The sequence below is a fragment of the Cyanistes caeruleus genome, chromosome 7 (assembly GCF_971803275.1).
Source record: "Cyanistes caeruleus chromosome 7, bCyaCae1.hap1.1, whole genome shotgun sequence".
NCBI classification, from domain to species: domain Eukaryota; kingdom Metazoa; phylum Chordata; class Aves; order Passeriformes; family Paridae; genus Cyanistes; species Cyanistes caeruleus.
This window is the reverse complement of record NC_141707.1, coordinates 35,399,059-35,932,202: the sequence shown is the minus strand read 5'-3', so window position 1 is coordinate 35,932,202 and position 533,144 is coordinate 35,399,059. Positions and strand designations below refer to the sequence as shown.

At 41.2% G+C, this 533,144-nt stretch overlaps 3 protein-coding genes and 3 long non-coding RNA genes across 16 annotated transcripts; 2 read left to right on the top strand and 4 right to left on the bottom strand.

Annotated features, from left to right (window-relative positions):
• The first annotated feature begins 6,444 nt into the window (after positions 1-6,444).
• Positions 6,445-12,252, top strand: LOC147652305 (uncharacterized). The gene is made up of 2 exons (XR_015288927.1): positions 6,445-9,961; positions 10,920-12,252. It is a non-coding gene; the product is annotated as an uncharacterized LOC147652305 (long non-coding RNA).
• Positions 12,253-110,121: 97,869 nt separating this feature from the next.
• On the bottom strand, positions 110,122-125,781 carry LOC111932325 (histamine N-methyltransferase-like). 3 transcript variants are annotated; one of them, XM_023931388.2, is made up of 8 exons: positions 125,313-125,532; positions 123,673-123,812; positions 122,541-122,727; positions 121,588-121,640; positions 117,777-117,884; positions 114,262-114,392; positions 113,624-113,717; positions 110,122-111,375 (listed from the first exon to the last, which is right to left on the bottom strand). In XM_023931388.2, the coding sequence occupies exons 3-8, from the start codon at positions 122,675-122,677 to the stop codon at positions 111,023-111,025; spliced, it is 876 nt and encodes a 291-aa protein (XP_023787156.2). In that variant the 5' UTR covers positions 122,678-122,727; positions 123,673-123,812; positions 125,313-125,532; the 3' UTR covers positions 110,122-111,022. The 3 variants fall into 3 exon arrangements, with proteins under 3 accessions (XP_023787156.2, XP_023787157.2, XP_086752738.1); XM_023931389.2 differs by lacking the exons at positions 123,673-123,812; positions 125,313-125,532 and adding an exon at positions 125,583-125,781; XM_086896612.1 differs by lacking the exons at positions 123,673-123,812; positions 125,313-125,532 and adding an exon at positions 123,405-123,483.
• A 7,189-nt stretch (positions 125,782-132,970) lies between these two features.
• On the bottom strand, positions 132,971-137,744 carry LOC147652304 (uncharacterized). The gene is made up of 2 exons (XR_015288926.1): positions 137,491-137,744; positions 132,971-137,404 (listed from the first exon to the last, which is right to left on the bottom strand). It is a non-coding gene; the product is annotated as an uncharacterized LOC147652304 (long non-coding RNA).
• A 10,412-nt stretch (positions 137,745-148,156) lies between these two features.
• On the bottom strand, positions 148,157-160,604 carry LOC111932324 (carnosine N-methyltransferase 2-like). Of its 4 annotated transcripts, XM_086896609.1 has the most exons (9): positions 160,519-160,604; positions 158,979-159,143; positions 156,967-157,028; positions 155,467-155,605; positions 153,857-153,909; positions 150,775-150,882; positions 150,533-150,663; positions 150,134-150,227; positions 148,157-149,206 (listed from the first exon to the last, which is right to left on the bottom strand). In XM_086896609.1, the coding sequence occupies exons 2-9, from the start codon at positions 159,002-159,004 to the stop codon at positions 148,851-148,853; spliced, it is 969 nt and encodes a 322-aa protein (XP_086752735.1). In that variant the 5' UTR covers positions 159,005-159,143; positions 160,519-160,604; the 3' UTR covers positions 148,157-148,850. The 4 variants fall into 4 exon arrangements, with proteins under 4 accessions (XP_086752735.1, XP_023787153.1, XP_086752733.1 ...); XM_023931385.2 differs by lacking the exon at positions 158,979-159,143 and having other exon boundaries at positions 160,519-160,562; XM_086896608.1 differs by lacking the exon at positions 160,519-160,604 and having other exon boundaries at positions 148,865-149,202; positions 158,979-159,137.
• Positions 160,605-178,830: 18,226 nt separating this feature from the next.
• Positions 178,831-477,379, bottom strand: THSD7B (thrombospondin type 1 domain containing 7B). Of its 6 annotated transcripts, XM_086898693.1 has the most exons (30): positions 477,194-477,338; positions 469,640-469,777; positions 423,245-423,338; positions 421,079-421,252; positions 370,849-371,644; positions 362,401-362,652; positions 356,117-356,286; positions 344,638-344,793; positions 342,846-343,043; positions 314,754-314,945; positions 311,127-311,361; positions 309,330-309,445; positions 303,513-303,645; positions 302,399-302,502; positions 275,813-276,007; positions 271,424-271,687; positions 256,406-256,584; positions 213,178-213,311; positions 212,352-212,505; positions 203,165-203,306; positions 201,645-201,760; positions 201,039-201,156; positions 193,176-193,321; positions 188,055-188,214; positions 187,551-187,724; positions 187,364-187,459; positions 186,224-186,306; positions 185,091-185,283; positions 181,663-181,750; positions 178,831-179,970 (listed from the first exon to the last, which is right to left on the bottom strand). In XM_086898693.1, the coding sequence occupies exons 4-30, from the start codon at positions 421,215-421,217 to the stop codon at positions 179,889-179,891; spliced, it is 4,815 nt and encodes a 1,604-aa protein (XP_086754819.1). In that variant the 5' UTR covers positions 421,218-421,252; positions 423,245-423,338; positions 469,640-469,777; positions 477,194-477,338; the 3' UTR covers positions 178,831-179,888. The 6 variants fall into 6 exon arrangements, with proteins under 6 accessions (XP_086754819.1, XP_086754816.1, XP_086754817.1 ...); XM_086898690.1 differs by lacking the exon at positions 469,640-469,777 and having other exon boundaries at positions 477,194-477,379; XM_086898691.1 differs by lacking the exon at positions 469,640-469,777 and having other exon boundaries at positions 477,165-477,371.
• A 27-nt stretch (positions 477,380-477,406) lies between these two features.
• LOC147652303 (uncharacterized) lies at positions 477,407-516,988 on the top strand. The gene is made up of 7 exons (XR_015289547.1): positions 477,407-480,346; positions 482,929-483,067; positions 505,073-505,296; positions 508,667-508,710; positions 508,997-509,064; positions 513,094-513,280; positions 516,564-516,988. It is a non-coding gene; the product is annotated as an uncharacterized LOC147652303 (long non-coding RNA).
• Positions 516,989-533,144: the final 16,156 nt, after the last annotated feature.

Sequence of the window (533,144 nt, the reverse complement as noted above, 5' to 3'; positions counted from 1 at the left end):
GGGCATGACATAGATTCTGGAAGAAATAGGTTAGACATTTCAAGCAAAACCAGAAATTAGAGGAATGGTATCTCTTTTATAGAGTAAAGAGTTCTTGAAAATTCAGGTAATAAATACATAGGAGAATGAAGGATATAATTTATATCTTGGATCTTCAGAAAAGAAGAATCCTCCCTCTAAGTTAACTGTAATTGCTGTGATTCAATGCAAATATTAAATTAATTGCTTTAATACAGTGGGAAGATCACTGTTCAAGCAGTGGTTCATCTCCTCACTTTTAGGTTCAGTCTCCAGCTTTTTCTAGCTGTCACTTCTGTTTAGACTACATCAGGCTAAATTGAAACTAATCACAGACATGCAGTGTGGCAAATCTGCTTGACCAGAAATTTCTCTTCACTCTTCTGGCAGGATTAGATCCTAACACTGTGTTGATTCAGCCAGGCTTTTCCTCTGATCAACAGAGTGACTAATGGTCCTGACTGTGGTGTTTGTCTCAAGGGCAAAGCAGAGCAGGCAGGCAGGAGCTGGACCTGTCATGTTGGACAGTCAGCAGTGTTTGCATTGCTGTAGCACTCAGGGAAGCTGTGGCTGTGCAGAGATGGAGGGCAGCATTTCCAGAGGACCTGTGCTTTGCTCAAACTCATGGAGAGGAGTTGGATTCTTCAAGCTCCAGGGGAGCACCCCTTGGATGTGGAGAATGCTTATTTAGACTGTAAGGGACAGCTTGCCAGTGATTTGGAAGCCATGTTATGGGTGCCAAAGAGCTCTTGGGCCTTTTTGAATCCTTTTAAAACATGTATTCCTTCTCCTCTTAATTCTGTTGTCATCTTCTCCTTGTTCCCCTTGCTCCCATGACCTGAGATTGGTGAAGACATGGTGATAATAAACAGCAAACACTTTGTCAGAAAAACGTGCACGTGTCTTGTCCTCTTCACCAGATATTTAATTTCAATTTGTTACAGTATGGAAAACAGTGTGTACAGAAACCATATTGACTGACATAAGCTTCTCAAAGGAAAATCTGATATGGATTTCATGCACATATTGGTGGAAATGAGCATTTCATTTTCTCAGATAGCTAATGGCATGGAACTCTCAAGGACATTTAAAACAATGAAATAGTTTTGTAAAAAAAATTTTAAAAAGTGTGACTTAATTCACCAAAAACCTTTAAAACCAGTAAGTACTCATTATTGCTTGTTCTGGTTTTGGCTGGGATAGAGTTCATTTTTTTCATTGCTCATCCTCTGAATCTGTGAATAATGTTTTTACTTATTTTTTAAATGCCCATACTGTACTGCACAGTTATTTCAGTAACTTCATGTGCAGTTTTTTTATCGAGGGGCAATTTGCCCACAGCAGCTCTGGCACTTAAAAAGTGAGTAAGAGTAGTAATAAGGCAATAGTTTTGCTATTGCAATTAAAGGTGAAAATTATTTCTTTTAAATTTGCAAATACTATCAGTAGATACTGGACATAAACTTACAGCTATATAATCACTCCAAGAATCTACACTAACTTTCAAAGGTCAAAGCACTAGAATAAAGAAGGAAAACGAGATGTAATATACCAGTTTCTGTAATTGCTACTTTCATAAGAGTGCTATCAATGGCGATTGTAATACTATAGTAATGAGGAGAATTGTCAACATAGGCAAAGGATTCTGTACCTTCTATTGTAATATCAAATTCATCTTCATAGGTATCTTTGCATGCACACTTGCTAAATGCAAGAGTGAATCCAGCTGAAATGGTTTTCTCCTTTACCTTTTCCCTTATGTCTAAGCACCTAAGGAAAAAAGTGTTTTCATTTGTTTCTGTCTTATCACAAAAGTTACATGGTATTTTTCATGTCAGAAACTCACAGAGCAATTTGTAATCTATTAAGAAGAATCTTAAAACCACTGTAAATACAGGAATACAACACAAAAAAAGAGGAAAATTAGCAAAAAATGTGGGATAAAAACCTGTTAATAACACTTCTGCTATTAAGTGATGCCTTCTGTGCCTTTAGACTTGCACTGTTTCCTTTGCCAAATGGCTGCTCTTTTTGCATGTGCTGGCTTTTGCCTCTCTAGTTAAAAAAATACTACTCTGGTGTATTAATAGTGCAGGAAAATGGTTTAATCGCAGAAAGGGACAAGAAGTTTTCTTGTAATTGGATTAGAGTACTTTCCCCTGGTTGAAAGTTTATCTTGTGGCCATTTATAAACTTTCTATTTCCAGCTGAAACCTGAATCCTTGTTCTTTACATGGACAATGCTGCTTTCTGATAATATTCCCCTATAACTGAGAGGAGGGGTTAAGTGTTGAGCTTGTAATTATGGGGCAACATTAGGCCTCTCAATTTCTCAGGGAAACATTCACTTCTGTCAAATTCTTTGCTGCAAATACTGAGTATGGAGCTCTACAGATCCCCTGATATGACTTAGCTGGCTAACAGTGATCCACAGACCACACTTCAGGAACAATTACCCAAAACCATGGAACGAAATGAGGGGCAAACTGTAGTAGGGATTTCTATCACAACTGTGTTATGTTGTTCAGTACTGTAGTACCATGCTGTTTCTTGACCCCAGTTTGAGAGAATTTTCTTATCCATAAAATAGTAGTAGAAATGTCAAGTACAACCCCTGTACTTGGAAGAACTGTGTTACTCCATGCCATAAGTGTTACACTGAAAAAAAATGAAGGTGACAAGCCATTTCATATTTTTCTAGGCACCAGTGGATATTTGTTTCCACACTTTCCACTGCAGAAAAATGCTTCTTTCTTAGTATACGTGGGTTTGCATCTGACTATTACAGAACAGTTTTGAATTTATGTTCCTGGTGTGCTTATTTATTATATTACAAAGGTTCAGTCTGTGTCATGCAATTGCAGCCTCTTTGTCTCCTCAGTTTAGTGCAGCTAAGAAGGGGCAATTAGGCTGAGGAAATTAATGTGTGTTTCTCATGAAACTGCAGCAGCTTGAAGTGCCCTCTGTTCACAATCTCTTAACTAGTAAGTTTTAATTTAGGGAGGTTGTAATAGGTGCACAGCATGAGCTTATATCATACTGAAGTGTCCTTGTTTGTACAGGTAGGTGGCTGTTGTGTAAATATTCTCTCATTTTAAGACGGGATCAAAAGTATCAATCTGTGATCAGATCCTGTTAAATGGGCTTCATGCTATTTAAATGTAGCTAGTTACAGATTTTGATATTTGCAGTGCATTGTCTGTATTTTACCTGTGCCACAGCATGAAGTAAGAGAGTTTATTGCAGGACCTGAATATGATACGCATGAAACTTGTCTGGGCCTTAATTTCAGTAACAATTCTGTCATTACTTTTCCTATGCAAAGTTGTACTCTTTCACCCAAATGAGTTTTGACTTGAAACTGTTTCTCGGGAACAGATTTGCTTTAACCATCACTTTCATTCTCTACATGTGTGTGTTGGACTTTGGTTTTTTTTCAATGGCATCTGGCTACCTCTCTCACTAGGCATTTAACCTTTTTTTTTTTTTGAAAGTGGATGTGTGAGAAGGCCTTCTATGGGCTACCAGAGCTTGCATTCAAAACTCAATGAGTTCCCAGTTGTACTCAGCAAGATTAATTCAAGTCAATAGAGGATTTAGAAGTGAAAGGGGAGAAAAATCAGGTCAGCAAAAAATATGAATAGACTGATTGAATCAGTGGGAAATGCTGTGGTAAAAGACAGAGGATTCCAATTCCATTTATAATAAACTGGGAGGCTGAGATGCTTAATAGCAAGGAAGGGCAGTATTGCTTGAGAATTGGGTTGGATTGGCAGAGTACATCCAAATGTTCTCCTTCCAAAAGAATGACTGAATATGTAATATGAACTTGGTACAAGTGCTTGCTCTCTCTGCTCTTTTTGTGAACGTAACTCCTGATGAAAAGATCAGTGGTGTTTCCTCCCACCAAGGGAAAGAAGTAAGAATGCATTTGATACTGTGTGGCTTTGTGGTTTCTGGTTTAAAATGGTGGTGACAAAATCTGGGTGGACCTAGTTCATCATGTCCTATTCAGAAAGGTCAGGATGAAGTCCTGATCCAGTGATCCATTCCAGAGTTCTTGTCACTAGTTACATAAAACTATCAGTACATTCCAGATATGGTTTGCTGTCCTTTAAGTCCTAGCTTTTACTGTAGTAAAAACATTCCCCACTGTGCTGAAAACAGATGCAGGTAAGAAGGAATGTGTCTTGGTTACTCTAAGGAAAGTTAAATTTGAAACAAAAATCCTAGTTTCCCTTTAAACCTATTTATAGGAGAAGTATCCAGTGTTGCTAAAATGTGCTGTTGTGTGGGTTTTGGATCATGAGAGGGAAAGGTTCCCTGGGATTTTGTCATCTCCAAATGAGATAAATATTTTAGGCCTGTGATTGACTTTTATGGACATGCAAAAAATCACAAACCCAACAAAACCCCAAACTTCATTGGGGAATCCAGTCACTTGTTCTGTATAAATATTTAATGGTAGGAGATGAGAGAGAATTTCTCACTATGGCATTATGCATGCACCCAGCATGATGGCATTTTAATTCTCTTCTTAGATGGTACAGTGCTGTCACCCCACAGAAACTAGAAATGAAAAAGTCTGTGCCAGCCTGCACATTCCCCATGCTACATGGAAGAAAAGCTATCTGAAATAACTGAGGGCTCAGAGGTGGCAGAGAATGTCTGGATTAAAGTTTGATGACAAAGGCACATATACCCTGAAGATCTGACTGTTATCATTGCCATTTGACACTTCAGAGTGTTGCTCAGCAGAGTGTGAATTGATGACATGCTGTTTATTTCTCCTTATGCTAAATCCCTGTGTGGGCATGGCTTGTGTGTGTATATATATGCATATATGTGTATTTTTATATATTCATATATATATATATGTAAAAGTGGGCTCAGCCATCATCATTACCTGGAAGTGAATGTAAAGCCATCAGAGATTCAGAAATTTGTAGCTCGGGTTTGTGTAAAGCTCCTTTATTCAGAGAGACCCTCTCTAAGCAAGTTAAAGTCACTGATTATAAGTGCCCATGGAGACGTTTCATGAAGTTAAATAAACTGCAGTAAAGCGTGTCAAGTTTCCCATTTTTCCCTCTGTAGGTGAGCTCTAAATATCTTCACCATGTTTTCTAGCAGCCTTCCCAAATCCTTCATGAGTCCAATTTCCTGATGTCGGAACAGGACTGGGATCTGCAACCACATCAAAGTTAACTTGTGGGATTTTGCTTTGCTTTTCATAGTTATGGATGCTAAGCTTCAATAATGTGCTTAGTGCTAAAAGAGGCAGTGAAATGACACTTGGTGGCCCTAGGAGTGTGCAATCCAACGACAGACAGACAGTGCAGAGTGTGCTGGGAGACCTGGGGAACGTACTTCTGAGAGAAATGGTACTTTTTGCAATAATGGTTGGGTGCCTGACAACATTTACATTTACACTGGTGAGTATTCATGGCTTCAAGAATGATGAGAGTTTAGGGAAAGGATTTGGCTTCAGCAGATTTTATTCTGCCACATGCAGAGGGATCAGATCAGTCGACCATTGATGCTATAGTCATATACATTCCTTCCTTACTTTTTTTTTCCATGTGGTATTTGAGCCTGCTTTTTGATCTGTGCCCCTTACATTCTGCACTCTGACTAACAGGCTGCTCACAAATGCAGAGGAGTTTACGTCCTGCCAAATGTGTAATTACTGCAGTACTCCAGGCACCTCACTGCATACTAAGGAAGTTTCACTGGCCCTACATTGATGTCAGATATTGCTGTACCAAAAAATCATCTCCAAGAAAATAAGCTTCTTTAGTCTATGATTTTTAGTAAGTCCTTCAAAGTAAAATTGATATATTTGGGCTCATACTTCCTTTCCCTTAGTTATGTGGATATGTGTAGGATTAAAACTGCTTTCTGTATTAGTGATTTTCTCTCTTCTGGTTAAATAAGTATATTTATTGAAGGAACAATTCTAATAGGAGCAAAAAAGTGTCTGAAGACAAAAACTGAGGAACTTTCAAGCATGCTAACAATGCAAATTGCTAAGCTGTTTTGGGGCTGATTTTAGAACAGAATACACATGAGAAAATAATTTGTCATATGCTTAACTTTTATTTGGAATAGATTAATGAGCATGGTGTCTAAAATCTGGGTCATGAGTGAAAAAAATTGACACACAGCCCAAGTGAAGTCAATGAAATTCTCAAGTTAGGAACTGGAATAGGCCTTAGGAGAAAACAGGAGGATCTTTAGGGTAAAGCTGATGAATATGACACACTTCCCTTTGCTCCAATTCTTTTGCCCTGCTTGAGCTTTTGTTCCAGGTACAGATCCCAGGCTTGCTGTATTTTAGTCTTCTGATTCTAGAAGCAGTTGAAAGCTCATTGTTCCCCATTGCAGATGTGTGGGAAATCGGTTCTCAGCATACAGCAACTGTTAATTGCTAAAGCAAATGGATCTCACCATTAGAGTAGTGATGCAGTCTTCCACTAAGCCTGACAGGACTCATCCAGTCCAGGCTCTAACAAAGGAATGTGTTGTTGTGTAAGTGGCAAATTAGTAGATCTATAGCTTTACTCAGACGGCAGTAATTGTTGTAGTCATGATTTGTCACGATTAGTTTGTGACTATTAATTATCAGCTTCTCAATCTATTTCCTCTGAAATAGGCACTGATGATGACCAATTTCTGATGGACTGGTTTGGGTTACCACTTTTTCTTATGTTACTGTCACTGCCTCGGGCCTCACCTGCACTGGGTGGCTTCAACAGAAACATTCTTGTTCTTTCACAAGAGCTTCTATAACTCATCTGTTCCTGGTTCAGAGTCCTCACAGAGACTGGTTCTACCTGTAGATATTGTGCAGTGTTGTAAATGGGTGTTTTGTTGTCTCCTCTACAATGGGTGAGTGGGAGTTCATTTACAGTGTGCAGGTGGAATGCCTCTCTGGGATTGTGAAATCCTTAGCATCGGTGCACTTGGTCTTCCCCATCAAACTTTGTTTCACAAACTCAGTGATTGCTTTAAATTTGTATATTGGCTTCTCTTTGAAAGAAAAAAGTGTCTGTACAATTGGCTTTTTGTTTCATACTCTAAGCTAGACTTTCTTGTAATTTTTGACTTGCTTTTTAGCAGAAATGGCAATTCCTGGGAGGCTGTGGTTTCTACTTAGAAGCAGCAAACTGAATTTAATTAGAGGTGAGTGCGATCTGGTGATGTGACAGGCAGGCTTTGCCCAGCACCACCGGCAGGACAACTTCCCCAGCTCTGAAACAGAATGGGCAGCAGGTCAGGGCACCCTTTTTCCCCAGCATCCACATGCCTCAGCTTGTAGCATCTCACCTCATTATGCCTGCAAGTGTCTCAGCAGTTTGCAGGTGGGGACTTGTTGAAGCTTTCCCCGCTCTCAGGTAGCACCGGCTGCTCCGCAGATTTTCCGTGGGTTCCGCACCCCTGGACATCCAGCACCAGCAGCCCCTTTGTCGGCAGAGGCCAGAGAGAAAATACAGTGTGGGAACAGAGCTGGTGGCTCAGCTGTACAGGAATCAATCACCAAGGTCAGCCCCTGGCAGGAGCTGTGAGGGCTGATAAGGCAGCATCCTCAGCTGGAGCGAACGTGCCTCATTTCACTGCATCTCAGCTGCTCTCCGGAGCGAGGCACATCAGGCTTCCCGTGACTGGATTGCTGATTCACTGGGAGAGTTCTGTGGGCTATGTGCAAAGGGGAAGGCCGAGGCTGTCAGAAGAAAAGGAGGAATCTTCATTTTTGGAAAGTGGCAGGGAGGACAGATTTTGAGATGTGGTAATAGAAAATAGAAGGAAGAAGCACTGTTTGCTGTGACAAAATGTGGATCTTCACTGTTCTCCATTTGTGAGCCTTCATTTGAGAAGAAATTGATAGATGGGATTTGCAAAGTGGCTTATATATAGGTTGTGGTTTTACTAAATATATGCTATTGTTGACCAAGCTTTCTTATTTCATCTGAAAAAATAAACAAATTTCAATCTGTAACAAGCTAAATTCAACATGAGATTAGATCACTGCAGCTGCAACTTTGCCATGTATATCCACAGTGTCAAGAGCTAGTGCTTTAAAAAATGCATATTTTGTGGTTTTCTTTCATCTTGAAAATCAACAGGATAATAAAGATAACAAGCATTTTTCTAAAGTAGTTGTTAAAGTCTAAATGTCAGAGAGGCAGTTAGGCATTCCATAATTAGCTAGAGAAACACATATATCTTTATGCATTGACTCTTCAAAGTGTTTTATTACGGTTTGACAGTCGAATTGGGATACTGAGTAAAGGTGTTTACACCCTCAGCCTTCATGGCCACACCAAAGCAGGAGCCAGCAGGAGGTTCAAGAGCTTAGGGTGTTGCAAGTGAAGGCAAGTAGTTTGCAGCTGAGCTGTTTGTTGCTGAGAACACTTTTTGTTCATTAATTCAGAGACCATAAAATGGTATAGCAGATAAAGTATTTGATGTGTATAAAAGATTTAGCTGGATTCTGCAGTGTGGGTCAGTCTGAGACACATGCACAAAACAAAAGGCATGGCTGGATGTGGCAGTAATCATTTTTTCTTCAGGTGATCCTTACAAACTTGCCTGGACATTTGGTGGGAGAGAAAAGAGCTCTGTTGATGTGAAACCTCTAGAATTATATCTCTGAGCTTTCTAGATCACGTAGAGCTGTAGTGGATAATGGGTTGTTATCTTCTCTCCCTTGCCATTGATCTGCAGTCTCTGCCTGTCCCTATGGAAAACACCAGCCTCAGAATCTCAATTTGCTTTTTACTCCACCCTAGAGTGGAGCAAAGTGGACAGTGCAAGTTGTTATCTGGGCATGTTTTGTTTTAACCAGCTGGCATCAGAGGAGCTTCAAACAACCCATAAAGCTTCCAGTTGACCACCCCTCTCAGTTTAGGGAATCCCATTTAAATGATTCATAAGCTGCCACCATTCTGTATGGTTTCCAGCAACAAGTAGGTAGAACTGTTAGTGTGGCTGCTGTTCTATTACATATCCTGCTGGGCAGCTGGTCCCTGAAATTTTTGGAGGCCATGCAGATGGAAGCAGAGAAGTTGGAACAGCTTCTGTGCCCAGAGGAGTAGCCAACCTTTTGATGTCCAAAACCTCTCTGTCCCCACCATTAAATTTCTACAGTGGTTTCCAGAATCTCAGATTGAACACTCATGCTCTCTGCTTCATAACTGTCTCCACTGAAAATCCAATTGATGCTGGAAATTGTGTGTGTGCATGTGCAATGTACTATATACCTGAAAGAAATGGGTCTATAAGAGAGATAGTTGTAAGATTTGCCTTTTGAAAAGCCATTTTCAGGAGAAATGAAGGGTGCTGATTTTACAGCATTAAGAGATCGGGCTGAATGGAGGGAAAGCAGCGTGGCATGAACCTGTGAAAAGCTGGAAAGTTTACAAAGGACTTATCCCACAGCTCCTAGCGACAGCAGCTGTGCTGTGACATACAAACTGATGTACCAGTTGTCTGATCCATAGGTTTCACTTCTAGGACCATTATTTCTTGGCAGCCAACCTAACGTAATTACGTATGTTTTCCTGCAACAAGCAAACACTTTATGTGGCTGAGGAAGCAGCTGCACTACACTGAAGAGCTCATTTGCATAAATATGAAAGTATAGTCACAGAATTGCAAAATTACATATTGGGTAGGGTTACGTGTTAATGTCAAGGATTATAAATACCAATAGGGATTATAAATACCTATAATGCCCTTTTATTTAAAAGGAATTAATATTTAGCCATTTTGAACATTGAAAGACAGTTTGTCATCTGACTATTTAAATGCGTGACTAGTCTAAAAAAAATTTGTATGTGACTCTGAACTGGAGATCTTTGCATTTTTCCTTATTTTCTGTCATGAGCTACTCTTCAGAGATGGAGAGGCAGAGAGACACCTTCAAAAAGGATTGCCAAGCCAGGTAAAATTTGCCTCATTTTCTTTGAACTTAAATTAGGCTTGTTGTTTGTAAATTCATAGATAAGTTTCTAAAGGAACCTGGTAAAACTTCTTGTGTATGAACTACATTACACAGGAACTAAACTCACAGGCTGCAAGTGACATTAGTCAGGGGAACTCTCTGACTCATAACACAAAGTGTTTCCAGAAAAGACCTAGTGACAGCACAAGCATTTGTGCAGGTGTGTGTCTAAAAGAACAGATTTGGTGGAGTAAAACATAAAAGGTTTGTTTCAGTTCCTCACCTGCTTCACTCTGTGACCATACAAGTGCTAGCGCTGTGCAAGAAAGATGTACAAACCAGAAAAGGAAAGCTAAAAATGTGGATGATATAGACACAGCACCAGCCTATTCTGCCCTAAATGATACGTGGAATTACAGCATCACACTGGGAGAGCTGAGTTCCTGCTCTGTGCAGGGGCAGCTTGGCAGGGAGACCTTGTGGAGGGAGTGCAGCTTAAGTGATGTTTAGCCCAGTGCTTTAAAAGAGATTTATCACCCATTCTGTGTTACCATGAGACAGGGAGGCTGTGAACTACACACACTTCTGCAGTGAGGACAGAAACCCCTGGGAACAGAGTTCCATGGGCTGCTGGGGCCATCTCAGCCCTCTCTGCCCCCAGAGCCCCTGTGCTCACAGCACAGTCAGCACATTGCAGTGCTGACACAGTGAAAATGGGTCCAACCAACGCTCTCGGGGCTGGCCCCAGAGTGATGTGTTGTTTTGATTTCTTGGGTGGTTTTATGCAGATTTGATTGACGTGGTTGGTTTCAGCTGATGGATTCAGTTGTGCAATTTGTTCAGCTTTTAATGAAGTAAGAGCAGAAAAATGCTCCAAGTGTCATGACAGCATGATGAGATGAGCTCTAACTCATCTTCTCTTGATATTTCAAAATATGTTGCTACATTTTTCCTCCAGCTGTTTATTCTGCCCATCTGCTGGATGTTGCATTTCTTGCTGGCAATAGAAAATCCAGTCTCAGTGCCCAGAGGGTGACGAGTTTTTTCTGTGTTGGTTTTTGCTCACAGTTTTGACGTTAAGAGTTGGCACTGAAGCAGCTCATGAGCATGAGCATGGACTATTGAATGATACTGCATTTCTCCTGAACCTGCTGCATTTCTCAGAGCCTGCTGATCTCCAAGAGGAAGCCCTGATTGGTTTCATCCTTTGCCTTCCACCAGCCTTTGTGAACAGATCAAACATCAACCAGAAAGAAAATTAACATTGTTTTGGCCAAAGCAGTGTGGGTGCAAGGGCTTGAGGGCACAGTGAGAAGCAGAGGAAGAAGGAGGAAGAGGAGGGTACCAGCCCTCCTGTGGGCAAACTGTCCAATTAACTTGTTTGGATTACTGGTTCACAACATGACACCTCTGTCACCTCCAGCAAGAAGATGGTAACCCAGATCTGGTGGGTGGAGATGTCTGAAGCTCTCAGGGTCATCTTTAGCTTTTCTGGCAGCAGATTGTTGTAGCTACTGGATGATTGGTTTGCATCAGCCTGGAGAAGATAAGATATTAGCTATATAGCCAATACATCCTTGTTACCTGGGGAAGAAAGCATTGGACTGTTGCCAAAAATTCAGTAAAAATCAAAAAACTCCTTGACATCAATTTACCATTAAGAAGAAGGCATTCTTTATTTCTCCAGATGCACAAGAGGATATCTCCTCCAAAATGTAGAGATATTCATAGAATGCCTGTCCTCTCTGACCACAGAAATCACACATTTGGAAGAACATAAGAGAGGTGCAGGAGTGCATGGGTTGAGGGGAATATGAACTTTTTAAACTGGCTTTGCTATTAAGAAAGGGTAAGGTTGAACATCCACATCAGCTCACATTCATCACCTCTGGGCCATGCCCTCCCACCCATATATTCCTTACCTCTTTCATCACCAGTGATGCACAGGAAGCTGATTCATCTCAAGTTTCCTGTGGCAAAAAAAAAAAAAAAAGAAAAAGAGCTTAAGGTGTGAAGGAGATGCTCCCTTGTTAGCATGCAAGTATGTGATGAGCAAACCTCTAAGCACTGCTGATTCCTCTGAGACAACAGCAATTGGATGAGACAATCCATGGGGCTTTTGACTATCTCCTTGGATCCAAAATTATTTTCTCAACACATGGTTAGAATGGGAGGTTACTGGGATTATTTGGAAACCTGCAAAGCATCATCCATGTAGATTTTGTGCTGAAGCAGACATATTGGAACCAGTAGGTATTTATAATAAGCTAAAAAGACCTTTTGTTGGAAAATAGTAAAAAGATGTGGAATTAAAGAGAACAAGTGATAAATATGAGAAATGTGAGTTGGAGTCACATGTATGGAAGGTATATGAAATAGCACTAAGCACAATGCCAGTAACTTTGACTAATCAAATGTCTGTATAATGAGGAAAGGTGAGTGAAGTCATAGCAATATTCTTGTTGCTCAAAAAGAGGAGCAGAAATCTCTATCAATCTGTATCAAATCTGTCTCCTGGGTACTCTTACAGTTCTTACGAGCTGCAGGAAAGTGTCTCCAGCTTCAGAAGAGGATGTTTGTGCTTTTCAGGCGATCTTGCTGAGATGAATAAACAAATAGGGCCAGGAAATGGTCTTTTTTGAATTTAAACAGGCATATTACTCAGTATGGGAAGACTGTCTGAGAATTGATGGAGCCCTGTGGACTTGCAATAAAGACTGGATGATGAAAGAATGATAACACATGTGAGAACTGAAGCTGGAAAGGCATGTCAGTTAAAAGTGAGGCTGGAAATGCAACAGGGCTCTGTCTTGTTCTCCAAGTTGTTTGAAATTCTCAGGCATAAGCCTCTTAACACTTGCTGGAAGAAGACATGCTAAAGATTACCAGCCTGGAGGTATTAGGGTATGCAAGGCATTAGGAATGGTAATTACTGTGACCTCATACATAAATAATCATTTAATAACACAGCTGATTTCTGGAGACTTAACAGGATGCTGTCAGTGTAGAAAACACAAAAAGGAAATTTCTTGAAGGAGGAAATGCCTTCAGTCTAAGAACTATAAAGGAAAGGAGCTTTGAAAAACAAAAAAGCAAGCATTATCATGTTCCATAAAAAGGCAGTGGAGCTGAGCAAGAGATGCTGCACAAGAACCTGTCGGCAGGTTTTCAGACTTTGCAATGTGAAATACTAATGATAAGCCCCTAAACAGAGCAGGCCAGGGCTGGATGGTACTGGAAAATATCAGCTCCCACTAGACCAGTGTGTTTTTGATACCTTTTCAGATCAGCTGTTTTCCAGTTAGCTGAAATTTGAACATAAAGTCTAATTTTAGATATATTTGTGTTTGAAAAGTGGGACATTATCCATACAATTACTTAAAATGTCTGGTTTGTTTTCTTGTTTATTAGTCTGTTGCCCGAAATCTCATCAATTTTATGGTTAGCATCAACACTGGCAGTGTTTCCAGAGGCAAATAAACTGCACAACAACTTTATGGTGTAAGATGTGTAATAACCTGTAATTCATTGTGCAGTTTGACAATAATTATTCATAAATTTAGCATTTGTAACTTGATAGCCTATTTTAACAGTACTACAAAAAATGTTCCCGAATAAACATTTCTGTAACTAAGCAATCCGAATGAATTTACATCATGTATGGTAAGTACTTTTAATTTTTAATTTAAATATAACTCCAGTTGGAATACCTCTGAAATCATTAATAGAAAGTCAATGAAAAGTCATGAATGCTATTAATTGTGAGTAGGAGACTATTTTTATTCTCTGTTCCCCATGATCACAGAAGACTTGCTCTTAAAAAGACTTGGTTTTGAGAATGAGTCCTAGATCTGTGCTGCAGATTCCTACAGGCAGATATTTTTAAAGGGGAAGGTCATGTCCAGTTAAGACATCAATCAAATAGAAAATTTTACTACTTAATTGCAATATGTAGATTTTGATTTTTAATATAGAAATTTTCTCAGTTACACAGGAAGATTTAACCAATGAACTATTGATTATTACAGACATTTACATGCCTACACTCAAATTTTTCCCTTTTTCTTGCCCCACATCTAAGAAGTGTCCTTCTGAGGGCAGTACTTAGCTAGAAACAAATTATCCAAAGCTGTGGGTTAATTTTTGGAAAGAATTGTTTTTGTTATTTACACCAAAGAAGAGGTTTGTATGAACACATTCTCATGCTATCTTGGGAGAAGTTCCAATTAAATTAATTTTGTTAGATCCAGAATTATGAAATTTGGGCCAAATCTAGTGCTAATAATTTCAGAATTTGTTTCCATAAGCTCTTAACTGAGAAGCCACTGGGAGGGTTGGTGACTCTGATGTTTAAATCATTTTGTTTCAGGGCTCGAGCCGTTCATGTCTGTTTAACACTGTTCAAGAATTCCCCCGAGTTTCCTTGCAGGATAGTGAGGTTTTTGAGGAGCTTACATCATACTGTAGGAGTATTTTTTATTTTTTTTTTCTGAGGACACAATTTTCTGTTGAAGTGTAACTTCTTTATCGTTCCCATTGTTCACTGAATTTTCCAATTAATGTCCACAACAGCTGAAGCCTGTGAGAATTCCCTGTGAATTACAACGTCGTGCGGAACTGCACCAGAGATGAAGGTGCTGTGTCAGAAAATATGAAACACTTTCCCCAAGTATACATCTGCAATTGCATTCATTTTAAAACTTGAAAGAGAAGCTGATATTGAGGTTTTCTTACCGTGTTTTTCTAATCTGTGGTTTTCAATCTTCTCTCTTTTTGCCTGAGGATCGATAATATGTATTGTGCCCAGAGGGTACATTTGTTTGTGACAGAACATCTCACGAGCCATCATTTCCAAGCTGCTGGACTGCAAAGCCAAGCTGAGTAGATTCTTAGTTTTCTTTTTAAATGTCACTGACTTCATTTCAGGTTTGTAGAGGTTTTTTTCCTACTATCTCAACAGCGAGCTTTCTCTTTGTAAGTGTCTCTTCATTCTTTTACTATTTCAGTATAACTTACAGTTTTGCACATAAAAATTGAAGGGCTGTGCTCCTCTCACTCCTTCCTGATAGAGAATTCCTGTGCTGTGACTCAGGGTACTCGGAGGTAGGCTGTTAAATAAATGACTGAAGGGGCTGGATGACTTTGGATGTGATCAGTGGCTTGTGAGTGGCTCTGAAAACCTGATCATTGCTTCAGCTCCCACTGGCTTGAGGGAGGCTGGATCGGATCTGTGCAAAGCAGCAGGATGAAGTCTCTGCTCTCCTCCAGGATGTGACAGGACCACCATAGTAACCACCCAGTAGGAAGTGGGCAGCTGGATAATCCTGGCTGCCCTCAGAACCCAAGTGGCAGCTGCAAGACCTTGAGGTGAGGAAGACTCAGCTTTGCCTGATTGCATGGAGATGTTTCTCTCCAGGACAACCGAGACACCATGAAGGAGGACAGAGGAGTGCCTAAAGGGACCATCAGCAGAAAGTCCCTGGCGTTTCTGCAGCCCTGTTTAGATGAGTCACACCAAATATTTCCCAAAGCAAGGATTGTGTTCATGTCTCACCTTTCTCTGCAGTTTGCATACTATGGTAGTGCAGCTTAGTTCATAGTTACACCAAATTCTTTATCCCGTGTTTCACTGGAGCAGAAATAGATTAGAAGCAACCTACAAATCATGGAGAGCAGCAGAGGGAGTTCCAACCCCTTTTAGAAAATATCAGAAGGCCTCTTCCTCCTCTTCCTCCTCTTCCACCTCTTCTTCCTCTTCCTCCTCTTCCTCCTCTTCCTTCTCTTCCTCTTCTTCCTCCTCTTCCTGCACGTCCTCCACCTCCACCATGTATCAGGCACAATACCAGAACTCATGAAATGGTATTTTTTGGTGGTTACTACTAAATAAGTCATCACTAACATTTAGTCAGTTTTTAAAGTCATGAATGAGACTACTAATGTCAATAATAAATCATTCATTCATTTCAGGAGTACTAAATCAATTTTTCTGGAATTAAGCCTGCAGAGGGGCAAATGCTAAATCAGCTGTAAAATACATCACTACAAAGTGTAAACTGGAATTCTAACTAGGATCCTTTGTCTTAACTTGTATTAGTAATTGAGAACAGGGAAAAAATAATAGCACTCTTGACTCTAGTCCAAATTCTCCTCAATTTGAGATAGCTGTAGGATCTGACACAGCTGGAAGAGGAAGGGAAGAAGTTAAGTGATAAGGTGGGAAGCTCCAACAGCTGATCTGCTCCTGTCAGTTTCTGGTTTTTCTGTTTTAGAAGGTCCTGTCCCCTGCTCTCTGCATGGGGCTGTTCTAACCATGAAGGGCAGAATCCTTCACCAGTGGGTGAAGGGGGAAAGAAAGGCTCCTGAGACTGAGAAGTTCTTGCAATGCTAATACAAAGCTAAACTGATCCTTGTACTGAAAATAGTAAAAGAGTCAATACACAAACTCTGACTTTTATCCTTTCCATCCTGGATAATGGATCCTTTTCTGAGAAATATCTTTGAATCCTGCTTAATTTAAACTGCAAGCTGTATTAAACCTTTCTAAAATACCACACCAGACAGCTGGATTCTCTTGGTGGGTGAGGGAAAAGAAAGTTGCTTATCTGAAGACACATTCTAAGTACAAAATGTTCAAGTGAAGCAAGTGGAGCTCAGTAGATCCCACTTTAGACACAAGTCTTGTTATCAATTTCCTATACCACTTACCCTGAGAGAACTCTTGTTTTCTTTCATTGCACCCTGAAATCACAGTAACAGCTCAACATGCAGTGTAGAACCGAAATCTTAATTCCCAGGGACTTGAAAAACATCCTCTTTATAAACAGAGGGACTGCTGAAATAGTTGATATATTCCCTTTGGCACCTGAACTTGAATTCCTACAGCATTCATTGACACCAGGCTGCAACTCCAGTCAGGTCTTGGACTTCAGTGTAAGCAACATTTAATTTTAAAATTGAGTTTGTGTTTAAAAGGTGGAAAATCACAATTGAATTCTTGCGTTCAGGCTCTCCAGTAAAGTGCTTTCTGATATCTATACATCATATTTGCTCTATTTACCCATTTCTGAACTTGAAATCCCAAATAATTATATTTCTTCTAACTTCTGAAATTATTTGAGATGCTGTAACAGCGTTTTGCCTATTTTCTTAGTTTTAAATAGGAACAGCTAATAAGAAAACATCCAAAATCAGAAAAGCAAAAATTATTTTGTCATGTACCTGCATCATTTCAATTGAAGCTGATATTTGAACACTATCAGTTGTGATTGGGACCTTTTTTAATAGAAACAACAGAAAATAAGAGATATGGTAATTTTTACCTAGTTAATTTTTTTTACTATTTGGGAAAAATGTATTGAAGCAAACAGGATTATCTCTGTGCTTTAATAACTTCTGTGAGAGTGAGTTTAAACTATTTTAGGATATTTAGCGTTTAAAAGACTTTTTAGTTTTGTAGGAATGCTAAAATACAATCAGTTTCATGCTCTTGTTTGGCAAGTTTTTTGACCTCTCTGTGTTAACTACATGCAAAAACTCTTCTGTAACCTTGCATCTGAAACAGTTTTCTTTCAAGCATGTACTGCCATGTAACAACCTAAGAGTGAGGAGGGAGCAAGATAAGCAAGAAATTAATTTCTCAGAATGGTTGTAGAATAACCTAAATAATTAGCTAGGTAGAAAAATTACTATTGATTTGAGCAAATCTGGCTTTGGACAGATGTAGGCAGCTGCCTGAGGAAGAAAATCACAGCTTTGAGCTGCAGAAATGAATTTTGCTGTAGGCCTGACTCGGATTGGCTCAACAGTGGTAGAAGGACAGCTTCAGTACTGGGCTTGGCTGGCAGGGATTTGGAGCTGGGGCGCTACGAGGGGACTTCTGTGAGGGGACATGTCTGGGACTGCTGGCCCAGGCTGAGCCCATCATCAGCTACAGCAGTAATGCCTTGGGATAATGTAGTCAGGAAGAGGGAAAAATGTGCAACTGCAGCCAGAGTGAGAGGGGTGAGAACAACCTTTTCCCAAAACAAACTGCACATGCTGCCTCTTGACTCAGCTGTCAAATCACAAGTTCTGGTAAGAACCTCAGAGAAATGCCCATTCTTTATAATCGTTCAGTCTTAAGGAAACTGTTCTGTGACACTATACAGAAAACTCACCAAAGGTAAGATCTGAGAGTACAAACCCCTTGGTATCCACGAGTGAGAAGCCTGCTCACCATGAATCAGGGTAGAGATTTTAAGCCTGGGTCTGTTTCATTGCAGATCTGCTTTTATAGCTAAGCTCACACAGAGAGCTTGTTGCAGTAGATCATTCTCTCTGTTAACATCTTTAGTCCTGTTCTGTTGTATATAAGACTTTGCAATTCAAAACTGCTCTTTTTTATTATTGTAGGTGAGGAATGAAGTAAGTTCACACTGGAGGTGTTCTTTCTTCTTTCTGTTTTGACTCTCCAAGATGAGTCAGAGGACCCTAACTATACTTAAATCAGATCCACTTTGTGAATGCATTTGGACCATCCATTAGAGAGGAAGACTCCATAAAGGAGGCTGACAAACTAGCCAGGTATCTGATTAGGCACAGAATAATTTCAATGGCTAATCAAACGAATGAATCCTTACTTGATTACACTTCAGTTTTGTATCAGCTAATCATGAAACCAGAAAATACACTAATGGATGCTAGTTTCTGACAGCACCTGTTCACAGGTACAATTGCTGTAATTTGGGAAGAAGAAGGGAGGGGGCAGCACTAATTTCCTAATCAAGAGCTGAGACAAATATCAAGCTCTAATATTTTTAAGCAATGGTTTGTTTTTCTCTAGAAGAAAACTGGAGCTTTTCCAGGACTTGAAGAAAAGTCAGCTGGGATCAATCCCCCACATCTCCCAGAGCACATTTTTTAGTATATACATTGATTCTCAGTAGATCTTCTCTATAACATGGTGAAAAGAGACCTTTTTGGGACATTCTTTAAAAAAGGAGACAATACAATCTTTCCCTCACCCCTCAGGTCTCTTTTCATACTGACTGCTCAGCAGTTATTAACAGGGGCAAAGATGGTCCCTGCAGAAAAATAGAAAAAGTTTGTTGTATGTGTGTGTTTGCAGAGGTTCATGTTCTTTTGGTCCTCCTGGTGTCTCAGGAGATTTGGTCTCAGATACAAAAGCCACAAGTTATCATATGGGGGAGATACTTCTGAATTCTCTCCACCAAGGTCTCTGACTGAAAATATATTAAAAGATATAGGAACTATTGCTTGGAGGAAATCCCATTGTGCTCTGTGAATGTAGAGAAAGCAGCAGTCCCTGGCCCAGCAAGCCTACTGTGTAAAACTATGTTTTCTTTTCATATAAAAAGGTAACAAAAGGGAAATATTGGAGCAAGAAAGGGAGATAAAGAACATTGGGTTCTGCTTTTAATATAGCCTGGACCTGTCAGTCCTTTGTTGTATGCAGAGAAGAATTTTGGTACGGAGTTATGAACGAGATCTGACATCTACATTCACAATGAATCCACAAAGCAAAGCCATTCTTGAAGCTCTTATTGTCACACTTCCTCTGGTGAAGTATCTCATGAGAAACAGACTGAAAATAAGGCTGAGCCCTGAATCCTGAAAAGTGGGTCCTACCTTACAGAAGTCACCCTTCAGGTGCTGTGCAGTGTTAGTGTCACCAGTGTCAGGAGAGCTCTGGGACTTGGAGCTTGCATGCATTAGCCTGAAACTATTGCTAACAGAGCACAGTCCTTAAAACCTCTGCCAATCAATACTGTCCAGTTCTTTGAAGAACTCTTAATTTAATGCTGCTTACCTACACAGTAAATGTCTCTGAAGTCTAAGCAGAGAAAATAGAGAGACCAAGGGCAGCTGGATTAGCAGCATTAAGCCATGGTCAATCTACTGCTTGCATTTTAATAGCTTTTGCAAAAGTGGAACACTAGATCTGCTGCTGTGTGAATCGGTGTAGATCCACTGAAATTGCCAGAACTGTGCTGATTTATGCAGGCTGAGGACTGCTCACAAGACTTCCAGCAACAGCTGTTTCAAATGGTTGTGTTTGATCTCTCTTTGGAAATACAAGACCAACAGATAGATTGCATCCAATTTATCAGTGCTGGTTAATATATGTGATATGTCATAAATATCTCCTAGACATCACTCAGCTTTATTTCCTCATTGACTTAAAATCCTGGATCTTTAACTTTTCATACAAGATCCTAAGTTGCAAAAAGAAAGCTTGGAAAAGATAAACACTTCATTAAAGAGATGTGGTGTTACCATTTGTCATTTCATCGTTCAAATAATATCTGTATCTGAAATAATAACACTAATAATAGTAATTATAATAATAATCCTGAACAATGAACCAAAAATGCACTGTCTGAAGTGCCTGAAGTTATTCAAGGGTGAAAACTCAGTTGCTAGAATCACACCTGGTGTTTTTATTTAGGATTTTTCCTACATCTCAGTTTAAAAGAGGGGAATGAAGGGTCCATCCTACAGTGAACTGAGCACCTCTTCAGACCTTCTATCCCATTTCAGATCTCAGGATCTCTACACTGTATGAGCAGAACAATAACTGTGTTCACCACCACAAACAGGTTTTTTTTAATTTGTGACTTGAGTTAGAGGTTAAGAAAATATGGATACTATTTCCTATCAAAAAAGTAGTGATGTCCTGGAGGAATTCCATAGGTCTAGGAAGGAAAATATTTTTTTTTCATGCTGTCATAACTCATAGTCCTCTCTTCATATTCCTGGCCTACTTATTCTTCAACTGTGGTCTATTGCCTCTTTTCTCACCTGAGGGAACACAGTGTTTTGTTCCCTGCAGGTCACAGCCTTGTGCATCCTGAGCACCACACTTCCTCCCTGCTCTTCTCCCTGTCCTTTTCATCTCTGGATGTCTCTTGGCATGGTGCTCTGGCCATTGTGCTAACACCAATCTTCCAGATTCTTCCAGAACTCCCTCATCCTCCATCAATACCAGGCATGATCTTCGATGTCATTGCTGTCTTCCTGTTTCATTGAATCTCCTCCATTTATTTCAGGAGGAACTGGAAAAATAATTTTCAGCTTGTTTTCCTAGAGATTCCTGAAACAACAAGGAAAGAAAGCAGAAAAGCAACTGATAAATATTAATTGACACTGTTTACCTTCTCTCTCTTCATGTCCATTAACAGTGAAATGGGAAGCAACAGAAGGGAATGACTGCTAGCTGCAGATTCAAAAGGAATATGAAGTCCATGAGCACCCTCTGTTCCATACTTGCTCCATGCAGAGCAAATAGTCCACTGGCATGCTGACTGAATAATTAGGTTTACACAGTACCTAGCAAATGGTTGTCATGGACCAGAACCCCCTGTGCTTGCTGCTCTGTTAGCAGAAGGAAAAAAAATAAAAAATTAGAAGACGGTCACTACTATCAGAGCTTAAATCCAAACTGTACGACAGGAGACACCAGATGGAGATGGACAGATGGTGAAGTGCAAAGCAACTCCTAAACAGTTGATAAGCATGAAAGCAAACAGTATCAGCACACCAGCTGCCTAGCATTTGTCCATTAGAGATGTCAAGCCAAGGAATGGGATAAGAATGGTTCTGAAGGATAATGGGAAAGCTCTGTGGAGGCTTGGGGAACAAAAACCATCCCAAGTGGAGATGGCAGCAGGGAATAGTTTGATTGGAATCTCTGCTAGCATCCAGCAGAGGCAGGAGTTGTTCCAGTGAGGGGTAGGCTGTGAAGGGCATGAGAATGAGAGCAAGAATTTTACCAAGAAGTGAGACCTGTGAAGGGGCAAAAAAGAGAAGGGTACCAGGGTCACAGTGAGAAGCTTGAAGAATTTTTGTGTAGATGAAAATGAGGCAAAAGCTACACTTATAATAAAAAGAACAAAAAATTGCTGAAAGATGTAAATCTGCATGATTTTTAGCATCTTTTTAGAAAGAAAAGGCAGTTTCACAGTTCTTGTGTAGAAAGGATCAAGGCTTTGACACATCACAAGGCTCCCTTCTCAGTGTTTGAGTGACAGGCAAAATACATCACAGGAGGCAGGAAAAGGAGTAGCAGGGTCACATGTAGTGGAGTAAGGGGGCTAGCAGCAATATTTTAGTCATCTTTATTGTGACATAACAGTTAAATATTTGCAAGGAGATGCCAGGGAGAAAGGCCAAGATGCTATTTTGGGTGGTTAGAGACAAGTACAAGCTGGAGAGGTGGATATCTGTGCTGTATGGATGGCAGTCCATGTAAAGATGTCATTTGAGTCTTGCTCACAGCTCCAAGTGCCCAAGGATAAAGAAAAAGAGACCTTGGCTGGGTGTTGAGCAACCTTTTGGTAATTTTGGGGTCCCAATAAGCAGACTCTTTAAAGAATACCCTGAGTGAACAGGAAATAGTGAAGGATGTTGGTACTGGGCAAGATTTCATGAAACATGGTGACTTTCACTGTAATTGGCTAAAAAGCTGGGGAACCTCCTTGATGCTTAAATGACTCCACTGGGAGAACCTGGCCTTTCACAGATGATGTGGGTTGGTTTTTGTTGGTTTTTTAATCCTCCACGGCATTTTCCCTTTTTTATGAGTGACTGCATAGCAGTCAGTCCATTTAACTGCAGCTGCTCGCCCTTCTCCGCGGTGTTTTGAGAGCAGAATAGATTAGGGATTTAAACACAGGTGATAGCAGCATTGCCTGGAATGAGCAGAAATGTAATATTTATAACACAAGCATATTGGTCTTTGGGTGGATAAGTGGTTCATAAAATTCAGTGCAGCATGATGCGAAGTAATGTAGCCAATTACTAAAAGAATAAGCATGAAGATTGCAGTCTAAATAGGGACACAACAAGAAATTCATTGCAAGAGAAGAACCCAGAATGGACTGCAGATAATAGAGTAAACCATTAGCACTTGTTCCTGGTAACAATAACAGAAATGAAGAAGAGCAAGCAAGTTTTTGAAATACACTCTGGCAGTGTGGTGTATAAAGCTGCAGGAATTATTCTGGCTTGCTGCTGGTCTCGTTAGAAAACAGTGCTCAGCTTCAGCCACTTGGTTACAGGGAGATATTGAGAAGGTGCTGCAGGGGCAGCCTGAGATGATTTAGTAACTAAGGCATGATTTATGAAGAAACTTTTGACTTATTTCTCCTCTGTACCTAAAGGAAGGGAAAATTCTTACGCAAGTATGCAAGATCCTGAACTGATGGGAGTGTATCAATGATAAATACAGGGGCTATGCACAAACTTTAAATAAGAGACGTCTGACTAATGTTAGGGAAGAAAATACAAGCACATTTTCAAACAGAAGAAAAAGCTTTATGAAAATGATGAGAAAGAAAATTACTTTATCTCATGTCACATGAAAAATATTTGAGGAAATGACTATAAATGTGTAGAAGGGATTATTAAAATTCTTCCTCTTATTTTTTAAAATAATAAATCCTGAGCCAAGTACTAGTTTTCATATTTGCTATATACTGAAGAAACCCCCATTCAATAGAGACAAAGAGATCTCTGTCAGCTGAGCACTTAAGACAGCAATTTCAAAGGGACAGTTTTGTTCTCAGCTACCTAAAAAAAAAAAATTGTTGGCCTATCTCTCAAAAGAGACAAGAATATAAAAATCTACAACTTATCAGGTTCCAAATTTATTACAGCTGTACGTGTTCCAGTATAAGCACCTGGATTTCCTTGTGTAATTCCTCTTCTGAAAATTAATCAGGTAGGAGCTCTTTTGAGTTGTAATAGGGAAAATTGTCCAGAATACAGAACCTGAAAACCTGAATAAATTTAAATATACATGGCACTTCTGATCTGTCATTTCTTTAGTTTATTCCCTCAGATAGTACTTGCTGGTAGGCTTATGCAAACACCTTCAGCTGACCAGATGAATTAGATTTTATTTGTCTCCAGACCTGTACTTTGCTCAATTACCTTTTTTATTGGTTTACACTCGACCTGAACATCCTCTGACAGCATGAAAGGGCAGGAGATTGTATGTATGGACACCTTTCCAAACAGAGGATGGGTGCAGTTCCATCCATACCACTGCTATACCTCCCCTGGCCCAGCTCTGAGCTTTTTTTCTAATTAAGTAAATTCAATGGAAGACAGAGAAAGGCATTCTAAAAAGGTGCAGGAGAGTGTTGGAGGTGGTGTTTGCCACCTCAGAGTTTCCAATAGAACCAGTACAATCAGACTTCCTTAAATTCCTTCAGCAATGGGATGGCTGGCTCTCCTTCCTTCTGGCCAAAGGTACTTCCAGATAAACACAGCAACAAACCAGTGACTGACAGATCCTACCAGGGGTGAGGAGAGAAAAGCCAGTGGAATGAATAAATGTGAGGGGAAATGATACAAAACTATTTTGAATAAAACATGTAACAGAGACTGAATAGATTTTTAAAGGACAGTTTTTGGCAGGAGAACATATTCTAGTTTTTAATTTAATGAGCTGGTATCAAAGGCCTACGCACGGATGGTTTGCATGCATTGAAGTGAATTTAGGGTGAATTTAAGAAAATCAAAAGTATTACTCAGAAGTGAATTCACCAGAGAGGAGCTGACACTAACTCTGTGAAGTCTTCCTATGTCTTATATCCCATCCACTTCAGTGGGAGCCTCATGAAGAAAGGTCTGTAGGAATCATCCTGACAGAATTCCTTAAATGCCCTCAAACTTTCCCTCTCAAGTTGGTAGAAGTTTTGTTGGAGTCACTGACTGCATTATTTAGTCTGTGGGTTTAGATGCAGAAAAAGAAACAGATTTTAGTGCTTGTATTAGAATTATGGTGAAATGTGTGCTTGCTCATCAGCTCCTAGACATTGCAGCATGGGACTGTGTCATGGGAACTCTGTTTGCCAAAGATAGTTGTGGTGACAGTGAACTTTCTTGGGAATACTTGGAATGCCTGTGCACAAGTCTCCACAGCAGTCTCATAGGCTTGGAACCTATTGCCATTTATTTTATTGCTAATGTGGCAGACAGTTTTTCTGAGAACAAGGTTGTTTTCTAAAGATTAAGAATTATATTAAGATGCTTTATTTAAAAAAGCAATCTGGGAATGTCTATTTATGGAATAAAAATGTTAGGTAGCTGTTAGCAGCTTTATGTCTGAATTTTTGTCTGGTTCTCTGGATTTGGACTGTAATGTCTGCAGAAGAGCATGAGCAAATATGAGGAGATTCTCCAATCAAATCCACACAGGTTGGGCTTTTAACGAAGCTGTGCTTTACATTTAGCTCTCTAAATGTTTTTATAGCTTGGAATACCACCATAAATTTTGAATTTAATTTTTTAAAACCTGTAAGCTCTTTTTGCTACTGTTGGTAGCTGCAGACACCTACTTGCAAACGAAATACAACATTTCAGCATTCGGCTTCTCCTCAGCCCTGAATAACTGCCTCACAATCTTCTCCTCTTTGTTGACACTGCCAGAAGTGGAACCATTTACACTGATCTTTTGTTTTCTTGGAGTGGTTGCATTTCCCAGCCAAGAGCAGCCAAGCTAAGCTCCTGCTGTTGGGGGAAGCTCCCTTACATCCTTGGCAGGAACATTGTGTGGATGCAGCTCCAAAGAGCAAGGACCAGATCCCGTGTGAGTGTGTGATCCCAAAGGATTGCCAGTGAATCAGGTGCTGCCTGTGCTCCCTGAGGCTCACACAGGCTTGGCTGCTGCCTTTCACTTCTCCCTTGGGACTGGGATATTGCCATGGTGCTCTGTTCTCAGCTCTGTGACAGAGTCTTTGTCACACTGGGCTGGTGGCGTGAACTTTTCAGTGTGATTATTAATCAAAGGCTCCTAGTGACAACATCACACACTTTTTCTTAAGTACACTTACAGATTTATATATAAAACAATTAAAGTTAGCATTTTGGGGGATTCGCTACAAAACAGCTGTGATATGCTGTGTACTCATAAATATGGCATTTTTATATTCTCCAGGTCTTTTAACAGCTTTATGAAGGATATAGACAGCTTAATGAAATGTGAAATATACACTAAAACTACTTCTTCCCATGCAGTAAGATAATAAGATGTTACATTACTCACAGGTCCAATTTTAAATTTAAATATAACTTCATTTAATTTTACTTTGCAATCAGGTAAATTAATGAGAAAGAATCAAAACAATATGCTGTAATTACATTTGAAAATTATTCTTTCAGTCCTTCAAGAGTGTTCTTTCTGTTAAAGATATTGAAATTTAGTGTCTAAATATAAAATGCAGTAACATCTGGTTCTAATTGCTGGTTTAAATAATATAGACATTTAGACAGATATTTCATGCTTTTGAAAGGAGGCTTTTAGTAGGATGTTCTGAGTCAAAGGTTAGAAAAAATTTCTTTCCACTAAAAATAGCTGATATTTCATTTGTGTTCTAGATCTAAAGGATCTTTTACATAAAAGATTTATTTTTTTTTTTTGCTAAAATATAGTTGCTTTAACTTATTTTGTTTGGGAAAAACAACCAGTTTTTATGCCTTTGACATGTGCTCTTCATTGGTGTGTGTGAACATAGTGCTGAAAAAAGTTGGAACAGTTTACTTCTAGACCCAAAAATTGTTACATCATCGTCAAGATCTCTGATTTTCAGCACAGAATCTTGTCCTTCCAAAATTACATATTTGAAATATTATATTTGCTTGTACCTTGCCACTTATTTTCCCAAGAAAAGAAGTTAGACATATCAGCATCAATGCTGAAGTGATTTTGGTGTCAAGCCACATATTCATACTGACAGTAACATGCTTTAATTGGGCTTTAATACAGAAATTAATTTAAGCACATGCAGAACTCTAAAAATGTTTGAAATTTGAAAACTCACAAGACTGAATTAATCTCATCTATAGAACTACTTTTCCTGATTTTAGCATGGGAGGGCTTGGCTGAAAAAGTGGGGTTGGTGTTTTGCTGTGAAGGGATTGAATTCTGTGGCCATTCTGACCTTTCCAAGGTGTGTGTTAGTTTGCTTCCAGTCTGTTCAGCCACCTGGATAAAAGACCTACAAATTCAACCTCATAGAGCCCACATGATTCATTGTCCCAGGCAGCAACATTTATTAGTATTCTTGAAAGAATCTCCTCCCTCCCCATCCCACTGACCCCAGGCCACCTTCATGCAAGCCTGCACTTCATTTATTGTCAGAAATTCTGAGGAACAAATCTGAGCAAAACAAGTTATGACCTTCTCTCTCCCTGCTGCATAACTTTTCCACTTAGGCACAGGGACAAATTGGAAAACTAGAGGAATTATGGAATGCAGTAGTAGTGCCTCATGCACTGAATAGTCACAAACTGATCAAAGGCCAAAAATATTAGAGCCCTGGTAAGGAAATAAATGCAGTGATCCAGATGGAACATGCACTTTGGCTCACTGTGAAACTTCTCACTCTCTACTATGGAAAACTCTCTCAAGCCTCTCTGGCAGCAGCTCAGATCAAGAATAATAATTTTTCTTTTTGTAGCCAAAATGTACCATCTGACATCTACACATGGGGCATTCAAGGGAGAATCTTATACTGTCGAGCATGAAAATCCTGACATGAAATATTCACACCTTTCCTATCTGGACCACCCATCCTCCAGTTCTGTGTAGGGTTTGCCTGGAATACCATTGAGGAAATCTGGTTTTTCCCATGGAAGAGGAGGTTGCAGGTGGCTCTAGAGCTGTAAATGCAGTTGTTGTGGTTTTAGTGCAGATTACTGAGAAACCTCTGTCAGAATCTGTAATTGTGCTGAACATTAATACAGCAGTGGACACACAAGGAAAGAGCTTTTGAGGGGATCAGGACAATTTGCATGTCATGTGTACCACTGTTACCCCTAGATGGTTTCTATCAGAATTTCCCAAAGGCTGTTACTTGCCAGGCCAAACACCTTCAGAGAACTGCAGTTCTACTGAGGGTCCTTCACATCTTCAGGCTTCACAGTAGAATCTGGATTATTAGAGGAGATAGAAGAAAAGAACCCAAACCCACCCTTCTTTTGCTTCCACTTATTGTTTAACAGAACACTAGCTGGTGTATGATAGTTTTACATCTTCCTTTAGAATGTAAAAGAATTCTAGCCAGAAGCAAGACCAAGAGATACAAGAATAAATACTCTGTTCCAGTACCATGGCCCATTTCTCTGTTGTGATCATCTAAATTCAAAGAAATGAGATGGCCCCTTTTTAGGAGATATAAAATCATTAGGCCTTCTGCCTTGCAAAATTTCATAGAGAAGCTGATAAATTATATATTTACCTTCTTCTGTTTCTCCTAGTAAAATAAAATATTCTAGTAAAATAAAATCATAAATTGCAGGTAGCAATTAATAACTAACTAAATAAAATCAATTCTTGGATGCTCAGCCACCTCTTCCTATGCTTGTTTTTAATACACTTTATTTAAAATCTAACTGCTTAGACAGTAGTACTCCTGTGATTATTATTAGTTACCTAACAATAATTCACATCCTGCTTTATTTTAATGCTTGTTGTGCTACACTCTGCTAATACTGTATTATTGCAATTGTGGGCTTTTTCTACTTCTGCACAGGGAATATAGATTATTTTATTGCTTCACTGAGTACTGGAAAGGTCTGTCTTTTATGATTGCTGAAAATCTGTGTATAGAGCAGAAAATAGCACTGCATGTTTCAAACCAGTGATTTCAGTCGCTGAGGCTGTGGTAATGAATGTTGGTGTTTGAGTGCTCTGATAAAGATAACATCACTGCTGCAGGATGCACAAATCATCATGTATTCCCATGCTGTGGCATGAAGGAAGCAGCCAATGTTTTTCTGGGTTTTTTATTTCTATTTTATTTGCTTGAGAAAAGTACAGAGAATCCTGTACTTAAGGGCCATGTTGGTTTAGATCCCTAAAACCTTGACAGCAGCAAAATTGAGTGCTTAAACCCCATTAAAGCCACTGAAATCTAAGCTCATACCAAACTTGACTGCACTAATGTCTTGGATTGGTGACTTTGTGAATAAATTGGAGATGCTTAAATTTACACTCAATTGTCCATTTCCTTCTCGTTGCCTCGAACTTTTGGTACTATTGTTTTAGTTCTTCATGTGACCCACTCTAATTTTCTTGATATCCAAGCCTCTGTGAGGACCTAGACATCATTCAGGAAGTATTTCAGGACAGTTTTAAGTTCATTCTCTCATAAATCATTTGAGCTCCAGTGTAATTTTTATTAAATTCTTCCATTTCATTGAGCACAGTGCAAATTTAAGCACACAGTTAAGTTAAGCAGTGTTGGTTAATGCTTCCTTGAGCTGGGGATTTAAGAAGTGGATAAAGATCTCCTGAGAGAAGTTTCTGTCACCATTTCTGGGGGCCGGTGGCACACCCCTTCCTCTGCTCTGTTTGCCACCATTCATCCATCAGAGGAGCAGCTGGCTGCATTTCTCCATCTAGCTTAAGTCCAAGGCACCTGGCTTTGTTAAGCAGTTTAAATGTTGGCTAATTCACCGGCTTTGATGGAAAAGAAGGCAAGAAAGCTTTTTGAAGTGTTTAAATACCCCTATTTGCCATAAAGGATTTGCTTATCTTGCCCAAATTAGAAGCTGATGATTAGTTTCCTTCCATTTTGTTAAACCATATTTCTACAACAGAAAAAATTGTTATTGCTTGAACACCTCATGCATGTCCTGCAAGGAGGTGATGACCTTGGACAGGGCAGGGATGGTGCAGGCTGGGATCAGCACAGGCTGTACAGCTGTGCCTGGAAGGAGATGTAAGGTCATAACTTCAGAGTTTTCTGCCTTGCAAAGAGTAATAAATGCTTTGATACCGGCTGATCAATATGTCAGTGCTTTGGGGACTGAAAGCAAACCTGTATTTTGTATTTCCAAGAGGCTGACTGCTGGATGCTAGATTTCTGTCTGTCTGGTTTCTGGAGAACCATGCCTGAAGTGAAGCCTTAGCAAGCTTCCCTACACTCCAAAGCCATGTTTGAATCTAAGGATTTCAATGTAATTAAGATTTGAGCACCATGTGAGTTTCTTGCTGTGAGGAGCTTTATTAGCTACTTTGAGCAGGTCAAGATTCAAATACCACTTCTCATGTTATTTCATATATTTGACCTTCCACAACTCGTGTTCTAAAGAAATGTCTTTCAAATACATCTTTCAAGTGTACTGATGTTTGTAGCAAATGAATCTGAAGCTTCTGTTGCCCTGGAGGCTGACTGAAATGTGGGTCAAGTCTGACATCAAGTGGTCAGACACACTCCATTCCCAATGGGACTATTAACACAGTGCTGCTCCTGGTGTCTTGTAAGAACCTCTGGCTCCACTTTTTCTCTCCATGTTTTTTTCTTCTGTTAACAGGATTTCTCAGTGCTCTTCCTTCTCTGGTTTCCACAAGGTCATGGAGTGTCACTGCTGACAGACACATGAGGAATCATATTAGTCTTGCATTAGATATTGCAGCTGCTGAATCTGTCAGCAGAGTGATGGGATCGTGTAAATAAAGCCTTGTTGATTTGGCACTGTACATAAGACCTTTATTCACCCTGCCTTGTTTACCCAATATATTCTAACAGGATCTAGGTCTTTTTAGAAGCAGTCTCAGCTCTTGAGGCACCAACTCTCCCACCTGTGCAGATTTTTCGGTCTTATCAATAACTGCAAGAGCACTTATCACTCACACATTTCCTCCTGTTTAAACACATTGCAAACATCACTTCCATTCATTGCTCATGAATCTAAAGAAGTTTAATAAAATTGTGCATGCCGTGATATAGGAGAGGAAGTGGGGATAGAGACCAGAATTTAAATCTTTGAGTTGAGACCTTCAAATTTTCCCAGGTGCAGGTCTTGGATTCAGTCCTGTGGCACACTGAGATGTGACCTTCATGTTTTAATGGTATTTGTACTCACATTGACCCAGGAACACCAGGTTCAAGTTCAGCTCCTCCTGTCCCTTCCTCCAGGGTGAGAAGGTATCCTTCAGCAGCCAGAGGGACATTTTTCATCCCCATTTGCAAAGATCAGGAGACACAGTTTTGTCTTTTTAAAGAACAACAAAAGACAGGTCATAAGCTATACAATATAAACTTTTTATCTGCACAATTGATTCATTTGTAACTGGAACGTTGGAGTGCTTCTATACTCTCTGCATAAAACAAACATCACAAAGGTCAGCGGTTTTGTATACCTTGTAACTGAGTCAGCAATGCAAATAGGAACTTTCCATTTCTCCCATAAATGCCACAGCTTGATAAGATAAAACAGCATGTTTGTGCCTCTGGGCTTCTCAACTACCCATTTGCACCTGGACACCTTTGTTTAAATTAATCTCAGAGGTAAAGTCTTCACTTCAGTGTCTTTTTTTTTTCTGCTGCAAATTTTGGTTTTTAGTCTGGAGCAATAGTTTCACAGGGATCTTAAGCTGCCATAGACCAGTAGTGATGCTAGAAAATACAGCTCTTCCCCTGGTTCAGCATGGTTGTTTTTGCAGCTCCACAGTGTACTGGACTGGGGAATTGTTATAGGCAAAAGAAAACAAAACTAAACAAACTCAAAAAGCCCACAAACAAACCCCCTTGCCAAGATTTCTGCACATCTAATTCAGACATTCATTGTAATTTAATTCAGTGCTTAATGGTGGGTTTATTCAATGTGAGCAGAGCTCCCTGTTTGAACTGTTTTTCATGACTAAAAGTTTTTGTGTGAGGTAAATGATCACCTTTCATGTTCCCAGTATTATCTGTGCAGCCCAGGTCACTGGGGAGAAGAGCAATGTGGTATCATAAGTTTAAAAGGCCTAAAGTGCCCTTACCTGGGAATAGTTCAGAAGTGAAATGAAGTAAATGACTGAGCTCTGTGCTTATAAAGCAGGGCTGCAACTTTTTTTTTTCCCTCACTAGCCTCTATTTTTATGTATTTGGATATGTTTCAGTTACTATCAATCTAATTTTTGACTTCATTATCTTTCATCTCCTGTAGTTTCACTGACTAGATAAAATTATGTTGAATATGCTAAATTTTAAATGCCTGCTTGCACATTCATGGATTCATCCTAGTAAAAATTAATGTCTACAATAATTATTATAATTTAGAATAGTTTCTGCTTACACAGTGTGTGATTTGTACTAAAAAAAAAAAAAATCACACTATCACTGCAGTCCCAAACCACACTGAGTAGTCCCAGCATTAGTCTTAGGATCCGTGCAACAGATGGAAGCTTTTGCTCCAAAGAGCTGGAATTTTAGAGAAAATGGGGAGGATACAAGATTCAAGCAAATGACCACAGAAGACAAACTTCAAAATATCTCCTCAAACACATTTTCAGGTCAGTTTCCAAATCTGAAGCCACAAGGGACATGAACGTCACAGCTGCAAATTCAGTTCTGGGTAAAAATAAGTTTATTATGGCTTCTAATTCTAATAAAATATTTCTACTGAGTCATGGAATAGGCATTTAACCAGAGCTTTTCTATTGAGTAAAGCTTAGTCTCTGCAGCAAATGCTCTGAATGGCCCTGTGGAGCATCTGAAAAGGACATTTTTGCCAAGCACCTATTGATGCTAAACTGATGGGTGATGGAGGGTCACCACAGAAAATCAGCTCAGTGCCAAATAGCAGAACTATGGCAAGCTACATCTTACAGGCTTTGCAAGGAATTTTGGCCAGAGTTCACAACTGTAGAGTTTATTGCAGCTCAGACAAAATGTACGGCAATTTTTAGACAAATCTGGGCATTTTTATACTGAACAGACTATTCAGCATAAGTGTGTGCATCTTTTAGCAAAACAAATCATTCTCTTGTTTAAAAACAAAAACAAAATGCTACATATGTTGCAGAACTATACTTGCCATTCTTTATTTTAAAGTCATACACAAATGGCTTGTTCTGCTCTGATTAGCTTATTAGTTAATGTTGGATATGAAAGGCAGTTTTGGGGCATTGTCTGTCAACTTAGTGGAAATTAGGACAGTGAGTGCTTTCAATAGTCTTTGTTCATTAAACCATATCTCTGCAGATGTTCAGTGTTTTTTATTACTTTTGCTGTTCTGAAGCATTCTCATTTTTTTCAGCTAATGAGAAATGTTTGACTTTGTATATTATTCATGGAAACGAGGTTCAAAAGACTGAGGCTTTTTACTCAAAGACTGACACCTTTCCTCTGAATTTATTAACCCATAGGTGTTAATGCACATTTACAAGCCTTCTGAGAGTAAGGTGAGCAAGTTAAACAATCTGTAGAAATTTTTGCTCTTGGGAGAGCCCTGAGAGCATCTTCTTGCAAACCAAGAAATTATTAGCCCCATGGGGAATTCAGCTGTAGCCAGCTGTGCTTTTTGTGTGAAGAAGGGTTTAAATGTGGGTTCCCGCTGCGAGATTTTAGCTTGAATTATTACAGATGTTCACCAAAGTTATCGTGTCCTGTGTCTGCAGACAACTAATGAAAGGGCAGGTTATGTTTGTTGGCTTAAACCTCTGATAGTGTGGAGTCAGAGCTAACAGAATGGCAGCTGGGTGCTGTTCGTAAATGAAAAGAGTTCTCTTGGTGGGGGAATCAACAGCTAGCTCTGACTGACACTGTGCTCTCTTCACCAGCAGAAATGCTCTATTTATTTAGAAGTTAAAGCAAAGGCAGTTGTATGTATTTCAAATGTATTTTGAGGTAATGGGCCTGGCTGGGGATGACAAATGAGAGCTCTATTTGATTAGCCAAGGAAATATACTTTATCTGCTCCTTTTTCATGAGCTTCCTGTTGAACTGACCAACCAAGTGCTAGTGCTGCTCCTTAAGACTAATTTTTTTCTTCAAATAGTGCATATCATCTGTTGGCAGGATGGATGGAAAGGCAGTGAGGTAGTTGTTTGTACTTGTAAATAGATACTCATTATGGTTAGGATTCTTGATCTCCTTCTAACTCCAGGTTATGTTTTTTACTTAAGCAACTTTCAGTTTGGTTAGAAATTTGCATATGCATATGCACTCTTCTTTCTGGATAATGTAATCTGCAAATGTGTATGAAATTTAGAAGTCCATTTTCATCAGCCTGATCCATTTTGAACCAGTCTTATCTCGAAAGTACAGATAATAACCAACAAGAAAAGGAATAAAAATATAATACCTTTGAAATATGTCGCTGTTTATGAAAGGAAGGCTCATGTTTTTATCTTGCTGTGTACTATCCTGTATTGTCTGTACTTACATATAGCAATGTATTGGAGAGAAAATTAAGATAACACTGCAGTGTGCAAAAATATTAGTTGGTAGTAATACAACTGGCTGCTGGTACAATATGCTCTTTGTGGAAACATAAAATAGACATAGGTTGATAGTACAAAGAAAGGGGCAGTTGCAGTAGCTCAGTATATTAAAAATGATAGCATATCAGATATGGCAATTACACTAGCCATCAATCTTCAATAGTTTGTGAAGAATGCTGCTAAAATGCAGTGAAGCTTTATAAGATTTGTGATCACAGAGTGTAAAATATAACAGATGCTACAATATTTAGATGCCTGCTGGCATTTACTTTTACCCTACACAGCTCATTTCAGTTATATGAAAATTTTATGTGCTCTGTAACCTCACTGAAATAGGAACATATTTATAAAGCAACCACAATGGAACAGAGCATTTTCAATATATACACAACTTGATCTGTTTAATAAGATAAAAAAGGACAAAAATTGCCAGTTAAATTAAATTACTAATAGTTTGTTATTAAATTACTGTTAATGCAGCAGTTTTGATACATGTGATGCCTTCAGATCTGGACTCTCTGCCAGGGATGTGTCACTCAGAACTGGTTGGGGACTCCATGCAGCCATTGCTTAGCACGGGCTGGAGTCTTGTGGGGGTGATCACTGCAAGTCAAAGCTAATGAAATGAGACAGGAAAAGAAAGTTCTTGCAGCTTTCATCTGGAAAGCACAGTGGACAGCTTCCTCTGCAAAATGTGAATCTTACATAAGAGCTGCCAAGGTTGCTGCGATCTCTTGCAAGACTGAATTTTACTGGAGGACTGTGAAATCCGGGCCTAGATATACTTGCTAATTAATACTGCCTCTTGGAAGGATGCCCAGCAGCACCTCCTGGTATCAAGCTGTGGAAGTTGCCATGCTTCTGCTCCTGTGTTTCATTTCATCATATCTCTACGTTATTTACCTTTTCCTTGCCTCCCCTGAGGCAGCTGTGCTAGGAACATTTAATAGCTGAGTATTTCTGATGTAATTCTGCTAATCAGTGAGCTTGCTGTTCTAACAAATAAATGCATTAACTCAAGGAGTGCTCCCAAGGCTTGACCTTGTAGATGTCTGACACAGTACTTGAGCAGGAGGAAGAATTCACTCAACCCAGACTTCCAAAGGAACACCAAGACTCACAAAAGCATTTGAACTGGCAGTTTGTCCATATGGCATTTGGCTTGGTTCCTTTGCAGTTTAGGGTTTCATGAACTGGTTTCCCATGTGGTAACCTGGCAAGTCTACAAGTGTTGGGCCTCTAGGACACCAAGAGGCTTTGGCTGTTTGTCAGGGAGAGATTATAACACAGCCCAGGTTAAAAAAGGCACAGTAACTCTTGTGTAGCAGTAAATTCCTCCTTTTTATCAAGAGAATTTTGATATTGTCAAGAGGAGTGTGGCACTTTCTGAGGTTAGTGTCTGAAATGTTTTTTAATCCAAGAATTTGACCCTTCACCAGCACTGCTTATAACATTTAGACCATTTCTATTTTATCTTTTGCAGCAGCTTACTCTTTCTGTTTACAAATCAGATCCCTTGTCACACTTGGAACCAAAATATCCTTTCTTCCTCTAGTAGCCCATAAAATGTAATACAGCAGGGAGCTCATCATTCAGGTGAGTCACCTGTAAACAAGACACCCCTGGGCCACAGAGGATATTTCTCCTGTGAACTCGAGTTCCCTGAGCTTTAAAGAGCCACGACAGAGACTCTTCCTTCCTGCACAGGTGTGAGGTACTTCACTGCAGCTTGACAACACACCCGGTAACCAAGCTACACAATTGCTATTTGTTCAGGCTGTGTGTTGTGTGAATCAAAGCAGGATCCTGGAGTGCTCTCTCAAAAGCGGAAAAAAGCAATTTTGTGGTCAAATTTCTTATCTATCTTCCCAGTCTACCCATACAAACAGCACAAGCATTTAGCCATACCTGTATCGACTAGATCTAAGGTCTGGCTTTTCTTCTGCAAAGCAAACAGTTGTTTTCCAGCCTCAAAAACCATGTTAGGAAGTCAGCAAGCACTATAATTCCATTTTGGGCTTCTGCAAACAAACTGTGTCTAGATCAAAGTCAGAAAGTTGATCTGTTTCCCTTTGTACAGACTTAAGTTGATTCTGTACATGTCAGACAATATTGGGCAGCATATTCATTCTAGCAATTTTGAAATGCAATCTAAGTTTATTTGAAAGTACAGGTATTTAGCAGTTGTTTGTGGCTCAAATATATCAGACTTAGCACTGAAATTTGTGAAGTCTTTGATGTAAATGAACATGGAGTGTAGATAAGCAAACCAACTCAGAGAACTTTCATCTGCACTGTTTCTTGATGAATTAAAAGTATTCTCAACTTATATGAAATACATGCAAATGTGGGTGTTTTTAATAGCCAGAGAATCAAAGTCAATATCTGAACTCATTTCATCTCAGCTGGCTTATGAAAAATACAATTATGCACAGAGATATAACATAGGTCAGAGCTGTCAAATGCCACTCAGGCATCTCTGGTGGCTGCAGTGTGTGTGATGGCTGTGGTACACCTGGTCAGAGTGGGAACAGCTCTGCCTGTGGTTTCTAGAGGCCACTGTGGCTTCAGGCTTGTGGGATGTCATCTCTGCCCTTCCCATGGCTGCTGTCCCTGGTGCTCCATCCGAGTGGTGATTTGCCCAGGTGGCACTGGCAGAGGCAGCAGATGGCATGGCAGGTGCTGGGCACAGAAGTTGGAGAAGCATTTTGATTTTCTTCCCAGGTGTCCCAGTTCCTTCACCAGAGCTTTGTCCAGTAAGGATGGAGAAGAGATTGATCCTTGCCCTCTACACTGTCCCAACTCCAGGGGAATTCTCATCAAGTGGTGTCCCTGTCATCCTGACCCACCCGTACCCTGCCTGCTCAAAGTACCTCATGCAACTCATTCAACCCATCAGCTTCCTTACTGCAACCAGCTACAACTACTTGAATGTCTAGAAACTATTAGTACTTGCTGGGTGGATAACTGGCTATAACATATGAGCCTCATTATTACTCATTTTAGTAATAGGACCCCTCAGTCTGATGAGTGAGATATCCATCTCTCCAGACCTCAGGTTTCTTCCATGTCCCCAGTCCAGCCCCAAAGCCTTAGTATCTCACGGTTTAGCCATTTCCTCACCTCTGCAAAGCTCTGCCTTCGTAGCTGTGCCCCAGGGCAGAGCTGCCAGGGAGCTGATGCAGTACGTAGTGCTCTCCTGGATGTGCCAGGCTGGTCCCCTGAGCACCTTCCCATTGACATCCCTGGGTTTCATACGAGGCCTTTATTCAGATAATATGCTGGAGTAAATTTGTTTCTCAGAGGTCATGTCCCAGGAGGCACAGTTTGCCCTGCTTCACAATCCATGACAAATCCATTCTGAATCCTTTTATTATTAATAATAGACAGCAAATTCTGATCTCAGGGTTCCTGAGGTAGAGTCAGTGATATCTGTGTAATTTAAATCAAACCTGCTCTTGCAGGTCTAAGTGAGTTCTAAAGATTGTATCAATGCAATTTCCCTGTGCAGCTGGGCAAGCCAGAGCGTAATTAGAGATAAGAGATAAGAGCCTTACAAGTGCAGGAGGTGTAACTAACCTTTGCTAATGAAGGATATCATGCAAATAGTATTTGATATTTGTGTGTATCTGATGCTACAACTGAACAAGGAGGAGTTGTCTGGTGTTTAATGATGGCTTCTGTGATCGTGCAGGCATTTCTTATTGAAAATGTGATTGCGGTGAGTATTGCACACATTCAAGGGAAAAAAGACTCTGCCTGTTGAATAACAGCAAACCCGCCCTCTCTTTAAATTATCTCAACCTTTCCCACTCAGGAAAGTGGAATAATATCTCGAATAATAACCACTTCCTCCACAAACACACTGGTGGAACAGAGGATCTTGTTCTTTGTATAAATTTCTTATGAGGCAGTGCATACCCCCAGAATGCAAGTCGGTGGAAATTAGCAATTGTTTCCTAAAGACAATTTTATCCCAAAGTCCCTGAGAATCAGATTGATCCCCTGTGTCTGTCTTTGCCCCAAACCAGCTCTCTGCTGCAACAACTCCAGTAATCTGAAAGCTTCAAAACCTTCATACAATTCCTGTAGCTCTTTTAAAAGCTTTTCAAAGAGAGCACAAGGACTAATGCAAGTCTGCCTTAGAAGAATTTGCTGTTAGTAGGAAAACTAACTGTTGGTAAAGTTGGGCTGTGTTAGTGCCAAGGATTTTGATAAGATTATTAATGGCATCCCTGTGATTCCAAAGGTCTTTGTAAAATCATTGTTGCTCCCATCATACTGTAGATGTGGACGTGATATGCATGAGTTAATGTGTACTTGAAGGTATAAGATACCCTGAGCGTATTGCACATATAATTTGAACCATCAGCAGGCTCTGAAGCATTCCCCAAGTTCATATCTTCCAGTGATTATTGGTAGGTTGGTGGAATGCTAGACTAAGGTGGAGGTATAAATAACTAACAAGCTTCTAGACACCTTTTTTCAGTGTTTTATAAGAGTAATTCAGGTTGGAAAGAACCTCAGGAAATCTCCAAACTCCTGCTCAAAGTGGGATTGGCTCTGGGGTCAGATCAGTCTGCTCAGGGCTTGATACAACTTCTGACCAAGACCCCCAGGCCTGGTCCCCAGCCAATATTGTGTCTGGGGATTATTTGTTCTTGTCTTTGTTGAATTTTTCTAATGTTCCCTTTGATATATTCCTCTGGTTTATCTTATTCCTGAATAGTGGTACTTCTGTGTATGCTCTGAATTTTTCTTGTAGTTTGTATAAGCATCTTTTAATTTATCTATTTCCTTTGTACTTTGCTAATTCTCCAGATAAAATCAATTTATCGTTGTCAGAATTTTTTTAATTTCATCCCAAAGTTATGGGTTGTGGCCTGAAATGTGGGCATCAGATGAAGTTTGGAGAAGTGTTGGGTCTATATGAGCAGGACACTCAGTCCTGAGTCAGACCCTCAAAACTGGCATTTTGTGGCTGGATACAAATGTGTTCTTTGCACATTCCTTAGCTTTCCTGACTGCTGTCAAAAAGTAAGCTTCAATTTAAGCTCACAAAAAAAAAAAAAAGTGAATTAATGATAAAGTAGCTAATGAGAAATGCCAGAGTTTCTAATAAATTTTAACAGAGAGGTTTAATTTGATTTATTTTCTGATTTTTATTGGAAAACTCGTATAATCAAAGAAGACTGCTTAAATTCACTGTGCTTTTTATGTATCATTAGTGGAATTTTTAGCAGAGATCTACCTGCTGAATCATTAATTCTGTGAGTGGAGAAATAACCCTCAAACACCCCTCATAGCCTCCACCACAGCAGTGCTTTAGGAAGTGCAGTTTGTCACCACCAAGAAATGGAAAGTCAGAAGATCCCACTCTGGCCTTTTGTCATCCACAGGTGCACAAGTAAGAGCAGGCTGAAGAATCCAATCAGATATAATTGCACTGATTGGTGTTATTAACCATGTCCAGCAGCCCTAAAATATCTGGAGATTTTGTCTTCTGCATGTGCCAGCAGCCATGTTACACACCAACGATGCTGCAGCCTCAACACACCAAGCAGTCCAACATAGCCAGCAGTGGATCATTAAAAAAGCTTTCCTCAGCCCCTCTTTTGGACTGGGGGTACATCTGTGCACCATCTCTTGGCCTTTTGGGGCCAAAAAAAGCACAACCCAACCAACAAAAAACGAGGCCAGGTAAACTCTGAATTGGTTGTGAATGATTCAGTCTTGTATTATGATCTGTTGGGTTTTTTTCCTCAGCTCTAATAGACCTAAGTAGTTCTGGAAGCTGTACTCTCACATGCTAAGGAAAGTACTATTTCAGTAGCAGACTTGTTTGCCACTGTGAAAATTGTTAAGAAATCATATAACAACCACTGCTGATCCCTAAAGGGGATTGCTTCTCCCACTAGCTATTATCTAAATTGGATGTTTTCTGGAAAGACGAGCTGAATAAATAAAATAATGCCAGCAAGACTGGAGTACTAAGGATGCAAAGATTCAGTCTCCTCCATTTTAATGTTAGTGTAACTCCACTGAACTCAGTAAAGTTATTCTGGCTTTAAACCTAAGCCCTGGAGCCCAAAATGCTGCAGGGAAAGAAGCTGTCTGCTCCCATTTGAGCAAGGGGAGGGCCACAGCAGGACTTCATTTACATAAACTGCCTACCAGATGGAGAGAAACCCTGGGGAAAGGCAGGCACTCCCTGCCCCATCCCTTCTGAAATGTAGGACAGGGGAGAAAGCTCCGTTTGAGAAAAGCATCCACCTAATTTCCTCCTTTGGCACCTTGGCAGTCACTACATGGATTTTGGGATTGTTTGCTTAGTGGAAATAAACTGTTTAAGAGGGGGATGACATTTGAGACCAGAGGACATAACCCCAGTTATGTCTCAAAGAGTCTGTGCACTGCTGGGGCTGTACTGAGGGCCCTTCTGCATGAGAACTTCTTGATGGGAAGAGCAGGAGCTGAGCAAGCTCCAGCCCTCTGGCTGCTCCATGCACTGAAACCACATGAGATCCCAGCTTGGTCAGGGCAGGGACCTGGAATGGGACAGGTTCTCCAGGGCTGTCCCAGCCCCTGCACCAGGAGTCAGCAGGACAGGCAGGGAGGAGAAAGCTCCATGCTCAGTTTTGGGCTCCTCTCTCTAAGAGATGCTGTAGTGACTGCAGAGAAGGGCAATGGTTCTGGCAGAGGACTTGGAGCACAAGACTCGTGAGGAGCAGCTGAGGGAGCTGACAGGGCTCAGCCTGGAGAAAAGGAGGCACAGGAGGGATCTTCTCACTCTCTACAACTCCCTGACAGGAGGGATGTAGTGAGGTGGGTGTCAGTATCTTCTCCCAGGGAACCAATGACAGGAGGAGAGGAAATGGCCTGAAGTTGCACCAGACGAGGTTTAGATCAGTTATTATTTCATGGAGTGGGTTGTAAAGCATTGGAACAGGCTGCTCAGGGAAGTGGTGGGGTCACCATCCCTGGAAGTGTTAAAAAATGTATAAATTTGGCTCATGAGGACATGGTTTAATGGAGAGCAAGGTGGTAGAGCTGGATTTGACAGCTGGGCTGGGTGATCTTAAAAGTCTTTTTCAACATTAACACTTCCATGGACTCTGCTCTGAAGTTTTCAGAGCTGCAGTTCTGGTGCTTGAAGGCTGAAGGTTCTGGGTTTGGGATTTGGGATTTGGATAACACATGGATCTTGTCACTGCCTGACCACGTTTCCCTTGCTCTTGTTCCCACAACAACTTCAGCAGAGGTCAGCAGAGAATTTGATATCTCATAGAAATGTGGCTGCTTACTGAATTCTAATACGAAAGTGTTACAGGGTTTACTTCTATTTGGTTTTCTTCCCATCAACTCATCTGTCTAGGATCTCCATTTCTAGAAAGACACAGAATGAAGAATTTAGTCTAATACACCATTTAAATTCCATAAACAAGACAAAAATCTAGTAGCAGACCTGAGAATATATATTGCAGCAATAAAACTTCCCTGAAAGAATTGCAGCAGCAGCTAGAGAATGCTAATAAAGGTTTCTTTGCCTGTGAAGCAACGCTCACAGACCTAGGTTGGCTTGATTTTCATTTAATAAAAACACTACATTAATATAATCATGATTATATTGTGAGGAGGAAACACTTTGGAAACTTTTTGATTCTCTTCATTAATTACTTCTCTCTCCAGCCGTACCACTGCACCAAAGAGATAAAAGGAGAGTGACTGATATTGAGTTTAATTTTTAAAGAACAAAGTGCATTTTTAATTTGGTCTAATATGTAAACTCACAGGTAAAAGATGAGCTAAAAATATTTCTGAATTTAAAAAAAAGCAATTGCAATCTGCTGCCTTCTGATCAGACCTGTCCCAACCCATATGTAGACCACCTACAAGGTGCAATTAACTGACTTGATCATTGTACAGGGCAGTTTGAGATGCTCAGAGAAGTGGCTTGAGATGGACAGTGCTCTCTAGTCTGTGTATCTTGGCCAGGTTTTCAGCTGGCATTTAGCTTCCAAAGATAAGATCTAAAAATTGCTTTTTTAAAATGGGATATTTTGTGTCTGTGAGTTCAGAATGTGTAGGTTTGTATGGAGCACAGGAGTAATGTCAGCTCCTGCCTGGGGCTCCTGAGATCACAGCGGCGAGGATGTAGGGCTGAAGCCAGCTGCAAATGTAGGGATAGCCAGAATTTTAGTTTTACTTTCCAGCTACATGGTGAAACAAGCTTCACATGGGGAGGAGGCTGAGCTCTGCCCCAGCTCACAGCAGCATCATCTGCCTTCAGGCACAGGTATCTATCAGAATTTCTGAGTTCTTTGTGTCTTGGAAATGAAAAAGCACAAAGAGATTATTCAGGAAACAGAACTAAGTGTATGTCAGGAATTCATGGTGATGATGTAAAATAACTGCCTTGCATTCTAATGCTTCTACTTTATTCAAAAAGATAAGTTATGGAAAAAAAAAAGGTATTAAAAACACAACAAATATGAGCAACTTAATGTTTCCTTCAATGAGCCTTATATTGGTGCTACATGTCTTGCTCCAGTTGAAGGCAATAGAAGTAGCTTACCAAAATGATTTATCTTCTCTTTATTTTATATTTCAAGTTGTTGGTGTATGTAGTATTAATTGTGGCAAGTTAGCAGAGAGAAGCAAGCTAATCCATGTGAGAAGATTGCTTCCTTTTGGTGCCCTGTCTGCCTGCTTATTGGCAGTTTCATGCTTAAACCACTGATTCATTTTTTACCTCTCTCTTGCCAGCAATTATATTTCATTGGTGACTGTTGTGGTATAGAGTTGGAGGCAAGGGCTGCTGCTTTATTTTAGAAGCAATATTTCATACTGTATATCACTTCTCAATGTATAGAATCTAGAAAACTATTAATTTCTCATTTGATTTCCAGCATAATTTATTATGCTGGAGGAATATTGCTGACAGCTTCTGCTGAGAATGGTATGTGGTATGTCTTGTATCTAAAGTCTTGCCTGGCTTCTGTGCCCTCTCTCAAGTAAGGCAAACATGGATTGTATTTCTGAGCCAACTCTGTAGTTCTTGGTCATTTCATTTTGTAGCTTTGCCAAAGTAGCAATGTCTTACTGTTTTCCAGAAAAAAAAAGGAAAAAAGTAAGCACAGAACAGTGTAGCTGATATCAGTGCAAATCTATAGTTTTGGGGGCTTTTAAATCACTGAAACAGAACACTAAAATTAATGTCTGCAAAAATACTCTCATTTTGGGTTTTTGCCATCAAACTACCAATTGCTATAGGTGACAGTAGCTGGTATGTTGCATGGCATTGGCACCATGTAACACTTATCTGTGTTATAAAGTGGTGTTGCTCATGTTGTGGACTGTGTTAAGTTGGAAAGCCTCATAGCAGGAATTTATTCCTTTTCAGTTAAGGAGTAAAACTTACAGTTAAACTTGTGAATTAAGTGGTTAAAAAGATTACCAAGATGCAAGATTGCTCTGGGTTTGTTAGAGCAGCTGAAATATGCAGTGGTGTGAAACTTTGGCTGATCAGGAGATCTGCTAATCAAAAGCCCTTTGTGAACTGGGAATGCTACTGCAAAACATTTCTGACTAAAAAATATCTGTATATATGTTTGTACACACACTGTTTATGACATATTGATCAGTTTCTCTGTTTAGCTCCTCTCCACTGTTTAGAAACAGGTAATGTCTCTGAAGATTAAAAATCCTGTTACTGAATGCAATTTTTAGATCCCATCTCTGACAATTGAAAACCTGGCTGAGATACAAAGAGTAGATAGTGCTGCTCACTGGCACTAGAAGTCCATTTTATTTAGAACAGGTTTTCATTGCCCTCCTCTTCTTCCCTCCAGCAACTGGAAGCTTGTTTGGAAATCTGTAATTGTTTTGGCTTAAGACAGATTTTGTGCAAAGTGCCAGGCGTGGGACCCTGCTCAAAACTAAGCAAACTGCTGCATTATATGTGTCTTTGTGATAATAAGGTATTAATCCCCAAACTCCCTTGCTGCAAAGCTGAACATCTCAGAATCCAGCCTGCAAGGCGTGATGTGATGTGCAGCCTTGTGCACCCAGCACAGGAGGCAGCAGCTGGTGGCTGTTAAACACTGCTCATATCTTTGAATCCTGGCACTCCACACTCTCCTAAAAGGGAAGGTATCCATGGTTTTTGGTGGTTTTAGCTGACACATTTCAGTGTATTTTGTGATGTTTTCCAGCCCATGGAAGCACATCTCTTTGTGTAGAATGTGTCCTTATCTGCCCAAGTGATCCAGGCTTCCAGGATTTTGCTCTCTGTCCATTCTGTTCAGGGAAGCATTGCAGATAAGAGCAGGACTGAGGTCTGGGGAATTGCCATCACAGTCATTTTTTTTCAGAAGAAAATTCACTTGCCATAAAATTAGAAGCTCCCAGCTGAAAATGTGAGAGTTTTTTTCCCCTACCCATAGTCCCTTCACTTCCAAGAAGCAGGTTTCATGGCTTCTTGGCATTGTTGGAGCTTGTCAGGCAAATTTCTTACTGGGGACTGGGGACTGACCCAGAACTGACATATTTCCTGACCCTGGAGTATTTTGGGAAGCCTCACATTTCTGGTTCAGAGTGTCTGGCTCTGATGTGGTTTCAGAGAATTTAAGAGCTCTTGAAAACGTTTGGAAACATTGAAACAATGTGAGGGTTTGATGGTTTCAAGATGAAATTTCTGAATTTGAATTTCTTGTATAGTGGTGCCTCTCACCCCTCACTCCCTCAAGCAAAGTGAGATTGCTTCTTCTTCCTCCTGAGGCTAGGGAGTCTCTGGAGGCAGTGTCAGGGAAGATTAATTTCTCAGGTTTTGCCAAAGTTGCAGGACCAAATTTTCTCCAAATCACTTGGATTTTAATTAATATACTGCCTTTCTGCTCCTGTTACTTGTATAGAAACGAACATTATGTTCAAGCATCCATAGCACACAAATGCCCACAGCAGACCCTGTGAGCACCCTCCTAAATCTGTTAAGTAATATATAAACCCCAAGCTGGTGATGCCAAGGAGCCCTGAAAGCAGCATTCAGCTTCTCAGTAGCCACTGCTGTGAGCAGCTCTGGCCTGTTTGCTCCCAGCACACTGAGGTGCACAAAGGCAAGATCCCACCAGGTGAGATTCTTACAGCAGCCTGCTCTCCGTGTGTGCCCTGTGCTAGTACTGCTCCCTCTTCAGCCAGTACAGAAACATAAGGCGATTTAAAGTAGATTTTCTTCTGGGGAAGAGCTAAGTTTGTAATAAGCACAGCTTTGCTCTCTTTGGCATGTCAGCAGTTTGTTGTGGTGATTTTAATATTGCACCCTTCACTTCTCTGTTAAGCTGGTGTAACAGCCTTGATTATTGCAAGAAATGTCCTTTTGCCTTCTGGTGCAGTTAAGAACAAGACTCATCACTGGGTAGATTTGGCCTTTTCTGTCAGTGGCTGTGATTTGTACTTGTCATAGATTCCACTTTTTGTGACGGAAAGACACAGCCTGTAGCATTTAGAGAAATAAATTGGAACCTCTGTTTCCTGTATGTGAAAAACCAGAATAACCCATCTCTTGTTTTCCTCTGGGGGAGATGGGAGAATGGCCATAGGAGCTGCACACCTTAAGTCCCAGGGATCTCCCCTGTGCAGTGTGGAGGCACAGAGCCTGGCTGGGTTGAAGGAGCATTCCCTGCCTCTTTTGGCCCTTCCCAGATCTTGTCCTGGAATATCCAGACATTGTGGCAGCAAATACACTGAGAGTAATTCAGGAGATGGATGGTGAGGCAGTAAGCAAATTGCTGCAGTAACATGTACACTACTTTCAAAGCATCTTGAATGGTCTATTAGGTGTAAAATTGGATTAGAGAGAGCAATTAAAATGGTAAACCTGTAAGAAAGAGTTGTATATTGTTGCTTTAAAACTAGAATTGACCACTTGAACACTAGGTGTGGGCCACATCTCTTGCCTTTTATTGGGCCTAGAGGAATTTTAAAATATTTCATTAGCATTAAACCTGATAGATCCTTTCCATTAAGCAAGGTGAAACAAGTATAATGCAACATAGCTGGTGGCATTATAGTGGTGTGAATGCTAAAATATATAAGATGCTTCAGCTGGGGGCCCATTGTGCCCAGTTCATATTTTGAGAAGGTTTGGAATCTTCTCATTAAAGATAATGAGAGTTGCCAGGTGTCCAGCAGCTCATGAAATGAAGGACTGACTCCAAATTATTTCAGTGATATCTTGTAAATGGATTTCTGTTATCCTTCACACAGATTTCCAGCAAATAAACTAATACTGATTAACCAGACCCCTGATACTGTAAACCATGTATTTGAATAAACTCAGATATGTGGAATAACACATTAAAAGTGACTATATTTACTGTGAATATACTACAGTTCATATAGGGGAGAGTTACGGTCTTTTAAAATTTACTGTATGAGAACAGCTTTTATCTCAAAATTAATGGCTCTTGAATATAAATTCATCTGATCGCTAAATCAAATTAGCTGTTGTTTGAGGTGATTATATGGCTTGATTTTTTTTTCTTTCTACTGGACCATGCATTTCCCAGCAGCTTAGTTTGCTGATGTTTGATTTGTGGTGATACAGATCACATACAAGCTGGCTTGTTGTTTTTAATGAACTGGATGTGTTGTAAAATAGAATTGCTAGGTTTGTGTTAAATTGCAGCTTTGGGACTCATTATTGTGAGATGTTATCTGCTTTGAACTGGCTTATTTTATCACAAAGAAAGAAATTGAATTTGCTTAAGATGGCAAATGCAGCAATGGATGAGTTGCCTGGCGAGTGTTTTGGGGCACCCTGTTGAGCTGATATGTATTTTATCTGTTCTAATTCACATTCTGCCCAGAAGATGCATACACACTCACACATATGTTGGAGTCCATATAAAAAAAAATGCCTAAAACAAACAACAAGCACAATGTATTGCTGGATGGTTAAATGGTGCTTTTTAGCCATTGCTTTTTTACCATTTCAACTGTAAATTCATGGGATCTTTTCCTTCAGGCATTTTTGTTCCAGTTTTCTCTACTGTGCATGCAGAAGCTAATGACGCATTTCTGCCTGCACATATTTAGCTTTTGCATGCACATGTTTCAGCACTTGCACAGAAACACTTTGCAGGCATTGAAGTTTAAGTAAATGCAGCAGGATTAATTGTGTAAACCCCAGAAAACTGTGTTTCCTTTGACAACTGCAGGTTTGGAAGATGAAGCCTCTGTGTGTCATTCTTGGCATTTTCATTCCTTTGCAAAACATGTTGAGCTTTCAGCCTAATGTAAGGATGATATATAGGAAAATTAAATAATTTTCTTTACTGTGGTAATTTTATCTGTTCTCTGCAACAATGTATAAAAACCCTGATTTGCATTTAGAGAAGTGAAAAACGCTTCAGCTTAGTTTAAATCAATGAAAAAAAGAGATTCAGTTCAGAGGTGATTGTAAGGAAACACTGAAGGAATATAAACTGTTATAAACTGGGGTGGTGAAACTTTCATTTGGCTTCTGCTGAGCTGCCTGTTAGAGCAGTGCCAGCTTCACTGAGTGTGTTGGGTGTATAATATCTTAACATGTAATAAATAAATATGCTAACGTGTAATAAATATGTGATGCCTGTGCTGTGGGGGGGCTGCTGGAGTTCCCTTGCCGTGCCTGCACATCTACCCAGAGCACATGTCCCAGCTTCTGGGACCACTGCCATGGCAATTTCCATTTTTTGTGTAGAGGCGTTTGAACCATTGCAGTTATAGTCAGAGTTTTATGATAAATGAGAGGATTTTTTGATAGCTTTGGGGACTCAGATGTAAAATATCACATCACAGGTTGTTCTTTGCAATGCAGCAGAACTACCCTCCCTCCAAAAGAAAGCCAATAAACAACAATAAATATTTTTCTTTCATAGTGGGCTTAGTAACTCATTTTAAATGGTTCTTCTAAACTCTCTGCGATCCACCATCACGTGCTGTAGAGGTGAAAGAATTAGTAGCTATTTGCACTTTGCATTAATGTTTAGGGTGGAATGTAATGACAGAGCAGATATTGAACTCTGCAGTTAATTTGCTTTTGTTGAAATAACCTTTAAATTATTCTTCCCTTAAACTGATGGTTTTTGCATACTGATGACTGCTCTGTCCCATTCCTACCCTGTATGCTGCTTTACTCCCTTTCTCACTTCACCTTCACCCCTATTATTTAACAGATGGGATGGTATATACCATAGAATATGATTTTTCTCCGTTGCTTTCCTCTCCTGGCTTTAGAAAGTTCAATTTTTGCATGACCTTGGTTCTGGAGGCCTTGATTTACATTACATTAACAGCTTTATGGAGTTTCTTCATCATTCGCTCTATTGCTGGAAAACAAGACAGTTTTGCTGGTAGAATTTAGTGTTCATTTTTTCCCAAGTGTTCTTGGCATATGCTCATGTTTTGGTTTTTACATCACTGTTACTGGTAATTACCTTGTTTCCATTATTTTTCTTTAATAGAGGATAAAGGAGTGTGTGGTATTTTTCTTTAGGAGAGCCTGAGTGTATTGGAGATATCTCCTACGATGGGGAGAATACTGCAGGCATGATTAATGGCATCATCATTGTAACATAATTTAGTTAGGAGGACTTATACAACTGATAAAGTGTCATGTACTTCCACTAAACTGCAATCTAAGTGAACTGTATTTCAGGTTTTTATATCCTCATTTATGTCTTCTGTAAAGATATTACTGTAAGATTCATACAAGCATCTTTATAGGCTCGTGCTGTAAGCAGTGAAAGTTCAATCAGTTCTTCTTGCAGGAATCACAGTTTCTGTGAAAAATGAGTAATTATATTTCAAAAAAAAGGCATAAATTAGTTCACTAGATGCAATTATTGCAGACTGAAGTTGTGACTAGATGAGGTCTTTTGTAGAATAAAGAGAAATTTAGTTTAAAATAAAGAAATCTGTCCTTGAAAGATGAGAGAGAAATCAAGTATTTACAGTGGTGCCTACAAAAACTTGCATTGTAAGTACTCCATAGACCACATTTATAAATTAATCAGAAAAAACCACTATATAAGTTGGAGACTGATAAAAGACCTTTCCTTAGTAACTAAAAACATCTCTGTCTCTACCTACTTAACCCAGCTCCTTGGGCCAGTTGAGATACTGCATTTTAATTTCATCTCTATGTGTTCTTATATGAAATTATTGATTTTTTATTGAATAATTTCAAAACTTATTCACATAAAAAGGACATTTTTCTTGGTTTTCACTGACAACTGTTTTTTTCTATTGGAGCACTTTGTTTAACTGTATTTCCCATTTGAGCCTTACATGTTGGAGAGGGGTTGTGTGTTTAATTCCATCTTTATGGTTGAACCTCTGTCTCTTCCACCAGCAAAGGCAAGCAAGTTTTGCACTGGAGTCTCTTTTCAGGACTCAAGATGAACTCAAGATGAGTCCAGCACTATTTTTCCCCATCTCCATCAGCTGCTAACCCTTATTTTCTTATCACCCCACCAGTTTTTTCTAACTCTGATCACTTCCCCTTTTCTGAGCTGGTTGTGTGCATTATTTTCCCATTCCTTGTCTGTCCGTGGTCGGCTGTATTTGTAGACTCTGACATTTCAGATGGAGCTGTTTTGCCCAGTGTGTAGCATGGTTTGGCCTCTGTCTTTGTGACAGCTTTTGTGGGGAGCAAAAATAAACAGTAAATAGAGTCTCTGCTAAATTATTGATTTTCAATACAGATTCTCATCTTGGCACTCCAAGCAGGGTGCTTGTGCAGAAATATTTATTGCGCATATTAATTAGGGAAGGATGAACAAAAATGAAAAATAAAAGATCACTGTGTAGACCCAGATACTCATGCTGGATATGATCTAATCATTTTTGTATGGAAGCAGCTCTGTAAAAGCTATGGTTCATACTATTTCATCATCCTTCCAATGAAAATTTGAATGGGCTTAAAATTAAGATCCCCTTACATAATGGAAGTCGTAATGAAGGATATGGTTCATAAATTTCAATTGTTAAATTGTCTCAGTGGGAAAGGTGACTTGACATTCCCATATTTTAAGGATTTAAAATCCACATTCAACAATAATGGTAAAGGGTTTAATTATCAGCTTATATTAAGACTTGAATATGAGAGACATTTCAACTGTTCTCTGTGTGAGCCATAAGCTTTCAACCGGAAATTTTTCTTACCTTCCAAGACCCAGATTCTGCTGGTATTTTTATGGAGTGCCTGTTTGCAAATACTGCTCCTTATGGATAAACTCAGCCTAAAAAAATCATTTAAATGAAAAAAGATGGGAAAGCCGATTTAATATTTCTTTTAATGTTCTCATATACACAAAATATTTTCTGGAACCGCAAAGCATGTAAGGCCTTTTGAAGTATTTAAGGAGGCAACTTAATGGCCATTAGGCAAAGTAACTAGTAGTGCTCAGAGCAGGGCCCATTGTCCCTTTCCATGCCAACAGAAGGAGCTTTCTGTGGTGCCTCAGAGCTCGTTGAGTTAAAGATGGAAACATCCATAATGGAACAAATGTTGCACTTTCCCATTATTCAACGCAAGGCTGTTGAAGTTTGTATTTATCAGTGCTGCCTGGGTTTGAAAGTCCTACTGTGGTAAAAATCTCCTTGTATGGCTCTTCCACTTTTGGTGCATGGGGTCTGTGGTTTTCCCTAGGTTTGAAAAGCACTGATCACCTCAGTGTTGTTATTGTAATAAAAATAAATGGTAATGACAACAATAAAAGAAAAGGGATATTGTGTTTGTAACCACTGCTGAAACAGAGGTAGTGAATGATGGCCATGTTTAGCCAGACTGCTGATGCAGGAATACAGAAACTGGAAAGATATCAACCAGACTGATTTAAGACTTGGAGAGAGCACAGTGCTGTGAGATTGATAGCACAGAAAGGAATCTCTTGGTTGAGGTCCATGGCCTGCATCAGAGCTTTGGGGATTGATAGCACGCGGCACTATCAATCTCACAGCAGCAAATGGGATGACTATTCTCCATGAAGAATGGGCCATATTAAATACCCTGACATCCATTAGATTGAGAACTGCAAAATGAGTAAGGACGAGTACATGTTTGTAGAGATAATACAGTGCTGATTTTTGTGCAGTTTGTTTTGCTGCAGAAACACCCTGGCTTGGATATTTCAAGCTGGAAGTTGCAAGTCATGCTGAAAATAATAATAAGAATAAAAATACATGGGGGGGTAGAAAATATGTAAGGGAGAGTGGCTTCTTAAAATTTAAGGCCTGGTTTAATGAGGCTTTGAGAAACCTTGTCTAGAGAAAGGTTTCCCTGTCCATGGCAGGGTGTTGGAGCAAGATATCTGTGAGGTCCCTTCCAACACAAACCATTCTAGGCTTGTATGATTCTATGAAAATTAAAGTGGAAAAATTAAGCAACATAGCTCATTGCGTTTAATTTTTTAAATTTTTAATACTGTGTTTAATAATTTTGATTTGTGTTTTATTGGATTTTTTGTATATTACATCTTGTCCGTTTTTCATGCTGAATCTTCTCTTTGTAAACTGGTGGCAAAAAAAATTCCATTGTTGTATCTTGTGCTTTGATTCTTCTTGTGTTAGGAAACTCATGAAAATGAAAGCTTGAGGTAGGCATGTCTTGCTTCAGGTCTGTGGAATTATCTGCATGAATTGCTTTTATTATTTAATATTTTTATTTAATACAGTTATATAACCTCCTTCAAGAATCCCATCCTATATCATATTATTCTATCAGAAAAGTGTCATTTACTCACTCTAGCATTTCAAGGGATGTGGAAACTGCTTTTATCCCCATGTGGACACAGGTCCCTTAGCAAACATTACTGCTCAGAACACTGGCAGATGCATTGCTTAGTGAAAATAACCATCTCTTGTGTGAAATGATTCAGCAATCCAGAGACAAAGGCATTAAAGGACACAGCACAGGCAGTAAAAGCTGTTGTTGCCTTCCAACAGCAGAGAAATCCGTGAAGAGTAGAGGATCCCCCTGAAATGTGGGGGTTGTTTTCTCATCTAAATACTTAAAATTTTCTACTACATTCACATGTTCAGCATAAAATTAGGGAAGTGTAATATCAAACCTCTGTAAAGTAAAATGATTTTTAAAAGTTTTGTTCAGAAGTCTGTGGAGAAAAAGAAAAAACTTTAACCTAAATTTATCTTCTGTAGTGTCTGGAGGCAAATAGAAATATTAAAAGAGAGAAAAAAGTGTCCAATTGCACTTGCTGGAGGGAATTTCCAACTTTGAATAATATGGTACTAGATTTTAGTGTTCACATGTGACATTAGATTTGTCCCCCCTTTTTATATTCTATTTTTTTTTTTTACTTTCTTAGTAATTTCCACAAGTTTTACTTCAGAAGGCTGCAGAATTGCTTATCTTATAGATTCATTGGGCTTGACTTTGATGGCAGGAGTCTTGTCTTAAACACTTTGGGAAGATAAGAGGGATTTAAAATATGGTGCACCTGAATCAAGGAAAATTCTCATATTCAGTGATTCAGGGAAGCACTAAAATTAAAGTATGGTCTTTGCAGACTATCTCTTTTGTCTGAGAAACCAGGATTTCCAGCAGGAGTGATAAGCATTCTTAGATCATGCTAAATAAATTGGTTTGCTGTTTGGGCTTACTGTATAATGCAGACAGATTTCTGATTGGAAAAAGTATTTTTAAAAATAGTCCATTTTAAATGTTTTGTAACATCTGAATGACTTTTATAGGCTTGCTGATAGCTAGATGCAATTTTAAGCATGCCCATGTCCATGAAATAGTCATGTCTCCCTCAGGGAAATGTTTCTGGGGAGGCTAACTGCAGCTCTAACCATTTAATAAGAAAAATAAACTGTTGCTCTCCTGGTCCTTAAGGAAGACTTAGAGGTAATCACATTAGGATTCTTAGAAGACTTTTTGTAGTAGTCCAGAAGGGATTTTAAAGTCAAAAGTGAAAACTAAATATAGCTGGTGTAATTCTGGTTGTGTGTCACAAACTCAGACTTTAGAAGCAATGTTGTGGTGAGGTTTATGCTGAAACACAAATGTTGAATTAGTGTCAGACAGATTGAAATGATAGTTCTGTGCAGAAGGGAGGCTGAGCTGGCAGGGGCAGAATATCCCCTTAATCTATACCGAATTTCCAAGTAATAGCACCAACTAAAAGTAACTGAGTGTGCAAAGAAATAAATCCCACATGTGCAGCACAGCTCATTTGGGAAAACGTGGACATGATGGGACCTACCAATGACAAATGAAATTCAGCCCAGGTAAATGAATAAACAATGAAACCAAAAGCCATTCATAAACTGGAAAATGTGCTGATATCTAGACAAATAAAGCAATCTGGGTGTTTCTGCATGAAAATAATCCCTAAAGTATTCATCCCAATGTCTACTGACAATGAAAAACAAATCAAGCAGTGGAGTGAATTGAATTACCCGTCCTGTGCACTATAAACCATAAGGAAACCCAAGGACTTTTATTGTTCCATATGGTAGAGTTGGACATTGTCTAGAATACTGTTTATAACACTGCTCACATCAAAGCAGGAAAGGTAAAATTCCTGGAGAAGGTGCATCCAAAACAACCCAGAAAAAGACAACTGTTAACCTAATCATTAACAGAGAAAAATAGAATGGCATTCAAGTTCACAACAGCCAAAAGGAAAAGAACAGAAAAGAATTGAATTCATTCCACAATCTTCTGGAAGTGAAGGAAATTTGTGACTGAAAGTAGAGAAGAATGGAAAACTGGGTGGAGGTTTAGGCAAAATTCCACATCCACACAAAATGCACATTTAAATATATGTGTTGTTCCAGACAAAGGTGAGTTAGTGGAAGTAGAACTACCTGGAGCTTTCATGCATACCAAAATCCTGTCAAAGAGGAGGGTTTTTTTGGATGATCCAGGGAGCTGGATACTATGCAGCAAGGGATGGGAATAGTGTTGACTCCAACATCAGTGTTAGAGAGGTAATCAGATCTCAGTCACCAGCAGTGATACTGGAAGAGTTATGAATAAATGCAATTAGAACAGGATAACTTGTGAAATTAATGCTGATTTTGTCCATAAAATTCTGCTTCTGCCTCTTGGGTTTCTTCACAGCAGTACCCAACTTTACACCATATGTTGGCACCACCCTGGAAACTGGAGGTGTTTGAATTGTGGTGGGCATTGAGCTGGATCTGCTGCCTGCTGCAGCTCCCTGTGTTTATAAATTCCAGGGATCCTCTCTCCCAGGCACAGCCCTGGTCTGCATGGGGAGCAGAGCAGAGCACGTCCCAACCCACTCACCTTTCTACCTTTAAACTGGCAGGTGGCCTCTGCCTTAAAACATCTGCAGGCATCCACTGCTTGGGTTCCTCTCTGGTTCAGCTCTGGGCTGATGGAGTCTGCAGATTGCAGCTCGCCTCAGGACTGCTGAGCTTGCCTTTTTGAAGTTATAGGCTCAGATTTAGGAACTCACGGGCTAAAATAGCTCATCAAAATATGCAGATGGGAAAGGGATTACCCTCCCTTCCTGCTGCATGGAATGAAATTTGTAAGAGTCCCCAGTTTTCTTTTTATGGAAGCATTTGGCTTATATACATCTGTTAGAACTGGAGTGAATTTTAAACATGTTTCCACAGAGCATAATTAAACATATTAGAGCCTCAATGAACTGTATTGTCCTATGCCAAACTAAAGACTGCAAGGAATAAAAGGAATTTAAATGGATGTCAGAGTGAAATGAAGTTAACATTGAACACCTCCATTAAGATCAATAAAAAATTTGTTGTTGTTCAGTGTATTTAACAAGGTTCTGGAGATGTAAAATGAAGTGTCTCATTGGTTAAAATTAAAACACTGAAATGCTGCCAGGAGATCACAGGTAATATAGCTACCTGAGAATATATCACAATTCTAGCAGCAGCCTGATAATTAAACTTTTGTCTCAAGTGCAAAACCTCTTTCATGTAATAGGACACTGGAACTTGTGTAGGTGAAATGATGAATGGAAGCAGATATTTTAATTCTCTATTTTTAGACTCTTTGGTAAAGAAACCAACATTAAAGCTCAATTCTGTGTATTGCTGTTTATTCCCAAAAGTAATATCTGTTTGGTTTTGCGTCAATAAACACATTAATCAGAAGCAGAAAAATAGAAAACATTAGTCAATGATCCAATAAAATTCTATAATATGAACCTAGTAATGAATAAAAGTTGATAGATGAATGAAGATAGTGACAACTGATAGAAAATGTAGCCTTCCAGTACACTGCTTATCGCGTTTGAATGAGTTTCAGAATTTAAGTATGAAAAATTATTCTAACCTACACTATTTTTAAGGGTCCTCTGAACTCTTACCATATAAATTTATAGAACAGTACTTAAATATTTGATGGTTTTACACATTTTTTTTTCCTGACATGAGGGAAAACCCCTGAGCAAAACAACACACCATACATCTGGGAGAAGTATGGGAATATTTCCTCACCTTTATTAAAGGTTCCAGGGATCCTTTTGCAACACAACATAACTGAAATTATCATATTAAATGTTATTTTAATGTTAAAGTTTTATTAAAGATATTCCTGTCCTCTTTGACTTTTTCTCATGTACCTTGCTGACTTGATTTTGCTGTGTGTTCTCCTCACACATTTTAATTCCACATAAAATCAAGAGGTGTTAACAGGAGCATTTAATTCTAGGGGGTGATTTGCCAGACTCTTTTGCTTGCCTATACTGCATCAAATTTTCATTAAAATGGAACTGCAACCAAGAAACCAGAATGTTTCTGGTTTAAAACAATTAAAACTGGCACCTGATTTACTTTAATGTTTGAGGGAAGCCTCGATGTCAAGCTGTGTAACAGGCTTGGATATCTCTGTGCTGGAAGGGTGTTTCCTTGCATCTGGGGGTGGTTTTCATGTGTCCACCTGTCTGCTGTTATTCAGTGATATTTTGGTTTAATCCTCTGGAAAAACAAAGGCTGCTGCAGCCCCACAGTTTCAGTGGATGCCTGCTGACATTTGAAGATATTGTCCAACAAAAGCTGACAAAGAACTCGGTGAGTGTTCTCTGGGAAAAGAGGTGGGTAAGGAGAGAAGGGAGACCCACTCGCTCTGAGAAGAGATTTGGCTGTAAGACATTGAAATTATGTACTGGGTCATAAATCTGTCCCAGTTACAAGAAGACCTTTGGAGTAAATCCGAAATAGAAATGCACACACGACCAGGCTTCTTTATTTCTGATGACTGTGATGCATTTTGTGCACATGGAGACTTATTGTCTTTTCCTTTTACATCTAAAAGTGCAATCTCTTTATATTCAAGCAAACAGACATCATGGTGTGCTAAGGAAAATATAATCTGTCCTGTAAGACAGTCATAAACTAAAACCTGTTTTACATGTTCTGAGTTAAAAAAATAACAAAAATCTCTTTTAATCAAACCACCTCACTTAAAATTAAAGATGCTGATCCAGTTCCTCCATCTCCTGCAAAATCTGACACATGCATACACCCCTCTTGTTTTAAATTATGACAAGTGTTTTGTAAGCATGAATTTTTAGACTACTGGAGCATAAGATCTTCTGGTGGATTTTGTCACCAACACATGTTCTCTTAAAACTATTTTAATTCTGAAGAGCTGATGCAATGAATTTACACTTCCTAGAAAAATAAAATGAAAAATTTTCATTGTATTCAGTGTAACTCCATTGACTTCCATGGATTTTCTGTTGATTTATGTGAGTATGAATGAAATTAGAAAGGGCCCAGTAGAATAAGCTGTAGTTTACACAAAAAGGATTTATTGCAAGGACTCATCAAAAGAATTTTTCAGCATAATTTATAAACTGTTTACTGACTATAGCTGACCTTCAAAATTGCTATTAAATATTCACTCCAAGGACTACTCTGTATATTTAACTAAAGCCTCGGTTTAGAAAGGTTGCCAGTACATTTCTACCTCATGTCTATGTTTTTCTCCCAGTTTCAATGTAAAACAAATTTAATAGCTGGAAAAGGCACCTCTTTTCCATTTGGAATCGACAGCAAAAAGTCCAATATTTTTTGATGAATCTTCTTATTTTATGACTCTAAATGTCCACCAGTATCAGTGTGTTGGATTAAGAATATTTCATTCTTTCCCTTTCTATGATGTGTCCTCATGTCTCTACGAATTTGTCCTGCCTACATTTATTGAAGTACATAAGGCACTGTTAATTTGTGTACCACTTGTGTGGCTGTACCTTTTTGCATGTGCTGGAGTAGAATATCTTCTCTGCAGTGTTATTAGCAAAAAAGTTTCCTTTGACCATGTTCCAGCCAGAAAGTGACACTGCTGTGCTTTTGTAGGGTGGAAACACCCTTTGAAACAATGCTAGGAGGTGTTAAGCTAATCCTTTTCAATAATGTCTTTTTACAGCCTAATCGAGATAAACCCCAGGAGGGAAAGAGAGGTTTGCAAGATGGATCTGTGCCCCGTGTGGTTTTTCAAATGGATTAAAAGTCCATTTTATTAACAGAGTGCACTGTAGTATGAAATAAACCTGAAAGCATATGGGCTTGCCCTGCCGGAGAGCCGTAGGTTGGAGCTCTGGGTGATTTTCCCAGTCCCAGTTTTCTGCCAGGAAACTTCAGCAGCACTGGGCCAACATCTGAACCTGCCCTGCTGATCTGAGCCTGGTGGCAGTGTTTGGGACAGTGGTGCCTGAGCCCAGACTGGTTATCCAAGGCTGGGAAGGGCGAGGTTGGGAGAGCTTTGCTGGAGGTGGCACATGGGTTTGGGGGATCCTGAGTCTTTGCAGGTGACCATTTCCTCTCTGCTGGGAAAAAAGTGAGCTCAGTTCAACATCTGGTATTCTTCAGGTCCACCTCTGTGATCACTGTGGATAATCCTTGGGTGGAGTGCATCAGTTATCTGCAAATTAAGCTATATTAGGGAAAACTTTCATATGCTTTTTTCCCAATTAATAGAATCGCTTTCTCTCCTGAAGAAAAAAATCAGAATTTGATCTCAAGAGCTGCAAATGCATCTACAAGATAAGGATAAGTTCTGTTTGAACTACCAGGGTCCTGGGACATTTTCTGGCACTCAGTCTTTCCCTTGAGCCTCTGATCTTTCCTCTGCAGCTGCCAGGACCACGAGGGATAGGTTTTGCTTTCTATGAATTGAACTGCCGAAACATAGCTCCTACAAAAGCCAGCCAACACCATCTTCTCCTCAGTCCAGGGGAGTGCTGACGTGAGCACCCATTCCAGCTCTTCAAAACATTCTTGCCCATGCTGCAAACAGCCAAAGATTTCCTCACGTGCACCACATAAAATATCCCACGTAGTTGCCTGGATTTCTGTTGTATTTCTTAATATTTCCTCCAAGAGCTTAAAAAACATTTTAAATTAAGTCAGTTGCAGCTGCTCTGTCAGGAATTCACTAAGCACTGCAGCCACTGAAGCAATTAAAAAAATGGCACAGAAGGTAATTAAAAGCCTTACTGGTTCTTGCTATTAGACTGACATTTTAAATGCCTCTAGATGTTTTATTGTGCCAATAACCTATTTCCCTAGTCTCGAAGAGAAATACAACTGACATCAGTAATTTAGTAAAGTATTCTACAGGTATCATAATGTTCCAACTAGAAATCTATATTAAATCACTGTGGTTTTCCATTCTGCACAGTCCTCACCGCTCAGCTTAATGAAACAGTGGTTATTTGTTAATGAATATTACAGCTTAGTCCCTCATTCTCATTCCCTGTAGTGAGCTGTGTAATATTTGTATTGCTTGTGCACAAAGAGATGCTTTCCAGTTATCATGAGCATGTGGGCTGCAGGGAGTTGGGCAGAGATTGTCCTTTCCTGTGCAACAGCAGGGCACAAATCCTGGTTTGTTGTACAAGCCGCCTTTCCCTGCCCCAAGGAGCTTTACTGAGTAGTACTGAGCAGTTAGTGACTGGCTGCTGTCTGCAAGGACAGAGTGGGGCTTCTCAGTCCTTCTCTGTCCTCAAGTCCTGTGTTTGTAGTAAGATTAATAGAAGGTTCCTCCCAGAGACTTGTGTCAGTCCCCACGGCCAGCAAAGTCAGGCTGCTCTAGTATAATCCTTAATATAATTCCACCCTTGGTATAACCCCTTGTCTGTCCAGCAAGGGAAGCTGGTAGGATACTAAACATTTTTCTAGTTTTCAATTCAAGGTTCAAGAAGAGACTTTAAAAGGATGCAGGGAAAATATTTCATTACCAAATTTTCCCTGATAGCCTCAAAATGTGAACGCACAAATCCTTTCCGTTGTGCCGATGAGCTACTTTCTTCATCCCTGATAGGAAGAACACCTGACAGAGAGGAAGGTAACTGGAGGTTGCTTAATTTTTTTCCTTGATTTATTTTGTAGATCTCACACAAACATAAAATCAGACCAGAATTCAAGTGTAGTACACTTATCTGCAAAGCATGGAGAAGTTAGACTATAGCAAGCAGCACTGTGTTATAGGTGTTATTATGTGTCAGGATTTGACAGAAATTATTCTGATGTGCAAGCACGAGGAGCAGCATTAATGCTGAGCTTTCCGCTTTTATTCCGTTTTTTCTCTCCTGGGTCACCCTAATGCTGTGTAAACAGGGGTGCTTTGGAAGGGATTTCAGCAATAAACAAACCCACACATATCCCTGTGACTCGGGAGAAAGCCCACACAAGCTTGCCCACAGTGACCTCTGTGGAGTCTTCTGATTGAAACCCTGCTGATCCACGCTACACGTCCCTACAGTCTGCATCAACAGGAATGGAAAATGGCAAAACTCTCTTGGCACTAATCTCCAAAGCCACGTCTAATTCTCGTTTTTAATGAGGCATTGAATTATTCCGTGCAGTGAGATGCCTGTCAGTTTGCAGCACAGCTCCGTGCGTGCTGTTGTGCCACCAGAGATAAACAATCAGTAGGACTGATCAGGCAGGCAATCACTTAAACAAATCTGAGGAGGGGAAAAAAAAAATGCACATGCACTGCTCAGGATGAGACAGATATTTTGATAAAGTTGCATATTGAAAATAACTACAGTGCGAATACAGTGACTGGCAGTAACTAATTAATAGTGAGTTGGCTTTTGCATAGATGATGTATTTCCTAGAGCTGGAGTGGGAGGAAGGTCTAAGAACCAGAACATGAAGATCTGTGGTCAGTTCCTCATTTTGTCACATTTAGACCTAATGTCCATGTAGTAAGAAGTCATCTTACACACCACAAACTGCACCCCAGCTCAGTCTCCCTGTCCCTGCTGCCAAGCCATCCTGCCTGTATTTGCCATCACAACCATGAGCACCACAACAAAACAGAGAGCAGAGGTTTGCTCATGCCCCCAGGAAAAGGTTCAAGCATTGCTGATGTCTGGATTGTTGTGTAGAAATCTTTGCCATGATCTCATGCTAGTAGGCCAGTAGTGATTCAAGCACTTTGGTCACACAGATCTGCTCTGTTGTTCATTAAGTCAGCGGGTTTTTATTGAGTTTGAAGGGCACCAAATAAACAAATCAGACAGTTTATCATCTGTTTTCACTTCATCCTGGTTTAACTGTTGCTATTTAAGGCCACATGAGGGATATATTGATTTCTGCATCTACCTACATCCCAGCCAGGCCATCTCTCCCTTTGGGTTTATGTTCAAAGGAGTTCTCAACTGTTTTACAAAATATCTTTCTTTAAAATAAATCATTTGTCACAAAAAATTTTCATTAAATATCAGAATTTTATTTTAAAAAAACCAATCCTTGTCTTCTACTTGGGCTAGAGTGTGTTGAGTGCCTTTTAACAAGACAGTGCTCCTTTCTGGCAAAACCCTGCTAAGCTGGACTCCTGTGCTGTCATCTTTGTGTACAGAAAAGATCACTCTGAGAAATTGTGATTCTGTTTGAGCTCCATGCCGTGCCAGAGCAGCACATCTGAAGTCACTGCCCAGCTGCTTCTGATGGCTCTTGGTGCCAGAAGTGGTTCCCCTTCAGCCTCCTGGCTGAGCTGCTCGTGGGACTCCTCCAAATGAGTCATTTAGCACGGGCAGCCTCAGTAATGACAGGTTCTTGTTTTGCCAGAGGGGCAGCACGGGGGGATCCAGCAGGGAACACGTGTCCAAGCTCAGGGAATGTGGCTTTGCAGGCAGCTAAAACCTCTGGAGCTGCAAAGCTCTTGAAAAGGTTTCTCTGTCTAACATGAAAGCCTGGTGTAAAGCCTGATGCTCTAAAGCATAAGAACATTTTAATTAGGAAACATCTAGATGGTTAAGCTTAACTGAGCGGTATCCTAAGAGTGTTTGGGTGGGAAATGTTTAGGTGGAATTTGTTCACTGGCATGCAGTGTAATTTGTGATTAAGGTTAGCTGCAGCATCTAACCTTTCAGTAAATGCCAGCTGCATAATGGCTGTCAGTTTTCTCTCTCAGATATTACATTGCAGAAGGTTCTATCTGACCATAAGAATCTATTTAATAAGACTCTAATGGGAAATGACCAGTATCTGAGTATTACAGATTAAAAGTGACAATGCTAATTGACTGCAGAGGTATCTACATGAAGAGGGACCAGAAAAATCATTTAAGTCTAAATGAAATTGGACTGATTTGATATTTGAAAAAGCATTGCATTCCTCTTGTGTTTGGCAGTGCGGATTAATTGCTCCCCATGTCAGGTTCCTATGTAGCAATAGGCTGAGATTGGTGGGGAGTGAAGAAAGGGAACTTGGGGGATTTAGAAATACATGTGTTTACTAAAATTAGAAGTATGTGGGAAGGTCTGTATTGTATGTAATTTTTATGGTGAAGAATGAAATTATATTTTGTATCTGCAGTTCCTGACTGCTGGTGAAATAAATCCGGGGCACAACCACATTACTGTTTTTAGGATGTGAATTTAATTACCTTTTTTCTTAGCTTTTAAAAAAACATTTTGAAAATAGAAAGAACAGGGAAATAGAAAATCACAGTTTTATCTTATGAGGAGAAATTGATAGGAATCGTAACAATAGAAAAATTATCATGTGGCATACACTTATCTCAAAAATTACTTAAAATCATTAGGTATCAGGTAAATGTATGTGCCTATTTCTGGATAGTTTGCTGTGCACAAATCTTTACTTTCAATTAGAGGCTGCAGTACAAATTCATGTCTGTGTGATTTTTTACAGGTCTAACAATGGAACACATAGCATTGATTCCAAATAACGTTTTATGTTCATAGAAAAAGCAGCATTTTCATGTGTAAGTATGTAAAAGGTTTTTGGAAAATAGGCACCAGACACCCTTTAGAAGTCCAAAGATACTGAGAAAAAATCCCTTTTAGAGTGGCTCTGTGTGCTTCAGTAAATAAGCTAGCTTCAGCAAATAAGATAAGTCTCTTTATCTTTGTAAAGATGAAGAAAAGAATTAGGGGTTCAATACATTCTGTCACTGTCTCTCCCCAGAAATTAATCAAGTTAAATGTTTTGTGTAATAAAGCAGCATATTGTCCTCCTTGACAGATTTATTTTATTTTATTTTATTTTATTTTATTTTATTTTATTTTATTTTATTTTATTTTATTTTATTTTATTTTTTATTTTTATTTTATTTCATTTCACTTCATTTCATTTCATTTCATTTCATTTCATTTCATTTCATCTCATTTCATTTCATCTCATTTCATTTCATTTTTAATTTTATAATGAATGGTTTGGTTCTCTGCTTATTTTTAAAGCCTACAAGAACACAGGGAAAACTGCTCATGAATTCCATGCAGAATTCAGAGAGTTAATAGGGGAAACAGTTAAGTATGTGCTTAAATTCAGTGTGTGAGCAATTCTGTTGAAGTTGGAGGAACATGTGGCATGGTTCAAACTTAATGAATCCATAAGTCTTTGCAAAATCATCTGCTTAGCATCTCTGGTGGAAGATAAAGAAGGAGAGAAGCATGGTAATTTTACAGGAATATGCACTGAAATACGCTCTGCTTTCCACTGACCCTGCTGCATCCCCAGCTTCTACCTGGGAATGTGTGCAATGTGCTCCGTGGGACATTGTGCCAGTGCTAGGAAGGAAATAAAGATGGGAAACAAACAAACAAAAATAAATTCTTTGAAATAAGGTAATTGGGTTATTGTGCAAATTTCAGATTAAAGTCCTGGTAATTTATTTTTGAGGTATTTTTTTTTTAATGTTCTGCTAATGTAATGCACAGGATTGAGGCAAAAATGAAGGCTGTTCCTAAAGTTCAGATGTGTTTACTTTTATGCAAGAATTGATAAACCTTTCCTATAGCTGCTGCAATGTAAAATAATCATGCACAACTACTTACACAGCATGGAGCTGGGAAATATAGCAAAATAATCAGCATGAAAGTGAACCATAGAATGTGCTGAACATAAATATATGGCCTAATTCTCCCTTTGTGTTAGTTTTAGGCCAATATAGCTGTTGCAATATAAATAAAAGCACAGCAGTAATTTCAGTGATTTCAGTGCAGCTGGTCCTGGATAAGTGAAAATGTTTAGGCTTTCATTCTGTGATTCTTAGTTTGAAATGAAATGTACAGTGTTTTTCTTGGTTTTGATTTGTTGCAATTAAAAATGAATCAGGACAATGCTAAAGAAAAAAAAAAGTGTGTGCATACTTATATAAATACTGTAACTGTGGTTAAATTTGATCATAATGGCCTTTGAAGTCTTTTTGTTCCACAAACTCAGAGCTTCTTGAAGCTGGTCTGCATAATTCATCCGAATACAGATATCACATAGCTGCATATTTATATTTGTTATTCAACACCCATATCTGAAGCCTTGTCTCTGCATTCATCTCGCTGGTGACTTGGCTGAGCACAGTTTAAATATCAAACCTCAGTGTCAGGCTTCTTGTGAAGAATCTGTGAACTGCCACTTGCTCACTCTTGATTTGGGAAGGAGCACTTTGAAACCTGGCTGGGCTAACAAGTCATGGAATTGATTTGTACATGTCCAGCAAAGGTCAGAACCGACCGTGTTTTATTACCGAGTAATGCACTCGTGCACTGGTGGATAACTTGGTGAATAAAGTCATTTGGGTTTCCCTCTCTGAGTGCTCTGCTGCCATCACACAGCTTCTTTACCCTTTCCTTAAATCCTGGCTTGCCCAGGGATGAAACTATCAATTGTGTTCCATGTGACATCTTATGGTGAGCAGCAGCTTGCAGAGGTGCTGCAGAACAAAATCTGAGGCCCTCATCTCCATGCTCTGCTTAGCTTTAGCAGCCTGGCTCCAGTTTAGATCAAAACAAGGTGTGCAAGCTCACCTGCTCCCTGCTGGACAAGGTGCTGCACATCTGGAATCAGCTGGGCAAATCTGCCCCCCTTCCATGCCAGCCACATCCAGGAAATCCCCAAGCTAAATCCTGGAAGTTTCTCTCTCTCACTTGAAAGAGATAAGTAGTTCTTGCATGTCTTGTTAAGCTTTTGTGTTGGCACAAAATATAATTGTAGAAAAAAGAATAGACCAGCACGAGAGGGAGATCAATATGGAAGTGCAAGGCTTGGTTGCTCAAAGCTGTATTTATTAAGCATTGTAGAGACTTAAAAAATGGCAGAGAAAAATCTTGAAATATTTAGCTTTCAAGAGTTTTAGTAATTTTTTTAAGTGATCTCTTAAACTCAATTTAAATCAGAGATATTTCATATTTGTCACTCTTGGTAGTGAAGGGGCAAGGAGAGGATGAATGCAAAAGTGAGAGAGGCTGCTTTTTCTGGAGATCACCACTATGGAGAGGAAATGATGCCTACACATATTGCACAATTAGGTCCAGCAGACAGCATACAGACAAATACTTTTTAATACCAAAAACCACAATAAAAAATAGCTCTCGTGGGTTTTCTCCTGTTTCATTTTATCAGTTTTGATAGGAAATATGTACATATCCATTAAAAATATTGTCTACTTTTTATTTTTTGAACATCAATATTGTGCCAGAATCATTTTTAACCTAACTGTAGAATCCATCACCACTGATAGATATAAGAATGGCTTCAATTTTTTTTTCTTTCCAACAACTTACCACTTTGACATGTAAAGAAGAGTCATTTTATAAAATTCTAAACTTTTACAAAGGTAAGAAATGGCAAAATAATAACAACATTTGTCTTCTGTCAAGAAATATTGACATGGTATTACTACAGCAAAATTGGTTTGTGTTGTGAAGTGTGTCTCATAGATAAATCAGATCTGAGACTTTTTTAAGCTAACTAAATTGTACTTTGGTACTGATATATATAAGAATATCAAGACACATGATAGTGACTTTTTTTACCAAAGTGGGCTAAGAGCAGTTCAGTTTAAAAAAAAAATAAACACAAAACAAAACATTTCCTGCTCTTCATCTGCCTTTGCTTTTTTCACACTTGGCTCTAACAGGATCTGATATGTCAGGAAGTGGGCAGTGCATGTCTCAGACAGGAGCAAGCAGAGCTGAGGTAACTCATACACAGATTTATGGACAGATGCCTTTTCCCTATCAGATTAAATAGATATCATTCCAGCATTGGGCTGTAAAAACTTTTGTATTTCCAAAAGATTCAAATACCTGCGAGACTTTATAAAGCGTTTCTAGGCTCAGGATGTTGAGCAGGCTGAGCTGAAAACCTCTGCACTCTTTGTACAGCTTGGTGAAGATTTGGGGAGTGCTGCTCCTCGTGGCTGTGCTTTGCTGGGAGCTGTTGAGCTGGCATCTGGCAGAGCATCTTCTTGCTTCAGGGCATCCTCCACTCTGTCAGAGGAGATGCTGGACCACTCTGCCAAATGCGTGCCTTGAACTGGTTTCTTCATGCCTTGCTCTGCAGAACACCAGTGGCTTTCCCCCATGAACTTGAGAGGAACAGCAGCAAACAATTAGCAGTTCTTCAGTCCTAGGAAATATCCATCTGCTCTTGGCACAACTGTTTGTCAACATATAAATAGCTGCACTGCCAGCAAATGGAGCAATTTTCTGCATCTGGCTCATGCTTCCCTTCCTCCCTGTACAAGTGGCATTTGCAGTTCGGTAAAAGAATTAGTATTTTCACAAAACATCGGTTCTTATTGCATAATTATAAAAGGAATAATTTCAGAAAATATATGGAAACATGGAGATTCCTGGAAATCTTTGTCTTGTTTTTGGAGTACCCTTTTGTACTCTGAGAGGGGTGAAGAACATATCTGACGGGCTGTGTTTGATTTTGCATTGTGTAATTAGTTACCTGCTGGAGTTTCTCACGGCTTTTCCATTTGCTCCTATAAGGGCTAATCCTAACTAAGAAAGAAATGAGTCATTCTGTGGCCAGTGGAACTTATGAAGCTTTGTTTCCAGCAGCTCCCTCCCATGTGGTTTCTCTAGTTTCTAATAGCTTGGTTGAGTTCACGCTGCAGGTTCTCCCACAGTAAGATACCCAGATTAGTTCCCTTTCATTTGACTTCCAATTTTCACAGAGCAAGTAGAAATTTACTTTAGAATTAACATTATGTGGAAATATATTTCATTAAAAAATCAAAATTAAAATCAAAATGCTGGTGCTTTAGAGCAGCCACAAAACTGCATTTTACCTTTTCCCAATTAGCCAATGATCATAAGTGCTGTCAGCTGTGTAATGGACACAGTGGTGGTGTTTACATATCTGGAGTTGCCCTTGATCCCACCCCTGAGCTTTCTGAAACACTGAGGTATTTTTGAGTGTTTGGAAGAGACAAATAACTCATCATTTCCTCAAATATCAACAGATGCTGAGTGGGAAAACTGCTTTTTCTAGGATCTTTGCTGTTTAAGGTTGTATGTTTTCAGTGTGTGCTGTAGAGGGTGCTTGGAATTCCAAGTCAAGCTATGGAAGCCATCACACCTGTAACAGGGAAGGCAGGCATCCAGCCTAGAGCACTTTGGGGAAAGTTTGGGGTGGCCCACATTCTGCCAGTGAAGGCAGGGCTGGCTGAGGCATTTCCATCTGGCATCCTCCTTTCTTTCCAGAATTCTGTTCAATGGAGAGACCATGAAAGTGAAAGCTACTCTGTCTGTCGAGTGCTGGATCAATGATCCCCGAGGCTCATAATCTAATCAATATAAAACATAGTAAGTGACTGGCAGGTCTGCTTTAGTGAGCTCAGTGCTTCTTACATGTTTGGGCTCTTGAAGAGTTTAACCTGTGGGGTTTGATCCTCTGAAGCAGAATTGTGAGTCTGCTTTTGTTTAAATCCATCTTTCCTGGTTACCTGTTTTCCTTTGCTCAAAGTGTGTTTGGGAGAGCAGGCAGAGCTTTGTTTTGACTTGGTTTTTAACACACTTATCAAAAATGTCCCTGCAAGTGTTTAAGGCCCTGAACAACGTGGTCTAGTGGGAGGTTCCCTGCCCATGATGGGGAGGTTGGAATGAGTTGATTTTAAGGTCCCTTCCAAGCCAAAGCATCCTGGGATTCTGTGATACCTGTACTGCTGATTTATTGATGGGAAACTCTTGCAGAAATAAAAGTGATGATGTTCCAAGGGGTTCTCAGACTCCATTCCAGGCTGAACTGAAATTCTTTCTTGAGAAGTCGGGTGCTCTTGCATAAACATTGACATATCCCAGCTGGCTAAACTCTAGCCTTACACCAATTTCATTCACTTTCAAACCCGCTGGCTTCTGTGGTTTCTCTATTATAAGTTGGTATTGCTTAGACATTCCCATCCTAATAATTAAATGTTCCTGTAAAGCACTTTGGGAACTGAATGTTTCTTCCTCATGTGATGGCATCAGAGATGTCTAGGATTCTTAGGAAAATGCCAGTACTGGATGTGCTTCATCTTGCTATCCTGAGAGTCAAAATTGTACCAGATCCTAGTCCAAGGAGCACAGGATTGATATATTGCCACTGTCTTAGCAAAGGAAGCTGTACAAAAATAGAAATAAAACCAAACAAACAGAAGAGGAAGAAGCATTTAGTGCCTGATAATGACATTTTGCATTAGTCACTAAGAGCTTAGTGCCTTGAAATACTGTGCCCAGGCTTTGCTTCTAGAAGTTGAGGCACATATAAATAGTGCAGCAAATCATGCTGGTATGGTGGGTACTCAGAGCTGTTGTAAGATTTCTCAGGGCTTGTCATTAGTTTATTTTCAGGAGGTTATAAGTAACATGAATTAAATTAAACACTTTTGTAGCTCTTACCACTTTTTAATTTTCTGTATGATGGCTCCCTTTTAATTTCTCATTCAGACCAGTTTATTGTGCACATGCTGTAACCAAACTACAAACACAGAAACACACACACACACCACACAATTCTTCTGTACAGACCAGATTGAAGGCAGAATACTACAGACTACATCATTAGCAAACAATGCCAAACAAAAATTAAAATATTTTTAAAGCTTAATAGTGTGGGTTTGAGGGATTTTTAATTTACTATGTTTTATTTACTTCTGGTGGACTTTGCCTTAGGGATATTTAGGATTTCCAGAAAACATATGGCAATACTGAGTTCATTCTAAACCAAAAATCTCTTGTGCTCTGCTGAGAGAATAGACCTAGTTCAGAATGTGTACACTTCCAGAATAAATAAAAACCCCACGGAGTTTATTAATAGATCAGGTATAAATCTGGGCTTGGTGAACACTTCAGGAGTTGTGGGATGTTCAGAACCACACAGCTTCAAAGCAGCTACAGCCCTGGAGCTCTGTCCAGCCCCAGCACAGCCCCTGCCTGCTGGGGGCTGGTGTGACAATGTGGTGCCTCTCGTGCCAGGAGATTGCAGTTCCAGGGTCTGGACACAGTGGATCCTTCTCTACTAAAACCCTGCACGAGAATCTAAGCCCAGAGTAATTCAGCCATTGTTAACCTAAATATGCCATCTCATGTTTCATTCAGCCTTACTCCAGCACGGATGTCTCTCTCTGATTGCAGCTGAAATGAAGACAAATCAGGCTTATTATATTTAAGGGTTGTGAATATTTTTATTTTTGAGTTTTCAGTGGGCCTGATTCTAAAGTGGTAGCCATTTCCACCAGAGTAAATTGGGAGCAATCACCTTGCTCCTTGTCATCATTCACCGTGCAGTTAAACCAGACTCATTCACTGGAGCAAAAGGTGCCTGAGCTCTGAGCAATCAGCACAACACAGCGGAGTATTCAGCAGAACAGGGACTGAAACACAAGTCCATCACTCCCCTAAGTGCCCCAACAGGAGCCTGCAGAAAGCAGCTGCTGTCACTTCTTGCTTTCTCTCTCTTCTCCTGTTTATATAAAATCTGAACCAGGGTGAGAGTTTCACTTCACCCAGGAGACAAACTTGGTGTCAACTCACCATGAAATTGGAGAATTGTGGTTTAATTCTCACTGGAGAGATCAAGCATTGAACCAGATACCTGTGATACGAATGAGTTAAGTTGTTGGAAAGGCTTTCCTTCACAAAGCAGGCAGGCTGCAACTATTCAGCTTGCAAAATGTGTGATGGGAATATGACAAAAATCTGTAAAATCACCAATGGCAGTGAGAGGGTGAGCAGGGACTTTCCAGTCCCCTTCCAAAACAAAAGCAGATTTAAAACAAACAGAAGGAGATTTATTTTCTCCCCCACCAAACCTGTGATTTAAATTTGGAGCTCCTTGCCAGAAGAGTCTGTGGGTATTGAAGGTTTAAGAGAGCTTGGGGAAGACCTGACAGCTGCATGGAAGAGAAATCTGTTAAGGAGTAGGGAATATGGAGATATTCCATATTCCCATATTCCATATTCTCCTTTGTACAGAGAGTGCAGGAGCTGCAGTCCTGTTCAGGGGAGGGGATGGATGCTGCTACCCACGCAATGAGCTGCAGACAGAACTGCTCTGCTCTGTTCTGCTCTGCTCCTGGCAGTGCCAAGGCTGCTGCCAGGGGCAGAGCTGGGAGCTGGAACAGCCTCGGCTCTGCATGGATAAGGGACCCAGGATGCTGAGATGGAAAATCCTCCAGCTTACACACAGAGAGCTGCCGTGTGCCAGGTGAACATGAAATCTCATGTGCTTCTCTGCAGCTCACGAGCAAAACTTCCCATATTTATATATCTCACACCACCTGCAGAAGGGTTTACAGATCTGGGATACTTTCACCTACAGGCAACAAGTTTAGACCTAAATCCTTTATAGATCCATCCCTAGAAAACACTTCAAAGTCACCCACAACAGGCAGAATAAAAGACCATGGCTGAAACCTGTCTTACCCACTGGAACCATCCTATTCTGACAATTATTGGCTTAATGTTTTAATTTTTAGAAAGATTCATAAGCATTTAGAAATATTAGGTTTACCTTTAGAAATATTTGCTTTTTATTTATGAAGTTCCTAGCATAAATAAATCCTGGAAACCACAAGACTTTAAAGATGTTTTTGTCAGATCATGGTAAGAACAACCTTGATGTGGTTTGCCAAGTTTCAAATTATAATGTATGTCATCAGTAACCTAAGTTGTTATAATTTACTTCTGACATTAAGATCTTGCTTTTGGGCATATAGTTGCAAATGTATCCTATTCACTTCCTTACTTTCTAAATGCCCTTCATGTTTCAGTAAGACAATCCAATCAAAGCTAAAGACCAAATGCACTGTAAAACAAATCAAGCATACAAACAATTCTTAAGCCTTCCTCTTACACATTTGCTGGCTTGCCCAAGGCTCCTAAACTTCATAAGCTGTGTAATCATGAAGTACACAAAAGTTTTCAAAGGAAACATTTATACCATTTGTTTTGTATGTTGCTCAGGTTGGAATTTGTAACAAGAGAATCACAAAGATAAGAATTGATCATAAATCTAACCATCCTGGTCTTAGACTCGCCACTGCTGAACATTCTCACTCAAAATGGTTTGGTCTTTTCCAATTTTCCTAAGTTACAAATCAAAATGCTAAGTTTTATGATGACAACACTTTGGGGGTAACTAATTGTGCTAAGAGATGTTCAACCCCTGATGAAATAAAAGTCCCCCATGAGGAAAGATACTTTAATTTAATGATGGTCATAATGCCAATTTTCAAAGCTATAAAAGTCACCGATTCTCTCTCTTTAGCCTCAGGCTGAATTCCTTATTCTGCACGTGCTTTCCATCAAAAACCATTTCATGTTTTGCTCATAAGGGCAGCGGATGTGTGGTTTTGCCTTTCCTCTCCCTTTAGAACAAAGCATAAATGTTTTTTAGCAAGGACCCATAAAAAGCACTTGTAAATCTGTGGCAGGAGTTTGGTCTTTATTAAAATTCGATATTAACCTGTGCTCCAGAGGCACTGGGGCCTCAGCCCCTTTGCAGCACCATGGCACAGTCAGTCCCTGTTTTGGCAGTGGCTGCCTGGGGTTGCAGGGTATCCAAATTATCCCATTAATTTCACCTGGCAACTGAAACAATCCCTGGGGATATTAGCAATCCCACCCTTAATGACCTTAGCATGGCAAGGAGCAGCAGCTCAGATATTTTCAGGACAGGTCTGTGTTCAGGGATTCTGTGGACATCTGCTTGCAAAACCCTTTCAAATCTCTGCTAGAAATCACCCCCTTAGAAAAACAAAACTCCGAAAGGAAGGGTCATGTACTGACAAACAATTACCAGCGGGTGGGGAAGCACAGGAATCCAAACCAACTTCCCCGGGCTGGGGTTTTAAACTGATAAAGAAGAGGATTAGATTTTCCTGGTGAGATAACCATCTCCCTGCCCTCCTCAGCTGCAATAATTAAATGAGTTTCAGTAAGTGTGACATAAGATCAGATCCCAAGAGCTCCTGCCAAAGAGCACTTATAAGGCATGAATTAAATAAAGGTTGAAGTACTTTTAACCAATCAGCCAGTTTCTCACGGAGAGCCAGGAGCTTCTTCATTTAGGAACCTGACATTTTGTTCAAGTTCTGCTGAGCAGAACAGATCACACCAGTTAACGTGGTAATGAAGAAGTGATGGTGGTATTTGCACTTGACTTGAACGTCAGCATAAATTCTGTTCCTCGTCCAGATCAGTACGACTTCTCTGAAATAAAGCATATTTCAGCCTCATTAACCAATTTAAGATCTCAAATGAAATGAGATCAATTTAACTTAAATCCATCATAACCAGGCTGGCTTAAAGAATTAGTTTCTCTAGGTCCATAAGGATACTCCCAGCAACTGTTTCTGCAAGGTCGTCTATTCTGAGCTTTTTAGAGTGTCCAGTTACACACAAAATTTTAATTGCAAATATTCAGATATAGAAATTTCTGCTTTCTTTAGTGTTACTTTAGTGTTTCTTTAGTGTTACTGCCTCCATGAAAACTTGCTCTATTCCTAAGAGCATTAGAGTTCAGGTTATAAATGAATTTTATCACGTTATCATTTAACCACTAAGACAGAATTAGAATAAACAGTTTTAGAAATAATTACTGCACTTTCAAATAGCCTTTATCTCAAATTCCAAATTCGAGTTCTGTTCATACTGTACTGTTAAGACCATGCTTAAATATTTTAACTTTTCAACAAGGTGGCCACTCAAAATGGACATCTGAGAAATAAAATTTTGTAATTAAAGCCTTGAAAGGAGGCTACATTTGCTAAGTTTCTGTTTGTGAGAAATGTGACATGGTTTTCAAAGTTCAGCCTGTTGGGAATAGCCAAATGGGTGTAGTTTCTTCATAAATTAATTAATTTTCTCTCAGCACTAGTACAGTCAAATGTTAAATTCAAAATAACCCGTCTCTAAGGGGTCACCTTTATGTGGCACCCCTGTATTGATGTCATCAAAATTAATAGGAAAAATTGCCTTAAGCTTAATTGGTATTTTAATGCCAACATTTTTAAATTACTTGAACAATTTTTTAATTAAACTGGAGCATTGAAAGTGAAGCTGCTCTTTATTTTTTTCTGTTTTCTTAATTTTAAAATATTGCAAAGATAATTGCAATCCACATGGAAGAGCATTTTTTGTAAAATAAAAATAAAAAATCTTGTACTCGATGATAGGTGTTAATTATAAGAAGGAAACAACTGGGCAAAAATGTGATGGGGAGTCCAAAGGCCAGCCATGATTTCACCTGAATGATTGAACATACCAATTGTTTCCCAGGTGTTTAGATTGTAATCTCATGGTGGATTTGTATTGGTTTCACAGACTATATCTTTAATATCTACATGGACAGATACTGTTCTGGTTGTTAAAACATTTTAGGAATCTTGCATCTTCCATCACCGTTGTCACAAGTTAAAGGTCCAGGGACCTTAAGCTGATGGTTCAAACTCATCTTGCCAAAGCAACAGAGTGAAAAAATATGTCTGGCTTTTTATTGCTCATTTCAAAGAAAATAAAGTCAATGATGAGATTTTTCAATATCAATAAAGTCATTCTTTCCCTCAGCTTGCAATGTTTGTGGACCTGTATTTAGCAGATAATTTCTGACATCTTTCTAATCTATGGATCATTTATTGCATGGCTGTATTTTAGCATGTACCCTGTTCTCGTATCCTCATTCAGCACTCTGAAATTAGATAAAGCAGAGTTGTGCTCACTGAGCAGTTTCACAGTTAGGGATGAAAGTGTGTCTTTGAGCCTAAATTAATGTACCAATTCATTAAACACTTTCAAGCTGTATGCCCATATTTGTTAGGGACAAAATGCTCAGTGATCACAGTAAAATGCATTTTGGGCTCGAATATAACCAACCTAAGTCACCTCTGCTCCCAGCTCACTCAAACCTAACCCACACCAAGCTGTGGTCACTGGAAATTAGATGACTTTCCTCTGGTTGTTTTAATTTGATTTCATTTTCTTTCAGGTGTACCAGTGCCAGTTCAGAGTGACTCCACCTTGGCCTGTGGGTTTTCCAGCTTTATATCAGCAAAAGCAAGTCCAGAGTCAGGGCCTGGCTTCTCTCCAATGTGTTGAACCACTTTTGGCACGTGCAGCTCTTCACACAGAGAGCCAGTGGCTCTCAGCACAGTTCCAAGGCTGCAGGAGGTTTGTCCATTTTTAATTCTGACTACTTTTATACTTGGTATTTGCTTAAAGAAAAGGACACTGCCAGTGCCAATTAGATAACTGGATCATTCTCCTTCTTCTGTCAGAAATTTCTTCTTTTACTTCCAAGGGTCCAGCTTCTAAAGCAAAATAGCATCTAATTAAGTGGGTTTCTTGTGAGAATGAGCTCTGAAATTATAAATATTCTCTGAGTTTGTAAGCAAGTAAGATTCTTCAGGGAAATTTGTACTCCTCTGTTTTTAAAAACTCCTGTCTGGTGCTGCAGCACATGCCACACCAGTCTCTGCAGAGAAAATCCGCTGAGGCAGATTATCCCATTCTTCACACCCTAGAGCCAGGCTGCTGTCCCCTCCCTGGACAGGGGACACAAGCCAGAGCCACTTGCTCCTCTTGTATTTTCAGAAATGGGAGAAATTCTGCTGCCTTCATTACTGTGGTAGACACAGCAATGGTTGTTTTGCTGATCCTTGCTACTGTATGGTTCTTCCCCCCTGTTCTTTACCCAACAAAATAACCTGGGCAGCTGGAGCACACAGGAAGGGCCTTTCTTTTCTTCCCAATTAATTACACAGCAAGTCCATGGTCTCTGATGCTGTTGTTGTGAACACTGATAAAACCTGAAGAGCTTTAGAATATGCAACTTGCTGCAAACTCTTTTTCTGGCTGTTCAAGTGTGAATACTCTATCGAGTCAGCAATTACCTTAAACCTTTATTGTGAGTCAATGCAAAATAAAGGGAATATTTTTCCATAATTATTTTTTATAAGACCCTGCTGCAAGATCCCGCTCCACATGCAAATTCACCCATTCTTGCTGGGTTTTATAGCATTCCTGGAAGTGTGCTCCACATGATTTTACCATTATTTAAGATGCTGGTAAGGTTCCATGATAAGGTTGGGATTTAGGAGGGAAGGGCACATCCACCAGAGATGATCCTGCCCAAGCAGGGCCCCACGGTATCAGCAGAATTTACCCTTTTGCACTATAGTACCTTCTTTTGCATTTGTAATAATATGGCTCTTCAATATGCTGGGAAAAAAAGGCTCTGCACTTAAAAATGCCACAGGAGTGAAGATTAAGAAAGCAAGTGCAGATACCCAGCTGTTGAGAGCACAAGCAGTATGAAATTGGGGGTGGGGGACAAAATTAGCATTCTCCTCACGTGCTCACCGCCTGCTCTAATCACAATGCAGGCATTATCAGCCAGCATTGAATCTTTGTATTATTTCCAAGTTTCCCCTATTGTCAGTCATTGTGACAAAGTGCAGGACAATCTGACACAATGATGAATCACTCCAGACATTGAGTTTTCACATGGCTGTCAGATGATCTCAGTAGGCTGTGTCACCTGAAAATGCCACAAGACTAAACCCATGCTGTACTTCAGAACAAAAATGGAGTTTGGTATAAACTCCAGTGATTCAGGGCATAAACATGGGAGACTGAAGGGCTGGCTCAGCTTTCTCTTTTGCAGGAAACCTCAGCATTTTCTTCCAGAGCGAAAGAAACCCAAACCAGGGCTCAAGATATATTAACAGCTCTTGCATGCAAACCAAGAAGACACGTTTGTTTGAGGGTTTAAATTAAATTCCTGCGTGGATCTGCACTGTGGTTCTTTTAAAATACTTGTTCAATATGTAATGCCCATCAAAGCAGAGGGCATTTATCCTAATAGTTTCAGGTATATATAAAAATGAGTCCCTTGCAGTTTCTTTTTCCTGCATGACAAAGTTATCTAGCAGGCTTTTTATTTTCTCTGTGGGCCAGGTAAGATGCAGCCACACTGATAACTGATTGATATATAGTCAAATGCAAATATGCTTGTTTAAGTACATGCCTTGCCTTCATGTATATTTGCTTGTCGGTGCTATTGTGAGCCTAGCCCAGAAGAACATTGCTCTTTCCCACATTATTATTCACAAAGGCAGCTTTCTGAGTTATTTCTGCTCCTGTACAATATTCATGATAGCAATTTGATACCTTAGCAGTTTCAAGGTTATCAAGTGATTGAAAATCCTGCTGCTTACTTCAAGGTGTAACATATAAACTGTACTGCCATCCATTCTAGTAATATAATAGTTTTTCTTAATGCCTTTCATGAACTCCTGATTTAAAGTGTAAGCTGACTTCAGAAAGGGCTTATCAGCCCCAGACTTCGCCGGGGCTGCTGAATTTGGCCCTTGGAGTTTGTATTTCTGCGTGTAGCACTTAAGCAGGCAATATTTAACCTCTGGCAGAGATATTGATACATCAGCTCCCGAGTGAGGAGGCTGAAGCAGGGCCATAATGAGAAACAAAGAAGCGGTTATTTATCTGGCGTGTGGCAGGGCTGGCGCTCCGTGGGCAGGAATTGCAGATTGTAGATCTCGGGGATTAACTTTGCACCAAGGAGCCGCTTCGGAGCCGCGTGCTACGGCAGCATTTGTTAGGGATGAACAAATAAGTGCCACTGGACGCGTAATGAGGACGCTGAAGAAAAGCCCATCATTTCTCAACCTGTTTTGGAGGCTCCCAGCCACCCACTGAATTTTGGCTGCAGATGTAGTTTGGGTGGTTTCTGATTGGTGGATTGTGCTGCTTGATGGAGTTTACATGGTGGCATCTGCTTAAGTAACAGATGTCTGTGCCACTAAGGTGCTATGTTCTCACTTTTTATACAGAAAGAAATTGCTTCTCAAAGAGTTTTTATTGTCTTTATGCAAATTAAAATACAAAATTCCTCTCCTTAAAGGATCTTCATTATAACAAGAACCTTAAATAATCATAAATACATATGCAGCCCCATAAAATCTTTTGCTCTTTGGATATCAAGGAAGTTTCTTCTGCGCTGCCAATTGTGCATGAAATTAATTCTTATTTCAACTACCAGTATGAAGATGCTAGCTTTTATTCAGTGAAGCCCCAATGGATTTCTAAACAAATAGTGCAGAATAGTTGTTTGTGCCAAAATATTTCAAGGAGGAAATTTTGCATTCTGTGTCTTATGTGGTGCTGAAGAGTAAGATAGAGCTCTGTACTTATTCCCTAGGAGGCTGGTGATAGAAATATATAAGTTTTTTATCTTTCCTTTGTCGATTTCCTTTAGTAGGCAAACACGTGATGTCTTTACGGAGACTTTTTTTTTAACCAAGAATTGAAATCTGTGAGGGACTCATGCCTAGAAAAAATTCCACATATTCCAGCCTGCTGTGAGCTGAGCATTAAAGTCCTTACATTTCTGGTTCATCTCACATTATAACTTTGTGTCAGGTATGACTTCGTGCCTTGCACAGCACTAGATTTCCCACCTTTCCTGTTTATTTCCAGTGACAGAGAGGGATGAAGGACTTTTACCTTTTGCTTCACCTGTGTGTGTGGATCAAGCAAGATCACCTGCAGGCAGGATGAAAGGAGTGGCTGCCCAGGGAGGGAGGCCATGACCCCAACCCGTTGGCACAGGAGGGAAACCAGTCCCTGAGGGAGGCAAGTCTGGTATTTGGAGATTTTCTCCCATGGGCTGCACAGCTCAGGACAAAAGGAAGGCAAGGTGGGTGTGAGAACACCAGAGCATCCACCAGCCTCTTCCAGGTCCTTTATGAAAAAAAAGTCTGTGGAGTGCAGTCAACTTTGAAAAGCACCTGCCTATCACCTCATCACCCTCAGTCAAAACAAATTGCCCCACGAGGACTCCTGAGGTCAGCCTTGGCTGCCAACCCAGGGATGGTTTGGCTGCCCCCAGCCTTCCCTGCCACGCCAAGCTGGGCCCAGGGTGCTGCTGAGGAGAGCGTGTGGCCTTTTCCTCCCTCCTCTGGCTTCAGCAGTCACCAAACCTGTGGTGAAAAATCATTGCAGGGGGGAGCCTGCATTGTGCTTGGCCTCATTGTGTGCTTGTGCTTTTATAGGATGCTGTTTTGAGGGGAAATAAAGTGAAAAAGAAAGTGAAGGGAACTGAAAGATGATTCTTGTTTTTACTGACCTGTGGGATTTGGTGCCATGGGAGCCAGAAGAGTGACTGTTCAACGTTTCAATGGGCAAACCTAATTTAAATAGATATTTCTGATATGACCTTTTCCTAGTAATATTTTTTCACATGTCTAGCCAGTAGCCTGAGTAAGGAGGTGGTGGATGTGCAGGGGATTATTAACCCGGTGGCAACAACATTAGTAACAGAGAAGGGCGCTTTATTCTACTGCTAGCACTTGCATCTGTTTCACAAACATTACCAAGATAATCACATTCTTCCTGCATCTGCTTTGCTTTAGCTCACACAGATAATTCAAGGGTAATGCACCTTGTCTAAGCTAATTCTAAATACATGCCTCAAACAAAAAAAAGTGCTTGGTGGGTACTTTGACCCAATGCACTGCATCAAAGTAACCAAGTAAGCTGGAATGCTTTGAATAAAACCGGACAAAAATTGACATTTGTCCAGCCATGGCAATTGTTTGAGTTTTTAAAGTTTCTCTGTATGTGAATTTATATGAAATGACAGTACAACCTGTAAGTTATTCAGGCACTCCAGTGAGAGCTGTGCTGAAAAATAAAATATACCACGAACAATGTGCTCTCAGGTCTAAGATGAGTCATGGAACTGAGGTCTGACCTTTCCAGATAACTCACAGGCTAACAAAATTGCCAATATGGGATGACACCTTTGAAATTATGAACCTGATGTGGAGGAAGTCAGAGCCCTGTGGGTCCAGCTCACTGGGACTTTGCCTTGTGGATCCAGACATTAAATCCTGAAAACCGGAATCATGCTGGTGATTGTTGCAAGTGAGGTTAAATGAAATTAAGCAAAATTAGAAATTTAGCAAACAATGTGCTTAATAAAAACAGAATGTTAGAACCTCAGAATCACAGAAAGGTTTGGGTTGGAAGGGACCTAAAACTCATCTTGTTCTGCCCCCTGCCATGGGCAGGGACACCTTCCACTAGACCAGGTTGCTCCAAGCCCCATCCAGTCTGGCCTTGGACATTTCAGGCTGAACAGCCCCAACTCTCAGCCTGACTGAAAATCAACAAAAGGTCCCTTCCCTGGAGGAAGCCTCACCTCTGGCTGAAGGCATGCTTGTCACACACTGCAGATATTAAATCCTGGTTTGTACAGTTAAGAAATATCAGTGACCATTAGCGTCAGCAGCTCCTGTGAGGTTCTGTGATCAGGTAATAACCTGATGTGTCAGAAGCTTGAAATTACTCCATTACAGCCAGGAAAGAAGATAATTTATGAAGGCATCATTAGCATTTCCTTTTCCAACTTCTCAGATTTCTTGGAGGGACATATGCTGACTATCCTCCTTTGGCACTTGGAACTGAATGGAGTCTCCTCAACGCTGGCCACCACCTGTCAGCCCCTAAACTCTGTGCCATATGGTTCCAGAGGCTGATACTTCTTTGGACACCATTCATAACTTGCTTTCTTCTAATCATAGCCCATTTTTAAGTGTTACTACTCCAAATGATCAATATAATAAATCCATCTCAAAAATAGATTGTTAGCACTATTCCTGTTTGCAAATACTTTTGTAACGGTTATAACTGGTAAAGCTTAACTTGTGTTTGACTCATGTTAAAGTGCCCATCAACATAAAAAGACAAATAAAAATGAGGATTTTTTTTAACCAGCACCTGAGGTTGTACAGAGAGCAGAGACAGTTCTGAGTTCCTCTTAAAATCAAACAAACTCATGTGTAGAAAATTAATATTTGAAGAAATGAGATGGCAAAGAGGGATCAGAAACATGTCCTTATTTCTCACCTTTCAATGCTAAAATACAGAACTGGGCATTTGAAAGCAGAGGCAACAGAATAGTAGAGCAGAGAAAACAAGTGAGTTTATCTCCAATAGAGAAATTATTTAGTGATCTATAAGGGGATTTATGATCTTGTTGCACTAACAACAGCCACAAGTCTGTTACACAAATTTGACCTGAAAAGAGTCCCTGCTTGACTTTAGGGGTCTGCATGAAATGCAGGGTGTTTGTCCCAGGGTTGAGAACTTCTGCAACACTAAAATCACATTCTGGATTTGATCATTTGTCTCACAAATATTGTGGCAGTGAGTTTCATGGATTAATTTCTATTTTAACCCAGTATAGCACATTATAAGTGTGAGTTAATTTATGCCTATTTTCCACTGTTCTCACTTGTTCATATCACTGATTTTGCTTTCCTGCCTTTCTGCCTCTGTTGTCCTTGTTTTGCTGTGTATTTTTTAACTCAAGATTTTTATAACTACTCTAATTCCTCACAAAAATTCTACAGAATCCCATCAGTATTTAATAATTTAAATTAAAAGCAATATGTGATAGGAAAACTCAGCAAATCTTGGAGCGGCTTAGTGGCATTCAGAAATTTTAACTAAATGTAATCTTGCCTGCAACCCTTGGTGCCTCATGTGGGAATTCCTCCTGGCCCCAGGAGCAAGGGGGCAAACCAGGACAAAAAGCTGGATCCTTCTGCAGCTCATAGGAAAGAGTTTTTAAAATGGCTTGTGGAAACACTCACAAGAAACACTGCCCTGTCATTGGGAATAATAGGCAACAAATTGATACAGTCATTAGGGAACTGAAAATGAGAAGTATAGGAAACAGCAATTAAGTAATTTCAAGCCTAAATCATAACAGCGCAAGAGAAACTCCCCAGATGCCTTTGTAGCCTTTCAAATAATCACTGGATAAGTCTTGCCAGGAAAAAAAAAAAAAAAAAAAAAAAAAGGAAAAAAAGAAGAAGAAGAAGGAAAAAATCAGTGTACATGCTCAGGAAAACATCGAACAGCAAAATCAAATTATCAAGGGGGAACTCCCAATGAATGGAAGAGGAACAGACATGTGAGGACTCCACAGTCCCCCAGGACAGCAGCACAGGACATGGCTTTGCAGGGAGCAGCCATGCAGGAGCTGTGTGGCCACCACTCCTGTCCCCAAGATCTGCTCAGTCCCTCTACGGACCTCCTCGCTTCCAGCCTGGGATTTCTGTCCATGCTGGAGGCGATTCACCTTCACTGGGTGATTCAGGGGCCAGAAGGGATCTCCTGTGGGAAGCTCCACCAGGATCCTGCTGTCCCCCTGATCCCTGTAGCATCTCCCCAGGCTGATGCTGCATTGATCTGGTCCCCTCATGTCAAAACACAGAGGGGCAGCCAAAGCACCCTGCAATACCCACACCTGCCCAGTCCAGACTGGCTGATCTGGGCAGCCTGGCAGCCAAGGAGATGTCCTGAGATTCACCAGCACTAACTCCCCTTGTCTGACTCTCTGCTGGTGAGTTCACACTTTGGGCACCATAAGCACTACTCTCTGCTCCCAGGCCTCTAAATCTTTGTAATTACTCAGATTCATCCTTCTAAGCAGTCGTGCAAGGGAAATGGTTTGGTTGTCCTTGATGCATCCTCCAGGATTGTTTGGTATGGAAGTCCTGAGTCCCATTGCCTGATGATATGGAAAACACTTGGGTTTAAGAGGCTTGATGTGGCTGGTGGTTTTTCTGATGATGGCTGGAGCTGAAGCCCTAACCCTGCTCTGTGTGTGAGCTTTCCTGAGCCCAGCCACATTTTCTGCCAAGCAACATCATCCTGGTGTGTCTTGTGAATTTGAGATTCTCCCTGAAATCTTAAACATGATTCCAAACTTATTCCATGACTAATGAAGGCTCTGGCTGAGGCTTAGGGACAGCAAATTCCTCATATCTGTTGGTGGAATGTCCAGCGTGGTGACAAAATGATGCTTGTCCTTTTTGAAAAGTTACTTTGTATATTCCCAGGAAGCACCATGTTTTGGAGAAAGGCTGGATTTGCAGACACATGCTGACAATCTGGGCAGCATCCACGCAGGAGGTGTGTACTTTCTGAAGGAATGGGAGCCCTCACACGGGCATACTGTTTTCTATTCAATGTGAAATAAGATTTGCCAGAAATGTGTCTTTTCAGGACCAGTAAGACAATGACACAGTGGAGGGATTGAGCATCTGTTTATCTTTAACAGCAAAAGCAGAAAGTCATGCAAATTATCAACAAAAATAAAGAACCAAAAAAGAGAAAAGTAACTATATGAAGTCCCAAACCTTAGCTCCAGGTAGAGAAATTGTCTGTATACCTATTTCTTCCCATTTGCATGATTAATTGACATCTTGTTAATTGCTCATCAGGGACACTGCAAATCAGCACAGAACAAAACAAACACTTTGCACAAAGAGGGCCTCTAATTGTGAGTCATACTGGAATCAAAACTGAGTTTTAAGAATGCATTTCAGGAGTCAGCCTGTGTTACACGCCAGGTAAATTGGAGATTGGAAACTTTCTGATCTGCTGCTGGAGAGCGTTCGGGGCAGCCCGAGCTACGCTGGAAACGCTGTTCTGACTTTGAAACTGTAGGGATGATGTTGTGAGGACAGCTGTGATTAATGAATCAGTGGCTGTGGGAACTTCCCAAGACCCAGGAGAGTTTGCAGCACGGTCCCGTGGCTCCCTGCACCCCTTGCAGAGGGACTGGTGCCTTCCTGTGCACGGTGCTTGGCCAGGAGATGAACAAGCTCTTAATGCTCCTGCACATCGCAGCAGGCGTATTACAAGATTTTTCTCCCTGTTGCAGCCTGACAGTTCCAGTGGGAATTCTGGACGAAATGGCTTTTTATTTTTTTTCATGCACCAGAGAGTAATTTAATTTGTTTTCTCTCTTGCTTGTTTTGTGTTGCCACGGCAGAAAGGACGACGACTGATAAAGGGAGAAAGCGAGAGAGCTGCGGCAGTGGTTTTCCATTTTATTTATGGTGATGCTCTGTAGAGAAATGTAAAAATAGATCTTGATGCTGACAGTTTTGTCCCTTCTTGATGGAGCTCTGTCCTCCACCCTCTGTGAGGAGCTGTGCCCAAGCAGAGGGATCAGGCAAAGGCCTGCATCCTCTGTGTGGGTGACTCTCAATAATGCAAAAACAAAAGAGTGAACAGTTTATTTATCTTGGAGACGACATCATGGGCTAAATTTTGCACTCCTGAAAATGAAGTCAAATGGATGAGTCCTGTGAATGATGAGAGAAGGGTGGGAACTAGAGACATACTAAAATCCTCCTGAAGGAGAGTGTGAGAAATATCATTATAGCTGACAACAGAAATATCTGGCTTTTCTTACAATCTTTCCCAACTAGTACCCAATTTGCATGAGAGGTGAGCACTGAATCACACCATGTGAGACTTTTTGATCCATAAAAACCTTACTGAAGGAGACAATGAACATTTCAAAATCAATGGCCTGAACAACCAGCAAGGTGTGAGTGGTGGTGACTGCCCACTTAAAAAAAGGAAGAATGTACTGGAGTGGAACCTGTGCAAGTGTAGACTCAGTGATTCCATTAACTTCTCTTTTGAAAGACACTCTTGCAGAGATGCACTTCTTATTCACTGCCCTTCCTGGCCAGGTATCATATGTTATTAGAAGAAAACAAAATAATTTAAAGACCATGTAAATAAATATTGAATAAGAACAACCAAACTACAATGGAGACAGAGAAAAGTCACCAATTTCTTTTTAACTCAGGGGAATTGTTCCCAAACCACAGAGAGAAACAACATGTGAGTATCTTTTCAAAGGGCAACAGTAATTAACGGCACAGATACGTCACCTTTGCTTTTTAAATTATTTTTCAATTGTGTTTTGTTGCAGTGGCAACACCCATGTTCATTAATACTGAGGGTGCAGTGCAAGCATTGCCACACTGGGCTAAACTTCTGATGTCCTCGAGGGGCTGCAGAGCAGAGTGACTTTGATGGATCACAGTTGCACTTGAAACCGAGCAGGGAAAGATTAGCGTGTCTCAGGCACAGAGATTCCACTCTCCTGATTTTTTCCTGTTCTGATGAGATAATTTTTCTAATTAACCTTGATAACACTTCCAGACACAAAGGCCTATCCAGACATAGATGGAAATACATTTTCAAATGGACATTTCACTCCTACCCATGTTTCCTAGTAGTGAATAGAGAAATTTAACACCTTTGTTGCCAACTGATTTGTTAGGGTAACTAAAGCTGAGCCTCTTTAAACAGAAGCAGAAGTTTTCCCCAAGAGCCTTTGGCAGGAATCCAGGTTTCCATAGGCTTTGAGGTGTCTTGTGTACACTGATGGAATAAAGGGAGCAATATGAATTTAGGAGCAACCTCAGTGCCAGGTGTCGATTTCAGTTTATTCCTATTTTGATGCTTATCAAGAAAGTCAGTGAGGCTCTCCTTTTCTGAGCAGGGTCTGAACAACTCTAAAAATGTTTCAAAAGCCAAAGCATGCCAGAATAGGGTCCTTTGGAAATGTTCAGTGTCTGACCTTTATCCTTCACACCATCCCACTTAGGCAGAGGAAGGACCATCTCATAATCCCACTGAATTCACATGAAAATCATCCTGGAAGTGAGAGGAACCATTCCCCCTGCTCTCACCTACTTTGTTCAGTTTTAAAAGTGTCCAGCAAGAAATTTTTCAAAGCTTTCCTGACCCCTTGCTCTTGTCTGACTTTACACCAACACTGATTTTCTACCCTGCAGAGCTGGAAACGCACATCTCTGCTTCCCTGAAGGACCTGTGACATCTGTGAGAAAGAGCAAAACCTCCCTGGCCACTCTTCCACCACATCCTTTGAACCTTCTGCAGATGAGGTGAGGCAAGAGCTGCTCTGAAAGCCTTTCCCAGAGCACTTGCTGCAGGTCAGGTTTTTCTCTGAAAGATGCTAAAGCTTGCTGAGAATGCATTATTTAAAAAAATCAAACACGCTATCAGTCTCAAATGCAATGAAACTGAATTTATTCCTGACTATTCATCATAATTCCAAGTCTCTGAATATGTTGTTACCAACAGAACAGTGTTCAAACAGGCTGCAACATCATTTCCTAAACCTTCATGCAGGCAGAGTAATAGAGAATCTCTAACACAGGTAAGAACCTGCACTTTCCCCAGCAGCTGGCAATTTAGATTTATGCAGAAGTTTTTTGGAGGACATTTGGCACTAGCTAAACAGAGTTCAAGAGAGAACCCATGTATATTTGAGGTTTAGGACTGCAATTTTAAGAATATCACAACTTTTTTTTCTATCTTCAGAGGTTGTGCTGGTACTACATCACCACTCTGCCTTTCCCCTTCTCACAGAGAGGCTGCTCCTGTTTCTCCTGCAGCTGGGTTTATACAAAGCCAACACTTAGCTGTCTTATTCCCTGTGATTTTATAGGTCTCTTAACATCTGGTAAAAAAATGCAATTGCTGTTGGTGAGCATGACTTTACTGGCCAGAAGTGATCTTTCTGTTGAATTGGATTTCTCTAGCTGTAGTAAGTTTTTTGTGTTTTTCTTCTCAAATAACTCAATTACACTGTCCATTTCTGAACCAGTTTTACAAAGATTGTAAAATGAAAGTGTTTTATAACTAAAACATGCCAATACTCAGAAATTACTTATTTAAACCCCAGCTGTGCCATTGACCTGAACAGGCTGTTGAGGAGGTGTCACTCACCCAAGCCTCAAAGACAATCTTTCATAATGGTTCACAAAATATTTTGCAAAAGTTTCAGACTTGATCCTATGTATAGATATATATTTTGCAGACATACTCTGATGAGGGATTTTGTTTCACTTCACTTTTTTCTGAGGCACGCAGTCTTTTGGCCTTGTCAGCCTTTGCCATAGCTTTTAAAGGACACAGGCAGAGAAAGAACAGATGGAAATAAGGATAATTGCTTACTTTGAACACTGAGAGAAATGCACAATGCCTATAAGGTGTCATCCAAAGTTAATGGAAAGACTATCAATCTGTTGTACTGACACTGTGTTCACAGGCTCTGAGCAGCTTTCAGGAAGGGAGCCTGATGACTGCAGCAGGTGAGGAAACACATTTTTCCCTGTTTCACTGAGGCAGAGATTTCTGTGCTTCCCAAGGTCACACACACCAATGGAGCAGGGACTGAAGCTGGGTATTTCAAGTCTTTTGGTTACCTTATAGTGTCCAGGTCCCTCCTCACCTTCACCAGAGCCCCCTGTAGCATCGAGCAGTCCCAAAGCTCCTCCAGCATCCCCCAGCCCACACAGTGCTCTGCAGCACTCTGGGACTGGCTAAGAAGTTCCCTGTCTAGGGAAGGGGATTTTGCACAACAGCTTAGGATGTGGAGGGCTGGGATGTGATGAAGACCCTCTTGCTTTAGGCTCATCACAGCTAAATTTGACTCTGCCACTACCATGCAGGAGTGCAATTTTGTAGGGGATACAAGTACAAAAATAACATAGATGCTATTTTGAACAAAGTATGTACTGCATGCATTGCTGATGTCATTTCTAGGAACTACATAAAGATAACATGAAGGGCTTAGCTATGAGGACTGAAATAGTAGGGAAAATTCAGAAACCATAGTTAAAGAACTTGAAAAGAACATCTGAGAAGATGAACCTTTTGATAGGATTTAGGCTGCCTATGGGATTCTGAAGCTTTAATCAACAAAAGCAGCTTATTCTATCAGTGTCATGAGCAACAGCAGAAAAAGCATCATCAGTGAGGAACACTGTAGAAAACAATTTATTTGGTTTAAAAACTTGTTTAGAGCAATCTCCCCCCTTAGTCTGGTCACCATCTGGATGGATTTTGCCTTGGAAAGTCTGTTTTGAACTTGAAGCAAGCAAACATTTGTTCACATGGTAGGAAAGAAAAGATTGAAGCAATGTGCCAGAACTGGAAAAGCCACCCATGCATATCAGTACATTTACCTAGAGCAAAATAAGCTCTTTGTTTTTGGGACATTGTCTTTAGTCCCCTTTTAAAGGTCTGCTTGACCATCCTGCATGGTGGAAAGTCAGGGAAGGACACTGATTTTTCCTGTATGTGATGTCTATTTCCACAACGCACATTTGTGTTCAGATCCATTATCAGACTCTCATACATTACAGAGTGTGGGGGGTAATTTTTGTGTTCCCTAATGTTATTTTTAGTCACCTCAAAAGCAGTTTTTGGGGGTCAAGTTCCCTGGGGAGGGGGTGCCTCCCTGGCTGGCAGCACTGCCCTGGAGCAGGGTGTGGGGCACTCCAGGGGCTCTGGGGGGTTCTGCAGGAGCAGTGGCCAGCAGGGTGGCAGTGCCAGGCAGTGTCACCTCTGCCTGGCTGGGATACCAGAGCCAGACACCTTGGACAGCTGGACCCAAAGCCCTCAGCTGGTGCTGGGGCCCTATCCAAGCCCCATAAAGAGGAATAGATGGTAAATTCCAAAATGGGAAGGCAGAAAGGCTTATTTTCCTTTCCCTTTATGGTTAGCTGTCATGAATTTGGGTGGCACTGCTTTTTGGATGGGCCCCAGAGAATTCTGTGCCTGTGCTGCAGCACATTCACTCAAACACTCCTTAAATGAGCTGGCAGGTCAGGTGATGGTTGTTTCCCATTTCAAACTATTTAGCACCCCTGGCTGTTTCTTTGGTAACTGATACAATTTAACAAAAAAAACCCAAACCAGTGACTGCTAATGCATATCCAACCCTGAGAGCAGCTAAACTTCCATGTGCTTTGGCATTCCCAGCTGTCAGCATTTACTAAACCTCTGAACCTGCCTCACCCCAAGCACAAAGGAAAGAAGAACTTTGTATTTCACGCTTCTTCTTTTCATACCTTTGAGTGTGACTTTTTCCCATAAAGTCAGCTAATGTGATCCTTCATCTCAGACATGTATTAATTTACAAATCTAAAGCCATTGGGTTGTCACATTTGTATGAATCCACATATGGGGTGAAAAGTTTGAATATTTTGGAAGGAGCAGACGCATGTCCCACAAAGGACACTGATGAATTTTCTTATTAGTGAAAGGCTGCTTTGCTAGTGTACATTTTCACAATTTAATGTTCATTTTTGCAAGTGCAAACACTTTTCCATAAAGACAATTTTTATTTCTTTTCTTTAAAAATTACCTTGAAGCAAACTACACGTCAGCATTAAAATTAAAAGCAAAGGTATAAAATAAATGTGTTAAAATACTTAAAATTCCAGTAAAATCTTTCTGAAATTTTTAGAGCTAATTGAGGGCACCTTTGCAGACACGTACTGTCTTCCCACCAGCACTGCACAGTCTGAGAGCTGAATTATTAAGAAAGCTCTTTTGCTGGATTTCTGACAAATCACTTTAATGTGCCAAAATTGATTTGGCATGAAATCATCAATAGACCCTCCAGAATACTAATAGCATTAAAGGCAGGGGCCAGGACTGACAAACTTGCTTGGCTGGAGCTGGGTTCATAAATTAGCAGTGAGGTGTCCGAATTAAAGTCCTCTGCTCCCAGCTGTGCTGTGTGTCTGTCTCTCCAACTGAAGAAATTTCAGCAAGTGATATATGGGGGAACTACTGGGAATATTGGGAATGAGGAAAAGCTTATTTAGTGGCTTTGCTTCTCACCTCAAATCTTTGTCTACAAACCTCAGAGGCTGTAGGTAACCACCTCAGATAGCAGGAAAACTACTACAGTTTTGTCCTTTTTGGTTTTTTCCCCTTTGTTTTTGTTATAAATCCTCAGATCTTCCTTTTCATCCACTGAGAACACCAGCACAGCCCAGTGCTCAGGGCAGAGAGGACAGGTGAAGATCACTGACCTCTTCCCCAGCCCCACTCTGAACATTCCTCATGGCCTTGGATGAAACTTTCCCAGGCTTCCACTTTCTTGTCTGCAGGACAGCAGTGACAGTGCTTATTTTCTATGTGTGCTGAAACATCTCTTGTATTCACCTACTTGAGGCACAAATTTACTGTAGAATCTTTGCTGTGTAGATCAACCTTCCCTCAGCTAGTTGTGTTTCTGGAATTGAAGAGTGCAAAGGCAGAATTTGGACCAGGTCTTTAGGCAATAAGTACATATGTGCTATCTCTGTAACATTTAGGGACGGAAGCCTCAGGTGGCATAAATCTGCTTGCTTTAACTTTAATGAATTTGAAATCATTTCCTGTGGTGGAGGTATTGATTCAGTTCAGCTGAGGTCCAGGCCTCTGTCATTTCAGCTGCAGCGTTTCCTAAAACAATTGGGAAAATTACAGTACAGGAGGAGCTCTGAAGCCAAGAAACAACTCAAGGGATCTAAAACTGTCGTAGCTGATTAACAGAAATGAAAGCTGCTCAGAAACAAATCTGAGTATGAATTTGGAGCACAAGAATTAATTGAGAAGGGGATTCTCTTTGTACTTCTTTTAGTAGGTCAGGCAGTTTATCCACTAAGATGCCTTTGAAGCTGCCAGCAAGAAAGGCATCACTGGAAAGATGAAACGAGCCAGTGAGTGAAGTCATCTGTGTGTCCTAAACCCTGCTATTCTGAGTGAATTAGTTGCATGGTGAATGACAGAAGCCTGAGCCAAAGATGGCCCATTACCCTTTCCACAGAGAGGGTGAGGAAGGGACAGCTCCAGGAGGGGATGAGCGAGGGTGACGTGCAGCTTTAGTGCAAGAACGGGTGGGACACTGCAAGGCTGAGCTTCTGCCTCGCTCACACAGCTGTGCAAACACTTCTGCTGTGCTGCAGAGAGCTCCAAAGCACTGAACACAAGCTCACAGCAAGGTGCTTCCCTCCCAGTGCCACTCATTTAATGGTGAGCTGGGTCAGGTGAAAGTCTGTGGTCATATCACAGTGCCTTAGTGGATGGCTGTTCACAGAGACATGAATCCAGTGGGAGTTTTACATTGATTTTAATAGAATGTGGCTTAAAAAGCAGATAAAGGCACAGGAACTGATCAGTAGAATACAGGGGAAGGACTGCAAGTCATGCAGAAGTCAATGAGAGGAAAGGTTTTCCCCAATAACATACAGAAAGGTATTTGGAAAAAGAAATGTGCATTCAGAGCAAAGGAAATGGAGTGTTTGTTTTTTCTGGCCCCTGGCTGCTTGAAGATACTGACAGTAGAAAAATGCACTTTTTAAAGCTGTCTCTATTTTTAGTACAGAAGGGTAATGTAGGATTTTTATCCCAAAGAGTGCAGAAGTAAAAGAGATATTAAGATCCTGCTCTTGCTCATCAAAGAAGAGTTGTGGAAGATCATGCCATCCTCTGCCTCCAGCATCCAACCTTGTACCTAAGGAATCACTCACCCTCCACTGAGGATCAGTTAGGTTTAAGAAATGGAGGAGAAAATAATGCAGTCACAGGATGTAGCACATTCTAGGAAGTTAAAGTGTGAAAATACTACCTACTTTGCCCATGATTTTCCATACCTATAGCTGGAAAACCAATAAAAGGGGCTTTTTGTCACAATGCTGTATTACGTTGTATTTATTGTTTTTTCCAGCCTAAAGTGCTTTGTGCGTGAGATTAAAAAGCTGCAAGTCTCAGGCCATCTGGCCAACCAAATGGATCTCGTGTACAGGATCACTGCCAGATGTATGCCAGTTGTAAGTTTAATTTTTGAACATATAAAGTGCCTGGGGCTCTGTCTGTTATTCAGAGGAAGTCATGTTCCAGTTTTCCAAAACAATCCAGATACAGCTCAAGTCTAGGAGTATGATCCATTCTCCTTCACCTGGTTTAAGGACATATTCTTCATTTCTCATAAGGAGAAAATGATGGCAGGAAAATTTTGAAGATATCTTATGTGTTATATTTGATCACATCTGTCTGACCTTATGTGATTGTAGGAAACACAACAATAAGTTTTCTTAAGGACTTTCACTGAAATTGTCCAATTGAAAGATAAAATTCACTTTAGATAAAATACTTTAGACTAATTTGCAAAAATATTTATTTATGATCAACTTGAAGAATAAATGCTTTCAAGTATGTAATAGTTTATGATATCTTTCAAGTGATATTTAATTGATTTGATTTTAAATGAGGAACTAATGGAAGTTGAACTATATTTTTAGCTTTACAGACTCTAAGAAGGATAACATGCATTTAATTTTTTATTTTGCAAATGTTCTCATGAAAGAAAGTCTGTAGCGTGCCTGGGATAGATATTGTGAAAATCAGGAAAGGTGTGAGCACAGATAGCTCTGGGCTCTGAAAAAAGTTCTTGAAGATTTTGTTCAAAACACACCAGCTGAAATCCAGGGTAGAACAGGATTTGGGTGATGTGAGACAGTGATTTGTGGGTCTGGCTCTCCTCCTGCCCACATAAGTGTATTTCTTCACAGCTGAAATCCTGAGGTTGAATTACTTTCTCCTAAGCAGACCTGAAGGCCCGATGAATCAGAGATAAATGTTTGGAAAGGAAAGACTGACTTATTTGTCAGGGCACAGCTGCTTTTTGCTGTATGAAGGAGCTGCAACAGAGGAGCTGTGCAAACACCAGGGGCTCCTGCAAGGACTCTCAGCACCTTTGAGAGACACCAAAAGTGGGACAGCCCAGCCCACCACACTGCCTGGGTTTGGCAATTTCTATCACAGGCCACTCAAAATCTATGTAGGCAAAAATGGGTTCAAATATTTGGGAAAGCGAGTGGCAGCCACGCTGGACGCTGCCAGGAATCACTCTAAACCTAAAATTAAATCTGTCTTCCCAAGAAAGGGCTGCATTAGCTTTGAAATCAGCGGGTCTAATTGCAACCATGCTCCTGGAGATTGATGAGAAATTTTGGTGAGCAGTTTAGGAGGTGACCCTGTGGAAAGGGCTCCATGACTTTTGCATGCACCTTTCCAATGAAGGGCCATAATGGAAAAGCTGGCACTGTTATTTGCAGTCTATTTTATTCCTGAAAGCCATTTTCCCTGTGATGTTAGCCCCTTTTTTTCTCCCACAGACTCATTTAGGGGGTGGGAATCAGAGGAACCAAACAAATGGTAGATTTCATAAAGTAAGGAACAGCAAATTGAGCAAAAGGAGGATTATGAGGACTAAATCTTTTGTTCAAAGAGTGATTAAAAAGCATTAAGTTGGATGAAGTCAATCTAGAGCTTAACTGAATGAACCTTCTGCTCTGTTTTTCTTCTGTTTGGTTTTACATGTATTAAGAAATTAAAGGAGTGGGAGAGACCCCTTGAGGACTGCTGAGGCTGGGGCTTTTTAGAAAATGGTAGTTGAGCAAAATAAGTTGGGCACAACCTCTGTTTCCTGGTTTCCAGGCAATGAAAATTGTCCTGGCCAGCTGTGTCCAACCAAGAGCAGCAAGAATAAGTTCAGGCTCGTTTCCAGCAGAGGACTCAATTCACACCCAAATGTGTGTGCTGTGGGAATTCCTTCAGGCAATGAAATTCTGGGATTTTTGTCCTCCTCTCACCATGGCTTAAGTGAAAACTGTTCCCTGTCCAAGAGCAAATACAGCTGCAGTCCATTGCTGAAACAGGAAAGCTCTCAGGGTAATTGTTATTTGCTTTGCATTCAGAATACCTTTTTAATTTTTTTTGTGGATTTAAGATTAAATCTACACAAGATGAGGGTACCCAGTTTTCAGGGTGGTTTGCCCTAAAAAAAATGTGCATTTAGGGGAGCACAGCTCCTTTGCAGGACAGAGCCAAAGCATGAAGCAGGAGTTGTCAGTGGATGCTATACTATAGCCATGGATGTATATCAAGAGAGGCTAAACCAAACAAATAGTCAGATTTCTGCACTCTGCTTGTGTGTGGCCTTTGGAAAGCTCTGAGCCTTGTTTCCACACTGTGTTTGTACAGAAAGGTCAAGGGTGGGGGACAGAGTGTGATGTAAATATAAGCAAAGTTGGTATATATTTTTTTTTTCCACAGTGTTCTTTATTTACTGACTTAATTGTCCTCTGCTTAGTCTGGTTTTAAGTGAATTGCCAGTTTGATTTAAAGCTAATTGCTAATTTTAAAATCATCTGTCTCCAGCCATTTGCCATCATGGGCCTTTTGGTCTGTACATTTTTGTATCATCCCAGTTTGACCTGAGTACACTTCCTTGATCTGAAATATTTTTATTCACTGGTCTTTGATGTCCTAATGAACATGGCAATTTCCATCTTCACTTCTGGAAAATGCTGCTCTTGGACAGCAGCTGTGTCCCATTGCTGTGCAATGTGGAGTGACAGCTCATAACAGAGCAACACAAAACTCTCCCAGTGCCAGCAACTTTAAACTGAGTTGTACTGGGCAAAAAATTTGCCCTGAAGCCTTTTGCTCCCCTTGGATCTTACTTTCTCCCCTGATTCACACTTCTCTTTCTAATGACTGCCAGAAGAAGGACTGTCCCCCATGAGGCACTTGAATAGAGATTGGAGAAAAGCTATTTTCTTTCCAACAGATTTTTTTTGCTATTCCATCACCTTTCTTATTCTCTGACTATGTGAAAACACATCCTTCTTCCCCAGAGAGAGCTATCAAGTGCTCTAGGGGCTGTGGCACAAGTCTAGGGCAGGAGGTACTGAATCCTCAGTCTGGTACTTCCCAGAGGCTGAAATTAGTTCTTGCACAGTTCAGGGTTGTCTTATCTCCCCTCTGACCATTCTCTGAACTCTCCCCCCAAAATCAGTATTATTCCCATGGAAATTTGCTTAATCAGCCAGCTAACAAGAAGTTCCATGTGGTTCTAGCCAAGAAAGTTAAAAAACTGAAACGGGACTTGCAGAAGTCTGTTAACTCCAACCATAGGGTATACACATATTTATATAGGCTTTTTTCTTGTCTCTCAAGTACAGTGAATTATCATGGAATCATAATGTCCTCTCAGAATTGCTTTTCCAAGGGATGATGTTGTATAAATCATGAAAACTAGACATGGAAAATATTGAGTAGGTCTCCTGGTCCAGCCATCTGCCAGGAGAAGATTGTTCCCTGCAGAATTTTCCCCATTGCTCTGCTGTAGCGAAGTACCACAGAGATGCTTTATCTGCAAAACAGCTCCACGCCTATTTATAGTCCTGCAGAACTCATTATCTTTAGTTACAGAGAGATGATTTTACTCCCCTGTTACAGAATAGAGTCCTTCTGTCCATAGCATTGCATGTTTGCCCACATCCCCAAAACCACAAGTATAAAACTTCATACAGGCTCGCAACTCGATAATTAAATCAGAAATATATCTTATCCTCTGCCATCACGTAAACTTCCCTTGCATATCACATTGATAACCAACCAGCTACCACTGATTACTCCCCCATGAATAATAGGCAGCACAGCAAAATGTTCTGTGAGTTTGAAGCAGAGAAGGAGCATTTCATTACCAGATCCTCTCCCTCTTTGCCAGAAGCTACCAAACAATAAAATGGAAAGGAGAGCTATAGCTTGTGACATCTGTCAGTGCAAGTAGCCTTTGGTTCAACCTGGGCTGTTATAAATATTATATTTGAAGTATTAGCAAGAGCAGATTGGATTGCAGCAGGTCCAGAATGAGGCAGCCTGAAGGCTGGCAATAAAAACTGAAAGAAATGAAATGCTTTGGCATAGGTGTCTTTTGCTTTGCATCGTAAAAGGAATGAAGAGGAAAGAGGGAAAGGTTTCCACCTTTCAGCCTGATTCAGCTCATCTGGAACATTTATTTAGGAGAGCCATTTTTGGCACCCTGGCAAAGATGGGCAAACGGGGTGACACAGACAGCACCCTCACAATATCTGTTTAATTACCCTCAGCACCCTCCTGTGCCTTTCTGGATGTGTTGCTCTATGTTTAGCTATGTTTGCATCATCACTGGACACAGACTCAGTCCTCACTTTGTGCCAGAGCTGGGAGTGCAGGTCCAATGTGCACAGGCTTCATGGGTGAACCCAGTCACACTCTGAGGGGCAGAGCCTGGAGACTTTCAGGTACTGAAAGATGAAAAAATAACTCCTAACTCCTCTTGGTTTCACACAGTGTGAGCTCCTGAACTGACACTTAGTTTTTGCTCTCATAACAAAAAAGAGATAACAATGATTTTAGAAATCTGGTTCAAGTCATCTTGGTCCCCTACCTGTGTTATGGAGAGAAAATTATTTCTCTTGCCTAAAATTTTGAGAAGATAAGAATCTTTTGCAGTTTTGACAGAAACTTTTTAGCCCCAGCTAAAAAAGAAAATTCTTTATGTACATTGAAATCCTTCAAGGGACCAAAGAAAATCAGAGTGTAAGTATGTCTCATATTCCATTCTGTTACTGCAATTTTAGGTGTTGCTTGTAAACAAAAACATTTTAACAAAAAGTTTATTTTTTTTAGGTTTGTAGTGTTATTTTGAAAAAAGAAAACTAAAAATCCTTTAACATTTTTCCTCCAGCAATGAGACAACAGAGCAGGCAAAAATTCTTGAAGTCATGGACATTTCCACACCACTAAATAAACTCTCTGCCTTGGCATACATAGGGGATTAGGAAAGAGAGATGCCAGAAATTGGCCTAGACTATATTTCCCTAGAGGCATAGAGAGATATTGAGGGAAATCACTACCATTCCACTACATGTGATTAAGAAATTGGGATTTCTTTTTTCTCATTTTAAGAATGCAACAGACTGGGTAGGAGCCACCAGAGAAAGCTGATGGCAAGAAAAGTGGAGAGAAATCATTCCAGTCAATACTTCAGAAGTGTGGACTTGCATTGTTTGCTCCACAGCACTTTTATTATAGCAGAAATGCTCATCTAAAGGAAAATTGACTTGATCATCTTGGGCAGAAAGATGTTATAAACAAATATTGGCTGATGAGAACTCAAGGTGACTCAGCAACGTGCACTTCCAGCCCAGGAAGCCAACAGAGCAAGGAGATTCCACTCTGTCCTGCTCTCTTGAGACCCCACCTGGAGCTCTGCATCCAACTCTGGGGCTCCCAACACAAAAAGGACAAGGATCTGTTGGAACAAGTCTGGGGAAGAGCCAGAAAAATGCTCTGAGAGCTGGAGCTCCTCTACTCTGGAGACACACTGAGACACTTGGGGTTGTTTAGCCTGGAGAAACTGCTCCAGGGAGACTTCAGGGCCCTGCCCAGTACTTAACAGGTCTCCAAGAGAGCTGCAGAGGGATTTTGGACAAGTGCATGGAGTGACAGGACAAGGGGCAATGGCTTCAAACTGAAAGAGGGCAGGATTAGATTAGATATTATGAAGAAATTCTTCTCTCTGAGGCTGGTGAGACCCTGGCACAGGCTGCCCAGAGAAGCTGTGGATGCCCCATCCCTGGAAGTATCCAAGGCCAGGCTGGACAGAGATTTTTACAACCTGGCCTAGTGGAAGGTGTCCCTGCCCATGGCAGAGGCATTGGAACTGAATGATCTTTATGGTCCTTTTGAACTCAAATCATTCTACAAATCTATGAAGTGTATATTTAATCGCCCTCTTGTCACTCTTTGGAAGGACTTTCCTCCCATTTCAAGTTGAAGATTGGTCTAAACTGAAGAGCACTTGGCACAAAAAGGCACTTGAAGTTTTCTGCTTAAGGACATGCAGTTGCACAGGCTCTTTGAGCAGCTTTAAATAGGTGCTGTGAAGGGCCAGTCGAGAGGCTGCATTATCATCAGCTTTCACCTGAGGGCAAACCAAAATACGCTGGCTGACCTTAGATGGATCAGAAACACTGGCTATCAAGCAGATGGCAGTAAAATATCCCTGACTGCTCAGCTGCTGTTAACCACTTCTGGTGTTGTGCCTGCCTTACAAAGCACTCCAAGGCTAAGCTCTGTTTGTGGGACTGACTCCACAGGAGACAGGACAAACCAGTCCCACGCCCTTCGCTGCAGTTATCCATGCCCATCCAAAGATGATTATTTTTCATCATCACCCTGACTCTCCTGGGCAGTCATTTTGCTATTTTGAAACACCTGGTTGCTGCTCAAGTGACCCATGTTGGTGCCAGCAAATGACCCCCTTGTCAGGTGTCCTGCACCCCTGTAAGGGCAGGTCTCATTTTCTCAGGTGACACAAATGTGTGGTGTGACATGTCCCTGCCCTGCCTGCTGCTGAACCTTGATGGGCTCCTGCCCAAAAGGCAGGGCCATGAACAACCTGCACTTGAGCACCATCCTGCTGGGATGCTGTCCTGTGCCAAGGTAACAGGTCTGGCCACACAGCCTCTTGCTGTCCCTTTGCTACAGACAGCTGTTATCTGGGGACATATCTGTGTCCCCTGAGCAGCCTAGGATATGTACAGTCCTTTCCCTCCCCTGACTTCTCCTTTCACACTCAATACTGCAATTTGTGCCTTGGCTTCCTTCCTAATGACTGTATTATTAGCTCTATTTTCATCTGCTCTCAGCTCTTTATTTTGCATAGAATTATTTTGGCTGCTCTACATACCACAAATTGAGTAGCTGAACCAAGTCCACAAACCCTAACAGAGAAAGCACATGGAGCAGGGCTCTGTAGGGCCACCATCGTTGTCACCCTCACACGTGCCACCGCTCCTGGCCCAGGCCAGGGTCCCGACTGCCACCCTGCTGCGCCTCCGCGCGTGGCACAGCGAGGAGCAGGGTGGCCATATGGCCTGAGGCAGCTGGGCCATATGAGTCTCCATTTGTGACACCTAGTTTGTGCTTCCTAAGACACAGAAGGTGTTTAATATGTTATCTGTCACTTTATGGGTTATTCCAGCCTTAATTACCAGGCCAGAAATGGTGCACAAAAGCTGTCCTCTTGAATGTGCTCCCTGCAGGAACAGAGGCTTTTCCATTTGTGACCAGGACATCTGAGCAAAGCAGCATTCCAGGTGGCTGGTCCTGCTGTTTGTCAGCTCCCCATTGTCCCCTCAGCAGCCCATCAGTGCTGTGGGGTTTGGGTACAGCTAATGGAAATGTGAGTTGCAGAGGTGTGGGAGAAGTGTACAGGGCCCTTGATGGGTTTGTGGAAGGAAAAGGGTCTGTGGGACTGCAGTTTCCTCCTGGTCTTCTGTCAGCTCCAGGCCACAGAGTTCTCTTATTTAGGCATGAAAGGGACGGTGTCATCCTGAATCCACTCCTCACAGACTGCCTGTTGGAAAGGCTTTGTTTACATACACAGATTCCCAAAATATGTCCCTGGAGATCCCTGACTGTGATCAGCACCAGGTATGAACCCCACAGCCTGCAAGGGCACAGGAGCTCGCTGCTCCCCACTGCCCATCAGCAGCTACAATGGGAATTCCCATTCCCATTCCCATCTGTGCTGTGCAGATTGCCTCTGGATGAGGGAATAAACTGAGCAACAGGGAGGGAGCCCTCAACTTCTGCTATCCTGGGACCAAAGGCTTCTCAAAGGTTCTGTTTCCTTCTGGCTTGCTGGAAATTTTTGAGGGGAAAAAGGGAAGTGTATTAGGAGATTCCCTAAAAACAAACAAAACAGAAGCACCTCATTGCCTAGGGAAAAGCCAGGAGGAGCTGGATGGATAGAAGTAGAAATCATCTTTATTTACCTCTTCTATTCCCACTAAATTAAGCCAAAAGCTGGAAAAATTAAACAACTGCCTATTACAAGGTTTTGGAAGAGGAAGGAGCACGGGTTATGTGTGAGTGTGTGTGTGTTACAAGAAAGTATCACCCTAAAAGAGTTTTCTATATAATTTTACTCCCCTCCCAGACAATCCATGGTTTTAGCAGCAAACTGGGATTGCTGGTAGACAATAGCCCACTTTCCAGCAGAAAGGACTCTATGAAAGCTGCACACAGTTTTTAATGTTTAATGACACAAAATCAATTGGAAGTGGTTTCTGGCTTCCACAATCAATTTTAGGAGATCTCTCAGAGAATGGGAGAAAGTGGGAGAGTTTCCATTAGCCCTGGAAATCTCATCAGCAGTAAGAAAATGGTGATAAACAACCCTGCACTCCAATAAATGTATTAATAAACTTGTCTTCACTCATTTCTCATGTCTCTGTAAGAGGATACAGTTTTGTCACCAGGAAGGTTGCATTTTGGTCTCAATTCCATCCTTTGCACAAACACTCAAACATCCCCGTGGTTGTGAGTGCTCTGAGAGAGCCACAGCTCACATTTGCTGCCCCATCAGCTGTCCTGGGTGTAGGAATATCTGAGGAGCAGGAACCACAGAGGGTTAATTCCCCTGCCTCTTGGCTCTGCCCCACTGTGAGAGGCACCTTTGCCAAAACCAAGCATGAGAAGCTCTTCTGCCCTGCAGATAAGTGGGAAGGGGCTCCATGGGGAAACGTGGAGCTCCCTGTCCTGGATGAAGCCAAATTCACCCAAGCACTCAGGGGTGGCCACACTCAAGGGCTGTTCAGCCAGTGAGAAGGTTCCTGCTGATTTTGATGGGCTTTATGCCATTTGCCAAGCTTAATGCTGTATGGCATGAAGTGCCCTTTTCCTGCCCTTGTTTTGCTCAGACTGGGGAGTGTGATGTCTTCTGCCGGCTGGAATCTGGGGGGCTGGGGGCAAAAAGGGAAAAAAAAGTTACTTTTTTGTGTCTTTAAAAAACCCCAGAACTAAACAGAGTTAGGAACAACCCTGGCTTAATCTCAATGCAAAACAAGAGCTGTTTTCATGTGTTGCAGGTTCGCCCCAGGACTCCAGCTGAGTGAAGTCAAGGCAGGGCTTGTAATGCACAATTTAATCAGTGAATTTGTAGATCTCAAAAGGCGTGCTTAATTTAATATTGTTTCTAATGGCTATTGTCTTCATGCTTGCCTGTTTCCCCGGTGTTTTTCCCTTTTGTAATTACTTGAATGGGCATTTCCAGGTGCACTGCATATATTAGCAAGCATTTTCATTTTAGTAATGAGTGAGATGCTTTCAGTGTTTATTTCTTCATTGCCCTAATACTTACTTTATTAAAGATCCTGATTCTTCTAAAGGAGAAAAATAAGCATTTACCACTCCTTTCTACCTCATTTACCTCTTCTACCTTATGATGCCCTCAATAAAAGAGGATTTTAGTTCCTTATTGGCCAGGGTTAGACCAGATTTTCACTATCAGAGAAAAATAAAGCAGAAAGGGGATGCTTGGTCAGTCAGAGAATGGCTTGGGTTGGAAGGAACTTTGAAGATCATCTCATTCCAAGCCCTTCCACAGGCAGGGACATCTTCCACCAGACCAGGTTGCTCAGGGTCCCATCCAACTTGGTCTCAAACGCTTCATGCCTCTCCTTACCCCTTACTGAGATGAGAGCTGAGCACTTACTGAACTCAAAGCCATTCCCCTGAATGTCAGAGCTTCAGAGCTCTGTAAGGGGCTTCTGCAGTGCCCCTTTCCTGGCCTTAATATCATCCTTTAGGGTTAATGTGCTTTTCTGCACTCCTTGTGTGCAGCCTGGCGACTCCTGGGGTGCAGGAGACCGAGCCTTGCCTGGCCACCCCAGGCTGCTGATTAACGCTGCAGCAGGGCTCCAGCATCAGCTGACAGCCTTCACCCAACCCTGAGCAGCGTTTATTATACATGCACAACAGCCCTTTGCCACATGCTAGTCTAATTTTCAGATTAGCTGTTTATTAGCATTATTATAAACATGGCTCTTCATCTTCTATTAAATGGCACCGCAGCCACTGCACTCCCGCGTGAAGCCTGTAAGGAAGCACTTGGTTCACTAAATTACCCTGCAAATGTCAAACTTGCTCTGTGTTATTAGCTGTACCTCTTACATCCTCTTTATTAGGATTTTGTGTCTTGAGGGTGCCCTGTGGCGTAGAGATTTTTTTTAAAATACAAACCGGTGTCATTTTTGCTGTTTAAAAGAACATTTAATTAAACTGGATTCATTCTTGTGTGGGGCAAGTTAAATGAAAACTAAATAGAAGGCAAATGATTACATGTTATTAAGAAGAGTGACTGCTCCAGAGACCAAACTCTTTTAAAACAACATTAAACCAAACTTATTTCATATGCACAGGTTAGCTCTGGCCTGCTAGGGCATCATATTTTGAGAGAGCAGAATGGTTATGAGCACTAAACAGCTTTTAACAAAATGTGTGTTTCAGGGAAGAAACCTTGCTTAAGCTAGACTTAAATATGCTAATGACAGAAATCAAAGCTTTGCACTGATTCTGGGTACCCTTTGAAAAATTGCCATTTCTATAGTATGAGATGCAAATGAGAAGATCAGCTTTGTTTATTATTTCACTAGCTGTAAATTAACAAGGGGCCCCAATGCATGTAAAAATAAAATTGGAAGTATTTTTTGGGCTTGAGTCGTTGGTCACATCATGGCTTTTTAATATTCTTTAGGAAAACAAAAGGAATTATAATTAGAACTCCATTACCAAATTTCCTATTCCCTGCTCCTTTTATGTTAACCCTGCTGGTACAATCAGATATTTTTTTTAAGGCTCACACTCACCAAATTTCCTTTCCAGGCATTCTAAGCTTGTTTTTGAATGTCTGCTGTTCTCCAAGCCCGTTCCTAAGACTCTTGGAGCTCCCAGCTGCTGTGCTGATCTCACCCATCCCTTGGAGAAGGGACAAGTGCCCAGCAAGGACATCCTTGTTGGGTGTCCTGGCCCTCTCCCCCTGGGCATAGAGATGTTTGATGACCAGAGCAAACACCTATGTCCTAAAAATGTTAACTTAACTCCCCTGCTTGGCATGCCCCTGGCTCAGTGCTCCTGGCATGGCCCTGGGGCACCTCACTGGCAGCAGCTACAGCCTGAGCTCCTGGGCTCCTCCCAGGGCTTGGGCTGTGAGTGCTGCCTCACAGCATGTCCCTTATTAATAAACAGGGCAATTTTTGCCTGTGCATTAGGCCAGACATGTCCCCCTACCTCTATCTAGGTCAGCAAAAGCCTTGAGAAGCACTGGGGAGGGGAAAAAAAAATAAAGGAAGAGATCTTCCTATTTTTAGGTTGTTTTAATTGCTTTCCATGCTTTTCATAACAGCTGAGAGGAAACTCTTCCCTGTGAGTGCCACTTCCCCTCTCACACCTGTTCTGGGAAGAGCTGGAATTCTCAGCCTCTCCTGTACCACAGCCCAGTCACAGCTTTGCTGCTCCTGTGGTTCCCCCTCAAGCTCATAATTCTTCTCTTCTCTGTGTGTTTCTTTCTTTCTTTTCTTTGTCTGCAAAAGAAACTGACCCCCTCCATGCATTGTTAGTGGGAGCATCCTGCCACTTATCCATGAGAAACTGAATTACAAGAAGAAAATTGAAACAAATAAAGCAGTCTTGGAACACAAATGGGAGTGTGGCTGTCCAGAGGTTGAGCTTCCAGCTTCTGGGCTTTGAAAGAGGCTCTTTTATGGAAACCCTATTTTTGTTTATTGACAATCCCCCTTGGGACACAGCAGTGTGGCTGTGGCTCTGGGGTGAGCTGTAGCCAATATAATCGAGTGAAGGGATGGAATTAGCAGTGTTGGAAGGGTTGCTGTGGGCAGATGGGAGATGAAAAGGCTGTGCCTGTTGTGAGACAGACTTTTATATGTATTGGCCTGGGAGTCCAAAGCAATGTGTGATGAATGACCTTACACAGGGATTTGAACACTAATCCATGGCATCTGTGGCCCTTGCTTGCACCCAGGGCAGTTGTACCCTCTCCATAAATCATCCCAGAATGAGGGTTCCCTCAGTAATCCAGGTTAACCTTTCCTGCTGTGTGGGTTTGCTACCCAAGAGTTCAAACCAGCTGCTCAGCCCCTTGGCCTGAGGTTCACCTGCAAGGTAAGAAACTCCAGATTTCTTTGGCCATCATCCTCTGCCTTGCAGCAAACCCCAGTTTCTTCCTTAGGGCAGGTGCTGTCTTCAGGCACAGCCTCAGAACCTCTGCAAGGCAAGAGGAAGAGTAGCCTGTAGGACCTGTAGGACACAGAAATAGTAGCCTGTGACCTGTAGGACACAGAAATACTTCAAAGATTATGCTGAAAACCCTGTCTCTGGCAAAGTACAAGATTTTAGTTGTACTTTTTTCCAGTCCTGTTTTATTTCCCTCCCAGGCCATTACCTGGTGCAGCATTTCAGCAGCCCATGATTACCTGAGTATTTATCTCACACTTTGCCCTCTGCACATCCATCTGAGCAGCACTTCACCTCACACAATTCTGGAAAGATCCAAGTCCCAGTAATAGCTCCTGATAGAAATATTGTGTATCTGCTGGCTCTCAAGGTTTCTTAGACTTTTTCTTTTCCAGAAAGCTGTAATTTCAGGCACTCTTAGCACCCACTCTCACACAGCAAAATCCAGGAGTGCCTGTTTTTTCCACATGTAGAGCAAAAAGCCTTCTATTCAGAATTTTAAATTAAATTAAGAGCACTACATTCATGCACCACTGCCTGTGTCTTCCCTGGGAATAAAGTCAGAGTTCATGCTCCTGTGGGCGGTGCAAGCACTGCTTCCAGTGGCCAAATGCTGGTCGTGGGCTTAGGTGCCAGCCACTGCTAGGAAAGAGAGGTTTACTGTGTCAAATGGGTAACACTTCTATGTCATAATTTCTTTAATAGTATCTCCAGGGATGGTTGTTTCAGCATGGGTTACAACAAGCTCTAAATGGTTGGGTTATCATGATTATTTATTTAGTATTTTCCAGCTGTGGTCACAGGTATGGACCCAGCAGTGACTATCCCACGCACCTTATATGTACAGGGCAAGCACATGGGATAATTTGCCTCGGGAATTTTGCACCTGTTTCAGCTCAGGAATGTCCTGCACTGGACACTGGGTGATCCTCAAAACATTTCTACATTCTGGTCTTCTCTTGAGCCCAGGTAAGAGTTTAACATCTGTTCCTCCTCTAGGAGAAGCCCTGAGGTCACCCAGCTGCCGTGGGTCAACTCCTCTTTCAGGATTTGTAGATCTGAGGAACAGCATCCATGGGGCAACAGCTGCCAGCAAACTCATCCATGATCACTGCTCCAAATTTGGAGCAAATCCTTGCAGCCTTCTTCTCTAAACAATGCTCTGTTCTTCACGTTAAAATAAAAGTTGTTACTGATATAATGGATGCACCTAAAACACCCACCAAGATGAAGACTGAATTGTGCCATGAAAACAAGCAGTAATCCCCCAAAAAACTGTTGATATTTTAGTTCTCCTGGGAAGACTGGTTACAGTGAATGTTTAGAATCTATTTCTATTCAGGGAAAGTGGTTGGGCTTTCACTCCTTGCAGTTCTTGCTAGCACACATAAAGCACTAAACACAAAAGCTGTGTGTGACTGCAAATCCAGCCTCAGGTAGAAAACGTGTGCAGGTTTGCACCTAACAGCTGAGACCTAAGCGGAAATTTCTGCCTGAATCAGGAAAATGATGAGCAGGACATCGCCCCTCACTTAAAACACCCACCCCACAGTGGAAATGGGATCACAACAGGTTCCACAGAGAGGAACTATCCCAAACCCTTCCCAGAAAAGCATATTTCTGACTGCCTGCTGCTGCACTGTCTTTATGGATGTGCCCAAAACAATCGCTTTCAGAGCAGTGCGAGTGCCAGGCTTGCCTCGGTGCACTTTGAAGCAGTTTGTTCTGAGCCAGTCATGTTCACTATCCTAATCTGACATGAAGCCTGATGGAAAAATCTGTGATCGATTATAGCAGCGGGACAAAGAGATATGAGAGGAAAGCAATGCAGAAGAACAGATATCAATCACTGGCTCGCAACGAGCCCAAAGAAGGTGGCTGGTGATATTCCTGAATTTGAAGGCAGTGTAGCACATCTTTCTGCTGTTGTAGGTAAACACTCCCAGCTGCAGACTGTTTGTCTTACAGACAGACCGATTTGGTAAGAAAAGTGGATTTTGAAGTACAGATTTTGTTGGAAGGGGACAAAACAAACTATAGGTTTGTTACCTTGAAAACAGTGTAGCATGTAATGAGTGTTTGCAGCAGTTTCACAGCTGCTTAATACTCTTCTTTTTAAGCTTCTGAGTGTTGAGGGCTTTTGGTTTAGATTTACACTTTTTAATTGATTGAATGTGAAATATATGATGGAACAAATTTGTATTGAATAAGAAATAGCAGACACAATCAACAAACTTTAATGTTGAGTTAGCTTTTTTCTGGTTGCTGGACAAGATCATACTTCAAAGCAAATTAAAAATGTGAAGCCAAATCCTGATTGCAATGCAGGCAACAGAAATCTTCCTGTCAGCCTCAATAAAAGCAGGTGTAAGTTTTCAGTGTTAGTCCAGTCCATCCAATTCACATGTCTTTCTGTCTTTATCTAATCTAATACATGGTTGTGAGATAAATTACAGAAGGGTATGATAAATTGCATTGCTATTCATTTTTGGCAAGATCACCTATACACTGGCCACTAATTCATCTCCGCCAGGATCCACTGTAACACACAGGATCCTTGAAACAGCCTCCAAATACTGTCATTTCATTTTCTTTTAAGAAAACAAAGAGATTATATCTGCTGGCAAATAGCCTACTTACCCTCACCAAAATAAATGATACCTCACTGTGACCTCTGTAAAATCATGGTTATAAAAGTATCAAAATGTATTTATAACATAAAGAGTCACAAAGATATAAGGTCCCTCTATTCTGTTTGAGTGGAAAATTATGATGTGTTTTAGACTGAGGGATTTCAAAATGGGAAAGGATGACACGGCTTAGCTTTAGGGATTTCAAAGAGCATTTAATTTGTTTAATTCTGTTTTCATTGAGTTTTGGTGTTCTTTGCCCAGATAGTACAAACAAAACACACAACATTGGGTCAGAAATCTGCAATACATTGTAACAATTTTTTTCTGGTCCTTTTTTAGATCTGTTCACCACTCTTGAAAGCACCATCCTGACTCACACTGGTACCACACGTCTCTGTTGGGTACCATTCACATCCATCTGTGAGTTCAAAGAGCAATTTACTTCCCATTAAAGCAAAAAGGAGAGACATCTTCTCTCCCCTTACACCCATCAGATCCATCCCTGCCTTCCACAGAACTCTGCTGGGCAGCACCAGGACACTGCCACACAAAGCTGCTGCCAAGCCCATCCATGGTGACACCCTTGGTCCCACCACTGGTGTGAGCTGTTGGATGTGCCAGAGCTTCACCCTGAGCCAACCCCATGTGCCAGCCCAACGTCCCACCGCTCTCCTGCCAAGGAAGGGGGAAAGCTGATCACAATTTTGGCTGGAGACATGTCAGTGCCTGTGCCCCTGCTCAGTACCAGCCCAGGAAATTGCTTTCTGCTCCTCAGCATTTGACTGCCAACTTCCTTCTCCTCATGCTTCCATAAATCGCTGGGAAACTGTGCCGTGGATGATCCAACAGCTGCTGAATTTCACCCAGGAGACCACTTACCACTGAGGTGCAGCAAAGTTATTTTGCATATCAAGATTTTAAAGAAATTTGGGCCATTGTGAGATGAAGAACATTATTGATGTACCATATTTACTCCAGAATCCCTTATCCACACCTGGAAACAGTACTTAAAAACAGAGCTTGTACTGCAGGATGATGTGAAAACCTGGACTGGTGAGAGGTAAAATTTTCTTGATTATTTCAGGTAGATGAAGGCTTCATCCTGCACTATTTAGGAGCTGTTGAGGCATGATGGCTACGTCCAGCTAATTGGATGCATTGCTATGGGCACTTGAGAAATGTGATAGACAGATGCATTCAGCTAGAGAGATATCCCTTGGTGCAGAGAGCTGAAGTCAATTAGGGAGTTAAATTGTGAAAGATTTGACCTGATGTCATTTATATCTCAAGTCATAATTAACACTTAAAGTTCAACTCTATAGCAATCTTCTCCTAATAACACTTAAAACCTATATAGAGCTGAAAGAATTGCGCAGACATGATGAAGGATGACTTGAGTGCATGCCTGAATTTCTGCGTTGGTAATTAATCCTCAAAACACCTTTGTGAGGCCTATGGGGAGAATCATTTCTCTCCAGTTTCTCCTTTGAAGAGAAGCAGGGTTTACCCAAATGGCTCCCCAAAGTCTCTGGCACCTGGAGATAAGGACAGAAGCTCTTTCAGGTGTTAAACCAGAGAACACTCAGCTCAGCCCAGCTCCCCTCTTTTTGTCTTGCTGAATTTTTTAATTTTACCACAATCTTTAGAAATATCGTGGACAAATTACTTGTCAAATGGTCTGGGCTTTCCAATTAAAATTTGTGCAAATGCAGGACCTAAAAATCTGTCACAAACACAGCTTCTGCCTCAAAGGTTTTCATATGGATGAAATATGAATCTCACTGGGGGAAGAAACACTCTCTGAGAGTGAGACCTTGTAAGATGGGATTCAGCTGGCTGCAGATTTTTATGGTCAAGTTATAACTGCCCGTAAAGCAGGGGCAAAATGGAAGTGCTGACAAAACTTTTAAACTACAACAGTGGAAATGGCGCCGCAATAATTTATAATCTACAGGCAGCTTTGGATTTATTATCACAATGACAAATGCACTGTCATTGTTAATAGGATATTTCCCAGCAAGGACTTCTTGTTATGCAAGCCAGGTTCACTATGTCATGCAGCATGATAGCAATAAAGTCTACAAGAATTTGTAATGAACTTCAATTACTAATAGATTATGGTTAATGGGAAATATGTGCAGTAAAGATATGGGTTTTTATATGCGCCTTCTGGTACTCTACAAGGCAATGATTTATGCTACAATTTCTGTTAACATTCTCCAGTATGAAAAAAAAAAGAAAAAGCCTAAATTGGTGGAAAGCCACTCCATCCATAACAAATATTTAAGATAATTTTGCACATCATGTAAATGAAGATGTAAAATTAGATATTAATCCGTTTCATTTTAGCATTTGTATTTTTATTAAAAATTAAGACTTTGCCCTACTGTGTAATGACATTAAAAACCCTATCATGGGCTGCAAGCATGAATTACCCCAGTGCAGGAATGGTGACAGCAGCCGAGCTGTGAGTGCATTTGTTCAATTTGCTGTAGTAATTAACGGAGCAGTGAGAATATTTTTGTGTGTATGATTTAAAGTAGCAGCCCTGAAGCTGCTTGGGCAGATGTGTTTGAGGGATGTGTGTGTGAAGCCTGGGCTCTCTGGAGGGGGTCAGCCTTCTCCTGCCCTGCTGTGGTTCCCCCCCAGCCTTTGAGGCTCCAAAGCTGTGCCTCTCTCATGGACATTGGGCTATTCCCTTCCCTGCACAGCAAACCTCCCCCGGGAATTCCTTCGGGAAATAATCACCAGACACAGCACCAGAGCCACAAGCTCACACTGATTTATCAGAGGGACACAGGCCCAGGTGTTTGCCTGTTGTTTCAAAAGACTGCCTCCTCTTCCTCCTCCTCCCTCCCCTCTTCCAGCTTTTTTCTCCTGCATCTGAATTACAATCTGTACATTCCAGGTTTATGTGCTCATGAAATGAAAAGAAAAAGTCTCCCAAATTTAAAAACAAGCACTGCTCAGAGCCATCTTTGAGAAAAACACAGAGATGCAATATTAAGGATTGCATTTAAGGGTCACATTCCATATCAAAAACATATATTTAGCCAGAAAGGGGCACCCATACATGAAGAGCTTTCAGGATCATTTCTGGTACAATTTTAATAAATGTATCCTGAAGGCAAACATGATCCAATCAGTATTGTGCTGGTTTAATACCATTGCTCTCAGTGAACCTCCGTAGAAAGCCTGCAAATTAATATTTTAGGTGTGCAAGCCAGGAAAATATGGAATTGGGGTTTGATCTTTTTACAAGGTTTTTAGTGGGAGTATAAAGGGAATAGCTGCAGACTGACAGAATTTCTCTTAGATTAGAGATTAAGAGAAAATTCCTAAGGGTGGTGAGGTCCTGGCACAGACTGCTGTGCAAATCCCAGTCCATGGACAAACTGTACTTCCCAACCCTGCTGTGGAATAGCAGTGTCTCACTGTACAATTAAGGGTGATTCTGACATGGAAATGTGGTTCTCCACTCTATTAGGAAGTTGTTTGAGAGATTTACAAAATGTCTTTCAGTCTTTATGGTAAAATGAGCATAAAATTGTGCTTCCCCACATTCATCTCCTTCTAAATAATACTTAAAGTACTTGCTTCTTGAAAATGTGTGTGTTACAAATTTAAAATTAAAACTAATTTATCCCTTAAGGGTGCTCTGCTGATTCAGTTTTCCCCCAGCCCCTTAACACAAGCTGTTGCAAGATACAGAATGGAGTTTACTGTATTTCCTCCCCCCAGTTTTTAATTAAATTCTCCTTAGAAGTAAAACAGGGGAAGAAGCTCCCCGTGCATTCATACTGAATATTTGTGTGTGTGTGTGGTGGTCAAATCCTCCTCTGTTCTCTCCTGATCACCTCTGCTGCTTCTCATCTTTCCAGCTCTCTCCCACATTTTCAGAACAAGCCTCCTCCAAAGCTGCTAAAACTCCTTTTTCTCATTTTGTTGGGTTTGTTTTTAAATCTGATAAACAATATAACAGTAGGATATGCAACGGCATGTTATTGCTGGGTTTTGTTGCTGGATTAGGGTTTTTTTGGTTTGTTCTGGCATTTCTGTGGCTCCCTAAGGTATCTCACCCCTGACAGGGTTGATGTGGCAATATTCAGCAGTCACCTGCTTTGCAAGCTCCATTTAGAAAAGGTCACTGACAGCCCAAAAGAGCCACCAAAATAAATGTAACTTTAATTTGTTTCCCATTAGAAATGCATGCAGCAATCTGTTGTAATGAGAGATTTTCTTTCTTTCCTGCTCTGGCACTTGACCACCACAGCTCACAGATACTCTGAGGTCTTCTAACAAAGGAGCCTGTGCACAGAACAGGTTAAAGTGGTAATAGATTTTGCTCTGTCCAACAGAGGATTATCATGGAAACATTCTAAATTTCACCAGAATTAACATCTGAGCACCAGGAAAAGCTTGTGCTTCAAATACTTGCCCTAAAATAAATATAAACAGCCATTACACCCAGTATGATCTCTTGAAATCACTTCAAATCACTGATAATCTATATTGTATCAGAAATGTGTGTGCAAAAATAAAACATAATTCCTTGCAGCTAAAGTATTACCTAAAGTAAACCATTTCAACACTGAATCAAATTATTTCAATGGCAGAAATCACACCTGTCTCAGGGGATAAATCGAGTATTCAGGCTGTTAAATCCATTCAAGCGACTCTATTGAATCCCACTATGTATTGTGCCTTGTAGAGAGAAAACAGTTCTGAAAACTATAAAATCATTTAGCAAATCAAATGCATCAACCACAACAGCCTCACATGGAGAAGAGGCTGAGGAGGTGAAACCCCTTCTTGCTGAATATCCTGTACAGTAAACAAATTCACCTGACACAATGCCATTGAAAATGGAAAAAAAAAAAGAAAAATTGCTACTGGAACCAGTCATTTTGGTATCAGAGTTTATTTTTACATTTTCCTTATTACAAAACTCACAGGCCAGGGGAAGGCTGGGACTAGAATGATTTTTTTGGTTAATTAAAAATACAAAAAAAAAAAGCTCTGTGTGACTGCAGCAGCTGATTCTTAACAAAGACTTTGCATCAGGGCTCACCACTGAAGTCCACCTCTCCAGGACAGTTGTTGTAATCCCTGTGTATATAATTGTTACAATCCCTGTGCCTCAACCATCTTCCCTTGCTTCCCTCTTGTAGTGCCTCTATGGACCTGGCACACAACTGGCTCTGCAGACACATCACAAAGTAAAAATACAGAAAGGGGAAGCAGTGCCATTAAACAGAGGTGCTCCAGAGGCAGGAGCACTGAGCATGCAGGTGTGAGGTCACTTTTGCCCTAGCTGCAGGTATGAGATCTTGAAGCCACAAGCTCAAGAAATCCCATCAAAGATCCACCCAATGTTGGTCACTCTGAACCTGGGCTCCTGCCAGCTGCACCAAGAAATTGCAATTTGCTTTTTTAGTCTGCAGAGGGTTTTTCAATGAAGATGGTGGAACCACATGTAGTTCTGGATTATTCCTTAGGAAATGGTTAGGTTTCTGCAGTGCCTGAGTGGATGGGCTGAGTTATAGCTCACATATATCATACACAACATCTGTATGATAAAGCACCATTTACTGCCTGGTGAGTTACACATTCATAGGTTAGTGTAGAGGTAATTAAGTATTAAAGCTATCTTATAACAACAAATGTTAATCCTGATTTCTTAACAAGCTCCAAAAATTATTTTTAGTGCTGAACTAAATTAAGCTGTATATAAAAGATTTAAAAATGCATTTCAGCTGTTAAAAGTTTGTATCTCTTTGCCTTGGATCAAGGAGAAGAGGTTAACTCATGGCTCAATCACTATTGCACCCAGGTTGTTCCTGAAAATCACCTTCCCATCTTTGATTTCACTGCACCCAGGCTTTCTTAACTCTTCCATTACCTGATGCTTTAGTTCAGGAGGGGCAGTTTTAGCAAAATCAAGTGTTTCTGTCAGGAAATCCAGCAAGAGCTCCCCATCTTTGTCCCCTTCAATAAAGCAGCTCGTTATGTCCATGTGGGATGGGAGCTCGTAGAGCTGGTACTTCAGCCCAGCTGAATCCAGCATCCTTGGCAAATCAGCAGAGGAAACAAAAGTGCAAAGATCTAAAGGAAAAAAAGACCCATACTTCTTCCACAGCGTTTCCCAGCCGCTCTTCCCTGAGAGATAAACAACCAGAAAAACACTTAGAGTTAAGGAAAAACACTCTTTGAAACCAGCTTTGATTGTCTGGATTTTTTAGCAGTTGCCATCATTGCAAGTGGGATCTTTCCAGAGCTGGGAAATGTCCTGGGGCATGGTGGAGTTGGCTGCCTCCCTACTTCTGTTCCTCAGGTTTGGGGGCTTCAGGAGTGGGTGGGAAAATACCCTGGAGCCCCAGCACCCCTCCTTGAGCCTCCAACTGAGGCCAGAGCAACTCACACTTGTGCAGCTCTCTCAAGAGACATTTTATAAAGCAAACCAGATGGGTAAATTGAAAAGTCCCCACATACATCTTCACATCTTTATTTACCCCCAGCCTGGATCTCTGATTTGGTATTTCTACTGTGAATAATTTTTAGAAGGATTACTCAGAATGACTGGACAGGATGAAAATAACTTTGAGCAGCTCTTGAAAGTTACAACAATAATTCTCCCTAGGTACTAAACCAGTTACTCGTGGTTTTACAGTTGCTTTATCTGCAAACAGTTATTTATAGTCAAATAAACAATTTGGTGTTTAGAAGAGAGACTACAATATTTTCTTTCACCTGCTGGAAATTGAATGCAGAGCACTAATTGCAGGAAATGTGCTGGTGTCAGTGTTGTGTGACTCAGTGCCATCTCTGAGCCGAGCAATTATCCCCCACCTGAACGCAGCATTATTCTAATGGCTCTCGGAAGGCTCAGCATATGGCACTGCTTTTGTTTGCAAGGCAGTGTCAACAGATCCACAGCCCCTGCACCTCCTGCTCTCCCTGCAGCCCCCACAGACTGACCCCAGCCCTCTGCTACCAACCCTGCTCCCAGGCTGCCTTTTAACTAACACACCCTGATGTGTTTGCCTTGCAGATGACATTACCTTTTGTGAGATGAGCTTTGTTCTGATGATCTTACAGTAACTCCTTCAGTGCTCATTCTCATGGCACTTCCTTCCCCTCTCTATTCTCTTGCTTTCCTCAAGGTTTTCCCCTCCCTTTCCTCTCTGCTGTTCTGAGTCCTGCTCCTCACTCTCCTGCTTTTTTTGTTGCCCCCAGCAATTTCTGCTCCATCAGAAAACAGTCATCTGGCTCAGAGAGGACTTCAAATGCTCTTCATGAACTCAGAACTTTAATCATTTTAATTTTGAATAGGCACACATTCTTTCCTATATTCACATTTTATGAATATCCAAAAGGACAGGTTAAACTGGAAAAGAGTTTTAATTAACTATATGCAGGTAATCAGCATTAGTCTTATATTACAATCTATTCTAGTTCAGCCGAAGAATATGAATAGTTTTTAAAAATCATTTTAAATACAGATTTCTTGTAGTAAACTGCTTGAAAACACTTCAAACCAAAAGCATTTGGGGAAAAAAAAGTAGTTTAATGAATTCAGGTCAGAAGTGTCACTTCATAGTGGATCTTTTGTGAACAAAATAAAAGGAACTTTATCACATTTGCAGACGTGGCCGAATTCAGTGAGAAATTAAGCTTAAACCTCTGAACAAATAATGCTTAACATACCTTTCAGAGTTGTTAGATGTGGCTGTTTACACAGCTGAAATTTTCATAGCTTTTGAGGCAAATTAAAGGCTTTCTAGAGTCAAATTAGACTCCACCATTGCACTGTCTCTGGCATACCTTGCCCACAGTATTAAAAGGTTGTCGTTTACTCCAACATTTTCCTGCTGGATTGACCACTGAGCATCTCTATGAGATCTGAAACAGCCTAAGAACTCTGTTTTGTACCCAAAATGATGGTATTAAGGAAATGGGCAGTTTGAAAAGAAAATGAACCATATGTGCTCCAACACCTGCTGTATGGCACTTCCGAGCCCCGCCGTAGCTGTTTGCTTAATGCCACAAGACTCTGGGAGAGAAAATGCAGTGCCCAGCCTGGAAAGCCTTTTCCAGCAAACAGCAGAGGCTGAAGGGCTCCTGTGAGTGAGAGCTGTGGGATGGAGGCGCTCCTGCTGCGGGGCCTCTGCTGCCATCCATCACCGGACAGGCTGCAGGATGGGCAAGGGCAGAGAAAGATGTTTTGTGCTCATGATGTGGGGGTTTTGGCTCATTCATCCTTGGTCTTTACAAGCCACGCAGACACAGACAGTGTGAAGGTTTTGGGGGATGTCTGTTCACCTCCATGGCCTGTGCTACACACAGGAACCCCAAAGGGCCTGAGAGCCCTTTCCTGACCGAGCAGCGCTGGTGGAGCAGCTCTCACCTGACACCAGGATAATGAGGAGCTTCCCCTGCGATTCCAGGAGGCTGTGGAAATACCGGATAGTTGCTGGGATATCTTGCACATAATAGAGCATCTGGAAAAAAAGCAGAGATGCTTAGAGACACACAGTGCCACCTTGGTGACTATTATAACTGGAACCACTGTCAAAAGGAACCAAATGGGGACAATCCTGACAGAAAAGCAGGGACACTGAGGCACATTAGGAAGGTGTGAGCAGTGGGCTCACACTGCAGGCTCAGGGCTCTCATGCCCTGCCTGCACTGCCAGGGCCGAGCTCATGTTCATTCAACAACCTGAGATAAAGAGATTTGCCTTTCTTCAGTGGAAGCTCCAGTGAACTTGGACATACAAAGACAATTTCATGGAGAGGACAAGGAGCTTTTGAAGACACCAGCTAAAATGTATTCTTAGTTGACTGCCACCCACAGCCTGGTTAATAGGACTACTGTGCTCAAAGCTGCTTTTCATTTTTGCAGTTTATTTATGCTAAAGCACTTCAAATTACTGGGAAGTAAACTCACCTTTCTTCCCCTATGAGTGGATAATGAGGTCACATGCTTCATGCATACTTTTAACAGCTGAGTGTTTGACAACATTTACTTTGCAGAGACTCTTACCTGGATCATGTGAATGAAGTCCCATTTTTTAGTCTTCTTTTCTGCATTCATTCGACTTTCATATTCATAAGCTGTCTCATTGTGCCAGGTAAACTTTGTGTTCTCGAGGTTTGATGCCCGAGCCACACGCTCTGAAATAGAGGAGAAGGTAGGACAGAGTTATCTCAATTGCAAATATGGGGCTGATTTCCACTCAGAGCTTTAATACATCCAAAACCCATATTTAGACAGAGAGTTTTGGTACCAGCTTAACGCAACAGTGGAATATCTAAAACCTTGAGCCCATATGTGAAGAGAAGGCATTAGAGGGCTTTATAGGACAAAATCTTAAGAGAGTCTAATGCTTTTCCCTTTGCTCCTTCATTTGGGCTCCTCCAGTGTTTACCTGAGCTAAAAAAGAAAAAGGCAATTTCTTCCCCATGCCTGGCTCAAGCTGAATTAAAAGATGTTGATTGGGACCAATTGTTAGGAGCAGCACATTTCACATTTCACAGTGAATAGAAGGACTGATGGCCCCAGCAATTATGTGCCACACAAAACCCACATGGATAAGCAGGAGTCGTAGTGGGGGCTTTTCCCCAAAATAAAAAATAAATAAAAACAAGTGCTCAAGGATGGATCAAAGCAGGGGGTTATTTGAGAAGCACAATTAAAAGGTTGAGAAGGGCAGATAAAGTGAATGTCCTCTTCTGAATTTGTGTAACTGGGGTGGCAGGAGAGGGAAGGAGCTTTGTTCCAAAAGCAAGGATCGATCTCTTGACATTCAGCTGCTTCTGTGTTGAAACAATTTTTCAGAATCCTACAGCTCTGACCAACTGCTTCAGGCAAAAGGGATGACAGTGTTTTAAAGCAAAGAGCTTTAAGGAGTGACACATGGCATCTTCAGACCTCAGGACAATGCACTTCAGCAACTGAGGAAAACAGAAATTTGGAGAGGTGGATTCAAAGAATAAGTTACACTGAGGGCCTGGCTCATCGCTACATTCCCTTTGTTTTTATGGGAGCAAAACTGAGAGATAATTTCATAATGTAGGGGATGCTGGAACACTAATGTCCATCTGCTGGCATATGGAGCTCATCTGACTGCGATGCTGCCTGGCGCTCAGGATTGCTCCAGGACAAAGCAGGCCCTGATTCAGTTCCTGTGCTTCACTGGAGTTAGCATCCATTTAAAACTTACATGGCCCAAAGGCAGGCTGAGCCTTAGCTACAGAGCACATGTTCAGAACAACAGGGCTTGCTAAGACCAGTGCCTTTACACCACTAATGACAATGTTTCTCCTCCTGGGCTCTGATTTGGACACACCCCCATCAGGGAGATGAGAAACGCTCCATCAGTGCTTATCTCCTCTCTTCTGGGGCTGGAAAGGGGCCACCCCTTTCAGACACTGCCACTGTTACTCTGTTAGCCTCCATTTATCAGCCACCGGGCCCAGCACTGGCAGTTCAGATTTAATTTGCTCTTCTAAACTCAGAATCAGATGCTGTCCCCTCACCAATAATCTGGGGCAAGCTGATTCAGTTTAATTGTTGGTCTGTCTGCAAGGAGGAACAGGGAAGGAAACTGAATTGCTTTCCAGGCTGGGCCTTTGAAGTCCAAATTCTAGGAAGTGCAAATTCATTATGGGATTATGGTAAATTTCTGCTTTAATATTCATCTCAAGCCATTATGAAAAGTTTTCCTACCTTTTCCCCTGGGTTCACCCCAGATTCTGTTCCCAGTCAGAAGCTGGTTGTGTACCTGATGGGTGCCACCAGAACTGGGCTGCCTGAACTGGTGATGCAGCTCAGTCCTGGGGCCACCAACACTCCAACCATGGCCACCAAGGGATTCCACCAGGAATGAAGGAAAGCCACAGCATGTCCATGAGGCTTTGAGGAAAGCCTCCATCACATGCCAGAGCTTAAGACAAACCTGAGTTTGTCATCACTGCACATCCCAGTAGGGAGTTTCTCTCGTGAGCTCAGCTTCTCCTTCCCACCGAGAAAGCATTTGGTGAGGCAGAAAACATAACTACTGAATCCTCAGAGGCGCAGATAATGTTCCTAATTCTCTACAGAAAATCTTAGGCCTCAGAAACCTAATTAATGGTAGCTACTGGGGACATGATTAATTACCAAATAAGAAAGTTTAAAGAAAAAAATTGAGATGAATATTTAATTTCTAGTTTAGCGTAAAACTTGGAATAAGGACAACATTTTATATTTTCTTTAACTTTCTTCTGGAAAGAAACTCAATGCAGTAGGATAGGACTGCCAGTTAATTTGTGTTAGATGGTAGGACCACTGGGAAGATTCAGAGCAAATCCAGCCCAGTGTGGCCCAGACAGGACAGAAAACCTTTGTTCAAGTGCACAAACTGTCTTATAAACAGAGAAGATATTGTGTTGCCCACCCTTCACCATTTCAGCAGCAATGTAGAAGCTCCAGGGATTTTGCAGAAGGCATCTTTTAAAAGATCAGGTCTGTGTTAAATTGAGAAAGATACAAAAATATTAGGTTTTTCCTGGGAGCCTTTGGTGCTTCCAGTGATTCTGAGCTACCTCTGCAGGGAGAAAGGGGTTGTTGCTTTTTTTTTCCCTTGGACTTGCACAAGCCAGTTCACACTGTGAATGCTTCATTTTTAAGGACTTAAGCAAGAGCAGGATTGGAGATTTACAGTGTGGTTTTACAGCCTGGTATTTACTACGGTTTGGAGCGTTTCCAGCAAGAGACTCTGCTGATGAAGTTCATTTCTCGCTGGCACATGGGTTCAGCAGCTCTCCGGCCAGGTGTGCTCAGGGCTGGTGTCACCTCCCTCTGCACCAGGAGCACCTGCGGGGTGAATTCTGATAATCAAACTGTGACTTGCTATTTAATGCTCACTTTGTAGGGCAATTTGATCAAAGTACCCTCGTTAACACTCAGTCCTCCTCGGAAAATGCTTCCTTTTCCTTCAGGAACGCTGCTTAGACCTTTGGGCTGGGGGAAGGAGAGAAGCTCTGAGCCGCAGAGCACACGGCAAAAGCCTTTCCTATCTATCACTCCTGCTTTCCTTTCCGTGTTTTCTAATTCAAAGCCTGGGAACTAATTTAGCACCCCACTGTGAGGTTTAGTTACTTGTTGGAAACGATTTTTAAGATGTGGGAGAATTACCATGAGACACTAAAATTTTCCCTTTGATGCTGAGGAAGGATCCTGATTCAACACAAGTTGAAGTAGAAAAAGTTTCTGAAATGCAGAGATTTCACCCCATTCCATAGAACCACCCATCACTTCCCACCTTGTTCAGTTTCTAAAGTCAGTCTAGCCAAGCATTTGCCATGCAGAGTCCTTTGCAGAGAGACAAAGATTTTAATGAGTGAACATTGTTGAGAAGCAATGATGGCAAAAAAAGCATGACATTTTGAATATTTTTACTTTTAAGAGACAGTTCTGACAATAAAGAATTTGAACATAGGGTCATCCACCTTTCAACACTTTCTAATGCATGTAAAATAATTAATGTAAATTTAATTTATTTAATGTAAAAATACCTTTGTACTTGGAGATTTGGTCAGCACTTGGCTCTATCACATCATTGTTGATGGTGACCCCAGGATATCTGGCTCGGATTTTTGAGAGGATCTGCAAGTCCATCTCACCTAAAGAAGCAGGAGACACAAAGCAGAGAATGAAAACAAAGCTCAGGCAAGGGAAATCTCCACCACCATCACATCCCCAGCCTGGCAGATTGACTTCTACCCTTTCTGTACAGATGCACCACACAGGTCCAAGCAGCTGCTTTGTATTCTCAGTAAGCTGTAACTGAAGACTGAGCTCTAGGATTTGAGAAAAATGTAAATATCAGCCCTAACTCTCTTCATTTCTTTTCTCTGACTGGCACCAAGGCCAAGGGGAAACCAGTCATGCTTGACCTCTTTTTTCCTGGACATGGTATAACCTCGAGGGGAGATCCTACACAACTCTCATGGTGCCAGTTCTGATGGCTCCAAACTTGGCAGGATTTCTGAGGAGTCAGTAGGAACATTTTTAGCCAGGCACCTCACTGGTAACAAGGTCATGTGGGGGAGGGAATGGGAATATGTGTTTACACTGGAAGAAGAGACAATATTCATATCTGTTTGTTGTTATGTGTCCTGTGACTTTTCCCAAAAGCATGATGAATACAGCACATACCATTTGTGTTTAGCTAACCCTTGTTTACAGAATACCCCAGAGATGACTGTATTTCAAGTTTTTCTTGGGGAAGAGTTCTCTCTAAACACTGCTCAGGCCAGCTGTAATTATTTTATTGATGGATGTACCAGTAGATCCAAGATTTCAAAATTTAAAAATAGCTCCATCATTCTCAGCCATTTCACCCCATCTGCAATGCAGGAAACTCAGGGGAATGATATTTCTGACTGAGGCATGGGTCCAGGGACAATATCCTGCTGGCTTGCTCAACTTTCTCCAACCTCTGCTTATTGTACTTGGATAGATTTTAGGTGGAAAAAATAACATCAGAATCAATTAAGGTAAGAAAAAGTGAAACAGAAGGTAACTACAGTGAATGATAGATCCAAGGGTCATGTTACAAGTAAATGTTGAGCTTTGTCCTGGAAGATTTACTTGTGCTTGCACAAAACTTCATGTTATAAAATTCCCTACAAATAAACAAATTTTTGTATTGAAGAAAGACCACTCTGATGGCCAGACAGGCCCCTGCTGAGGGGCTGTGGGAGGAGAGAACCTGCACAGCCTCTGCCCACCCTCATCATTTTCAGAGCCCTGGATTCCCACCAGGGGGTGAGAGTTCATTCAGCATTAGCTCCATCGTGCAGAATATTTGAGGAACAAGAAAACACTGGGCACTAAATTACTAAATTAATGCCCAGAGGATGTAACATACAAAGTGAGGAAGAGCTGCATTTTTTTCAGCCTTTTGTGTCTTCCTTAAAGCAACCAGCAGCACCACATTTGCATGGCATCTCTGGAAGCACGTTCTTTGAGGGAAGGAAATTGAATTTCCGAGGTAGCAGAAATAGCTGCAGCTTTGCTATCACTGCAAGCCCTGTGGTCTGTAGTCCACCATGGTAAAATTTGGGAACACAGAGTTTGTAATGAACTACTCCAATAGTTTGATTTTTGGTTGCTTTACCAACTATCCATAAAATTATTTAGTTCTTTGAAAAGGCTGTGCAGGTCCTGATTAAAAAAAAAAATAAATAGAATTTTGTATTTCCATACACAGATAGGTTAATATATTCCCTTCTACTCTTGTGTGGCCAAATCACCCTTGTACTGTTTTTAACCAAAAAAAACACCTCTTTGATTCATAATTTAATCTACAGCCTTAACTGACTTCACTGAGCTCTTTTATATGCAAACAAGTGTCCCGAGGCATTTTACAGTCAGATCGGTGGCAGCTTGCATTATCAACAATTTGGCAATTAGGCTATCCGAATTATTTAAACTCTCCAACACAATTACCTTTTAAAGGCTACCACTATGTTCACCATTAAGTTTCTAATTAAACATTTTACGTAACTGGATAGTTTATAGCCCAGTTGCTACTTTATAGCAGCGCTGATGACTTTTATGGTTTTTAAAGGTACAGAATGAGGCGCGCTGGAGTGAGAACTCAATAAGGCAGCGGCTGCAGCAGAGGCAGCGGTGTTGGGGTGGGTGTAATGGGATAGGATGCTGCAGTTAATGGGTTCTTGTCTCCCGAGCTGGAAAAGCAGAGAGGAAATGCTTTCCTTCTGTGCCTCCTCCCACACCAGCCAGGATCAGCTGGAGGGATCTGGGAATCCCTCCCTCCTGACCTCATAAGGACCCGTGGTTAGAAAAAAACAGTGAGCAGATGGAGTGGGTGATTTGGGGATATTGTACATCACAAAGTGAGCTTTGCCTACCCATTATTGATTGGTGGCAAAATGGACTGTCTCTGGCCAGGGACTGAAGTACCACAATAAGTGCTCCTGTTAAAAACATCCTTCCCTTCCCTTCCCTTCCCTTCCCTTCCCTTCCCTTCCCTTCCCTTCCCTTCCCTTCCCTTCCCTTCCCTTCCCTTCCCTTCCCTTCCCTTCCCTTCCCTTCCCTTCCCTTCCCTTCCCTTCCCTTCCCCTCCCTTCCCCTCCCTTCCCCTCCCTTCCCCTCCCTTCCCTTCCCTTCCCCTCCCTTCCCCTCCCTTCCCTTCCCTTCCCTTCCCTTCCCTTCCCTTCCCTTCCCTTCCCTTCCCTTCCCTTCCCTTCCCTTCCCTTCCCTTCCCTTCCCTTCCCTTCCCTTCCCTTCCCTTCCCTTCCCTTCCCTTCCCTTCCCTTCCCTTCCCTTCCCTTCCCTTCCCTTCCCTTCCCTTCCCTTCCCTTCCCTTCCCTTCCCTTCCCTTCCCTTCCCTTCCCTTCCCTTCCCTTCCCTTCCCTTTATTTTTTTTTCAGAAGGATGGTTTCATTTGGAGAGCAATGTTCTGCTCTGTCACACTGTTTTATAACTAATGCCCACCATTTACATACAATTACTCTATGGAGGAGAGACTGACAAAACTGAGGTTAGTCTTGGTGATGGCATGACTACAGCATTTAAACTAGATTAACTACTCATATAAAATTTAAGTGTGGCAACTTAATGGGCAGAGAAGGAAACATAGGTTTTAATTATGGGGGCACTTAGGCAGAGATTTAATGAAAAGAAGCCACTTGATCTTACTGGTATTGTTTTTCCACTCAGTGAACTTAAGATAAAAGACTTATTATTTGTGGTTTCTTCTGGATTTCTTCTGGAGCTTGTCTGCAGCTCCAGTGTTTTGGGGGACAGCAGCACATTGGGACTGGTCAGCAAAAACCTACAGAAAAGCAGAACTGAGCCATGGCTCTCACAGAGCAATGATGGGAGTTATCACCTCAATAAAGAGTTGCAGGGGACAATAGTTGTAATTCAGGTAAAAATGCAATATTCTGAGCAATCTAAGACATTAGTTTGGGGTTTGGGAGAGGGCTTTTGGGGTTTTGGGGTTTTTTCTTTTGTTTGTTTGGGTTTTTTGTTTTGTTTGGGGGGGGTTGTTTGTTTGGGGTTTTTTCTATGTAGAAACCCTATGAAGCAGTTCAAACTTCTCTCTGCCTTTGAGGAGTGGTGATGTAGAAGGTGAGTTTTTTGTGGAGGACATAGAGGAATCAGAGTGGGGAGGCACAAGCTGTTTTCAGATGATGTGGTCACACACCAGCTAACACCACCTGTCCTCTGGAGCTGACGTATCAAGGAAAGACTTATTTCCCATTCTGCTCCTTTTGCAATTTTTAGTCCTCTATTCTTTAAAAAAAAAAAAAAAAAAAGCAAAAACATATCAATATTGAACTCCATACATACCTGATCCACCACCAACACTTAGAACATTGATTGTAGACTTCCCATTTCCAACACTGAAAAACATTATTTATACATTTTCAGAGAGCTGCCCAGTAGAGTGGGTTCCATGCAGGATGTGAGACACTGGAGATCCCATTAAGACTAAAATTTGCAGGGCAAAACCCAAATGTAATGTGTGTGCACACAGGCAAGCCTGTGGATGGGCAGGAGGGATAAGATTCAGAACCCTTCCCTTTGGATATTCACGATTTCCAATTATTTTTGCAGTTTGCAGAGGTGGCATTTTGCTTTTGTTATGAGGGAATACAAGCAGAAGCAAGTACATGATTTCTCCATGTTTGTGCTCTGAGGAACACAGAGCCCTCTGGGTCTGGACCAGCAGCTCAAAAATTATTGCAGAAGTTCTGCATTATGCAAAATGGGGAGGGAGAGGGGAGAGTGTAATGCTCCTAAAACCCCTGAGTGAGGCTTTTGCAGAGCTGTGAAACCCTGAGCACTGAGAAGAGGCTCCCCAGAGCCAGGATTTGATGCTGGCTGCCTGCTCCTGAGCCAGCCTGCAAAGTGAGGGGTCCAGCAAAGGACACACACTGGCAGGCAAAGCAGGACCATCATCCAGCCATCCTAGAGAAACCCTAAATATTACCTGAAAAAAGCTTACTTTTAAAAAGCTGCTTTCAATCAAGTTTGATATTAGAAGGCAGTATCTGTTCCTGCATTTCAGACTGACTCAGGGCCAGCTGTGTTTGTGTGCAGGGAAACAATGCAGCCTTATCTCCTCCTCGCGAGCCTCGGTCCCGGAGCGCCGCGTGTGCACATGGCATCTCCAGCCAAGCCCTATCAGAGGCCAACAGATGGGACAGGGAACAGCAATCTGCCTCTCACAGGCAGCCCCCGGGGCCAGCACCCCATGGCCCTGGCTGTCCTCAGGCCCAGGGTGGTCACCTGGGTGTTACCTGGCTATCACGGCCGGCAGCTGCCTCTCCATGAACTCTTGCATGCTCTGGTGCTCCGTGGACCTCTCCAGGAAGAGGCGGAATGACTGGAGGTATCTGTCGGGATCAGCGAGCAAACTCCTCATGGGTGATGCCATGCTGGGTGTCAGGAGGCGACAGGCTGCTCCCTGCTGCTCTTCTCTCAGGGCTAGAGAAGGAATGAAAAGTGCTGGAGGGGAAAACCCAGCCTGCAGCCGGACTTTGCACCACGTCCCCGGCCCTGCTGCTGCCTCGGAGTGCTACACAACCTGGCAATAGAAGCTGTAAATGGGTTCCAAACAGCAAAGGGTAATTTATCATCTTTAATCTGTGCAGAGCAAGTGCCAGCATTTTTTAACTCTGCTGACACAGGACTCTTACAACACAGTAAAAGGGTCTTTCTATGGTTCTTAAATACAAAATAAAAAAAATCCTCTCTTTTGTGAAGTCGTGGAGAGACTCCAAAGCCTGGGTCTGGATTAGAAGAAAGTGCAACACTCATCTCCAGAGACACTGGCAGATGTCTCTATCTGTTTTTTTAATCTTTTGATGTTCTTAAAGGGAATGCTGATGGTGGAGTGAAAACAATAAAAACCTTATAAATGCACTTTATTTTTCTAGTTTTTTCTGAAGATAATGGTACAATTCCCATGTGTGAAGTAGCTAATTCACCAAAGCCACGTGAGTTACTGGAATAGATGTGCTAAACCAGGCTTACAGGGAATCAGGAGTGGGGAAGGCAAAGCATGTTACCAGGGAAGTGTCAGTCTATACCTTAAAAAATACACAAAGATGTCTTTATCCTCTCTTAAACAGCAATTTTAAGTTCATCACATCTTGTCCTACCTGGCAAGGAGAAAGGGGAACCCCCTCCCTCCTCACAGGCCCCGTGTTTAAGGACATACTGCATCTCCTTGGTGTCTCTTACCATCCCCTCTGGCTTTCCTGCAGAGGTCACATCCCAGCCTCTTGTTATTCTTACAGCTCCCTTTGGACAGCCTCCAGCTGAAGTGCAGAACAAAACCCTCCCAGCTGCTGGTTTTCCTGGCTCCCTTCACAGCCAGGATGGGTTCCCTGGCCCCACTGAGACCCTGCACCCACTGCCTTCACTCACCAGCATGACCACTGGAATTCAAATCATGGGCTTTTTCCAGACTGCTTCTCTCATCCCTTTGAAATATAAATCTGGCCTCTGTTGCACTCAGGTCCCTCCCAACTGCACATCAAATAGCACAGTCTCATCCCTCCTTCAAACTGTAAACAGAAACAAAAGCAACAGGCTCAGGTCCATATTTGCCATCTCCTCCCTCTCTGGTAGTGAACTTCTGACAAATTTTCTAACTGTGCAACCAGTTTTCCACCCACCCAATACCTGTCTCATCAAGACCACATCTTCCTCACTTGTTTATGAGAATGTCATACACAGCGGTGCCATCTCCTCCTCCCCTGTACACCAGCAGAAAGATGGGCTTGGAACAATTTCTTCCTGATACAGCCACATTCCCATACCATCATCTTATTCTCTTTCTGCTGCATGGAGGACTATTTCCAGGGACTATTTCTAGGGACAGCCATCATGCTGAGCAGCTGCCCAGCTCCCTCTCCTGCCCCCTTTCCAGTAACAACATCAGCTGCTTGGCTTTGCCCATTTTCCTTCCCTGCCTGTGACAAAGGTAACCTCCAAGTCGTGACTTGGTTTGGTTTTGCAGCCCATGGGCCAAATCTCCTCACATCCCAAAGGTTCCTGCAGGAAGGGGCAAGGTGAAGCTTGGTGACAATTCACCTCCTCCAGTGTGTGTTGCTACCAGAGCCGTAGGCAATGGCTGAGAATTCATCAGTTGGCAATGCCTGATAATTGCTCTCCTTGGGGCAGTCCCAAAGACCAGTGGTGACCTCTGGAGCAGGTCCCAGGGTTGATTTCCCACCCATACTGCCTCCAAGGCAGACTGGCTTTGGTACATTCCCTGCTCCCCACCTTCTCAGACAGCAAGGATACTTTCAAGTGAAAAAATAGCAAAACTGAGCATTTTAAAGAGCACTGATGAAAAACAAGCTGGTACAACACTGGTAACAAGCAGATGGGAGAGCTTTAAAAACTTTGTCTGCCTCTGACAACACCTCCTTGACCCAGATTAGCAGCACTCAAACACCCAACAACATCTGAATTAACCTGGGGAATCCAAGTGGGAATTTTTTCAGAGACAGCAAGGAGGGAAACTCCTGGATCTACCTTGGATGAGAAATACTCACTGTTAACCCATCCTGAAAACACAGTGGTGTACTCTCTATTTACCCATTCCTTTGCTATGCCTGACTCCTTGCTTTTTATTTTAAGTGCATAAGGAGGCTTTGCTGTTTGCCACTAATATATTTTTACTACCTTCAATATTGAAAAAACATTTTGCAGTTTATAAGAGATTTAGATAATCGACTCTTTTTCCTGTGCCTCCCTCTACTTCCCCTGATTTAATTTGCCAACATCCCCTGCTCAGCAGTCTCTAATGAGCAGCTGAGATTCATTTTATGTTGGGTGACGTTCAAGGAATTTGTCTCATTTCTTTCATTACACTTTTTGCTGTTGGAATTTTCCCCATTTATTTCATTCTTTGTTTCTTGCTGTTTGAATTGCGGCCAGTTCACTTTAAAAATGAGTAAAGAGAAAGAAGGACAGGATTGTTTTCTGAATTAGGCCGACAGAAACTTGTAACACCGTTCCCTCAGGCATGTTCCCTTCGGTGATAATCGAAACTTTACCGGGGCTCGCTAAAAAGATTGCGGAGTTTGGAAAGCGGACGCTTTATGCTGCGGTTACTCGATCCCACCCTGCTTTGAGCCAGCAGAGTGAAACCCGCTTTAAACTCCCCGTGAAAGCCTTTGGAGGCTCCCCGAGCAGGCAGCAGCAGAAGGAGCGTGGCCAGAGCCGCGGCCCGTCCGCAGCAGCTCGGCGTCAGCCCCGCAGGCCTGCGGCTGCCCCGGCCGGAGCGGGATCGCTCCCGGGGGATTGCTCCAGCCAGCCGCACTCACCTGCCTCCGTGCCCCGCAGGGATGTGGGAGCGACTCTGCTGAGCTCCTGGGCTGTGCTCCCAGCCGGCCAGCTCCCAGCCCAGCCGCCTTTCTGTGCCTCCACCTCCGCAGCCGGCCCAGCCCGGCCGCGTCACCGAGAGGCCTCGGTGGCTGAGGAAGGAGCGGAGCTGGCAGCTCACATGGCAGCAGCTGCCGGCACAGGGACAGCTCCGAGCCTGACACATCCACGTCCACCCTCGGTCCCCACACCCGGCACGGCCACCCTGTCCTGGGAACACGCACACACGGAGCTCTGACCCTGGGTTAGTCACAGTAGGGGTGAAAAAATGAAGCCCTGCCAGTGGAATATAGAAATACATATTTAATATATAGAGTATAGAAGATATAAAATATATATTATCTAATATATATAAAGATATATTAATATAATATATATATTAATATAGAAAACGCAGCTCCTGACAAATTGGAAATAATTGTCTCTGTGTGTGGCATGTGGCGATGGGCAGCATTATTTGCTGTTTGCCTATAGAACCCTTCCATTATAGATAACTTGGCTTTTTCAGCTGGTTTTCTTGCCAGCAGATACTCTTCTTATCCCTCACTTTCCAGAGCTTAAGCAATGAGAAGCATTTCCCAAGTTGTGTGCACCCTCTGCAGCCCTGTTAGGAGCAGTTTTATCTCAAGGAACATAGGTATGGATAAAACCATTGACCCGTGTCTGCTATCACATTGTGATTTGGTGTTCAGGACACCACACATTTTCTCTCTGTGTGCCTTAAATTATTCTTTGTTTCTCCATTTTTAGCAAGAGGGATTTTTTTTAAGTTAAATGAAGAAGTTTTCCCTCTGGAGTTAGAGAAATGAACTGTTCAAGGAGAAATGAGCTGTTCACATGACAAAAGTCCTATAAAATAATACCAGTAATATTAATAACGATGCTTTCAAAGACACACTTACAGGGAGAATGGCTGCAGCTTGACATTTAGCCGAGAGTTTACTCAAATGAAGATTTCATATCAACAGTTAAAATTGTTCAGCCAGAACGACGACTGTGTGTGAAGGCAACACCCACTGCAATTTTTATTCTCTCTGTTCACAGCACCATTTCCTCACCAGTTTGAGGGAATGAGATACAAAGCCCTTTTGCCAAGGATCTCACCAGGAGCAGCAATGTCACAGTGTTTAGGACTTACCATATTATATGATTCAAAGAGTGATGCCAAATCCACACAGGCACAACGGGGAGACCAGCAACAATTTCGCCCTTTCAAATCAGCAATCATGAATTGCTTACCCATGGCAGGGAGCTTAGAACTAGGGGGTCTCTCAGGTCCCTTTGAACCCCAAACATTCTGAGGTTCTCTAACTCTTTGGCTTTATTTTCAAGAAGTGTTTTGAGGAAAATGAAACCATAAGTACCCTGTCAGGTACAAATCAAGCCAGCCTTCATTGGATTGCAGTGTCCCAACAAATGTCCCTTCTGCAGCCACAGCTCCCACCAGGGAACCCTGTCCTGCCTCTGTATTGGTGATAAGCACTGCTGTTCAAACATAGCTGAGCAGCAAGATCAGTGGTGGTTGGTTTTCTCTGCAGTTCTAGAAATCTGTATTAACTGCTATCACCAAAGCTGTGCAAGCTGGTCTGAGGAAAATAAACTCAGTGCATCTGGTCCACACTTTTTTCCCTCTGTAGAACATTAAATATGGGTTTTCCAAGTGCCAGTTGCTATTTAATATGAAAGCCTAAGTTTAAAGAGGCAAAAATAAAGATTATATGCATCTGGTGCTTTTAAGTGTGTTATGAAAATAAAAGATGCTGCTGTTAATTTGCTTCTTTAGTTTCCCCCGGGGACACATTTGGTGAGATCTTAGTGAAATCTCAGCCATTTCAGCGTGATGTGTGCTCAGTGCTGCCCTGCTGCAGGGACACTGGGGATTTGGGGATGCTGCAGCAGTGCCTAGCCCTGTGCCCAGGGCAGGGCCATGCCGAGCCAGAGGCTGTGAACCAGCAGGGACAAGGGCCAGGATGGAGCCCAGTCGCTCTGTAGAGTGACACCCTGCAGAGGAGATGGCTACACACTGGCAGATCTGTGGGTTTGTTCATTAAGGTGGTTATACACTATTTGACATCTTAGAACCATCACAGAATCAAAGAATAGTTATGTTAGAAGGGACCATAGAGATCATTTCATTCCAAACTCTGCCATGGGCAGGGACACTTTCCATTACACCAAGCTGCTCCAAGCCCCATCCAACCCAGCCTTGAGCCCTTCCAGGGATGGGGCAGCCACAAGTTCTTAATATTTATTAATGAAAAATCACCCTCCTGTCCCATTCTACCATGTGTCCTCTTACATACAGCACTGTGCTAGATAGCAAGAGGCTGAGTTATTGAAAGGAAATCCCACAAGCCCTGAGGGCATTAATATTTGGGAAATAATCACTTACCTATTAAACATTTCTCTGTCATGACAGCTCAAGGGACAATTCACAGCTCTGTAGGTACCTGGCCAACTGTAGAATAATACTAAAATACAAAGTTGTAAGACAAGTCCCCCTGGGAACCTGGCAAGGACACAAGTTGTTGTCACTGGTCCCTTAGGTGAGTCAAGAGCTGGGAACAGCCAACATCTGCAGATTATTTCCTTCTCTGGAGTATGTCTGTGTGGCTTTGGACTGAAAATTTATACTCTGGGAAGAAAGAGAAAGGAGTTAAAGGTCATGGTCTTGGTTCAAATGAATCACTGAAATATTTTCCTCCATGTATGCTTCACTGGGAGACAGCCCTCAGGTGGAGGAAAGGGGGAGAGCATCATGCCCTACTCCAGGCTCCCAGGATGCCACCAGCCATGCCCAGAAGCAGCACAGGATTTCCTCTAGGAAATCTGTGATGATCCACAAGCTCCAACAGCCTCATCAGACCCATGGCAGAAGTGGAAATAGCAGAAAAAACTATCCACTGATGATTTAGAAGAGCCGTGGTAACTGGTTGTTGCCTTCAGAGATGAAAAGTCCCATCTAAGTTAGTAAAAACCAGGGTGTGAGCAGGGTATTGGGGTCTGGTGCTGCCTACATGTGAAGACAGGAGATGAAAGCTGTGCAATGTTGATTTTATCTCAGAAGGGATGGGAGGGCTGGAATAGACCATCCCTCATGAATGGCTGCAGTGACCCTGCCCTGGGGGAAGATCCATCCCTTTGGAGCAGAGGCTGGAGTCACAGCTGAGAAAAGCTGAGCTCAGGAGATGGATCCGTGTGTAATCCTGCCTTAATAACACAGGACTACAGAGTATGTGGGTCAGATCCAGGAAACTGGAAAGAGGCAGAAGAAGCAGGAAAGGCTGCACAGGAACTTTCTAATTTCTACCCCATAACCAGATTTCAAAGCATTTGTAGATGGACCAAATATCTGAGCCCAAAGATCCAGGAGTTTATTTGGCTTACCTTTGGATCTGATGTAATCAGACACGGGCAGCCTGATAAAAGCAGAAGCGAGACGTTGCTTAATGTCTGAAGAATTATTTCTGCTGTCTCCTAATAAAGCACGCTGATGTAAGCTGGGGATGATAACAAGAGCTCTGCGCTGGGCTAGCAAAAATCTCATTTTTCAGGACAACTGAACTGTCAGTGCCAAAGAACAGACAGGTTATTGCTCATGCTCCTCCAAGGTTACTTTTATTAAAATGGAAATTTCCAAAGCTTTGCATGCACACATACGTGGCCAGGGGTGCAGACTTCCCTGTGAGGGGCAGGGGGGCCTTCCCACAGCCACCCCTCCGTGCTGCAGCTCCTTGGAGCAGCCCTTACAAATGGGGGTGCCCTGGGGGAAGCAGCACAGCTGTCTCTGCCCCAGCTGTGTCTCAACAGCCCCATCCTCACCGCAGCTTTGGGGTGGGCTTGGCACCTACAGCAGCCTGGGGTGGGTGCAGTGCTCTCCCCCACAGCTGCACCCCATGAATTTCCCATGTGGTCTGAGTGAGGATTTACTGTCCCTCCTCAAACCCAACACAGGCACCATCACCTTAAAACTGGGCCTTTCACATTTGGCACTGACACAGCTCTTCATATCAGAGGGGAAGAGAAGAGAAGAGAAGAGAAGAGAAGAGAAGAGAAGAGAAGAGAAGAGAAGAGAAGAGAAGAGAAGAGAAGAGAAGAGAAGAGAAGAGAAGAGAAGAGAAGAGAAGAGAAGAGAAGAGAAGAGAAGAGAAGAGAAGAGAAGAGAAGAGAAGAGAAGAGAAGAGAAGAGAAGAGAAGAGAAGAGAAGAGAAGAGAAGAGAAGAGAAGAGAAGAGAAGAGAAGAGAAGAGATTTAATTTGGAAGGACCCTACAATGATGATCTAATCCAATTGCCTGACCACTTCCAGGCTGGCTGTAAGTTAAAGCATCTTTTTGAGGACATCATCCAAATGCTTTTTAAACAGATGATAACAAAAGAAAAATAGGGGGGAAAGAGCAAAAAATTAATACCTAGCTGTATTTCATTTTCTGTTGTAATAATACACTGAGAAACTACAGCAGGCAAAACCTGAACTTGGCTGCTGAGAAATGATTTGTCCAACAAATGTGTCTTTTTATCTTCCCCAGTACATCTGAGGAACAGATTAAATTTTTACAAACATGTGCCTTAGTTAAAATAATTTTGCTTTTCCCGTTCCTGAAGTTAATTGAACCAAAAATTGTTTGTGAAATATCTCATTATGGAGCACTCCAAATTTCTGGCTTGCAATTAGTGATACAAATCAGTGCTCTATTCCCAGACTGAGAAAAACCCAAAATATTAGAGCATTTCAATTAGCAATTTGAAACTGAAATTCTTAATTGAATTGATCCCAGAAAGAAATTCAATTTGAAAAAAAAAAAGAACATTTGTAAGGGGATTTCATTACTGTGCCTGGTTTTGGAGATGGTCAAGGATGGCCACACCTTCACCAGCAGGGGCTCCACACCAGAAGGAGCTGGTAGAAGCAGACACTGCCAGAAATCATCCAGAGTGTGCAGCTCTTGTCCTGAGAAGCCACAAGCAGCCAAGACACAAAACCACAGCTTCTTGCTAGCCCTAAGTGCAGCTCATTTTTTCCTGGGGACTGCAATCTCTGCCAAAAAGTTTTTTTCTGTGCTGGAGAAGCATGAAGGACTCTGAAAAGACCAGGCTCAGGCTATTGATATTATGGGAAAGCACAGTTATGCCAGGGAAGAGGAGATGGCTTTTCTTGTGTGCCACTTTTGCTGCTGATTCAGGTTTTCTACACATCTTAGGAAGCAGTAGTAATTCATTATAAAAAAACCAAAACAATTCTTAGGGCATTTTACCCATATATGGGAACAATTATTTTCTCTTTTGAAGATGCAGTGATACAAGAACTGACAGAAATACCCAAAAACCTATAAATGAAAGAGCAACTTGGGCATTTTTTTTCAGAGACTGTCATGAGGGGCTGTCCTGGTACCAGGCAGACTCAGTGGAGCTTCAGACCCATGGATGATAAAAGCATGAAGAGAGAGAAAAGTCATGCAGCTCTTAATATGTGCTGGTGTTTTAATTAATTTTCCCTTTTAACAGCAATAGTTGTTTTTTTTCCAAAACAAATATACCTGGCTTAAAAGACCACTGACTTTCCTATATTTGTGCAATATCCACTTCCCATTGGCACCTTCCCCACGTTACTAATTTCCCCTTTCCTCCTCCTCTAGCTGTTCCCTCCAGAGCTGGTGCGACCAAGGAGATCTGAACGAGCCACACTTAAAAAGCAATCAGCCAAAATTAGAAGGGCTTTCTTCTAGGCTGTGTTTGGAAAGTCATCATCCCCCTGAGCACATGGCACTGATGTCTGCCTGTGCCCTGCTCTGACATGGCAATGCAGGGGGAGCGGCGCCTGCCGTCACAGCATAATTTGACGACTGAATATTTCACTCGGAACTCCTTGGCACGGCTCACATGCCTCCTAAATCTCTCTGCTTGAAGTGTAACATTTTCATGCCCTTCATATCTCTTCCTGTGGGAACTTATGTTAAGCTTTGGAAAGGGTTTAAGGCACGCTCACTCCCCTCCAATGGCAGGAGCTGCTTACAACTCTCAAAGTCTTTGCATGAAGTTGTCTGTATTAGGAACACTTCAGGTGTTTGTGAGCTACCACTCGTGTCCAAACTCACATGTAAATTACCCTGACCTGGTGAAGAGTATCCTTTAGGCAGAATGTATTCCCTTCAGGCCCATGGGATCCTGTGGCACTCCCCTGGTGTCTGTAGGGTGCAGAGCCCATGCACCACTTTGGCCATTGCATTGCCATGGGAGCCTTTATATCTAAACTATTCAACATTTCTTTCTGAAGAGATTCTGCTTCCTGGGACAGGAGACAGCATCCTGGAAATGGGGCTTTGCACCCAGCGCCTCCACACCCGCCACTTGCCTTTCCCTTTTTTCCTTTGCCCCTTTTTCTTCATTTTCCCATACAGCCCACTAGTTTTTGCCCCTTCTGCCTGCTTAGTGACAATGGTGGGATGTTCTCAGAGGTTACTGATGAGAATCTGTGTGGAAAGAGAGGAGCAGGGAGTGGGAAGAGGGCTCAGCAGCACTGGATGTTCTCAGGGGAACCGTGGGCCCAGGCCTCCCCTCAGGGCACAGATGGGAGGTGAAGCTCAGCTCATGATGTTTTTGTTTCTCTCAGGCCTGACAATGGGTCAGAGGTGGAGGAATAAGAAAAATAAAGATCAAGTGATCCTGCAAGCAGCATGGCTGGCTGGGGGGGCTGCTCTGCCATGACCTTGGCCTCTCCAGCCCTTCATTCTCAGCAAGCACATCCAGCAGAGTGAGTTTTAATGGCACTGTGCAACTCACAGCCACAAAACAAACTGCAGGCAGGACCACAGAAACAGACTGACAGTTTTGCAAACCACTATTAACAATGATTTCATATCTTTTTTTTTTTTTTTTTTAATGCTAGATGTTATGGTCTACTGTCACAGGCAGTTAGGCCCTGGAGCTCTGCCATTCCAGGTGGAAAGTGAGATGGTCTGCAACCCATTGGGGTCTGCTATGGAGAATCACAGAATGGTTTGAGTTAGAAGGGATCTTCAAGACCATCTTGTTCCAACCCCCTGCCATGGACAGGGACACCTTCCACTGTCCCAGGGTGCTCCAAGCCCCGTCCAACCTAGCCTTGGACACTTCCAGGGATCCAGAGGCAGACACAGCTTCTCTGGGCACCCTGTGCCAGGGCCTCCCCACCCTCATAGAAAATAATTTCTTCCTAACAGCTAATCTAAGCCTGCCCCCTTTTAGTTTAAAACCATTCCCCCTTGCTTTATCACCACCTGCCAATGCAAAAAGTTGCTCTCCAAAGCTGTGCTGAAGCTTGGCTATAAATTATAAGTTAAAGCCATGCTTTAATTTATACTACTTTGTACAAATTTTTTTACTACAGTTTGAACTAATATTTTAATTTTGGAGCTGAGCATACTACCTACTGCCAAGAAACATTGCAAATGTGGGAGTTCACAGTGAACTATCAATACAAAAGCACTGCTTCCTTGCTATTACTTATCAGTGTGAGGTGCATGGATCATGCAAAAGCCCTTGACATAGCGCTGTAACATTGCTGGAGTTAAAATGCACGAAAGCTTTTCATGGACAGTGCTGTCATTTGATTTTTTTTTAATTACAACTTAATTTGGAGCCAACAGGAGCCTTGACTGGAAGCTCCTGCCTGCAGAGCCCATTTGTGCTTCAGCAAGAGATGCTGAAAAGGCCATCTCAAAGCTTCCCCAGAAGTACTGTGGATTTCTCCCCCTCTGTGAAATGCCTTTCCTAAAGAAATGACAGTCATCTCCTCAAGCCTTAAACTGAAGGTGTATTTATTTGTTCTGAAGCCAGATGTGAAGAATTGTGTCTGAAGAGGAATTTTCCGGAAGGCCATGTGTGGGATGGAAGGGGCAGTGGGGGATGCCTGCAGGGAGCCTGGCTGTCAGCTCACACTGGAAGGAGCAGCTCAGTCCCTGATTGCATCCTCTGAGCTCCTTCTCCTGTCATAGCCCCAGCAATTGCCATTCCTGGCGTGGTGTCTTCACCTGCCCTCCTTATCTCTTTCCATGATCCCTGCTCTCCCTTTCCCTTTCTGCCCTGTAGGCCTGCAGCTGCTGCTGGAAATAATATTTTTTAATACCATTTCTATCTCTCCCCTCAATCCAGCTGGTGCCATTGTAGGCAGTTTCCAAGTGTCAGTGCTTCTTTCAAATTCACATCCTTCCGCAAGATACGGACACATCCAACCCAGCCTGCTCACTCTCTCCTTTGTGCAGACTTTGTATTGTAAGTTATTTAAACTCCCAGCTATTTTCCTGATTAAATAAACCTGGGACCAGTTACTCTAAAGGCATCAGGCTTTTATTAGAAAGCTACATTGCCACCTTGTTATTTTGAACCCTACTCACCTCTCATCTTCCCACAGACAAAAGCCTCTGAGTTTCTTTATGTATAAGTGCATTCATGCTTTCATTGAGCAGGAATTCTCTTTGCAATCTCTACCCTGGGATGAGCCTGCTCTGCAGATCATATTTGGAGTTTCACTTGGGTTTGATTTTGTCTCTGCTCTGACAACCCCTGGTGAAGTTAATGATGACAAAAGAAGCACTTCAGGATTTGCTCCTGATTTCAGTGATAGGAGTCAGCTCCTGGCCATGCTCTGGGTGCTTGTCTTCCTGCTGCAGTCACATCCAGATTCCAAGAGAACTGGGAAGAGTGGGGGAAGGCAGCAGAGAATATCTTTCAAATTAGGATACACAAGGATGGGTAGAGTACATGGAAAGGCAAGAGAACTGGAATTGCTTACAGTGTATCAGTCATGGCAAAAATAAATGAAGAAACACAGTCTTGCTACAGTTAATGAGTTTACAACTCAGAGCCCAGTGGAGAGACCTGGGCTGTGGATGTACCCCTGGCTCTGGAATGCTGCTGGTGATGCAGGGTTAAAGGTCCAGCCTCCAGCCTTCAGGCACAAAAATGCAAATGTGGTCCAATTTTGACTACCCAGAGGCAGACATCTGCCTTAAAGGGAGCTTAATATAAAGTGTTGGAGCCACCTTTTCTCCAGATAGAGGATTTACAGCATGGGAAGAAGCTAAAAATGTTTTGAAGAGAATTGCTGTTGTTGATATTGTTTACTATTAATTATTGTTACTATTACTTGTGGGAATTATCTTTTCCCTTGGTGTTATGTCTTGCAATTTTCACCAAGCATTTTCTCACTCCAGAACAAGGGAGTGGGATCTTTTGCAGTCATCCCAAACCAGGGGCAAATCTCTGTCTCAGGTCCTGCAGCTGAGGCCAGCAACACAAAGTGCAGCTGGGGAGATGCAGGCCTGCCACCCAAAACACTTCCTGAGCTGCTGGGGTGGCAGTGACATGACAACATCATGAAAAGCCTTGATAAAAAATCGCCTTTTTTTCCCATTAATCAGCTCTGTTAGAGTTGGATGTACCAGCTTTCCTGAGAGAAGTAACCTGCCAGACACCCAAATATTGGCTGTTTAATTTTCCTGAAGTTAATGGAGAGAGTGCCCGTAATTACACGTGGCCTCCTGTAAGTTTTCAGCTTTTGTGATGAAGTAGGAGGCAGCATTATGGCACTTACAGCTATTGATTAGTTAAGCTAATGGACTGAGACTGATTGAATCTATTGCCACGGCCAGGGGATTCTGTGTGGTGTTTCTTTTATGAACTCAATAGAAAACCCCTCTCAATCTGCAGGGGGAGAGGTGGGGGACCAGGGAGGGCCCAGACTGCTGCCACCACACAGTGAGTTCTTCATCTCCATGTGGCACCACCTCCAAATGTCTTCAGACTGAAACTGCTGTGTTAATCCTTGTCCCACTGGTGTACTTCTCACTTGGGATCTAATACAGAATATTCATGGGCCCTGCAATCATCTGCAAGAGATGGAAGTTTTAAGACAGTGCAGAAATATATGAGGTACAATAAATGCCTGAGGACACTGAGGGAACGGCATTAAGGGTTCATTAACAGAGTTCAGTCCTGGGCTCCCTAGGCAATTGTTCCCTTGAACAATCCCACAAAGTCTCTCACACCACACACATCTTTGAGGTGTTTTCATGTAGATTTTCAATTTTATATCCAGTGCTGAAGGCCAAGCTCACCAGGTTTACCACTGCACCTGAATTTCCTTTTCATTACCAGGATGCACCCAATCTGCCTTCCAACCGTTTATTTTTGGTAGGCATTCATCCCAAATTTATCTCCTAAAATTCTGTACCTCCTGGAGTGCAAAGGGGAAGATAGAAGCCACTTCCCTCAGCCCAGACTGAAGGCTGATCAGCACCTTTTCCAGCCATGGAGACATCAAAGCCACTTTGCTTTGCAGGGCTGCCAACACTGTCCCCACAGGCCACTCAGGCTTCTGGGGACAGCTTTGCTCCGTGCCATTCCCCTGCTCCACAGTGAGTGCCAGACAGCATGGAAACTACTCCTGTCAACAGCTTCCAGGTTTATTATTAGATTGGGATTTCAGCTGACAACAACACTGAGGCAACCAGTTTGACTTGCACAGCTGCTGGCTTGTTGGTGTGCAATATTTTCATTATGTGTCAAGGGTGGTGTAACTTCAGCACGGTGCAGAACATGCAGATTGGAAACTGTCTGGCTGAATCATTCAATAAGTAGGTAAAAACCCCAAACACTTCAAAATAAAGACTTCTCCTAGTCAGAAAGATGGATTTCCCAGCTCAAGAAAAAAATATTAGGGACACAGCACAGAAATTAGGCATTAGAGAGATCCCTGGAGGATTGGCTCACATTTCTGTTTCCTCTGCTGGATCCACCTTGTGTCAAAACAATGTTTATAAAGAATGAGCAATTATTTAATGGTCTGGCTAGAGTGTCCAATAGGTTGCTTAGAAGTGCTATAATTATCTATATGCAATAAGAGATGAGTCACATGTTTATAACATCCCTCAGCCATTTAACAAGACATGAACCAGTAAGACAAAATGCAAAGTCCTGATACAAATAGGGAACTTCAGATCCACAGCCAAGGCCCCCAGGCTCCACTGCCTATCCATTCTGGGGATGTGTGTGGTGCTGGGGTATCAGCCTCTCTCCTGCTGCAGCTCTGGGTGGACACAGGTGTCCCACAGGGCCCATGACAGCACCCTGAGTACATCTCTGCTGTCCCCAGGCACCCTGAACATGTGCAGGGCCACCCTGCAGCCTCCCTTGTCACTTCCCAGGGGACACAGCTGGTGGCTCGGTCACCTGCCCCTCCAGGAGCTGCTGGAGCTCAAAGACACAATCCAACACAATAGAAGAGCAAGGACTAATGAAAAGTGATTTTGTGATGCTTTGCTGTTCCCTGCAGGTGGGAACGTGGCCGTCCATCAGCAGGGCAATGCTGACCTCTGCTGCTGAAAAACAAAATTATGGAAAACCACCTGCGACAGCACCGACGTGGCCAGGAGGCTTTGATGGAGCGGCTACAGCCCCAGGCAGGGGTAACATTCGGGATTGCACCTCCAGGCTTGCAAAGCAGAGCTTGAGGAGATGCTCTAACATCCCAGCGGGTCAAGAGCTGGAGCCAATCCTTTCCTGCTGGCTTGGCAGAGATGGGGGCGGTGATCCCACACCTGGAGACAGCTGATGTGTCCAGCCCATCCAGCACAGGGGCTCTTACGAGTCTGGCTGCAGAAACTTCAGCAGTGCTTTGCTCTGCTGGGAGGCACGTGGAGAGAGGATGTCACACAGACAGAAGTGATGCTTCAGCTTCTCAGGCAGCAATCGGGATTTTCACAATTTTTCATAGGTAGTATTAGCTTGCTAAAACACAGTTATAAAAATACAGGTTATTCCTCTTAATTACACCTGGGGTTCAGCAACTAGGAGTGCTCAGAGAAGCACCAGACCTGGAGGCATTTTCTGGGGTCTTCCTCAAGGGCCAGTCACACAGCTTAATATTCCCATTAATGATCTTGGCAGAAAGGAGAAAAATGTGCTGATACCCCAAACCCAGAGGGTGCCTTCAGCAGAGAGGAGAACTGGGATATGGTCCTAAGAGGAATGGATGTCCTTGAAAGTTCAATTTTGGGATGGGAAGAGGTGAGGGACTGTTGTGCTCCAGCATGAGATGGGTCTGTGGTGCCACAGTGATTACACAGCCAGGTGAAAGGGGCAAGAGGAATGCTAAGATGGATCAGCTGGCTGAGGTACTTCCCATGGACATAGGGAAGAGTGAATTTCTGAATTAACTGAGAGCAATTTAGTCAACCTGGCTTACAGAGGAGCTCTCCCACAGATACTGACAGCAGCATGACCCTCTCCCAGGCACTGTGAACGTTCCCGAGGTTTCCCTACTCAAGTTGTTCCTTCTGGTCACCCCTGAGCTTGTTAGGATGGGCACAGTGAGCAGAATTAAATCCATAATGGTTTTGTACTTTGGTTTTACACATTTTGTGGAAAATGCAATGCCCAGCCTAGCAAGATCTTTTGTAAGGGCTCAGGGCAAAAAGTTAATGGAAGCAGCTCTCTCCTGCAAGGATTGCAGGGAAAATTTAGAGGAGCTCTGCAGCCTCCCAGGCACTCCCAGAGATCCATCCTGAGTCCCTCAGCTCCAGTTAGAGAATAAGGGAATAAGATGGGGTAGATGTTTCTGGATTCAGATCCACCAAATTTGGCAGGAAGAGAGAAGGGTCCAGGTGAGGGATAACTGAAGCAGTGGCATTACAAACCTGTTGTAACTCTGACAACTGATTATTTGCTGATTACAGCTGCCTAAACTACTACACATGAGGAACACTGAGGGCCTTCATCTAGAAAAGCTTTGTAATCACACCCCAAATTGAAAACATTCCATTTGTTCCTGACTGCTTCACAGAGCAAGGCATCTGCAGTTCCTGAGCAGCCAAGGTGTAAAGGCAAAGCTCATAAGCTCATGTGTTAACTCAAAACCCTTGGGGATGGTTTGCCATCAGTCAGGTCTGCTGGTATCTGCATAAGGAGTTTTATTTATTGCTGCTGCTAATCCACAGCTGGGCAAACACACAAGGTGAGTGACCCCTGTAGGGAAAAGGAAGAGTCAGGGGCTCAGCAAATGGTCACCAGCTCTCCAGCACACAGAGAAAGCCAGCAGCACTCCACCCTGAGTGAGCTCTGGCTGAGGGATGAGCCGTGTAACCCTCTGCTGCTCCTCGTCAGAGGCAGAATTATGTGTGTTTGTGGTCAAGGTGGTCTATCCTGGGACGTGTATTTCTTAGTCATTGTCACAAGGGCTAATTTATCTCTGGTAATTAGTTTCTGTGCCTTGGAGCAGTGAAGCACAAATAAGCATTTAACATTGATCTATTGCAGCACTTCCCTGGGTAAATAGATGGCTCTGGCGTTGGCTGGTGCTGATGCATTGGTGTCTTTTACGGTCATAGGAGTCACTCAAGCATCAGCTCAGCCACGAGCCAAAAAACATGTCTGAGCTTCTAAACCAACTCAGGGAATGTGTCTTCTCTGACCTGCTTGTGCTCTGGGAGACAGCAGCATATCCCCCTGCCTGCCCTGAGGTACAACCCAAAGTGCCCTAAAGAGGAGATCAAATCAAGGAGCACAGAAAACTGGGGCCAGCAGAAATGTCCTTTTCTGTTCTGGACCTCCTGATGGCTTGAGTTCAAGTCTCACAGCCACTGCAGCCCCTGCATGTCCAGCTCAGGACCACAGTCTGCACTAATTAACCTGATGCCAGTTTTCAGGCAATTACATGTGATTATAAGTGTTTTACATTTAGATGAGCACCCACTCTAATCCAAGCTCATCCCTGGGACCACCAGGGAAACAAATATAAATATTGGCTGGTTTAGCCCCAGGTCTAAATGTCTGGTAAAAAAATGAGCAAAGGAACTTTGTTTTTGTTAAAAGAAGCTATACCAAGACATTAATTGAAAAGAATGGAGGTAGTGGTTTTTAGTCTACATGGAATAGAAACAGAAATAATAACTAAAAAAGCATAATTATACACCAACTATACTTAGTGGACTGGTGGACTACAAAATACCCATTAATCTAGAAATAAATTATAGACAGTAAAATCTGTTAGAGCTAGTACAGTTTTTCACTTAATTAAATGTGTTATTATTATTTGATGGAGACGTGCTTTATTCTGTGATACCTCATTATTTCTCTGGAAAAGTTGCCTGTTCATCTTTATGACTGTGAAATTAAAAACAGGCCATAAAGTCTCATTTTGATTGAGACACTCTTCCAGAATATGAAAAGAAATATTAATTCAGTGCCCACCACCTGGATGCACTAGGCTGGATATTCTGGCTTTTCCACTACCATATTGAACAAAGTGCAAGTTAAAAACTATTCCTTCCTGCCACAAGCAGTAGGAGAAGTATGAGCAGCTTGCAGTGCTCAAAAATTATCCCAATTCTTTGTCTGAGGTATGAAACTGGGCTGCACAACTTCAAAGTGGTTAATTTTATCATGACCCCAGAACCATGTAGCAGCTGGAAAATAATTTCTCCCCGGCTATTAGCTCCATTGTCCTCATTAAAGATCTCTTTTTTCCTGGTTAAACTGGAGATGAGGAAGACTTGGAGTTGCTATTCATGGTGACTTTACTGAATCATTTCATAGCAGTGGACAAGTTGTAGTGGCCAATATTTAAAATCTGGGAATTTCAGTTTATCAGCTTAAATCCTAACCTCCAGGTATGTTTTCTTTTTTCAAGGCTACAAAAATACTCACTGGCATGATGAAAATCAGATCACTAATATGAGTTTTAAAACAGAGGTAGGAGCTAGGTAGACAATTTTGGGTGCCTTCATTTGGTGATGGTATCCCACTTTAGAACCAGTTCTAACTGCAGATAAACAGGAGCTCCCAGTTTTATAAAAGAACCAACACATCATAAATAGATGATTTTTTTAAATCTTCTTATCAATCCTTCTGACTTTTTTTCCTCCCTCTGGATTTGTTTTAGTCTGACAACTTCTGCTTTGGTTGAACTTGGACATTTCTTTTCCCCTTTCTGGCACTTTCTATCTCGAGATATCCAAAGCACAGGCAAAACAGCAATGAAACATCACAGCTGGACTTCCAAGCCTGTGGCATAAAGAAAGCCACAATTAAACAAAACCAATTGAGGGCCTGGTGTATTGATGAATAAAACATGCTTTGATTAAAGAATGTGCCCAAGTGCAAAGTATCATTATAACATAGTGGGAAAAGGATTCTTTCCTCAATCCAAATTTCTCAGAGACAGAGGAGTATTTTTAGACTACTATTACTGAAATCACCATCAAGGTGTTCACCAAGGTAGTTACCCACCTCAAAAATACAGGTTATCAAATAAAACTCCATTTCCAAGTGTTTCAAACGTGGAATTTTCTCAGCTGCAAATTCAAAGGGAAGCGGATGCCTAGGAGCCTTATTATAATTTGAGGAGTTATTAAAGAATGGGATCATCAGGAGAGAGCACAGTGGCAGATCAGGTTGAAAAGTACAAACCGCTTTTTTTTCCTCTTCCTGACAAGTCAAATATCAAAATAAATTCTCTTCAGGCACATTCACATCAGTTTTCATGAGTTTCCTCACGAGATTTTATTGGCACAGATGATCACAGGAAGCAAACTTCACACTGAAACTGTTCTGACCACCTCCAAAGGGTAAGTTCATTAGGGAGGATTAATTGGATGAAGGCATTATCTCCTTTGAGAGGTCTTTTTCATGTCACCACTTAATAATGTTCACTTCATTCAAGCCAACACAGGAGTGCAACTTTTCACTCTCACTCTGAATAGGCAAAACTCCACCCTTTTGTGTCAACTATTTTTATTTCCATTGTAATGAAACAACTGCCTGTGAGTAAATGATCAAAAGATGTTAAATGTTACAGCAGAGGCCAGAAAATGAGGTGCAGGAGGTTCAAAGGACACATTAAATCTGCTGATGTGACCTGCTTTTGCTCAGTGAACTTATCTGTGAGCATCTCAACTCAGATGTACAAGGCAACCTCTGTGCACCGCTTTGTGCCAGAGCCTTGCAGAACCTGGGACCAATTTCTGCCTTTAACCAAGAGCTTTAGTCACTTTTGGGGCATTGTGAGGCCCTCTGCACATTCATCAGTGAATGACAGCCTGCAGGAGAGATGCAGGAAATCACAGCTTTTATAAGCATCTAAAAGCATTGCCTCCTGTTGAAGTCATCTGACACCATCTCTGCTTAGGACTGAGAAGATTTAGAGCGTCTGCATTTGATGTTGAAGGGTAAAAAAGAGAAAAGAAAGAACTCCCCTGCCTGTCAGAGGGGTGTCCCTCCATCTCTGCATCCCAGCAGGGACATCTGAGCCCTGATGGGAGTGATGGGGACTTGCACAGGTGAGAGGTTTGTTGCAGGCTCAGTGCACTGAGGACATTTCAGCTGAACAAAATACATTTCTTTCCAAAGAGCAAAAACTCAAGCAAGAAAAAACCCCTTGGTCTGTTCTGCATTCAATCCTGATCCACACATGCTGCAGGAGCTTGAAATGCAATTAATAATGTCAGGCCCTTTTACACTTTTAGAGAAGTTATTTATTATTACTATTGTATTGGCATGACACTTACCACCTCAGTAATAAAACCTCTCACTTGCAGTAATGGATCCAGCCTCATGACCTGCCTGCAAGGAAAGGAAGGTTTTAAAGATGGAAAATTGGTTCCAAGGAAGATGAAGTGATCATGGCCAGCCTGGGAAAGCCAATGGCAGGGCCCTGTGCAAATACAGATACCCTAGGAACAGGGGAGGCCCTTAATTACAAACACAAACTTTCCTTTGCATTCTCAGACTGAAATGTCTCTCTGTTCAACAGCCAAATGAGAGATTCTGAACAGCAGATTATCTCTAGAATAATTTCTAGCCTGATTTTGGAATCAGAAGGTGACTGTTTTGCAGTGTGAGTATATATGAAAGTTGGCCAGATGAGCCTCACATTACAGGAAATTTCATAAAAAAAAGGAGGTACCTTTCACCAAGATAAAAAGTGACTGTGCAGAGGCATTGAAATGGATTTATTGGTGCTTTTTTTGCAATACACATGGAAAGAAATTGGGGAAATGAATGAGGAAAGGCAAGGAGAAGCGATGACAGCCTGGATGCAGCCTTCAGCACAGGAGGTCCCTGACCAGCAGGTTTCCAAAAGGCAGGGGAGGGTGGGGGAAGTATAAGAAAGATATAGAATAATTGACTATTTTCTATATTCCTTACTTTCCTTCCTTCCCTTGAAAGTACAGGATTCTGGTCAAGGAGGAGTTTTTGTCTAAGTCTGAGTGAAATTTTATATATTCCTACACTTTCTAGGGTCTGACACATAAATAAACAAGGCTCCAGTACCAGTAGAAAGGCTAATTATGTTCAGAAGCAATTTGTGGCCAAGAGATGGAACTGGAAGATTTATTTAAATTCCCACCAAAACAAGAATGAATTTGAGGACTATATTTGCTGGGGGTTATTTAGGGGGAGTGAAATACAGCTCTCCCATACAGCAAAGCAAGAGTTTCCTCTCCAATTAACCCCTTTCCCTGGCCTTGTCCTGTAGGTTATATTAATGCCCTCAGTTTAAAATTTCAAAGCATCAGAAATAATAAACATTAAGCAGTGGCCCAGGGATAATTTACGCAAAGTGCAGAGAAGGCAGGCTCTGGCAGAGCTTGCTGTTTTAAGACATTTGTAATGGGGTGAGAGGCTCCCAGTAAAACACCCAGAGGAGCTTTGTGTCACCCGAGGCTCTGAAGCAAGAAACCTGCATTAATATTTGGCAGGAATTGCAGGTGAGCCAGGAACGAGGCTGGCCATGACCCTGCATCTTCTGAGCACAGGAGGAAAGCTTTCTTTAATTTGGCTGCTTTGGGATGAGGCTGTGGTGGGGAAATGCTCTGCCAGAGAAGGGAGCAAGGATTGATAAGGCCTTGGAGACAAGCTGTAAGAATTAAGTGAGCTCAGGAAGAATGTCTAGATCAAAACTGGTATTTTTTGCGTTATTGTTTTTATGTATAAAAACAAGTCCTGGCCCAAGGGGGTAAGTCTGGGTGAATAATTTTTAGTCTGAAGGTTATTCATAGATGAGTTGTTTGATTCTCTGGTGTTAATTCTGCTTTATGTTGCATCATAGGAGTCACAAGGATTTCTTTATATCCCAGAGTGGATAACAGATACATAGAATTGGAGAATGACCTGTTGTTGATAGTAAACAATGGAGAAAGTCTATGAGTTAAATTTATTACACATGTAGAACTTTTTTTCTGAATTTCCTCAAATAACACCCCCTTTCCCCAAATAACAAGTGACATGATCTGCACAAGCATGACAAAACAAAGCCAAGATTTATCTACATGGAAACATCTGTAAATCAGGTTCTTGTGGATCTGTTCAGCACTGAAAGTGTATTATCCTTTCTTCCAGAAATAACAAAATCAAAACATTTCCCTTCTGGATGAGCATTTTTGATACTTTTTAAAGTAAACCCACTCTTAGTCAGGGAAGCACTGCAAAGTGGTTGCAAAAGCAAGGGGCTGGTTTTGTCAGAGGGAGGTGAATGGCAAAGTGTCCATGGAGTTAAATCCTAAAGAAAACAGCCACTGGAGCAATGAGCTGTAATCTTCCTTAATCCATAATATCAGCTGTTGACAGATTCATACAGAGTGATTAATAGGATGCTAAAAAATGTTAACAAAGCAATAGGGACTTAGAGACCGCTCTGAAAACTTCCTTATCACATTCCTAAATTCACCAGAGGAGCCATCATTCCAGTGTATGACAAAACATATGTTTTCTCTAGCAATTTGCTGGCAGGCCTAATCGAACGTGTCATCAGAAGTGGGGAGTGGAAATGAAACTCCTGTTCTGCTCTTCCCTGTTCCTTCTCAGGGATGAGAAGAAAAGCCCCACTGGGATCCTGCCATCTCACATGTTCCACAAACCCTCCTCAGGCACAAGATCTTTCCAGCTGGAGCTTCTACGACAAACATTTATCTTGGGGGGATTTGTTTCTTTCTTTCTTTATTTGTTGTTAACAAGGCATTAAAGAGAATGGGGGATGAACAGCACATCCTCTGCCAAAGAGGACTTTCACCATTTAGCAAGATTTAAGTTTCTATTTGATACTTCAGTAAGGGAGGGGAGTGACTACAAGGAGTGATGCTCAATAATAAAGATATTTTTTAGACTTGGATTAGATATTCATCCTCAGTCTGGAGGATATGACATTGGGAAAAAAAAAAAAAAAAAAGCAGTTTAAAAAGCAGGATGATAAACACCTTTCTAGAGCTATGTCCAGGAGGTTATTATTCTTATGAAGGTCTTTTTAAGCTCCAAAAAAGGTGAGCACCATCCTACATGTTTGATATAAGCCTCAACAGATTTCTGTTGGAAAATGCTGAAGGGGGAGGGAAAAAAGTTCAGCCTCTTTATTTTTCCTTCCCTACTGAGATTAAGTATAATCTTTTCAGTATATGTTCCAGTATTTTACTGAGCTTGTTTTTTAATGAGATTATTCAGAAATCAGCTACTGGATTTTGCAGTTCCTACGCTACCTTCACTCCCCTGATGATATTCATGAGTTGAGAAGCCTTAACACTTCAAAGACAAACCATTCAGCCCCCAAGACTGCATACAGGCCCAGTAAAACTAAAATTATCCATCCTTGATGTTGTAAAGGGTTCTCTGAAGCTCCTTTTTAGGGGCCTGTAACACAATCAGAGCTGTGCATTGAACGGGCACATTATGGACTGGAAATGAGGACAAAATCTGTGAAATTGTACAGTTTGGGTTTTGCAGGCATTGATTCTGCTGCAGAGAGCACAGGGCTGGTTATCCACAAAGCATTCTCTCTGGGCTGGAATGAACTCAAATCAAACTCAAACAAACACAAATTGTGATGGAGCATCACAATTCCCCCTGGGAGGGACTGGCTCCTCACTAACTGGGAATGGCCATGGAACACATTATGGAGTAGGGCTCCTCCTGGACTGAGCTCAGCAGGGTTAATCTGGCTCAAAGCTTAGGCTGAATCTGTCTCTCACCCCTTCTTCATCCCCTTCAAGGTGTTCCCGTCCCCAGAGCTGTCTCTCCAGCTGAGCTGCAGCCATCACGTGGGAGAAAAAACAACCCAAAAGCAGATTTTGCGCATCCCTTGTGCCATCGTGACTTTTTTTTACAAACCAGAGCCCAGAATTGGAGTCAGAGCCCATGAGTGCAACAGAAAAAAGTGTGGTCCCCAACTGCTGGGATGTGATGAGCCAGCAAAGGAAGCTGAAGTCATTTGTCTGCCTGCCTGCTGCAGCTCAGCATTCCCAGCCTTTTGGGAGGCGGATTTATTCCGCTGGCTGCTGCAGCCCTCTCGTGGCCACACTCCTGTTGCTGGGGAAGCACGGGCTGAAATTCTGCATGGGGGGGAGAGCATCTTTGAGAAAGCAAAACAAATAGTTATTAAACAGTATGTTCACCAAAGAATAAATATATAAACAAATGGGACACTTAGGATGCTATTTATTCCAGGTGTACAAGCAGAGTTCTTGATAAACTACTTGCTTTTGAAGAATCAAAGGAAAAGTTACATATAAAGCATTGATCAGCTGTGTTTTTAATGGGGTGCCCTGTTTCATCTCCCCAGCCTTTCACTAAACAGTCTGCTTTGAAGTGCTCCTTTTTTTTTTTTTTTTGTGCATTTTCACATTGATTTGCAATGGTGTGGGTAAATTTTTTGCTCACAGATGGGTCTTGCTGAGTATCTGCTTATTGGAAATACGTCTGTCTGCACAAGAAACTCCAAAGAGGGGTGGAAAACCTCTTGGGCTGGGGAAAATCTGGACAAATTTGTATTGTGCCAAATGTCTGCAAAGACTAACAGGTAGATTTTCCTTCAAAGCTTGAAAAGCAAACCTGGCTTGTGGTACCTTTTATTTTTCCTCTTAATCTACCAGGTAGAGACTGAGACATCACTGCTGATTGGGAATAAACCATGGGAATTCATAGTGGAAGGAGAACACTGCTGGGAGCAGCGCTGAGAGCCCAGCTGTTCACTCCCTGCCCAGTGCTGGGAGCCAGCACCAGCCAAGGAGATGCCTATGGAATGAACAATAGGATGGATCAAAGGGAAAAGCTTGTGCACGGGTATGGGGTACTCTGGAGGAGGCTGTCCAGTTCTGACTGATGTTTCTGCAACTGACAGCAATAGTACTTGCAGGCCAAGGTGCCTCAGTCCTGCCAGGGAGATGATATTATGCTACTGTTTTCCCATTATTTTTCTAATTTTTCCTGTTACAGTAGATTCAGGAGAAATGGCTGCATTTCAAAAAGATATGATAAAACCCAAGCCTAAAAAAAACCACCCAAAAAACCAAAGGACGGAGTGGAAACACAATGACCCCACACACTCCTTACCTTTTCAGAGTGATGCTGGCAGTAGCTGCATTCAGGTGGGTGGGACAGTTTTAGCAGGATCAGCAGGGCTCAGGGTGACAATGACATGGAATCATGGAATGTCTTGCAAGCCACTGTGACAACCTTTGTGCTCATGGTGTTGGAAGAAGCCATTTGATCTGGACCACACATCAACCTGAGCCCCTCCAGGTGCACAGAGGTGTGCCCTACACAGCTTAAGCACGGAAAAATCAGACATACCCATGGCTTCTGTGCCTGCAGGTATTTCCCACCTGAGCTGGTGGTTTCTCCCCTGGGAGCTGTTTGCAATGAGGCTGCTGACACTGCAGGCAGCTTTCCCCATGTGCTCAGTCCAAGGTCTGCACCGCACCACGGTGCCAAACGCAGACCCAAACCTCGCTGGCATCCTGTGTGGCACCTCCCTTTGGAACTGGCAGCACCTCCTTCTACCCTCTGAACAGCTCAGGCCCCTGGGGAAATAGTCTAAACTTACCTATATTAACATTTTAGCACACAGACCACATATTAGAGCTGTTGGTGCTGTTTGGCTGTGCTGCAGTGATGCTGCTCCAAGGGAGCCAAGCTGCCTCCCTGGGCTGCAACACGAGGACAAGCTGCAGCTCACTCCCAGCTCTTCCACATCCTCAGGCTCATCTTTCTCACTTACAGAAATCCCTTAATGGTTCCATAAAATGATACTTTGCATATGTTTTGTTTTTGACGCAATGACCTCTTTGCTCTTCATTTTCTATAATCCCACATGTGCGAAACCAGATGTGACTTTTTGGGTTTAAGATTGCTTTTATTTTATACGGAGACAAACAGTAGTAAGAAAATAACAAAATTAATGTCTGCCTGAAAGAGCACAGTGCAAGTATCATCCTGGGCTCCAAAATATTTTCCAAACCAAAAGGCTGATAAATTTTTAAGACATCTCTATATTGTGAGGAACTGAGAGACTTGGGGCAGTAAATGCCTGATAAAACCACGTGGAATAGCCTAGTGCAGAGCAACTTACAGCTCAGGCCTGGGTGCAGTGACATTACCTGGGTGCAAAGCAGCAGAGACATCTTGCTGGTTTTGTCCTGGCACACATGGAAGCCTGTACACAGCCAGCACAGGGGCTGCCACCTTCTTGTGAAGAAAAACATTCACTTTTCCTGGTAAATTTTAAAAGGTTTAATAAAAAAGACAATAGGAGACAAAGACAATAAAATGGCCGGGTGCTTGGCATTCTGCCAAGAGCACACCTGCTGTTTTGGACACTTCCTTTATATACCATTTCAATTGCATCAGCCTGCTGCATATTCATAAACAATTATGCATTTTTAAACTCTTCCAAGAACTGTTTTGCATGGCCACTCCCCTTTTTAGAGCACATGTCTATCTTCACTATTGCCTTCAGTTTGGGCCTTGGTCCATTCTCCCCACAGATGCTGGGTGTTGATAACTGGCCTGTCATCAGTGGGGTCCTCATCATATGTTCACTGGCTGTTATCTCAGACAGGCAGACAGTTCAAGTATAATTTGTATAACTAATCATAACTAATCATAGCCATTAGCTGTTCCACTACTATGCCTGAATTTAGTTAAAATAAAAACTACAGCAAAACCACTTTAACTATATATATATATATATATATATATATATATATAACATTAATTATTTTGTGAAAAGCCAATCTTATAGCATATAATTTTTCTATTTCATATTTATAACATCCTCCCAGCTGCAGAGGTGGTGCAGACCGCTCTGTAGGTGTGTAAAACACGCTGGCTGCACAGAAAAGTGGAAGTCCCGGTGAAAGCACAGACAGGACGCATTAAAAAAACCCCAATTCCGGGCAGGCTCCGGGCTCTAGGAGTCCACGACGATCATGCTGAGGTTGTTGCTGAAGATGACCCTGCCGTCCCTGGTGCTGCTGCACTCGGGCTGGCGCAGCGCCTCCCGCAGCCGCCGCCGCAGCGCCGGCGGGGCCGTGCCCTGGAAGTTTTTTGTGCCCGTCAGGAAATCCAGCATGCGGCCACCGACCGCGTCCCCCTCGCTGAAGCACTCGGTGATGTCCCAGCCCGACGGCAGCTCGTAGACGCGGTGCTGCACGCCCAGGCGCCGCAGCAGCTCGGTGATGCCGCCGCAGGTGATGTAGTGGCCGCTGTCGGTGGCGGGCAGGCAGTCCCGGTGCCGCTTCCACAGGCTGGCCCATCCGCTGCTGTCTGCCGTCAGACACCAGCTAATCAGCTAGGGAAATGGGAAAGCTTCCTGTCCCTGACAGGGCCGCCAGGAGAGCTTTCCCTTCACTCGAGAGTAATTATAAATGTCCGTGCCTCATAAAACCCCGGTGTCCCTCAGCGCTCCCTCCCTCAGTGTCCTGTTCAAAGGAAGCTCCCGGAGATGTCTCCAGCACTGCGTTTGCCCAGAAGGAAGGGAACACACACAATGTGCTGGGCCTGAACATCTGCACTACCTCCCAACTGTCCCTTGGCCAGAACCAAGATGTTTTCACCCATCAAACCTCGATTATAAGTGCTCATTGAGGAAGACATACCTCAAAGCAGCCCCAAACAGCAAGGGAAACAACCTACAGGCAACGTGAGAGGCAGTTTTAATGGGGAACATGGGAATTTGTGCTTTTTCCACCACACCCTGAGCTGGGGGTTCATGAATGGCACAAGGGATGAAACACTATTCTTTTGAGAAGTGCCATCGTGTTGTGCCTCTTTTTTCCTGTCCTGCCATAAAGTCTGTGGCTCTTGGCAGCAGCTGCTGCTCTTCTGGGGTCTGGGTCATTGCTGTACAAAGGTACGAGTCCACCCAGAGCTCAGGCTGTGTTTTTACAGTGCTGATTTCACCATAAGGAAGGGCTGACCCTCATTCATGGACAGCCACACTTCTCTCTACTACATCAATTCCATAAGCAGGGAAGCAAGAGCACAAAGGCTGTGCCCAAGTGGCCCCATCAGACACTGGGGCCCAAGCCTGAGCCCAAGATTGAATTCTCCGTATGAAATCCAGATTTTTTTTTAGTTATTTACTATAGAATAAGCACCACTGACATCCCCAGGTAAATATTTGTGTCTCTCAAAGTTCAAAGCTCTTCAAAACTCCAGCAATGGAACAAAAAAATACAAGGTCTCCCTTACCTGATAAAATTATGATCAGGAGTTTACCGTGATGGTCGAGGCAGCTGTGGAAAAACTTGATAGTATTGGGAATATCCTCTACACGATACAGCATCTAGAAGAGACAGTGACACACAGTCATTATTCCTCTTCCACAGTGCAATCACCCTCCGAAGGCTTAAATCCTTTCTTTTAGAGGTGTTTTAAATTCTGTTCCAGATGCTTCCCAGCCTTTCCTGATTCCACATGCCCATTTAGGGACACCTCACAGCACTGAGCATTGCCAGCTTCGGTGTTTAGAGCTTTGGCAGAATTGCTATGGGAGAGCTGTGCTCAGCTCTGGTCCTAAATTCAAGCATACAGCAGAACTGAAGAGGGTAGTAAAATCTAATAGTCCTGTGTTAAAGCAATGTCCATTACCTGGATCATATGGATGAAGTCAAATTTCTTATGTGTGCCTTTCTCCTTCACCTGCTGTTCATACTCCAAGGAAGTGAGCTGGTGCCAAATAAAAGAAACATTCTGCAGGTCTGGAGCTTGATTCACCAGCTCTGTTGGTGTAGAAAAGTAGAATAAAACCATGAATTTCATAAAGTAGCAGAAAGACTCATCATTCCAATGGATGCTCCTTGCTGTAACCCAGGGAGCAGGTGTAGCCTTACCTTTGTAAGCTGCCACGTGCTGTGGGTTGGGCTCCACAATCTCATTGTCAATAGAGACCCCTGGGTGCACAGCCTGCAGTATCCTGATCATTTTCAAATCCTGCTCACCTATTCAATAAACACAGATTCATGACTTTAGAATGCAGGTAAAATGCCATGGAAGGATGCCAGTGCACCTGCCACTGCTCCTGCCAGGACATCCCCCAGCAGAAGTGAGGCATGTCCTGCTTTGTGGCTCATGCAGTGGCACAGCCTGGTGACACTCTGACCGTGGTATCGTGCTGCTCAAGCTAACACTGAGGTACAGAGGAGCCTGAGAACAAGGCAGAGACGAGCAGCAGCACAGAAACCTGCTCATGGCAATACCCTGGGTCGTGGGACAGAAGGGTCAAAAGAACCACAACTCACTGTTTACAAAAATAACCATGAAACATTAGTTTTCAACAACCCCACCAAGTTTTAATGAGTGCAGGAAGGCAGCTGTGTAACTCCCAGCACACCTGGGGTGGCCCCTGGCTTTGGGGCAGCCACAGGGACACAGTGGCTGCTGTGACACAGCCCCAAGACCTGGAGAGCTGCATCACAAGAGAAAAGACCCACTGACATGCAGTGTCCTGAATGTATCCCCGCTTTGGGGATTGTCCACATGGTCTCAACCCAGGGCATCAAAAAACTGATGCTTATCTTGGAAATACAGGTACAGACTCATATTTGTGTGGAAGTGCCCTGCAAATTTAGCTGTTGGTGCTCCTGTGCATCTCTGGAGGAGCCAGCAGCAGTCTGCCATCCTGTTCTAGGAAATTTCCAGCCTCTTCTGGGGTGATACAGGTCATGCTGCTTATTTCCCAGAAATGCCATGATATACCAAGTGTGAGTCCCCCTGGTTCACTTGAAACTATGTAAATAAGCAGCAGATGCGACCACCTTGATGGGACCTCTGCAAGAATCCTGTCTGTAGCTGATGGTGGGGCCTAAAAATAGTCCTGGCCTTGCAAATGTCACACAGAGAGGTCTTGACACGAGATCCTGCATCCTCCCTGCTCTTTCAGCTGATGGACTGGCCACGGGAAGAGCCCTCATCTTTGGCAGGTGCTGCAGTAAATAGAATTCACAGAGGGAAATATCAGCCATGCCAGCACCACAGGGACATCTGAGGAAGGATGAGTCTTTTGAAATTAGAGAAAAAACACCCCAGGCCCGTGAGGAATGCAGTGGCAGCAGGGCAGGGCTGGCCAGAGGCTCCAGGGAAGAGGCTGCGGCTGCATCCATTGGAGGCAAGTGCAGGGACCAATATCACTGACAGGAAGGAAGATCCCACTAGCAAGCAGCTGAATAATTTGTGACAGTCCTAGATGCCTGCTTGTAAGTGCCTGGTTTGGGGAGCACCAGCTCTTAGAGCTGCTGCAGGCTTGGGGCAGAGCCCGAGGCAGAACATCACTGCCCCATGCCCTGGGGCCATTGATGGCTCAACAGCAGGTGGATCTCTTAAAAGCTGCTTAGGTTTGGAGATTTTTTTCTCTCCACCTCTGAAAATTTCTTAATCCAGTATTTGCAAGAGCAGGTAATAACGTCTTCAACCAGGGTGTCTGTAAAAAGAAGCAGTAAAACACAGCACTCTAGGGCAGGAATTTCTCTGCTGCACCTTGCCCTGCCAGCAACAACCCTTCAGCACTGACCACAGCAAGGCTGGGACAGGGCTGGAACCTCTCTGCAACTGGAAAGTTCCAGCTCTGAGTTAAACCAGCCATGAGAAAACATGGGCTGAGTGAGAAAACGTGATTTGGACCACAGCAGAGGCATTCAGGATGTGGAGTCAGCCACTAATCCCCATTAATATTTTCATCAACTAAACTAATTCTGGGGGCTCTGTGAAACTAGAATCCACCTCTGAAAAGGTCAGGGATCAGATATAACCTTTTACTCAGTGCCATCCCAGCTCACTCCCTGCCCAGCCCCAGAAGCTCAGCTCCTGCAGCCGTGGGCAGGCTGGGGGTGCAGGTCTGGACCCCTGTCCTGGCATCTGTGAGGGGCACTCACCCAGGAAACACAGGACATTTTACAGGGTTGGTTTTTCCATTAAAATCTCCTCTGAAGAGGACATAAGGAAAATTAAGGACGATGCTAAAAGTTCATTTCCCCCTTGTGCTTTTGTGGAGTCAGAATTTCTGTTTTATATTACTTAATGAAAATAGAGGGTAATTGAGAACTGAATCATTTCTTCCTGCTTGGTTTCTCGTATGCTCCAACATATTCCCAGTTGGGGAAAACAATCAAATGCTAATTTTCTCTTACTCAGGAAAACAAAACCAAAAAAAGTGAGAAAAATGCTTTCATTTGAAAGTATTAGCACTTAAAATTCAGCTGAAAATACTTTTCAAAGCAGAAGTAAACTCCGACAAATCAAACCACCGCTTCTTTTCTCTACTCTTTATTTTCTCCCAGTTTCCCTAGGAGCAAAGTTGGCTGTTTCACCACTTTTTTGTTTTGTTGTTTTGGCTTTTTTTAAACACAAATGCATTTAGAACGACTTTAAAGCTATTTTTCCAAAGGGTAGGTTTCTCTCTGGGGAAAAATATCATTTGCAGTTCAGCCCTAGTTATCACTGGGTAAAAACACAGCAGTAACAAAGAAACATGTCTTGAAAAAGCTGATGCAGTCCCATGCTAATGGCAGTGGTTTTGCACTGCTGACAGCGGGGCATTGCCCAGCCTGGGCCTCTGGGATCCCCATAGCAAAGCAGCAGGAGACATCCCTTCAGGGGGGACAGTCTAAGGCAGGATTTGGGGTGGAAAGAGCCTCCCCAATGTCTCTAATTCTCTCCAACGAGGTTTGAAGATGCTCTTGCACCTAACCAGGAGGAGGAGTCCTTGCTTTGAGGCAAATAAAGTCAGGTGAGAGCCACCAAGAGGAAGAAAATAAGCTAAAATCACACATTTCTCACTGCCCAGCTCCACTCTTCCTTCTGCCCTTCTGTGCTTCACTGGGAAGTGCTGTCACTAATGTCTGAGTAATCCTCATTGCCAGTTTTTCAGTATCTCCTGCTCCCCACAGGTCCCCCGTGCCCCATCCCCACACTCCTCACCTGTGCCACTCCCAACTCCCAGAACATTGATGGTCGATTTTCCAGTGCCAAGGCTGAAAGGATAAATACACATTACTTAACCACAGTTACCACACGACTTCATGTTTTCATTCTTACGGCTTGGATGGCACTCCAGCCTGGAAATTGCCATGTTTTGCACATGAATCGGGACAGAAATCTGATCATCCCTTTTGAGCCTGGTGATGACCAGCAGGGCAGGAGCCTGCCCAGACCAGACAGCTCATATTTCAAAGTATAGTAGGCACCACGGTGTAGAGTTTCTCACCCTTTGCCAAGGAGATTTCTTCAGGCTGTGGCTGAAAAAGCCTCTGGGAACGCCAGGGCAAAGGGGCTGTACCTGACTGGGATGGCACTGCTGGGGAAGCAGGGACAAGGTGAGCTGGGGAAAACCTCAGCACCCTCAGGAGGGAATATTGGATATAAATGAGCAGAAAAAGCAAAACCACTAGGCTCTCCAGGTGACTGGAAATTATCTCTTATCAACATTAACCTTGGACTGAAATTGGGAGGAGGGTCTAAATCTTCAATAATTTTTACCTTAGAAAAATTGCTGATTGAAAGTCTCCAGTCACATTCTTCCTAGCAGAATATTTAATAACAGCCACACTCTGACATGATTTATGGCCTTACTCTGCTCTCAGACATGGACTGTGCTGAGGGATTGAGTTTCCCAAACACAGTCTCAGGAGGCACCACAGTAATGATTCCACAGGAATGGGATGAGTAGCAAGTCCTGAAGGGTGAGAGCAACTCCAGGAGCCTTAGCCCTAATGAGGGCCAAGACTCTTTCACAAGTCCAAAATCAGCACCACTGAAAGCTGCAATGTTTTCCATTATTTAAATTCACAATAAAATTTCCTAATATAATCTTTAATGATTATTATTTTATTGTGTATTATATCTATCTATCTATCTATCTATCTATGTATCTGATCTGTAGAATAAAAGTTTCCTGCCTAAGCTCTTTTTCTCAATGGAGAAAAATGCAGGTCCTAGAACATCCAAAAATTACCCAGATTTGAAAGGATTTTCTTGTGCTTTGGATCTAGGCTGTCCTGAAGCTGTCTGCAGTTATCCAGCCTGAAGATATTACATCAATACTTTACAAAACTTTCATTTGGTACTTAAGCAATGCAAATCAACTTAGGATAGAAATAAGGAGGTCTTAGGGGATTGGGAAAACCAAGAATTAGCCACTAGGAGAGAATTAGAGATGTGTTTCTGCTTGGATGGATGTGATGAAGTCCCAAAAGCAGAGAGAGAACAAGAGAGCTTTATTTCAGAAAAAAAAACAAAACAAAAAACAAAAAACAAACCCCAACTTTAATCCTTGGAAAATCAGCTAATGAAAAGGACATGAGAATGAGGTCTTGAGCCTTTCCTTAACATCAGCTGAGAGGCAGCGCAGTGTATTAATTGAAACAGCACGTGCTCTGGAGTTATTAAACAGAATGTCCTAAAAAACACTATTAGGGGACTTAAAACTGAAAAGCATTTAAAGTTTATTCCTTCCCCAAAAAAATTCTTTTGTTTTTGCTGACTCCCAGGATCACAAATGGCTTTCCCACCTTGGGGGAAGTGCTCCTTACCCAGCCACGATGTTGGGCATTTGTTCCTTGTTGAACTCATCCATGCACTGGTGCTCTGTTGAGTGATCCAAGAATGACTTGAAGGCCTCCACATACTCCTCAGCTGTGAGGCTTCTCATGGAAGGGATCATGTAGAGCTCTTGGGAAGCAAATATGGATTGTATGTTAGAGGCTTTGAGGCATGAGAAGGGTCAAAGCAGTTACCTCATGGGAGAAACCAAACCTAACCCAACAGGAGCCAGAGATTTGGGAAAACCAGGCAGAGGATGCACTTTCCAAGCTGTTCACACTCAGGCTTCAAAAATTATTCTTGGGTACCCTTCGCCATCAGCAGGTTTGCTAAGTGACTCATCATTACAGGACAGCCTGAGGAAAATGTCCCCAGAATGTTTGGCCAGATGTGGGACACTCTTTGCAAGAAGGGAGGGAACTGGTGGGATTTCTGGAAGTCTGAAAGGGTGAAGGGAGTCACACAGTGGGTCCAAACCTGTGGCCATCACCTGTTCCCATGCTGGCCAGTGTGGCTGGGATGGGCAGCCCTGGCACACTGCCCAGGAGGGGTGATGCACCACAAACTCTGCCACCTGCAGCTGAAGCAAAACCAGTCACCCCTGTGCATCATCTGTGACTCTGACAGCATGGGACTGAAATGGGCTGCCAGCAAGGTGAATTCCCTGCTGGGACCTGCAGCTCATGGCCAGGAGGGCAACTGAGGGCAAAACATTTCACCTGAAAGGGCTCATGTTCAAATGTGTGAGAGACTGACACCAAGATCTGTCCCTCTGAGCCAAAACCCAGGGATACTCAAGGGGTTCCAAGAAATTATGGCAAAGTCTCCCTTTCCTGCTGTTCCATCCTGAAGACAGAGCTGTTGGCAGGGCACAGGCTCTGGCCAGCTGCTCAGGGCTGAGGAGCAATGGCAGAACTGAGACTTGAGGCTCATAAGAAGATGCCCTGCAGTGCTGGGTCTGTCTCAGACAATGGGCTGCAGTAGGAAGGTGCTCATGTGCAGCCTCCACCTGCTTGAAAAGGCATCATTCAGTGGGAAAAAAATCAGCTATTCCCCTTAAATGTAATGAGGATGAAGTACAGGACTTGGCAGAATATCTTCATTCTCATTTTTGCCTTTTAGAGAGTTGCATTTTTATCACCTGCTTTTAGTCACCACTAATAAGAGAACCATGTATGTCTCACCCAGGACCCTGCAATCTCAAAGTGATTGCCTGTGCTGTTTCCAAAACCACATGTCCTTGGCAACTGTGTTCCTGGTCCAGCCCTATTGGAGGTAAAGACATCGATATCTATCCTTAACACTTTGAACTCTACCCTAACATAAACCTGAAATCACCTGAATTGCAGTCAGTTTACCCTCCTACTTCTTTGTCTTTTTCTTTTTTCTTTTTTTTAACAATCTCTAACTCCAAAAAAATTAAAACATGTTTGTAGAGAGAGCAATCTGAGTGGGCAGACTGCTTTAATTTATTTTTTTCTACCAAATACCTGAATTATCGTGTGGAGTTGTCAGAATCTCTGCTTCAAAGTTCATGCTGGGAAAACTATTCCTGTAAGGAAAGTATAGCACTTCAGTTATTTGAAGAACCTGTATGCTTATGAAGCTGCACTGAAAATGCAGAACAAAGGGAAGATGCTCCAGGACAAACTTTCCTCTCCTGGTAATCCATAATTTATTCTCTTCTTTTTTCCTAGAGAAAGCAAAAACTTCTTTGTAGCTGATCACAGTCACAGAATCCTAGAGTCAATAGAAGAGTTTAAGTTGGAAGGGACCTCAAAACTCATCTTGTTCCAATCACCTTCCACTATCCCAGGTTGCTCCAAGCCCTGTCCAAGCTGGCCTTGGACATTTCCAGGGACAGGGCATTCACAGCTGGCCACTGCTCAGTTTCTCTGAGATGTGTTATGGAAGATTTCATACCCCTGCAGAACCATCAACCAGTCAGTGCAGCTGAAGGCATCACACTGATATTTTCCTTTTGCATTTTCCTTTGACAACATGCCTCATACATAAAACAGGGGTGAGGTGCCACTGGAAAAGGGAAGGGATGAATTTAAATCAGAGCAAGGACCTCACTTCTGCAAAGACAGGGTTGGGATGAAGCTGTCTGTGCAAAGGGAAGAGTCACCTCCTGGGTAACCTCATTTCAGTTTTGAGATGCACAGCAAGTCTTAGTCTTATCCTGTATAATGTGTTTAGACACACCAAAGCTTTGTTGTTGGAAAATGCCTCAGGACAAGCAGTCTGAGATAGCAGACCCCAGCCCAATAGTCTCTTCTGCCAAGGAAAAAAAATCCCAGGTGAAGAAAAAACAAGGCAGGAGGTGGAAAAGTAAAGAAGAGAGTTTCTAGTGGGGCTTTGAGATACAAGTATGTAATGACTGTGCTGGCCAGGCAGCAAGGAAGTGGCCACGTGCAAACAATGCAGTGCTTCTATCAATGAAGGCAAGAAAGGACTGAGATGTCCCAGAAGTCTCAGAGACACTGGGGCACTTCCAGAGTCCTGCAAGAGCAGCTGATTTAATCTGAGTTCAGCACCAAAGTCATGTAACTCTTGTCCGTGGGGTATGCCAAAGGTCTCTCTTCCACCCCCTTGACCTCACCTCTCCGCAGGAAAGACCTCTCAGCACCTAATCAGGAAGGGCCCAGAACTCAGCCCACCTCCAGAATCTGCTTGGTTGCAGGCCAGCCCCTCCAATTTCCACTCAACTCTGACCTCTTCCATCTCTGCCTATCACAACAGAGGGCTGTTTTGTCCCCTCAGCTGGGTGAGCCCAGCAAGATGCTTTTCAGAGTAAATGTCCCACTAAAATGCCGAAGGGTAGCACAGCTTCTGCTGTGCAGAGACGAACAGCTTTGGACACAAACTCCATTTCTGACAGGTCAAGTGTTTCCAGCCATGCCAGGAGACCTGGACAGACTGCAGCACAAGCATTCACCAGCACAGATGATGCCAAGATCTCTTCCACTGACATTTTTGCTATTTCTCCCCAGGCAGGGGTTAGCTTCTGAGGCAGATTAACACTTACTGCTGGGAAGGTGAAACAGGAGCAAACTCTAAAATCTGGTTAAAATCCAGGCCAGATCCTAAAATTTGCACATTATGTTTTGGGCTGGTCCTGCCCACCCCAGGACCCCAATACCCAGCAACAGACCAAGGCAGGGGCTGCCAGGGAGCAGCTGGTCCTGCCACAGCTCCCAGCTAAGGCTGGGCTTGCAAGGTTAAACCATGAACAGAGCTGGGTGCGTTATGGACAGCAGGTGCAGGGAAGTCAATTATTACCTCAGGTGATGCAGCCTCTTTAAACTGAGAAAGTTTTCTCTAGGAACACAAATGGCAAGAATATATTCATAACTCATAAACTTCATTATTCCTAAACTTAGACTGTGGAGGGGTTAAAGATCTGTCCCTTATCCCCCATCCTCCCCAGGACACGGGCACACCCGCCGCTCCTCCGCCTGGCACACAGACACACATCCCGCTGCCAAAACCCGCGTACCTCTTCAGCCCGGGAGCCGGCTCCATGCTGGGGGTGATGCTGTGCAGGGACACGGGGCAGGGCTGATGGTCCTGGCGGTCCCTGCAGCTCGGGACACGCCGTGAGCCGGCAGCCGGGGTCAGCCGGTGGCCCGGGTCAGCATGTCCGTCCCGGGCTGTGGCGGGGCTGTGGGGAGGGCAGCGTCAGCGGGGCAGGCTCAGGGGAAACCCGAGCCCGGCGGGGCAGGAGCGGGGCCGGGCGGGCAGAGCCGCTCCCCACGGCCGGGACACGGCTCCGAGAGCGGCACCTGCGGCCTCCCGACCTCACCGAGCACCAGTGCCTGGGGGCTCTGAGCCGGACACAGCCGGGGCCCTTTCCCTCCCCTTTTCAATGCGCTGTGAACCTCGTCTCTCCTTCCTGCTCGCCCTGGGCAGGAGGGAACGCTTTCCTGCATCAGGATTGCCCTGATGGATGGGGGATGCGCTGGGAGATCCCTGCCTTCCCCAGGGAGAAGAGGAGCTCGCTGCTCGTTGCCCGGAGACCTGAGCGAGCGATTTTTCCGTCTGTGACTCAGGGGGACAGGGGGCATAGTGTCCGAGCCCCTGGCGAGCACTGCAGCCCCTGTCCTGCCCCACGAAAGGGACGGGGGGACGGGCAGCCAGAACGGGGAGCAGCGAGCCCGGTCCGCTCACACTCTGATTGCTAAACCGCAGGGACTGGAAAGCAAGGAAACATTTTTGGGGACAGCTATCCAGGGCAGAGGTGGCTGGAGGTCCCCAGGAAGGGATAACACAGCAGAAGGTGCAGTGGTCACTGTTCCAAATTCAGGAAATCCTGGGTGCTGCCTGCACTTGCCTCTGGATTTTTCCCCTTCTCACACCCACAGGACTGATGCTCCTTTTGCCTAAAATCCAATAACACGAGTGTGAAAAAGAAAGGATTTAAAGGCTTTATATTCCCGAGTGGGGTCCATTGGTGGAAAGAGCAGCATTGGGATCCTCCTCACTCCATTCCCTGAAGACAACGGGGAGAACAGATTGAGCAGGTGACAGAGAAAACCTCTCCTCTCGCTGAGATCCCCAGAAAACTTCCTGCTCTTCACAGATCCCCGAGACCAGGGACTTCAGGTGGAGGATTCAGGATTCAGGATGCTTCACCATCAAGCGACCTGCCTTGTTTTGCACTAGATTTGGCTTGCAGGTGGATTTAAGATATCCACCTCAAGGCAGGTCCGCAGCAGCACGTTAACAACTGCATTGCTGCTCTTCAACCAAACACTCAAAATAAGCGAGGAACGACCAGAACCTCTTTGCTGGGTCAAAAGTGCACCTCTGGCTGCCGGCGCCGTGTGACCGCCCGGGCAGCGATTTCACACGGGTTAATTCAACCCCTGGGCAGTCCCCCCCGAGATGCCATCCCCTGACACCATCCCTGCACCGGGGCTGTCCCAGCAGAGCCCCCGCAGCAGCCTCTGTCCCCCGGCCACCTCTGCCTGCCCCACTGAGCCTCCCCCCATGCCCGCCGGGCAGGCAGGGCCGGGCACCCCGCAGGAAAGCCGTACCTCCCCGGAGCCCTCCGGAGCTGGCCAGGAGCAGCCAGGAGCTGCAAGCCCTCGGGGAGCTGCTCCAACACCGGCGGGGCTGCCCTCGCCCCCCGGCCCGGAGCCGCCCTGAGCCGGCATTAGCTGCCAGAGCCGCCTTTGTCCGGCCGCGAACAACGGGACATTGTGGGCAGCTGCCCGGGCTGCCAGGGCAGGACGGACTCTGCCAGCCCTGCTCGAGCTTGTTCTGCCGAGCTCGTGACTCAATCCGCCCTGAACCCTGTTTTCCCTACAAACTGAAAAAGCAGATTTTCTGATGGGTGAGATGATGGCTGAAGCCAGCGCTGGGCTGCGAGGAGAGGAAAACAAAGCGGGTGTTTTTCCTCCCGCTCTCTGCGGCTCCGGAGGTCAGTTTTGGGCTGATCCTGCAGAAATAGGTCATTCAGCTCTCCCCTGTCTGAGGCTGGCATTGCCCGTGGCTCTGAGCCCCTCTCAGTGTTCCATCTCCATCAGCCCAACCACAACAAGCTTGGACCTGCATCTCCAGGCAGGGAAGTCTGGAGACATCAAATTGACATCAAATTCGACATCAAAATTGACACCAAATTTCAATGAATTTACCTTCTAAACAGCAACCTGCTTTTAGCTCTGGCATTTTTAGGGTGTTGATGGCAGAAGGTTTGGGACTAAATGCTTTTTAAGGCCCCTTCCAACCCAAACCAATGCATGATTCCATGTTTACTACTTTGTTTTTTGAGACTTCCAAATCCACCTAGAACAATTGATTAAAGCTCAGGTAATGTAATTCTGATTTTCTTGTGAGCAAAGCTTTCTTGTGAGCAAAACTAAAACAGTTTCCTGTTTTAATGAAAATGTTTTCATCAGTTAGATATTTTCAGTTTTCTAGACTAATCTTCTCAAACACAGCAGTTTCTGTACTCTCCTAGGTGAAATATTCTATGCAAACATGTTATTCTCCACAAAGCAAATTCTGGTAGAGAGAAGGAAAACCAGCAATTCTGTAGCACCCATTTTCCTGATAGTTAACAACAAGATTTCTCATTAAAGGAAGAAATTTTGGTTTTGTTTAATCCTTTAATCCTGGGCAGCAGTAGATTTTGGAGTTTGAGCAACAGTATTTTTATTAAATGTGCATATAGGATATTTTCCTATGGGAAAAAGAACATAATTTCTGATAAGTACTGAAAAAAAAAGGCACTGCAGAAGCAGAACCCATCCCTCCCTGTGGGCAGCAGCCCTCACTGCTGCTGGGTTCCAGACATGTTTCTGTTCAGCCTCCCAAAAAACCTGAAGTATCCATATCTTGGAGATTTTTTTTTATTGTTATTTTTAAAACACTGCATTTTCTGCCTCTTTATTAAAGCCTGGATCCTGGTACAGCTCTTCCAGACCTTTTAAAATGACCCTTTCCAACCCATTTGGCTAGAGGTCATAACTCATGTAGTTGTAATTACAGAGCCAAGGTGAGGGCAGAGGGAAAGTCCGAAGTGGCTGCCTGCAAAAAAGGCTCTTTGACTCAAGGTGAAGACCAGCTTTGCCCTACAACCTATCCAGTATTCAAAAAAGGATGTCTCTGAGTGCAAAGCCAGATATGGTAAAATGTGCCTTTTACCCCTCAAAAACTCACATGTCTTCAGCCAGGAAAACACACTGGGAATTTCAATTTCTCTGGCTGTACCTGTGCTGCTGCCAGTAGTGTGGGAGTCCAGCATCAGCAGGATTAAACACATCCATCAGGAAGAGCACTACAAAACAGGGGGATTTGCAAATCCTGCTCTACCAAAACATGAAGAATTGCCAGCAAAAGAGATTCTGTCCCTAGCTCAAAGTTAGCAGTGCAAATAGTAAAGCTATGGAGACTGGAACCCTGAGAGCTTTTTGTGGTTCAAGAGGATGAATTGAGGGGGACAGGAAATGAAGGATCAGAATTTAAATTATTTTTACTTATCTGCTCTTAAAGCAAGGCTGAGCCCAGCCATCACACCACATCTGAACAGAAGGGGTCTGAAGTATCCCAGGAATATCTCTCGGAATGTACGTAGGATGATGAGTCACATTTCCGTGGGTAGGCAGAGAGAAGGAGCAGTGGAAGGGTGGCCATGAGCCCAGTGGGGGATGCTCACCTCTCACAGGCTTTGGCTGCTCTTCTGTGAATCTTTCTGGTCTGTCCCACTCTTAAAAAGAGTAACCTCAACTAAATTAACTCTTTGAAAGCTGGGTCAAAGCTTCTTTTCCATTGGTGTGAAGTTCTGCCATCTCTCAAACCCTGAGGAGTACTTACAAAAATAGATTAAATCCAGCAGCTTTGGCAAATCGAGTTTAGCAATGTGCATATCTGTCATCTTGCAGATTGCAGGAACAGGGGAGGGCATGTCCAAACCCAGGCACTGCAGATTTATTTTACCAAAAGCCACTAGATGGGGATGCAAGGACACTTTTCTGCTCTCAGTTATGCTTTGGTCCCGTCACGTTGAGCTGGAGCTGGCCTTTCCCACTCACAGGGGCTGCTGTTGTCTTTCCTTTTTCTCTTTAGGAGCTGACAGAGGTCATTTGGAAACTTATCACTCGCTGAGATCTCATCCTGTAGGGATCAGGCCTCAGGCAGCAGTTACAGTGCAATTGCTTCTTGCTGAATATTATTCTCTGCACCAAGACTTAGGAAGAGTAAAAGGTTTGCCTTTTAGTTTGTGGATTAGTCTTCTTTTATAGGCTGTGGAAAGAAAAGGTACTTGAGATTGAACACAGAGAGGAAAAATGGTATTCAGCCAGCTGGTAATCTCTGAAAATGTCCATACTTTAGAGCAGTTACTGCAGGAAAAAGCCAGGAGATTTCCTCAGGCTCACTAGTCAAATCTCTGAGTAATTTTTTTGTGTTTGTTTCTCCTCTTTTGAAATCCACAATTGTCCTAAGAATCAGCAAGATAAAGTCTGGAGAATTGGCTTGGCAGAGGTGTAGGCAGGATGAGCCCTGCTCTCCAGGGCAGCAGCACTCCACAGAGCTGCCCCAGGAGCACATTTAGGCTGCAGGAGTCCGTGCAATGCATCAGAAATGCTGTGGGAGTGAGGAGGGCTCCAGTCCTACAGAAATTGTCAGCTCTGACCTCCAGTGACCTTGGCCTTCTGCACTGAGCACCCACTCTTATTTTATCTCAAGTGTCAGGATATTTGGTGCTTATATTAATTCCCAGCTCCTGAAGTCAGGTGAAATGTGAAAAAATGCAACTCTTCTAGCAAATATTTAACAGCAAAATTCTGGCTTTGAGAGTATGCTGAGGTACCCAAAATGCACTCTAGACTTCAAAACACAGAAAATGCTTTGAAAGAAAGCCAAAAATTGATAAATTTCAGGGCAATTTCATGAATGCTTTCAGTGGTTGGCAGGGAGGGAGAGTGGGTGTCAGGGTGTTTCTGGGAGTCTCAGAAAAAAGGCTCTGGTAAATACCTCGAAAGCAAATTAATCTTGTGTCATAACAATCAATTCAGAAAAGCGGGAGAACAATTCAAATATTATCAAAATAAATGTCTTTCCTACTCCATACACTCCAGATATGGAGCTAATGCTGCCAGTCCATGGCACTCACTGTTTTAGGGGCTGGGAGAACAGAAGCACTGGGGGCTCTTTGGTGTTTTCAATTGTATCTCCACTAATTGCTAAAACCAGATTGCTCCACTTCATTAGGCATGAAGAGAAGGGCAGCTGCTTTTCCTGGGCCCGAGGGTGAGGAGGTCACAGGGTGAGGGCTGGAGGAGCTCTGGGCTGGCAGCAGGGCCGTGTCCCTGCACTTTTGGGGACACTGCAGGCCTGGATCCCCTCGGGTGCTGCCACCACCCCTGGCAGGGCATTCTCAGCAGGCACTGCAGATTCCAGCTATTCCTCTTCCTGCTTTTTCCTCGCTGCTTAGTAGTCTCCTCATGGTGACAACAAAATGTCTGTTTTCCAGGAGCCCATTTGAGCTTTATGGATTGGCCATGGTAGGCACTTCAGCCCTCCATAAAGCACGCTGACACGCTCTCTGGTGTATTCCCAGCTCGACTGAAAAATTGATCAAAGCTGATAGAGTTACAGGGCCCCGTGTCCCTCTACAATCTGCTATTGTGCTGCTCAGCCCTTACAGAGGCAGCAAAGCCAAACCCTGTGAGAACCCTGTCTGAGGAACGCACCTCCATCCTGCCCTTGGCTTTGCAGCCCGGCCTGAGGAGGATGATGTGCAGCATGTGTCCCCCCTGCTCCCCCAGTTCTCCTGGAGCCAAACTCCCCTGGCATTGTGGGCATCCCCAAAATGCAGCAGGGAGTGCCAGCAGGGTCCTGTCCTGCCAGGAGGCACTGACACCATGTGCAGGGTGCCCAGGGCTGGCACATTCTCACCCCAGTGAGGGTGTGGCCTCATGTGCCTCCTGTGTCCCCTGTCCCATGGGCTCAGGCAGCAGCTCTTAGCAGAGACTGCTTAAATGACAGCAAATTTTACCAAAGTCATTAATGTGCACGTAGGTCTGCTGGAGGAGATGGGATATCACACAGCAGAGTAGCTGCCAGTTTCTACCACAAGACCTCATCAAAGCCTTTTTCCTTTTCCTCCCTGTCTCCCAAAAGCTCTTGCTTTTGCTCAGAGAATATCAGTCCCTTGAAGCAAAGACTGTGCCTCATTTCATCCCAAAATCTCCTGGATTCTGGGAGGGCAGCCAGGTGTTGTGTGCGCTGTCTCTCCCCTCTAGTGCCCCAGTCCTACAGAAACACTTCCTCCTTCTGTTTATTAATTACAGTTTGATTTCTGCTGGAAGGCCAAATGAACACAGAATAGCAAATCCAATACCTGATCCAAAGAACTTCCAAATGAGGGGTTGGGTGGGACACAAAGGATGTTAAGATACCTGACAGGGGATCAGAAGTGCATGAGATAACAGAGGAGCCAAGGCACCTGTCTCCAGTCTGAAATGTGCAAGCGGAGCCAAAATGCTCCTCACATGCTGTAAAGGGCCCCCACTCCCATACACTGCCAAATTCAGTTTGATGAGCTGATCAATAAAGGTGCACAGACAAATGCCAGGACAGGACACACAGGGAAGGAGAGCTGCCATGGGAGGGCACAAGGCTCTGTGCTGCCTTCCAGTCACACAGCAACAGCAAAAAGGGAGATACTTGGCTTTTCAGCTCTTTGGAGTCATAGTATCACTGAATTGTTGTGGTTGGAAAAAACCCTTTAGGATCATCAAGCCCAACAGCTAACCCAGCACTGCCAAGGCCACCACTAAACCATGTCCCCAAATGCCACATCTTTTAATGCCTCCAGGGATGGTGACTTACAGCCTACAACAGCTTTATTTAAATATGGCTTTTAAGTTATGCCAAAATATTATCATCTGTTTTTATCAGACAAAAAAAAAAAAAGTACAGTAATGACTAGTTTCAGCATAGGGAACAAAGAGGTAATTCAAAGAGGTAATTTTACATTTGTCAGTGTTCATGTGGATAGATATACAGGATATTCAAGAAAAAATGGGGTTATTCCACTGCAAGCATCAAGCACAGGCAACCTTCTTTCACCTTGCAAAGTGCTGGATGTTTAGTTTCTGAGCTGTGTGCTGTTGTAACACACCTCAGCAGTTTATTTATGTTCATCTGAATACTGACAAAAATAAAAGGATCTTCTCAGCGCTGTTTGTTCTGTTCCCCTGCCATTCCCTCTGATTTCTGCTGGGCTTCTCCCCATGTCCTGCAGTCTGCACAGACCCAGTGGGGGTGGACACCGTATCTGCAGCAGAGAGCAGAGCCATCCCTGCAGGCTCCCTGTCCCTGTCGTGGGGTGCCCTTGGCAACAGAGGGGTGCAGGATCAGCCCCAGCACCCCTTGGAGGCAGCTGCAGCTCAGGAGGTAAAGGTGGGCAGCATGAACCTGGCCAGCATTAAACTGCTTAATACCTTTTCAGACAAGGATGCTATTTAAGTCATCATTACAGCTGCTGTAATTTTTATTGCACAAAGTCCCTCATGGCCACCGAGGTGATGACAGGTCCTGATGGCCCCAGCTCCCCCCTCTATCCTTGCTCTCTCATGTGGCTACAGAATCTCATTTCCTTTCCCCCAAGCCAGATTTCAACCAGTTACCCCTGAAAGAGTCTGATTGCTGAGGCAGGGGGGTGACCCACAGCTCCAGGCAGGTGTGAGGAGGCACAAAGGACCAGCACCAAGCATTTCATTAACCTCAATGTGTCAAGACCAACAACTGCTTCAAAAATCCCAGGAAACAAAAGCAAATGAAGCAGCTCTGGTGAAAGCTGGACCTCTCTGAGCTGAGCCACACTCCATGGCTTGTGCCATCATGCTCACCCTGGCCCAGCCCCTGCAGTCCATGCTGCAGATCTCGTGTTTGCCCCCCTGGAGTGGACATTTCCCTCAAAGTGAATGTCCTTGATTGCTTGCATGATTATATTCCCCAGGTTGTGTGTCCTAAACAACATTGCAGAGGCATCTGGAGGGATCTCCTGCAGCTTTTATGCTTTTCCAAGAGTGAGAAGGGAAGAAGCTTGGCCTGCTCTGGCACACTCCCATCTGCAGGATTTAGTGGGATTCCGAGCTGTTAGCAAACCTAACCCAGACCTAAGGTTTTCATCTCTTTTCCCTCCCCTCCTCACATGGTTCAGATGTGAGAGCTTTCCTAAAGCAACAAAGATACTTTTGATCTTGATTACTAGCATCAGCTACAGGGAGAAAATTAGAATTCAGGATTTGTTACCAACACTTCAATTATTCAGTGTTATCAAGTTGTCACCAGGCCTTTAATTATTTTTCAGTTTATATCTAATTTCCCGCACTATGATTGCTTTAGCAATGTTAAGGTAGATCTGCAACTGTAATGGGAAATGTCCAAGTCCTTTATGATGCTGGGGACTGGAAATGACAACGTTAATAAAATTCACACATCTCCTGTGTCACAAGCCCTCATCAATATAGTGTTGATCTGCAGTTGACATGCTATTTAATTATGCTCTTTTGGTACCCATAAACACTTAATAATATATTCAAAGTGAATAAACAGGATATAACACTGACTGTGATTCTGCATCTATTTAAAGATTGGGCACGAGACCATAAAGTCTCACTTTCAAAGCTTTTCAGTATTTGCTTTTTGGACACTGGGAACATCATTCTGTGCAGGGTATGTGCACCCAAGCCATTGGTGTGTACAGCCAAGACAGAGGTTGCACTGCAGAGATTCACAGAGGATTCAGCAGTGATTAGCACCAATTATGCAGATAGTTATCACTGTGTGCAGAGATCATTTGTTTTAACACACCAGGCAATTTTGACTCATCAAAACATTATGCAAAGAAGGAAGCTGATTACAATGATAGAAGGGATGCAGAAGCTCTCACAGACCTCACCAGAGCCAGCAAGGAGGCGATTTGCCAAGTTTCTCACCCAGCCCAGGGTATGGAAACAGTGGGATTATTGCACCTGCTGTGGAGCCCTGCAGGGGAGGCCCTGAGGAGCATTCCTGCTGCTGTGCAATCAGTGATACTGGATCTCTGAGGGAAGATACAAAACAGCTGTTTTTTCCCCCAAAAGGCTGCCAGCAGTCAGGGCCCTCTGATGTGCAGGAGACTGAGGAGACAGCAGGTGAGCAGCCTGTTAAACCAAACCTCCCTTAGCACCCATCCCCAGATGTCCTTCACCAGGCCCAGGGCTCCCAGGAAAATGGGATTGTACACAATCCTGGTCTATAAACCTGATGCACAGCAAAATTAGGAGCTTGTGTCCAACCCTGCCCCATTTTACACTGTGTTTGAGCATCCTGAAGCTAAAACACGGTGAGAAAACCTTGAACAGCTCAGCATGATCTACCCAGGGTTGTCCCAGTCACGATTTCCTCCTTCAGCTGGTGTCTAGGTGTGTGTGTGAGGCTTACAGGTGCCTGTCCACCATGTGCCCACTGCTGCTCAAATACTGTTTGCCATGATGTGCTTTCTGTCCAGTGACACTTCTTGCCCAGAACTAATTAGCAGATGTAGGAGGTCACCTTTCTAACCAGCACTTCCACTCCCAGCCTCCAGCACCTTCTGCAAATAAGTTTTACACATTTGAGATTCAAATTCGTGTTGGATCACCAGTGCAGATCTCCCTGAGATGGGGAAGGGAGCGTTGTGAACGCGGTGCCCAAGTGCTCAAGATCATTTCATACTCATCCTCCCTGCACTGATTGAGTTAATGCCACACACAGCTGGGAGGGCATTTACATCTCCAAAAGCCCCAGGATGCTCTGAAGATGTATCAATCTGGCATCTTGTCTCCCCCCTCACAAAACCTCACAGATGTGGATGATTAGTGCCTGAACCAGAACTAACTTCTCAGAAAATTGTACTTATTGCAGGACAAATTGAGTCTGCTCTGGAAGAGGCCAGAATAATTGCTCAGGGGAGCATGGGGCTTATCCAGCAGTTAATTTATTATTTGTACCTGCCCAGAGCCAGGATGGAAACAGCAGGAAAGGCAGCAGCAAACAAGGTACAAACTCCAGTACCTCAAAACCAATTTTCTCACTTTAAGGCTTATTGCCATCACTGCAAGGGGTCAAAACATCTTTACAAGCCCTCGTGGGTGGCAAAATAGAGGAAGGACAGGTTTATCCTGTAGTTTGTGGTAGGCTGTACAGACTTGGATGCAATTCATGTTGCATTTTGGGCTTTGCCATATCTTTGCATGCAACAAAAAGTCAGAGTTAAGAGAGGAAATGCATTTTAAGTCAGGGCAGATCCCACTCTCATGACAGTGCCAGGTTAAGTCAGCCAGCACCCACCAGCAGCAGCCGTGGCTGGTCTTGCTGTGTGTCAGGAGTGATGCTTTAGGAAGAAACAGGAGGTTGGGAGAGCTGTTAAAACCCAGCAGCACCACACGTGGTACAGACTCTGAGCTCTGCCATTGTGGTGGTGGTGCTGATCACAGCAGGGCTGGCTTCCCTGCCTGCTCCTGAGCACATCCCTTTTTGCTGCTCTCAGTACAACTCCTCCAGGAGCTGGGGCTTCTCCACAGCTGCTTGGGGTGGTCCCACAGTGGCCAGTGGCCACTGGCTGCTTTGTGATCCCCTCTGTGCTTGTGAGCCCCAGGAGGCTGCTCTCGCCCACCTCATCCCATGGCCATGGAGTGCTGAGACATTCCATGGTGCCAGGGCTTCACCTCTTCATCTCTGGGAGATGTGGGAAGTCAGTTTAAAAAACAACAACAAAACAAACCAACAACTGAGCCATTCATCAGGGCACACAAACAAGCTCAGGCACTCAGGCCCTGTGTGACGTCCAGCCTGGCCTCGAGGCAGAGCAGAGCTGCTCTTACCTTTAACAGCCCTGACAGATTGGAATAGGATGTGTCTCTATTGAATGTGGATATTTCCCCACTGCTTTTTCTTGTAGTCTTGACTGGCGCAGGGAATCACCATGAATCTTCATTTGCTTTGCTGCATTCACACTGGGTTTAAATTCTTAACACTAAATCCCCACGGCAGGGGGTTGGAACTCAATGATTGTTAAGGTCCTTTCCAATACAAACCACTCTGTGATTCTGTGATTCTGTGAAATAGACACTATTTTGGCTAATGATCCTCAAGATCTGAATACATTAGCTCTGTCAGATCTATTATTGCTTAATACTTTTACAGAATTAAATTATTTATTAATGAGGAGCAGTAAGAATGCTGCCAACTCTCTCATTCCCATGAAATGGAATGCAGAACTGCCAGGTGAGGGGGGCAATAGCCAGGGATAATAAGCACAGGGAGGTCTCAGAGCAGATTAGGACACTGTGGTTGGGGCAGTCACATTTGCTGCTGTGGATGGCCAAGGATCTTTCCTGTGTGACACTTTTTCATTTCAGTTGAGAGAGTGTGTTAGTTAAAATAATCTTGGGCAGGTTCATATTTTTTTCTGTGCCATTACACAGCCATTTTTGCTAAAGGAAGCGAAAATTTACCTGTTTGTCCCCCTTGTATTTGTAGATAGGGAAGACACTGTAATTTTTCTATTCCTTAAAAGTGAATACTTCCCACATGGAAATGCAGTTTTTGTAACATGAGCATGTTTGACTCAGCAAGGGCACTTGCATTGCACCCTATTAGCACAGCCTCCTTCCACCAGTTCCCAAATGGAACAGAAGGAAAAGCAATATGAATTCATGGAATGCAGCATTCAGAATAAAACTAGAGAAAAAGAATAATGAACCCAGCCACACAAAGCACCCCATGGCCCTCACCACCGGCTGCAGCACAGGAAGGCCACTCCAGACAGCACGAACATGAAGTGCTGCCCTGTGTGTGCAAGGAGGGTTTCTCTGCCTCACCCTCTGCTTGGAGAGCAGCTGGATGCATCCACAAGGAATGGGAAAGTTCACATCTCAGCAGCAGCTCTGTGCATGAGGAGTGATAGAGCACATGACAGCTTCGGGGAGGCAACGCTTCCAGGGCTGTCACGGAATCACTGAGCTTGGAAAAGACCTCCAAGATCATCAAATCCTGCTGCCAGCCCAACCCCACCATGTTCACCACTAAACCATAAACCCAGGTGTCACATCCACACACCTTTTGAATATTTCCAGAGATGGTGACCCCACCACTTCCCTGCACAGTCTGTTCCAATGCCAACCACTCTTCCCTTGAAGACATTTTTCCTGATACCTAATCTAAACCTCCCATTCCTTGGACATTCCTTGTCCTTGGGCTACAGGAATGAGAAAGGATTTCACCTCCCTATAATTCTTCTTTATAGTAGGAGGGTGTCAGTTTGTTGTCTTGGTAGCAGAAGGAAATATCCCAGCCAGGCATTTTTCTGTCTCAAGGGGTGATTCAGGGGGGACACATGAGCTGTGGCAGCTGGGCTGTTCCTGTCCTGCTGAGGGGACAAGCAGGGCTGGTGGCTCCAGCTGCACCCACAGCCCACCCTGACAGGGATTGCCCAGGAGGGGCTGAGGGGCCCACACTCACATAAATGGAGCTGTCAGGTCAGAGCTCACCCATCATTCTCATTCAAGCACCTATTTAATACTCACCGTGGTACAGGGGGACATCTTTACGTCAGGAAAAACACAAATGCTCTCCCAAAATGACTCAAGGGCAATAAAGAATAAATAGTCTTTAAACCTGCATAAGGGATGCTTGAAGTCACAAACAAGGCATAAAATAATATGGAGGTGGAAAGTGGTTTTTCCTTATTAAGCTTATCAAAGTAAAACTAGGCTGGTGAGCTTGCTCCATCAAGCAAATGGATGGGCAAAAAAAAGGAAATGAAAATTCTGATCCATATTCATTGTTTCAGTGTCAGCAAGGGAGAAAAGCTCTACTTTAATTTTTTTTTTTTTTTTTTGCCTTAGAAAGCTGATCTGAAGTTTTACATAAAAAAAGGTAAGAAAAGCTGATAAGAAAATGAAAGATAATTAATAGAAACAAAGCACGCAGCAGACGGTGTCTAATATTAAACAAAATGTGAAACACAGAACATGCTTGACTACACCAAGCCACAGATCCAGGCACTGACAGCATCTTAATAGGGATTTCTTTCCCAAAGCTCCCAGCACTGGCCCAGCATCACTGCTGTCCCTGCCCCATGGCTGGCAGCAGGGCTTATCTTCAAACACAATAGATTTTTCTTTCCTGTTTAAATTAGGTTTTAACACAGCCCTGAAGGCAGTGCCCAGTCACACCCATGGAACTGCTGCACCCATGAAATAAAGCCAGGCCGATTCCAGGTTAAGAAGTTTGTGCCTTGAGCAGCAGAAGTTTTAAGGGAGGACCAGTGACAGAATAGAATAGACTGGAAAAGTCCTTTAAGATCATTAACTCCAACCTCTCCAGCAGGAACCATGTCCCTAAGTGCCACACCCAGATGGCCTTTAAAACACCTCCAGGAATGGCACTCCAGCACTGCCCTGGGCAATCTGTTCTACACTTGACCACTCTTTTGGTGAAGAGATTTTCCCTGACATCCAACCCAAACCTCTCCTGGTGCATTTTGAGGCTGTTTTCTCTTGTCACTTGCTACCCAGAGAGCCACCTGGCTCCAGCCTCCTGTCAGGGAGTTCTAGAGAGTGAGAAGGACTCCCCTGAGCCTCCTCAGTGTATTTTTGATTTCTAGAGACTTACAAATTAACACATTTCTCTCTGTAAAACAACAGGACAGACAAGTTTCAAGTCATTCCCACATGGTGCAGCTGAGCCTCAGGAGGGAGTTGGTCCTACAGCCAGCACTGCATCCCCTGTGCTCTGGGCTGCAATATTCTCCATTTCACTGCAAATTTCACAGCATTTGGCTTCCACCACCCACCCTGCCTCCCCCAAAATCCACTTCCTAGGTTCACCTGATTAGGTGAGATAGGCACTTCTCTGGTTTTTGATTTTCAGAGACTTTAGAAGAGGTCCAGGAAAATCATTGCGGATGGCAGCTCTTCATTTCTAAATCATGCTCTGCTGGTACATCAAAAATACCACACAACTCTGCAATATTGAAGAAGTCTGTTGGTTTATGTTGTTGGTTTTAGGGGCTTTTTTGGTCAATGGTGATTCATGCTGCATGCAGAGTGACAAAGAAATGGGAGTTTGATCTCTTTGGCTTTTCTACAGCCCACTGAGGGCAATGAACAGATCTGTTCTTTCCCCAACATCTGTCTTCGGTCCCACAGGTTCACCAGCAGATTTTTATGCACATAATCTACTCCTGCAGAAAACACAGAATTACTGGAGAGCAGTTTATGTAAATATACTCTCTCCTCAGAAGAGAACAGTGTTTCTAATGACAAATTGAGGGAAATCTCACTTGGCATGAAGCAAATAAAGTAGTAAATATTTCAAGTTACCTCTCTGCAGCAATGGAGACTGCATTTAAAATTAATTGCTATAGATCTGTCGTATCATAAAAAGAAACAGAGTGACAACATCACCGTGATGTGACACATCTGCATTACAGCTTTTCATCTCAATTCTGTCTTCAACAGGCTCCATCAGCTGCTTGAATTTGGTATATGAAGTGATATTTCCAGCCCAAGCAGCAATCTCCTGATGTTTCCCAGCAATGAGAAACCTGGCTGAATGTCACTGCTGTCACCGCCGAGCCGCCGTCAGGCAGGGGGCACAGCTTACAGAGATGTATGTGTCTGATGCTCCTCTGCTCAGCCCATCAGGCACAGCCCCTTGCAATACAAACCACAGCCAGGACAGTACTGAGTTATAAAAGCCCATTTTCTCTGCCCCAGGACTGTCAGACACTGGGAGATGAAGTGGTTTACCCAGTTAAAAAGGTGGTGTGGGACCATTAGAGGAAACAAGTAGATTGCCCTGGTATGACCTGGCTCTGCTGTGACTCTCCCTGGCAGCCCCTCAGCATGTTTGTCACTGGGAGGGATGGCTCATACACACTGACAAGGTTCTAGCAAATGTCCTTCTTCCATCTCTCAAAACAAACACTTCACTGGTGCTTCAGCTGTGCTACAACACCCACAAGTTCTGTGTAGTGTGTGCTGGAAGAAAAGCCCTCTGTCACAGTGGAATCCCTTCTCCAAAGCCCTGCTTTCAATTGCTTGCAGGACAAGGCTTCTGTTCCATCAGAGGAATGATTTAAAATATCTGCTATTAACAGGAAAAACACAGATGTCAACTGACACAAATGCTTTTCTCAAAGCACGGGTGACCATGAATTAAATCTCTGTTGCATCCCATCAGTGAAATAATCCCAGATTCCCATCCTCAGGAACACCCCAGTACTTCACTTAGATAAATTTGGATATACTTGGTGTTCCCAGTGCACACAAGCCAAGAAGCTCAACCCTTCCACTACAGAAGAGCAGCCACAGATGATATTTCTCGGGGAACATTTTTATCTTTTGCTGGTCTGACCTGTCAATTTCTGGGATGTTCACCTCTTATCCAGTCTCTGAGCTAAATTAACTTGTAATATAGAAACCAAACACAAATTGCATAATTAAATCACTTAATTTGCCACATGAGGTGTTTCAGGATCAATGCACTCATATTCACAAAGCTCAGTGAAGGTGGAAAAGGAGTCTACCTCTAAGGAGCCCCTAAGGAGGCAGCAGATAACAATGTAAGAATGGTCTGATCATCTCTAAATGAAGTCAGTAAGATTGTTTACTGATTTCAGACCAGGTACATCCCTTCTCTGCCACCTCAGTTATGGGTTTGCCTGATGCTACAGCAGTGCCAGAGAAGCAGGACTAACTCTGTGTGAATTCCTGCTAAACCTGAGCTCCAGAACAGTTACCAAAGGTTATTTGCTGTGGAGAGAGGAAATGTCACATCATTCCTTGGCCCAATCCTGCTGCTGCACTCATCTGCTCAGACACTGCTGCAAGAAAAGATACTTGAAGCCTGCTCACAAGGGGTAGGAGCCAGATTGCACCCAAAAAGTAGAAAATTATGAATGCCATGTTCCTCATCTGCAAAATGAACGCTGGGTGCTCCACTTCACCCACGTGCTGTTGAAAGATTACTCACTGTTACTATGTCTGAGGAGTTTTTTCCAAATGTCATGCTGCTGTGTGACAACCCCAACATTTATAACGTGCAGGTGAACTTCCATGAAGCAGAGGAGAATGGTAACACTTTTTCTTCTTGGAAGAAACTGAATCTGATTTTCATTCCATCAAAACATCTCTTCACAGACAGGATAAATCCCATAAATTGCTTTAATCTGTGTGTCTGCCTACAGCCCACCATGACTGTAACAAAACATGTAATCAAAGCAAATGTACATAATTACCAATGTCTGCAAATATGGGGGTTTAGGTTATTTTCTCAGACATTCCATATGTTACCATTTTACCACTGGTTTACATTTAAAAATATGAATAAACTCTGTTAGCTTGTGGGATGAAAGGGCACACATTAAAAATTCAGGCAGAAAGCATCCCCGTCGCCGAGATTGCTGCTCTAAGTATTCACTCAAATCTACTCCTCTCTCCCTAAATGTAAATATAACCAGATCACAAAGCGTGGCTAATAACCTGTTCCCAGGCAGAGTGGGGTCCCTTGCTATCAGATTTCACAGCAGGACACTTCTTTCATTTCTGCCAGGCAGGAACAAGGAGTGGCTGTGCACGGTTCCATTTATCCGGCGGCAGTTCACGCCAACGCCTCGGGTTTTTTCACTCTCACGTTTCTAGTCCTGGTTATCCTGATGGGTCAAACAGATTTCTCTAAGGCAGCCCCACAGCTGTACAACTTCCTCAAGCAGTAAGAACCGTGTGACACGTCCCACCCCATCCCTGCAGCTGCACCTGGCAGAAAAGGCCAGGAGGAATTACCTGGGACTTCCTTCATCTTCCACGTCTGACAGAAGCAGGAGGCACAGCCCGTCACGAGCACTGGGGATCAGGTGGTGTGACATCTCAATAGCTTAATGGCATGGCTGGTGGCACAAGTCATGTCAGCAGCTAAGTGACAGGAACAGAGTCACCTGCCGGGTCGTGGCTCCGGGAATCAAGGAGCACATCCATATGGATGGCACGTAACAGCCTGGGCTCAGATAGATCCTCACAAAGGTGATATAAATCAAGCTCCTGTCCAGGACAGGTGCGTGTCACAGCTGTAAGACGAGGGAGTTCATTCATTTAAATTACACTTTAAACCAGACAGAACCATAATCTGTCCTGAGGCACGTTAATACATCAGGTAGCCTGACCCATCTTTCAGAAAGTCCTGAGTGAGGTAATTTTTTTCCACACTATGACCTCCCAGCTGGAAACAAGACTTAAAATTATATTTAAATTACTTTTCTCCTTCCACTCACAAGTGCATTTAAACAACATTTCTTCTTCCACTCACAAGTGAAAATTACATTATACATTTAGAAAAAAAATACAACCAGAGGGCTGGAACACCTCTGCTGTGGAGAAAGGCTAAAAGAATTGGGGTTGCCCAGGCTGGAGAAGAGAAGCCTCCAGGCAGACTTGGGAGCCCCTTCCAGTGCCTAAAGGGACTCCAAGGGAGCTGGACAGGGACTTTGGACAGAGGCGTGGAGTGACAGGACAAGAGAGAATGGCTTTGAAGAAGGTAAATTTAGATCAGGTATCAGGAAGAAATTCTTCACCCACAGAAGTTTTCACTCACAATCACACAACACATACTTGTGCTGATGGGATGCCTGAGCTGGGAGTAGAAAAATTCCTTCCTGAGGAATCAAGACCTCTGTACCATCTTCAGCAGGGGACAGCACCAGCTCCAGATACTTCAGCAGAAAGTCTAGAAATCCCAAATAGGCAAGAATTGGGAGTAATCCCTTCTCCATGTCATGACTCATTTTGGACAATGAAAGGCAGGCATTGAATCCAGTGCCCCCAGAGGAGGCTGGGAATCCCCCCCAGCAGGATATCCTGGGCTCTTACAAAGCGTAATAACCTTGGCATCTGGCTAGGCAACCGACTCCTGGCTTTGCACTGTGCTGCATTCTCAGCCTCATGGACCCTGCAGGGCCTCTGGTTCAATTTCACAGCTTAATTCAATCCCAAATTATCAAATACATGCAATTACCTTGTGACATTTGAATCACCATGCTGTCCAAGCTGGACGAGGAGCAGACACGGATTCCCGTACGCGCCGGCAGACGGTGCGCAGCCAGCAGCCTCCAACAGCAGCAGCCCCACGAGCCTTCCCTGCTGGTTTATTTTATTTTATTTTATTTTACCAAGTCAAACAGGTGCACTCATTTCCTGGGCATTTCTGAACAAATCCCTAAAGGGCACCACTGAACTGCCACAGCTCTGCAGCAGATTGTGCCTCATCCCCATGCACCAACCCCGAGCCCTGGCTCCGCAAGCAGCGCTCAGCCCCAGCGGGAACCGTGGCCAGTCCCTCTCGGCCAGAGGGTGCACTAGGGGACACGGAGCGGGACAGGGGCACCAGACTGCACCACACCCCCAGATCCATCTCCTCAATATGAACACACTTTGCAGTGATCCACCTGGAGCTTCTCACCTGCCCCAGGATCTGACGTCTCCCGCACCGGACACGGAACGATTGAGTCACTGAACAGTTTGGGTCACAAGGGAACTTAAAGGTCTGCCCTCCTGCTGTGGGCAGGGACACCTTCCCCTGCCCCAGGCTGCTCCAAACCCCATCCAGCCTGGCCTTGAACACTTCCAGGGGCAGCCACAGCCTCTGGAAAACCTGTGCCACGTCCTCACCACCCTGATATCTCATCTAAACCTGCCCTGTTTGAAGCCATTCCCTCTTGTCCTGTCACTCCGTGTCTCTGTCCAAAGTCCCTCTCCAGCTCCCTTTTGGAGCCCCTTTAAGCACTGGCAAGTGCTCTGAGGTCTCCCCAGAGCCTTCTCTTCATCACAGTTTGGATTGTAATTTACCCTGATGCTGAGGGCAATGACCACATGCTCCAGCTGTCATTTTTGCTGTTATTACACCAACTTTCCCACTCCAATGCCTTGCTGAACAGCATACTCAACGGAGCTTATTCCTTCATTATTCAGAGTGCCACTCTGCTGACATGGTGTCCCACAGACAAAATATATTAAGATCTGTCAGTGTTGCTCCTAATAGCACCAGATCATTATTCCCTTTGTAATTCTTCCTCTGTAGATGTTACTCAGTGGTACAGGGCACTGCTGAAAAAAGATTTAGGACCCCAATGTTACCAGGAAACATCTAGAAAGATCCTGCTTTATATTCCATAAGCAGTTATAGCTCTAAGGTGGAAAGCAGGGCCAGCAGAACAACTTCAGGTCCAGAAACACTTGAGTCAATTTCCCCTCACAATCCCATCAGCCTTTCTTTGTAATGAGGCAAGAGAAAAGCACACTCCAGACCCTGCCTTAGTGGCACAATGCCATCTCAATTCCATGCTGCAGGAGCAATGCTGAGTGGGTGGGATCCCGACCTAGGGAAGGAAGCCTGTCTACAATTCCATCATTTTTAATATAAAACCATAACATTCAAACCAGTTCACAAAGCAGTGAATAGCAACATGACCAGATGAGCAATGCCTTCTGCCCCAGCCATACCCATCTGTTGTGATGATTCAGGTACCTTTGGGTGGAGAAGGACCAGACAGGTGCTGGGCTGGTGACAATTCTTCTTTTTCTCTTCTGATTATTGGAATCAACAGCAGCATTGAGTTAAAAATAAGACCAAGAATTCTCCACACCTGCAATTATTCTCTCTACTGGTACTTGTCTGTACTCTTTCTCTCACTAATCACTGCAGCACAAAATAATGCCAGAGGAGTTTGAAATCCAAGGCCAATCTCACAGACTCAGTAAATGACTAATAATACAAGTTGTTTACACACATTTAATTCAACATACCAGAAGCAATTTTCTCACTCTCTTTAGCATTTTATTTGCTTATAAATACAAGTCAATACCACAAGATGGCACTTTCTTACTTGCAACACACACTATTATAAACACTTACCCTCTTCAAATGTTCCCAGAATTTTACATGTAACTTCTCAGTGGTTCTGAAACATTTAAAAAAGCAAGACCTTCTACAAACTGCATTTGTGTTTGATGTATATTAAATGAGGTCAGGTAATTAAATTCAAAAAAAGGAATTTATAAATATTTCAGATAAGAAAATTTAAATACAAAAGCAGAGTTTGTTTTAATTAAACTGAATAACAATTTAAATTGGCCATAATGTATCTACATGGTTTAATTTAATTTAAAATCCTTTTTAAACAATCAAATCCTCTAGCCACTCATCAAAACACCTATCTACTCAGCTCTTTAGAAAATATTCTTGGTTAAGAAACCACCTATGCGTTTTCATAACAATCCTTATTCTGTCCTGTAGGTGGAAATGAAGCAAAATCATATTCCAGACTAGAAAACAGGATAAGAAGGAAGAAACTTTAAAAAACCTGGTAACTTCAGACACTTCAACTCATTCTTCCTTGCATTTCTCAAAATACATGATCTGGTTTTAAAGTCTTTGAACGAAATGTAAACACTAGAAAACTCATTGTTGAAGTATGTGAAGAATAAAGAACCCTGCACTAATATAGTGCATAATGATGCTGTGTCAAACTTGTCATTTACAGTAAATGTCACAATTTCCTTGGGATTGTCATGCCTTTTTATTTTAACAAATTCCTTTTGATGTCTGTAGATTTTCTCTTTTCTTGTTATTCCCATTGTTCAACAGGAAGGGATGTAGGTTCTGGTCTCTTCAGAAAAGTTTCATGAGATTCAAGTTTTTTATTCCACTTTTTTTTTAATAAAGAGGTGGCAAAATTTTCAGCTTGCAATACTTCTGTTCTGCCCAGGACATTATACATCAGGAGATTCCTCAAAAAACTGAGAAGTCAGAGAGTTCCAAAAAAGAAAGCAGTTAAGGCAGTCGATGTCTACATTTGGATTTCTTGTTTATGTTACATATCAATGTCTCCATCATAGGCCAGGGTTAGAGGCTTCTGCTGTGGTGGAGGGCTTTGATGCTGCTTCGTTTTTTTGCTGCAAGAAAAGCATTTCAGAAGACAAAATTACAAACTGTAACAAGCTCAGAAACATCATCAATCCCCAAACTTCAATTTAAAAAATCAACTTTCCAAGGTGGCCATTGAATGCTGTAACTGGGTGACACCACATGGCCCCTCTGGTGCTCTCATGTGTGTGGTATGGACACACAGCCTGTCAGAAAGGGGCAGCCAGCTGTGCTCCCCATCTGCAGAGGAAATAAAGCACATTCATCTCCTGTCTCTTCTCACAGCTGACAAAACAAGGAACACCTCACAGAAAAACTGGAATATGAGCTGTCTGGGAGTGGGATATTCTCACTTTTCTTTGGCATGGTATTGAAGCAACAATAATTATTATTGAGAAATGCATTTCCTCAGCATGATGGAGAAGTGTGTAATGTTATTAAAAAAATCCTCTGTATCCTCTGCTGTGAAGCTACAGAGAAATGGAGCTACATGGCTTGGAAAATAAGGGAGCTGCAGTTCCTAAGCTGTTATTTGAGCTTTTAACTGAAGAGAGAAAGCCTAAGAGAGTGAAAAGGAATAAACTGTTGGATGAAAGCGGGCAGTGATGCTGTCAGGTGGGGCTGTGACTCTCTGGTTGCCTGCCCTGATTGGTGAGGGCTTGGGCCAGATTGCACCATGAGTGTTTGTAAAGTCAGGCCAAATCCTGGGAATTGCAGGACACCTGGATGCTTCCCACTTCTCCCTTTCTGTCCTCCCAGAGGCACCAATGGCAGTGCCTTTCCAAATACTCAAAGCAGGGAGAGCAAGGCGAGCTCTGTCAGGCTGGGCTCAGCTCCCCTGCCTGGAGGAGAGCAAACACCCCTCACCCCCAGCAAAACCCAGGAGCCCCTGGAATAAGGGTGCAGACCTGCTACCCTGTCCTTAACAATGGCTGTTAAGAGCAGCTTTAGACACAGGCCTGATGTATTCACTGCAAAAATCTATTTAGGGATTTTCTGAGCTGTAGCGAACAGCCAAAAAACCACAATTAACACCAAGAGACCCAATCTCCCATGAACTCTCATGCCATCTCTGAATCCATTTATCTTTCTGGCATGCACAGCCCTGGCAGCAGCAAGCTCACAAGGTAATAATGCACTGTGTGAAAAATAATACCTTTTGTTTATTTTAAACGACCATTTAATCAGATGCCTCCTACTTCTTTTATTGTGGGAGATAAAAATTCAATAGCACCCTTTTCTCCCCCATTTATGATTTCATAGATCTCTACTGTATTCCCACATCAAACACTATTTTTCAATTGAATGTCCCTATTCTATTTAGTCCTTCCTTGAGCAGAAGCCAGCTCCTTGTTCCAATCACTCTCCTTGCCTTTCTTCAGTTTTACTTCATCTTTTTTTTGAAGAATACAATCAAACCCCTTTCTAATCCCAGCAGAAGTCTGAATAAATATAAGGGCCTATTGATAACCAAAAATAATTCTTTCCCTGCATGGTCACCAAACTTCTTCACAATAATGGCTGTTAACATTTACAATCTGGAGAGTTTTAATTACTCCGAGGTAGGGGCCAAACAAAGGCACTTAGGTAATCGAACCTCCAATCCTATCCTGAAGCTTTGAGCATTAAATGCCTGCAATGCAGAGTTGTGATGTATTTTGGATTGTGTAAATAAACACAAACTAGCTTATATTTAAGGACAGAATACCTGCCATACTCACCACATCAGGTAGGATGTAAAAATCAGGAAAACAATGATGAGGAACCCTCCAGCTGATACTCCATATACCCATATCTTCAGTTTGCCATCTGTTGGAAGACGAGGAAAAAGGACAGAGGTAGAAAAGGAAAGAATAAAAAACTTTATTCTAAAACACACCAAGTTTTAAGAGATCAGTTGAAGAGAAATCAGTATCATCACTGATGGGGAGCACATCAGGGATTGCCTGGGAGTAATTCATAAACCTCATATTTTTGATAGCAAGGAAGATTTCTGAAAAAAATCCCTGATTTTATAGACAAGATTTTAATGGAAAGGGGAAGAGGCACAGGATAACTGGGGAACATTCCCTCCAGAGCCCAGTGGCTGCTCTGGCAGAGGCAGTTCAGTGCTGAGCTGATCCAGACACAGGCAACACCTGATGTGTTTAGCTGAGGGCTGAGAAGGGCTGGGATTGTTCTCCATAAACACTTGGAGGTCAGTTGGGGTAAACACCAGCAAGCACGAGTGGAAAAGCTGCTTAGAACTGGGAAACACTTGGCCAGCAAATGGGAATAAATCCAGCTTAGAATGAAAACAAGAACAGGCATTTTAACAGTAAGAGGGATAAAGCTGGGAAAGAGCTCTCTGGTTGGGCCACAGGAGCAGCAGACAAAACTGGCTTTAAGACAAGGTAAGACTGTGGGTTGGGCTGTAGTGACCCAGGACACCTGCAGGAACCCCTCCATGCACATGTGGGCTTGAGTCTCTTCAAACATTCCCTTGTCTCAGAACACTTCATTGGGACAGGTCCTTAATTACAAGCTTTGCACTACTAATAACAGCAATTTTTGAAAGATGAGTATTTCAGTTCCTTGCTCTGTTTCTGGCTGGACAGCTTTCCTTGTAGGGAGCAGGTTTGGTACTTTTCCACACAGCAGCAGTCTGAGCTGATTCACATCAACAGAGCTGCAAATACACACTGGAGGCAGGAACAGGAACCTGTGCAGTGCCCACAGACGCAGTTTGACAGAGGCCATTTCAAATTCAGTCAAGTGAGAGGGACAATCACTGAGCCTGGTTTTCATTTTATGTTTGAATGACAAATTTTTTCAAAGGGAAACACATTTAATCAGATCCCATTCTTTCTCATTTTTCTTCCAAGCTTTGTGGAAAGGCTGAGTACCTCTCACAGATTTTTTTCTGCTCCTCAAAATATCTCCCATGTAGGAAGAGCTCTGTTCATCAGGTCTGGCTTGGTTTGTTTGAGTTATTTTGCTGAAGTCTAGGTATGAAATTTGCTGCCCTCTCATCTGGAGATGGCCAAGAAATATTTAGCAGTCCTGCAAAGGGACTGTCACAGCCCCATAAAGGCGTCACAGCATGTCTGCTACAAAGGCAGCTCTGCTCTCCATCCCCAGCAGAAAGGCACTGGACCATGTCATCTGACAATTTAAACAATGCTATTTAAATTGCCTCTCAAGTTGAAGAAAAGTTTCTGTACCTGAACTCTGGCCTCTCAGAGTGTTGTTAAGAGAGGAAAAAAGCCTGATTTGAAATCAGTTCTGTGCACTCCTGTAGAGCGTTTAGAAGAACAAAAACATCAGCCTCATTAAATCAAAATAAAATTAGTGTTCCAAACTGTAAATGGGAAGGGAAACCACAGGTTAGCTGGAGAAAGCACAGGTACTTTCATTGACCAGCCAATGTCAAGGACTGGGGTGCTGCAGGGTGTTAAATGCCATCCAAACAGGCAGCCCTCACCACAGGGCTTGTGGTGTCTTGTTGTCACTGCTATCAACAGCAGAACGGGGAGGTTACAGTGGTTTGATGGCTCAGCCAGCAGTAACCACTGCAAATCCCCAGACCAGTGAGCCTGGGAGCCTCTTTGAGGGGAGCAATTACACATTTTGTTGTGAAGTTAGACAAAGGGGAGTGATTTGAAGAGCACCAGCCTTGAGCTGGGGTCGGAAGAGCGTGTACAGATTGAAGAGTTAACTGCAGGATGCCACAGGCTTGGTGATACACTTAGCACACATGGAGCACCTTTATTCCTTTCCCATATCTTGTTTCTGTAACATTTCTGCCCTAAAACTAATCAACACCATGTTCTGTGAAAGTGTCTCAGTCACTGTTTCTGTTGCAGACCTTGGGTGAGAGTTGGCTCACAGGTGCTGCGCTGAGGTAAAGCCCTCCAGAAGCTTTTAGTGCTGCAGACTCAAATGCTGATTTAAAAAGAGAGGACTGCAGCATCCACCTACACCTCCTCCCTTTTTCTAACCCCTTAAAAGTACCAGCCAAAAAGATGACACCCAAGTAAGACAATCTACAGAGGGCCAGGGATGTTGACAAAGAGGCAATTAACCCCAAACCTGTGACTCAAACTGCTGGTGAACTGTGTGGGTGAACTGGATGAAGGGTTTGATCAAAAAGCAGCCAGATTTAAAAGGTTTTGGACTGAGCTCTACGAGCCCAGAGACTGTCAACGCAAAGGTTAACCACTGTCTGCAAATCAAATATGTAAATGTAACATTCAAAGTGTGATCACATATATCAGACAGAATTACGGCTCCCTGAATCCCCTAACAGAACCTTTCACTACATGTTTTCTAAAGTCTCATGTTCATTAGGAAATAATTGCAAACAAATGCAATGTCAGGTACCTGAAGAAGGGGGGAAAACTGCACTGCCAGTATTTTATAATACGAGGAGAACAGATGCATTTCAGTAAAACCTGATATGCTTGACCCATTTGTTTCCGATTTTTAAAGTCCTATTTGCATTTCAGAAATTTGTTTTTAATTAATTCATCTTTAAACAAACAATCAAAATGAGAATCCCATATGAGAGCAATGTTCCAGTCTGGGCACATGCAGTCTGCGGTTCCAGCTGGGAAAGATTTTACGCTGTGGATGTCAAAGATCCACCTGGGATGAGCTGCTTGGGCACAGCAGCTTGTCTGCCTTTGTGGGACGCTTTTAATGCTGTAACTTCAACCCTCAAGACTAAACTGTAGACTTTCTACCATTTTCTTTTCATATATTTTTGAAATATGGCAAGAAGCAACCAACGTTTTTTTTAATGAAATCTTAAGCACTTTTTTCTCTGAAACTTCTGAAGCGCTAGTGATCAATACCTTTCCTAGTCCAAACATATTACTTCCAGAAACATCATCAGATAATAGTTCTAAACATGCCCCCAAATCACATATGAGCACACTTTTGCATAATATTATTGCTTCATTCTATCTTAGCTATCTCTCAACATAAGAGATTGTGATTCCTCTGCACAGACACAAAGGCATGAAAGACAGCACACGAGCTGGAAACTGGGAGGTCGCTCTGCAGCTCCCAGACACAATCTCTGATGTGATCATCTACAAAGCTTGTACCCTTCTTCTACAGAAACCTTCTAAAGACAATCTATTCCATTCATATTTAAGTTTTTCACCTGGATTAAAAGGTTGAATAGACCATCCTTTGAAAATGTCATGCATTTTGGAGTTGACAGGTTTATTTTTTCCGGCAATGGTCTTAACATCAGCTTTCTTATCTTCTAAACCTGGTACCTTCACGCAGTAATCCAGGAACCCATCTGATCTCATTACTTCTGTATATCCCCGCTCACAGCCGCAGACTCCTCTCTGGGAGATAAAAGGGAATTCAGCATTAAACCAAGCAGTGCCCTCTCACAGAACAGTGCACACTGTTGGGAAAGCTTGAACAAACTTCACCTGCACACACAAATTCACCACCACCAAACCAAAGCAGCCAGAAACTGGTGCCCACGAGCCCATTTCAAAAACCCCAAATATACTCGAGGAATTGGTTGAAAAAGAGTCATTAATTGCAGAGAAGTCCAACATATAAACATTTTCACCCCAACACGCTTAACAACAGGAATCTGTGGCAAACTCCTCTTGTCAGTAACAATTTTCCCACTGACCCTGCTGGGCAATAGAACAGACAAACCAAAAAAAATCCCCCTTCAGACCCAAACCCTCCTTACATATTTCCACTCCAAAATTTCATAGCTTTCTTATGACCAAATATCCATTACCCTGGATCAGATTAAACAGTATCTTCAAGAGTTTATTTGGAAGTCTGTGGTTTGCTAAATACATACTCAGTTTTCTGGATTTCTATTTTAAAATGGCTTTTTAACATTGTTTCCTTTGCTGATTGTCTTGCATCTATAATGTCTGAGGGTCTGACACCCTTGATCCAAACATGTGATTGATGCTCCTTTATCTACTCTTTTACAGAAGTTTTAAACAGTCCCTTTTCTAAAGAACAGTGAAACAGCACTCAACTAAAATTAAACCAAGAGGTCTAATTTGAAAATTAAAGCCAAAATCCCTCCACAGAACAAACCCAAACTTGCAACACCACATAAATACTCCATCACTCGCTTGTGCAGGTTCACAGTTTCTTTTCAGGATGAAATTCCCACAACATCCTCGAGGTGGTACCACGGACAAACAAAACTATTCTCTAAGTCCCGGAATGCAATCTAAGATGCAATCTAATTGATTAAATCTCACAGAGTTGATTTCCCAGCCCTGTTCTGCAGAGAGCAGTTACCTGTGTGCAGTAGGAGAAGGGTTTTCTGCACGCTGGGCTGCAGTGCCGGACTTCGGCAGGTTTCGTCCGAAGAGGACACCCTCCTGGGAAAGAAAATACTGAGTGCCTTCAAGAGCATCTTTCAAAATGTTTTTGCCTTAGATCACCACAGTGAAAGAAGTGCTTGCCTGCTTATTTTATATAGTTAAATACTAGTCTATTAAGCATATTAGCATAATATCTGTAGGCATCGCATTAATTAATTTGCCTTAACAAGGCAGGGAATTATTATCATACCCATCTTGTTAATGGAGAACAGAGATATACAGATTTAAGCAATTTGCCACTGGCCACATAGGAAGTTGGGGACAGAATCTGGAATTAGATGCAGATCTTCTGTGTCCTCATTAATGGCTTATCTACATAAAAAGACATAATCCACGTAACGCCCTTGCCCATCCTCACTTGGGAAAGCCTGTGCTTCTATAGGAATAAAAACATGTTAATGAGTTCTTAAATACTTGGCAACCTTTGAACATAAGATTTCTGTTATTATCCTAACTAGTCATTATAAATAGAACTAGACATGAACATCTGCATTTTTGTTTCCACTCTCTCCTCCTTTACCCTGTGCATATTGAAAGAGATCCTGTGGATATGCAGCCCTACTGCCTTTGTCAATCTCTCACGGAGCTTCAAAGTTCTGACCATGAATTTCCCTTTTCATCCTGCACAGGCAGAATTTGTAGGTCACGACAACAGCAGGAATCTCACAGCTTGAGTGATTTGAGACTCCTGTGTTTTGAAAAGGAGGTACAGAAGATGGGGTCTCTACCACGCGTGTGATGTTCTCTTCTGCTCTTCACAGCCACAGAAAGGTTGAACTGAGGGCTGTGCAAGCCAGCCCTTTAGTATGTGTGCACTCATTTCTTCCCATGACCAGCCCACAGTAAGGGCAATTAGCCCAAATACTCCAAACACGTGTGTGATGCTGAGCGAACAGCAAGGCTGGTGAGCTCCCACCTGTCTTTCCTACACATAAAGATCCAAACTGAAATTCTGGAAGAGCAAGGAAAGATGCCTTTGAGCAACAGATGCAGAAGCAGGAAAGCCTCTGTGGAGCCATTTCACTCACAAGGGTGAGACCATTTGGGGACATACCTGTGACATTCATTCCATCCGAGCGCTGGCACCACACCGTGCGCACGTTGTCCCGCCAAGGGCTGGTTTGCCACAGGTAATCGTAACACTTCCCTCCTGTAACATCAGCACCAGTTACTCTTCACGCCTTGCTACAAACCCACAACAAATTCCTGACGGGCAGGAAGCAGTGCTGAGGCCCAGCTACCTGAGCAAGGCCGTGTTTCCATCTCCTGTCCGGAGCAGCTCTCACGGTTCTCTGCAGACTGGACGATGAAGGCCCTGGACCGAGACTGACGCCCGGTTGTCTCAAAGCTCCTGCCACTGATGCAGGTGAGCTCACAGGAGCTCCACTCTGACCACTCTGTCAGGTGGCAGTCACCTGCACGTTGAAACAAGAAATCACAGGTTTTCCAAAAGAATTAGCCTTAAAGGGTAAGGCTAACCTAAGCATAAACAGCTTTAATAGTGAAATACCTCTAGGATATCTCTCAGTAGTACACAATATTTGGATTTTCTGCTTCATGGGGTATCTCATTTTCTCAAAAAACAAAGACTTTTTCAGGTGGTCTAGAAACAGCAGACTGAGCATTTACCTGATCTGCTGAAGCACAGACTTGTACTACAAGTGCTCACGAGTATTCAGAACTAGAGGAGCATGTCCACCTCAGACAGCTACCACAGACAGAAAATTCACTTCCAAAGCCTTTACCTGGGCAAGGCACAGAGCAGGGTAACTCCAGCACACTTTCTTTTGATGGTAGCTCACCACATAATGCATTTTCTACTGGTTTGGATGTAGCAGAAACTGATGCATCATGCACTACACACGTGAGGTTGCGGACTTGCAATCCATCTCCACACTGTCCACCCTACAGGACGATGAAAGGGAACAGAGGCACACATCAGTGATATTAGCACAGGACTGAAGAAACACAGTTGATTCTATATGAAAAGTCTTCAAAGACATAAATTTGGTCTGCAACAGTACCCCCAGTTATGTGAAGACAGATGGAGATTTCCTCTGTACACCTCTCTACAGAAGCTTGGAGACTGGGGTAGGGCCACACATGAAAGTGTGTCACTATCAAAGGTGTGGAAGAGGATACATTCATAAAGGATTAATACCATCTTTGAGGTCTGCCCTTCATGCCTTTTACTCAAATTAATGAATTTACTGATTCTTAATTAATGTCAAGTTAGATGAGCACAGACATTCTGGGTTTCTCTTAAGAAGCCAAGAGAAGGGCTTGTCCATAAAGGAACAGGTATTTCTTCTACCCTCCTCTGATGATACAGCCCAAGAAGATCACTCACATGATTTAAACCCTGTGAACAGCAAAAATCCTTACTTATCCTTACTGCACTGTGGGCTGTCTGTGTCATGTTCTAAAGGGAGTGACCAGATCTGGAGCACACAGAGATCACCAATTCATGTCACACACTACCAAAACACCAACCCAAATCAGCCATCACCTGTCAGCACTAAACCCCATCTGAACAAGAAAAAGGAGGCTCCATCTGAGCCATTCCATGCTCATCATCCCAGGCATACACCAAACTACTGAAGATGACAGCCTTCAGTGGAAAATCAATATTCCTTGGCTAAAGTTATGATCAAGGGCTGAGGATGCTCTGAGAGATGAAGCACCGAGGCTGTTTCTAGAGGGTGGAATTGTTTCATTCTCATCAGATGAAGAGCTGTGATGCTGTTGAGGTGCCTCATGTCTGCATGACGCCTTATGAACGCACGCCTGAAGCCTCGTGGAAACGGCACTTTAGAAAAATTCAGTAAACAAAACTCAAGAAGAGGGAAGAAACATTGCCTTTATATAACCAAGGGAAATGCTCCTTTGGATTTCTTGGCAGTGGATTCTTTTAAAATAATGGACTTCATCTGCAGAACAGAACGGCTCCTACCGAGTGCATTCATCCAGCAGCAGGTTTGCTAGCAGGAATCTCGAGAACGCCTCTCCTGCACACACCTGGCAGCTCTTGCATTCTCTCCCTCCCTTCTGCTGCAGATCCACAATAAAATGGAAGTAAGAGCACAACTAGCAGGGTTTAGAGCACCTGCTAATCTAAAGCATCTAAGAAGTATTAGTGTAGATTTACTGTATGCAGCTAGATTCCAAGCTTTTAACACAGTGTTTCACTTTAGTCAGTGTGTAACTTGCTGCTCTAAATTACTGTTTCACTGCTGAAACTTCTGCTGTGGTCTGAGATTAATGGTGTGTGAAAAACTCGTGCAGCTGTCCACTGGGTTAGAGTGCTTAGAAATGGCTGGTGGGAACAGAAGATGAAGGGAGAATACTCTTGGGGGAAATGGGCATTAATCAAACTGCAGTATTTCCAGTACAAAGTGACTCAAAGAATGCCTAAATGACTGGAGAAGACAAGAAGAGTTTTCAAAAATATATTTCTTCTACAAACAGTATATAATTACTTATATGTATATCAATATATAAATAATATGAAAAATACTGAGAAATAAATAGGTCAAAACAATAAATTTTTTCAGTGCAACAGTTTCCACTATAATAGGCCACAAGCAACACTTCTCATTTTTTTATCGCACTATATTGGAGCTACATTCATATTTTGTAATGTCTAGAATAAAAAAACAAAAAAACAACCAAACCTATGAATTCTCAAAACAATCCCAAAGAGAAAGATTTGCTTTTTAACAGTGGCTCCCACTTGCTTGCTTTCTTTCAAGACCAGCAATGGGTTTTTACAATCAACTGAACACACTTAAAATGTCACCCTGTCACTTACGGTAGGAGATGCTTTTTGGTATATTTGAAAAGGTCTTAAGCAATGCAGGAGCACTGCATTAACTTCCTTATCATCTTCAAAATTATTCATGTCCCCAGAATTATACATTTGAAGATCTAATTAGTAGGTGTGGAACCAGAGGAAGTTTGTGCCAGCAATGGCACACTGAGGATGCAGAGAATAGCTGCTAATCAGAGGAGAACTGCCAAGGAAACCATCACATATTCAAAACTCAGGGGATCAATTCTTTGTTGAAAATGCTCTTCTTTGGAAGGTGTGATCCTCTGAGGTTTGCCTAAAACCTGGATTTTCCCCTTGAGTCATGATCTCCTTGCTGGAAATATGTGGGAATTTGACTTCCACAAGGGATTCCTGCCATTTGTCTGCAAAAATTCCTATGCTGACCCTACTACATGCCACGCTGGTTTTCCTAAATACAGGATGTATGTGCCTCTCCACCAGCACCTGCATGGAGCCTCCACCTCTCTCCCTGCTCCCTGATGGGGAAATCAGAAGCTTTACACCTCCTGTGTCAGTCAGGAATCTCTGGAATTCAGTAACTCACTAATATAAGGCAGCATCTCCACGAGCCCTCTCTCACATCACATCTGGTATTTCCCACATGTAACGCTCCAATAAGACAGGAGGTAACAGCCCTAATGAGATGCTTCACCCAGATGTGCCTTCAAGAGAAGTTTTCCCTTTTTGGCTTTTACTGGGTTCATGTGCTCACAATTATTTTAGGTAAAGAGTTGACTGGGCAACACTTTCACAGGTTGATGAGCATTTAATCAGGTAAAAGTCTCTCTAATGAGGGAGTGTTGCGTGATCACGTTTAAGGGAGTGCTTTTAAAACCATTAGAAAGGAAAGGTTCTTAGTCTTTTTAGGAATGTCAGCCAGCTTTGTGTTTGAAAATGCCTGGAGATTCCACTTATATTCCCTTAATGGAAAAAATTATCAACAGTGTCAGACACTGCTAATTTTTTTCCTTTTTTTTTTTAAGCAAATCAGGGTAAACCACTTCAACTCTAGGAGGAAAATTATTAATGTACTGCAACCCTTTAAAATTGGATGTACTGACCAGTTCCTAAGTTCTGCACCCCTCTGAATGCAGGGAAATGCTCCATGGTGCCACAGGTGTGCCTGGGATGTGTGCCATTACCTGGGGAGCAATACTCTCGTTTCCACACTGTGACAATCAGCACCACAGAACACTTAGCACGCTCTATTCCTAACCACGGAGACACCTCTAATTGTTCACATGAACTCAGTTCAGCATAAAATAGTCCTCCTACTACAAGGAATTGCAGTCTCAGTTATAAGGAAAAAATATTTTAGCCTTATAACTAATTGTCCCATTTCTATTATTACAGGAAGACACTTTCACACTATGCATTCTGGCCTTACCATAGGATGCTTTACCTTATTTCACTAAGCATCCTTGAAAACAGGACTTCCAAATAAGCTTCTTTTCTGGTAAAGCACAGGAATAAATCACCCTGTATTTATGAACTACATTTAATTCCTAAGCACCTCATTAAAAAGAAGTGAACATGAATAGAATGGCTTCTCTCCAAAACAAAGAAAAAGGGAGAGAAACTGCTCTGTGGTAATTGAAGGAGAGAAGCAGGCTCTAACTCACTGAATGCAGGGATGGTATCTGGGTTACGGAACGCCGTGATTACTCGCTCTGAGCTGAAATTTAGCTGGGTTTGGGATGGGCACACTGTAATCTGCACAATATGTTTTTTATCTGGAGGAAGCCACGGCCTTAATTCAGCTACCCTACTAATTTTTTTATCAGCTGTGTTAGCTCCTATGGTTGAAAGTCTCTTCCCTGATGTTTAACACAATCTGCTTGTTAGCTGGACAAAATATCAGCTGATGCTATCATTTTATTCTATTTATAAGTATGTCATATACATTTTATACATGCTGAGTACAGCACATACAAGGACCACATGCACATCTCTAGTTGCAATGAGTTGTTGATTAGAGGAAAGATAAATTTACTTCTGTTTCTCTGATCTTGGACTGTCACAATCCAGATTTCATTTATGAAAACCTGAGAATATTCTGGGTATTTATTGTGCCACTCACATATTCACTACACGTCCCTCCACCACAGTGAGAAACCACGTGGGTATTCAAGGCGCTGGCAGAGCAGAAATCACAAGGGATGTGTGTCTTTATCTGCATTACTGGCTTCAATCTCCTACATGATATAATGTGGAGAAGCAGCCACAGATCTGGCACAGGTCTTGTCCCCTGGGACCAGACAGGGCTCGTTTCCACCACACTTCTCCTACCTCCATCTCACTGAAGCCAGATTTAAGCAGGCTGATAAGTGTCACTGTGAAACATTCACCTCTGCTTAAACTGGGTTACCAACTAATACGTTTTAATATTGGAAATGTGATCTAACAGATGAGAGAAGAAAAAGCACGGAGGCGAAGGAAAAAGTCAATTCAAGCTTGATGGAAGTCACTGCCGGTGAAAAAATGATGGCTCCAGTGCTGAGCAGAGGTGGCAGGTGTAGGGACAGCACATGGGAACTGAATCCAGACATTTTTAGATGATTAAAAACAGAGCCAGGGTAAGGAGAAAGTAGACACCAGCACTTCATACAATACCTCACACTATTGTACCAGAGACCCGGGAAGGGAGACCTGCTATACAGTCCTTAACAAAAAAAGCTAAAAAAAAAAAAGAAAGCTAAAAAAAAAAAGCTAAGCTGCCTTGGTATCCAGTGTATCTATCTTCTTGTTAGAGATATTTCATGTAATTAAATTATAGGTCACCATGACTATGCCCAGTGAAACACATTCACTCCACAAATCCCCTACATGAGCTCACAGTACTTGAACCCGTATCACTCCCTATGAATGAGGGGCAGGTGTTCACCACCCCTGAACTTCCCCTCTTCCTACAGACCTTCACCAGCCGCAGAGACACCTCGAGCCCACGACCAGCAATTAATCCCACAATGTGATGGCGGATTTTTCCGCTGACCCCAGGCACGGGGAAGCTGTGGAGAGCGCTGGAAAGCCCTACCTGGACGGTGCAGGGAGACCAGGGCCCCAGCAGCCAGCTGTAGCAGGGCTTCACCGGGCAGCTCCTGTGCTGGCTGAGCTGCTCCGGGCAGGGCCTGCCCTCGCCCGCTGCCCGCAGCACCACCGAGCGCCCTCGCACCATCTGGCCTAGGACAGACAGCACACAGCCCAGCAGAGATGCAGCCAGAGAGAAAGAGAAAGAAAGAAAGACAGATTTTGTAATTTATCGGCATTCCTAGTTCATTTCCCAGCGCTGAAATCTGTTAAAAAAGCAATTAATTGGGAAGGCTGTTTGGATAATAGGGATGCGATTGCTAAGTCTAAGAAATGCAGTCACTAATATTTTCAAGCATACTTTTTCAACACGCTTTTGTATGTTTTCCAAATATAGTGTTTGTTTATGCAACGCATTTAAATACTTGACTAGATCCTGATTATTAAATATGACAGGAAAATAATTCCTATGGAACCAGCATTTCTACCATTACACATTCAATATGTTTCCAGAGATTTTTAACAAATGAAATTTTCTTTTTATGAGCAATTATGTGGACTTAATTTGAAAACTGCAAACACTGTAGTGGTTATTACTGTCCATAACCACTTCTACCATTTCCATTAAAAACCTATTTATTATTGGTGAAAACTTCTTCAGCCACTGAATGGAAAAAGCAATTATGGTACTACTTTTGAACTAATAAAACTGAATATATTCATTAAAGTTACAGCAATTCCATTTCTGCCTTCTTTGCTGTCCATTTATGTCCAGGAATGTTTTCACTCAAAATGTTTCAATTAGAATTCCATCTCCAATTAAAAAGAAAAGTGGAAAAGAAAAAGCCCTTATGCAGTGGGATGCAGAAGATTGTGCTGGGGATAAAATTTCTGCCCTGTCTTTCAATAGGTGTGGATCTGAGTTAAAACTGAAAGGTCTGGGCAGTAAGGGCAGACAAATACAACAAGGCAGAGGTGAGTGGTAATTGCTAACCCAGTGCAAAGGAAGAGATAAGGTGCTATGGTGGAGTTCTCCCTTTTGGATCACTGCCCTTCAGCTGCTTTTGTGAGCAGAAGGGAGTCTGGTGGGGGAGTAAATACCCTGCAAAGCAGGGAGGCTGCAATACCCAGACAGATCCTTCTCCCAGCTATTTATGCACATGATTATTAATTAAGGATACTGCAGGTGTAAGGCACATCTCTGGTATCTGTCATCATGACCATCCACAGAGCAAGGTTTCCAAAAATGTTTTAGCAAATAAAAATCAAAAGCAGGCACACCTAGAAAAGGCACTGATGGACACCTCAGCAAACTCTCTTACCTTTATTCCCTTGCTCTGACCCACTGAATTCTGTTTTTAAACCCATTAAAACCAATTTTAAGACTTCCTCCTTTTCAAGTTTTAATCCCCTAGACCTGGGGAGTTTCTAACAGAAGTGATGATAAAAGCTGTAACCCACATGACTGTGCATCAGCCATCGTGAATCAGATACATCAGGAGGTGGGAAAAATCCTACCAGCTGAGAGGAAAGGAAGAGGGAAAGGGAAAGGGAAAGGGAAAGGGAAAGGGAAAGGGAAAGGGAAAGGGAAAGGGAAAGGGAAAGGGAAAGGGAAAGGGAAAGGGAAAGGGAAAGGGAAAGGGAAAGGGAAAGGGAAAGGGAAAGGTCCTGCGCTTCACTGGGGAATCAGAGCAAGGGAAGAGAAATCTCCCAGTCTGCTGTTGGATGAACCCCACTGCAGCTCTCCCTGGGCCAACTGGCCAAAACAAGCTGTTCCTTCCTCTCCAGCCAGAGACCAAATTGGCCAAATTTGCCTTAATGCTGAATGCTGAGTATTGGTGAGCAGGAAAAGGCTCTTTGGGAAACAGGGGGAAGCCTGTGGCTGCAGGGCTCTGAGGCACCCTGCCAGGCACCAGCTCCCTGCATGGAGCTAAGGAAAAGGAGGTTCCCTAAGGTTAAAAGATCCAATTTCATTAGGAGGGACTTGAAAGCCTGAAGCATTCATCAAGCTATTTTAATTAACTAAATAATTTCCTTTTGTACAGTCAGTTTAACACGTTTCTAGCAATATGTAAATAGGAAGATCATTGAACAGAAAGAGGAATTAACAACTTTTCTTTCCTACAGTTGGTTATCCAAACTACTGAAACTCACTACAGTCCCAGTGGTCAGCTGGGGCTTGATTCAGTCTATCACTTTCTTTTAAAATTGTGAATGGGTAAATGAAGAAAGAAATGTCATTGAAACTTTCCTTTGCACAATGTTTGCAGTGAGTTTCATAAGGCTCTAATTTTTTTTCATTCCAAAAACATTATCTAGGCGCTCAATTACCACTCAAGTAGCAGAAAACCTCCATTTTTTCTTTTTAAATACCTCATCTTTTGCTGCCTATACAGAACAGAATCTCACTGCATCTGAAATTAATTTGTTTCCAATACAAACTCTAGAAGAGTTGAAGCAATTCTGGTTCTTTCTTTAATTTTCCTTTGAATTCTTATCTAATTTCCCAATGAATTGGCCGCATCTTTGATTCCTTGGCTCTGCAATGTTATATTATACAAAAATTAGGATGGAAAGTGTGCTGGATTGAAAATATCCTCAAATTAGTTTTCAAAGGGAAAAAACAAAAGAGGCCAGTTTTGTTAATGCTGGTCATTTAAAATTCTGTTTTGTGTTAGCAGCAAGAATTGCATCTCAGGAATATAGGATTATATTTTCTAACCAGAAAACTTTTTTTTTACCCTCCAAAAATTCTTGCCATTACTTGCCCTTTATCTCCACAAAGTGATGCTGAAACCAATAAGATTCAAACTCCTGCTACATTTCATCCCAGTCACAATGACCAACATGTTGTAACCAGCTTAGTGAGTTTGAGCAGAACATATAAAAACCAGCTCTATCGAGGAACCACAAGACCAGAGCAGGGATCAAGTTACTAAAATAAGCCCTGGAGGTTGGGTTAGGTCACAAGTGGGACAGGTGATAAACAGGGCTTTCATCCCCTTCCCACTGCCAGTCCCTCCAGCAGCACTGGGGCATCCCCAGCAACATCTCCCACTGTCAGACTGCAGCTTGCCAAGTTTGAGTAGCAGGTGAGAAAGCATCACAAGGAGTTCTTCACAAGGCAACACCAAAAATTTTTCCCAAATTGGTGATGATCCAGGGAATAATACAACAACTGAATTTTTCCTTCGTGTGCATCCTTGTGCGCCTTCACTTCTATCCCACAGGTCACTCTGGTGCTGGGATTCACATCTCTGCAGCTTGCTATGGTCCCTGGGGGTCTGAGGACTAAGCTACAGCAACATGTTCAGTGCTGCTAAATCCTGGAATTTATGTGATAAAGTCAGCTTTGTAAGTGGCAAAGCAGCGCTGTAGGTGGTTTTATACAATTTAGCAGTCCTGTTACAGAACTTGGGAGAAGCCATGTGGGATTGGAAAACGTTTATGTAGAAAGAATCAGCATCTTCATCTATTCATTTGCCTTAACAAAGGAAATTCAATTTGCTGGGGATTACCAAACATCTTTTTCAGTAACTTTGATTCAGGCCCCAGAAGCATCATCCATTAAAGCAGTTCTATACATCTTTTCATAGCAATACAGCAAGTGATGTAAGGAACTCCTATATATAACCCTGTGTCAGCCTAAAGCCCTATCCAGAATCCTGAGCAGATGCTGCCCAGAACTACAGCTGCAACAGGCAAACATCAGTTACACATCTCCACAGGCTCAGTGCAGCCAGGAAAGAGAGATCTGCTTTATTCATCATCATTCATAAAAGTGAATGTATTTGCCTTTGGCTGCTGTGTACCAGAACTGTGTTAGATGTCAGTGCCACATGCACAGCAGCAGCACTTCATGTTTAAATGCATTATTCCATAAAATAAAACCTGAGTATAGGTACCATCCATTAAAATATATCACATGAAACTGTTACTGGAAGAGAATGATAGAATAAAATTGTTAGCAACAATGCTTGAGTAAAAAAAAAACATGTGAAAACACACATCCAGCAACACTAAATTTTGACCCAATGTCGTGGTTTTAAACTAATAACTAAGAAAATTACTTATTTCTTGCTGTGAGATATAGATTAGAACAAGAGCAAAACAGGCATAAAACTTAAAAAGGAAAAAAAAAAGAAAGTTTATTGACAAACCACAATAATAAGAACACCAGAATAAACTTCCAGAAAAACCTTTCCCTCCCCTATCTACCCACTATTCCCTTGTTCACATGACAACAGAGACAAAAACTTTGGAACTTTGATGGTTAAAACAGTCCCAATTCTTGCTACAGTCTTTTCACCAGTCTTTGTAGAGAAACAGAAGTTTCTTCTTGTTAATTTATGGAGTTTCTCGCAAGAAAACTATTTTTGTTATAGTTTTCCATTGCCCTAATGTTAGCTGCTCAGAGTTGCTGTTATCAGAGCCCACTCCTTCCATTTTCACATCACTCTGAAGTGTGTATGGGCCATGAGTCTAGAGATAGCATTTTTAAGGATAAGTTATTCAAAGGCAAAAAAAGTCTTCTTCATCTGTTTCTGTGAGTTTCACCAGAAAACAGTTTTCTCATGGCCTCTCAGGGCTTCAAATCTCCCAGCACTTCACTATACCATAATTACTCTACTTTTTACTCAAATTTACACTTTGAACACTTTATTCCTCTCTAGATACTGTATCATGAATTAAAGGAGTTCTTTTCATGACTTCATTGTCCATCTCCATAGTTTTAACAGGGAGATATTTCAGCTTAATTAAAGCATCTTCTTAATTCTCTACCTTTCCTGAAGCTTCTTTTCTTTCCTGTCACTGGTAGTTCATAAAGTCTCTTTTCATGTTGATCTCTCTCTCTCTCTCTGGATAAAAAGATTAATCTGCAAGTCTCATCTGGGTAATGAAAGAGTTAAGATCTTGCCCAGGCTTTTGTAGATGGTTCGAGGATCTCTGCCGAACAGGAGCTGGAGCTGTCTGTGATGGAAAGTTCCTCATGGCTGCTCTGGAGAGTGTGGTTGCTGCTCCAGCCTGCTGCAGGTCCAGGGCCTCTCTCTTTCTTCACTGGGCAGTTTCTAGTGAATGTAGTTACAGCAAAACCTGCAGCCGAGCCAGAGATCGGCCCGGCCCGGGCCCGAGGAAAACCTTCCCCAGGCCCCCCCATCTCCCGGCCGGGAGACGGGGCAGGCCCGGCCCCATCCCCGCCCGGCCGCATGGCCTGGGCAGGGACGGGAGGCCTGGAGCTCTGCCACCCTCCACAGCCAGAAAACAAAGAGAACCCAGAGAGCTCTGCTTTTACATTTTAAGGTAGGGTTCACAAGTTGATCCCACTTTTCAATGGCCTAAACTGCTGTCAATTCCCAGCAATGACCGATAATTGGTCAGGAGAAAAGACTCCAGGCAGTTCCCAGCAACTCCAACTCCCTTAAAGGTAAAGTAACTTCATGACACCCAAATTATATTTAAATTATGTTTCTCTTTGAAGTCCTTTATGGCGCTTCTGCAGGTCTTTCACACGCTCTCCAAAAAAAGCCAGAAAAGCAAAATATTGTTGTGAGCTAATCCAGTAATGCTGCATTCAACTTGCTGTGAATTATTTCTGCACACCGAGCACCTAAGCCCTGCATTTTAGCTGTACCAGACAGTGGGCAATTACTTACTGGCAAAGGGAAGCAGTTATGAGTGTTTACTGCAGCCAATTCCCACAGCTCATTTAGTGTCACCCTTTGTTTTTTCCTATCTAATTTGAGGCTTCATCCTACTCCCACAGAAGCCTGTGAGAAACTCAGGGTGACTTCAAAGGTGTGGCAGTCCATGACCCTTCTGGCTGGAAACCCTCGCTGTGTTCCTCTGAAGCAGCGCCTGTAGATGAGTGCACAGAACTCTTCTCTGTTATTGCCATCATCCAGGAGTATTTACAGCCCACTGGTGCTCAGTGAAGCAGCTGAATGACACTGTTTGTGCTGCTGGAACCACACAAGGGCCACTGCCACAGGACAGGTGCCAAGGTCCCTCCACCAGGGATGTTTGGTACCACAGTAGCTCTGAGTTGATACAGCAGAAGTCAGATCAAGACCGAGGCTGCTGGAAAATAAACTGTGTGTTTGGAATAACCTGGAGGCAGAGTCCTCTTTGTTTCACTGGTGCTTCTGCTCTGGCATTGGAGGCTCAGGATCCCTGTGAAGTTGTTCAAGTGGCAGAGAAGGACTGAAAAAACTTGGCTTCTTTATGACACAGTTTTGTATGAAACAGCTTTCCCGGCTGCTTGGCTGCTGTAGGTTCACTGAAGAGTATCTCCAGCTTTTAAATCCATGTTAAACAACAGCAGTAGTACAGTGGCCTGTACAAGACAGATCTCCAGCCAGCAGTAGAGCAGAGTTATGATCTTTGAAGATCAGGGATGACCTGTAAATTGAGCTGAGTTTGGGCTTGACTGTGTGATTGAAACAGCCTCAATGAGGTTTGGCACCTAAAGCCAGGACACTCACTGGAAAGTCTCTTTCAGCATGAATGTTTCCAGATTTCCTCTGATTTAGGACATGGAGTAACTCCTTGTACTCACTGGCAACTCTTTAATCAGTCTGGAATTTGCACAAGCATTTCAGGATCAGGGTCAAACACAAGACACTTGAGTATCTCCTTTTGCAAACTATGCAATGTAAGAGCTCAGGATGGAAGAAATCTTCAGGTACCATATAGGGTGAGCTGCTCCTTGAGCATACTAAAAGCCATAAAAACATTACAACCTGCTTTTGCACTGTACTCTGTTTAACTTAGTAAGTGATTGAACACTCAAAAAATTAAATTAAGTTTATTCAGCAACACAAGCATTAACACTCCAAAATAGATTTTAAAGAAAAAAAAAAATAATTTGGAATTAATAGTACTCCCAGTGTGTTGTTGTTAAAACACTGTCCATGAATTATTCATTTCTGTTAAGAAAGCACTACTTCACAAATGGGCTAAAAGCTCAGCAAAGAAAGAACAGCACTAATCCAAATATTAAGCTTTTTCTGTAACATGCTTTGATCTCTGGTATCCATCTGAAGGAATCATTTTATGGAAGTTAAGAGCTTTTTTCTTTTTGACCTTAAGTGAATTTGATTCAAACATACATTATGGCTTTTGAATCTTAAAGACCATTAGCTGTATCTCTAATGCACATCAGAAGCCTGGGAAATAAAGTCCCAAGCTTATTGAGAATAAAACCTTCAATGCATTTCCTCATGTCAATACTCAAAGGGTATTTTAAAACACCTAAGCTGAAAAAGGTCCTAATCCTTTCACTTTTTGTATGCTGGTGAACACTACTGGCTGAAGAAAGTCTTGCTGAAGTTACTGGGGTCATGTAAGTGTTAGGGGACCTGTGGATGCAAGATGGAGACAGAGGCATACACTAAATGATGAAAAATTGTCTTTGTGTGTTTTCTTCAATGGGATACAGTTATGTTAGTAAAAATTACTTCACCAGAGATTTTGTATTTATTTATTAATCTCTTCAGAATCTTGTAACACTCCCAAGCTCTTTGCTAGCTTTATATACTCCCCATCTCTGGGGTTAACGGTTGCTATGACTGAATTCTGAGAGTTTGAATTAATTAATAAATAATCCTCCAGACATCTGACTACTCATTCCCCAAGATACATTTTTCACTTTAAAGTACTTTGGAAATAGCCTGCTTAGCTCTAAACACCCACCACCTCAGGACCTCCAGAGTGTCCAAAACCACCTCCAAAGGATTCAGGTGTGGCTTGAGGCTATTCCTGAGCTCTGTACCCCTACTCAGGGACTGTCTGAGTCCACCTGGGGCTGTGGGTGCTGTCTGTGCTGCATTGTTGGGGTATGGGGGGGTCAGGAGAGCAGGTAGGGACTCACCACCAGTGCCACATGTGTGTGAGCACTGCGACCAGGCTGACCACGGGGAGAGCTGGCAGTCCACGGCACACCCCACCACGCACGGACTGCTCGTGGGCACGGGCTTCTCCAGGTGCAGCTGTGACAGGGAAACACAGGCATCAGCTTCCCCAGGCCTCCCCAACCACCTCCTGTCACAGCCAAGCACACAAACAAGAACTGGCAGCAACTCTGCAGGGCACCAGCATGGTGATGTGTACAGGGAGCTTCCCTGAGGGTGCAATGGCTGAATGCGCTTCCAGCAGTGAAGCGTTTCACATCTGAGCATCCCTCAGTGTTTGGGTCTCATTCCAAAGTGGCAACCCTAGGTTTCTATCAGCAGAACACAATCTCCCTGATCCCCAGCTTTGGGATGGTGCAGGGATGGTAGCCATGCCCCATGTGTTTGAGTCGAGGAGTGACACCCCCACTGACACCCCTCTTTCCCAAAGCCCCCTCCAGCTGTGCGCTCCCAGCACCATACAAAACTTCTCTACCAGTTATGGGGAATGTCTTAGCATGGATCAAAAGGCAGCACCAGCTTTCTGTTAACACAGGGACCTCTGGGTGTGCCCCAGCCCAGCTCACCTGCTGGCAGAGCTGCATGCTGACGGTGGCCCCGTCGCTGCGCTGGCAGCTCAGGAGGCGGCGGCGCTCCCCGTGACCGCAGGTGGCATTGGCACCCAGCTGGCACCCGCTCCAGCCTGCAGGCACAAACAAAGGATGCACTGCTGCAGGTCACCTTTGTACTCAACACAGAATCATACAATCACAGAATGGCTTGCAAGGAACCTTAAAGACTGTGCAGCTCCAATCCCCTGCTGTGACAGGGACACCTTCCCCTAGACCACGCAGCTCAAAGCCCCATCCAGCCTGGCTTTGAAGCTTTGAACATGGGTGCTAGCTTCACCTACAGCAGCACTTCCCCATGTCAGGGCATCCCACACCCAAGAACAACCCCCCACAAAAGAAAGTTGTTCTCAAAGCCAGACAGGTCTCAGAGGAGACTCTCTTTGCAGTCCGATACCGTATCCCGTTCCGACACCAGTACATCAGAGTGCACATGCTGAACGCTGATAAAGGCTATCAGTTCAATCCACTTGGCACAGGTACAAGACTGTATTGTCTGAAGTAAAATTCCACTTTGATAAAGCAGCCAGAGAAGTTTCTGAAGGGGAACGAACTCTGGTTTAACCTGTTTTTGTCTCGATGCAAAGCTATCCATTATTTAAAACTAAACTTTAATACTCATGAAATAAAAGCAGTATTTCTAGAGGAAGAAAATTAATATCTTATTACATGTCTGAAATTATGCTGGTCAGAATACAACTAAACTGAAATAAGCTTTAAAACACCATTTAAAATAAACAAAAAGCATTACAGAAGCCACTAAAATTTCCATACACCACCAATAAATAAGAAGGATGAGAAGAAAACCTATTACTTTGTGTCTTCCACCTTTGATAAACACGAACACATAAATGTTCTGCATTTCTGAAATGTGATGATAAAAAAGGCATCATCCTGTTGCCTGTGTTTCTAGGGCTTTTATTACAAACAGACTGAGTTTATATTCATATATTTTATCTTGCTCTGTTCTCCCTTCCCACCAGCTCCCAAACTTCTCTTAGATCTCTCTTCTGAATGCCTTTCTCATTTATTTCAGCTGGTCAAAACAAAAGGAATTTTTCGGTTTTGTTTTGTTCATTTGTTTGCAGCAGAACCAATTGCTTCTAAGCCCCTAAATAATGCATTTTGCTCTGAATATCCTATGCACACCTATATAACTCATACTGCCTTCAAAACAGACTTCTGTTGTACTGTGTACTATTGGCTTTACCAGAACTACACAGATTATACTCTTTTAATTGAAATTTTGTAATTAATTCTGTTGATAACCCATTGAAAATCCCATTTAGCATGCTTTATTTCCCATGTACTTGCAACAACAACTTAAATACAAAAATTGTGCATTTGTCCACTAATGTGTAAAAATGTAGGCGTGTAATTAACTTTATTGAAACCAATGATGTCAAGGCTTTAACCAACACCCCAAGCAAACATAAGTAAAAGCACATACTAAGGGGATATTGAAAATTTATACCTACCTGTTAGGTTGTACTGGTATTGGAAGCAATTTTGATTAAGAATACATGGCTTCATTTGTGAATCTTCAGGGCAGGGCTTTGAACTGACAGGAGACCTCAGCACTTGTCGGGTTCGTGTTTGCATAATATTGGGGTCACACACCTGGAGAGAGGAGGGGTGGACAGTACAGAGACACCAGTAAATCACACAGACATCACTGACCCTAGAAAATCACACAGACATCACTGACCTCAGAAAATCACAGACACCACAGACCAGGGCTGTTCATGCACATCCATGGCCACATGGAGGTATAAGATACAAGCCCATGCCTGTTTTAACAATACTTAAAAGCATATAAAGGAAAAGAAATGTGGTTCAAAGTTAAAAATCCAGTATCACTAAAAGTCATCTTTTATCCACTCTGATTTGGCTGTTTTAGGCCTCCTATACTATATTTTCCCACGATTTTTGGTAAGGATCCTTAGGTACAACGGGATAAAGACCGCATATTTGCTGTGCACTGTGCTGCACCTCCTTCCAAGAATTCCAGTAAAATGCCACAGTACTGAATATCAGGACAGGATTTCTGGCACAATTAATGCATTTTAAAGTGATATCTGATGTTACAGCAAAGCCCTCATTTCAAAGAAGGACATTAGTAATTGCATATCAGTTATGATGCTGGCCAGATGAGGTGCCTTTTCAGGGTATGTGATACCAATACTGATGTGTGGCTGCCTATAAACCAGGATTTGCTTGTTTACATTTCCACAGGAATATGAACCAACTGAGGCAGCTTTTCATTTCTGTTTGTGCATCACAGGCATGAAAACTGTTTGTTTTAGCAGCCCTCGATCCTCACTCTCATAGCACCGTGGCACGGAGCTATTTTCCCACAGTCCAGTACTGGGAATGGGTGAGTGGAAGTGGTCACAGCAAACCTAATGGAAATAAATCCCTCATTAAAGGTATTCACTGCCATTTATTGAACAAGATGACCCATTTAATTCCTAACAGTTTCTCATTAGGATTGCTCAGGAACAGCAAAGAAAACAAAACAAAAAAAACAATGCATGTAGAAATAGATTTTCATAAATGCTTAGGGATTTAAAACGTGTTTTTTCTATAGAGTACAATAATTACAAAAAACAACTAACAGTTTGAAACCACAGGCTTATTACCATGCAACAAACAGCCTGCAAACACTGAACCCTGCACGGGTGGAAGTGTGGATAATTCCTGTATTGTGAATATTAAAGGGAAATGTAATGGCCTTGCAGCATAAATCTGGATCTCAGACTGCTGTAAACTGGATTAGCTGCACAGATGATAGCAAAACTGAACAGAATAAATATCAGGACAAATGGGGGAAAAGTCTGCTCTGGTCTTAAAATATATTATCTGGGCCTATTTTCCTTATGTTTACACTACATGAAGGAAAATCTATTATATTTTTATTGCTGACACACACCTTGTCAAATCATTTTAAATGGTAATCTTATTTGAATACGCTTGGTCAGCTAAAATACCCAATTGTTTCTAATTATCTGAAAATTAAACCTATGCTAAGTGTTTACCAATAGTTTACTGCCTTTTTCGCAACTAATCTGATTGTTCATTCTCACAACTAACACTAATAACTTAAATGATTTGCCAATAGAGCAAAATTACTAAAGAAAAAAATCAAAGTATGTATCTCAGTAGCTATTCCTAATTAATGTTTCTCTGAATTATGTTACCAAAGGGAAAAAAAAAAAAATCAATGGATGCTGTGACAGAAGCTGTCTGTGCCAGCTCAGAAATATCAGCTTTTGCTCTTTTTAAAATAAGAACCTGCTGACAGAAAATATGCCTCATTTGTAGATAAGTAAATTCTTTTAATAAAATAGTATTTTTAACCCTGTCTACCATGGCCCCTGTTGTGCTTGATTATAGGACACTGCTGCAGCCCAGTGCTGTCACAGAGCCCCAGAGTTTTCCTGGCTGGCAGAACCATTTTCCCTCTCAGATATCCTCCTGCTCGCAGCAGACCAGTCCAACGGGTCAAAATCTATCTGGTGTTTGCCAGGATCCAAACAAACAACTGGTTTACTGACGCTCTGAAGCCAGAATTCTCACTGTGCTGATGAGCCATGGTGCTCAGAAGCCAAAGCTGATGCAATAAGCCCCTCACTTTTACTAGTTTTGAATAATAAGGAATCTCTGTAGGAAAAGCATTCATTTAATCAAGCTGAGGACATGGGAAACATGCAAAAGTTCAAAGTCAGCAAACTGTAACTAATATCCTGTAATATTATTTGTTGAATTTCTCTTAACGTCAATTGAGAAGTCAATTTAGTTTTATAATTGATTTTCTGCCCTTGCTCTTTCAAGTTAACCACGTAAAAAACTGAGCCAAATATATATGGAACTGAGTAAGCGGCAGGAGGGAACGACTTGCAAAGAAAAAGATGAAAGCTGGAATTTTCAAAGGAGCAAGAGGGAGCTGAGTATCCAGCTACCCAGAAATCTCAATGGGCTTGGGTGCACAGCTCCTGCAGGACCCCTCCAAAAACCCAGGAAAAAGAAAATCTTGTATTTATGGCATGGCAAAGGTTGGGGAATGGATCAGCAGACTCAGTGTCATTAGGGGATGTGAACAGTGGAAGAAGAGGGACTGTTTCCAGTGGGGAGATGCTGAGGGCACTCAGATCTTGAGTGTGGATCTTAGAGAATACTGAGAGCAAAACTAAACACCATCAATGGCAAATCACAGGTTTAGAAGGCAGGACAGAAATGGCAGTCAGCAATTTAGAGAAAAGGCAGCAAAAGAAAGAAATATTTCTTGAGTACCTAAAGTAAGAAATTACCATGGGACTAATTAAGATTTAAGGAAGACAGCAGGTTGATTCCGAATATTTTCACAATGAAAATGACAAAACTAATTTGACTGCTCAAGTAATATTCTAAAAATAACCAGTGAAGGTGCTAGTGAGGTACATGGATCAAGACTGGATCTGCCCTAGGGATCCAAGTTTCTAATCACAAGCATGTATGAATCTACAGTTTCTGGGGTTTTAAATAAATAAAAGCCCACTGTGAAGCAGCAATGCTTTACTGAGTATCTTCATTTACAACTCCTCTCTTCCCACTGAGTGGATGCTACACTTCCAAAGATGTTATTTTACTTTCTACTGATCAATTAGTAACTAGTGCTTTCACTGATGACAGATTAAGCTTTTTAAATTATTTTTTACATTAAATCAGCCATTACCTCCTGTAAGGCTACTGCCACTGGTTTGTGCTCAGCATCAGCCAACATTTCCACAGTGGGAGCATAAGGAAAGGCAGGTGCCTACAACAGATGTGTTCAGGAGTGGGAGTTTGACTTGTGTTTCTGAGATCATCTCTTTATGCTCATAACACTTATTTTTATGCCTCTGGTTATAAATCCCTTAACTGGTTTCCATAGTTGGGAGAATTTGGAACGTAACCATGGGATAGAAATGGGAGTGACAGCAAATGTTGCCCATTCTGTGCAACTGAAACCCACCTCTGACACCACCCAGACTACAAATAAAGATTTATGGATCAAAGGAGGACAGTGATTATGGGTGCCCACTGCCCATAAATAACAGGAGAGGAAACAAGTCCTAAGAAATGGAGGCAGCTGTGGTGCACAGAGGCAGAAGGTCAGAGGCCTGGAGAATCCTGTGTACCTTCAAGATCAGGCACAAATCAGTTTGGCTGTTAAGTTTTCCAGGCTATGTCACTTGTTCAGATTCCTTGTTGATGACTGCAAGCAATGGGGTGTGTAATTCTGGCATATGCATCCTTTGGAACTGGTGATAGGAACAGAATTAATTTCTGGATGAAAATAATAATAACCTCAGGTGGCACATCAATAGCCTACAGCAGTAGGATGTCATACACAAACAGTAGGTTTCTTTATGGGTATAACTGTACTGTTCCAGCCTACTTTATAGTATTAAATCTCAACATTTCCATTATTCTTCTCCATAAAGTATGAAAAAGTTGAGCTAGAGCCAGAGATCTACAGGCCAGATTATATAAACCACTACAGAAACAAAATATTCTGAAGCAATGAGAGGTCCATAAAATGTTAAGGCAGGAATAAATCAAAGTTTTTCTCAAAGGACGTTTAGAAATTATAACAGCCATCATCTTGATTCTATGGGGGAATTCCTGGCACTATTGACTACTGCATTTTTTAATACTTCTTTTAGCCAAAGCTATTTCTTTACCATGACCACTAGTCATTATTTAAAGCTAACATAAAAAATGAGGGACCAAAACATACACGAAGGATTCCCCCCAGCCTTTGCTTCCAACAATCACAGAACTGACAAAGCACTGGAAGTTTTTTCTGGAAGAGAAGGGTATTAAATAAAATAAAGCTGCAAGTTTAGGAAGCTAAGCTCCAGCATAAGAGCTGTTAACATATCACACATTAATATACACTATTAGACCCTCTTGGGGATGGAATTTAAGAGCTGTCCATTGATCCAGGCTTTCATATGCATCATAATTGTACAGCACAGAGGCTGTAACCCATTACAAGGCCCTTTAAGCTGTTTAATTTATCAAGCAGCTTGTATAATGCATCCTGCACTATAAATAGCTGGCTGCATTATTCTTAACTGGCTATTCATAAGGAAACATACAACCTCAAAATAAGGTAAACGCAAAGGCAGGAACCGTATTTGACGATTTTTAACAGAGCAATGAACCATTACATTGTTCATGCCAGGGTGGATGTTTTGTAACAATTTAACAAGCCATTTACAATAACAGGAGCAGTCTTTTGAAATGAAAATGCATTTGCATAATTTTTTTTTTTCAGATGCATCCACGTTCTGAAATCTTGCCTGCCTCCACACAGAACTATTACTTTTAAAAAAGTGATTGTTAACAAAGATTCATAAAAATAAAACAACCAATCTAAAAAATACAGCAGTTACCCACTTTTTTTTACAAAGCCATACAAAAACACCCAAGTCACAGCTGTGTGTAAGGAACAGTGCATGTTCTTCCAAAAAGCCTTGACCAGCATAATTCTCATGCTTGATTTGAATAAATTATCTCTTGGGCTAGAAAGACAACTCTGTGCAAGCCTCACTCTTCAGTACAGCCTTCACACTGCAGGTCCTCTGCCAGACTTACGTGCCAAACCCAGAGAGGTTGGGGAGTTTCCTCTGGAGATGTCCAAAAGCTGTCTGAGGACACAATTCTGAGGAACGTGCTCTGGGGAATCCGGCTTGAAAAGAAAGGACCAGATGAGCTCTAGTGGTCCCTTCCAATCTTTCCCATCCTGTGTCCAGGTACCACTTGTGATGGAGACTTTCTTAATCCACGCAGTGACTCCCAGCATCTACAGGAGTCTACAATTTCTCTTCCAGTTGGCATTTCCAAACTGTAACAACTCCAACTTGCATCGACAAAGGAAGTCACTGCAGACCTGAGAGCTCGCTGTATCACTTGGTGACACTTTTAATCTGGTCAGTTGTGGGTATCACACTCCCCCCGCGGATTCCAGGGAATAATAACTCAATTGTCGCAAGTTCTGAGCGCGGCGCATCGCCATTGATCCATGAGGAAAATGCTCTCTGAAATGGAGACAGCTGTTCTCACTCACTACACAGGCAACCTCCTATAATTAACTAATTTCAGACCTCTTGGAATTAGCTGCTAGAAATGCCAACAGCTGAGGCAAGCAAGGAGGCCACTCCAATCCACAACGGGGGCTGCGACAGCCATCCACCGACAGAGAGCTAACGAAATAGATTTGAGGTAATTATTTCAGGGACTTGTAGCACCACTCGCATATTAACTCTTTTTAAGAATGCTTTGATGAATTCAATTGAAGTCAATTAATTACATTTCCAAGTCAGATGAATACAAAGTCGAGACGCCGCAGGAAGTGTGTGTTATTCCATCACTGAATATGTAACAGAGATGACAGGATTTCAGTTCCCAGATTGTTTAGCTGGGTCTTTGAGCAATCAAGTGATGATGTCTGACTGAACAGGCTACTGTCCCTGGAACAAATATGAAATCTCTTAAGCAAAATGCAAGTCAACCTAATTTCCTTGTGGGTTTTCGTTGGTTTGGTTTTTTGTTTTTGTTTTTAAATAGCAAGCTTCAAACTGTTATTTTAAATGGCTTTAAAGCTTGATATTTAAGTCACTTGGATGTTACTTAGTGACAAAGAATGAAACATTATAAGCCAAAAAATAGTCTTTAACCACCAGGAAAACCATTTTGAATTTACTTCTGTCAACAGAAAAAGTGAGAATAATAGAGAAGATTTAAATCAGTAACCATGCATTTCCTGAATCCAGTACAGAGACAAAATCTCAAAGCAACCTTGAGGCATTATATTTCTGACAGCTTCATTTCTGACCATTAGATGAAATATTAAAATTTACCTTTGTGTAGCAGCGTTAAATAGCACTATAATCAAGATGCAAAATATGTAATTCAGTTGAAAAACACACATAAAAGAATTGTTGGAGCATCTGAAATTATAAAGAACCACAAAAGTGTTTAAAAGGAAGAGGGAAATACAGCCAAAAAAAGGTAGAACAAATACAATGTCTTAGCAGAGAGAAGTATTGAAGAAAACACTTTCCATTGACAAAGCAGTCGCCACCTTTATGACTCATTGATTTCAACACGATTCAAGATCATTTACCATCCTGAAAGTGGAAAATTCACATGGGAAGAATATTGCTACAAGATAAAACCAAGTAATACCTAGAAAGTATCCAGAGTACAATGACATATTGACAAAAGGTACAACGGATTATCTAAAAGGCCTTTTTATATTCAGCTGATAAGAGTTAGTTATTCTGCTATCAGGATGAATTTATTATCAACACTGTAAAACATGAACAGAACACCAAAGTGACTGGGAAAGAATTCTCACCTGACCAAAATCTCAGGTAAATATCTCAAATCAAAAAGCTCCTCAGGCAACGATGAGGCTGAAATTGTGATTATTCATTACTTACAAACTGGAATTTGTCAAGTTTCATAAATTCCCTTTATCTCCAGCAAGCCAAACATGACCAGAACTACAGGAAGACTTCCTGGAATGGTCTTTGGCAGCAGCCTCATGAGAGTGCTATGACTAAGAGTGCCAAGTATTGTGGTATGAAATGTAAATATGCTTGAAATAGAGGAGCCAGGATGCACCGTTTTGCTTTTTTATTGCAATGTCATCTGATCTTTCAAATCTTTTGAATTTTTTAGTCCATCGACTCGTAGCTGTCCTAAGTGACCACCTTTCCCAGTGGCTCAGGTGATGATGTAGGAGATGGAAGGTTCATTAATCACCCTGGTGCTGGCAGTGCCTCACTCCAGCCACCACGATTCCCTCAATCCCTGCCCCACACACACCAAAGATACACCAGTGCCACAGCACAGTCATTCTGCACTAACAGCAAGCCCATTTGCCTTGGAAATGTGGAGCATGTGCAGCCTGGGAGGGACTGTGCTGTGTGGTTCTCTCTCAAAACCCACCACAAACAGCCAGAGTAGCTGTAAAAGGGAGACAGCACTGCCATAAACTCATCAAAGAGAGGGTTTTATCTGCCCATAAAACTTCAAGCTGTTTATTGCCTCGTATCTGGACAGAACTATTGAAACACATGCTCCATCGGCACACAGTCATCTCAGTTTCACAACAAAGCCTTGCAGAACAGCTTGTGAAAACATATTGTTCAGTTAATTGCATTGGCATGCAGATGCCCTCACATTTATGAGTTAACATCCACCGTGGCAAAGGGATGGACAAGGAGACACAGGGACTGTGGCATGTGGCCCTGTGCCTGCCAAGAGATGTGCTGCCTGATGGAGTGCAGCCCACGAGCTCTGGGCTTCCTTTTCCTGCTTCTGTGGCTACGGAGGCTTCGCTGCTGCTGAAAAACAAAAGGAGCCTTCAGGCAAAAAGTCTGTGCATCTTAAGGATATGAGGGTGCTTAAAGCTTCAAGCAGTCCTTCATAAACAGCTGACTGCCACCAAGGCACCTGAGAAGCCCCCAACAGCCTCAAGGATCTCTGCATCAGTTCACTGCGTGCGAAAAGGAAGAAAATCCGTGCCTGAAAAAGTCAATGGCAAAGAAACAGCCCAACCACAGTGGGACTCTGAAAGGTATCCAAGCATTTGTATGGGTTGCAAGAGTGTTATACTTCATCAAAGCCATGCTGCTCAGGAGGAGGTGAAGGCAGGAAATGAAACACAAGATTTTATTTGACATGTTCTTACCGAGTATATTGATACGCTACACAAAATATTATGGAAGGAAATTACCTGTGTCAGCACTAGTATAAATACCTGTCCAATAACCACTCAACTTTTGGTAATGGCCCTGTTAACATGGGGGCAATGAATATATGTTTGTCACTTAAATACATCAAGCAAGTCTATTAAAAAACCCCTCCGAGATTAAACCTGGCACCTCTTTCAACGCTGATCAGGGAGAAACAATAGATCTGAAATCATGTGGTTTGAGGCCAGAGGCTTTTCATAATACAGAACTTGCAACTTCTTTCTGTCTTGCACACTTAGGAAAACACAGAGCACTTCGCAGTGGCTTGAACCCCTGCATAATTCACAAAGTTTTGAGTATTTCATGACATGACAAATTGTTCAGGCACCTTGCTGTCATACCATCCTGCTGCTGCTGCCTCAAATCTTTCCCCAAGGGCTTGAGGAGGAGACACTGGACAGAAATAGCGTGTGTTGGGAGGGGAGAGCTGTCACTCCCTCAGGACTAAGACCTGTCCAGAGGAGTGTCACCCCCAGGGTTTACCAGCCGGTTGTTATGGCAGCCATGCACCACTGACAGAGGTCTCCCCTGCAAACATTTCCTACAGCATTCAGCCCTTTCTGCAGCTGGAATACTGTTCCTCACCCACTCTGCTTGTGTGGGCCCTCTCCCACAGCAGACCAAGGGGAAGGATGTGTTGAACCAACTGCCACAGTAATAACGACGTTTCACTAAGCAACTTTCTATAGCTCTGTCTCTGTAGAGACATAAATATCTCCAGATTCAACTGTGCTGGCAGGATCCATTAAGCCTGACATCCCTCAGAAAATAATTTACTTTCCTAGAAAATAACTAGGCCATGAAATAGTTGAAGGACAAGCGACAACTGCTGTGTGAGGAACGCTGCCAGGACACAGGTGGGAGAGCCTACCTGTGGACACGTGCTCCACTGTCCCCAGTCAGACACTGCACACTCACTGGGACAGTACAAGCTACACTTCTGCACTGTCTCTGGGACCTCAGCCTGACTGCACAGAGCGTTGGGCACAGTCTCCACGCCGTGGTCCTCAGCAGTGCTCACACACCTACACAGAAAACACACATTTTAATTAGAGTATTGCAGACACAATGGGTATCAACAAGTTTTCTCAACCCCGTACAGGACATAGATATGACAATAGCTACAGGCAGCATGGGTGGTCAAAAAGTAGAATTAATATGTTAATGCAAATGGAAATCAGCTACGTGCACAACATGCTTTTGTTACTTCATACAGAGGGATTTTAACTTTGATCGGCTGACAAAGGAGCAAACAGAAAGTGACAACCAGCGAGAACAAATCTTAGTGCTCCTGCTAGTAACATCTGAACATTTGGAAATAACTCAGCATTTCCCCATGCCTGGGGAATGAATATTCAGTAATAATGAATGCCACGCTGGTGTGTGCAGTGCTATTACTTGGGGAAAATGTTAGCAAATCAAAATATGGAGGCTTTGCACCTCAGGGAGTTTTATGTATACATGGCATTTAGGCTGAAGAATACTAATTTAAATAGCATGGTGTGTTCCTGAAAGACCAAAGCTGCATCTCTGAAATGCTTCTCCTGTAAACCATGGTACATAAACATGTTTCTTTTCATCTGCAATACACTGGACTCAGCAACATACTCACTGTCAGATGGCAAACATTGCAGCTTTATGCAAGAACATACCAGCTCTTTTTGATCTGGAATACCTGAGCTTTCGTCTTCACGCACCTGACTTTCCTCGTTTGTATTCCTTCTCCACAGTGGAGGGAATTTTGTTCGCTGTTGATTTCACATGGAGACCATGGTCCTACTTCCCAGGAATACTGATTGCACTCACTGTAGCATGGGACTGCCTCGTGCACCTGACAGGAGAAAGAACCAAACTCTTCAGCTGAACTGTCCAGGTTAGCAGGTCTGCAGAATTGCTTCAGCCAAACCCACAAAAAGACACACTGAAAAACATCCTGGCTTACACTCCTCATGCTAAGGCTGTTGTAATGGCTTTAAGCTCATTTACTCATTATTGACTTGCCAAGGGATTTTTAAGTATATAATGAACAGCAGTATGCATGCAGCATCTTCGGAAGCAGGATAAATAACAGCTATTTCCTGCAGCCAGGAGAGGAACTCCATTACAATTTCATTTGCTCTGCCTGCTCTCAGTATAATCTATCACATGTCATTCACCAAGATCGTATGTGCCACATCCTTTTGCGTTTCAGAAGGAACAAACTTAAAATCAGCACTCATTTACCTTTGCTTCTAACGCATTCTTATAAGCCATTTACCATAAAAGAATGAAATTTCACGCATCCTACAAATTTCATTTTTATACACAAAAATGGTAAATGCTATTTTGCCTGCAAGTGACTTATCTCTAACATATCTCCTAATCAAACATGACAGTGTATTCACCTGAACTATTGTATCTACATAGAGAGAAAAATACAGCCAAAAGCTTGATCAAAGGTGCCAGATATTCAGGTTGTTAAAAGCAGCACACTGAGATATAACACTTCAGCAGATTTTTAGGTTTAAATAAATGAATGCATCAACAGTTCTATTACAGTGATGAATAAAAGTTATTTATTTTGAATTTGGTTTGTCTGCAGAAGCTGATTTGAAGATACAGTATTCCCTGTTGCTTTGCATGAAGCATAATGTGCTGCCCTGGAAAAATACAACACACCTAAAATTTCTTCTTCCACACACCAAAACCTCCTCAGCCTGCTGTGAAGCCATTTCATTCTCACCATTAGAATAACTATAAATCAATAACCTTCTTCCCAACTATCCCACAAAAAGACTCAGACACATGTTTAATAATTTCCAGCTTCATTTTAAAATAGCACATTATGACTAGACATGTTGTGGCTACAACTATAAGGAAACTCTCTTTTGTAACGTTTTGGAGGTAGAAGACAAGAAAATTGAGATACCGGTCAGAAAACTAAATTGTGTCCCATCAGAAAATCACCTTTATTTCAAATTGAAGGAAGACAACTTGCAAAGGAAAACTCCTCCAAAACAGAAAATGTCAGAAACTAAATTTAACTGTGGGTCTGCCTATAGATTGTGCATAGGTTTAGCAGAGAAGGAAGAATAACAGATGATGAAAAGTGTAAAATACATAAAGGTGAAAAGACAGGAAGGAGGGAAATCAAAGTCTGAACTGGTGAGGGCAAGGGCAATATGAACTAGCAAGAACATCACATTTCACACAGAGGAGAGGAAAGGGAAAGGAACAAAGGGGAAAAAGGCAGTCATTAGCACCATTTCCCCTGCATATTATTAAGCACAGATTACAAACCTGGACATGGCTTTGAGCAACCTGAACTAGCAGAAGGTGCCCATGATGGGGGAGTTGCAAACATGGATCTTTAAGGTCCATTTGAAGTGAAAGCACTCTCTGGTTCTGTGTGGACTGCACACCAAGGCCCTGGCATTTGGCCTGACTCCAGCATGCACAGGTGTCTGTGTGCTGTACAGACTGCACACACAGCAAAGCTTCTCACACTGAGCAAGCAGCACCACAAGCACTGCTAATTAGCTGAGCAGCCAGGCTCGTTATCATTAATGGTGTACATGGGAGCACAGAAAAGCAGCACTCACCGAGCCTGGGCTCAGCAGCAGGCAGCAGGGAGCCCATGGGTGCTGGGACACAGCTGAAGCCTCCATCCTGCCCTGCCAGCCTCACCTCCACAGCCCTGCACACACCGGGGACAGCAGCAATCCCTCTCCAGGCACTGCAAAGCCTTTGTGTTCCCCACAGACATCCATCCAGGAGATGGATGTAGAGTCATGGAGTATTTATTAGTTTCCCTGCTCCACAGGGCAAAGGAAAAACTACAGCCTGCCATGCACAGGAGACGATTAGTGGGGGAAACAGGTGCTTGAAGCATGATTGGGTTTTTCCTCATCACAGAGGGAATGAGCAAAGAGCCAAACTTGGGCAAAACCGGCTGCCAGGGGCCAGTCCAGGGAGAAGGTGCCTCACAGGGCAGTGTCAAGGATGGTAAAACTTAGTAAGTTTTATAAAGAGCTGGGTGGCCTGTTCCTGCTGTTTAGACTTCTGGAGAGGAAGCTGATGTTTGGGGCAGGCAGGAGATGCTGCCTTCCCTCCCTCTCTCCACAGGCATAGCAGGGCAGCCAGGCCAGCAAAAACAGCAGCTTTGGAAATTTAAAATTCTTTTTGTTGCTCTATTAAATAACCCCTCCTCAGGGTTAGAGCATACCACTGTGAAACCTGCAGGTTCACAGCACTGCCAGGTTCAGCACTTGCCCTCCAGAAGCCAGGGTGAGGCCTGAGCTTGGGAAACCCATTTCCTTGTCTCAGTGACCTCTGATTGTTCTGCTTTAACATCTGGTAAACATCAGACCTCTCCTAACCAGCAAAGCCCACGTGTGGATAGCAGCAAAGGCTTAACATCAGGATTTACCATAAAGGTTTTTTAGTGGTCAAAACCTCCTGTGGCATGTACTTGCTGTAGGAACTGTGTAGGAAAACCAGACAGAGTTGGGCATGGATACCACGTGAACTAAAATCTATCTGAGGAATCCTGTGAGCCAAAACAGAAATCCCATGGCACTGACACAAATGTACAGAATGTGAAGTGATACTTCAAATGTGCTCTTTAAAGAGCAGGGAGGATCACAATTACAAAACAGGGCACTTCTACTCTGCTGTCTGACTGTGTCAAACGAGTTTGATCACGTGTGAAAGTGCCATCATCTCTCTCCAAAGACAGACAGACAGACTGACAGACAGACACCCCACTTTGTGCTGGAGGAGGGAGGACACAGCACTGGCTGCATGTACCTCAGATCCCCAGTGATCTGCTGCTGACGTGTGCAGCACTTCCTCCTTGGTCAGGATCACCAGCTTACACTCACCACCAAAAACCTGAACTATAATTGTCACAAATAACCTGTTTTCCTACGTTGTTGTGCTGACACCACAGCACATCGTTCCTGTGAACAAGTTCTCCCCTCTGCCCTGCATCAGTGCTGAGCAATGCCATCTCTGGCAGCACCTCTGGGACACTGGGGAGATGTAAATAACCACCTGCGTCACTGGGAGGAACAGATTTCTTCAGAACAAGTTACAACAGGCACCCATGGATGCCATTAAGCTTTTAAGTGGGAATCTCGAGAAGATGCAAGATTTCCACAGGTGGAACTCTGTGGGAATGAGTTCAGGAAGCTGTGAATACAATTTGTAACTCCATCTTTGCATTTAAAAACCACAGTGATGTGGCATGTGGTCCTTTCCTCCACAGGAGAATGTTTTCCTCCCATTTTCTCTCCTGACTTGCCGTAATTCGTTTTCAATCATCTCCAAGTCTTCATTTTTATTTTTTTTAAATTTGAAAAATAACCTACAACAAACCTTAAGGCCTTTCATTCCTGTTTTGCTAGGAGCTGTGCTACTTAAAGAGGTTAAAGAGACATGCTCTTGATTTTTCATTTTCAAAGGGTTTTGACTAAGCACTGATGTTCTGTGGGTCCCACAAAACAGAGGACCCTAGGTTCACTTTTCCTGGGTCTATGGGAACACCCCTGTCCCAACCCTGGACAGGGGCTGGGATGGGATGTGGTGTCCTCACTCCCTCACCATCCCGGGAATCCAAAGCACCCAATCCTGGACGGAGTCGGGATGTGTTCCCACGGATCCTGGCTGTAACAGAGTGCATCCAACCTTCAAATTACACATGGTCTACGTCTCCTGGCCCCCATCAAGTCTGCCATCCACTACCTCTGCTGCAGATACAGAAGTCCCTTGTGAAGCTAGGACTTCTCTTCCCAAGCACAAAAACAACAGTTCCTTTGAAAATAATCTGCTTAATGCTCATCCTTCCCCCAGCTTATGCAAACCTGCTATGACAGTGCGTTTACAAGCCCCTTCCCACTGAGCCCCCCACCCATGTACGGAGCTTTAGTGCCACAATCCATGTCCCGAAGGACAAAACTAAAATTAATTCTATGCAATAGGCACAGGAACCCGATGTTCTGCATGGAGGCAGAAAGATGCTGGAAGCTGCAGACACTTGACCTGCAAGGAGCTGCAGAGATCAGCACCCAGGGTGACCAGCCTGGCTTCATCCCTTACTGCCTCAAGAAATAAACACAGGCTTCTGGCATTTTAGCAAATTAACTGCTTTCCTCAATTGTTATTCATATTTACATGCTGGGCATTGAGCACTGGGCTCAATGAACCAAGGGCTGAAATGATGCCTGTGAAGCCAAGGGGAGTTTTGCTGCTGCCTTTCACAGCATCACTGTATCACTCTTTATAATCAGAGTTAACCTGGAATACTGCTTTAACACCTGAATCCAAATAACAAGTAGATTGGCGCAGTTCTCAATGAATTAAAGAGAAGGACAAAAACTACTTTTTAAGAGACAGACTGCTAAAGCTTACCCTAATAAAAGAACCCAGTTGCCATTCACTCAAATGCAAATCCTATACCCTTGCTAAAGCATTACTGACTTAGACAGTTACTTCAACAAGATATACAAATATTAATCTATTTAATTTCTCTTTTAATAGATGATACTTGCATTTTAATGAAAAATCTAAATATCTAACCACCAAAGAGCTTTAGTGTGATTTATAATGTTCTCTAATGTACTTATTTAAATGTAGGCTTGCAATGGACTTATAGAAATAAATGCACTTGCTCAGCAGATGTGATTCATTAAAAGAAATTCACACCTATACTTCAGGTAGCCTGTCTGATGAGCATCTGCAGAATAAACTAGAACGAGGTTCAACACTTCTGAAAATCATAGTGACTTCATATTTCAGTGAACATCAAGATTTATTGTCCCTCAAGGTAAATATTGACTCTGGTTTTCCCTCAGTCAATATTTTAGCTTTCATGACAGTAAATCTTGGTGTTCACTCCAACTAAGTCAATATCTGCTTATTATATTAGAACAACCAAACTGATCACTGTAGCAGTTGCCTGAGACCCTGAGGACTACCTCTGTGCTATTCATTTCTAATACAAATGGGCTAAATTCATTGCTAACATAAGTTCATTTCACATGGCTGCCTTTACATCAAGGTTACATTAGACCTAATACATTGAAATAGTCAAAACTGAAGAAACAGCAACCCATTTTCAAACTATGGACACCACCATGAGTAACAGTAGAGAAGATTGCATATCAGAAAGAGAGGTGCCTTGCTCTGGTTTGCAAAGACACTTGCTGGTAAGGGTTAAAACCACTCCTACTGACACTGGACAGCAATTTCCTCACTTTTAATACTTTTTGCATAACCACTTGTATGTTCTCTGCATCTCCATGCTGCAAGAGGAGGCAGCAGTGGGATGCTCTCCTCCTCTTAGAGATTATGGCCACCAGCTGGTGACATGTGGGCCACAGCCAGCACTTCTCTTTCAACCACCCTGACACAAATGGATCCACAGTATGGTGGGAAATTCATCTGAAAAAATGTCCATTCATTGTAATAATCTACAAATTTGACTTCTATGTTGTCTCCATCTCATTCATCCAAATATTTTCTTTGGCTGAAAGATGTCCATATATTAACTGAGTAACTTTTATAATGTTCCAATACCGCTTTCACATTCTGTTTAATCCTAACCAGATAATTTCTAACAATGAAATTCTTTTATTTAATTCTTTAAAACTGAATTTAAAATGGAGTACTTGCTTTGTTAATTACTTAACTGCGTGCTTGATTTGGCAGATCTAAGCACACACTTAAAAGTTTTACTGAATTAACTGTGTGTCTGAAGGACAAGTACTTGCACATTAACAAACACTACATCACAGAAATTATCTCATTAAAATTTCAACATTAAATAGTTCTCTTTAAAATAAAATTGATTTTATTTCATGCTAGTTTATATATCGATCACGATTGCCAGAAATATGCTAACTGTTGAACAGTTAATTTTCAAGCAAATTAGATTTTGCAAAGCATCAGCTTCACTGATGAATACTTGTCTTTAGGTATTTGGATGCTGCAGCAAATAGCCACCAAAACATTAAAAAAACTGCTCAAAATGACTTAGAGCACAAAAGTTTGAACAGATCTGTGGTAAGACTTCTAAATTATCGAATTCCTGAATTTTGTACGCCTTTAGCAGATCCCTGCACAAATACTTTTGAAACAAATTCAGCAGTTTTAGTTTTCATTTACACCCAAATCAAAGGAGTTTGTGTATCTTACCTCCCCTTTGTGGTATGAAGAAAAGAAAATCAATTAGAGCTTTGCTAAGGTTCTTTAAAGCCTTCACTGGCGTTGAACCAAAATAAACCTGAAATTGTCTAAAACTTTGCATCTGGGCAAAGTTGGGATCCATTTTGGGAAGTTCAGAGCCAGGGCAGTAATTACAGCAGCACAGACACAGAGTTGCAGCAGTTTCCAGGATCTGCCCCGTGAGCAGCGTGGGAGCCCCTGCACAAACAGACCCCTCACCCTTACTCCGCTACTTCAGAAACTGCTGAAAAATGATTTTCTCTGAAAAGAGTGAAAACCCTTATCAAGCCTCTGAAGTTTCTCCTGCTCTTCATTATCTATTTATAGCCCAATCCTCAAAACTGCTCAACTTTAATCCTAATTTACACATGAGACAAGTGAGGATGAAGAGTTGTGTGATTTCCTGGAGGGTGGCAAGGAAGCCCTCAGGGAGTGGGGGACTCAATCTGGAAATGCCCAATTTCTTGCACTAACTGAATGATATCTCAGCTTCAAATCAGATCCTGAAAAGTTCAGATAAGGACATTTCAGGATGAAGCCATCAAAAAAAAAAAGCAGCACTGTTAACATTCTGGCTGCAAAATGAGGAAAAGAGGAGAAATTAGGAAAGCAACTGGGTGTTCTTGCTATAAAGACATCTGGACGCTCCATTTTCCCTCACCACAGCCATTAGATGCTTTTACTTCATCTGGTTTTTTTGCTGGACTTTACAAAATGCTCCTAGTAAATCTCCTACTTTCTTCTAATGAATAATTGAATATTCAAAGTCAGACACTGATTTATTTCAAATTCTTAAGTGCAATGAGTGGAAAATGCCTTGTTTAGGAAGTTAATTGAAGCAAGCTCTGTCGAACCCCAGTCATTACATCTCACTCTGATAGAACTACCATGATCAGGAAGGTTTATTAATTCATATTTACGAGTAGTAAGTGGTTTTAGTTTCTGTGAGATTGGTGCAGGCACTAGAAACACCAAGTTGTAACATGGTAAAGCGTGAGTGCTCTTTCTCAGAGATTAAAATACCAAGTTGGCATCATCCAACATGAGTAAATAAAGAAAAAATCTGCAGCTCCTGGCCCCAAACCTGCCTGGTTTTACTCATGGTCAGTACAACCTCTGAGAAGCAGGGCATAGCACAAAGTATAACTCTGCACATATTAATTGGGTATTTATTTCTACCTGAAATACTCAGGCAAGACAATTTAATCTCAGAGCTATGCAAAAAAAATTGAGGCGTTAAAATGGGAATGGGGGCTTATAAGAATACAATCACAAACGGCCAGTTCCTGTGCCTCTGCTTTTTATTTTACATTTTAATTATATTTCATTCCTATCAAGAAAATATTGAATCCAGATAAGATACTAACAAAAGCCATCTCACTATGTTGTCAAATACAGGGGTTTAAAACAAGGCAGAAACTCATTAGTGAGAGTTTCAGTGCATTTTTGCAGATTTTAGAAGTTGTAGGTGCTGCTGCCTCCCTGTCACAAAGCCAGGCAAGCACGGAAAATCCAAGTAGATACAAATAAATCAATATCCCTTGTTTCTGAAACAGCACATTTTGCTGTAGCTGAAGTTTCAGGGGTAACAAACAAATGTGGCACCTCTCTGGATGAATCTGTTATGTTATAATAATGTTGGATCCAGTTTTAAAGAGAGGAAGAGAAAAAAAAGCTGATTGATGAAGAAAACACCAAAGCCCTTTTTTACTAGATGAGAACGACAAGATGAAGACAGATTGCAACACCAACCTGAGCCTTTGTAGATGTCCATGTTAGCAGGGCATGACAAGCAGAAAGGAAAGAAAATTATATATTCATTAGTTTAGCTGCTGCACGATAATATTGCAAAAAAAAAAAAAAAAAAGGAAAAAAAAGCAGAAAATCTGCTTAAAATAAAATTGCCACAATGTAATGTTGCATTCAATCCTTTGATTTCCCCATCTTTTAAAAAATACCTCAAGCAGAAATCAAGCATTTCTTTGTGAGTGAATGAAAAGCACTACTATGCTGAAGAATAAAGCAGAGTTCATTCAGCCCCATCCAGCAACCCTCTGGAGCTCACCACAGTGTCTCACAATCAAAGTTTAGGATAATAAGAAAAAAAAATTTAAAATCTATCAAAATCTGTGAAAATCTATGAACCTGAAATCTGGTGAGACACCCCACAATTACAGATTATCAGTCATAACAGACCAGAAGGGCTTTCATATATTTAAGTATTAATAGGGTGCAATTAATTGGGTGAAATTAATAACGACAGCTGCAGCTGCCATGTCCTTCTCCTCTTATCTGGCTGAAACACCCAAGGATGCCCCCACAGAGGTGTGGTGTGGCAGGAGCCACCCCAGCCTGGGGACACGGGGCTCTGGAGCCTGTCACCGCCACCACCGCGGTTCCCTGCCCTGCCAGCCGGCGCTCCCAGACCAAATCACTGCTCCAGCAGGTCAGAAACCTGCCCCAGCGGGATATGAGCAAGTAATTACTCGATCCAGAAGCCAAGTCATCTGTCACATGAAATGAAATAAACGCCGTCACTAAACACAAACAGTCCCACAGAAGCACTTTCTTTGTAGGCATCTGGACAATAGGCAATTTAAAGAAAAGACCATCAGAGCTTCCTGCTAAGTTAAAAATGATGCCTTGGAGACAAAGCTCAGCCCTAGCCTTTCTTTTAGGAGATTTTAAATCATTTCAAGGTCTAAGAGCTTCAAATTGATATTCTATCAGTTTATTTTCACGTCTTAAGCAAGAATGAATTAACGCGACAAGAGCGGTCACGTCTGTCCTTACTGTAGTATGATCTTGAACTGATAATTTTTCCACACGAGATTTAAAACCAGTTAACTGACAAGAACAATTTGATTGATAGCACTATAGACAAGAGATAGAAGAGACTGGGAAGTGTCAGGCAGTTGAAAGTTATGTTTTTTGAAACACTCTTCTATGAGGCTACACCAAAGGCTGGAAGCAGAGAGAACTGCAAACTGCTCCTGAGGCTTCCCGCAGTCACAGCAAGAAACAGTCCAGTTCGTGTTCCTGCAAAAGCAGGAATAGAAATGCAAACCAGCCCATAACCTGATTGTTTCGTTAGGATGAGACTGTGGCTCTCCCCCCAGCCCGCTCAGCAGCACGTCTCATTCCTCCACAGCAGCATCCAGGCAGAAACGGATGCTCGCAGGGAGAGCGGGACAGGCGCTGATGGATGAGTGATAGATCCCATAGCTTCAGAGCTCAGAGAGATCAGCCACAGCCTGATTAGTAACTGGAGCTGGAAAAATTCTCCTGGAAGAGCAAAATAGTGCAGAAGGCAGGGGATGTTGCACGGCCTGCTCGTGGGAGCTGTCTTACTGCCAGGACAGGCAGATGTTAGTACCGCGTTTAGACGCGGCAGTAACTCGAGTGATTTTCTCCCTGTAATTACAGGTGAGGCAAAGGCAGATCCCCCAGCAGTGCTGCACAGAGCCCAGCCTTGGGGCCAGGCATACAAATCCACAGATGTGAAGGCAGCTAAAGCCACACCACTGCACACTTAAATATCCTGCAATTGTTACAATCTGACAGGTTTTATGGCTATTTCTTGCAGGTGGATCAAGACAGAAAGGATTTAGGTACAGAAGAGCTGAGTTTTCTTCCCCAAATGCATATGTTTAAGGAAAATGATGTGCTGCAGAGAGAAACCATGCTTCTACCTGAAAGAACATTCATGTTTAATAAACTAAAGGCTCCCTTGAGCCAGAAGTTAAATTTTATCCAACCTACTTCAAACATCAGAGTGCACATACACTGTCCCCAAGCCAAAAGAGAAGTGGCTTGTGAGCCACTACCTTGTGGGGTAGCTGACCTCCCTGTAGTTCTGGGTATCTTCTCTGTTTCCATTCCTTTCTTTCAGGGCAGGGAATATGTATTTTCAAATTCCTACATTTCTATCACCGACCTGTAGTTTGAGGTTAAATGCTTTACATGGACTTGCACAAATCCACACGAATCAATGCAGACTTCTACTGAATTCCACTGGGATGTGCTGTAGCAAGCAAGAAACATCTGAACATTTATAGGTGCTTCACTAAAATTTAGGGAAAAAAAAGTATTGATCATGGTGAATTTTTGCTGCAGTATGTATTTATTTAAAATGGACATCAATACTGCCTATATATTGCTGATTAATGAGAAGCTATATGAAAAGTAAATAGATGGGTTTTTGAATAAATCTGACAAGGAACACACTCCTAGGGGTGTGCAAGGGGGGGTTGGACTAGATAATATTTAAGGTCCCTTCCAACCCAAACCATTCTATGATTCAGTGAGGGAACAACAGAATAATTTCATGCACATGTGCCCATGCCCTGCAAACACCAGCATCTAGAACAGAGGTATATTTTCTTGGTTTTAGGGAGTTTATGGATGTCTGACTACAGGAACCCTACCAGAACACTGAACTCCTGGTTTGCTCACACACCAGAGGGTACTGTACCCTATAACAAGCACCACCAGTGCACCAAGTCCTGCTCTGTACCACCATTCAGGATTGGTATGTCAGGGCAGGAGTGATTCAGCAGTTCTCACACCTCTGCCATTCCCTGGAGCAGCATCTTCACACATCCATGATTCCAGAAATAATGGAGCAAAAAAGGCTGTTTCACAAAACAATAAGGAAGAAATAGAAAGCAAATGCATATGGGGACTACACAACCCAGCTGTGCTGTGCAATGTGTTGTATACATGAACCACTCTACCTGAAACCTTTCAGAGGATTAAATAATGCAACACAACAAATGGCATGTGATATCAATTAGAGGACACAGTAATTTAAAGATCATGCAAATGGTCTAAAAGAAAGTATGCACTCAGCCCATTGAAGATGAGAAAGTAAGGAAAATTATCAAGGCAGAAACAAGAAACTGATGTTGAATAGCAGATCTGACAGGAACTGAAGAGTCAAAGAAATAAGGGGAAACACCATTACCTATCACAAGAACCATACAGAAAAAGCCTAATACCTAAAAAAAAAGTCAATTTACAACAGAGGGAATGCAGAAAATGGAAGATCACCAATAGGGCGAAGACAAAGAAAGGTGACACAGACTTTTTATGAAAGATACTGACTCAGAAAGTTTGGCCAACAAGGAGGGCAAATTGAAGAGACACTTGAAATAACTTCTGTGTCAATGGGGTTATTCAGGAATGACAGAGACAAGATGCCCAGCACCTTCAGAAGATGCAATGCAAGAGAGCTGGAGGAAGAAATGAGGAAAACAGTGAATTGCACAGCAGTCAAACTTTTATTCTTTGGAAAATATTTTTCTACAGACATCATCTATAAGCAGCAGAAAATAACAAGAAGATGAGTATCAGGCAGCATAGGTTTGTCAAGAACAAACTGCGTGAAATCATTCTAATGTTCTTCAGTAACAGGATAAGAGATGCTGTGGATAGGGATGAAATGGCAGGTATTATGTCGACCTTAGTAAGCTTTTCACTTTTTCAAACCTTCAGGCTAAGGAAATATGGTTTGGATTAATCTTACACTCTGCAGTACAATGCTGGAAAATCACATTCAGAATAGTAAAGTGTGAAACTGGCAAGAAACTACACACATAGCTCTGCAGAGCTTTATGAGCTTTTATTTTATCCAGTCATATTCCTTGTTTTCATTAATGTGGGACTGATGGACTGAAAATGATTCTTAGTGGCTGTGGATGCTGCCAAGGTGAGAGGGACTGCAAGGCAACTGGAGGACAGGGAAAGAATTCAAGATGTACTTTATGAACTGGTGACATGGAGTGAAAAAATAGGTTGAAAGACAAGTACAGAACTACAGTGACCAGAGACTGACCAGACAACAGCGAGCGAGAAACAACCAGCCTTCAGTGGTACCACTGTCCTGGATCCAGAAATTGCAGAGAACCATAGAGAGAATGTGATTCAGTAGTATAGTAAAATGATGAGACAAATGCAGAGTTTGTAAAACACTGAGGTACCACTTCAGCTGTGGCACAGATTCAGCTCAGGAAGCACATCCAAGCTTAGGTACCCAACTTCATGAGAAATCTGAAAGATTTGAACCAACTGGGGAACAACTGATGACAGCAACACAATAAAGACCAGAATCAATTTGCCAAGGTGAGTGGTGGCATTTTCTCTGTTGCTTTACAGGCAAACATTTAAAACACCAATATAATTAGTTACCATCTATATGATGGCAGGTCTGTCAACAAAGCATGATATCACTGTCAGATAAAATAGCAATGCTTAGCCATAAAAAGAAATAACTCTGCTGTATCACACCAGCTGCAGAGTAGCAAAAAGACACCTGAGAGAGCTTTAAAGTGATCTTCCATCAGCTTGAAACCATCTATCTACAGCATCACTGAGCTCTATGCTGGCTTATTCACTGCTGCCTTGAATAAATCACAGATTGCCAGACTCTGTTGTGGAAACCAGGGGCTGTCTTATACCTCATAGAGAAACAGGGGGGAGGAATTGCCATTCTATTAAATATTAACAACACTGTTGTTGTAACACTGCCTACAGTCCTAGCTCCTCTTTGTAAAAGTAGCATTGATAATGACAGAGCAGTTAAAGGAAACCCAGGAAAAAGGAGATTTAATTATTTTTGAGAATATATAGAGAGAACTTCTCTTAGAGGACCTCTTTTTAAGCTAGCAGGTAAAGATGTATATTCCCAAGGCTCAGAGCTGTAGTTAGACAAATTCCAAAGAGTGTTCCTTTCCACAAACCTCACCAGCTAGGCAGGGATTTGACTGCAGACAAGGAGCTTCTCCTGTACAAGAGGACAAAGCAGACCCTCATCATCATCCTCACCATCATCATGTACCTCTGGTCTTAGGATCTCTGAATGAGGAACTCCACAAAAGACATCAAAATCATGTATTAATCATCCAGTGAGCGCCACATTTATTAAGCCACACTACATACTTTAAATATAAATTGCACATTGAAGTTGAAGGAATTATTGCGTGGATTTCACGTACATTTTTGAGAGGCTCTCAAAAAACCACAGTTCTGCATTATAGATCAGAGGCACACTGAAGTTCAGCCAGTTCATGTATCATCCCATAAATGTTGATCCCCCAAAGATGACAATATTTTATTTACTGCATCAGCTCTAGCTACTAAATTTTAAGCAAGATAGGAGCTAGAATTCAGCAGGAGAATACAGTTCTTAGCTAGGTCATGATGGTACCAGTGCCATCAGAATGAAGCAGGAAAACAAAAAAAAAGCAATTATTTAAATAAAGCAAACACTCCCCTGCCTGCATCTATTCATCAATGAATTCTGCCATTTCTCAACTGTAACTCTGGGGTAGGTAAAATAGATGGAATACTTGGAAATGCAAATTGGAATCTCCTGTCTCTGGAGTGAGGCTTCCATGTCTTTGGTTTGCTCCTGAGACAGCTGCTCCTGCTGGCTTTTATTACTAAGACTCCTTAGTTAGAAGTGCATCTCTGACCTTCCTGCAGGTCAGTGAGTAGTACCTGGCATATGGACAAATGTATGCATGTATGCATGGATATCACTAGGAATAAACAGGAGCTGATTGACAGGAAAGTGAGAAAAAAAAAAACAGAGAGAAAACAACTGGCAAAGAAGGGGAAATATTCACTGTGCAGAAGTGCATTTCAGGGGAAACAAGAAAAAGAGGAGAAATATGGTAACAAGGAATACTGGCAGTGACACCATGAAGGATAAAGGCAAAGAAAAGACAAAGGAAAACACTAAAGGAAGAGGCTCACTGTGTTTTACAAAGGCTTGACAAAGTATAACACAAAGCAAAATACGTCTGAGGCAGGACAGAGGCACACAGAGAAGCAATGATGAAGTTATCTGCAACAGGGAATACATGGAACCCTGCCGGGCTAGACTTGGGTCATCTCTTTGTGGTTTAGCAAGTCCTGTATCAGCTTCTGATCATGTGAGACACATGCAATAGATAGAAAAGTTGGAAAAACAGCAACACTTAAAAGGCTAATGCCTGTATATGTACTGACAGTTTGATAGTGACCTCAGTGCCATCGTTTGCTCTATTGGCAGCACTTACGTGGTTATTTTCAGCTTATTTCACAAAGACAGCTTTGGAAATCTTTGCTTTCTGCAAGCAATGCAGGTGTAAGAATCAAGCTCCATTCAGTTTGTACCAAAGCCTCTCTCCCAGTGCAGCTGCACACCAGTGTGTGTCCAGACACACAAATCTCAGAGAATCATGGAATCAGAGAACACGATGTTGGATGAGACCTCAGGGATCATCTGGTCCAACTTTTCCTGACAAAAGCAGAGTCAAGACAAAGTAGCCCAGCACCCTGTCCAGCATTATAAAAATGTCCAACACTGGGGAAACCACCACCTCCCTGGGGGGATTATTCCAATGGATTGTTCTCACTGTGAAAAAATGTCCTTGTGTCCAGCTGGAAGGAGTAACCTTTTTTTTCTACCTGTTGCCTTTTCCACACAAGTCTTTCCTGAAAGGGAGCCTCCACCTTCTTTGTAGCCACCCTTTAAGTACTGGGACATGGAATAAGCCACATTTCACTGCCTTTTCATTTCCACAGCAAGGACTGTAACTGCTCACATAAAGTACTCACATTTTAAAGTACTTGAGCATGGCAGTAAATTCCTCTCAGTGTTTATTACAGGGACATCAGACAGTTTGTAAATGACATTTTTAATTGCCAAATGTTGCCAAGTCTAGGCTATGAAGGACCAGCATAGAGTACATTGCTTCAGACAGCTATAGAGAAATATAGCCTGCTAGAGATCACTGAAAAACCCACTGCATTTGGAATAAATAATAGTTATAGGTTGGATTTTTGGTTGTTCTGTTGTTTTGGGGTTTTTTTCAGATTATGTAATAGAACAATTGAGTTGCCTTCTGTTACCTTCTATTATATCAACAAAAACTATCTGAGAAGGAAAAGCACCAAAGAAATTCCTTCTTTTGCACCATGGAAATGAAAAGAAAAGTAATCAACTGTTATTTGTGCCTGTGCATGTTTAGACATGGAAATATTTTTCTTAATAAATACAAAAGACATTGCAATTTTGAGGAAAACTGAAACCTGAGGCAGCATTTTTCCCTTCTCAACACAGTGGAAGATGCTTCTCAAGGACAGTTCCTGACTTTCTAACTCAGGCAACTACTGGACACCAACAAAAACAAACTATATTTCTCACTGTGATGGTCAGCAAAACAGGATATTCAAAATAAGCAACCCCAACCACAGAATTTATGCCTCTCTGTTCCTGCCTGGCTTCCTCCAGTGCTGGACAGAGGTCTCTGGATGTGCTCTTGTTAAACACAAGGAATGTGAGCAGGTAGCTGTGGTGCACTGCCAGCCAGAGGGCTCTTTGTAAATATCTCTGACATGGGATTCCCCACATGAAAGGAAAAAGGATTTATTTTCCTCACTCATCCAGACAAAATGATTATGGCTGCACCTGAGCACTGAAAAGTGAAACCAAAGCAGCTAAAGGAAAAACCTAATGGCATTTTGGGCAGGAGATGCATGGTTCACACAAGCAGAAGACATCAGAGATATCCCTACTGCTGGCACTTGGGACTCCCAGCTAAAATCAGGAACACATAAATCCCATCTCTCCAGTGGGGAATGCCATCGAAGCCACCCAGCACTGTTGCAGCCCCCTTCAGCAGCAGCCCAGAGGTGTTGGCATGTGCAGAATAGAAAGAGGGACCACAGCGTTCACCTGAGAGAAAAGTACTCTCAACACTCCTCCCTGCCTACTGGAAACTCACTTTGATGCTTTCCAAAGATTATAGTCTTGATGCTTTTGCATTCCTGGAATCAACAAAACACATCACCAACAGGGAGGGCTGGGGCAGAGAAAAAGCTGGTAACAGACACTGTTATAATGGCTATGCTTTTAAGGCCTCCTGGGGATGAGGTGAGATGCCACAGTGGGTAAAATACACCTTTCCTTGGGGAACAATTATGGGAGGCTTAAAGAAAATTAGGTGAAATACTGAAGGAAGCCCCTGATGGTGTATACAAGGGCAGCTCTAAAACAGAGAACAAACCAGGATACAGTGAAGCAAGATTATCTTTGCTTAGTACAGGAATATGTGTAGACTTCTTCAGAGCACATCTACTTATAGCAAATGTTTTCAACAATTCTAATGATAACACACATGCTTTTGTTGGGAATTACCCACCTCAGACTGGATGCTTCTAGAAGTCTATCTTGTTTTTATCCCAAAGCAATGTGATACTAAGCATGCAGACTTTTTTTCTGCTATATTGTCTCTTTTAGATTGTTTTCTTTGTTTTCATTGCACCACAAGCACACCAGAAGTGCAGACACAGCAACAGCAGACAGGGGATGTAGGCACATCTCCGGTGAGGTCAGGCTGGCTCGGCTGCAGAGAGGCGAGCGCTGCTCTGATACGGCAGAAATAACAGGACCATGAACGTGGTTATTCATCTTCCCCACAGCTCACTCCATCAGCAGAATTACACACAGCAGTAATCTACACCCAGGCCTCTGGTAGCACCTAACAAACCTGAGAAATTCTTACAGGAAGAATTTGTTTGGTCCTGTGTCAATGGTCCTTTCCCTCTGAAAAGGGCACTGTGGCATTGGCTGATTAGCTAGCAAGACTTTTCCTTACAGTCAGCCTCTATCTCCACTCTTAATTCCAGCCCATTACTCTTGTTATACCCCTGGGCACCACATTGTGCAACCAGTGTCTCTCCTTGATATTTACACCCTTTATGTGTTTGAGAACTGCCACAAACCCCCCCCAGACACTGCCCAGCCCCAGATGCCTTTTCACAGCAGTATTTGGCTCTTCCCCCTCCCCCAGCAGTGGGGTGACACAGCTGTGTTATCTGCAGCCCAAAGTCCCAATCACAAGCAGCCTGGGCGGCACTGGGGGGCTGGATGGTCCCAGCCCACACAAGCCCTAGAAATCTTTAGCTTAAGCACACACAGGTTGAATCCAGACTTGGATGGAACAGGGGAGTATCCCATTCAAACATCACACCGTTTGCTCTCCCCTGGCTTCTTGGCCCATTTATTGTGCTCTTCCCAGGCATTAAAAAGGAAGAAGAGCTCTCTATCTATGTTTATTACGCAATTCAGTTTTATATCAGTATATTTAACTTGTTTACACTGAACTCTGCTGCCTTAGCAAAGAACCATTGAGAGGAGTCTTTGGGGATTACGTTCAGTATTTTCTCTTAATTAGGCCGCGCCGGCTCCTAAAATGCTCTTGCTGCTTTTATCTGCATCCTCCCACAAACTGGAACTGTGTATCTTAATATTGCATAAATGTTTTTACTCTTCTCTGAGATAAACCTAAGGAGATTAGAGTGGTCAGCTTCTCTCAGGTTCTTGCAGATTATTACCCATGACCTCACTGCCCTCATGTACATGTCCCTTATCTCCCTCCAGCACCTCCTGCTTTTGAATGCTTCTGATTACGTGATAGAGCCTGAAAAACGGCCAGGGGCTCCCTCTGTGATTTGCTCTTTGTGAAAATGCTCTCATTTGCTCACTCTTGCCTTTTCCTTTTTCAATAGACCATTTGGGACAATAACCTGAAAGCATTTATTGCAATTGGGCTGGTTTTCCAGAAACATTTGATCTGCCAGCTATTGAGATTCATCACAGCACTGGATTTCAGAAACCTGGAGGCAAGGGAATGTCCAAGATTTCCTAGAAGTCATGAGAAATCCAAGGACTAACCTCTACTGCCTGACCTAGCTCTCCTCAGGCTGCAGCACATTGCTCTGCAGAGATTATGGCTATTTAATATGAACATCAAGAAGAGTGTGAGGCTATAAATCACCTCAGAATCTTTAATCATACTTTCAGACCAAGCAGTGGGAATCTAAGTGTCACTGGGACTTTACCCTGCAGACACCTTTAAGCACAAAACACCATCATCCTGCCTGGGCTCCCACATCAGGCAGGTCAGCTGGCTGATGGGTATTTTATTCATGTTAAATCTTCATTTAAAACATTCAGCCTTGTATACATAGGGCATGAAAGCTCCTGCAGGAGAAGTAGGTCAGTGAGCTGGCCCTCAGTTCAGTGGGAGGTAATTTCTAAGAGCAGACATCATAATGCAATGCAGGGAAATGATGGCTGTTTGAGGACAACACAAGCCACTGGCAGAGCCTGCCAAGATCAGCTGGGGGAGATCCCAGCCCCTGCCACAGTGCAGCAGAGCTGTCAGGTATTGATTCATAACAGCAGGCAAGGACTGGGAGAGCTCAGTTTCCAATTCAGCCCAGGATCCCTGGGCATCAAGTGTTTTCCTGAATTATTTATTTGGTTCAACAGGTGATCTTTGGTCTTTAGATTATCTTATTCCACTCAGCCACCTCTCTAATGTACTTTTTTTTCATCTTCTGCCCAACTTTCCCTATGAAAATTAATTTTCTCTCTGCTTCCCTTGCTCAGCCATGTGCTGAATCCCGGATGACTGTCCTTTCTTAGAAGAATATATAATAGGTGTCCATTTTCCCAATGGCAACATCTAATAAATGCACAGCTTAGAATCACAAGTACTAGAGATAAAACATTCTTGAATAATGTCAATATAACTTTCCAACTAGTTCAATAGCAGTATTAGTTCCAGTATGACAATGTCTTATTTTCAAACAGTTATTTATTAGGCTTTCATCAAGTTCCCTGGAATTTTTTTTTTAATTTTTTTTTTTTTTTTACTGTGCATAGCTCCTTTCTCCTTAATATTCAGCATAAAACATCTCTGAAATCAGAGCTGAAAAGCCTCCTGGCTAATTTGATGTTTCAAGTGTCAGTACAATTTCCAGAAAGCACAAGGATTACCGAGGTCAAAAGAATCATTTCAACTTATGTCTCAATGTTCATTCAGAATGAGTTTTGAGATACCCTTTGGGGTCAAGACGTTCTAGCCCCAGTTTCAATAAATGTAGCTTTGAATTTGGGTGACCACTCACGATAACTTCAGCTCCTGCTTTAACAGTTTAAGTGACCATCACCACACCATTGGATTCTGTTCATTATTCTGCTCCTTGCTGTGGTTTACACCCCCTTTCCCACTCTGCCTGTGAACAGGAGCACACATACCATCAGCAACACATACCCAGGAGAACATAGCTCACAACTGAAGGCTGGTGGGTCCATAAGCCCTCTCAGATACTCACATACAGCACATCATTAATTCACTCTGAGTGCTGCAGCTTCAGATGCTGAAGGGAGCAGTTCCAAAACAGGCACAAGGGCTAAAACCCACTTTTATCTTGATTTTCGCTGTGGGAACTGAAGGAGCCAGTAATTACCAACTCATGTGAGGCATCATTTGTTTTGTAACTGCTAACTTATCATCCTGAGTGGGCTCCTGCCTGTGCAGCCGTCCAGGAGACACCCACCGTAAGCGCCGCTAATTGGTCGGTGTCAGAAATGTGCTCCGTCGGCGTTTCCTTATAAAATCCATCAGCATGTCAGCCAGGAGCTTAGCCCTCAGAGAGGAAAAAGAATGGGAAAGGCATTTATGAGCTTGACAGGATTTTAGAGTAAAAGTTAAGGGAAGAGATGATGGTTTCGGGGAGACACACCAGAGGACAACTGACTGCTGCAGGTCTAGGACAATTATATTGGGGTCAGCCACCACCGAGGCGCCTGTCTGAGGTGCAACGCTGCACTAATGGAAGGCACTCACTTTCCAGACATCACTATGACATATTTGAACACAGAAGAAATTGGTCGAGCTGTATTTGGATGCTTCTGTGAGGATTTTCCTATTTCCTGCTGACTTTCAGTGAAAAATGAATTCAGACGTATTAAATACTTACTACATTTGCAAAGTTTTGCGAGTTGCCAATAAATGGGAGCTGTGTTTGGGTGTGTAAATCTTTCTGCCAGGTGTATCTCCCTGCCAAAATACCAGAGGTTCAGTAATGCAAGAATACAAGAAAAAGCAGCAGCTCTTATTAAAATTAGGATACGTGGCCAGTAAAGGCAGCACTGTCCTTCTTAAACTAATCAGAATTAATCAGCTCAAAAAAATGGCTTTGGCCACAGCCATGGACAAACACTTAAAAGTAGCAATCTACACTTGAGGACACATGTTTAAGAAGCAATAAACTTACATAAAAAGGTTCATGCATTTATGTAAGAAAGTGCATTACAGAGACCAAGCCACCTCTGTAAGAGAAGGAGCATACCATCAAATTTATTTCCAAAATCCGTTTCATGCTAAGCTACAATCTCATTTACCTAAAAATAATGAAAGAGGAAAGGAAAAAACATCCAAAATTATGATTAAAATTAACAGAACAGAACATTTACCAGATGTTCAGGTTCTCCACCTACCCTTTATCCTTCCTGACGTCTGACACTTCTTTTCATTTTAAAAATGCGTTAATAAGATCATGAATCACAACGATAAAACAGGTGGCATTAAAACCCTCAATTTAGGCTGCTAGTTAAGGCATGTTATAGGCACTCACCTCCTTCCATTGACTATGTAAGGATGTCAGCCTCCCAGCTTTAAAGATTAATGGGAATACCTCTACAGTGCCTTTTTTCCCCCAATTTTTTCTTTAACCTCCAACTTACCCTACTCTAGAAGCTAAATCATTCCCATTTCTCCTTTCCCTGTCATGCTTAGTGCTCCAGTCCCTACTTTAGCCAGTCCCACACATTCCTGCTGTCAGTGCTGAGTTCAGTGAGGTTATTGCTTCTATCAGATGGAAGGTGCATAGAGAAATTCACATGACAGGCAAAATACTCAGCTACCTCCCCTTTCTCCATATCATCCTTACCTTACCTGAGCAACACACAAAGCAAAGTCAGAAGCTGCTGAACTGCCCCACTATGGGTAATATACCTTAACTTGTATAAACAATACTGCTGCCTGCCCCTTCCAACCCCTCCTTGGTGTATTCTTACAGGAATAAGCAGCCAGCCCTATGCCAGTGATAAACTGGGTACTTTGTTTAACTATGTATGACATTCCTGGATTCATCCTGAAAAAGTGGGAAATGCCACACCAAGTAACCAATGAGGGTCATCAATTGTCCACATTTAGCTTTATGGCAAATGAAGGAAGAAGGAGAGCAGAAAGAGGAACCAAGAGCTGAAGAACCACGCATGGAGTGGGGGAAAGGACCATGTACTCGTGGTACTTCAACACATGGACAAGACCAGCTGAGCCATCAGTAAAGACAACACTGAAATAAAGAACTATTAACACTTTTTCAGGAAGAATGACAAGATCACAGCAGCCTTTGCCAAGTGAGAAACAGGCAAAGAGAGGACACAGGGAAGAGGACATCATGGAAGGAAATCAACAAAACCAGGGGTCTCATGGATTGTCAGACTAATATCAGCAGGGATATCACCTTAAAAAGGCATGTGGAAGAAGGTCAGGATTTAAGGAATTAGAGAGACAAGTGTTTTCTATGCATGGCAGCAGTGTGTGGGACATTGCCCAAGGTGCACAGGGACAAGGGGACCAGATGGGTGGCTGAGGTGCCGTGGGACACTGCACAACCCCACAGTGCATCCAGAGACACAGCAGGAGCCCACCCTGGAGGGAGACAGGCAAGGACAAGCTCAGTGGGCTGATGCAGCTGAGAGAGGCAGAGCTTGTGGGGCTGTGTGGGAGCGCTGCGACTCCGGCGAGGCGCGATCGTACATAAAGTATTCCCTCAGACAAACTGGCAGCCCCGGCAACGCTCCCAGGCTCCAAATCCTGAGATGCTGCTCTGTGCCTTACGGGGGTCTGCACGGGCACTGGGGGATTCTTCTTTTCAAGGGAAGCTTTGAGTTCACACGCCTTCACTCTTAACACGGTTTACAAAGCCACAGTGGAGAATCCAAAGTAACAGAATTACAAGCTGGGTGAGGCAAAAACGAACTGCTGCGTGCAAGATACCACCTCTGAGGCAGGAGAGGGGAAATGTATTTCTTGCTTCTTCCAAGGAGCAGCCAGATTGGCAGAGCTGGAGCCTGTTCTCATTTTTATTGTTTGGTGTTTTGTTTTTTTTTTTTGCAACTCTATTAGAAAATCACTCCTGACTTCCAGTGGTGTCAGATATTGCAAAATCGGATCTAAAACACACTAACGTCACGAGAATAATGATCACAAATCTTGGAGGCACTTTGTATGCTACACAGGTACATCTCAGATTACAGACACCCTGAATCTGAATTTTTTTTCTGATTTTGATGCTTTTACTTGTGCTTTCTTGTATATAATCCACTATATTTTTACTGCAATATTTCAGTAACTCCTTTTAACAAATTATCTTTCTTTTTTTTTTTTTTTTTAATTTATGGAAGACTTCTTTTTTAATTAAAGTTCTTAAAACTTGCTGCCAAGGACTTTGAAATTCAAGGATTTGATTTAAGCTACCAGAAAAAGGCACTGACGATCACATTGGGATCCTGGTTTCTTCTTTTCAACACCAAAGCACAATTATATCTCTGTAATAGTTATGCTGAATATTAAAGGGAGCGATTATTACGGGACATTTTAACTATCTGAACATTAAAAACCCAAAAGCACTAATCATAATTCTTTTGCCATATTAAAACATCATGAGTAAAGAGGGAGCTGCACTAAAGCAATAGTCATTAATCAGTATTTAAAATAAGCCTGTTGTCAAATTATCTCTCAGGCTTAATTTCCTTGAGCAGTATCATCCCACAGAAAGAAGCTTGGAGTATAAACTGTCATATTACTGTTCTTCACGAGATTAGGCCACCACTGGCAATTGCTCACCTGTATTAGCTGGCCCCTCTGACACTGCCAGAACCTTACAGAAATGCAAATGTCACATTAAATACCCACCTGCCCTCTGAGGCTGCCCGTGGCTGCTCAGTAATGGAGGCAAAATTGAATGAGTTATTTTGCCCTAACTCTGAAAGCTGAAAATCTGAATTTGGTGGCAGCAGCAGAGCTGGATCCAAGGGAGGGCACAGAGAGCTGACAGAGCCAGTGAGAGTTCTGGGAGGCAAGGCTGAGAGGAGGGGAACAATTGTATTTTAGAGGCTGCTGATCTGGGGCAGCTGAAGGAACGGAGCACCTGCTCTTCAGGGTCCTTGCAGGGACTCTCCTGCCTGACCTTCATGCAACACCAGCTTCATCCTCCATGCCCAAGCAGCTGGTCCCTGCTCCCACAAGCACAGGGAAAGCCCCAGACACTGGGGAACAACCCCTTCACCTATGTCTGCAGCTTGCCCATCAGTCTCACATTCCCACTTTTCTCCATACCAATGAATAACCCGGTGAGAAAACACTTCCTAAAACAAAATTATTCTAACCATTCTATTAAAAAAAGCTTCTCTGAGATTTAGAGAGTGCAGTGTTAGAAGGCAGAGCATATGGTCATGACACAGGTCTGTGCCAGGCTGGGCCAAATTTCCTGAAATTATGAGCTAAGTGCCAGTAGCAAAACTTCCCACCTGCTGGTGATGATGAACTTCTTCCCACCCTCCTTCTTCTAGCTGGAAACAGTCCCTGCGGAGGTATTTCCATCTGCAAAGGCAAAAGCTGTGCATCCCTGCCTGCTGGAGAACACTGCAGAGTGAGAGTACCATCAGCAGGCACAAAGTGCCATCCACAACTACCATCCCAGCACACAGGCAAGAGCACAGACCCTACTCACCACACAGATGTAGCTCTCCTGCCAGAGCACCTCACTGGTGATTTGTGTTTGCGAGGTGTTAAAAGCCTCAGGTTCAAACAAGGAACAAAAACAGCTGGTCTGTAATGCAAAGATGTTACATCCCATTTTATATATACTGCACCAAGGAATACCTATATCGAGAGCAGGAGTTAGCTGTCTCTTTGCTATGCCTTTCATAAGTTTGCTCCTTCCACTTATCCTCCTTTTTATGGGGCACAGGGGAGCTATCCCTCAACTTGCCTGCTCTTCTTTCTCCCTCCCTTGTCCACAGCTAATTTTATCTCCCCCATGGCTTCAACTTTCATTTTCAACCAGCACTTAGGCTGTCATAGCTGAAGCGCTCCTCTCCAGTCAACACATTATTTTAGCTCATCTTTCTCTCACTTCAGTTGTCCCCACTTCGCTCCATCAACGACACCACTGAGGAGCACTCACGTCTGAACTTCTGTTATACCTTTCTTTATGCCACCCTCCTGGAATACTTAACTGGAATTAATATGAAATATCATTCCTTTCCCCAGCTCTCAGTACTTTCTCGAGATCCACTCCTGCTGCAAGCCTCACTTCTCCCTCCAAAAACCACTCAGACACGACATCTTGGTTGTAAGACTCTTGTTAATACTGGCTGCTACTTATTGTACCTTTTCTTTCAAAAAAATAACCTGGCAAAAACAGCATCATCTTCCCATTGTGTCTACTATTAACCTGCATGATCAAACAATCTCTGCACTACCACCCTTTTCAATGCTCTTTGATCCTTTCCCATTGTTTTGTGGTTTATTGTGGTTGTTTACATTTGGTTTAATACTGATAGGCTTTCCCAGTTTTGGGAAAGAAATCTGCCCTTGTGTGCATGCAGCAACTACATCAGTGAAGACATTACCATAAAAGTGATAAGAAATAGTGCTAAGAGCTAGTTCTACTTTAATCCATTTATCCCACTGTGCCTTCCAGTAGTCAATATGAAGATATGTCCATGGGACCCAGCAAAGAATCAAATTTACATACCACAATAAGACATGAAATAGTTACAACTGCAATTGCTTAAGGATAATTCAGCTTATTATCCCCTTCTGTGTTAGGGTGAAGTATCTAGGCTATGGGTAAGAGCTGATGCACATTAATAAAAAGTGGATTTTATGTGACTAACAGTAGAATGCCTCACTAATTTTGAAGAGTCACGAAGAATGAAAGGACTTTCAAATTAAAAAAAAAAAAAAAAAAAGCAGTTGTCCAGGGAATTTGGGTATTTGTACTGGGACCAAAACAATGCTGTTTTTAATAAAACTGCCATCATTGCAGATCATATAAACAGCCCAAAGCACCAGACAAACAATGAGCCCAACCTGCAATCATTACTTAGGCTTCATGCTCATTAGTTTTTTATCGAAACCATTCTGAGCTGATCAGATTTTCTCATGTGCTGTTTGGGTAAGAATCCGAGTGCATTTTATCAGGGTGTAACCATTAGCTTTGCAAAATAGTTTAATGTTTCTCTAATAGTCAATATAAACAACACTGCAATACACAGCTTCTCTCTTCTAAAGGAGAGAATATTCCTCTGAAAATGACTTTTACCAGCTGATTAAAGAAGAAATAAGTCCTACAAAGCACCTTGAAAATGAGGAATAAAAGAAGTGTAACTCTTAGGTTGCATACTGGTAATTTAGAAAACACTTTAATAATCATGGTCTCTCCTGTTTCAAACTTGTCCAACCTGGAGCACTCACTTCAGGAATGTCACAGCTATTTAGCAGAGAAGCTCTGCCTGGGTGTAGCTACAATTTAATGTGAGTGTCTTTATTGAAATCCATCACTCCACCAAATGACTGGGCTGGCTAATGACAGTGTGAGGTAGAAGACCAGAGGTGAAATGAATATTCACACAGGACCATCATTCCAGCTGCAGATAATTTGTTATTTAAGTGTATTTGGGACAGACAGACAGGTGAGGCAGAAGAGAGACACCTCCACTGACCATATCTATTTTGTTTTATTCTGACACCACAAATTCCCAAGTGAGTCCATCAAGCCTGACCTTTCAACATTCTACAGCTTGGGGATAAAGTGGAAAAAAATGACAGAGGTATTTTCTAACATGAAAAAAGTTCTTTTTCCTAGATTTGCACTATTGATGACTGAAGACCTTTTTGAAAAGCATTTGTGAGGATCTGTCTTTATTATCTTTGAACTCACAGCTACCATCCCTAAAGGTGAATGTTCCAGAAAACAGGACAAATTAATGGCTGAAAGTTCTTGAACTCTTCTATACTCTCTCTTATAAATCTATTTATATTTACTTCCTGTACCCAGTAATTACATCCAGACTACTAACTTGTGCAGAAAATTTTTCCACAGTACCTCTGAGAAAATTTTTCTCATCATTAATTTTCTCAATGACCTGCTGGCCAGCACCATCCATTCCTATTTATTTTTTCATGTAAACAAATATTCACAGATAACATTTAATTACAAGGTGAAAAACATCAATCACTTGTTAAACATCTCTGCATTTCCCATGTGGCACTTGGAGTTGAATACTCAAACTTGTGTTTAAGGCAAGACTGAACACAGAATCAGTGAATGAACAACCAAATGCTTGACTAAAGGGCAGTACCAGAGGAGGAGAGCACCTTCAGCTTCTGCAAAGCTGTGCAAGCAAACCAAAGTGTTTAACTGATTTCTGCACATGTCAACAGCATTTAAGTCATCTCAGTATCTTATATGTGTATTTCCTTCCAACTGAATAGTGGAAGTTCTTACTGAATTTATGACATAAATTTTAGGTTATTATTGTTTAGATCAATCAAAACAAGCATATAGTGTATGTTCATCTTAGCTCATAATTTCATTTTATTCTCCGGTATCTTCTCTGTGTGTATCTGTGAAAATATTAATACACACATATTGTAAATCAAAATTTATACTAAAATACTTCTTTTGTTGTTCTACTGAAAAATCTAAACTCTTCCTAGAACATTACAATTCACGCAGCAGGAAGCAAATACCAATGTTTGTGTTTCCTGCTGAGAAGCACCACAGTGCAGCTCTGTAAGGCTTCAAATAAAGATGATATGTAGCTACCTCAAGTTTCTTCTTACAGACATAAATCAGAAGGGACTTACCTGATGTCATGTGGATTCACCAGAGTGAGAGGTAAATGAGACTCAGTGAATTAAATTATTGAAGAAGTTTATCAGAACCAGGCTGAAATAGTCACGGGACCAGAAAGTAACACTGGGATGGTTCCACTGTGATAATACTGTTGAGCAACACACCACAGACCTCCGGAGGGAGATTTTAATATGAAAACAGTGTTATTGGACCACTATTTTTTAAAAAGACTTCTCATTTATTGCAGAACAAATGCTGCTAATAAAAATACTAGAATCAGATATTCCCAGAAGCAGTCACTGACAGTTTCATTCAGCCACTGAAACAAGGTGCTATTTCAGATTTTTTTTCTTCCTAGGGAAGAGGAATGAAAGAGCTGGTTATAAAAATGAATTTGAAGCATGTGATTATATGACAATTCCAAATTAAAGCATTCGCAGAACCCTTAGAAAAGACAGGCTGGCATTTTCAGTCACGACTCTTGGCTTCAAAAGGGCAACTTGTGCACAGTGAGGGACCCAGCTGGGAAGTCACTGATCATGAGGCTGAGAGATCTGCCAGGGGAAGGAAACTGGAGGTTTTCAATCACAGGAGCTGGTACTTGCAGGGATCCACATGTCAGTAAGAAATAAAAACTCCCAGGCAGCGTGCCTGGTGCTCTCTTGCTGAGGAGATCAGAACAAGTCCTGCAGGGATGATGGAGAGGAGGTGAAGGAAGCACCAAAGGGAAGCCCACCCTTAGGGTTTGGAACTGGCAGAGGAGGCAGTGAGGGGCAGCTGCCACAGCCCAGACAAGGGAGCTGTTCTGAACTTATTAAAGGGAGTGATGAAAGGTGACAAATGCTTCATGAAGGGATAATCTGCACAGGGGCAGGGCTGCTACACACTGGAGCAGCTGGAGCACAGGCCAAAGGCAGTAGGTAACTCCAAATTACATGAATATACAATTCAATTCTCACTGATGTCAATGATGATAACCAGACAGAAAGTATCAAGACTGAGATGAGCACAAAGCTAAAAAAAAAAAAAAAAAAAGTCCAGAAACTGGTAATTTTCATTCAGACTAGTGAATGAACTGGCATACAAAATTTCATGTGGGGTAGCAAATTTAATAAATCTAACAAGACACAAACAATATCATACAATCAGAAATAATAAATGTCACATCTATATTTAATAAGGAAAAAAAGTTATCAGAGCAACTAAAAGCCCTTAGCAGCAGCAAAGCCTTAGAACATTCCTTTCCTTTCTATTAAGGAAAGAATAATCCAAGCCAGTGAAGTTAAAAGAATTTGGGGGGAATACCATGTGGATTTAATACAGGTAAGGTACACTGATCTGACATCTTTCTCAGAGAAAAAAAAAAAAACCTCAATTTCCAGAGAAAGGAAATGAAATTGATTTTGGCAGTCTGATTTTGGGAAAGCTTTAACGTTGTGTCACCTGGGAAGTTATTAGTTAAATTGAAGAAGATGGGGGATTAGTACAGAAATTTTAAATTGGCCTGAAAAGGCTGGAGGTAGGACAGCAACAGCAGCATGAAATGGGGAACGTCAGGCTGGAGGGAAGTTATTAGCATCACTGCTGAGGGACTGCTCTGACAGCCAGCCTTGGATAATAATTCACCAATTATACTGGCACACAAATAGCTATGGCCCTGTTAAAATTTTACTGAAGAGAGAAGCTAAATGACATTTTTATACAAGAGGAGTGGGACAGCGTGGAGCAAGATGCACATGGAGCTGGACTGGAGCATGGAGAGAGTTCAGTTGAATTGCAGTTCAGGAGAACAGAGCATGGATCACGTACAGAGACTGAAAACACCCCAAGAATCAGCCTTGGGAAATTACAGGGAGGAATCACAAGATGAAACTTTATGTGATGTGGCTGTGAAATAAACCGGACAAAAATGCAATTCAAGAAAGTTTTAGCTTAGAATTTCTCTAGAAGGTGGAATGCAATTACCAGTGTTTTACAAAGCCCTGCTAAGACCTTCTCTGGTGTGGCATGTATAAATCTGAACACTTAATTTCCCAAACTCAAACACAAAGAAATGAAGAAGAAAAACAACACAGCAATTTTGAGAATGAAGCTCACATTTTGCAAGGAGTGGCTAAAAGGTTTCAGTATGTCTAGAGAGAGGAAGCTGCAAGGGATCTCTCTCTTATCATTAGAGAATAGAGATGGTTTTTTCCTATAAAGAAAATACCAAACAGCAGAGCTTTTAGCACTAATGGAAACTTCAGCAAAGATGAGACAGAAGAAAATACCCATCCACTCAGCCTGGGAATGATTTTCAACAGGAGAGGATGGGCCAGGCTTTCAGGAGTAATGTGGATCATCTGCCCAATGCCAAGGCAAAACTTAATAATGTTTTCAACTGGAAAATACAGTTACCTGCAGTTTCTGTGACTGTGGGAAGCCCTGTGTCCTGTGAAAATATCATGAGTGTTTCATGAACCTGGAATAGGCAGTGTGACACCTCTCCTCTCCCTCAGCTGATCACACATTAATTTTCCTGCAAACCTTCAATTACGGAAGTGAACCAATAGACAATTATCCTAATGAAACCTTGAATTAAATGCAAATTACATTCAAGACCACTGAAAAAGTGATCTTTGATTGCAAGCAGAAAATGAATTGGGTTTTGTCTTTAGCAGCTCTTAATGGATTTTTGATAGTATTGGGGTATCAGAGAAAGATAAATTGACTTAAGTAGTGACTAATGTAAGGGCACTAAGATAAACACTCATTTTTTACAGTTTGTTACAAAATATAATTTAAAAAACCCACACTGAACCAACATATTTGTTCCTAGTGACTGCTTTTAGATGAAAAATACTTTTTTTTTTTTTCCAATTCGTGCTGTTTGCAACAGCTTCAATTTTGGAACCAAGCAAGGCTGTGTGGAATCATCACAGAAGTGGCCCATTTTGGTTTCCATATAAGCCATTAGGACTTTTAATCAATTGAATGTAATGGAAATAGGAAAAGGCCTATTATTTAACAGAAGAGTTTACCTCCCAGGAAATTAGGAAGGATGGGTTAAGTTCTGTGATTTTCACTCTTATACACATCACACATAATAAGAAAACCAGCAGTGGTTTTATATGGTAAAACTGAAAAATGGAAGTCTTCCCTAAACAAAATCTATTTACACACTGCAAGTAATGCAATATAAGTAAAAAGAACTGAAATAAACAAGTCTTTTTCCAAATAATGGTGGGACAGAACTAACAGAAGGAATTTAAACTGAGGAAACAGAAAGCACAGACCTCTGACAATACTTTTATTTTACTTTAAACAGAATTACATTATCTCAGGTTATTCTGGCCTCACCTGGCTCTGCTGTAATCAATTTCTGGGAAGAGTACTCTTTTCCCCTGGATACTTGCAATACAATCCTGAGAGCATGTCATATTTGTGTGACTCTGAGATGTGCTCCAAATATTTGCTTTTTTTCCCATTTGCAACACATGAACCCTTTTTTAAAAAACAAATGCTCCTCATTTCACTGTTTAAATGATACTCCAACAATGTTGCAAATATTATTGGACACATTTCAGGGAAGTTTGTGGAGACTGATTGTTTCTTTCATTATTAACTCCATTGATAAACATTAACTCAAGCCAAAAAAATTATCTTTTGGTTGTTTAAATCAAATGTCATCTGTTGCCCATTCTACAGATTGGATCACAATCCAGAAAAAACATGAAAATTCCTGGTATGTGAAATGACTATTTTGTAGGGAGGCCACTTTTTAGGGATTTACATCTAACTTGGATCCAAGGTCTCACGTTCACTGAATAGACCAGGAAAAGGGAAATATTGTTTAAATTAATACCACTTTATAAAAAAAAAAGCTGAGCCAATTCCAGGTGTCTTAAAAGTTAACTGGAATTTGCCTTTATTTAATTAAATGGTGAGACTTGGGCCAGACACATTTGGTTTGGAACAGCACGGTAGTTAGAAAAACACTGGGTGGAAAACAGGACATAAACCTGGTACTTGCATCTGCTGCCACACCAAATGCCAGGGATTTCTGGGAATGTTCCAGGAGTGAGGAGCTGCCACAAAGTGCCAGCACATCCACAGCAGGAGCAGCTGGAGCACACATCCCAGCACCCAGCAAGAGCTGATCACCGGTTTGGGCACACACCATAGGCAGGGGAGTACAAATGGAGAAGGAAAATGAGCCATGCAGAGCCTGGATCCACACCCAAACTTCTCACAGATGATTTTCAAGCACAGCCTTTTGGTACAGGATGCTGTGGGAAGAACTGCTGCCTGATGCTGCTCTGAATGAAGATGAAATAACTCCCCTAACATCATTAAGGAACTGAAAGAAAAGTGTCTCATCCTCAGTTTCAAACCAATGCCTGTCAGGCACTGATTATTCTTTGGATAATCACAAATTAATCACAAAATAATTTTCATTCAAGTGTAGAAAAATCAGGTGCATAGAATCAGCATCACTAGCCTGAAAAAGATCTGCCTAAAATAAATGTTTTATTCCAAAACAAATAAATATTTTAGTGTTATCAGAAGGACTTCAGAAATCATCTGTGTTCCCTTCCCTTGCCAAGCTCTCAGGTACCCTGACATGCTACATTATTATGACAGGGTGAAAACACAGAAATAATGTTAAAAAAGGTATTTATTTTAACTCTAGCTGGGATCAATTTCTGAGGTTAGCATGCAGATATGACCCAAATACAACTTGTACTCCAAATTTGCTATGTGATAAGTAACTAGGCTGATATGTTGCAGTTTGCATACAACTCCTGTGAGAATTCTTATTATGCAAAAGCCAAGACGTGAGAACGCTGATGAAAATCTGCGAGTCATTTATCAAACACTGACCTGAAATAAATATTAAGAAAAACCTCTTTTATATGCAAATGTTTAATCCAACTGAGTTTAATCATGACTTTCCTTTCTCAGGCCTGATGAGTTGTGCATGTTCTGTGCACTGTAAGATGCAATCTTACACATCTCACTCTCAAAAAAGCCAGTTGTTTTGTCAGTGGTTGCTCTGGGAACATGCAGAATAGAAAATTAATCTTTTCTCACTGATTTACTCACCTGTGAGACTCTCCATAAAGCCTTTTTTGTCTGCCCACCTGCTGACCACTGGAGTAGTATCTCCTTTGAACAGACCAAGTACTTCCATTCTCTCAACAAGACAAACGCAAAGCATAATTGATTTCTCCAATAGATTTTCTAGTGAATATCTATTGCTACTCTAGTTGCTAAAGTACTCACTGGTTTTTGTTCCAACAAACACAAATCTGTTTATTTACTGCCCAACCTCACACCAAACTGGGAAAAATCAACTTGAAAAAAAAACAGTGTTTTTTTCCCACAGAATCTGAAATGCCAGCTACAAAGAAAGAAAAATCTATGTTCCACATGGCCACTTGAGAGTACACAGAACTGAAATTAAATAAACAGACTGACTTTATTTTAAGAAATGTTGAAAATCTGCACATTGATCAAGAGCTGTATGGTGGATGTAGTGACCACTAAGCATTCCCAACAAAACCAAAACCAACTGAGGGGCCTCAGGAATGTCCAACCACTGCAGCTCTATGACCTGGAAGCATGGATTGAGGAGCAAAGATCTTCTAATATGGAAAGGAAAACATGAGCTCTACATACTGATGACTTAAGTTTTAGCTTTCATGTTTTTCAGATTCTGTGCTGCCTAGGTTTGTAGTTTTGAGCTTCATATTAAGTGTTATGTTATATGTTAGTGAGCTCTCTTCACAGAGTAGGTAGACAAAACAATTCCTTTTCTACCTTGATACCAAGGACAATCATTACAAGTTTCAAGCCCAAAAGCATTAACAACTGAAGAGAGAAAACAAGAAGGATGGAACGTCACAACCTGGAGCAGTGATTGGACAGTTAACTCCAATATGCAAAATAGAGCAAAACTTATAAAAATGTGACAACTTGTGACCACTTGTCCATTTCTGTGACCATTTTTAGTCCATCTTTTGGGTATAGCCCTGACCAGGATCTTGTACTGCCCAAGGTGTATCCTTTAAAGCCTTTCAATAAATACCTACTTTATTCTTAAAGTACTTCACTCTTTATTCTTATAAACTCTGTCTAGCCTCTGTTCTAGGTCAGCCTTCTCAAGGCATCATATTAAATAAAACACTGTATAACAGCACCAACAAACAGACACTAATTTTTTTCACCAGTTACATATACACAGAATAAGACATTACAAAAGTAGCATATGACTAGATCTTCATTCCTTTTCAAAGTCTTGCTTATAAGAGCCTGCTAAACTTTTTCCACCTTATTCTTTTTGCTCTGACTTGTCAGAACAAGAATTAAGTATCTTTATGCCTGGTAGTTAATTAGAAAGTTCGTGAACCTCATAATGTCACTTAGACAAGGAAAAATTCTCACTTTTACTTAGTGAAGTAGTAATTTAAAATTCAAAGTAATAATTTAAATCTAACTTACAAGAGCATAAAAGGGCATTTAAACTTAACAGATATTGGAATTTGAATGTAGATTGACCAGCAAAGCTGACAGATATTATTTGGTTTGGCATTTCTAATGGCCAAAGTTCATGCTAACTTGTATTTGTCCAGTTCTCAAAGTCCTACAGAATAGCCTGGATAAAAATCTGACTACCCGAAAGATGTCTACAGATTTTATCTAATGTGATACAGGACATTTTCTACCTGATTTTATAGCAAACCAATTTAATGTTTTTTATTGATGATTCTAAAATATTATTTCAAAGAAAAGGGCTTAAAAAAATAAATCAAGGAACAAGTTTTTGTTTAAGAAACAAAAGCCTGTTCAGTGACAACACTGTAATTACATATGAAGTTATGTAGGGAAAAAAAGCAAGGTTAAGAGCAGCTGAGTGTTTGGTTACAGCTCACAAGGAGGAGAGGGGGGTTCCCCACTGCTCTCAAACATGACTGGCAGCTGGAACTCGGGGAAGGCTCTTCCCCTCCATCCCACCAGAAATCACATGGATCACACATGGAACCAACAGAGGGCAGCTGACTCACGGCTAAAGGGAACCCTGATTCCAGCCAAAACCCACAGCAAAACCTGTGCCATCAGTGAAATCCAAGCTGACCTCAAAACCTTTTATCTGAAAACTATAATGCCAGGATTGGACAGAGCTTTGCTAGTGAAACTAGCATGTCTTTTCAAATAAAAAAGATATCTGAGAAAGAGGGAGACAAACCTACTGAAGTTTGAAGCAGCTGAGTGCTCTCTCTCAAGCCAGCCACCCCTGCTAATACTACAAAAATTGAATTTTGTGTAGTATATTTATTCTTCAATAGTAATTCATATAGAGGGGAAAAAAAAAAGTCTGATTTTAAATTGTGTGCTGGTTTTAACTTTAAATATGGAAAATACACAACACCAACTTACCAACAGGAATAAAAAATAATCCCCCAACGACCAAACTGAAACAAAACACTAAAACTGGATGTTCCACTGTTTTGACAACAGCATGTGGTCCAGCACTAGAACCAAATTAATCCTCCATTAAAATCTACATAACCATTTTAAGCCTGCTTTTTAAATTATTAATGTGCAGCTAACATCTGTTCATTGTGAAATCACACATGAGTAGCATCCCTTTTAAAATTAATCTGTAACTCTAAAAAACATGTAGACTACATTTGCCATCAAACTGTTAATTGATGCTGGAGAAACTTCATTAAGTGCACTAATATTTAATTATCTTTGGCTCTGAGTTTGAACTCCAAAGTCAATCTGGCACCACCATGGGCCACATCTATTAATGAATCCAAGGGCTCACAAAATGGTCCCTTCATAAAAGGATGCAAGTTTCCTGGTTAAGTTACAATATGGGAAACAGCTGACTTCAAAATAATATAAATTATAGACGGATTAAAGGCCCTCATAACTTTTAATTAAGCAATAAATCACAACAAACTGCACAGGACTGCTGATTTATGCACTCCTCCAGTGAGAAGCAGTAAATAAAATTAGAATGGACAGAATATACATCTTATTGGAGAAGAAGAATCTGTCTTTTGGCATTTCATTCATACACAAAAATCTGCTCACCTTTGGTTTTTCTAGTGGCTATAGCCTGCAACACACTTATTTGTAACTCAAAAATGTGTCATGATTTACAGATAATGAGGAAGGATTAGCTGAATTTGTGCAAACTCCTATTTACAACTCTCTTCCTGCTAGCCCTCCTAAAACAAGGACTTCAGGAGGCAGGGAGCCCCAGACTGCAGTACAAGGGAGATGTCTTGAATTTTTCCTTTCTTTCCCCAAACCCACCTGAACGTGACTAAAGCGTATTTTGACTTTGGTTAAAGAGCCCTTGCAAACAGCCCTCTCTGACACAGGAGCTGCATTTGACAACCACTCAGAAAGCTGTAATTGAGCCTTGAAATCTGAAATCTTTGAGTGGTTTATATTCCAGCCAGCAACCTGGTAATGCTGATGATCTTGATGCTGTCACTTGAAGAAGATGCAAAATTCATGTATTCAGCTTGTGGTTCAAGTGCACACATTTAGCTGACGGCAAACCCGGCACAATGCTTCCAGTCATGTGGGGGGACATCAAGAGGAGGACAGAAGGTCATCTGCACTTTTATTCTGCTGTCTTGGAGGAAGAAACCAATTAAACAACATAAAAAGAAAATTAAGTCCATTTCTGAATCAATCAATCAGCTACAGAGCATAAAACAAAGCAAACCCAACAAACTATTTGGTTATAATTTCTGAGCAATGGCCACAAGAAACGTCTGCAGCATAAAAAATATTAACACTTGTTAAGTATTAATCAATGAGAACTGTGCTAGACAGAACAACACAGCAATATTAAATACTTTAGAAGAGGCAAGACCAGGGTTATTTTAATGACCATCATGCAAGAGGCACCTGAGAGTTCCTGGCTGCTCAGGAGCTCTGACAGATGAATTCACATAGCATACATCTTCATGTCCCTTCTCCCTCTCTGAGCAGCACCTTCATTTCCAATTATTCTCTCTTATTCATAAAGGAGAGTCAGAAAAGTAGAAATTTTCTGCTCTGAATGCTCAGGGTATATTCACGGCATGCAGGTGAGTCAGACCATGTTTAACAAACTCCTGCTCCTCCTAGGAATAAAGCCATCCACTGGAATGGGGTCAGCTTTAAACTGGGGACACACAGAATCTGCTATATGTATATGAGAAAATTCAGTCCTTCTGAAGACACTGCTGTCCACTAACAAAATCAAAGATGTCACCAAAATCTTCACTAACAACCAACAGCCTCACACTGGTTTCAGATGGTAATAGATGATAAATCAGGCCAACACCAGCACCTCATCTATCAACTCAGCCCAACCTTTGTTCATGCTGGATGCTCTGCACCACGATTCAGATTTACACAGCAGCTCCCTACACTGGACAGGCCCAGGATGTCTCCTTCTCAACACACTCCTGTCCAACATCTTGCCAATATCTTGTTACATTCACACTTCAAAAAAGTTTTTAAGTTTTTATGTGGCAGGTTCCTAGAACTATAAATAACTGGTGAGAATTTCATGACTTGGCATAGAATCTATTTCAAAAGAAATTTCCACATTTGTGTCTTGCGTTATAGCAAACCATTTTTTGCCATCAACAAGTTCATATTTTTGAAATTAATTTTTGAAAGGAGTTATGAAAGAGAGAGAAAAAAAAAAAGGAAAACACATCAAAATCTTCATTTAACTTGCCAAAAGCAAGAGAAGGGGTACTTCTCTGTAACTGACTCTCTCTAAAGACCAAATCACATGTGATAAAATGCAAGATGCCAAATAACTGTTTCTCACATTTTCTACCATATGAAAGGGTGAAGATGTACCAACGTTTTTTGTTCTGAATATTCTTGGGTTTGTTCCAATTAGAACAGAAGCTAGGTCCTCACTTTAACTGTTATGCAGCATCTTCCCTTCCTTAACGACTGCAAACCTAAACCTGAGAATAAATGGCAAAACTTTGTAGAAAATAAATAAAAAAACTTCCTAAAAGGAGGAAGGAGGGAGAAAAAAAAAAGCCAAACAAACCAAGATTAAAACTGCTGTCAAGGAATAACCAAGGCATCAATCCTTCTTGTTCTCCTGCTCCTAAGACAAAGACAAGCAAGAGTAAGTTCAGTCTCAGTGTTAGACGCTGTCACGCTGATTTATGGCACACGCTGTTTCAGGTCCTCCAACATGACATATTGTCCACGAGAGATTCAGCACAAACCACACTCCTTTCCTTAAAAAACAAAAAAAGTATTGCCTAAACCAATTGAACTTCAGTCCTTTAGGTGAAATGCTAATACTTTTTTCACTGGGCCACCCAGCTTTCTATATGGCTGATTTTCCATTTAGTTCCATCTCCTCTGCAAGAAATCAACAGGACAGAGCACTTTGGATATAATTCCTTTCTTTGCCTATACTTTGCAACAAGGTATCATATGAAACAATAAATATTCCTGTCAACAACAAACATAGGAACTCTATTTGAATCTGAAATAATTATGGATACATTCCTAGTTCCAGAGACACAAACATACACAATTCATTTAAACCAAAAGTTCATGCTTTGTTATATATTTCATTAAAAACTTGGTAGGGGCTGCAGTAGGCAGAAAAAAAATGTTCTCTCACAGTTACAGAAATCAGCATTACACCATATATCAAGTTGCTTTTTCATTAAAGAGAAGTTTAAAGAAGCTATCTAGAAAAAAAAAAAGCCAAGTGAAAAATACTTTTGAGGGAGTTGTTAAACAGCTCCGTTCCTGAAGCTAAAGCTTTTTATGAGTGGCAATTGTGAAAATATGTTTATATGGCTCTTTACTCAACAGAAAACCTGCAGGAGGAATGAAAATCCAGTGTGGATAGCTATTGAAGCTGAATATAAAATTAATACATGCTGGGAATTAGAGTAGACACTACAGGGTTATTATCCTGGAGGAGAACATGGGAACTGGTTTGATTTCCCGTGGAAGTGAACCAACACCCACCAACATGGGGGCCTCACTTCAGGAAGGTGAGATATTGCTCAGGCTGCTCAGATTTGGCTGCTACTTCTGCTCATTTAACAAACTAAATTGCAGTTTAGTACCAAAACTTCCAGTCACAGCAAGAAAAGTGTAAAGGGAAACAGGAGGTTCTTGCTATTTTTTGACACTGAAAATTCTCCCACATTAGTGCAGCAGGCAAAAAAAACTTGTCATTTTTATGATACTGTAAAACTGCACTAGAATCAGAGGACAGATGTGTTTTATGCTGTAATTCCTTCCTTTAAGGCAGAGTGGGAGGAAATCAGACCTTCTGAAGATAAAACTGAGATTAAGGATAGGATTTTTTCCACAAGTTAAGTTGCACTTCAAGCAAATGAGTGCTGATAGAGCCAGAGAAAAATGTAAGAGAGATGATTTCCTGCATGGCACAGGCAGGGATCTGATACAGCTGATGGACTGATACAGGACTAGGCTCAGGAATGAGCTACTGGCACCTGAAATCCATGAGAGAAAGAGATTGAGTACCTCAAAAAGTTCAGTGACTTTTCTGAAAATTAGATATCTGTATTATAAAAGAAGTGATTTGAGCAGGAGCTATTAATAATGATATTCTTGAAGACCAATTCCTAATGCTGGAAGGAGAAGGTTATACATGCAACTCGCCAGCCAGGACTAGATGGGAGCTAATTCAGTGACAGCAATGAAAGATGCTGTGTTCCAAACTTCTAATACAAGAATCTAAAAGTTTTGAAAATGCTGAAAATAACTGTTTTCTCTCAAGTGCAAGTGGACCTAAAGCAGCCACTTTCTATGAAAAAGCTCCAGAAATTCACACATCTTCACACCTGTTTCTGAGAGATGTGGTCTGTAAGCACAGCACCACCCTCCTTTTCCCTTTCCTTAAACTCCTCTATGCAATTTCAGAAGTACTTGCAATTCAAATGTGCAAAGTGTCTGTATTTCTCCTATTCTACAGTGAACACCAGAAAATGTCATTAAGAATAAAATATTCATTTTAATGAAAGCAGTAAGTTTACATTCTAAATACACTACATTTTTCTCCTGCTATGCCTGCCATTACAAATACTCCCAATCCTTTAAAAACATTTGCTTAAATATATACAGCATATATGGAGGATATAAACTACTTGCTATGATATTTGTCCTTTAGCAGTATTGGCTAAGAGAGAGAGAGGGGGAGGAAGGAGAAGGAGGGAAAATCTTGACAAGAATATGTATGAGAGCAATCAATAAAAAAATAATCCTTGGAATTCATGAGTCTTGAAAATAAGATGCATTTTCTCACAGTAATCCTAAAAACCTATAAAAGAATATTCAAGCAATAAACCCCCCTTAACTCATATTTAACCTTTCATCATGTAGAACTACATATTAAATAGCAACTGCATGCTGTGTAAGTGCATCCAAAGAAGAGCAGGGATAGAAAAATGTAAATGCTACACCTCTTTTAACATGCACAGCACAGCCAAGAACATCTGCCAGCTGACCCCCTAATCCAATTGGCTGTTCAGAAGCAATCACATCCTCAGATAAGAGCTGCACAGCCCCTACATGCAAAGCCCATTTTCTTTAAGAGATGGAGCAAAATGTAGTTAGGCAGCCCTTCAACCATTTTCAAACAGAGGTACAAGGCGAAAGTAATTCTGCATATTACATGGAGCTGCATTAAAATACTGTCATCTCTTCCCCCAAATATTGTAATTTATCCTTTAATTTCACAGGGCAGCAATACAGACAGAGTTTAAGTCTGAAGGGACTATATCAAATCGAGTGATTTTATCAGAATACCAGGAGCATTCAGCCCATGCAAATGTTTGGCACCTCTATCAGAAAACAGCCTGGAATAAAATCTTCAAGGGCTCAACCTCGTCCATCGCCTACAATGAGAAGAATAAATACAAAAAAGCTGAATTAATTCTCCTAACTCTGAGTTTACTTCTCACATCTCTTGCAAAGAGAGTGGGCTCCTTGAGAGGCTCTACAGGCAGATGAACACATCCAAAAGAATGGCTTCAAGACACTCCAGAAGAGTCAAACTCTCTGTGGAATAAGGAGCACAAACCCCATGGAATATCATGCAGTAATGGGACACGACATTATTTCTGTACAAGATCAAATTTCTGCTAAAATATTCTATCCTTCATACACAAGCAAGCTGCACTACAGTGACTGGACAAACTCTTCGGGGAGTCTTTTACAACACAGTTTATTGTGACTCAAGTAACTACTTATGTTCATAAAATAGGTTTTTTTGATCATGCAAATTGTCTCTCTGTCCAAAGCAGTAGCTTTACTAAATATCTGTATTGGCAGAGCTCCAGACATGGTGGGAAATGGTAAGAAAGAACTGCTAGAATAGTATTTCAAGGAACGCTATAGTTAGATTTATGTCAAATATCTGAAACGCACTGAAGAAAAGGATATATAGGGGTCTGCCAAAAAGCCTAGACAGCACCCTGCACAAAAAGAGGGTGAAAAGATTATCTGGATTAAGAAAAAGACACAAACTGACTGAGGGATTTAATTAGAAGACACTGGAAAAATGGAGAGTTCTCCAAAGTAATTGATTAAGCAATAGCAAGACTCAGCTTCAGAAGCAATAATCAAAACCAAAATAACTAAAGATACTGGAGAAAATAAAGTGGAAATCATGAGAGCAATCTACTAGCACCTGGAGGAATTCATTATTTGTTCTAAGTTATCTAAAATCTTATCAAATGCATAAAACACAATATAAAACAATAGCCACTGAAAAGTAAAACTCGGCACAATGGTGATACAGTTTGATACCAAACAAAAGCCAGTATTTACTGCAGGTAAATAAAACAAAAATAAATAAAACTTTAAAAAGCTGCCCAGACCAGAAGGAACAGCAGCAGACAATCTGCCTGACAGTGGATTAATGATGTGTGTCCATCTCAGCTAAGCAGCAGTGCCATCAGCGAATTTACTTTACCATCTGGGTGGGCAACTTGTGCAACCTGCAACGTGCCCAGGGACCTCTGTGTGCTGAATCTGGGCTGGAAGTCCAAGCCCAGTGGGTGCAGAGCAAAACTCCTTCTGGAGCTCACAAAGTATTGAGAAGCATTCAGGAAGGCAAGGAACAGAAGCACAGGCAAAATATGTCCATTTGTGTGCATGTCTAAGTGAACATATATACACACTTTTCTTACTAGCACAACAATTTCTTCTTACCCTAAAAGCTCTGAAATATATACAATTGTACTCAATCCTTTAAACATTAATCCAAAGAAGATAAACCATTTGTGTGCCAAACCAGTTAGAAATAGCTTCTGTTTTATCCAAAAAAAACCAAAACTCACAAGGAAAGAAACAAAAGCTCCAAAAAGCAACCAACCAAAAAAGCACCTTGGAAAGCAAGAAGTCACAAACCTAAAGAAACAGACCTGAACGCAATTCTACCTTATTTCCACTACAGCCTGTAACAGAAAGCCTCTAATGAATTCAGTGGGTTTTAGATCATGACGTGTGCTCCTGGTAAAGAGGCAAAAAGCACCAACCACGTTTATATTAATACCAGCCGTGGCACTTTGCAAGCACTGTGCACCAATAAACTGTACAAAGACATAACTTCCAAGTTTGAACAATTTCTTTCTTTTAATATCCTCTGAAAGGCTTTTGAAACTGGCAACTCTAATGTGTGTGGGAATAGGCAACACATGATAGCAATAAGTTTGCTATTAATGGAAGGAGTCTGCTGTGTCTATGGGTAACAAACCCCAGTATCTTTTCATTACAAAGGAGCTTATTGTTACCTTATCACTTACTGTGGGATTTCACTTTGCCTCTCTGGTGATCTGTCTGATCTATTAAGAAAAGCACTGAGCTATGGACAACATACACTTTATAGCAGTTTTATATTTCTGTAGTCCCTGCTGCTTCTGTTAGCCTACTTCCGATGAATTTCAAATAGAAATAAGGAAAAAGAAGAAGGAAAGAAAAAAACATCCAAGGAGTATTTACCAAGTTTCTCAGAGGAAAATAAAATTAACTGTGAGGAAAATGAGGCAAATTCATAACCAGGAGCTGGAAGTGGTGCTGCATTCCAGGACTGCTGCAGCAATAGTTGTGCAGAAAAACAAATGAATCCACCAGCTCTAGCACATACCAAATAAATGTTTGTATGATACCACTGAAGTACTTCTACATGTCACATATTTTATACATATACATATTCACATTATTCATAACATATGCATGAACTTCCTTCAGCATGACTGTTTCTGTCCTATTAATTAATTTTCATGGCTGAATCTGAAATATAGGGCAGACAAAACTAAACAGTACTTCATCAGTGTTAATTAGTGCTAAGAATTAATCAGCAAACGTAGAAAACCACTATGCACTTTGCAGAAATGCATACAGAATTAAGTAGCATTTAAATAGATGATGATCTTCCTTTAAGAGTAGCAATTTAAAGATTATTTTCATCTGATGGGATACTTCAATATTGAAGATACAGAGATTAATGTTCAAGGGAACCTGTGCTGTGTTCAAGGGAAATGTTGCTAAAATTAGCAATTTTTATTTAACAAACGTTTCTACAGCAACCAGAGTCTCAGAAAGAATTAAAAAATTGTAAAATATCCATGACATCCGAGTTCTCTGATGTCTACACGCTGTCCAGGTGGGATTATTAATCCAGGGCCTCCTGTGCTCTGGGAGATAACAATTTCTTTATATGATAAATATGGTGTTTCAGGTAAAATTCTGCTGATACATGAGCACCTCTCCCTCAGTCCTCAAGAAGGTCAAGGATTACCTATAAAATGCGACCCAAGGTGTGGTCCCAGAGATAACTCCCATCTTTAACTTCATCACCAGCCCAGTAACTTTGGATCCCAACTCAAAACACAGCACAGAGAGATCTCTGTTGGCTCTCACCTGATTCTTGAGATCCAGCTTGGGGCAGGGACGACCTCCATTGTAGGGCTTCTCCTTGAGCCACTTGGATCGGACTCTCACCCCCGGTCCACAAGAAGAGCTGCAAGGAGACCAACTGGACCAATCGCTTAATTTGCAATCAAACGGGCAAGGGACCGTGCAAGGCTCTTCAATGTAACCTAAACCAAAAATGTAAGAGAGGTTTTAATCACTGCAGCCGACGAACTCCCATCCTCTGATGTAACCTGTGCAACCAACACAGAACAAGAACTTCTTAAGGAGAAGGCACTTGGCAGACTGCCAACACCATCCAACACGAGGTTACAGTATTATTTGTGAAGAACAGCAGTGACTAAAAATAATTTCTATTTGGTTTAGTCCAATGAAGGCAGTGATAAAACAGAATGATGTAAAGGACACACGCTGGCAAAAGTACCTGTTGTGAAGCTGGTAGTCACCAATGTGTGGTAATTACCTTCCTTATTAGGCTGTGGCCATGACAAATTCTGGAGAATTAAGTGTAAAGCCCACTTGTGTACTCCTTCTGCATTACACTGATGTGTGAGGGACCTGCCTGCCAGCTGGAGCAGTGTGGGATTTGATCTCGGGAGGAGCAGTTGAAACCTGCTTCCCACATCTCACAAGTTCTCTTTATATCTCTTTTCTAATGCTTTGCTTATTCTGGGTTTCAAAAATGCCATTTTAAAGCTTTATTTTCACCTTAATCTGGTTTGACACGAAAGTCCTCACAAGATCATCATCTCTTAAAATCACAACACCAGACATCTGCAGGATCACCTTGTGCATTAAAACATAACTGGTTCCTCCAAAAAGGCACAACCCCATAGCTGTTTTAGGAGGTGGCATATGGGAAGAGACATTTTTCAGAGCCCAGCAGTGGCTGTGGAGCTCTTGGTGTGAAGAACAGCACTGGAAGGTGGCTGAACCCTGGGGGTCTCCCTGGAATTAGTGGCACCAGTCCTGGGTTGGCAGTGTGGAATAATTCCTGCAGCGTCCTGCTTACCATGCTGCATTCATTCTCCCCCGGTTCATATTATCTGCTTGTCATGTCTGTATGTATTATTTTAATTTAAACAAAAAAGAGATTTCATGTTAGATCATGAAAGCCAGTGGCTGCTAAGATCAGCCTTTATTAGAGGCAGCTTCATCCTTCTGACAGCTCTGGCAACGATGGGTATGGAAATAACTGAACTTCATCCCTACCACTGTTCTGATGTTTCACATTTTTATGTGCTTTATTTCTGTTTGGTTTTCATCATGCAAACACTCCCTCTTGATTCCTCACCGACAGAATACCAAATAAACTCATTAACTCAGCTCTTTCAGGAAGGGTTTCCCCCCCATCTACCCAGGTGACAGTCACTGCAGCATAAAGGGAAAAAACACCCAAACAACAAAACCCAACCCAAAAACTGCTGTCCAAAACCCCCAGACAACAGCCCCAGACAACCATGAAACACCAAGGCTGAGGCATGGAGATTATTGTGGTTCAGAGCTGGATTTACTGGCTGAACCATGCCCAAGCCTTCTGCTCACTCCAAACCAGAACTGTGTTACAGCCTGGGAATCAACCCACAGCAGCAATTCACTGCCTCCCTCCTGCTCATCACACTGAAGTCAGTACCAAGAAAGGTTTCAGGCGTATTTAGGCATCCATCTGCTGGAAAATATCTTCCTTCTAGAGATACAAGAAATACTGATGTTGCTTTTGTAAACAGTGCCTTAAAAAACGGCAGTAGCAACAGCTCCTTCAGCTGGGTGCTGCTGTATTTCTGCTCTCCTGATTCCCTGTGATGGTGCTGTTCCCCGGTTCTTTACGGCGCCCACCCTGCAGCCTGACAGCTGCCATCATTTCCCCATGGAACTCATGCTGTAACTCTTCCCCAATGCTGCAGACCTGTGCTCATACAGAGTGCTCTGGTTTTCTTTGCTGCCTCTCATCTCTCTCTGTTGTGGTGCCTCCAAAGCCACTGGAATTGGGTATCTTAATTTTCTGAATCCATTCCAGTGATACGGGAATGTTTGAGGTATTTTCAACCATGTATGCTTACCTCAGTGAGACGACACCCATGCACATACATATGCAACTATTTCCAAAACAGACTCACTTTTTTCCTCCAAATAAAACTCCCAAATATCCCACTAATATTCTGTTCCATCTACTTAGGTTGCCACTCAAAGCAATTCATAATACATTATGATAAGTAAAATAAATTTTCTCATGATAGATTTATGAGAAGCATTTCTTAGGCAGTTCTCCAAAGAGTTCTCTTCCACCACCGTATGAAATATCATCTTTCCTTGGGCTGTGTGACAGCCTGGGTAATTAACTCTCAACAGAAACAAAGAAAGTGCCTTGTTTCAAAGTAGGATTAGTCAGAGGGGTTATCAACTTATCAGAGAAGGCAAAATGGGCTAAGTCTTTAGGCAGCTCAAGATCTACATCTATAATAAAAAGAAGTAAGACAAAAAATAGAAATAGACTACCAAAAATAGAAGAAAGTAAGATGAAGGAGAAGTTACAATAAACAAACTTTCTTATACACAAAAAAGAAGATTTTACAATGAATGTGGTAGAATCCTGGCACAGGTTTCCCAGAGAAGCTGTGGATGCCCCATCTGGAAGTGTTCAAGGCCAGGTTGGCTGGGGCTTGGAGCAGTCTGGTCCAGCTCATTGGGTTCATATGATCACCTTTAAATGGTCTCTTCCAGCACAGACTGCCCTGTGAAGACTGAAGAACTTACTGTATTCCATCCCCAGGAAGTGCTGCGAGTTATCCCTCAGTGAACCACACAATTTCCAAGGACATTCCATTGCTAAGAGGCTTCTCACTCCTTTTTGAGTTTCCTCACCCATCTTTCTTAATTACATTAAATATAATCAAATCCTGGACAGGTACAGAGCACTACACTTCCATATTGTCCAGAGGAAGCTGATTCTCCATACTGAACAATGCTACAAAATCAAGATGGGAACTTTCCTTCAAACTCTCCTCACAGACTGCCATTACTCCTCCATCAACCACTTAAGGTTAATCCCATGCTAAGGTATTTATTCATAGAGCAAAGATTTCATTCAACCAAAATTTTCCTCCAAAAATATTCCTGTGATGTACCCTCAGACAGAGAATGCCTTTATGGCTGGCTATCTTTTATGATGAGCAGTAAATAACATTGTACTCAGCTCATCCATTGCCTGTGAGACCAGGATATTTTTTTTTTCTGTAGGAGCCAAGCAATCACTTGCTGTTGTCAGGGGACTAAAAAGATCCACAGTAATCCTAGTTTTGGCTTGCCTAGAAAACTTGTAACTTTGGCATGAAGCACAATACTAAATAAACAAAAAACCCCCAAGGGCAATATGCTATTAAAACAATCCATTAATAAAGAATTCTACATTCAAGCTACTATCCAGAGAAATATTCTTCCCACCACAAAATATGAATAAAGTAAATAACATTTCTGAGCTACTGTTGTTCAGCTTGGGAGACCAACTGAAAGCTGAGTTTACACAGCTGGTTTGGTCAGTGTCATCCTTAAATTTCTTACTCATCCATCACAACCCCATTTTTCTCCCCTCTGCAAAACCTGGTACCAAACAACTGTTATGTTTCCAAAAGCTTCCATAGAAAAAAAAAGTTCTCTATTTCTCAGATGTGCTCAGCCTGCTTTCCATGTGCTCCTAGATTATTTCCTGAAGCTTCCTTTAACCAACTTTTTAAAATTATTATTACTATTCCTCAAAATCTCAAACACTGTTAAAGTAAAGCTCATTTATTTCAGACAGAACAGATGAGAGCCTCTGTCCTACCTGGGCCAGCAGCAGGCTCCTGAGCCCCACAGAGCTGGAGCTGCACACACACATGTCACAGGAGGCAGTGACAAGAACACCAGGTCATTTAAGTGGGCACTTTGATCTGGATGACCAAATAAGCCTTTTCTATATTTAAGTGTTTTGTTTTTTTTCTACTAAGACACTGTCAACATAATGGGATGAGCAAATGAATTTACCTAGGCTGTACAGCTCATTTTACTATGATTTATTCATTAAGAATAGTGTGCTTGTTGCTCAACAAGCCACAAATGGAGTCTCTAAAGTGCCTCTAACAAACAAAGCACCCACAGATCACACAGGATGTCCTGGGAAGGCTCAGACACACAGTGCAGCAGCCCTGACTCACCTCAATTCCCCTTTGCAGCCCAGAGACAGCAACATCAGGTGGGTAAAGTGAGAAGCATGGTCTGGTGGCTGTCATGGAATCACAAAAGGTTTGGGTTGGTCTAAACCCACCTTTTTCCACCCCTCTGCCATAGGCAGGGACATTTTCCACTATCCCAGGTTGCCCCAAGCCTGTCCAACCCAGCCTTGGACACTTCCAGACAAATGGGGCAGCCACAGCTTCTCTGTGCACCCTGTGCCAGCATCAGAGAGGCACAAATACACAGCACAAGAACAATTATTGTCCCATTTCTGCTGTGCCACCCAGCAGAGCCAAGGCAAGAGGAGGCAGCTGGGTGATGGGCTGGGGGCTGTCAGTGGTGCCACATGGGGTTGTGCTGGGAGAAGCAGGACATCAGTGGGTTTACAAGCAAACATCAGGGATGCCTCCACCTGGCAGTTGCACTTCCAAAAGATAAATATGCTGTGGGTGTAAGGTCTGCACTCAGCGTTAAACAACAGTGCCAGCAGCATTCCAAGAGACTGGCTTAAAAGTGATGCGAAAATAAACATTTCTCCAGCAGCTTTGGAAACAGATGCACCTCTAATTGAATTGGCTTTAAACTCATTTGTATCCTCTCTAACATATTTCATGGTTTCAATTAACAAACTTCTAGCAGTTCTACCCTTGTTAGTAAACCTTGAGGTGCTTCATAAAACTCAAGGTCATTACTGTGAGAGGGACAATTCTGTGCATCACCACAGCTGCCACAGGTAATAACACTGCTAATTTCCTTTGGAGTCTGTGGGACAGGAGAGATCACCCTCTAACAAACTAGGGAGCAGCAGAGTGGACAGTGACACAGGAGAAATGTTTCTAATTACACAGACCAAAGGTAGAGGGGGGAAAAAAATTGATTCATTTTGCAATTAATATTTACATTCACTTGGTTACTGACTGTGAAATATCAAAAAATAACACCAGTAAATCCAAGCAGTGCTAAAAATCTAATAGCTAAAGGCTTTATAATGGAGACCTGGTGGACCACAGCATTTGGTGGGCCAAATTCTGCTCAGCTGAAGCTCTGGGATCTCCTGCAAGGCAAACCTCTGGCTTCACCTCAGATTAAAACTCAGCATGGAGTACAGATTGCAGTTCAGAGACTTAACTCCACCAGCTGATCAGATTTCTATGGCTGAGGCTTTCCCTCAGCCAAGTGTGCCAAGAATAAGCAACCGCTGGCCATGGGCCAAATGGTAGAACCAAAGGCTCCAGAAGTTTGGGAGCTGCAAGAGGAGCACCTCATCCCAAATAATCCCTGTTCAAAATCTAAATCTTGCTTCAAGGGAGAAAATTATTAACTGAAGGGAACTAAGCATAGTAAGTCTGGGAGACTTAAGTTGCTAAAAACTGGAGTTGAAGCCGAAAAGGATTTAATTTTACCACAGAACAAATGTTTAATCTTCTTTTTTTATAATACACATGGATTTGAGAGATTTTACGTATTATTAGTTTGCTGAGAAATTTAGGAGATAATCTAATTTACATCCAGTAAATGCACAGCCAAAAAACCCAGCAAAAATAACTTCCACATCAAATATTTTGCAAGGCTCAAATAATGGACCCTTAGCTAATTTATTCCCACTTGCTCAACAAAAGATGCACACACTCACGTTATCTCATAGCAGACTGATTAGAGATTCTAAATAGACCAGAGAGGACTTGTAAAAAAGGCTGGTAAGTTTAACTCAACATTATTGTTATTGAAATTCATCCAAAGGTTGGTTTTATTGCTCAATTTCACAGTCTCTATAAATCCCGAGGAGGCAGTTGAGTTGATGCTGACTTTGCATTATGATTTCTAATTTCTTTTGATTCTGCATTAGTTTTCTTCCTTAAAGAACTTGCACGCATACGCTTGCTATTAGATACAAACCCTGGTAGTTGATATATTTAATCTTTTAACTCAATAAGGAAATCTCCATTAATTAGCACTTTCCTTGTAACAGATTGCAGAACAAGCTGAGAAATCTTCCGGAGAAGGAGTCTCGTCTGCTGCCTTCAGAGTACAAATAAATAGAGCAAATAAATAGGAACTTCACAGTGTACGCTCATCTCCCAGGGAACATGTGACACAGGAGGGCAGAGATCCACCACACACGTCTGTCCAGGCTCCAAAACCAACTGTGGGAATGATGCTCCCTTCTCCCAGGGTGGAGGGCTGGCCTGGCTGCTTGGGCGCCCTGACATCTTAACCAAGTCCTTACTCAAATAAAAAACCATCCACTGGGATCAACAGCAGTTAGGGGAGTAGCTCAGCTCTGGTTTTTTGTATACTTTGCTCATCCCTCTGCCACTGGGAAAATCATCTGTTTTCTTCAAATAAAACAGAGCAGTTTTTTTTATTTTCTTAGCAGTGTTGGAATCCTCTACACATCAGGAAAAAACTCAGCCCACTGTATTTTATTATGCATTGTTCACCATATATATTTTTTCAGGCTACTCAATTCATAGTACAAGCATGTTTCTGAAACAAACCTGAGACTGTGTTTATTTCCTATTATTATTATGATATTTATGCAAGAAAACAAGACATTTTTAAAGCCTGAACACAATTAAACTGTCCACAGACCATCAAATTCCCTTTTCTCCTACACCTGGTTTCTCTCACAGCAGCTCTGAAAACAGATGTGCACTGCAGAGTGTTCTGAAGATCAACTTGGGCAATTTGGACCAGGCAGGAAGCATCTTTCAGAGCCAAGGGTCCATCACTGGGAGAAAGCTGCCACCAAATGTCACTGAAAGTATCTACCCCCCTCAGTAAATCATAAATGTCCTGAAGGTCAATGGTTTCAGGCTCTGCTGGAGCACACTAAGAAACTCAATTTCAGACTTTGGGGCCCTCTGTGGAAAGCATCTTTCTGCCAGTTTCTGAAGCCATGACACTGTCAACACAATATGCCACCTCATTTCTGCTGCCAAGCTGTGACCCCAAGACACAGACAATCCTCATTTAGACAACTTGCCTTGGACAACAACATTATGGCTTTCATTTGACAGAATGGGAGACGCTGATGCATCTCCCTGCATCCTGATAATTAGCTTGTATTGTGCATTACAATATTGCTTTTATTTCAGACAAAATAAACCAGCAGATGACTCTGCAGAAGACAGGAACACTAATTAGATCAGTGAGCAATTAATATTATCAAGAGGGCTCAGAGAAGCATGATTTTTTTCTTTTTTTCCTTTAAATGTACATTCCTAGTTCTTTCATTTACAAACCCAAGGGGTTTTTCCCAGTGTGCGTGCCTCTGTTCATGAGCAGGTCACACAGGCACTGGAAAGGCAGGGAGAGGTTGTGAGCCAGCAGTGACCTCCACAGCCCCCTCCCCAATGTCACAGGAGGGGAATGACACAGTGACCCCCAAATCAATACATTTAAATCAATACTCTGTCTCAATTCCTTCTCCCATCAACACTAAATGAAAAGCCCAACTTCACAATTTCATTATACAGGTGCTGTTTTAAGGATTCCACTAACCATTACCAGCACCAGGAAGATCCATGAGTGCTTTCCCAAAATCCAGGGAGCTGCTGCCAGGTCCCATCTGCTTGCAGAAGGAGTCTCACTCCACCTATTAGAGGTCACTTTGCTGCAGAAGCATCTGACCTTGAATAAAGCTGTACTATAAAAAACATCTGACGAAAACACGATTTTAAGAACAGGAACAGTCCTGGTTTTCCACAGCTCAGGCACAGGGAGAGCAGAGACTCATTTATATGATGGAAAACCTTGAGAGGGAAACAGGACGTTTTTGTGACACTAACAGGCCCCAGCATAGAGTATTGATGTACTGAATTTCTGATAGACTTTTGTTTCAATTTTGCAGTGTGACTTTGAGATCTCTGGTTGTGTAGTTCAATCTCCTGTGCTGGAGGAATTCAGAAGCAGAAGGCCATGCAATCCTGTTAAATAACACTATTTTTAGTGGTCACTCCCTGTCCTGGTTTAGTCACCCCAGGACACTCTCCCATGTTACCAAATACAAATGAGAGCCAAGATTTCACAGTGGGAATCTCTGTCTGCAGTGAGGGATATTTGAAGATTTGCAAACCAGGCTCTCAGTAATTTAATTTACACCATCGTCATTTGCAAATCTTGGAGGACAGAGAGCTATTAAATTGTATTTCAGGCCCAGGAACAGACTAAGGTAGGATAAATTCTCTACTGCTCATCAGTATCACAGGGATTATCCTTAGAACAGACTAAGCTGAAGTTTAAGTTTAATTAAGTTGCTTCTGAAAATCTTCAGAATACATCAGACATTAAACCATTTAATGCCCACTGAACTCCACTACTATGTCCAGCTGCCACAAGGCTCCCCAACAGTGGTAAAGACATGGAATTGTCACTCTGCACTAAAAAATTATTTGTTGTCCATTTGTTTGTGAAAGTTCTGCTCCTCAGAGCTGCATAAAAGGCAAACAGGTTAAAAAACACTGTAAAAAATGCCACGTAAGACATGAGAGGAATCCTTTGAATTACCATCACATCACTTCCCAGTGCAGCCACACATGGCAGAGGGATCATGAGGCTCTCCATGAGCAGTACATGCACAGAGGTCTTAGGACAATAGGTAATGCAGGAACAGGATTAGGCTAAAAGGGTTATTTCTTCATACTTCTAATATAGCATATTAAATGGAATGACATGTAGGGAGAGAAAAATGTTAATTCTAAGTCTATCTTTGTATGGTAACATTTCATTAGAGCCTTGCCTCATAACAGGCTGTATTTGTGACAAATGTGTTATTAAGGCTGAAGAGACGGGCCACATTTCAAGGAAATTCTCTTTCCCCAGCCTGCTGCAGAAATCAGGGCAGGAGATCACCCAGTGCATTAACCTGCTATCACAGCTCTCCTAAAGCTCCCATGGACTATTTCTACACTGAGTTACAATTTCTACACTAAAAATGTTCCTGAGTCCCATGGAAAAGCTTTAATCAATCTGTAAAAAACAAAAAAACAACCCTAACTGAGCCTAATAATAGAAACAAAAGGGATGGACATGAGCATGGGTGGGCAGAGGTGGTCCAGCAAGAGGCAGCTGATAGAGAAAAGTCTGATCAGTAAAAAGCCATTCCTTCATAAAGTCTGGCACTGCCACCTCTTCAAAGGGGGCACTTTATGGAATGCAGCAAAAAGCATGAAGGAAGTTTGGGCAAGAAGATAAGCAATAAAGATGTGTATTTAGAGCCAGGGAGTAACAACAGACATCAGTCTGCCTAAATGCAGCACTTACAGAGGATGCTGCTCCAAAAGCCAAGTCTCTAAATATTTTTCCTTAAGATGCATGCTTCCTTTCTGTAAGAAGATAAAGACCCAGAAGAATGTGCATTTCTGTGTACTAACGCCTCAGGGGAAGTCTTACCTTGCTTTAAATAAGCTTCTTTGATAGCCAGTTTGACCCATTCAGAAATAACTTTTTTGATGGCTGTTTATCTTTGATTCTACTGCCAGGAAAACACAGAGAACTCAGTGTCTGAACAGTTGTCCTGTGATCCAGTTTCATTTGATAAGTCTTTTAATGTCCATAAAGGAAGAACCATGGCCAAATTTTCTTATAGTGAACAGATTTTGAAAAAAAAAAAAAAAAAACAACAAAAAACCAAAAAACAAACAAAGGAAAAGATAAGGAATAAATCAATGTTCTTTGAGAACTGTTATGGGAGCAAAATGTAAAAATCCTGTAGTCAAACGAGAAATGGAAGCCAGGTCCTTCCCAGCTCTGTGTCTGTGTTACAGCTCCCTTTGCAGCCACAGCTGTAATTAAAAGTGTCACCACACACCCAAGGAGACAGGTAGGAATGTCAGAGAGAGTCCACAGCAGACCCCAGCCAGGGTTTCAGAGCTAAATTTAGAAGCTATTTAGCTGTGAGAGAGCAGAAAACAGTCAAAGGTGGCAGTGGCTTCAAAGAGTCCTGAAGTGGGGACTCAAGGGCAGGACAGTCCTCTGATCCATCCTTAATTCCCATGCCAAGGGATGGGATAGACAGAAAACAAGGAGAATTCTTAGCTGAAACGTCTTTCTTGAGCAGTCTTGGAAAAGCCTTTTAGTAGCAATACAGCCATTAATGAAATCTAATCATATAACAAAAAGGCCACAGAGAGGGACTGTAATTTTGGTTTGGCTGGGGTAGAGTTAATTTTCTTCCCAGTTTCTGGTATGGGGCTGTGTTTTAGATTTGTGCTGCAGTGTTGAAAAAACAGGGATGTCTTTGCTATCTCTGGGAAGTGATTACACAGAGCCTAGCTGGGTTCTGAAATCAACAGGTTGTACTAAAAACTGACATTTCAATACAAAATGTCATGCAGACTAAGAATGAAATTTAACTTTGGGATATTTTCAGAAACACAGGGAAATGTCTGCTCAGAAAAGTTTCTATTTCTGAAGATTTTCAAAAATCTACAATTTCACTCTTCAAAATAAAATTTACTAGATGTGAAAAAATGTATGCCACAGTAATTACTAAAAATTATACACTTCCAAAAATAAACAAGCATCTATTCAATGTTGCATTTTAAACTTTTTTTTTTTTTTTTTTTTTTACATTTTTGCCCCAGAACTGCTTCTTTGTAGGAGCAGCAAGTTTGCTTTCAGACCAGTACAGACCTGACTCATATTCCTTTAACCTATTAGGCTTTGCTTATGGCTTTTTGAGCTATCCAAATAAAAATTTGCTACCTGAAAACAGCTCATTTTCTCCTAAAAGGGTGAAGTCAATCCCAGCATTTTCATTTTAGGATGTGCTTGTCCACCAGCAACTGGAGCTCATAGAAAGAGACACTGCACTGTTGAGAGTAGGGAGGTGTTTGAGCATCCCTGCTGTGCCCTTCATAAATTCAGAGATAATTAAAGCTTTTTAAGGTGAGTGCAGGTTGCAGCTAAGCACTCTGTGATTTAAAACCAGGATCTACTTGTCTGTCGTGTCTTTTTCTTCCAGGTTCCTGTTGTTGCGAGCACAGCAGAATTTGAATAGGATAAGCACTCTTCATAAATTCCTGCTTTCCATAAATTGCCCATCAGATCAAAAGCAGAACCTCCATGCAAGAGCACAGAAATCTCCAGCCTTTGATTTGGAACAGATGAAGCACCCTATGTTCCTCTAAGATTAAAAAAACCCTGTTGGCATCGCACGGAAGAAAAAGAAGCAAAGGGATGACGGGAAATCATTCAAAACAAAGGAGATGGAAATTCAAAAATAGTATGGGCAGCCCAGGTGACAGATTGAGAAGCGGATGAACTGCAATTAAAATGACAATTTCATGGCCAAAGAGGTGCTCCAGACACGAGATTGAAAATAAAGACCCTCTGGACTAGCAGTGAGCTCAACACAATATAAGCAGTCTTCTGATGGGAAGGAAAATTGAGGCAAACCACTAATTACAATTTTGCAATGTAGTTAGAAGAAGTTACCTCTATCCATGATTTCATAGGTGTATTTCCAAATTAAAGGAAGAAAAACAAGGGTGAACCAAATCTGGGAGAAAATCACTAGCTCAACTGGAAAATGCAGGTACTCATTTCTCAAGCTTATTGAATGGGTGATCAAGGAAAAAGCTGACACCCCCTTTTTGTTTATCACAAAAGCCAACCATGGAAAAAAAAAAAAACTGTACTTTTTTCCTGCAGAAAAGATTGCTCAGCTCTGGTGGGTCAGGGCAGAGGTCTCTCCCTCCAGCCCAGGCTTCAGGTCCTGACAGAAGAAACTGTAGACCCCAGGCAAGCAGGTGGAGCATTTCCAAAAAGGAACAGCTGGAATGCTTCTGTCTTGACTTTTTCTGGACCTTGGGATACTCTGCTTGCAGTAACTACACCAATATCCATTGGTGTAGAAAATACCCATTTCCAGTATGCTTAAAAGGTTAATATATTTGCAGATAATAGGCCTAGGACAGTTAGAGTCTAAACTCATAGGAAATGCAGATGAACAGACTAAATTGGGTTTTTGGTTAGGTTCCCCCTTTGCCCTCCAAGTTGCAAATGCAGAATCCCTTAGAAAAGTCAGTGTAAGAGTAGGGCCTCAGGACCAGAACCCTTCTGAGCAGTTTATTTCTACACCAGACTCAAGTGAACTGTACACTCACTTGACAACTTTGATACTCACATAATAGGTCACATTGACCAAGTGAAATAAACCCTACTCAAGTCTAAGTTCACAAGGTTTCAGTCAAGGAAAAAGAAAATCATTGAAGCCAGAAGCCAAAAGCCTGGAATTTGCTCTCCAGGAAAGCTACAAACTGACCTACTCTCTTCTACATTCTTTTTATGGTCCTACACCACGTACTCATGACATTATCAAATCTGGGACAAATTTACTCCTGCTCAAGGCACAATTTACATCCCCACATCTCTCTTTCTACATTTTGCAGTTCTTCAAAAGGACCAATTGAAGAACTGAGGTCTAAGTCTTAAAACTTCTCATTTCTGTTCTGCTTCAAGGGAAAGGATGGAAAATAACTGTCCTGCAGAAGGAAAAGAGCAGGAAACAAAGTCAGAAGACCTGAAAGGAGTAAAAGAGGAATCTGCTTATCCCCACCTCATAAAGCAAGAACAATGCCAGGTAACACGGTGGTTTGCATTCAATATATAAGACAATGGATTAATTAGCCATAATCATGGCCAGCCAGAAAATGTTAAAAGGTCACTTGATACTAATTGTGAGCAAGACAAACTGAGCTGCTTAAAAAAAAACACTGTAATGAATAATTTCTCAGGGCTTAGCAATTCTGCATGCTTCTGTAAATTGCTCTTCTCCATTATGGTTGAAAAGCATTCTGCTAATTATTAATTGGATAATGATTTGTTTCTATCACTAATTCAATAAGGTGCTCAGAAGTGCATTTTGAAAGTTCCCAGCTCTAGAGACCATAAATATCAGACTTGTCTTCAAGTAACCTTGGAAGGCAAGTCCCAGGTGATAGAAGTGGAGCCTATGGAACTTCTGCTCATTTTTAGTCACTCTATGCCCAAAGTCACTGACCACCTCTCTGCCTCTGGCATGGGCCCTGTGCCAGGGCAGTGCCACAATCATTTCTGCTCACATAAAAAGCTGAAGACAAAAAAGTGAACAATATTCCCCTGAAGTTACCACTCCCTACTACCTCCCTAAGAGAAGCCAGACCATTAAAAATGCCACATAAATATCACTGACAGAAAACAGGCTTCAAGGTTATTTAGAAAAGCCACACACAGAGACAACCTCCCCTTTTTAATAGTGATAAAAACCCTGAGTTTCTCAAAAGAGCAAGTCATGCCACAGGCAAACCCACCTCTCAAAACCCAGCTCCCTTTTGCAGAAGAAAAGGTAATGTGGGGGAAAGGTATACTACTCCTCCTTCATGGGCCACAGAGGCATAATCAATTGGTACAAAAGCACATTGTTGAAACACAAACCATGGAAAGCTGCTTTATGAACCTGTGCAGCCAGCTGGAACAGCCATCAACAGCTGCAAGAGGAATTCACTCCAGGACTGAATCACTTCATTAGGGTGGAGGTTTTTTTTCTTTTTATTACACACAGCTCAGGCTGCTGATCCCCATCATGAAAACCCTCCAGAGAGCTGATTTCTCTGCTCCCTTACACTCTCAGGAGCATTTGTGGTGCCCACTGTATGACTTAATCTCCTCCTGAGACATCATTTCTCCCCCTCCTATCATACAGCTCATCAGCAGTCTTCCGAACTCCTACATCCTGCTCTATGGTGTCCCAAGACTTTTGGCTGAAGGTCAGAGAGCAGCAGTGGTTTGGGGGCAGCCCAGCTAGAGATTTTGCTCCTAAAATAAAGGCTTATGCCTGTGATAAGTGATAGGACAAAGGGGAATGGCTTCAAACACATAGTGGTCAGGGCAAGATTCGATATCAGGAAGAAATTCTTAACTGTGAGGGTGGTGAAGCTCTAGCACAAGTTTCCCAGAGAAGCTGTGGCTGCCCCATCCCTGGAAGTGTTCAAGGCCAGGCTGGATGGGGCTTGGAGCAACCTGGGATAGTGGAAGGGAGCTGAAATGATATTTAAGGTCACTTCAAACTCAAACCATTCTATGACTGCAATGAACTACATATCACAGAAATTGGGGGAAAACACCCAAATGGAATGACATATCCTGCTCTCTCTGATTTTATTTCTGTCTTCTTTGTGATACAGGTTACTTGATTACACAAGAAATACAGATGGACAGCACCCCAGCAAGCAGTGACATGAAAATATACTCTATGAATTTGAGCTTAACACTGGCACGTAACTGCAAGGAGGAGACCACTGGCTGTTTGAAGCCATGTGTGCCTGGCATGAGGGACAGCAGGTGACATCACAGGCATTTTATAATTAAATATAATTATCTCTAGAAAATTGCAAATTCCTTCATTGAAAACAACCATGAAAACCTCCAAATTTAGTGAAAGGGAATAAAAATTTCTAAACAAGAAAAAGCAGAAGTAGGAAATATCTTCAAAGAAAACACTGATTGAAATAAATATACCTCCTCTGAAGCTTGTACTTTTACGGGATTTTCAGGAAAATAAAAGAAATGCCTCTGGTATTCTGGCAGTGTAGCCAGCTTTAGCCTTCTTGTGCTTCATTTCCATTGCAGAACTGCCAGCAGATCCTTACACTGAGGAAAACCTCAGTCTTAAGGAGCAACAAGAAGATATTCGAAGAACACCCACAGCAAACTTGTGAGAGCTAGTCCAGCAAGCACACACCTCGGATAAACTCCACAGTGAGCCACAGAGTGCAATTCCCACTTGTTGGGGGCTGTTTGACATCTCCTTACCCGAGCTGCTACAGCGAGATGGCTCCACCAGTCTGCCGGTCTTGTCGTAGCAGGCGATGGCTCGCAGCCGCACGCCCTGGCCGCACTCCCTGGCCGCTCCCTGGGCCGCCATTCCCAGCTGCAGCTCGGAGGGACCCCCTCTGATAATGCAGTCAGACCAATTTCCATGGGGCTGGGGGGTGAACGCCTCGCAGGGGCACGGCTCCGTTTCAACTTGAGGATAAACTTCTGTGTTCTGGCATTTGTCTCGCTTTCTGCTTCGCCCTGCTCCAACCACAGAAAGCTGCGCGTTAGCTCAACATCTGCTACTCTTGATAACAACACGTCATATTATTTATACTTGCATGAATTCAACACATTAGAACCAAGACAATCTGAATGTTAATATTCAGGGATGTTTCTGAAGCATCTATTAGCTGCTGCCAGTGCTCTGGCATGCAAGGACAAAGTATTTATCTCCAGGGGCAACCAGAGAACTTGGAAATCCTGTTCAGATGGGTAGATCAAGGAGTAAAACACAAAGTCTTACTCTAGGAATGGTCTGCCCAGAAACAGCTTTGTAATTTCATATAATATCATTTTCCTCTAATTATCTGATGAAAATAAATTGTTTTGTTTCTATTTGTTCACCATCAGTGGTTGCCAGGACAACTTCTGGAGGACCCTACATTAGCTACAACTTCTTTGAGACTTCTTTACAAATTAGTTAAAGATGAGCTGTGCACACAAACCATGCTTTGAAGAAAACAGAAAAAGATAATCCTCAGTAAATTATTAGGGCTGGAAAGCATTTCAATGGTTGTGTTTGCTTTTATGCTTTCCTTTGCTCTGCTCCTTCCACAGGTTTTAAAAGAAGGCTCTTCCAGTAGTTTTAGGAAGCTGCAGCAGCATCCAAATGAGCCCACAGCTCTGTGCAACTGCACTCTCCGTGCCCTCCTCCTGCAGGACTTCAAGGCATGAGAAGGGGTCCCCAGTACAAGAAGAAATAATGTGAAAAAGAGAGTTCAAGCTCCCTGCATCCCTACAACTGCTCAAGGGAACAAATGTCTGTACACAGCCTCTGAAGATAAAAATCAATGTTTTTCTTGGCACAGGTCAGCCAGCATGCCATGGAACAATCTTGATGCTGGCTGAGCTCAGGAATGTCTTTGCATTTGGCATCCACAGAGAAGGGAGAATTCATCTTCAGCAACAAACTGCACCTGTATCCCATCCTCAAAACATTCCTTGGGGATCTTGGATGTACTAAAAACACTTCTGCAGAAAGTTTTTAAAGCTTTGATCCCAGAAGAAACATTTTCTCTTCATTGCACACAAATAAGATACTAAAAGCAAAAGATAAGTTATATAACTCAACAGCCCCCTTTCCAGTCTGGAACCAAGAGCCATTTCACCACATACAAGCTGGGTCTTATCAATGCCTATTTCCATACAAATCTGTACCTCCAAAGGAAAGGGCCCTGACTATACACCCTTAGTATCACCATCTTTCAAGCCCCAGCTCTTCCACAATTGTATTGCCAGAGTTCTGAGGAATGTAGAATTTGCCAGCACAAAGGAATGCAAAAAAATAAAACAAAACAAAAAAAAAATTAAAAAAAAAATCAATTAGTGCCAGCATCTTTATAGTTTGGTAGACAAATCTATGTTTACATTCTTATGTATATATTTATGAGGAAATGCAGGTGCAACTCCCCATATTTCAAGGAAAGTCTTTTAAAAGACATTAACTAGATTGGGAGCTCTCTAATGGCATTTCCAGCCTTTTCTGTTTGAGAAGCCATGAGGAGCCACCAACTCTCTATGTTCAGTTGTGTGTTCTGCATTGTATTAGCAAACATGGGAATTGGGGATTTGCCCATGTTTTGCCATCACGACACGAAGCACAACAGACTGAGGTAAGGATGCTAATAATCTCACACTTATGTGACTGGGTTTTTTCCAACTTGCCCTGCCATCTGTTTTGTTGGAATCTTCCCCCTTAATGAAGTTGCTATGAAAGCCCTATTTTAAGGGAAAAAGTGACACTGATCCCATACTCTTCACAACAAAATATTTTTAGAATTAGTGGTAGTGATATTTTTATCATCTTCACAGACTGCTTTAAAAACCACTGTGTTGCTAAAAATACCATCTCTGAATTTTTGAGGACACAAACCCATCAGTCAAATATTATTTTCTTTTAAAATCACATTTCTGAATACTAACAAACATTATATATATTAATACTATCAGGTAATACACACTATACATTAAAATGATAGGAAATATTAAATATACAGGAAGGGCTTTGTATCCGTAATACGGTGAATTAACTGACTGTATTAATTAACTGAAGACTCAACTAAAAACTCTGTTTTCATTATAATGACTTTGAATTTTGCTATGTTCTGTAATAAGTCTTTCACTTAAGTAATGACTAATTTTATATGTAGAGCTGATGATGAATTACAAAGTAAAATGAATTATACTATTAAAAATTGAGTGGAGGGCAAGCAAATACTTAGCAAACAATTAGAAGATTTCCACTAAATGACATTATTAATGAACTCCAAAGCATTCATTTGAGCATAGGCACACACAGTTGATGAACAAGAGGAACAATTCATGCACACTTACAGAGAGGTGAAATGCAAATGGATAAAGGACTCTTCACATCACAAAATATTTTTGAAAATTGCATTTTCCTTAAATCTTTGGACCAAGTTCCTGTGGATGAGGTTTTTTTCAAGACTTTTGTCCACCTCTATTTTTCAAGAAGTATTTATGCAAATACAAGTTGGCACCTGTCTCACTGACTTGCCCTTTTCAGAGGGGGCCAAACCAAACCCAGTGTCTGATCTGGTTGTCCCTTGCTGCTCCCTGGGGCGTTGTCACACCCCCACCTGGGACACTCACTGCATGTTCACCTCTTGCTTTTCAGGACACCTTCACTGGCATGGGCTGAGACCATGAGCTCCATCCTGGCCCAGCAAGGTCTGATGGGGAGAGACTCATGATGGCTGGTCACAAATGCAATGCAGGTGAGGAGACAAGCCAGCAAACCTGGGCATTGCAAACCATTTTTGATCCACTCACTTGAACAATCTCTATTTGATATAGAACAGAGTAAGAAAGGGGATAGGTAGAGCTGTACTGTTTTGTAACTTGCACAACATTCATAAAGAAAAACCACACTTAAAACCATCTGTAAGTAATTATTCATTATTTTCTACATATTTTTTTTAAGATCAGGCACCTATTATTTTGCTGGAGATCAAGCTTTTCTCCTACTATAAACATACAGGAGCGGGTATAGAGAACACTTTAGAATGTGCTCTTTGCCAGAAACCACAGAGCACTGTATAATACTGGGGTTTCATGTGAAAAAGAAATCTTTATCCATTAATGAGCCACACTGATGAATGGCAGCTTGAAATCAGTATAAATGTATGCTGTAATTGTTAGTTAGTAAAACACACAGAACATTCCAGCAGTAACAGACTAAGAAGACAGCCATGCAGCCAAGGACAAGTGAGTCTAGGAGGAAGGAGCAGTGGTGGCCACCACATTTTGCTGCCCTTCAGATCCCAGCTTTTATCTCAGTAGATATTCTTACAGAAACTTCAGCACTCTACTCCACAGTCAAAATCTTTGAAGTTTCACCTCTATTAAAGGAGCAAATTCAAGCCAGGTACATATTAGCTCTCAAACACAACACAGAAACATGAAAACATGTGAGTGTTGAAAAAAACAGTAACAGAAAATTTCTTGTAAACCATATAAGAACAGTATAATTCATTTTTATTTGATTTAACTACGCACATGGGGGAAGACAACTCCAAGCAAAACATGCAGCTCCAAACTATTCATGCTAAGATTTATAAAGCTTTTAGGTTTGGTCAGCTTTCAAATAACATAATAATAAACCTCAACAGCAAATATGGCAGGCTGCTCCATCAAATGGTTTGAACCAGTGAGTTTAAATGAATACATGTAAAAGATCAAACAAAGCTGTTCTAATGGTACTGGGTTTTCTTTATTCATGGTATTAATTTGCCCTGCTGAACTGGGGCATACTGCTGAGCACAAAACTCCCAGTTTGAAACTTCCTCCAGAAAATCCCACTGATTTGTACTCTTGTATATGTATTTTCTGCATGCTTCCCAGATTAATAGGTCAGATAAACTTGCTCAAAGCCTGGTCACTGTTTCATTTAGTTTATATCTAAAACCTTTTCACCAGTGAGTTTTTCTGCACTGCTCTTGCACTGGAATGCGTATAAGGCTGGCAGTGATCAGTATCAGATCAAAGACCAGTTAAGGATGGTAACTGTTCTGTGTGGATTTTCCCACCACTCCAACACTCAGGCATTATCCCCAGTCAGACAAATATTGAAAAGGATTATACCTGTGAGTGATCTTCTCCTGCTCCTGGTTGTGTCACAGTCAGAGGAGCAGGCTGTGAATTTAGACCAGGGGGTAAAAGTGCAGTCATCCTTGCAAGGAATGAGACACTCCTGGACGAGGGCTGGCATCGCTCCTGCCCACCGCACACAGTCACCGACGGCGGCAGAGCCACCCTGCTCCGACAGGCACGTCACAGCTGCAAGCAATGGGACAGAAATCTTTATGTTCCTACAGATATATATTGTATTACACTCTGGGCAGTCAGTCCTGGTGTTCTATGTGAGATTCACTCCCCTGGATTAACAGAATAAAGCTGATTTGGTTTTAGGGCATTGTTCATGTGTCACTCAGTGATGTGCTGGAAGCTTCACAAAACCATAAAGACACATTCTTATTTGACCAGTGTGTTATCTAAATGATGATATAAACTCAATATTCTCAAGGAGGCAGTCATTTTAAAGGTTGTGGGGATACTTTAGCCAATGATGGATTGTACAACCAAGCAAGAAAACAAGTAACACTGTGGCCATGTGCTAGAATACATATTTGGTGAAGGCCAGGACTCACAAGCTGTGATGCACTTGCTACTCATGGAATTGTGACTGCTTTAAAGTGGTAAAAAAAGCCCCTAAAAACCTTCCTTCTCCAAAACTGTATTTTTTTCAGTATTTCAGATGAAGGGAATGACTGAGCAGATGCTACAGCTGAATGCTTCTTGCAGGGAGGTGTACGTACCAGGTCTGGCCCCTCCATATTGAGCTCTCTAAATATTATGATACCTCTTACACTCTCCCACTTTGTCTGTTCTCCTTTTTTAGAACTAATAATTAATTTTTCACAGTGGATACTGGTACTGTATAGCCATGACAGAGAACAAAGTAATGTATGAATCTGAGTCACAGGAAGCCTGGGATAAAACTTGCTAAACTCAGTGAATTAATAGTAAGTCATTATAATAAATAAAAATAGCCTGCACATCATGGAGTCTTTCATTTCATTAATAATAATTAATTCTCACAAAATCTCCAAGATTATAGGCTATTTATATCCTCCAGTGTAGGTTAAACAAAGCAAAGGTAGGTCATGACTTGATTAAGGTAATAAACTCAGGGACAGAGTAATGAACTGAATTTGGCCGTGAGAGTTTAGTCATGTTGGGCTCTCTGATTCTAGGCAAATCCACACATTGTATCATAAAGCTACTAAGGATGAAATTATTTAATCCAGATTTTATTATTTAACTTTAACAACCTGTGATATCATTTTATGACAGTTGCTAAATAATTCATGTTTTTGAGGCTGCATATATTTTCCTTGTTGCCAGCATTTAATGTGAGTAATAGTGCATGAAAAGAAAGGTAAAAAGAATTCTGTTTTCTTACAGTTAAAGAATTTACTGGGGTGTAACTCTGCAATGAATACACATGATTTTTTTGGTTTTAACTACAGTACTGTATGGGAGAAAGGAATGGCTGCATGGGAGAAAGAAATGGCTTGGCAATCACCTGGAAATAAAAAAAACATCTTATTAAAATGTAATTAGATTCCATGCAAAAAATCAGCATTTTCAAGAGCATGCAAAAGGCAAGCAATTGTTAAAAGTCTCTTTAGACTCAAGTGACAGCAAATCAGCATATTAATAAGCACCTCTAAATTGCTGATCCTTGCCTTTCACTTGCAATCCTGTGACCCTTCCTAGCTCCCAACTCCAGCCGTCAGACTGGGAGCCCTCCTTCTCCTCAGTTACAGGACAGAGGTCACTGCTCTGTGCGGGGACACGGCGTAATCGCCCTCTTCAGGAAGGTTAAACAAGTGAGACTCTGGTGCCCAAGGTCTGTGTAGCCTCATTACTTTGAGCAAGGACACCCCAGGTCTGTGACCACCTGAGGTCTGGGCCGAGGGGATGCAGAGCATCTCCTCAGCATCGCGCCAGCGGCTGCAGGGACACGAGCATCGTCCTCCAGGGCCAGCCCCACGCAGCAGGAATTGTGACTGCAGAGCAAAGCACCCTGCTGCAGTGCTCACTGGGAGCTGACAGAAAAGCACAGTTCATTCCTGACATTTATTAATAATGTCAGTACAAGTGATGGAAGTTCTAGGTATCGATGTTAAACCAGACACCCCTTTGCTGTGCTCAGTTATTATCTAACTGCCCGACCTCCTGCACAACCGACCACAATTTTAAGCATAGAAATAATTCACCAAGCTCACTCAGCCTATTTGGATGCTAAAATAGATGGATATATATATATACATATATTTAAGGACATATGAAATCAGGGCAAATATTTGACAGAGATCATGGAGCTTAAAGAAATTATTGAAACAGAAACATGAGAGGGGAAAGTTAAATTAAAATAACAAAGAGTGGATTAGATGTGTACAATCATGGAGACAAGAAGGGGCTGAAAAGAATATTTAATGTGTAATCTAGAAAGAGACATAACACCTAAAGGAGGGGAGGAGGAGATCTCCTGTGACTTTTGCTACACACTTAAAACCCAGCTTGAGGTGAGCTGCATGAACTGCTAAAAGGAACAATGATAAAGCAAAAGCCCATCAGGACATTTTAACAGTTTGGGAAGGGGCAGACAGAAACCCAACTCCAGTGGTTCCATCAGGAACCAATCCCCTCATTTCTGCTTCCTGCAAACTTCCCAGTTTACTTAATTTCTAAGAGAAAAATATTTTCATATACAGGGACTTCTGGAAAGAGAATGACAGAAATTTGTTTTCAGTGAACCTTCAGGAAAGTAAAATTATTTATCCTCAGTGGTTTCAAACTACTGATTGGTTTGGCTCATATATGGTTCATGCTGCATAAAAAATATTTCCCCTTAATCCTCAGTTCTGTCACAATGGTTTTAAATAAACTCATACCACAAAGCGATTTCTATTATGTCAAGATCTCTTTTGTTTTTTCAAGTGGGATACCCCCAGAGAGCAAATGCAGTCCATTTGCAGCCCTATGCATTGAGAAAAAAAATCAGAGTAATAAATCCCTCCTAGGCATAATGTGTGATTTCTACCGTCTCTGCAGCATTTAAAATGGGCACAAACATATGAATAAAACAGCTAATAATAGGACACTGCCAGATAAAGGCTTTCAAATTATAATATTGATTCCCACAAAGAGAGGAAATGCAGGATTTCCTTTTGAACTCCTGCTATTCTTTTTTATTACCACCAGTCAACCCCACCAAACTGGAATTAAACACTTGGGGCCAAACTGTGGGATGACATTTTAATGCAGTTCCACTGATATAAAAAGAACTGCTGTCACAAAAAAATGAAAACCAAAACACTTTCTCTTGTAATGACAAACATGGGATCATGAATTAAACTGAAGGGCAGCCAGGTTTAAGAGGCTGAAAGAAAATACCTTTTTTCAGGGAAGGGCTGGAATTGTTTAGCAGACTGTGTGGATGCACCTGTGAAGCGATTAATATGAGCAATGAAAATAGCTGCAGATGCAACTGCCCTGCTTCAAGGCTTAAGTCAAGTGTTAAATGTAGAGCTTAGGGAGCAAATTTCCCTTTCTGCTGCTACAGAAAGGAGTCTCCCACCAGGAGACTGAGCAAGGACTGCTAAGGGGATATTCAGTGTGACAGTCTCTGTCTTCTGGCTTTGCATTCCCACCCACAAGAGCGTGTCTGTGTGCCAGCATCTCAGCATATGGCACACGCAAGCATATGGGAGCTACATTCTGTAACTACATTTCTCCTCAATCGGAAGGAAATAACAGACACTTCTCCTATAAACTTTTAGATGGTGAAATCAAATGTTTGTACACTGTCAGATTGCAGAGGCACTGAAGGCATCCTTGGATGGTGTCACATCATCACCAAAGATGTGTGTGTGTGTGTGTGTGTGTGTCAGCATCAAACTGAGGGAAATCACGTGCTCTCGCGCGCTCCTGCCTGACTTAAGGGCACTGGAGATGATTCTAACAAAAGGAAATGTATTGAGAATGAAATATTACAGGCACAGCACTGCCTCCAATAAGGAAACATAACCCAAGTTTAATTCCTCTTAAGTAAAAATCCAATTACAGACAGCCTCTGTAATCATATTCATTTACCGAAGTTACAATCAATTCTCCTCTAAAAATGCATTCCAGCAGATTCCAAAGGGTAAAAAGCTAAAGACTGAGAGTGTCAACTATGAACCAGTAAAATTATATTGTACCATGGCACTTTCAATTTGAGAAAAGTAAATTAGTGTTTTCAAAACTCTGGAATTAAATGTCATTAGAACATCTGAAAACAATGACTGATAATTCCAGGAAGGTACACTCAGGCCAAACACAATAACTAAAGCTATGCAGTAGTGCAAATCAAACGATTGGAATTAGTACAGGAACAATAGGATGAGCTATGAGGCTAGACAAGAGCTTTAATGCCAAGAGGTGTAGGCAAAATAAGGTCATAATCTTCCCTGTCTTCAAATTCTAAGAATGGCTGAAAAATCAAAGCCAGCATGTAAAGTTAAAGAAATTATTAATACAGCTGTTTATCCTCTTGTTCAGAAAAATCCTCACCTCTGCTGCATATTTATTCTTGGTATCCCTCAATGTAATGAGATAACACATCATTTCTTACACATATCACTACTGGTAAGTGAAAAAGAAGTTAAGGGATAATATATTAGAAAATTAAAGAATAAAATAACTATAAGGGTCTAGACTTGCTCACTATAAGTATAGTCCCATAACTCATGAAGACCTCATTTATTTTCTATATTGATGCTCCTTCATACTTACAAGTTTCTTCAGAATCCCAGGTGGAACATTTACACTATTACTGGTATGTTAATGCAACCCCTAATTATAGCAGGCCAGAAGCAGACCTAATAGAAGACATAAGATAAAGCTCTGCTGAGACTCAGGTTGAGGTTTAAAGCCCTGATTCTACAAGGACATAAATATACACTTAACTCCATCCCCGTGGCAGCCTCCTTGGATGCAGCAGCACTCCCTGCCATGAAGTGTGTCCACAGTCTGGACTTATAAAAATACGCCATAAGATAACCATTGAAAGTAAGTCTGAGGAAAAGAACAAATGATGCCAGGAAGGGCATCACAGACACCAATCTTGTACAAATAACTGAGGAAGAGCTGGGACAACTAGTTATTCAGCAGGAAAACTGTCTCCGAGGCCACCAGTTTCCCATTTTGTAATTATTAATGATATTGACAATAGTGCTAAAGGGCTGACAAATGCCACCGAGCAAACAGAGCGCTGAGTAAACACAGATCCCGACCAACATGCTCTATAAACAAACAAGGGGAGCCTGAGATGAGCTTGGGATGCAATAAAGATGGTAAATACCAACAGAAAAGATAAAGGAAAGCAACTGAAATCATTTGCATGAAAAGGGGTCAGGGAAGAAATGGGCAGAAAAGTTGGTACAGAGCATTAGCATGGAGAAGAGATTGTAACGGGGAAAAGGAGAAGTTTGGGAGAGAATTAGAAGGGAGGGAAAACCAGCATGCAAACTGTGAATGTCCTTCTCAAGCTAAAGGTCCATGTTGTAGCTGTTCTTCAGGCTGGTTTCTCTCTGCAGCCTCCCCACACTAAGATGTTCATGGGTTATTGTAGGCACAGAAGCCTCAGGAGTCCCAGGGCCAGCAAGGTGGGAGGGCACCTCCACCACCACTTAATGCCTTCAACTGGACTCACCTCAGCTCCACCTAAAATAACTCCTCAGAGTACAATTTTTCTTTGATACTCATGGATGAAGTGACCAATTATTTGGTTTGGAATACAGGATCTGAATTGCTGTAAGAGCTGAGCTGCACATGCCAATTTTGCCAAGGCGTGTGACTCGAGGTTTCATTTTTCCTCATCTGTGAGCTGAAACTGCCCACTGTTTGAGGAGGAGCAGGAGAAAAGCACATTGCTTTAAAGCCCATTGGGCTCCCACCCACTCACTGAATGCAGAACACAGGATTGATAATATATATTTTTTTCATTCTTTTTTTCTTAATTTTTGACCATTTTTTTCATACAAAATTTTCTTATTCTAAGTGGTTCACACTGCCTGGCCAGGAAGGCAAAATAATATGAGCTTTTGTTTCAAATTTACTTTGTCCAGAGCATAACTGCAATCTGAGTGCTTCTACATTATGCAACCAGTCTAAAGAATCCTTCAAAATTTTCCCCTTTTCCCCCTAACATTATTATAGGTTTTGAATTGCTTTTACTTTCATTTTCTATTAAAAAGAAAATAAATGGAAGCGCATTAGATGATTAATGATAGGAATTATGCTCCTTTCAGAGAACATAAAATACAAAAACATGTTAATTTTTTGCTCCTTCTGTGGCCCACAATTACCAAAATTACTTGAGTTCAATTTCTTTGTAGCGCCTATCATCAAGTTATATTTAAGATGAATTATTTATTGCACAACTTGAAAATAAGACTAAGCCATCCTGCTATAAATACAAGCATTGGGATGACAGTAATCAGAGAATCAAATATGCCAAATAACAAGAGAGAGAGAGAAAATGGAAAACAAACACAACATTACAGTATTTCTAGTAACCCAAGTTGGAAAATTACTTAGCTGATTAAGCAAGCACTGACTTTCTTTGCAGTGAAGCACAGATACCAAATCCAGAACACAATACAAACACATCCACATATTCACAACTGCCCCAGCATTAGATTTAAACTATGATGGTCCAGACTTGAGTGCACCATTCCTCCTCAGCCCCCCATTCCCCAGCTCTGCCTCCTCTCATTTTGGTATTCCAATTTCACACTGTTCTTGCCCTCCTTGGTCAGGGACCAGCACCTAAAGCTACTGGGACATACACAGGCCCTTCTACAGCTTTACAACTCATCCTAATCTATATTCCTCTCATGGAAACTGCTCTCAAAGTTTTCTGAAATACCAATGGAATTTGTATATATGGTCCTGCATAAAACTTTCCACTTTAACTATCACTTTTCTACCATAAAAAACAGATAAGAATACTAAATGCTTTGAGGTCTGAAGTCTGGCTACTCATCTCCAGCCTAAAACTGATAATGTAACTGAAATAACTCTGACTGGAGCTAATAAAAATGCATTCTCAAATAATTCATGTTATCTAAATTAAGTATCTTTCAGCCATCATACAACACTGTCCACCTCATGAGAGAAAAATAAAGATACTGGACTTGAGATTCAAGGGTCAGCACAGTCTAAGTAGAGTAAAGACACTGTACTTAAAGGTAAGACAGGCAGAAAGAGATTGGGAAAAATTTCCCTCCCACAGCCTTGAAAAATGAAATGTTTGAGGGTTTTCAAGAGATTTACCCAGTGGGAAAACTAAGTACGTAGATTGGAATCCCAATAAGAGCAAAGTCACACTCTGATGTGTGGGAGTTCCATACATATATACATAATATATAAATCATTCATCCAGAATGGCTTTTCCTACTTTTTCCCAAACATTCCTACTGTGCAGGGGAAAAGCTTTTTTTTTTGAAACCCTGTTAGGGCATCCATTTTTTGGCAGAAAAAAAGAGACAAAACAAAACCAAAAAAGACACCCAGAAGAGACTAACAGTCAAAGAAGGCTGTATGTCTAAACTGGGCATACAAAAGACCCTGATTTCCATAAGTATTAGGAGGTATTTCCCCTTCCTCGTGCTAAATGAACTTTTTCATGTCTGAATGAAGCAGAACCAATAACTTTACCTCTTAAAAATAATAAAAATAATTACACCCATCTTCCCTTAGGTTTTCTGTTCAGACCATTCTAACTGTCAGTACATTCCTTTTCACTACTCTTTTGAAGCTAACAGATCTGAAGGGACTATTTGTTTTTTCCTTCTAGTCTCTTAAAAACAAGGCAGAAGATCAGAGAAGATGCAAAGGGAGATATCTTACAGGACATTGTGATTTTCATGCAGTGATCTTCTCTTCCTTCCAGGCAGAAGAAAAGAGAAACATTTTTTTATTTGGCTGTTGCTACTCATCTTAAATTTGCACTAAATTGTTATAATTGGATCGGGGGGGTTATAAAGTAGATTGTATTCCTGCTGAAACAATGGGAAAAATTACAATTATTTCAAAGGGAAAACAACAGACCCTTTTATGTTTTCTTTTTAATGATTTTTCTATGAATAAACCATTTGTTTGCAAGCATTTGTTTCTAAAGAAATTACACAATCCAAACAGTGATCACAATAGTATCATTCACATCTAGCAGATACAACATTTGGACACAGAAAGTTCTCTATCATGATTCCTTTACCACTGGTTCAGATTGTATAACTGATGGTTTACTTCACTGAAAAAAAGCAATCAAATGTGATAAAAAAAATTAATACACTAGAACATAAATTGCATCAGACCCAGAAATAGTTTCCACCCTGCTGGAAGATTATTAGTATTAGTAATCTTCATTCCAGGCAACAACAGGTTGGGACACTGCACTATGCACTACGCTGCATTTTCTTTTATTACAGTCTTTCCAGTACAAATCATTTTAATCTTGGCTATAATAAATCACCAGTTAGACTCTCAGCTTTTACCCTCTTTTCACCTGTGAAGTTTTGTTCATCTTTGTTGGCGCTCAGAGCAGTTTCTCCCATAAAATTGCTCTCTGTGTGAATCTTTCTTGATGCAGAAGGTTTCTGCCAACTGTCATTACAAGATCAGAGGTTCAAATTGAGGAGCACTTAAACCAGGGGAAGGTCATCTTTGGAAATTAAGTTGGAATAAAATTTTATAGAAGTGGAGGTGGCTATTCATACTGTGCCACTGCAACAACAGCAGACCCACATTTACCTCACAGGCTTATTTGAGAGTGGCTGAGCCACCATGATTTATCATCATTTTCCACCTCCTGTAAGAGCAGAAATACCCTTCACAGACCACACACACAGCAGCAGCAGCAGGGGCTGTGCTCCCCAGCCAGCCACAAAGGGCATCACTGAGGCATCACAGCAGTGACCCAGACCTGAGGCTGCCCCAGTGACACCAAGCCCAGAGGAACATCTGACCCTTCCTCCCCTGAAGAGGGAACAAAGTTTGTCTCCAATCATGTCCAGCATTACCACGACCCTTAAAACCAAGGGAACATAACCAGAGGGACTTCCAGAATTTCCCAAAGCAGTAATTATTTCTTCCATCTTAGAGTAAGTTATTTAGGAAATAAAACTCCACACGAAACCAGCTCAATACTTTGAAAATCCATCAAGATTCAAATCACACTTCTTTTTCAGAAGTGAGAACTGGTATTTGGAATTTTAAGTGTGTATTTCAAAGAAACAGTAAATAGCAGCTTTTTAATTCATCAAAAGCCCAGAGGAAAGGGAACTTTCCATACAAATGTGCTGTACTTGGGAGACCAGCTCTTGCTGTTGCTATAATGAAAGTATAAATACAGCATAGCAGGAATTCATAGTAATTTGTTTCTATGAGCAAGTTTGACATGGCACAGGCAAATAAATTCAGATTGTACAGCTACACAGAAGTGAGACATTCTCTGAGCTACTGCACTGGCATTTTGCCTTTCCTCCATCATTCATTGCATCAGACCTTTGTCTCAATTTCTCTCTAAACCTTTGTCTTGTCCTGTCTGAAGGCCCACGCTCCAGGGTTATATCTTATCAGTTAATTAACTTTTAGAATGGAAACGCAGCAAAAATGACTATATAAACTTTTTCTCATATATATCAAAGCCAATGTCAACCAGTGTGGTTCCTGTGTACCTAATCCAAGAGACTTATTATAAAATCTCATCTTCCATTTACAGCCTGAGGCAATAGTAGGTCTTGCAGAGAGAAATGCGAAGTGATGAGGTTTAGTAGAGCAATAACGTTGCTCAACAGTTTAAATATTGGTCTAGCTACTGAACTTTATGCCAGGAGGTTCTGGCATTACATTATTAAATGCCAATATTTCATCCCCAGTTTTCACTTACTCGGAATAATGCATAATTCATTTCAGAAAAAAAACCCTTACCATTTAAGATATTTTTTCTTCCCCCCCACCCCCCCAAAAAAAAAACCCCACAACAAACCCTTGACTGTAGCACTATTTTTCAACAGATCAAGGTAGCACTAATGAGGAAGAGTATGGAGATTGCATGTGTGTGTAATATACAAATTCTTCACTGCAAATTAATGAACAATTTATCAACAACATCCTAGAAGCAATGAAAACCATTGCCTTTATTCCGGCCTATAAGGTCCGTGCCAACAAGGAATAAATGAGAAATTGATTAAGCTGGAAAGCTTGAATCAACAAATAAGGAAGAGGAAGATCCTCAGAGGCAACTTTGATTTTTATTTTACTGACTCTTCACCTCACATCAGCAGATCTCACTGATGTGTACTTAAAAAAAATGGGTTAAGAAGGAATTGAACAAAAGACAGTGTTTGAAAATAATTTTGCCCACAGTTCAAAATTTCAGTGAAAAACCCAGCAGTGGAAAGGATGAAACACAGAAAAAGAATAAAGAATCTGAGTGGGAACTGTAGCCTGACAGGCTGGGAGCATCCAGAAGTCCCTTGCTCAACTCCAAGCACACATTTTCCACCCAGAGAGGATTACATCCTCAAGCTCTGGCATCAAGATATATATAGATACAGATATAGATATATACATCTTATAATTTACTGCCATTCTTGATTTCTTTAAATTTATTTATTTAAGGGCATTTTTAAAATAGGTGTATTTAGATGCTTTCTAAAGAAAGTTTCACCAAGACCAGTTTTTAAAAGTCAAGAAAACTTCTTATCATTTTGTTTCAATAAAATGCAAGAGAACACATTGCAGATTACCATATCAGTACTTTTGATTTACTCACCTTTTCAACATGAAGACAGGCAATTCCCATATATAACTTTATTCCAAAGCTGTGACCTTGACTTCTACCAAAGGTTCAATTGTATGGGTATTGGTTTTGAGGCAAGATGAAGGAAGAAAGGAGTTCTCACAGATAAGATAATAAACTGTCAGCTACAGTTTATGAAATAAAACTGTTTCAAATAGATGATCTGATTTAATCTGTGTTGACTGTCAATTCAAAAATTATGACTTGGTCATTACGTAGCATGGAGACTACAGAGCTTGAATTACTTGTCTCATAAAGCATTAGGTGTGTGAACCAAAAACATCCTCACAGACTTCCATGTAAGTTTCCAAAGTAACAGAATAATCTAAATTAAATTAAATACCACATATTAAAGGTGTATGGTTAACATATAAAAATTTGGACTGTGTCTAAAGGTAAAGAAAAGGCATTGAAAAATACTGTTGGTAGAGTTACTGATTACATGAAAGAAAAAAGTTTTTCTCTAGCTGTTGAAAGTAATAAAGAAATGCATAAAATGGCTATTTTTAACTATCACTGTCCTAGGTACTCATACAACTGGTAAAAATGGAGTGATGTTTAAAAAAACACCACCCCAAACCACATTATCTCCTGGGAGTGATGAGAATTGTGTACTTGTATAAACTACATACACAGGATGCAATCTCTGTATTTTTCTTTACTCAAATTAGTAAATGCTGGTTTTTTTCTAATAAGAGGAAACAAAGATGAGCTACCAACACTGATGTGTATATCAATAAATGAGATGTCTTGATCAAACTCCCATGTTTCCTAACACAGTAAATACACAAAAAAACTAAGATTCATATGGTGCTCTGAACAGATTTGTGTACCTACATTGTCCAATATAACAACAGCTTGTTTCACACTGTAACACAAAATTATTCTAAGAAACAGAAGGATTCACTGGAAGTAAGGACATGAGTTACATGTTACAAGATGTAAGGCTGGTAGTTCTCTCACAGCAAAAGGATGAGCAAAGAAGAAGTGAGGAAATGTTTAACTCTCTAATGTTTCAAATGCTTATCTACCTTTCTATTAAAATGCAGTTTAATACACTTTCCATTACAGCTACAGTGTGAGGCTTCAGCAGCAACCTCTAACAAACATGTTATATAGAATCACCTCCCAAAATCAAATTATTCTTTATCAACCTAAAATCTGCCACATCTACAAAACCACAGAATAAACAGCAAACAACAGTCACCTGCTTCCAGTATTTAACAAATCTTCTCAGAGTAACTTACATGAGGAAATAAAAAAGTGGGACCTGATTTTTTGACCTCCCACTCCTGCCCAATGTACCTACACTGTGAAATACAGAGGCAGTGCCAGGTAAGACACCTTAATCCCTCTCCCAAATTGTGATGGCTGCTCCATCATCTTCACATCATAGTTCATCTTAGATAACTAAGAATATATTATAAATATGAATATATTTAGTTAAAAACAGACTGAAAATGTTTACACAGTTATCACATTAACATGTATTTTGGGGTGAAACCGTGTTGTAGCAATATTTAAAAGGTGAATTCACATGACTGGAATAGTAACATAAAGGGGTACAGCACTTCTGTAAGGGCACATAAATGATGGTGCAAGCTATCTATAGATTTTACATCTTTTCCATCTTTGAAGCAGTTTATGGAGAATGACTGGTAAAATTCAGCGTGTCAGGGGGGAGACAGTAAATTCCCTCAGCCCAGAGCGTAAGCCATGAGCAGGAACCAATGGGGAACAGCTGGAATGGGCAAGTAGACAAATATATTCACAGAAATGTATTTGCATTAAAACTAAATAAGGCATGCTGGAAAGCTGGGCTGGCAGGGAAAAGAAAACTGAAGATAGGCGTGGCTCAGGGGAAAAATAGAAAAGCCAAAGTGAAAGATCTCCTATGAGAGAATAGGCACGACCACAGTGGGGATAATCTGGAGTATGAGAGATCAGCTGAGCTCAGTCAAAAGATATCCACTGCCCTTGGAACTACAATAACAAAAAAGGTGAAAATTACGGTGTTTCCTGTGGATTTGCAGCACAAGCATGCAAAAATCAGAATTAGCAACAGGCATTAAAGGTAACAAAAGATCCTCCTGCAAATGTCCTGGCAAAACCCAGACACCCTTCATCCTGCCAGCCATTCCCTCAAAGCCTGGCCCCCACCACCCTCCACAGGCTGCATTCCTGGGAGTGGATTTCCCTACAGGGAAAGGGCTCTCAAGGATAAACCAGCTATTTCAAAAGTGTCTGTTCTAATGAATCCTGTCTCTAGCAAACTGAGAGAAACTGATCTTGATGCGTCAGAGGTGAACATCAGCTTATTTTTGATTTGCACAAAAACAGTGGAACAAATAATCATCCAACAGGGACAGCTATACCAAAAAAAAGGAAAAAAATTAAATATATCAACATTCTTTCTGTACTAAGTTGATGGACACAGTGAAACAAAAAGAACAATGGCCTTATTTTAGAATAGTTCGTTTCCTTGAGGACAAAAATCCAAAAAATGCTCAGCACCGTGAATCCTAAATTACTTCCTTAGTAATTAAATTATATTGCATCAAAAAGCACATGCCTCCAGCAGTTTGATTCGGATGTGCACACCCTAACCAGGAGTAACTGGGTAAGCAAAGATTGGGTGGAGTTGACATAAAAATACATAGAATGCTTAGCACTAAAGAAAATCTCTGAAATGGAATAGAGCCTTTTGTTTTATGATAGTCTCTGACTACTCACCACTGTTTTATTACTGACTTTGTTATTGTATCTGAATACAATTTGATTTTATGAGATCTTAAATATTACCTTTATAAACATTTCATGGGATGTTGACTCTCTATCTGCAAATTGCTTATTTGCTTATTGTATCTGTTCATTGATGCCACTGCAATAGCTTATTTTCGCATTAGCTTCTTTGTTGAGTCTAGTTTATCTTCTGAGAAAACCCTAAGATGAAATTTTTAATAAGAAATTCTAAAAAAAAGATATAACTGTAACTGGTAAAGACATTTTCCCTTATAGTGTTCAGTTTGCAGCATAATTCAATCAGGGTGTTTATGCCAGTTAACTGAGATTTCAAGAGAGTACTTTGTTTATCATTTAATCAATATGATTTGAGCAACCTAGAAAGATTTTTAAATAGTAAGCTAAATTCTGTTCACTCTTCCTACAACTTTACCCAAGTTTCAGACTTCTGCTCCATAAAGACTCTCCACACATCATTTCTTTTGCTTCTGCCGTTCTGACTGTGCAAACTGAACACCAATAAAAATCCATGGCTGAATTCCATCTATAGAACACATTAACTCGTTTGCAAGTAATGGAAGATGACGATGACTGCACTGGGAGAAAATACAACAGGATCATTGGGCTTCCCTCATCAACTTTTCTGACAGCTGTGCTCACATACCCATCACTTATTCCACTGCAAGCCTGAACACTTACATTCCACAAAGCACATAATCAAATTTTATTCAAATACAGCCCAAGAACTAAGTGTATTTAACTTCTGAAAACACATTAGGTGATTATTTAATTCATAGTAAAAATGTAATACCTGCAAAACCACAGAACTGACTGCAAATTGCTAATATGTTTCATTATTATTAAGTCTGCCCCTTGGAAACACCAGCAATTAGGGTCAAATGAAACTCAATAATCCTTCTAAATTTCTTTCATGGTTGCCTCCAGTATTTACAGTTACCTGTGAAATTCATCTAACAAGGGAAGACAGGCATCTTTGAAAGGCTTCAGATAAGACAATTTGAGCAGACACATTTGGCCCTGTTTCTCATCAAAGCATTTAAAATTACAGAGTTTATGCTTTTATATCGGATTTGCAGAGTATTAACATTTAAATAAGCTTTAAAAAGGGGCCAGATATATAATCTAAGCCCAAAAATTAATAAAAAGCAGCCATCTTCCTATAAACGCTACAATTAATCATTGTGATGAACAGAGAGGAAGCAATCCATCTCACCACGCCAGAGAGCTGATGTAGCTCTTCTTTTCACACACCACACAAGTTAATTATTATGAGCAGATGTGCTTAGATTACAGGAAAATTTATACTCTGTGAAACCAGGCACTGAAGGTATCTATTTATCTTAAAGGACAAATTTGCCCCTGTTTGTTTGGAGGTTTGCTCACATGCAACTACATCAGCAACGTGGCCTGCGCAAAATCTCACAGGATTTGAGTTTTGCACTGCTTTTCGTGTGCCCCACTAAGTAAACATTTCAAAAGGTACTGAAAAAGCACCTGCTGGTCAAAGCAATTCATCACAAACAGGGCAGTTGTGATCTGTCCCACAAATTCTCCACCGTGCCCCGAACAGGGAATGTCTGTGACCGCATCCTGCGTTCTGGGGGTTAAAATGCAACAGAAGAGACAATCCCCGAAACGCCCTCAGAGTTCACATCTGCAGTAGCTGCTCACTTCTGCAGGCCCATTTACGTTTAATTTTCTCAAATGCTGTTAAGTGCCTATTATGAAGATGCCCTCCAGGAGCACAAGGAATAAATAAGCAGCAGTGAAGGCCGTGGTCAGCGAGGGCAGCGGCCACGGAAGGCCACGTGTCCCAGCCGCGGCTGGGAGCGCTGCCCCGGCACGTCCCGCATCCCCGAGGATGTGCTGATCTCCTTCACCCTGAATTAAATGCAGGCTGAAGTAGATGGCCTTGGACAAGCCTATTACATTTTAATAGGTTGGTAAGATCCCTTCCTACTGCATACTTTAGTTCAGGCACTTCCTCTGCCTACACAAAGTCTGGGATAAAAACTAAGATACAGAAAGTTGGTATCTAACAGACAGTAGGAATGAGATAACTCCGAGAAATTTCAATCACCTTGAGGCACATCAAAGAAAACAAATATATGATTGCAGGGCTGAAACTTCAGTGAACTGTCAAAAAGAAACAATAGTACTGACCTGAATTCATCAGAAAAGCGGTAAAAAGTAACATTTGCTACAAGGCTTTACATCCAAGATCCAAATTTAACACTACAAAATACCCTGCTTCAGGAGAACTCTATCAAATACCAGAATATATTATTCAAAACTTTCCTTATTTCACAAAGCCAATATCAGCAATCCTTTAATAAATGATGCAAGCACCTGGCAAAACCAGCAGCTGCCAGCAAAAAAATTGACTTTAGAAAAATCTTTGTTAGAAGGTGACATATTTTTCATTACTATCTATTGCCATCAAGGCATAGAGATGGCTTTTTGTTGTGTAGTAATTTTATTCCAGGGGAATTCCAATTTTTTGGATGAAGTTTCACTTGATTTATTATAAATAAAGAAGACAGAATCTTCTCCTGAGTCTTTTCAGAAGCAAATTGATGACGATAAGGGAAGTGAAGAAGGGTTGTTTCCAACAGGAAAAATGTTTGGAAGTATTACTAATGCAATCATCAGACTCGGTTTAAAAAGTGCTAAACATGCCACTCAGAATTTTTAATATTTCTGAACATATTTAGAAACTGTGTCAGCAGGAAAGAGCATCACTGGACACCCAAAGCAAATGTACTATCGACCAGTTCACAGGCACCTGCTGTATTCTCACAAGTGCAAGCACTTCATAAGCATCCCTGTCACTTCCAGTTACTCTTCTGTCACTTTAGTGCACCTGTTTGAAAGAGAGATGCTAGGAATTTTGAAAGACAGCTTGATTCAAGGTTATTAATTTCTTCTGAAATTGAAAATTCATGTCTAAAACCTCTACTGCAGACATAAAGCAATTGCAGTAACATTAATATACAAATTCAGAGTCAACAAACATGACATCAGGACTCCTTTTACACCTTTGTGGCATGCCACTTCATAAAAAAAATCTTGTGCTTGAAAATTTATGATAAGCCAAATTGATGAGCTCTGCCATTTAGGATGCTAATATTCATGGTGAGTATTAGCTCTTAATTATTGAAAGAAACTTTACTTAATTTCCATTAAGAAGTGCTTTCTAAGTAATGCAGCAAAAGGGAAAATGCAAACTGAAACTTTTATCGTGTTCCTCTGAAGGAAATTCCCTAGACAGGTCAAACCTCAGGAGTCTCACAGTGAACAATATATGCTATAAATCAAACTCTGCATCCCTTTCAACATCTCCATTTTCCTTTCACCAACCTTTCAACAACTTGGGTTTGTTTGTTGATTTGTTTTTCTGTTTGTTGGTTTGGGGTTTTGTTAAGGGTTTTTTCGGGGGAGGAGGTTGTTTGCTTGTTTGGGTTTGTTGTTTTGGTTTTCTCCCAGGAGGTAAGAAGGGAAGTACAAACAATTGACAGAGGCCTTGAATGTTTCATTGATTTAAGCAGGATCAGCATTTCAATCCAGTATTGTCTATTTCTCAAATGAAACCCCATTGGTTCTACTATACTGTGAGAATAAACAACTAGTCTTCATCCTTCGAATTAATGCCTCTGGAATGTCTTACAAGCTGATAATCCACTTGACTGAGACCATTATGGACAAGAAAGAGGTTATTTGGGTAAGGATTGTGAAAGTAACACCTCTAGTGTTTTCCTGACAACTAATAGTATAAAAGCTTTTTAATAAACTTGCTTATTTTTGGTCATGCCTTAAGCTTTCCTATTTTAAATGTCTATTTGAAGAAAAGTTCTCCTTAAGGCCATTTTCAAGAGAACCTGGATCTTACCCTGCTCAGCTCAAATGAATTCTTAACAATTTCCCTATGAACCACAGCAGCTTTGGCATGAATTGTCTTTGGAGTTATAAACAGCACAACTGTGACATACAGGAAATTAAAATTTTATAAAAGCAAAAGTAGATTTAAATCAGTAGTGAATGAGCCTGCCTTCACATGGAGAGGTGAACAAGAGGGATGTGAAAGTGTTATATAAAATAGCAAACAAAAAAGGAGCCCAACCAGGACACAAATGCCTCAAGAACAAAGGATGATTCAATTAAATTGAAAATCATCAAGAAACTAGAATAGTTTTCTCACTGCAGGGTTACACCATTGAACTGAGGTACACCAGACACACACAGGGGCCAAAAACCAGCAACAGTTCTTTGAGCTCCTTTAAAATATTAAGGATTAGAAACCCTTGTGTTTCAGGCTCTAAGTGAAGAAAGAGTTTTAGGATGAAACTGCTCCGGTATTTCTGATAAAGAGCACACACAAAACTGTGTGAACAGGTCTGTTTACAACCCACCCATGGCCACAGAAGAGATTTCTGCTCTAGTCTGTAACATCCTCCGCACAAACCATGATGTGTCACCACCCAGGCTTACTGTTCACAGAATACAAATTCCTCAAGATTTGCGTGCAAAGCCTGAATCAACCGCTCATAACTAGGATTTTAAATCACTGGAAGCTAGCAGTAAAAACAAGTCGTAATTGGAAGGGTCTGTCCCCAGTTTGAGGGAGAGATTGCTCTTCATTACGTCCCTCATTATGCCTTTCATCCTCCTGAGTAAGTCTCGGCACAGTTTGGATCTCCTTGGACCTCTTTCATCTACTATACTCTGTTTAATGACAATCCATCATTTAAAAAAGGACCCCAAAAACGACTTTCGCCAGTGATACTTGCTTAGATCATACAGACTCCACACTAGATAAAAGAAATCTTGGGAGGACCAAAGAGAGCTGAACTTAATCAGAGGGATGAAAGACAAAATGAAAATCTATCTACCCTTACATTTAAAAAAGGAGTTTCCTTCAGATAAGACGATCTCGACTCTCTCCCTCTGTGCCTGTTAAATATGGTGTGAGCACTGTCAGATCCTGTGGGACTTTTATGACTGAGATGCTCCAGCAATTCCTGTAAATTGTACACATTTGGATGGTGCTGTCTGAGGTGACCAGGCCACTTCCTATTGATCTAAAACTCTTTTTCCCCCCTTCTTCCCTCCTTCCTCCTAATCAAGGCAGAAATACATAGCCAGGCAAGCTTTGATGTCCCTCTGCTTTACTTCTCATTATTTTGATCTTTTAACAATCCCTCTATTGGTACATGCCCTAAGCATGCATCTTCAGGGTCTGTGCCTTCTGGCTTCAAAAGACTCTTCTAGTTGATTAAGACTTTTTATTCCTTTCCCCTAGAAAACAAATGCTCTGTGTGGTACAAAGAGGCTGATATGTGTTTTGTTTATCAGATAGAAACAGTATATATAGTTAAGCTAGAGAGCCTGCTTATTCCCTTCTGCAGAGTGGAATATACTGTCCTGGTTTTGAAGGAAATCAAATACATGGAATTTATCTGATGCAGTCTTCATCATCTTTATTTTACAGAAAGTTTACAGATCATTGAGTTGCCTTTGGATAAAATGCTGCACTGTAGATTGCTGTCAGGACAAATTCTCTAAGTCTCCTCAATTTTTATGTTGCTGGCATAAGGCTACGGTGACAGAAATGAGTCGGAGTCTGTCCTGCTATTAGTCCACGTCTATAAAGTAATGTCATGCCAATTCTCCTGCCTATGAAATACTCTTGGAGCAGCTCTACCCGAGGTGGAAGCTGGGCAGACCCAGGCTGAAATATAGTTTTAAGTGTCCTCTGATGCCTGCTGACATCCCCCATTAAAAACAGGAGGGCAGTCCACCATCACTCTTCTGTGAACAACCTGTCATTGGCAAACCAGTATCAATCTTTCTTCCCCTTGTCCTATCAACTCACACCCAAAGGAAGAAAAATTGGTCTAGGGGAGCACATTACCTGGAAGATCAGTGGGATGTAATACAATATGAGGACAAATTTCCATGCCCCACTGCAGTGCCCAGCTGCAGATTCCAGCCGTGCACATTTGCATAGACACCTCCGCTACAGCAGCAGGTTTTAATAAATTGGACCAGGATGATTTCTATGAAAACAGGTGATTTTATTTCTCATAAATTAAACTACAGGAATATCAAAGGCAGCTGAAATGCTCAGAGAGATTGATCCACTATACCTCACATAACCTCATCTGTACCCTCTCCTCCTGCTCCCAGTCAATTCTAATGCTACAAAACTGAAATTAATTCCCATGAAGAATCTCCCTGGGAGAGGGTATCTCTTCCTCATTCCACTGGTTCAGGGAAGGCTAAGAATGCATACATATATGCATATATGATATTAGTATGGCATTTTTGTCTCCTCCTCAATTTTTCCCTGTTTCCCCCTTTGTGAAACACTGCCACACATTTCTGCATGAAGCAAATCTATTTTCATATCTACAGATAAAAACAGCTGAAAGCTTATGGGTAAATGATACAAATCTGACACAAGCAATCTGGACTCATGTATGCCACATCCATACTGCAGTGAGCATTCTCTCCATCTCCTGTGTGCAGATATACATAGTTCACCAAGAACGAAGATTAGTTTTAAATGCAAAACCAAGGGTAAAGTTTCATTAAGCTCAAGAGATTTTAATTTGTTCAGTGCTATTCATCAGAGGTAGACACCTAAATATTTAATTTATTTCTGTTAATGAAATTTGAGTATTTTGGAAAAAAAACTTTCCTAACCTATTCTGAATTTATTGGCAAACCAGGAATTGGAATTACTCAAGAGAAAGTTTGGTGTTTTTATCTGACCTCAATTGTTCGTCACTACTTACAGTGGCAGAAGGTGTGGAAAAAAAATAAGAGGGAGTATTGCCTGTTAAATATATTCTGTTTTATGAAAAAGAAGAACAAATTTCAGAAACTTGGAGATGAGAAGGAGAATGTAAGCAAAACATGATTTTATGATGTGTGCTTTTTTACAGCAGGAAAATGCCACTGACAGAAGTCTGAATTCCAGACTTTCCTCTACAGTACCGCTGCCCAGTTTTCTACAGTGCAAGTGATGCAGTTGACATTTTTTTCTTCAATGAAAATTACACTTTTCTGACTTCAGAGCATGCTCAAATTTAACCAACATGTGTTTCTGGTCTGCCCTTCCAAGTACTCACGGTTTGCAGTTACCCAGATGTGTTACAGATGCTCTCTAGTTGATCATCCACACTGTCAGTGACAGCACTGACAGTCCAGGGTGCATGTGCCCCGTGGGAAGCTGTCAGGATCTGATCAGAAGCCATCTGAAATAGCCCTCCTGGCTGACAGAAAATAGCTGATAACAGAGCTTGGAATGGGTTTTTTCAACAAGTTTCACAACCAACTTGCCCTGCATTTCTCTAGGTCATACTTTTATACTGCACATAGGAGGGTGTCACGTGGAACTGGACTCAATGTCTTCCTGAAGTTAAGAGAATATTATCTGTGCTGCTTTTCACTTACCTTATTGCCTGACCTCCAGCCAACTGCCTTGTCAAGCAAAGAAATCAGATTATCAAAAACAATAATAGCAAATCAATTCTGGTTTGGTTGTTTCTTACCATCTTAGTACTCTCCATGTGTTTTTAAGCTAAAAAGGCACTGTTAGTGACAAGAGGAAAACAAGATAACGCATCTTTGTGAATTTGCAACATGATGTAGAGTAATTGTATCTGTAAAGTGTTGCTGAAGCCCTGGGCAGACATGGCTGATGAACAGACCAAGGCTCTTCATTCTGGAAAGGCAATCTCCTTGCTGAACCTCAGTGCCATCCTAGACAAACTCTGCTTCACGTTCTTTTCAAAAGTATCACAAACAAGACTCAGTTCCTGTCTTTACCCTGGTAATTATTTTTCCCCTCAATTATTTGCTCCCAATGCTACCAGCTGCCAGGAAGGTGTCTTCCAGACCAGGACTCCGGCTGGGACCATTCAAGTTCAGCTCACTGCACTCTGTGTCCCTGTAACCACCTGTTACACCCTGGAGGAGAACCACCAGGAAGAACACTGACCAACAAATGAACATGCAGTTTTTCACTCAGAATAAGACTCAAGGTGCCATTGTCCTGCCTCCTCTCTAATACTGGAAGGAGCTGCTGATGACAGGTAAGCTGCTGTCAGCTGGACACACTGACACAGGACTGCACCAATAGCCCTGCCCAAAAAACATCACCAGCAAACTGAAGCAGTTGAGTCTCTGCCACGTTTACTATCATAATTGCATTCCTTGTAAACTTCAGGTTGTCACATTGCCTTCAGCCTGTAAATTGTCACAAGATTCTAATATGTACCTCCTGAAATTGGTAATTCTGTGCAAAAGCATTCAGCAGCTCAAATCACAATGATGTGTTAATTTAGCTAATCAGCAGTTATATTAACTATCTAGAAAACAGAAAATAAGAACTGTTGGATGACTTCTCTTATGAGGGAAAAAAAAAACTACACTGATACTTTTTTGATGGCACAGCTCATTATAAAGAGGTTGCCATAAAATAATTGCAGGAGAAACAACAACAGTATATATGGCCATTACTGAGTTACTGATGGACAATACATAAGATAATACAGCTAAAGGAAGCATGTTTAAAATATTTGTGTAGATACAATCTTAGGCTATATCTAAGCTCATCCTTGCATCTTGCTTCATATGATGCATTAACTTGGTCACTATTAGACTTGTGATCACAGTACTGCCTATGTCTTATATAAGATTTCACTGGAATTATCACTGCATTTAGACACACTAAAGAAACTCAGACTGTTACCGTTTTTTTCTTATGATGATAAGCTCCTGGTCTGAATCTGTCTAAAACCAGTCTTGTCTGCAATGTCCCTACAGCTATCAGAAAGCTCCAGAGCAAAAGCCAGAAGCCTGCAATGGAGACAGGAATCTTAAATGGCCTGAGTCTGGTGCTGCCTGCATCCCACATTTTCACTGTCAATTCATACATCAACTTTTCAACTGTAACAGATTATATTTAACACTAACCATCTTAGTAAAGTCCATGTGATGTGAATTTACAACCCAGCTAAAGCAGGAAAGGAAACACATCCTGTGTGGTCTGACAGCAGGGCAACCAGAAGAAATACACTCCAGAGGTGCTCAATGGGGCTGTCCAGGATTGATCCACCCCAAGACCTCTGGTGAGACAGGGAGAGTTCTGCTCTCTAAAGCAAAGGAGTAGCTTCTTATTACTTCATTGGTGAGTCTGCACTGTTGTTTTCCTGTACATAAATCAATAAACTATCTCTAAAAATATTTCCTGCTCTGTGTCACAACATTTCTGTATTTTTGAGATGGGGACTACAGCTCTGAGAAGGAATTACGGTCTCATCAACAGGGGAAAATATGGTCAAATACTCCAAATGAATCAAAGCAAAGTGGCAGGAGCAGGAGAAATAAGACATGGCATTTTCCATTGCTGTAGCTTCTCCTTGCTTTTGGAAAGTAACTCGTTTTTTCATAATCATGTTGTCAATGTATTTCCAGGACCAGTTTTTAAAGCAGAGTCTCATTAGACCCATCTGGTCTTTAATACCTATTTACACTACCAATGGAGTTTGAAGCAACCTTCAAAGACACTTGCTTGAAACAGGCTTTCGATCCACTAATTAAACCTTAACAATCCCCTGTAATGAGCAACACGTTTTTTTCCCAAAAATTGTGTATGTCCCAGGTGGCTCCTCATGTCAGCACTGAAAGCAGAGGCCACTCCTGAAGGATCCTCCATCACAAACATCTGAGACCAGGAAAGTCGCCAAACAGCACCTGAAGAAGCAGTGATTCCCATGAAATCATGGAATGGTCTGAAGTGGAAACCATCCAGCTCATCTCATTCTATCCCTGCCATGGGTGGGGACACCTTCCACTATTCCAGGTTGCTCCAAGACCCATCCAACCTGGCCCTGAACACTTCAGAAATGGGGGTATCCACAACTTCTCTGGGCATCCTGTACCAGGGTCTAACCACTCTCAAAGTGAAGACTTTCTTCCAGCTCTACTTTTAGTCAGTTTAAAGCCATTCCCCCTCACTCTATCACTCCATGCCATCTCCAGCTCTCTTGAAGACCCCTCAGGGCACTGCATGGGGCTCCAACATCTCCCTGGAGCCTTCTCTTTTCTAGGCAACAACCCCAGCTCTCAGCCTGCCTTGACAGCAGAGGTTCTTGAGTCTTCTGAGCATCTCTGTGATTTCCCCTGGACCAGCTCCAACAGGTCCAGCCTGAGACAAGGTTGGGTGTCTGGGCTCCAAGGGCACGTTGCCAGTTCACGTTGAGCTTCTCATCGAACAAGTCCTTCCCAGGGCTGCTCTCAATCCATGCTTCACCCAGTCTGTATTTGTGCCTGGGAGTGGCCCCACCCCTCTGCAGGACCTTTCCTCACAGCCTTGACACCTCCTAGTAAATAAGTCCCTGGTGGAGGCAAATGACAGCCGTACAGCAACACCAAAGTTTGCAAAGCTCCTCATTCACTGTTAGTAATGTTGTCCTCTGTAACATCCTCATCCTGTTTTACTTGAGTGCCCTGTGTTGGGGGCTTTTTGCCTCAACTAAGTTTAACTATATTTATTAGTTGTAAAGGCTACTTTTCTCTTTCCTATAGCATTGCTTCTTGAATAAATTAGTCCACTGAAGGTGATGTAAGAAATGAAAGGCAATTGTAATTAGTGTAATATCTTTCCAAGATAAAACCATAAAAACTTCAGACAGCTGTCATCTCCTTAGCTATTCTGCTTATTATTCACAAACTCTGATATCCTCTGCATATTACACAGTACGTTTACATGCAATTTCAGTGAAAATGCTCATGGAAGAGGATCTCTAAGTATCTATCTCAGAATCTAGCCGAGAGAAAGAATGGAGCTTGAAAGTCATTTCAGACCTCATTTTCCCTCAGTACAATCATTGTCCTAAATAGGTACACATAAACACATACTGGTTTTCTTTAGAAATAATTCATATGAATTCAGTGTCCTTATATAATTGCCTAGACATGACAGTCACTGAAAACTAAAATCCTCTTTTTTATACTACAGTCAGGGTATGGACAGAAAAAAAAATCTAAGAAATGGATGCTCCAAGGGACAGGAAGACTGATTATTTTAGAGGTAAAAGGGTAATTGCTGTCACATGGTAAAAAAGGAACCAGGCAAATTCGTATGAATACTCCTTGGAGAAGAAGCACTTACTGGCTACATTATGTAAGGCAATTACTCTGTGGAGGGGTGGTGATACCTCGAATGCAAGCTCATTCACAGGATGCCTGAATATTGCAGGAAGGCAGCATCTATCTCTTACACCTGGGATTCTTCTACTGATGGCACAGATTCCCCTGAAAACACCCACAGACTCACAGTATCGTAAAACATAATTTAGGACAGAAGGGACCTCTGAGGATCCGATGCCTGCTCTAAGCAGGGTCAATCTCAAAGTTAGAAAAGGCTGCTCAAGACCTTTTTTTTATTGAGTGTTCAGTGTCTCCAAGGCATGTAAGGAAACACCTCCTCTGCCTAAAGAGCTGGTCCCTGACAACACAGGGCACTCTGCACACTCCTGAGTTCAAGTAGCAGCAAGAAGAGGAACTAACAAAACCTTCATGAAAGTTTCCCTTACTAAACACTTCTACAGGTAAGATACAGAATTGCTGAAAACCCAGCAGCTTCTTTTCCAGACACAGTATGGTCAGGGTTAGCAGATGAGTTTCAGCTGCCTTCTCTGTGGAGATCACTCCTCTTGTTCAAACAAAATATCTTTTAAAATCTTCTTCCATGGGTTTCATCTGAGATCTCATTTTCCTGAGACCCCACTCATCTTTAATAATACTCAGCAGAGTGGTTCTATCACTACATGTAATTATGAAGCTGTTACAAAGCCACAGTTAATTACAAAAAGTGAACGTGGCATTGAAATGATTTTTGCTTAAACTCACCAAGGTAGGTTTTTCACAATTACCCTAGCACAGCACATAGCCTAGGCAATTATTGGAGGGCTCTCCACAGAGTAAAAGCAAGTGTGATGCTCTTCTATTATACTTCTAATTCTGTCAGAGTAAGATTAACAAAGTTCATGCACCTACTAGAACATAAAGATTACCATCTCTTCACACAGACTGAACAATAAAATTTACAGATTTGGAAACTTTGTGGAAAGGTTTGTGGTCAAAACCTAGTTAAAGATATTTACTCCTTTGAGTTTTAGTTTAAAACAGATTTCTTCTTTCAGATACATCCCACATACTGTCAGGGCTTTTCTTTCTTTTCCTTTGTTTCCAGATTACATAAGAAATTCATTTCATCTTTAAAGAATAGCTTCTACCTTTGTGAAGGAGTAAATTATTATGTCAAGTTTCCTCAGTTAGCATACCTGTATAGCAATTTTTTTTCAATAAAAATAACCTTTTGTTAAAGGTTTCATTGTATTTCCCAGGAGAATGATAACAGCCACATCTCCAGCCATCTGCAGGCACTACTACAGACTGATGCAGACTCTGAACATTCTTCTCAACACTTCTGTTCAGACAATGGGACCTAATTTCTAAGTGCTTAATTATGCCAAGGGCAGGAGCCCAAAGCCTTTACCCATGCTGAACTTCTTCAACAGTCTTAATGAAAATCAGGCCTCAGGCAAATCATTAGTAAAATTCAAAATCATAAGGAAATTACCCTTTCCATTTTTAGCACAAAAAATGGATTACTTCATAAAGGCCTATAGATAATTCATTTAAAGCTCACATGCTTCAGCTTTGGGCAGAAAAGCAGGTTAAGATATTTGAACATCAAGCACAAATCTCCTCCTATACTCCAAGCTATTGTGTTAGTGCTACTTTAATGCCCAGCACAGCAGAACTATAATGGAAGCAGTTCCCAAAACACTTTATTTCATAAAGTACTCCAGCTAGTTTCCAAATTACCTATTGCAAAAAAAAAAGCAAAGACCCTACTTCAATGCCATATCCAACACCTCAGACACTGGGGCTGGATGGAGGACTCTTACCCCTGGACTGCAGCCCGTGCCCACACGCCTCGCTCTGCCCGGGCAGGCCCTGTCTCACCGAGTCTGGCACCAGCACACAGGGGCTCCAGCGATGGCTCTTCCACCTGCAGAGGGAACAGCCAACAGTGACATTCTTACAACTGGGAAACAGGGAACAAATCTGAGCACAAGCTCCAGTTACCAATCATAATAATAATAATCATAATAATCATGCTGTGGGGACTTTAGAGTCACAGAGCTGTAATTACTCCTGACACAAGCACCGGGAACTGGAATTCAGATGCCAGGCTCAGCACATCCTTATCCAACAACGTCCCCCTTTCTCATTTTGCAGGGCGTGTTTCAAACTTAGGTAAGGTACACAGGAAATGGCTCCAGTGGGCTTTGTCACCAGGCTCTCCTCCTGCTCTCATACAACTGATGCTGTTCCCAGCCTGTTTTCCGTGCTCACAGGTGTGCCAGCCATGGGAAGCAGTTTTCCATGGCACCAGGCAGAGCAGAGCGTTGTCCCCTGCCCTGCACTGCCTTCAGCTCCACACTCTGCTCCAGGACCATCTCCTGTGGGATGTGCAGGCTGAAGATTTGTATGCAAAGATATAATGCTTTTCTATTTACTAATATTGCACAACAGATGGGCCACAGAATCTTAATGAAGAGCAGTGAGTAACTGCTCTATTGTATTATTTGTCTAATCAGAACTTTTTAAGTGCATAGTATTCACTGGAGTGAGAGTACCAGGGGAAAAGACAAGAGTTTCTGCAATAAGCATGCAATTATGATTAAGGCACTCTAGGGCTTGTGGTCCCAAAATAGCTCACATTGATTTTTAGATACAATGAGGGGGAAGTTCCCAGTAACAGCTTCCTTACACACATCAGACCCTGAGGTTACTATTTCTAGGAGCTGTGTCTGTTGGTGCTCATTCTGATGATGCCAGATCTACTGAAATCTCCGGTTTGAACTCCACTTTTACGCATTTTGCAAGGTACATTATTTGTTTTAAACTGAATTTTCCAACATTATGTTATTTTCTGGTTAAAATTGTGCAGGACAAGAGTCATTTCTAGAGAAGTGGACACCCACTAGAGACTGATTCCAAGCTAACAGTTTTTACCTATACACTGGACAGATGGGAACATCTTCACATTCTCTTTCCTCATACAAGGTGTCTGGACATGGCTGTCCCCCACTGGCAGAATCCTGAATGATAATCCTGTACCGTGACTGCTTAACTGCAGTGGCATTGCCTGTAAAGCAAAAAAAAAAGCTGTTTTTCAGACATGGTTGCCATCCCAAGTTAGCTATATAGCTGCCTTGGTTAGAAATATACTCTGTGTTTCATTTGTATTTTGAATCTGTGAGCACTCTGTAACATTGTTTCCTTTAAAATTACCAGTAGTTCAGCAAGACAGCAGCTGGAAGGATGATAAATCAACAGCCTAAGAGATGCATCAAAAATCATCTATTTAACAGAACACCAAATCAAGTGAGAAAATAAATAAGTAAGAAAATAAACACCTTAACTGGGGAAAAGAATAAAAAGCAAAGAAACAAACTGTCATAATGGAAGGTTTTGTTCCTGAGAACACATCCTGGTGGTCTCAGGCTGCTACAAGTAACCCATCTTTATGGCTCTAGAAATCAGAGATGATAACTTCCTGATAGGAAAACCATTGTAACCAACAGAGGCTAACTCTCTACTTAACCTGAGCTGACGCAAGACCAATCCATCTAGAAACACAGTTCACAAAATCAATGGTACAGAATGCAACAGAAAAGACAGGAGCAAGATTTATCTGTTTGTCTCTACAGCTAAAGCAAACACAATCCTTGGCTGTGTAAGTGGTTAGAGCAAATAGAGCTGGTTTAACCACTGTTCATGGCCCTTGTCCTTCTCTGGGAACCATGCTCACACTCCAAAAACAGGTGCTAGAAAAGTAAAAAGGCATTTCAAGAGAACTCTTTAAAGGATTGCAGATCACATAAAAAGCTTTAAATAAAGGACTTCATCAAATATGTCTGAAAGAGGAAAGCAGTGCCAATAAGCCCACTATGAGTATTATTTTTCCAGCTCAGAATAAGAGCAAAGCTGCAGCAGCAAAATTACAGTGTAGTAGAGTAGAAGGAAAACTTAGAATTCACATAATGAACACAAAGTACAAGCACAGATCCAAGAAAAATGTTGCCTTTAAAAATACCAAGTCATACAAGCCTCCACTGGCAGATGTGCCACCACTGTGAGATCACTGCAAAAGGACACTGGACTGGCAGGAGGCTGCTCACCACGGCTGCTGCCCTGGGGCAGGAAAAGCACATTCAGATCCCTCTTCTGCTTCTTTCACAGCTGCTACTGAGACAGCTCTACAGCTTCCTGCAGGCTCCTTTCACATGCCTGATTTGGGCCTGCCAAATCAGCCTCAAAAAGAGCCTTTTCTTAAAATCTAGCCTACACCATCACTCCTGGAAATTAAACTGTTTTATCTTCTGTCCACTACCTGAAGAAAAGAGTTTATCCCTATCACCTAATGCATACAATTTACAAAACTGTAAGGGTTTGCATCCATTCTATGTCTTCTCTCTAAATTAAGCAAACCCAGTCCTTTGTAGGCCCAATTCAATTCCGTCTCCCTGCTCACTTTCGCACAACACTGTGCCCAAGGACCTGCAGCCTCCCCTGGGCACAGTACAGTGACCCCTCAAGGGTCTTACATACAACATGCCCAGGAATCTGACAAGCCTGGTAGGAGTTTTAGCATTTCTAACTGCTGACTTTCATTCCTTCTGTAGTCCATTGTATCTCCAGAAGCGCCTGAGGCCACAAAAACTATTTAGGGAGCAGAGCACTTGACACACAGAAGAGACCAGGAAAGCTGGGGCTCTTCTGCTTGGAGAGAAGGCTCACAGCATCTTATCAGTGTGTATCAACACACTCTAATGGGCAGTAAAGGAGACACAAACAGACTATTTTCACTGTGATATCCACTGTGAGATTTTTCAAGCAGCTGAGTACCCATTTAAGAGTCATTTAATTTAAGCCACTGTTCCTCAGCTTCCTGATAAAAGTTTAATGTGTCAAAAATCTACCACTTCCCTTAATTAGAACAGCTACGCTGTCAAAAAAAGAGGAGATTAAATTTATTTGGCACAATTTGTTCTCAATAAATCCTTACCGGACAGTTTATTACAATCTGATTCTTGAAATGTTTGTATCTTGAGTAATAATTTGTTCTTGTGGATTTCTACATAATGAAGTTAGGATGAGTAGTCTACAATTTTCTTGACCTTTCTTTTTGGAGGAGCAGAGGTGAAGGGAAGAGTTTTAGTTTGGTCTGCCTTGGTACTACTGAGTTTTACTTCTTTAGGACCTTATTTCTCACCCATAGAAGAGTCACTTGATGCTCTGGCATTACTTTACTACTTATTCACACTCATTCAACCTCACTGACATGGGAATAGCTACTCAATAGAAACACTCCTTAGTACATTCTTCTCATGGCTGCAGACAGGAAACAACAGCAGCAACTGCACGCTCCCCATGTTGTGCTTCCCCCATTTCACAGAAAGTACATTTCATACAGCTTCCCCTTATTTACAATCCATTTATGCAACTTTCACTATCTAATATCCTCTAGCTTAGTTTGCATCCTTGGTTTCTTGTTTCTAATCTTTGTGAAACAATATGACAATTCAAAAGCAAACAAGATCCTGAACAACTCTGACAGTAAGATAAAGAGAGCTTCTCTAGATGTGTGTGATGCTCCTCTTCATGGTTTGAACCTTGAACTTGCAAATTACATACAGACCTACACATGCCTTGCTCCCCAGTGCTACTGGCTTGCTGTTAGCACAGTTTCAGAGAAATTAGAGTCCAGCAGGGCTTCAGCCCTTTGGACAGGTTTTCTTGCACCTTCCAGGTCTTCTGCACTCCTGACTGCACAGAACAAGTTCCTGAGAGGTGCAGATACCAATTCCCGCAGTTTGTTAAGGTCTTTTTTTTTTCATTTTAAATGTCTTGTGATATTGCCATCCTTCCCTTCCAAGAATCATGAACTCTATCACTTTGTGATGATTTTCATTCAAATTATCTACCACCATTAGAATCTTACCCATTTCCTTCCTATTAATCAGTACCAAATCTAAATGAGCTTCCCACAGTAATTTTCTCCACCTCAAGAAACTAAATTATCCTCAACATTTATTGCACCTTACTCATACCCCATTTTCAAAATTGAATTTCCTCACTGGCTTTTCTATAGCATTCCTTACAAATGTTAATGAGTATAATTTTTGTATTTCAGTAAAATTGCTATAGCCTAATTTTTCCAGAGTACTAGCAATGTGGAGGACTGTCCTTTTAAAGCCAAACTGATTTCCAGCATGGAAATATGACCATTTGTCCTCCTGAAAAAAAAGCCTCAAGATCTAAGGACCATCTTAACTTCTCTGTCCTTGACTTTGCAACTCAGATAATGCTGTTTGAGAATTTCAGGGGTGCCTTACCTCTGTTTCCACTCTCCACTCCTGTGCCACCAGCCTCCATTCTCCTCCCTTACAGCACCATACAATTCCTATCAACGACTCTTACTCCTCCCTGGATCTTGCATCCTTCCTTCCTCTGTCTTTCAACCCAGTGCTTCCATGCCCAGCGTTCACAGAGCTGCACCACCATTCCCAGGTGAGGGACAAAAATCCCTTTTCACTCCTGGAACATGTGACGTGTCAGGTCCAGCTTCCACAGAAAACATCCAGCTTCCCTCTCTGCTCCTGCCCAGATGGAAAGCCAGTCTGGTCAACACAAGACTCTGCTTACACAAAAAACAAGGACAAATTTTCTGAGATTCACCAAAATCAGTGCTATCAATAATTTTGTAGAGGTAAGAGCTCTTAAGTCTTTCGCTTTGACCAGCTCTGGTTGTGTGTTTATGAGGACTGGAAGTAGCAGATCATGTCTGACACAAGGTAGAAGTCACTGGAATTTCTTAGTGTAGTACACCATTCATTTTATCCACTTTTACCCCTTCTCATTTCCAATCTGATTTAAGGCATGGAGGAAAAAAAGAGGACAGCTACTATCTAACATTTCATGTAAACTTGTTCAGAAAATTAAGTAACTGTGAAATTTCTAACCTTCCTCCTGGACAACCAAAGCCCAGAAGAGAAGAGGTACTCACAGGCACCATCTATTTTCAGAAGAAAGATGAAAAATGTTATTTATTGTAAATTGTTTTCTTTTTTAATCTCCCTGTTTTAAATCTATGGTGACAGACCAGGGAGTACCTCATCCACACTGAAAGCAGTTACCTCTCCAGGCCACTTTCACCCCCAGGAAAGCAGGTGACAAGAGGAAAATCTACCTGCTGCTCATTCAGACCATTTCCTATCCTGAACCCACCTTACTGATTCTTCGACTCTTTTTTCAATCCATTCTCAAAGACCAGGTAAAACAGATAGATTACAGGAGACTGCAGTAGACAGTTGCCACCTTTAAATATCTGAAATGGCAGAGAATCAATAACTTGCAACAACCTCCCTGCTCCTGCCTCCCCAACAGGTGTTTGGATTCAGTGGCACTTCCTTTGTGAATTATGTTGTCAGTCCAGCTGTTACTGCCCTAAGCTCAGTGCTGTCTGCACTTCTGAGGCAGGAGATAACCTTCTGCCAGAAGACAGACGTTTGTCTGATGACATTTAAATGTAGGGAAAATGTCAGCTTTTTTATTGTGTGATGGTAAACTCAGATGTATTTCCTCAGATAAACTACAAACAGCTCAACTGGTAAAGTTCTGTGTAAAGCTGATTTAGTGATTCTGTGTTTGTCTAAGTTCTGATCTTATGCTGGTACACAATTAATTTTAAACCTGCCAGGCAATACCTTCCCCTGCTTGATCAGATTAGTAATTCACCATCTGTATATTGCTTTCATTAAGTACAACTTTTCTATAAAAAAACCACAACACCCCTAACAACTCACATACATATAGTGGCTTTGAAATTTCATTATCATGCTGAGGTTTTAATTGTGCAATGCAAATTAAAAAAAAAATAAAAAAAAAATCTTACAATGCAGCCATATCAATAACAGATTTAGCAAAAAACAAACTCCCTCATCTAAGAAGTTTTAATTTAGAATTATATTAAAATGATAACACTGCCAAGGAGGTTAAATAATTAATTTCTTCTCATTTTAATTGTAGACTATTATTTAATAAACAAAGTCATTTACCAGGTAATTTATTCTACTCCTTCATAGGCAGCTCATTTAAAGTCTAAAAATAAATTGCTAATTAAAACAGGATTCACTGTTTTAGAAAGCAACTCATTTTCCTGTAAAATCTAACAAGGACTATGCTAAAGCATCCACTGATAAACTTTGAAGGGCAAGGAAACTACCAACAATAATGAAATATTCTGATAACTGAGCAGACTTTCATCTGAACAATTAATGAAACAAATTTGTCAGAAAACTCAACACTAGATGATTATAAAGAAACTTTGTTCTACACTCATTGTGCCTCAAAGTTAACCAACAAGATCAAAGACATGTTTGGCCCTTGAAAATCCACAAAGCAAAGGCGGTACCTGCACAACCCTGTACGTACACCCAGGCTGATCAAGAAAATTACATTTCATATGTAAGCAAGTCCATGTGCAGCCATACAGCACAGGGGCCTTGGAGGTCTAACTCTGAAGGCAGAAACCCAGAAGGAATTTTTTTCCCAAACAAAGAGAATTCACATCTCCAAAGCTGCTCACAAATGATCCCAAACTCCCAAGAACATCAACTTGAAAGTTAAGGTCCAAAGTCCTCAGGTCCAAAACTCACGCAGATGAATGCCCTAAAACTTATTAGACTGGTGTGAACTTCATCTGCCACATGTTTCTAGGCCAATGTATTAATTTTTCCCCCAAATTCTGACTTCTTAAAGGCTTACCAGGTTGACAGGCTGTGGGACAGGGTGTCCACTCACTGAACAGAGTAACAACGCAGTCCTTCCTGCAGGGGAGGAGACACGGCCGCACCGACTCAGGCCGGAGGGACTCCGGACACCTGCAGATCCAAACACGGATAAAACAAAAGATAAACTTAAAACTATGGAGAAAAAATTTATTCCTAAGACTTCCACAGGGCTGTGAGCACATTGCCATACCAAAGACACTATTCCTGGCCAGAGCAAGCCTTATTTTTCTTTTCACTCATGCAACCCAGCTGAATTTAGTACATTTCAAGGATTAAAAACACTGTGTTTTTTTTAAAAAAAAATGGGAACTTGGCTTGATGACTACAGGCTAAATGTAGCTCTATGACATCAAAATCACAAAGCTCATGGGAGTAAAACAGATATTTATTACTAGAGAAAGTGAGTAGTTATGTTTATGTAGTCCTGTTTTAGCACAACATGCAACAGCCTTCAAACCACCTGTCTGTAAAGGCTGATGACATATTCCTCAACTTTCAACCTCCAAGGAACACAAAAATAGTTTCAAGTGTAATAAAGTACAAAGAGCTCTGTGATGCTCTTCATTCATTTTTAACTCCTACATGGAAAACATGTCATACATATTCTAATAAAAGTTTCAGACACAGTTAATATATGAGGACTTGAAAAGCAGAAAAGGGACAATTTTATGGGATCAGTCAGATATTGCATATCAAGTGGGTGAACAGGAAGGGAATTAATCTTTCTCAGTCCTTATTAATTTCTATTAATTATAATACTTAGCAATGCATGCAATGCAAAATGATCCCACATGAAGGAGGAATGTGCCACTAATCCCTTCAAGAAAAAAAGAAAGTTAAAACCACAATTCAGCTACTTAAGTGTTTACTTACCCCGTTCAGTTCCATTTCCTCTTACACAACCTCAGAAGTGGAGGGTGCAAACAACTATTTTAGGCATTACATAGCTCTATAAACAGTATGTTTAATTAGGTGAATTTCGAGCATATCAATGCATTTGAGACATACATGAATACCAGATTTCTTTCCTTTTATTTAATTAACCTCATTAACCTCAAGAATTTTAATAAACTTTACTGAACTCAGCAAAGCCTGCCTACACAAACAGCATTGTTTTGAGAGTTACAATAGGAAAGGAAACTCAGTTCTAAGTCTCCATACTCATTAATGGTGTGAAAATAATTAGCAACATTTTGATTCCTCAATATTAAGGAAAACATCTGTGCTACTTATTTTCCTCATTTAGTAAAGCAAAGCAAAATTTGGAATATTTTTACTGCAGAGTATGTAATTTTGTTGTGTTGCTAGCACATTATGGAAGTTATATAAACCAAGTGAACAATATAGAACACACATATGGTACTGCCTTATTGGAGTGTAAATATAATGCAAAATCTATTTACTTTTTCTATTTTATTAGAGCACTGCTAATAACGTGTTGCTGAACATTATATTCAAATGTGTTTTACATTTTCCTCGCACCTGTCCTTCAGGGAAAATATTTGCAGAAAACTGTAAATTAGAGTAGCAGAGGAGCTACAGCAAAAAATCTCCACCACTGAAAGCATGCTTTTTGCCTAGATTTAGATGGAAAGTTAGAATGGGCTGGATATTTAGTTTCTTTGCCTGTTACAACAGTGATGGAGTAGTACCTGGAGAGTTAGTCCTGAAATGAAATTACTTCAATGCTGCCGAGTCCATACACTTGCTGAAAATGCCTTCGTACAGTAAATATTTTATAAATAAACACTAACAAGCTTTCTTTAAATACCTTTTGGGAGCGACCTGGCCAGAGCTGCTCTTCCTGCAGAAGATTTTCCTTGTCTGGATGCCCACCCCACAGGTGGCTTCCCCGCTCCAGCTGGCGGTGGCGTTGGGCGCGGCGCCCGGCACATGCTCGGAGCAGGAGCTCCAGGGAGACGCTTCCCAGAAGAAACGCACGCACAGGTGCTCGTTGCAGGCACGCTGCTCCTGCAGGGATCGCTCAGGGGGACAGGCTTTTCCACCTGGAAAGGGTCAAGAGAACACCACATCCTCATCTCACGGCGTGTGGCAAAAGGAAGATGAGGAAAAATTTTTTTAAAAAAGTCAGGTTGCCACAATACCTTCCCTTTTCACCCCCATAAAAATAAAATAAATAAATAAAGCTGTTGACCTTTATGGCTGCAATAACAACCTTCTAAAATATTGTTTCCTCATTAAACTAGCCTTGCATAAAATTGTATTCCAATGCCTAATGAAAACAGAAATACGAAAAGTGTATTTCTCAGTTACTTTATCAATAACTCCTACACAAAGCAAAGTTAATTCCATTTAAATGCCAGTATCACTCAGCAAACATGCAATCATGTTTAAAGACAAATTAAACATTATTTTTATGTTCATTCTCTTTGCTAATCTCCCAAGAAGGACTATCCCTCTCTCATATCTGGACTATATTCATTTGTTGCCTTAAAGATTTGAGCAGTAGAGGAAGCTGAACTGTAATGGCAGCAGGATGCATCAAATGACACCCACGTCTGCAAATCAAGGAGGGGGAAAACCTGAAAGACACGTTTTGAGTATGAAGCCTTCACTTCACTGAAGCACCATCCTTCAAATTCATGTCCAAAGATTTTGCTAAACGGCTTCACTTTGTCAACAACTGGTGACAAAGCCCCAGAGTACAGGAGTTTGAAGAGCCTCCTCCCCAGAAGCCATAACACTCAGCCAACAGCCTGAATTTATCCATAAAAGCAGATGATCGTAGCTCAAAAGCTACAGAGTAATGCAGTGAAATTTAACAGTAAGCACTGTTATCCTAGGAAGAAAGAAGCAAAAATTACTAAAATCAAAATCATTTACCTCCAGGAGGGAGAACCCAGACAACTTGGGACACAGCCAAAGTGCTGAAGGTTTTGAAAGAGCTGAACTGTTGGGGACAGATACCACAAGGTTCAGAGCACCTTTACAACCCGCTAAAATCAACAGGAGATGAAGGGATGTCAAAGGGATGCCTACTGCCTTGCAGGACTGACCCTCCTGGAAAAATGTAAGGCCCCATATGGCCACAATGAATAGCAGTGAGGAAAGAAAAAGAGAGAAACTACCTAGCCCACTGGATAATCATGTCACATTACCGCTCATCTTTTCATGAAAATGGACAGATCCACATAATGTTCAGCCTCAGAAATGTTTAGTATAATGATGGAGTAGAAAATGCCCCAGGTAGCTTATTTCCTGAAGAATTTGACTTGGCAGGAAAAATGCAAACTAGTTATTTTTCTTGTGTGTTTGAGACACATCTTTAAAATAAATAATGGTAACAAGCAAATGGCAAAATGCCTGATCCATTTGTAAGTAAAAAAAACATAAAAAACTTAAGAATATATCCAACTCGAATCTACAGCTTCCCAGGCAGAAGTCAGGGTGGCTTTTTTTCAATATTATTTTAGTTACAATATGTTAATGAAGCTCTCCTAAACAAGTCAGATTTAGCTTAACATAGTAAGAAATGGCTCATCCAAACTTGCCCACAACACTGCAAGCAGGAGATGCTGTTTTCATAAAGAGCACAAGGGCCTGGCCACTTTCTGCATTTCATTGACAACTTTTGTACAAAGAAAGCAGGACAACATGCCTCTGCCTGACCATTCCAGTAGACATTTAGAGATGTTTTTATGATGTTCAGCAGTTCTTATAATTCATTTTACACCTGCTGCAGTGCCTGCTCCATGATCTCCTCTTGCACCAAGTTTCAGACAGTTGCTATGTAAAGAATTATCTTTAAAACCTGATTCAAATCAAGCCCCCCAGGTTTCACCAACAGCTTCCTGGTTATCATATTCTGGGAGCAGGTAAAGAGCTTGAAGAAAATAACCCAGAATTTCCTTAGGTCCTCCAACAGCAGAGCCACAGCTGACACTTCCTCTGTTGACAGAGGCCAAACAAAACGGCCCAAACAAAGGTACCAGAGCTCTGTAGAAGTCAGGTGCTCAGTGGTGAGCTGGGTGTGAAAAAGGTAGAGAAAGCAGTCTCTAATGCCTTAATATTGCAGTGATAGTGGTATTAACTGCACTTCCACTCTCCCAAATTTTAATCACTATCTGCACACACATGTGTGACTCTGCACAGCAAATTGTTACACCATTGCTACAGATGCACAGAAAAAGGGAGTTTGAGTTTAATAGTTAATTATTCCTTCCTGAGAAACTTCAAGTATTCAGCTCAGAGAACACCATTTTTAGGTTCATGCCTTTCAGACTGAGATGCTTGTGTTTCTGTACTTCCAGAATTCATTCCCTCACAATTTCACTCTCATAATTCCATGTTTTATCTATCGTTTGGATTCGATACCTCCATGGAAAACATGAGACAAACTATATTTTCATTTTAATTACTCTCTTGGTCATACACTTTTTAGTAGTAGTTATTATCATTCAATCAACAATTATTTTCATCCTGAAGGGTCCCAATTTTCTTCACAAATGCTTATGAGGATGTTTATGTGAATACAGACCTTTCACATCAGTAAGGGTCTGCAAGATCAAGTCCTTACAATAGCCCAGAAACAGTGGGTGGCTTTAATGATAATTTACAAAATAGCACTTAACAGAGCTCATCCTGGACTAGATTTGCATCTAAAAGTGTTTTGCTGCTGCATTAACTACACTTAGTTTTGGCCCTAACAGGTATTTTGTATCAACAAGGCTTTAGTCTGTTGGACCTCTTCACATTTTATGAATTTTTATGCACTTGACCCAAGACCTTTCAAATCCTGTGTGATAAACCAACACATAAATTAATTACCATACGTGTAACTGCATTAGAAGACTACACTCCTAATACAAAATGGTTTGCTTAAATAGCTGGACCACTGATGTTAACATGTAAAAAAACAGATACATGGTATGTCCATGAAGATCCAAAGGAGATGACATGTATTTATCAAGAGCTATTTATTTACCACAACAAGCAGGTAAGCACATTCCAGGTCTTACATTTAAAAAAAAATAAAATAAGCAAGTCCTTTTCCATTTCCTCATTTTTCACAGCTCACCGGTTTTAAATCATTCCTGGTATGTTCCCATATAAAGACACTTGCATGATGGCTCTGTCATGCAGCAATTTTACTGGTAGAGGATGAAGCTCTCCAGAACCAAATTCACACCTAGACAGGCCCTCAACAGACAGCAATTCAGAGGCTGAAGTAAATAGTTTTGAACTGTGACAGAATTTCTCCAAGTGACGCATGAACTCCAGTCCATCAAGGTCTCTTAGTCTCCAGGCAGAGACAAGCACCACTATTACCCCTGGTTCCTGAGGAACTGGCATCAGCTCTGCTCTAAACAGTTTGGCTCAGGACAGGAAGTCAGTGCATTAAAGGAACAGTGACTTTCCAGAAATGTTCAGCACTCACCCTCGGCTGGAAGGGCCAGGATGGACCTGCTCCTGCTTTGAGTGCCCTCGGCGTTTTTGCTGGAGCAGGAGTGGGAGCAGGGAGACCACGGGGACCACTCGCTGACAACACAGTCCCTCGCACAAGGGACTTCACAGGCCACCACCTCGGGATGGGGAAGCTCTGAGCAGAGGTGATGTGGTACTTCTTCACCTGGAACAAATGAAAAAAGAGACACGGAGGGAGGCACAGCTTGGTTCAACACCCACAGCCTGCAGCAAACAGACTGACTTCACATCGAATGTCCACCTGCCCGTGCAGGAATATGCCACTGAACAACACGTGGTGAGCCTTCAGGCTGCAAAGTGTAATACTTGAACAGCTATCTAAAAAATTTATGCAGGAAAGCAAAGAAGACAAAAATGTGTTTCAAGCTCAGTGTGTGACATCTTGGCTGCAGTCCACTCTCTGAAGCAGGTAAGAGAAAGGAATGAGATAATCTCATCAGCAGAAAGCTGCAATATATTAACAGAATAGTTGATACAATACTATATCAATATGTTGATACCCCTGTATCAACAGGAGCAATGATAATTCCCCTATATTTTCTATCAATCTCTACCTACAGAACTTATTTTCCACAGTAAAAATTGTGCAGGTCCCCAGAGAAGTCAGATTTTTTTTTTTTTCATATAGGCCAGATAAGTATTTGGCAGATGTTTTAGTCCTTCCCCTTCAGCCTCACTAGAATGAGCCACTCTTATTTCTGACCCTTGCTTCTCACCAAACAGCTAGATCTAAAATTACTAATCTATTGGGCCACCACCATCCAAAAGAGAAGTATTTTCTGCTGGAGATGAACCAAGGGACCTGGACCAAAGCAGACCTCCTGATGAGAAGCATCTTTCCAAAAGCCCTTTCAACAAGGACAATGGGGAAAAACCTACCAACCAAAAGAACTACTGTCAGAATGAGCAGCAAAATAAGGCAACATGTCGAATACAACACAGGAAACTGTTGTTTTTAGAAAGGAAAATAAAAGAAACTATTTTTTTAAATAAGAAATTTGAGTAATTCATAGAATTTACAAGGACATCATAACTCATAAAAATTCTTAAAATAAAACTCCATCAACTACACCCAATGTCTTACAAATGTATTTTAAGCAATGAAGAGTCATGACTGACCTTGCTGCACTGTTCTATTATTTAGTACTTCTGAATCCTCAGGAAACTTTAGCTACATAACTGAAGTTTCTAGAAGCTCAACTGTTTATAAACAAAAGGGTCGCACCACATGTTACCTCCTCTTTTGGCCTTATAATTCTTACAAACCTCTCCTTCAAGGTTTCTTTAATTATGAACCTTGGAAAAAAAAAACATAATGACTATCCAGGCTTAATTATACACAAGAAAAAAAAAAAATTATAATGGCAGAAAGTGCCTCTTTCACCTCACGCTCCAGGAACAGGCTCCATAACAAGGCAGCCCGGGAAGCAATTATAACTGGGAGGGCAGGAAACTGTGCTGCTTTTACAAGAGCCCACATCTACAAGTGAGTAAATAAGAGAGGCAGGCTGTGAGCACATAAAGCTGTCAACAGCACGGCACTATTATCTGCAGATGCATCCCTAAATGAAGACAGGCTCATCGCCCTCAAGGCACAGATAAAACTTTTCATGCGTATTATGAGAAGGAACAGCGGATCCAGCAGGCAATCAGACTGCAAGATATGGTTAAAAATACTTTGGTTTTATACTCCCTTTCCTTTTTACTCACCTGCAAAGGCTTGGTGTGCCCAGTCTTTTCACCACCCCCCTACAGAGCCCCCATCCATCGGTGCTGCAATTGGCATCCCAAGGAAAACCAAGCTGAATCCGCTTTGACCAGCCCCCGTATCACCACTGCTGCTTTGCATGCTCACCTAATGCTGAGAACTACCTTCAGAAAAAAAACAATGTGAAAACAGCAAATAAACCTGTAAGCTTTATTCCAGCTGTCTTCCCGAGTCACTTAAGTGTCAAAATCCTTGCTAACGTTTTGGCAGCTTGTCGTACGGCAGCAGGTAACGGCAGGGCGGCTTGGGCAGGCTGATTTTAGGAGTCAGTGGTACAGTAGCATCAAGAGATTACATGGTTTGGTGAAGCAGAGTGAAACACCTGTCCTCCTCTCCCATGACTGACAGGGAAGCACGTGGACAGGCTGGGGCAGGCTTCAGAACCAGACAGGATGAGATGGGACACTGGCCCTGAAGGCGTGAGCCCCACGCCTGCATCGGCAGCACAGGTTATCTGTTACATCAGGACTTCATGGCCAGAAAGTGCCATGATGTTCACCAAATTCTGAATTTAGCCCAATTTTTTTCCACCTATCAGACTGTGCTACAGATCTAAGCATCAGAGAAGAACTACTTATTGAAAGGCAAGAGAGCCTTTCCACTGATTTAATCTGACTTTAAAAAACCCAGCCCACTCCTCTCAGAAGATGATTTAAATCAAATACTTGGGGCCCCTTTGGAGTGGCTTTTTCTACCCAATAGCTCACACAGCACATATTGTGGAGTGACCACCCTGTGGGGAAGGGAAGCAAACACACTTTCAACTTCTTCCTTCCACGATTTCTTTTCACACTGGATTTACAGCAGGTGACAGCAACAGCAACACTGTAAAAAGAGGCTGCAATTCACAGTTCTTGGGCAAAGAAAGGAAGCTTTGTGCTTTGTTAGAAAGAGTTTACCACCGGGTGCATGAAGGTACAATTCAACACTCACTTTGATTTACTTTATAGCTCCATTCACCGTGTTCAGGTTTAATTACTGCCTTCTATTACTGCAGAAGGGGAATTTCTTCTGTACCAGCTGCCTGGCAGAGAATTCTCAGAAAACTCCTGTATACTACAAAGGGAGGTAATAATCTTTCATTTTCCATGAAAAATACTAGAACAGGATATAGCTGAAGTGTGCTTTATGCATTGTCGCAGATTTAAAGGGAATATTAAATTCTCAAGAGCTTCCAAACTATCCACTCAGTGCCTTGAAGGTGTAATTCTTATCTCACATATGGCTGAATAATTTTTCTAAATCTTTCCATAATCTTTACATGCACAAACATGTTCTATGGGGCAAGATGGGGGAGCCACCCAAATCTACTGATGGAGCTGGCAGAAGGGCTCACCACGCTACTCTCCATCTTTTACCTGAAGTTCTGACTATCCAGGAAAGTCCCAGAGGAGACTGGTGTCTGGAGGTTGGCAAATATGACACCCAGCTACAAGAAGGGCTGGAAGGAGGATCCAGTTTGACCTCAGTACCAGGGAAGGTCATGGAGTAGATCATCTTGAATGCTATCACATGGCCTATACAGCACCTGATCTCCTTCTATGACAAGGTGACCCATTTAATGGATGAGGGAACAGCTGTAGCTGTACCTATCTGGACTTTATGAAAGCCTTTGAACCACTTTCCACAGCATTCTCCTGGAGAAACTGGCTGCTCATGGCTTGGACCAGCACAGTTTGCTGGGTAAAAACCTGTCTGACATCCAGTCCCAGGGAGTGGTGGTGACTGGAGCTCCATCCAGCTGGGGCTGTCACCAGTGGTGCTCCCCAGGCCCCAGCACCGGGCCCAGCCCTGTTTAATGTCTTTACTGATGATCTGGGGGGACGAGGGCACTCTCAGCAGGCTCACAGACAACACCAAACTGGGCAGGAGTGTGGATCTGCTGGAGAGCAGGAAGGGTCTTCAGGGGATCTGAACAGGCTGGATCAAAGGGCTGAGGCCAATTGTGTGAGGTTCAAAAAGCCAGGAGCCAGGTCCTACACTTGGATGACAGAAGCCTCAAGCATCTCTCCAGGCTGGAGGGTACCCAGTGGAAAAGCAGCTGTGGGCGCTGGACAGCAGCAGCTGAGAGCAAGAGCAAAACCAGACACCATCACCTGAGAGCACAACCCACACAATCCAGCTTCTGATCTGCCCAAGGTGCAAGAATTGAAACAGTACCCTCAGCATGCCCGGAGCCCTGATCCCTCTCACACGCTCTTTATTTCATGCCTTAAGCACTGATTGTTCCCAGCCTTGCTGAAAGCTTGCTTTCCTAAAAGAAGCTGTAGTTAAGAAAAATGTTACAGTTTTCTATTCAAAATCCTTCATTGAAAGCATCCTGGCCAACTCTAATGGCATTTTTTTAAACTGATTGCCTTGTACTTGAATAGTTTAGTGACTATAAAGCTAAATACTCAAGATATACCAAACAGATAGCATTTTACAGGAAAGATTTAATCCTTTTTCTTTCATGTCAGGGTGTAATAATTACAAAAGAGAAGACAAGCACGGCATTTTTGTAAATATATTTGCTAACAAAGTCGCTCATTACCTAATGTACTGGTCCCTCACTTGAATTCTTTAACAAGGTAGCAGAGAAGCACCATTCTGAGTGGAATTTTTAATTCGCCTAAAAGCAAACTAAATTCTTCCCAATGAGGGAAACAAAATAAGGAATGACCTAAAATCCTCCTTGAAGAGCTTGGGCTTTTTCCAGAAACTTAATTTTTTTTTTCATTGTCTTTTGCATTCCAGAAGGAGAAGCCACTCCCACAGTCCTGAGTAATGCACTTCATGGTGAGGCACTGAACCAAGAGGAATGTTTTGTTTGGAATCAGTCCAATAATAAACTGCACCTGTCTGTTTTACACCCTGCCTTGCAGCTCTGGTGCATTGTCTCCTTCTTCCCAGTGACCTGTTGTGCCCATCTCCCATGACACAGTTTTTAATTACTCCTGCCAAGGACATCCCTCCTGGCTCAGGAAAAGGGGAATGTCCACTGAACAGGAGACAACTAAGGCAGCAATAATAAAAATCCCATCAGGCAGCAGGAATCAAAAGATCAACTCAATAATAAACCAAGTGTTCTCCTTTTGACATTCAATAATATAATACCATGCTCATTTTTTAGAAAGAAAAATTGCAAAGTCATTTTGAACTTTTTAGGTTTGAACATGTTTGGAGCCTCAAGTGACCTCTATGATGGGAAAAAGCCCAAGACAAAGGAATTGCACTTCAGACTGTTCTGCACTGCTACCTAGAAGTTCAGAAAATTTAATTTTTGCACAAGTGACTGCTGCAAAAATGCTGCATACTTAATGACAATTACCAGTTTGCCATCAATATTTCTCCTTGTAGTATTTCAAATTATTCAGTGGAAATGATGAAGCTGTCACTGAAAATACTATACGTATCGTAAAATTTTACGTCCCACTTAAATCTCAGAAAAGAATGACAATAAACTTTGATTAAATACTTGCCTGTAACAGAGTAAGATGTCAACAGGCAGCAGTAAATTCGAAGGGATTCCTACTGACTGCATGCCAGTTTGCTGAGAGCAACTGCATGCAGAGAAACTGTGCTGGCAGGATCCTGGCCTGGGCATCTCATCAACTGAAGAAAATGTCACATTTAAACACAGTAACAATCAAATTACAATAGGAGAAATTTCTTATAACCCTCCTGAACGTCTTCATCTCATCACAACATCACAGATTTACTTTTTTTCCCAGGCTGCACAACCAGCTTCAGAGAAGAAAGCATCCAGGGCTTCCTGTGCTCAGTCATCTCCAAAGATGAATGTCACACTCCACTGAAATCCTGGCTCCTGCCTGACTTCGCTTAATGCCAGTCAACAGGTAAGAACATGGGAGAAGAGAGGTGTCAGTTTGTCAGGGAGAGCAGTGGTGTATGGAGTAAATTTAATTGCACTGGTCCATCACTATTATCAGAGCCCCACGGAGGGGAAGGGGATGCAAAAGAGATTAAGAGGAAGGGAGGTCGAGAGCGTGAAAGAAGGTGAAGCTGTGAAATAGAACAAGCCACTCACGACAGACAAGAGGAAACAAACACAAATAAACCAGGACATTCTTTGGGGGGAAAAGAACAAGAGAGATGAGACAATCTTTAAGGTTTTGAGTCAGAAGACTTGGTCAAATGCCACTACAAAAACATTTTTAATCACATAATGCACAATAAAGAAAAAGGGGAACAACAATGCAGGAAAGTATAAGGAAAAAGTAAATACAAAAAGTACAAAAAAGGAACAGAGGCAATGATAATTAATATGGAAAAGCAATGTATGTCCGGAAATATATTACAAAATCTCCATAAAATCAGAAGTCTCAACCAAATCCCTGCATAATTGGCCAAATTCTGTCTGTTACCTACGTCCAAGTGATCATTACAGAGGTTATGAGAAAAAGATGATGACGAGTACAGAAAAAAAGCAGTATCTGTTTTTCTTCCCCATACATCCTCTACTGCAATTTGGACTGTTTATCCACAATTATTTTCTCTCTTTATGTAAATGCACTTAAGAAAACTCATTTGTGGCCCCAAGGAAGTTCCACAAAAGCTCAGCACAGGAAAGGCACGTCAGTGAGCAGCTGCCAGGCCTGCAGAGAAGGTCCCAGAACACCTCAGTGCTCCACACTCAAGGTTAAAACAACCAACACACCTGCAGGAGGTTACCCATGGAGAGATCAGCTCTGCTGTGCCTCCTACCCCACACAAGAAAGACAAGTTGTCACTTCAAGGAATTTGCTGCACCTTCACCTGCTGAGCTTGGGCATAGAAGCAGAATTAGTCCTACCTCATGACTGTTTGCACAATCCCTCCTGAATGGAAGAGAAATTGCTCAAGTGGCAGCTGAAAGTAAACATGGTTCACTGTATCCCCAGAGAAATGGATGGAAATTAAGGCTGCTGTTCATAATAATTAACACAGTGCAGCAATCTGAAAAGTATAGGAATATAACATAATCCATATTAGTGTACTGCAGGACTTTTTTTTTCCTTTCTTTCCAATTTTTCCTTTTTTTTCTCTCCATATCATTCCTCCTTGTAAATGAGGGAATCTACACAGGTGGGTTGATCAAGACTGATTGCAATTAAGATTTATTGTTGAAATTGCTGCTATGGTATAATTGAAACAGGTGTCCTTCTATTTCCTTCTGTGTACTGCTTTGTTCCAAATGCTAAACAACACAAAATATTGTAGAAACCAATTACACAAATAATTCCAATGTATTAAAATATTATAAAATATACATATATTCTCATAAAATTCATTCATATAAAGCTTTAAGGAAAAAAGTATTAGTGGACTTGTTCATTCCAATAGTGCACAAAATCCACTTCATCTTATATCTTTGCACAGGGCAGAATACTTTTAGTGGAAGAATTCAGGCATTTTAGTTCAGAAAAAAAGAAGCCAGCTTTTTACACCCAATGCATCACACCTGTGAATTTCCAAATATTTTATTTTTGAAAACTTAAAGTGCCATCTTCAATCTCAAAACTTGAAAATAAAATAAATTATAAGGGGCTTTTTACAAAGAGAAAATTAATTGTGCTCTCACACAGCCATTGACCCCAAAAAGGAAACTTTTGTGTTCAGACATGGAAAAATACAAAGCTTTTGTACCCTCTGGCTTGATTATTATGACTTTTCTTCAGATTATGCTACTCTTCATAATGACATGCCTTGCTCATTTCCTTATAAGCATGAGAAACCTATCACTGATTGTTATCCAAGTGATATTCCCAAAGTAAATTGCCAATTTGCAATGTATTTGGAATAGCAGACCCTTTTTCTCTAGCAGCCCCAGAAACCACCCCAAAAATGAGTTGGCATTAAATAGGACACTGAAAATTTGTAAACAATAGTACAGCAAATGAGGTTGATCTAAGTTGGCAAAAGTCTTGTTTTCAGATACAGTGAATGCTAATGATAATAAATAATTGGAAATACCATCTGGACTCTTTAAAAAACATCTTTCTCCAAGTCTGCAATTGAATCTCTACAAAAAGAGGATCAATGCAAAAGAAAATGAAAACAGTAAATTAAAATTAGATTTATGCCAACTACTTAAAACTAAGAGCTCATTTAGAAGCAGTTAACACAAAAATGTGTTCTAGTTCAGCTGCAGACTCTGGCCTAAGCTCATAAAGCAACTCTGAGAGCTCCCACTATCCATCAGGAAATGTTCAGAGTCTGCAGGACCAAATACTAGGCTATTTTTTATTTTTATTATTACTACTATCTTTTTCAATTTTGTCTCTAATTGATCCACAAATCTCAGAACTGAGCTTTTAAAAATTGCAATAAAGAAAATACACCCAGTACCAGAGATGATCATCAGGCAAGGGTCTAGATGAATGTCTGAGAACTGTTCTTGACCAAAAACAACATGAACAGCAAGCCATGACCTTCGGTTCTTGAGGAGAACTTCCCACTGCACACCCAGGTTTAGCCAAGTAGCAACTGTGCATGTAAAGTGCATTAGACATTCTTCAGCTGAGTTAAGTTACTTCTGGCTAATGTACCCTGACCTCTGCTTGAACCATTTTTACATAATAGAGCTGTGAATTTTAGACAGAGTGTTTATTAATTCCCACTGTATTTTGCATAGATCATTTAGTACTTAAAATGGGGATAAATCAAATGTAGGAAACACAATATTAACAATATTTTCTGTGTGCTTCCACTTTGCCTAGGAGGTGGAACTCTAATTACATCATTAATAACAATGCCTGCATTTTCAGTCAGTAGTGTATCATTCCTCTAGTGCCATTTAAACTGCATTTGGTCTCTAAACTGCTCCACCCTCTGGAACTGGTTCACTGATTATACTGGAACAGTATAATCCTGCTTACATCTCAACTACCTTGGCATCAAGAGAAGAATTTAAAGGTAGGAATCACTTATGACCTGAAATGGTTTATTTATAAAAGTTTCTTCATATTTTCTCTCTCCAAAAGTTTCTATAGATTTAAAGGTGACAGTTGTTTTCAGGAACAAAACAAAACAAAAATCTATCAATGTTTTTCCCAATTATTCAGCATCCAAACTGTTTAAAACACACTGAAAAAAAATACAGTGTGTGTGCAGCAAGAGCTGCTTGGTTTTCCCAAAATGAGTGACAGAGCTAAAACCTGAAGACTGTATTAAAAAATGTCAAAAAAAAAAAGGTCATTGCCAATGCTTTTGTAGTGCCCTCATGGTACACCCTGGGCTCACAAGAAAAGAGAGGGAGGTGACAGAGGACAACAAAAAGGAAGGTAAGGGAAGAAAACCCAGGAGAAGGAATTGCCTTTGTTGTCCAAATTTCACTGAACTGGGGCTGTCTCAGAGTGACTGAAGGACCATGTGCTGAGGTGGAAGCTCAGACAAATGATGTTTGCTGGGTTCAGTGCCAGCAGCTGCCCTCCCACACTGACCTGGTCCCTATTTACTCCAAAGTAGAAATTACAAAAAATAAAGAACCCCAAAGGGTCCAGATTGACACCAACCACTCATCCCCTAACAGATTTTCCAGCTCCTGTAGGAGAGCTGCTATTTTAACTTTGCTACCAGATTAAAGAAAAATACAGAATCAGTAAATGGAATCAGATGAGCATACCTCACCCCATTTTTAATCACCCTGAAGTGTCGAAGCTGTCAGGAGACATTTGGACACGCTTTTCACATATAAGAATAGAAACACAAAAAGCAAAGAATATCCGGCTAAAATTTGGTTTTCCACCACTAAATTTCTTTGTGTGAAAAAAGCAATAATCTCTCTGCAACTTAGAAAATATTTTTGTTCTGATTATTCAGCTATTAAAATAGGAAAGTGTCGTTTTATGACAATTGCTTTCGGCAGGAGATATTTTACACTTATATTTGCAAGGAATAGGAATATAAGGAGGAACAATATTAAAACCTTCAGCGTTAATCTGTATTTTCAAAGCTAAGCACATTTTGACAAACTTTCTAATAGACACTGTTCAAAATTCATAACATATATGAGCATGATTACATTATTCTAATTTATTTTCTCTCCTCTCATGCACAGCAATAAAATTTTACCTTTGAACTTATATTTATTACAACTTTCACTCTATGGAGGGCATGCAGGCACAGAAATATAATAAAGCTCTGCTAATTCCATACATTATTGAAATCCTAACAGTGCAAATGGTATCTTACTGTCTTCATGCATACTTAAAATTTCAATCCAAAACCTATTCCATTAAAAGAGATGGTTAACCAACAGTATGTGTTTTTTATACATTTGCAAATTACTGTAGCAGAATTATATCTTATATATTCAGAAAAAAAATTATGTAATACTAGTGTTTGTTTTGGTGCTGTAAGCAAAAATTTGATAGATGCTAAATAATTGAGAGCTCCATCCATCAGAGTCCTAAGCACTATAAAAATGCAGAGAGGGGAAATGCTACAGAATAACCTTTACTCTCTCATGGGCTACTGTAAATTGTGTGCAATTCCAGCAGTAAAAATCCCACTGACTTTCCCTGTGAAGTGTACAGCTATTCAGGATCACTTTGAACATAACAAAGCACAAAAGGAATTTGGAGCAGGAGGATTAGGGGTCACCCATAAAACAACAATACCCAGCCAAGGAAAACATCAGGACTAACACACAAGAGAAATTTGGGGCATCTCTTATCTTGGTGGACAGAACAACAAATGACCCAGCAATCCAGGTGAGGGAGGAGCTCCTGCAGTCAAGTAGATGGCAAAGTGTAAAAGCTGACTCAAACTGCAAGTGCAATATTGGCACGAGCTCCTTTCTCCTCGCAAAGGTCAGTGCGCACATTAGCGCCAGCTCCATCGATTAGCAGCTGAGATAGCAGCGCTCACACACTCCTCGGAGTCATCAGCAAGAGACAAGGGGGTGACTTTCTGCATACCATGTCCTCATCACATTCCAGGTAATTGCTCACTCACAGATAAGGCACAAAAAGAGAAAAAGCAGCAGAACAGAGTCCTCTGAAAACATTAACAGAAACAACAACCTTTATGTTTGGCACTGAGGCATCAAAAATAATAGCTATTATTATGGCTGTAATTACATGGCTGGGACTGAGAAGAATTCCATTTTGCTTCCTGGGAAACACAGCCATGTGTTTGACATCTGAATCCACAGGAACAGGTCTCCCCACCACAGCCAGTTTGCAGGCTACCTGCAGGACCTGAAGACACGCTGCCAGAAATGCATGCAAACGGCTCCCAAACTCATGGGGTCCTCCTGAGGCAGACAGTACCAACTCTCAATTTCAGATCAAATTTAAGCTACTGAGCCCTTCTGTGCCATGGCAAACCCAGACAAGTCAAAACTCACCTTTGCACGAATTCCCAACACCAAAGAGCAATGCATGGAGCAGTTCACCACAGCAAACTATGATGGTGTGTCTCTCCTACATGAAGGTGAACTTTCAGTATCAGCTATCCCAGCTACAGAGCCAGAATTCAACAAACTTCTCAGAAATGGGGTCTCAACCAAGTCTGGTTTAGAGAGGAATACTCACTTTTACAAAGTAAGGAGAAAGATTTTTCTCTGAAACCAGGTAAGCAGAGCAAAATTTTTACCTGGTCTCAAGCAGTTAGTTGGAATGTATTCCATTAAGGACTTTAAGTCACCTCACTGGCAACACAACCGCCCAACATATTGAAAACCAGCAGGAAATGTTGAATTAATACATATATGCTAACAAGAACTCCTACAGCCATGAATGTTTAATCTGGTTTTTCACTAGCTGACACAGTCCCCCATGGCTGCTCTGTGGTTTTGAAGGTTTGAGACGAGGGAAGAACTAGAAGGCAAGGGCTGCAGAGCAGGGAACCACAGGAAATCAGTCAGAGGGAAAAGTCTTTGGAGAAAGCCTGGAGCAGAATGCTCACAGCAAAAGAGGCAAGGCAGAAATGTTAACAACTGGAGTGGGATGGAGGAGAGAAGGGCAGGAAAGAGAGGACCCAGGAAATCAGCCTCTCTCTTCAGTAGTTGTGGGGCTACATCTGGATCATGTGCAGAATACTTGCCAGCAATACAGAGGATTTTAACACTTGTGTGCTGTGTATACAAAGAGATGCAAACAGAATGAGTTTTCAGACAGCGCAATACTGGCTGACTGCACAGGATAACTTATTACACACTGGAAAAAAGGAAGTTCTGCACACCTTTGGGGTCTTACCAATACATCTTAATGTTCTGGACCATGACAAATGATTGGATAACAACTCTTACTCCCCTTGTCATCATCCATCTTCTTAGGAGGCTTATTTCTTCAAATCCTGATGATGAACCTCTGTAGTCACTTATCTGAGCAGTGAAAATTTATTGCCTTTACTAGAAAATGAAATTCTCTTCCAGGAGAACTGCACTGGACACAAAAGGGCAAATTTCCACCCTGGAGTATATGGATGCATTTCTTTCTCCATAGTGGAAACTATATACATTTATCCAGTGTCAGGAGTTGGACTAAGGGCTATCTCCTGTGTTAATAAGAATGGCTAATTTCCAATTAAATAAGCTTGCAGATCACAGAGATGCCCTAATGAGAAAAAAAAAAAAGATGAGGCCACATACTAATCCTGCTTTCACTGCACATATTTAATGGGGCTGCCAAGGCAAAGTCTCCAAAATACTTACTAATTACACTGGACTGCCTCCAGCTGCTATCACTGCCAGAGATTGGGCAAAATTTGCAACAAACCAACCCACCAAGAGTTCAGAGATATTATTATTTTGGAAAAGCCTTGAAGGGGTCAAGAAACAAGAGAATAAAGTAGTTCAGGGCCAATTTGGACAGAAAATAGTCTGTGGACTTCATAAGCAGCTGCAGAAAAATATTTTGGCACAGCTGGGAGCAGCTCCCAAACTGACATGATACAAAAGTGCAGAGTAGATACTCCATAGAATTGTGTTGGAATTAAATAAACACTGTCCCCAGCAGTTACAGAACCTGTAGTGCAAACTGGAGTGTGAAAAAAAAAGCCATAGGGCAGAAGTCCATAAACTCTGCTGAAATAATCCGTAAATGTTGTCCTTTTTGTGTGTTCAGTTGCAAGATATGGTACCCCAAGGGTGGTTGTTCCCAACACAGGGAGAGCCCAAACACCTAAGGATGGCTGGAAGACCTGAAGGCACATCTCTAAGAAAATCAAGTTCCTACTTCTATCAATCAATAATGAGAACTAGCCAATCTGTGCAGGTGGAATGTGACCCTCAGGAGAAACACTACCAGGAACAGTCTCTGCAGCCTTCTCAGCAAGATGCAGTTGAGCCATCAACAGCTCGAGTCAGGAACCTCCATTCCAGCTTTACAGTGCAAGAAGGGTGGAAAGAACTGCAGGTGCCCAGAGAGACACCATAAATATTGATCACAGTGCTCATTCCACTTCATTAGCCATGGAGCACACAATGGTTCCCGAGGGAGAGGAAAAGGCAGGACCAATTTTAATCACACTGCCATACTAAAATGCAAACCTTGTGGAATATTATTTTAATTACTGCTGCTTATTCATGCCATTTTTAACCTAATAAAAAAAAAAAAAAGGTGTTTCTGGACAGTTGAAACTCAGCTGCCAGAAAGGTATATTCACACTACCTGAATCAGCCCTGTGTAATGATACACAAGAGAGCTCTGCAACCAGCAAAAAGCAGTTTTTCAGCCCAGCACCTCACCCTGGGCTCTTCAGAAACACAGGTCATTAACCAGCAGAGCTTTTGCTGCTGCAGCCGTGGTGTTTCTGAGCCACAAACTGGTGTCTGGCAATGAAGGGGCCCTATAAACTCAGTACCTCATTCAGACTTTCTCACTGTGGTGGGCTGACCATGGCTGGGCACCAGGTGCCCACCAAAGCCTCTGGCCCTGCCCTCCTCAGCTGGACAGGGGGAGAGATTATCATGGAGTATCATGGAAGGTTCGTGAGGTGAGTTGAGGGCAGGAAGGGATCACTCACCAGTTACAGGCAAAACAGACTCCACTCAGGGAGATCACTTTAATTACCAGGATAATCAGAAATAAACCCAAATCTTAAAAGACCTTCTCTCCCCTCCAGGCTTCACTTTAATCCTCATTTTCTCTTCCAGAAGCCACCCCTGTAGCTCACTTGCTACCAAAACCTTGCCACTCAAAGCCAGTGCACCTACATCATATTGTACATAAATCCTAAACCATTTAACCTTCAAAAATATATGTCTGGGAACCCTGCCAGAGAATATTTGAAAGGGATTACAGTAAATGTATTAGTTGTCACTTAAAATTAAAATATGGATTTCAATTGAAACTCTTTACAAGGGGGACTTTTCCCCCCAAAATCCGTTAGTTAGCAACCATGCAGAACGAAGGCAAAATCGTACAGTCAGCTCAGACTACACAGGGCAGGATGATATATTTTAAAAGCCACATTTTTATCTACTGAAATAAAACATTTTACTTTTTTATTTTTCTACTTTAATCAGAATATAACCTCATTAAATGACAGTGTGTGAAAAGAACATATAAACTAGAAAGAAAATATAAAAACTTTCTGAATAATTTAATGTTTATTGCTTTTAGACTTTGATATTCTGGTCTTTACTACTTAAATGCAGTTTAAATGTATTACTTGCCACGGCCTTTACGTTAAACCCAGTAAGTCTGCAATTTGTGATAAAACTCCTTATCTCCCTCTTTCTGAACCTCCTCAGAGATCCAAGGTTAATTTGCAGATAATATTACTTCATGAAATAATTATCTTAGTCCATAGTACTTAAAATAGCTAAATTCAAGAAAGATAGTTTAGCAAATGAAGCTGTTAGGGCAGCAGGATGAGGCTGCTCCCACGGGCACACACATCCCCACCTGGCAGCACTGGGGGGCACACCCTGGGTACCCCACGCCTGGAGCAGCCACTCCCACAGGAATTCAGGACAAGGATGCTCCACGGAAGTCAGGGATCCAGCCCCATCCAACCTCCCACTCCAAGCCCCACAAATGCCAATGGCAAGGCAGCCTTCCTCTTCACAGCCCCAGCACTTGCTGAAAAATTACTCTCTCCAGCCATTCTTTTTCATCCTGCTAATTTTTCCAAGCATCCTCCTATTAAACTACACAAATATATCCATTTAGTAAACATCCCATTAACCAGGTCAGCATACAGTGTTCACAACTTATTATGGAGCAGCACCAAATCAGTCACAGAAGCAATTATGCAATTTTAGAGCAGACAACTCACTTTAATCTTCATATGGGGCCGGGGATGTACATGCCAATGTTCATTCACAGGACTCATTCATTTCCAAGTATTGTATCCCATTTGTTTCACTCTCACTTACATGGCACTCGTGTCTTTTGATTTGTAAGTTTTGTGGGCTGTCAGAAAATATGAGCTCGGTGTTCCACCCTTCATGTCAGTGTTTTTTTAATTGAATTTAAGGGTATTTATACACTTCCAGTGCCTGGGGGAAGTGTGGGAAGTTGGGCTAGGTATTTAGAATCAAGACAAACTGTTGCCGATAGGTAAGGCTTTATAAAGCCTTACTTATCAATAACAATAAACAAGCATTTTAAAAAAAGAAAAAGAAAAAAAAAGAAAAAAATACCCAACAACAAACAGTAAAGAAGTGAAGATCTTTCCAGAACTATTTAAAATTGGTGGTTGTAGAGAAGAGACATCAGAGCTAAGAATCTGGGATGCTACAGTTACAAGGGGAAAAAAATGCCTCTTAAAATTCCAGCTTTATTCAAAGACATGCATTTATTGAAGCATCTTGGGAAAACAGGATGCCATATAATATTAACAAACAAGAACATGCTCTGTCAACCACATGCAGCACCACAGACATTTTGAAGACCTAAATAAATAATGTATTAGAAAACCTAGCCTAGGCTGAATTAATTCAGACTCCAATGATATAAATGAACAGCGGTTGTGGAATTATTTCCCTGGGACTTTAGTCATATATAGCATTAAAAGTAAAGGCCTTAAGATACTTATTGATAGGCAAGAAAGTGCTATCCTTAGATCTATGCATGCCCAGGGAGCACTCTGCCCAGCTTAGAGTCTCAGAGCTTCCAAGAGAGTTACCAAACCACTCAGCTTTATTTGCAAACACCATGAAATAGAACAAAACACCCTCCTGACTCTAGTCCCTCTTGACATAGCTGTGATTGTGCTGACTTGGTATTAAATTTGGGAAATCCACTGAAATCAGGGCAGTGATGGGAATTCTGCATCTGGCAATGAAAAATGGAATTTGAACCTACAGTATCATCTTGGTTTTTACAATATACTATGGTCAGTCAAGGCCCACCTGCTTCAAGCACTTAGGGAGCCTTTTCTACAAAACTGCTCTACACTAATCAAGTTCATGAGGATTTCCTAGTTCTGCATTTTCAGTACAAAATGATGTCCTGAATGGTTTGACATGGTGTGACATGGTTTATGTCACAACCACATTTGCCAGTAAGGAATGGAAATAACCCCCAGATCAGGAACACGCCTAGGTGCAGTACCAGAGGAGATGTGGAAAGGGGCCAGGTGAACCTCACACCAGCTGGAAGCAACTTTGTCCCTCCAGAAAAGCACCCTGGGCTCACCCAGACCCAGCAAATTCCCTGCTCACTTGCTAACAGCAGATAAGGATTCTCCCTCCTTCCAGGAAAGTCACTTTACAACCATCTTACTCCAGATGCAGTGCCTGAATCCCCATGGACAACACTGGCCACAGGACTAACCCAAGAACTTTTTGGGATTATTTTTTCCTTCTCAGGAATATGAAAGGAAAAAGCAGAGTTGTCTGTGTGCTACTGCCTCAGTCCATGTGGGTGTGTTGGCTAATTTTTATCAATTTTTTCTCTTTCTGGTCTTGATATTTACAAGGTCAATGTGAGGGTTCACTGGTAACAACAACATCAGGCAGCTGATGGCAAAATATAAACCTCAGCTGTCAGAAAGGAGCTGGGCAAATTCATGCTTACAGTCCTACCTCCATAGGAAATTTTTAATAAAACATCTATTTTAAGAATCATGACAAAAGGCGACACTAAAAGTATACAGTAGGGGAAAAACCAGGCTTCAAATTGTAAAATGCATCCCAACAATCCAGGATGATTCATTTTTTAAGGAAACTCCACCTCATATACATATGTTCTCTCCACAAACTTGGCTCTGACATTTGCAAGCTGCCTAAAGATACAAACAGAACAAGCTGTTTATTTAGAAAGGAACCATGAAATATCTTATCCTGTTACTTGTTTAACTCTCCTCAACAAAGGTAGTACCTAATTTGAGGCAATTACAGCCGTACTTCATGCAGACAGAAAGAAAAACACCGTACAATGGAATTTTAAATTGTTCTCAATCTCCTCACAGAGCTAATCTTTCTCAACTCACTAATTCACATTCACTCCAGCACTTCACAAAAGCTCCCATTTACTAAATGTGAGATTTAATTCACAGATAAACAATTCAATAATGTAATCTACACTTAAAATAATAGCTTGGCTTCAAAGTTTGGGAGGAATTAGGAGTTTTCCCTCTTTATAGCTATTCCTAGCATCATTTCTTGTCACAACTTCAGAGCTGAGGTTGTGTAATCGAGGTCCTCTGAACTTGTGTTTCCACATGAGGCAGGATCCATGTGAGGACTGAATCCTGTGCCTCAGAACTCACAGAATTCAGTGGGAAATCTGCCAACAGGAAACGCTGAAAAGTATTTAGGAGCCACGTCTTACAGCCATTTTCCCTGCTCTCCAACTTCTCTACTACTTCATTACATGTTTTTCTCCTTCCATTACTACCACCTGACTAATCACAAACTGCTGCCTAATGAAGAGTGCTGGCATTACAATACTTAATTAGAATTAAGAGGAAGATTTACTTTAAAAACCTGACCAACCAATATGCCCCAGAGCCAATCTCAGTAGTGCAGAACTACCCCAAAATTTCCATGTTCCAAATTCTTAATTAAAAGTTTGTTAAAACTTCTTATTTTACGGGGGGAGCCTTCCCCTCTAGCATCCATTAACCTCAAAACAAGTGACTAAATTGTTTTTAAATCAGCTCTACTTCATAAACAGCTTGATAAAAAGAAACTCAAAGAAAGTACAAGACTTATCTTTCATTTCCACTCAACAGCCTTCAGAACTACTGTACAAAGGTGGCTCTCACAATCACTCCTGTCCAGCACTGAAGGAATTTCAGCTACAGAAAAAGCTTTCTGTAGGGCCACCCAGCAGGGAAGGATTAAATTACACAAAAAAAGCCCTGTTTTTTTCCCTCCACTCAAGGGCTGCGGTCAGAGATCAATGTGAGAAGCTGTCTATTGAAGTTACCGCAATTGTTCCCTTATTTAAGCCTCGGAGAAGGTTGGTGCTGACACCCAGAGCACAGCACAGAGCCAGACCCAGGGTGCAGCTCCTGCCCGAGGCACAGGGAGCTCTGAGACCTCCTGGCTGCTCCCAGCCCTTCCTCCTACCCTGGCTCCTCACATCCCTCCTCTCCCTCACCCCAATCCCTCCTGCAGACTGAGCTGCAGGGCATCCCCCAGCCCCACACCCCCACTTCCTACAGATATTCACTACCAGTCTCCTGTCTGCAGAATCAAGTTTAGTTTATTTCTACTTCATACAGAACCTAACTGGCTTATTGTGAAACATTATTTTTCTTCCATGAGAAGAAAATGAGAATCACATATCATGTGATTTGCACTCCATGCCACTAAACCTCATACACAGACTGCAATAAAACACAGCCAATCACTTCTTTAGCCTAATAATCTCCTGTTTAATTTAAGCCTTTTATACTGTTCTGACTACTTCTCTTGGGAAAAAAAAATACTTGGCTAAAATTACTTTGAAATGTGAATTTTGCAATTTTCTCTCAATATATTGATAATTTGAAAAATATCACACAGACCAAATATTAGTTTCTGGCTTGATTCAGCCTGGCAACCTAAGAAAATCAGAATTTGCCATTGTACAGTTTATCCACCAGCTAAACACCAGAAAATTTTGAAACATTTTATTAATGTAAGCAAAATGCCTTGGAGACTCCACCTGGGATATGGAGGGTAAAAAGATAATATAAAGCATCTCCATTACTTTTATTCTCCAAGAAGCTGTGAGTTTTAAAGCCTTAACACAAATGTTACTAAATCATGGTCAAGGAGTGTGGTATTCCATCTATCATACCTACATACAAGAAACCCTTCAGTAGGAAAGCCATGAAATCCTTAACTCCCTTTGGAACCCACTTAATCCAAGAAAACAGAACTCTTATGCGTGAGATGAACCCTCACTGTCACATCTTCCACTGCTCCTCCAGGTACCTTCAGCCACATTTGCATCACAGATGCAGAATTTTGTCATTACTAATACTTTTCAAACGGATCCTTCCAACTTCCTTCCTCTTTCATCCACTTAGTAAATTTCAGAACTTGTTATCAACCTACCTCTTTAACACAGTTCTAGAACAGTCCTATTTTGCTCATATCTTCCTCTGAATCAGAGTTCCCCAAGAAACACAACAATCCTCCAAAAAGAATATGAATTACATGTATGTGAAGTTCTGCTTAGTTTAAAGAAAACAGCCAAGCAGGTATTTTATGCTTCATTTCACTGAGAAAACAGGAATTCCTGTTGGTACTTAGAGTTATTTTTCTACTTCTGTATTGAAACAACTTGGGGTTTTTGTCTACAATAGGGACAAAACCAAATAGAACTATTATACTATTTATTTTCCAGACTTAAAAAATTAGCTGTAAATACTTCAGCGATTATAAAAATTTAAAAAAAAGAGACTTATTTCAGCCTCATAATCAAAATGTTATAAAAGCATCAAACTCAATAAAGGCTTCCTAGACATCAAAAGCAGCTTACAAAAAAAAAGTTTAAAACTATATATATGCACTAGCCTAGTCTATAAATGCTAATCCTTCCATGAAGTTTCTTCAAAGCACTTGCACCGAAGTAAGAGACCCACAGGTCACACACACACCCCTGCTCTTTAGGTAACCTTTACCACAAGCTCAGATCAACGCAGTTCAAACTTATTCCCTAACATTTAAAACAGAAAGGGCAATACAGACCTTGCCATATTAACTGATGCTTATATTTTTCTTAATGTTCTAGCTCCCATTTCTGAAAGGGCTACCTGGAGCCTTTGTTCCTAACCTACAAGTGTTTGAAGCTCAGGTTAATTTTTCACAAACATCAGTACCTGTTGCTCCCTCTCACAGTGCAAGTGGGAGCTGGGTATTTGAAAATCCTCCCCTCTCTGCTGAAATGGCCATAGGGAAGAAGCAGCCTTTGCCCTCACCGTTTTAACACTGCTCTGAAGTCTTGTAAAACATCTTTTGGAGACAGAGGGTATCAAAAGGGAGCACTAGATACGGAAAGGAATCGTGGTTTTGCATACCAATTCATTTGAGGCCATTCTGCACTGACCACAAGCTCACACTTGGCTGACACAGAAAAAAAATAAGTTCACAGGTGGCTGTACTACCTTATACTGACAGCACAGGATGGATGAAAGCTGGCTTTATTACTGATAAATTCCACTGCATCACCATCAGCTGAATATGGGGAACTAAAATCACCACTGGATACCAACTGCAGCTGCCTTCTGGGCGCCTGACACAAGACACACCACCAGCATTTGAAAAAGCATAGCCACAGCTCAGCTGGAAAACATACAACATTCAAAGATAAAGGAAGTAAATCAGAGTAGGCTTGAGTTTAACCTTAAAATTCCAGCCTACAACCTTCCACCTGTCCAGTACTGATATTTCAACCTGTACTTTACAGAAATATTCCTGACTGCAAGACAGTTATTTACACACACATAGCTACTACAAGAATCATTGACACTTTTTTCCATTTCTGTCTTCCTTGGCTGGTGGGCCACATGTTTGCAATAATCTTGAATGAAGTAAAACTGTTAAAGTGTGACTAAGCAGAGAAAGCTCTAACTTTCCAGCAGCTTACCTTAAAATTAACCTGAAGCTGATCTGCTTCTTTTGCAGACATCAATTTCAGCAGAGGATTCAAAGACAGTAAATTCTCCTGAACATGGCAGTGTCTGTCCTCACATTGCTTGTGCACCAGTCCTGGAGCATAGCACAATCTGCATTTTGATTTTTTAAATGTTTCCAGCAGGAGACATCAAATTTTTGGCATGGTACCAGCTGCTGGGTGGTAAGGCTTGATGGAGGTAACTAAAACCACTCCACCTGGCTCGTTAACAACCAGCCTGCTCAAAGAGAACATCAATCTTGATGAGTACAACAACACAGGTCCCAAATCTACTGAACAACTCACATATCATGCTGCAGGATTCCTCAAACGCTTGTAATACTCAGCCCTGCTACATCCTTCATATATACACTGCAACATCCTTCTTCCTCCATGGCTGCTAAATGAGAAATATGGATCTTACCTAATTGCTAGAAAGCTTTGCATGTTGCCTTTTTGAATCTGCGTTTTTAAAAGTAAGGAAAACACACTGGTTTGGGATCAGCAGCTTCAGTGACGGGATATGGTGAGATACACTCAGGAACTGAGAGGGAAGAACTTACTTCAAACTTATTTTCAGTAAATTTAATATGGTAAATATCTTTTCTCTGAGAAATTAAACAGAATCTGCAAATTAATTTTATATGATCGATCCACTGCAAAATGAAAAATCATGAACTCTACCCAGAGAAGAACTTGGCTTTGCTGAGATTGGACTCTAAGAGATCTTTTCCTACCTAAGTGATTCTATGACTCGTGTTAAAACAGGACTGGTCAGGTGGCTGCTTCCCTCATGCCCTGAAGGAGGAAGAAAAGCAGCTGTCCTGTGCCCTTGCAGCCCCTTCCTCCTGCAAGATTCGGTGGGGATGCCCCAGCCCCCCGGGATGCTCCAGCCCCTCGGGATGCTCCAGCCCCCCGGGATGCTCCAGCCCCCCGGGATGCTCCAGCCCCCTGGGATGCTCCAGCCCCCCGGGATGCTCCAGCCCCCCGGGATGCTCCAGCCCCTCGGGATGCTCCAGCCCCCCGGGATGCTCCAGCCCCCCGGGATGCTCCAGCCCCCTGGAATGCTCCAGCCCCCTGGAATGCTCCAGCCCCTCGGGATGCTCCAGCCCCCCGGGATGCTCCAGCCCCCCGGGATGCTCCAGCCCCCCGGGATGCTCCAGCCCCTCAGGATGCTCCAGCCCCCCGGGATGCTCCAGCCCCCCGGGATGCTCTGCACAGCGCAGAACAGGGATCACTGATGCTCTTGGGGACCACAGGACACACTGGGAATGACCTGGAAGCACAGACGGGCAAGCTGAGCACACCACTGTTGATATCCTACCCCAAAAGAGTCCTCAGCTTCTCCAAGTGCAGAGCTTCACTGTCAACCCCTGGCAGAATGTAATATTGGATCTTAAACTAACACTACTTTGATTACCTTATTTCCCTTTACTCCTCGCTTCAATTCAAACAGGATTTCAGTGTCTGCTCTGGAAATTGAGTTGTGTGAATAACGGATTTCTGTTTGAGCACTGAAGCAAAAAAAAAATAAGGAGGAAAAAAAAGGAAAGGGAAGAGGAAGAAAAAAATTATGTTTAAAGTAGAATTGAAGAGAGACTGGAGGAGGAATTAGGAAAAAAGTCATTTCAAGGTAACACAAAATGTTGTTTAATCTGAAAGGAATATTTTGCTTTTGCTAACAACCTCTTAAAAATACTTTGAATTTTTAATTTTAAGACTAATTCGTTTACCAAAAAAAAAAAAAAAAAAACAACCCAAAACATTAATCACTTAATCTAAAAAATGCTGAAAGAAAACATTTAATCTATGAAATACTATTCCCCAGTTTTACAAATAAAACTGCCAGATGGAATAGAAACTTGGAAATAAATATATTTAAACCCAAACATAATAAGTGAACTTATTAACACTGAAAAACAAAAATCCTCTTATCTTCTTGGCAAGTGCCAGGTTCTAGATTCCAACTGCCTAGAACCAAAGATATGGCACAGGAAAATAAAACAAAACTGCTGTGCTGAAGTTCCTCTCAGCAGTACTGCCAGAACCCCTCTGGCAGGACTGTTTCATTACTAAGCTATAAGAATTTATAAGATTATAAATAAATATACATATATTATTTTTATAATACATATAATATTTTATAATATTATATAATTTGTAAGATTATAGCTTATTCCTAGGCTATAAGATTTATAAGAATAAAACACCCTAAGTGTTTTACTCCTTCTCCACTGGCAGATGGTCCATTGCAGGGAGGTTCACCCTCCACCAGCCCTGAGTCCTGAGACCTGCCAGGTGTGATTCATTTATCAGCTGAGGCTGGGAAGGATGCACAGACACCCCCAGGGTACCTCAGAGCTCCAGGTGAGGCAGAAGGTGCTGAGGATGGATTTTTGTGGCAGGTACCAGGACCAGTCCTTCGGGTGCTACAGGGGGACAGAGTCAGCAGCATCCTGGGCCCCTCTGGCTCAGCACCTGCATCTGCCTGGCACTGCCTCAACTCTGCATGCATAAGGAACAGAGAGGTTACTCAGCACTGTTATAAATACTGCCCTTAAATTGAAACACCACTTATAACAAGTTTGGATTGCTAGGTTGGATGGGGCTCTGAGTACCTTTGCAGCATCCCTGCCCATGGCAGAGGGGACTGGAATGAGATGATCTCTGAAGTCCCTTCCAACTCAAACAATTCTCTGATTCTATGAATTTTAAGTGCCACAAACCAGGGAAAACGTGGACACCCAAGCTGACAGTATAGGGAGGCAAATACTCAGCAGCTTTTGAGCTGTACTTAGATTTGTTAACAGGGAGTAGAGTAGAAGAGCCATTGAATCCAGCAAAATCACATGACCTTTGCATTAATCCCTGTTGTTGATCTAGTAATTTTCTGATTAAAACAATTAAGCCTTTGGGTATGACTTATTTCATATATTTGATTACTTAGACACCCTTCTGTTCGCTGTCACAGAGAAATCCTCTGCTACTAATAGTTCTTCTGCAGGAATCTGAACAAGCAGAAGCAAATTAATAAATGATGACATGGGAATTGCAGCAAAATAGATTGATGACTTGTGGGTATGATTCTGAATAATAACATTTTACGATCTACTCAAGAGCACTGCTAATAGGCAAAAATTCGCTTATGGCATTGTCAGAAACATTTATAAAATGCTTGGAAAATGAATTGTTACTTTTATGAGTCATACTTGTTATTTCATGAGTTTATTGTTATAGTTGCTTTTACGTATGTTCTCAGGTTGTACTCCTTACCATAATGACTACTCTGCACAAGCTGCACAACGGGCATTTCTAAACAAGGTCTGGCTCAACATTTGTCTTGTTTCAATCTCATTTTCTATTATCAGTGCAGCCTAAAATAGATATGGGAAAATTACAATAAAATAGGGGCCCAAATTCCTTCATCAGACTGAACCAAACATGTTTATATATTTTGTAGCACCTAAATCAAACAACTGTGAAATTACCTCTGAAGGACAAGTACTCCTGTCTGGACTGAAGTTCTACCTGCTGACCCTGAGCCAAGCCCTGCTGTCTGAATGTCCCCTGACTTACCACACTCAAAGTGCTTGTACCACTCAAAAAGACAAAAGAAGCCAAGAACACGAAAGATGATTTTGGTCATTCTCTTCAAAAAATGAAGCACAGTACGCTTTGGCTACTGCACAACTGCATTTGAAAATGATGAAGTTATGACCATGTTCATGTTTTGTGAATTGGAAAGTTTACAGGGAGTTCTTTTCATTTAGTCAATGCACAATAATGTTTGTTGGTGCTAATCAAGGCTGCCCAAAATCAAATGTCAGACACTTGCAGCTGTCTGCCCAAGAATACACTACAAACAGCAATTATTCAATCCCTTGTGAACAGCCAAAAACTACCACTCTGAGAAAAATCACAAATAATTCCTGAGGTGTCCAAAAACATAAAAAAGAGCTTTCAAATGAATTCTTTTAACTGAATTATAGATCAATGTAGCCAATGACACACTTACACAATCCATTTTTTAGTACAATCATCAATTTTCCTATACTGTTCTTTTGGCTTCACAGACTTTCTCAAACATATCCATTGACCTTCACCAGCTAAATAAAAAAACACCATCCTGAAAAATTTTATTTAGAAGAAGCATACAAAAGAACTCTTTCCTTATTCCATGCATTATTTCACATTGTGTTTCTACACATTATTTAATTTAATTTGACTTATTACACTACTGCCTTTTGTTGATACAGAAGAGAAGCACTCAAGGGATATGGACCAGACACTGAGAGTATCTTGCACATGTTCAGTAACTTATTAACAGAGATTAGAGACACTCCTAGGTGGGAGCAGACACCTAATAATGACAAAGTAATGAGATTACTATTGTCTTCTCATTACTCCTCATCTGTGCTAAAGTGCTGCAAATCACAAATTACAAACTCCAGATACTACATAAAACCCTGCTGTCCATAGTATGTGCTCTGTGGAAACACTTAATTATTACAGATTGACCTACTTAAGAAACAAATTCTGTACCTGTAGGCTGAGCACAAGTGTTACATCATTGAAGTTCATGCAAGCCCTTACACACAGATGTTGTTTTGACAGGGAAGCCTTCAGAGAAACCCCACAAATCAGAGCTTGACCCATCTGTGACTCACTCCCAAATCCCAAGCTCCAGCTCAGGCCAGCAGCAGTTTGTTATCAGGGCCGGTGTAACAATCTCACCAGAAAGAATGGCTCTCTAACATGGAAAGAAAGGACAAGGGATTCAAAGGTGAAGCTTCAGCTGGAGAAAGAGGTTCTTTAACCCTTGCCCCCTGCCCACCTCTCTCATGGCATGGGCTGGCACCACGGACAGTACATGGGAGAAAGAAAATGTGGTGACCAAAAGCTCCTTTTTGGCAAGTGAACAGACAGGCTCCTGTGTCTGAGCCATGAAGAGCCCAGTGCCACGCAGCCGAGCACAGGCAGCAAAGCTCACACCAACAGCACAGAAGCTGCTCCTGAAGAGAAGTGAGCTTCATGCCACAAAGTCTGGCATTTACATGAAAATGAAGGTGTCTTGCCAGCAGGGGTAACAAGACAACCCAAAGTACCCTAATCAACACACTCCAGCCCAAATTAACTGTTAAGATGATGATACTGGATTTTGGAATTTAACAGGGCCCAAAAAAATTTTTTTTTCATACCTTCAGTCATTCAGTAGGAATACTGAGCAATAATGCCAAGCATGGATGACAGAATGACTGGATAAATCACTGGATTTTAGAGTGGAATTCTACAAAAGACACTTAAATAAATGAAAATAGCAGCACACAATCCAGCTTTCAGCAGGGCCACTGCTTGCACAGAATACTGAACATGTGTACAATGCTAAGCATGGACACAGGCCTTATGCTATTTCACCTGTAAATGACACATCTCCATTGAACATAACTCCCTTCTGACCTCCTACTGCCAACTAACCAGCTATTCCAGGTAAAACACATTAAGCAAAGCTGACACTTACTCCAATTTTTACCAAAAAAAAAGCAGACTACTTTTCGCAAAGGAAATCCAGGTAAGAGAACATTCCAGAAGGAAATAAATAAGGTTACGAACAAAGCAACTGTATTAGTAAATTGAGAGAAGGAGAAACAATTTGACTCCTTTTCCAATTTCAACTTTAGGGACTCTTCCAGACCTCTCATACTCAATCAAGACTTCAGAAAGTCTTCTGAGTAGCATTAAGCTACTCAGTGATTCTAACCTGCCTGGTAACTGGATATTTCCTGGTGGAACCTTCTCAGTTTTAAGTGGACAATGATCACATCTAGTGGCAATGCTTGCCTCAGGCTGGCAGGGTGGAAAGAGTATCCTAACGTTTGGGGGTTTTTTTTTGTAACTAGAACATGCACAGAATAATTGAAATGAAAAGGGTATTGTGAGACTTCCAATACCTTGTTGAACAATTGGGTGAAGAAGAGACACTTCAAAGGCCTGGCTTCTGAAGGATGATTGCCACAGAGAACAGTTTGATCAGAGATCAATGAGCAGCTGCCACAGAGCACACTTTCTGTCCCCAGCACCAGTTGGTGCACAGAGATGGATGCTGGCACAGCTTTAACAGTGTGAAGTACATGGTGCTCCTCAGCAATGCCAGCCTCCATCTGCACACATCCTGCTGGCCTGGACCTACAGTAATCATCACACATCAGCAGAGACCACTCAGGCAAAATTCAAAGTGAGCCCTTTGCTCTCCTGGACATTCTACCTGTGTCATTTTGTAACAGTTGAAGATTTCATTTTTCCCCCATTCTCACAAACCACACAGATTTAAATATATTTCAGGAGAATGCGTGCTCTCCAGGCAGAGCAGCCATTATTTATTTCTTTCTAGAGGTTTTAGTGCCTCGTAAACAACCGACTGTATTTATTAATCACTTAGCAATTAACCGCTTGTTACCACCCTGAAATTGTTTCCTGCAATTGGTCTCACCACCAGGTAAAAGAGGAATTCTCCATTTCCCATACAGTATCAGGCTCTAAAGTTGCACAATTTTGCCACTTTTGAGATGATAGCACAGTCTCACTGTGACTAAGGACTGCAAAATTGTGCTCCATGTAATTGAATCTAAAGATCTGACAACAGTGACCTTATCAAGAAATGAAACTTTTGGCTGAGGTTCAAACCATACACAAGAAATAACATCTTGTTGGCTGTTTGTAAACGTCACATAAAAATGTACTTATTCATTATTAGCAACTTGTACACTGAACACTCTGCAGGTCTCAAACTGCTGCCAAGGGAAGGATTACTCAGTACAATCATTTCATTTACATCTCAGTCTTGTATTAATTTTGGCAGCACAACCGAGCATCCCTGCTCGTGACTGTAACAGTGTTATCCCAGTGAGAGAATTATTCAGACCACAGGCTAAAAACTGAGGATGGAAGTAGTTCTGGGAGCTGGATTGATATTCTGAATGCCCACAGAGCTGCTGACCTCAGTGAGAGCCCTGATTTAGTACAAATATCCCATTTTTGTGGTAATAAGGCCAGCATTGACAACACACAACCTGCACTGGTGAGCCATCCCCTTTCGGATAAAATGGAACAAAAGGCTCCAGGCAAAGTCCTGGGTTCTATCAGCCCCAGGCTTTCAAGAGCAACACAGTCAACTCAAAAATCTGAAAGTTTCATAAAAAAAACTCAGTAAGGAGCCATTGTATATAATCACAACTGCTCTGCAACAAAATGCCATTTTAGAAGGCACAAAGAGCACAGCCCAGCTCACCTCTCCTGCTCTTGCAGACAGCCTTCAGGACACGCTGCCCAGGCCCACACTGCCCCTGGTCCGTCACACAGGCGCCCTCTGACACCTCCCACTCGTGGCACCGCGCGTCTTCACAAGGAACAGACTCCACCAAATGAGGACAGCCTGCCAGGGTCCCCACTGGATCCACGATCACTTGCCTCTGTCTCATCCTAAAGCCTGGAAAAAGCAGAGCTGAATTAACTGGACAACAGAAAAAATATTAATGTAATAATCTGGTAGCCAGAGGACAATATGGGGCATCTGGAGCTGGGGGATTTAAAGGCAAACAAGAGAACAATATTTACAGACTGCATTGACTGGGACAGCACTTGGCTGCAGGTGCCCAGGCATGCAAAATCTAACAGTGTGCAAAGAATTCCAGCAACCCACATTTTTCACATTTCTTTTTCCCTTTTATCAACATTAGATAGAAATACACACGTCAGAATATAGAAATTTACTGGTGATGCATATATTAATGTTATAACAGCATTAAGATAAAAAGAGAGGAACAGATAAGGAACTGAAGATATAAATGACATCTATGTTCTGCCTGGGAATCCACTAACGAAAGGATTTGTTTTGAGACACAGCAGAGCAGTTTACTAAGAAATTAGTATTCTGTTTTATGAAGGTGTAAGGTTTTCTGATACATAATGCATATCAGACCTCTTTGAAATGACATCCTATTAAACTGGAAGATTCAAATGTAAAGTGGAAGAAAAAGGTTACAAAAATAATCATAGAACTGATTACATAATCTACCTCCTCTGAACAAAACCAAAGTCATGTTGCTATATACAATGCAGAACTAATACATAAGTATGCTTCAGCAAGTTCTGTTATGTAAATGACACAGAATTTTAAAAAAGAGGTGGAAAAAAAATTCATGGAGGTTTTTCCTCTGACCGTCATGGAGTGGGGGCAAATTGCAGCATTAATAGAGGCCACATGGAAATGATTTGGTCATGAAACAGAAAAGAAAATGACAAATAAAATATCCCAGAGAATATTACAGATAAAACTTCCACAGTTCTCAAATGAACAAAAATAAATTATTCAAAACAATTTAAACATTAAATGCTTTTGCAAATATTATTATTTTTTATTATTTCTCTTATTGTTCAAAAATTTTTGACCAGTTGAAATCATTTGATCAGTGTGAAATCATTTCACATACTTGAGCAGTCTTCAGAAGAGCATAATTTCCAAACAATAATATCCATTCCCTGACATGCACTCCAAGAGCCATCTTTGCAACTTAGGAAAGGCTCTGAGAGGAATCTCAATGTGTCACAGCAACATCCATGCACAGCAGCCAAAATCCAGGGGAGGTTGAATTACATTTGCACATCCTTCTTCCAGGAACTTAAACCAAACCCACAACAATGAGAACATTCTCTTGGGTCTGCCTGAGTCCAGATTTCAGGGCTGTGGGTTGCACCTCCATCCTGACACACTGCCCTGGAATCCAGGCATGCAGCAGGACTCCCAAGGGGATGGGAGATGGGCAGCCTGGCAGCTGCCAGCCCAAGAGATCATCCTGCACAAATTCACTGCAGGATAAAATCAGCTTGGAAAATCTTACTTTTTCTTCTCACATGAATTATGGCAAAAAGCTTTTAAAGGTCAGATTCCACTACACACATCCAAGAGCTCTCACCCTGTGTTAGATTAATTTTTTTTTTTTGGAAAACACATTAGGCTCCCAGTGTCTAATGTGACCTCCCTGTTTTTGCAGTCTTTTTGCAATATTCCATTCCCTGCTCACCTCTCCCTCCGTGGCGGTGCTGGCAGCTCTCGGGCAGGCAGGGACCCCACGGTGACCACGAGGACACCGCACACTCGGCCGGGCATGGCAGGTGACACACCTGGGAGGTGGCAGGAGCAGGACCCTGGCAGAGCTTCCCATCCACTGGTCTGGCAACTAAAAGGAAAAAAAAAAAAGAAAATCAAGGCTGTAACTCTGTAAAGCTGGCCTTTTTCCAGAATGCACCAAAATCCAGTGATTTTTCAGGGTCTTATCTCCCAGGGCAAAAAGTTAATCCTGTGTTGAGAAAGGCACTTAAAAGTTTTATCTGAATCACCAATATTCAGCAAGCTAGTTGAGACTATTCTTAGTGGTAATCAGGTGCTTCAAAACTAGATTGAATGCTGATTTTCAGCAGTGCTGGAGTAACAAACTGGGATCGAATCCCCACATTTATGACCAAGAAGACCCCTTTAGACAGGAGTGAAGAGAAAGATGCCGAAGGGAATCCAAAAAGCTCCCACTGCAACTGGGAGCCAGGCAGAGGCAGGTGAGTAAAACCCAAGCACAGGAGACTCTCCCCATCCCCATGCCCTTTGGGGCACTTCCATCTCTGGATTATAGATGCAGTGTCCAGACCTTGGAATTTTCTTCATCTACTTCCAGTAAAACTGAGCAGAGCTCTCAGATTCCTCTGCACCAACAAAAGCATGAAGCATCTTCCCTGCCTAGGAGCAGAGACATTTACCTGAGCTGCCTGAACCCATGGATCTCCAATCCTTATCCCAGAAATGAGCTAATCCCAAACCCTGCCAAGCACCAGTTTAGTTGATACTGACAATGGATTTGGAAAGTTGACTCTCTTTGTATTTTCATTTATCATAAGAGATTTCTAGATTCAATTAACTTCTCTCACCTTTTTATTTGGGGCAGAGGGGGGAAGGAAAAGAAAGGGAAACAAAGACTCTTAAATCTGTCCTCTGAGTCATTATATGATATTGCATTTTAATTACATTATGGGCTGAATTTGGCTGCCTCTTTAGATAAATCAATATCAAAGCAGTCTTTCAAAAGGCAAAGGCTTGTTTGAGTTTACTCTGCCATGGCATTACCAAGACTTCATTAATTTTTATAGATACTGAGTTTGTTTTATCCTCGTTTTTATTTTTCATGTCTGTTTTTCTTTGCTTCCATGCATGGAATTGATTTTAAAAGAATTTGTACAAACATGCCCAATATATGAGTAATCTTTCCTTTTTCTGATATTACACCATTTTCTTTAAAATTAATCATTTGAAGAAAAACACAACTTTTTTTTTCAAACACAAGACTTCAGCGCTCAAAACCTCAAATTCTGATTTGCACATCCTGAAGGTGAGTTTAGACCTATCAGTCTGAAGTGATATTCAGACCAATATCAGTGCTTATGATTCCAACTCATCAGAATAACAGGCTTAAACAACAGTGTAATTTAATTCTAGGCTGAAAGATAATACATTATTAAAAAAGACAATTTTCTGAATGTTTTCTGAGACCCTGTAAGGCCTTTGACATGTTCATTTAAAGATTAGAATGAGGTGCTGCAAATCCAATTCATCTGAATGCTCACATAAAGAGACCTTTTCTAGATACCTTGCAAATGAAGTGACAGACAGAATGAGATAAAAATTAGAGTTTTAAGGATAAGAGTATTTATTTTACCAAGAAGCCTCATGCATGACTTAATCTGCCTCTCAGCATCAAGCTTTGCAAAACTATCAGTTTTCTGAGAGTTGTCTTGGAGAAATGAAAGGAACTAAAACTGAGTACAAATGGTCAGGAATAAAGTCCAGTCCTGCTTTGCTCTCCTCCCTCCTCACTGATTTTTAGGTTGTTTCTATACTGAATTAAACTATTTAAATGTGGAAGCCTAGATACAGCTGGATGGTTCTCCTTCCTCTGAAACCAACCAGCGTACCCAACACTATTTTAAATTGATTTTGGATTAAAAAAATAAAGAATAATTTATTACAAAATGTTAGAGGGGCTACCACCCGACCCATATTCATGGATGACTTCTTCCCATTCTGGTGGAAATCCCTGCCTTCCTCTCCCTGACAGCCACCCTCCTTCTCCTCCTCCTCCTCCTCCCTTGGGCTGATGCCCTATTTAGTTCTAGTACTGAGAGTTCTTTTCCCAGAATCTACTTCCCATTTGGCACTGGAACAAGGCTGCTTATTTACTCACTTCCTTAAGTAGTTCTTTGCATTCTATAAAAGGTAAATCAGAAAATACCATTCTGATCAAATATCCAAATACATACCAAGTCTGTGACAGCTTATACTCCCCACTCTCCACTGACTGCAATCCTCCAGTCAGTCTCCAGGAATAACAAAGCAAAAACTCCAGAACAAAAACCACAAGCTGTAATAATAAATACATACACCATGCTATCCTTTTCCAACACCTGGCAGGTATAGAGAGAGTTTCCACCCACAGTGACAGGATGGACAAGCAGGGTACTCTTTAAAAAATAATTTCATTCCTTCAGCCATTTGATTAAAAACTCTCATTTCCATCTGGTTTATCTTAAAGTTTGATGTTATTTTTCTACTGCCATTCTTTTATACAGTAACAAATTTTTCTTTTTTTTTTTTTTTTTTCAATTATAAAGGAATGATAAGGGGGACTTTTTCTGTGAACCTTTTAAATGCCAAAATTCTCACACACTGCAGCCTCCAAATGGCACAGGTAGCCTGGCTGGGGATGTCCTATTCAGGAAAAAAAACTGACATTATGCCTATGATAAATGAACACAGATGCCAGGAATACCTTTAGGAATGGGCCAGCCTTCTGATTTCATTCAATAATTGACTCTGTAGTGGTATTTTCCTGAATTCATATAGAGAAAGTGCTCTTTGTGAAATTATTTTCCTCAGAACATCGTTAGCCACATTTTTGGAGGAAGGTGAAAGGCAGAAACCAGGGAAGCAAAGAGTGGGAGGGGAGGAAACATCTCTGATTCAAGTAGCAGCTTATTTATGCTTGTTCATACCTTTTAAAATCCTGTGTTCTTCCCAATCTATAGAATAAACTTGAAAAAGCAATCAAGTACTAATCTGGGAGCCTCAAACACTGCACACTTCTATAGCTGTTATATTGAATCTATCCTTTATAAATGCAACTGCAGCTGTTCCCAGCACCAGTGTCTTGCCTCAAGTTTGAATTTTACTATTTGCTGTTATTTTCAGGTTATTGCTACCAGCAGGAGATAATAAATTGGGTTCTAAAGTGTCTTGTTTCCCTATATATTTTTACTGAGGTAATGATTTGGAGGAAGAGTGGAGGAGGAAATCAGCTCTGGTATGATTATTTCCATAATGTAATTTTAAGCCAATAAATAAATTATCTTTGAATAGAGTCATGTGGACAGATACTTGCAGGCACACATACCCACGCTATGTTAAAAGCAATGCTGTCCAGACAGAGGCAGAAATGCTAGGATGGCATTTTGTTTGCAGGGGGTCCTGTCAAATATGGTTTTTCAACCCCTCAGGAGGTAAATAACACTTTTTTTCCTGAACTTTAACTACACTTCCCTTTTACAATGAAAGCCCAAGTATTTTTCATACTAAAACCAAAATGAGACTTTTCCAAATATCACTAATATATCTGGAATATACACAAAGATTTTCAGGTCTGCCTCTCACATATTTTAGGTAATACTCAATTCTCAAGGAAATAAATCCAAATGTTTACCACATGGCAAAACTAATCCAAATTAAAATTGCCAGGATCCAAGGCAGGTACAAGAAAGGGATGGCATATCCTGGTGAAAGCTCTTACTGCCTTTGCTGGGACTTATAAACCAAAGACACTTGGATCAATACAAAGGGAAATTACTTGAGAAAACCACAAAGGAGCGAGTTATGTTATAAAAACAACTTCATGTGTAAAACACAATAGGGGTAAGTAATTTCTCTAACCTGAAAGACATTTTTATAGCAAAAACAAAACACTGCACAAGGGAGAAGTGGTGAATGCAATCTGACCAGTCTGGAAATGGCACCAACCCCAGTCCCTTACATCCCTCCATTAAGGCCTAATGCTCCCCATGTCTGATAGAAAGGGTTTCTTTATGTTTTGAGGAAGAATCAATTAGTTTTGAAGCCACTAAGCACAAAGTTGGAGGCCTATTTTCAATTAAAATCTATTTAATAGACAAGGAACAACGTATGAATAGAAGGCTAATCACAGCATGAAGGAGGGTTAATAGTAGATTGCCAAGAGCAACAATGGCTTAATGTATTTCAGAACAATAAAAATCCTCACAATTTTATTACAGTGACACAGACAAAAAGTATCCCTGTGTCTTCTCTCTGCTGCTCAACAGGACTGTGATCTCAGCTGGGATACTGCATTGTTTTGCTACAGCAGAATTTGTGGATATTAACAACAGAGTCTACATATCTGGCAAAAATTCAGAGTGAACATGAGGCTCCCCACCAGCAGCCACATGACTGAGCAGATCAGAGGTGACAATTCATTAAGAGTGCCCAGGAAAAACAGCAGAGGCAACAGAGATGCTGGGATTGCAGCAAAGCGAACGATGGAGAAGAAAAAAGGATTCTGTGGGATATTTGAGCATTTGGCTGTTACCTAAAAAAAGCTGGAAATCACTGGAGCAGACCACCAGAGAGGGTGAGAGAAGGAATGAGGAAAACAGGAAAGAAAACCTACGAAACAGGGAAGAAAATCCATGAAAACTTCACAAAAGCCTTGTAAGAGTGGGAGCTTTGCTCACTGCTGAGCTCAGCGTTGATTCCATAGGAAGGAGAAACCTTTTCTGTGACTGGCACGAGAAATACACCTCTGTGGATGTGCCTGGATGTGCCTGGGACACCGGGATGTGGCACAGGTGGCCCAAAGCCATGCTGGTGGCCCAGCCAGCGCGGGGTATCGTGGGATCCTGGGAGCAGCCAGGCTGCTCCACACAGAGCTGGCGCTGGCACACAAACTTCATTTACCTCCAGTGCTTCCTGCTCCAGACACCTCTGGCTGAGCTCTCCCTCCCCAGTGTCCCAGTTTGTGGCATAGCCTTGTACACACAAATCCTTTTAATTTTTCATCTCGCTCCATGCTATTGTCTGAACACAATGCAGCTCCCCAGCCTCAGAACAGCAGCAGGACAAAATTACACAGAACAAACCATCACTGTCTTGACTGGAATTAATCCAGTTTCAGTGGTAGGAAATAATTATAAAAATACAGATGCAATTAAAATGTTTTAAGGATAAAAGCCTGGACTAAAACCTAGTATCTGACACGAACTAACTGGGCAGCATATTATTTGCTGCATACCACAGCCAGCTAAACAAATTAAAGCTTTTATAAAGGAATAACTATTCATGATCATAACAAACAGCTTGTTGGCAAAAAAAAGGCCTATTACTTATAAGGCACCTCTTAAAAGACTCACTTATTTCCCTGTCAAAGTCTTTTTAAACATTACTCATTTCATTTTAGTTTAATTAGTTTTAAGATATGAAAGAACTGAAAATATTACACCTCTGAAAGACATTAGGGAAAATGTTTTTTTCCTTAATGGATTCAAACTCAAATTTTTGAAATGCACATTTAAACACCACTGTCAAGCACTACAACAATCTGAATAAAATCATTTCCTCTCCTGCTTCTACAGGGTTTCCCCTGAAGAAGCCAGCTGTTACATATTTATTTTTCCATTATGTGAGTTGTATCTCATAAATTCTGCTCAGCATTTGGTGAGCTTACAGATCAATAACTTGGCATCCCAGCAATATAAATCTGATACAGACTTCCCTGAATATATTTCACACTTCAGAGGTGTATTTCTCATCTTTTCAAGCCAGTACAGTCATCCCAGTGATAAATAACTAGTTTGGGATGAGAGGGATCCTTGGGGGGGAGAGGTTCCACCTGAGAATCTGGTTTCTGTGATTCAGGTCAGCTAAGCCCCAGGCTGGATGCTTCTGTTGCTGTACTAGAAGCAACTCAACAAAGAATTTTTCACACCACTGCTGACCATCATTTCTCTCCCTCCTACAGTCCTAGTCAAGTTTTCTCATTACTAATATATTCTAACCTATTCAATTTCGTAAACCAGACAAGGAAAACAGGATTTAAACATCAAAGTCCTAAAATTCTAATTTCTGTAGAGTAAATTAATCTTGTCATTCCTGCAGTTTCACCAGCATAAATTTACAAAAAAATAAATAATTTTTTTTAAAAAAAGAAGTGCCATTTAATATAGGGCTCACACTCCACTCAAGGTTCCTCTTCACTCCAACAGTGCATGAGCTGCATCAACTCCTATGGGCAGCTTATCTCCATTAACAAGGTCCTTTTCCAACAAATATGCAGGATGGCAACAGCCAAAAACACAACAACCTGCACAACCAACTCCCAGTTCCTAAAAAGTAAGACCTGGTGCTTCACAAGACCCCTGGCACCCAAGGGGATGGTGGCACTTTCAAACTGGACTTTCCACTGGTATCATCCTCTTCCCAAAAATACTTCCAGAGTTTATTGAACAGATGCCACATGCACCAATTTGAAATACCAATCCCCCAGGAGACACACAGTGGAAGGTCATGATTCAGAGCAGAACAAAGAACTTGCAGGGAAAAAAATTCTGGCACCCTCATTAGGAAACAGAGCATACAGAGCAAAGAAAGTAAAACAGCACATTTTGGAGCTAAAAAATACAATAGGGCAGAAAGAAAGGGATGAGAATAAATAGAGAATAACATAAGATATGAATGAAAGGACTCCTCAAATTAATCTCTGTGCAAGTCCAAAGAGGTGCCAATATCTGAAAAACAAAACACAATGCCAAAGTATTTCCCATGTGGGAATCAAAAAGAGTCTGAAAAATTCACTCATCAGATAAGAAAGGAATAGACATTTCTGTCTATCAGCAGTAGGGAGGAAGCTCAGTATTTTGAGGAAAACAAGAACATATAAAGCCCATAAAATAATCATTTTGAGACTCAAGGAAGTAGGACTTAGATGAAAGTGCAGGGGACCAGTTTCAGCTTCAGACCATTTTGTGGTTCTGTCAGTAAAGGGGCTTGTAAGACAAAACTACATAAGGGAATACACACAGGGATGGATCAGAGAATAACCATTAGACCTGAACAGGTACTTGAGTATTTTCCAAGTCCTCAGCTGTAAACAGACTAAAGGAGGTTTTGCTGTTACAGCTGGCAACACACAAGTTTATAAAAAAACAATCTGATATAAAATGAACCAGGTGGAATTGCATCCTAAAAATAAAGCAAAATTAGTATAGGCTGGGGAACTGAAGTGGAGTCAGGCAAGGTACTATGTCTACCAACAGGTGAGGATTGAATCTCTCTCTCAAAAGAAAAAAGAATATAAAAATAATAGAGACTTCTGTAAGAAATAGTTTTGCAGGGTAATACTAAAAGCTATCCAAAAATAACGAAGGCACAACTGTGTCACATACCTGCTACTGAAATTAAAGCTCAAATAAAAATGAATATATGGAGTCAAATATGATAGAGAAACTCATTAACAAAAAAATGTAAACAAAACTTTAGAACCTTGTACAGGCATGTACATCCATTTTATGTGGATTTTCAGATGTAAAATAACAAAGATTAAGAAGATAGGAACCTGCAATGATTTCTGGTGAGCAGGTAATATAAGATACATTTTATGAGCCACATTTACTATGCTGAGTAAACAATAAAGAGGATTAAGGGAAGTAAAGCATTATTTCACAAAGGTCTTTTCAGTCTTATAATTAAAACTTAAGCAGACAGGCTCCAAAAACACTTTAAGAAAATTCTGAAAGGAAGAGGTAAATTGGATCTCATTCAAACAAGTAAAAAAGGAAAAATGTCAAGATATGTAAGGCACAAATTTTATGAAAGAATGATAGGGCAGACAGAACCCTAGTTAGAAAACCACAGAAAATATGGAAAGAACAGCAATCCCAGTCACTAGAGACAGCAGGTAACTAGTTCAGAGAAGAGAGGAAATACTTCTGGAGTATTTTATAAAGACTGCCATCTCCCAGACTACTCATAAAGAGATACAGTTTCCAGATAAATCCTAAAAGCAAAATTAATTAGAAAACAGAAGGATACTCCCTGATCTTCAGAAAAGAAAGTTAAAAAGTCCTGAGTTAAAAGATTAAATCTAGAAACTACATACATTTATTAACTGTTTGAACATAAATACAGACACTAGAGTCCCAGATTCTAAGAGGAATTTTCATTCCCATATCACTGGAATAATTTATTGTGATTGAGAGGAGAGTTGTACTGGCATACAAGGAGAGGTTTCATAAACAGATTGCTGCATAATATTCTTCCCTACCTTTTCCAGATGTCTTTTTTGTTGGGACACTGGGGATTGCTAGTTAGTGATCAATTAAAATTTATTATGGGAAAATACATTTCAGATAAAATTTCGTAAAACCCAAAAAATCTTATCTCTTTTTTGTAAACCCACTTACAGAAGAGAGGAAAGCATGTGTGTCCTATGGTAGCAGTGTCTAGCTTTGAAAATAAGTTAAGGAGGTACATTTCTACTTTGCTTAAAAGGGTTTTCATATGAGTGACCAGACCTACTTTGAAAAAGGGGTACAAAAGAAGGATAGTCACCATTCCTACAGTTTGTTCCAGAAACAGGATGTCCAGCCACAGGAATCAGGGAGTACCCAGAGCAGAAAGGGCTGTACCACAAGTTGCTCACTTGCATATTCTGTGCTACTTTCTGTGTAAAATGTGTCTCCCTCTTTAAAAGAGACATCATTTCAAACATGCAGATTTGCCACTTCCATCTCTGGAATTACCAGATTACAACCTCTATGCAAAAATTAAGCTTTATCAATTTAAACAAGTTAAATTCTTAAAATTCAGTGAGATACTTAAAAACAGCAAGATCTGTCAAAAGGTAATCATGCTAAAGTTCAGCCTAAATTTAAAAAAGCCTCACAAGAAGACTCCTTGGACAGAACAGTCAGCATTAAAACCAGCATAGTCTCTTCACTTAGGTTACCTACACACACAGGAACACAGACCTCTGAAGTACACATCACTACACATTTACCAATTAAATTTAGCTGTAACAGCCTCAGAATGCAGGAATATTACCAAGGACTTCAGACTGCAAGATCTTCTTCTTCCAAATACTCACATTAATAGTATGAACTTCCTCCTCACGGCTTAAAAAACATATAACTTCACTTGGATCAAGACAGGGATTTCTTAGTTAGGTCACCTCTTGGGAGAGAAATATATGAAATCTTATCAATGCATTTCTTAAAGTAATACCTGAGTGAGAATTTTCCATTTTCAGTATCTTCAAGTTGGAACCTTATAATCAAAATACAGAAAGAATTCAGCAGACTTAACCTTCTGAACAACTGATATATAGGGACTCAAGGAAACAGGTGCTCCCTTTCCAAACACACACATTTTAATAAAAGAAGAAATAGGTGGGAAGACTAAGCAAATAAAAAATGGGAGAGATATCCTTGGGGAATAAAAGAGCTTTGAGCAGTATGTATAAACACATCACAGATGGTACCTGTCTCCAACTAGGATTCAACATATTTTATCCCAGAATGCTGCTGGAGAGACCACGGGACAAAATCTTCTTTCACATATGTCATTTGGCCCAGGTCCAAATTCTCTTTGGAAGTAACCAGAAGAATAACAACAGTGATGGATGGTAATATCCCATTAGACTCGCTTGCTTGGTTCCTGAATGATCCCTTTAAGGACACTCAAGAGGTGAAGAAAGAAAAATTACTGTGCTTTTGATGGTAGCAGTTAGACACTGTATTTGCTTATACACAGAGGATTAAATTCCTCATCTTCTCCTCATCACTGAAAAATTGGTACAGTAAAAGGTGAGATGCCCTAGTGATGAATAAAAGTATTCTGCCAGTTCTGATGGCCAGAAGAAAAAAAGCCAAAAATTTGTAATTCCTTATTTATTCAAAGAACAAAAATTAGTCAGCTAGTGAATGAGACACAATGAATAATACTGGATGAGGAGGGATAATAAGGAAGGCTTTCCCTGTTTTCACTTGCATGTGACTGTGCTGACAATAGATGGGATTTCACTACTGTACATCTGCACTTCTGCTTTGAAATTACAGTAACAGTTTATACCTTGTAAAATTGCTCTGCACATCTGGGTTTTTTCAGCTGCCTATACGATTTTTTTTATTTTTAAATATTAGAAATGTAAATAAAAGGAAGAAGTATCCCAGGGTTTGTTTTTGGTTTTTTTTAAGTTGAGGCGAGGGCTTGCAATTTTTAAGCTGAACTGAACTTTGAGCAAGGGAAAAAGTTGCAGGTGAGTCATGCACTGGATATGTAGCACCACTAGCCATGAGATATGTAAATGTTTAAGGAATTCAGAGGCACTCCTCTAGTCTTCCTGAGAAGCTCACAATTCTGACAAAGAAAAAAGTGTGAATGAAGTCAGTTCAAGCTCTCTGCTCACCAGCCTGCCTCACAGTGGCTGCAAGGAACATAGGAGTGCTCAGAAGGATGAACCAAGTCAATAAATGCCACACAGCTTTCATCAACAGCATTTTTCTGACTCTGAAAGTTCCCTGCATCACTCACTTGTGTGGAACAAGAGAGAGGGATTGTGTTGTGAGAGCAAAGTAGTGCCAGATGTCTGGGAGAGGTGAATGAGCCACTGTGCATGGACTGAATAGAGACTGAAACAGGTCTGGTTTACAGTAACCTCAGAGTCTGTGAGGGATGCTGGGACACACACTGGGCATCAGGGAAACACTTGATTCTCCTCTGTAAGTAAATAAATCTAAGACGTAATATTGTGTTGCTATTATCTTACATCTCTGCTCAAAAACACATTCTGCAAGAGCACCACATTGAGTAAATAAAACAGCCTATGATGAATTATTCACTGTGAATCTGTAACTACTTATTATTCTTCTAAAGGAAATATAACTCACTTCCAGAGTCCAAAACCCATCTGTCTGCTCAAAAGCTGTGACAATATTATTTTTGCTTTCCCCTTCAAATCACAAGAAAGATTGTGTATCAATCTGAAGCACTGGCTAAAGCCATATCCGGAATGGTGTGTGACAACCTGTTTTATATTCTAAACTAAGACTACACTACAGATAAGTGCATTCAGCTACCAAGGGGCTGGGCTTCCTGATATACGACAGAGGAAGAAAAGTCAACTCCAAGCATAAATTAGTTCCTTCATCCTTTGCAACTCTCCCAATGCAAGTGAACAACAGAACTGGCAGCAATTCATCCCAGGAGGTTGTGGCTCCTGGCAGTTCCTCAGGGCTTCCTCTGGTGCCGAGCAGTACCTCCCTGTGTGAGCATGGATACAAGGAGGGCATCAGCAAGCCAAAGGCTACCAGTGACTCCACATTATCTATTTCTTTCTTCCTGTTTCTCCTACTCAAATCTACTCAGGCCAGCATTTCAGAGTGACCCTGCACACACACCCTCCTTCAGCCGGTGTGTCCCCAGTTCCACGACGATCTGGGCACAGTAGACCACTCGGGTTTGGATCCCACCTCCGCAGAGCCCTGCCTGCTTCTGGTGGTGAGGGTCCTGCTGGTCAAGGAGCAGAGACACTTGGCAAGCTTTCCATTCAGAAGTCCTCCAGGCAAACCTTTGGGAACAGAAAGAGAAGAGTAAAATGAGTTTTTGAAAGACTACAGGTAAGGGGGAAGTACTTTATTAGATGACAAAATACAATTGGTTTAATCTTTATAGCAGTACTTTTCTATCCAAAACAGGGAATGTTTGGAAACATTCTGAGCATTAAATTTACATAGGTTAAGTATGTGCTATTTGTCTGGAGCACTTGTATAAAACTTTTGACAGAGCACCAATCTCCAAAGCCTTCTGAAACACTAAATCATCCTGACAGCACCTTTGAGCACAGTGTAAAAAATGAGTGAAGATTAAGAGGTTTGATTAAGTGTGAACAGTAGTTTTCAAACATGTCTCTCAAAGCACTAAACCACCCTTCTCTGCCAAGAGCTGAACACCTCTCTCTGAAATGCCCTTAACAGCTGAAATCCCACATACATCGACAGAGCTCCAAGCACTTGCAGCTTTTCCACAGGGGGCACCTTTCTAAATGCCTAAGGTACTGCCAGTTCCTTCAGGGGATTGGCTAAAGCATCTCAGTTAATTCCATTTTCCACAAGCTGTGATACACAGCAAGCTCTAGACAAAAAATACTTTCATTCTATATTCCATTCACACCTAAAGAGCATTAAAGGCTTTCAAGGAATTATAACGTTTTGGGGCACAGGCAGGTGAATGCTGTACAGACAACAGTTGTTGGTGTGTACCAGCTTAAATGCCAGGAAGAACTTATTAAAACCACAGGGAAAACAGTGCTGTGTGTCTGTGGAAAGCAGGATTTATCTCCCCATCACGACTGAAAATGCAGAGCATATTTCTAACACAACTGTTTCCACAGGCAGAGCTCGCTTTGATTCACAGGTCACAGTATGAGGGGAGTAAATAAGAGCACAAAGTCTTCCCGAGCTTCCCAAACGCAAATCTTAGGCAATATTGTTTTTATAACCAATCTGTTCACACTTGTGCTGCTTTATGCCTCCACTCCTCTAAATTTCCTAGTTTACTTTTACCAAGGAATCTTTGGGTTTTGTGTAATGCAAACTACATAAAATAATTTCCTTCCTTTAGTCTCAAGACGAATCTCTCTCCTTTCAGAGTAGATCCACAGTTGTTAAAACTACATATGTTCCTTAACTGCTGACTGATCACTGTAAACTCAAACACAGTGGGGTGCCTCTGCAGAAAAAGCTTTCCACATCATAATTCTGTGTGTTCTCTGCAGTACCTGCTCCTGACTACAGCTATGGCAAGCAAACCTGCATTTTAAAACTATATGAAAAATTAACACACTAATATGAGCATACATCAATGTTCTCCTAATTTATTTTGTGAATTTTTTTTTTTTGTGAATGGTTTTGTTTTTTTTTATTAGCCCCAAAGCACTTCCAAATCTTGTAATGTATTCACAGAAAATATTTGTGAATACTGCCAATTACTTGCATTTACAGGTACTGTTCAGATGAGCTGTCATGCTCTCTTAAATAACTCACAGCATCTTTTGCACATCTGGATACACTCACAGGGTTCATTACCCCTAAAGAAAATAATACATAACACACTTTTCACATGACAAGTATCAAATACCTAACTCCCACAACATATAAAGCACAACCATGAATTCTTCTTCCCGTTAGCTCCTTCTGGGAATTCCTAATCCCATTTCTTGGGCCTGCAGTGTTAAATGCAACCATAAAGATAATGAAAAGTGCTCTTCATCAAACACTGGGTAAAGAAGAGTCTTCCTCCACATCCCTTCAGTACTCTGTTCTTTCCAGGTCTACTTTTGAAAATAAAATCTTAAATACAGAACATACACATCTTTCTGCAGCCAAGAAAACAGTTTGTTTTAAGGAAGTATTTCTTAAAGCAAAAATTGACTGAGGTAAAACTCATTATCAATATCTGGCTTAGGAAGTCAGCTGTGAACTCTGGATCCTAAAGACTCATTTCCAGAGGTGTGAGCATCTGCTTCTTCTATTCAGTGTGAGCTGCGGGAGTTAACACCTATGAAAATTAGGCCATCGATGATTAAAATTATGCAAAATAACTAAATCTGAACTCAGAGAGATAATTAAACTTCATCAGCTCCCGAATCTATAAAAAAAAAAAAAAATTTCCCTTTATATATTCTCCCAGAGTAACTTGTGTGTGAGCAGAGAGCAAGGACAGCTCTTGGCACTCTGCCAGTGCCGCTGGCACCAGCCCCAAGCCTCAGCCCTGTCTGCTCTTACCTGCACGTGTCCTCAGCTGTCCAGCACTCCAAAAACAAATCCTGACCTCCAGGCATTAAAAGGGACACATTTTCATCACCATTAACAAGCCCACCAGGAGGTCAAAGGGCTGAAGGGTAGCTTTGCTACCACTCCCCAAGTATAACTGCTGAGCCTTCTAGCACAGCTCACTGCACTTCCTCTCCAATCTTTACTACTTAATGCCTTATCTTTAATTGGGGCATAATAAACCTCATTTACAACGTAATACCATCACACCTGTATCTCAGCCATAAGCCTTCTTAAAAAAATCAAGTCTTAAAACGTGTCCATTTTCCATCATTTAACTTCTGAAAAGCTTTGAATTTCCAACAAAGCAAAGAGAGTTTTTGCTATATCCCTGTCTCGTAACATAGCAACCACAACCAAAATGAATGATATGAAGACATAATCATAATTCTGGAAAATCTATCTATTCCCAGCGAACATGAAAGCGACACATCAAGGATAAAAAAGATACAATACATTGTTTTAAAACTGATGACTCAGTGACAGTTATGAAACAAACGGGCTCAATATCTTTCCAATTTATGGTAACCTCATGGTCTCTTTAGTCTATAGGACTTATTCTCTTAGTGTTTACACAAGTTTTAAACCTGTATATACCCATTCACTTTAATTGAACTATCCCAAATTTATATCATAATAAAAGAAAGTAGAATCACCTCCTATGTGTTTAAGCTTTTTAAGCACTTAATCCTTTCAGAACAAATAACCAAAGGTAAAACAAAGCACAAAGCTCTGGAGTCTTACATGCAGTTAAAATGTTTTATCTTCTTGCATTTAGACTATTGATTATAGATGTTATTGTAAACTTCAGCCATAAAATTAAAAGCCCTTCCCATTTAACAGCGAATTTACACCTATGTCACCTACCTGTGATGGGACCTTTAACTTGGAGCTTTTCCACAGGCATAGAGTTTACATTTAACTGAGAAGTTCTGAGGCTTAAAGTATTTTTGTCATCTCTGGATCCTTTTAGGAGACTGGAATATAACTTCACCCACCTTTCTCTGTGGAGTACAACTCTGCAAGTGCTACCTCTTTAGCTGCTGCTTTTTTATGTCAGTGGATGAAGCCCACACTATGTACCTTCATTCAGTCATGAGGTGCTCTCTGCCTCTGCATTAAAAAACAGCCTCTAGAAAATCATAAAATCCCAGATTGATTTGGGCTGGAAGAGACCTTGAAGATCATCTCATTCCAACCCCCTGCCAAGCGCACAGACACCTTCCACCATCCCAAGTTGCTCCATGCCCCATCCAGCCTGGCCTTGGACACTTCCAGGGCTGGAGAAGCCACAACTTTGTTGGGCAAGCTATGCCAGCAACTTACCACCCTCGCAATGAAGAATTTCTTCCTAATAGTCTTCTAAATACAATATTATTTTTTTCCTAATCCCATTCCTTCTGCTCAGCAACTTGTTCTGGTCTATGTCCTAGCCCGTTTTCTTTGCTGTGGCTGAAGCATGCTTTGGAAAATTCTTGCCCTAAAACAAAACTGAAGGAAAGACTTGACTTCTTGTCTCCAAATCAACCTAAAACAAAAGAGATTTCTAGGAACTGGGAAAGTAAACAGGAGTCTCACCTTAAAGGACTTAAAATCTGATCTGATTAGGCAAACAGAAAAAAAAGGAGTGGTTTGTGTTAAGACCAGATAAATGAAAGATGTTGTAAGCTTTTACTTTTGCTAGTGAAGGTCCTTAAATTCATCATCTCCTTTTAAGGGGAAGAAAGAAAAGATCACTGTTTGGTAAGCCTCAGCAAACCACAGATAAAGTGGCATATATATAAGTGGGGGGAAAAAGGTATAATCTTTCTAGGTTTTACCCTACAAATAGAATGTGGTCAAATCAGGAGAATAGGAGTATCTAAGGTTTCCTGTATTGTTTCACAGGGATTAACACTACATCTCTCTATGTCTGGAAAGGTACTCCAGTAGTTCAGTCACCAATTCCCAAGGACCAACACCAAATCACCAGGCTGCAAACTGAAACATCAACCAATAGCAACCTTTACCAGCTGCTGAAACCTAAATAACATACGTATTTTATTTCTGTTCATGAATACAAAATCCTGGTCCCCGCAGCCTTACATCCAGTAGACACACAGCACGTACTGCAATATTATGGATTTTCATTCTGGCTTGTTTCTTTATACTGAGTGAATCAATCAAAGTCTAGTAACCAGGCACTGCTGTAAAATTCTTCTGCACAGTGTGAGAAGGTCATAGCCTACCACCTGCATTTTGAGATATTACATCCCTAGAAATAACAATTAACTAAATACCAGAGTTGTACTTTTTAATATTTTCAGCTAAGTGGCTCTATTAACCTGTAAGTTTAATGTTATTTTTCTGAGCTAGCACATCAGAGTTCATCCTCACTCATGCAGACATTGCCCTGGAGGCGTTGCCTCAAGGTAGGGAGGCAAAATGAGATGAGGAAGTTTTCAAGAGTTCACAGCCTCATGAAAACCTGGGCACAGCAGAAATACACTGAAAGACCAACAGATTTTCTTCTACAGAGAGAGAGGCACCTACAAAAATTATCAGTGGTTTGCAGGTTCTCACCTTTTGGGCTCTCCTGGCTCTACAGAACCATTTGCCCTTCAATACAGTGCAATGTCAAAAAGGGGAAGTGAGAAACCAGGGACAGAGCCACGTCTGTTCACTCCCTGATTAACTTCCAGCCAGTCTCCCCCAATCAGGTGTCACCTGCACCCACGCTCCTGTACAAAATCAGCAAGACAATGTGTTAATCTATTGTCTTTGAAATTGATGTGCACTTGGGCAGGAGCAAAAATCACTCTGTAAGAGCCTTTCCGTAGGATGTAATCAAGAAACAGAATACTTTTTTTATACTTCCTCTCTTCTGCTGGCAGGGTGCATAAAAATGATCAGCATTTGATTTTGAATGAGCCCAGTGATACAGAGACACTTTTACAGGTGATGCCTTCCTAAGAAATGTATCTTGCAAAGGCTTTATAGAAGGTTTTGGCAGTATCTGGCAAAAGCCCCAGAAACTCATGACTTGAGCGCTCCTATTAAACACACTCATTCACAGAGAGGGAGATTTTTCTGCATGCATATAAAATTCTATCAATCCCAAAGCATTTTACAGTCAATCTCAGAACATGTCACACGAAGAATCAAGCAATATTTTATTTTCTTTGCAAAGCACACTATCAAGTTCCTCTCAGGAGCTTAGCCTGGCCTAGGCTTAGCCTGGCCAAGCATAATGGCATGGGCTTGCAGACCAGAAAGTTGAGATCCTCTCCTTCATGCCACAAACCAAGCAAGCTCTCAGGGACTGCAAATTTTCCCATTTCAAGAAGCACACAGAGGGAAGCTGAGTAAAATCCAAGATATTACCTCCAAGAAGTTCCTATCTTCCTCAAGCAAGACTGGGATTTTTTTATGGGGAGATGAAGAGGAATCATTAAATCTTATGCAAAAATTACAATTTTAAAGCTAATAAAAGCTCAGCTGTGGAGACCTCACCAGTTTCTGCACAGCTGATAAAATTCTCTGAAACAGCAATCAGTACAAAAGCCCTATGAGAGAACAAGAGCAACTGCTCACAGTTTTTAAAATATGAAAATGCAAACTGTAGTGTAATTCAAATTTATTTCTACACATAACTGTAGTTATTGTAACAGTAATAATTAAAATAGCACCAATTAAAAGAGTATTACTGACAATAAATAATACCACTAATCACAGCTAACAATGACCAAGTCGATGATTTCTCAGGCAGAGAGTAAGCATCGCATGCAACCCTCTCCATGCACAAACCCAGCAGGGAGGATCTGCAGGGGCTTCTTCACTTCCAAAACCTGGGAGAGAAGCTCTGGCCATACCTGGGGCAGGGCTGCAGCGGTGCCTTTCCTCCTCCACTGCACGCTTCCCTCTGCTCCAGCTCCGGGCACGGCTTCCCGGTGCCCACGGGCACGCTCCGCACGCTGCGGCTCCGGCTCCGGAGCCCCGGGGTGAGGCTGCCCCAGCCGCAGCTGCGCGAGCAGGGACTCCATGGGGACCACTCGGACGTGGTGCAGTCCTTGGGGATGACACAGGACCTGGAGGTCACGGGGACAGGGTCTTGCAGGCAGAGGCTGTGGTAAGAACACAGTACAACAGCTGAGGAGGTCTTGCTTAATGAGTTTCTTTTTCAATCCAAATTCCCCAAGAAGAAATCCATGGTCATTCAATCAGAAGATGTACATCAACATCAGTGCAACGCATTTAAGAGAAGTTCTAATACAGGGCATATTTCCAATGAGCTCTGGGTGCAAACTTGCAAGCTGAGTACTTTTTAAAATAATATATCTCATTTATATCAAGTTAAAACAGATGCACAAGGCATTATATTTGCTCCTGTGTAGCTAGAATTTCACAGTTTGTCCTATATGGAAAACAAAATCCAAGCCCAAGAGAAATACTGGCACTGGTAACCATTCTAGCATCCCACACACAGGACTAGATGTCATCCATTCATTCATCCATCCATCCATCCTGCTGAGCAACTCTGCTCTTTTAAGCAGTAATTAATCCCACACTAATAAGAAAGGTCTCAGTTCCATGAGGCTGTTATCAAACAGGTGCTGTCAAACAAGGTCAAAGGGTTTTCCAACCTGACAAACAACCAGAGACCCAGGAATGCCACAACTAGGGTTGGACTTTGGGACTCAATTATTCCACCTGACACCAGGACATGATCTCATTTATACGGTAACATATCAAGACACCACCCTAGGCCAAATACAATGTGACACCAAATTCTAAGGGCTACCAACAGATGAGATTTGGTATCAAGATACTAAATCCCAGAATAACATTTTGAAAAGTCCCAAAGCTACAACATCTTCTGACTTCTGCACAGTGTTACATGGACAATGCAAACTGGCCTCTGAAATTAAGACCACATCTGATTAACTCAGTGTGAACTCTAATCTTTCTTCTCCAGCCTCCAGCTGCTTGTGGTCAAGCTTTTGCCAACTGTAAGGAGCAAGCACAGGTACACTTAAAAGGTGTGAAATCCACAGCTGCTCCCAGGGGAGCAGCCATTACCTTTCCTGCTATTCCTTACAGCACAGTTTGGCCAACCTATCTCCCCCTCTAAAGAAAACAGACTGGGACAATCATGTCAGGATTTCTGGGCAGCTTCATGGGGGAAGCAGAGGAGATAAAGAGCATTCACTCCCTTCTCCAGTCTAGAAATTGGTCCCCTATTCACATAGGTCAACAGGAACATTCCCATTGAAACACATCAAGTGTGACTAGACCCTCAACCACCAGCAAAACAGCATTTAGTGGCTTCTATTTGAACTTCAAAGTAAACCAAAGAAAATGGTAACAACTTTTAGTCTCAATTTCTTCACCCATAATAAAACTCAGTAATCTCACAGGTGCTGCAAGGATGACTTTACTGAGGTTTACTTAAACAACTTTAACAAGTACAAACAGCCTGTGATATAGCCCCCTCAAAATTAAATTATAGTTGCTTACAATTGAAAAACATTTCATTTCTCTATTACAAGTCAAATGGAACTGATTACAAAGCTGTCTCTGATATAAAATATCAGCTCTATCAAAAGGTTCTGGAAGTAATAATCATTATATATGTACTTACTAATCCAGGGATTTGAGTAGTTTTTTTGAACATTAGGTTAGGTGCAGTCACGCGAATGGTCACTTAACTACCTTTTTAATATTTTTCAACAGGGCAGCCACCCATGTCAAAACATAAAGAAGGAAGAATAATTCCTCATTTTGAGTAGATAAAACAATAGCACATAAGACACTGCCCTAACTGTTGGTATCAAAAAACTCAAGTCTGTCCAAGAACATAGAATTGCAGGGGGAGGGGAGGGGTAACTGATCTTACTTTTTAAAGTGATCAAAACTCCCCATTTAGATAGAGTGTGAATAGAAAAATCCACTTTTGGGGTTGCACCACTGCAAGAGATTTTAGTCCTGCCTGATCTTTACTGAAACACCAAATAAAATGTAGCCTTTAAAAATCTGGATTGGAGTCCTGGTTCAAATGATCTTTGCCAGTCCCAGTTCTTAGCCAGACAACACCTCCCATAATGGATTCTCCAAACCTGCGCCAACACTGGCTGAGAAAGCCATCCCTGCCCAGAAATCACCTTGCACTGGCAAAAGCCTTTGCCAGAGGCTGAATAGCTGTTTCTTTCCCTGAAAATCCTCCCCACTGCTCCTGCTATAAAAGGCAAAATGCTAACTTTGTTGACCTCAAGGTGAATGAGACATGGAACTGGCAATTTCCATCCTGTTCAAGTAGGCTTTTGAGGGAGAATTACAAGCAACTGCTGAACAGAAAGAAAATTAATTAACTTGTACCTACTCACTCAGAGCCTCCAAGTCAAATTAATTGTGACACCGAGCAACACAAAGACAAATGTAAAAACACTCTTTTGCATGAAATTCAGACACAGCTTTTCATGTCACAGATGTACTTAGGACGATCTGATACAGATAAAGCCCAGACCTGCGAGACACTCAGTGATCTGAGGCTGCAAACCAGACACGGATTTGTGCTGCTGTGGCTGTGTCCAAACCAGCAGGGACAGGAAAGAGGATATGGGGACAGGAGGTACTATATCAGCCCTGTTTTTAAACTGACTTTGGACATATTAATGTCTCAGGTTAGATCTTCTGCCTGGGGGTCGACCTGGTAAGTGTGATGCAGTAGAGTACTTACACAGCTGATGCTTTTTTCTGTGTTACATGCTTGGATTGACAGTGTAAAACCACAGGAATTGTTTCCCAGCCCACGCTGTGGTGCCTGTGGCGTAGGATGGATCCATTAGTGAGCAGCCAGCAGCAGCACAGAGCCCAGCTCGCTCAAGTGGCACAGTGCCCTCTGAGCCTCTCGAGTGCTGAACAGCAATAAACCACTTATTAAAGAAACACAAAACACTAAACCATAGGAAACCCACTCATGTCTCACACTCGCAGAGTCCTGAAGAAGAACAGCAAAGGAGGAGGGAAAGCAGCCCTGGGTACCATCCTGACTGTGCAGCTCCCTGTGGCTGTGTCACTTTAGGCTGCTGCTCACTGAGCAGTACCATCCATCTCCAGCCACACATACACCCACGAGACACAGGAATTGTGCAGCCCCGAGCTGAACCACACCACCTTCTGCTGTGGACAAAAAGCAACACACCAAAAATGGCATTTCCCAACAGCTCTAGCTGTGCTCATGCCCTGCAGTCACAGAGCCATCACATCCACCACGTGGGAATGAGAGGGAACAGGTCCATCAGCTGGAAAAAGCAGCAACACCACCCAGGAGCCGTGCACCAGTAAATCAGGCTGGGCACAGCACAGGAGTCACCTCTGCCTTCCCTTCCCAACTGTTCCAGGACCACAGGTGAATGCATTTCCTTAGATTACAGGATGAGACAGGCGGTTATTGTTAAACCTTTCACACTGAAAGGATCATCTGCAAAGTAATTAGGTACACTAAGAAGCTGTCACCATGGCCATGCTGCTGGCACAGGGGCAGCACCAGGAGGACAGGGTACCACCTCCACAGCCAGGCTCAGGAAGTCTCCCGGGAAGTGTCATGCCTGACCAGGGAACTCATGTTCAAACCCATGTGCTGCAGAGCAAGATAATCCTGAATTGAGCTGAGTTAACAACCCATTTCCATTTTTTCTCTTCTTTAGCAGTGTCTCCTGTTCTGTAGTCAAACACCTACAGGCTGCTGGAATATACACTACCTGCTCTTTGCACTTGGCCAATAATATTAAGGTCTCAAAATGGACAGTCTTGCCATGTTTCCAACAGCATCAAAACATTTATTTCCTTTAGAAATTGACAATCAGTGTTAATAGGCACACTTCTGAGAATTCCTAATGTATTTTTAGGGTTTTCAAGTGCTGCCAGGGCTCTTTCAGATACCATATATTCAATCTGTGCAGCAGAGGTTTCTTTGGCAGAAGAAACATTAGCCCCTTCTGCACCAGGGTGGTCAAGACAGGGAGTATTTATTTGCCTGCCATCCAACTAACCTAAGGGAAAGGGATCTGGAAGACCTATCATCCAAACAAACATTAGTAAAGATGTCAAAGTTTTGGTGTTTCCAGAACTTAATGCACCAGAGCCTCTGTTTTGATGAAAAATAAGTGCTGGCTTCCATTTGCACTACATTGGCAGACTCTGAGATCTTGGGGCTACAGAGGCAGCTGCCCCCCAGCACAGTCTGGAAACAGGAGAAAAAACAGGACACCACTTCTAAAACCATCAAACCATGGAATCATTAAGGTTAGAAGAGATCTCTAAGATCATCGAGTCGAACTGTAAACCTGGCACTGCCAGGTCCACCACTAAACCATATCCCCAGGTGCCACATCCACACACATTTTGAACCATCCCCCTGAGAAGCCTATTCCAATGCCTGACCATTAAAATGTGACTCATGCAAATCAAAAAAGCCATCACTGCTCCTTTGTTTCTTGTGCTTTTAAATAAAAGCAAAAGAAAGGAGAGACAGAACTTTTGAAAAGAACATTAGAAAATAAAATATCCTTCTTCTCTAACGTCTCAGGGATTTGCTTTCAAGCCTGAGCAGTGAGGCTTGATTCCTACATCTGCCAGGAGGAATGTGAACATAGAAGTCCTCTCCTGGAATCACAACCATCAAATAGCATTTTACAGCACAGCATTTTCATCTCAGGACTGCAGAATTTTGTATTCATCCAGAGAACAGAAGAATGTCAACACTGAAACTGCAAATATTTTTTTTTTTCCTAAAAATGTACAACAGCAAAGTGGTTAAGCACAATCCACTAGGAAATGGATAATGGAAATTTAAATTACAGAGGCAAATAAAGGAGTTGAATGCTACTCCACCTCTGCCTTGACAGATGGGTTGTCCCTTGACTGAGTTTGACCTGAATTTTCACTTACAAAGTAAAGTAAACAGAAACCTAAATCCAACTCTATTATATCACTGTTGTCATTTTACACTAAGAATGAAGAGTTTAAGAAATATGTACATAAAAGTCTCCTAATCCAAATAATAAAAATAATAATAAAAAAGGCCTTATAAGTGTTTGTTCCTGACTTTACCTTGTCAGTATGCTTAGCTGAGCACACACATGAGGTTAGAAAATCAGGTTAAATTTATTTAGAATTTCAATGTCTAACTATGCACATTTATTTTACTAAACTGCAATTTTATGTCTAACCTAAACAACCTTTTATTTAAAAGAAAAAAAAAAAAAAAGCAAGGAAATCAAGTGCTTTTGTCCCATTCTGTAGATTTTTACAACTGTGATGAGACAGGAAAACAAAAAGAGCAGAATTTCTTTCGCATTCATTTCTTGCATCTTTTTCAGAGATTTTTTTTTTTTAATGCATGGAACTGCTTATGTTTGAATCTGTTATTGGATGTAAGGCTTATGGTGAAACTGAAACATTTTTCTGAACTAAAATGAAACCTGAATTCTATCTGAAATAGTATGAAAAAAATTCCAACTTTTTAAACAAAGTCTTTAAAAGGTTCAAATCAGATCCATAGCATCATTCTATTTTGATGTTATTCCTTTTATTTTCATGAATATAACATTTCTACACCAAAACAGTTTCTGAACAAAAGTGGACCTGTCTCGAAGCGTACTGATGTTTGGCTGTTCAATTGTCATTTCAGGTATTTTCAAAAAGGTCTGTCCCTCCCTTTCCTCTTCCTTTGTTCCTTTTCCTTCCCTTTTGAGAAATGTGGAACCTCCAGACTGAAAAGATATTTCATCAAAAATATCCCTATCTGTGTTTCCCTGACACAGCGCATCCAGTCTTCTGCAGGCTAATGTTCCTCCAAATAAGAGAGAGTTACTTACGGCCCTGCGGTCAGACACCAGTAAATTAAACAACCTTGGTAATAAATTAGGTATCTTCTCATTATAAATTAGGAGGTAGGATGAGGATGTGGCCCCTCTCCTCTGGTGGTCCTTGGTGGTGGTTAGCTGACCACTCCTGTCACCTGCAAGAACTGTGCAGTGCTGGAAGGTAGAGCCCGGTAGACCAGCAGCTCAGAGCCCACTGCTAAAGCACATCTTGGGATATTCCTGTTCCTTGCCTGAGTTTTCCAAAAGTTTAATTTACAATGGGTGCTTGCTTAGCAGTGTTAGTAAAAATAGGAAATGTTGGCCAGGAAAATGCAGGAGCACAAATAAGGCACTTCTTTCCTGGTTTACAGCAGATACCTGGCTGCCTGCCAGTCCCCACTACGGGGTTATGCAAATGCATTTACTCTTCTTTATCAGTAGCCAAAAAACCCTCGGTGTTGTAAAGCAGCATCTGTAAGATCGGGCCCGCTCTTCAGAAGAATGGCAGCAAATCTGCTGCACAACAAAACAAGGAGGACACTAGCAGGGGATGCTTAAAGGGACTCATTGTCAGGAGTATTTGATATCTGTGACACTCCAGCCCCGGAACTAAACACAGATTGGATTTTGGGCTGGATTTTTAGCTTTGAATTTTAGGTCCAAAAGGAGAAAGGAAAAGTATGTGAGAGTCTGGATGCTGTAACATGACATGACCTTTTCTCCTCTACTCAATCAATGGGCTTTGCTCTTGCATTTAGAGCAAGAGCAAAGGATGGGTCAGGCCCAGCTCTGCAGTAAATCTGAGACAAGCTCAGCAGAAAAAGACTGCCAGGAGGTGGCTAATGGAGCTGTACACTCCCAAAAAGGGGGTTAGATCAGCAAAAAAACCAAAAAGGAACAAGAAAGAAGACAGCTCGATCAGGGATAGTCACCAAAACTAAAGCTCTCAGCACTCTCTGCACTGTCATCCAGAAATTCTGTGTGTAACACAGGAAACATTTATAGAAAGTTTCCATTTCCATTCTTAGAGCAAATACAGCAGTGAGTGTGTGAGGGCAGAGCAAGTGAAATTTTAACAAAATCAGGATCCCCCGCCAGAGCCTCTGATAAGGAGTGAGATACAAGAGGCAGAAGAAAGCTAACAAATGTTAACAGATAAACCTACTGCTGGTCACACTGTGGAATAAATCACAAGTGACTCCATTAAAGTCAAGCAGCTACATGAGCATAACATCTGTATATTTAGAATCAGCATATATTAAGAGACGAGTAATAACGTCAAGATGTTAGAAACTGCTGGAACATTTCACAAAGCCTTTCTTCCGACTGATAAAAAAATACTCCATGCTTGGCTATGGGTGTAATAGAAGTAGGTAAGAAAAAAGGTTAGAATTCGTATTTTCACCTCAGTGTGTGTGCAAAAACACTGCAGAAATTAACAGGGGTAGAGAACTGGATGTAAAATAACCCCTTCTCTCTGCCATTTGAGTTCTTAGAGGCACCAGGAGCTATGGATTACTGAGAAACAGATTGATTTCTGCAAAATTCAACAGCAGGATTTTTCAAGAACTTCTAATTTCCTTGAAAAACTGAACACAGTAAGATCTCCAGAAATTCTGACTTTCTCAGAAGTTAATCAATTCATCAGTCATCTGTAGCCACTGACACCTACCCAAATCCAACCTGAATTCAAACATCAGAGCTCAGCTTAAATTTAAATGTGAGAAATAGAAAGAATAAATCTTTCCATTATTTGCTGCACATTACCGTAACCTCCACATTCAGGAAATTACAGGAAAGCAACCTATATAGACAGAGAGAAATCATTAGATAATACATTAGATAAGTTCAGAAACCAACGATCACTACCAAAGGCAGGCGTGCCAGTCACCTGCCCTGTACCAGCACCCAGAGTTATACCAGCCAGGCAGGCACCTCAATAAGGATGACAATCCCAGGTTTATTCACTGATTTCTTTCCAAAATATACCTTCTAGCATATTCACAAGGCCAAATTTTTCAGACTTATTTTATCCTGTACTGATTTGTAAGAATGAAGGAGTTTAAGCTGATGCAATCTTAGCGTCTTATACCAAACATATGCAGTACATGACTGAGAATGAAACCACTCTCTCCCATAGCCAAGGCCCAGCAACAACACAAAGTGATATATAATTCCATCTCCTCAAAACAACAACAACAAAAGACCCAGAAGAGAATTATTAAAAACATAAAATTAATTTAAACAGTCGCAAATCGTAGAAGAATGCAAAATCTTCAACATATGCTAGAAAGGAATAAAAACAAAAAAAAGGTTCATTAAAAAAACCCATCGAAAATTCCATTTACAACTCAAGAACGGGACTCATTCACTGTCACATGTGGTGCTGCCAGGCAGAGCCAGCGCTCATCCCAGAACTCCAGTGGGGCTGACAGGAGCAGGAATCACCCTTACCTCAGCGCGGCGTGTTTTCCATCGCTCCTCACACACCTGACCTGCCTGGTCTGGTAGCCAATCTCCACCTCCCCGGCATGGCGGTGGGGATGAGCGCCGGCAAGTCCAGATGTGCTTCGCTCTCCAGAGTCCGACCCCAAATCCAGCATAGTCCTCTCGGCCAGCTGCACGTCTTTAGGATGGGGCAGCCGGCATTCGCCCCACGGGCCCACGCGGAGGCTGTAGGCGTGCTCCTCCTCGCCGAGGGGACAGGCGGGAGCCTCGCAGGCTCTGGATTCCGTCAGGTTGGGGCACGGGGCACCGCCGTAGAGCGGAGGAGCGATGACGGCCCGCGCGCGGTGCTGCAGCCTGCCCGCGCAGGCCGCGCCGCACGGGGACCAGCCGGAGAACTGGGACACGACGCAGTCCCGCGGGCAGGGCACCAGGCAGGCCTGCTCAGCGGGCGGCTGCGGGCTGAAATACTCACAGATCTCGCTGGACACCGCCGTCCCGTTCAGCTTCTGCAGGCAGCGGACGCTGCGGCGCTGCAGCCCGTGCTGTGCGGTGACACAAACCTCGGCTCCCGCCTCACCGCCCGCAGCCGAGACGAGCCCGCACCTGTCCCATCCCGAAACCTCCCACTCGAACAGCTCCAGGTGCCAGTCGCAGACTTTAAAGCACCTCCGCTGGCTCTCGGGTTTGTCCTGCTGGTCGCAGTTGGCGTGGAACGTGGTCCAGCCCTCGGCGTGGGTGCACCAGACGGCCCGGCTGCGAAGGCCCCCCGAGCCGCAGTCCCCGACGCAGCGGCCCCAGTGACCTGCAAGAGAGGGGCTGGTGAGAAGCGCCGTGCAGGGATCCGGCCTGACCCCCACACAACATCGGACAATCGCAAAACATAAAGTCACAACGGCTTGGTTGGAAGGGACCATAAAGCTCTTCTCATTCCATCCCGCTGCCATGGACAGGGACACCTTCCGCTGTCCCAGGGTGCTCCAAGCCCCGTCCAACCTGGCCTTGGACACTTGCAGGGATCCAGGGGCAGCCACAGCTTCTCTGGGCACCCTGTGCCAGGGCCTCCCCACCCTCTGATTAAAGAATTTCTTCCTAACATCTCACCTAAATCTTGCCTCTTTTAATTTAAATATCTTCCCCCTTCTCCCATCCCTATCTGCCCATGTTAAAATATATAAATCATATATAAAATATAAGCCGTATCCTGCATGTATGAAAAAGCAAATAACTACCAGCTGGTCCCTAAAATTGGTTAAATGCTTCCTAAAGGCTGTGAGTCGCTTCTCCCAGTGTACTCACATCACTGAATCACTTGGAGAAATTTGGGGAAAAAAGAAAATGCCTCAGAGTGCTACAAATTAAAGGCAAGCCTTTAATTTCTGCAGCAGTAAAATTCATCCCAAATGAATATTTAATTTCATTTGTACAAATTAATATAAAAATGATCATAAAAGAACAATCATCTAATAGGAAAAGGAAGTCAAGTTAGATAAGAGGAAAACAGTCTTAATAGAGCAATTAGTCAACAGAATAAACTGCACTGGGAAGCAGCAGAATCATCATCCAAAGGGATAAAACAATGAGGATAAATACATGAAAATAATCACCCTCAAAGTACACTGAGTAAATCGTTTCCACTTGCAGCATGTGGCACTATGAGAGGTGGCAAAGAAATTAAACCAAAATAAAACCCAGCAATGTCATTTTCAGTTCTGGAGCACATGAACATACATATGTAATTGTATGAATCTTACTTGAGGATTTGCAAGTGAAAGCAATCAGACAAAGCTAAATAGAACGATTTGTCTGTGAAAATAAAAATCCACCAAATCAATAAAATATTGAGGGCTATAAAGTACAAAATTGCTGGCAAACTGAGGAGCAAAGGTAGAGAAAAGCACTCAGGCCGAATCTTAACTATTAAAGGGATTTTGATGATCATCTCAAGGGGGTGTTATCTCGTTCCTAAGTTTAAAAACTTTCCAATACCTCATAAAAGAGCCATTTTGTTCAGTACAAACATTGCATATATAATTCTTGCCTGAAAATACACTGCAACTGCGCTACCTTTTCTATTTTTTCAAGGCAGAAAATGAACTTGCAACAAATAAGTCGATTTATATTAAGCAATGCTACTGCAGTCAATTTATTTTTTTTTAAAATTGATTTTAAAACTACCGGAATCAATTACATGTTCATACTACAAAACCAAACACACACAAAATCCAAAATCAGTCTCATAACAATTTTAATCCCAGGTGTTTTGTTCAGGCAATGGTGGTTTAGTTGACAATCCCTTTGTTCTTTCTCTGTGAATAGAGGAGTTGATCTTTCAGGGACAGGAGCTTGACATTGTGTAATGAAAAATTAAAATAAATAAGTTAAAAAAATAAATAAATAATAGACAGATAAATAAATAAATAAATACATACATAAGAAAATAATCCTGATTTTTTTATTTTTGCAAAAGGAGGGAAAGCAGACAGGAACTGGATATAACTAAACTTCTTTTCCAATAGATGCCATGTTCCTCCTGCCCCATCCTCCAGGCCAGGGCTGCTTCTCTGCCCTCAGTCAGGCACCTTCTGCAGTGGTGGACAGGCTGGGGCGAGAGGGCATTGCAGAGTCCTCAAGGTTTAGACAGCTCCAGCTTTTGCTGAATCCCTCAGGCTATGTGAAAAAAATCTTTGTCCTTTTTATGCCTCTGTTTCACACCAAAAGACATCAGCCCAAGGTAAGGACTCAGTCATGACAGATATCTTGAATGGGAAAAGGCAGCATCAAACTCTAGTGTGTTCTACAAGCTGTCCTACACTAATGACAGGCTTTTAACAGAATCCAGTGTGCTTAAAAACTAAGTAAAAAAAAAAATTAATCTTTAAATATGCTTTTGAAGTTCAGTTTCAGGGAAGAGGTCCATTGACAACTTAAACATTCATCCTACTAAGGATGAATACATGAATATTCTTTTCTAATGCCACCAAGATTTGAAACCAGACATCAGATTATGTAAATACTGCCATCTAAAATATAATAGTCAAAATTCAGACCTCAAGTCCTGGGTGGCTTCTTATTAATAGTGAAAAGTAACAATGATTAAGCATCACAACATAATTGTATCATGAACTTATTTATTTTTGTGCAGCACTTCAGCAAAGGCAGTTTAGTTTTTTGAGATGTGGAAGTTTCCATACAGGAGAAGTTTACTTTTCACCAGTTTTATTTAAAGAAAAACCTAAAACCAAAAATTATTTCTCTTTAGCATTGAACAGTTGAAACACATTAGGCTAATCAAGGATTTTCCATTTCTTAAGCTAGTGAATTGCATTAAAAGTAGCATTAAACCCCCCCACCACGGAGGAATGCCAAGCAGTTGTAGCAGAGGAAACCACTCATCAACCTCACCACTGCTCTTTCCCTTCTGCACAGAACTCATCTCTTTAGTACATTTTATACACTCCTGGGTGCTGCTCCTAAACTGCTCTACTCATGAGCAGCAGAATGACCACTCCTCACATTAACAGAGTAGAGAGACACTCTGCTGATGCCAGAAGCAAGAATTGGCCACAATTTAAAGTCAGATGTGAATTTAGAATGAAAAATTACCAAAAAAAAAAAACCCAAAAAACAAACAAGCGTGAACTTGTAAGTAATTACACTGTCATTAGACACATTACAATTTGCAATTATTCCCTGGCAAACATAAAAACAGAGCCTGCTGCTGGCAAACCAGAAAAAGAAGCATAAAAAATATAATCAAAAATCAGATGCAAAACCCATTACTATAGATTTCTTTCACTTCCTGACAATCTCCTCAGGATGTGGCAGTAAACTTACCCACAATATTTCACTGCTTAGTTAAATACCCTGTTCAGTAGCTTAAATGAGGAGAAAGTTGTAAATACTTCCTAGTCAATAGTCCACTTTGTAATTAGAATTTAATTATTTTTAGTTGGCTCCTATTAAATTTACACTTTTCTCAAAATATATCTGAGTCAATTAACAGAAACATCTCAGCACAATGTGAATTATAATATTAACTGTGTTATAAACCCACTGGAATTGAGGCATCAGAAGCCTGAACTTCAGAAACATGCTTTACAACTCCCCATCTAGAATTGAAAGGCCACTGGTAATTAAAGAAGACTAAATAAAAGGAAATTAATTTCACAGTGATCTGTCTATAGAAAGTACAATAATATGAAGATAAAGGATGGATAGTCTGTCTCCTATGTATTGTAACCTAATCAGATACTAGATGGATGTTTGATCTCATCACAGCAGGGCACAGATGGGAGAAACAGACTGTGGATGTACCTAGAAATGCAGAGGCTCCAAACTGGGTGTAAGGAAAAACCTCACTGCTGTGAGATAACCCTGGGCACAGGCTGCCCCTAAGTCCAACAATACCTCTGTGGAGGTTTCCAAGATCTGACTGAACAGACCCTGAGAAACCTGGTGTGCATTCAGTGCTGAACCTGCTCTGTGACGAGGTTCAATCAGATGACCTCCTGTGGTCCTTTTCAACCTGGGTTTCTCTATGTAGGAGCATCTAACTGAGAGCAAGGCTTTCTCCAGCAGGATGCCAAAAAAAAAAGTTTCTCACTATTAAGTACCACTGAGATCTGCAAAGTACCAGTACATACAGCAGCATGAATAAATCCATTAGATCCATTAGTCAACCAAGCCATAGAAAAGTTTAACCAAATCACTATTTCCAAAAATGAGAAGTGAAGCAAAACTTGCTGGGCTCACACAAAAATTGTAACAGACAGTCGAGGTGTCTTTGTTCATGAACAACTGTGAACAAAGACATCCCTCTGTTTCTTCCAGGGCATCTGTAACACTACAAGCAAAGACATGAAAGGGATTAATAAGTCAAGGCAATCTATTAAAGCAAAATTACACATTGTTCTGATTCTCATCTTTTATCAGCCAGAAAGAGCTGTGCTATCACCCCATACAGCTTCTCTAACCCCTTTCAAAACATGCAATAACAGAGCAATTGGAGTTTATTTGATGCACTGTGCACTGATTTGTTTTTCCTGCCTGCAAGACCTACCTACAACTGCACCATAATTGTGTCTGAAAGGATGCAGTGACATCTGCTCTCTGACACACAGGTCACACACACATAAGGCAAGCAGGCTACACAGACCATAATTACACTTTACAGACAAAATAAAACACCACTGAACACCAAACTCAGAAGAGGAATCCCAATAAGAGCTGCTTAGCAAGTATGTTATTGCTTCATAAGAATTGCTAGAATAATTATGCTCTGTTTATTGTGACATTTTAGCTTAATTGAAACCATTTCACCATCGGAGAATTCATTCAATAATAAGCATCTCCCACAATGACTCTGTCCCTGATTCTATGCTCTGATTTGCAAACATAGCAGAAGATGAGCAATCAGTAAAATAGAATATTGTGTTAGTAATTTGTATCAGATAATAGATATGCTCCAGTGAAGGAACTGAAAAAATTAACAGACGACCATCGGAATAGTCCTGTTTTCTAGCCATTTTACCTTCTCTTTCAGTTTAAGCATCAAATTTAGGAGCAACTGTTCAAGACCTTAACAACTTGCTTTTGAACAGAATCTCCTAATTCTTATCCCTCATAACAAAGATGTACAACTTCATTTACTGAGAAGTAACTCCACCAGATCTGACGTAACTCCTCAAAATCTCTGCAGCATCCACTTTAATTGAATACTTCTGCTTGAAATGTCCCAGAACCCCTCTGAATGTCATCCTTTCACCAAAGCATGGTTATGGGAAGGGCAGAGCTCCAACTCAGCCCATGAATTCTGAGAACAGGTAACAACTGACTCAGAGAACATGAGCCTTATTCCTAATGCCACTGCAACTAATTAATCTTCACTATTAGTTAGAGGAAAAAAAATGAATTCCACTGAATACATTACATTAGAATAACTGGTTGTTTTGTGAGACGGTTTTATGAGATTTATGTAATTTTAATGTAATTTAATGAAAATTATGCATGTTTTATGATATTTGGACATATATTTATTTCTCATGTGCCAAAGCTGTTGCAGATCATACAAACTACAACACAGTTCCTCACCAATATTTTTTTTCTTGGCATGATGCGAAGGCTTTGTGGTTCTTGGCACATTATGCCAAGAAAAAGTCATTCTAAAGATTTAGATAAGGATCCTACAGCCTCATCTTTACTTGCAGACTAAACAGGCTAAAATCTCTGGAGTCTAGGACATATCTGGGATGTTTCAGTGTTTTATAATACAGAGTAATGTTAGTATAGCTATAGCTGGCTGAACTGCCCATTCCCTTGCTTTCTAAAAGAGCCCTCCTGTCTCCTTGCCCTGCATCTACTGCCACATCTCAGCCAAAATATAGATTATTTTCCTTGCCTAGTCTTAATTGTCTCAATTATTTTCCTATTTATTATTAACAGCAATTCATTAAATCCTTTTGTGCTATCATCTGTATGAAAAATTCTATACAAAAGACTATTGTTCTATTTGCAGTGTGTCACACAGGGCATAAAAAATTCCTCTGATTCCTGGGATTAATTTTAAATACCTGCAGCACTTTTTTAAACTTTCATGACCTACACAAATGAGCAATTCAGCAGCTTAGTTATTCATCTTATTTCAGATCTGAATAAATGTGAAATTTAGTGACTTAAGCCATGCAGCAGTTTGTTCCAATTTTACATTTCAGGTTTTTCCCTTATTATCCATACACTGTAACATGCAAGACACACTTCAGCAAGAAAGACATTCTGCAGCAGAATGTAATGAACACTGCTGTTTATGAAAATACAGAGATTTACTAACCCCTTGGCACTGGAAGGCAGGACTTCCCAATATTAAGAACTAATGTAAACAGTATTAGCTGAGCTACTCAATCATGTGCCCACACCCCAGAGACAGCCCAGGGAAAAATATTCTTTCCTTTCAACTCTCAATTAAAAAACAGAAAAATAAAAAATACCCCCACACATTCCAAAACATTTCTGTCATATTCATCCAACACATTTTGAAGGTCTGTGAGAACTGATTTCTGGCCTTGACAGCACTGGATATTAGGAGATGAGACCATAATGTATATAAGCTTATGTATTGAAAAACAAAAGGAATAAATAGATTTTACCAGCAGATTACAGCTCTAAATTGTTTACTGCATATGAGATTAAAACCACCTCAGTACTGGATTATAAATAGCTATAATCAAACTCTGGCCTTTTTGGAATTCCAAACATCTATGGAAACCAATTCTTTTTAAAACATAATAGCCTTTGTAAGGTGTTTGTAAATGTAACCTTAAGAGCAAAAGAAATGTTTCTTCAGTCACTCCATCTTGACTCTGAGGTTTGTAATCCCCAACAGGAACTGTTATTTCTCTCTCAGTGGAAAAAGAAAAACAAACCAAAACCAGAATTGGCACAAGACAGGTTACACAGCACCTCCTGTAACGCAAACCCCTGGTACCAGTGGGGGCCAAGGGGAAATCGTGGGCATTGCTGGACACCCCATTCAGCAGCACCTTCTTCTGAGCCCCCACTTATACTTAAATCTTTTCTCCTGTCCACAGGAAATCTCAGATCCCTTCAGGCACAATGAAACAAGAAGCTGAGGAGGTCCACTCTGATATTTGCAGGGAAGTAGAAGGAAGAAGGAGATATTTGTGAATGGAGTTATTTCTTACTTGGCTCCAGGAACTGGGAAATTCTGAAGTCTCCGGTTGGATACAGCTCCTTGCACCACTGCTTTCAGGCCAGCAAGCTTCACACAAAGTTTTTTTCTGCTTTTCCCACACACTGCTTTCCCCTTGCTGCCCTTCACATAGGCAGTCACTCAGATATTTCTCAAGCATGCAAAGCCTAGGTTTCACCCCATGTCCATGTTCTGCTAACAGCCCAGCTGGGATGCACTCAGCTCTGGAGAGTCCACCTCATCAGCATCTGCACAAGGAACCACCAGGCAAACACCACCAAGATCATAAAACCACAGAATGGCTTGGGTTGGAAGGGGCCATAAACATCATCTCATTCCAATTTCCTTCCTGGACACTTCCCACTAGGCCAGGTAATGTGGGAAGACCCCATGAAGCCAGTGAAGATTGCCACTCAGGGCCCCTGAGGGAACCACAATAAGAAACTTTTTGTCAAAGGTTCACCACTCTGAGACAAGGCCTTGGTGGGACAGCTGGGGAAAGGCACTGGCAGCAGTTCAACATCTGCTTATTCGAGCTCCAAGACACAGAGAGAAATAAAATAAGAGAATTCTTATTTTAGTTCTGTAATAATTCATTACCCAGCAAACACCAAAGATAGAGCCCAACCCCTCTTCCAAATTGTGGCAACTGCAGTTTCTAATTTTCTTATTCTTTCGTGAAGTTTAAATTATGTTTGTTCATTGAAATAACAGCAAAATTTAAAAAACTGTTTCAGAGAAAAAAGTTGTGAAATAATACAGCAATCTGCACACCTGCAAAACCTTTCTGAAGTATCCAAATTTACTTCACAAGCACATTATCACAGAAATACATGCATCCCCCTCCAGACATCATTTTAAGGGAGAACTATAATTTTTCTGCTCAGCTTCATCCTATTTCCAGCTTACATATTTTATAACCCACCACAGCCCAGAAGCCCACATACATTTTCAGCTACCACAGCGATCAATACACCATGGTAAAGGAATCAAAATCCAGAGTTGCACATGGAGTCTGGCTGGGGTGAAACAGAGGAGCTGCTTTACCTGTTCCTCAGCCTCCTGCAGAGCTGATGTGCCTACAGATGTGTCCTCCTGGGGAAGTCCTCCAGGTGGGACCTCCACTTGGAGCAGCCTCTTGCTCTGGAGCAGAAGTGGGGCTGCCCACAGTGCTTGGAAGAGAAAAGGTAAATCACAGACATCATGTACTTCTACAGAAATGCCTTCTCAACCATATGGGCCACTCATTATTCCTAATAAACATTATAGAAGAGCTGTAGAATGGGCAGGAGCCCCATGGAGCCCAACTGCTGCTAATTAGTATTTCTGCAAAGATGGAGAACACCCATAATAACAATTCCCTGGCAACAGCATAATTAATTCATGTGAAAGTACTGTTTTTAAACATGTGCATTATCAATTCTATAAAAACTGGACAGAGGTTATTGTAGGACTCTACAAACTGCTTTTACTGGGCATTTTCACTTTATTTACAGTCCATATTTAATTTTCCCCTTTTAATTATTAATAATTAAATTTCCATTTACTCTAGACACTCCGTATTCTCGAGGAAAAGTGTTTTGGAAGAGCACAGCTCGCTGTGTTGTGTGCAAATTGCTGTGCAGAAATAAACCAAATAAGAAGCTATACCAAAATGTGGAATATAAGTGTTCTCCAGCAGTAAATCAATTCATTGTCCCACAGACACTGGGAGCACTGGCTGCTGACAGGAGGGTGGCTCAGCAATCTAAGAGGGACAAAGAGCTCCAGTTTCCAGTGCATAGCAGGGTGAAAGATTTTGAGATGCCAGTGGTTTTCCCTTCAGGGAAGGACAGGCATATAGCACATACTAAAACAAAATAAACAAACAAACCCAAAACAAAAAATAAAGCTAAATCCAGTTCACAAAAGTTCAGTTAGGAGGGGGGAAAATAATTAATGTAATGGGAAAGCAAGAACAAAGACAATAATTTCCTAATTGAAACAACTCCCATCACATCATAAATTCTGCTTCTTGACAGCAGAACAGAATACTAAAATGCTTCAGTTTGCACTCGGGGAACATGACTGCATTACCTCATTCAGGCTTGCAGGTGTTAAGATAAGAAAAATCTTGGGAATCTTGTGCCAAGAATTACAAACTATAACTAAGCACATCATATCTGGATGAGTATGTGAAGAAAGAAAAATCTCCATCCCATCTGGAGGCAGATTTTGCCAGGCATCATTCCAAGTCACTGCACATGCAGGTAAGTGAGAGCAAAATATGGTCAGATTAAGATCTGAACATCAGGCCAGACTGAGATCCAGGGATTGTATAAAGGGGTTGTATTAAGCCATGAAATTTTCTAATAGTTTTAATTTTAATTTTGTTTATTTCCTTTTCCAGCTGAGATTGATTCCATGGAGCAAAAGCCAGTAATGCTCTAAGGATAAACAGAGAAGAGAATGTCATCATTTGGGCCATAAACTGTGTCAGGCCCTTAGCATGAGCCCAAGAGTTGCAAGTCCTGCAAAGTGTTAACCCACAGTCCAGGCTGGACACAAGCACGTTTAGGGGAAGGGGCAAAGTTTGGGATGCTTTTTTTAAATATCTGCACATCTGAAATAAAGAAAGCTGAAAGTAGAACATCAGTTCCAGTAAGTTAAAGATGGAAGTGCTCAAACATCAAACATCATAACTGAAGTTATGTAGGGGTCAGCCTTACCACGCTGGTAGATCTTCACTAGCTCTTTGGCAGGTATTTTGCTCACACTATCCTGAATTTATAGTGGTTTTGCATTTCTGAATGGCCTTCATCTATCACTGAAATCCTAACAGATGGACATCTTTACTTACATTTTCACAGCTTCAGCACAAGGGATAAAACCACCTCCTCTGAGATGTTTAAACAGCTGATAATACCTAATCCTGAGACTGGTTTTGCTAGCGCAGCCCCACATTTCTTTCAAAAACCACTACCAGATGTGTCAGGCAGCATTCAGGTTTTCTGTTTGCTGAGCAGAGATGAACAGTCTTGAACCAGGAAATCTGGTCACTGTTACCATAAAAGATCTCACACCCTGTTTTTTTTTTAAATAAAAAAGAATGGTAACATGGGGAAATAGCAGTTACAGATGCACATATGTTGTACATGTATTTCACATCCAAACAAAGGCATCTGCTATCACAATGTTAGCCCACACTTTGCAACTGAAGACTCTTTAGAAACAGACGTTCTTACACATAAGTAATCATTTAACAAGGCCTCAGAAATGCAGCCCTTAATAGATTTAATTAACAGGTTAATGATGTGCATAGCATGCATGCTCTCAAAAGCAAAGATTTTCACATTAAGCTTGTTTCTGTTTCACAGTAACAGCTTTCTGTAGAATATCTGTGCTATTGTAATTACACATCTGGCACTTCTGCTGCTTTCAATTGCAGAGATATTTACAAACAGTGCTAGTAATTTGCACAAGAGCACCTATCTGTTCTACTGTTTTACACTACAAATAAAGATATTTGCATGAAAATTCAATTGCAAAGAGTCCTCTTTTGTACTCCTGAGTGGTTCTACTGAATATATAAAATGATCATTTAGCCTGCACAATAAATCTAACACACTGATATCATGACTGCCTGAAATACCTGCATAAACTAAGCCTGCCTTGGGTTCACCTTGATATAAAGGGGTCAAGTAAAAATTTTTAGATAATTTTAAATTAAACATCAGCCCTGGTAATCATCTCTGGTCCCCTGTGCCACCACATGGCAAAACTAATATTTTAAAAAATAATTTCTTGGCAACATTCATTCATCATCCTCACTATAACTGGGAAATGATCGAAAACCAGACCAGAATAATGGAAATCCCACATTATCTCTACCAGTGTTGTCAAGATAATGCAGTGGTTATTAATTTAAATACGCCTCAAAGAACTATCACAACTTCAAACACGATTCAAGAAGATAAAAAGCAATTCCTGCCTCAAGCTGCTTTCAGTTCAATTTAGGTCACATTTAGGTTCATCAGATAGCACCTGAAATCCCTCAACTTACAAAATATTGACAGAAGATGTTGCTGCCCCAGTGTTTAATCAAAGGAGTGGATGAGCCCAAAGTCCTGACTGAAAGAGATGCTATCAAAGGAATCTTCCAACACCTGCTCCAGCTCAGGAATGGCAGAAGAGATGAGCCAAGACAAATATCCCTTTCCCCTTCATGTGTTAAGACACATCTGATTAAGAAAAATCATAAATGATTTAATAAAAGGAAAAGGATATATGTGTGAATGTGCATAACTGATGTCAAATATTTAAGTACACACAGACATATAAATACGTGCTGTGAGATATTTATATCCAAATTGTCCCATTTTTCTCGCATTTTGGAATCAATCAACGTTTTCCTGCTCAGTCTGTATCCAACACACCAGAAGAATGTCTAAAATGTCATGATTATCATACCATGGGGTTCTGAAATGCTGGAAGCAGCTCGTAACCCTTCTAACAGGAGATATTTCCAGTGCCTTGGAGGTCATGACGGAGGCTGTGGATACTTCTGAAGATCAGATTATGACAGGCAATGGACAAAACACTGAAATCTGGTAACCTAATTATTCCAAATCTCCTGAGAGTAATGCAGACAGGCAGAACGAGGAGTGTGGGGAAAGGGGCAATAAAAACACTTAGCTAATAATCCTGAACTACAGATTTCAAGTGGCTTTTAGTTTTGCTGTTTTTATATGAGAAAGCTGTTTCCATATGAACCAGCTCATTAGCATGCCCCAGCTGCTTCATTAACCAGTACATGAAGATTCAGTATCACCACAAGAAAACAACAAACTGCTAAAGAAAGAAATTCCTTAAGAAACGGCGAGGGCTATCCAGGCTTTTCCAGAAGGAAACACAGCTCTTGGTCTTCTCCCCTGGTTTAAAGAATTGCAAAGTTGAGAGCAGAGTTTGTGTAACCATCCACCAGGCACAGGAAACCTGTCTACACCTGCAGCAGATGGGGAACACTCAGCTGTAGACAAATCAGACTGGTACTTCTGTGAAATAAGAAAAATTGGCTTTCCCACTAGGGATACTGACATAACTGCTCTTAATTGAGTTTTAATTCCACTAGGAATTCTTTAATTCAATGAAGCCACTTGGAAACAGTATTCTATTATAAATGTCTATTCCTTTCTTGTGATTCCCATAATAAACTTTATTCAGAATATTCTGAGGTAAGTAAAGCCAATTTGATTTGGGATCCTTTGAACAGTAAGCCATATATTTTACATATACAAAGAGAAATGACTGGTCAAGTGCAAAAATCAATGAGGAAATGGGAGCTAAGAAAATGAAATCCATATTCATTACATGTTTAAAACATTTACAGTCTGCCCTATATGAAGTTTAGAAATTCAAGATATCATCTTTGAAAATTGATCTTAAATGACTTGTATTCCTTCTGCGATGATGCAGAAAGATTTTTAGCTTCTATCCAATCTTGATACCGCTGCACGTATAGAACAGGTGTTCCAAAAAGTATAAACTGAAAGCAAAAACACTCTGGATATGGCTAATAATCTGCATGAACTTCAGGTCTTTTTAAAACAAACAAAAATTCCAATTTCTTTAAACAATATTTACTGTTCACAGGATGTGGGTTTTTTTAATCCTTCCTTAAAGCTGGTATGCTAAATTTAAACTGTTTCTACTTTAATGCCTTAAGATCAGAGAAGAGGAAAACATCTCCTGACCTCTGAGCTTGGTCACTGTAAGGCAATGTAGGCTGCATTGTCATAGGTTCTTTTACTTAAAGACCAGCTAGTTTTGTTGTCCCATCACTCTTCCCAAACCATTTCACTGTACCATATTCCCATTCTCCCATTCTAATTTAAACCAATAAAACACTCTTGACAGGCAAACTAAGCAACTAAATACTCTTCCACATTCATTTTTACTCATGCAAAAACACAGTATTAATGATTACTCAGTCACCATTTCCATTTATCTAAATTTGCCTGGTTATAATAGTTGCTGCCCAAAGAATTTTCCCCTGATAATGACGGATGTGTGATCACACACCATACCCACAGATAGCCTTATCCATTTTCACAAGCCATCAGTTTGCACCAGACTATGAAAGCAGAAGCTTCCCACCATGTGTCCAGAAAACCTCACACCAAACTTTGCAATAAAGAGAAACTAAAATAGTATATGCCCTCCTACATTGCCCTTCTTGGCCCTTCAGGACAGCTTCCAGCCGGATCCTAGGGAAGAAACCATCAATATGAGCATCATATTTCCTCTGGGACAAGACTCCAGATGGTGACAACCCACCACCTCCTGAGGGTGACATCCCCAGCCTTAGGATGCATGGGAGCAAGGGAACAGTGACACCAGGAAAGGTGTACAAGGTGGGAACTGTGTAACAACTTTAACTGCATTGCTCTTCTCCCCCATAATGACAAGATCTGGACTAACATCGATATTCCTCTTACAGCTTCAGCCACAAACCATTAATTAACTGGTTTCATTTATCTCTTCCTCCTTGACCAAGAACAAGAGGAGAAAAAAATTGCCTTGCAAAGCTTTGACTCATATTAGAGATGGACTCTCCTTCTCAGTCCATACAGATCTGTGTGTTTTTATTCCTGAAACTGCAGTCCCAAACCCTACCAGGACTGCAATGAATCAGAAACAAGGAATCAGGTTTTCCCAGACCAGACCAGAAAGAGCACTGGTAAACACACAAGTGCCTGCTGGAATGTAACAGATTCAAATCCCCAGTCTTGGGAATAAATCAGCCTCAGTAAGTAAAATAGAGATGTTTTGCATCAGTCATTACATTTATTAGGTACTGCAATACCTTGGAAAAACAAGCCACTATGGCTCCCTGACTACAAAGTTCAGAGTCTTGCGTATTGCAACAGACCTTAATCTTTTCAAATAATTAATTTCATTTCACATGTAATAGCTGAAGAACTATGCATAACAAAGAGACTTTTGATAGAAAATTATTTAATTTTTTTTAAAAATACCAACTAATCAAAACATTTTATAAATTCTTCTTTAGATTAGGGATGTACTAAAGCCCTTCTCAAGTTTCCTAAGTGAATAAGCCCATCCATAACAACAAGTCTGTAGGGCTTTCTATATTCATAATTTATGGGAAAAACAGATTTTCCCTATTGAAACTTTGGTGAGGCTTGAAAACACCTTTTTATGGTCACCCTACAAAACCCTCCAAAATCATGCAATTATAATGAAATTGCTCACACAAGCTACATTAAAATATTAACTCAACATCAAGAATATAGATAAAGGGCATGCAGCAGTAACAACAGCATGTGCCATCAGGCCAACAGGGATTACAGCATTCAACAGCTGGACCATTAGAACAAGACACTGGGTGCCAATCACACTGATAAAAAGTAAGGGGGGTTTACTGATCACCATGCCCCAGGGAGGAGGAAGAACAGCTGCTATTTCCTGCAGAATCCGTCATATTTCCTCTCTTCGGGGAATTCAAGCCCCAGACAAATAAATTGGTTGGGCAGGCACAAGAATTCAGTTTTTTCCAGTCTATTTTTGCGTATGTGTTTGCCAGCTCAAGGAGAAAAACACTTTTACAGCAAGACTAAATATCTGTCCCTGCAACATCCATGTTCTTCACTGGGGGTTTGCAGTGTCAGCACCAGCAGACACTTGACAGAAGCATCCATGGCATCAAACTTCCAAAGAGAAACAGGGGCAACCTGGTCTCTGTAATTCTGTTATTCAATTTGAGGTGAGCAGAGTCTGCATTCCTACTCTGTTTTTCATTTAATTGTCCTACATGCTGAACTAATTGCTAAGTTTCATTGATGAACCTCAGTTTGCCAAGAAACATTTTACAGTAACTTCTTTGAATTTCCAAATGGGTATCAGGCTGTTATATAATTTCTTTTAAGAAGTCACAGGAAAGAATTCCGTATCGACTCAGACTCGCTTCCCACTGATGCCTAATCCATATTGCAATAATAATGTAAATTATCTCTGAGGAGTGGTTAGCTGTTGTGGTCAGATCACATTGCAGGCAGACAAGCTCAACCAATACATAAACTGTGAGGGAGAATGGCAAATGTGCTGATTATGTAAATGGAATTGTTTGAAGTCAAAGATGCGGGCCTGTATTTCACTGATAAAATGTGTAAAATAGGAAAAAAACACTGTGTAAGCAATTAAATTTAACTTTCTAATCAATAAAAGGCAAACTGGGACCTAAATCCACTTTATGGGATTTAGGAATCAAAGTCTTCCTACAACTCAAAGACAGCTGTGATGCCCATTTGACTAGAGGGGAACTTACTGTAAGACAAAAATGTCACATTCTATCTTGATATCACACACAAGAGAGTCATGTGTCATTAGATTAAGATAATTTGGTCTAATGCTGCTCCTGATCTTTAGCTCTGGCTGGCATTCTTTGTAAATAAAGCTGTACTGTCCACACTTTTGATGGCAGCATCTCACAGGAGTTTGACAGATGAGCACACCTGTCCTTGGTAACGCTTTGGATTCTTTTGTAGGTCCAGTATTTCTCCAAGGACTCCAGAGGCAGGAAACATATTGTGCCTTTAAACTTGCACTTCATTTCAGATATTTCCATGTTGGCAGGACTCAGGTTGGTTCCAATATGCCCAGAGCTGCAAAGCATCGATTCTCCCACCCTGTCCTGTGAGGAGGCCACAAAAAAACCAAACGTGGTGGCCCAACACAGTCAGAACACAGCTTTGATGTCACTGCTGGCTGCCAAATACAGAGTTCACTTCATTCTTCTTTCTCTCCTGATTCATTCATTTCATACAATCATAGAATAGTTTGGGTTGGAAGGATTTTAAATACCATCTCATTCCAACCCCTGCCATGACACTTTGCACTAGATCAGGTTGCTCCAACCTGGCCTAAAACACTTCCAGGGACATCCATAACTTCTCTGGTGACCTGTCCCAGTCCTCACCACCCTCACAGGGCAGAAATCTCATTTCCCTATGTTGCCACTGAAACATGGCACAATCTGCCACCAAACATGACCACCTCCACTTCACAGAACTCAAAAAATTCAGCAGTTTCTACAGACCCTGCTTATGCCAAGTTTCTTCTTTACCATTACCTATGAATTGCTGTTCTCTATTTTACCTGCCATGAACTGCTGCTTTATCCATTTCTCTGCTTTGTAAAGCACTGTGCAGGGTCAGTCTTACTGAAACAAAAAATACCCTTACAGGTGACATTTCCACATATGAATAACAGCTGGAACTACATGGAACACGTGCATATAAACACACTCAGAGGTGTCTTTTGATGCAGGAAGAACTGAAAGAGACATTTACAACAAACAGTTGGGGCTGCAATGGTCAGGCTTCAGTCTGAAAAGCACCAAACGACCACCATCTGCAAGGCCTCTGATAGTTCACTAATTAATGATCAAGATTGCATTTGCTCCAGCATAATTTTGTGCTTTTATATGGGTATCTTATTTGATTATAATTATCACAGACTGGAGAAGTTTATTAGGGCCAATCATTTCTTAATGCAATTAAAACCCCAGGGGAACAATAGAAAGTAATTTTTATTGGTGATGAGAGCTTATAACCAAAAGGGAACCTACTTATTGATCACAATTATTCCAAATTATAAAATTAAAACAAATTGCATGAATTTTCCAATATTTTTTTTTTTGTTAATACCAGAGTTAAAACAACCAGTTTGTGTTGAAAGTGGCAGAATGAGCTGATCTTTGGGCTCCTTCTGATTCCTCTGCATTCACCACTTTGGGGAAGGGATTATGCAGCCTTTTTCTCCTCCTGCATGAAATCACCCAGTCTCAAAATAGCTCTCTGGGCTATTGCCTCTGCTTCCCAACCCTGTTAACACAACACCTCTAATTCTTTCCCTTCCACAACACTGTGACACTTCCCATTAAAATGAGTCCAAAAACCATTTCTCTGCAGCACAAATAATTATTTATTCTTTCACCCAAAGGTATTAACATGGAGATTGGAGGGTAAAAACAATGAGAAGTCTCAATGAATGGATTCCATGTACATACACCTTATCCTGTTCTTTTATACATTTTTAGAATACCTCCACCTCAGTGCTGGTAAAACAAATTATTCTCTTTCCCATTCTGTCACTCTCTCTCTATTGTCATCCTAAAGGTGTTCCTTTTCTTTCTGTGCCCAGACAAGAGCCTTTCAGGGTTTAGTATGCTCCTTGCTCCAAGACCTGCTTAAGAAAAGCAATACATAGCACACTGATGGGTGACACAATGTGATTTATTTCCATTGCACAGTTCCCCACAGTTTCCCCTGAGAACCCAAGTAATCACTGTGAGAACATCTCATCACTGCCACCGGTTTAGCCCCATTTGCTCCCCCTCAAGAGAGCCTTTTGATTTACCATCTTGCATTTAACCGAGATAATATTATAGTGTGTTCCAAATTCCACTCTAGTATTCTAAAAAATGTTCTGTTTTGAGAAGTAATGTCTAGCTAGTCAGTCTACACTGGATGGCTGTCTGCACAGCTCTTTCCAGACAATATCAACAACATCCTACTATTCCCTACACCACACTATTTAAACATTTTGTAGTTCTGATGAATGAGACCCAGTATCTGATATGCCATACAAAAACTGGAAATTACCCTAAAAAAATAAAAAAGTTCTAAAGAAGATATTTTACATTTTTTCTTAGCAAAAACTGACCTAAGAAAATAGTCTGTAGAGGAATAAAAGGCAGATCAGGGAAATACCAGCCAGCATTATCCACACGAATAATCTTTCTCTGGGCAGGTACACCTTCTGCTGGGGCATTTACACCAGGACAGGCTTTCCAGCAGGTACAAGCAGTGGCACCCAGAGCCAGGACACCTTCACTGCCATCAACCACCTCACAGGAACAAAGGAGAGCCACAGGCACAGCAGGAAAAGGCTGACTTCTATATAAATCAGCTTCCTTTGATTGTACTTGGGAATTACATAAGAGAAATAGCAGAAGAGCCAGCTGTGACTGGCACTGAACAATTTTTGTAAGTGTGCTTAATAGCACAGAATACAGGCATTTCTTCCTGCGTCAATATTCCACTGCAAAAGCTTTTCTCCTGAGGCTTAGAGAAATCCTTCCTCCTCTAATCCTGTTTTCCAGTGACAACTTAAGAATTGAAATGGCAATAATTTCCCATCTCCAGTGCTAATTCACAAACTGCCAAACCTTTTTTTTCCCCTCTGCCGTTCTACTCATCCAGCAGAGCTCCGTCTCCTCACGGAACGCGAGTTTCAACTGTTCCGCTCTACCACGGATGGGTAGAGAAGGCTGGGGAACCACTTCTTAAATTATACGTTTGCTGATTTTTAATTTGTACTCTTTGGAAAGAATACCAAAATCATCTTGGATCAAGGCCACTTAGCTCAAGGCAGTGATGCTTAAACTCTCCAGCCCCACTGGACACCCAAGACTGGGCACCTGGTGTCCCTGAACAGTAGTTTGTAGTCATTTGCAATATACAGAATACCTATTAATTTCAAATACTTGTTAAAAAAAAAAGTTGTTTCCTCTAATAAATCAGCACTGCCTGTGTTTGTCAATTTATCTGCAGCAGCTCATACGCCCACTGAGCCTTGCACTGGCAGCAGCATCTGGATTAACCAATGTTGTGCTGTTAATCACATTTGTCAATTATGAACTGCAACAATTAGAATGCTGCTTGATCTTTAAACATTTCAGAACTAATAAATTAGCAAGATAGATATATTTATATATATATGAAGAGGTCTAAGAACAGGATACACACTCACTTCAGACTTCAAGTCTCAGATAATTCCGCACAGCAGACACTTTAAAGGCTGATGAAGTACTTTTTAATCTGACTGGTGCCAGTTCTGAACCAGAATACTATTTCATCCCAAAATGGAACACTGTACAGACTGAGTCAAAGCCTGTGAAAGTCACTGGAATGCTTAGATATATTTGTTCTGTATTTTTACAATAAAAAAGAAAAAGAAAATTCTATGTCTGCATTGTGACTCAGTGTCAATTAGACACTAACACCTCAGGCATTTTCCTTCTGGCTTGATACCCAACTCCATAAATATTAGTTGAAAAGGAAGAGTTTTTCCAAGGCCACATTTGGGCATATCATGTGTTCCCTATGAAATGGAAATCACCTTGTAGCAGCGGCTAGTGTAGAAACAAAAATGAACCAGTGTTTTCGAAGGGTAAAATATTATATTTAAATGTCCTCTATAGGTATTTGGGAATTTGCAGCCACCTACAGCCCTGCAATTTCACTTTTGTTACAGATTTTCTGTGAACTGGTTTAAATGAGAGTGCAGATGGAGGAAGAATCACACATAACTAATTTTTATTGACTAGATGTCAGGACTTGGAGACAAGCTAATGCCAGATACTTGTGATATTTTTGTAAGAACAAAACTGGGAGGACGGGGTGGGTACAAACCTGCACTGACTGGCCATAAAGGGAAGAGCCCTCAATGGGTAATCAAGAGCAACCAGCTTCTCCAGCAGCAAACTGGGAGCACCCAGGTCATGGCCACATGTGGACCTTTTGAGCTTAAAGATAGTCTTTACATAAAGCTCTGAATTTTCACACTCTTTCTGTAGGAATATATACATTTAAGTCATCTTGCAAAAAGTCTTTTTTAGGTATTACCTCAGAAATCCTTACTTTCAGGAGGCACATCCCATTAATCAGCTGGAGTGTTTTTAAGCCCTGAGAAATAGATACCAAAATGGTCTGTTGAGCCACAACATGCTGAAGACTGGGCAGGTTCATGGGGATAGATGGGGAAAGCCTTAATTCACTACATGATGGTAAACGAGGTTAAAAAGGAGAAGAAAAAGCATGTACATGCCTTCCATTGTGAACAGCCTTCTGAGCAGAAACCAAGCTGTCAGAGCTCCTCAAAGCTGAGTTTAAATTGTGATTTTCACTTCTGCAATCTTGCCACTACCCATCCATACCAAACATCAAGCTTCTAATTAAATAGCACAGATTTCATCCACAGTTCTGCCCTAGCAGTGCTATTCTCAGTCTCTCTTTGCCCCTCACAAAAAGTCCACTAACATTCAACTGTTTCTATCTTAACTGCCCAATCTTGCAAGAAATATTCTACCAGCAGAGATCAACTGGATGCACCAGTATAGCAAAATCATTGATTCTCCATCTTAAATTGATTCTTTTCTCCTTCATATATATAATCTCTTAAGCCCTACACTCAATATTTTTGCACAGCCTGTAAAGTGTTCCTAAGACACTCACAGCAGCTCCAAACTCATTCCCTGCTCTTCACCATGAAGTGCAGCTCAGTACAGAGGAACAAACACCTCATTAAATGGAGGTGAAAAATTCTGGAGACCCAGGAAAGGAGATCCCACCTGGCCATGGCTGCAGGGGACAGCCTGAAACAGTGAAAACTGCCTCACCAGAAAGATTCAACCATGCACATCCTTTGTTTTTTCATACCCAGCCCCTTAGCTGGAGAAAGTACACATTTACATCTAATCTGAGAGAGAAAAACCTAGAAAATATTTATGGCAAAGCAGTACTTTTATTGCTCAACCAAATTTATAGGTATAATAAATAAAGAGATTATACAATATTCAGCCTTATTCTGGATGCTGTTTAACCTTTTCTGACCAGTGCATAGTAGGAAATAACTGCACCCCCAGAAAGGTTGGTACATTTTTCTAAAGTTCATTTTCCTCTGTTTTCACTCAATTCCAAAGTCTCCTGCAATGACAGGTGTCACAAGAAGAAAGAGGAACTTTTTTTTTTTCAATTGGTCCTCTCAACCTAGCAAGAACTGTCAGAGTGCAGGGAGTTGTTTTTCCAACAGCATTTTTATGTACAATACTTTTATCATTGAAGAAGGTCTGGAATGTTGCAAGGATCATTATCACATGACAAAGAATGTTAGGCAAAGCTTTTTATCTTGGTTGCTATTAAGTGCCCTTTTATTGCTGTATCAATCAACTAAATGATTTCCAAAGTCTGGTGTAAAACAGCATGTTGGTGGAGCAGGCAAAGCTGACAGTGGGTGAAACTGTAATCTGTTTACATCTTTGGATTTGATGGCTTATGCTGCTGGTGAGGCATTTCCTAAATCTTTCATTATTGTAATGACTGGGAGACAAAAATGAAAATGAGTAAAAGGTTGTCTGATGTGCAGGCAACTCCTTGAAAGCTTTGAAAACCAAAAATAGAGCCCATAAAAACAATACTAGAAGAACTTTATATGTTAGAACTGTAGGTATGGGGAAGCAAAAGACAGAGACAAGAACAACTCTGGAAATAAATGGAGTAAAACCGTGGTGATGCAGATGGGGGGGAACCAAAAAGAAGATGGAAGGATGATTTTCCAAGAGGTTTTTATAAATTAGGTAAAAAAAAAAAAAACAAAAAAACACAACCTTGGATTTTGAGTTAAGAACTTCAGACTTCAAATTCAACAAACATAATTATGGTTTTCCATGCTAATAACAAGGCCCAAAGTTGTTCCCTTCAAGCAGTTCAGCGCTTCTGTCACGACTGCAAGATGAAGCACAATCAGTTGCTTTTATTAGAAATGGTTGCTTTCTTCCCCAAAAACTGAATGCTCAGCAAAAAGTAACAAAATGCTATTTATTAATACACTCCATGAAACATTACAGTACAGGGGAAAAAACCAACCCAGTAAGTCAGGTGCATTTCTTTAACTAAATGCATCATGCAAAGCACTGAATTTATAAATGCAAAAGTGTATTGGCTCTGTCTGAGATGCAGCACTTTGAAAGTTTCAAAGCAGCAGCTTGAAACAGATGGGTCACTGGTTATAAAACTTTGCTACAGATGGAAAATTACTACAAATATTTTACCACTTTACGCTTGGATCAAAACTTCACATAAAATACAAATAATTTTCTCTCACAACATTGCTCTGTTCTTAAAAAGAGACATTGTTGCAATTATTTTGCAATGTCAGAGAACTTGAATTCTCCAAAGAAATGCCCTGCATTTCTTTGAATGCCCTTTGAACACCTCTGTTCAAAGCTTCCCTTTCCATGAAGGGAAGAACATCCAGGATCTTCCATTCTCTGCCCACTGCATCACATATTTGCCACCACACTTGTGTGAGCTCGAGCCCTTCCACACAGCAAGAGTTTGCAGAAGCTTAAACCAGCTGCTGCAGCTCAAGTGAAAACAATCTCCTGCTGTTGCAGGCCTGCTCCTGCAGCCAGTGCTCCCCAGGCAGCTCCTCACCCCACGGCAGCAGAGCAGAGCTGCAGATGTTGTGAAGGCTCCACCACCAGTCCCACAGCTGGAACAAGGTCTACGCTGTGGGATAACCCCACCTCAAAACAGGGAAGGCCTTAGGATGCTGCCATTCTGGGGCTGGATTTCTCCACATGCTGTTCCCCTGATCTAAAGCTCTGAGTAGGATGATTGGGAGCCCTGAAGCGTGCAAAGCCCAGCTGTTCCTCACAATGCTGGAAAAACCCTCCTTAGACTATTTTACAAGCCACCATTTTTTTATCTCTTTCCCTCGTATATATCAGAGACTACGTGTTGCTTTTCATCAACTGCCTTTTATTAAGCCTACCACCAGTTTTATCAGTAAATTTTACTGTATATCAAAGTTTTCTGTACTTCACTGTACAGCTATTTTGTATCTGATTTTATCTTTGACTAGATGGGTTGTTCAGAAAAATTTCAGACAGGACACCTGCTTTACAAATGAATTAACAAATAGCAATAGCTTTGGAAGATCACGGGTGTAACAGTATAATGAGACTCAGAGGTTCAGTCATTTTACTGCTCCTAAAGGCAGCTCGTTCTCACCAGGCAGTGGTTCAACAGACTGTTCATACCCCTCTGAAGTATGAAGGACTAAATGCCTGCCTTTATTTCCTGGGCTTAAATGTCATGGGAACAGAGACAGAAATGATAGTAGGTGCTTTCATTATTAAATTTTTGCAAAATTACTGAGCTACAGGTTATATCAAAAGAAACTGCTCCCCAGCAGGTGCATCCTGCTGTAGCCATCTCCATCACGTCCTTACATTTGTGATAAAACAATTTTACAAGAGCTTGTAACACTGTAATATTTGTATTAAAACACCTGGAGTACACACTACTCTCCTGAAAGGTCAAAAACCAAAATTTTCAAAGCCAAATTTTACTGTCTGTCAGCTCCAAATTATTCCACAATCTGAAAGAGTGCAGCATGAGTAAATTCAGACTAAATTCAGAGGTGTGCTGCTATCAGAGGTGGGGTGACACACTGAGGTTCTGTCCCCCTCATGCCTCCAAGTAAAGAAAAATCAGAACTCCCACAGGCTGAGAGTAACATTAACTTCCCAAAACACAGGGGCCAACAGCGAGCACAAAGAAACCCCAAAACACCCAGCCACCCACCCCCAGCAGGGCATGAGGTGAGATGTGCTCTGACACTACAGAAGTCCCACAAAATATGCATGAAAATATATTCTTTCATTGCAATATATGAAATGTCTAATGCTAATGGCAGTCAATCAGTAAACATCACTTAAATTGTCAAGCTTTAACAACCTTCATCCCCTAAAAGTGTTCTTCAAAGCCTTGTTTGCACAAATTCACCAGGGCAAGGGTACAATGATGCATTAGTGAACTTGCAGTGGGATGAGTAAACACAGTAAAAGGCTAAATATGAAAATACTTTCCATAATACTGTTTGAATTACAGGGTAATTAGGTGCTTTTTTAAACTTGTCAAACTTTTGGCTCAGGCTAACACACAACTGTGGCCTTGTTAAAAGTAATTCATTCACCACAGACTTCAGCTTTGAAGGAGGAAGAATCTAAAGTTTCAGCTTAATAATTCATTTGCAATTTTTAAATACTGCATATATAATATCAATATTTTAGCACTTTAATCATTGGAAAACTGAACACATGCTTAATTTGAAGTTACAGAAGGAATGATGTGAGGCAGACTGTGGCTGGCACCTCAGATGTACCCTCGGAAAACATTTCACTTGCAGACAGGGCTATCCAGATAAATGGGGTGAAAATATCCAGATAAAAGGGGTGAAATGCTCACAGACTGGATTTGCAGCCTGCCTTCTACTCACAAGCTGCAACAAGCAACTTGTGAGACATTTAAAGACATATTTATGAGAATGGGCTGTTAGAAAACTAGGGTTTTAATGTAATATTCACTGCACTTTAGGCATAAATTTTGCTTGGTATATGAAATAAAGGTAGCACTCATATTCTGAAGTACATAACTGCACAGCTTTGGGTCCCAGGTACTGAAATGCTTTGGGTGATAAAAGGCACTTTTGGTAAATGCCAGTGAAGGCTTCCCCAAGATAAGTTTTAGCACACACTGGGCATCTCCCTCTGCCCAACCAGGGCAGCTTTGAGTATAAAACTGCTAACAGATGGCAATGCATTACTTTATAAAGTTGATTCCAGTAATTAAAAATGTGAATTTTCCCACTTCATTTCTGCTGATGCAAATCTATTAGAAACCTTGATATACAAAAGAAGCCCACTTCTTGTGACAATTTAAGTGTGACTGCTCAAAACTTGTCACAGATGTAATAAGTGTTATCTGGGCTTCATCCAATCTCAATCAGACTTGCTCAAAGAACTTCTCTTCAACCCACACTGCAGCTTTTCTTTAAACAAAAACACCCAAGATTCAGGATAAGAGAAAGTTCACATACCCACATGACACCATTGTATGTTATTCTCCATTAACTGCTCTGAGGGGATAACATCAGTTAACCAGCACCCATGTGTGAGCAAAGTGTCAAATTGGAGCTTTTTAATATATGTGCTTTAAATAGTACCTTCACATTTATGTGTGTATTCTGTGACATAAAATACACAAAAAAGAAATTTGCTTTATTACAATAGCGCTACACAGCAGTCACAAATTATTAACCAGTATTTTCTGACAATTCAGTCCGTTTCAATTATTTATTATTTGGCACATGCTTTACATTTTTTCTTAGATTGTACTTCTCCTGTCTTGTCAATAGGAATTCATATTTGCTATTCAATTTACATAATGTGTAGGCTCTCCTGAATCATCAAAATAAGCTGAAGTAGTAGGGAGGTGACTTACATGAATATCAACAACTCCTATTTTTCACTCCTAGTGACATCCATACAGAAGCCAAAGTATTGAAAATTAATACCGAAAAGAAGAGGGAAAGAAAGGCCAGAGGGCAGGCAGCATGATAGAAAAAACACCTGGCATCAGGTAACACAGGGTAAGAAAATGGTAATGAACAGAGGAGAGGGTTTTCCTTGGAGCACACACCCAGGCATGTGCTCACCAGTACTGCATCCAGCCAGGGGGCTCCTAAACATGATTTAATTTGGAGCACAGGGCACCTCTGCTGATCAGCAAAGGAATCCTAACCCAGCTCTTAACAGCTGCAAAGAACAGACACCGCAGCTACAGGGCCAGAAAATAAAACTTAACAGTTTAAAAACCAGCCAGAGCACTGGGCAGCAGCTGAAACCGGTGACTCAGCCCGAAGAGGTGTCTCACTGTCACCAACACCCAGCTGAAATTATACAGATTATCACCACAGGGAAAGCCTACAAAGTAAAAAGTACTTTATCAACCACTTCTCTGAATGACATGCTGAACTCCCATCCCAATTTTATTATAAGAAATATCTTTAGGTAGAGAAAGACAAGTTCAATCTTTCTGGTAGGAAAAAGAAAAAGTGTATTTTCTGTTTCTCCAGATTTATCAGGAAATAATTTCTTATGCAATGATAAAAGGCACAGTTATGCTGAAGTGTAAAGCAGTACCAGACAGCACATCTTCACTGGCAAGGAGAGTGTGTTCCACTTTTCTGCACAACTCATTACTGACAAAACCCCAAGAAAATCTTTATAATGTTCTGTTTCTCATTTCATGAATTTTTACAGCTAATGTGCTTTCAGTCAAGAATAATGTAGTGATTAGAACAGAGCAGGGTAAGAATATCTGGCAATGTAATACCTATAGAATTTAATGAATTTCTCTCCGCCTAGAAGAAATTTATTGATCACCAATTTTTTTTCTAGCTTTAGATCAATTTTTACATCATTTAGCATAAAGTTTCTAGAATTAATTCATGAGAAGGTACAGATAACAAGCTTTGAAGGTAACAAGATATTGATTTGTGCGACTTTCTATGCTAATTTTAGGATTTGATCACAGCTAATTTAATTTGACTGGTACTTTTTTACTTTTAGATATCTACAAAATAACTTGAGGATGAAGATTCCCTTTGACAATAACTTCAGAAGACTCCATCAGAAAATAAAATCAGGAAAACTTCCAGGGTTTTGTACTCACTTGTGCACACACACTCAGGTATGAATTCACATACCAGCTTGTTTAGTGGCAAAAAATATTACCTGGAGTAATTGCCAAGTCACGAGGCCAGGGAGGTCTCAGCATTGAGCCACTTTTTGATTAAAAGTCTCCACTGAAATGATAATTTTAAAAATATCAGGAGTAAAAGATGTATTTTGCTTGGGCTGTGTTTAACACTATCTCGTATCAAATCACTTTGCGTGTTAAGCACTGTGTGCCAAATTAATGCAATTTTCACACTGAAGTAGTTTAAGGCATGATTTTACTCACTGGAGCTTTCACATTTCTTGGCACTACCTCTGTGTTTCCTGGGACATCACAGCACTGGACAAGCCTCTCGGACAGGGATTTGTTAAAAGCAGGACTCCTGATGTAGGGTAACTGTCTGGCAGCCAAATTAAATAAAATCTAGAAACCATCTGTTTTAGAAACTTTAATGATTAATTTTAGGAAGATGTTCTAAAAATGAGATTATTTTTGGCATAGCATTTATTTGTAAGACATATTGCTAGCAATCCAGCATTTTTCATACCAGGCTTATAACTACATTTTCCAGTTATCCATCTGGGCCCTTTTCAATTCAGTGGTTTAATTAAAACTCAATGGTATTATCAATCTGTTGCATTTTTCATTTTGATGGTTATTACATTTACAGTACAGCAGGAGTACAAATTAGAGTAAGAAGATAAATCTCATCTTAAAATTTCATTTCTCTATCTTCAGTAACTTTCCTTGTCATAATATTTTCTAGCTCATTCACGTTCATAAAACAGTTTTAATGATCTATTTTTTTTTATTACAATAAGGGAAAACAGGAAAAAATTATTTTTCAATAGCTTGACACATCTCACAGGGTATCTCTCATCATTCATTCCATCAGTCTGGTCAACAGATGGGCATTACACAGCAAGGTTGGGAAAAGGTCCATGACAGGGTAGATATTAAGTTTTCTTTTCACCTCTTAAGCATGTAATTTGGCAGCAGGCAGCCAAGTGCATATTTAAGAAATGGAACCAGAGATAGGGGAAATGTAACAGATTCCCAAATAAAAGAATGGGGAAACAAAAATTGCAACGTTGCAAGTTGCCAGTAGATTCAATTAATATTTAAGAAGAGAGTAGCTCTGCTTCCAAACTACCTACACAATCCTAGAGGACTTCAGCTTTAGGATGCAATATCCAGGGCCTTAAGGAGTCTATTTATCATCTTTCCTTTGGCTTTGTGCAGCTTTCCCAGCACATCCTCTGCTTCCTGTGGAGACAATTCTCCTTTACAGTTCCAGCTCCAAGCCTTGCAGCAGAGCTCCTACCATGCCAGTGCTGCCTGGCTCTGAAAAAGGCAGGGAATTTGGAGCAACACAGTTAAAGACTTATTAAACCAAATTTTAGAGCTGGCTTTGGTACTTCTGATTGCTACTGGGGTTATACAAAAGAGGGGAAAAAAACATCTCAGGGTCCCATGTTCAGTGCCACTGAATGCTTCATGTTTTCAGGATGAAATATTTCAAATATTGCCTATGGTACGCAATACGAGAACCACTAAGAGGAAAGGAAAAAAAGGAATAGAATAATCACCCAGTATCACTAGCTGATAGGCAGCAATCTTAGAACCTTACAAAAATATAAGGCATAATTCAGTTAAAAAGCAAGAACTGTAAGGAAAAGGTATATGATTGATTAGCCAAAAGGATACAGTTAGCAAAACCTCTCTTTCAGCCTTGCCACAGCAGGGTAGCAATGAATTAAATTTTGAGCCTTACTGCTCTAAGATGGTTGGATGTCAGAAGTACAAATTGTTTCAAGAGTCATTTAGACAGATTCATGGCAGAGTCCATCAGGGCTATAAAGGTTATTATCCCTCATAATGGTGCAGCTCAGGGCTCCCTAAAACTCCAGGCTGCCAGAAGTGGATGGGGACACCAAAAAGTCTCTATATTCTCCCCAGTTTACAGAGCATGACAGGCAGCCAGCATGGGCAGTACTGGGGACAGGGGCAGCCACTGGGGCACTCTGGGCTGGCCACCCCTGCTGCTCCCTTGGACTCACCTGAAAGAAGAGAAAACCAAGGTTTGCTGAAGGTCAGTAAGAAACACACCTTTAATCTCACATACATCATCTTCTGGCCTTACACCAACAAAGAAACTACTAAGAAGCATTTGTCTGATTAATGTTTTTCAACAATCAACCTGTCTGCTGGGACACCATTTGTCAGAAGTTGTGCCTGGATTTGTGGTGTTCATCATTTTGTTTCCGCAGACTTCACACAAAGTCAGTGGAAATTCCTGCTGACTCAAACATTGGACCAGAGCCAGTGCATCCACAAAAAGAAGTGGTTATACAGCTTAAGGGAAGAAAAATTATTTAACTGCTTGGTCAAATGAGATTCCAGCTTGGATACTGATCTCAATTACTGAAGGAGAAGAAAGAACAACACAGAAAACTCTGACAGGCATCATAAAATCATGAAGTCCAAAAACCAGCCTATATCATAACAAGGAATGTCATCTGAGGCTCAAAGTCTGGCTTTTCCTTCTACTGTCAGCAGAGAGTTCCTTTGGCTGAGTCTTTATAACAGTACTATTTTAAAAAATAAAGAAGTTTAGATAACACAACTTTTCAAGAAACAAATGCAAATAGCAATTTTGCAGCTGATCAGTTTGACACACCTGGCTATCAAAATGCTCAGCCTCCAATGAAAAGCCTGCAGTTAGTTGAGAGGAGCTAGCAAGGAGCTTGAATGTCTTCAAGCTGACATTCCCAACAAGGATTTTAAAGCACCTTGGCAGTACTGACTGTACCCAACACCCACGAGACACATCCTTCTCCACACACACACAAGTGTCACTCACTTCAGCCAACTCACGTACATTGAACTTTGAAAAAATGCTTAAAAAAACCAAAATAGAAATTAATCTTAAATGTACACATAACTGCTCAAGGGTCATACAGTGGGAGCACTGCCTAGTTATCTTTCTGTATGAGGTATTCAGAGGCACGAAAAGGACTTGGCACTCAACTTGCATTAACTTTTGATATGAGTCAGACACCCAATTATCCTTTGTGCTGTGGAAAAATCCACCCTCGTCCCTAATTCTTGTATTTGCATAGGAGTTGACATCTATTAAAACATCATTAGGTATGCAGTCAAAACAACATAACACTTCAAAAAATTACTGGTAGTCACAGTTAATTGCCTGTAAAATATTTCTTTAAAAACTCAGTAATTGGATTCAATATTTCAAATATCTTCTCCACAGATTTTGGGGTTGGATATTTACCAGGAGAGCCTCGGCTACTGGTATTTGCACCAGAAAGAATAGAAGGAAACTACAACACAGTAGTAGCCTATGCTTTATGAGTAGCTCTGACTTAACTGCAAAATCATAAGAAGTGAAGTACCTACCAACTCAATATCTATTTATAATGTTGTTAAAAGGGTGATATCTATATACTTGAAACAATTTTGAGCCCAAATCAAACAGAATAAAATCTTTACAGGAGATGTAAATGATCATTGTAAAAGTACTTTATGAAAAAGCTAGAAAGAAGCACAAACTTGCTAAAAAGGATCACAGAAGTCCAAACATGCAAAACATTAAATTGTAAAAAAAAAAAAAAAAAATTAATACAGATTAGCCTTTATAACTTACCACAAAATGTAAAGAAAAAGATGGGAAAGCTGTTTAGAATCAAGGCTAAGAAACAGATGATGTTTCAAGAATATCAGGAGCCAAAGGAGTCATGCCAACAATATGATGAAGTGTCTCCTGGGTCCTGTGAAGTTGCCATTAGACAAACTCACCCCATCTCTCTCAGACATTGAGTGATCCATTCCCTGCCCTGGATCGAACGCTTTGGTTCCGCTGTGCCCTGAAGGACACCCAAGTGGCCAGAACACCACAGATATAAAGTATTCCTGAGCAGTGCCCTGACTGCAGCCTGTGCTCCATCCCAGGCACACACGCATTTCTGGTTGGAAACCCCAGACAGCCCTGCACCAAAAGCTTTTTTAACATGTATTTTATTCCTGCCATGGTTTCTGATGTGGTCGTGTTTCAAACAGTCTTGTCACAAAGTGCAGCACTGGCAAGACACTGTGAGAGTTTCAGTACCACACTTTCCATCAACAGCTCTGAGCACAGAGCTGTGCTGCACCATGAATGTGGAGAATAGAAGGGGAAGGAAAGGTAAATCTGCAACAGATCAATAAACCTGCCAAGAAATTATCTGTTTATTTAATAAGCCAGAAATATAAACTGATATTCAGAATAATATTTTGGCTTGAAACTGAGTGAGAGACTGGAGATTACATCAACTGAACTAAACAAAATACCAGAAATTTATCTGAGTGCTCCATCACTCTGAAATTACTGCAGACAAACTGCCTATTTACCCAGAGGAAGCCAGCTATGGACATGAGTAAGTATTTCTTCTTTGTTAAAACGAAAATAGTATTTGGTCTCTTAAAGTGAGGTATAATACAGCAAAAACTGCAAGTGTTTTCTCATCTATTCTTGAATCCCTTTATAAATGGAAAGGCCACTTAGCAAATAACAGAAATGGATGCAGCTGCAAAATGAATGGAGATAAGAGGGGACTTGAGCAGCCACAGCTGTATCACATTGCTTAGTACATTAAGTTAAGGTAATCCCAAGGCTGGGATTTAAATATCATCTGCAGAAAAAGCAGTTCCAAGAACTACTCCAAGATGTAGTTTAACAGACTTTTGTATGGCAGTGGGAGCACCCAAAACTGCCCAAAAAGGTGCCTGTCCAGCACTGAGGAGGATGACCATCAGCCAGATTAAACAGCAACCAAAGAATTACACAGATTTCTGAAACAAAGAAAGAAATCTGTTCAAAAAATATTTTAAAAGGCATGATTTTTCTTCTTCTAGCAGAGAAGAGAAAGCAGTGGGAGGCAGATACCACAGGGCACAACATCCACATCACCCATGGGAGAAGACCCCCCCCACAACGAGGAGCTGGGATGGTGATTAGAAACTTTTGGGGATTAGAACTTGAAAGGTGTTTATAAAGTTATATTAAACCTCCTGTACTGCAGCTCAGCTGGTGCATTACTGATATTGGCCCTGAACATACAGTTCACTGCTTGCTGGTTAATTACGTCCCATTAATAAATCAATGAAGCGCTTTGATCCTGATTTGATTCATGTTGGATTATTTGAGCAGCCCCTCGCTGCAGCAGGAAGGTGTCACAGCCTTCCCTGCCTGTCTTTCTGACAAATTGAGAAACAATACACTTCACAAAACTCGTACTTGCAAACATTTTATCGCTAATTCAGCCCCCTGAAGGCAATTACCGATTGGTTTGAGGACTGACCAGGGAGAAAAGTATTCCCCATGATTTTAGAGGGAACAAAACATCTTTACATGAGCACAAATAATGCCATGTTGACTTCAGGTAAGCCTGATCACTCTTCAGATACATAAAGTCCACTGTGGTTTTGGGCAGCTGATGGGTTTTAATATCAAGTTTATTATTTCTTCCATTAAAGAATTTATCTAAGAATGAGCAGAGGCCTGACAAAACTATTAAAACCACAGATATTCTCTTCTGTCTCAGTCTGTTCATTGAATTTTTTTCCCCCCAAAGCAGACAGGCACTCACAACAGCACAAAGAACACCTGGCAGGTCACAGTGCAGGAGAACACCAGCTACAACAGCAGCAGTTAGCAACTCCCAATTTGTTATGTTGGATTTTATTGTTAGCTTTCTGCTGTAAATTCTGTTTTCCTGCAATTCTGCTAAGCCTAGGTGAACTATATACCATTTACCAGAGTTTAACTCTCTGCTGACTGGTTCTCATAAACACCATTTGTTGTCACAGCTGTGAATTCAGAGAAATGGGGAAAACAATCCAAGGGAAAATATTGTAAAAGAAAAGTGACAATTACATTTCCTTTTATTGATGACCCTGAGCACAGTAACATGCTGGCAAACATCCTTCTTCCCACTCTGCCACAGCCCTCAGCTCAGTGTGTCCTACATGACCACTAACCTTCATTTCACCTTTTTATTTCTCTTTCCCTGACGAATGCAAAGCTGCACAGGGACGGGACAGATCCACACAAAAGCAGGCAGGAAACAGGGCTTGGGTTGGCAGTGCAGGGCCAAGAGAGAGAAAAGAGATCATGGCTCTAGGCCACTCTCACTCTTTCACTTTCTTTAAAAGTATCAAGAAGCGAAGGGGTTGCATTAAAATTAGGAAGGATGCCCACCTGCCCTTAGTAGTTAGTACCCCAAAGGAGCCACTAAAGCCTTTTGGGAGAGATCTCCTTCTGGAACAGGATCCACAGGAGTTTATATGCTTGAGAAGGTGGAGCCCAACCTGAGCAGGGAGAAGTTGACTGGCAAAAGGTATTTCCTAGAAGGTAAGCATATTTATTCATTCTATGGCCTTTCTACCTTCTGTTAAATTTATGAGCTTTTATGTTCTGTTATATTTTCAACATTCAGCTCAAAAAACCTCAGTCATGGCACAGAACGAAAAAATCCCATAAAGTCAAAAAGCATAAAGAGAGATTTAACTGCCTCTTCTTAATTTTTTTTTTCAGCTCCGGGATAAATCTTTGATGCAGACTGAATGTCTCACCTACTCTGCAGTAAGGGCAGAGGAAATGCACACCTGGAACACCTCCTGAAACTGCTGCACAGCTCCTGGACTCTCACCATAGCCCAGTCCAAACACAGTTCAAGACCAGGGCTAGAGATGCCAGGGATGGTGCCAGTTCCCTGCCCACCCCACCCAGATCTCCACAGGCAACAGAAAAAGGATTTCTCCAGAGTCTTTACACTGCCTGTGCTGCTGCCACCCATAAATTCCCACAAGAGTTCTCTACACAAACACATCAGCTCTGTCTGATCTGTCTTCAGTATCTGCAAAACTCTGAGCTCTTATATATGTGACAGCAAGAGGGTCTAAATCATTCCACTTTTGAGCTGTCACACACACAAACAAAGCTTTAGATGAGGCAAGACCAGCCTGCCAAACATAATCTGCCACAAAATCCTCTCAAATTAGGAAGAAAAAAAAAGCAAACAACCTACTTGATTTAGCTTTGGTTGTTCTCCTCGTCTCCCAAAACTGTGAGCTATAAATTTCCTCAGAACAGAGCCAATTAACACAATTTCTAACAACCAGTAACACCACTGGTACCAGGCAGCTGTCACCACCATGCCTGTTAAAGCTTTATAGACTGCTCACAGAAAAAAAAAGCTGGAACAGTACCTGAGGTTTCAGTTTTGCATCAGAAGAATACAAGACTGAAACATAATTATTCTACTCAGAAGAACGATACAGGAACTACCCAGAAGATATTTTATCTACAATCCCACCTGGTTTCCAACTGAAAGAAAATCATCCAGCTGTAAGAAAGATACTCCAGGAAGAATCACAATAAACTGGAAAAAATGAAGCTCTGAAAATTAAGCTTTAGAAGTTTGTCATCTTCCTCCACGAGACCAAACTTCATCTTTCCTTACTCCCATAATTTTAGTCTAAATAGCTGTGATAGTTGCAACAACTCCTTTACCTACACCTGAAGCTATCCTCGTTTGAAGAACACACATTTCTCTGGGGATTTGATATATGTAGAATAAAATACCTAGGGACATACATATCACTTGGGTTGGAGGAGAAACCAGAAAACAGCGTCAATATTTCATTTTAATATCACAAAGAAAAATTCAAGGAGCTTTTCAGAAACTCAATTCCTGCTCTTCAAAAAGGAGAAACTTGGAAAAAGAGTTTCAATTTCCAAAACTCCATTCTTATCCTCCTCATCACCTGCACATGGAATCATTTCATTTGGTGGTGTTATATGGGAAATTCTGCTGCTCTCATTCCTGAACAGAATCACTGAAATACTGATTAGCCATAAGATTTTAAACTGAAAGCATGTTTTAAACAAGATGGACTATCTACAAGAGTAACCCAAAAGACTGGACTTTGTTGGGTTTTCCCTATTTAATTTTTTTTCTGTTTTCTCCTCACAAGAACCTCTCAGATCTCTTGGTACTGTGTACAGTCCAGTTCAGCTCCTTTCTCACTGAGTGAGAACGAAGTTGGGCCAAGAGCATCCGAGGTGTATGGTGCTAACATGTGAGGTTTTCACTGCTGTGCAGAAAATAGGAAGCAACATTTGAACATTCCTGACTCTTCTAATGTCACCCAGCAATACAGATAATGGCATGAAATGCACAGTCCTCGAGGTTGGCAGAACAGATGGAGCCTTAACCTTTATGGGAGACTCTGGTTACACAGCTTCTGCATTTTAAATAATTTATAGGATCTGATCATATGGGAGCTTCAGCTGTAGAAACAGACGATGCTGAAACAAGATCTGATCCAATCTGTTCATTTGCCACTGTTCAAAACCTGGGAAAGGTGAACAGGTCGCCCTGGAGCCCACGGCGCTTGCAGGCAGGGGATTTCCAGCCACATACACTTGTTTATTCCCGTTTATTGCTTTCAACACAACCCAGCATCGGTTTGTGGTACACCACATTTGCTCTAGGTCATCAACTTTAATCTAATTTTGTTCTAAAACCCAGCAACTTTTCTTCAAATTACAGTTCAGGTGCACTGCAGGTGAAGATGCAAGTTAGACAATCACTGTACGTTATCAGACAAATATTTAAGCAAAAAATAGCAGCTCACTCTTAAGGTAGAATATTTACAAATGTGTGCAATGGTTCTATGGGATTGAAATGGCAAACAGCACCTCAATTGTAAATTGAGGAAACTTTAGCCTGAGAGCAGCATTTGTGCTGACCTCCAGGGTAGGCAGTGCTGGCACAGGGACACTTGGGAGGCTGTGGACACAACACAGAGCAACCACATGAACATGCACATCTGCACTTCCACAGAGCAACAGAGCAGGGAGAGGCAACCGAGGAAGCAGCACAAGCACGTTACCCGGGTCAGAAATGCACACAACAGCCCATTTTCAGTATGCCTTATCAAACAGCTGGGGCAGTCCGAAAGCTCCCCAAAACCATTTAGGAGAAGCATATTAAAGCAAACCAGCTCCAGTTCAGATGACTTTAAAATTCCAGGCTAAACTCTGCTTTATAAAAGCTGATTCATGAACAGACCAAATATTGCTGTTCTGGGATGCACAACAAAGAGTGGGGCAGATGGTCTGGGGTGGCAGCAGCTTCACTCATCTGATTTTAATCCATCACCACAACCCTGTCAGAGCCTCAGTCACGTGTGTTTCCCTTAACTCACTTGCTCGGTTCACACAAGGCATCCAGAAAAAGCTCACTGAACAAGATGTACACCTCATATTTACTACTCAACCCTGCCAGCATTCCTGCTTTTTTAAACAAGATTGGAGAAATAAATTTGCTCTTGGCTGCAAGAACCTATGCCAGCTTTTCCATCCTAACTGTGTTTTAATCGGATCAGCCCTTAAACTTTTCAAAAAACAGTATTTAATGAAAACAAACAGATGTACAACTGCCGAACGTCACCGGGAGGCTGTTAACATGTGTCATCACCAAGTTTTAATAGCAAAACTAAAAAAAAACAAAGATTGAGAGTTATGACAGGGAAATATGGTTGCTATAGAAGTCCAGCTTCCACTAGACAACACTCCCAGCAGAGAGGAGTTCCCACGCACAGCCCGAGCAGGTGCCTGTGCCGGAGTTGGCGTGCACACTTCAGCCCCCTCCTGCCCTCCCACTGCTCACCCTCACAGCAGGCCAGGCCACTTCTCAGACTGCTGATTCAACAGAGGATCCTTCCAAATACAGGGGCAAAACATAGCTTCCTTCAAGTCAGGCTTCAGCTCGACTCCTCCAGCAGCAAGAGCTGACCTGAGCCCCTGCGGAGTGGGGATATGGGTGGAAATGTCCTCCTGTGCCCAGGGGAGGACACATCCCCCCGTGGCAGCATTTCTATCCTGCAACCTCCTGCATAAATACACCCACCTGAACAGGTTCCATGTCACCAGCCAAGGCAGCTTCTCCAGAAGATAATTCCACTTGCAGCACACTCAAAAAATACCCCCATACACATTATGATCCCTATTTCTAAGAATAGAGCTGAATAAAATGGTTTCTCCCTCTACTTCCCACAGGAAAGCAAAACAAAGAGCCTGTCTAAACTTTCTTCCCTTTTCTTAATGAAACTTTTATTGATTTTTCATCCTTGTGAATCATTGCCTTGGAGCAACTTCTTTTAGCCGCAGGTTCTCACATTTAATTTGTATGTATGCTTAAGGGAAAGTTTATCAACAGAGTCTCCAGAAAGAGACTAGAAGGGTTTTATGAAAAAGCTATAAAATTTTACATATGGTATTTACCAGCCTAGTTTAACAAGAACAAAAAAAAATAAAAAAAATAAAAATCCAGAATGATGCATGACATTAACAATCAGCAGATTCCTGTGACATCCTATGGCACCTCCATGTAGCTGTCAGGGCACAAAGCATATAGAAGTCAGGCTGAATAAATTTGTTCTGATAAAGAGTAAAGATAAAAAAACAACAGACATTCATTCAGATGTATGGATCTTCCACATGTTAACAGCTACTCAAAGATAAGGAGAATAGAACACACGTGTGTGTCCATAGGATAACAGGACAGTTTCTGGCACTAAAATGTGTATTTGAGTTGGGCATAAAGAAACTGCTAGGATTTAGTGAATAAATAAATGAAAAATCCATCAGCAATACATTAACAGACAAGACAGCTTTGCCAATACCACAGACATAAAAAGGAACAAATCTCTGATAATTTATTAAGCTAAAATTTTCCAGCTGCTTCAATTGCTATTTACATGGGAAAAAAAAACAAAACAACTCAAATGCTACAGACCTTGTAGTTCTCATTCATGCAAAATACATTCATTTTACAGGTCTAGGGAGGGAACAAATTTATGGGCCAACAAGCAGCATCCAGTAATTCAAGCAACTATTACTTAGATCTGTCTTTAAGCAAAGGAGGTATCCTTTTGCTTAGAAGTTAATCTTTTGCATTGTGATTTAAATTACCTAAATGGCACTATCCACAAGTAAAATATTGGCTAGAATTGGTTCCACAAAACCTGAAAATAAGGATCTTTCACAAAGTATCCAGGTTTCTGGGGGGAAAAAAAAATAAAGAAATCAGGATCTATAAAACTTTTTTTAAAAATATAAGAAGTTGAATCATCTGTCACTTTATCAGTCCAACACCTGTTATCTTTGAGAAGTGAAGCAAAAGGAAAGCCTGATGGAAATCTTTTCTCCATTCTCTCATGTCTGTCTGCACTGAAGCATCAACTCACTAGTACTGTCCTAATGATGATAACAGAATTGTCCTTAACTACTTCCCAAATTACCTGATTAAGGAAGGAATTCAATAGTGTTTCCTAGGCAGTATCAATTAATACTCACCAGCAGACATCTATAACAGAGCTTGCAGCGTGCTGCCCACACAGCCGGGAGCAAAGCAGAGGAGGGGGAGAGAAAGCACTGCTGGCCACAGGAATGACACTGAACAACAAACTGAGCCTGTCAGACTCCCAGGCTGGATTGTGCCAAGGGAAGAGTCCTGGAACTGCACAGAACAAGTGCAGGATGAAGCTAGATGAGATTACTTATGCAGGATGCTTATTCCACTGAAAGAGATGTAGCAACACCAGCACCAGGAGCAAAAAGGGGATTTCATCAAGATAAACAGATTAAAAAAAACACGTTTGTTGATCATGACAATTAGGTCTTCTATTCCAAATAGGTTTAAGAACTGCAAAAAGTTATTGGGATAAGGAAAGATATGGGAAATTTTTTAACTCTCAATAAACAGGCCATACCAAAACACTGAGTAAAAGAAAGAACATTTATAAAATCCTACATGAAGCAAACATGAAAAGGTTGCTCAGCTGCAAGATAACTGAGTAATGTAACCTTTCAAAGCAGCAACAAAAAGCGATTAGACCATCCCTTGGATTGAAAATGATTGATCATGCTGCTGGTATTGGAATTGGAGTTGACTATAATGCTTTTTATGTAATTGCTTTATTGAATGCAGCATAGCTTGATTTGGCAATATAGTCAGAACACTGCGAGTTTTACCAGTTCTTTAGCTCCTGATACACCACAGACACAGTTACAATACATTTATCCCAAGGACACTGGATTAAATGGCACATACTAAGGTTGCCTCCTGACCTTTCAGTTAAGGTCTACGGGGAATCTTCTGCCTGCAGAATCATCTAGTTGATTTGAGTACCAGCAGCTTTCCATCCTCTGCATCTGTTCGCTGGTGTATTCCATAAACTATATCCAAAAAAAACTTAAATCTGATTTGGGGCCCTGTGTGCTGTAATAATTAAATCATTCTGAAGACTTTGAAAGCTGGTTCGTCCATTAAAAAAAAAAAAATCAATCAAGGACGAGTGAATCACAGTGAAGAAGAAGAAGAAGAGTAAGTAAAACTTTCTTTTTTATACTGGAGCACATTGAAATATACATCTATGGGAAAAGCATTGGGGGTTAGGAGTTGTTTGATTTTAACCTTTGTTTTTATCTAAAAAAAACAGCTTCAAAATTTGAATGTAACTGCATAGAATTACATTTTCTCACCTGCTTTTCAATTTCTTTGATTTACTATCCCCTGGTATCACTCCCTGCTCTTTGAAGAGAGTCCTGGCAAAGGTCAGCAGTCAATTAACTATCAGTAAATACCCAACATGAGAGTGATAATTTTGGGCTGCCTGAGCTCCCATTACTAAACCAAACAACACCTTCGAAAGCTCATAACAAAAGGCATAAAGTACTGTGGAGTGTTCTGAACATAAATACAATGTTACCTTTAAAGCAGTAAGTATAAAAAATATCAAAGGAGGTATGTAATACCAAGTTTTATCATCTACTGCACACGTATATTGATTTAACCGAGACACGCTCACTTATCTACAAAGCAAAAAATTGGGTTTTAAGTACTGTACTTTGCAAGACCCTTAGGGCACAATAACATTACTGTCATCATTTACTCCGACTTCCCCGTCTCCCACTTGATCTGTCCCCAGTCTTTTGAAAACATTGCAGCTCTGTTTCTATTTCTGCCACCACGCCAGTGCCCTTGGCTGGATGGCAACACTGCAATTATACACAGGTGACATAAAACACAGACAAAAATGAATGCATGAACACACACACACAGGCACTGACATCTAAGCAACACATTTAACACTCAGACACATGGATAATTTTCCCAGTGCTGTGCACGGATGTACTTGGGGTTTTGGGAAGGTTGTTTTGCAGACTTTCTCATGTTTGAAATTGTTTGGGGACAATCCTGAAAGCAAGACCATCTTGGCATTTTGCAGAGGAATGCAGGAGATAGAGCATTGATATTTCCTTAAGAGAAAAGGGGGATCAATAACAGTTAAAAGTTTGGATAAACCCTCATCACAAGATTCCTACAACTTCAAAATGAATCCGAGAGCCTCCTGTTAAAAGCAGACACAACTTCCAACCTGCAGAATCACAAATTTCACACTAACAACGTTTTAAATCAAGATACAGCCACACAGCATTTATGAAATATTTAATGCAAATTGAAAAACAGATGCACTGAATTAGTTTAAATGAAAACACTAAAGTTTTGGTAAGTTGTTCTAGTGATACACCATATGCATTTTACACACAGAGCTGCAAATAATTTAATGAAATTCGTTTTCACTCTCCTTGGATACAGCATTATTTTATTAATGCAACCAAGAATATTAAGGGAATGACAATAAAAACATGAGTGCTGCCTTATGAGCACTACAGTTAATAAAATAACTTCCAGAAAATTTCTGGTGTTTAATCACTAAAGCCTCCTTTTAATCCTTGTCTGTAAAAACTCTAATTCTGTACCCCATCCAGACAGCTGCTTCAAAGCTCTGCAGCTAATACACATCTAAATTTATTGAATGCACAGAAAATTAAATATTTTCTTCTCTATCCAGTGTTTCCACTGTGAAGTTCTTCAATAGATAGAAGAAAAATGCTCATGTTTCTAAGAAGCAGATGGGTGATATAAATGTAACTAATGGGTCAGAAGATATTCAAGATGTCACAAGTACTGAAGTTTTTCCTTCAGCAGCTCCAAACCTGTGAAAGTTGATTATAAATGTCACCATATAGAGAAGTAAAACATGCCTCATATGTAGGTGGATATTATTACACTATTGAAATTTTAAGGTCTTTGGATCTCAGGGGTGACAGAATAAACCCCAAAAGACACCAAACAGTGAAAAATTTCAGTTGGTAACACAATAAACACCAGATATCCCCTGGATTTAACCACATGGGTGGTATGCCCACTCATGGCTCATATTTCTGTTGACTTATTCAGTGGGTCAATAAAGTCCTGATAAAGACTTAAAGAAGTACCTACCTTGCACATTTAATTGTTAAGCAAATTGAAAACATAATGCTTTAAATGTCAGAATTTTTCAGAGTCATACAGCGTGAACTATTCTTGCAAATGAAGCGTAGGAACACTTTTAAAGCTGCTGTTGACTAAGCCAGGGAACATGAACCCCTTATTACCACTTAATTCTGTACAGGGTGTAAACACAACCCCGAGCTCACTCGCAGTTCCTTGGGTTGTGCTGGTGACATCAGCCCCTCCTCAAAGCTGAAAATCTGACAGCACTGCTATACAGAGCCATGAAGAGCTTTTAAACAGATCCTGGGAAAATAATACAACAAGCAAGCAGCAAATTACTGCTTAAGGTAACTCAGGGAGGTTGCCTGGTCCTATCCCCGGGATCAGCTGGGTACCATGGCGCACACACTCAGCAGTGCGGGCTCCGCGTCGGAGGCGCTGGGCTGGCTTCTCTTTGAACATATGCCCTTTCAAGTGAAATTAATCACTCTCTTTATCACTCCTGCAGCATCTGGAGCCATAATCATTACCCAACTGCTGGGAAAGAAATGAAACCACTAATCGCACGGGGAGCAGGGCTTAGCGTTCAGAGCAGGAAAGTTTTTATTAAGTTCTCATTTGAAAAGTGATTTTTCATGGCTGGCCTTACAGGACATGCCACGCTAAAGCTGGATCTGCTTCAACAGCTGTCTACAACTCACCCCCAGCATACAGAACCAATGTATTTAGAACCATTATAATGAGGGTTTAACATGCTTTTCCAAACTTAGCTCTATAATCCTAAATCACTGTTACACACAAGTATTACACGGAGACACATTCAACCATGAGCTTTCAAAGTCTCTGCAGGAAGGAACTGCAGAATTCTGCAAAGAGGGAGAGACCAGTGTCAGCAAGAGCAAGGACCAGGCAGTGCCTCTGGAATCACACCCTGCACTTGGACTGGTCTCAGCCAAGGCAAACTGAAGCTCAAAACTCCTCTATTAAGTGGTGATTTCACCACATCTATCCACTAGCTGAGGGTGATTGAATTAAAGTGTCAAGACTATGGAAATAGCCTGGATTACCATGAAATATCCCTTCTAACTTCTCTATTTCGTGTTCCCAGCTTCTGCCATTCAAATTTCCTGAAACTAAGAAAGTATACAAAGAATTTTTTTTTTCTTTTTGGAAAGAAAAGAAAAAATAACAAAATTATGATGACAAGACTATTCTCAAAAACAGCAGAAGAAAAAAAAATCTAGGGAATAAAGGTATCAGAGGGCAGACTTCCCAAATCTCATGAAGAGTCCCTAGAAAGAGTGAGCAGCATAACTTGCATGCTGAGAACAACAACATGTATTTTAGGGATTTCTAATATAATTTTGTGTTATTTTCACCACAACTGTGCTCTACACAAGAGCTGAATAAGGAAGTGATTACCCTTATATACTGAAATCATTCAACTAAGTGGAGAAGTAAAACCCTTAAGATATACTTATTTAAAAATAAATATACTTATTTAAAAAAAACCTGCAGGGTTCTGAACAAGGGCAGCAGAATAATTAAATCTCGTACTCCACTAAAACAGGCTGAAAATGTGATCATCCATTTTTAATGCTCCGCCTATACATAACAACAGAAATCTTTCCAACAGCTGCATTCAATTAAAAAAATATTAACCCCAAGGAAAAACTACAAAAACATCCCCATCTGTTTTTCTTGCCACTCACTGTGCTTCTTTTGTGACTGAAATATGTACAAAAATACAATCCAACAAAGTTGAATGAAAGTACCACAATTCCAATAATAAGCTATCTTTTTATTTTTTAAAATGAACAATTTAAAAGAAACCACTTTTGCAGATTTTCCCCTGTGACCCCCAGCTCTGTTCCCATAGTAACTATTGAGGAAAGAAAAGCATAAGAAGCCTAACATACTTTTCCCAATACCAACAAAAAACAGAAAAAAAGCACCTTATTCTCAAAAACTATTATTCTCAAGAAGAGAAGAGGGACATTAAAAGATTAGTGTGAATCTCCTGTGTAATCTAGTTTAAACCACCACCTACTGAACATCTGATGCTGGTTGACAAAGATGTTTGGTAAAGCAGGCAGTCTGACTGTAAAAGAACTGCTGAAATAGTTTTGCAAGCCAAACAATAACAGAAAGAAGGGGCACATGCTGCAAAAGCTCCCTCCTGAAGGCAGCCAGCCCACAGCCAGCCTCAGCACTCGCCTCTGCCAAGGAACTCGTACTCCAAGCACACCAAGTGTTAACTTCAGCATTTATTTCAGAGTTATTTCAGTTCCTCCTCTGCTTGCCTTTTTAATTGGACTGGTACTCTGTGCTGCCTGTACTGCTTGCTGGAGTGCTTTTCTAAGAAAATAAAATAAGCCAAGGATTTCTTCTTTAAGCAGTGCCACCAAGAACCTCCCTCTGCTTTCTACAGTTCCCCACAGGAAACCAGAGCTAATAAACAAGCCAAGTTTCACAGACAAGGAAAAACAGCACCAGATTAAGTATGTCTGTATCTCTAACCAGCATCCCAAACTCCTCCAGAAGCTATTCCAACATCTCTGATGCTGGCTGGCACTCCCTGTGCCACAGGTCCTTCAGCCATGTCCCATACACGGAGCTTTCAGCCCGGTGGGATAAGGACAGGACCTAGCTGGGTGTGCCATGGGCTGCTGTGGCATTTGTCCAACCCAGCAGCAGACCTCAAGCACCTGGAGGAAAGACCAGGCTGGAAAATGATGTTCCAGCATAAGAAAGCTTCTCCAGCTTTAATGGAACTCTTCTGGTGTACATTTGTCTTGTTCTCTGCCCCACTCTGCAGAATTTCCTGCCTGAGGACATAAGGTCTCCCCCAACTTTGAAATGTCTCACCCACCTAAACATGAACTGACCAACCCCTGCAAAGGGTTAGAAATTAAGGCAACAGATGCATGTCCACAGTTCCAAGACAAGCTGGATTCAGCTGTTGAGAAAATAAGACCAGATGATGATACCAAAGTCAGAAGTGGAATAAGATGGTTGAAGTGGAGCAGCAGAACCACATGTAATAGAACTTTGAGATTCATGGAACAGAAGGGTGGAAATGTGGATAGGAAATGGTAAGGAACAAAGAAGAAAGAAAACCAAATATTTATCAATCTGAAACAGCTGCACTTCTGTCTGAGGAAATGTGAGATTAGCTTTGACACTACCCTTACAGCTTCTCAAATATCAGTGACTAATATCAACCAGCATATTAAATTTTGCTCCTAATGAAATTTTGCAAAACAACTTCCTTTGAATCTTCAAATGTTATTGGTTTTTTTTAAATGTTTTGTAGAAATAGAGGCATAATTTATACTGTCTCATAAAATATTATTTGTAAGTAATTATTTTAGACAAATTTAGAACTGAAGTACTATTTTCTTATTCAAATCACTCTTTTAATGGCTACATAATGAAATTATGCCAACACATTAAAAACAACTACACTGCTCCAATTGAAACTGTTCATTACAAAATATTTTTTCAAAAATTATTCTGAGATATTTTAAGCCAGACATTTCTAATTCCAATTAAATACAGCAAAATATCAGTAGGTGGAATCTTAATTGAGATTTTATATAATTCTGAGGAGCAGCACTAAGAAAAGATTTCATTTGACCAACCAGTTCTAAGTTTACTCACAGGAGTCCAGAAGCTTGGTATCTTCAATTCATAAATGCATTAGCAGCAATGACCAAAAGAAGAATTACTTAAATTAAAGAGTAGCCTGGCTCAGGAACATAAACTGACCATAAATAAAGTTAAAGGTAAAAATAAGAAGATTTATCATTTAAGAACAAGTTCTCATTATCAGGTTTATGGCAGTGTCCTGGTTATTTTGAGAACAGAACTTAACAGGTTTTTTTAAAACTACTAATTGCTTCTGCTGTCAATACTACAAGACTGCAATCTATAACCCAGGAGCATCACTTCTGTTACAACCTCTTAGCATAGTGAAGATCCTTTGAATCATACAAAGTTAGATTAAATCAAGGCTAAATTTCCACTTGAAAGTTTCAGCATCTAAAACTCCACCAAGGCATCATAAGAACAATCCACAATTCGAATGTTTACCACACAATGAGAAGCTTGGAAGCATCAGTCACATACATCATAAACCTTCCAGACACCACACAAAGATGACTAAAAAGCCATTTGTGCTTCATTCATGAGCTGCTATCCTATCAAATAAAGAAACCACTTCATTTAGGACAGATAATCACTCTCCATTTTGTCGAGCTTTTAGAAAAAACTTCACTTGTTGCAGAGCTATTTTTGAATCTCCTGTCAGCAGGTTTGAGCTCCGCTGTCCTTTGAAGACCTGGACTCCTTTTAACATTTGGTGTACGTAGGTAAAAGCTTGTCTTTTAAGACATAAGGTCAAAGGCATTTCCAAACCAGCACTTGACCTTCCTGAAATTACAATCTTGAGAAAGGGCATTTTATGGCAGTATTATCTGAGAACAGAGAACAAAAGACGTTTTTCATCATAGTCAGGGCTGGCTCTCCCACACTCACAAGTGGTTCAAAGGTTCCTCCACATTAGAAGTTGTTCTCTGAAAAGTTCATTTCGTCCCTTTCCCATTATGGATTGTTTCTGAAGAATGACTAAAGATCAAAACCCATTTGCTAACCCTATTTTAAGGACGACTTTCAGATACAGGTAGAAACTCCAAATTAAAGTTTTTATATGCTCACCTCGGGCAGGAGTACTTACAGCTCACACACCTGGCTCCCAAAAGCCCACAAACTCCAGACATTTAATGGTTTCTTCCTCAGGTAAAAATCTCTCTGCTGTGATCAGAATCATTACAAACCCATTTCCCAGTCTGATACCTCACTTTCAGTGCTCTTCCATTCATATCAGGGACATGTCCCTGCTGGGCTAAACAGACATCCTGATTCATTTTTTCTAGAGAAGGAAAACTCACTGGGACACAACATCTGGTTTCTAACAGTCTCCTTCTTCCCTTCCATAGCAGACACAGGATTATTTCCATGACAGACAGCATTTTTACCATGACCAAAGAACAGTTTTTCTAAAAAATCAGGGCATTTTCATCCTAGCAAAAATGTTTTTATAGTATTTCCTTCATTAAAAAAAAAAAACTATGTTATTGCTTTACCTCTGAGAGCCTTTTATGGGCTATGTCCCTTATATCTTTCATTCTGTTTGTATTTTGGGGGAAACAGCACATGCCTGAGGTGTAGTTTGTGGAGGAGCTGAAGACACCAGCAGTGAAGGGGAGACAGAAACCTGCCCATGAGCTACAAAAAGAATATGTGGAAAGAGACACTCCAGCACTTCGTAATCCTAATTATCAGCCCCTTCCCCTAAAGCACCCAAAATATTTGCACGTATCTTACACTTAATTCTGGTTTTGGAATTACATTTTAAAGCTTCACCAAAAAAAAATTTAAAAAAAATTTTAAAAAAATAATAATAAAAAAATAGAATGATGCTGTGGGCTCATGTGTGTGTGTCAATACATAGTTTCAAAAGCTTGAATGGTCATCACTAAAACATAGACATACTGTCACTTCAGAAATTCCAGGAACTCTTAGGACTACTGAAGTGTTGGAGAAAATTAACAGGGTGAAATATGCAACTTACTAATTGGCAACTGCATTAAATACTATTAACTCACAAGAATTTAGGTCCAATTAAATTTAGCAAGTGTGAGAAAATGATTCAGTTATTTTATGTTGCTGAGTAATTCAGCTGATATGATTATTGCTTTAATGTTTAGTGGTCACTAAATGTCTGGAAACCAGAAGACACAGGGTATACATATTAATTTATAATTTCTAGAAGCCAAAAGCTCAAAATAAATGGTTTCAAGACAGGCCACAAACAAGCAACATGCAAGTGATAGCCCTCTGAATAGCTGAGGGGAGGGTATGTATAAAATTACCTCACACTGCCAAGTTCTCATGTTTTAGAATTACAGAGCCTGAGGTTTTTTGTAGCTGCAGTGATTTCAGTACCATTGTTTTCCCCTAGACCAAGACCACTAAAAGCCCAGCACGAAAATGTACAAGTCTTCATTAGACAGTGTCAAGGATTTAGCTGAAAAAAAGTATGTATTATAAACTGCAGCAATGATATGATTTTTTTTTCTTTCCCCCAGCCCCATCCATATCAAGGATGCCTCCCTGGATTTGTGTGTGCTAGGAAAATTTATTTCAGTACATATAAATTCATTTTCATAAAGTCAGAGCTTTCAGTAGCATAATCTTATTTAATTATAAAGCATGACATTTCAATAAGAAGTTGAATTTCTCCACAGCAGGTAAGTAACTTTTACAACAGACAACTGTAGATTTAAAAACAGAACAGATCATCCCCTTTCCCATTATGGATTGCTCATTTCTCATCAGATTGTTTTATTAAGAAAAAGGCCAACAGCTGCAGGTTTTCTTTCTATTGGAATGGATCTGCTCAGCTTTTATTTTAAGAGTTACTTAAATTTAGGTTCACTGTGCTGTGCTTTTATTCACTTTTTGTTATTTTGTATTGGGCACAAAAATTCTCAAACTATAGGATGATTTTTTTACAATTATTATACAAGCCACAGGTTTCAACAGGTCAAGATCTCCATGATCTACATCCCAGAGTTATTCTGTTATTAATACCTTGCCACAAGCATTATGTTAACCCTTCTACCTCTCTAGATCCACCTATTCAATTTAAGTCACCACCCCTCTCTTTCCAAAACACTTCCTTTTAATCTTCTGAAAGATACACCTTTGTGATTAATTACACCTAAAAATCCTTTTCAGTTAAGGTATGAAAATGCTTCCAAAATCAAGCTACATATGCCACCCTGACAGCAGACTGCCATTTACTGCCCATTGTTTTATTTCTTAGGACAGCTGCAAAACCACAAGATTCAGGATTTAGAAATGCTGATGCTTCAGCTTCAGAGGAAGTAGGGGCTTCTCAAATTATACTTAGATGCTCAGCAAAACAAAATTATTTGGGTGACCATATTATTTCAATTTTTCAACCTGCAACTAAACATTTGGGGCTTAGATGTAACTTTTATCTAACTTGTAACAAAATATTTCAATGGTGGAAAAAAAAAGGGAGGGGGGGTAACGTTTAAAAATATTGGAAAAAAATCTTTTTTCCTCAATCAGGACAATACATTTAGCTGAAACTCACAAGGTATTTTCATTTGGAAAACATTTCAGTCAAAGCTGTTTTCTACCTTATGTCACTCCATAAGCAGAGAAAGTACATCAAAATACTCTTAGGATTTAAAGTTTTTAAGGTTACTCTCAAGAGATCAGATATTTTTAATCCACTGTGGGAGTCACAAGAACAGACAATTTTCTTGTGCATCTGGAAGAGGAACCTTTACAACAAGCCCATTGTGGGGCTTTCAGAGCATGGAGCCCACACAAACCTGGGCACCAAATTTTCTTAGTTCTAATTACATCTACCCCAGATGCCTTTGAAGCATTGAAAGCTCTTTATTTTCAGCTGGAATCACCAAGTCAATTAAAATTTTATGATTTCCACTGCACAGCCCTAAAGACTGACTGTACAACATGCTTTGGAACTGAAGAGAAGACAGACAGCACTGAAGGCTCTAATTTGTCTTAAGAAAACAACTCTACCTTACAAAGCTTGTTCAAAAATCATGTAAATAACAGTGAATTGGAGGAAAGAGAGTCATTGATTATTTCCTCCTCATTTCACATGCTAGACAGTGTAAAGAAAAACCTTTAGAAATCTCGTATCATGCTGTACTTTACTCCCCAGCTCCTCAGACCAGCATCCCAGCAGGAAGTTTGTGTAGACCCTACCAGAAAGACAGGAGTTCTGCCAGAAAAATTACTTCATTATTCCACTAATTCAGTCTATTACATTCTACAGAAATGTAATTAAAACACAGATAACCAAAATACCAAAAAACCTCTCAAAAAAAAAAAAAAAAAGAAAAAAAAAAAGAGGGAAATTATTTTTTTCATTACATTTAATTGCTCTCTTGCTCAGTCACAAAAGGCCAAACCTCAAAGGGATCCTGGGCGATGAAACCCCTGGTTCAGCTGGGTATTTTTGATTAAGCACTTTAAGTAAACATTTCCCAAATTTGCCAATCTTTCCATTTCATTGAACATCCTCTGCTGTTGTGTGTTGTGCTACAAAACAAGCATCTAATGCACCATGTTTGGTTCTGTCAGTTGTACCACCCCAGCTCCTACCCGCCCACCAAGAGTCGTGGTGCTCACAAAGCATCTTCACAGGTTTCCACATCTTGCACACATTCAACCTCTGTGTCTATCCAACCTGACTGAGGGACAGAAATAATTCACAAAATGTGCCAATGGAATTATAAATAGATCAACCAAGATCATGCACTTCTGACTGAGTTCATCCTGAGAGATGCTGGTGTGCCCCTTGCACACAAAAATTAAAAGAAAATTATTAAATATTTCGAAGAAAGCAACATTAGGATGATAATCCAGTAAAAATACTCTAAGATGAAAAGCATTAATGAATCCAGAATTATGCTCTGGGTGCATAATTGCAACAGACATGTAGATTACTAATGTCAAACACAGATTAACCCCTTCTATGTTTCAAAAAAAAATTAGAATACAAGACATTATCAGACTTTAATAATTTATTATTGAACTAAAACAGAACAGAGAAAGGACAATCATGCCATCCTTTAATACAGCAAACACCTAGTAGAGAAGCTAACATATCTTTTTCCTACCTGTTTTCCAGACAAACTGGTGACCTCTCCTGGCTTCCAGATCAGCTGTTTGCAACATTAAGAAAACAAACAAAAGGAAGGGCTTCCCCAGGCTCTGCCATGCCCAATGAGGAGAAACCCAGTTCTGTTGTAGAAGCATAATTCAGATAATTCAGTCTCTTGTATTCTTTGGTCCTAGAATTAACAAAAAAAAACAAAAAGAGCAGGTTTATTAAAATATTTAAACCACAAAGGCTCAGCCTAAGGGTAACCTGGTGGCTGCTGTGGATTTTCCAGTCCAGTGTGTGCCAGATTTGATGAGGAGAAGTCTGTTACAGGTGTTTCACTTGGAGTGGGAGGAAAGGAGGAGGGGAAGAGAGAGAGGAAGGGCCAGCTCCCAGAGGACATACAGTCCCATTCTACAAAGTACTGTAAATGCTTTTAGCAGGCTCTTAAGAAGAAATCTTCCAGTGCCAATAAATGGCAAGGGATCCAGTGGCAGTGGGTGGTGTGTCCCTTCTTTCCTCTCTTTAGCTAAAGCAGGAATGTTATCATGACACAGGCAGACTAAACCAACGTGAGAGTGGATTCCATGTACAAAATTCAGCTCCAAATCCAGACCCCACACCCTACATTTAAGATGCAGGTCTGGAAGTGTTTTAGCTCCAAATCCTGAGTAAGACATGGGACACACAAGAGCAACATCAGAAATGCAGCAGGATAAGCAGGAAAATGGGGGTTGTTTATCAGCACAGGATGGACCAGCTTGAAAAGGAAAACCAGACCTACACAGGCTTTTCTATGGAATTTGGGACACTCAAACAAATCCCTTTGGATCTTTGAGCTCCAAGTCAGAGACCAGTTACTCCAGAGAGGTCTCTCTGACTAAGGGATGTTAATTAAGGTCCCCAACACTTCAGACAAATACCACAGCCACATTGTGAATGAGGCAAGAGTGGATCAAGCTCTGCTGCTGCAGCAGTTTTAGACCACACAATTCATTAAAATAATCACTGAGTGGTGTTGGAAGCAAGAAGGAATGTTTCTCTGGCTCTTTCATACAAAGCAGGAGACCAAGTCCTAAATACCAGCTTCAGCAAACACCCCCATTGTTTATATACTAAAGAAAATCCTCCAAACAGCATAGATTAAGAAATTCATACAACAAAATAAAATCTTAAAAATTCCAATTCAGTCTAATAATTCCAATTTTTGTGTCTCTCATTCCACAAGATGACCAACTAGACACTCAGGCAGATTTTACATGAGTTTCAAGATATTTTGGATTCACCCATATCCAGGTGAGAACAATTTAGAAATCTCAAAAAACATTCATGGTACTTCCACATCAAACAAGTTTCTGATGTAAATTTACATATTAATTTTTCTGATGCAACAGCTTTTTGTATTTATACCATGGTTAAATTCTCCACATAGTTCTACTTATTAGTGATTAATCCTACTTTTATAGGTAAAAATGTCACATCCATACTTGCATAAGGAAAGAGATAACACCTGTCTTCAAGATTTGTCTTCACGGGCATAATCTTGGTGATTTTCATTAAAATTATCAGTTATTAGAAGTTCAGTCCAGAAAATTCTATTACATTCCTAACCTCATGAAAGCAACATTGTCATAGCACATAATACACAGCATCATTCTTGATAAGAAGCTGAAGATAAATCTGGAAATTGTACACACTGAATATACAGTAGAGCTTTTAATTCCAGGCTGTATTCAAATTACTTTGAAACAGTTTCTATCATGATAAATTCATGCAATTACATTTAATCAGATATTGACTAACTACAGTGGGAGATACAATGCAATATCTGTTATCTGGTTTAGTTCATTCTTGCATTTCAGATGAACAGCATCTCATGTATAACCTAAAAACCCATCAACCTGACCAAATGCAGTAACGTGGGCAAGGGACCACATGTATGCTTTGCTTATGTCTTCTGGGTTCATTTTGTTCAGAATTCGCATTTAATTCAGAATGCAACCCACCAAGTCCCAACAGCCAGGCAATGTAACACAGACCACAAGTGGCTCCATAGGAAGCACACAAGCTCAGAAATGCTAAGCATCACTGAGAAATCCAGTGCAGCAGTAAAGTGTGGGGAAGAAGGGCCCTCAGAAATCCTGCAAGCCAGCATTTTTTGCCCATCAGTATGGCTGCTCACCTCACACAGAAGAGCTGAGGAGGAGCGACTCGCCCAGTGCCTTCAGCATCGCAGTCACCATCTACGATGGTCGGAAAACAGAGTCACCGGCTTTCTGTCAAGGGAAGGAGAAGAATTAGTGACACTGGCTCCAACACCAGTTTTGTATGTTTCACATATGAAAACACAAAAGCAGGAAAGAAATTATTTGTGTGCTCAGATTTCAGCACTGGAGGGGAGCCTCACGCACAGCCCTGCACAGAGAGCACTCACTACACTTGCAGGGCAGCTCTCCAGGGCCAGAAAATGCCATAAAAAATGGGAGAATCCAAGGAAACCTCAGATAACAGCTGATAAAGACACTGAGATTTTTAATGAAGCACCAGTAGTGCTCATGAGCTGCTTTCTCAATGCACTGCCTTCATCTCAGCATTCAATGGGTCAGCAAAGAGCAGCACGTCCCTGGGAGTAGCAGCCTCCTGCCCAAAACAAGGGGTTTCACGTGTGTTCATTCTTTGGGCAGGACTACAAAGATAACTGCCTGCTGCTCCCCACAGAGCAAGAACAGAGATTACATTAAGTTAGAAAAAACAGAAATAAATTAGACACCATGACATTGATTCTAATCTCCTCCACCCCAGCAGAGCTCAATAGATTCCACTGATTTACACCCCAGCAAAGCACAATGAAAATTTGTCTGTGTATCTAGGTTTGTGTAACACAGTTTGGAATGGTAGCTGTTCTGTTCTGATATGATAAAAAATTATTGCACAGGCAACATATGCTATCTACAGAAATATGAATAAATTACATTATGAAGGCCACCAACACTTCACATCAAATTTAGTTACATGATGTCTCAACTCCCAAATGTGTCAGCATGGCTAGCTGTAAACTGGCAAACACAGACAAGAAAGGAGAAAAAAATGAAATTTATATTTAAAAAATTGATTTCATAGAGACTAGTCATTAAATTCATGGAATTGCATAAATATCATAAAACCATAAAATGGTATGGGTTGGAAGTCACTTTAAAGGCTATCTCATTCCAACTCCCTGCCATGGGCAAGGACACCTTCCACTATCTCAGGCTGCACCAAGCTCCATCCAACCTGGCCTTGGACACTTCCAGGGATGGGACAGCCACAGCTTCTGTGGGCAACCTGTGCCAGGGCCTCACCACCCTCACATTAACATATTTCCTAAATATGTTCAAAGTATGTGCTTTAGTCTGAAAAAATCTTGCTCTTCCAAAATTATCTGTTTAGTCAATATCCTTTATTATCCAGGCCTGGCCAGTTAATAGTTTGCACCAATGAATTCTCATGAAATTAAATAATGAGGTGTTGTTTTGATATTTGGAGGATTAGCCACAAGCATCCTCGTCATTTTGCTTGGTTTGTATGGAATCTTGTTTAGAAAAACAAGGATATCATGCATTAGCTGTAATGATGGGAATATACAGGCAGTCTTGAAAAAGACACGTGGAAGTTTTCTAATGATCCTAACAACACATTTGCATTTTCTAATCCACTGCTAATTCTCTTAATGATAGGACTGAATAAAACTAAAAGGTTTGAAAAGCTAACTTATTTTGGAAACCTGCATTTCTGCTGAAAGCATCACATTCCAGTGACAAAATGTTAGAAATAAGTAAACATGCATATAGCTGGTAAGTATCTTATTTCTGAAGTGATCAAAATTTAATTTAATTTTCAACCTCAATGGAATATCCAACAGCCAAATTCCAGTCTAATCCCTGCTTAGCCAGGAAGGGGAAAAAACCTCTGGGAAACTTTTCCCATTTTCCAGCCACTACTGAGCAGCCAAAGGCAGGTTTTTCCAAGTGAGAGGCACTGTGCTAGCCCAAGAGTCCTCAAAATCATCCAACACTGAAAATTAAAAAAATGATGGTCCAAATTTGACTCTCTACTCTCGCATAATGCCCTGTTAAAGAAGGGACCAGTTGCTCTTCCTCCAGATTTCCATGGGACAAGGGCTTTCTCCAGTCCCTCTGCTCCATTTCTGGGGTTTAGGCAAGCTCAGCCTGGATCTGCTCCAACATGGATTTACAAAGTATTTAATATTGAATTTAGAAAAAGATGAATTTAAACTGATCCAAACCTGAGACATGATTTCAGCCTTGTCATACATCAGTTCAATTCCCCCTGACTTCAATGAGAGTTGTGACCTTTCCCATCATGGGTAAACCTGACCTACTTTTTGGTATGAGATGAGAATGCTGACAAGGACACCTGGGTAACTCTCTCCATTTAAAACACATGATGCAATTAGAATAATCCCAAAGACTTTGAATAGCAACAACAAAAAAGAAGAGCCATTACAGGTGATATGTGTGGCTATAAATCATTTGGCAGATGTCTAGTACAAAGATAAGCATCATTAATCATGAATAAATTTTCTTAATTCAAATGTAAGCAGTAACTGTGCAACTGTTTGCCTATTACACACAAACCCATTGCATGTGATATTCCAAGATAATCTAGATGTTTATATCATACTCCTTATCCTCAGATAAAGTCTGCCTTGCATGCTCAGAAAGCTGTTATCCAAAAAGCTAATTCTGTTCTGTTCTAAAGCAGCAGAACGACTTGTAGCAGCAAAGGCTGATCACCACAGACAAGAACTGCAGACCATGCCTGAGGGAGAGATTTCCAAAAAAACACTAATGCTGGTGTTACAGGCATGGAATTCAACAAAATAGAATAAGGAAACTAGGACATTCAAATGCAAGTACCTAAGTGCCCAGTCTTTTATTTAATAAAGTCTGAATTTAATGATGAACATAGCTACACTAAACTTCCTTGCACTTCCATACCTAAAACAAACCCTACACGTTTTTCCCCTTACACATCTGGAGGGAAACAGTCTTCTGGTTAAAGCAGAGGCACCCAAAGCTCACTCCACTCCTAACTCTATCAGAAACTTCATGTGTAAAAAGTTACCTAAGGTCACACTCTGACACTAATACTCGATTCTACAAGCACTCCCTGTGATTTCAGCAGTGACTGCATATGTGAGAATGATAGCTTGATTTTCTATACCTCTACTGCCTCACCTCCAAACTGTAACTGAGAATATCTGCTCTTCTTCCAGGAGCATTTGAGAAAATACTGGTTAAAAACATACAGAGCAAATGAGAGACATTTATACATCAGGATGACTACTGCTTGACAGCACTTTTGTCCTAAATGGTCACATACTGGGAATCCAAACTTTAATCTCCACAGTTCTCTGGTAATTTGCTACAATAAATGTAAGGGTAAATACTGCCTGAAAAAGTATTTGGTGTTCACACATCTTCAAAGATAAGATAATTCCAAACAATGAGCAGAGAGTCTCAACCAGACTGCTTTGAGTGGGAGGAAGCCTGCACAACCTCCAAATCAGCAAAGCTCGACAGAAGTTTCATGGTCCTTCTTCAGACTTGAACTTCAACAACCTTCCTCAACACTCCATTGCTGGAAAGCTCAGTAAGTTGTCACTATCCTTACCAGTTATATTTGAAAGTTTGGGTATTTTGGAGATGTCTATAGTCAAAACAGTAGGAATCTATTAATTATTTTCCTTTATTCTTCTATTCAATTGCATCCAATTCTTGTTCGAAGCTAGAGAAAGAAGATCCTGGAAATTAAAAGCAAGCATATAAAATTACTGTACTGCCAATTAATTGCTTCTCAACTTACATAGACTTGTTTGGGGTAAAAAAACCCGAAGTTTTAACTGAAGTTTTCCTGCTTCAGTCTCTGTACATCCTAAAAATGTAACAAAAGCAGGTTTGAATTTAGAAGCTTAATTATAAACTTAGCTAAGTGGATTATAATGAAAGATGTTCCAGCAAGGGAGCTCAGACTGATGCATTATGACTACATTAAAGAAAACACCAGAGAATAGGCTTTCCATCAGTAGAACGACTTTAATTACAACAGTGCTGGAGCAGAACTGTTCTGTTAAACAATGCTGCTCTTACTTCTCCTTCACTCTGAGTACTTCCAGTGGACTCCACGGAAACACACTTGACTTTCAAGAATATAAAGTGAATGGGGTTTGCAGACTCTTCCCAGGAACCTGGTTCAGGAGATTATTTAAATACAGCTGAAGCAAAACTTGCTTCATTTGCACACAATCACAGGAGATTTACAGTCCCTCAGAAGGGCAGGAGGGAGACTTCCAAGTCAAGGGTTCAGGAGTTAGTGCAAGGCACCATCCTGATACTCCCCAGCTGTCCATGACACAGCCACCCACAGCCCCACTGACAGCAGAACAATGCTCAACCTCTCCCAGTATCTCCCCCTACAAAGTGCATTCACTGTGACCCACTGTGCAAGTGCCCAAATAAAATCCAAGCCCTGGACTTCTCAATGGGATTTAAGAGCCACAGACCTTTTGGTGCTTTTGCTGTTGTATCTTAGCACACAAAGTAGGGTAATTTACCTTCACAAATGTTCTTCAAGCCATTATCATACCCCTTGTAGCAGGAACAAGTACAGAGCAATTAAGATCAAAATGCTCAAGCTTGTCAATAGGCTTCTCTCATGAACTCAGGCATTGATTTTTTTCTAAGCAGCAGAACACAGAAAGTGTCCAACAACTTTTAAGTAACCTTTTCAGGCTGCTCGTGTACTTTTATATATTTCATTAAATACAAAAAAAAAAAAAAAAAGCTGTAGAAACTCAAACCAAACATCTCATCAACACACAGTCACCTTAGAAACTCACAAAGTCCCAGTTTTTGGGGGATAAATAATTTTGGGGGGGTTATTTTATCTAGGTTATGTATATAACCCTTATACATTACAGCAGAATGCCTCCGTGCCAGGCTTCTCAGCCAGCACAGCAGGACACAGCCTGGAATAAGCTCAGTGATTTCTTCATATTATAGCACATCCTTTCTGTAACAACAAAACTTTATAGCTTTGAGGGACAAAAGTTTCTTTTTGTTTATTTTTCAATGGATAGAGGAAAGTTTGAGCCTATTATCAATACACTGTTCTGCTATAGCTTTTATCATTGGCAATGGATGAACTGAAGGGCCTTTGAAACTCAGCTATATCTAAGAATTGCTGTCACAGTTGCACAGATCTTGGATTACTGTTAAATTGCAATTAAACAAAAGCAAAAGGAGCTGGCACTACTTCCAACACCATTTCAGTAAATGCTATTGCAAGTTTTTGTTCAAAGAGGATTACTCTCACTTCACTGGCAAAGCATTCCATATAATGCACATTCAGCAGTATAATACCATTTGAAAACTAGTATTTGAAATTATTTTGCTTTAAAAGGCAAACCTGGAAATCAGACTCAATAGAGAGCCATGTCCCTACTTTAGCAGCAGGACCATTCACATGGAAAACAACAGAAAGGTTCAAAGTCACCAATTACAAGGCAGCAGAGTTTCAAAAAAAGAATAAACAACCTCATAACCTCTACTGCTGGAACAATGGCAGATTTCCTGAGCATTCCCATTAAAGTGCTCTCAGTTCAGAAATTAAATTGCTTTACTGCAGTGATTTTCTTCTGCATTCTGATATTACTTTATATTATTTGACATTAGTACAGCATCACAGGCTGTAGGTCAGGGGTTTTTTTCTCTCCTTACTGGAATATGGCCACCACGTAGAGTTTATCAATCTTAAACACAAGGTCAGAATAATACAATCAAGTATCACCAGGCATATGAGCTCAGCAAAGACTTGGGCTCTGCTTAGCAGGGAAGGACCATCTGCTTCCCTGCCACAGGACTGGCATACCTGAAGCTTATCTCCAATTTAAATTGGTATATTCTACACTTCCACGCATCAACCGGAGCAACTGGGTGCATGCACATACCCAAACCCCTGACCAAAGAAACAGCTGCAAATAGGCAGGAAAATCTCACCAGTTAATCAGTTCTGGGGAGAGTATGTGGGGTCTGAACTTCTGAACACTGGTGATTTTGGATAAAATAGCCAGCCAAAAATGTGGAGGCCACCTTCAATACTTCTTAAATGTATAATTTTCCTTCTGCTGTAACACACACACACTAAGAATAATTTCTTTCCCACAAGATCTGTGCCTCTATTTGTAGGTAGTCATTACTATTTTGCCATTTGCACTACCTAGCTGTAGCCCATACCCAAATGAGCTAATAAGAAGAGACACACACACACACACACACATCCACAAGATAGATCCCATTTCAAAAAACTCATTTCCAAAGTGCTGAAATAAACATTTATTCCAGTGCATCCTCTGCCATCAGCTGTTTATTTCAGGGCACCAAAGAATAAACTTGTAGGAAAGGAGAAAATAAAGAGCAAAATGCATGGCAAACACTGAAGCACTCCAGGAACATACAGGCCCTACAGGGTTCACCAAGCCCTGATGCTGTTCTTCTTCATTTCCTACCAAACATCATCCATGAAGTCTTGTAATGAAGTCTCCTCTACCCAAGGTTTCATCATTTCTACAGAATAAAATCCTGTATAAGTCAGGTCCTATGTCAGAATATGTATTTTAAATAATTATAGCTAGATTTGTCAAAATAAAATAATTTAAAATATTTTGTGATCCATTAATACTGATTCATTGATTTTCCTTCTGTTTACTTTGCAACATTGATGCCAGCTGGCCCAGGCACACAGTATAACAAAAGGGTTAAGAAAAATCTATATTGCTTAAATAAAAAAATATGCAGACACAGTCATGGCTAAAAACACATGGAAAAAAAACTCCAAATATTGGTATAAAGAACCTCTAAAAATTGCTTCCTCAATGCACACAGATGTCAATGTGCACACAATGCATTCTGAATTCACCTTTTACTGACTGTCACACAGACTTCACCTCTCCAAGAGCAGCACAGTGCAGTGGTATAAGGCTTGTACTGAAAAGCAGCATCTGATTTTTAGCTGGAATTCATTTTCAGAAATGCACGAGCTGCTCCTTTTACCAAACTTCCCCACACTGTCACATTTGGGACTCCAGGGAATGTCTCCAGACCTCTTTCCCCCTGCCATGGCAGCATCCAGGAATAATCTGTCTCTCCAGAAAACGCAGGCAGCAGCCAAGTGCCACCCCAGCACCTCCTCCAGAGAGGGAAGAACACCAGGCACGTGCCCCAGCTCAGTACCTGGCCCTGGGATGTGTGCCTGAAACTCAGGCATTCCCAAGCACTTGGCAAAAGCTGCAGAACCAGGTGTAAAAACGTGGTTTTTCCTATCAAAACCCATTGATAACACCTGCACATTTATTTAAAAGTGAACTTGCTTTCGATCAGTACTAACCATGCATGACAGCAACAAAAAACTCCTAATTGCCATACAGGCAGTTTGAAAGAATGACACTACCCTTCAAACCAGCTGGAGCAACCAGCTGAGTAAAACCATAGCTCTAGTCAGGAATTCTGTGACTCTTATCTTTCCCATTCCCAGTTCTTCTCCCTTGTTGCTGGCTAGAGTCCCTCACTATATTTTATCACATAGGAATCTAATCTCTTTAGGGTGAAAAAATACATTTGCCCTGAACACACAATATAATATGATTCTCACAGGGGGCCCTGACACTGTCGCAGTATTGATACCAAAAAATAATCATAATTATATGAACTGCTAAAAGACCTCACTGTAATGTTATTCAAGCAAGGTCAATTGCCTGTGCAGGTTGTTCTTACAGGGGTTCACGTTACATCACTGGTCCCATCATCCTGACCTTCCCTGCTGTCATCCCCATCACAGTTCAATTAACAGAGGAGTCCTGCAGTGGCTTGATGAGCATCTGCTGCCTCTACCCGGCAGTAATTCAATAAGGATACGCCATAGGAAGAGATAATGAGAAGTCAGGCCAGTTGTTCTGTCTCCCTCCAGGAGAGCAGATGAGTTTGGTTTATGGGAAAGAGCATGACCTATGAAAATTATCACATAATTTATCAGTTAATTTTATATTTCAGAGCTTCAACATGCAACTTAGTGTTGTCTTGTTTCTCTGTTGGTGCTGTCCACAAGGATCCAGAACTACTTTTCCTGGTGAGTCCCTAATTAACAACCCTTCCCACACCAAAAGGATTCGTCTTTTCAAATTTTCTCTCTGCCAGTTCTACCAAAGGAATGGTTTCTATTCATGCATTCAGCAGTGGTTGGTCTGAACTAAAAAATTAAACACCTGAGCAGAGAAAACGGGCCAAAACTACTACTGAAGTAATTCAGGCAGAATGAAATTCACACAAACATCAAACCTCGAACAAAACCAAAATCTCCTACACTGCAGGTAGTGTCAGCCTGGGTCTTCTCTCCCTGCCCCACAAGACACACTGTTCACTGGTGCCCAAAAAATGTTTCTCCCTCCGTTTACTTCTGCACCTTTCCAGTAGAGACTTCCCTTAAATTCCACCTACCCTCTGACTCTCCTGTTGCTTTAGGAACATCATTCCATCAGTTAAAAACTCAGAGCCACCTACAGTCCCTTCATCTCCTTTTTCACCACTGGAAGTCACGGGGACTGTGTCTGAGGGATATGGCTCTGTGGATTTCTTTTTGCCTAGTGATTACAGCGTCCTTATGAGTTTTGTAGCTTTATTTCAACAATCTTATTCACTGAAATAGGACATTAATTTGATTTCAAATACAATTTTCTATTTTATGTCTCCTTAATATCATTAAGGCACAGATTTACTGAAGATGATAGCCATGAGAGAAAAAAGGAAGATACACTTCCTCCCTGAGTTCTCCAAGGTGATCAGTGAACCAGTGAATTTACACAGCTGCCCATTCCCACAGCTCCACGTTCACAGCTTCATTTCTCTCAAGATCAGCTTCATTTGAGCCACGTCCTTTCCCATCACACAATTATCTGCACTGCCCCAAAGACTGCTTGCCTGCTCTGACCACTCTTTCCCATGAGTTCTGTCATCAGGGCAGTTCATTCTTCACTCCCAGGACAAGACAGGTTGGCACATCCCTACTTGAGCCCATCCTTCTGCTCAGAGTAGGACCAGACAGCTGTGAATCACACAAGATACTTGATTTTGTCCCCAAATTTTTCCATATAGTTTCTGTTCCCACCAGAGAGCTCAGTCTGTCAAGCTCATGCAAACTGACAAGGGATCTGAAGTTATGGTTCAACTCATCCAATCCCACAACCAGGACTTTCCCCCATCTCAATGTCATTCTCTTTTCTCCACTCAGCTCTGCCATCTCTTTACTCACCAGTTTCATCACCTGCTGCACATCTCCTCCTGAGCACCTTGTCCTTAATCCTCAAATCCTTTCTATCCTTTGCCCTTAATTCTCTCCAATACTAAATGAGTTGATTTCTTCCAAAAGGCAACAGATACAATTTAATTACATCTACCACCCTTTCTCAGCTTGTTTTCTTATCCCTCTTCTCAGCTTGTTTTCTTATCCTGTTTCTCACCCTACAATATTTTGTTCCTTCTCCTGACTAGCTCTTTGTTTCCCTTCTATTTTCTGATTCCCTGACAGTCATTTTCATGACTCTCACATATTCTTCTCTATTGTTTTTTGCCTTTTTCCCCTCCTTGGAGACTGGGAGAGGAAATACTACACACACTACATTATATCCAAAAGAGGATACTATAACAAGTTTACAGTTACAAATAATCAGCATTCAAGAAATCCTGGAATTAAGGTTGCCTTGCAGGAGTGTATTAAGATACTCAGGTTTCATGATTACATCTATTTTTACCATATTACTAAAGTCTATATTAAAATGCAATTCAAATCTATCTTTGACTTCTTTTGCTTTTATCTATTCACCACACTTGCTTTCAACCCTCTTTTAAAGCCTTACTCATACTTCTCTTTGAAACAGACAGAAAGTACCTGTAAATCCAATAACTACAATTACAGAAAATGTTATTTACTTCACTCGTAGGAGTTATGTGCACCATTAAAAAAAAAAAAGCTTTTTATTTAAATATATTAGGTTAAATAACTCAACATTTGATAACCACATGATTGACTAGCTTCCATGTGGTCAAAAAAGAACAGACAGACATGCAACAAATGCAGCCAGAGAAGTTAGTCATGGTCACTGGCTACTTTTGACTTAAAGCTGCATCTCAGCCCTAATAGCAAAGTAAAACAGATATATAACATATATGTTATATATAACTATACATAGTCAGTCATACAGGGCACAGCTGTAAGCTGCAAGCAAATATAAAACACTGTTTCAGGAGAAGGATGGACAGGCCTAGAGGGTATTTTAGGAACACAGCAGTAGGAGCTTGCTCAAATTCCTCAATTCCAATCATCCAGACTTGACTTGCATTTTGTCCACTGAAGGTTCGGATGGTTACAGCAGAAAGATGTTCAAAACCACATGTGCCATACTAGCCAAGGTAAACTCATCAGACTTTTGCAGGTTAATATATTTCCCTGCTCATTTTTTAAACTTTTCCCAATTAGTTGGATTAATAAGTCAATTAATGCATAAAGCCTTCTGTAAAAGCACACCCAGATGGATGTTTCCCAGACTTCAGCCTTCTTTTCCATGTGTTTCAGAATTTAAATAAAAATTGAGCCAACCTTCAGAAGAAATCAGTGCTGGCAGAAGCTCTAGTTTCGGGTTCACACTAAGAGAGATTAACAGCTTCTGCAGTGAAAAAGCTGTGCTTACACCTGAATAAAATCTTCCTACTAACTGGAAGTATTTAGGATTTCTTTTACAAATACTCTCGGTATTAAAACCTGCATCCACTCCCAGAGGCTTGCATTCCACATTATTTCAACTATTTTACATTCCTCTAGCATTTTCCTCCTTCAGAAAGATGGGAGTCTGAACTAAATACAGGATTTGATAGCAGCAGTAATCCAATATAGCTGATTACATAAACAAATCTAGAATTAAATTAGAACTTAAATGGCAGAAATAAATATATTGCAAGCCCTGGACATTTCCTTAAGAATTGGCCTACTAGGCAATATTTGGCAGAGGCAGTACAAGAGCTGGGGCATAATTCTATGGATTTCATTTTTTTTTCTTTATGTGGTAAAACTAGCAGGGAACTGGGTTACAACTAGAGTTAAAACTCCACTTACTATGTAATTTTTACTCAGTACCTGAGTCCTTTTTTAAAGGACTACAATTGCTTTGAGTTATACAAAAAGATTGATCTGTAGAAAGTGGAAAATGTCTCCTGTCCTACTTTCCAGAGTGGGATTTTGTCATGCCAGCAATTGTTTCATAGGATCATTTCAACTCTAAGATAAAGGAAAAACAAAACAGATTTTTTTGTCCTGTGGGAAGAATTTCCTCTGAATTACAGGAAAACACATATTTGCAAATAAAAATACACTTAAAATCTTGAGCTCTGCTTTTCCTATATTTGTTACTTTTCCTGCTAAGCAAATTTAGCAGTGATTTGGATTGGGTGCTAATGAACGCCGAAAGCAACTTGGCATCCTCTTGCCAACGATCTCTGTAAACTGCAGTTCAGCAAAACAAGACAATCTTCTTATCGTGTATAAGAGCTCAATTAAATCATCATTTTAACATAATCCTATTTATTGGCTCTCACATTTTCTGTCCTGATGCTAGTGATGTTAATGGCTTAAAAAAAAAAAACAAGGGAAGTAAATATAGAGAGGTAGAAGGGAAGGACAGAAGATAGGAAAATGTAGCTTCTGTTTCACTGAAGATCATCTGATGGTGGAAAAAAACAAAACAACAGCAAACCAGAACCAAAGAACCCCAAACTCAGGAGCCTGGAAACAGATTGCACAGAACATAAAACCCAACAGTTTTCCTGGACCCCAACCCAATCTTTCAAATACAATTGTGAGTTGAGGAAAACTGCTCCAACCAAAGACTTCCAAGCATTTTTCCAAAGTTTGCCTGTTTCAATCTGCAATACTTACTTAGAGGTCAACGCCTTGCTAAGGAAATCAATGATTATTACAGCAAACATTCAAAAAACCACACAAGAGGGCTCTAGAACACCCCTGAAATGCACACAGCTCTTTATGCAGAAGAGACTAATCTCCCAGAGTACTATGTAAATTGGCTAAGCTTAAAAGTTGAATTTAAAATTATCCTCAATATCCATTACAAAAGAGAGGTACCTACCCACTGATAAATTAGCAATTGTAATAAGGGACTGTAAGGCTAAGGGTAAATTGATTGTTGTTCCTAATTTTCCCTTTATTTTAATCCAAAACTCTCCAAATTGCAAGAAATAAAAGTACAGGCGAGAGGGTGAGCAAAAAGCTTTTGACTGCATATAAAACATCTAAAAATAGTGCTTCAGTATATTTCCATATGCTGGAAGCAGCAGTGAATATCATCTATATAAATCTATTCCTAGCAGAGGTTTTCAGCAGCATCCAAGACTTGAGAATCAATTGTAAATTTGTATTTTAGATTAATCAATAAGAAAAAGCACAAGACACACTTTAAACAATATGCAGCATTTAGCAGGCAGGTAGAACTATGCACCACCTCATACAAAATAGATAGAGACATTATTACAAGCCATATATTTTTAATCTTAAGGAATTTATTTGGGAAGAACTTAAAAAACTGCTTTTAGAAAACCACTTGTCGAGGTTTGTTAGTGATGTAAGGCATCACTAACACAAGGCTGTGGGTGCAGGATGCACACAGGTGATCAGCTGGTGCCGGTGGGCAAGGCTGGAACCCACACACACAAAAGGGAGGCCTTCCCACAGATCCCTGTGATGTGCCAACACCTCCAGCAGCTGAAGAGCTGCACTGGAATAGCAATGCATACCTTCAGATGAACGAGCTGACAGGGAGGGAGAAAAAAGGCAGGTTCATAACGACATAGAACACAGAGAAGCTGCAGATTCCTTTGCCAAGCCCACCTTGAGAGAAGGTCACCTCACCAAAGCCATGAGGACTCTCCAAGCTCTGATCAATGCTGCCAGACTCGCTGAAGCAGCTGTCACTCTCAACACTCGATAGGCCACAAATCCCACAGGAATAAGTGACAGATGTCACATCTCCCAGGAGTGAAATGATGATAGTATATACTCAGGAACTGATGGCCAGCTCAGAGGTGTTTCTCTTCATTGCTGGCAAGATTGATGTCTGGAGTATCAACAGGGGAACAGCACTTAATCCATGAGGGAACATTATACAGACACTGAGAGGCTAGCTTACACCAACAAGACAAAAAAAGGAGTTCTCTATTTCTGGATTAGGCCAATTGCTATCAGATATTTGAATGATGACCCTGGGAAATTATTCCATCTCTAACAAAACTTGTACCAGAATCTGAACTAGGTTGAGCAACACCATCTCAATTCTGATGCCAGTTTGTCAGACTGTTGAAGTCTACACCAGGATCAGGGAGCCACCAAGACCGCAAAACAGGCCAGCAGCATTGCCCCAGGCAAGGGAAGATCACTGCATCAGAGGCAGCAGGACTCTGACCCTCTAGAGGTTGCATCACTTGAGGTGGAACCTCTTGAGACCTCTCAGGGATAGAAGTGCCAGTAAATAGTCATGTACCAGCTCCAGTGAATCTCCTAAACATTTACCTGCATAGCTCTGTTATCTCCTGGCAGCCTAACACAATCTTGCCATGCCGTGCACACTCCAGCAGCAAACACTGAACTTTATCAGTGATTTGAGACAGCACAAATGTTCCAATTTTTGTGGTATTTCAGTGCACATTTTATGCCCAAACTGATACACAGAGACTGGAACAGAGGGAAAACACTGTTCATTTCCTCCCTTCACACATTTGCTGTATTAAAAATCATTGTTTATTAATGCAAAACAAATTGTAGAGAGAAGTAAGTCAAAAGTACCAACTTTTCCTTTTGTCTCACATAGCACTTCTCTTCAGAGTAGAATCAGGAGCTGCTCTCAGAGCTAAAAGTAAACATAATATTCTATGAAAACAGGTTAATTAGGAATGAAGTTACAGCAGTATCAGTCTCTCTGTTTTTGTACATACACACTTCTCTAAGTACCCTCATGTAAGTCTATACCTCAACAGCTCTTCAAACACAGCCACCAGAATCTGCTCAACATCCATGCTTGTTTCCATTCTAATACAGAGAAGTTTCTGTAAATCCAAAACCCACTCAAAAGCTGTTTGGCTACTGTTAAATTAACTTCTGAACAAATAGAGAAATGCCTGTTTTCCTCCAAAATTTGTAATTTTATTTTCTCTAATAAATACTGACTTTTTTAAGAAGATCACTGTGCACACATCCAGTCTCACTTCCTGCAATAAACAGACCAAAGACCCATCCTTAAAATACATTTATCCAGGCCAAAACTTTAACTCAAGTTATGATGTGTACTTTAAATATGGATATCAACTTGCTTTAAAAGTGTTAAGAGTAGAGCAATAAGAAATGGTGTGTTTATGTAAATTCTTCTTGCAGTTAAGCATCATTTATAGCTATAAATTTGAATTTTAAAGTACCAAATTAACAAAGTTTTTAATGTAAGCAGTGAACCCTGTCTCTTCTGTACCTTTCCATTCCAGTACCGCAGTATGAGTCTGACTGATGGAAAAAATGACTGGGGAAAAAAAAAAAAATTATTCTAACCTTTTTAGCAATACCCTCAAATGTGACCAGTGATTTCAGGTGCCCCTTAAAAGACACAGCAAATGGGCTGGGATTGCAGAAAGCAGGTGATGAGAAGCTCCAGAAGCCAGACTCTCTTACAGGCATCTTAGAGAAATGAAAAAGAAATGTATCCAAAATTATTCACATTACATACACTATTGCAAGCTCTCTTCTGATTGCCTTAGGGGGGTTAAAACAGCAGCCTGTAAAAAATAAGTGTCCATCAGGCTCCTTGTGATTTCCAGACATGCTCAAAAAAAAAGGTTATGCTTATATATAATCCCGATGTGCCAAGTGTTATTTGGGGATTTAAAACGACATTACAAGGATCCTAATAAAAGTTATTATCTATTGCCATAGGATATGAAAAATATTAAGATAGATTAAAAAAAACTCAGTTTGTGCAAACATGTAAGCTTTTGTAAAGAAGTGACTTCCTTCTGAAAGGATCCAGTTCAAAAAGTCTGCACTAGAGGACAGAAAGGCTGAAGAGAAAGGAGAAAAAACATACAAAAATTATGTCTAGACAGATCTGGTGCATACACTTCTTAATTAGTGTAATATAAATGAATTTTTGATGACAATTCAATTCCTTTAAAAAAAGAAAATCAGAATGAATTAAGGCTCTCTCTAAATCTTTCTTTAAAAGTCTACAAGGAACACTAGATAAATCCTGTATCAAAGGAATTTAAACCATTTGATATGAAGTATTAAAATACTGGACCTGAATCTGCCATCACTGAACTCAAATGAAATTTGTTAGCAACTTAATTCACTTTAAAAACAACTTCCTTGGTTAAAACTCATTCCACTTTATTTCCAGAAGGATAAAGCCCTGGAGCATGTAATATATGCAGATGTGCAGTCATATACATAAAATACACTCATTAATGTACTTACTGAATGTGTTTATTAATAACCTCATTTCCCACAGCCTCTTGGAAATATCACAGCAAGAAAACACGTATGTATTGCAGCCAAGTGCAAAGATGGAAGGAAAAAAACCATCAAAAATCAAGTTCACACATTTGTTTAGCATGACTCCTCAGTGCTCCAGGGTCTCAAAAAAGTGGCCTCTTGGATCTCAAGTTGGGTTTCTGATGTAAAACAAAGTATTAAGAAAATTATCAAAATGAAATGTGAACAGTAGCTACTCATCCTCCTTGCTAAAAGTTATGGTCTCATTTTAGAAGCAATTAACTCAAGTACAATCCCATCAGAGAGAAAAATGTAAATCTTTATTTCCTTTATGGTTTTACCTAATTAAGAAGGTGTCTCATGGAGGCACTGATGCCTGGATTTGTATGGATGCTCCCTAGACACTTCCCTCCAGTTTCCAACACAACCTCAGCTGTTTGATCAGCTCACCAAGCTCCTCCTCACACCCCCACTCTTGCACAGGTAGCAGGAATAGATGGGATGCCCACCACGCACGGGATGCTGGAGCATTCTCATCCGTGGGAGCACTGAGTTTGTGTCTGCTCCAGGCAGACACCAGCCCCCATTCCACACACAGCAATGTAATTGTCTTGGACACACCTACCACCATGAAATTTGGTTCAGACCATGCAGCAGAACACAGGCACGCACAGTCCAGGCTAAAAATAAAATTTAATAATACATTCCACACAAGCTTATAATCAATTAGCATATATAATTTGGCTACACATTCTATATTATTTGATAGAAAATTGATTGTCTGCAACTGGCATGGTACAGGACCTACAATTAAAATTAATCACTCCTACTACAACAGGAAAAAATTTTCCTCCATAAATATTCCCCTTACAGTGCACCACTACTTTGTTTCTTTTCCTTAAGGACCCAATCTATACACTGTGCTATTATATCAGAATCTCCTTTCCTTCAGAAGAATAAATTTTGTCTCTTTCATGGTGGCACCATAAAATCTGCAGACACCACCTTGAATGCATCTTCAGGGATGCTCAGAAACCCAACAGAAAATTAAAAGCACCTCAACACATCTTAATGCTTTAAAAGAGCACAGTATGGGGAGAGGGGGGAAATCACCTGATGCTTTGCATTAAAATACCCAGTACAAAACTGCCAGACAGGACTATGGCAATGAATCTTGAATGAGCATCCAGGCCGAGGTCCAGAGCTCCACAGGCACAGAGGGTTTGAAGTAACATCCACCTCTGTCTGGCTCTGCTGGTGCAGGTGAAGCTCAACAGAGAAAAACCCAACGTGGGTACTGCTGGGGTGCTGAGGGAGGCAGCAGCAAGAGCCCTGTCCTTGGACACCTGCAGTTATGGGCTGGATGGTGGAGCTCCCCAAGCTGTCACCTGGATGCCCTAGGGCCTCCACACTGAAGGGACTGCAAGGATCCTGCTGCCACCCCAGGGCAGGAGCTCTGTGTGAGAGCCAAACCCAGGTTTGTATCTGCCAGCCCCGGCTGGCACTCCCGGAGTGCCGGAGCACAAACGCGCTCTGCAGCAGCTCTCCCGCGCGGCCGCACCAAATCGCTTTCCTGTTCTCCTCACAGCAGTTAAGCAGCACACAGAAAATTGAATCATAAGGGCAGACAAATAATACATCACACACCGCAGCGCGAGGAAATCTTCCCATCCTCTGAAAGAAACTTACTGCTGAAGCCTTAATTTGAGAGAATTGAAAGTCTCATAACAATTTATGTTGGATTAAAGTTCCTGCCCAGTTAAATGCCAATACTGACAGTCCTAGATGAGTTCCCATCTTATGAACAACCAGCAGCCACATGCTTATGGGCAACATGCCAGAGCACACTGTACTTTATCTGCCTTCCCTCAGTGCAGATTATGCTCCTCAGGGGCTGCAACATCTCACAATCCAACTACACCAGCTGAGAACTAAGCTAAATCTTCCAAGCACCCCCAGTAGCTAATGAGCACCTCCACTCCTTTCAAAGTCTATGAGCACACCAGTTTCTTCAACTTGTGGGTGACATGCATGAGAAAAACTAGCATCTCTCTGGAGTCATTCTTGAGATGGCCAGCTAAGCCACTGGCCATCTTCCCACCAGCCAGTCCAACCAATTGCTGGAAGACTACTGGCTCACATCAACTGAAGCAGGCATCCTTCAGTCCCATCCATTCTCCCAAGTTCATAGAAAAGTTCCTCCAGCTTTTGAGAGACCATAACCTTGGTGTGAGATGCCATTCTCTGTGAAGGAAGAGTCCCCCTGCTCCCTGAGCAATGAGCCATCCCTTGCAGCAGTATCTGCCCATCACCACTCTATCAGCAGCATCAGGAAGGGAACAAAGTGTCAGGCTGACACTAGTAAAGGTTTCGTGCTTAATGGTCACATTTGAAATGTGTCACAAAGGAAAAATATCAAAGCATACCTGAAATTTTAGTCCATCTTTAGCTGCAGATTCCTTTCACAGCATCTTCGAGTTACCAGCAGCGAAGATGAATTCAGCAGCACTTCTGCCCTGCAGAGTTCCATTACCAAACCAATCCCTTCCCACCACTGGCCCATTATGCACCGCATCTGAGCTGGAGACCAGGACATGGGGTAGTGCTGTGGCTGGGCACCTGATGCTTCTTTCCTGGGGAGGGAGCTGCTCAGAACAGTTCTGGCTTTTATCTCCACTGCCTCTCTCCAATCAAAGCAAGGCTCTTCATCCTCACCTGAGCCTGCAGCTGAGACAGCTGTGCCAATTAGGAGTACCTCCCATCCCCCATCCCCAGAGCTGGATTACACAAATGCAAATGTTATACAAGAACAGCCTCTTCTCATGCACTCTCACAAATCGGTAGGTATCTCTCCTTTCCTTCTTCATTTCCATTTTACTTTTAATTTGCATACTTCTTCCAGCTTGGCTTTAGCTCATTTAACTTACTACAAATGATTTATAAAGTTTAACAGCAATCATGTATCATTGTCAACATACAGATATTTGACTAGACTCACAGCATAGAGCTTGTTTTAGACACTCAAAAATTATTTGCTGTGTAACAACACAGATGATTCACATGATATCAGTGTTTCTGATAATGTATTTTCTGTGCTGAGAGCAAGGAACCACAAAACAAATCTGAAGAAAGATCTGGCCACTTTCAGTGATAATTCACTGCTTCTCCTTCTTGCAGAAGCTTGTGCTTCATGTCCAATCTCTGATACCTTTTAGATATCCTGTCTGATGGGCTGAACCTGTCCTAAAGAGTTCTCACCATGTCCTCCTTTCTGTAACTAAGCAATACAGACCAGCTAAATAGGCACAGCCAAACTCTGACACAAGTTTGTCAACAACAATCAGTTAGTCCTTGAGGAGACCCAGGTTGCTCCTGGGATAAAATTCCACTCCTGAAAATCAGCATCACTGGAGAACATATTCATTTGTCTGAGTTAGGTTAAATCCTGAAGCCTTACCATTTCTCATTTTGAGTTATCAGAGCTGTGGAGAACCCATGAAACATCAAGAGCTTTCACCTACACTCCTGCAATTCACAGGTGTTATCACCTATCACACCACAGCACGGAGCAACCATCTCCTGTGACCTTGAAGTTACCTCTTCCTCCTGAGAGACACAGAGCACCATTTTCATAAAGTGGTGGCAACTTCCGGAACCCCAAATAATATTGATTTTTTTCATGTCTGTCTTCATACATCTGTAATCCCCACTGACTCAAACATTGGTATCAGACAGCACAAGCATTCATCTTTCAGTTTGCTGTCGAGTGAAACGCCAGTAGCTGACAGCCCCTGCTTCACAAGCATCTATCTGCAGTGTAACCCTGCTAAATAGAATCTGATTCTGAAGCTCAGTTGGCATTTTTTTATTTCAACACCTTTTTCATTTCTTTATTTGTTTAAAAATAATGGTGACTATCAACGACATGTCTGAACTCACATTTGTCTGCAAAGTCCTTAAGTTCTTCTCTAAAACCCTGTTGCACTGCTGGATGTTCCTGTGTCGGTTGCACCTGGGGATCAGAAGAATTTTTGTCCCTCCAATCCCCTGGTTAGCTACAGTATAACCCAAGCTGTCTGGGGGAAATGAGAGCTATACTACAAAGCATACAAAACTTTCCCAGCTTTTCCATTTGCTCGGGGTATCAGTACTTCCAGTACCATTACCAGAGCTCTTGGTAGTACTGGACCTATTTTTCTCACATCTGCAAAAGCACTGACTCTGCAGTCACTGAGCATCTGAGGCAGCAGAGAATGTTTAAGGCTTTTCCTCTTGATGTTCTGGGCCCTTTCATGACAATCCTGACACATACTATACGTACACAGATAACAAGAACATGGTACCTCTGTGCTCTCCTATATTTGGCAGAGTCTTTTTTCAAAGTACAAGTCTACCAGCCACCATTTCATTCCCTGTCATGGCTCATATTTACTTTCTCCAAACTTCCTAATCTAACAAAGAAAAAAAAAAATTTAAAATAATTAAAACCTGTATTTAATACAGACTGAAGAACCAGCTGCTTGCACAGTCATGGACAGGAGCAGTTTGCAGACCAGAGCTTGGGAAGCACTTTTTAAGGAGACTCCATCTGCAGTAACTAACCCATTTAGAGCTCTAAAGCAGCTTTTTCCTTCAGAGGAATGTAGGGAAGTGTTTGTTACACGGAGTCAGAAATTCAGCCTGATGGGCTGACTGCCAGTTCTTGTACAACACGTGCATAACACACCACTGGCAGCCGTGGTGTGGTTTTAGGTGTCAATCAACCCTGATTTATGAGGTACGATGTGGCTCTAACACCCAGTTCCTCAGCCCAGCCACACACAGCACCTCTGCTCCAGGATGGAGAGGAGGAGGGCCAGGAGGAAGGACATACCTTTATTACCTCTTACTGAGCCCACAGCCCAAGACTTTCTCTTCAGCAAAATCAATTCTTTCTACACAAGTTTGACAGCAGCAGACAAGGAATCCATAATCCACCATTCTCAGATCTGAGTTTCAGTGCCCAGCCAACACACAGACCCACCCATCACCTGGACTTCCCAGAGCTGCCACTAGTGCTGCGACACTGCTCCACAATTTCAAGGAGCTCATGCAAAAATTGATTCAGCAGAAACACAGATATCTGTGTTTGTGCTGTCTATAAAAGATAAGCTGAATGATTTCTGATGACCATCTGTTAGGAATGGCTATTTAGCATTCCCATTTCAACTGCAATTTCCATCCACCAGACCCTGAGTTTTATTAGCCAATGGTTAGAAACATCATTTAAATTACAATACCGTATCACAACCATTATATTGCAATGTGGCATTTTGTAACATGCAGATTTGATAAGAGAAGACAAATTCAAGCTTAAGAATTATTTTGTACTTTGGTACAGCATTAAGCATCTGACTCAGGAAGTAGAGACTGACAAGTAGGTGGATGAACAACCATTTCCAAAGGGATAAGAAACTGACCAGCACCCAACCAGCACAAAGTAGTATCAAAATCCAAAACAGACACATCGTCCCCTTTTCTTTTTCTCATTTGTTGGCTCTCATCTAATATTCCTCAAAATCCCATTTGTAAAGGTTTAAATTCTGCCACATTGCCTTTTTGTCTCAGTATGTGTATTAGAGCTTGCTCGGTATTTTCTACTCCCTTTCTTTCTAATTTCTTTGTAAAAATATTAGCAAATTTTCCAGGGAGAGGAATAACTGTTAGAACTGGAGTGTAATCTGACATATTCCCACCTATTAGGATTAAACTGTGTTTGACCCCCATGTGGTAGGCTTGATGTGGTTAAGATTAATGAGTCAATTATTTCTAGCCAAGGTACAAGGCCCCCAATTGTTTTATATTTCAGTACTAGCCACCACACTCCTTCTGCAGTTTTTGATACCCATAAATAATTGTGAGCCATTTTTCAGTAAGACATCATGAGTATTAAGCTTATTCAAAAAAAAAAAAAATACAAAAATATCCCTGAGATAAAAAGGAAATGGGCTAAGTTAGAGCCATTGGCCTTAAAGCTTTTCATTTAACAAAGTTACATTCCCATAAGATACTGTGCACTACAGCACCATCAATTGGTGCTGTTCAGCTGTCCTCCCCCAGGGATCTGGGCTTACAGCTCCAAACACCAGCACATTCAGGCACAGACAGTCCCCACAGACCTTCACAGGGGAGAGAAAACCCACACACACAGACAGACTTCTACGCAGTGAGATCCTCCAAGGTTTGTAGGTCTCTATTCCAAGTGACTCCTCAGAGCACAGTTCAGGATTTGTTGCTATGAACACAGACATGGCTATGTTAGAGCAGGTGCAGCCTCACAGAAGGGCACAGTGAGGGACCAGGTGATGCTCTGCTCCACCACTCTTGAGCAAAGCCTAACAACTGCTGCAGGAGCTGTGTACAGAACACGGAATCCAGAACTCTTGATAGAGCCCAGCTGGAGGAATTCAGCCATTTGATTAAAGTCAAACCACAGGTTTTTAAGCATTTCAAAGCAGGGACAGCAGCAAGTTCCTTTGAGTAATGTGTGTCTAAGAAACTCCATATGAAACCTCTATCTATGCAGTAGAGGGTTTATACCATGTAAAAACCTTGGACCACTGTGCTCCTTAGGAGCTGTTTAAGGGACAGAACTTCTGATCTACAAAGACACCTGAAAGAATGTGGAGATACACATCTTTGGAATCTCCACATCCTAAAAAACCCAGAGTGTAATCTTACTTTAAGAGCTGGTCCAAATTTATATTGAAAAAATCTTTTAAGTTCTCAATATATATAAGCTTATGTAAGATGGACTTTAAATCAGCAGCTTTTATAATATGCACTTCAGTTCACCAGAGGTAATCAGTAGATAGTTTTAACAAAGTTCATTATAAACCCTTTTAAACATGAACTACATTTGAACTTCCATATCTTAAATGGCAATAATTCGCTTCGGTTATTCTCTTAATCCAACTAAAGAAAATGGATCAGCCATAAAGACCTCCAAACCAGGTAATCAGAGCAAATGCTTTAAATTGAGGCAGAGCTGCAGAAGTTAGACTTTAGCTTTGGTCTGATTTGAAGGAGTTAGTTTTGCTGCTTTGTTCAATTTTGGCTGAAAATGTAAAACACAGAAGCATGGCTTGCTCTAGTTCTGACCCCCAGCCCTGGAGCTGATTGTCTGAGCTTCACTGATGGACATCACCAGCCCAGGAGCAGGACTGCCACAGCACGGGAGCAAGTGCCTCCAGAAGAATGGGCTGTTCCACCTTCCCAACCATGCCTGCACTCACCTTCTGCTCAGCTCACCAACAACAGCACTCACGGGAGATGCTGCACAGCTGTCACGAGACTCACAGCAGAGGAAAAGGACCAGCTCCCCAGGATGTGTCAGGCACACTGGAACAGCATCACCAGCTGCTGCACAGGGGCTCCCCAGGCCCTCTTTTCTTTTCATAGCAAGTGAAAAGCAGCTCAGTGCCCTACAAAGTTCTACCATGTTCACCAGAGCACAAGGGTGATAGAAATTACAGAGTTGTTCTTGGGGATAAAGATTCAGAGAAGCCACACACTGCTAAGGACTTCTGGGCTACTGTGTGAGAGAGAGTACAGCTCAAATTCAACAAACCACACCACCCACCACCATCCTTTGCCCTGAATTTGGGAGGAGAGGCCTCAGTTCCTTATAAATCAGCAATCAGAGCAAATGTCACCTGTCCCGACTACAAGAACTGCTGCATTCTGGAAAGGTTTTGCTGTCATCCTCAACAACAGCAGGATCAATCCTATCAGATGTAAACTCCCTGGAAAAGTGGTAACCACAAGGTGACATTCCCTAACTAAAGCTGCAGAAAGCACTTTCGGTAATCATTCTGTGAAAATGAATAAAAAATACTTTTAAAAGTTAACAACTTTTTCCATCAGAAACACTATGATTATTAAAAGCCAATCAGACAACTATTACAAGAAGAAAATATGTGGAATTTAGCTATCAAATTTCCTTAGGGGAAAGAGTTAGAGATTTTAATATCAACTTATCTCTTACTTTTAGCATTGAATTTAAGATTCAGTCAAACAGAAAATAAAATGCAAGCTCCCTGTTACTTCCATAGAGCCTTTAGTTAAAAGAAACAATATTTATAATTTCACAGAATATAAAACTAGCCAAGCAGGAAACACATCTTGCCAGTGCTCCAGCAAGTGATGGTTTCCTTCATTAAGCACATTTGTGAGGTCTCTGTGCCCATCACTAAGTATGTGGCAAGTTAATGAGACTCTGCTGAGGGTTCAGCCTGAGCCTCTGTGTGTGAGACATGGCTGATGCTGAGCTTGGCACCTTATCCCCGGCTGCAGAAACATCCATCAGGGAAACAGAAGGAAAGATGTATAAAAACTTCCCACAGCCACCTTTAGCTATCAGAAACAAGGTAGAAGACATTACATTAGAGTTAGTAATCAGAATTTAATCAGTCAGGAAGTGATTGCATTTGGTGCAACTGGGAAAGAGAAGCCTGTCAGTAAAATATTTTGTCAACAACAAGGAAGAGTCTTTAGGAAAATTTCTTAAATCTTATCCCCTAACTTAGACTAACCAAAAAAATGCATGTATATGTTCTTTTGGATCAATGGCAGAGGAGGAAGGGGAAACAGCCAGCACAGCATGAAACACAGCAAGCAGAGGTGGGATGGCATGGATTGTGCAGAGGCAGCAGCACAGCTTCACAGCCCATGGTCCTGAGCTCTTGGTAGTCACCCCAAGAGCAACCAACAGCTGCAATTAAAATTCCCATAGCAATGAAAAATTTATTTGCATCTATTCATACCTGTTATCTGCAAAATCTACTGCAAGTGTTTAACTTACTGCCCTGTTTATAACATGGCTTAATTAGGCCCCAAGGGTGACTTTTAATCTAATTTACACCAAATAAATCCTAAATCACTAGCACTCACTCAGATATACTCTGGAGTAAACAAGGTAAGAAGTTATACAAAATGCCTAACACAAACATTTTTGTTTCCTGGGGTTGTAGTAGCCAAAGTCTCCTATAAATACCTCTCAAGCAAAGTTTCAAATTGTTTTTTCTCTACAGACTCAATTCACCACTTTGCAGTGCAGTCTATAACCTGCTGGTTTAACCTAAAAAACTGCAAGTACAGGGCACTGCTGCTCTACAATCACAGAACTACTGACAAGAGGGAAAAACTAATCCACACTGAGTTCCATACTGCTCCTGACAGACTGCTAATGGTTTAGTTGGCTTAAGTTAAAGTTTGTGTAGCTGTTTCTGTGACTGAGCACAGGTGAACCAGCACTGTCTCCCAGGACACCCCCAACACAGCCACTGCTCAGGTGCACAGGGCAGGGCTTCCTCCTGGTCAGGGTTCATTAAAGAATCAGTTCTTACCCCATCTGAGCTCATTTTAGGAAGGATTCCCAGCTGCAAGTGGGATCAGAGCCCTGCCTTCTCTCTGCATTTTGCTTGGGGCAGATAAACGCTGCTGCAGGGGACACGCACGGATCCAAAACCTCCCTTCATCCCTTCTGTGCTTCTGGGCAAAGCTACAGCCTGCTCCAGTCCTGCTGCCCACTGCCTGGAAAGACAGGAGAAGGTGTCTGACATGCTCTCTTCCTGTGCCCCAGAGGAATGCTTTATCTGCCCAATAAACCTGGTTATCTATTGAACAGACAAGCCCGAGTCCTGCGAGCCTCCTCAAAATCAGGTTGGGTACGTCCCAACAATTGTATTACACAACACTGCCCGATTCATCTTTTTATTCAAAACCACTCTTTACAGAAGACAAATGAAAAGCTGAAACAACAGAATCCCTCATTGCTCCCAGCATTCTTCATTGCTAGCAAAACTGTTCTGGTAACAGTGGAAGACAAATGAGATTATTTCAAGGCTGCAGGCATAAATTATGAATATAAATGCTACGGAATAAGTTCCTTCCCGCTGCCCTTTCTCACATGCGGTCAGGGAAGGAAAATGTGTGCAGGGAGATGAACAGGATAAAGCCAAACAGCATTTTAAGTCTTGCCCTCAGCAACTAACACTTGGTGCATATATACATGTGTATTTCTGTATTATTTTATTTATTTTTAAGACTGTGCCTGGGCAAATCCCCTGCTTTCAAATTTCTTCTCATTTCTCAACACCTGGGCAATTAAAATTAAAGCAGAGGTTCACTTTATAACACTCTAGCCCTGGAGTCCCTCATTTTTTAAAAAGTTTGCTCTGTAAAGCCTGAAACACACAGTGCTCTGAGGTATTTCCCATTATCATTTTTCAAAGCCTGGCTCTGGGTTTGGTTTGGAGGGGTTTATTTGTCTTTAATTTCTATGCTAAAGTGCTGAGAGGTACAATAAGAATAGGTGCACACTGCTAATATTGCGACTTCTCTGTGGATTTATTTGAAAAACAGTAGAAAGGCTAAAATGAGTAAAGACTGTAGTTTTCCTCTTCATTAAACTTCTCCTCATCCATGCATAAACACCTAATTCTCCACTGAGCTTCCCAGAGTATTAAAGTCATTTGAGAAAAAACACAGACAGCATCTTACTTACATTTTGTTTTACAAAAACACAGTTACAGCTCTGCAGCAGGACAGCAGCAGCAACAGGCACTGCCACCACCCTGCTGGGAAAGGAAGGTTATCCAGCTGACAATCAGGCTGGAAGTGTTCCAGAAGAGATCACAAGACAACAGATGACCTTTCTCCAAGAAATCCAATCCCAGAGTCATAGAAGGGTTTGGGTTGGAAGGGAACTTAAAGCTCATCTTGTTCCAACTCCCTGTCACGGGCAGGGACACCTTCCTCCAGAGCAGGTCGCTCCAAATCCCATCCAACCTGGTCTTGAACATTTCCAGGGATGGGGCAGCCACAGCTTCTCTGGGCAGTGACCCTGGTCCTGTCACTCCAGGCCCTTGTCCCAAGCCCCTCTCCAGCTCTCTTGGAGCCCCTTTAGGCACTGGAGGGTGCTTTAAGGTCTCCCTGGAGCCTTTTCTTCTCCAGGCTGAACAATCCCAGCTCTTCCAGCCTGTCTCCATAGCAGAGGAGCCCAAAGACTCAGAGCATCTTCCTGTTCTCCTCTTGACTTGCTCCTTGTCCTTGGACTCACTCCATGACCCTTGCACTCCCTCCAGGAGAAAGCAGCAGGGCAAGGAAGTTAATGAACCTTTGCTAGAACAGCACACCCAGTCCTTGTGTAGGGCAGCTTCTGAATACTGAGCACACAGGGGAAGCTGGAGGAGACACAGAACACTCCAGTGAGTTCAGGGACACCGAGCCAAGGCACCGGGACAGAAATGTGCACACAGCACTGAGGCTCTCCAGCGGTCACTCATGAACCCACCCTGGGGGATGATGTCCTACTGCAGGAGGGGCTCCAAAACATGAATTGTTTTGTGATTGCCAGTGCCAATTACAGTATTAGTTTCCGTTTTGGGGTTTTTTTTAACTTCCACGGACCTGCTGTCACAATTTCCTCTCTTACAGCTGAACAGCAGAATCACTGCCATTTTAAAGTTGTAGCTCACTTTGGAATGCACATGCTACTTTGATTCTGACAACCAGGGTAATCACAACTTTCTGCACTTAAAATGTATCCCTGGATTTAACATTGTATCTAGAAAAACAAACTACTAGCTTAGGCTAAGGTTTAATCCATCAACCCTTTAGTTCAAGGCTGGCTGAACAAAATAATAAACGTGGTTATGGAAAAAACAACGCATTGAATGATTATGGATTGAAACCTGAAAAAAGCAGTACTTTCAATAAAATATTACTTCTTAAAATCTATCAGTTGCATTGATTATACAATCTCACAGCATATTTTCCTACTTAAATATTAAAAATCACATTAAAAAGTTGAGACATTAGTTATGGATGTTGATTGCTTTGTTCTAAAGTCAGCAACAGTTGCTCTGCTAAGCTTCCTCAGCCTCAGGAAACATTCACCCATTTGACTTTCACCACGTCATTTGCACAGAAAATAACAACTGCCATAGAAACAACTATACAAAAATAAATTCTAAGAAATATTACATTTGAGAATTTTGTCTTTTATGTGACAGCTGGAGCGCAGCAATGTTTTCAATGGAAGCAACAGTCAGTGCCTTTATCCAGATATTCTGCTCATAGATCCCAGCCTTCACTCAGGTAAAAGGATTCCTGTGATTATGTTGAGCATAGACTATCATTAAGATAAACCAATAAAAGCCAATTAATGCCACAACATCCCACATGTGGTTTATATACAACATTTCTTTGACGGCTACACACAAAGGTAAGCTGTTAGTTCTAGCAATTAGCAGTTTTCATGCTTTGTTAAGGTAATGGCACTAATCCAGAGAGAGAAAGGTAATTCATGAAGGAAGATCCCACCACGGCCATTAGCAATCCAGCCAGCCAACTGCTGCTCTCCTAAAAAACTCACCACAGCAGTGCACAATCCAGGGACCTCTTTTCAGGTAAAATTTAGGTATGAGCCAACATATTTAAGGTAATGAGGCCATTTTAACCATCCCACACCACCTCCAGCTTCCAGTAAACACATGAAATACTCAAGCTTTGCTGTTTCAGTTCATGATATTACCCCAGTATCTTCCTAAAATCACACACCTGTGACTCTGAGTGGACTGTTTATCTAAATTTAATAATTTCAGTGCAGCTTCTGTCACCAAAGTTTTGCTGTTGTTTTAGACCAAAAGTTGAAAACAGTAAAAATCTAACAGTCTCCAACTCTCACTGCGATCTGTATTTAAATCATGGGAGATCAAATTAGAACCACAAAATGGTTTGGGTTCAAAGGGACCTTAAAGACCATCTCATTGGAAATCCTCTGCCATCAGCTGGGACACCTTCAACGAGACCAAGTTGCTCCAAGCCCTATCCAGCATGGCCTTGAACCCTTCCAGGACATTTGACAGCTTCTCTATGAAACCTGTGCCAGGGCCTCACCACCCTCACAGGAAAGGATTTCTTCCCAAAATCCCATCTAAGCCTGCTCTCTGTCAGTGTGAAGCCATTCCCCCTTGTCCTACCACTGCACACCCTTGTCCAAAGTCCCTCTCCAGCTCTCTTGGAGCCCCTTCAGGTACTGGAAAGAGCTCCAAAGTCTTTTAGAGCTTGAAGATCAGTCATTAACCTTCTTCCCAACAGTTCAGCACTGGCTCAGTACAGCTACCATATGAGATGTTAATAGTCATGGTATCTTAGCTAAAGGTTAATCACTTCAGTTCCTTTTCTCTAAAGCAGAGATAAGGATCTATTGGACTGTTCATTGCTCCTCTCCCAAAACAGAGGGGAGACTGCTGAGAAAAATCTTTAGTTAATCACCTGGAGGAATAAAAAAGCAGGGAATTTTACATTATTAATGAAAATCCAGACAATTAGATAAGTAATAGCTTCCTTCCATTTCATAATACAGTTAAAGTTGCTTATAAGGCTTCCTGACATACCACATTTCAAGCCAAATTAAAGCAGCTTTCTCAGTTATAAGTCTTGTCTTATGCACTCAGGAGCTGCAGGGTTCATCTGTGCCTGTCATTAAAACCAAACTGGAGTGGTTTATTTCATCCTGTAACTTTTTAACGTTCTGGCGGATTATGAAGGTTATCCTTCTCACATATATTTTACATCAAAAACATGAGAGAGATGCACCTCACCACAGCTCCTTATTCAAAAGACTCAGCTGAATCCCCGAATATTAATCCAAGTCCTAGATCTGAATCAAGCCAAGAAGAGTTGATCTGAATGCAGGCATCCCTCAAACTGAGTAAATCTAAATCTCCACCCCCATCCTACCAGCTACAGGTTCTCTGATGAATTACCAGAAATTCCACTGGGAACATGAAAAAATTATTGAAGAACTTCAATCAAGCCCAGAATATTTCATTAAGCTGTCTCAGTCGCAATTAGTTTTCAGATAAAGAAGTACTTTGCATAAGGATGTTGGAAAAAGTTTTCAACATTCAAAAGATGGAATCTGTCCCTATGGCTGCACATATGCAATTCAGAAACTGGGAAGAAGGATTCCTCTGTTGTAAAGTCAGAGGAAGAACTGAAACTCACTTTGCAATACAAACAATCTTCACAAAGTGAATGATCTCTTAATACAGTATAATGAAAATAAATATGAATCTTGGGTAGACTTTCCCACTCAGTGGACTTCAGTTTCCCATATGAGGAATGAGAACAAATTTCAGTTTGCTGTGTTAAACAATTCTTCTCTCTGGCACACAACAGTCTTCACTGAATACTCTGGGTCTGTGCTTTGCACCCCATACAGCCTTGTTCACTGTATGTGACAAAACTTAGATATAAAAACAATTATGACACACACTGGTAATATTCAGAAGGAATATGTGATGCCTGGTGTAGAAAAAAAAAAAAAAAGACAAAAAGAGGTGTGCAAATCCTGTACATGAAGTGCCCTCAAAGTCACTGGTCTTTAGCAAAAAACATTTTATGTAGTGCTCATTAATACTGTTTGCTCAAAAATGACCAACAAACAGAATAATGAAGCTACTAAATGTCAGGATGTGACACAATGGCAGAATTTATAGCATGCTAGCACACTTGCACAGCATTCTGCTCATTTTGGTAAGTCTTGCTACTTCTTACAATAATTCACACTTAATAAAAGATGTAGCTTTATGACATTCCAATGATTTCTGCAATTCTTTTTAGGTTTCATTAATTCGATCACAACATTTATTGCAACAACAGCTCCACTTTGAAAAAAACTAGCTAATATATTCAAGGAATATAACAAAGGAAGAACTGCCTGCATCACTGAGCTCAGTCCCACAGCCACAGAGAGGTGTGGTGGAAGTTTAACCTACAGTTAAACCATAAAGCATCTCTTCATGTCTCCTCAAACACCACCAGCAACTTCAAACACTCTGTAACAAACCAAGCCCAGAGTAAAACTTAGTCAGGGCAGTAGAGTGAATAGAAATACACAACACATCATGGGCATCATCACCTTTTGGGTCAAACACCCAAAGGATCCAGGAACATGCATGTCCCCATGTGCTACAGAAGAAAGTCAAAACTCTCACCTTTTATTGCCCAAGATGAACATGCTTTCCATTCCTTAAGCCTCATGATTAACCTGAGCCCAGAGACACCAGCTGTGACCTAAATCTAACACACTGTAGACAACATAACCAAACCCCACAAAAAACCTTACACTCAAAGTCATATGCCAAAGAGGGAAACTCCCTTGGACACAGCAGCAGACAGAGAGAGATTTCAGATACAAAATTTCTCAGAATGAGATGCCATTCCAGGACATCTCTCATTATTGTTTAAACCCTCAGTTTCCAGGCTAAAATAATTTTTGGCAAAGTATGCCCAGGTCAGCTGTTGTCACATCATTCATCTTGAGATGTGGAGTTGGCATTTCTTTCACCTTATGAGTTACTTATGCAGGGGCAGGAGAAAGGATGGAAGGGGAAGGGTTAGCAAATAGGGCAGAACCATCACATCACCTCTCATGATGTCTGGAATGACACATACAGAGTTCCCAACACACACATTCCTCAAAGCATCTTTAGAAACAACTGCTAAGGTTCATAATAAAGCTTTAGTCCCTGCCCACAACAGGGGGGTTGGACCCAGGAGGTCTTCAAGGTCCCTTCCAACCCAAAACCTTCTATGATTACTGGGATGCCAAACTTAAGCTTGCAAATAGAACCCCAAGCTCCAGGGCTTTGGCCCAACTGGTAACGTGAAGCAGCCTCACACCACACATACATTTTGATTTTCTTGAGGCCTTATGGACCCACAACAATTTCACAGGTGTAGTCCAACATTTCCATGACTAAAGCTCTGCCTTGACATCTTTTGTGCAGTTACCTGTTCTGAACCGAATCTATGGAGTGTTCAAAACAGACCTGAGTGTTTTGTCTGATGCATTCCTTTTACCTTTATACTTTCTCCTCAACGAAGACTAATTTACACATTGTTAAAGAACATCTTCACTTCTTCTGGTAACTGCATGCTTCAAAGTTGCCTGTAAAACTGACAAAGATTCTATCAACCTGAACCATTTCCATTTGCATGGGTTTAATGCAAGTTTTCATATACACTTATCACACAGAATGAACATTTCCTGCTTTCCTCTGCCTTACACACTCTCCAAACTTCCAGGACTCCTTCAGAAAACAGAAATCAGAAACAGGTCCTCAGAGCACTTATACATAAAATGTTTCAGAAGAACCTGTTGTAGCCACATGATGATCAAGGGCCCTTTTCCTGGATCAGCAGTGGTGGGAAATGCACTGAAAGTATTTTTATTTAAGTCCCTTCCTTCCTTCCAATTCGTTTAGCAACAGGTCACTTGACTGCCCAAAACCAGTCTTTAAGTGCAAATGCAAGGTTTTATCATTTCTCCACCACTCCACTGCAGCACAGCTGGCCAATTAAATATTTAATACAAAAGTCCTCAATATTTAATTAGAGACAAATAGCACTCTTTTGCACTTTCCTTGAATTTGAAAACAACCTTCCCATTCTACCTACACATGAACATTTAATATGACAAAGATGTATTTAAAGTTATTAGAAGTCTGTTGATAACAATATTATAATAAATTAACATATTTTCAGACTGCTGCACATTACAGTCTTACTACTTTATCCAAAAAAGGATTAAAATACTACTTTTGCTGATCTCAATCAAGTAACAAGGAAAATACACTTGGCTATTCAGGAAAATATAGAAGAACTTTGAAACAAAATGTTAAAGACGTCATTCTCTCACACCATGTTTATAGTGAAAGGTATCATTGAAAGTGCTTCAAATACATATTAAATAACTAAATCTGTCATGGCATATTTATAGTGAAAGGTATCATTTAAAAGACTTTAAATACTTATTTAATAACCAAAACATCATATAAACTTTTTTATATGTCGTGGCTAGTATTTATTTAGAGATTCCTAATTATTTTGATGACAGTGCCCACTGCTGTAACAACAGTAGGCAATTCCACATTAAAAATGGTAGTTTCCACCACACAAAGCTTTAACAACATAGATAGAACCTGTTAGTGCCAGAATTCTTTGCTATTGGACAAAAAAACTTCCAATAATGTTGATTATGCAACTAACAGAAGCAGCCAGCAATTAATGGCATTTCCACCCAGAATTAGAGGATGAAGGAGTCATTTCAGGACTGCTTCACCATCCTGAAATGTATTTCCAAGGGTGAATACCTGAACCTTCGCTTCTATAAAATCAAATTCAAAAGAGCTTCTGAAGGCAACTTCTTTTAATTCTAAAATGATAATCCAACACACTGGAAAACACAAGTAATTAGTAAATTATGTAGCACTAGTTGCAAATCAGTTATCTATTTTTCCCACACATATTTTCATTTACATAGTTCTAAATGAAAAAAGATGATACAGACACTTTGCAACTCTAAGAAACCCTGGGGATTTTAGTATAAAGGCAAAAATCACTCCCAAACCACTCAGTTCTTACTGTTTCTCTGTGTTCATGTGACATCTCCACTTGTAGTACTTCCACCCTCAGGCTGCCAAGATGGTCTGTAGGTGGAATGACAGCCAGGACACACCTGCAACCTAAACTACTGGGAACTGCCAAGAACTTTGAAGACATCGTCTCAGCTCAAGAATCAATTATCTTCTCTGAATTCAACCTTCACAACATCAAAGACAACATTAATTTTAACATGAAATACATGTCAAATAACATTAGTACATCCATTATGATCATCATGGCTGAGCAGTGTATTATCCTCACTCAATGTCAGGTTGTTTTGAGGGAACAATCCCTGTCGGAGGTTACCAGGATGGAGCCGTGACAGAATAATGAGGGAATTTATTAAGAAACACTTGAAGGGAGCACTAGGTCCTTGCCAGCAGCTCTTTGAGGCTCCCCTCAGAACCCTTGGGAAGCCAAAACCAGAGCAGGTGTGGCAGTAGCACTTTGTAGGCAGAAGAAACCAGGGCAGCAGCAGTTTCTCTCCAGAGCCCCAGGAGAGGGATGTGCCCATCTCCTGCACATGTCCAGCACTGCCTCCAGCACAGCGGTCACCTAAGAGATCTCTGCTGGTAGTGAGCCCCACCTCCCTGAAGCTCAGCTGCTGCTCTTGGCTCTGCTATCCTGTTTTTCCTTTCATCCTACTACTTACTATATTATTCTAAACAAGAACAATCTTGAAAAAATGTCTTCAAAAACAAAGAGCTTAAATATGAGATGATGGGACATGGGACAAAATTTCACAGGTCAAAGCAGACATCTTTCAGACTTTTAGGTTGTTTATTTTCAGGGGATTTTTTTGTTTGTTTGGGATTTGTTAGGGGAAGTTGGGGGAGTCTGTTTTCTTGTTTGTGTTTTTGTTTTCGTTTGGTTTTGATTATGCGTATCAAGTAGAAAACACACTCATGTCTTAAATCCTTCGAACAGAAATTGCCTTATAAGCCAACAAATTGTTTATAGTATAAATTATTAACCTCTTATACCCCTTTCTCCTGTTAACACGGTGAAATTACAGAAAGAAAAGCTTTGATTTTATTAAGTGTTAACATTTACACAGGGATTTCTGCCACCTGCCTTACTGGAGTTGAAGACCAATCTTCTAGACTGCTGAGTAGCTCTCATTTTCTTCCATATAATCAAAAACCATTATTTAATCTCCAAAGTCCTATCAAACAACCATTTACTTCATCCATTAGAGAAGGCAAGGCCGAACAAATATTCCCAACACTTGGTGGAGAGGTTTGCAATAATCCTGAGCTCCCCACAGGATCTATTCTAGGGGCAGCTCACTAAAACACTGCTCTCCCACACTGACAAATCTCTCACAGAAGATGCTCCAATTCTCAAGTTCAAAGTCATGTGGGGCTTTTAAATCCTGTTTACTACCTCAAAAGATTTCTCTGAACAATTTTATAACCTGTTTCAAGATCTGCAATGGCATTTAGCCCATTCTGGACTTTTAGAGCAATTTTCCACTTGTTTTTAAACAGCCTAACATTACCTTTACCTACAACACAGCATGTGATGCTTGTTGCCATGTAATTGTACGTGCAATTGCTTCTGCAGAGCTGAAGTTTCTTTCCTGTAAATACCTTATACATTATTTAATAGTATATATTGATACCAAAGTACCTATATATAGTATCCTTATAAATATATTATCAACTCCCTGCTCTACAAGGGCTGGCTTCAGTTCATTCTCATCTCTACAGCTGCTGCCACTTGACTATTGTCGTGGTCAAAGTCTAAAGTAGCAAGAAGGAACCAGGAGGGGGAAAGGTGAGGTGGAAACATGAGCAGAGAAATTCCTGAGTCAGGCAACCAGCTCCTTTATGGATGCCATTATGCCTCTGTAAAAGTATTTAGGCATTAATTTTTTGTGTGTCCAAAACAATAGTAAAGCAGGGCAAATGATGACAAATTAAACTAAACACAGTAACAATTTGTATCTGTTAAACAGATTATTCAAATTCAGTTGTATTTAAAGTTATCACACCTCACTTGTTTTAGTTACTTCAAATATTCATGTTTTAACAGAATAATTACTCAGAAATTCTGGCATAAATACAGGCATACATTGAAAGAAGCTAAGGATGTGCAGAAAACCTTTTCTGGAGTGATGTGCAGCTTTGCCCCAGTGTCTGCTCATGCTGTTGCAGGAGAGCTGAGGAGGTGGCTGTGTGTGCCATGTCAGCTTGGCACAGGGAGCAGAGCTCCTCCAGGGAGCACCGATTCATCAATCCAGTCACTTGTGACACCAGCAGCAATCCCAGCACGCAGCAGCAGCCATCACTCCCCGGCAAATACCGAATATTGAGACATAAAAGAGCTAAATAAGTTAGAGACGCTCTGTTGAACACCGAGGGCAGTCTGCCTCGCAGGATCCTGTTCGCTACCCACAGCATCCCTCACTGCTCTGGAATTGTTCCAAGTATATTCCACAGATCAGACAGAATAGTTCACGTTTTTTTCCTAACCAGAAAACTAGAAGGATTTCCCCATCGTTATTTCAAGAGAATTTTAGAGTAATCCTGAAAAACAAACAAACAAAAAAAAATACCACGTGCTGGCAGAAAATGTATGTCTTAAACTTCCTTACTTGTCCTCACTGAGATATTGGCTGTATTTTTGGAAATGGAACTACCACTGAAAAAATACCCACCTTCCAAGGCTAGTCAAATGAAACACCTTTGTAATGTAAAAAACATTTCTCTCATAGCAACAATAACTTCAGACCAGCCTAACTGGGGCAATTTCAAAGTAGGAGAACGACACAGCGGAAGACCCACAGACTGCAAGAGGGGAAATAGGAGGATGAAAGTCTTCTCCTACTTTCTTTTGATTTGCTGTCAGTTATCCTTGTAGTTTCATCTGTCTGAAGAAAACAGATTTCATTTGTTATTACTTATAAAGCATATTAAATTTTGAAACAATTATAGAAGTACAAACTTTGCTGCATTTTAAAAAGTGGATGTTTTTCAAGGGATTTTTCTTTTTTTACGAATAAACTGAAATGTTTAGCATCTTCACACCAGCAGTGTTTTCCCATTCTGAGATTATGGAAAGGCTGCAGAACGCACACATGAGATAACTTTGAAACTCAGAGAGGCACAAGTATATACACACAGCTCTTCCCTCCACAGGAATACCAAGATGTGACAGGAACTCTTTATCCAGTATGAGCAACAGAAATCAAAACCGAACATCACAGATTTTGGTCCCTCCCAAGTACTTTTAATATTATAAAGAGTTCAGTCCCATCATGATGTGCTTGTTATCCACTGTTCAGTACTGCAAAGGATTTGAGGGTTTCCAATATTTGGGCTGTGATGTAGACAGGGCATGGAGTGGGATGAAGACTTTCAAAAGAAAATAAAAATTCCATTTAGTCTTACTTTCAATTATTCTCAAAAAGTGTTAAAGGCCTTTGCAAACACAGCTTTTTGTTTTTTAAAGCTCCATTAGCACAAATGTCTGCATCTGAGGCACACACCAGGGTGAATGGTTTTCCATCTCTAGGTATTTCCAGGTACTAGGGAGGCCACCTAACTCTGAACACGCCAACTCCAGGACCTTAAAGAACTCAAGTTAACATGGACAGGGGCAAAAAGACAAAAACTGAAGCACAGCAAGTATTTCTACATTAAATCATAAAATTATTTGCCTATGCCCACACTGCAAATCAGTAACAAAGCAGTCTGGGCTCCAGAACCCACAAGCTCCCAGCGATGTGCTCAACCCTACATCAATGTTAGGCCACATTAACTCAGTTTTAAACCAGAAACTACTGCCTTTGAGTGCTGCAAAACTAAATCAATCACTGATTGACTAGTGAGAAGGTCCTGATTTATAGTGTGCCTGAACTGACCTGAAGTAAGTGACAGCTCTGACTAAAAGAGAGGATCAGTGAAGCCAGAGATTAAGCTCTGTTTCAATAGAAACAGCCTACCAAGATACCTTCCACAAACGAGCAGATATTTTAAAAACTCAGGCCGTGATTCTGTGAATTGCTTAAGAAAAGGATTCTATGAAAATCTGGAATACCAAAATAATGGTACTAAAAGCTGGAAGCAGACTCTACTCTTGCTTTTTCATTTTTGTTTAAATACTTTCAAGGCATGTTGATAGTCTGTTTCCAGACAGTGCTTCTATACCAGGGGAAATTTATTTAAAGCTAAGGACAGGACCTCTAGCTTTTGTAATCCCATTTATATCAACAAGAAACCTCACAATGACTTTCTCATTTTGTGTTTCATCTTTTGGATGTGTCCATGAAAAGAACTGATGAGTGGAAAAAGTGGCCCATAGAACGAAGACAGAACAGAAAAGCTGTCAGTTCACTGAAAGGTGTCCACTCGTGGTTATATTTCATCTATATTTCTCTTACAGAAACTAAACTTTATTAAAATAATTTTTCATTAGAATAAGGATATCCATGTGTTACAGTTTCTTAGAGGTTTTATGGACTGGGTCAGTCACACCACATCAGGTATCTGTCATTGTGACATGGTCCCAATCAAGGACCAGTAATTAGCAATGACTATTTTAAGTATTTGTATCTGGAATCACAGTTTCTACACAGCAAGGTACAAGATTCACTAGAGGAAACCCCATATACAGAGACAGTCAAGTCACCAAAGAGATGTAGAAGGATTTGATCCTTCTTTGAGGTGAGGAGTACTAAGTAATCACTTAAATATAGGAAATTATGCACATGTGGTTTTGCAAAAGATCCCAGAATTGCCAAGGTTGGAAGATCCCTTTAAGACCATGCAGTCCAACCATCAGCCCAGCACTGTTGCTGTACCCCTAAACCACAAAACCTCATCATCCAGCTCCACTTGAACACCTCCACAGATGGTGACCCCACCCACCTCCCTGGGCAGCCCCCTCCAATGCCTGACCACACAAACAGGGAAAAACTGTTCTTAATCTGAATTTTCCCTATCTCAGGTTAAAGCCATTTCCACGAGCCTTCTCACCTGCATAAATAAAAAGAAAAAACATCATCTATTTTAGTTGACTGGTCATGCTAACCCCTGAGTAAGAAAAATAAACTCAATTATAGTTAAAAGGTTAAATTTGTCTGTATTTTTCATCAGACTGGCCATAAACACCAGCATATTCATGAATATTCTCCAGTTAACACTATGGGAAGCACCAAGAATGCAACAAGAACACTTGATCCCCATCACATCAGGAGAGGCTCCAACACACCACACTGACAAAACCTTCCCAGTTTAACCTTCGCAAATAAACAAGAAAGTGAATATTTTCTCTCATTTCTCCATCCAGGATTTTACTGTTTCAGATCTTGTAGATAAATGACCATTTGCATTTTGCCATTTGAGCTAAGCATGACCTCTAGTTCATCTACTTCTCATTCAGTGTGGCAAATCTATTGGGTGAGGGTAGCCAAGACCTGGCAGTGGGTGCCCTTGCTCAGACCTAAGTTTTCCAGAGTGTGCAAAGGCTAAACATACTCCCCCTGCAGGTGCTGCCAAGGTTAGGGGATTCCTCCCAAATTAAGAATCAAGATGAACAAAAAAATGTTGGTAAACAGAAATGCTCTCAATTATAGAAAACAAAATACTGGAAAGCATATTTGACTCTTGAACATCTCCAGGGAATTTATTTACAGCATCTTGTCAAAATGAAACATCAACAGTGGTGCTCTGAAATGAAAACATTTTTTTTCCCAATCACTTTAGACATTTCATGCATTTCTCTCACACTATTTTTCTACAGGAAACCCCACTTCATTAAGTGAATCAAAGCCATCATCATCCCTTATTCAAGAATCTTCACAAACTGCTTGTTCTCACGGCATCTATCAAGTGTAATGTTAATGATTATGGGGAGATCGAGTTTATCTTTTGGTCTATAAGCAGGTAGTTCATCATTCAAACTTTGTACTATTGGACTATAGCTAAATGCTATCTGAAGTCCATGGTTCTCTAATTTACTCTCTTTTCTCTCTCTCTTCTTTCCCTCTGCATCATTTTCTCTTAGAAAAATGGAAGCTCTTACAGATTAGGCTTCCCTACTTAAAACTGAACACAGTGCATTATACTCTGGGCACTGCTCAAAGGCATAGCAAATATTCAACAAAAAAAAAAAAAAGAAAAGGAAGCACGTTCAAAAATATTTTTAGTTTGTATTTTTGGTTCTGGATCCTTCTGGAGAGAAAGTATTTCACTTTTCCTACAGAGTGGTTGCAGTAACATAGAAACCACTGATAGAGCAATTTTCCCCCACAGCAGTCCAGCAGTGTATCTGAAGTCAAGGTTTCCTAACAACAGCTTTTTGTGAGAATTAAGACATTTTGAGATGTGAACTATGTTTGCTGGTTAGGACTCATCTTCCATGGGAATAAACAATGGAAATTATTAGGCTCCATGTATCTTAAACTGCCTCATACAAGCTATGTTTTCTCAGTCACAACTTTCCAGCGTTTTTTAAGCATCTGCTCCTCCATGCCAAATCCTATGGAAAAATGCAACATAGTCCATTCAAGTCAGATCAGAACCTGTGCTTTTCCCAGATACTGAAGGACCCTACACACCATTCATTATAACACAGACTTTCTGCTTTTCTCTTCTCTTTTCCAAACTGTCCTCACCCCAGACTCTCAGCTGCAGTAATTCCCAAAGCTTCCCAAACCCCTGCAGGCCCACACAGACTCCATGCAGCAGTTCAAACTCAGCTCCCAGCCTTTCAAGCACTAGACACCAATCTGTTCTGTTGTTCAGCAATCTGTGTTTCCCTCAAGGCCGAATGCAGGAAGAAAAGCTACGTCCGTAATCCTTCCCTGCCGAAGCAGATGCCTCAGCACCTCAAAGCACAGAGGATTACATCAAGTGCACGACTCTCTGCTGAAAAGCGTATGTACAGACAACTCAAAATATTCTGCTACAGGTTTTAGGGAGATCAAGAGCAACTGTGAAGATGGGAAGGAACCAAAAATCCCTAATATCTTCTTTTCCTTTCTGGTAACTGGCATTTTTTTTTTGTGAACTTGCTTTCTTAGTACTGCTCTATGACTAATGAATGAGAATCTATCAAAATCTTCCATAAAACCATGCAAAGCATATAAAACATAGCATAAAAATGCAAAAAATGTCTTACGAGTAAAACCGATTAGAACTTCCTCCATTACAGCATAGTCATTCAAAACTCAACTACATTGACCTTCATTTCCATGCAAGAAAACTCTAATTGGAGAAGTCTGAGTACTTCCTCCTATGCTGAGGGCCCGGGGACTACTGTGGGATATACACAGAAACATTTAGGGTAAAAGTCCTTTCATTAAATTCAAGACCAAGCATTTACAAAGTAATTAGAAATTAATATTTGTCATCCCAGTAGGATAAACATTTTATAAACATTTGTAAAATAATGACTGGAGATTCTGTAGTCTCTGCTTCCTCAGAAAGTTTCACATCTTTGAAGACCATAAGTCAGGTCTCACTCATTACTCTAAGTCATCAGTTAGAAAGGAAACTGAAGTCTATTTTTTAATGTTTCTTTTCTTGATCTCAGAGGGGTTTATAAACGGGGCTTAACTAGAAGAATTTTGGGTTTAATCTCACATCAGATAAAACTTTTCTCTATTTCTTTCTGTATAATTTTGAGAAATAAAGTCAAAAAGAGTATGGTCAAATCAAAAATAATGCTGTCACAGCAAAAATAAAAAATTCATCATGAACTGCAAAGACCTATTGTGGCTCTTGGTGCTTAAACCCAGAAGGATTTTTTCATTTATTAACACCCTGTCCTTGTTCAACAGCATACTAATGAAGTTAATCTAAAGGCTAAATTTCAATTATGAATCACAGAACCGCATCTCTGCTCCCTGATTGCTCAGATAATCTGAATTAAGCCTTCTCCTCTACAAAGCACAATGGTTGACTGCAGATAAAAGTTCCCAAACATCAAAAATATTCAGTCCAGAAGGTAAAAATCTGACAAACACCTGTTTTCACATCCATATGATAACTCTCTGGCAAAGTAATGATTTCTAGTAATTTGACAGACTGTTCGCTCACTTAAAATACTCTGCACAGGTTTGAACAATAAAAGGAACTGCAAATGTTTAAATCTCTCAGGCTTACAGCCAAGACAAAGTCTTCAGCCAGAGTAAAAAAGGGTTTCCATTTGCTAAAATAATTTAGGAGAAAATGTTTTCCTCTTGAGTACCTACAATGTATTTGTCCTGGAACAAAACCCGAGAGCCACCATGGAAAACCAAGATCAGGGAGAGGCTGTGCAGCACTTGACTATTAATATGCGCGACTACAGACAGAAATGTGGTGCTTCATGACGTGTCAACACAGCTCAAATAAGGAGCTGAAGCTGCAGAACTGGAAAAAAACCAAAATATGAGTAATAACGATGCCCTGGATCATTTGCTTCCAATTGCTTCTGCAAACAGAAGAGTGATGAAGCTCACCAGAACACCAAACCGTGCTGCGCCCCCATCTAAAAGACTGATAGGGAGGAAACACTGCATCTGCTTTTTAATAAGACAATAAAAGAAGCTGAAGAGCCAGCCTTTAGTTTTCAGCTGAGAGGATGAAGCACTGAAGGACTGTTCACTTTTGGTGGGAGCCAAAGGAGCAAGAGGGAAGCAGAACAGGGAAAGCCCCGAGTTTCATCTTAGAGCAAACCTGGGTCAAAGAAACCAGAGCCTTCAGAACCATCTCTTGGAAGTGTTTTCAGCATAAAGTGCATGCGATTTCGAGACAATACAGCAACTCTACAGTCAATTCTTCAACTTCTCATGCAGAAGGAAAACTAGAAAGAGTAAACACACCATAACCAATCACTACCCGACCATCTCTAATAATAACAACTTCAGAGATTTTCTTCTAAACCTAGGACAAGATAAACTCCTGCTTCACATACACCTATCAGCTCCTTCCCATACTCCAAAAAATCGTGCTCCCAGACTCACTGCCACACCACAGCACTAAAACACAGGTCAGTTATAGTCAACTACTTTTTCACTGATTGGCAAAGACTTACTTTTCCTCTTTCAAGTTAGATGAAGTCAAACATACACATCCACACCTTCACAGCAGCCACTGCACTGTTGATCATTTCTACTGTCCTAAACACAAATATTAATCTCTGCAATTTTCAATTCTAGTATTCTTCAGGATATAAGCACAAATAGTTAATATTCCACCTCCATCCTTAGTCTACTGGTACCCCTCTCCACCGCCTTTGTCCTTCCAATACATGTCACTCAGTGGGAAGTTACCAGAGCTCAGATGATCCTGAAGATCATGAAGATAAATTCTTATCATTAAAAAAAAAAGTTGGTTGGGTTTTTTTTCCCCAGATTGTCAAGATATTCACAATGTTATCTGTTTTTGGCAATATTGACTACTAAAACATTGCTACATACCTGGGAAATTATTTGGCAATTACATCCTTCCCAAGCCTAATATCTTCCCGTTGTTGAATACCAAATGGGCACTTTGCTCTAGTGTTTGGCTGGATCCTGTGCAAGTTTTCCTCCGTGCCTTAGTCCTTAAATGAGCTGTTTCTCAGCAACACACTCAGAGTTGTCAGCCTGAGCAATAGGCACAGATGTATATGCTTAGCAATATGCTTGGTAGACGTTGTCATTCATGGTTTTCACCAAAATACATCTTAATTGAGCAGCAGCATTACACCACAAATGAGCCAGAAAAAAAGGCCAACAATAACGACAGACCACTAGAAATAATCTGTTGCCTTCTGGGTAAGCTGCTCAATGCTAAAACTTATTATCTGTAAAAGCACCTTTTGAATCACTTTTGTTTTGCCCTGTGGAATACCTTAATGTTTCCATTGGTAATAAAATTTCTGGCTTGCAATACTGCCCTGGTCTATAAGACTGCAAGAGAAGGGAAGGGAAACAATGAAAACAGGGAAGCAGAAGTGCTGTTATTATTAAACCTTTAAGTTACAGAGTTAATTCCAGCTAAACACTTTTATCTGCTGCACTGCTTATATGAAGTGGATGCTTTTTTCTAGAAGGAAATCTAATTTTAGAACCCAGGCATCAAACAACTCCATGGCCATCCATATCTGCACTGACTCCACTTCTGCTACAAGTAATCTGTTAAGCAGCACATCCCCAGCTGGGGACTGTAATTAGGGTGCAAACTGCCATACAATCCCCTTGCCAGATTGATGAAGGAGACCTCTTACAAGGTGATCCAGAAGGCAGTGTTGAGATCATTAATCATTTATCCGTCGAGGAGAATACAAAAAGCTCTGCCACCAAGAGCATTACGCTGCAAAAGTATCTTGATAAAACTAACTCCTAAAAAAAAACTAGTGAACTTTTAATTGAAAGGTCAGACATTAGTTACTGTATTATTTTTTTAAGTTTTAGATAAATTCACTTTAAAAAAACCTTTATTCAGATGTCAGACAGAATTTGACACTCCTCTTTTGCTACTCCTTTTAAAAGCTTGATAATGATCAGCTCAGAGGGATTTTAGCTCTGCAAGCAGCATCCCCAGATAGTAAACAAATATAATAGTAATCTACAGTGCAAGCTTAAATACCCTGCCAGGCTGCCAATATTTCAACCTGCAACCATTTGTTTTCAGGGATCTGAATCCACAGAAAATGCAAGTATTTTCAACAATGCATAATTGCAGACATTGTTAGTACAAAATTTTGGTCTACAGGGAGAACACCAGATCTTGAACACCTGCCTGACAAGGTCTTCACTGTCCATTCTAAGCACGTAAGTCTTGGCTCTGCCAAATATCAACTGAACTTTTTTAATACACTTACTATAATTAAATACTTCAAGTATTTAAAGTTGAGTTTAAGCTTAAGTATTTCCCTTTTTCGTTGTTATTTGATCCAACAGGCAAGATCACACCATCCTTAGAGAACTCATGAAACTACAGAGAGAAAAACACAAAAATCAAGAACAATTAAGTACTCCAAGAGCTCATTAAAAGAGCTGGAAGTATTGGATACAACTTTTTAACCATCTTCTGTAAATAATCATATGTTTTCCTTACCACACTTCATCCCAGATGGCCAGCATCAGAAGTTTCTTAGCTAAACCCATCAGCTTCACACCCATTTCACCTGAGCCCAGCCTTAGGAGAGCCAGTCTGGCAGGGTAAGGGGTGGAGGTGAACTCCTTTCCCTCCCCTTCCCTGAACTACCTGGAATTTAATAGAATTGCCTAGGAGACTTCTGCTGTTTCAGAAGCAATCAAAATCTATCCTATACAACCATCTACCAGACTAACAGAAAATACATTTTCCTGTAGAATGTGCGATAGGGAGGAAACTTAATCCAAACACATCATTACATAGTCCAACAGGATTTGCTTACAAAATCTAAAATCTATCCTAGTGAAGGCAAGCTCCTAGAAGTTAAACAAAAAATAGTCAGGCAAGTACTTTTTCTTATTTTTAACTGAAAAAGCCACATCTAAATCCTTTTCAACAGATTATCAAGAAGCATATATGAAATCAAGAGAAGAAAAAGAAATCTGCCACCCATGGCTAGGAAGTTCAACAAATGTAAATATTTAAAAAGCATTCTTGTTTGCAAATTAAGATAATTTCCCCTCAACTCTCCTCATTCCCTAGAGACAAGAGAGTTTTTCCTAAAAGATGCAGCAAGGGATGCAAAGAAAAGGAGTAAGGAAAACCCAACATTTTTAGCATCAAGTGCTTTTACAATAAGGACTCCTTTATAAATCTAACTCTAGATACAACAAAGCATTTTATTTTTTTCTTCAACACTGAGAAGTTCTGATTTCCAAAATCCTTCCTTGCATGAAAAAGCATGTAAGTAATCTTCTGAATATATGAGTGAGAGAAGGAAAGCAGAAATACCTTCATTATCATTATACAAAATCTTACAGGCAGCTGAGGAAACCCAGGCTCCTTAAAAATTATTGCCAGGTTAAAAAGGCATAATCCATTCCAACAGCAAGTTCTGTCATATATCACTGATTCCCTCAATATTTACATTTTTCCAGCATACCCTGAACTAAGGGTAAGAGGTCAGCAACAGTAGGAGTATGCATAAGAAAATTCATTTCTTCTGATGCATTACATCTTTTTTAATTAGTCAGTAACACAAAAAAAACACCTAAGAGAATGGAGCACAACTTGCAAAGACAACAGTTCAAACATGAAGATTACAAAGGTGGGAAATCAAGGGTGGCATCATTTGCTGAAAGGCTGTGACAACAATCTCAGCAAAGAGTTAGAAGTTTTAAAAGATAAGGATAGAAGTTCTCTGCAACTGGATGAGCCAAGGCAATCCTGTCAACAACCAATCCTGCCAGTAATATTTCTTGCACCTTGATCCTGCTCAATGGAATAGAAAGTATGAAACACAACACACAACTGAAGCAACACTGCAATACTTCAGAGGTTACACCCAAGTTAATTCCATGTTCATCTTATTTTGGAGTAACAAGCGAAAAAACCTGCCCACCCTCTCCTTTCTGAGACTTGCTGTATCATCCTTTACTGACATTAATATTGCTCTCCTTCTTAGGCAAGCCCTGAAAGATTCTGATCCTTTTTATCCTTTAAAGGGAGCAATTAATGCTGCTATTCAGAGTTTCTGACCTTTAACTCTAAGTCCCAGTAGTGTTATTCAGATTTTTCTTTTCAAGTTTAGCAGAAAATAGTAACTATTTGTATCTTCCTAAAGGCAGACAGGCATTAATCCTAACCTCAAACTGGAGTCCATTTTGGAAAAGTAATTTCCAAATTTTTCACTTCCAAATGCGCTCCTCTGCAGGATCAGATGCTTCCCAAACTCTGCCCTTCCAAACTACTGCAGTTGAGGCTCTGCCTTCCACAGGTATTTTGGCAAAACACTTTGAAAATCCTTTCACGGGAGTTCTGCATCCCATACTGCATTCCCCCTCATCATCCTCTGCAGGAGGATGCCTATTGCTATGATTATTTGCAGTGAAGCCACAGTGCCAAGTTCCATTTTCTTTATTCCTGCTAACACCACTCCCCACTCAACCTTCCTGCCTCACATTTTTTCCCCACGGCTTCTTACTCAGCGGCCCTGCTGCTTCTTTCAGAAATATCGTAAGAACATCTCAGAACCAAAATAATGCATCTACTATTTACTATCCTCATCTAATCTGTATTTTAAGCTGTCAAACACAGAGGCTGATTTGATGCCCTGAGAAACCAAGAGAGCATGTCATGATCAGAACTGCCCCACAAAGCATCTTGCATTTTCTTTTCAAAGAGAAACATATGTGGTCTTTTACAAGGTGGTAAACACCTCATATACATATCTCAAAGGCAAAAAAAAAAAAGAAAATATATATATATATATATAAGTACTGTCCATCCCAATTCCTCTCTCAAATAATTTTTTTTTTTAAAAATGAAATCTGATAATTCTAGTCCATCAATACCTTTCTGCTTTAAACCTTCCCTGATAAGAAAGTCGTTAGAGCTCATCTGGAAGACTGACAAGCTGGTATTTCTTCAGACCCAGAGGAAGGGTATTCCAGAGTCAAGACTTCCAAATAGCCAGGGAGAAAAAGTTATACCTATTAAAACAGAAAGAAGACAGGCTCAGCTAGAGCTGCACAGGGAAGGGGCAATCAACTTGACAGTAAATGTAATTAGTGTTATAATTCCTGCCAAAATTAGACATGATATAAGCAGATACAACAAACAAATTTGACATGATACATTACCATTGATGTTCCTAAATATATAGAGGCTTTCTCAAGGATGGAAGTAGGGTTTTACAGATTTTAAGAGGGAAAAAAAAAAATCCTGACAAGCTTCCATCATGTCTGTCTCCATCCTGTTGCTTGTTAAAGTTTACCTCTCCTTTCTGGCTCCTATTTCCTTCACAGTCAAAGTGGCACAAAACATCCTTTTTTTGCTGTAGTTAACTAAAATCGAAGTTGCATCATGTCTCTTTTTCATGTCTTTTATTCCCTCCCTGCCAATCAAAGGCTTCAAGCCATTTGCTTTCTGAACACATTTACAGTCCAAATCCATCCCTGAACATCACTTGCTTGCCTCTCCTGTTTCCAGTGGCACTCATCAAAACTCCTTCCCATCCCATCACAGCTCCATTCAAGTTGCCATCTTCTCTTAGTTCTCACTCACACATCCTTTTCCCTGGGTCCCAATACCAACTTTAAAGGCAATCATAGAAACATGGAATGGTTTGGGTTGGAAGGGTCCTTAAGATGATCTCACTCCAAATCCCTGACATGGGAAGGGAGCCCCTCCACTTGATCAGGAGCCCCATCCAGCCTGGGCATAAAACATAATTTACACCAGATACTGAAGAAAAATCACTCCCAGCTCTGCCCCATAAGAAGCAACAGGAAGACAGATATCCTCTGTGCTCAGAGAGCTGGACATGATTTGGCTTCTCTGTTAACTAAAAAAAATAAATAAAAATAGGGGAAAAAAAAGAAGTGCCACACACCCCACACCTCCCTTCCCAAAAGAAAAAAGAACTGAACTAGAACTGAATGTTTATTTTGGTTTTGCCTCTACTAGAAATCAACACTACATCTTTCATTTAGTCAGCCAAGTTTTATTACAGAAAAATTATGGCTTCATTTCAGGGAAATTTAACCTTTTGCTTATTTTGTTTCAATTTCCATTTTGCATCAAAGCTTTACTTAAAAATACATCGCAACGTCTAGACAAACTTCCCAAGTTCCCAAATCATCTGACTTCTGAGACAGTGACCTCTCATGAGCAATGTCCTCTCCAGGGACTAACCTCGTGTCCTCCCCAGCTGGAACCTCTGGGCTGCTTCACTTCCTGCACACCTGAATTTGCCACCAAAGTACTCGAGATGGGAAAAAATCTAGGTCAGGCGAGGTATTTATGACTTCTTTTATGATGGAAAGTTTAAAAATTACTTTATCCCAAGAAATAAGTCTTTACCTGGACTTGTCTTTGCAATTGCAGCAAACACTGAGCGTATTGCTGTTCATGTCCTGACAAATTACTTTCTGGGAGAATACAAATCATCTGTGCTGAGCTTCGGAAAGGCTCTGGAAGAGAGCTCTGTTTCAACCCACTAGAGACAAAAAGTCAGCCACAAAACAGGCTCCATCCCAGTGGAGAGCCTCCCTTGCTCATAAACATGAGTTTTAATCCAATTCATTAACAGCAGGATTGTCCTCACTGTTGTTGTGCCACATCCTCAGGTTGCTCTTCCAGCCATTACAGTTGGTGCTGTGGGTGTATTCTCTGCTTTATTAACAGTAATTTAATTCAATATATATTCCTACACAGGACAGGTATTTTTATGTTTCAAAACATTTCACAAGACAGACCACAAATTTTTAAATAACAAAACAAGACACACACAAAAAAAAAAAAAAACCAAACCAAAAGAAATCCTATTATGTGTTTCTGTTAGAATGACTTTGTAAAATAAAGTTTGCCGTGACTGTCAAGCCTCCCACCACCTAAGTTTTCCTTCCTGAATAAATACCACACACTAAAAATTGATGCTCCATAAACTGCACCATTGCTGGAGAAAATGGCAATCACAGAGACTGCTGCTTCCTCCTTTACCAAAGGTGTACATTGTCTTTACTACAGATACCTGCAATCAATTACAGAACCATAAATATTTGCAGCCCACAGTTCTCAGAAGTGTCTCAGAAGGCATATGTTAATGCCCAGGAGTCATTTCCCCCACACTGCAGTGCCCTCAGGCTCTCTGCTATCTGCTGACATCAATTTTACAGTGAAAACCCAGCAATTCAGTTAAAATAGGTACTTAGGCAAAGATAAAAACCTCTGCCTAAAGACTCAGTACTACTGTCCTGTTATACACATACAAAAAATTACATTAATATACATATAAATACATATATACATATACACACGCACTTATATTTCCACAGTGTGCTGTGGTGACTTATGCTCTCCACAAATCCCTGCTGAACACACAGCAGACAGAATTCCACACTGCTGTCACCATGTGCTGAAACAATGCCAATGTGAATTACAAGTTATTGTGGGAGATGGATCAGAAACAGACACAATTATACCTAACGAGTGAAGAGATTGTTTCATTTATCTTTCATTTGGAAGGCTGTGCCAGTCTGACAGAGCCAAATGGCATATAGTGTCTTTCTGTCCATTCCTGGCAACCTCAAGACACATAAGGAATCCCCCTCGTTCCTAATAAGGCTGGGATCAAAAAGTTTTGCCACATTAAGTTATCCTACCTCCAACCTCCCAAAAATACCCATTATTCACTACCAGAATATCCCTTTCCTGCACAAACATTTTCTGTTTAACCAAGACTATTTCTCCTCTTTCTCGTAGTTTTTAAGTACCTTTAAATGATCATTTCACTTGTAAAACCCTTTTCACTTTCAGGTCACAATGAGATACCTCATTGCACTGTAAATGAGTTTGTAAATGGGTTTGCACATTCTGCCTTTATCAACAGGGAGTCTGCACAACCAGGGGACACTGGAGCCACCACAGGGATCAGACAGCAGTTTATCTTGTGTGTGATTTCTTCCCTACCTGCCTGGGACATGCACAGACACCACACATCACACACACATTCTAGCCCTACATCACTAACACAGCTTTTTGTTTGCTTTCTTGGTGGCCCTTGAACCTCTCTCCTTACCCATTCCAAGCACTTTCTCAAAACAGCTGCCTGTTATTGTGAGTGCAGGTGGTGTAGGAAAAAAAAACAGCTCCCTTTTAAAGTAGTTACCTTATTTTCAGACACAAATAGGAGCATCAGCTAGATGGGACTGAAAAGGAAAACTAAGATGCTTTTCCAAAAAATATTAGAAGGTTTTGTTTCAATCAGAACAAAAGCTTAACAAATAAAAATCATAATAGAAAGGAAGCACAACTAAAAGCATTCCCAACAAAAATGATGCAGCATGTCCTTAATACTCAAGTGTTTTAACTACATACAGCAGAAGTACAAAAGAACGCCTAAAGATGACTCAATAAGGAAGCATTCAAAGCAGAAAGAGCATTACCAGCATGTTCTTGATAAGCTTGCCCATCCAAAGCACAGTAATTTTTTGCTCTCATGTTCCAAAGCAGACTGCAGACAGTGGGCACTTGTGCTTAGAGACAGAAGTAAGGTAGGACAGGTCACCAGTGACTCAGAGGCTGGGCCTCTGCAGCTTCGGAGAGTGAGCAGAGAAACCTGCCTTCCCTGCAGAGTTTCTGGTTCTAAGCGACCCACACAGCTCTCATCCTCTGGCACAAACTCCTGGACTTTTTTTTTTTTTTTCCAAATAAACAGTACTTCTTTTGCCTGTGGTGCTTTATGTGTTTCCCCTCCCACAGCATCCACTTCACCACCCCAGAAGCAGCTTTGGATGAGATGGGATGCCCAGGTTCCAGAAGGAGCCTGGCAGAGTTCAGCATCCCTCAGCTCCATCTTGAGCTCACCTGGCAATCACAGCCCCATTTCACACCACACCTTCACACTTGCTTTATATTATATAATACTGGGGCAAATAACAGAAAAGCTGGAATGTAATCTCAGTAAAAAAAATCAGTATTTTCAAAGTTCAGGTAAAGAACTGAAGTGATGTGTAGGCAAAAACTCAACGGTGTGGAAGGACTCAACACCCAGAGAAACACACCACAACTGCACAGAGTTTGGCCACGAAGTCTGATGCCACTGTATCATAAAACTTAGTTATAACAAGTTATAACAAGGCATGACAGCCCATCATCCACAGCCTCTCAGCTTCCCTGGTTTAGAGAAAAACCACACGAGCTCTCTCAGCCCTAGGCAGCCCCAGCAGGACTCCCGATCCTCAGCTGTAGCCGATAACACCGGAGCCTGTGAACTGCTGCCAGAACCAGACAAATTTTCATTTTCTATTACCTTAACAAACCACAGAGCAGCACTGTCTTGTGAAAACAACGTTTTTGTCTCACCATACTGGAACAGCCTCCCAAAATGCAATAAAGTTTCCTGAAAACTGACAACCCAGACACATACTTTTTGAACACACTTTGAGACAGTCCATTGGGACAGTTTCCCACACCTACAAAATGCCTCGAGAAGTTCCCGAAACCGGCTCTGTGTCAGGCAGCTCAAGCAGACAGGTCTCTGCTTTACCCCATCCAGCCCATCCACAGCACTGAGCACAACCCACTAAAGCACAGCATATACTTCTAATGGAGAATAAAGAATTTACCTCCCTGAACAACAGCCTGGGGGCATTTCCATCACCTCTTTAATCTGCAACAGCATCCCTGTTGCTCAGCTTTCACAATCCACCTCAGTTAAGGTATGAGGGTGCCAGCAGCAGTGCAGGACAGGGAAGCAAAACAGACACTTGTGAAGCACTGTCAGCTCAGGGTAATTCATTGTTTGGTATTTTCTTATGCCACTCTTTGCTTACAGCCTGCAAAGCCAGACAAGCTTAGTTGCCTTGGACACCTGGATGAAACCATTCACATCACAGCACATCTTCACCACAACCCCCCTGCTCACCCACCAGCAGGGAATCAAAAGCTTCCAAAGTACAACCACCACATGGGTTTTCCACTGCCCAAAACCACTCTTCCACTGCTACCTTTGTGCTGTTATTCAGCACTGAGCTTGCAGCAAGGTACCTGCAGCAGCATCTGGCACGTTTCTCCTGCTCAGGCTCTTCATGTGCTCTCCTCTGCTCCCTGCCACTGGGGCAGTTGCTACTGTGCCCAAACACTAAAGGAGAAAGTGTTTAAACAGGCACAAGAGCTCAGCTCACCTGAGGGCATGCAAGACACCAAATACTGGTTAGGTAAAAAAACCCATTATATTACAGAGCAATGAGACCCATGGGAATCCCCATTTCTCACTCACAAACCCCAGAAGTTCTGTTCTGCCACAAAAGGCAGCTGAAGGCAGCAGCCCCAGTGCCTCCACCAGAGCAGCACGTCAGCAAACACGCGGCGTGCGATCTTATCGGTGAGGCTTTCTAGTGAACAGACATCCCTAGAAAGCAGTCACTACAAATACAGTTTTCCTGAATATCATTACTGATCCAGAAGTAATGAAATAGCAGATAATATGGCCCCAGGGTACAAATCAGCCACCTACCCTAATGCATACAGATGGAGCTTAACAGCTCTTTTGGTCTTCCATTACTAGAGTGAAATGGGATCTTTGAAACACCATTGAGACAAAGCAGAAGAGAAAGTTTACTAATGAGTGATGTTTACTTCTGAATCTTCAGAAAATGCTTTTCAATGCTGTGATCTGAAATAAATCCTCTGTTTTCATGTACAAAGATGACTAGACGCAGCTCCCCCTCACAGAACCAAGATAAAAAAATCAGAGTGTACTATCTCCTGCTCTCCCCTCGTGTTGCAGAAAAGACTGCCGAAAACAGTACCTCGATAATTTTTATAATAATTAACAATGAAAACTTTATCCAGTCCCACCAAAACAAGCAGCAAAACCGTCACAACTTACAGCAGGATCATGCTCTCCTTGCTGATGCTCGCAGCAGTAAAAGCAGCAACTTCCACAATGCTCTAAAACCGGCTCTTCACTATGTAAGGTACCGGCCAGCACAGAATCCTCCTGCTTCCATCCTTAGGGAAATTCAGCACTTCACCTCGAGCCTGCCCCCGCAAAGACACACTGTTGTGCATTCTGAGCTGGTCTCAGCCCCATGAACCTGCCAAGAACCAGCCAAGAACGAGCAAAGCCCACACACGGCTCTGTGCACACCCTGGCACAGCCACACCTGCCTTCTTTGGGATGCACCCCTGGACTCCAGAACCTCACTTTTACACCATCTCTTTCATCTGTTCACCTAATTTAGGAATTACCTAAATTCCACTGGAGTCTTTTCAGAAGCTAACACGTTCACTACTTTTCTCAGTCATTTTCCTTAAAGTTTGAAGATTTCACAACACAAGTTGAGCAGCCCTGCAAGGCACCTGTGTGACACGAGGCACAAACAACAGCAGCTCTCTGCCATCACATCCTCTCACAGGTACTTTCAGTGGTACCCAGTTCTAACAGGTAGATTATGCCACTCACCTGCACACACAACAGACATCCCCTGTACCACTACTTCCAAAAATTACATCTTCAGGCAATCAATTCTTTAAGTTGATTTTCTGTTTGCATTAGAGGAATTAACCAATATATTTCAATTATACAAAAGAACTGGAGGCAGTGGTCCGCAAGTACTTTTTATGACCCTCATCTATTCTTTTAAAAGCCTTTACAGAAACGCTCAGGCAGGCACAGGAGTGGGAGGGAGAGGAGGAGGAGGAAAGGAACAGCATTACAGAGTCCTCATCATATCTTCACATAAATAAAGTCCAAACTCTGTGCGGTTTGACCTTGAACGAATAATAATACATAAAATAAATACAAGGACGAGCACAAATTAAGAATGAACGTTCAAAGTAATGAATGCTTAATGAAGGAGCGTGCCTTGTTTAAAAACACCGACTGAAGAATCGACGGAGGGAAAAAAGACAACCCAAACACACCGCGATGCTGTGACCGGGGGTGGGTGGGCAGGTGAATAAGTAGGGGTTTAGAAGCGATCCTGCGCGACAGAGCCCAGACCCAGCCGCGATCGCCCTGCCCGCGGCAGCTGCGCTACTTTCAGCGCTGCTCGGCGGAGCGGAGTTGGCGGCGGTGCCCGCACCGAGCCCGCGGTGGCCGCGGCTGGCGCTGCCCGTCCCCATCCGAACTTCACCTGTCTCCCGGGGGTGCCGGTGCTCGGCGCCCTGCCCCGCTCCTCCCGCGGGGGCAGGAGCCGGACCGGCGCAGGGAGATGCGGGGGATGCCGCCAGCAGCGAGACGGGAGATCCCGGCCGGAGCGGTCCCAAAACCGCGGCAACTTCTCCCGCGCGGCGCGGCGCGACCCGGCGGCTCCGTCCATCCATCCACGCACCCGCACCCCCGCCCGCGAGCCGAGCCCCCGGACCCACCCTCTCCCCCGGCAGCGGGGCGGCCGCACCTCCTCGCATCCCGGAGCGCGGCATGGACCCCGGCGAGGAGCGCTGCGGCGGGAGGACTGCGGAGCCGGCGCCGCGGGCGAGCGGGGCGGGACGGGCGCGCAGTCCCCGCTCGGCCCCGCGGCGCGGAGGGGCCGCGGGCGGAGCGAAGATGGAGGAGGCGCGGCCCTGCCCCCGCCCAGCCCCGCGCGGGAGCGGCGCGCGCGGCGCCCTCTGCCGGGCGGCGCCGGGACGGGCCTGAGGGGGCTGAGGGGGCTGAGGGGACGCGGGGAGTTGTTCCTGGAGCACGGACACCGCGGCCTTTCACGGGTGATAGTGAAAACGCGCTAGCGCAACAAAACCAGTCAAAACTGAGTTTTAGTTGTTTGCTTGCCCCACAGCGAATTCCCAACACCGCGTCTTCACCAACCTTCCCGTGCTGCTCGCCACACAGTGCTGAGGGTGCTTGCAGTGATTCCATAAGAACTCCCAGGTAATCACAGAACTGCTGAGCCGATTGGGTTGGAAAAGCCCTCTGAGATCATAGAGTCCAACCGATGCTCGATCACCACCTTGTAAACCAGACCTTGGCACTGAGTGCCACATCCAGGCTTTCCTCTCGCAGCTCCGGGGATGGTGACACCGCACCTCTCCATCCCAATGTCTAATCACCCTTTCTGTGAAAAAATTCCTCCAAATATCCAACCTAAAGCTCCTCTGGCACAGCTCAAAACCATGTTCTCTCATCTTGCCACCTGTTACCTGCGAGCAGAGCCCAACGCACCAGGTGGGAGTTGCAAGGACTTAGAAGGTCCCATCGGAGCCTCCTTTTCTCCAGGCTGAGCCCTCCCAGCTCTCTCAGCTGCTCCTCAGTCTTGTGCTGTTGAACCTTTCCCAGCTCCCTTCCTGGACACGCTCCAACCCCTCAGTGCCCTTTCTGAAATGAGGAGCCCAGAACTGAACAGAGAATCACCATCTTTGCCCAAGGAACACTGGTCCCATTTAGTTTCAAATTCATCTAAGCCATATTTTTGAGGGAAGTAATTAGTGCAAGAGCTCACCAAACTGACAGAAGTCCTCGATTAAGGAGGGAATGTTTATTGATTGCAGAGAAGATACCAAATCCATCACTTTTTAAATACATAAAGTTTACTTTGTCTGCACTATTTAAAAATTCAAATAGGCATTATTCAGCAATTGTTTATTTTCTTTGAGACCCAGTCATTAAGTTCAGGCATTATTCAGGAAAATTTAATGCATACATCCAACTGAGACAGTAAGAGGTGACTGTTCACAATAAAATCACAATAGTATCTATTTCTTTTCACACTGCTTTTCACACAGTTCTTATTTCTGCTAAAGAACAGAACATCCCTTGTGTGTTAAAGAACCCAAGGGATAACCTATTTAGGTTTTGAAAATGTCCAGGTTCACTTGGGCATTTTCCATTTGACAAGAACAACATGTACAATATTTTCATGGACGTGGATGCATCATCTATGATCCTCAGTTTACTTTTTTGTTTACAGAAATATTAAGTCTTCATGCAAGGATTGTTCACATCATTTACAAACTCAAAATGAAACCAGACCTTTGTTGTAAAAAGCAGAGTTCCTACTTTCAGAGAGTTCTACCTTACAAAGATGGGAGACAGAAGAGTAGAAATGAAGGCAGACAGATGTGCTGATACATATCATAGATGTGAAACCCTGATCAGAGACTGAAACACAAGCTTCTTGGCTCCAGGCTGAGCCTCTCCCATTGCTCTCATGAATTCTAAAATCCTGGACATTTGCTGGGGAGGGACAGTTCACCAGAGATTACACACAGTTGATCAGGAATGTTCCAAACTAAGTTTTGTGACAAAATTTATATTTTTCGAAGTGAGAACACTTGGTCAAAGAGGATTGGTTTTAAGATTTTTTTCTTAGCTCTTTCCCAGGTCAGAGAGCCCTACCCCCAAGAGTGAGTGGCAGAGGGCACTCACCAGGGCTGCACCAGCCCCAGCTTCACTGCTCTCTTTATTCCATTGAAAAAATTTTAAAGGTCTCATTTTTGCTTGATACAGAATGGAAGACACCTCTTGAAATGTCAGGGGCAAGTGACACTTCCTTTTCCTGACTGGCTCTGGACTACAGGCAGTTACACTCTCTTTGCCTCCCCACAGTCCTCGTGCTGTTGTCTGCTAAGAATAGCCACATTCTGCCCCTCATGGTTGGAGTTAAAGCATATGGGGAACTGCAGTTCTGCAATTCTTAATTTGCCAATGCAGAGTTTGCATTAATGCAGCTAATCCAGCATCTGGATATGGGAGCCTGAACTCCTCCCTGCAGCCCCAAGAGTAGCACTGATGAAAAAAAGAGGCAACACAAGAGGGCAAGAGAGTCCTCACAGTCCTCCAGCCAGCAGAGTGCCAGCACCCTTCATCACACACTTTAGCTTTGATTCTCTTCCTTAGGACTTCCGCTTCCGTCAAAATACTCATGGATATACCTAAAAGACGTGTAGGAAATGAATACAGAGTGAATATGCAGGAAATACATTAAGTAAACCTGCTTTTCTCAATTTGAATAGGAAGGCTGAAGGATGAGACCAAGAAGCAGCAACAGGAAAATAAAAGCACAAAAATAGAGTGGAAGGAGCTTGGAATTTGGAGTAACCTGTTAGGCTGGGTTTTAGCCCAGATCACTCATTGTTTCTTCGTGTTTCTGCTCCTTGTGATCCTCTTGTTACGTGGATCTCGCCTGCTTGGTTGGGCTCAAAGAAAGAAAACTGGTACCCAAGTGCTGTGGGGCCTGGAAGGTTTAAGCCAGCTCTTGCTTATGGATGACTGGCCCAGCCTAAGAAGTGAATAACAAAGCTGCTTGAATGACAGCTTGGATCAAGTTCATAATGACCTGGTTTGTACAGGCCAGGTGTTATGTAGATTGGAGCTTGTTATTGTGAAAAATTCTGGCAAGGCTCGCGATGCAACAGCCAGTTCCAGCAGAGCTGGGCAGAAAGCCACAGACTACAGGCAGGTCCATCTTCAGCACAATGGGCAAAGCAGCCACCTCCTCCTGTACTCAGTACCATGGGGACCTGAACCAACCTGCCTGCACAGCATCTGGAATAAAGCTTATGCAAGAACAGAGAACAGTTTCAAAACATGGCATTCCAGGCTTAAAAACAAAGAGGTAATCTTGCATAAAAACACGGCGCCAAGTTTTTGTCTGTTTCTTAGGGAGCAAAGATTCAGAGCAAAATGGTACAAGCCACCCACTGCAGCATTAATGGAAAGTGAGCAAACTGTTACAGAATGCCCCTATCAATATATTCTGCATTTGTTAGGAAGTCTTTCATAATACTTTCATAATTCACTTTTTATGTTATCTAAAAGTAGTTACTAGAGTAATGTGGATGAAGAGCTGTCAAAATTAGGTCTCACCTCTGATTTGTTCTCTTGATCTTTATCATTAATATGAACACTATGATTTGTTACTGAAGCTAGTTGGACTTAAATTTTATTCTTTCTATAGATGGCCATTTTTTCAAAAGAGGAAAATTTAAAAAAAAAGTAGGGAAAGTGTCTTGGGTGCAATTTTTGTAATAATAATTAATACGAAACTCAAGAAATAGGGACTCTTTTCATCAATACTCAGCATTTATTCCTGTGCCCCAAGTTAATAAAAGGGACTGTACAGATCAAAGTAAAGCCAGTCAGATGAATAGATCAGGTTTCTATTTTTCTTATAGTGAAGACTTAATAAGTATGGTCATAGTGATGTTTTTACACTGTACCACAAAAGCTAGTACAACTCAGGAGAAGAAGTCTGATCTATGTGAGATTTACTAGGATGTTCATAACTTTACCAAATAAATGACAGCTTTTTCTATATGGAAAGTATGTCGTATCAGTTTTCATATTGCACCACGGAAAAGCAGCAGAAAGCCAAGCAGATAATGAAAGGTTGACACAATGGTTTGCAGCCCAAAGGCACAGCTTTAGGGAAGTGTTATATGCAGGCCTGGGACAAAGTAGGAGTGGTTGGGCTTTAATGCTCCATGGAAAGGTGTGTTATGAGGAGTTTTGTGAATCTCTCACTGTTCCAGAACTTACACTGAGGTTTAGAAGTTATTTTTAATAGTCTATTACAAGCTGGGATCATGACAAACTGAAAAAAGAAATTATCCTCTCATCCTTAGGGGCAGTGCCTCAGAAATCGATGCTAATGAACAGACTGCAGCACAGGGAAGCTTGCATTTCCCCTGCTGCACCAATTTTGTGCATTCACAAGGGACACTGCAAGTGCCATCATGTGTAATTAGAATCAGGGAAGAGGAAAAAAGGATATCATTCATTCACACTTCTCATGGTGTCATTTCTTTGTGGCAGATTTAACAGAGATTAAACAGGCATTCAGTTTAATACTAGTCCTATTAAGGACCAAGCATAATTTATTTTTAATTATGGACTTATCAAGACACCAGCATAATTGATGGCAGTCCTGTTGTGATCATATCCTTAGATGATGACTTCTTTAGCAACAGAAGAAATGCATCCAGGCAGGATATTTATCTTTACCAACATTCTAGTTAGAGCGCACATCTGTGAATAGATCCAGTCGGTGTTAACTTTGGCTCCCAACCCACCACCCATTAGTGAGTACAATACCCAAATCCCAGTGTGCATCCCTGCCTGAACCTGAAATAACTTCTGAGTCAGGGTTTGAAATCAATCCTCCCTGCGGCACAGACCTGCAGAGGCTGATCAGCACAACAGCCCCCTCTTCCCCACAGCCCAGCTGCCTCTTCTTATTCATCTCCACCCAACTGTCCCACAAATGGTGGGCTCAAAGTGTTTCTCAAGGGACACAAAGCTTCTTTTTCCATGACCTTACTGTACACCATAGTTCAAGGCACAGGTAGTAGAGGCTGTAAATTGGAATCATTTGTCCTGTTCAAATATCAAGCTCATGTTATTTTTGAGAATGCAGAATCAGACCTTTTGATGCCAGTGATGGGTTGAAGAAGGGAGAACACTTACCGAATAAATAATCACTACAAATTAAAGCATAGACAGAACTCCTACAGAAGACCAATTATCTTGCTGGCTAGAGCCCCGGGAGCTTAAAACTGTGATACCCTTGTTAATGTCTGAGGAAACACAACAGTTGTATCTGTGAGTAAGAGAAAGTCCTTTTTAAGTACCATAGTGTGCAGGTTAAAGAAAAACATGAGTAGGGTGCAGCACAAAGCAATGCATCTGCCACCTATTCACCAGCCATGGCAGGGCAAGAAAAGCTGAGATGGAGGCTCTTCACAAGCTATTAACCTTTCCTGATTGGAGTCTTGCTTTACAGAAAGAGCAGCAAGCACCTACTCAAAGAAGGGTGTCCCTGCAAATAGTAACTGGCAATAATTTAGCAGCTGGGAACCTGTCAAGTGTTAAGGGTTTTTGTACTGACACACTGCTTGTTTAGTAGAAAAAGGGATAGCAAGAGATAAAGAAGGCTCATGCTAGTGACTAGTAATTAGATTTGAAATCTATCAATGACTATGGAGCAAAACACTAAAATTAAAGATATTTTCTAATCATTATGGTTTTGCTTTGGGGGTATTTTTCTCTCTATTAATGCTTCTGTTCCACTGCTTTAATTAAGTGTTGAATACAAGGTAAGGGATTTGTTCTACACAATCAATAATGGCATTCTGATGCTGATTTTAAATTTACTTGCTATTTTTAACATGCTGCTTAGTTATTGTCTATCATCCTTAGTCACACCTTGGGCTCTGCAGATACATGCCGGCACAGGAGGTTCCAAAGAAGGACTTTGTCTCAAGGAGGTCGAATCCTGTTGCATTCTTCTGGGGACCCACTGGAGAGAGGAGCAGTCCCTCCAAGCATGCCAGTGGTGGTAAGCACTCCTTGCGTGTCTGTAGAAATCTGGTTTGGCTCAGCCACATTCATAATGAATGACTTTCACTTCCTACCATACTTTACTGAGTTTGGCTGCTCTTATCTCGTGAATGTTTTACAAAGCCAGTACACATAAGTACTTCCAACACTACAAAACATCTGCCTTGATAACACTACAGATTTATGATATTATAGAATGGCCTGGGTTGAAAAGGAATTTACAGATCATCTCATTCCAACCCCCTGCCATGGACAGCGACATCTTCCACTAAACCAGTTGGCTCAGAACTCCATCCAGCCTACCCTTAAACATTTACCTTGATACAATTTATTATTTCAATGAACTGCTGTTAAAAGCCCTGTCATGCTTAAAAACATAAAAACATGAAATAGGAAAGTGTTCACTCTGTAAATGGCTGCAATTTTTAAGACAAAAAAATTAAAATTACAGAACATAAATGGGATGAAAGAACAAACAGAAACTCAGACAACAGATTATTAATATTCAGCCACATTTTTCAGAAGGTTTCTCTGATTTCTGTTGTACTAGAAAGCAGTCATCACTTTTTGCCTAAAGAACCAAAGATGAGAGGGATGTTCAACTCAGCAAAGAGCCTTCCCTTCATAGCAGGTCCCTTTCCTTCTCCAGGGGCTACCTGTTTAATGACTAAACATCACAGCACTCTCCAGAATTTGTATGCACCTTGTGTACCTTTGAAAAGCACTTAGAATACCTGAGTATAAGTCCTCTCTGTTTATACATGCAAACACAATAAATGCATTATACACAATTTTCCGTCACCTTCTCAAGCTTTTCATAACTTTCTAGAATTGCACTTTTCTGCAATTTAAATAGAAAATAACATACTAAATTTAACCAGTTTCCAGCAGTAAGGATTCAATTCAATAGTAAAGATTCAATTCAAACATCATTCGTATCTATGTAAGTGGGATATATGCAGAAAAGAGCTCAACTCAAGAACAACCACAAAACATTTGAAATTATTTTTGCTCCATTTTTTAAGAAAGGTTTTAAAAAAATCATCTCCTACGTTTTTCTTCCTCTGTATTTAAGGGTGATAGTGAATTTGTCTGACATTTCCAGGGAAGCCAGGTGTTTAGGTTCATTTCTCCTGAAGGCTTGCTTACTGTGCACATCATTTCACACCCAGGCTGTCCTGCCAGAAAAACACTGCAGCCTCCTAACAGCATTTAGGACTTAGTTTGGTGTATTTGTTCCTCTTTTTTCCCATGACAAGTCATCTCCCACTTTAATAAATCCACAAAGCCATCCTCTGCACCACATCCAGGAGGACCAACAGGATGGGGAATAAATGGACTCAAACCCTTCTAAAGAGAAAGATCACATGGTGTAGAATGCCTTAATATTACTGACTGATTAAGGCAACAGTTACTAACTTTATTAATGTTTTCCTGCTCCTGAAATCCTCACTTAGTTCTTCTTTCTCTGCCTTGCAGTTATTGCTTTTCCACTTTGGGCGCCTATAGAAGTTGAAAAGTTCACTTGACACATGGTCTTACTAACGGCTAAATTTCGTTTTTGAATGACATTTCTGCAATTTTATTTGTTTTTAAACAAAAAAACTATTTTAAAAGACACTTTGCAGACTTTTAAAGTCTTTTATGGAACTCACATACATATGCTGAAATATCCCTTCTTTCACTATACCCTTGTTTTCAGCACCATATCAGACAAATTTTCTGCACAATGTGGGGGTTTTTTTCAGATGCCAAGAAACAATGCAACTATTTTAGGCAAAATCTCATTGATTCCTAAGGCTATAACTAACCACTGGTGGAACTACTCTGAACTTTAGATTAGTCTGTGTTGAAGCACTGCAGGATTAGTTATAATTAACTGTCATCATGTCATTTTTCTCCCAACAACTTGGATTAAAAAAAAAGGGGGGAAATATCCCCTAGCAGCAACCATGATTAAAATGTCTTTGTTTCCCATCCCAAATTTCATTTTTAACCCACAGGGGTCACAAGCTCTTCTCCACATACATCTCAGTTTTCACACAGATACCTGTGCCTTGTCTACAACACAAAAATAAGCATTTTTAACAGCAGCTGGAGAGTCAGTTTTTCAGATGCTGTAAGCAGCTTAAGACAAATATGTAATATTAAGTAAGTGCTTCCTTTCTAAACCATTTAAATCCCCTGGTATAATAGTTTGGTGGGTACCTCTTGCTGCTTTATTCATTTATATTGCTTCAAGGAGCCTGTTAAAGCCTGTAGGCACACATTCAAAAATAATTTAAAAGGACATGAATTCATCAGCGAGCCAATGAAAACTAATGGTAGCTCACCAGTTGCAATCTGTGCTAATTAAAAATAATATAAAACTATCTACTATTTGGGATTTTACTAGTCTAGCCTAGGTCTCTAAGCTCTGCAGCAGCATCCTGAGAGTTAACAGGATCCATATCCCCCACCTCTAGGAGAGGTGATAGCTTTCACCTAATGTATCACCCATGACATGATAATTTTCAGAATACAAATGTTAACAGCAGTTACTAAAAAGGTATACTTAAATGAACTAATATGAGGCAGACCCCTGGTCAGATCCAGTAAGACATCTCTTGTGCTAAGGACCAGAAAATACAAGCACAAAAAATACAATACTACCCCAAGTGAAAAAGATTTATACCTCTCTCAAAGTTCCAAACTAAGGGAGATTTCCCCCTCTTCTTTTGTTTTATGTAACTCTGAGCTGTAGCTAGGAAATGAAGTGCTCTGTGTAAGGTGTAAGGATTTCACTGCCTTGCAGGAGGAAGCTCCTACCAGAGCCAAGGTTTCATTTTGCAGTGTGGGCAGGTAAGCCACACCATACACGAGCAACTTCATTTCTTTGGGATCAGCTCTGGGACATGGCTTAATTCCCTCTCCCGTTTTTGCAGCACAAGCCTTTCCTCTCTAGTCTGAAGGGCAAAACATTCCCTTTCTGTAGTCTCTCTGCAACCTTCTAAATTTGAACAACACTTAATGAAAGATGCAATACCAAACATTTTAACTGGATGTAAAGAAGTGGGAAAATTATACATTTGCTAAGATTTTGTGCTGTACGTGTGTATTTACCTTTACTGAGTAGATGAGATAATACCCCTGACTGATTATCTCTTGCTCTGAAGTTAAATGACATTTGTAACACACACATTAAGGTAGTTTCTGAACAATGACCCACCAGAGTAAAGCTGCATCCCTTGGGCAAAGCATCTGAAGAGGTGAACCAATGATACTGGTGCCAGTGTGCTTTACACGAGATAGATAAATTCATGGAAATCCTCATGTGCCTCCAGGATATGGAAAGGCATAGCACAGCTCAACTGCCACATCCCTGGCTGAATTGATAGGACAAGGAGGAATGGATGCCACCTGACAGAGGGCAGGATTAGATTAGAGATTAGGAAGAAATTCTTCCCTATGAGGGTGGTGAGGTCCCAGCATGGGGTGCCCAGAGAAGCTGTGGTTGTCGCATCCCTGGAAGTGTCCAAGGCCAGGCTGGACGGAGCTTGGAGCAACGTGGGACAGTGGAAGGTGTTCCTGCCTGGGGCAGCAGGGGTTTGGAATGATATAGCCTTTAAAGTGACTTCCAACCCAAACCACTCTGTAATTCTACAATTATCAGCAGTGGATCTGACTCCATCATATTAAAGGAGGAACATCTAGACCCTGCCTTTCATGAGCAAATCAAAGCTGCAAAAATTTTCATCTACCAATAAAGCAAGAACAGGGCCAATGATATAATTCATTCAAACATGAATGAGAGAAACTTAACTATATCTATATCTATTTAAATATCGGTAGCAAGTGATGAGGGTGAGGTAGCAAGTGATGAAGGGTGAGGTAGCAAGTGATGATTTCATACCTGGAATAAAATAATTGCTCATAAAAGTCCCCAAAGGAAAACAGACAAGGTGGGTTGTTCAAGCTGCTCTTGAGAAGTAATGGCTGTCTTTACCACATCAGACATTTTTCATAGAATACTTCATTCCTCCATGACTCCGTGAAACTTATTCCTAGTCTTCAGAAATCCTTCAAAACCAACTTTCTTTTTTCTGAGGTGTTGATTCAGTTAAAAATATTTGCTCCTTGATAAATACTTTTCCCATCTAACACTTCAGGCTGCCAGCAGCTGCAGGAAGCCCCAAATTGGTTTTATACCTTCAAACACTCCCAACTGCCAGACAAAATTTAGAGCAGCTTCCACCATTCTGTGTCTTCTCTGGTCCTCTCTAAAACCTTGTAGGCAGCAATGGGGTCTGACTGGCTTCACCTTGGTAAGGGAGTAAGACAGTGATAGCAAACTATTGCAGTTTGAAAGGAGTGATCCACAACAAGCCACCAACTTCTCTTTCACTTCACACCATTTTTGGCTATAGTACAACAGTGTGGAAGGAATTCAAAACATTTTTCTTTTTAGTTTTGTATCTAGAACTACATGAGTCCAAATGAAAATAAATCAGAGGAAACTCCATGCTTCCCCAACTCCTACAAAGGGCACCTTGGCTTAAATTGACTGAGTTTTAGAGAAAATCTGAGACTCATGCAGATTTCATTCCTTCAGGTTCAAGAGCAAACACAGTGAGGAGAAAGAGAATTGGGAAGAGGAAGTCACAAGCTATTCAGTTTACCAGAATCCAGACACTTACAGAGTTTCATGTAGAGATGACCAAAAGAGAAATATTTTTCTGATGCATTAAATGTTACTCTAAATTCATTCATGCTCCTCTTAGCCGGCAGATCAAGTCCATATAATTGCCAGCAAATGCCCATAATTTGATTGATGTCTTCTCATCCATGTAGAAATCTGAAAAGGATCCTTGTAAATGATTAAGTATTTTATTCCTGGCAGCAAAATGAATGAAAGAAAAAAACCTGCATGGATTTCTAAATGGCAAACACACTGGGCTAGGGCCTGAAGTGGCTGGATTCCAGTGCCTCTACTAAGGAAAGCAGAACAAAGGTTGTTTTAAGATTTCATTTGTGCTCCAACCATAGTGGCAGTGAGAAGGCATTTTGACCCTCAGTACAGTAAATTATTTCCTGATCTGACAAGCTCCAGAGAACATTTCCCAGTCTGGGATCACTGTGGCACAGGCTGCAGCAGCTACTATAGAGGCCAGGACCTGTGCACAGCTAGTGATGAATGCCCTGGGTACTGAGGGAGGCTAAAAAGGGACCTTAATAAGGGGAAGGGACTCATCTCCAGGTTTAGAAAAAAGGATTTTGGTATTATATTCATAGTGAAAACTAAATTCTTAACCACAGCAATGATCAAAGAAGAGCCATTTGTTCATTTTGAGGGGCTAGTTGCACCCATGAATTTGAAAGAGGATGGTGGTTATTTAACCAGAGTCTTTTTAAAAGAAAACCGAGAAAAGACAGAAAAAATGAAGACTAATGAGACAACTTCAGAAGACCACTTTTTCTATAAATGATTTATTAGAAAAGAAATAACCTGGAAACCAGGATTCACAATCTCCCAACCAATCATCCATTTCATGTAAAGTTGCTGTCTTAACCTGCCAAAAGAAATCAAGTGTAAAAAAGTAATGAAAGAAATGGCACATTCCTTTTGGACTTAAAGATAGTGTTTAGCTTTAAAAGTATAATCTAAAAATAAACCCTGCTGCTCACTAGTCTCATTGTATACCCAGATTCATTCTTCTTCATTTAATAGGAGACCGATCTAATATCCATTTGGCATCCAGCAAATCTTTTAGTCAGTGGAAATACACAATTATAATAATTGTTAGAAGTGGGTTTTTGCAATAAGGAACTAAAAAAACATCTGGCAATTAACTAACATGCACCCATTTCTTCTTAGATTTGCCTTATTTCAACATTGTCAGCATGGCATATGTCAAACTACCTCAGTGTGAGGCAAAATAATTGTTAAAATGAAACTATGAAATAACACATACTTACAGGAACAGGCAATGTCAACTGATGTACCAAAGAGATGACACAATTAATGGTCTAATTATAGCATATTTATAAACCTTGCACTAAATCTCATTTTCTTATGTGAGTGATACCTTTGAAGTTAATGTGACTCAATTATCTTCTCTGTGAGAAGTGGTTGCATAAGGTTTCCAGCTGCAGCATACCTGGAAGGTGAACAGTCACCATCCTCTCAAGGGGTAAATGTCAGACATTTATTGGTCTGAATATCAATAATTCTGAGAGCTCTTCCTCGGACTGTATTGCACAGCATCCGAGGGCTTCCCTGCAATGCGTAACAGCGACTACAGACTCAACACAGCTTTAATATTCAGAAAACTTCCTTCCCTCTACAAAAATGTTTTGATGCTTACACTTTTCCCGAGTTTAAAGTTGAACTGCCAAGCATTTAAGGACCTAATTGCAAGGGAGATTGCACAGCTGAGTTATATCATACCAAAATTTAAATAATAGAAATGATATGCTATAAGAAATTTGTAGGTTGAAGGGGAAAAAACCTTCCACTTTTTGACAGTGATGTTATTACTCTGCTGAAGGTAGTAGCTCAGACCTGAGCACTGATCCTCAGAGAGCTAACTCTCCTGTTGGCATTCACTTCATAAATAATCCTGCAGAACAACCAGGCACATCTTGTCTCATAATAACAAAGATGATCTTTCATTTCGATTTCTCCAGGCAGGAAAGAAAGGAGAGAGAAAACCTCATTTATATCAGGTAGCTTCTCTGCTACTCCTAAGTCAGGCATGCATTGCTCATTTAAACGTGTAGGAGTGCAAACAGGAGGAAGGGCTAAAAACAAAGGGTGCACCTGGCAGCCTGGGAATCTCTCCTCATAAACCTAAACCTGTGCTGGGCTGTCTGCATCCTGTCATCCAGGTAAAAGGAATCAAATAAAAAAAAAAATTTAAAAATCACCTTCTGCTCTTCAGACTGTTCTGAAAATTGTTGTGGGTCGTATGAAAGAGCCTGACTTCTCAGCTCCCTGACAGAGTGCAAATTCAGCTGCTGTCTTCTGCAGGGGAGATAATGCCACAGCAGGACATTCTTGGAACACTTCTTTTTGTTCCTATGTATGTCACGATCACACAGATTCTTCTTCTGCAAAGCACCAGCTCACAAAGACAGACAACTCAGCCCAAAGAAACCAGGAAGGAACTCTTCCTCAAAATAAAGTGATCAGTAACAGCTAATCATTAATCAAGGGCCATCATCCCAAAAATAGATTTGCACTTAGTAAAAGGTTAACTGGAAAATATAAAGCTTACTCTGGCCCAAAAATTCCTTAATCAGTTTGTTACATTTCAGACTGTACCACGACAATCCGCAAATCAAGTGAAGGCCAAGGAGATGGAAAATCCCTCTGACCTAATTGCAGGCTTCAGCACCTTATGTGATCTTATGATCACACCCAAGAGAAAACACTATTTCTATTCATTTTCTTACAGTTTCTAGTTCAGCACTTTACTTGGAGGTAAAGTCACATTGGGGGTGATAACATTTTTCTCTGAAGTATCTCTCTTGTAAAGTGAGCTTTACAAGAGAGTGCAGATATTAAATATTTGTCTACAGGAAAGAAAGGCTTTCACAAGTAGACCTAACTTATGGTATAATCTTCATCCAATAAAGCTGTATTAGATCAAACAGTACTTGATGTTCTGGCAGCAAATTGATTTGGGTATCCCAGCTAGCAATAAACTGGAGAAATTTTTGCATAGGATTAAATAATGTACAAATAATGTCTGTACCTACTTAAAAGATTGAGTTTAAATGCTGTTTAAACTAAAAACAAATTGCTGAGACATGTTTAAGTGCTCCAGCCAGATGAATCACAGTATGCCCAGAACTCCCACTAAATCTATTTTATCCAAAGAGCTGCGTGGATAAAACTGACAGAAAAATATGCTGCTAAAACTGATCACATCAGTTGTTTCCCAACACTGATCACTCCTCCTTGCTGCATCCTAAAGACATACCTTGGATCACTAAATTCATTTCAAATACTTGCCTGCAAGTATCTGTCCTACTTCAGAACTGAATGCATGTTAGTTTTATATGAATTTAAAGGATAATTCAGGAGGTAATTTTGTCAGATTCTGTAAAGTCCCTGTGGACTTCATCTGGAATGCTAAAGGCTTGAATCCCTGGATCCAAGGTGAGTTTTGTCATCACACTTCAGCCATCAGGCAAAGTGGGCAGCAGCTGGTGGGCATCCTCCTCACCTGGGTGGTCACCTGGGTGTCCAGGATCAAGGGCTTCACCTGGTGAGCACCCTGGCCACCAACAGCAAACTGCCCCTGGCAGGGCCTGCAATGCCAGGCCAGGAAGGGAAAACACAAATCCCTCCATTTCACAACATTTATATTGAAAATCAGAATTATTTATTCTAACTTGCAGCTAAATTAATGGAAGAGTGACTGGGATAGGAATATATAACGATGAAAATAAGGGCTTTTGCTTATTGTCATAAGCATTCTGTTGTCATATTGGGTTAATGAAGAGAATCTGTGGCTGCATCAGGGACAGTGTAACCCCAACTTCAATTAATGGTATTGGGTTTTACACCTTCAAGGGTAGGCATAAAATAATAAAGAGTATGGGGCTTGCCCACTGACTGCAGCAGAAAACTTTCAAGGTGCAAGGGGAGATCATTAGTACTAGCAGTGCACGTGCACAAAGGAAGAGAATTAACCTTGCCCACACAGCCTTACCTTTGTCATCACTGGAACTTTGAACAGCTCATTTGTCATTCATCTAAGTGTTCTTTCATCACAATTTTCTAGCAGAGAATTTTATAATTATTTCCAATTACTGTCTATAATATATGCAGCTTGCTGCTCTGCAGTTACATTTTACCACTGAACTTTAAAGCAAACATGTTAATTTAAAATATACTCTGCCAACTGTATGACACATCTACTCTGAGATAGCTGTCGAAATAAAATCAAGCATAAATATTTACCTCATTATTAACAATAGAAAGACTGTAGTTAGGGAGGCATAATAAAAATTATCTTGAATCCTGTCAATGTCTATCTGCTTCAAAAGAATTCAGTTTTACAACAGTTTTAGAGCTACATGGAAAAGTGTGTGGAGCTGAACTTTATACAGAATAGCTCCCCTTTTCTGCATAACACTGCAATAGCTCCTCGAGCTTTGTAGCAACCAGTGAAAGTCATTAAAGAAGCACTTCTTGCCAAACGTGTTTATTTGCCATTGGGCAGCCAAAAACCTTAGGGCTGCAATGGACCTGTTTACTCAAGCTGTGCTGTGTGTTGTAATTATGATCATCAGCCCAAAGGACTGCTAAATTAGCAGAGCCAATACAATCAATAAGATCAGGGGTACAAAGAGACTCAGGAAGGAAAGGATCTGCAAAGAAAACTATTTAGTATGACACAGCCACCCTCTGCCTCCCGACTCTGTTGACTCAGCAGTTGTAATGGATGTGTCTGATTGAGCTTCTGGGGCACCCCTTCAACACAGCAATGGGCAGCAGGGAATGGCAGAGCTCTTGTACAACAGCCACAGCACCTCTGGTGAGGTTTAAAGTATCTCCCACTGTGTTTTTCATGGCCTTGAAGAGCCAAGGAATTCATAGAGAAGTTCAGAAAGGGGAGAGAGGGCATCTTTGTACAGCAAAAAGGCGGAAAAGTCTCCCACCATGTTTAAACATGGTAACTAAAACCTTGTGTATTTTGGTTTTAGGGAATGTGTTTGAATACACTCATCTTTGTAATAAAAGGGGAAAAAAAGAAACCCCAAACTAGGAAATTTCTTGTCCAAAAGAAAGCAAGAGAGAGAGCATCTGCTGTGCTCTTTGTGGTGCTGGTGTGCTTCTCCTAAAAGCCACCTGTAATGGTAAGTAAAGAGGGGAGCATGTTTCCAAGGAAAGGGCACCAGGGTTTCTCACCTCAATATACACTCATTAACTCTGACTCCAACTCTCCAGGAAATAAAAGACCAGGCTGCAGTTAAAGAGATTTCTCTGCCAAAGGTCAATGAAAGTTAGTTCCAATGAAATAGTGTGAAACCCCTGTATCAGTCTGCAATTCTCTCAGCTTTGTATGACAGACAGAAATGTCTGGGGTTGCAGGGACATGGTCTAGGTACTTTTGACAGCACAGCCACTAAAATTAAGTCAATATCTAACATTAAAAATACTGAAGATATAATAAAGGATGGAATTCTTAAGTTTTACCCTTGCAGTAGAAATCAGTGGCTCATGTGCACTTCTTACAGTGTCATATTCAGTGTTTTCATGCTATTTTGCTTTTTATTCTATACATGATTAAAAACACTTTGTAAACACAGGATACAAAAAAAATTCTCTGGTGTAACACAGACTGAAATTAGTCTGAGGCTTTTAAATTTTTGCAACTTATTCACTTTTTATGAAATGTTGTATTTTTACATCTATTGGGAAATCATGCACAATTAACTGCAGTGATTGAAATCACCATTTGCAGAATGATACTAATAAATTAGTCCCTCTTAAAAGTCCACTAAAATCATAAAATCTTTCAAGTGCCATTTCAGCTCACATTAGGAAAGGGCTGGAGGCTGGCATCTAGATAATGCTGACCTTCAGTTGTGACTGGGTTTTATCTGGATTAGCATCATTATTTGCCGGAACTTTAAAAAAAAACAAAGGCCTAATCAATACAAGGTCAAAATAAAAGTGTCACAGATGGCTCTGGACATTCCAAAAAGGTGACATCTGTCACCAAGAGTTACTGCAGGAGCTGGCACAATGCTGCAGCTGCTGTTGCTGAGGCCACTTCTGTGGGGAGTTTCTGCAGGCAACATCCACAAGCCATTTCTCAGGCATATTTCATTCCCAGTATTGGGTTACATGCATCCAGTTCCAATGGATCAACAGAGTGAAAAATATACAAAAAAAAAAAAACCAAACCCACAGAGGTCAGCCTTTTCAGCACACAAGGATCAGACCAGGCTGTGAACCCCAAGAATCTTGCACACCACCTAGGAACATGTTCCCAAAGAAAGCCTTGAGGTGCAACAGCATTCAGACTTGAAATCCAAACTCACCCTCAAGAGGACATCCAAGACATTCAGAAAACATTACATTTTCTATTACAAATACTGCAAAGCCACATCTGTTTATTGCAGAATCATTATGCAGATAAGGATTCAGGATGAACTTGACTGCCTTGGGGAAGGTCAATCTCACACTTCAATCTTTGCATTCTGCAGGAGGGGTTGTAGGCCAAAAAAACCCCATCAGGTATTTGTTTAAGGAGCAAAGGAAACTGGCACGTTAGTCTACACTCTGCCCCACCTTCTCACTCTGGGTATTTAGTAGCTAATGGAAGTTCTACTAACGTACTTTGCACGTTAAATTTATTTGGAGATAAGTTTCTATGAGTTTCTGCTCTCAGAAAATGTTTCATAAAGCTTTTGCTATTCATTTTTTTCATGGGGCAAGTAGGGAAGAATATGCTAATCACAGACCCTGGAACTACAGGTTCTATAATTGGCAGCTCAGTATTCTCTTGTAGCCTTAATTTATGCGTACTATTAAAAGGTTAAAGTTGGTCACAGGTCTCCTGTGACTGTCATCTGTGAAATAATGCTGTTGGAAATGCAGTTTGGGTTCTACCTCATTCCCGCCTGCAAATAAAACCACGCATATTCTGCACATCTTTCCCCTGAACACTGACACCTCCAGCGACATAAAATCCAGCAAGCGATGTGACAGCTGCCAAGGTCAATAAGAGTTATACTGAACTGCTGAGTAAGTGCTAGCCACACAAATCAAAGCTGTATAAGGGCAGCTGAACATACACAATCTGCAACTTATTCCAACTACTTTTTGGACTGAGACATTTTAATCATTTTTCTCTTCCACAAAATGTTATATAATGAAATGTGATAAAGTCAAGGGTATTTCATGAAATCTTTGCTTTGCATCCTTTGTGTCAAATTACTGATAGCAAAGGGTGTTGAAAAAGACATTTCACATTTTTGAGAAGCGTAACACTTAAGGCCAATTGTAGGAGGGCAATAATATGAATTGTAAAGTAAAAGGGAAGTAGCAGGAAATTTTAAAGACACATTGGGCAATGCTATCTAGTTGTGACCTAGATTCAACTGTTTAGATGAATTCCTAAATAAGGAATTCTGCATTGGACATTTTCAGGGATACTTTAAGCCTTCTGCCTTTGCTATACATATAAAAAAGATTTCAGTATTCCTTTGCAGCTGCACATTGACGTTTAATTATCAAAACACTAGCATTTCCCAAGATGTTGCCAATTGATTGGTAGAGATAATAAGGTATTTCTGGCAGATCCAAGGGATGGATTGGGTTTTATATCTGAACCCTTCACTCAAAGTCATAGGCACAGAAACTGTTGCACCACTTGTATTTTTGTTGCAGTAATGAAATGCTGATATTTTAGAACAATTGCATGGAAAAATCATTGTGAACTTTGTGCCTTTAGTAAGGCCTTGTGTGCCAAACTGTCCCTTTTAGAGAGTATTTACAGCTGAGTGAAAAGCCCTGGAAATAGAAACTGCTAATAGAAGAGCTGCTGCAGCTCTAACTGGATTGCTGTGACCAGTAACACTCCAGTAATTACAGTGAAGGAAGTGTTAAAAGGGAATGAGGACAGAAACCTCTCCATCATCTGTCACACTCTTGCTTACTCCTGGATTTTTCACTGCAAAGGAGAGCTCCTGGCAGAAAGGCTCTGCAAGGGCCTCTGTCTTCCTTTATTCTATTTTTAAGGTTGCTAATTGATCCTCTGAGGGAAGGTTTATTCCTTTTAACGCAATCCCTCCATTAATGAGGAGTCAGTACAAGAGAGGCTGGGGGTTGGGAGTGTGGGAGCCATGCAACCTTTCATGCTGGTCTTCTCCAGGATGACTCACTAGGAAGGGAAGTTTGAGAACCTTCCTTGCACGTCAAGAAATTGTCTCCATCCCCTACTAATAGTGTGGGGGTTGATTCTGGGTTTGTTTTGCCTGAAAGGAGCTGGGCTGACCTGGATTTTCTAGGCGTGGGTATGATAACAAGTCAAGGAATAAAGGGACGGAGAAATGAAGAGACCAGATTGTGTTGGAATAGTCATTATCTTGACTGACACATTCCTCCATGTTACAGAAACACAGGTAGTGGCTGCTCTGCTCTGCACTGGGACATCTCACTTCAGATAAGCAAAATAAATTCCAGGAGAAGCTTCCCTTTTGAGATATTGCCTCTGCACTAGCATAAAAATAACTTTTCAACTGCTAACTTTTTCTTGTAATACAGAATAGCACAAGAAAAAGAAGTGATGAGGCTGCTGGCAGTCAACACCAGTCCCATCACTGCAGAGGGACTGACAACCCATCCTGGGCTGACTAATGGGTTAATTTTATCAAAGCACTACCAGACTAAAGCATGGTTTTATCAAGTATTTCACCATTTAAATATCAAGGCAGTTTGCCAAGCAAAATGGCCCATGGTTAAGAGAAAAGCATTTCAGTTCACTCATTCCCTGAGCAAAGCATAGTTTAATTTAGGTCTTAGGCACTATCAGGGAACATTGCCATTCTTCTTACTCAAGGGTGCTGTAGTTACACCTACAAATACCACTATCTTGTGAAATAGAAAGAAGCTTTTCCCCCATTTCATCCATGACTCTTTCTTACTTATCTGTTCTTTCTACTATCAGCCAGAAAGCAACGCCTGTTAACTTTTAGGTATGTCCAGAGTACTTTGCAGCCAGTTCTGACAGAGCCCATGGGAAGATTTCTACTCCATTTCCATTTGATATCAGAACTTCCATCTGAGATGAGTAAGGGCTTCAGTTTTTAAGATCTGTTCTGATAAGAATTTCATGTAGGATTCTCTATCATGGCTTATTAAGATATCTGAATAGCTTCCCGTGACTCAATGCATGCACAGCATCAGGAAGAAGACACAATACAGCAAGTTCCACTGGCATCCTAGGAACTGCCCTCAGTATTTAACAGGGAAAAAAGCTGGTTTCAACTACTAATCTTAAGTAGTCTTAAGTCTACTCAGACACTAAACCAAAGAGACTTCGGTTTTATTTTGATCATTTTGATACATTTGAGGAAAACTCTAATAAATTCTTATTACAAGGATCATTCAAAATTAAGAAAAATTCTCAAATCTTTATAAATCCTATTAATTCCCTTTCTTAACATAAGCTAAAGCATCAATAAATATCTATTTTTGCATTAATTATACATAAATTTCTCATAAACCCAATCATTAAATTATTATTTTCATTTAAAATACATTCACTTTTTGTTCAGCATAAGCCTCACTTTAAAATGGTGTTTTTATGAAATGTATTAGGCTAATTTTAGGGTCCAAAGTGAAATATTAAGGGCTTTGGATTTTCTGCCATTCTCTTCAAATACTGTGCAAAGTCCAAAACAAAAATAAGACTCATGTACAGGTAATCCCAGAAAGAAATTGGAAAGACTGCTAAAATACTGCAGTGTGTCACCAAATGCAGAAGTTTCCAATTCAGAGCCCCAGGAGTAAGCACAACAGGAGTAACAGAATCCACAGAGGGCTGGATTGTATAGAAATTGTATGTATGTATTGTTCTTCCTCCTGCAAATGCAGAAGGGGGTTTGTGTCACTCTGTGTCCAAGTATTTTGTATTTGCACAGCTGCCACAGAGGACTCCTGCTATCAAAATGAGGCCCACGAAAGAAAAACTCCCAGGGCACTAGGACAGTTAATAGGATTAACTCCACATCTCTCAGTCAACAAGTGGCTACACACCAAATTCTTTCCCAACCCCAATCCACCCTGTCAGCGGTCAGAAGTTACTCCAAATGAGCACAGCTGTCCCATGGCTCCACCTTTCTCAGTCAATACCTGGTTAGAAATCAGGATCACGTTCACATCAGTTTTGAGATGCCTCAGCCACACTGGGATGCTGAATCACACCCCCGGGGTGGAGTGGAGCCAGTTCAGCAGTGCCACTCAACTCGGTGCCTTTCTCACCTCCCTAAAGGGGGCTCAAGTGATCAGTTGTCACAGACTTAACCCGTTTCACCTTCTGCAATTATATTGGCAACTCCCTCAACAGAAGCAAGGGCTCTTTGGCAGGATCAGGTGCCCTGCATTTCTAGATGTGCTACAAGCATTTTGGCGCCTAAGAGAGCAGGAGTTATTGAATCACACCTCTCGAATCCATTATCAGGAGATTCATTCAGTGCAGAGCTGGGTGTGCTGGTTGAAATGCTCAATAGGCTAAGCTGGTGCAATTCCACTGAAGGCAATGGAGTTGCACAATCCATAGATATAAAGACATTACCATATTAATATTTTTCTAGACACCCCCAATGAGCATCATCTGTCTTTTATTTTTCTTTCATGGGCTTTGGTATGGCTTTGTTTGAAAAGAGATTTTATCCCTGGATTTCCTCTGTCAGACAAATCTGAGCTCCAGGGGTACTTTAGTGTTTAACTGCTGCAGAACTACATTTAAGAAACAGATTCTAGACACACACTGTAGTAATCGTGTGTCTTTGCACTGGATCTTTTCTAACTTTCCCCATGATTTTTTACAATTGTTTTAACAAAAATTCAGTGATTTGCCTTGTGTAGATCCAAAAGAGCTTGTTCTTGACCCTTTTGATGCAGTTCTCTGGGATTTTGTGGATGAACGACCTTGCAAACAGAGTACACACACCGTTGTACTTGCAGCACAAGCCAGACAAGAGTTATTGGCCAGGGGGCTGGGGGCTGCCCGAGGCTATGCAAGCACTTCAGGGTTTAGGTTTTGCCTGGTATATTCAGGTACACATAACAAAATAGGGCTTTTATTTTAAAAATCAATAAAATGACTGATCTTAAGTCAGAAAACAGTTTTGTTTTACTTTTGCCATCATTGGTTTTTTATTGCATCTCACATTTGGTTTTTTTTCTTGTCTTTTTGCTGACAGCAAATCAGTCTCGACTTGTGTTTAGACTCAGCTTCCTACAAGACCTTATTTTTCTGAGGTGGTTCCTCCCCCTCTGTTGCTGTTGCTGGTTTTGAATCCTTCTCACCCAGGTTTTCCTACCACTCTCTCCACCAGGCTGTTACAGTCAGCTCTAATACATAGGGAATGGTACAGTGAACAATTACAGCATTTAGAGACAAATTGTTGGTTTTTTTCACTCTGAGCTACATGAAGCAGTAAAATAGGAAATCAGATGAAGCTATGAAAGACAAGTTACACAGTTAGTTCATGTACTTCTAATCAGTTGTGCCAGGTCTGGACATAGCAAGACTGCACCAAAATTAATCTAAGTTTCTACTCTTCCTCCCTTCTCTCAACTGTTCATTCACATTTCTATTTCAATCTGCCACCAAACTGTGATGCCACCCTTCTGTGGTGCCACACTGCAGACCAGTCAAATTATCCAGGCTAAACCCTACCCCACCCAGATAATTTTATTGCTCTAATTTGTGCTGCTGCTTGAACAACTGCAGGAACAACCACAGTACAGGTGGGAACTCACCAGCCGAGACAAAGGGAGACAGCTGGGTGCTCCTTAAGCTGGTGTAGCTGTTACACATCTCGTGTTGCAAATCTAGTGTAAATAATTGCATTTTTGCTCATCTGGCTTCTTTCATTGTGACTCATTAGTAAATCTTTCTAAATAGCTTAGTAGGACAGGCAGCAGCTTTTCTAACTTTCTTCATATTCCTCCCAAATATTATTTCATAAATGACCTTGTGACTTGCGAGAAGAAAGAAGAAAAGAAACAAAAATGATTCCTGACCTCTTTGATATCTTGCAAAAAGAGTGAGTCTGACTATTTGTTCCACTCCTGTGTTGTTAATGCCAATAAATGTTAAAGATACAAAGATCAGTTCCTGTATAAATCTTGGTTCAAGGATGACGGGCAGGCAGCTAGAAAGCATTTCTTCATGTCTTTTTCCCCTAATGTAAAACTCTCACTAGAAAAATGATAAGGATAAATGGCACCTATCCAAGTGATTCCATTACAGGAGCTGGTTTGTCTGCGACAGATGATTCACTATTTATAGTGTCTTTAGTGCTGCCTCACAGTGTACTCTCACAGTCAATCTCAAAGATGTTGTTTAGGCAGGGTAATGTACCTGCCTTCTCTGAAAGACAGAAACTTCTCCAGACAAAGAAAAGAACATCTTTGGGGATGAATTTCTCTACCTACAGCTATTCAAAACCTACACAGAGCTCGAGTATAACAGAGCAAGAACACCAGTGTATGAAACCAGGACAACGCTTCTGACTTTGAGGAGTTCTATGATGTTCCAAGGTGTAAGAGCAGCCCTGAACAAGGCTGTCATTTCCTTCTGGAAACATTTAGACTGCCCCAGCTGGAGCCAAAAACCCAACAAACCCAGCTCTGATTTCTCCCAGTGTGAAGGGCTCCAGCTGAAGCACCAGCTCAGACAGACATCAAACAGCAAGGTGAGAAAATGCAGCTTGTGTTTCATGACAGGCACTTATACCACAGACACTTCCGGACTGCAGCGTTTAGGAGCCTGGCACGAGGGAAAGCTGCACAAACCTCCACAAAGACTGAAAAACACCTGTACTTGAGACACTAGCTAGCACAGAGGATGCAGCCACGGTGATTTTAAGCCCAGCAGCATCGGGAAGCAGGTGTGTAATTGCAGCTCAGGTGAGTTTACAGCATTGCAAGGTAAGCGCTGGAAACTCATGGCATCATCATAGCCTGGGTATGCACCAACAGCTGAAAAGCAGCTGTAGAATCTATTTCACTGATATATGGGTGTACAACCAGTATTTTAGTTGCCCAATGCAAAATTGCCCTTTTCACAGTAAAACCCAAAAATGACTGCTTCTTCTTCCCCATTTCAAAGCAAAATACCTGTTTAATATTGCAAATATTCACTCTCAAAAAATGTCTTTGGCCCCTTCAAGAAGTGTTCAGTGCCTTTTATTCCCTAAACATTGTTATTAGACTACATAAACTGTAAACATCGAAACAATGACATACTTTTAAAGCAGTTTGGATAATAAAAAAATAATGTGTTCCTTTCTGAAAAATAACATAATGGGAGTTTTCATCATCAAAGCATTTGTCAAGAATATACACAGAACTATCACAGAACACTGCAGCCATTTTATTTGTCTTGTGTAACATTTCCAATTCACTGTCATCAACCACTACAAATAGAGGTTACAATGCTTTGCTTTTCTTTGTTGTTTTGGGTTTTTTTAAAGCCTTCACACAATGATACACCTCTTTAAAATACTGAGATAAACCATCATAAAGAAATATCTAAATTACCTTTGTGGCCTCGTTCTCCAGAAAATACAAAAGCATTTTAAAAATTCATTATTCAGAACATTTCAGGCCATGAGTAAACCCATTTTATGCTTAATACTTTGTATGAATGATACATTTAAAATCTACATAGCTGATGTCTGCTGGTTAAATGTGTTGCACTTTTTGGACTGGGTTTTTCTTGCAGCACATTTTCAGAAACTTTGAGAAAAAACATAAACTGAAATCTACATCACAGGTGAGAAAAAACATGAGTTAGATTGACACCTGCAAAACACTGGGTTTTAGCAGTTATTATCAAAGGGCAGTTGGAATTCCCCAAGGGATGCTGACATATTTTCCAGCAATAAGTGCAAAATCTTCTCTTGTTGATTCTTGCCCTGGACAACCTCAGTTAATAGATCGGGTGGGCTCATATATGTGCTTCTCATCCTGCCTTCACTTCCATGGATATGTCTGCAATAAACCATTTTCTGGGAGTGATTCATTGCAAATACAGCTTTCACCTCATCTCCTTCTACTCCTTCCTCGAAGTAAGCAGGAGTCTTGACAGTGTTTTCACTTGAGCTCCTTTCAAATAACATCAGAGCTCCAAGGATGGGGCTGGCTGTGTGTATGAAAGCTGATGGAACGGGCCAGCACCCGACTGAGGTGGGCAGTGCCAGACTGGACTGTCCCTCTGCAGGAGTTCACTAAACCTTCCTGTCCTATAGAGGGGCCCCAAACAGCAGCTTTCCTTTGCCTCCACATTTACCTGATATTTTTTTCCCCCCTTTTAATCTTATCATGACATCTGCATCCAAGCCCATAAAACATATCAGCAAACTTTAACTAAAAAACAGAGTAGAAGGCTTCCACATTTTCCTCTCATTCTGGATGAAGGAGGACATTTGACTTTTGCTTTTCCATGATGACCCCCTTAGCCTCATTCTTCCCAGAGCATCAGGACTGATTTCTGATTTTCAGCCCATTTCTACAGAAGTCCCCTTAAGGAACAGGTGTTAGCTTCCCCCTAACAAAAACAAATGTTTCCCACCAAGCAGCAGCATTTAGTCCTGGTGAAAAGACAGCGAAAAATCAAAAATCAAATCTGCTTGGAGCAAGGCAAGGCTCCAAGGATTTTTAACTAAGCCCAGTTGCTCTGAGCTTTATGACACTGTATCCTTCACAGCTTTCCCTATGTGCCACCTCTTCCTCTGTGCTCTGGGCTGTATTTTGGTTAATGATGTGTGAAAATGCAGATCAGTGCCATTCACTACAACAATTAGTCAGGGTTTCCATTGGTGTCATTGACAGAAGAATTTGGATAATATCTGCCTCATCCACAAAGTAATAAAATGCAAAACTGAATGAACCAGATGTATTGGCAATCGATCATTCATCCATCATTTGTTTGCTGTGAAGATATTTCACTGACTAAAGTGTTTTCATGCATAGAAAAAATCCACATTTCAGAACAAGAGTTTTATAATTGGCTATGAATCCTCAAGTGAATTTTATAGATCAGTTAATGTCTAGATGAGTTAAGGGTGAAAGGTAAACTTGACATTAAATGTTTAGTTAGGAGTGCCAGAGGATTCATTATTGCTGCTAAAGGGATACTGGGAAACTACATTACTTTTTTTTCTTGTTGGAAAAATAAAAGGTTTGTAAGAACATTCGTCATCACTGGAGTCTGAGGAAAACAGTGCAAACTTTATGCAGCTGACACTCAGAGCATTAAAATGGGTTATTCAGAGAGAAAACTTCAGGATTTTGCTCTATATTTCAGCCAATTTACAATTTTAAACCTTGTTGACCATGTTCCACACCAGCTCCCTGTGCAAGACTTGGTTTTCTAATATCATTGATAAAAAGCTACTAATTAAGTAAGAATACTTTAGTCTTAGAATGTTTCCATTTTCCAAAACACACAGCTGATATTTTTGCTTTAGCTGCTTGGCACCCTCTCTTAATCTTAGCAGAAGATGCCAAGTAAGGCAAACTACACAAAGCAGGAAATCATGAGTCTCATGAACCATATCTTGTACCAAGCAAATTCCCCTGACCTCGGTGCACACCAGCAGCTAACAGGAGCTGTATCCATTTGCACTCAGACATCTTTCCTGCTTTCAGTTCCAGAGGAAAGTCACTCACAGCATTATTTCCTACAGTGTTATTGCAATAACAGGAGGCAACATACAAGTCAGGCTGTCCTTCACATCAGAACTGAAATTTCAGGGGATTTGATTTGCTCCCCAGACTTTGAGACTTTGCATTTTTCTGTTTCAAGTCTTTCATGTGACTTCCACTGCTAGAATTCTTCTGCTAAGCATTGCCTTCATTGTAGCAGTGTCACGCTGGAAAAGCTGATGCAGAAGACCACAATTAGTATGTAACTCCTAGCAATGCAACTAAAACTAATTAGGTAATAAAGGATGATTGACAGAATCAATATAGTCATAGACTGGGGAGAAATTCTGAGGCAAAGCAAAAAGAAGATGTTAAGTGAAAGGAACGGCAATTTTAAGACTGATAGAAAATACAGAATACACAGAAATACTTCACAACAACTGCAGAATCTCACTATCAGAGCATCAAGTGGAATATGACACACCTGTCTATGAAACATAAGGTATGTAATAGTTATAAAGATTATAAGTCATTTTCAGTATCAAGATGCAAGCCACACCTTTCTGGTGCATATTTAATTATATCTTCGACCTAAGAGATCGTGCTAATATAAATAAGATACTTAGTGTGGTACCAATATCAGAAATTAATAAAAATGTGACATTAAGAAAATGAAATATAACCCCATTATAACATCTCTATATCAATACCTGATCCAAAAAGCATATGTGACATGATCTATAGCCTACAGAACTGAATAGTTTCTGTTAGAGCTTCATATTGAGAAACTTATTATAACATTTCCATATGCTCATAGAAATTTTAATAAGGCAGTTACAGAAAAATAGGAGAATTTGAGAAACAGAAAGAAGCTGGTCAGTTTACAAAATCGAAGCTCTGCTATAGAGTGGAAAGGGAAAAGGTCATTTATGGATTGATTGTTGAGAAAACAGACAGTGGAATAAACTGAGATGCACATTTGCCATCAAGCTCCCTACTGATGGCACTCATTTTCTTTCCTCCCTTAAAAGAACACTTCTATATTTGGCTTGAAGATGGATCAAATGAGCAAAAACTGGAATTGAGCTCCATAGGGAGGAGCACTGCATAGGTCTGGGATAAATATTAAAAAATTCAAGGGAGCTGGGGCTGTTATTTGCCTTGCTGTTCTGGACTGATGGGTTCTCTGGTAATCAATCCCCCCTGAGTTGTGAAGAGTGACAGGAGGTTTGTGGGTGCTTGAGTCAAAAGAGCAGTGCCACTGTTTTCTGTAGCCACAAGTCCAGCTCTCCTGTGACACAAATAAGGATCTGGGAACAGAAGGAGGTGCTGGGCAGAAAGAAGCTCAGTTCCTGCTTTCTAAAATGGCAAGAGCAGAACTATTTTGTTTTCAGCATGTAGTCAGCAAAGATACTTCTCAATGACTACAGATCAGCTCTCTGAGCAGTGCCATCAGTAGATCCTCCTGCCTCCCTCTCATGTTCTCAAACCCAAGAGTGCCTTTACAAGCATTTGATTGTGCCTTTGCAGCTGCCACTATTTGCCAATTCTTGCTTTTTCTGCTCATCACTGCCACTTCACCATTCCTCACACAGCACTTTCCCTCTCCTTCTGCAGGCTGAAGCTCCTTCAGGAGAAAGATTTCTAATTAGGCACTAAGGGAAGGTAAAAGCCATCCTTGGCTAACTCTTCTGAGGCCAGTGCCACAGGGTGCTTCCAACCTGTTCACAGCCCCAGCCAGCCCAGAGGCTCCAGGGGAATGAGTCCAGCCCCAAGCTGTGCTTGCTCCACTGCTCTCTTTGCTGCCAGACTGCTTCCACCCAAGAACAGAGATGTTTAAGGTATTTTCCTCCCACTATGGTTGTTGTTAATAAGCTGTGCAGCAATCCCTGCTTCACTGATCAACATAAACCATCATTTATGAAGCAGCTTCAGAACCTTCTAAAAGGGATGAAACAACTGTGCCTGACCTTTCCCTACAGACACCACCAGCAGCATGACCAGTGTTGCATTGTCTGTTCTCTTAGCAGCATAATAAACATAAACTTCATTGTAACTTATGTGCAAAATACCTGCACCTCTGCAGTATTTCCTTGTATTTCCCCTGAGTGAAAGCCAGAACTCTGCATGCCATCTTTATTCAGTTACATGAAGTTATGGCAAAATTAAGTATGCCTATTACAAAAAAAAATATGTTAAGAATTAGAATTAATACATTCAATTATTGTTCCATTAATTTAAAGTGAGAGGCTTCATGACTTCCAAGACCTGGCAGGTTTTCAAAGGAGACCTGTGAGCCTTGATATGCAAACGGCTCCTGATCTGAGACTTTTTGCCAAAAGGCAAACTCAGAAGAGCAATAAATGGAACAAATCTCGACTGTCTTTGGAGATTAGCCAAGTATTCATAAATGGCACATCTTGCAAAGACAGGCAAGTGAAGCATCAATAAACCAGTAAACCAATAAACACTGAAATCTCACTGTTGTATTCATTATATATTCACAGCTCTTTCTAAACTTAGATAAGAACCAATAATAATCCATTCGATACCCTGAATCTGAGGCCTGGCAAAAAAAACCCCACCAAACATACAAACAATTTTGTTTCTTTTCTTGTTGTATAAACTTTTCCCTCTAACATGATTTGAAAATCAAATCATTCCTGCTGTTTGTTTCTTTTTGAAAGGTTTGACTTCTTAAATGATACAGCTCCCAGTTTCAAATCTTATCTTTATCCCTGAGGTGTGCTTGGAGAGTCTCACTCCACAAAGAAAAACATTGCTGAAACAACTGGAGAAACACCCAGTTAGCACTAGCTAAGAATCTAAATATGAACCCAAATAGAAAAGCTCATTAGAAATAAACCCCACAAGTTTAAGGTACATATGCACTATAGTTAAATGTGTGACAGAGGCAGGGCAGGTGTCCTTGACAGGACACTGAGTCTGCAGCACTGCCTCGCAGGGACAAGGAGAGTGCCCCAGCAGCTCTCAGCACAGCTGAAATGCAATGTGAGCACAAGGATCTAGATCAAACATGTCAGGCCAAGTTAGTCACACAGTCTGTGGCATAAAATAAGTCTTTAATGTGTGTGGTTATGTGTGTCCCTAGTGACTGGATTAGAGACTGATGTCTTGCCCCAGCAGCCTGAGATTCTGGGTCCGTTTCCCACCACAGTATCAGACACATCCTATTTACAGCTCCAGCTGCTCTCAAGAGACTCTGAAACTCCACTTGTAACTCTCTGCTTGCAGTCACAGAGAAAAGCTTGGCTTGCAGTCACCCTCCTTGAAGAACAAGGCTTTGTCACAACACCAGCCATGGGCTTGGCAGCCTAAAACAGTAGATCCAGTCCTGCTCACACAAAACACACACTCCAAGGGAGATTTAGCTCAGGAAGAAGCTGTGGCAAATTGGCAAGTGCCACCAAGAGCTGCAGCTGTGCCACCTCGCTGGCAGCTGGTGTCCCATCACCTGTGGAGAATGGGAAATCTGTCCCCAGCCACCCTGCTCCTCTCCAGCCGTGGCTCCCTCCCTCCTTCCCTCCTTCCCTCATTCCCTCCTTCCCTCCTTCCCTCATTCCCTCCTTCCCCCCTTCCCTCCTTCCCTCCTTCCTTCCCTCCCTCCTTCCCTCATTCCCTCCTTCCCTCCTTCCTTCCCTCCCTCCCTCCCTCATTCCCTCCTTCCCTCCTTCCTTCCCTTCTTCCTTCCTTCCTTCCCTCCCTCTCTCCCTAATATCCAGTTTCAGTTTGAGTAGACAAATATATAGACATTCATTAATATTTGAGATTAAAATCTTTATCTAGACTATTTTCATTACTTTTAAATATTTCACAGCCAGTACATGATGAAAAATCTGACTTTTCTTTACTCTTCACACACCAAAAGCAATGCCCAATTTAAGCTCCATCGTTTAACACGTTTTAAAAATGTAGAACTGAGAACATACACTGAGATTTTTCATTTTCCCTTGCACAACACCCAGTAAAATCTTAAGCCCTGCAACAAAAAATTACTACTATTGCTCCCACCAGAGCAACCTCACAAATCACCCTTTAATTCTGGTGAAATGGGACAAGATCAGCTCAGAGCTGAAGTCTCCCAACAGTATTTCATCTAATAATGGCTATCAGAAACCTGATGCATTTCAACTCTGGAAAAACCTCACTTCAGCTATCAAAACTCTTACCAAGAAATATATTTTTGTTTCCTTTTAGCAGCAATTTCAGATGGATTGATCAGCTATACTCCAAAATTTTTTACCTTACTAGCTCTAATGACTTCTTTGGATAAGTTATCAGAACTTTTTCCAGATCTTACCCAGAGCTCTTCTGTGCAGACACTGCTGTGGTGCGAGGCTGGTGCTCAATAACAGTTTGCAGAATATTTCGTTCAAGTTAGTGGCTGGATTGCACTTTATATGCTTGAGCAGCACTTTGCAATGCATGTTCTGTCGTTTTGGTTTACTCAGAATATTACTTTTTATTTCTACAGTGGTGTTTCTCTGAGCCTTACAAGTGACAGAAGTTAACATATTTTACATCTTGCCTCTGCTTTGATTTCCAGGATTTTATAACCCATTTGAAAGCTGTGCTGGCTACTGTCAGTGGCAGAAGTCCCATGGGTGACTCGGTGTCAGGCAACTCTGCCTGTTTGAACCCCGTGCTCTGCTCTCACCTTTGAATTCTCCTGGAAAGTGCATGGATAAAGTTGACTTCTGCATGAACCTTCTCTTTATTTAAACCTGACAGCTGCGTTATTTCTTTCTTTTAGAAACCAATATTCTTGTGAACAATGTTTACGTTAATACGAACTACTTTAAAGCATTAGCAAAATGTAATGTTTTAAATGGTATTTAATGCACCCCACCCTGTGAACACCTGAGGTCACTCCAATCCATTTCATAAGAGCTACAATTCTTTTGGAAATGTGTAAAAAATCTAAATGCATAGATTTCATATGAAAAAATGAAGCTAAATGTAGTACAACCATGCAAAAAAAATTCATGCTGGGGGCATAATATCATGCTCAAAGAATCGAGTTCAACATTACCTACTGCTTCTAGATCTACACTGCTGCTGCGTGTTTTAAATTTTAATTCAGAAAACATGGGGAAAGATTCAATTTTCTATCCTGGTATACTCATATTGATATAAAAGCTTTGCTTCTGTATTATGATCACTATTAAGAGTCTACAAATTGTATTGCAGATTTACAACACCAGAGACTGTTTGAGAAACCCTCTAGGTTTAAGGTAAGAAGTAAAAGTTATTTTTCAGTACAAGTTCTCCTGAAAGCATACAGGGAGGAAAAAAGTCCCAGCCTATTAATCCAGCAGTTCCAGCAATTCAGTCTGTAGCATTTGGCAATCTGAATTCAACACGAAGCACCTATTCAACCAGGCTCCACTGTGTTCCCATCCACTAGCCAAAAGATGCCTAAACACAATTATGTGACAAATCAGAGGGTGCCAGAATGACAGTGAATAGGGAGGCTTAGAAGTCTCCATTTTTTAAAAGAAAATCTTCCCTCAATTTCAGTGTATTTTGAGGAAGACAAAGACAACTGCTCACACAGTAAGGAAAAACAGATAGACAAGTGTCTTAAGGTAAGTCTGTTCATTTCATGCTTTATTAGCACAATCCTATTATGTGTATTTCCCCCCTTCGTTTTAATTAACAGAACTGCAATATAATGGAGTCATCCTGAAGGCCTCATAGCTAAAAGCTGTAACTTCTATTAAAAACTCTATTTTTAGTGGTATATAATCTTGGCTAGGGAAGTAAAAAACAGCTTAGGCTGAAAACTCAGGTTTATCTTGAACACAAACAGAAAAGTTGAGGTCTATGATTTGAAGACAATCAGTGTCGAGTTACAGGTCACTCACATTGCACTAATTTGAAATGTTATAAACCCCTCTGACCAAACTCATATCTGACCGCTGCAATACTTCATTTTTTCATATCAAGGTATGCACAGCTTGGACACAAAAATTCACATTTTGCAGCTTGGTGTATCTGTAGTTCTTATTTGTGTTCACATGTCCCCCTCAGCAGACACTTCTCAAAGGGCAGTCACGGGAGAGAGCTCAGGGTAGCTCCTTGTCTGCCAGCCCAAGGAGAGGCTTCTCCAAAGCCAAAGGAAAGAGGTCACCCAGTCCAGAATATGAGAAACTGCTGTCCTTTGGGCAGCCCTGGGCTTGGGTCTAGAGCAGCCAGCTGAATCCAGGAGACCCCTCCAAGCAGCTCTGGTGCATCTCAGCTGTGCCTCCCCTCACTCCCTTCACTTGGTCATCCTGCCCTCAGGATAATCCTTGAAAAATTTTTTCCTCTCCACATCTTTAGGGACTCAAATATATAAACTAGACTTCCCAGTTAATGAAGCTCTCATTTGAATTAAAATCATAGAGAGAATGGGGTTTTTTTGGAGAAACAAGGGCTCTTGCACCAACCTAACAAGAAGGTGCTGCTTAAACACACTTATGACACTGCTGGCCCCACAACTGAGCTAGAGGGTGACTGTGTGTCACAACAACACTGCAGGGTGCACAGCCCCTGCATCTGGGCAGAAGGCAGCTGGTGTTTCCAACTCTGACCCCAGAAGCAGAGCTCTCAAGATCACCACCTTGTCTGATGTTCAAAAGAAGATTGTATCCCACTCTCCCCAGACACCCACACACCATTAAAGAAATCCATAATATCTTCTCATCACAGCAGCAATCTACCTCAAAGCTCCATCTGTATTAAAGCACTATGATTTCCATCCAAACTCTTTGGGAGTGATGAGAAATTAAAACAAGAAACATTTATTTAACAGCAAATGCCTTAATTCCAATCATATTCCTCTTCAGAAAAAAACAACCATATGGATGGTACAAATGTTCCCAAAAAGTTATGAACCTCATCCACTGACTTTCTTAGAATAAAAATAAGGGTCTGTATCAGAAGGGCAGACTTTACCACTCAGAAAAGCAAAACTTGTTTTGCATGAACTCTATATGTACTTTTTATGAAGTCCACATTGAGCTAAGCTAGGATGGATTGGATCAGTGTTGCCTCAGGAAAGTGTGGCAAGATTCTGAATTGGAAAGAAGCAGATTATTACTTGAGCAGCTCCTTCTCTCTGCCTCATCACAGACCATTATATAGATAAAGTTGCATTTTCTGGAGTGGATAATGCAGACCAAAATTAAATAGATTTTCCTCTTTTCTGTAGAGCTATGCTTCATAAGGGCAAAGACAACCCTGGACTCCCTAGACAGCAGAGAAGTGAGATCATATCTCTAGCCCATAATCTGTTTTGCTGATTTTGGAGCAATAAGAAATGGGAAGAGAGGTCTAAAGGAGCTTGTTTCATTTTCCAAAACAACTAATGGGCAAGATGATATTAACAGCTCTTTTAAGGCTTCAACCTTCACTTATCAAAGAAGTATGAGTTTTATTTTTTTTTGTCATTGACTTCAACAGTGGAGGATCATGCCTTAAGAAATGCAGTTTTTGTGGGAGTGAGATGAGCTGAAGAGCAGTTTGCCCTCCCTTTGCCACAAATTTCACAATATTAACTGTACCATTCCCCTTTAATGTTTATATCTGTATCCTACATTTATTCAACATTCATGTTTAACTTTAAAAAGTTGTCTCCCTTATGACACTGTATGCGTATGACCATAAAATATCAACCCCTTGAAAATTTTTATTGTGAGCATAAGGAAAAAAATGGGGAAAATTACTTCAAGAACCGTGTTGCAAAACCAGCAACAGAAGCAACTGGGTGTGGTTCCTGTGTGATAACCAGGTCAGGAACCCCTTCATCCAGCTCTGCACAGCTCAGTGCAGGCAAAGCAGAGCCTGAACTGGTGGAATCACTGCAAAGCCTCACTGGTTTGCTCTCCAGCCTGCTGAGGGCACTGAGCAAGGCAGGGATCCCCAGGCAATGAGCTGGGTGCAGGCAGGACGGTGACACAGTGAAGGATACAGGAAACTTACAGCGCTGGAGCAGGTCCATCAATATCACATTTCTCACACACAATCCATTTGCCATTTCCAGGGGTTTGTTATCTCCCCATCAATGGATCAATGGAATTACAAGCTTATTATGCACAGTCAGGCTTGGATTATAGCACATATTAAGACAACATATGAGGTTTTTTAAGACTGAAACAATGTTTTGCTTGTTTAATTTTTAAACGCCTTCTACTACCAGAGCATAAATCCTATTATCAGCTTTTGAAGTTATTACCTCAAGGTCATCTTCAACAGTATTTACCATTATGCTACCAATTTCAAGAAACTGTCTTTAGAAGGGTTTTCTATATTTACCAATTGCGAGCTTGGACTTTAAATCAGTCAAGTTACCTGATTTTGATGCAAACTGGGAGGAAATGTATGAATTAATTTCAGTAGAGATGAAAATGACTCACCAGTATCTCCATTCAGAGAAGCACTGCAATCTATTGGGGTGGTATTGGCAGCAGGACAAGACACATTACATTTGCAATGCATCAGAGGCAGGAAAGGAAGTAGGCTTGTCCATGAGGGATGGAAAATCCAAGTTAAGTTGTCAGAGTACTCCTCCATCCCACAAGAGGCTCAGGGTGACAGCAATACTTTTGTTTATTGTTCAATCAGCTTTTTACAGTGCCCAGTCCTGTAAATTAGCAGAAGGAGAACAAAGGTGGTCAGTAAAAATGAAAATGGTCACAGCAGATTTGATCCAGAGCTTCATGAAATGCAGAGGAAATGCTTCAGATGTTCAGCATCTTCCCTTGTGGCTTCAGACTGGTATGTTCTGGTGCCTCCTAATCAATATTCAACAAACCAGAGGTGGCCTTTCTCTGAGAGGCTAATGAGTGCTTATGACCCCGATCTGGTGTTTACCAGATTGTTAATACTGGTGCTCAAAAGCTCAAGTGAGGACAGCAGGGCAAAAGAGTAATTTGGTTTAAACCAGTCACAAGCTGCATTTCTCTCGGTAAAGTTATGATAGCTATTTGTCATGCGGCTCTGCCTTATACAAGCAGAACAAAAATTAAAGGATTGTGATATTTTTAATATTACATTTATGAAGATGATTACCCAGCTGCTGTTTAATTTCCATCTGTGTTCTGCTGCATTTATACCATTAGTGCCACACTGTGGTTAGACAGACAGACTCATATTTTGGAGAAAAGAGTGTGGCTGACAATTAGCATATAACTGTGTGGAGTGGCAACAAATGAGCTTTTCTGTACACTGTTACCTATAAATTATAATGACTGCTTGCTTTTTGATAGCTTTTCAAAGTCAAGCAAGAGACACAAAGACTCATGCAAGCTCCAGCAGTTCTCTACTGCAATCAAAGGAGTTGCCTCCATGATGAATTTGCAAAGCATCAGTTTAAATAGAGTAATAAAGTCCCTCCCAGCAGGGACTACATAATAATTTTTATACTAAAAAGAAAACTAATATTTATTTGCTACCTATTTTTTTCTAAAACCTTATTTTTATATAATTCTATATTCATGCATCATAGAACTGCTCTTCATCTGTTACCCTATCCCAATAATACAATCCTGCTTTCCACATGGTAAATTAAATTCTGTTTTCCAGTCAGTCATAAAACAGGGGTTTGCAGGATGCTCTCAATGTGCTTTATGCAGGATGAGGAACCTTGTGGCCATCTTGAACAACTGCCTGACATCCTGGCTCCCGAACAGGGCGGCAATCCTGCTTTCTCAGAGTCACCTGGGACTTCCAGTGCCATTAGCCACCCAAAGCAGAGCTCACAGAACCTGTACTTGCATCCTCTTGGATTTCCATGTGACCATGGGATGCCCCTCACCCCAGGTAACCCCCTTTCCTCATCAGACAAGCACAGCTCCGTTCCCACTGCTCCTGTTCTTGCTCACCTGCCTCTCAAATGGACTCTGATAGCTCCTACTATTTCCTCAGGCCAACACTCAAAGTTTTATACCCCTTATCATCCTGGATATCGATTTGGAGGGGCTGCACTTGATTCAGGCTGTTTTGACCCAGGCAGGAGGTACTTCCCTCTTGATGCACCTTTCTACCATTGCCTCACTCCCTGTGAAAATCTCACTACAGCTGCCTTTGATTTCACTCAGTTTCTGCTGCAGGGCACTGTGATACAGGCAGCCACAAAGCAAAGAACATTTTTTGGGTTCTGAGGGGTTTTGTTAGTTCTTTTGTTTTTTTAATGCCACACAATATTACTTACTTTTGACAGCAGGCTAGACAAACTCCACCAAAGCTCTTTCTTGACGAGAAAAAGAAATCAGCTCTGCTGATTTTGAACAGTACCTCTGCTCATACTCTTTTCCTTTACAAATAAGTACACCACAGTGATTTTTTTTAGGATGAGTCTTGGCTGTTTTCAAACTGTCACTTAACCTCTACCTCTTCAGCCTGAAAACAGGCAGCTTCTTTTCTCCCACATATGACACCTTTGATTGGGAATTTTCCTCTTCATAGCTGGTTCTTCACACTTAGAAGAGCTATAAATGGTAAAAAAGGTACAAACCCCTTATTTTCTGAAAAGCAGAGTTGAGATTTTGTTTGTTTGTTTGCAATTTTGTTGCTGTTGGTTTTTTTTATTATTTTCCTTTTCTGTATTTTCTTTCTTGATGTCTGTTTCTTGATTTCTTCTTTGACAAAAGGAAAACTACTTGCTTCTCTTTCTGGGCATTACCTTTCAGAGATGCTGACTATTCAGATTTGGTATTGATTACAGCATTCATTTAGGGTATTCCTTAGATGTAAATATCAGACCTTTTACCTACATGCATAGGTTCTAAAAATACCATTGTTCCAAGCATAGACATTGTGCTGTCACAGGCAACTATCCATAAATCTCTTAAAGCACTAAAACTCAAGGATTTGAGCTCATCAAGAAACAGTTATCTGTACACATACATCAAGCCAGCTTTCCACATGTGACAAATGTGCAATTATTTACACATCTAATAGAGACCTGCATTCTGTCTCAGCTCATTGTGGCAAATTCTTCACAGTCAATTCAGAGTAACTACACTGCCTTCAAAGATGTAGGCAAAGCGTGTGTGGCCAAACGTCACTAATGAGAACAGGACTGCTGGCTTGCTCCCCTCCTGCTTGGTTGCTCTGGATTCCTCCTCTTATAGACAATCAGAGCAATATAGATGAAAGAGTATTTATTTATTGGGCCACTGGTCAAAAAAGGTGCAAAGCCATACAGTGAGAGAAGAAAAGAGAAACCATAGGGACTACCATGAACCTCATTTGCATTCTTACCTTTGAAAGTAAAATCTTCATTAAAAGTAAAATCTTCCTCTAATTCTTCATTAATTAGAAACTGTATTACCCTAAATTGAAAATCAACTATTTTCATGAGATTCAAATGCACAGTATCTTCTTCCTTCAGAAGAAATACAATTTTTATTGAGATAACTTCCTTCTTCTCAAAGCCAGAGGAAAAAAAGGAGTAGCAAATCTGTCTTAGAGGTAATAACTTACCCATTTTATTGGAATAGTATTTAAGTGACAACAAGGCAATCAACAAAAGATCAACATTATTTGTGCAGTCAATTTCTTTTAAAGTGATAAAACAATTCAAAGCCTAGGCCATTGCAATGCTGGTAAAAGAAGAGAGTCAGAAATCTGGGGGAAAAGAAGCATGGCAATATAAAATATTCAGAGTACTTACACATAATATAGTTTCAGAGACAGTGGACACAAAATAGGAAAACAATTGCAGTGTTTGAAAACTAAAGCTGGGGAAATCAATGATTGCTAGTCATCAGCCATGCCTCACATACATCATTTATTCAATCAGAATCCTTACTTCATCCTCCTTGACAGAAACAATAAAAAACTCCTCTATGTAGCTGAGGCTCAATCTGTATATCTGAGGAAGGCAGGAATCAGATAAATTCATTTTAAGGCAGAAATTTTCCTTCTAATTTTCCTTACAGGTAGTAGTTTTCCAGCTCTCCAGTGTGCTCCCATGTGGTTGTGAATCACAGTTATTGCAGGAGCACTCACATGGAAATAGCAGCGGTAATAGCAGCGGGGTTCGGTGGCGCCTTCTGCCAAATGAAACGAAAAAGTGTTTGCTGTTGATGACCCTGGAGGTTATCACCTAACTGTGAGGGAAAAGTGGGAGTTACTGGTATCAGAGAAGTCAAAAAACATGACTAAAATACAAGGAAAAACTGTTCATTGATATATTTTTTAATATATTTTTGTCATTCTTATCAGTATAGCGTGCAAAAGCCCTTGTCATGGGAAATAATCCCATTCTGCTAAACCCCTTGTAAACAAATAATAAAAGATGGATTTGGCCCAAAGTCAAAGAGGACCTAACATGGAGGAAGCCAGAAAAGGAATAGAACGAGACAGGATCCATCAGGAATGAATTATAAGGAGCAATGTGAGGGATGGCAACAAAGACATTTCCAGGATGTGTCTTCAGACTTGGGAAGGCAGTTTGAGAGAAAACCTTGTGTTTGTAAATGCACCAAAGGCAGACCAGTGCTGTGGGATGTGGGATGATCTGTCACTTCCCAGTGAGATGATCCATCGTGACCGAGGGGATAGGAAAAAAGTTGGCATTTGGCACGGCTACAATTGTCAAGGTCAGAGAAAATTATCTGCAGTAGCCAAGGCACAAGTAATTAAAGTCTAGACAAGATTATTAAGGACTTCTCTGTCCCACAGTCACTGGTGACAGTGCCCTTTCTCTCTTCTCTGCCCAGCCCTCCCATTTTCCTCTCTTCTGCCAACCCTTCCACCTCTTGCCCTGTTTTCCTTTGTTCTAAATTAAACCCAGTCTAAAAACAACAGATGAAGCTGCTTCTGTCACAACTGACATCACACAGTAAGGATCATATTAACTAATGCATTAAATAGACACTGAAAACCAGGGAAAGGGATAAATTATACCCTTGTCTGTTTGTTCAGCTGCTCTGCCCTGTCAGTTGTGGTGTTTGTTTGTTAAACTGTCCTTGCTAAGAACAATATCCAGAGAGCTCCGGCGCTGACAGTGCCAAGGCAAAGGATTTCCAGCCCCTTCCCTTCAAAAGGGTCTGTAACCACCACCTCCTAAGACCCTCTTCTGATCTTTGTGTTTCAGGAGGAAATTGAACTCATGGAACTGGTGTATTGTTCTGGAGCAAGCACAGAATGAAGATGGTTAAAAACTGGAACCGTGTGTAGGATTTTGTGAAATTTCGAAATCCATAAAGAAATCAGGCAATACATCCAGAAATTTATCCCAAAGCTCTAAGGAAAGGAAAATGATACTTCAGTTTTAGCTATCATTAATCAGGAAAGCATCTTTTACCATTTTTCCATCTTAAGGATAATATGGGGAACAATAAGGCTTTGAACCGTTATTTCAAAGGAAGATCAAGCCCTTTTGAAACTTCTTATTCCAAGTGATTGACGTGTTCATGGCAAGTATTCTTGTTCACAGATCAGAAGTGACAAGCACCAGCCCATACTCTTGCATAAAATCACCTGTAAAGCATTCCAAATAAACATCTATCAAGTCCTAAAGACATTCCTTGGTATCATGCCCCACTTTGTACTGACTGACTTCTTGTCTTGAGTTCTGATAAGTCCGCTAAGACAGATGTGAGAAAAGGTGGCAGAAAATAGAGCAGAAAAAGGAAAAAAACTAAACAATTAATTTTCAGAAATGTCATTAGAGATTCTCAGGGATTTAAAACATTTGTTTTTTTCAGTATTCAATGCAGAGACAACCCCAGCCATGCAAGACTAGAGCCACATAAACAAGAATTCATTTTAAAAAGAATATTGGTCATTCTGCTTAACTCATGGAGTTTATTCTTTTTTCTGGATCTAGCTGCAAAGTACACTTATTCAAGGAAACTTGCCAGCATACACTAAGTTTGAGGATTATACTAAGGATTAAGCTCATAAGCATTACACAGCGCTCTTTACAATAGTCCTTGGATATTCAAATTTTTCACAGATCACTTGCAAAAGGTAACCTGAGGTGAAGGATTCTCATACTAGAATCATTGCAAATACAAATCCAGAAACTCATCCAAACTTGCTTTTGCTCCCAAAATAGCAGGCATGTCCTGGTGTATAGAACATGTGAAAGTGTTTGGCCTCAGCTACTGGATGAAGGCACAAATAATGGGACTTTGGGGAATGAGTGGCAACCACTGACCCCGAATTCTGAGAGCTTCTGTTGTTGCAACATAGCTCCTCCCTTTCTAAAGGCACAGCCTCCATAAATCATCACTCTTCTAGACTTCAAAGCCACTGAAATAGCCCTGTCAATGCATCACTCAAGTCAGAAATCAGCTTTAACATGCTACATGATCACTAATAGTCAGGGTTAGCAGTCAGAGACCAGACAAGTGTTGATAGGTCCAGTCAATTATTATTTTCTGACAAAACAATATCTCCAGGAGATCTCTTCCTTGTGTTTCTGAAGATAATATAGAGTTGTTCTTCAAACCATGACCCTCAGATGCCATAAATTTCAAGGGTCTGCACCAAGACACTCACTCGCTTCAGACACTTAAAACTACAAAGCTTCAAAGGATGCAGAGCTAACATTAAAGTAGTTTAAAATAACATCTGCATCTGTACCAGCCACATGTGGAGGCAAACAGCTTGAGCTGCTCTCCCCAGCTGGGCTAAATGACCTTAGCTTGAATCTTCCTGAATTGAAACTAATGACCCAGAACATCCACTGCAACGATTAAAGCAAATAAACAAACACCCTGACAGCATCTGAATCTTCTCTTTCTCTCTGCCTGGTATCTCTACAGATCATCTTGATACCAGTCATGAAAAACAGTTGTCAGATCTGTGAGAGTTCTTGAAATACAGAGCAACAAGCCATAGTTTGCCAGAGTTCCAGGAGGTCCTCAGCAAACTGGAAAGAATCACAGACATGGACCCAGTCCCACCAAACTGGGTAGATTTTGCCCTTGGATGACGAAAATGCCTTACATTTCAGAAGATTTAAGCAAGAAAATGGGTAACAAACCAGTAACTCTTACCCTGAGAGGACAGGTGGGGAGGCTCCAAATTCCCCTAAATGCTGGGACCCACAGGCTACAGCTTCAGGCTGGGCTGTGCTGCATCCCTGCTCCTAAAACTGGGTCACTGTTCCACAAATACTCAGGGCCACACAGAGAACCCACTTGGTAGTCCAAAACTAAATTCTCTTATGGAAAAACATTTTTTAGGTCCACTAGAAGTACTCTGTGTTCCATTTGAGTTCGAGTTGCATTTCAAAATCTTCCTGATTAAACACACCTAGAGAATGGGAAGATATTCCTCTTTCCAACCAAGTCTTAGTCTTGCAAAGTCAGACCAGGAATAAAAAGGCTTCTTTGACTTGATTGCCAGTCCCCCTCCTCCCTCCCAGCCTTGTCTTCTCTGTGGTGGCTATAGTGACAAAATAGTCCCAAAATGTCCGCTTTCATTTAGAAAGAAGTCTCCAGCCCCTTTGATCACAAAGCAAACCTTTGAAATGTGAAATGAGTTTAAAGCAACGCGTCAGTGTGTGCTCAAGTCTTTAGGCACCTGTAATAACAGTAGTTGGACGTGTGAACTGTCCTATTCGAGTCAGCAGAGTGCAAATTCCAAAGTCAAATTAAATAGAGGACACATGGTCCAGTGATTAGATCGTTATTTTGGCATTTGTGATGTTCAGGTTTAGTTTTCTGCTGAACCACACAGAGAATGGGAATTTGGACAAGTTGTTTGGCAGAAGGTTTAAACCACACGTTCTTCCCAACAGGGACTAGGGGTTGGTTGGTGCCAGAATGACAGAGCTCTGCCTCCTGCTCCCCCTTGCCATCTATGGTTGGATTTGCATGGAATCCCAGCTTTTGGCCGCAAGATTGAAAATCCATTCAAAATATTTGCAAAGTACCAGATTGTACTCTTTGGACAGACCAGGGACTCAGAGTTCATTAATTCCATGAATAACGAGATGATGCAACATTGCATTTCTAATGAAAATATACAACAAATGAGAAGCAGGACAGCAACAGAGCTGAGCAGTGAAAGGAAAATGCACTCATCCTGTAACTACAGCCCTGTGATATGGGCTTTGTCCTGTATGACATCTTAAAAAGGATGTGTTTAAACATTTCATTTTCTGACTGCAGATGAAATAGTATGATAATGAAGTAAAAACTGCCAAAAACAAGTGGAAAATGCCTGGCTCTGCTAAAAACCACAGAAGATGATAGAGAAGGGTGTTTATGTATGCATATAAAATTAATACAGTTGTATGTATCATTTACCAATGAAGTGTGGGTGTATCCAGACTAGCAATCCTACAGAAACAAACACAGCAGAATTTACTATTTTCTCTTACCACAGTTATGACAGATTCAGAGCACCAATGATATTTTGACAGATTGCTCACTGAAATAGCTCTGGCTGCAATTTATACTTTTTATTTTATCAAAACTCTTGCCATGTGGAAGCCCAGCAAACTCACAGCTTTATGAATGCATACCAGACTGTGGACTTCATGAAGACTGTGAGGAGGGAAAGTCTGCACCTAGGTATGCTATTGATAAATTTGGCTCTAACAATATTTATTCTGGACAAACAGAGTCATAGCTAACTATGTGGAGCATCCATAATATAAAAATATAGAAAATGGTACCTCTAAAAACCACCACAGGGATGATATCTGGAGCAGAATAAAAATGGCCTAAAAGAATAAAATATTCCCTTCCATTCTTCAGCCCATTGATGCAAGAAAGAAGGGAATTTTTCCCTTCAAGCCAGACTTTCTTAGACAGTGAGGCCATCCTATTTTCTGCCAAGCTTCAGGTAGCTTTACAAGGATAAGGTCATATCTTTTAAGATGTACCATTAGCTTCCTTACTGCTGGAGAAAATTAAAAAGGAAAATTGCCTGTCACACCCAGAGAGCTAAGCTGATGATGAAGGCTGAAGTCTGCTCAGATTTTCATTCCTGGGCTTAGACTTTAAGGTTACCTTATTTATTTATTTTCATGCACTTTGAGTGCTGTTTAAAATACAAAACCTGCCAAGTATTTGCTTTCTTGCAAAGATGATAAATTGAGCTAGTTTCCCAATGTGCTGCATATACACAACCCCAACTTTTAGGTGATCTGGAAGGGTCTCAGGTAATTTTATCTTTTAGATGGCATGTAATCTTCAGTGCTGAAATGAGACACATTTTGTCTCTGTTTTTCCCTCACCATCTAACTCATGGCTGGGCTGATGATGCTGGGATTGATGTGCCTAGGAAGAGATACCTGCTATTTTTATTGCTTATATGTTATCTTTTAGTTTTACTATTATTTTTCTGCACACTGTTTGGAGAGCAGTAGACCTATCCCACTGCATCTCTTTCTGAGTGTCAGATTACTCATCCAAGCAATGACCTTACTTTTCTGGAAGCCTAAAGATGTATTTGTTAAAGCAGACAATTGGACACACTGAGACAGCCTGCCAGGCATGGTAACTTTGTCCATACAAAAGGTGATGGCTACAGATTCTGATGGATTCTGAGCGTCCTTTTTCTGGGACAGCTGATACCTGCCTCCTTCAGCACAGCTCCCATCTCACTGATATATCTCAGGGAAACTTTAAGCCTTCAAGATATAGAGTAAAGGGATATATTAAAGTAACCATAATAAATGATATTGAAATATCACATAGTGTCAAAATTAGGCAGCCTATTCCTCCCCAATTCTTACCTTGATAGGTGAAGGCCAGCACATAAAAATAGTCCTTCAAGAGATCACACAAAGCCCTTTGACTGCAACAGGATTTTCTCCCTAAGCAATGGTTGGCTCTTTCTTCCCTCTCTGTGGGATGGAAGAACACCCAGCACATCACCACATTTAAAACAGTGATGGCAATGCCTCAGCTAATGCCTTGGAGATCCAGCAGTCATCAGATTGCATAGTTCAAAATAATTGCATGGAGAAAAAAAGATAATTTCCTTGACCTTAGACACCTATTATTTCTGCCTTCCCTACGGCACTTCCTTCGAGCTCCGTGGCCTCGCTCAGCACTCCGCTCTCATCAGCTTGGCAATCCATCTTCAAGGCACTGTCACTGCACCCTGGAGCACACCCAGGGCCTGATTCCACTCCCTCCAAACCTGCTGCTCTTCATCATCACAGGAAGGAGCCACATTTTAACTCTGGGCCTGACTTACAACAGCAGCAGCCGTCCACCAGCTCTAATCCCAGAATTTCAGTAAATGTCTGAGCGAAGGCAGTCAGTGAATGACAATTTCAGGATTACCAAAGCAAGGACAGAAGAAGTTTGTATTATGTTTCCCTGTGACCAAGTAAAGTGTTATTACCTTATACATACAAAGGTTCTTGGTGGCCAAATCATCTTCCAGGAAAGCACTTACAGGAATAAACCCCATCCTGTGGCCAGTCTGACACGTATAGAGACACTCTGCAAGACTTTAATAAAGTGACAGCTCAATGCAAAACCTCAAGCTTCAAAAAGAAAAGTAGAAATCCAAGTGTATGCAGCAAACAGTGCACTTAAAACCAAGAAGCTACCAGGAAGTGAATGTTTTACATATTTAAGCTATTTCTTCTCCTCCTCCTACCATTCAATGTATCTTTTTTACAAACAGTTATGAGCCAAAAAATGCATTTTTCTTTAGATCATTGCATGTACAGAGGTTTAATTTACAGACCAAAACAATCAACAATATGAAAGTTGTATTTACCAACAAATGCAGGTTTTATTCATATATGCAGAATACTCCTATGCATAAAACATTATGTGAAACACAGCTTTATGTATTTTTACTAGGCAAACTTAAACTTTGATTTACGCCCATTTCACTAAAACTTTATTGCTTCCTCGTCAGATAGGACAGAATCCTTTCTGTATCTTAGATGGTAAATATGGTTAATGTGCTGAGGCTGCAATGGATCAGCAGTGAAGCTGTTTAATAGTGACATAAATTATTTCAGTGACTTTTCCTGCAAGTGAGAGATGACTCCATGTGCTATAAACTAATACCAAAGGAATGATGCTCTTTCATGCTAGCAAAGTGCCTCAGCTACATTGTTTTTGTATCCTGTTGGGGATGCTACAAATGCAGCATGTATTACAACTATATGCACCTAGGCCATTTTTCTTTGCTGCTTTTAATGCTCTCCGAACCGAAAATTGAGCTTCAGTGTCTGAATGAAGGCAAAGCCAATTACTTTCTTGGAAACCTCTCTTTAAAGTCTGAAAATCCCAACAGATTTTTAAAAACCTTTCCATTAGCATAAAAATATATTCTAAAATAATGATGCCTGTAGAAACTAAGAGGCGTGAATGGAGCTGGATGGCTGTGGAGAGCCACATGCACATCCCACCCTTCCCCTCACCACAGGGGCTGCTCAGCAATGCTCCCTCTCCAGACACCGTGGTATCCTTCCCAGAGCATTCTGTTCAACCTGCAGTTCAAGTGCACTTCTGCTAGGAAAACAGTTTCTATTTGTCCTCTAATTGGTCGCTTATAAAAGACCTTTCATGTGCATTGTGGTTCCTCAACAGAAATCACGGGAATACAGGGAGCGGAGCAGGTGTTTGTTACAGTGCCACAGAAAATGTGCCATCAAACAGCTGATGCAGAAGGGAACAGTTTTCACCTTTTCAGTGCAGCTCTTTTGTCCTTGCCTCCACGGGAATTCTCCTTTTGTACATTTCCTTACAAACTTAATTGCAGTTTCACTATTTCTGTGCCTCCCACCTAGGCAACTCTGGCAGTCCCACAGAACATCCTCTTGCTGTTAGGTTTTATCCCTCTACCAATGAGATCTCATGCAGAACATCAGCACCTCCTTTTCTACTTTTCCTCCCTACCTCAAGCACTCTTCCAACTGTGCTTCTCCCTCCTCCCCATCTCTTTGCATGAATTCGAGCTCCTTCTTTTACACTGTTTTATTTCTCTGCAAACCAGCACTAACCTCTTTTTCCCTATAGCTGCAAATGCCTCCCAGTGCCTCAAATTTGATCTGTAACTGCTTCTTCAATTTCTTTCTCCATCACCAACTTTTTCATCCAGCTCCATCAATCTCAGCCCCACAGACCCAAGATCCACAGCCAAGTTGTTCTCCCCTGGAGCCCACTTCCCTCCCCCTGCCTGTAAGCCACACTCTCTCATAGACTCTTGGAAGCTCACATTTTCTCCTCTATTTCCTGTTAAACTTATTAATTCTCACCTCTGCCTCTGCCATGTCTGAATGAAGCCACTGTGTGACCACCTCCTGTCTGTTTTACACCCAGAGTTCTCAGTACTTTTCCACTCTTTTTGAGTGGAAAACAACAAATTTTTGACAAACTTTTTGATCACAAATAGATTTTTTTAAAATATCTCTTAAGTGCATGAGAAAAAGCCTTCTTAAACATGTTTACTTATTTTCAGCTCTGTAAAAGAGGAACAAACTGAGCATTTTCACTGTGAAAGGGAAGTGGCAGGCAGAGCCCCTCTCTTGCCCTGGAATATCTCCTGGAATATTCTGGAATATCTGCCTCTGCCTCCATTTGCTCAGGGCCATCCCCCCTGGCAGCAACAGGCACAGCACTGTCCCACTCTCCCAGAATTATTCAGCATCTCCACAGAAAACTCAGCCCTTCCCAGCTCCTCATTCACATTCCTCACTCCAGCAAGACAATGCAAAAAATATTTCAAAAAAAAAATAATTTGTTTCCTAAATTTGGCCAGAAGTACAGACAGCCTGCATCACTCCTCCACCAACCCCTATGGAACATTGCTTCTGGGGGAGGAAGGAGACTGGAGGAGTCCCTTATGGCTGACTTCTCCTTGAATATAGAGCCCATAAAAGCACCAGGGTTACAGTTATTTCCCCATTGTTCATCCTGCTTTCCAATTACACAACATACAAATGGGCAGGCACTGAACAAAACGCACAAGACTGGCAGTATAACAACAGAAATATAATCATAAAGAACCTGAATTACATAAAATTTAGACCTGGTGATAAATGTATTGCACTTTGGAGTATTTCTTCCAAAGTTTTCCCAGGAAAGTCTTCAGTTATGTCTTAAAGCCTAAACTGGCTCTCTCAGGAGGAGATTCTGTAAGTTATCAGTCTTTTGTGTAGTGGCTAAAGACTACTTTAAGACACAACAGAGAGTACTTATTCCGAGAGATCTCAATCACTTTAAACATTATTTTATTGAAACCTATGATGAAAACTCAAGTCATCTGCATGGAAACATCCAGGCTGGTCTCAGGACAGCCCTCCATATTGTGGCTGAAGCAGGAACAGCTCCTTAAGGGAATGTTCAAAAGGCACAACAATAGAAACCTCATCAGGAAGTTCTTGTTTTCCCTGTAGTTCTGAGGGATCTCTGGCACACTGATTTCCATTACTGACTGCAAATTTTAAGTTTCCCAGTTTCTTCAATGCAAAATTAAGATGTTCTTTATCGTTCAATTCTTCCCTAGATTTTAAACCAACCCATGGAGCAAATCCTGCTTTTTAAAACTGAAAACTGTGTTTCTCATCTCACTGCCTCAGTCACCTCCAGAAGAGCCTGCAGAGGCCCCAGTTTCAAGTAACCAGTACCTTATTGCCAGGTTTTGGAGTATAATAACCCTAAGGCTGTGCTTGCAATTTTTGACAATTAGTTCCTGTCCTCCTTTCTATCACCCATGGATTGTCCCAGTCCTCCAGAAAACCCAACACATGCCCCAGAAAGCATCCCAATACAGATAACTTTAATTGCAAAGGTTATTGCTATGGTTTTCTTTTCTCTTGGATCACTCAAAGGTTTCCAGAGAAATCAGTGGAATTGCATCTGACTGAAATTCCTATAGCTGAGACTGAAATTGTCCATGTGTTTCCAGCATTTGGAGGAAGAGAACATTCAGTTTAGGTGGTTGATGTGAGTGGATGAAGTGCTTTGTACCCCCAGGCTGAAACAACAGCTCAAGGAAGTTTTCCTTCCTCTACCCTCTCCTCTCTTATTACACACAGGTTTCCAGTCCTATCACTTCCCATAAATAAAACTATGTCAGGGTGCAGGAGGTGGCTGGAAACCTCACTTTAAACACTATCAGTATTTTTGTCATTATTTCATAACATATTTTTCTGATGTTTGTTTCTCCTAGAGTGGTCTGGAAATGCACAGTTATTTTACAGTGACTTATTACCATCATTATTACATATGATAAACTCAGAGAATAGACTGACATAATTCAAAATCTGCAGAAAATGACAATAAACATCTCTGGGATTCCAGGCTGGCTTTTGCCTTAATAGGAAGGACTTTTTCATCCTGGAAGCCTTTGCTTAGCTGTGTGAGTAGGAGCAGAGCTGCATGTCCAGGAGAATTACAGCATTTGTCCATGATTACAGTACCACACTGACCCAGAAGAACTGGTAAAAGCAGAAGAATTCATTCAGACGTTCCTTACACATTTTCTGGAAAAATAAAACTAAAATTGGAAGGAAAAAAAAAATACAAGGAATTTCTTACCAATGAAATATTGTCCTAAAAATGTCAGTGTGAGGGAGGCTGAAGTTGACAATTAAAATTACTGACAAATTCCAAATGATAACTTGGGTTTAGACTCACAAAAGTTTTGGGTTTCTACTCTTGTACCTGATTACACTTTCTTCTCTTTTTGCTTGAGCACACATTCCACATTTGTAAAAGCAGAGGAGAAGGACAGGAACAGACACACGAGATTTTCTTTCATGTGCAAACAAGCTGTAAGTACAGGTAAAACTGAGAGATCAGCCAGTCAGAGGTCTGGAGTTCATCTTGTCTCTTGTTTCCCCTGTGATTTTTTTTATTCTTGATTATCAAGAAAATCAATAAGGTTATGTCCAGTGATGTCTGGTGCTTGTCTATCAACACTCTGTGCATGAAAAGTGATCGATTTCCATGATACCACAAAAAAAAATAGACTGCCATCTTCTTCCAGCCCAGGCTCTGTACTTGAGCTCAGCTGAGGTAATCAGTCTGCAATCAAATGTTCCTGTGTCTTTCAGACTTCAAAACTACTTTCAGTGATGTCATGAGTGTACCCCTAATGGAAAAACACGGTCTTTCCCATTCTTTCAGCTCCCAGTGGGTTTATCAGTTTTGAAGCCTTTTCACTAATTTTTGACTGAGCTTAATTTGAAGTGGGGACTCATTGCTTCCTCCAGTCCCCTGACTTAGGGTGTCTTCAGATCATGACCAGACAGAAGAGAGAGACCTGCCAGCTCTTCAGTCTTGGATTTCCCCATTTCACTCAGGAACTGCATCTTCCTTCTCTGTTTGCAGTGGGAACAGGAAAGAATTGATAAAAAGATAACTATCTTTTATTACAACTAGGAATGCAACCATATTTTTCAGTATCCAAATTAGAGCTACCATTAGTAGTGGAAAAGTAAGCTAGCCTGAAGCACGGTTTTCATTATCTTCCCAGTATCAAGAGTTTGGTAAAAAAAAGTTACTGTTCAAAACATCTAGTGAAAATACTTATTTTATGGGGTTAGCCTTTACATTTCAGCAATTTGGTAGAAGTTTGCCTCTCATACAAAAGGAAATTCGTGACCTCTCCATGGATGACTCCTATACTGTATCATAGAATACTCTGCTTCAAACAACAAAAACCATTATTCTACTTAATTCATCTGAAACTATTTCAAAAATTAATCTAAACGAATGAGGAGAAAATAAAAGAGAGTGAAATACTGTTATCTTGGACAAAACAGGCTGAGGTTTTTAGCTATAATGTTTTCAGTTGAATCATTTTTCCCTTTAATCACATTTGTAGCATACTTTCAAAGAAAGAACTTTACCTACAGCCAGCTCAGAGTAGTCTTATTGCAGTTGTATCATCCATCCATTCAGAAACCGTCTGCCCCAGTAACACTTCATCAGAAAATCTCTCTATGTTGTGAATGTTCAGCTTCAAAGTGGCATCACTAGTTTTTTTTAAATAATATTTTCCCTGTAATTTCTGTACCCTGAGACTTGATTATTCATTTTTGTATTGTTTTAAAAAATCCAGAAGATCACACACACACGCACAAAACCATTAGAAATAGGGGTCTCGTTCCTTTCTGCATTGCAGTCCTGTCAGTCATTCATATCTGTGCAAAATAAGTGCAGCATAAACAAAGTGCCAGGTCTGATTTGACATCAGCTGTGTAATGCATAAATAAGGTGCAAAGCAGGGAATGACTGACCACAGAAACTTTGTAGCAGGTTGCTGGGTAGGTACAAAAGTATGGAAATTCTGGGTGCCAATAACTTCATGTAAATAGGTTCTGTAGAAATATAAGGCTGTATTTCCTATAGGTGCACAGTATTTCTGGTATATATGTCACAGCTTCTTTAATACATTATCTCTCTGAACATATGAAATTGATGGGTTTTGCACTATCTGTACCTGGAAGATGCATTGGATGGAAGACATTACAACATCTGATATAGAAAATAAAAGTATTGAAAAAATAAGCCATTCCCTAAAATCCAATCACAACTGATTTCTTGCAGAAATAGTAAAGGAAGATCTCAACATGTTTGTTCTTGAAAATATTCTTCCTGGAGAGACTGACTATGCTAACCTGAAGTTAACCTCCAGGCACACTTTAGGGCAATCCCTGTGCCAGTGGTGACAGTAACACTCTCAAATTCTGTCTGTATCTGTATTCCATCTGCTCACATACTCTGTATCTAAGGAAATATTTTATTATTCTTATTTTACTTTCCTCTACTTTTTTTTCTGGAATAAAAGACAAACATCCTAAGGAAGCAACGTGTTCCAGCGGGACCAGCACAGCAGCAAGGAAATAAAGATTCAGGTTTTAAGTCTGAGCCTGACTTGCTGTACACTTCTGTTACTTTTTTATCAACTTTATATTATCTAAATTAGTAGAATTCTCTCTGATTTTAACAAGTGTTCAGCATTCCTGTAAAATAGCAGATAGGGCCAGGTGGACTTTCCTGTTCCTTAACAGGTATGCCTTGACTAAAACCTCCTCACCTGCAGAAATCTGTGCCACCCACTGAATCACTAGAAAAGTTAAAATAGATACAAACTGATGGTTATTATTAAAAGAAAAAAAAAATAATACTCAAAGACTTTGGGTTCCCCTCCCTAGCACTGAAGAGCTCTGACAACCTCCTGCCACACTGAGGAGGCAGCTCAGAGCCATCTTCTCACTGGATGGCTGTGGGTGACAGCCACTGCCCGAATGGGCTCTGCCTCTTCCCTTTGCCTGCTATTTCAGTGAATATTTAAATATAGCTGGGGTTGAATGCTGAGAGTCAGATAACGCTACTGAAAGGATTTTGGAGAGAAGCAGGAGAAAGGTCCCCAGCAGCTTTAGCTGTGTAACTCAGGATTATAGCACGTGTCTGACTCCCTGGAGGGACACCGGTGGGATTTAAGCTCCCCTAACCAATAACAGAAATTACAGCTCAGGAAGGTAACAGGGTGAGGAAAGTAGTGCCAATGAAAACAGCAGTATTAAAGGGTACATAAAACTTCCCTGAATGTAACTTTCATTAGAATATGAGTGCTGAAAAAGTTAACAGAGCTCAGAGAAATAAAACGTTGAGTGGGAATTTTACTGGGTCCAGGAAGGAAACCATGACAGAACACTTTTTGTTCTTAAATAAACAATTCTTTACATAAGCACAAACAGTACTTTAGAATATTTAACATTGTTTTCAGTAAGACACATTGCAGGATCTACTATGGAAATGTATTTTTGTTAGGTTCAGCAGTGTAATGGATTTGCTCTGAAATTAGCATACTAAATTCTACCTAGACTTGCATATTAATAGAGTTCAGAAAAAAAGTGTGAATAAGAAGTTTCCATCCATCATCTCTCTGACATGGATGCTAAAGTCACTTTTAATCTCTTCATAATAAATGGGATTAAGTTTTCCCTACCTATGGCTTTATCATGCCAGTTTACAAGAGCCCAGTAGACAAACTCTCCTGACTGACAATCTACCTTTTTCCACTGTTTTAGCTGGAGTAGGAGGTTTATTACCTTGTGCAAGCACCTTTCACTCCCCCATGAGTCACACAAACACTCCACACTCTACACAGAGGTTCTCTCTGCTGGGGTTTGTGGGCTACCAGCACCAGCAAAGCTTTTGATTTCTGGGAAATAGTAGAAGGGTAAATGATAAAGAGAAAGAGAAGCAAGTTAAACACACAGCTAGAGAGAACTGAAAAGCACAAGTAAAAGGAGGGAGGAGAGTGGTTTTAGAGAAAACTGAATGAAGGTTCTTTCCCCCTGAACCTTGTTCACTCCTGAACTCCTGGTTCAACTGTAGGCTTTCTTTAATATCTACATTTCCTCACAGTTCTTTATCTGTATAAAATGGGAAATATCTCCTTACTTTGTGTTACATACTGTGACCATGAGAGGCAATCACCTGTAATAACTACCAAAACTTATTGTGAGCAGCAAGTGCTAAAACCTTTCTTTAAAGGCTTGGTTTGGAACCTCTCATCACTATGATTTTTTTTTCTTCTGCCCTTCTGCTCCTGTTTTTTCCCCACTAAATCTGTACAATGAATATGCCATTAGGTGAACATCACAAATTTACACCAGAGCTGAAGTGAGGGAAGGGCACCCACTGCATAAGGCCAGTAAAATACTACTTGGGACAGGTCTAGATCAAGACCAAACTAAGGAAATGCAAGACCAAACTAAGGAAATGCAACATCACATTTAGTACCCACACCCCTCAATTTCGTCAGCCTTCACCCCTACTCCCAAAGCTGCCCTTCCCAAGATGCAGCAGCTATTCCACCCCACAGAGCTCCAGGATCCCTGGCACAGCACCAAGGCTGATGCTCAATGCTACAGAGTAAAAACACACATGGGGATTTTATGTATCCAGCCCAAGATGGCTACAACTGGTGATTTCTAAGAGAACACAGGTAAAACCAGACCATTAAACCAGTTTAATAACATCAGGTAGAGGCACTGGGAAGAAATGAGGACAGAGCCAGTACAGCTGCTTCAATTTGGTCAAGCTAAGATTCTGACACCACAACAGATGCCAGCACCTGAACTTCCAAAAATATACATCAAAACTGCAAGGAAGGTATTTCCACCCCAACTCTCCAAAACACTACTCACATTTAAAGGGGCATAAATACAAACCCCATCTCACTCCTCAGAGAAATATCAAGAAAGGGTCCAAAGCATATTTATACTTATATTTATTCTTCTGTGTATGTGGGGTGGGATTTGGGGAGGTTTTGCCTTATTCTTAAAAGAGGATCAAATTGAGTCTGAATCACATACAATCAGATTTTCAGAATCATCCAAACAATTAGCAAAAGAAACCCCTCCCAATAGGCTACATGCTTTTGCCCAGGCAAAATAGTCCATATAATGTCTCAGGTAAACCTAAGTTAAAAGTATGGAGTATAATTACACTTACCTACAAGAGTAGCATTTTATTAATAAACTGGGGGGAAGAAAACAACAACTAGAGTTAAAACTGTGAATCTAAATTTTTTATTAGGTCACTGAAGACAGGCAAAAGATTTGAACATATTTCCATGTTTCTTCTTCATTGGGAAAAGTAATTTAAGTCATGTGCATAACAGCATTGACATTTCAATACTTTAAATCTGTTCTCCACAAGTCCAGACTTGCAGTTTGATGTCTGTAATAAGAAAAGATTCAATATCAACATATATTTACTTTTTCTTTCTTTTTCACCTGTGATTTACGGCTCAAATTCCCAAAGAAACATAAAATCTGAAAGCAGGGAGAAAGAGATACATGTGGTACATACTGTCCTCATCTGTGCAACCACCTACAACACCAAAAAGACAGATCTGGTATTTTGAAGATGAATAAAGTCTCACTGTGAACAGACATCAGCCTCAAGCTCAGACCCTGAAAGACTCTCCTAAACCACAGAAGTGCTGGACTCTGGTCTCTTGCTGTACATATGGTCAGAAGAAAGAGATTTTGTAAAGGTTATTCATTCCTACCTCTCTTTTTATTATTTTTTTTTTTAATAGGATAAGTGATGATTCTTACTTAACTCAGTAAAACATTCTGAGATCAATAGATGGAAAGGTGGATCCATGCATTTAGAAATGTTAGTGAGTACTTTGCAGCAGGTAGCAAAGTGCCTGAAAGCATGCCAAATGCCCCATTTCTTATTCCACAATTTAGAATGAGCCAAGTGAATGCTGCAGGATCATGATTAAACTTTTAAATGTCACATCTACTAAACAGCAATATCATTCAGATATTGAGACAGTGTTATATGAACTTAGCTCACATCAGTGAATGAATTATACAACTCTTTGCCCATAATTTGTTTCAATAGGATATGTACACCCCACAGCTACAGTCAATCACTGTGTTCCTTACCTAGGGAGTGTGAAAAATAAACAGTATTTATTCAGCTCCACTTGAGGAAAAAAGAAGACATATTTTATACACTGAACAGCACAAGGCATTATCTCTATACTCATCAGCTCCTTGGAATGCAGGTGTATACAAATCAATCACAATGATGGCAGACTGAGCCTTGTCCTGTTTGCACATTCCTGAAGCACCCAGCTCATGAAGAACTGCAGCCCACGGGAAGGACACACATTGGAGAAGTTCTTGGAGAACTGTCTCCCATGGGAGAGACCCCACCCTGGAGCAGGAAAGAGTGTGAGGAATCCCTGCCAGAGGAAGGAGTGCCAGAGACAATGTGTGATGAACTGGCCACAGCCCCATTCCCCATCCCTCTGCATGGCTGGAGGGGGAGAAGGTGGAGAAAATCATGAGTGAAGTGGAGCCATGAAGAAGGGAGGGGTGAGGAGAATATGTTTTAAAGGTTCGGTTTTATTTCTCCTTAACCAGCTATGATTTGATTGGTGATGAATTAAGCTAATTTCCCCAAGTCTGTTTTCCCTGTGCCAGTAACTGAACAATCTCTCCCCATGAACCTTTCATTAAGTTTCCTCCCCATGCCCAGCTGAGGAGGGCAGTGACAGAGTGGCTTTGGTGGGCACCTGGTGCCTGGCCAGCATCAGCTCAGCCACAGCACCATGGGAACTCTGTCCTACAGACTCTACACAAGGTCAAGAAATGATGAACTGCTAATTATGAGACTGAAACAAGTGATCCAAGACTATTTCGTTATTTCCTAACTCTGTATTAAGGTGTTTGGAGGTTTTTTGCTTAATCATAAATTTGCTTTTCTAAGTTAATATCTTTCTTAGTATATAGTACATGTGTTCAGATTTGGACAGACAAAACCATAGGATATAGTTCATAACCTCCATCTGCAGTACCACAGCATCTGTAAATATCAAAAATCAATCAAAAGAGAGGTCAGCTGGTGTGATGTGCTCAGTCACAGATCACAGCCTTTGTCTGATCTCTGGAAACAACCACAAATATCTGTCTTAGAGCAAGGGAAAAAAATGCTGTTTGACTTTCTACAATTATGCACGGCACAGTAAATTTTCACTTCCACTGCAGAGTTCCTACAACTATGCTCACTGACAGCCAAGAGTAGCTGAGTCCAAATAATCAGAAAAAAATCAGATCCAAATTGCCCTAAATTGATTTAGCAGTGTTACAGCCCAGCTCTCCCTTTCTCTAGCCCCACTGGCAGAGCTGGCCAGCAAAAGCCTTTACCCAGGACAGCTCGTCTTTCCTCACACCACTCCAGCCTCCCTCCACATT

Excerpts from the sequence above, each read along its gene's own strand:
- LOC111932324 (XM_086896609.1), bottom strand. The coding sequence starts at position 159,004 with ATGGAGCCGGCTCCCGGGCTGAAGAG. Across the intron at positions 157,029-158,978 it reads CCGGCTCCCGGGCTGAAGAG|GAATAGTTTTCCCAGCATGA; the intron begins GTACGCGGGTTT and ends CTTTCCTTACAG. Across the intron at positions 150,883-153,856 it reads GGGAGTTGGGAGTGGCACAG|GTGAGCAGGATTTGAAAATG; the intron begins GTGAGGAGTGTG and ends TTTATTGAATAG.
- THSD7B (XM_086898690.1), bottom strand. The coding sequence starts at position 421,217 with ATGCTTCTACAACAGAACTGGGTTTCTCCTCATTGGGCATGGCAGAGC. Across the intron at positions 309,446-311,126 it reads GGCCAGGTCGCTCCCAAAAG|GTGTCCGGAGTCCCTCCGGC; the intron begins GTATTTAAAGAA and ends TTGGATCTGCAG. Across the intron at positions 271,688-275,812 it reads CAGGAGAAGATCACTCACAG|GGCGAAGCAGAAAGCGAGAC; the intron begins GTATAATCCTTT and ends TGGTTGGAGCAG.
- LOC111932325 (XM_086896612.1), bottom strand. The coding sequence starts at position 123,468 with ATGCAGTATGTCCTTAAACACGGGGCCTGTGAGGAGGGAGGGGGTTCC. Across the intron at positions 121,641-122,540 it reads CTGCCGGCCGTGATAGCCAG|TGTTGGAAATGGGAAGTCTA; the intron begins GTAACACCCAGG and ends AATGTTTTTCAG. Across the intron at positions 111,376-113,623 it reads CCTCATTATCCTGGTGTCAG|GGAAGAGCGGCTGGGAAACG; the intron begins GTGAGAGCTGCT and ends TTTATCTCTCAG.